This window comes from Hirundo rustica, chromosome 9, assembly GCF_015227805.2.
Source record: "Hirundo rustica isolate bHirRus1 chromosome 9, bHirRus1.pri.v3, whole genome shotgun sequence".
Taxonomy (NCBI): domain Eukaryota; kingdom Metazoa; phylum Chordata; class Aves; order Passeriformes; family Hirundinidae; genus Hirundo; species Hirundo rustica.
This window is the reverse complement of record NC_053458.1, coordinates 27262755-27823188: the sequence shown is the minus strand read 5'-3', so window position 1 is coordinate 27823188 and position 560434 is coordinate 27262755. Positions and strand designations below refer to the sequence as shown.

Genomic DNA, 560434 nt, shown 5'->3' with positions numbered 1-560434 from the left:
AGCGTCTTCAGCACCGGCGAGAAGCCGTAGGTGAAGGCGGTGAACACCAGTGTGCTCTTGAGGTCGGCCCAGCGCGTCCGCCCGCTCGCCCAGCGCCCGGCCCCGCCGTCCACGGCGTCAAACAGGACGTAGCCGAGCAGGGAGGACACCAGGGCCGCTCCGAAAAGCCCCTGCGGGCTCAGCATCCCGGCGTCCATGTACCACCAGGTGAGCACGAAGACGCAGACGCTGCACAGCTGCTGCACCACCGCTCCCGACTGGAAGACGACGGCCCGGTACCGGTACTGCCGGGCGTGCACGTTCTTTCGCAGCTCCTCCAGGAACCGCTGGTCCACGTAGTTATCGGGGAAAGGCTGGCGCTCGTACAGCACCTTCTGCCACCGCCGCCCGGGGACGGGCTCCATGGCCCCGGGACGAGCGGGACGGCTCCGCGGCCCCGGCCGGGCCGCGCCGGAGGTGGCGCAAGGGACGCCGGGGCGCTCGCGGCCGCCACCTCCCGGCCGGAGCCGCGGGACACGGGCCGGAGCCCAGGGCCGGAGCCGCGGGACACGGGCCGGGGTCTGGGGCCGGGGTCCGGGCCCGAGCCCCGCCACGCCTCCAGAGGGGTCACGTCCCCCCCCCCGGGCTGCGCTCCCCGCTCCGTGTGAGCTTCAGCAGCGTCTCGGGGTGGGTTCAGGGCAGAGCGCAGCTCCGTGCTGGGATCTGCTCTTGCCGAGAGTCACGAGTCCTTGTCCCACACGCGGGCTGCTGCCGGTGCGTGCTGGGGCCTGTCCCGCTTCTGTCTGGCCCCGCAAGCCGGGCGGCCCAGCGGGCAGGAGGGATGCTCCTGCCATGGTCCCACACCGTGGCGAAGGGCATTCCCCCTGCAGCCCAAACGCGGCCGCCGAGAAGGGCGCAGCCGGCCGATGGGATTTAGCCAGGGCTCTCTGTGCTTGGATATCCCGGGGCGTGCCCGGCCTTTGTGCTGAGAGCATGACCCCAGCCCGCGCTGCGAGCCCCACTCCTGTCCCGGTCCAGCGAGGCACCTGCTTTTCTGGCCAAACCAGGATCCAGCAGCCAGGTGAGGAATGTGGGTGTGATGCTACAGGGTGCCCTTCCCCTGCAGCTCCTGCCTGCTCACAGCTCAGTCCTGCCCTGCTCGAGAGTGGAGCAGGAGGAGGAAAGCAGGGCTGGAGAGGTGCGGCTTTGCAGGGACACCCATTCTCTTGTGGACTCAGCACGTGCAGCAGAACAGGAGCATATTAAGGGAGGTTTCACAGAGGCCAGAGGTGTTTTACCTAAGTCTGTGTTTGCTTGTGCTCAGGTCAGAGCCTTCCCAGCTCCAGAGAGGTGCTTGCTGCTGAGGAGCTGCTTACTTTGGCCTCACCCAAGAGGCCTCGGCCCAGGGCAGAGCAGCCCGGAACAGTGCCCTGTTTGTGTTGTGGGAAGGGGCATTCACGGCCCTGCTGTCACAGCGGCAACAGGCAAAAGAGCTGCCGGTTGTTTTCACCCCAGAAAACAACCACAGGAGACTTTCCAAACAGATCCCACCTCATCTAGATACGTGCAGGTAATGCCCACACTGCTGGTGTGCCTTTGGGGAGACTCAGGCTGAGCCACACCACAGTGACATCTAAAAAGTGCCACCTCCCAGCCCCATATCACTGCAGGGCAGAAGCAGCCGCTCACCCTGTGCAGATACCCCATGCCAAGGGGCGATGCCGGCAGGCTCCAAGCCAGGATGGAGCTGGACTCAGTTTTAGCTGCCCTCCCTAAAAGCCCCCAGCCCCACACTTTGCATGGAGCCATGCACGTGCCTCCATGTGCACAAGGCAGTGCCCACAGGGACGAGGAGTGCTGCCAGCTCCTGTGATTGCTGGCATTGCCTTGGCGCCCAGGGCCTGAGAACTTGAGATTTTGAACGAAACGTCCTTCTCTCAAAGTCATAGAGTAAAGCTGGGGCATCCAGGAGGAAAGCTGGGAGGGCAGAGTGCCATTCCTGCTGCTCTCACCAGTGCACGACCACTGCAGAAGAGGAATGCCACCTCCCACGGGCATGGACAGGGCAGTGCTGTGCTCTTGCTGTGGATGGTGACAGCCAGGTTTGCTGCAACCTGGCCCTGGGCTCTCGTGTGCATCTGTGATGCTTTGGGGACCAAGAGCAGGCTGACCTGAAGCATGAGGCTGCTTCCAAGTGGTCAGGTCCATGTTGAAACCCCAGTGGAGTAGAGAGAATAGAGGTGAAGGGTACTTCATGTGTCCTTTCAAATCTGTGCTGTGGGCCAGCAAAGTGCCCTCTGGAGGCAGGGAGAGGTGGGAGGCTGGGGCTGGCCAGTGATTCACAGCGCTCCTGAGCCACGCTGGGCAATGCCAGCAAAGCAAAACCTCTCTGGGAGATGCCAGCACAGCAGCTGGAGCCCCTACAGGGTGCCCACCCAGACAAGGAGATCCTCCTGGTGCTGGCTCTGGACCCTTGGCAATGCCAGTCCCTAGAGCCGCAGGGTCTGGCACCCACCTGGTGCTTGGGAGACCCCAGCAGGGTCCGGGACAAAGCAGCTGCCACTGCTGTGCTGTCACCGTGTCCCTGGGAGGGGACAGCATGCGACTGCCACGTGTGATGGCACTGCCCACGGTGCAAAGGGCGGCTCAGCCCTGCCCAGGTGGCCCAGACTTTGCTGTAGGGCAGGGACTCTCCTGCCTGCACAACTGTCCTGGGACCCGCCACGTCACTGTCACCAGCCGGCCCTGCTGCTCAGAGGGGACCTTGTGCCATGGAGTCATCCCTCAGCCCTCCTGGGAGCTCCCCTGGCAGGGATAAGCAATAGCTAAGGTCAAGAATACAAAAGTCCTTTGTGAGCATTGAAATTCCCACTCTGTGTTCCGTGTCACAAGACCTTCCTCACCTCACGGTTAGGTGTCCCCAAGTGCCACTGGCCTCTGGAGAGGCTGTAGGATGGCGAGAGCTTTGAGCCCCTCTGCTGAAGTGGTTGGGTGCCGTGGCACTACAAGCTCTGGGTATGCTGAGGCTTGGCTCTGCCCTTTGCAAAGGGACCCCACTGTGGATTTGTTTAGTGTCTGCTGGCTGTGAATGTTGGAATATACTGCTAAAGTTGTTTGGAAGGAAGGCTGGAAAAGGTGACAGGCTGGGACTGAAATAGCTGGGATTGAGGTGGCCCTCCACTGGAGATATTTAAATATCAAGGTATGGCAGGCACTGCACCCCCACCACTGGCTCGGGGCTGCCTCTAAGTGTGTCTGATTCCCTTCGGGACGAGACCATCACTTGTGCTGCGGAAATGGGCTTCAAAATCACTGAACTGCACACTCTGCTCAGGGTCCGAGCTGGCCTGAGGCTGCATGGATGAGGATGGATCCTGCACCTCTCCCTGTCCCTTCCCCTGCATCCCTGCGCGTCGCCCCACAGGAATGACACGGCACAGCTATGCATCCTTGGGCCTCATTTCTCTGCCAAGCCACCCCCCAGCCTTTCCCTCTGACCCTGGAGCCAAACCCTCCCTCCACAGGAATGTTTTTCAGGGAGGGGGGAGGTTGGCGCAGCTCCAGCTGCTGCATTTTTCCGTGTCCAGAGATCATCTCCTGCCTTAAAAGGCCCCATGACACAGGCTGTGCCTGCTCCCCTGCAGTCACCTATTTAAGCGTTGTGTGGATTCAGTCCCCAGCACGGACTGGGACACACCAGCCCAGTGCCCTGCAGCTGGGCAGAGCCCCGAGCGGGGATACTGGGGCAGACAAGGCTGGTTGCAGGGCCTGGACATGGAGGAGTCTGGTGCTGCTCCAGCTCCTCCAGGCATCTCTGATCTTCCCTGTGTGGTCAGATTTCCTGAGCTGAGATGAGGAGGTTACAAGGCTGCTGGAGAAACCCTGCTCAGAGCTGGGCAGAGCAGTCCAGGAAATCGGGATTGGGTCTGAGAAGCCCACGCTGGACTGGCATCTGCCAGGGCAAGGTTTGGGATTTGCTGAGCCTGTTGCAAGGGAGAGAAAGATGGGAAGGCTGAGGATCTGGGGCAGGAGGGTATGATGTGGAAAGACACATGCCTGCAGGGATGTGACCTCTGGAACACACAGCACGTGGGGGGAGGCTGTGAAACTGAGCTCCCTCACTCCTGGCATTCCCTGGCGGTCAGCATGGATCCCTGCAGCCCTTTGGCAAAACACCCTCCCCACCACCCACTCTGGGCTCTGGAAAATGGGACAAGCCAGCCCGGCCCAGGGCCTGGCCAGCTCCAGGGCAGTGGGTCAGCGGGTCCTGTTTTGTAGGGGAACTCCATCAGGGTCAAGCTGTCACCTAGTAAAGATGGGTTTTGGTTTTTTAAATCTGCTTTAAAAAAAGAAAACCCCTAGGAAACTACAGCCAGAAATGACATCAGCAATGTGCTCTGCCAGCTGCAGGGTGCTCCAGGGTGGGATGAGGCCAAACTTCAGCTGCCCAGGTGAGCTCAGCTCAACCTTCAGCCGTATCTGGCAGAGGGTAAAAGCAATGTCCCCCCCAGGGGGGTGGTGGCTGGAGCCACAGGGCAGCTCCCCAGTGCCAAGTCTGCCCCACCTTGAGCCTCCAACAGCAGCCACTTCCGTCCCCTTGCAGCTCTTGGATACAGAGTGAGAAGTGTGAGGGGACCCAGAGTTTCTAACGAGGTTTTTAGTGTCTGCCATGGAGATATTTTTGTTCTATACATGGGGAGGGAGATATTGGATGAAACTGTGTATGCAAACACTGTTGGTTTTTCTAGGAAGTGTAATGGGAAAAATTTGGTGTGCACAGCTCAAATCACAGAATCACAGAATCACAGGGTTGGAAGAGACCTTCAAGATCATTGAGTCCAACCCATTCCCCAACACCTCAACTAAACCACAGCACTGAGTGCCACATCCAGTCTTTTTTAAACACATCCACCGTCTCCCAGGCAGGCCACTCTAGTATTTTATCACTCTTTCTGTAAAAAACTTTTCCCGAATATCCAGCCTAAATTTTCCTTGGTGCAGCTTAAGACTGTGTCCACTTGTTCTGTCAGCTGCTGCCTGGAGATTGCAACTCCCTGCTTCAGCCTGGTGTGTGGTGAAAGGATGCTCCTCTGTGCTCACCTTCCCATTTGCTTAGTAAAGGAGTAAAGAAGTTTTTATTCAAACACAGCATGGCAATTTCGCAGGAGATATTCACACCAGGGGCCCTCCCGGACCTCTTCCCTTGAGCATCTACCTGGAGCCCCAAGCAGGAGCCCAGTGCTGGGTAAGAGCAGCGATGCCGGGGCTGAGGAGTGTTTTACATGTGCAGTGCTCCCCACAACACCAGCTCGTCCTGCCCCAGGCTGCAGGGAGCGGGTGCTGCGGGACGTGCCTGTTCCCTTGGAGCATGTGAGTCCCTGAGGAGTGACAGTCCTGCTGCCAGCCACCCCCTACCCCTCTCCCTATTTTTAAATATCTGGCAGGGAGGGGATGGAGCCAGGTGGGAATTTAGTTTATTTTTAGGCAGAAAGGGGAAGGGAAGCGGCTGAGCCTGTGGCGTTCCCTATGTGTGCCTGGTCAGCCCTTTGTGTCCCTCATCCCCACCACTGGGATCTAGCGGAGGTGCTGATGCTCCTGTGTGGGCTGTGCCACCCTGCCATGGCCCTGGCACTGCTGCCCCAGGCTCTGACCCCTCCAGAGTCTCAGCTTTGGGTTTGTGCTGAGAAAGCCACAATGCACTGGCCTGCTGGACACAGGGCCTGCTGGACACAGGGCCTGTGACATCCCTCGCTGTGGCCTTGATTTGCCCAGGGCCATACAGGAAACTAGCCCCGGGCTGCACCAGGTGCTTTCCCAGCCCTTCCTCTCACCCCAGGGAGAGCGTGAAGGGGGAAGGGGAAGCTTCAGCCCACACTGTCCTCCCAGAAATAAAGGCTAAAAAAAGCTTTACACTCTCATAGTGAAGTTTTGCCGTTTCTCGGTTTCTGCGGTGAAATTTGATTTTTCTTTTCCCAGGGGGGCGCAGACAGCAGCTGCTGGGAAGCACCAGTGGCACTAAGGCACCCCACTGGAAGCCCCCAGTGCCACAACACATTTCCATCACCAGAACAAGAATTAATTTGGATTCTCTGTGTCTCAGCTGTCAGCAGCCTTTGGACTTTCCCCCATTCCATCAGCCCCATCACATGGCAAGAGAAACTCCCCAGGGGCTGACCATGTTTGTCTTCAGCACCAGGGCTCTGCACCAGTCTCAGGGCGTTGCCAAGGTGCTGCTGAAGTTGTGCCTGGAATACTTGCCAGCCAGGCTAGGATAAGGTGGATCCCTTCCCCAGGAAGCTGTTTTCCATCCATTCCCAAGCATTGGCTGTAGGAAAGAGTGTTTGCTGTCATGCAGAGGCTCTGTGGTTCTGCAAGAGGGCCAGGAGATGCTGCAGCTTCCTGCTGTACCCTGCCTGGGCATCCCCACTGAAGCAATCATTTTATCTCCTATTTCTAGGCAAAGTTAAAATTTAGCCACATGAAATGAGAAACCGAAATACAAATGTTTTCCAAAGAGACATTCCCACATCAATTAATTTTCTTCATCTTACCTAAAGTTTTTACTTTCAGGTTTTGAGGCACTAAAGAGGGGGCTCAGAGCCAGGTGGAAGAGATCTGGACCTGGCTGTGCCCTGCAAAATCTGGTCCTGGCTCCATCGTGCTTTTGGGAGCCGTGGCACTGTGCCACCTGTGCCGGAGCTCGGGGCTCTTTCGGGCAGGGCTGGGGCTGCTGGCTGGAGATCTGAGCAGTGGCTCTCCTGCACCAGGTCGCACAGCCCCAGCCGGGTGTCACCGTGTCCCCGCTCGCCAAGAGCCGCCCGGCGCCGGCCCACGTTAATTAACCCTAACCACGTTAATTACCCTGAGCGCGCTCCGCGCACAGAGGCTCAGGTGAGCCCGCCTGCAGGAATGTGCCATTGATCAGCCGGTCACTGTGAGCACGGGAACCTCTCGGCATCTCCCGGGATTTAAAGGAGCGTGGGAGTGGGAATCAGAGCCCGTGCAGGGGGGTGGCCACATTTGGAACCACAGAGGCACAGCCCATGTGTCACAGGCAGTTCGCTGAGTGATGAAAGAGCAGTGACCTGCTCAGCTGGAGATGGAGTTGCTCCTGTTTGATTTTTCCAAGGAAAATTATCCCAACCTGTATTTTTTTGCACAGCTTTCCTTTCGGTGCGAATCACAGAAGTTGTAAAAGAAATTGAGTTTTTTATTTACAAGTTTTGTGCTGGTTTGCTGGATTCTCTCCTGCAAGTGGTTAACGGTTCATCTGAAGTCAGAGGAAGGTCTCTGAAGCAATCTTGCAATTTACAGCTTTTCCTTTACCAAGTAAGAAACAGTCAGGAAATTAAAGAGGAAATTGTGTCTGGAAGGAACAAAAGTTGCGTTGTCAGAACCTGCTTATGAAAGATTTACTTTATTTTAACCAGTAAGGAGCCAAGATCAATAGTCAGAAGAGGAAGGAGTTTGTGTGAATTAAACCACACGTGGGGGAAAAGAAAAAAAAAAAAAAAAAAGGCAACACTTAGGAAAACAAGAAGCCTTTGTAAAGAGCAGATAGGGACGAATGGGAGAGAAGGCTTTGCCAGTGCAGCAAACAAATGCTGCAAAGTGCTGAAAGGCAAAGGCCCAGGGTGTACCCCAGGATCAGGTGTCTCTCCAGAAGTCAGTCCAAAATGCCCGAATCTCTGGGGAATACTCTACAGCCAGGCCTGTTGGAGTGCAATGGACAAGCATTGCCCCATCGCTGTGCAGGTAAAACAGCACCACCTTCTCCTTCCTGCTGCTTAGAAGCTTTCCCTACCTGTGGTGCCAAGCACCACAAACCAGGTTTTATTCCTGGTCAGCAGAGTGATGTAACCTGCCCAGGGGATGCAGGGTAAGCTCAAATTCAGCCCCAGGGCTTCACGGGAACTGCACGAGTTTGCCTCATCCTGGGGTTTTCCATGAGAAATTTGACCAAGAGCAAGCAAAAAACCAAACAACAACAAAAAAACCCCAAACCCACAAAAAACCAAAACCCTGCTACAAACATGCAGCACTTTTTGAGAATCCCATACAAATAGCTGCTCCCTGGTAACCCCAGGAGCCATTGGGTTTTGGGTTAATTTGAGGCTCTAGTTGGGAGATTGGGTAATCTGACATTTTTTTGACTCTTATATTGCTCATCGGTGGTTGAGAAACAAGCCTAGCAAGCACTGGTATGTGGGTATGGCAGAGGTGGGGACATAAGACCCTGTCTGGCTGATCCAGGCTCTTTTGGGGGATGCTCATACCTGGTGGCGACTGACTCAAAGGGCCTTTTTCTCCAGGATCCCAGCACTTTAAAGCTTTCCCTGAAATGATGAAATGATTTGGCTGTGTTTGGTGTAAGCTGTGCTTACTCCCCAGCTGCTAAGGGGATCACAGAGTGTGGGAGCTGTGCCGGGGGGAGCAGCCCCATGGGCTGAGCCAGTGTGGCTTCAGAGCCTTCTCCAGTCAGGAATTCTTGTCCCGGGAGCACAACAGAGGCTGAAAACGGAGACAGGCCCAGCCATACACGGTGGCAGCGCTGAGGCCAAGAGCTCTGGCTGGCAGTACTCAGCAAGGGGTTAATGAATGTTTACCAGCTCTTCCAGCAGCCACATCAGCAGTTGTTTGAATTTCCAGTGCTTCACGGATGGATGCTCCAGTCTTGGCCATCCCCGACACGACACGTACTTTGTGGCCAAAGCTGTGTTGTTGGGAAGGGCAAATGCCCCGAGGCACCCCCAGCCTGGAGGGGGAGAGGTGCTCCAGGACCTGGTCCAGACAGCAGTGAGACGTGCTCTGCTCCCACCCCGCTGGGGATTTCACAAAGGCACGAAGTTACAGGGTGAAAAATCAGGGAGAGAACAGACGCAAAGACTTTCTAGAGGCTTCCACTGCTGGCTGACTCCAGTCATGCTATCCCTGTAAAGGCCGGGTCATGAGGCTGGAGCCGCTCTGGGAAAAACAGCAGCTGTGCCCTGCTGCTGCTGCTGGGATTGCCGTGATTCACAGCCTCCCTGCGGGCTGAGCTGTCCTTCCTCGTTCAGAGTCCTGACATGAGCACGTTTCCAGCGTGGCACACTCCTGACTCACCCACCTGCACCTTGCAGGGCTCCCCGGGCCAGGCCTTGCTGCTGGCCCTCGCTCCCCCCGGGCTTCCCGTCACCGGGATCCCAGATCCTGAGGGGTGTTTTTGGCAGGAGTGAGCCGCAAGGAGGGTTTTCCTGTCTCAGTGTGAAGACTAACGCTGCAGATGGACAGGTTTGGGCCGGGTTATCCAGAAAACGCCTCGTGTTTTGGTAACAGCTAGTGTGTCCAGCGCCAAGGGAGGCTCCTCTCTTCTGTTCCAGAGCTACCTGGCCTGTATTCCCTGAGCGTCTCCCAGGAGCACTCCCTGCTCGGCCCCCGCTCCCACAATGGATATAAATGTGCGCTGACATATCTCGGGCGCGCCCACGAGCACGGGGTGAAGCCGGGCCCCGCTGCCCCTCACGGACCCCGCAAAATGGCGGCCGGAGACCCGCTCTTCGGCCCCGTCCGGCCTGGAACTACAACTCCCGGCAGCCCCGGCGCGGCTTTCCCTCTGCGGGCCTCAGCGTTCGGCAGCCTACAGAGAAGCCTGATCAAAATAAAAAAAAAATAATTAAGAGCTGTCACTTGGGAGCTCCGGTGCTTGAAAAGCGCCTGGAAACGAAGGCAGCGACGCTCCTCAGGCGCCTCGCGGCCGGTGGTTTGGCCGCCCGCCATCGCTTATCACTATGGCGATTTCCCTTTAACGGCTTGTTTGCCGCAGACGCCTCACGGAGCGGGGTCCTTGGAGGGGCGGGGAGAGGCGAACCCGCTGCCCAATCGGCGGGGCCGGGAGGCGGGGCCGGCCGGCGGAGCGCTCAGACCATTGGCTGGCGGCCCGGAGCGGGTGACGCGCATCCTTCCAGCTCAGCGCGTGAGGCGGTGAAAGGGGCGGGGCGGGGGGCCCGGCCCGGCGGGCAGTAACGGCCGCGCGCGCGCGCGGGGAGGGGCCGTGCGCAACAACGGCCGATCCCCCTGAGCGCCTCCCGCCGCGCGTCCCGGCGCCGCCGCTGCCGCCGCCCGCAGGAGGATGCGCCGCCTCGCCCCGGCCGCTCCAGCCAGACGGGGGAGACGATGAGGGAGCCGCCCCGCCGGCCCCTGGCGCTGGGCTCCTGCCTCCTGCTCTGCGCTTTGCTCTGGTGAGTGCCGGCCTCTCAGCCCCGCCGCCGGGCACCCCGGGCCGCGCCCGCTGCCGCGGTGGGGAGCGCTCCCTGGGCGGGATGCGGAGAGCCGGGGGTCGGGAGCTGGGGATGGGGCCCGGGGCAGTCGCTGAACCAGTGTGGTTGGAGGGGAGCTGTGGGGATGATCCCGTCCAGCTCCCCAGCCCAGGCAGGGTGACCTGGGTCAGGTGGCACAGGAGCGCGTCCAAGTGGGTTTTGAATGCTTCCAGCCAGAGAAACCCCGCGGCCTCCCTGCGCAGCCTAGGAAGGTAAGGCGCTTCCTTTTGGGCAGCCCGGGATGTGTTCTCGGGCGGTGTTCCCCTGGGGAAGGTGTCTGCTTTCGGGAGGGCGATTCCCGCTGCCAGGAGCGGCAGTAGTCACCCGGCGTTTCAGGTGAGGGCTGTAGCCGCACACCGAGGTTCAAAGTTACGTGTGTGTTGTTGTCTCTCTGTGCTTTTACCGGAGGCAACCTTGCATTTCCAGTTTCAGGCTGAGCTCTTGCACTATTCTATGAAAGATCACGGTGCTTTATTCTTGAAATCCTTATTCTGAGTCTGTCAGGAGTAATGTTAAGCTAAACCAAATGAACCCTCTTATTTTTGCATTGATTATGCCTTTGATAGTGTTTTTTGTAGTGATTACCTCAACTGTACTTTGTTCCAGCATCCCCTGTTTACCTTCTTTTCAAACTTCCTTTAAGAGATGACATTTACCAGAACACAAATATTAGTAGAATGTATTTCTGTATGGTAAGTTCCAATCTTCTTAAACTTTGGCCCTCTTTGAACTTGGTGAGTCACTATTTGAGAACTGATAGCCAGCTTGAACAGCAAACTGCAAATATTGCAGATGAAATGGCCACACTCCGGTGTATTACTACAGTACAGTTCCTGTGGATTGTTCAGATAGTCTGCTTAAAAACAGAAATCATCCTGAAGTTCTGGCTTGTCTCATAGTTGGGTGAAGAGTGGGAGCCCAGGCATCTCCGTTTTACACAATCAGTTGCAAATCTGGTGTTGACACTTGTGTTACTGTGTTTGGACAGTCCTGAAGCAGCTTTGGTTTGTGTCGTCACGTTTTTGGGGTTTGGAGACAAAAAGCTAACCTAAAAAGTGCTTGAAAACTCAGTTGCTGTGTTTACATTTAGCAAAATTTCAAACAAAACCCTCCTGGCCATGTGGGTTTGATCAGGTGAGCTGTAAGCCTCATGAGCTGTCTCCAGATAGCTTTGCTTTTACTCCCTGGACACAGAAGTTTGTTCTGGCAGCAGGTTTTGGTTGTATAGCTAGGAGTCCTATTAGGAAAACCGTTTTTGTTTCTTGGTTAGAGTGCCTTGGGGGCTGATAATCTGTTCCTGCCTCCGGGTAATTTGTTAGTGGAAGGGGTTTTTAGCTTAATGATCAATGGGTGGTCAGGTTGAGTTTTTGTTGCTGTGTTCTTAGTCTGCTGTTTCACCAGGACATGATTTTGTGAAAACATTCAGGTTGTTTGGGTGGTTGTTTTTTTTTTTTCAAGATAATTCCATGTTAACAAAGGAATATCATGTCTGCTATCTTGTTGGAATAATGTATTTGTTCTGTAAACCTCTGACAACTTCTGTGTTCTTCTTTGGTGTGGTTTGGAGCAAAACAGAGCTGCTCTTTTTCTTACTCTTCAAAAGGAATTGCTCTTTCAAGCAGTGTCTTAACTGATCTCAGAGGATTGCATTGGCGTACCCCAAACCTTTTAGAATTAAAAAAAGAAAGGTTCACATTGTATGTTCACCCTGCTCACTGGCTGCTTTTGGTGGAACCAGTGGATTCATTTCAGTGTTGAGGGATGTATCTCCAGTCTCCTAGTCTGCTGTCCAAATAGGAATTCAGATTAGAGTTTGAAATCCTGTCTGCAGGATGGCGTTGGGACCTGGTTTAATTTCAGCAGCCACGTCAGAGTTCAGTTGAAGTCTGTTGGTTCACGCATTGGTGGTGGACTATAGAAGTTGATAAGCTGTGATTTATTTAACCTTTTGCAATAAAGAAAATCAGCCCCTTTGTTCACTTCAGTGGTTAAGACACTTCAAATAGCAAATGGAAGGATTTGTGTTATAAATGTTGGCTCTTTAAATTTAGCTGTTTTGAGATGTAATTTTCAAAGGGCTTTGTGCTAGTCGGAGAGAGATTTTTCCCTACCAGTGAAGCTGGTGGTCAACAGATGGTCAAATGGAACCCCAAAAGTCAGGAGAAAACACATGACACAGAACAACTGCTGAAAGAACACTTGGGGCTGGTTGGACTTCTTGCCTTTTTTTTTTTTTTTTTTTTTTTCCCTCACCTGGGCTTTACTTCTTTCTTTGAAACTAAGCTTAAAATAGGAACTTTTAAAATCACTCATCACACATTTTCAAGCTCACCTAAGAAAGTTGGTTCAAAGGGGAAGTACTGATTAGGAAAAATCAAGTGGGGCAAAAATAATTGATTTGACACTTGAACTGGAAACTGTCATCCTGGGCATTAAAAATGTGCCTGTGTTTTAGGAGATGCACAAAAATGCAGAAGCTCAAGTAGGGATTTGTTAGCCAGTGCCTTTTCAATAAAGGGGATGTGATGCCCTTTGGGTCAGTTATCAATACTTGAGGCTTTCTGAAGTTGGACTAGCCGCAGCTCTGACAGATCTGAGCCAAGGAGATTGTTCCAAGTTTCAAAAGAGAGGGATGGCTGCATGGCTGTAGGGAAATACTTCAGATGGAGGTATGGCTCAGGAATGTAGTGCTCCAAAAATAATAGGCTTCTGTGCAGTTTGGAGCTTCCACTGTGCGTGACAAATGACTGCTGTTGTCCTGAATTCAGAGATCTTCTTAATGCTCCAGTTGGTCCCTTTGTGTGGAGGATCATAATATTAAAAATACGTTTAAAACTTGTAGTGCTTTGTAGTTTGCCAAAATCCACAGCTGAGTAAGTGGAGTAGGTTTAGAAGCTTGTAGGATATCAGGGCTATCTGAAGTGAGACCAGCTGTGACAGCTGCTTGAAGAGTAGCCTGTATAAATTATTCTGACATCAGCTTTTGCCTGTCGTAAGCTGCACTTCCAAAGCGTTAATTGGGAGTTTAATAAAGAAATCATGCATCCAGTAATTTGTCTTTCTATCCCAGAAAGTTCATTGCCATATCCTGACCTACTTAGTTTTTATTAACTCTCTACTTGGGTTTACAGCTGTGAGTAAAAGGAGGATGGGGCTCAGTGCATGTGCCCTTCAGGATCCTTCAGTTGTTACTCTAGGAGTATTCCTCATCAGGAAATGCCTTGTGTCAAGGCATTTAGCAGCAAGATGTGCTGGTTTTGATGGCAAACCCCTGGCCCAGAAGCTCTGATTGAAATCCACCATGGGAGTGTACCCTGGAATTGTAAAGGTCGGATTTGGGTCAGTGGCACGGCCAGGAATGAAGCCTGGGTTTCCAAGTACAGTGGGAAGGGATACTGGTTTTTATTAATGTGTAGATTCATGTGGATTTTAATGAGAGAAGATATTTCTAGTTTGGGTTTGCGTTTTCAGTCCTGTCTGGTTTGGAAGGTGTGCTTGTTGAAAGCTGTAACACGAGGAGCTCTGAGAAGCGCGGTGCTGAGCTGGCACTGCGATAACACCACCGGGTTCATTGTGTGCTGGGGCTGCACAGGTGGGAGCTGTGCACGTCACGTTAGGGATCACACCAGTGGAGCTTTTGCTGACTGAACGTTTGTTTGCCTCGTTATTGACTTGTGGCTCAAACGTAGAGCTCTCATCTGTTAATGGCAGAAAGGTTGTGAGCAGTAGAGCTGGGGAGTGAGAGGTTTGTGTTCTGATGTGCCTCTTTTCAGCACAGTGCCCTTATGGTCTGGAGATGGCTATAGGAGTAACTTGGCTGTAGTGGGGTTCAGAATTATATCTGCTGATTCTCCTCTTGTGTACTTAAATCTCTTCAGAAGGTTGATACTAAAACACCGTGCATGTGCATTTTATATCGGAAGAGATGAAATTATTTGAGCACTGATATAATCAGAACTGTTGTTCCAGGCATCTGATTTCAGAACGGAAAGTATGTTCTTGGTATGGAGTATCTTGTTTGGAAGTCTCTTTGCTCTGTGGTTAGGGTTGGGTCAAAAGCTCTGCTGGAACTCTGGGACTCCTAAAAATGAAAATCAAATCTGCCCAGCTTACAGTCTGCTCAAGTTGAAGGTGGTACATGCAAGCAGGGGCTCCGGTGTCTTTATGCAAAACAAGCGCTTGGCTCAAACAATTATTGAATATTTTACCTTCTAAAATTATCTGAAAATCAGTGAACTGCTTTTCATGCAGTATCTTCCAAAAGATTTGCCCTGGAAACTTCAAGTTTGTTTGTTTGTTATGCAAATGGTGTACTGAAGTGGCCTCTACCCCATCACGAGGTTGCTGTCTTGGTGTAGATCTTGCCTGTTGCAGTGAAGTGTCCCTCCCTTGAGCACTTAATTTGAGCTCTTTCTGAAATGTCTTTCTCTAACCTGCTATTAGTTCTTTTTCACTTTGATGTTCTTACTGTGAGTCTTGTGCAGAGTAGTTGTTTTCTTCTCTTCAGTTTTCATTACTAATCCAGCTTTTGGGGAGTTCTGTGCCTCTTTCAAGGGGAGGACATGTCTTAAGGTTCACTTTGGAGGTGCTACAGCCCTCTGCCTGGAGAGGGTGTGCCTGAAAAGTTTTATCCAAGAGCAGGTTAACCTAGAACCATAAATCTAAAAACGTTTTTTGTAATTCTTGGTAGAAATACTGAGCTGGCATAACAGACAGACTCATCCCAAAGCTTGGGTGAGTGAAAATGTTGATGTGAATGACAAACTGGATTGGAATATCAGTAAAAGGTTCCAACAGTTCAAAAATCAGCTCAGGTGCACAAGGGAATGGCAATGACTTGGCTTGGCTGGGTTTTGAAATGGCAATCAGGATAATGCTGAAATCCCTCACAGATAAGAAGCCTATTAAAAATACATTGCACATGTCTGGGAGTCAGTTGATAGTAGCTTTACAATGATCTAGGCTGAAATTCGTTTTGCTAAACTTACAGTGCCATCCCCCTCCTTGGCACTCCGCTGAGCTGTGTTGCACTGAGGGTGGGTTTCCAGCACGAGGAGTTGGTGCAGAGCAGCTGCTCCTTCTGAGATTGCTCGTGCTGTGCCTGTGTGGACAATCTTATGGATTTAAACAATGAGTGAAGTCTTGATGTTACTACAGACTCTAAAAACCCTTGAGTTTGCTCACAGTGCTTGGCTGTTCTGTTTTCCTGTAGTCTTTGTGGTTGGTATCAAGCTTTATGTTGTTGGGTTTTTTTTTTTCTGTGTGCTCTTCCCCAGGCTCTTGCATCAGAGAAAATAGCTAGAGTTTGAGAATGCAGGGAGCTTCTCATAAGCTGCAATCTTCCTTCAGTATTGCGGAAGTCTGTTTCCAAGAAACACCAGGAACTGCCTGTTCCTTGGGGTGCTTCCAGAGGGACACCTTTCGGGGGTTGTGACTTCTGCCCAGCTTTAAGTGCCTGAAATAGGGCACCTGGATACTCCTTTTGAGAAAGAAGTGGTTTGTGTTTATTTCAGTGTTACCTTGGAACCTGCATTTAGGTTGTTGTCTGTTACAGTCACAGAGTCCTGTGAAGCTGCTGCTACCTCAGCAGCCTTTTCCAGGAGATAATGGGGGTAACCTGGGAGCACTGCAAGTAAGGAATGAAGTTGGTTTCTGTTGTTTAACTTGGAACAACAGTGGACAGTCACGAGCAAATGGTGTATTCTCCCTGTGTCTTCTTGGGTTCGATATCTAAGCGTACCTCGGCTCAGAGATGACTTTCTTTCCCCCCTCAGGACTTACTGGAATGTATCCACAATCTCCAGATCAGAGCAGATTCCTGCTGGCCGGAGGGGGGATGCAGTCAGTCAGTTCAATCTGATAAAGTATCTGGTGCTCCTGGAACCTCCTTTTGCAAGCTTTGCATGCTAATGGTATTTCAAAAGCTGAAAGCCCTATTTTAAACCAGCGGTTGGAATCTCATTGTATGCGGCTGTGAAATTCAGTATTGTCAGAAGTATCTTTGTGTTTGGCTCCTCTGAATAAGTGAAGTTACTGTTTGGGGAGCACATTCCTTGCAAAGTGTGGGCAAGCTATTAAAAACTTAATTGCAAAATGCCACAGATTGGTAGAGGATTTGCAAAAAAAGCTCCAATTTCAGACGTTTTGGGTTTGGTTTTTTTTAAGCATGTGAATCAAGTTAGTGGTAGGAAATGAGGTGATACCAGTGCCTTGCTTAGTCTAGATTTGTAGTTTTAGTTTTCAGCTTTTTTCTCCTTTAAAGATTCATCATAACTTTCAAAATTATTGCTACTCTTCTGTGGTAATAAATGGCTTCCAAATGATTGGGTTTTTTTGCTTTGTGGTTTGTTTTTTTGGGGGGTTGGTGGTTTTTTTTTTTTCCTTTTCACTTGTATTGAAGAACATTAATGGTTCTTCTTCTCATATATCCAGATGTATTTCCACTTCAAATGCAGAAATGAGTGTTGTGTCTGAGGAGGTTGTGCTGCTGCAGTTCAGTGTCTTGCAAGTGGCTTTCCTCCTGTGACTGGTTGAAATAATGTCCTGGTCTTCATTTTCTGTGATATTTACTTTGTTCTGCAGACCCTTTTAAATACAAGTCCTCCTGGCTGAGCTGCTGGGAGGGAAAGATTGATCCCACTAAGTTGCTGGGGAGAGGAGGAGGATTCCCTGCCTTTGCTGTTTTTCCTGTGTTGCCAGGTTGGTGCTGGCTGGAGAGTTTGGTTGTGGATCTGCTGAGCTCCTCATTCCTGCAGAGCCTTTTTTCTCTTTGTCAACTAGCTGGTGAAAGCAGTCACAGACCTGTAGGACTTGTTCGCAGCAAAAGGGGTTTTGCTGCCTTCCTTGCCCTTTCACAGCTTTTCTCGTTTTAAGCTCATCAATTTAAAGTCAGTTACTCTGTAATGAAGAGGAGGGTGATCTTCATCAAGCAGATGCCTCTTCCCCACTCACAGGCCTGCTCTGCTGGCTCCACCCCTGCCCAAAACCCTCTTCTTGCACGGGCCTCTCTGAGATGATCTGTGAATGTTTTGAGTAGAGAATTGTCACACGGCAGGGACAGTGACATCTTCATTCTCCCTCTTAGCTGTTGGGCGCTGGCACATCCGCACCTGTTGGTAACACAACCCTCTGGGATGTGCCAGTGGTTGCCCTGGAGGGAGGCCTTGGAAATGGTGCGCTGCTAAATTCCTTCCATTTTCCCTTTGCTTTAAATTCCCCTGTCTTGCAGGTGTCAAATATAAACTGTTCTGAACTGCTTCGCTCCCCAGTGTCCAGAAGTAGGTCTTGTTTTGGGAGAATTTATGAAATTAATCATTTCGAGGACAGATGTTTGAACTGAAGCTTTGTGTCAGTGTTGTATGAAGTCTTTGGAAAGGAAAGCCTAAGCTATTTCTGTCTGATCAAAGTGTGGAAAAACTCCTCTTACCTTCATATTTTGGATTCTTTTTTAGCTGTAAGTTGTATGATTAATCTTTCTTACCAGTTGTTTGTTTATCTACTTGATTTTCATGCCTGTCAGAGCAGTTATTCATAGCTTCACTATCTCTGATAGTTTTCTGCAGCCTTCTTCACAATTACTTGAAGTGTTTCAACCAAATCAGAAGTGGATGATCTTTCACATGAAACCTACACTGCAATTTCAAAACCACCTGCACTTTTGAATTTCAGTGCGTTCCTTTTCAAAAGCAGAACGTTCATCAGCAGACCGTGGCCAATTTGTGTAGCAATGGGTGTAGTGAACCATCCAGATAGGGGTGAGCAGCGTTTCTGCTTCAGTGGGCAACCACACTGTGAGCCTGCCCTGAGAAAGTAAAGATTCCCCCACCCACCCCTGCTGCTTTGTCTGAGCTTGTAGCCTTGGCTTTTGGGTTTGTGTGCATTAAGCTGGAAAGTTCGTGGTGTGTTAGAGAAAATAGCTTTTAAACTGCATTAATGATAGGACAAAGAGTCATGCTTAAGTTCCTTTGTTCTTGATGAGATTTAATAGCAGGTGGTAGTTTGAGTCATGCTTACAAAAATTGAACTATTGAAAACTTCTGTATCCATGCAAGTCACCAGCTGTGGGTTACGTGTTTGGAACGATCCCTTCATTTGAAGGTCTACCTCGTACCTGGGACAGTGTCTCCAGTGACTGATCTCATTTGGGCATTAGGTCTGCTCGGTTGTGAGTCAGCATTAAAATCCCACTCCTGGGTCACAAGAAAGGGAAAGATAGATTAGTATGTGCAGAACTTGCTGTACTTCCCCTGGGATCTACACTGCAAGTCAATTAAACTCAAGGGGAATTTTGCTGTCTGTAAATAACCACTTGGATTCTCATCTTTGTTGTTTTGTTTTTTGTTATTTTTAGTGATTAACAGAGGTGCTGTGCCATTTGGCAATTCATTTTGAATATGGGCTCTATCCTGAAAAAGCCTGTTGAATTAATATGCAAAATGTTAAAAGTCAGAAGAAAAACACCACTGCTGGTGGTCTTGGTAAGGTATTAATTTGACTTCTCCCAGCCTGGCTGGTCTCTCGTGGATTTGTGCTCTGTCAGAGTTTGCTGGCAGTAGCTGAGTGATACATCCTGTGAGCTCCGTGCTCTGCTGCAGCAGGGATCAGGTTTTCCTGTGAGTGCATGCACACGCACAAAATGAGTTCTCAGTCCCCTCCCTAGCTTGGAGGGCTTTTGGGAGACTTGAGGCATCATGTTGGAGTTGGGGAGTAGACCAAGAAGAATTTTGGAAAATAAATAAAACATTGGACACAGATCGTGTCAGAGTAGCTTAAATCTGAGCTGCCAAACTGCATTCTTGTAAAAGCTGTGGTTGTGACCTGATAGAGCCTGATTTCTTGCATGAAATCTCTCCATAGATTAAGGCAAGAAATACATGCCTTCTGTGCTTTTTGTGCTAAAGCAGTTATTCATGCTTTTGTGAGGATAGACCTTGTGTTTTAAAATGCTGATTCACAGCCATTGAAATCTTTCCTTTTTTGCACCCAAGGAGTTCCTGCTGTTCTGTGCAGCTCACCTGAGGTGCCCCCCCCAGAAGGAAACAAATGTGTGTGCCTGTGTAATGAAGGGGTGGGATGATGCTCTATAGTACTTGATGGTTCTGGTGTGTTTTTATGAAGAACTGGGCAGTCCTTATATCTCTAAGGAGAGGCCAGAGGTACTGGAGTCAAGAGCATGAGAATTTCACCATAAAATGATTGAAATCCCTTTTCAGAAATTGAGTGACTCAAAATATTTGCACAACTAGTTTTTCAAAGTGAAAGCTAGGCAGTAAGGCCGTAGAAGCCTGGTAACATTTCATTCATGCACTGAAATGAGCATCCTGTGCATGGGGTAGGACTGAGGTTTGATGGAAAACTCAGTACAAACAGGTAACTGCACGATGGGATGGGAATTGAAGATGTGTGAGAGGCTTATCCCTAATTCTCAACTGAGACGTGAGACTTTGTACCTGCTACAATATGTTATTACTATTTTCATACTTTACATTCAGTTCTTTATTTTCCAGTAACTGCTGCAGCTGCTTCTGCCTGACTTGAAGGCTCTCATTTAATACAGAGGAAAGGTGCTGCCTCAAAGAGAAGAGAAATTACTGGGGTGCTTTGGGGCTGAGACAGAGGTGGAGCATCATATTTGCTCATCTCCATAATAATTTGTCAGGTCCCACAGGTTCCTTGTGCACTGTCTCTTCTCTGGAGAGAGCTAAAGAATATGTGTGTGTGTGTGTGTATATATATATATACACACACACCCCCATTATATTTTTTTATATATATATGCATGAAACTTAAAATTTTAGTACTTGTCTGTGGTTGTTTCATGGGTTCCTTCTTAGTGGTGGAGTGGAGGAGTCTACACTGCATGGACTTCCCAATAAAGCTGATATTCAAGTTTTGAAGAAAGCTGGTAATTCAAATTCCAAGCAGTAGTGATCCCAGTTGTGTAAGTGAATAATGACCTACTAATAATCTTACTGTTATGATTAGTGTTAAGGCTGTTTTATTTCTCAAAACTGTTGTCAGAAGGTTGCTGCATCCAGATTTTTCTGTGCTATAGACCTATCTCTCCTCTGAGGAGAAGGTGGCCCTTTATTTTCAGGGTGCAGGGTGATGTTTGTGTGTGTTCAAAGGAGGTAATTCTGATCACCTGATTGTTATGTAAACTGTATTTCCTGAATGGAAAATGTTTCTGTTTAAAGTGGTGGATAACTGGTGTTCCAGCATTGTTGAAGACTCCATAAAAGCTCAGTTTGCTTCACGTTCTGCTGGACTTGGTTGAAATCAGCATGAAAACCTCTGGGTCTCCAGGGTTGATGGTTCACTGTGCAGATGCTCTCTAGGTTGTGAAGGGACCATGTTCAACAGGAAAGGAAAGATGCTGCTCTAGTACAAGTGTTTGTAGAGGCAATGGCTGCTTTTCTGCAGAAATAAACCCATTTCTACTGACAACTAAAGCTGTTGAAAAAAAAGTACAAAACAAATCTCATGGGAGGTTTTGCATGGGACTTTTTTTAAATGTACTTTAATTTTCTTAAATTTTCTTAAATGTGCTTAGCGATGTCGACCATACAAAATCTTCTCAGGTAGGCTCTGTACAGGGGATTAAGGAGATTATGCTTTTTAGTCTGTGACTTAAGTTTTTGCTTTGTAATAATGATTGCTAAAAGTATCCCGTTGCTTTGTGACAAAGGATGTTGATTCAAATTGTTCCTAACTTGCAGTGACTTAGCTAATTTGTGTCAGCTTTCACGTGGTGATGTGGTGACACTCCAGGATCTGGTTTTGTGATACTTTTTTTCTTTTGGAATTAGTAAATTTGGGGTGTTTTCACTTGCTAACTTCTTCCAGTGAAACCTCAAATGCATTTTATGAATGAGTATGCATGAACCGTACATGTATTTTTTTAGATGCCTCGTGGGAACAGCTGAAGAAGACTGAGGGAGACAATGCTGAGGGGATTCTAAAATTTCATTTTAAATAAAGCTTTTCTATTTTTTTTTTTAATAGGCTTCCTGTTTGGAATGTCTTTTGTAAAGACAGTCTCTCATCGGCAGTGCAATATGCTTCAGGTGATGCTTGTGCCCTGGCCAGTGAGGATGAAAATGTCCAGGAAAAGGTATGCTGGATAAACCATGTTACTCATAAGAAATTACAATAATAAATGGTAAAATAAGATTCTTCATAGGGTCTTCTTGGATAGAATGTTTCACCACGTACTCACTTCTTGTTCTTTGTGTCATGATATCTTCCCAAGTTTTTATTTTCCTTTTTTTTGTTGTTGTTGTTGGGGGTTTTTTGGGTTTTGTTTTGGTTGGTTGGGTTGTTTTGTTTTTGTCTTGCTTTTGTTTGTTGGTTTTTTTTTTTTCATTTGGGGGCCAGATGTTAGACGTGAGCATCAGGAGAAGTGTGTGGTTCCACAATAAGAGGTGATGGGCTGGGTAGGTCTAGGCCACATTATGCCAGTTCCATCTGTGTTGTTTTAAAAACATTGTACAGATGTTTGTTATCTTAAAGAGAAGATTTACGATTAGTTGGTTTAAATCAGTATTTGTCACTTCGTATTCCTTCTGTTCAATAAAAATGGAGAAGGCTAAAATGTGTTTCTGGAAGGCATAATAAATAAGCTGTGGTCCCTTTCAGACTTACTTTACTCAACACTTCAGGTGCCTGACCATAAAAAATCCCTTTAAATACTGTAGATTTCTTAGGCATTTCACCAACTAGGATAGCTCTATATTTTGCCAGCTCATGCAGCCAAATAACACTCAGTCCTATTCTTCTGGCTGCATTAAAAAAAAAAAAGTTCTTCTTGAATTTAATGTCTAATGCAACAATACTGGAAACACTAAGTAAGCCTTGAGACTGGGATGGTGGATAATTTCCTACCCTGCAGCATTCTCCCTTTCATTCTGTTAATGTGGCTGCATTGTTCAGCAGATTTCTGAACTTAAACCCAAAGATGTGAAAACTAATGTTGGACTATTGTTTTCACTCATTAAAGAAAATCTCTAGGGTGGATGAGAAATCTTAAGCAAGTGTCTGTTACTCCTAATTAGACCGCTTGAGCTGTCCTGCTCCAGAGGAGCTGTTCTGCAGCCCTTGATCAGTTTGCTTAGATCAGTTGTCTCTTCCAGCCATTGGTGCTGTTCCATCTTAGGGACTGGGATGTGAGCTAATAATATTAGGGGGAAAACGTTGTCAGTTGTCTCTTAAGGTTTGTCAGCACACATTTGTAGTTCCTGCTCTTCAGTGGATGCCTTAATTCTCTCAATATCATGTGGTGTTGTATAGCAGCCCATTTTGAGTCTGAACACTGGCACTGGCAGTATTTGGCCACTGAGTTTTAGATGCCCTTAGAAAACAAAATGGGTGTAAATTTCTACCACATTTTTTTGCTGTATTTTAAAGTATTGCTCAAAACCAGCTTGTATATTTTGTAGTCACAACTTTAAAAAGTTGGAAGGGTGAGTGTAAATTCTTGCTAGTTTTAGACTGGTAAGTTTAAAACCATTTTCCCCTTAAGTGTTGATACTTTTTATCTTGTGAGTTCACTGCACTCAGTGGTGAGTTTCTACTTCTAGAAGAGAAGGTTGCTTTAAACGGTTCTGGCAGATTTGTGTAATTACTGTGGTTCTGCTGATAAGACTGCTACAACTGAAATGTGCCACGTGGTATTTTCTAATGCAAGTCTGATGCAAGTCAGCTTAGAATTTTCTTTTTCTCTTGGGCAGCAGGGAGATAGGGTAGGGTTTGTCAACATGTGAAGTCATAGCAGAATGAGGAACTTTCCTTAGCAAATGAACTGAAGACAACACTAAAATGTTTTTTTTTCAGGGAAGATTTAACTCCCTTGCAGTAGTCTTTGTGCAGATGAGATCTTAAACACAGCTGGGCAGTGGTTCTGAAGATTTAGGTAGCTTAGTTTGTCAATGTTTTGCTGGTGGAAGAGGTGCTGTTATTTGGTGTGTCCCAGAGGTGGCTGCTCTGGCTGAGCATGGAAGGCCTGTGACTGCAGTCTGACTGATGTTTTACCTTCAATATCCCAGGGGGAAGAGGCTGCTCCCAGCCCGGAGCCTGAGCATGCAGACTCCAGTACACGGAGTTACTCTATGGAGGAGCTGCTCAATGACTTGACAAACTCTGACCAGGCAAGGCTTTTGTTTCATTCACTGTCTTCAGTCTTCAAATGCTCATTGGATTTCAGTCTTTCATTTTGGTTATCTAAAGTTCATAGTAACCGTCTCTCACATTTCACCTGTACACTGGGTTGCTGTCAGACTCATGTTTCCAGTAAAAGAGAAAATGTGTGAGCTAACAGACCTTGTATTTCCCATGTGCATAAATAATGAGTAATTTAGTATTTGTAGGTACTGACTAAAAACTTTCCAAGATAAATTAAAATTGGATGTTGTAGGTATGGATGTCTATTTATAAATAAAAGATAAAAAGCCTTTTCTCTGAGGTCTTTTATGTAGATCAGATTTGGTGATTATAGCAGTCCATTTGAGCTTTGATGGTTCTCTGGTTCATGGCTTCTATCACTTTAATTTCCTTTGTTACAATGGGAAAAGGTTTGTATTTCAGCTCTGTGCCATTGATGCTGTTAAATCAGTGCTTGGTGTTAAATGTTACAAACCCACTTTTAGGATTATTTATTGGATCGCGTATTTTTGTTTTGTAGATTGCAAGACATCATACATAGAACATACTTCAGACTATTTATTTCATGGTTTGGGTATTTAAACCTGTTAAACCTTCCTGACTCCTTCATGTTTAGTGAGGTGACTTGGAATGGTAATGTGGCTATTGACAGGAGACTTTCATACAATAGTATTTCTTTTGGCTGCAGGAGTTAATCTGACCTGTTTCGGTGGTTAGATGCTCTTTCAGATTTACAAAGCCTTATTTTGAGTGTGCTTATGAAAACTGAAGACCTCGAATAAATGAGACTCAAGACTATTAAACACTCAAATGGGAAAAGTGATTTCTCTCTTTGTTCACTTACAGCATGGAATAGGCTTTAAATAATTTTGGACCTCCATTGGAGTGATGAAATGAAAAGCCTTCTCTAAAATGTAGTTCACCATGAAAACAGTAAATTTGATTGTAATGGAGCATGCGAATAGAACTGTTTCTTTGGTTGCTGCAATATTCAAGCTGCTTTTCTCGTGGCAGTCTCTATAGGAATACATCACTGAGGAAGCTGTTGCACAGGCCTGCTCCAACTGATATTTTTACATGATTATTGCAGATTACAGAAGAATATTGCAGCTATCACAGAATGCCACCTAGGTCTGGAAAGAAACAAAATGGATTTCTGACAGAAATCTGAACTGTTAGAAATCCATAGTAGTTGGTACTGTGTAAATGCATTTCTTACTCAGATGTTGAAAATTGTGTATTCACCCGGAATGTTTTTACAGACTACAGAAATAAGTGAAACAAGCCAGCCTGAAGTTGTGAGCTCACCTTCAGTAGATGTAAATGAAGCTTCCTCCAGCATAGTCCCAAGCACTGAAAACACTTCCAGTTCACCTACCTCAGAGATACCTCCGGTCTCACAGCCCAAGTAAGCTCTCGCCGTTTTGTTGTTTTGGTCTTTGAGAGAGTATCACTCACTCTGCTCTTGTTAAAATGTTTAGTAGGGATAAGATGGGATTGCCCTCCACCGTTGTTTTGCTGGTTTATGGTGTCAGTGCTAATGGAGTGTGCCACCATTTCCTCAGTGTGTGGATAAACGATTGTGTACTTGCAGGAGGTGCAATACTATTGCCATGAGCAGTTTCTAAGCTGCTGCTTTGAAAAAAAGCCAACGTGCTTAGATAATCTGTACTATAAAAGCCCTCGGGGTTTTACCATTAGGATTTCTGCCCTTCACAAATGTGCTTTCACATCTGTGTCAACAAGCATTGAGGCTGCTTCAGCAATGGCCTCTGTTTTCAGTTAAGGAAGAATTCTGCAGAACTTTTATCTCGGGACTCAAACACAGTCTCAAGTTCTGGTAATAAGAGACTTCCGACAAAACAGCAAATTCTTGTGTAAATGCGGTGAAGGCACTTTAGTTCTAGTGCTTAGTAGCATAATGAAGAGCTGCCTCTGCTGCAGGCAGCTTTCTGAAGTCCCGTACTTTGTTTTGTTTCCCTTTTCTTGTGGGATGTTGCGCTATTAAATGCGAACTGTATGGATTGGAAATTCATGTGCACATCTTCCGAGGATTTTCACCAAGTCCTGTTGGGCTTTTGATGTGTGCTAATGGAAGTAATCTTGTTCTGACTGCTGGTAAAGATGCTGATAAAGTATTTTATTAGCTAAAAATTGAACACATTGAAAATGAAGTAGACTTGTCTTTGGTTTGGGTTTTTTAAGGGTTCAGTTTTTCTGCTTTACCAAATTTCATTTCTTTACCATAGAAAAGGTATGGGGAGTTTGTTTGCTGGCTGATCTTGCCTAGTCTGCCAGGGCTAACACTTCAACACATTTTGGTACTTCATCAGTGTCTTTAATTGGAAGCCTTCCAAAATTTGCAGGTTTTATAAGACAGAACTGGAATGTAGCTTTAGCCTGTTCTTTTTTTAGCTTTTTTTGACTACTCCACTGATTTGTTTGTGTGATGTGTTGAGGTCAGGTACTAGAAGGAGACAGGATGTTATTTTCTTTGAAACATTCAGCTTGGTGTCTGGTAATTGTTGGAAATTGTCTGGCTGTCATAGCTGGAGAATACTGGAGTGGTGAACTCCAAAAACTTGAATGAAAATAGAAACTTGGTTTGGAGCTCCAGATGGATGAGTTCATGCTGGGGAGTGGTGTTGAGGCACCAGTGCCATTTGCAGGAGGAAAGGGCAGATCTGGTGTGGCAGAGAAGCATATTTATACATTAGTTCAGACTGCACTTCAGCTCTTAGTAGCCATAGGTGGTCTCTTACTGAACAGATTAATATGCAAACCAGCTGTGGTCCAGTTCCATACTGAAACAGGATCTTGAAAAAGTCACAGTTGCTTTTGTTATCTTCAGACATTTTTTACCTTTTTGCTGGTTTAGATGCTGATTCCTGACAGTGTAACAAAATCCAGCTCTCTCATTTCAGCAGAACCTCTTAGTCGAAATATTTTGTAAGGAATTTTATCCCAAACAAGTTTTACTTTGCAATGAGTCCTTTTTTAGAACAGCACTGAGTGTAACTTTTCTACCTTAGTCTAATCTGAGGAAAAATTGCTGAAAAATAATCTGAGCTCTTTCTGTCTGGAAGTAAGGAACCTGCTGTGCAAAGTGAGCTTAATAATGCATTTTAAAAATGAAGGCAAATCAAGGTACCCAAAGGAGAGGGAACACTACAGCTTTTAGACTCACCTTTGGCCAAAATTAGTTACTTGAGGCCAGTCAAGTACACCCTGAGAGCAAGGAATTTTTCAGTTCATTCTTGTCCCATATTTTATTCAGTTGATAATTATTCATAATGTCTCCTACCCAGTGAAATGGAGAATATGTGGAGCTTTTCAGTTTTGTGTAGTGGTCAGCCTTATTTATTCAGTGAAGAGTTGCATGCAGAGCCAAATGCTGTGCATCTCAGATGGAGGCATTTTGGGGCATACAGGGTAAATACTCCCTGTTGACAGCTAATAAAGTCTTGTATTCATGATGTTTGTTAGATTTTGCTGCATAGCAAGAAGTCTTAGAATACCTATGAGTTTTTTTGTTTTATACCACAGGAAATTTATCATATGAAAGGCACTAAATTTGTCTCCCTGGGTTGGTTGCAGCTGCTTCTGTTGATAATTGTAGCAGTCAGAGAACTGAAAAGATCCCCTTTTAAGTTGCTGACATGCTGTTTGTGTTTTGGCAGCTCTGTCATGATATTGGATTAACCTAGTTTGCTGCTTCCATTAAAGCAAGCTTATGTGGAAATTTAGAAGGCAGAGTAAAGCTTTTTCTTAGATCTGGCTTTAGCCTGGATCAGCGTGAAAGCCACCCCTGTGCTGGAGAGGAGAGGACAGTCAGAAGTTATCACTTGAAAGTTATTTTGTCCATCTTCTTCTCCCCACATATTCCATTATTCCCGAAGAGCAGATGGGAGGCTTTCTGTTTGGTTTGTGCCTCAGGATTTGTCTGATGAGGTGTGCTCAGCTTTCCTGGGAAAGAGGAGGTGAAGCGGTGGGCAGATGAGCTGGTTTGGGCTGTTGGTACAGCTTGGATAATGCTCTGCTGTGTTACCTGATTTTTACTGCACCAGCAAAAAAGAAGAAATAAATTAGTAGAAAGGAAGTCTTGCTGGCTCTACTTTTCTCCCCCTGTTCTCCTCTAGTTCTAACCAAGTTCTATTCTGACTGCTGCCTCTTGACGTGGGAAGGTGAGGAGCTTTTAGTGAGGGAACTCAGTCTTGCGTTTCCTTTGTTGAAAGGGAAAAGAAAATTGCTGGCAGCCAGGTAGTGCTGAAGATGTTGTTAGTTTGTAGTGATGCTGGGAAGATTTATCCTTTGTAGTGTTTAGTGAGATGGTAGAGTTCTGAGACATGAGAAACCTGTTTTGAGTTCCTTTCTGGGACAAACAGACTGGAAAAGGAAATTCTGTTCTTTCATGGGTATGGCTGAGAATGCAATTCCTCAGGTACAGCATGCTTCATGCTTCTTAATTGTTTCTGTGAGACTGTTGCTTTATTAAAACTTTCACGTATCTTTGTGGTTGATTGTCAGGGTTCCCTGTGTGATCAGAAGGCTAAAAAAAGCATGTTGTTTGTTTCCCTTCAGTGCAATAGAGAATTCCCGTGCTGATATCCCTGTAGTCAGCTCTAGTGAAGCTGAGCAGTCAGAACCTGACTGTGATATTGGTGGGACACTTGAGGCTGACCCTCACAGTGAGCCTTCCTCTTTTGTCAGTCCACCAGAGAGGTGAGTATCCAAGCAGGTTGTGTGTGACTCTGCGTACTTGAAAGGGAGTTGTTCTTTTCTGTGCTGGCTTTGCAACAAACATTTGCATGTGCTTGCTTATCTACATACTTGTGTGTGTGTGTGTGTGTAATGTTGGATGTGGCTGCCCATGTTACAGATCCTAATAACTCTAAACTTTCAGCCTTGCAGGCCAGCATATAGAGAACATATCATCTTCACATGGCAAGGGAAAGAAGACAAAATCTGAGTTTGAGTCCAAAGTTTCAGCAGCTGAAAAGGGGGCAGATGAGCAAAAATCTGCTCTTAATGCTTCAGAGAACTTAAAAAGGGAGGTAAGCAGTGCTGGCATCCCCTTGGTACACACAGGAGTAACGCCCTCTGTTTGGTTATTCCCACTGGTAAAATATGTGATGTGTTTTCATTCTGTCCCAGAAGTATCACTTGGCCCTTGTTACAGCGGGATATGTAACTAGCCAGGCCTTCTGTGCTTAACTGTATGACTTTTTCCATGCTCTAGTTGTGAGGTACTTCCTAAAGCTTGTGTTTTTCTAATAAGACTCTTTAAAATCAGAATGACCAAGGTCATGGCAATGCCATTTTTTGCTGGTTTAGGATCATGTTTGGACTGTCACTTGGCAACTACCTTTCAAATATTTTTTACAAAGTAGCCTCTACACTTGAAATGTCTACCAAAAAATGTTCACTCATCTGATGGTGTGCTGGAAATGTTTGTACAAAGGAGAAGTGAAGTCTTGGAATAATATACAGTTTAGTTGACAGGGTTTTTGCTTTGTCAGGCAAGTCCAAACCATTATTCCTGAGATACTTAAAAATGGTTCCTTTAATGTTTAATCATTTTGCTGTTTTTGAGATCTTCAGAAATTCCAGGGAACCTGTGGAATTCTGTCATGACAAGCATTGATGTTCAAAGATTTTTGCTACAGGGAAACATTTCTTCGTTAGGAAGAGGGAAAGCAAAAATTGGGAAGAAAATGCAGGTGTTGGAGAAGAAGGCCTACATTTTATTTAAAATGTATTAGCTTAGCCACAAAAATTGGCAGCATTTCAGTGAAATAATCTGTAATTCTGAGAGAAAATCATCACATGTGTTTTCTGGCTTATGGTCTTGCTTACATTGGCTCTAAGTTGTTAACATGGGTGCAAATGATGTGTCTGCCCTTGACTTGATCAGAGCATGCTTTGTTTTTTCAAGTTCATCTTTGTTTTTATTGTTGGTCCTGAAAAATATTCACGATCGGTGGTTCTTTCTTTTGCAGAAAGACTTTAGGAAGACAGGAGAAATTGACCCTACATCAGTAATAACTCCAAAGGACCCTGGAGACATTCCAACATTTGATGAATGGAAGAAGAAAGTCATGGAAGTGGAGAAAGAAAAGAGTAAGTTCAGGATTCATTAGTTTGGTCTAAATACAGACCACTGTCATCTCACACTAGAGCTGAATGGCAGCACTGTCTCAATTTGGAGTGCAGCCTGGAACTTCATTTTTCTGCTAGAACTACGTAATTAATAGCCTTCATTATATAAAAGCAGTGAGCAGAAGTTCCCTGACAGTGCAAATACTGCTTGTTTGTGTGGTTTGTTATAGTAGCAATATTTTCTTGTTCCTAGGTCAGTCAATGCACCCTTCTGCTGTTGGTGGGCAGCATTCCACTAAAAAGGTCCAGAAAAACAGGAATAACTATGCCTCTGTAGAGTGTGGTGCCAAAATTTTGGCAGCAAATCCAGAGGCAAAGGTAAGCATTTATTAATTATTAGTGTGCATTGTTTTCGTGTACTGTTATGCAACAAGTACCCTTTAAAACTGAACACTGGGTTGTGAAGTTGTTATTCTGTGTTTGGATTTATTGGGATTTTTGATTTATAAAAACAGGATATAAACAGTGATCAGTGCCTTTTTTTTTTAAGAGGGATTGCTGTAGAACTTGATATCTTTTTAAGTGAAATCAGAAAATGGGAGCAGAGTCTACTTCCTACAGAAGAACTGAACAGAGGTATATTAAAGAGCTCAGCACAGTAAATAATCCAAGATTGCCCCAAAGTATGGCATGCTGGGTCCTGGATAATTGTCTTGCTGAGAGTGTTGTGAAACTTGGTACTAGTCTACAAACCTGATTCCAAACTTACTGTTGGAAGGAGGGGAAAAATCCTCCATGCTGTTGGTATTTACCATGCAATTTAAAATAGTAATTTTTTTCTTTCTACAGAGCACTTCAGCTATTTTGATGGAAAACATGGACCTTTATATGCTCAATCCTTGCAGTACTAAAATCTGGTAGGTTCCTGAGGTTCATGTTTTGTGGCAGGAGTGATTGCACTTTTCCCTTGATGTGGGATTGACTTGACCTTGGTGTGTTGGCTCCTTGGAATGGGTGTGTGAGGAACTCTGGCAGAATTAGCACAAGATGGTTTATGATGTCTTCCACAGAAATCTAGCTCTGGTATTGAGAAGTAATATTAAGGTGATACTTATCTTAATATGTGTAAGTTTTGCATAATTGCTTATGGCAGATAAAGCACTTGATCTTTATTCAAATAAAGATTTTTGGTTTCTTTCCCCAGCTGTCAAATAATTGTAGGACAGGTGAACAGAATTTACCATACATTAATTGGTACTTCAGGTGTGATTTAAGTTATGTTTCCTATCCTTCGTTTTTAGTTCTGTGGCTTGATGCCTTTGAGTACAAGATGGATGAAGCTCTTATAGCTGTAGGTGCTACCTAGATTATTAAAGTAGATGTTCAGAAACACCACCAGTGATTCTTATGGTACAGCATTTTTGTAGTGTCCTTGTAGCCAGTGAAGGATGTGATAATGAGGTGAAGGGCTGAAGATTGTAACTGCAGAAGGAAAAGTCTTTTCTTAAAAAAAAAAATCTTCTTTTTGCCTTTAAGGTTTGTTGTTGAGCTCTGTGAGCCAGTGCAAGTAAAGCAGTTTGACATTGCAAATCATGAATTATTCTCTTCCACTCCTAAAGACTTTCTGGTGTCGATTAGTGACAGGTATGTTACCTAAATTCATCCTTCTGAATGAAAAAATGAAATAATTATTAGATGCAAGGCTTTATGAAGCATGATCTGTGTGTGCTTGTTATTATGCAAAGTGTAATGTAATGTGAAGTCACATGGGGTTTTTCTTTGTGTGTGTTGTCAGTTGCTAGCGGTTTTTTTCCTTTGCCACCTTAAAAATTAAAAGGAAAAAAAATTGTTGAGGAGCAGAATTTATAGAGTAGGTGGGTAGTAGATGGCAGATTATAAAAGTCCTTAATAAAATGCTACTGAGGTTGTGGGCTCTCCCCTCCCTAGTCATTCAGACCATTTTCTCATGGTTTGAGCTGTCTTCAGTGCTGAACTCTGTCCAAAACACCACAAATTATTCCAAAAGAAAAAGAGTAGTATACCACTGAGAAACTGGAAGGGGGTGAGAGTGCTCCAGGTTGGCCAGATGGCTGCTTGGAGGGTGGCTTTTCGATGATTTAGGCAGTGCTGTGCCCCCACCGCTTTCTGGAGCGAGCAGATAATTCTGGTCTGTGAGTGAGCAGACATTCAAAGGGCACCAGGAAAACTCCTTTTCTTCTTGGATGCCTAAAGCAGGTAGGGTTAGACCTTGAACACTTGTTCTGTTGTGCAGTTCCAGCTCTGCTTTCCTCAGTTTTCTACAGCCTGCTTACAGTAGTACAGTCTGTCAGGTGTTGTGTTCTTCGCTGTTCATCTGGGGGGGGCTTCATTGTGGACTGGCTGAATTTCAGGGGTTGGATAAGTCTAGGGGTTTGTCCTTCAAGGGCTTGCACACTGCTGAGGTTTTGGGTTGGGAGCATTGCTGCTGCCTTGCAGCAGGAAAGAACAAAATGTATTTCTGCTCTGGAAAGGCATTAGGAGAAACTTAGTGAAATACCTGTAAACAGTGAGTTCCTGCATTTCATCACCCGACTCCGTTGTTTCCTTTCTAGGTATCCAACAAACAAATGGATTAAATTAGGTACTTTCCATGCCAGAGATGAGAGGAATGTCCAGAGCTTTCCTCTGGATGAACAGATGTATGCAAAATATGTGAAGGTAACTCAGTACTGCAAAAGCATCCATGTTCCTCAGGGAAGGAGGGGTTTGCTGGGTTTCCTCTAACAGCATCCCAAGAAGTGTGTTATCAAAGCCTGCCTTACCATTAATTGCCCTTGGTTAATTAGTGGCCCCAGCTGGGATTGTCTGGTAATAAATCCTTGTCAGAGTCATGACCTTATTACCTTGCTCATTTTGGTAATTGAGGGGCTCTTGGGAAGCCCCTTGGGCCCAAGTGCATACTGATGCCTGAATTAAGGAAAATCTAGACAAAGTTCTGTTCTATTTGACTTAACCAGCTGTCCTCTGAATGGAAGATCGGAAGAATCTTGACCTATTTTGTTTCTTGCCTGTACCTGCCTTACATATATATATATATATACACACACATCTATCTATCTATTTAGATGTATACGTATATATAAACACATTGCATGCTCAGTCTCTGGAGCACGGATCAGAATATGCCTTGAAATTTTTGTACCATGTTGTGCTGTCCACTTCAGTGAATCTGAAAGTGTAAGTGGTGGCATCTTGGTTCTCATTAATAGACTCCAAGTGCAGTTTTGTAGTTATTCAATCATAACTCTGACTCAGGCGAATTATTTATGCTCACTGCTACTGGAGCATTGGCATAATACTGCCACCTTCAAAATAGTTTGCATTAGGCTATCTTTACTCAGGAGACTCAAAGGGAATAAAAGTCCATAAATAATTAATGTGGTACTTGAAATTTGATAAAAGCTTCTGTGAAAATACTGGGTTGTAGTGAAGGTTTAAATTCAAATAAAATACAGACCTTTTAGATCCTCCTCAGTGATGTATTATCTTCTAGTTATGGTATTGGCAAAAAAAAAAAAAAAAATTACTTTGTGCTCCTTTATTATGCTTTGTGGTTTTATGAACAAGTAGCTGTGAATGATAATTGTCTGACTTCTTTACCCAGAAATTCTGCATGAGTCACAGAATAGAGGTTTATTTTTAATTCTGTTTTCTGGCTGAATAATGCCTTAAGGTAGCTGCCATTGTCACTGAAGTTGCAGAATTCCTGTAGATGCTGCAGCACTTAATCCCTTGGTGGTTACAGTGCTCTGCCTTGAATATTACAGCATAGTAAACTGTCCAAAGGTTTGTTCTCATAATGTTTTCACTTCATAGAGCAAAAAGTAAGCAAGTTCTAAGTATGTCTGGTCTACAGAGTAAGTCCAAAATAGTTTCAAAAGTTAAATTTTTTGAAATGGCTTACTGAACTTGTATCAAAAACAGTGGGAATTTTTGTGAGCTTGTTTTGTGGGATTATTTGTTTAGGTCTCACTTGCAGATTATTCCAGTCCTTCAGTGCTAGTGTCTACAGAGTGGTTTAATAAATGCTTGAAAATTAATTCAGATTAAATAAATACCAGTGTGTAGTCAAGGTTGCGCTAGAAATACACAGATGTCCGAAGCTCCCGAGTCTGTCATCAGCTTACATCATCTATTTCTTGCACTTGTGCTGTAAATTGAAGTATTGTACACTGAGCCGAAGCAGCAGCAGTTCATACAGAGTGCATGCTACGTGGGTTTGTTTTTCCTTTTGAGTCACTTTCTGTAGCCTGTGTTCTTTAAGGGGGAAAAAATACACTTCTTCAGTGTTCTGTCTGCAGTCATGCCCTGAAAAATTGAATAACTTCAATTGCTTAATAAAACACTTATTGCATGTTACCTTCAATCTGCAAGGTACAAGGACTGAATGAAATCTTGCTACCCAAGGCAGATGAAGTTGTATTACAACTTAATCCTTCCCAGCTTGTCATCTTAGGCATTTATAGTACTGAATTAAACCCAGCAGGACTCTGTAGTTGCCTGTGGCATGTGTTCAGCCTTTGTACTGACATCTACTTTTTATTTTTTTTTTTTTCTCTCCTCTCCTCTCTCTCGCTTCAGATGTTCATCAAGTACATAAAGGTTAGCAACCTCTTCTTTTGGAGTGATGGATGCATGGGGCTGGGGGTGTTCTGCTGCGGCTCAGCTCTTTAAATGCATGGCAAGAATAAATCTGGGCTTTCCTGCTGTGGGCAATCTGCAACTCCCTGGAGTAAACAAAACTTACAATTTCAAGATTGAATGTTTATGTTAAGTAAACTTCTGGCTCTGTGGGTCCTTTGGAGTTTTATTTTAAGTACCTTTTATTCTTTAGGTGGAGTTGATATCGCACTTTGGATCAGAACATTTTTGTCCTTTAAGTCTGATAAGGTAATGCTTTGTGTTTTGCTTAGTCTTTCTACCTCCTTGCAGTGAGGATTAGTCTGTTTTTAGAATAGTTGGGCAACATCTCCAGTTTTCAATTGCAGTCACTTGTAAATATTGTGGATTGAAGTAGCTGCCTGACCTGCCTGCTGTGTAGTGTCTTTCACGCCTGTTTAAAGAAGCTTTGAATCTTATTTGCTTCTCCAGTATGTAAGGAATAGTTTATATTTGCAGGGGGAGGGGAGGAGGAAACAGGAGGCTTGAGCAGCTTTAGAGCAGGATGTGAGCATTTCAAGGCTGACCAAGCGAAACAGGGAACAAGTGGTGAGCTAAAAAGAGCAGGTGTGGTGGGTGCTCTTTGGAAGCTGCTGTGTTGTTTGGCACCACAGGTACATGCAGTCAGTTACGCTTGCAATAGCTAACTAGAAACACCTGTGAATTTGTAATTCGGAGAACCATCACCCTGTACTGCACCTAAAAAACCAGGTTTTGAACCTGGGAGGTCTCTAGTGTTAGAAGTCAAACCATGTTTTTAATTCACAAAAAACTGCTTTAAATTGGATTGATTTGATTTTGGCAGAGGAGGTCAAAGAGAATGTGGGATGCAAAGTGAGGTAGTTCTGAATAGATATACCTAAAACAAGTCAAAGGTGAAACTGAAGAGGAGGTGTAAGAGCTCATGGAAGGCCAGAGACGAGGAAGTCTAAGGTGTGAGTTTAAAAGGAAGAAAAGAGTCTTTGGAATTAGAATGAGAAACAGGATCTTGTTTCGGTTCTGTGTAGATACACCTTAGAGAAAATAAACATCCTTGCTGCTTGATCTTGCCTAACTGACTGCAACTACTGTGTCTAATTTACTTGCTACATAAAGGTAATACTGCTTATCAATTATGTCACATAATTCCTAATACTAGGTTTTATTTTATTTTAAACCACTGATTGTAGAGTATTTGGTACTAGCATGGTCGAAGAGTATGAGGAAATAGCTGATTCTCAGTATCAGTCTGAACGACAAGAGCTGTTTGATGAAGATTATGGTAAGCAAATACTTTGTGCACTTTTAGGCATTCAGACAGCTTTTGTGCTGGTCTTGTTGGCTCATCACTTCCTGCCTATGATGAAAGATTTGACTGTTAAATTTACTTGTTGACAGTGTTGCAGCATTTCTGGGCTTTTCCAGCAATTCTTTGTAGTTTTAAATGATGTGTTTAAATGTAGCTATGTAAAGGGTGGCTTTAAAATGATAGTAATAAGTCTCTCTTTCACTTGGCAGAATAGACAATTTCTTCACGTGCTGGCAGTAGGAAAGAATTACTAAAATAAAGTAGTTTTGTTCTTAGTGTCCATTTCAGTTCGTAATATCTAACCTCAGGCTTTCTGTAGTTTTATTTCCACACTGTCAAGTTAACATCACTGAATGACATGTTAAATATTGAGGTTTATATTCTTTGCCCATGACAGATTAAATTTGAATAGTCACAAGTTGTTCTTCTTTATACATAGATTATCTATTGGATTATAACACAGGAGAAGACAAATCTTCAAAAAATCTTCTTGGTTCTGCTACAAGTAAGTATGATTTATTAGAAAAAGTTATTCCTGTGCTTAAAACAAGATGTGCTTATTGAAAGCGGAATGACATTTTGTCGTGGAACATCTACGACTTTCATATTCTGCTGAAGCAATTTGTGATTCTGCTTTAGTTTCATAGGAATAATTAAAAATTTGGGGGATCGTTCTTGGTGTTCTAAAAATGAATTTTCAGTTTGTAAGGATATCTGTTTTGTGGAAACTTGTTTTCTGTACTTAAGGATCCTGAGTACTGAAAATCATGTAAAAGTTGCATAGGGCCATAACTGGCCAGTACTAAAGTGTTGTAGAACCTTAATAATGTGGAAGTTGGAAATCTGTGTTTAATTAAAATGCTTAACTTGCAAGTGGCAATATAAAGATTTACTTTGGACAACTTTAGGGGTAGAGAAGGATGGAGAATACTATTTGTGAGAAGGCTTTTTGTAAATACTATAACTTATGTTCTTCATAAGGGCTGTGTATTTTTTTAAGAGAATTAAATGTTCTTGACTGTCTCCTCACTTTTCCCATTGGAAAACCTCTGTGTGTAAGGTTTGTTTGGCTGAGAATCCTTGAATATTCACTTTTAATTGTATTCTTCACTCCTGAATTGTTCAGGATAGTATCACCTCCACACACCATTTCCTGTGGAGCTCTTGCACTGTACCATTCTTCCTTCTGTCACTGCTAATCAAGATTTGTTATCCTGGTGTAGATTTGCTCTCAGTTAATGCTGTTTGGAGTCAGGCTTTGCTTTCATCCTGTAGTGGATCAGAGCTACTTTTTCCTAGAACACTGTTGTCTCCTGAGAATAAGGTCCTGGCTAGGAATATTCACAGCTTAGAACAGTTTTCAAAAGGGAAATGGTGGAAAAGACAGTTTATTTCTAAATGTGCCTCTCACAGATGAGATAAAGCAGTAAATTCTTCCCTGACATTGCCTATCTCTTACTTGTGACTTCTAAGCTTTCTATCTTCCAGCTATCTTGGTGATGCATATTCACATGATCTGTCTGCAGGGGCAGTATTACAAGTTTATATTCACCGCCTGGAAAATGCAGTGACTTTCAATTAATTTTTTAGACTATTAAAGCTAAAATGAAAATATTTGAAAAACCTGTTGCTGATTGTGCTCAGCTGTCTCTCTAATGCACTCACAGAAACATTGTAGTGACCAGTTCTGGCTTGGTGGGTTTTGTTACTGAGACCTTTCCTCTCTGTCAGGATGCTCAGTGCTCCTCTTTTGGAAGGCATAGAGTTTGTGGGTATTGTTTTTTGGTGGGTTTTTTTAATACTTACGTAGGCAAACGTGATGGATTTCCATTTTCCATCTTAAATGTAGAGTGAGAAAGAGAGTCCTCTGAGGAGATGGAGGCTTCTCAGACATTTAATCTCAGAAGCATTCTGCACTCTTGCATGAGTCTGAACCTTTGGTGATGGCTCACTGTTCTCTCTCTCCTGCCATTCTCCCACATTGTAAAGTGTCCATACCAACTCTGTATTCTCCCCCATTTTCCCATTTTTTGTAAGAAACCCTCCATAGCTGAAGCTTAGCATCTTTTGACTATTGTGACTTTTCGCTTTATGCAAACCCAGATAAATTGACATAAATCAGGAATGCAGCTTCTGACATGCTCTGGAGGAAAGGCAGAACCTAAGTTTTGAGCACTTCTGGAGCCCAAGGAACTTGTCACTGCTACTAAAATGCCTTTCTAACCTGATGGGGCCTTGGCCGTGTGACATACACTGCTGTATGTTAGTGGGTGGGGGAGAAATGGGAAAAATCCAGCCAGCTTCTGTGTGCTAACAATATAGTGCTCTTTACCTGTTCCTCATCTTCTAAATGAGCCTGGCAGTTGTTTGTTGTCAGTATCAAGACCAAAGAGTAGCTGTGTTTAATATCTGTGCTGATGTAGAGCAGGCCCTCTTGGAATTTACTTCTGTGAGCTCAAAGGGGAGAGGAACTGTTCTACTTAACAGGTCCTTAAAATAAATATATATGTAAGCCAGATCTGTGGATGTTATGGGTACAGGTTTTCAAATACAGGTTCCTAGCTTATACACTTACCTTTAAAAGAAACAGCTGCCTCCAGTGTAATGGAATGAACAGATATTATGTCCTTATACTCTGATTCCTTTCAAGCAAGAGTTGCAAAATAGCAAATTTCTCAGTGCTGCTGATCTCTGGGCCCTCTTCGAGTGCCCTTGTTAAGTAGTTGTTGTCTCTTTTAGATGCTATCCTGAGTATGGTGAACATTGCTGCTAATATGCTTGGAGCCAAAACTGAAGACTCATCTGAAACTGAAGGTACTGTTGTTTTTTTAGATGAAAGGCATTCTGGAAAGTTTGCATTTCTTTGTTAAGGTTGTGGGGTTTTTTTTGGTGGTTTTTTTTTTTTTTTGTTTTGTTTTTTTTTTTTTTTTGTGAGGAGTTGGATGGTCTATGATGGTTTAAATGACATTTCCCACCTTTTGTGGCACACCTGATTACTGTCATAGAACCTAGTGACTGTGAAAAGTGGAACAAAGATGCTGAATTTGTTGAGAAGAAAACCCATGCAAAGATGACACACAGGCTTGTTCAGCTTTGTTTGGAGATCTTTACTCTCTGTGTTACCCAGCTGAAGTTGTAAAGTCCTAACTTGCTGCTTCTTTCTGAAAGTATTTTGCGACTGTCCACAACATCATACTCACAAACTGCCAGTAGCATTTCGTTCAGATAACTTTGGATGACATCTGTAGTTAATTTGGTAGCAAAGTTAATCATAAAAATCCCCACCAGTAATAAACCCAGACCTCAGAATTTGTTGAAAACAAAGGTGGTTCTTGAATTTCCACGTTCACACATTCTTCCTTCCTGCAGCTGGGAACAAAAGTGTATCTGAAAATGTCACTGCCACCCCTGCGACTTCAACAGCTGCACCAAGGCTGCCTGAACCAACACCTGTTCCTTCACCAGAGTAAGTGATTGCTCCTGGGATTTTTGTTATGTGCTCCAAGCAGGGACAAGCATGTGCCAGTCTGCAGTCCTCGGTAGTAGAATGCTCAGGTATGGCATGCAGACTTAAGCAAGGGACAAAGCAAGTATTTGGTAAAATCTGTAGTATGGTGATGGCACTAACCAGAGAAATGTAGTGTCTTAGTTACTGTCTATTACAGCTATTTCCATGGTGGTGTGTTTTGTTTTGACACAAAACTGGCTTAATAGTGGTCCAGATTTTGTGGTCTCCTGCAAGGGAGACTAATTAGGAATGTAAAATGTGTTGCTGAAACTTCAGTTAAATTACATTGACAAAATTCTGGTTTAGAAAATTATACTTTAGTAGACTGTCCTTGATGAAAAACTGTATGCAAATGTACAGAGTGAGCTTGAGAAGTGAAGTTTTATATAGATTCTGTTGTTTTTCGGTTGATTACAATTGCTGATAATTAGGCTGCTTAAGGCCAAGACCTTACCTCTTAAATGTTAAGACATGAATTGTGCTGTATTTAGTGGCTTTACAGTTTTCTGTCACTCTTGCTGTGAGATTGAGGCAGGTCACTGGGAATGTTGTGTTTCTTGCATTTGAGGATGGCATCAGCAGAGTATGATGCTTGCTGTGTAAAAAGGAGAATTTGAACTGTTGATTGTTTCAGGGGTGAGAGGAGGGGCAGTATCTAATTGAGAAGGCTTGTTGTTTAAGAGGCAGGGATTGAAATAATTTGATTGTCTGTTGGGACTGAAAATCACCAGAGAAAATACTATCTTGCAGGATTTCTGTTTTGAGACTGGCCTTCGGTCACTGGACTAAGCTTTGCTAGTTTTCTGAAAGACTATTTTCAGTCTTCTAGAGCAGGGATGTTAAACTTTTGAATTAACACCTTGTCATTAACTCTGTTGTAGACTTGTTACCACAGATATTCCACAGATAGAGAAAGAGCAATTAATGGTGGATTTGACTAAAGAAAGCCCAATTGTTCAGCTAGTGCAAGAGTATGAAGAAGATACAAGCCAGTCCACAGTAACTTTGCTGTCCAGCGACGAGCAGGAGGAGGAAGCAGCAGCATGGTATGAGCTGGAGACAGAGAGGTACTGCTGTGACATGGCAGCAGCGTGCTGTATTTCCACCTTCTCGGAATACCTGCTCAAGTGGTGCTCAGTTGCAGCAGCTGTGCATCGGCAGCACAGCAAGACTGGAGGTGAGGAGAGGGCACCTTACCCTGTGGATGTGCAGCAGCCACAGCCAGCTTTGACTGAACCTGCCCAGGCTGCAGCAGAGGAGCCTCTGCCCGAGCAATCGGACAGCAAAGCTGAGAAGCCCCCTGGGTCTGTTGCTGCAGTCGACTTCAGTGCAGTCCATGAGGAGATCAGAAATGAGACCACAGAGTCCATCGAGCTGGAGCCAAGCCATCCTCAAACCGTCTCTCAGTCCCTCCTCCTAGAAGTTACTTCTGAAGTGAAGCCATCCCCCACGACAGATGCGGTGCTGGAGCCTCCAAAAGAGGACTCAGGCCAGGTAGCACCGAGGGAGACTCCCCAGTTGGATGTCCCAGAGCTCAGCACTGAAATGGAAAAGGCTGAGAGCTCAGTTGTAGAAGAAAGCCCCGAGACCAGTGTGGCCACTGAGGTAAAGGAGATGAGCACGAGAGAGGCCGTTGCTACTCCAGTGATTGCAAAGCCTACAGAGACTGTTCTGCAGCCTGAAAGCACGGTGGACATAGCAGCCAGCGAGGCCGTGGAAGGAAAGGAGAGCGCTCCAGAAGCGCAGAAACCTGCTGTGCCTCCCGTCGAGGCTCCCGTGCCTGCCGAGACAAAGGAGGACGAGCAGGCAGCGGAAGAGGCTTTGATGGCGATTCCGGTGTCGGGGGTCCCCCAGAGAACAGCCACAGATTTCTATGCCGAGCTGCAGAACTCCACAGAGCTGGGCTATGCCAATGGGAACCTCGTCCACGGATCCAATCAGAAGGAATCTGTCTTCATGCGCCTCAACAACCGCATCAAGGCCCTGGAAGTCAACATGAGCCTCAGCAGCCGCTACTTGGAAGAGCTCAGTCAGAGGTGAGGCTGAGGAGGGTTGGTGAGAGTCCAGCCTGGGAAGTACAGGGGAAGCTGGGCAGAGGGTAAATCACAGCTTAAAGCTTTACGGAGAACTGAGGAAAGTACCCGAGCCTGGGTGACTGTTGGAGTTACTCTGTGTGAGACAGGGCTTCCCTCTTTGTATTTCTGATAAAATCCTGTTTATTTTGAGGAATGTTGCTGTGGATTTTTGAAAAGGATAAAGTGTTGTCAGGATGTAGGCACTCACCCTGTCCATAATTCTTTCTACAAAAGGGCACATCCTTCTGTTACTGTTGAACTGAATGTCACAGGCCTACAATGCCTTTTTTATTTAACTGTTTCCACTTAAAGTGTACCCAGTTATCTGTAGTAACTCTGGTTGAAAAAGTGACTGTGGAGAGGGAACCAAGAGTCTCCTGTGGAGGATGTCTCAGTGTACAAGTGTGTATCCGTGGTGTTCCTCAGCTGCAGGGGAGTGGGGAGATGTACCTGTTTCAGAATTGGTTCTAAGGAAGGGGCTCACATTTACTGTGCAGAGTGAATTCAGTAAATTGGCACTAAGCTTGAAGGTGTTGGAATAGGATTGACCATAACCATAGGGGGAAAAAAAGCAAACAACAAAACAAAAGGCATATCTGTTTTATTTGTGAAACTTCAAAGCAGGTACCACTTGATGTTGAAATAAAGCTCTTTGGGCAAAGAGAGGGTTTTTGCTGGCATAGTCATGTTTTCTGAAGAGAAGTCCAAGCTGAGGAGTTCTGTGCACTAATACTTGAGCCTTAAACACTTTTTGTTTTAGGTACCGAAAACAAATGGAAGAAATGCAGAAGGCTTTCAATAAAACAATAATAAAACTTCAGAACACCTCAAGAATAGCAGAAGAGCAGGTATGATTTGTTTGGACTGTTGAGCTGTTTTCCTTGTTAGAAAGGCTTACTTTTAATTAAGAGTTGCACAGAGGTGCAGAAATCCTCTTTCCGCTGAGCTGCTCCATTCCATGAGTCCCTATTTTTCTCCATAATAAGATTTTTATACATGTTCTCAGTTGTTTCAGAATAAGGTCATTTTCAGCTCTGTTTTCTGATTTTGTACTTGAAGATAAGATCAGTTGCCAGCTGGTAATGGCTAAAACTCTTCAATGTCTTTTTCAATGAAAAAGTTAATCCAGGTCAGTTCCAAGCCTTGTTTCTTGGTTATAACTGCACTCAGAATAAGCTTTTAAACTTGGTTCATTTTTCATACCTGATTGAAAGTGTCAATAGACAATTTCCCTGCTGCTGAAGAGACTGAGCCTATGGAAAGGCAGAGGACTACAGTAATGGCTTAGGCCAAATCAGCATTTAAAAATGTAGTGCACATAAAGAAACTGTACTTCATTCTTTAAAATGTGGATTTTCCCTGCTCTGCCATCTTGGCTTTCCTGAGCAGCTGTGAAATAGAGCAGTAACTGCTGTGTTACACATTCACTAAAGCAGCTGTGCATGTGGCATAGCAGACTTCAAACTGTCTGAAATTTCTGAAATGCTGTCCCAGGATTCTTCATCCCTGAACAGTGAAGGAAATGGCAAGTTCACGTGTTGCCTTTTCTGGGTGGTGGTGGTTTTTTTGGTTCGTTTTGTTTTTTTTTCTTCTTTGGAAGAGTATCAGTGCTGGTCAGTCTGAGGTTACCCTCCCTGGTGGTCTGCTCACCTTCCTTCATTTCTCATAGGATTGAGTCCTGTTAGGGCTCTTCCAGGGAGCACTTGTTAGCTGGGAAGGACTCCTGTCCCTGACTGGCTGCCTGTGCATCAGCCTTAGCCTGGAGCTGTGCCTGGGCAGCTGTGTGTGTGTTCTGTGGCCTCCTGGCAGTGACTGTGTGGAGCTGCCTGCTCACTCTGCCCGTGGTGAGGACAGCAAGTGTCTCTCTAATGAAATGCACTTTGGCTTAATGTTAGGAAATGATAGTTGACAAATAGGGATGTGAACGCTGTGTTGAAAACAGTGCTGGGTAGGCCGTGTGGCTGCTGGGTGCATTGCTGTGTCAGACACAACACTAATTCTGTAGCCGTGAGTGCGTGTGGCACTGGGAACCTGGCCACTGACAGCCTGCCCGTGACTGTTCACCACAGGATCAGCGTCAGACAGAGGCAATCCAGCTGTTGCAAGCACAGCTCACCAACATGACCCAGCTGGCTTCCAATCTGTCAGCAACCGTGGCGGAACTGAAGCGTGAGGTAATCACAATTCAGAGGAAATGGATGTGTAAACACATCTCTGTCTGAAGAGACCTGAGTCTTCAAATGAAGTTTTAAATTGTCTGTAGTGTTGCTGTCAGCCTACTTTATCCTAAACTTCTAGCTGCAGATTTGAGTAACGTGAGCTGTCTTGTGCCCAGAAAAATTGGTCATAGCTACTGCAGCCCCACTAGCCCCCATGACTGTAGACTGAACCAAAGCACCCTTCTCCTTCCCCCTCTGGCTGTTGTCATCTTTAGAGATGAGGGAAATCTTGGCAACAATATTAGGAACGTTTTCTCTCAAATGTTTATGTTCTGCCTGCCTGGCATTTCAAGCAGTACCATAAACATGATCTTTTCTATTTTGTGCATATTGCCAAATATGTTAGCTCCCTTGAGCTAACACTTGGTGGGATTCCTCCTTTGATGCTGGCTAAGCTCCTGTTTACGAGTGCTGTGGTCAGTGAAACCACACGAATCAAGTGATTATAATGGTGCTTTGTGAAGTACTGCAGTGTCAGCCAGTGCTGCAGTAAAAAGCACAGTTTAGATTTGCCATAGTAGTACATCCATGTCAGCTGTGAACCAGAGAAGTTACTTTGTGAGCATGGCTTCTAATGGGAAGTGTACTGCTTTCAGGGAGGTTTGGATGCTCTTTGCAGGGGGGTGGCAGCTTCTGTAGTTATGCTGATGTTGGAGGCAGGGGAATCTTGTCCTGTTAGCAGCTAGTGGGATTCAGCCTTCACTCCTCGAATGCTGCACAGCCAATAGACTGCATCAAACCTCTGAAAAATTTCTCAAATTTGAACAGGTTTTTCGTGAAATTAAAGAAAAGTTTGTTCAGAGCATAGCAGTTGTCTTTTAGAGCTTAGAACATAAGAATGGCAGTATCATGGAATTGTTCTGTCTTCAACAGTTGTCTCAAATCCCTGCAGGTTTCTGATCGCCAGACATACCTGGTGATTTCTCTGGTTCTCTGCCTCATTCTGGGCTTGGTGCTTTTTGTGCAGCGGTGCAGGAGCCCTTCTCAGTTCTGTGAAGATTACCTCTCAAAAATTCCCAAAAGCAATCACTACCCTAGCCCCAAAAGGTAATGTATTTATATTTGCAACTTAATTGTTCTTGCAGTTTTTATTAATATTTCCTAAGTCTGCTGGTACTGGCACATCTGCTTTAATTCTGAGTTTTCTTTCTGCCCACTCAGAATTGCTAGCAAAGGGCTCTTGGTCATAACACTCTCCTAGGAGCATTTTGGGGCTACTGCACTTGAAAAACATGCCTTGATAACTTGGAGCAAACACAGTACTGTGTCTGTTAGCCAGGCTTTCTTGGGCACCTCAGCAAACAGTTCTGTCTGTCTGCCAAGAGTGACGTTTAATGAGAAATATACATGACAAAGTCCTGAGAAAAAGGTGTTAATAAAGCTTTCTGGAATTTCCTAGGTGTTTTTCTTCCTATGATGATATGAATTTGAAAAGAAGAACATCCCTTCCACTGGTCAGATCCCAGTCTTTTCAGCTAGCTGGTAAAGAAGGTATTTTTCATATCATACATCTGGTCTGTGGTGTTGCTCTTAGTGCTGCACAGTGTGTGTGGTTCATGTATGTGTTCTGTAAGGTGGTTTGTGAACAAGTTACCAGATACTCACAGAACTGTGCTGAATTACGCTAAAAACTTAAATGCAGTTTTTGCTAGATATATTCTGCTCTGTAGATGGTTTTTTGGGGTTAGGAGCAATCACTGCAGGCACTCAGGTCTGCAAAGCTGTGAAGTTTGCAGAAAGTAGGTTTTTTTTTCCTCTTGGAAATGCCAGACGTGGGAAGTCTGAGTGTCCTACTTTTCTGAAGTCCCGATAGCCTATGTTTGAAACTTGGCAGGCGTTTCAGATTCAAATTTAGCAACTTCAGTAAGAAAACCTAGACCATTTATCTTGGCTTGGGTATAAGGAATGATCTGATCCTTGCAGTATTCCTGGTAGATTTGGAACAACTGAATTTTGATTTCTTAGACTGTGAGTGTCATGCAAAAGCAAGTGTTCCAGATCACAGTGACTACTGAGTATGCTGCTGACACAGCTCTTCTGGGTGCAGCAAACTTGCCTCACAGGTTTTTGTTCTGGGAATAAAACTCCATAAAAACTCTTGAGCTGGCAATGTGATGCCATGAGCACTAGCTAAAGCCTAGACTTTTCCCCCCTGCCCCCCAAATGACACTTTTCCCAAATTCTCCCTGCTGGTCTCATGTCAGTGTGAACATCTGCCTCGTTGGTAGGTGCACATCTGTGCTGTCAGGGGCAGGCTGCACATGAAACACTCTTACACTGTGGGCAGTTTGTTTTCCTGGGCTTCAGCAGTCACTGCCTCCTCCTTTCCCCCAGAGGATGTTCTTTGCTCCTCTCCCGTGGCCAGGGGTTTTCAAGTGTGTGACACTGACAGCTGCCATGACAGCACAGGGGAATTTCTCTGTGTGCTGACTTCACTCCCAGTGTTTGTGTTGTGCCCCCCTTAGCTTACAAAGGGAGAGAGGGAGAAACGTGCCTGCTCCGTGGAGTATTTTGTCATGCTGCTGTTTAGTTTGGGCTGTGTTGCTCCAGAGCTGGCAGTGTCAGCACCGTTGAGCGTCTGTTCTCTCTCTTCCAGTGGATCCAGAGGATCTGTACATTGTGGAGCCCCTGAAGTTTTCCCCAGAGAAGAAGGTACCGTCTCAGCCTGTGGGGAGGGAGCTGGTGGGGCCGGGGTTTTTGTGCTGGCAGGTGGTGCACGTCTCAGCTGCTCTCCCTGCTGGTTCCTAGGCTTGGCTTGGATGCTCTGCTTGCCTTCCAGAACCTCACCGTTTCTTTTCTTCACTTGTGGTTTCAGAAAAAACGTTGCAAGTACAAAAGTGAAAAACCAGAGACTATTAAGCCGATGACAGAGCCCCTGCACCCGATAGCCAACGGGGAGATCAAAGGAAGGAAGCCCTTCACGAACCAGAGGGACTTCTCTAACATTGGGGAGGTTTATCACTCTTCCTACAAGGGCCCTCCGTCCGAGGGGAGCTCCGAGACGTCGTCGCAGTCGGACGAGTCCTACTTCTGCGGCATTTCGGCGTGCACGAGTCTGTGCAACGGGCAGAGCCAAAAGACAAAAACTGAGAAGAGGGCTATAAAACGAAGGCGGTCGAAAGTTTCGGACCAAGGGAAGCTCATAAAAACTCTAATACAGACTAAGTCGGGGTCGATGCCAAGTCTGCATGACATAATCAAAGGAAACAAAGATATAACGGTGGGAACGCTCGGTGTCACAACAGTCTCTGGACACATCTAAACCTAGCTGAACTTCTCAAACAGGAGAGTGTTTGTTCGTTTGAGAACAGTCTGTGGTATTCTGTGGGAGGACAGTGGGAGACGAAAGAGCTCAACTCATTGGAAAGTATTCAGAAATTTGGTTTCTGCCTTTTTAAATAGATGGGATTGTGTCAATCTTGGCTATAAGCTGCAGCTTTACAAGGCTGATAATTTCCTATGAGAACAGCTTGGGGGGAGGGAGGGCAGGGTTCATTTTATAAAGGTTTTTTTTCACAGTTCCTGGGGCAGAGATTTTTTGAAACCCAGTTTGTTGGGTGGAATAGGGATAAAAGCCTAATCCTCTTCCTTTAGCTTTGTTCCTATTTCTTGCACCTTCCCATATTTATGTGCCTTTTGTCTATTTATAATGCCACTGGAAGAGGGGAGATACAATTGTTTGTCATTTGATTTATTTTGTAATTTCTCTAGCTTTTTTTGAAGATGCAACACTACAGTGCTGTAAAGGGACACGTGTTGGCCTTCAGCTGGACTCAGTAATGTGGACTGGATACTGTAAAAATACCAAGAGATGGACTTGCCTGACTAGATTCTTGTTTTGCAAACTCTGTTGAGGAGTATCTCTCACCAGGGACGGCGATTGTGTTTACTTGCACCTTCAGTCACAATCGGAGCTTACTCTGATGTGCGAAATCAGTGACGGTGGCTCTTCAGGATTTCCTGTTCGTGCTGGAATCTGAGGCTGAGGAATGCATTTGTCACCTGAATGGCCTGCTGCAGCTCTCTGGAGGTGGATGAGGAATGCTCACTGCTGTTGTGCTGAAGAATGAGGCTGCATTCCCGGAGCCTGCTCTGGGCGTGTGGAGTTTGCCAAGCCTGGGAGTCTCAGCCTTCGGGCTGGTTCACAGCAGGTGTTTCTACAAGATTCGCTTTTGTATTGGCTAACAAATGTGCAGTGTTGGTATGGCTGGTATTTCATACTCAAGTGTTTTTTATTTTGACTGTGACTGTATATTTGGATACTATAGGACGTGTGGTTGCTGAACTGTTGAGTGTGGTTCTGAGTGAGTGGAACAAAAGGTTACTCCTTTTGACAGGTGTTACAGGTTCACGTTGTACAAAATAAGTTAACTTATTGAGCACTTTTAGTGGTACCCTTTTTAACAGATCTAATGCCTTTCCTGGGTGTTGTATGTAATGTGACTTATTTAAAGCCTTTGTTTTTTTGCTGCTTTCTTGTTAGTTTATGAGTACTTTAAAGTGATGTACTTTCAGAGTTGGTCTGCACAATTAGCCAGTCAGAGCACATGAACGTGTTGAACCTGAATTCAGAAGGATGTCAAACCTGGATGAAGAAAATTCATACCACCAGAGTGCAGCATCCAATGTGTTGTGGAGCAAGAGTATGTAACTACAGAGCTGTAGTGCCATTAGAAACTGTGAATTTCCAAATAAATCTGAACACTTTGTCTTTCACTTACTGGCATTTTTTCCTTTGAAAATGACACTTACGGCTTAAGTTCTTTGCGAAGGACTAATCTTAAAATTTCAGTCCAGGACTAGGACTTGGGATCCTTTGGGCTGTAGTAAGGAGTTCATAAACTTGTCAGCCTAGTTGTGTTTTCCTATTTAAATAAAGAAAAGTGTGGGAGGTGGATTCTGAGGGCTGTGGTGCTTTGTCTGAAAGGTCAGGAATTGGGGCCCTGAGAAACTGCTGGAGAGGTCTCCAGCAGGTCAGTTCATACCTTGCCCTGGAGGATCCCTGCATGTGGTGGCTTTTTATGGGAAGAACTGCATGAAATGACCTCTTGCTGCTCAGAGCTAAGGCTTGTGAGGGACACAAAAGGCCCTGAAAGGAAAGTTTAGGGAGTCATTATCTCAAACCAGAGTTTTCTGCTTGAAGTTTGGCCCTTATTGGTCCCTCTCCTTCTGCCTTAATTCTGTCAAGCCCAGCAAGGCTGTGTGCAGCCAGATACCATTTCACAGACTGGCCAGCATCTGCTTGTCAGAGGAGACCTCCCCAGCACCGACCTTTCACTTGAGTGTCTCAGGACCCTGCTTCATCGTAGCACTGTAAGTTAAAAATATAACTGAATGTGCTGTTTGCTGAGGGAGGAGTGTTGGGTGTTTTGGTGGGGCAGAAGTGTGTGTTTCTTTTATTTACTCCTTCTTCTTGATGCATCAGTTGTTAGAAGCATGGGTGCCTTTATTGCCCAGGCAACCACTGGGCTTTTCAGTGAGAATCGCCTGAAGCTGGACGTGACTGAATTCTTAAACTTGACTTGAAACTCTTGACACTGGCAGTGAACTAAAGACTGTGCTGATAAATGAGGCTGCGTGTTGAAATCCCAAGGGTGCGTTCAGATTTCCAACAACTGCAGATGTGAAACCAAATGCATTCGAAACCAATCCCTTAATATCCTGCTCCCTCTGTGCATGTTAAAAACTGGGCCTGACTTAGGTCTAAGGAGTTGATGCATTCTGTGGAAAGATACCAGTGATAAAGCTTGCCCTGTCGTGAAGACATGGGAAATGTGCCATGGGAATAAAGCCTCTGAAGGAACCTACAGGGCCAGTCATGCTTTTGCAGACTTGAGAGGGTGTTCTGGTTAAGAGACTGGAGATTGAACCACAGCTTCCACCTGCTGCTGCCTCTCTGCTCTTAGTTATCTGTAACCACTTTTTTTAAAAAAAAAGTTCTCTTACCATCAGGTTATTATTGCCCAATGTTTTCCTTTCATGTGGGCTCTTGAGTAATTTTTTACTTTCAGTTTTATTAGTGTCACGCAATCTAGTTTTCAAAATTTGGTTCTTTAGAATTGAGTCTCTTAAATTGGTTATAGACTTTATGTAGGGATAATAGTTTCTAATGAAGACAGTTGTTACGTCTCAAATTCCTGTGTGGCAGTCTTATGATACTGCAAGTGAAGGCTGGACAGCTGTTGGTGTAAAACACCCAGGAGCCAATGTGTGTGCTGGAGGGAGGATGGTAGGTCCTGAGCCCAAGGTCAAAAAAATTAAATGCGAAGGTGTCCATGTGAGAGTGGGTAGTGCAAACACATACCTTGTGTAAGTGAACTGCTGTGTTGGCCAAAGTAAGGTGTTTAGGTTATCTACACTAAGTATCAGAGTGGAAACCCAGGCTTTTTAAACATGCAGACTCTACCAGATGTGTGGTGGTGTAAACAGAAGCCCCAGATCTAAGGTGATGTGTGGCTTCTGCTTTTGCCCAGTTACAGTGTGAAGTGGAACAGCTTAGCAGGTTTTGCCTTATTAGCTACAAACATGTTCCACTTCATTTGGAACGGTGCAGTGGAGAGCCCTGACCACAGAGTGCTGTGACACCCCAGGGTGTCTCATCTCCTGGAAACCCTGAGTGTCCAACAGCAGCTGCTGCAGGTCTGCTGGGCTTTGTGACAGCTCAGCAAGAGCCTCTTCCAGAGCTTGTCCAGATAAAAGCTTAGGCTGGGAAGGAGCGCTGAAACACACTCATCTTTCTCACTTAGCCCTTCTCTAATTTAAGCAGAATAGATTTCAAAGAAGCTTCCAAGGAGGATTCTCCTGCCTGCCTGCTGCCTGATAGTGAACAGGGGCTGGGAGCTGCAGCTGGCCCTGGCTGTGCTGATTTCCATTCGGGTCACCAGGAGCTCCCACGCAGCAGGGCAGCTTTTGGGAGGCCATGGGGAGGAACTGAGCTAGAGGACCTAGAGATGAAAAAGAAATGTTTGCCACCTTGGGGCTTGTTTTTCTCCCTTGTTAGATGTGGTTGGAGACCCTGTCCAACTGCAGGGCCCTCTGTGAGCTTGCGGCAAACAATCCCTGTCTGCTATTTCTCTTTCCCCAGAAAAATAGCTGGAAGCAGCTACCGAAGCTTCTGTGAGTTGTGATGACACAGTTACAGTGTATTTGTCTTGAATGGGCTGACACTGGCTGCTCCGAAGAAGAAATAAAGCTGTCAAGTCCCCACCAGGCCCCATGGGCAGCAGAGCCAGCTGGTGTTTGCCAGGGCCGCGCTGGCTTTGTGCCCAGAGGCTGGGGCAGGGCACAGACCCTGCAGGAGGGCTTGGGAATGGGGCTGGGGGGGACAGGATCTCAACACCTGCACGTTCTCTTGGTGTTCCTCACAACCTGGCTGCAGCACCTGGTTGTGTTTTGTGCCGTGACGAAGCTGTACACCGTGAAATGACCCTGCTGCTCTGCTCCTCGCAATAGATCCCATTACCTCAGAACCGCTCCACCTCATTTCCCTGCACTTAACCACAGGCACAAAAGAAACGAAAGCAGCAGAGTAATGTTTTAGTTACTCCTCTTTTTCTCGTCAGCTTTGGCTCCTTGGATTCTCTCTCATCCCAGGACAGAACCCTCTTTTGCTGAATTCAGGGCTGCTGGCTGCTTGTTGGAATCAGGGTGAAGGAGAGGACAGAGCACCTTGCTCCCTGGAAGGGGGATGTGTTAAGCACTGTAATGCCAGGCCAGAGCTGTTAACAGTGGACTTTAAAACCTGTTCTTGAGTGTGAATATCTGAATGTCCTTGCCATGGCTTTACATGTGCAAGAAATGCTCCTAGCAAGGAGAGCAGTTATTGAGGAAATGGAAAGCATCACCTTTATTTGAGAACCCCAAACTGTTAAATAAAGACGTAAAAAAACAACATGAAGATGTCAGTGCTAAGTGCAAAGACTGGGTGACTTTTGGTGCCTTCCACGTGCCTCTGAGCCTTCAGCAGGTGGAGGTTCCTCTCCCTTTGGAGGCGGCTCTCACAGGCATCCGTACCAGTGTTCAGTCAAAAATCCATCTTTTTGTTCAAACTCCTTCACATTTGGTTCACAATTCGTGGCTCCTTGAGAGGCTTTTTATTCTGTGAGAATTCAGAGCTCTCTGCTGCTGGAAATAATCCCTCTCTTCACAGGTTTTCCACACACTGTCCATCCCTCCCTGCCAATCTGCTCTTGAACAGACAGATTTGAACCTACTTTCAGTCCAACAGTTCCTGCAACTTCTTCCAAAGCCTCTCTGGAGTTGAACAAAGACTCGTGAGTTCCAGGAGTGTCTGTAGCTGTCCAGAGCTGTGTGTGAGCTCTCACAGGAGCCTGTGGGCGTTCCCTGCTGGAAGCTCGCGTCAAGCTGAGGAGCCTCTCAGCTTCAGACTTGTTTTCTTTCTAGCACATTGTTTTCTACCCAAAGAGCTTGATCTGCAGTCTTTGTTTCTCACCTTGTTTTCTTCTCATTCAATTCTCTGTCCTCATCATGTTGAATCCTGTGGTTTTGAATGCAAATGATTCTCACCTTTCTCAGTTGCTCTTGGGTGTAACTCCTGTGACCCTGTTGGCTTTCAAGAGTTGCTTTTTAACATTTCCACTAGTCATTAGTGTAATAGGAAATATTTGTTAATTACTTCCAGAGAGACTCTGTCCAAAACACGGTGAGAGCTTCTCCTACACAGAGGTTCACACTTCAGTTTTTGGTTTGAGTTTCAGGGCTCATTTTCTGTCAGGTATTAGATCTGGACCATTGTTCAAGTCCTGCTCTCTTTGGGCTGTTTCAGGCAGGTGTTTCTTCTGTCCCTAAATCCTGATGATACAAACTCTTCGCTGCTGGCTGATTCTCTGCCATCAACTTTAGCATAATTGTGTGTCTTGTTAATAAGAGCTCCCACCCCTCCTCTGTGGGTGAATTGGGGATGGAGAGTGTTCTGAGCAAACCCTCTTTTGCAGTCTATGTAATGTTTTCTGTTGGTTTGGTTAAGGGGCACAGTTCTCTGATGGGGGCTATGGAAGGTGTTTCCATTGGAAAATATTCCTTCCTGTTCAAACAATATTAATAGGGCTGCTGGAGACAGGGTGTACAGACTGATTCAAGAGGGGGAGAGGGTGGTGGAGGCAAATCTGACACCCCTCTTGTCCTCCTTATGCCCTGATTTCCTGCCCAGCTGTCCTTACCCCACATGTTAGGAGGGCTCAGCCTTGTCTAAATTCTGGCTCTAGGCCTTCTAGCAAAACTCATGTGACTGGAGTGCCTACCTACAGCAAATTGTCCTGCCATTATTTCAGTCATCCTGTTAATATCCTGTGCCATTTGAGCAGCAGGAAGCCAGCAGAACACAGAGCCTGCAGGCACCAGAACCTGCTTTTTCTTGGACCAGAGGATCTCCAGAGGTCCCTTCCATCCTCGGCCATCCTGTGGCTCTGTGATCCTGATATGCTGTGCAGGCACAGCCCTGCCTGTCCTCCAGTCAGTGTCTGTCATCTCAGTGGTGTCTGAAGGGGCTGACAGGAAAATGGAGAGTGAAGCAGGACCAGCACAGCAGAGGGAGAGGGCCCTGAAAGCCTGTTGTGCACTAAGCATCTTTTGATGGTAAAATAGCCCCAGTTTTTGGTTGGCCACCACATGGGGTATTGGCAGGCTCTTGATCTGGGCATCCGAAAAAGAAGGTGCAGCTGAAATGGCTTCAGCTGGTTTCCTTGTCTCTCCCTCTCCCTCACCCTTTAAACGAGCATCTTTGTGAAAGTGGGAAGCAGTGGGTGTGGAGTAAGAACACTTGTGACATTTAAGGGAAACTGCTACTCTCTCCTCAATCCCACCTCAATAAGCTGTTGGCATTAAACACAGAGTCAGGAAAATGTGGGATTGGATCCTTTCCAGGCAAAGGCATCGTGTGACCCTCTCTTGTAATGGGAGAGGATGGGGACCTGTCCTTGGGTGGCTGTTCTGGGACAGACAGAGGGGGACTGAGCCAGGGGAGGTGTGACCAAGCTGAACTTGTTAGAGTTGGATTTTTGTTGCTTGTGTGTCTTTTAAACCCAGAAGTGTGAGGAGGAGCCAGGTGGGGTTGTTGAAGGCTGTGCTGTGGATCGCTGCTGTGGCAAAGGGCTGGTGAATATCTTCAAAAAGCTGTGGGGTGTCTGGTGGTGCAGGCAAGGCTTTGTCAGCACCTCTGATTTATTGGTGTGGTTGCAGGCAAAGCTGAGCCCTTGCTTCAGAGAAACAAGTGTGCGAAGGTTGTTCAAATGTGCCCTTCTCAGATCCCATCTCTTGATGTTCAAGATCAAAGCCTGTGTATTGTGATTGCTTCCTTCAGCCACAGGAGACAAATCTCTGGTTTGCTCTTGTATTAAGCATTTCCTTTTTTTTAACACTACCCCATACAAACACGCACTTCAACACGAGTCTGTAAAGTGCAAAAAAACCCCAACATTTATAATCGCCTGTGAACACCTATAAATCTGCGGGGAAATCTCACTGTCCCCACTTAGAAATCTGCAGTAAATGAGGAATGGAAATGGAGAAATGGAATTGTCCCCGCCTCTCCTCATTAGGATATTGCATGGTCTGGATTCTGTGTTTTCCCTTGGAAGGCAGGAGGGTAGCCCTCTGAGCCCCCTGCACTCACTGCTCTTCCTCTTCTCACCGAGCTTTTACCGCAGCAGGGCAGCGTCCGTGTCCCGTGCCTCGGGATCCGTGCCCCGCGGGGCTGCCAAGGAAGGGTGGGACGTCCGGCGGTACGGAACGGAGCGATCCCCCCGCATCCCGCTTGGGATCGGTTCTGCACCCTCCAGCTGGGGCGGACTCCTCGGCTCCGTCTCTCCCTTGCGGTGCAGGGTGCCGGAGAGTTTGTCGTTCCCTTTGTTCCACAGCCTCGCTGGCGGTCGGGCGGCGGGGAGGCGGCGGCAGCCTGTGCTCTTTTGGGGAGCTGCGGCGGGCGGTGGATGGCGGAGCCCCGGAGCGGGGCTGTGGGAGGAGCGCCCGCGTCCCGAGCCCCAGCCGGGCCGGAAGGGGCTTTGCTGCTGATGCTCTGGGGCTCTGGGGGTGGCAGCATCCCCGCAGGGTGGAAGGGGCTTTGCTGCTGATGCTCTGGGGCTCTGGGGGTGGCAGCATCCCCGCAGGGTGGAAGGGGCTGTGCCGCTGATGCTCTGGGGCTCTGGGAGCGGCAGCATCCCGGCCGGGTGTGCCGCCGCAGGGATGCAGCCTTACCAGGGCAGAGCTGCCCGCGGGGCTGCGCCGAGCCCGGCAGGTTTCGGATGCCACAAGGACGATCCCAGCAGGCACGTCCGGCCCGTCCCGCTGCCGCCCGTGCAACAGAACCTGAACTACTACCCGCAGATCTTTTGGGTGGACGGCTGCGCCGATGCAGGGGCTCCCTGCCCCACCGCGCCCCCCGGGGCTCCTTTCCCACCGCCCGTACCCGACCGGAGGAGAAAGCCGCGGAACGACAGCGAAAGGAGGAGCGTCGGCTTCCTCGTGATGTTCCTGCTGATCCTGGTGGCCTTCACGGGAGTCGGGCTGAGCATATTTAAGATTTTTCACCTGGAGAAGGAAGTGGATGAACTCAGAGAGGTGAGGTCTGCCTGGCTGGGCACAGGTCCCTGGGGAAACGGGGAAAGGAACACTTGGAATCGTGCCAGAGATGCTCCCCAAGGGGCAGGACGGTGGCATTTCAGCTCTGCTGTGACAGAGGAAGGGGGGGCGCTTGATGCCGTGAGGGGCTGCTCGGTTGGTGACGGATTTATCTGGAAATCTCTGTGCTCCTGGGTGCTGCCCTGTGTATTTCTCAGCACTTTGCAGCTCCCCACGGGCACCCAGATTTCGTCACTGCCAAAGGCAGCGCTCGGCTGCTGATGCTCTCAGTCTGAGCCCGTGTCCCTCTTCTCTCTTGACAGTCTGCCAGCGCTGAGCACATCCCTCCAGCCTCTCAGAAACTCACGGGTGAGTCTGTGCCTGGAGGAGGAACCCAGTGAAATTGAAACTTTCCACAAGAACCTGCCAATTTGTCTAGATTTCACTTGGGGGGGGGGGGGGGAAGAAAAAAGAAAACAAAAGTTTTAATTTGGGCAGAACAATTTAAAAATTGCATTTTGAACTTTCAAACTGTTGCTTTTCTTTTGCATTCCATGTTAATAAGCGAGGACATCCTTTTCAAAAATGCACAAGTCAGAAATAAATTTTCATTCCTCTTGACAGTTTTTTCTAGATCTGAAAAATTGTGTTCCTCCCCCCGCCTTAAGATTTTTAGTTATTAGAAAAATTATTTTCAAACTTGCTCTGATACTGAATTAAAAAAAAAAAAAAAAAAAAATGAAATTGCAAAATTCTAGGGAAAGGGCAGTCCTGGCTCTCATCCACTCCTCTACCAATAGATTTTCCCCTTTAGGGGAAGGGGAGCTGTCATTTGAACTGGATGCTCAGTGTTCTGATCACAGGCTTCTTTAGCAGAAGCTGATCATCAATAATAAACCTGAATTTCTTGAGGGGGCTGGATAAATAAATAGAAACAGGGAAATAGTGTAAAGGAGAAGTGGGAGCAGAGAGGAAAATTTGACTCGAGAAAAGAAAAGGCTGCTTCTAAAATTAGGGAACATGAAGTAGACGTTGAAGAAAAAGGAAGGGATGGAGTGGGATGGGATCCGAATAGCGAGTCACTGGAACTGGCCCATGTCTCCAAAGGGAACTCAGCCCTCCAGGGAAGGCAGAGTTCTCCCAGCTGTGCTCTCCCTTCCCGAGCACAGCTCCGCTTCCTGCCTGGCCAGTGGGACGGTTTGCAGGGTCTCAGGTGTCACCTTTGTGGCTGCCTCCCCCTGCTCTCTGGGCCGACTTCTCCATGGAGCAGGTGGCCAACGTCTTCCCTATCCCTGTGCAGGGCAGAAGGAGCAGCCGGTGCGAAAGGAGGCGAGGAGGGCGGCACATTTAACAGGTACGGGCTGAGGGAGCAGGGGTGGGCAGCTGTGGCAGCATCAGAGGGTGGCATGGCTGGAGTTTTGAGGAGCCCACCTCACGCGGGCTTTCCTCTTCTCCTCAGGTGACACGTCTGCTCTGGCAGCGGAAATTCGCTCCGCAGATAAAACCCTCCCCCTCATCTGTGCCTCTCAGTGAGGCCTGGTTTTGGCTTGGTTTTTGGGCATGCAGGGCAGGAGCTGTCACTGGGGGCTGGTGTTGGTGGGGAGTGAGGCCGGGGAGGACTTTCCAGACGAGGCTTGGAGAACGGCTGGGCTGCCCTGCGATGTGGGGTGCGACCCGAGGAGAAAACGCACAACTGAATGTACTTACAAGCCCTTTTTTTGTCTCGTTTCGGCTCCCAGGCAACCCAGCCCAGCAAGACCTCCCTCTGGAGTGGGAGCCCATCTCTGGCCATGCCTACACCAGTGGCATCCAGTACCACAACCGGGGGCTGCTCATCAGCGAGCCCGGGCTGTACTTCGTGTACTCCAAGGTCCTGTTCCGCGGCAGTGCCTGTGACAGCCAGCTCCTGTCCCACGTGGTGTACAAGAGGAACCCGGCCTCCCCGGGCAGCCTCGTGCTCATGGAGGACAAAGCCTTCAACTTCTGCACGGGGCAGAGGATGTGGGCCCGCAACAGCTACCTGGGGGCTGTCTTCAAGCTCAGGAAGATGGACAGTTTGCACGTCAACGTCTCCAAAATCGCCCTGGTTAATTTTGAGGAATCCAAGACTTTCTTCGGCTTGTTTAAGCTTTGAAAGGGAGCGTGGCTGGCAGCCCCTTCGCACACACCCAGATGCGTGAGGGCTGAGCGCTGCCTGGGCGCTGTGGCACCACAAAACCCACCCAGAAAACATCTTTGGGCTTCAGCATGAGGGGATTCGAACAACAGCTACAGGCTTGAAAGCAGACACCTGGAAAGCACCAGGGCTGTGCTGCATCAGCCTGAGCAGAATTGCACATATCCTCCTTACAAAACGCCCCCACAAACCCAAAATGTGGCGTGCTGAAGACCCTGCTGGAACTCACTACTTGCTGCCTGAGAAGATGGTGGGACCTGCTGCTCCCCGTGGTGTCACAGCCCTGGTGGGGACAGCTGGGTGATGTTAAGGAGGTGTCTGGGTCATGACACCACACCACAGACAGTGCTGTGGGGATGAGAAATGTGAACAGCTGCTCCCCCTGAGCTGTGGCTGGCCCCACGCCCGGCACTGTGACTGCTGTACCACAGGCACTTCCTGCTGGCTGGGCTGGGATAGGTGCTGCGTTCATTTTGTGTTAACTTATGGACCCTTCCCATCCCAGAAAATGCTCCCCAACCACTTGATTTGTCTCACCCCAACCACCTTGCAAGGAACACGCCAGAAGGAGCAGTGCTGTGAGGGGTGTCCCACAAGTGACAGTGTGACCACACCATGGTGGTGGGGGTGGTGGGGGTGGTGGGGGTGGTGGGGGTGGCCACAGGCTCTGCTGGTGCAATCCAACCAATGCAGCAGTGCAGGGCTGTGGCGCTGAAGGTGAAAGCAGCACCTCAAGCCCCCCTGTTGCCCTTTCAGCAGGTGAGGGTTCTCCATGGGGGCCTGGTCTGGCCACCCCTTTCCTGATGCAGGGGGTGATATGCTGGCACCTGTCAGTGCTGGGGCCCTTCCCATGAAATGTTCTCTCTTGAGCACAACACAGATGGTAAACATATATTTTTCTAGTGAGCGGTGCTGTCCTCTCCTCATTTGGTGCAACAGGCTTCTGCCATGGCCAAAGCACTGCAAGGCCTCTGTGATCAGGGGTCAGCGCCTCATTCTTCCTCCAGCAGAAATCTGGGGGCCTCATCCCTCTTTGCTGCCTGCTTGGCCCTTTCCATGAGGCTTTGGAGCTCCAGCATGGAAACATCAGGATCTGGGGGCTGGGAAGGTGTTTGTGGGCAGCACAGACCAGGCAGCCCAAGCCCACTTTGGCCACCAGGAAGAGGCTGATCTCAAACCACAGTTTAGAGTTTGAGTGGAGCCAGGCACTTTTGGCTCCACTGCTGTCCCCAAAGGCACCATCTGTGTCACCTCTGGCCCCAGAAGCACTTCTCACAGAGCAATCTGAAGGGCAAAGAAATAGTGTAAAAAAACCCCCAAACCCTATTTGTTCATCCTGGTGTCAGGTCCACGGAGTTCTAATCCTGGGTCACTGACATAGCCACCAGGCAGGACAACAAGGGCTGTAGCTGTGGCCCATCATCATCTTTGGCCCTGCTCCTGCCTTCCTGCAGCTCTGCTGGTGGCTCTCAGCAGCCTGAAGCAATTTTTTCCCTTTTCCATGGTGCTGCTCTCAGCTTGGTGGTCTGTGCTTTGTGTTGTCTCCTTCAGAGAAGTTCATTTCTTCAAAGCTTCTCAACGGTCTGGCTGCTGCTGTGGCCGGTGTGAGGGGAAAACTGTTCACATAGCCATTGCTGATGTTTCCACCGCATTTCTCAGGTTGGAAAAAATGTCAAAAGGATGAAGTTTAGGGATTTTCTGGCTTGACTTTTTCTCACCACCCTTACCCCTGCAAGTTTTATCAGAAGGAGCTGCTGAATCCAGGCCTTCCCAGGAGAGGCTGGAATTGCTGGCCTCCTCTGATTGCTGCTTGGGCTGTGTTGCCCTCCTGGTGATGGGACATCCAAGTGGGGAGTGGGAAGCTCTTTGTACAGCTGTCTCTGTAGCCGAACTGGCTGAGCACATCAGGTGCTTCCCTTGTTTCCTGGGGAGCAGCCTGGAGATGGGCAGGGCACTCCAGGACCCCAGGAAACCTGCCCTGAGGTTCCTCTCTCTGCTGGCACCGTGTTGGAAGGGCTGGAAGGACCCCGAAGGCTTCTCCAGGTCACCACACATGCAGGCTGTGGCTGCAGTCAGCTCTGGGGCAGGATGAGCTTTCTCTCTCGGGAGCGGGCGAGATCTGCCCTGCCCTGAAACGCCAAAGGCCCGCAGGTTTCAGCGGCACAGGGGCTGGGCAGCGCTGTTACGAGCGCTGCTGGGCCTCCTGAGGCGGGCAGAGCTGGGGCAGGGGCAGGGGCAGGCCCGAGGTCTGCTCCTGAGCCAGCGGCACAGCCGGCAGTGAGACGTGGTTCTGCTCTGTCATCCCTCCCTCAAAAATCCCCCTGCAGTGCCCAGAGCAAAGCCACCGCTGAGCTCCCGGGCTCTGACTAACATTGGGAGCGAGGTCATGACAGGGTTAAACCATTTCAAGCTGCGTGGAGTCAATTCATGGGCTGCTCCTGCCACACCGACTTCAATAAAGCCATCAGCTTATCTAGCTAATGAGCTGTTCATTTAAAGACATTTTTGCTAATTGTTACCATTAAATACTCAATGAGTATTTAATGCTGATATTAGGCTCTCTGGGGATGAGAGAACTGGGGTTGTTCGGCCTGGAGGAGCTTCCAGGGAGACCTCAGAGCCCCTAGCAGTGCCTGAAGGGCAGAGGGCCGGAAAGGGACTCGTGACAAGGGCATGGAGTGACAGGAAAAAGGGGAAAGGCTTTAAACTGAAAGGGTGTAGGTCTAGATTGGACATTGGGAAGAAATTCTTCCCCGTGAGGGTGATGAGGCCCTGGCACTGCGCAGAGAAGCTGTGGATGCCCCATCCCTGAAGTGTTCAAGGCCTGGTGGGAGGGGCGCCGAGGAACTGGGTCCAACAGAAGAGAGACTAAACAACCCTTTACCTGTCCTAAACAGGGGTTGTTGGAGTGATCTTCGGGCCAAATCGTTCTGTGATTTTTAATAGCTCTTGGGCTCTTGGGCTGTGCTTAAAATTTTATTTTTAAGAAAAATAAATTATTGGAATTTAATTTGAACTTACCAAGTATTTTGTTCTCTCCCCAGCAAGGGAAGGGTCTCTGCAGGAGATGGGATATCCCAGGTGCACCAGCAGGACTGACCACTGGGATGTTTGGGTTTTCTCTGCCCTGCAGGCCACGGTTGCAGTGGAGAGCTGACATCCTCTCTCCTGATGGAGCAGGTGGGTCAGCTGTGGAGGTGCCTCAGTGGTTTCAGCACCATTTAACAGGGCTCCAGAGACACCCCCTCTGCAGAGAACGTGGCTGCCAAGAAGTGAGCCCATATCATCTCCTGATAAGGGTTCTCTGGTCTGCTCCCACTGCCTGGCACACAGAAAACTCCCGTGGGCAGCTGAACCCTTCCCAGAAGATGCCCACGTGTTTGGATGCCCAAATGGGGGCTCTGCACTGCAAATATTTATTCTGTTTTGCTCAGCACACAGAGCTGCTTGGCAGAGATTTGGCCTCTCTTGTGGTGGATGTGCATTAGATGCTGTACCCTATTTACCTGCCCTGCTGGAGGAAAAGGGAGACCAGTGCCTTGCAAACCTTGTGTAGGCTCAGGGTGTGCTGTAACCAAGGGGGCAGAAGGGGCTGCATCACAGACTTCTTATTTATATATATATATATATATATATATATATTTTTTTTTTTTTTTTAACCTGAAGCCAGCCTTGAGCTCTTTGAGTTTCCGTTGCTATGTCCTGTGTGGGGTCACTTCTTCCAGCCTGAGGAGCTGCACAGACTCTGGTAAATCTTTACCAGGTTGGGAAAGAGCATTGTCTAATGGTTAGAGACAGGAGAAAAGGAAGAGGGGTAGATGTGGGTATTGCTGTAATTCTCCTAGTGCTCTGACACATGGGTGTATTGCATCATGGTTACAGAAGTGGAATTTTAGGCATGACTAAGTGACTGAGGTTCAAGGCGGAAGAGAGGATGAGATGAGTAAAGACAGAGTAATTTTGCTGTAGGTTAGGCGAGCTGCATGTGAATTTCTGGTTGATTTTAATGACTTTTAAAAAGAAGGAAAAGAGGAAGAAGAAGAGCTTGATGAGGTGTTGCTGATTCGTCTCGCGGGGTGATGAGGAGAGCCAGGTGTTCTGTTCCTTGCACATGGCCTGTCCCAGGAGCTGTGGGACTGCCCCTGCCAAGCCAAGCAGCAGCTGTGTGAACAGGCACAAAGGCTTTCTGCTCTGGGGACTCACAGGTTTGATTGGAAATAAGCTGCTCATTCCTCTAGGTAGCAGAGAAACTAAACACTCCAGGTGGAATTTCATACCACAACACGCTTTCCCTCAGCTGCCTCCCCATTCCTCAGCACGGTCCATGAGAGAATCAACATCTCTCCCCCCTTACAAACCATCACAGATATTTTACATCTCTCTCTCCTTTTCCCATATTCCACAGCCAGTTTCCTCCAACAGCAATTGAAAAAGTCTCACTGTCCAGATTTCTTTTGTTGTTGGGGATTCACTCTGGTTCCCCTTTGTCAGGTCATTCAGCTCTGGGGTGCTGGGGACATGCATTTCCCCTGATGTTTTCCTCTCCTCACCACTGTGAGGTTTATAGTGGCAAAATATGCCAGAGAAAAAGGCATCAGAGAGGAACATTTGTGCCTCCTAAATAAGATTTCTGCATGAGGGACAGGTATCAGAGACTTTCATTACAGTCCTGAAAGAGGAATCTGAACCAACAGAAGATCAAGAATGCACAAAAGAGAATGCAATTTTCTCAGATTCCCTGCTTGATACCAGCAGTGAAGGAGGAATTCAGCACATTCAGGAGTTAAATCCCATTGCTGCACTTGGTTTGAGTGAGGGTGGGTTGGCTGACTGGTTTTTTTTCCCTGAAGCAGCAGAAAGGAATGATCATTTTCCTTGAAATTCCCCCCTCACATCCTGTGGAGACCCTGTTTGCTGGAGGAGGTGACTCAGATAAGGCTGTCGATGGAAAGAAGGGGATGGTAATTTCCTAAGCCAGTTTGAACCATGCTGAGGTCCTGTCTCCCTGCCCTTGCAGAGTTTATTTTGTCACCACATGCATTTTATTCTGCACAGGGGGTGTTGGTGACAAGACAGGGTGAGATCCATCTGCCAGTCCATGCATCCATGTCTCCAGAGACCTCCAAGTGACAGATTAAACGTGTTCCGGAGCTGGTGGGATTGCAGTGCTCCACAGGAGAAGTGCCAGTGCTGTGCACAGGATCCCTGGAAGGAGCAGAGCACCCCCTGCACAGGTTCCTGCTGCCATCAGACTCTTGGCTCTGGGCTGCTGGTGGCCGTAGGTGGCACTGGAAGCTTCTGCCTCAAAGTGCTGATTCCTCTTTCCTGCAGAAGACTACCTGAAAGCCCTGAGCAGCATTTCAGCCAAAATTGTTCCACTCACTGCCATCCTTTTCCTTCCTGCAGACAAAAGTAAGCAAAACCCCAGCCCTGGTGCTTGAAGGAAGCTGGAGGATGCGCCAAGGGAACAAAGCAAGAGAACACAGGGACATGGTGGCAGACACCAAGGCCACCGTGCTGAGGAGTGCTGCTGGGGATGCTGGGGCTGAAGGCAGAGTTGCCAGCAGCCATACAACGACTGAACTCTTTGAAAAAAAAACCCCAAACCCTAAAACTGGCACTTGGCTGCAGCGCTTTCGTTTCTCCGCGTTTCAGCTCACTGCCTGGAAACCCCGGGTTTGGAGGGCACTGAGGAGAACCTGCCTGACTTCCCGCAGTGACTGCGCTGAGGTCATGCCCAGCACCAGAAATGTGTGTGGAAATGGTGACAGGGGTGAGCTTGTTCCCTCCACCAGCCCGCAGCCAGTGAGAGAGAGAGAATAATGTTTTATGAATGGAGGACGTGGCTTAGAGAAAAGAAATTCATGGTTTCTGTCTTAAACCATTGACTCTCCAGGAACATCACTTAGACAGCAAGTGTTGCTTCTTTGCACGGCCTGCTTTGGAAGACTGACCATTTTTTGTGACCAGACTTCTCCCCTTTGTTTTCTCGCAACAGTTTTCTAGTGGTTTGTGTCCTCTGTAAGTCTGCTACCACTGTTGAACACTTCGCTCTTGCTCTTAGGGTGTGAAAACCTCGTGCAGAACCACTGAATCACCTGCTAGCAGTATCCATCATGTAACTGGTTCAGAAATTCAGTCTTTCTTTAACCACTTTTTATGCATCTCATTCTTTACTTCTAATTTCCTCTGTGACAAAAAGAAAAAAAAAAAAAATACTACCCCTCCCTTGAAGATCTACTTTTAAAACGTGCTGTTTCCTGTGGTCCCCAGGAGCACATTAAACACAGAAATGTGAAACATCTCTGCGCTCTCTCGCAGAGTGTAAAAGGGAGCAGTTGGGCAGCGAGGCTCCGTGGTGACTTCCAGTAAAACCTCAACCTCACATGGAGCTGGGAAGGGTCTGCCGGGAATCCCTCCCTCCCCAGGCCCTGCCAGGCCTGTAAATACATTTCTGCCAGGGATGCAGATGGAAATGCTTTTTCTTCCCCCCTCTCAGCATCCCTGTGTGCTGAATGGGGCAAGCAGGGCAGAGCCTGGCGTGGTGCACTCAGTCTCACCTGGAGTGTGCTACAGGAGAGACACCTGCTAGCTGGACACACCTTTCTGTGCTTGAAATTTCAATATTGGGCACCTGTGGTGGGGTGACCCCCATCAGCTCCCCCACAGCCACCCAGCCACTCCTACTCCTGAACAGCACAGTTGTATCTCATGGCTGGAATAAATGCTGGTAGAACACTTACCAGTTACCCTCACTGCCAAAACAGACTCAGCTGGGGGAACACTAATTTATTGCTAATTCAAAGAAGTTCGGATGGTGAGAAACAAAGACAAAGCAATGCCTTCCACACACCTCCAGCCCATTATTTTCCCCTTCATGCCTTCATCCCCAGCTCCTCTGCCTCTCCCTTGGCAGCTGCAGCCAGCTGATAAAACAACTCCTCGCCATTCCTCCCTCCTCATGCATTCCCCTGCCACAGTGTGGATCCTGGGAAGGCATTAATGAGAAGGAAGGTGTTGGAGTGGGGCACATGGGAGGCTCTGGAAGTGGCTGTGGAGGAGACAAGCAGGGCTGTGCTGGCACAGTGGATGACGTGTGGCTGAGCTGTTAGAAGCTGTGGGAAACGGTCTGGGTGGAAAGTCACACTCATTATTCATTAATAAATGCTATCTCTGTCTATAACAGGCATTTTCCTCCATAATATAACCTGCAGCCAGTCAGGGCAGGTAAAACTCTCAGCACTTTAGGCAGGACCCTTGAACTGTGTTGTGCTTAAATCCGCAGCGAAATTGAATGTAATTGTTTTGCAGTTGATGTAATGCTCCTATTCCCTGTCCTAGTGAGTTCCCCAATATCACACTTAAAGCCTGGAGGACTTATATGGGGCCTTCTGGTTGTTTTGTGGCTTTGGCTGGAGCCACCTGAGCTGCTGGAGCTGCATCAACCCGAGTCCTTATGTGTGTGTTGAGGAGAGGGTGGTGGTCTGAACTCTGTCAAAAGTTAAATTTCTGTCATAGTGGCTGGAAAGGAAAGCCTGGATAAAAACCAGGAAATGCTTCTTTTTAATAAGAAACAATTCAGAGCAAGGAGGGAGAACAAAACAGACACAAAAGGTTTCCCTTCAGTACCTGGTACTTTGGGGACACTGCTCTGAACCAACTCTCAGTGTGCCCTTTGTGAGTTATATTTTCAGCAGAAGGGTGATGGAGCCTTAGGATTTTAGCTTTTATATGTTTATATATTTGTAATCCTGCAATTCTTTAGTGTAAACTCTAAACTCCACGTAGAGTGTCAGCTACTGCTTTCTCATTGTGGTCAGACACGACAATTCCTCTCTAGGCCTGGGAATCAAGGACACCTCACTGCCTCAGGCCCTGAGAAATGTAACCAAAAGTGAATTGGGGGGAAGCAAACTTGAGGTAAATGATTTCCTTAACTGAACATGTAATTGGAAGATTAACCCCCAATATGCAAATGGACCAAACTTATAAAAGTGTAAAAATCTGGGACCCGTTGTCCATTTTTTTGGGTGTAGCTCCTGGGAGGGCTTCGTTTGCCCTAAACGTACCTGCAGGCCCCTCATTAAATACACCCGCTTTTTATTCCCTTAATTTTGTCTGGCCTCTGTTTTTAGGTCGCCCCAAAAGGCATCGAGGGGAGCAGGGCAAAGGTGTGGGCACACACATGAACCCTGCAGGGAGCCAAGGGGCTGGAGGCAGGGGTTTGAGGGGAGGCCCAGGATTTGGGCAGCCACTGGCAGGGGTCTCCGTGCTGGCTGAAGACACGGGTCTGCCAGCAGGTTCTTTGGTGGCACAAGGAAAGCTGAGCAGGTCCCAGCTGCCTGGCACCAACACTCACCTGTCCCAGTGTCCTGCCTGCTGCCAGGAGGAATTGTGACACCCCCCCAGCTGCCTGGGCACTGTGGCACTGTGACACGGGGGCGTTCCAAAACAGCCTGGAGACACCGAGGCCCTGCTGATTCATCAAGATTTGCATTCCACAAACTGCTCTGCACTGGGTGAGTCACAGCTGCTGGTGCTCAGGGGGACAAAGCCCACCCTTCCACGGGGACAAAGCCCACCCTTCCCCAAAGGCTGGACTGGCGGGCTCTCCCCTGCCCCAGGCACTCTGGCTCCATGGCCAGTGCTGAGCTGAGCACCTTTTGGAAGCTCTTTCCTCCACGCTGGTGATCAGAGGTTTCATGGCACCTGGGGGTGGCAGGGGCAGGGTGGGTGGGATGACAAGTGCCAGCACTCTGCTCTACTTCTTAGCCCTGCCTGGCACAGGAGGCTGGACAGGGACTGCCTAGAGAGCCCTTTTCATCCTCTCATGCTACGGCTCAGTGCCAGGTCCCAGCTAGAGCTGTCCCTGTCCCTTCTCTGTGCAGTCTCTGCACTCTGAGGATGCTCTCAGGCATCATCAGTGAAAGCCTCCTTCAGCAGGCAGGGAGGAGGAAGGGATGTGCAGGAGAGGATGAACAACTCCTTCCCACACCAGACACCTGGGGTGACAGACTTCTTCCAGATGTAAGTGCCTGTCACTGTCCCCAGTGACGCCTCTCTGCCACGTGGAAGGGAGAAAATCAGCAGCAATGGTGACAAACGGCTCGGGGCCTAATAGCACAGCAGATACAAACAGAAAATGCTGCTTCTTTATCTGGTGGAAAGGCAGGTACAGGAAACCAAGCCACGCTGGGCAGGAAGCAGGGGTTACTGAGGACAGGGACAGGGCAGCTAGCGGGGGTGGTGTGCTTCTGGCACTGGTGATGCTGATCCACCGCTGCTCCAAAGAGCTGTCACCACCGTAATTCCCTGACAGAGGGGCCTGAGAGGGCTCTCTGAGGGGCAGCAGGGACGAGAGACAGTCTGCTCTGCTGTGCATCCTACACCTCCCAGCCATGCCTGGGCCAGCATCGTCAGGAAACCGCTCTGCAGGGAAGAATCTGAAAGTCCTGGCAGCTTATGAACTGCTGTGATGATAAAAAAACATGGAGGCCTTGAAGGCTGAGGAAAGGAGGCTTGAAGGGCACTGTTTAAATGAACACCCTGCCTTACTCATGCAAACCTGCAGGCTTGCTGAGATGTGACTTCTGGAGGCAGGTACCAAAGTGAGTTTGGGCAAAATCACACCTGGACTGCCCTGAGAATGTTAAGTGGGAAGCTGAATACACAGTAATCTTGGAAGTAAAATCCCCAGGAGACTCAAAAGTAGATTAGGATCCAAGTAAGCATCTACTGAGTTCAAAGGAGTTGGAGGATGCTGTTGCCAGTGCTGTGTTACTGGGGCTGTTCACCAGGTAGGCTCAGGAATGTTACTTCCAGCTGTGCCCCTGAAGAGCTTCAGACAAAAAAGGTGACATTAATCTCCTTAGGGGCTGGAGCTTTCCCAGTTCTTTTGCAGATTTGTCACATTGATCTCTTGGGATCAGTGTGGGTTGAGAGTGATACGATGTGTATAAAATTGAAAGTTTTAGGTTGGCTCATCAGCAAAGTGATGTGAAGGCGAAGAGGCCAAGCGCATAGAAGAGAAATCCTTCAATACCTGGATGGTTTTCAGCCTTCCCTTACTCTTTCTCTGCTGTTGAGAACCCATTTAACTGAGATGTCCTTGCCAAGAGACGGGTCACCGCCCTCTTCATGGCTCAGCATGTAAAAAACTGTCCCCAGAAAAGTCAGGGATTGGTAACAAAACTGTCACAGGCTTGGAAAGGACTATTTTGTTTGGGGAAGCAGCAAAAGCAGGAGGAAGTGAGAGGAGTTTATTGGATTTGCATGGCAAGGTTTTGGTCGCAGAACCTTGGTAGTTAAATTCTAGTTCACAATTAACCATTCTTGGGGAAAAAAATAGAGAAAACTTTTACCCTTACTAGAGAAATGCTTGAGATCCACTGGTGAAGAACAGCCTAATCTGGCGAGAAATTAAACACCTGGTGATTAAGTAGCCTGAGGAACCCTGAGTTGCTCATTCTCCATACCTGTGTGGAGAACAAGGCACAGCAAAGCTTAATTGCCCTGATTGGGCAAATTACTGAAGTGGGGGAAGGTGAGTAGGAGCCAGTTTGCTTCTGCTGTGCTGGCTGGAGGTAAGGCTGTGTGCTTTTTCTGGTTGTTTGTTTATTTTAAACGCTTTAATTTAATTTTCCTGTCTAGGCCTGGGGTAATGTATGGACTTGAGTTTGCCGTGGGTGTTTGAAAGCGGCCTGGCTTTGTGCTAATTCACCTCTGGTTGCTGAGACAATGCTTTAAAAGGAGTTTGAAATCTTAATAGTGCACCAAATTCCTGTTTGTGGGCAGAGGCTTTTGTGTGACCCAGTGGATATCGCATTTCCAGTGTCACTCCTTGGACCGACATCTCCAGAGTTCTTTGGGACAGCTGGTGGGACTGAGGCTGGCCAAACTCCGAAGGCAGCAGAATCCCAGTCAACAAAGGGTGCTTTGTTTCCCTCTCTGTTGTTGACACCTGGAGCACAGAGGGATTGGTGCACTTTGGTTCTAAAATCTGCAGTCCTGTCTTGGGCTGCCCAGCTGCAAAAACAGTGAAAGCTGTGCCTCTGTGACCTTGGCTGCCGTGGAGCTCCACGGTGCCCTGTTTGCAGGCCTTGGGACTGCAAGGTTTTCAGGCCTGTGGCCACAAAAGTTATTTTTCTGCAGTCGCAAACCAAAACACGCACCTTAAGTCTCGCAGGAGAGCGAGCGAGGCGAGGCTCAGCAGCAGTCACACAGGGATCAAACAGTGTTTACAAGAAAGGAAGCCACCTGAGAAATCACCCTCGATGGTTTTACCTGATGAGAGAGCTCTGCTCCAGGACTGTCGCTGCCCCAGGCTGACACACACGGGCCAGAGGGGCTACAGGCTGTGGGTGAGGCTGCACCCCAACACCTCCAGGGGAGCATTCCCAGCTCTCCTGCCGTAAATCCACGGGGAGCTGGCTGAGATACGCTGGACTGGAGTGGAGGCAGCGCAGGAGCTGGCTGGAGACGTTGCTGTGTGAGGTAAGAGCGCAGAGGGGCCCTGGCTGTACGGTGTGGAGGGGCTCCTGCTCCGGGGAGGGGTTGCCTGCTGTCCCCAGAGTGTTTTGGGTCCAGCAGTGGTGCTGGTGGACACTTCTGTGTAGTTTATCTCCAGCTCCTCAGCACTGTTTGATCAGAGGCAGCGTAGAGCAAACCCTGTGAAAGCTGATCTGGGGAGATAAGCTGTGAGGCAGACGTTTCCATTAGACATTAAAGAAAATAATCTCTTTTCCAACCACCACCACGCTTGTTCCATGCCCTGGTGAGGGGAGATGAGAGGAGGCAGGAGGGCTGAGTGGGTAGAGCTGCAGCCCAGTGCTGACCTGGGCTCTAGCAGCAGCCCCAGAGCGCTCTGCAGCCTGCCCGGGAAATGGAACAGGAGCAGGCTTCACAAGGAATGGGTGTCCCCCGGGGCTCCAGCACTGATTGTGAGCAGCCCCCGTGTAAATGGGTCTTGAAACTCACCCTGTGTCTCAGCTGAGTGTGTTTCTATCCCTCCCTTCCCTATAGTATGGCTGGAGAAGGGCCAAGAAGCTCAGTGTGCCCATTGATGAGCTGTGGGGGGATGGAATTCAAAGCCCTCTCCATCGCTTACTTTGAAAGTAGGGTTTTTTCCCAAACTTTTGTGTCCTCCCCTTGGTTTCTTTGAATGTCAGAGGCTGAGCATCTTCTTGACAGGGAGCTCAAAGCTGTGCTCAGAGTGAGGCTGTGCTGCCACAGCAGGTAAATGCGCTTGTCCAGGGATGCTGAGACTGGCTAGTGGGAGCCCTCTTCCCATAAGTGCTCGGGAAGGTTTTTGGAAGGTTTCGAGCGAGGAAGGCACACTCTTTGCAGTGCTGTCTCCTTCCTGTAATGCCTCATTCTCCCACCTGTGCTGAGGTGGTTTCTGCCACTCCTGAGATGCAATGTTTTGTTTCAGAGCTGTTATTTTTATGTATGAAATGAGATTACTTAAAATCAGTGGGAGAAATAACATTTCTCTTTTCAAAGCTATGTTCTTCTGATCTAAAACTCCCTGCTTGGCTAAAAGCAATGCAACTGCCCAGGCTTAATTATTATTATTTGGTCTTTTGCCAGGGGGTGCATATTTGTCACCAAGCGTGGGGGGCAACATTGTGTTTATTTCCAAGATAACAGAAGACTGTTCATTTAAATACGTGTTTGCAAACTGCATTAGTGGCTTACTTTCCCATGTTGACTGGTGAAGGGAGTTGCTTTCTCTTTCATCTGTTGCAAAATCCTCCCAAAAGGTATAAAATCTTTGTTCTAGCTGGAGTTCTGCCATTAGAATGGTAAGATTCTTGTGTTGCTTTTTCCTCTGAGGTTCTGCACTAAGTTTCTGATTTTTTTTTTTTTTTAACTGGGTTTGTTTGCAATTCTGTGAACATTGCTTCTGGTAAAAATGCTGCTGGTGTCATGTGTGGGGGGGGAATGAATGCAGGCAGCTCGTCTGGGTGGCGTTTCTTGCTGTGCCCGAGGTGGCACCTGGCATAAAGAAACCCGCTCGATTCGTGCTGCCCTGGGCTGTGAAAAGGGAGGGTGAATTCTCTGGAGGAACACTTGGAAGTGGCTCTCTGGATGCCAGGCAACTAGGGAGAAAGGGAGATGCTGGTAGCTAGGCATTGGAGCAGAGCAAAGGACCCCAAACTCTGAGAGAAAAGCTTTTGCCAGTCCTGGCACTGGGGTAGGGAGAGGTGCAAGCAGCTCTGTGCGCTGTGCTGATGCCATCAGCCTTGGAGACACGCAGACAAGTAGGAAAAACCCCGTCCTCCCGGTGATTCTGCCTCTCCGTAATCACTTGCCATCTGCGTTGTTGTTACCCTGCCCACGAGTTTTACATCTCGGCTGCTCCGGGGAGCGCGGTGAGAAACCACCCTCGCTCTGCTCAGTGACTCACCCTGTCCCCCCTGCAGGAAACCGAGCGCTGCCAGCAGCTCCTCCTCATCTTCACAGGGGCTCCCGCACCTCCCAAATGCTGCTCGCAGCAGCTGCAGGGGCATCCCCACCTCCTCAAATTCGAAGGTGCTCAGTGGGTGAAGGAGCCGAGCTCCTCCTCCGCACCCCGCGGCGGGTTCACCTTTGCACGGAGCCGGCGGGGATTCCTCCCGGAGGTGGCTTTTCTCTTTCCTGCTTTGAGCTGGACTTTTTGAACCCTCCGAGGGCTGTTCTGCCCCGTGCTCCAATCCTTTCCTCCGCGGGAGCCGTGTCTAACACGCCGTGACACAGAGTCACGGTGCTCCTGTGCACAACAAGGCGAGGATGCCCCGGGGATGGGGATACCCAGAGCAGGGTGGAAAGGCTGACTCTATTTTGGGATTATGATCCCTCTAAATAACTGCAGAAAACCAAGGCAGGCCGTGGGTGCAGGGTCTGGTGTGCACACACGGCTTGCCAAGGCAGTTCTAATACATTTGGGCCCTTGATTTGTTTATTTGTTTTCACCTGAGATTTTCCAGTGGGACAAAGCTGGGAATGTTGATGACTGGGGCACGCCCTGCAGGACAGTTTTCTCAGCCAGCTGTCTCCCTGCAAAATGGGTATTAAGGTGTGTATTGGGGACCTTTCAAGTATCTCGGGCCACAGAGGGAAATACAAAACCTTTTAAGCTGTCAGGGTCTAATTCTTAGAGAAAATCCCTGCAGAACACAGGGAAGAGCAGAGCTGAGCTCCCTGCACTGTATCACCGAGTGATGCCTTCAGTCCTTCTGCTCCGGAGGGCTGTGCTCGCTGAAATCTCCCATTATTTGGTTTCCTGTCACTCCTCGATGATTTCTATTTTGGGCTGGCAAGATTAGCGTTACCAGGGCCCTGCCATCAGTTGTCTTTCCTGTGTGCAGGGATGCACAAATGTTTACTAGCTGTGCCTCATACAGGCTGTGTGCGCCTTTCTGCGGCCATAAGGACCGAGCTCTCAAAAACGTCCAGGGCATTGGGTTGACCTGAAATAATTAGTTTTGTGCCACAGACTCCCTAAAGGTGCCGGGAGAGCAGAGCAGGGTGGGACGGGATTTGCGGAGTTTCCCTATTTAACTGGCAGCTCCTCGGGGCCGCGCAGGTTTGCTCTGAGTGCGTGGAAGCCCAGCGCGGGGGCGCGCCTTGGTGCGGCTGTGACAGCGCAGACAAAGGAGTTTGAGCACAGACCGCTAGATGTCTGTACAGACCAGGCTGTGACAAGCAGCGTCCCCAGCTGTGAGGCTGGGACTTTATTGACCTAGCAGGAGCGGAGATGAAGCCCGGATTCATAAATTTCAGCCCCGGGTGGAAAGCGCAGAGGGTGGCAGTGAAGGATGGGGGCTCAGGGGCAGGTCCTGCAGCACAGAGGGGATGGCTCACAGGAGCCCGGGGCCAGGCTAATGCCAGCATTTCACAGCGTTTCACCTTAATCAGTGATGGAAGTTCCTCTCGCCTCTGTTGGACAGTAGCCAGAGGTACAGGGTGTTATTTTGGCAATGGCAGTAGATGTGCAGAGTGTTTGAGTGGTAGTGGGAGGATGATAGGAAGATGAGAAGGGGATTGCAGCTCTGCTCCAAAATAGCACACGAGGAAACAAAAATTGGCCAGTGAGAGGCGCAAACAGAAGGAATTTGTGCATCCGGAGGTGAGAAATAGAAACTGGTGGTTGAAGTCACCCAGAATAGAGACTCAATCTGAGAAGAGACTTCTTATGAAAACAGGAATACAACTGAAGCTTTTTGAGAGTGGTGAATGTTTTACTTTATAAAGATCCTGAGAGATTTCCCATAAAACTGTCACTTGGAGAAGAGGTGATGTCAGCATTAAAGCCTGGCTTCTGATCCCACCCTGACAGATGAGAAACCAGCCAGGGACCACAAGGAGCATCCTCTTGAACTGAAGGTTCTCTTTAGCTCTTCCAGAAAGGAAGTGGTGTTTTTCTGTGGAATTTTCCTCCTGCCATTGAGTTCATAGGTCCAACAGCTTTGGACCTATTTCCCTGCCAGAGCTTTGCCCTGCCCCACAAGGGAGGGTGCTGCCAGTACCAGAGGGCAGCTGCCCTCCTGCACATAAATCCACCTGAATGGAAGAATTGTTCCTTTTACTGATAGTAAAAGAGGTTGTGACACCCAGACTTCAGATCCTTTGCTATTTTTGTGGCATTATTACTTAAGGTAATATGAAGGAAATAGCTCATTTATGTTTAAAAATTTAAAGGCTATTGATGTTCACAGATTTTCATCTTCACTAGAGCTTTTCCAAATTTTTTCTGCCTTTATAGGAAGAATAAACACACGTGAAGCTTCTCCCCGATTTAACAGTAGGAGTCACTGGTATGGCACATGTATTTTGAGAACAAGGTTCGGCATGCAACATGGAAAACCAGCGAATATACGCCAGGGCTTCTCCTCTCGCACAATTCCTCTGACCCCACTAGAGGGCAGGGAGGCTCTGTGAAAGCGCAGGGTGGGGACAGCACAGCCATCCCGGCGGAGACATCCTGCGCCTTCGGCAGGATCCTGCTTCCTGACGCAGTCCTGGGCAAAGCTGGTTTTGCTGCAGCCTGGGCTGGGGCAGGAGCGACCCCTCGTTGCCCAAATTCCATCTTCTCCTTCTCTGCCCGCCCGATACCCCCCCCATCTACCGAGGTGTCTCCTGCTCTGCTCCATCCCTCCTGCCATCCTCCCATCCCTCGCTGGAGCACTCTGCTCTGGAGAAGAGCGAGGCTGCTCCGAGGAGGGACAAGCAGCCTCCGAGCACGGAATATCTTGGACTATCGGCGTGTTTGATGTTCCTGGCCCTTGGGAAAGCAGCCAGAGGCAGAGCGGGGCTGCAGCTGGAGGGTGAGCCTGAGGGAGCTGGGGAATGGCACGGGGGCACTGCAGCCATAGCCGGGTGAAGATGAGGAAAGGGCTTACTGAGCAAAGCTGGCCCTGTCTCTTGCCTTCACCTTAAAAAAACCACTTTTCTTGAAGGGCTTTCAGGAAGATCCTGCCCACAGATGTCTGTGCCCTATTAGGGTATTGCTCAATGGTGTTTGTCAGGGCCAGTGTTTGTGAAGTATGGTGCAGGCCGCGGGTCTCCTGGGGATCCTCTCTTCTTGTTTTTTCTTTAATTCCAGTTAGCAAGGCATTCTCTCGAAAGTTTGGGCAGATAGCTTTCAAATGAATTGTTTAAATCAGGATGTCGGACAACCTTTGATGTACCCTTTGGGGAAACCAAGTAATCCTCTGCTTGCTCCTGCGTGCCCTTCGCTGCTGCACCTATTTTTGGAGCCAGAAAATACATTTGCCAGCTGGTGTGGGAAAGTGTAAGGGGAATGGACTGTACTTCTTTCCTAGGAAATAAATTTTGAGCACTTGCCTTTCTGACACAGCTGGGAGCAGAGCATGGAGCCCAGTGGAGGCAGGGCTAAGGTTCAGCTGGTCACCCTGCAGCTGGGCTGAGCCAAACTGGAACTTTGCATCCTGTGCCCACGGCATGGGTTTGTGTACCTCAGGCACACTGGTCGCACAGATGTTTTTTTATAACATAGATTTTTTTTTTTTTTTTTTTTTTAAAGCTCTACAGGTTGATGTATTTGGCTGTATTATAGCCAGGCATTTAAATCTCTAAGCCTTGGAGACATATTCCCAAGCAGAGCAGATATAGTAACACTGTTGGTGCTTTCTTGGGGTAATAGACCACCTTCTGTATCTAAAACTAAGCACCAGAAAAAATGGCACCTTTAGCTGGAGTCTCCTAAATGGCAAGAATAGATTGCAGCTGGATGCAGAACTCTATGAGCAGGAGAGGCCTCCTCAGGGCAGGAGAGGTAGAAAAATACTTTGGTTTTGTGGGTGCTCTGGGGCAGGATGCCTCTTCCACCACTGGAATCAGTGATGAGCAAGCTGTGATTTGTTTCTTGCTGAGCAGAGGTGTCACGTAATACCCGAGGAGTTCTGAAGCCTGCAGTCCTTTTGCAAGGTGCCATCTCCTTTTTCTGACTTGCCTCTATCCTTTTGAGCTTTCTCCTTGTAGAAACCTCTCTGCCCAGCACCTTAGCCTCTGTTTTGTTTCCCGTGCCTTATCTGGCTGCACTTCCAGCTTGTGAAGGATCAGAGAGAACCCAGAGAGAGGACATGGGGGCAGCCAAGAGCACAAGGAAGACAAATAAGTGTATTCTGTGGGTGGTCAGAGCTGTATCTTCTGACTCCCAGCTGAAGAGGTTTTTCAGTGAAGAGGTTTTTCAGTAACCCCTGAATGAAAAAGCTTGGTACCATGGGAATTGGACACAGGTTTGACAGCTGCAGGGTCTGGGGTTGCAATCCTTGATCAACATTTGCAGCTGTGGCTTCTGCTTTGTTTCCAAGATTAATTTCCCATCTTTGGATTGGGGATCCCATTTCAACACACCCCATTTTGCTGTATTTTTTCTGTCATTTTGGCTGCTGCCTCCATAGCTCTGCAGCTGCCTCTGGCCTGTTGGTCTCCAACAAATAAATCTTGGCACGGTGGAACTTGTTCTTGTGGTGTGGCCTCATCACTGCTGAGATGGCATTCTCATTGGAGACACTGGGAGAGGACTTGAGGTCACCCAAGATCCCAGTGACTTTCTGTAAGCCCAGCCTTGCTCTGCCATGCGTGGGTGAGGTGACCTTTCTTTGGAGATGTTGATGACAAGGGGAAATCCTTCCCAGAGGTCTAAGATGAAATCAGGAGCTGGAGTTGGGAGATCTGACCTTGTGAGGCCTTCCCAACTGTGTTCACAGCTGTATCACTGTCCCCTAAGCTCGGGGGAGCACCCAGCCCTGTTTTAAACTCCCCAAGACTTGTTTTACAGCACTGTGAAAATGCGGGGTTAGAGCCAGGCACGAGTATGAAAACACAAACCATGCCAGTGAAATGAGTCAAACCCTTCAACACCCAGTGTCTTGCACTGAGTACCTCTGATATTTCTGAAGCGTGATGCTGAGCAAGTCTGGATGGACTTCCACCTGGAGGCAGCTGCTGGCACCTTTCTTTTGGCAAGCTTGGAAACTTATCCTTCATCCTGTTGAAGTCTTGCTCTAAGGGAGAACTGGCTGAAATCCCCCATGAACCAACCATTTTAGCCATTCCTTGGCCAGTCTGGTGGATTCACTCTTGCTCTTCAGAGAGTTCTTTCAGTGTCTAAAAATGCTGTAATTCCGCTGAGCACCCTTCAGGCAAGCTCAGAACTGTAGCTTCTCCCAGCAGATGAGCTGCCTGGCTGCCTCTGATGTGGTTTGTGGTTACGTGTAACATTGTGCATGTGGCCCTCCTGTGCTTTTGATTTTCTGAATCACCAGCACGTGCACTTTCACAGGTAGGTGTGAGCCTTGCTCAGATGATGTGTGTAAATGCCCTTGGGGAGACTCAGAGAGGCTCAGCTTCCTCCAGCGTGGCCTGAGGGGTCCCTGTGCCCACAGCAGGGGTGGGTGTGTGGCCTCCAGGTGCTGCTGCAGCCCCAGGTACAGCCCTTGCACTGAGCTGCTGGAGCCTCCAGCCACCCTCCAGTGTGGGATGCAGCTCCCCAGGGTCAGATGGTAGCCAATCTCATTTCCCACTTGCCCAATTACCACTTCTTCATTGCCAAGTTGCTGCAAAGCTTGAGTTTTGACAGACTCCAAGAGTCCTGGTGTTGACCTGCCACAGGATGGGAGTTTTGAAGGTGTTTGCTCTACTGGTGGCCCCTCTGTGTGCATTAAGTGAGTAAAAGGCAGGCACTGGTGCCCCAACCAGCCATGGCACAGCAGTGACAGAGGCCAGGCACAATGCTGCCATTGGACATGGTCAGAACATCCGTGCCTTTTCTGCTAAAGCATGGCAAAGCAAAAAGTGGGGTGTGAACCTGGCAGGAGCCCTGGTTTCTCTAAGTTTGTAGATCAGGCAGAGCAGGTGCAGGAGCAGTCTGGAGCTATCACCCTGGTGCTGGTCCAAACCCTGAGGTCTCTCACTCAGAAATGCCATGTCCTGTCATCCTGGGCTGTACTGGAGATAGACTCCACAAGGAGCTGGGTTTGGTGCATCTGCAGAGGAGGACCATGAATCACATAGGCCCAGGAAGGGCCCCTCTTGACTTAGCAGGAGGATGTGCCATAGTCACATTGACATGAAAATGTGATCTGAACAAGCTGATGGACCAAGATGCTGATTAGAGAAGAAGGTACCTAAGAACAGGAGCTGGTGCACAACTGGGCCCTCCCAGCACACTTTAACTTGTAGTTTGTCTGTCTCTTGTGCTGTCTTAGCTGCATCTTCACCCCTCTGAGTTTCCAGCAGCAGGTTAGCACAGCCAGCTAAAGCATCAAGAGGAGCCTTCAAGGCCCTGACCCCATTAATCAGTGATGGAAGTTCCTCTCACCTCTGTTGGACAGTAGCCAGAGGTACAGGGTGTTATTTTGGCGATGGCAGTAGATGTGCAGAGTGTTTGAGTGGTAGTGGGAGGATGATAGGAAGAAGGGTGCCCTAGATGAGAAGGGGATTGCAGCTCTGCTCCAAAATAGCACACAAGGAAACAAAAATTGGCCAGTGAGAGGCACAAACAGAAGGAATTTGTGCATCCGGAGGTGAGAAATAGAAACTGGTGGTTGAAGTCACCCAGAATAGAGACTCAATCTGAGAAGAGACTTCTTATGAAAACAGGAATACAACTGAAGCTTTTTTAGAGTGGTGAATGTTTTACTTTATAAAGATCCTGAGAGATTTCCCATAAAACTGTCACTTGGAGAAGAGGTAATGTCAGCATTAAAACCTGGCTTCTGATTCCACCCTGACAGATGAGAAACCAGCCAGGGAACACTGGGACTATCCTCTTGAACTGAAGAGTCTCTTTAGCTCTTCCAGAAAGGAAGTGGTGTTTTTCTGTGGAATTTTCCTCCTGCCATTGAGTTCATCCTCTGCTGCCTCCTTTAAAAAGAAGGGGGAGAAAAAGCCATATGAAGCAAATTAACCAAATCTTTGTAGCATATCTAGGCATATCTCCTTAGTTTGCCAAGGTTTTCCTGCAATGTTTTCTTATATTTTGGTTAAGTCGAACACTTATGAGACCCTTACAAACAGAAATGTCTTTCTTTGTGTTTGCCTTTTTCCCTTGTAGATAGGTGCCCTATGCTCCTATTGGTAAATTTGATTTGGAAGTGCGGAGAGTTTGCATCCCTAAGGACTTGGGGGTTGAGGCCTCTGGCCTGAACAACATTCAGATCCATCTCCCAGGGCCATTTCCTTTCGTTGTGTTGAGCAATAATGCATTTAACTTCCAATATCAGAGGCTGGCAACGCTCTGCAACTCTCTGAGAAAGGTCACCGAAAGTCAGAGGAGTTTCACAAAAAACATAGATGAAAAGTTGACTCAGATTCACTGAAATGAACAAAGCTCTTTCCTCTTTTTCTTTTAGAATTATCTGTTTTTTGTGAAACTCGCTGGTTTTGCTGTGACCTTTATCTCTTACTCAGTTGCGAGAGGCTTTGTTTTGGCAGGCACTGGGAGGGGGGAAGGACTTCACTACAGAGTTTGCACTCTGTGCTCAATGCTGAAGGATGGATTGAGATTTCCTGTGGCAGTCCTGTTACCAATTAACAGCCTCTGCTGTTGCTGGTGCCATGTGGGCTCTGGGAATCCTATCCAGGATCACTCCCCTCAGCCGTGCAGGTGACGAAAAATCTTCTGTGATTTTTTTTGCCATCCCACCTGTTTTTCTTGCCTGCCACTGACAGAATAAAGGTGCTAGAAGCTAAGAGGTGTGGCAGCATTTGAGGCTGTTTACCAGCCTGGCCTGAATTTAAGGATTTTCCTGGCCTCCAGCTGCAATGCCAGGCAGACACACTGTTTGTTTGGCTCCTGCATCCTTTTCTCCTTTCACTTCACCTTTTCTGTGTGCAACCCAGCAGAGATATCTGATGAGGTATCAAGAAGGCACCAGTGCAGAACAGAGAGCACTAAGAGGTTCTGATGCTGTAGATATTTTTGGGGAGGGGTGGTATTTGAGGTAAGAAGTCCCAGTCTCAGGTGACTTTGGGGTGCTATTAATAGCCTGTCAAGCATAACAGCTGTGGCAGCTGATGGCCCCTGTGTGGGCTGGTGGTTCTGCAGACACCACTGAAACCAGAGCCCTCACCTTGCCACTGCCATCTCAAGAGGCTGGGGAGCTCAGTGAGGTCCCAGTGACTCTGCACTGCAGAGAGGAAAACTTTCCCTCCTCGCACCTCTGCTTCCCCTCTCAGAAATCCCACATGGACACGTGTCAGACCTGACTACGACTGTAACAAAGGAAGATGATTTCTTGGGGTGGGAGGGCTGGCCATCAGAGAAAAATATCCCAGTGCTGAAGGATAGGCAATGGCAGGGGGCCCTGGCTGTGCCCAGTGTGGTTTTTAAGGAGAAGTGAATTTAAGTGCTGGCTGCAGGGCAGGCTGTCTGTGGTCAAAACTCGTTTTGGTGTTTTGAGGGCTGGAGATGAGTGAGTCAGGAGTCTGTGCCCAGCCCAGTGGGATTTGGGCTAAGTGCATGTGAGCTCCATCTGTGTTTTGTGCAGCTTTGAAGCCAGATGGGAAGCTGGGAAGAGAAAACCGATCTCGATAAAAATGCAATTTTAGGAGCATCTGGCAACATTTTCCAAAGGCGCTGAAGAAAGCACAGCCTAAATTCTGAAGTTAATTCAAAGAGGTCTCTTTGAAGCTGTACCTTCTGTCTCAGCTACAGGAACAGCAGCTGTATTCCTACATTATTTTGAAGGTTGATGAGGCCTGAGTCCTGGGTATCTGGAATGCGTATTCAGATGTTTCCTTGACTCCATGTCATGTCTTTCACATTTGCCAAGGCAGAGGATTTGTTCTCAGGGCATGTCCTTACTGTGAGAATACAAAGCTGGCCCTCTCAGTGAGTTGACCTGCTGATGGGATGAAGCGTTGTGTCTTCTGTGGGTTGAAACAGGGGATCCATGTGTAGGTAAACAAGGAAGAAAGTTGCCTCCATTTAATTAAAGCTGTGGTTAAAATCTTTATCCATCAAACTGGGGCAGAGCCTGCAGAAGAATCCTCAGGATTTGGGTGTGTGCAGTTGGTTTAGGATGCCTTTAGGTGAAGTGGATTTGCTGAGCAGCAGGAAATGTGTGTTTGGCCATTTTTGGCCACGTAGGAACTGCACCTGGGTGCAGCTGATGCATTGAAGAGGCTGCCTAGAACAGAGGCTAGACAGTGTTAAAGGAATAAATTATGTCTTTATAATAAAGTAGGTATTTATTAAAAGGCCTTCAAAGGATACACCTTGGGCAGTACAAGAGCCTGGCCATGGCTACACCCAAGATGGACACCTGGTCACAAGTTTTCACACTTTGACAAGTTTTGGTCCATATTGGGGTTAATTGTCCAATGACAGCTTCAGGTAATGAAGTTCTACCCTCCCAGTTTGCTCTCCTCAATTCACTGTTGCTTATACTTTTTGGGCCTGAAGCTGCAACGGTGTCCTTGGTTCTGGGGCTGGAAAAGGATTGTTTTGTCCGACTGAACTGTGAGGAGAACTTGCCAACACTTCATATGAAGTTACACCCTAATGCAGTACAGAATCTGGAAAATATGAAAGCTAAAACTGAAGGCATCACAGGCAGGTCATGCCTCTCCCCACTGATGTGTGGACACGCTCATGCCTCTGATGATTTGCAAACCCTCCGAAGTTTTCCTGTCAGGCAGTGACTCCAAATCTGCTGAGAGTTGTTTTCAGCCCATTGTGGGTCAGTTAAAACTGACAGGAAACAGACAATTCCCAGAATGAGAATAAGCACCCATCAGCATCTACTGAAGCCTGTCCAGCTTCAGTAGCTGCAGCTCCCAGCTCAAGCTTCACCAGCACAGCTCACTCTGCCCCTTCACCAGGTGGACAGCTTACATAAGGGGAAAAAAACCCCAACTCCTAGTTAGAAAAGACAGGAATTGCTAAAAGGTTCAGCAGGAGTTGTGCTCTATTGGGAGACAACCAACTATAGCAATATGGGGTCTTGGTATGGCTGGAGGTGAGTGGTGCTCCTTAGGGCTCAATCTTATCTACTATTTCCTTTAATTCCCCTGGTGCTGATTAAAATATGCCTTGGATAGAAGTTAGGGAACAGCTTCAGCATGGAAAAGAGCTAGAACATCATACCAGGAATGCTGAGACCAGAGTAGAAGAGAAGGATGAAACTCATCAGTGACTAATAATGAAAAACTGCTCTTTAGCAGGAGCCTGATCAGTTAGAAAATACTGAGAAGGAGAAAAGATGCCAGTGTAGTGGCTGATCACAGGATGACTACAAACCATCAATATTATGTTCTGGTGAAAAATGCAAATTGAGTGTGAGGATCCAGCAGGTGAGTTGTGACCAGCCACAGTCCCTGCATGGTGCACTTGTGAGGGATGATGCTGTAGATGTCCGAGGTTCTGGGTGTTTATTACACGTTGGAAATGAGCCTAGAGAGAGCATCCACGTGCAGCTGGAGTGGTGTGAAGTCACAGCCACTGTGAACTGATGTTGTTTCAGCCACACTCCAAAGTCTGTGTGCCTGTGTGGTAACTGCTCTTACACAGAGCAGACATCCCCTGCTCTGCCGGTCCAGGCCTGTATCTCCGGTCCTGTGGGGTTAGAGCACTGCTCACTCATCCCTGTGGACATTAATCTTGCAAGCCAAAGAACTTTTTCCAAAGCTGATGTCTAGCAGGCTGGCCCTTAGCAAACTCAGCATTTTTATTTTTGTTTTATCATCATCATCTTTCCATGTGTTTTCTGTTTCGTTTCTTTTTTCTTTTTCTGAGAATGGCTCCAAACTCCCTGGTAGTGTCTCATTCTTATATTGCTGCTTTCTGCTGAGTTTTTCTCCACACGGTGCCTTTTCCAGCCTCGTGTGGCTGCCCTCTGGAAACAGCCCAGAGCTCAGGTCAGAGCTAAGGGGTCCTGCTGAGGCAGGACTGCTGTCCTCACCTTTCTGTTTGCTGATAGTGGTTTGGGCTGGGAGCTTTGGGCAGCTCTTCTTGGCTCATCTCCTTGGTTTGCTTCCTGCCAGGGTAGGCAAGACAAAGGGGAAGCTGCTGGAGCAGTCTGGGAACACCTTATCTGTGCCCTTGATTTTAACAGAAGTGTGAAGCAGTGGCTAACCAGCCCTGGCTTCTCTTTGTGTTGTTTGGAGGGGCTAGAAGGAAGTGAGCTGGGTTTGTGATTTAGCAACCAGAGATGTATTTTGCCTGGAGCTGTACAGGCATGTATCAGTGACTCAGTGCTGGATGGGTCGCTCAGAAATGGCTTTTAAACAGAAATTCTCATTTGGAGAAGTCTCCTTGTGGGCTTCATTCTTTTCCTGCTTGCATCCTCCTTTTTGAGGTGTAACTTTGCTTAATTCGTTGGAGTTTTTCTAAACCCTCTGGATGTGAGTAAAATCAGGACCAGATCTTGTATTTTTAAATGCAGCTCTGTGTGTGTAGCAACTGTCAAATATCAAGCTTGCTCCTAAGGCCGCTGGTTTTAAAAGAACCACTGGAGAGTTTAGGATTTCACTTTGACTAAGGCTTTTTTTCTTTTCATGGGAACACCACAAAGACTCTCTTTTTTTGATACAGTTTTGAGCCAACAGGTGCTGGGATAGCCCCTTTCAGAAGTGGTCTGTTTGTTTAAAATTCTGTGAAATTCAGACTCCAAGGTGAGTCTGAAATGGTTAACAGCACATGTGTTTATTTTTGTTTCAGGACAATGTTTACAAGTCAAAGTTCATGTTGGACCTTGTGTTTTCCTGATCCAGATAGTGAAATGATCCAGGTAGCTGGTTCACCAAGACTGACTTTCTAGTAAGGGTTTGTTGTTAAAGTTTCCTACAGATTGAGTGCAGGAATGTCTTTGGGTCAGAAAAGGTTGATTTTTCTACAGTAAAGTCTAAAACAGGTCAAGCTTTCTTTAGCAACAGAATATGAATTGTTCAGGGTTTCGCTTAGCAAAGCAGAGGCTCTTTTTTCATAGCTTCCAGTCAGACAGTGACAAATTACAGATAAATTGGCAATGCAACATGGTGTGAAACCAAGTCTCTGCTCAAACGGCATCACTAATAAATTCCTTGTGGCTTGATATTAATAATGTGGTGTATCTTATTACAGATAAAGAGATTAAGCTGGGTGTGATTTTAATATTAAACCAAGAAACACTGAAACTTAGAGTTTATCAGCAGAAAATTAAACTGTCAACTTTATTTACCGGAAGCCTTCTATATTTTCTTTTCTGGCAAAAAGAAAGGCTGTCTAGGCTGTCAGCATTTGCTTATGTATGTGGGTAATTACCTGGAAATAACTGCTGGCTTCAGCTGAGGAATTCTGGTTCTGGAGGTATTTTGGGCCTGCAGCACTGAGGATTTGGATAGATGAGACTGACCAACTGCAGGATTTTATAGGGATGCCACCATAACCTCTCCCAGCCATCTTAGCTTTACTTGGCACTGGGAGCAATTTTAACCTAAATCTTGTGCTGAGAGCTGCAGCCGTGACCTCAGGTGCCTCTTTGTGTCTGCTCCTGGGAGAAGAGCAATTCCCTCGTTGTCTCATGGGAGCTGCTTGGGAGCTCAGCAAATCCAACACCAATCTGATACCCTCAGTGTCCTAGGAGACAGGGACAATAATTTTTACCTTCCCACAAACAGCTATGTGAGGGTGAATTTGGAGAAAAACAGTGATTGAGAAATGTCTGTAGGTTCTACCCCTTCCATTCCATGCACATCAATGCAACTGCTTCAATTTGCATGGAATGATCAATTGCTGGAACGATCAACTGCTGCTTTGCAATGGGTTTTGTGTCATTTTTGTGCCTAAATTGGCAACTCTTGTCTCCAGCTTTGACGTGGAGAATCCATGTGCTTATTTTGAATTATTCATTCCGGAGTGTGCACTGGCATTCGTTCCCCTCACACAAGAACCACGGGCAGTTTTGACAGGTTTAATCTGTCTCTCGTGCCCTGGCTGCAAAGGAAGAGCTACGGACAGGGCCAGCTTGCTCAGCTCTTTGTGGTCCCATTTGTGGCTTTGCTGGCACCTCTTCTTCCAGTGTGCTTCAAAGCTCCTGGAGTTTGCCTCTGGGTCCAGTGCTCCTTGGTGGCACTGAGAGCAGATCACTGGGAGAAGGTGTCTGCTGCTGCTGGGAGGAAAGAGCTCAGGAGATGTGCCTGGGTTTGCAGTGGGTGAGACACACAGACTGACATCCAAACTGGCGCTGGAAATGTCAAACCGAAATTCTGGCCATTGCACAATGGGAAGAGGATCCCCGGCCTCTCTCCGAGTGCAAATTTGACTTCCTGCCCAAGTAAGAGATGACTTTTCAGTTAATTCCTGCCATTTATCAGTTTAGGCTGGTGAAGTCATGAAGTGCCTGCCAGTGTAGGGAAAGTTTAAATCTATTTTCCCTGGCTGTGGAATATTTTTTGGGAAAGACTTGCTTCCTGAAAGTTGCTCCTGAGAGATGCATTCCTTTCTCATGCACCCTTTGAGGGATGTGAGACCTGGCAGCTCTGCGTCCAGTTGCGGAGTAGCTCCACCTGCTATTTCAATTTATTTCTATTTTTAACTCTGTGTTTATAAATTAAATTAAATATTCTGCTATAGAGATATATCTTTACTTCCCCATATGTATTTATCTGTAAATGCCAAGGGGCTGCTTGTGCCCTTTGCAGGGCCCCGTCATGCCCCTGGCAGAAGGGCAGATTGGTGCTTGATAAAACCGAAGGCTGTTTTATCCCTCTTCCTCCTCTCAAGCTGAGCTGAGGCCCAACCTGGACACATCCCAGCTGCCTGCCTGGGTGGCTTTGGAGCAGATCTTCCATCCCATACAGCACAGCTGTGGCTGCCTCCTGAAATCTGTTGAGCAGAGAATGATGCTGGAGCTGCTGGGACCCTTCTGGCTCTGCTCACAGGGTTTCCAGTGTTCCTCAGTTTTCCAGTTGCTTAGGTTTTGTGTGTGTGTGTGTGTGTGGGTAACTCTGGGTTTTGCAGATCACTCAGAGGCAACATTCCTGTCCCAAAGCCATGCTCTGTGTAGGCAGCACTTCCCCTCTGTGCCACAGCCACAGAGTGGTGGTGGTGTGGTTCAGGATATTGGCACCTTTGGATCTTGAAGCAGTTGGATTTTGATGTCCTATGCAGCAAGAACAAATATTCCCTGCAGTGATCTGTTCTGTGGCAGCCCAGCAGAAATGCTGGGGCTGCCATTGTGGTTGTGCTTGATTACGCTGCCGTTCCCCAAGGCCATCTGGGGTGGCAAGTCAGGCAGAGCTGAGCCGGGAGCAGCGTCTTGAAATATCTTAGCAAGAACAAGGGAAGCATTGATGGCTTTGCCAAAACCAGCACACATCACCTTTAAATCAAAATCAAAAGCTGACGAGCCAAATTACTTCTAGAGCAGGAAGCTCCCATCAGATTTATTGCCTTTATTCAAATATTTATGATTTAACTTCCTTCTGTGACTCATTACTCTTCTTCTGTACAGTTACAATGTTCTTGATTTCTTGCTGATACCAAAAATAACTGTGATGATTGTGGTACTGTCTCTGTAGGATTTCCTGACTAATTCCCAGATGATTCAGCAGGAAAGGAAATGTTTTTTTTTAACAACTCATATTGCATGTGCACTCCATGTGCAATTCCTTAAGAAGGAATTGTTGTTGCTTTAGTTTGCCAGTACCCTGCAGATAAGCTCTACTGCAATGGTGTTGTGCTGTTTGCCGAGGCTCTGTATTTGCCAGTTGTTCCCCATCCTAAACACACACATGTGAACTTTGCCAAGTTTGCTACCTTGTGCTCACCAATGATGAGGAAATAAATGTTGGGCTCTGACACATCAGAGTCCTCCAGCTTGCTGGTGTTATCTGCTTGGATTTCTCCTCATGGCATCTGAGTGCAGAAACGTTTTCTGTGTGGGTGAGAAAACCCCCTGGGTCTTTCTGATTCCACTTTTCACTTGCAATCCAAACAGTTTGCAGAGACCTTGGGAGGACAGTGCTGGCATTGGCACGTGAAAAAGCTGTCTAATTCTGTCTTGGTTTTGAAAGACAGTTGTCTGCCAGGGAAAGGTAGAGCTTCCCTTGGAATGGAGAATGTAAACCCCCTTCTCTCCAAATTATTATAATTTTACAATTAGGGGTTTTCAGGCATCTTTCAGTCAAAGATATGGGAATAGGAGTAACAGTTCTTTACTAGGAATATTAAAAAAAAAAAAGGAAAATACAAATATAGTAGTACAAAAAATCAAGCAAGGTAGCAAACAAAAATCCTGGGAAAAACCCTGATGGGGTCAGGGATACAACCTGGCACCCTGGTGGTCAGGGTGTTGGAAGCAGTCCAAATAAGTCCTCCTGGAGTGACAGATGTGGTTCTGTGGAGTAGAGATGGTCCTGTAGAAAGTCCAGTGGTGGTGAGACGGGTCCTGTCTTCCTCCGGGAATCCAGTGGAAAACCAGGATCCCTTGCGTCCTTCAGTCCCAGTTTTTATCTAGCTGGGAACAGCTGGCTCCTCCCCCACTGTGTGGAGCGTCTCCCAATGGGATGATGGAATGTGTCATGGCATTGGTGGGCCCCAATGGCCCATTATCAGAAGATGTCCCCCTGGAGGATGGAGGGGTGGTGAAAGAGATAAGAAACACTGCCCCACCTGGTTTGAATGGCTGGGCCATTATCAGAAGGCATCCTCCTCCTTCCGCCCTGGAGTTACAAGAGATAAGGAAAAAATATCTCCCCAGCAGCTTTCAACAGATGAAATAGAATACACAGTTTTTTTTGTTACGTAACCCAAGACAAAAGCAGACCCCAAGAAGACTGTGAGGGTTGTGTGATCCCTGTCTGCTGGTGGTGGTGATGCCTTGGAATGGCCACCTAGAACAGAACCTAGACAAGATTAAGAGAATAAGAGTGGGTATGTATTAAAGGCCTCCAAGAGGGGCTACACACAAGATGGACGATGGTCAGGAGTTTTTCAGACAATTAAAACTTTGGTCCATTTACATACCAGGGGCTAATCTTCCAATTAAGACTCCAGATAATGAAGTCATATTCTCCCAGTTTGCCCCCCTCAAACTCACTTTTTGTTTATACTTTTTGGGGCCTGAGGTAGTGAGGTGTCCTTGAGCTTCAGGCCCAGAGAGGAACTGTTTTGTCTGAATGAAATAAAATGGGAAGACCATAACTAACAGGTTATGGAGCTTTAGAGTTATACACTAAAGAAGTACAGGGTCTGAAAAATATAAAAGCTGAAATCCTAAGGCATCAGTGGTGATGGCTACAGTCAGTATTTATCCATGTGGCTCAGCTGTGAGCAGGAAGCTCCACGAGTGAGCCGGGTGTCATATCTGGTTTTGTAGGAACAGGGATTCCCAGAGGCAAGGAGCTGATAAAAGGTGCTCACAATTGGCACCACAGGACAGGCAGGAGGGTGAGCTCGGTGCCTAAAATGCTGCTCCTTGTCTTCCTTAAGAGCAGAAGCTCATGAACACTGACAGAGGATTGACTGGAGAAATGCAGGATGCTGGAATGCCAGGAGGTTCTGTCTGGGACAAGGTTATGCCTTGTTTCTCCTGGGAGTGTTGCAAAGAGTCTGGGATCCCTGCTATTTCCATGCTTGAGGGTGGGAGACTCCTTCCAGATAGGGCTCAAGAAGCTGTCAGACCTCTGTGAAGGGGAGCTGAGTTCTCTAACCAAGAGCAGTTGGAAGCTGGTGGCCTGTACCTTAGGCCAAATTTTCCTGTCATGCTTTTTTGGGTGCTGGTGGAGTCTTTGGATTCCTGAGCGTGGGTATTAAACTTCACAGTTCTCATGGCTAATTTTTTGACGTGGAGTAACATGCAGAGGGCGATGCTTAAATTCCTGGGAATCTAGCTAGAGGAGCAGAGGTGCCACACCCCAGGGAAGAGTGGAACGTTTCCCCCATGCATGTGCCCTTGCAGTTCAGGGGAAGGTGGAAATCTTTCACAGTTAGCTCTGGGCTGTGGTTTGGATTGTAACTATGTTTATTCATTGGCTATTGATACTGTTTGCTTCTCTTTAGGCTGCCTGAAAAAAGGAATGAAAAGGAATTTGGGAATGGTGAAGTTAGGAAATGAGTTTGGGAGGGTTTAGACCATTTCAAGTATTTACCACCACTGCTATCTATTAACAAATATGTGGGTTTTTCCTAGCACAACACTTTCCTTGGAAATGAGTAACAAAACCAAACCCCTGCAAATATTTGCAAAACAAAGGCAGTTGCATCAGTCTGCCCATTAGCAGAGGGTGCCAGAGGATGTCACAAAATCCATGTGACTGGATGAGAATATGGCAAATGAAGTTTATTACCAATCACTGCAAAGCAACGTGCGTGGGGAATAAGATTGATTTAGGCACATGAAAATCAACACTGGAGTTGGTTCTTTCCTCTCTGGAAGGCAGTTGGAATCCTGTGTCCTGCTGGAAACCTCCCTGCAGCTCTCAGCGGGAGCAGAAAAGGCGAACAGGGAGAATTTGGAGCAAAGTGAAATCTAAATCCATATTTGATGTAAATAAAAAAGTATTTCTTTCAAGTGAAACAGAAACCCAAAGATCTGCAATGCTGGTGGCAGTTCCAGCCTGAGGAGCTAGTGCAGAGGGGTAGGAAATGCAGAGATGGACAGTTAGGGTGGTGAGATTTCATGTGCAAGGTAACCTCATGGAAGCTTCTTTGTTCAGAAAGAAGCAGTTTTGAGGAGAAAGAGGCAGTTTTGAGGAGAGGTGCATTTATCCACAGAGAATTGAAATGCGCCACAAGCAATCGTGGGTGAAACACAAGTGCAGAGGCACACGGTGGAATGGTCCAGCTGCAGGTGAGCCAAAGGAAGTGGGGTTTTCACATCGCTCCATCCAAGTGCAGTGAATTGCCACAGGATATTTTTTGAGGTCAGAAATGTACCTGGTCACGAGGGTTAAGTTACATTTGTGGGAAGCAGGTCTGTGACTGACTTAAATTTTTCAGCTTGGCAAGTCAGCAAATTTTTCTTGCTGGGATGGATAAAGCAGGGTCCTGTACTATGCACACACCTTTTTATACTTTCTGCAAAGCCCCTTTTTGGCGCTGTCACAAAGAGGCTGTTGGGTCAGACCAGCTGTCCTGGCTGAGGGCCATGAGTGTGTTTATGTGTAAACTGAGAGCACTGTGTTGGTCAGTGGCATCATGTGGACAGCTTGGAAGGGATTTCTTGGGAGATGTTTAATCCCAATATCCTGGTACATCCTTTCCTCTGCAGGCACTTTGTACCGTGAGCAGGGAAACATTAAAAAAGGTTACACAAGCGCTACCTATAAACGTTAGGGAAAAATCAAGCCAACAGTCTTGCACATGCTTTGTCAGCCTAAGGACTCCAGGGAAAAAGAGGAGTTGCTCTTCCAACCTGCTGCCCCTTCTCCTTCATGGCATGGAGATGAGCTCCCGAGATCCAGAGGCAGAGGATCTTGTAGGAGAGTGACTGAGGAAAGCTGAGCATGCGTTCAGAACAAATCACAGGGAATTTATCAGCTGCTGATAGGAATTGCCTGCTAATCAGCCGGTAACTTTCTTAATGTCTGATGTTTTGCAGAGCTTTCTTCCCAGAGAGGACCCCTTGTAATGCTCAGTTGTTTTCTGTTCGTTGCTGTCGTGCTTGGATTGCATAGGATGTGTGTGGGCTGAATGAGAGGAAGGGGAAGGAAGGAAAAGCTTCACATAGATTTTTGTGGTTTCACCCACAAAAGAAGCCAGATTTCCCATTTACATGACATCCTCCTCTCTTTGGGATAACAGCTGCCCTTTTTGGGTGTGGTGGATGTTCCTTGGTCCTGTGAGTTTTCCCCTCAGACCCTGCATCCTCTCTCAGAAGGCAGACCCAGTGTTCTGGTGATTTTCCATATATTTATGACTTATGGAGAGTGTGGGCATCTGGTTGAGTGAGGTTCCCAAGAAACGGCTGGAGATCTCTCAGGAATCTGTGACAGATCTGGGGATTTTGTTGCTTCAGTGTGTTGTAGAGTACTAAGAAATGGATCTCGCACGTGGACCCTGATATAATTTCCTTTTAGGAAAAGCATAACAGCAGTTTGCTATTTGAGCTCAGAAGATCCACAGAAGGATGTAAGTACATCCTCCTAAGAGCAATATTCCTTCTAAAGCACCTGCTTTAGAATGAGGTAAATGAAATTTCTCATCCCAACTACCCTTTACTGATCCTGTGCTTGGATTTAAAGACACACAGTGATCATTAGGGAATATCTGCCTGCAAATCCATTTTATCTCCCCTTCCCACCAGGGGACTGATCTGCAGGAAGCTGAGTGCTCTACCTGAGAGACGGCTGAGATAAGAGTGTAGGTCTCCAGTGCAGGGAGAGGCAGATCTGCCGTTCACAGCTGGGATTTTGCAAGCCAAGCTGGGGTGCTTCCATCAGTCCTGCACTCGTGTTCCATGTTTGACTCCACTACCTGGTTTGAAGGTAGTTTCTGGGAGTTCTTCACTCTCAAAGTGGATTCTTGTCATGTGGACTACCGGGATTCCTAGTGAAAATGGGTGTGTTCTTCCCACCAACAAGCTGCTCACAAATTACAGGGTCGCTGGCTCTCACAGAGCTGTATAGAACAGCAAAGGGAGACAAGAAAGCTCCATGCAAGATGCAAAGTTTTTTCCAAGCTGAAATCTCCAAACTGCAAGGGCTGGGGAGTACAGTTGTGAAGGAAAGCTGCTTAGGTTTTAGCCAAAGGATCACAGGGTAGGTGGAGGGTGATGTGGAGCCTCACACGCTCTTCAGAGGATCGTGTGACTTTGCTAGCAGAAGATCTGTTGCTCCTAAATCTGTGCAAGAGCCCTGAATGTGACTGATGGACTTGGCTTGCACAGATCTGCTTCTCACCACACAAATAATTCCTGCAAAGATATTGAAGAGGGCAGGGGGAGGACTTGGCTTGTTCATCTCACCTGACTACTGAAATCTGGGGAGCTGGAGTGTTGTTTCTGTCTTTTCCAGTCTCCCTACACTGGATATTTGCAATAGGAGGAAAAAGGCTTCTATTGTATCAGCTTTGCTCTTCAGTTTGTTGCCTAGCATTCCCACCTAAACAAGCAGCTTTCAAGTTAAAAGTAAGAAAGCTGATGATAATAAAGTCTATCTGGAAGGACATAGCAGAGTGCTGACTCACTCCAGAGGAATAATCTGTAATAATCAGTAATAACAGTAATAATCTGATCTTTTATTAGTGATTTCCTGATGTCTTGGCCGTATACTTGGATATTGGTCTGCCCCCTACACTTGTGTAAAAAGATAGCTGGCTCAGATGCTTGGTGATAACTTCTGTTTCCCATTTCTGCTATAAAAATGCTTCCTTCTGGAGTTTATAGAGGTGAATTAAAGAATTGAGCTGGGAAATCTTTATCCTTTATATGTATGGTTTATTTACGTGGCTTGCATGCTGCCACCAGCTCAGCTTTTTGTGTGATCAGAGATTGTCTCTTGGTCTTGCTCTCATATACAAGATCATTTTCTGTGCAATTGTTCAAGACTGCAGTGTCCCTCATACTGCTAATATGATGATTGTCATTCTTTAGCTCCTACTGTTGGATAAACACATGTTCAAAATAGCTTTTGGCAGGACTAGGTATAAACATTTCTGGCCTAAAGTAGGAAATGAAAGTTCACACAGCTTGTATTGGAGAACAAATGGATGGCATTAGACCAGAGAAGGGGAACAATAAGATATCTTGAGAGAAGCTAATTGAGCCTGGTTGTTCCTTTTTGCTCTGATGTGAGGAACACATCCACTGGAGTCAATGAAACATTGAGAGAAGTATCTCAGGAATGAAAGAGCTGAGATTCAATTGACCTTGAAGCTCTCGTGAGGTAAACACAAGGCTAAGCTCTTATCAATGTGTGATCAGTGCACTTCACCGACCTCAGGATCAATTTCCTGGTGCACAGGGTACAACAGCCACCTCTGAAATCACCTTTCCTAATGTGTTTGTCTTTGAGAGAGGAGCAGTGGGGCTGAGATTAAGTTAATTCATGAGTTATTATTCTGAAGCTGCCGGTCAAAACTTGTGCCATTCTACCCGTTGTCACCGTGTGGCCTGACCCTTCTCCTCCTCTACCTTTACATCTTTGCGGTTTTATTTTCTATTTCAGAAGCATTGCCTCTTACTGCCTGGAGAGAGTCACTAATGATGCCTTAAGTTTTATCTTTCATGTTTTTCAGATTCTGTGCTGCTCAGGGGTGCAGTTCTGAGCCTCATACCCTGACATATTGTCAGTGAGCTCTCTTCACAAAGTAAATAAAACAAATCCTTTTCCTGCTGGAGACCCAAGGACAATTTTCAGGCCCAAAACCACAAACAACGGTGGGCTGAACAGAGAAAACAAGAAGGATGGGACTTCACAACCTGAAGCTGTAATTGGACAATTAAACCCCAAGTGGACCAAAACTTTTAGAAGTGTGAGACATTGTGACAAAATGGTCCATTTTGTGACCATTTTGGGTCCACGTTGGCTGTGGCCCTGGTCAGGTTCCTGTTCTGCCCAAGATGTGTCCTTAAAGGCCTTTCAACAAATATCTACTTTACTCCCTAGCTCTGCTCAGTCTCTGTTTCAGGTCAGCCTTCCCAAGACATCACTAACAGTTATTTCTTGTGAGTTTGTTCTTCTCGCTGCTGTTGCCAGCACAAATATTTATAAGAATCTATTGCTGCACATGCAGATGTTGCTCTTTGAGAGTCACTTCTGCTTGCCATTTCTCCTCTTTTCTACTGATGCTATCCGGCAGTCAGACGTAGATCCTGTGACTGACTTAACCTTGTGGCTTTCCATCCAGACTTCTCTTGGCCTCGAGGTTTGAAGCTTTGGAGTGCTGTGTTGCACCTGGACAAGTGTCCTTTGCATCCAGGTGTGTGATCTGTCTGCAGTGTGACACTGCCCTGTTATCACTGTGCTTGCTTTGGTCCTCCTTTAGAGATCTGCTGTTGTTCACATTCCAGGGAAATCGTGGTTAACTGTAGAACAGCTGTGGCAGCATTGAAAATACCCTGTCACAGAGCAGAAATTCTGTATTCTATTTCTACTCTTATTAAATGTGGGCATTGAGAAGAAATACTTTTCCTTCCTGTTTCATCCTTCCACTGCTGAGGTCTGATGCCTCTTGGTACTTCCCTTTACTACCTGAATTTCTAGTGGAGCATTTCAGAGTGGCCTGTGTAAGCAGAACTTTGGAACTATTTCATTTTCACACTTCTTGAATTTCAAAGAAGTTTTGTCACAGAAGGGCACAGTCCTTTTGCAAAGCAGGTGGAATGGCACAGCTCAAATAAAAGGAGATACTCTGGTCTCCTAGGCATGGATCACTTCTGTTGTTTTCCTCATCTGAGGAAATTTACCTCATTCAAGGTAAATTAATGCCTTCTTTAATAAATATATCTATGAGAACATGCATTGGGTTGATAAACTGTGCTTCCCCCATAGGATGGAGCTGCTGGTGCCTCCAGCTTGTCAGAGCATGCAATGTGTCCCTGAGCAGGGGTAAGAATCACACTGCAGAAGCAGAACCTACTGCAGAGGTTTCATTGGTAAAATAATAAAATCTACATTCTTCCCATGGAAAATGTGAATGTTTAAATACGCCCATTTTTGTCCTGCACTGAGAATCAACAATCTCAGAACCACTTGTGGAAATGGAATATCAACAGTTACTTGAAAATTGCCTTGTCCTCAAGAAAAAAAATGTCATCATGTTGTTATCTCCCAGCTGCAGCCTTTTCTCATCATTTGCTCCAGGGAATGCAATGCAGGGGGGAATCTGCATTTCGGAGAAATTGCTGTAAAGCCTCAGCCAGCGCTACTGGAGAGGAGGCTGTGGTGTGTTGTGGGAGCATTGGTCTGCTCATAAAAATAATGAGCAAATAAAGGTTGGATGACAGCCCTGGTGTTTCATCCAGGACATTCAAGTTGATATATCTGGATGGAAAATTGGACTACAATAAAAGCACTTCAAGAAACGGTTACTTTTCTCTTTTGGGAAGCCTGAACAGAAGTGTCTCTAGGGAAAATGGAGCATTTGATGTTTTTCCTGAAGAAAATATTCCCTCAGAGAATTTTTCCAGGCCTAAACCTGCATTTACCCGGGGGGGAAGTGGAAGAGAGCCTGTGAGGGATATGTTTTTATAAATATTGTCCAGTTCCTTGGATCCTGACAAAGTCTGGGTGGCTGAAAACTTCTCCATGAGCCGTCCCTACATCACCTGGATGGTTCACACTGACTCTGGTCCCACAGCTGGTAGGGAAACACAAAACCTTTGCCTGCCTTTAGTGGAAGGAGAAATGTGCTGGCTGGAAGCTCTGAGGATGAGAACAGAAGGATTGGAGATCTCTGGGTGGGTTGTGAGAACAGCTCACAGCTCAGGATAATGTTGGAATTTTGCTCTGGAATGGTTAGAAACAGACTTTTAGTGTCAGCCCATCTGAGCAGGAAGATGGTGTGTCTACCATCCAGGGACATAGTGGTAAGCTGAAGTAATTCTTCATTTTTTCAGGGACTAAGCACCCTGGCTGAATTCAGTGTGCCAGAATCATTAAAGAATATTTCTGCTGGTGGGAGCCTTGGTTTTCTAGGCCCAGATGGTTTTGTTGCACAGAAACTATTTTGGGGTTGATTTTGATAAAGCTCCATTTGCCTTCACTGGCTTTCAATCATCATAAATGTCATAAACTTTTGTCACAAATGATAAATGTTTTCTGCCTCTGGGATGATAACTGAAGTCCCTGAGCGTTCTTTAGGCTCTGAAGACTACCCTGGGTGATGCTTACCTGGAGTGAAAGCAGAGCTAACTTGCCCCTAAAGGCTATCAGTGGTCAATCCTCAGGGCAGCTGATGCTCTTGGGATCATAAAGTCATTTAGGTTAGAAAAGACCTTTAAGATGGAGTCCAGCTTCTGCCCTAACACTGCCAAGAGGGAATCATAGGGCCCTAAAAGGTGGGAAGTCAGTAGCAGCAGCAGCATCTTTGTTGGTATCCTCTTGTCTGGGCATTGAAGTTACAAACTACTCAGGCAGAGATTAATTAATTAAGAACATCAATTTTCTTAATCAGAGTGAACAGGACTACTTGACCTCATTTTTGTGTATTCTTTGATGTCTGTGTAACAGCAAGGGAAGAGCGCAAGGCTTCATGAGGACTTTGGAACGTCTTTTGGAATTAGCAGCAATGGTGAATGAATAATGTGATCTCTGACACCTCCTGGTTACCATCCTGGGCTGCTTTTGGGAAATAGTGTTTGCTGTAAGATGGAGGATGAGAAGAAATAGCTTTTTCTCCATAGCAACAGATGACTACATTTTTCGAATCCTCAGCTGATTCTGTGTCAAATGTTGAGGCAGAGCTAAACCGTGCGTCGTTGTCAGACTCTGAGGGAAGCTTGAAGGAGGAAAGTATTTCACTGTGCAAGAGAACTGCTTCAAATCTGAGGTGTGTCTGTCCTCACTTGTTTTGAGTCAATTCTTTGTACAAGTAAGAATGACATTGTTTCCCACTGGTTTGACTTCTTGGAAAGAGGTGCAGATGGTTTCTTTTCAATGAAACAGCTGAGGGCTCAGCCTGGAAAACTTCTGTTTTCAGTGTTTTAAAACCTGGATCATCTTAACTGTCTATGCTGAAAATCAAAGCTGTGAGCTGTCCCGAGGCAGAACTTTCCCAGGGAGCCAAGAGCAAATACAAGTTGTGTCCAGGCCTCTCTGGACTTTATGGGCAGCAGGGGCCAAAGCAGACCTGTCCAAAAGCTAAAAGGGAGAGCGAGCTGTGGGACGGAATCACAGCCAGGGGGTTCCTGAGCTCTTGCATTGTCACAGGGTTGGTTTGGACTTGTGTTGCCTTGAGGTCTGTGTGGTGGGGTCCATCTTTTGTGCTGGGCAGGAACTGCCTGCAGCCTAATCCTTGTTCCTGGCAGGACTTTCCCAGAAAATCCTGCTCTGGTTCTTTTTGGATGATCTACCTGTGTCAGTGCTGTGCCACATCTGCTCCATCCATCTCCAGGCTGTCCCTGCTCTTCTTACGCCTGTGCACAGCTCACAGTGCTTACAAAGTTCTCTGCTGTTGTTGTGAATTATAGCAAGCTCTCTGAGAAGAGGAATAATGACTCCTTTTCAGTGGAAGTTTTAAATAGTCTTAAATCAGTGAAAGTTGTCAGTGGTTTTAAATAACATCAGGGTTGTGTATTGAACAATGAGGAGTTGACAAATGACAACTAACACTCGGCAAATGATCTTCTGGCTGTTCTGTGTGTGTTGATGCTTAGGGGAAAAACTCAATTTTTAGGAGTAATTGGAAGTTATACCACAAGGGTGTGAAGGGAAGCCAAACTGAAGGGACAAAGGCAAACTTAATTTGTGTGTTTCCTGAATCTTGTATTGCTGATAATTTCCCATGTGGTTTTATTTTTGTTCACTTTGTAAGTGGAACTAATTGCTTGTGTCTTTCTCACTTTTTTAAAAAAATATAACCTTGTAAGAAGCATGTTCTAGTGGCAAGAATAGTCCCTCCGTTTTGTGTTATTTTATCCAGTTTATGAGTAAAGCCGTAGAGTTTCTAAATAAGGATCATGGTTCTGAAATTAGGCTCTTCCTGATCTGACTGCCAAAGAAAAGAAGGATTTTTGGAGCTGGTTTAGATGGGCCCCATCCAGCTGTCCTTCCTACTTCTGCCTCTGGATTTTCACATCCTCTGTGCTTCCTTCTGCCCAGCAGCACAAGGTTCCCACAGCTGAGAGATGAGGAGTTTGTCTTCTTGGGCCAGTGCTTGGGCCATGCTGCTTCAGTCTTTGCAAAGCACTGCCACTGGAATGAGTAGTTTTGACAAACAGGAGCATCCTTGGTGGAAATTCCCTCTTTCCATTTGAGGGACATTAAACAATCTCCTTTCCCTACTTATGTTTGATAATTCAGAGGTTGCCACTTTCTCTGGCTGTCCCGTGATACCTGCAGATGCAGCACTTTCTCTGCCATTTATTCACATTTTACCCTTCCCCGCCCCACCCCGAGTCCTTTTCCACTCAGTGGGCAGCAACCCCTGTCCAAAGGCTCTGCACTCATGGGAAGTTTCTCTTACTTGCATACCTCCTGTAAAGAATTAAAAATTGCTTTGCAAGTTATCCTGGACAAGAGAAAATGTTTCCTGTTGAGCTTTAGGAGATCACCCCACTTCACCACATTTAGGGGCTGAGAATTTCTGACATCCACAACAGCCATGGAATTTTCTCTGCTCCAGGGCTGATAAGCATTTTTAAAAATTGTTTTGGAAATGATGGTGATGATCACAGCTCATTTGTGATTCATGCTGCTTGTTATATCTTAGACAAAGGATGTTGGCTGTGATGTGTTTGGAAATTGTTGCAGAACTATGTTGCAATATTTTTGATACCAGGGGTTTCATAAGTGTTATCTTCTAACTATGTTGAATTAGAACTATAAATTCAAATATCGGGTAATGGCTTTCTTATGATAAGGTCACAGGGGTGAGAATATTTTAATAAAGCAGGCATGAATTGTTTACTTTGGATTAAAATAAAAAAACATTGCCCACAGAACTGAGCCTCTCCATAAATTGAAAAGTTTTGTGGGTTTTGGCTTCCTGTTGTTTTTTTGTCAACAAACAAATGAAAATTGTTCTTTCATTCCTTCTAGACTGATCAATGGAAAATTTAAAATAATTGGAAACAAACATGCCCAATCATGTGTAAACCATTTTAGCTGCTTTTGATGTAGCTTTTTCTATGATTTTTTTGTGGAAATAGGTTTCTCTCACATTTTTAAAGCCACCAGCACATACTTGGACTTGTAGTTCTAAGGAGGAGAATTATTTTGGGATGAAATCAGTGAACTTCCATATTAACCATGGCGGAGAGAAAAACAGGAAATAAGTGGTGATTTGTGAAAAGTATTTGGAAGCCTCAAATCCTGTTCTCCTTTATGGCTTTATGCTGTTTTGACACCTGGTTTGGACAGAGAATTACAGTTGGTGGGGGAAAAAGGAAAAAAGAAAATATCCAGGTTGCATTTGTTTAGCAAAGCACCAAAGAATGTGGTCTCAGTGGGATGAGCTTTTTCCAATTCTTCCAGGCTTTCCCACATGCAGATTTTTAACTTTTATCATTCTCTTTAAAAGGCATCTTGTAGCTTAAATATCAAATTAGCTAACAACAACAACAACAAAGCTTGAAGAAGAGGTTGGGAGACATTGTTTTATTAGAGAGATTTATTTATTATATATATAAAAAAGATATATTATTATTATAGAAAGAATATTATTTCTATGATAATAAATAAAATTGTTAATTTGTTCTATAAAATACGTTACAAATAATATAAAATTAAATGAAAGTTAAAGTGTATCTTACATTATTATATTATAAATAATATTGAAAATATATTGTTTATAATGTAATATAAATTATGTTATAAATAATATAAAATATTATTCTTTTATAGGGAGACATAGTTTTATTTATCAAGTAATAATGGAGGCAAGTAACCTAGCAATGAGCTTTGTTGTGACTTAAGTTATTTTTCTAGAAGAAAAGCTTTAATCAAGCCATAAAACCAGAGCTTAATGAAACAATTAACCAATCTATGGCTATATAAAGTTAATTGAGGTAATATCATTCAATGTCTTTAAATTCACCTGATGGTAAAATAAAAGAATTCTTCTATTGAGACGCTTAAGCAACCACATTTTCCAGCCTCAGTGGTTTGGGAGCATCACCTGTCTGCACATTCCCCTTGCCTGTGTGTTTTGCCCCCTTGTCTTTTTGTGCTCATTTCAGATGCCACTCACTCAACACGGTACCAGAGCAGCTCTTGCTTGTTTCAATTCCTCACCACCATGATTTTAATGCTGTGAATTGTGCTTGGCAGGGGCCATGCTGGCAGCCTGACCATGATCTCCAGTCATTCTGAAAAACCAGGTCCTTTCTCCTTCCTGAAGCAAGAAGACAATTCTCTGTCCTCTCTTGGGGCTCGGTTATGGGATAAATCTTCTGTCATCTGCCTCGAGTGGAGTCTGTGTCACGTTGTGTCTTCTTGTGAGCTGATTTATGAGTGACTCTCAAGATGAAGCCAGAGCAAGCAGGGCACCCAGAAATGGGCAGGCTCCCTTCTGATTTAGCAGTCAGTATTTAGGAGATAGATTTCAAATTCCTACAAACGTCGTGAGGGGGATTTTCATGGATCACCCACAGTGGTGTGTGGGGAGCCTGCCAAGACACTTGTGGACAGATACATCTGGCTGAGTGTGTGCTGAATACTGAGTGTTTGCATTTCAGAATTCCCTGCTTTTGCCACAGTGTTTGTGGTTCCTTGGACCGGCATGAGGATTTCCAAGAAGCTGCTATTAAAACTGCTGAAACATGAACAGAACTGTTAACAGCAGCTGTTCTACATTTTTCAAGAGTGGCCATAGCACTCAGTTTTCACGTGGCCATAGGAAAGAGATAATTTAAAAGTCCTGTGTCCAATACCACTCCATCAGACTCTTGCCTCTTCTCCATGGTCACTTTTATCCTTGTCCTTCTCTTTATTGCTGTGGGGCATTGCACACACAGCCAAGAAGGAACAAGTTTGGTAAACTGAGGAGCAGCTTTGTGGCAGCTACAATTGACAGGGAGTCTCCATTGCCCTATGTAATAAATAAGACCGACCAAATTCGATAAATCAAAATTTGGAATTTTATTGAGAGACAAAATGACAGTCTCGGACAGCCACAATTAAAAGGACAGCGTCGAGCCCGGGGTCGACGCCGGGTGAACAACGATAACACATTCTGCCAGTCTGTTATCCCCCAAGTTCACATTTCTGGCTTGCAGCAGCCTCTTTTTATACACTGGATCGCTGAGAGAAACTCGGGATTTCGACGGTCCTTCCTCCGAGGCATCTTCATTAAACATTCACGTTCCAATTCTAAGAGTTTGAATAGGGCGGCGGGGGAGGACAATGCCGTTAATGGCTGTGGCCAGGTGTGGTGTGGAGATGTTAATTTCAGGAGGAGACAGTCTAGATATCGATCTGATGTAATCATCTGTGTCTCCGGGCTCTCATCTCCTTTTTCTGTCATCATTGTTCTCTTCTAACGTTTCCCAGCAGAGGCATTTTTGTGTCTCCCTTTCTGGTAATTCCAATCATTTTTATTTCGTGTCCCTCCCATGGCTTTCAGGCAAGGGAAATTCCTGTACATTTTCCGAGCTACTTTTCTCAGAGTTAACTCTTAACATATGGGATTAAAACAAAAACTTATACTTATAGAGATTGCATTACATTTTATATTTTTTTTAACATGAATTAACTTTAGGACATATATCACACCCTACAACACTGAGCAAACTTGGTTGGTTTGGTCCTGGCTTTGATCCGAGCAAGGTGAGAGCTGCTTCTCTTGTCCAAATTGGCCAAACCTAACACACTGAAACAGAAATAGTTAGAATTCTTTTCTGTAGCAGTCTGTTATCTAAACTACAAACTCCTCAACTTAGAACTACTACTCTCTTTTATTTTTGCACATAATTTTGGCATTAGTTTTAGGCATCCTTATACCTTGGACCAGTAATTCCTTCAGTTTTAGTAGCTGCCAAATTTGACACAGAATCTGCCACTGCTATCTACTAATGCAGATAGCATCAAATATGGCTTTTAATCTGCCTTTTGGGCTAGACTTGTGGTAGCTAAGGTGTTACATGGGAGAGCAATGAGAAGTGGGGATGGAGGAAAAAGGGACAGGGATGTAGGAAATGAGTGGAGAAAAATATGTGAGTAGTAATATTTGACCTTTGTCAGGGTAATCTTTCTAACTGAGTTGTTTGCCTACTGAACTTTCTTCTTCAGGGCTGTGTGAAATCCCCATTTATACCCCCGGTTGTAACGCCCCCTCTTCAGCTGCCTCTGTGACAAACAGTGGCGTATCCCGCTCCAGCAGCGGGGATTTCTCCTGCTGTGATGTGGGATTGCTGCATCAGCTCTGCAGCACGACCAGCCTGGGAATGCAAAGTATTCCTTGGTCATGCAGCCTTTTGGGGGAACAGCATCACCTGACAGTGTCAGCAGTGACAAAAAGTTTTCAAGTGCTGGAATCGGGGAGATATTTCACTTCTCCCCCCTTCAGGTTTTGTTGTAGTATAAGGAGGTCACTGTCACCCACCCATTTCTTTGCAGGTAGGCATGCCCATGAGAGATGCACTGTGTGCTGCCTGTTAGACTGAGGATCTTAAGCTGCTGATTTAAAATAAATGAAACTGTGCTTATTCCTTGTTTCCCTGTAGTTTTGCCAGTAGGTGTGGTCCAAGTAATTTTTCCCTCTCTCTTTCGATTTCTGGAGGCTAAAATCTGTTTATTCCACTGGACAGGGCTTGTGAGGCTCATTAAAAACTTGTAATGCATTTGTCGATCATTGGCTGGAAGATGAAAAGGCAGTGGGAAATATTTTGGCAGTAACTTCATAGTGAGAGCAGAGGAAGGAGTTGAAGAAAGCTCTGTGTGTGTATCAAGATTTCTTTCTGGGGTGAATCAAGCACGTGGTTGATCCACCCCAGGTTTTCATTTTCAACACTGGCCACCACAACTGGCCTAAGAGAGAAGGGAAGGAAACCTTAGGGAAGCTGCTGAGTTTTTCTGCAGGGAGGTTGCTTTTTGCTGTTGTTGTCCTGGTGCTAAATTCTTCATTGCTGGTGGCCATTAACAGGTCAGCTGGGAATTTTTGGGGCAGCTTAGTAAGAGGAATATGAGTATTTTACTGCCTGCTTAACATTTACAGTATAGTCCCTGGAGACACTGTGCTCCTTCCCAGAACCAGAGGGCTGGTGGTGGTGAACCTGAGGCAGAAAGAATTCACTGTGGATCTGGGTTGGGGGAACCACAGCAAGGGACTGTGGTTTATTCTGGTATGAATGAGTTTTCCCGACAAGCTCCCTTTGTTTTGGAAGCTGTAATACTTTTTTCTTTGGGGTTGGTTGGAGTTGCCTGATGCTCAGGGCCTGTGTGCACAGCTCTGGAAGGAGCTGCAGTGGTGATTTTCTGGATTTCCATGACTGCCTGCCTGTGCCAAGCAAAGGAATTTCACTTCTTTGTATTTTTTCATCTTGCAGAGGGATGGAAAGAACATTGTATTTTTGCTTCTTTATGCTGGTATCATTATTTGCATTCAAATGAGATGAAACCAGTAGAGAACAGGAAAGAAATTCTGGCTGTATTAAGCAGAACATGAGACTAAGACACGATAATGATAATTTTGGGACACATTTCTTGTTGCATTGGATAACACATAAGTTTCACAAGACAGCTAAGTCTGTGCTTAACTGCAAATGTGCAAAAGTTGCCTCTGGATTTAGGAAGTGTTTGGGGCTGTCCTTCTCATGCTTGGTTTTCCTGGGCCTGTGGTCTTACCTCATTTTTATGGCAGGGGTAGAAGGAAGGGCTTTTTAGCCATATCTGATGATGAGTGCCTGAGTGAGAACACTTGAAATGGAGCTCGCTGAGTGGTGGACCTTTAGAAAATCAGCTTCACTGTGGTGTCACCAGCAGGGACAAGTGGAAATTGAAGTATTCATTTGTGCTAATGTCTTTGGAAAATGCTGGTTTGGAGTTTTTGAGAGCATTTTCTGTAGCCAAAGGTGATTCCAAGGGAAATCCCAGAAAAGTGGGAAACTTCTACAGAGGTTGAGAGGCAGTAGTGCTTGCACCTTGTCTGCTTGCACCAGTTTGCTTTGGAGCTGGGTGTGTGGCTGCTTCACTGTAAATCTGCATGGACACTTAGCTGGTGGCACATAATCCAAATGGGTACACGTTGTTTCACAACCAATCCCTCCCCTCCCTGAACAACATCTGTTTTTATTTTATGACCCTCAGAGCGGTCATTTTTTACATCTCTGATGGACCTCACATGTCTCACATGACTGCAGAGGAGGATATTATTGTGGCTTTAGGTTTCAGGTAAATCTTCATGATTACAGGTGCTACCAGGCTTTTCCATCTGGGATGTTCTTGTTTCTGGTAGGTGCCTGTGATGGCGAGGGAGGAGACAGGAGCAGATAGGGATGCATCAACTCATCCCACCCTTCCTGTATCAGGTGATAAATGACTGATCTTCCTTCCACTTCCTTGAAAGCAAGGGAATGCTTTGAGCAGGTTGACAGCCCCGCCTCTCTGTTGATGAGCTGTTAACTGCATGATGTCACATGTGGTTAGTATGGTTAAGGAGAGGGAGTCCTTCCATCCTTGCCACAGCTCTTTCTCTTCAGATATATTCTCAGAAGAGGAAAAAAAAGAAAATCCCCCTACACTTGGAAACTCCCGTTACTGAACCTCTCTCCTCCCAGCCAGGACCTGTCCCAGTTCTGTGAACTAACAAAACTCTCCACCTGAGAGTCACACTGTGATACTGCCTGAGGTTTGTAGAGCTCTGAATGAGCAAATGCTTATTCTTGAAACCAGCCCCAAGGCCATGAAAAAACTGCCCTCTTTCTGTTGCCCTGTCAAACTTCTTGAAAAGGAAACAATCTCTTAAAGGGAGGAGAAAAATGATTTTTTTTTTTTTTGTCTTCACTTCCCTTATTCCTCCAGCTTCATGGTTTGCAATACCCTCTTTAAAACCTCACTTCTGCTTGACACGAACCACGCCTGTGTAGGAGTTATCTTGGCTTCTGATTTTTTTCATTCCAAGTTATTGCTTCCTCCTACTTATCCCACTCTTGCCTTGGTCAGTGCATGCATTTCCTGTCATTTGTGTGACAGAATCTCTGGGTCAAACACTGGTGTCCTTGTAACTTGCTGTTTTTGTGCTGATACCTCCCTGTATTTTGACCTGCTGCTGTCTCTTGTGACTGACACTGGTGAAATGGAACCTGTGCCTTACTGCTGGTGGCAGCACTTCTCTTTGCTTCTGCCCTTTGCCTAAAAGGAAAGATGAAGAGAGATGTCCTCATCTGTCACCTTCCTCTGCTACAGGGCAGAGAAGAAGAGGAGGGAAAATCCTTGCTCTGGTGTGATGTTCAACAGGCAAAATAGTTGGTTTGCACGTGACCAAATCCTGAATAAAAGCATGTTTATAAGCACATTTTGTTGTAGTTGACAGTCCTCCTTTCTGCCCAGCCATCACAGTGTGATGGAAATGCCAGGGCAGACCAAGGACTCCTCCTTTACAAGCAAAGCTCTTCCTAACAATGTTTTCAGTGTTTGCAGTATCCACCCTCGACTGAGCACCCAATGGAGCTTTTGGCCCCCTTGGCAGCCTCTCCTTCAGCCTTCCTTGCTGTGCTTTCAGGAAAAGCTCTCAGGACCATGACAGTGTTTGTTTTCGAGCATCTGAGTTTCACTGTGACTGGCCGAACCCCACACCCAATCTCCCTGTCACGATATTTCTGCTCTGTTATGTGGGGAAAGCTAAGAGGTGAAGGCAAGATTGATACACAGGGGTGATTCCCAATTGGATTTTAAGATATAAGCAGTATCAAAAAATAGGACAGGCCAGGCTGCTCTACCAGCCCTGAGGAGTTTCCCACTGTGGTATAGGGCAGTTTCAAAATGAGTTTGAGCTGAGCTGGTGCAGGAGTCACTTTGAAACCTGTGTGGTCTAGTTACTTCTAGTGCACCACTCACTTGATTAATTCTCCCGAGCGTCTCTGATGTCCCAGGTACCTTGGCAAATGTTGCCTTTGAGGAAGGGGGGAAATAGACACCAGACACCACTGTTGGGTGCAGAAAGTCACTCTGTGCTCACTGTCTTGCTGTGCCCTGTGCAGACCTGTTGTGAGGGGCAGTGGAGCTGGCAGGAGCTCACCCAGGGCATCTGCAGAAGTGCCAGTAACACCTTATCTCCTCAAGTCAATGAAGTCAGTAGGTTTAGTCTGGTCTATAACTTGGTACGCATTTCAGTTGAGTGCTTCTAAGTCATGTTTTGAGACAAACAGCTGTCACCTGGGCTGAGCAAACCTCTAATAACAATTAATATATCAGATTGGTCTGTCGTCATTGTTGGATAAAGGACACTCTCTTCATTCTGAAATCCTCATATTGCAAAGCACACTGGTCCCGTGTGGATCAGGCAAATACTTCTGCAATTAAATTCTAAGGGTATGTAGACATAGGCACTGAAATATCTTAATCCGAACGTCATTCTAAAATCACAAATGTGGAGACAAAGTCTCTGGGGCAAAGCTCTTCCTTGTTGGTTGTCAGTGTAATTTTGAAGTTGACAGTAAAGAACTAAAGTCTGATCTGAGGGAAAAGTGAGGGCTTGCTTGCACATCTTCCTTTTTGCAAGCTCTATTCATTTGCAGGTTTTTTTGTGGTTAGCCCTAACACTGGAGAGCAGAAGCCACTCTCAGCAGCACACAGTGGGCAGGGAAGTGCTTGCATAGCCTTTGGGGGTCTCCTTTGCTGGCCCTGGAGAACAGCTGGTCACAGCCATTGCAAAAATCTGTGCTCAGATAAGAAAGGGCTGCTGACCACGCAGTGTCACTCTATAAAATGGCCACTTCTACAGCTGCAGCCAAAGGCCTGAGGCAAAACTTCTTGGATCTAAATACTTGAATTGGCTTGGGTAATTTGATCCCATCAGAGACTGAATTAATTTGGAGGAAAATTCCAGGTTGCTCCCAAAGGGCTGTCACAGGATCAAAGGAAGCCACCGGATGTGTGGTACAGAATTATCTTGTCTTAGAGCAGCAAACAGCCTAAAAATGCCTGCTGAAGTGACTCCACTTTGCAAATATTTGTTTATTTGGTGGCCTGCTCAAGTGGGCGAGTGGGAGCTCTGGAGTCGAACACTGAGAACTTGTCCTGGCAAGTGCTGAGCATTTTCAGTTCTAAGATTAATGCTAACAGCCTGTGCCCTGCTATCAGCATGACGGATCTTCTGGCACAGCCTGCAGATGTGTCTTAAAGCAGACAGGAGCAGTTATGCATAAGCTTGTGAGGAAAAAGAAATAAGCCTTGAGTTGAACCAAAGAATTCAATTGCAAGGTTCAGCCAGTGGGAAACCAGTCCTTCTGGAGGTTAATTCCACTCAGTGACCACGTCAGCTCAAGGGAATCATTTGTAAGAGATTTAGCACACTCACAGCTGATCCCAGGCTCTTGGAGGAAGGGAGGAGTGCTGTTCAGGGTGCTACATCCCATGGTTTGTTTATGGGAAAGAGCTGTGGTGGCTTTTTATAACCTAGTGCTGTGGGAACAGACCTTTGTAAGGAGGTGGTCCTGCACACGAGCTGCAAATCTGTGTCTCTGTGGTATCTGAAGGGCCAGAGCCCTCAGATCCTGTGGGGCAGAAATGAGAAGCAGAGTCCAAGCAGGGATCGTTGCTCAGGTGTGGAAGGTCAGCTAAATACTGCCCTGATGTTGTTCTGGTCCAGAGAGAGAAGCCTAAGGGCTGGAGGAGTTCAGGAGAAGCCTAAGGGATGGAGGAATGCAGGGCCCTGAGTTTTGCTCTCACTTTACAGGAAGAAGGAGCTGGGAGGAATGGTGTGGCATTATTGTGGCCACATTTAAATGTGTGGTTTGGCGTTTAACTACAGCTTAAGGGCAGCAGGAATTTCACTGGGCTGACTCATTTTGTCAAAAAATACACTCTCGTTTCTCCATGTATCCCTGCACAAATGAAGAGAAGGTAGTGCAATCTTGGATTATCCCAATGAAACCCAGTTTTAGGCCTTGCACTTATTCCATCCCTCTTACTGCTCTGTTGTTTGGAAGTGGTCTAGTTGAAATGGGCTTTACTGAATATTTTTGGACAGCAGAAGTTGTTGGAGGGATGTCAATGACCTTGTGATGGTCTGAGTGGTGAAAACAAGGATTCCAAGCCTGTGGCAGCTTAAATACTTTATGGCTGTAGGAGAGGCTGGGTGGGATGGTTGGAGAGGGACTAATTGGTTAACCTTTGGTGGGAGCCTCAGAAGGTCACACCAGTGAGGGCACTGGAGCTCACGACCCAGTTTCCAGGAGAGTAAACCATGGCAGATGCTTTGTGCAAGGTTTTGTTAATGAAAAGCCTTCTATAAACTGAGCACACTTCCTCCCTGGGCTAAGCAGGACCACCATTCGTCTCTGGGTGAGGTCTGCATGTCTGAGGCACAAGTGGGATGCGTGTGTTTGGATACATCCGGGGAATGTAGAAATTCCTGGGTGTGTGCCTGCAGGAGCAAAGGAAGGTTGATTTGAGCTTGTGTTATGAGTTCAACCAGACAGACAATGTTTCTGGGTTGAAAGAGACAATTTGTGGCCTTGTAAATACAGCATGTGATCCCCCCAAACTCAAAAATTTCTGCTCTGAAAGTTAAAGATGGGTAAGGCCCATTTGGAAGCAGAGGGCTGACATAACCATTGCACAATCTGGTTGTGAGCCATCATTTCTTTAGCCCCGTTTCCACCTTCTCGTAAAAGTTCTTGCTATTGAGCCATGCAGTTATCTGGACTTAATTTTCTTTCCACACAGGCCTCCTGAAGCCTGGCTGCTGTATAATTCCTCTAGTAGATGAGGTGCTGTTCTGTAAAACAGCGTTGGGCTGGTGTTGGACATGCATCTCCAGCCTTAGGTTATGCCTCACCCCACAGTTCTGTGAAAAGGGAAAACACTGGACATCTTTAAGGCTCTGGACTGTCTGGTGCAGGTGGCAGGGCTCAGCTCTTTGGTACAGCGTGATGGCATCTCTCTGGGTGGGGCTTTGGGGACAGTTTTCCATCTCCAGGGCTCCAGCTGTCACTGCTGGTGTGCACTGAGCCCTGGTGCTGGTCCCACCTGAGTGCAAGGCTTTTAACAGTGCTGAGCTGCCTGCCCGTCCCTGCTCACCCATCTTTTTTTTGCCTTTGTTTTTTTTTCAGTTTGCTCCCACTAAGTTATTTTTCCCCAGCTAATAAGTGGTGCCAGCTGACAGAAAATGTTCTCTGCAGGCCCAATACTTTTTCCCAGAGATGGAAAAAGCCACAGCAGTGTCACCTCTGGTCACAGTGGCGTGCTGGGAGCGCAGCCCCAGGCACAGGGACAAGTGTCACAGACTGGGGCTGCTGTGTCACCCAGCCCCTGAGGCTCAGTGCTGTGCTCTGGACCTCCAAGTTTGCCGGCTGTGGATGCGATTGGGGCTTTCCCACTAGAGGGCAGTTTTATCATGCCTGCGCTCCAGAGGGTGCTGATCCCACTCCACACAGCTTTTTAAGACCGGCAGAAATTCAGATGAAAGACGTGATCAACGTTTAATTAGTTCAGCAGCCACCAAGTGCCTAGTGAATGATAAAGCGATTGATTTGGAAATGCATTACTCAAGTTAAAGCAGCTATCGAGGCACAGTTTTTGTGGGTGGAGTAAGCAGCAGGTGTGTCACAGACACATGGAAATTATTGTGGCTGAGGTGTGTGTTCTGCACCAAGAGCAGGCACACAGCTCCTTGCGGAGATAGAACAGGTTTGCATCATGGAATTCGAATGCAGTAGTCATACATATATATATAGATATATATGTATCCTGGAATGTTACAAAGAAAGCTAAAAGATCCTAACTGTCAATGGAAAAGACATCAGCAGACTTGGAGGTTTTGCTTCTTGTGTGAATAGTGGTGTGCTAATACATTGCAAAGCCAAGTGAGTAAAGAGTCATGATTTCAGGTTTACTTAATAATGCAGCCTGAGGAGATGTCTGCACTGTGGGGTGTGGCTGTGTTGGGAATATCACCCTCAGTCCTGCTGATGACATGTGAGAGGGTGGGAACTAAGTTTCTCAGCTAGTGAGGAGCACAGCACCAGTCATGATCTTGTCCTGTAACCCAAATTTGGTCATATTCTGGTATGACATTTTCCCCAAACACTCAAGCTGGGCTTGTCTGCTTCTGCTGCTCCTCAGCTCTGCATGCACAGCACAGAGGGAATGTGCTCCTCGCTTCCTTCTGTGTGCCTGGAAATATCCAGGGTTTTGCTTTCCTGAGATGTGAGCTGATGATAAATGTGAGGGATCATGCATGGTGATGTTTCTGGGAAGCTCCACAGACAAGACTTCTTGCTTGTTTTTTGTAGCCTAGTTTTACTTGCTCGGGCCATTTGTCCCTAAGCCAGGCACATCTGGACAGAGTGGCTGAAGTCAATGCTTCATGTCCCTTTTTTCCTGGGATCAGGAGTTTCTAGGTCTTTGTATTACAAAGCCTTTCTAGGAAAGCCCGATCCAGACACTGTTGCTGACATATTTTTAAGTCTGTGTTGCCCTTTTCCCCTCTCCATTTTTGAAGTGACTTTCCCAGGGAGCAGTGCCTGCCCTGGCTCCAGTCTCTCACTTGTTTTGAGGAGACAGCAGTGCCTTTTGGGTCACAGATTCCTTCTCAGCCCTGCTGGAAGTTGCCTGACCCCACCAGAAGTCAACAGTGTTGGGTGGTGGCACCAGGGTCCTGCTCTAGGTGCAGGACAAATGTGTGTGAGTCTGTGATGTGCCTGAATCTTGCTTGTATTGGGAACTCTGGCTGTGATGCCCCTTCCTGTGTTGCCTGCCAGAGTTCTCTTGACCTTAACCATCCCTCCAGGACAGCCAGAGCAAGTTTTCAGTTGTCAGGAGCAGAATGATTGCCCTGAGTGGGGCTCAACCCATGCACAGCTGAGCAAAGCTCTTGTGCTCAAGCTTTGCCTCATAAGGCCAGGTTCCAGTTCCAGCTGTTGCCTCCTTGGAGCCATCCCCTCCTGGTCGTGTGTGTGCCTCTCTTGTGGCAGCTCTGGCAGTAACAGGAGGGCAGAGAACACCAGGCCTGTGCTGCAGGCTGTCAGTGTGTCCCTGGTGGCTCTCTCTTTCTCTCCTGTTCAAGGGATGTTTCCAAACAAACTCTTGCCTCCAGGAGGAAACCCAGCTCTGTCCTGATCCCTTCGACCCTTGTAGATTTGATTTGGCACCGTCGATGAGACTTCTGTGATAAGCTTATCACGTTCTTTTAGGATATCACACTGCTTGTTTGTTTTTTGAATTGTTTCCTCCTCTAAATGTTTCCAGACAAACTGTAGGCTGCTTCCTGTGAACTAGACAACCCTCTGTTCTCATCTGCCTCTCCTTTTTCTCGAGTTTCCCATGAGAAGTTGTATTGCTGTTAGGATCCTTGTTCTTCTTTATTGTCTTTTTGTCCAAGAAGTTTTTTCTGTGCAGGTCTCTGTCCAGTCCTTCCTTTCTCTGCAGTGGTAAAGCTGCACTGACCCAGGCCTTAAGAGAATTATATTAGCAGCTTTCTGCCCCCTTCAACAATTAGGAGCAAAATCTGTGGTTTTATTTTTTTGTGAGGTTTGACTAGAAGCGTATGGGTAAAATCATATTCAAATACCATTTTGTGGTTGCTCTGATGAAAAGTGGTTTTTGATGATATACCTTGATGACTTGCTCTCTGGTTCATAACTTTGTCTCTGCTAACCACCAGTCTTAAAGACAGTAGTAGAAACCAGGCTGTTATGCGAATTCTGCTTGTCTCTGGAGGATCTGCTGGAGCTGCCTCTTTTGCCATGCTCTGCTCAGTCAAATCCAGCTCGTGCTCTTGGCCATTTGAAATTACAGCTGCTCGTCTCATCAGGGATAGGGGGCAGTTAGGACTACATCCTTTAGATTCTTTAGGCCTACTGTTGTATGATTATCATGGGCTGCCACCGTTTTGTTTCTAGTTACAGAGAAGTGCGGAATGTTTTTCCCTGCCAGGACCTTAGAGTTGCTTGGGAAGGGGGAGGACAGGAACCTATCAGAAAGCTAGCTAATCTATTGGCAGCTACTTTAACCAGTGAAGATGCCAAGGCGACTTTGGGCAGGACACATTTAAAATTCTCATCCCGGGACAGTCTTTGTTTTTCTTTTAAGATAGGCATGAGGTAACATCGCGGGCGGCAGGGGGGCCGGGTCGGGCCCGCTGCCCTCATGGAGAGAGAGCGGCCCGGGCTGAGCCCTTCTCCTGGATGTCAGCGGGAAGAGGAAAAAAGAACAGCCCAGCAATGCCATATGCTTACAGCTTTGTGGCAGCTCCGAGCCGGGCCACCCTGAGTGTGAGACAGGGGTGGAAGAAAGGACTTCCACCAGTTTCCCTGTTGGCACGGCTTTGCACCTCTGCAGTTAGGAGCAGAGAGCACATGGCCGCTGCAGGCCTGGGCGGATTTAACTCTTTCCTAGCAACATGGAGCTTCTGAAGGACAGCCTTTCCCTGAGAAAGAGAAGAAAGGAAACAGAGGGTACATAGAACAGACACTGCATGAAGTCAGTGGATTAGAAGTGAAAGAACTAATAATATTGGACTAGGATTGAAGGAGTGGATGTTTTTAACCGGACTTCTCTGGGCTAAACTATGGAGAAATGGACTGTTCTTTGCGGCATCTTAGTGTTATTTGGGTAGAATGCTATTCTAATCAAAATTGAGGACTGATGTGATTGAGATTTAATTGAGAACTTTAAAGCCCCCACTCCTGGGTTAAAGGGAGGTCTCAGCCTTTGAGACGAAGATGATTTTAGACTAGAAGAAGTATTTGTAAATAGTACCCCAGATACACTGAGAGGCCTTGCTGATAGAACATCTGCAAAAACTCTGGGCAGTTGCAGATGTGTGACATTAAAAGCCACTGGACTATTTTGTCTTGTAGCAAATGTCTCCATGAAACTCTAGAGAGACTCTTCTCCTAAAGTAATGAATGATTATGTTTAAATAGTGAAGTTGACTGAAAATCACAAGTTGTGTCTTTCTATGTTGTTTTACAAGAAAGTTAATATTTTGTAGGGGGAGGGAAGAGTTTGTTTGTTTGTTTTCCTCCAACTTTATTTCTTTCTTTTCCATTCTTCTAGTGTGTGTTAATAAAACTATTTTGTTCATTTTTAAGCTCGAGCTTGCTTTGCTTTTTCTCCTAATCTCTCTCCCACAGAAAAAAGAAAAACACTAAAACCACTACACTAAATTTGGCAACCAGAATTTAGCGAACGTAAAACCACTACAATGATACAATTTGGGAAGGTTTCCTTGGGCAGGATGATTTCCTTAGGAGTGTCCTAAGTCTGGTTCCGCATGTAGGTTCCAGGCTGCCTCCAAAATAGAGCTGGAGCCCACCAGTGTGGCAAATGTTGGCAAAAAGAGCTCTTTTGGGTTGTACAACCCTGCTCTTCACCTCTGAGGTCTTATTCCAGCGTTTATATTCTATTGCTAGTTGGGGCTTTTCATTCTGTTTCCCCAGAACACTAAAATAATGAACAATGTTCTATTTCGACGCAGAGCAGCACAGTCTGTTACATTTTTTTCTTTTTGAAGAAGTGATTGGGCAGAGGCACAGTGACTCATTCTGACTCAACTGAGGTTTTTCAGAAGAGGTAAGGCAGGATGAGGCCTGAAGCCTGTCTCACCTTCTCATTGGGGTGTGTGTGTGTAAGATCGAGGGACTGTATTGACAAATTCTGAGAAATCTCTGTGAAGCCCAGCATCCCAAAATATCAAGAGTAGCCTCAAACACCCTGTTGCAGCTGGCATTGTCTCCTGCCAGCCTGGTTTTCCAGGGCAAGGAGCTGCAGTGAGCCAGGGCCCCTCATGCTGCAGGAGCTGCCTGTGGTACCCGGTGTGGCTCAGGGCCCATGTCCTGAGCTGCATAACTCTGCCTTTTGTTGGAAGCAATTTTTATAACATCAGAAGGTTTTTGATTCTTCTCTTCCCCTCTTGTTCTCCTGTTGAGTTGTCTTTGCCAAGATGACCCAGAACTTTGCCACCCACAGCCTCCTGGTTCTGGGAGAGTGGCAGTTGGGATGCATCCTCTCACATCACAGCTTATCACTTGTTTCCTGTGTTCAGTCCCACCACCAAGGAAAATGGTATGGGTGGTGGAGGGAAAAAGAGACTTTATCTTCCCGTTCACACAACAAGAAGCTCTGGAAATAGCCTGGAAGTTGCTGTTTTCTGTTTTGCAGTGAACTTCCCTAATGACTCTATGGGCAAGACATTCTTTGATTGAATTGTTGCCCATCTTGTATAAATGCCTTTAACTAGAGTGAAACTATTTAATTCTTCTGACTCAGGGGTTTTCTTTTGTAAGAAGACAGTTTGCAGTGATATTTCCACTTACCTGAAAGAACTGAGGGAGCAAGGAAAATAACTCGTGACTAGTTTCACTTGTTGTCTCTTCTGCTATCACATATTCCTCTCTTATTCCCTGAGCACTGGGAGTGGGGGGTTTACCTGGGATTAGATTGGAGACGCAGACATGAGATTTGTCACTTTGGTGATCTAGCCAGTGATTTAGCCCCCAAGATGTCCTATAGCAGATGGGCATTGTTTCTGTTCTGTTCTCCCTTTAGTCTTTGATTATTGTGCCTTTGCCCAAAGCAAAGCCACTGTCAGTCAGGTGGGTGCTGGCTTTAGAGATTCCATTATTTTCTCTTAAAAATATTAAAAAATGAAAATAGTAACAGTAATAAGTACTGCAGTCTTTAGTTATACAACTCAGCATTCCTGTGGGTTTTAGTCCAAATAAGTCTGCAGGGTTGCGTGGTGATTTGGGAGGAGTTGCCGGTGATTTATCAGAAGAGGAGGGGGAAGCTGCCGGTCAGGTGAATTTGCAGACCAGAAAGCTATTTGCTTCTCAGCCATGGACTGCAGCTTCTCTTAAGCACAGCATTCCTCTCTCCACAAGCAATTCTTGCATTTCCAGCTGTGGCTGGAGTAAATATGTCCCAGAAATGATTCTATCGAGAGAAAAAAAAAAATCAGTTGATTGCCCTGAAATCATGAATATGTTGCCCTTAGGAAAGACTTCTTCTCCTCCCAAGAGAAAGGTCAGAGAGGCCCAGGTGGATTCAAAGAGGGTCATGCCTTGTTTGGGTTATGTCTGTTGCCCATTGCAAAATCACCAAAGAAGCTGATCAAAATTCTGAATTTCCACATCAAGTCAAAAACTGAAGTGTTTGTGTTAGACTGAAACCTGTCAGGAAAAACAAGTTCATTTTAAATTGCTGAGCTATTTCTGACGTTTCTCCAGATAAAAGTAGTTCTGGTTAAAAAAAAACCTGAGTCAAGCTTGTGTACACGAGCTTGTGTGGTTCAGTATTAAGTACAATCTTTCTGTGAGCTTCTTAGCTCGTGAGTTACAGCCTGGGATTATGCTGCTGCTATTCTAACCTTTAGTACTGTTTTGTCTATGGAAATTTTGGCTCCTGCAGCAGTGTACACAGCTTGAGTCAATTAAAAATTGTACAGGAAATACAGTCCTCTAAAGAGCCTAGGAAGAGTAATTTTTCCAGACTGCAAGAAAGATGTAGCCCTGCATTATCTAATATTGCCTGGAAATGAAATAGCTGCAGCACAGGTCAGCAAAGTGAAATATTTAATATAGAAAGGAATGATCTAACCAAAACTTTGCTTTATAATTTTCTTCACAGACATTCAAAACAAAATTTAAGGTTAAAAAATGGGAGGGAGCAACTTGATTTTTGTGGAAACTTCAGTTTTCCTATAAGACTGTATTATCATTATGTTCTACCCAACCTTGAGGGGGAACACGTCAGTTCTCCTTTAAAGAAAGCTAAGCAGAACAAACCACAAATTTAATTGAATTGCTACAGCAATTTAATCTGCCAGTTACCTGCTTTTCTACTGCATTCTTCTGCCCCTGTAATTTTATAGGCTGTAATCCTGACCCTGCCCAGGTCACTGCCAATAATTTCCTTTGAGAGTAGGGACTTCACCTGCTCTTTGTTTTAGTAGTGGTGGGTAAAATGCATCTTAGCCATCACAAAACTACTCTGCAGTGTTTTTCAGTTCCTTCTAACTCTGGTTTCAGTCCTTCCATGTTTTACTAGTTCTGAGAGAGGAAGTCTCTAAGGAATCCTAAGAGTAAATCTGAGACTTGTTCTCTATTCTATACAGTAAATTCTAAGTGCTCCTATTGGAGTCGTGCTTAAGGAACTCCATAACTCATGGGGTTGTGATAAATGCTAATCACTTGTTTTAAAATTTTAAAAGTTTAATAGTAAATAAGATGGTTATAAAAATAGAATTAGAGTAAAAATTGAACCGTTTTAGGGATAGGACAATACGAGACAATAAAAACAAAGTTACAGACGTCTGGGTGCCTCTCCCGAGCCACAAGCTCTGGAGAAGGACCCCTGCTAACAAAGGACTATCTCTTAAAAGCAATAGCCTGTTGAATATTCATATATTTTATACATGATACATAAACTTGATTTAAATAAAGAACTATCTCTGGTTAGTATCACTTTTTCCTTTAATCTCTGTGGCATTCTCAAGGCTGAGAGAGGCAGGAGGAGTTGGTTTCTTCTGATAAGGAAGTAGGAGAATCTTTTTCTCTGAAAGATTTACGTCTTCCTGTGGTTGGCATACAAAACCTACACTTTAACTACAAAACTTCATTTACTATACTATCAAAATATTAATACAACACCAAAAATTAACACAACACATATAGTAAATATCTTGTATAGAGCCATATAATATGCACTTTTCACAGGGGGATGCCCTATTCATAGGGAAATTTTTGTTGTGTTTTTAGCATTGCTGGTAGGTGTTCTGGAGATTTGGTGTCAAGGAATGGCTGTGAGTTTGACAGTTTAAAATCAGACAGATGCCCAGCTGCATGAGCTAAGCTTAACCTGCTGATAGGCCTGGCAGTGGGGATGTGATATCCCCCATAAAGGGAAGGCCTAAGTGAGATTTGCAGTGTTCTACTCACTTATTTTACTAACACACAGTCTTTTGGAATCTTCCTTCCACACAAATTCTGTTTTGTAGTTTGAGACTTTGCTCAAACCCTTGCAGCTGTAAAAGCCAGGTTGCTCGAGGCATCAGCGCACAGCGGGAGCTGGGATTTGGGGAATGGAAAAAAAGGGGCTCCACCTTGCTTTGGAGACTTCCTTCTGCCACTGTGAGAGCCTCACATCAGTCCCTCTCCAAACCGTAAAGAATATCTGCACGTTGTTAAGAGAACACAAGTTACCAAGGCTTGTCAATTGTTTTGGGCTCTTTAGACCTCAAGAGTAACCAAAACACCAAGTCTTGCCTTCAGAGGCTCCCAGAGACTGAAATTTGGGTAGCCTGAGGAACAACCCAGCCTCTGCAGAGTGGGCAGTAAGGCACACTTGCTGTTAGTCCCCCCTCTCAACTGTTGAAGTTTCCTCCAAATTTCTATTACTTGGGCAGCTATTTTGGGGCTGAAATGCTGCTTGAGGTGGAACAATTTTGCAAAACCCATACCCTGAAAAAATATTTCAGCTTTGTTCACAGAAAATTAGCCTTTTATTGCTTCACGTTCTCATGATTGTTAAGCTCCTGGTGTCTCTCTGTATCTGCTCTTCTCTGTCTCCTTGTTTTTCTCTCTCTGAGAGCTGATGGCCTCTGTGAAATACAGGCCATTACAACACCCCACAATCCCTACTCTCCTTCCAGGTGAAAGACGGTGTTAACTCTCCAGTAGGAACCATGGAAATTGGTGTGCAGGTGTCAGCCAGAGCTTTTATAAATTCCAAAGGCATTTTCAAGTGGAAGTAGCTCTTTTCAGGGAAATAGGTTTCTATCAGCACAGGTACAAAAAGAGCCAATTCCTTTCCTGGGAGATAGGTGCTTTATCTTGCCACACGAGAATCACAAGGAAGTGAAAATTCAAGCTGAGTTAGTAATTGTGCTTAATAAAGCAAAGAGAGAATTTATTTACCAAATCTGGAAAAATATGGATATGTCCAGTGCTGAGGAAGAGAGGGCTCTCCTGCAAGCCTCCAACCCACACAGCAATCCCAGCATGAGCATCCCAGCATCCTGCCCTTCTGGATGGGGGCATGTTCTCAGAGGAGAGCAGCATATGCACTCCCTCACTTCCAGCACTCTCTGGTTTACATCTGGTTGCATGATGTTTATGGATTTTAGGAGGCTGCACGACGTTGCCAATTATTTTGCAAACTGCAAAAATAATCCCTGCAGTTTCCCATTGGGAGCTCACACAGTCTGTGTAGTAGTATGCAGTAAAGCAAAACATTTTTTTTGTTTCCTATAAATCTACTCCCTGAAAAAGTCATTGGCTGCCCTTGGATTTTGCGCAATGAGGAATCTTCTTGTTGCTTACAGTTGTATGTCTGTCTGCTGTCTCTTCCTCCTAGAGTAAAGTTTTCCAAACTGGAAAATCCTCCTTTGCCTAATTATTCAGCTTCTAAGCTTTTTTTTTTTTTTTTTTTTTTTTTTGACTTGCCTCTCTCTTTGCCCAACTCCAGTATATCTCCTATAATGGTAATTCCTAGTGTTCTGTTACCTCTCCTGTGTCATGAGTTTCCTTCAGTGTTCTGTATGAGGACACTGGGCTCTCCTTACAAATTAGTTTAGCAACTATGGGCATGTGTGCACATTGGCAGGTTTTTCTCCCCCCAGCTGTATTACACAGCATTTACTGGCACCGAATTTTGTCTGCTGGTTTTCTGTTCACTTACCCTGGCCCACAAGAGCCCTCTGTGACTCTCTAGATTTACCTTCATGTTTCACTATTAGGAATATTTCAGCCAAATTTATCATCTCACCCATCACCCTGAAGTTCATTGATCTGCAATGCAAGGAGCACACTTTTCACCTGTTGAGATTAGAATATTGAGAACTTGAAACTATTTGAAAACCTCTGGGGAAAGAGATATTTTTAATCTTCAGTCCCTGATGTGTCTTATTTTGTTGTCAGTGTCTTTTCAGAGCTATCCGCCATGAAGTCTCAAATGGACTTTTGGCGTGGGAAGGTGTATCTCGAGCATTCACAAATCCCTCCACTTATTTGTCAGTTGTAAAGACTTGTGAGAGTTTTTCTTAGTTTTAGAACTGTGTACACACACATCAAGTTTCCTGTATTAATAGGTGATTAGCAATTACTACACTTTTTTTTCCTGGAATTTCATCTCTTGCTAGGAAGTAATGTGAAATGGGAATACTTTCCAATGAAATGCTGTGTTCAGTTAGTTCTCAGCCTGCCAGACTTACTGATGTGAGCTGCCAGTATCCAGCTCTGCCCAGAAGGGAACAACCTGTTCCCTCTGCAGCTCCTGTGCTGATCAGGGTTTTCCTCCTGCCCCACAAATGCCCATTTGTATTTGGTAGAATAATCCCATGCACGCTTTCATGAGTAAGGCAGAAACGAATCCAAAGTCAACCAGATTGAGAGGATTTGTCTGCATCTCCTCAGCCGTTCTTGTTTGGCAGCCAAGTGTCTGTGTCTGAAGGGAGTCTGTCTCCACGTCTGGACTGTGGTTTTGCTATGTCATTTCTCTTCTGCATCAAGCAGTTTTCCTTTTTATGGGCTCAAGGGGTTGCCTTGGACTCTCAATGCTGCCAGCTTTTCCCCCCTTAAAGAGGGGAAAATCCTATAGAGGCAAGTAGGATAAAATGCACACCAGGGGGGAAGTGTGGGGATGTGGAAGAGCAGTTGTGTGTGTGGATCTGGGAAAGGTGTTGCCAGGGAGGTTATTGAGGAGCAGTGGTCCCACTGTGGGCTATGGAGGGTGTCAGTAGGAGCTGGGCAGGAGCAAGCCAGGAGTCAGGAAGAGCTGGCTGGGAGGTGCAGCAATGAAGTGCTGTGTGACCTTTGGGGTACACAGACTGTGCAGTGGCAGGATTTTCTCACGTGTCTAATCAGAAGATATTCCTTTGCTTACAGGATGTCTCCTGAGCAGCTGTTTGAGTTGAACTTTCCGAAGCAACCCACCTGCATTTTTTTCTGAGTGGTGTTAGCTATTCAGGACCCAGAAATAGCAGCAAGAGGCATAAATAAATTCCTTCTAGTGGCTTATTTTTTTTTCTATTTGTCAACAACACAAAAGTTTCCCTTGTACCTGCCTGACGCAGATCCTGCAGAGAGGAATGAGTTTGGGTTTCCATGTTTAGTCTGTCTTTAACTTCAGATCGAAGATGTTTAATTTTACGGGAAGAACTTCTTAGCTACCAACTTCATTTTAAGATCTGGAGCCTGAGCTCCTATCACAGCTCATGTTATCACTAGAAATAAAGACTGTGCCTTACAAACTCAACATGACAAATCTTGATTCTGATGTGGAACAGGAGCTTGCTTGTTCTTCTGTGGAGGTCTTAGATATGTGCTTTTGTAGCTCAAACTACCTGGGACTATTCCATGCAAGAAAAGAAGGATGAGTAGGGGTAGAACAGTATTCAAACAAGCAAATAACCAAGCGCAAGAAATTATTCTCCAGATCCTTTGTGAATGGGGAAAAAAGGTAATGAGCAGGAGGAAATGTCTTCTAGTAGGAAGGATGGTGAGGCACTGTCATCAGTCATCCACGGCAGCTGCTGAGGCTCCAAAGTCACAGCTTTTCTGGACAAGGCAAGTGCAGCTGTTTGTGCACAGGACAGATGTTCTCATTAGCACATAAAAGTGCAGCTGTGCTCTCATCCTTCTCGTCCTCTGAAAGGCTGAACACCCTTTTTGCACTGATTTCACTCCATTAGGAAGTTCTGTGTTGTTTGGTTTCTCTTGTGCAAGGCTTTCTCCTTTGTCACAAACTCCCCTGTATTCCTCATGTCCTGGTATCTTGGTGCATGCTTATGTGAAACGGTGGTGCTGTTCTTTGTGCTATTTCAACTTTTGTTGCTATTTCAGCTCAGAAGAAAGGCGCTATGTCAATGGAACACTTCCCTTCCAGCTGCTGGGCTAAGCCTGTGCAGGTGTGCACACATGCACTCCCTGTGTTTGAGCTTGGAAATTCCCAAAATAAATTGAGAAGTGACAGCGCAGCGAAGGATCCTGGCATGAGTAAGAGTGTCAGGACAGCTCATGTGTCCTTTACCAGTCTGTCCTGCTTTTCTGGTGCCTTGGTGTTGTTATCAAGTATTTCATCATGTGGGAAACACGGGAGTGTGGAAGGGAGGTAATGAAAATATCCCTGTGCGTGGAAAGTGGAACTGCCACACTTGCTTAGTGCAAGCTGAGCAGTGACCTGGAAATGGGGTGTTCTGAGCCCCCAGCGATAGGTGCTCAGCCTCTTTGGAAGGAAAAGTTCTCTGCAATATGTGTGAGGCTGCATGCTGCTGCTTTCATACACAGGCTGCAGGATGGAATGAGCTGGAGAAGCTCCTGTGTCCGTGAGCTCAGAATTCCTTCAGGGCTTTGGTAGAGCGCTGAAAGAAAGGTCTGAAAAAACAGTAGGAAAGGGCCACTTCCACCTTTGTCTAATCATCCACTGTCTCCTGCAACCAGAACTGCAGCGAGGACCACAAGTGTGGCTGTGAATCACCACAGCTCCAAACAAGTTTCCTGTTCTCAGATTTGCTGCTCTTAACCCTTCTACAATGCCAGGAATTAACTGAGGCTTCCACCCACCAAATGCTTAACATTTTATTGTCACGAGAGTCAGATAATGCTCCAGTTGTTAAACACAGAGTTACTCTGGAGGTTTGTCCATCCTTAATTATCTGACTGCAAGCTGAGCTTGATGGCTGATGACCTTTGAACCGATTATCACACAGAACTGCAGTGCAGGCAATGCATCTCAGCTCTAAGGATAAGGCACCTGGGGATTGCCAGAATTTGAACAGCATAGGTTAGGCTGTATTGGCCACACAACAGTAAGGACTATAATTCTGAAACTGGATCCAGTTTTCCTTTTTTTTTTTTCCCCTGGTTTTATTTATACAATAAATATATTTACAGGAGGTTTTGTATTAGCCAGATAATGTACTGCTCTCAGATATCCTCTGACATCTGTGGAAAGAAAAGAAGAGTTTTTCCGTTTCAAAGCTGTGATTTGGCAATGAAACCAGGGGGAGAGGGTTCCTGTGTTCTGCTGTTTTCATCGACTGCGATGATTTGCAGACGGGCAGCTGAGCAGTGTTTGGGAGTGGCTATGCAGACTCTAAGCTTCTCTAATCTTGCTTGTTTTGGTGGTCTTTTTTGATTTCTGTCTACTTTATTAAGTGTCCTGCTGTTGACTATGCCTGCATATTTGGTATTTATAGTAATGGAATCACTTCCTACTCTATAACACCCAAATCATTATGAATCCTTTTCTTTCTGACATTTTGGGAAGGCTTGGGGATAGTCCCACTGTAAGAGCACTCAGGCAGACAGAACTTCTGCCACAGGGAAGGACAAAGGGGACTTGAGCCAAAGGAGGAGGCTCGCCATGTACAGCACTGAAAGAAGCAAAGGCAGAGTTGTGCAGGTCACCCTCCAGGGAGCCTCTCCCAAGCTAGGCAGAAATGGGAGCAGTGCCACTCTGTAATATTTGATGTGACTTTCTATTTCTTTAACAACCTCCTAATTCATTTTACCCTGCTCTCACTTCAGCATTAATGATTTTAGCTGTGCAAATTATCTCGAGAATTATTCAATCAAATGTTACTGTGTGAAGATGGGCTGCAGAGCAAAAATCTGATTTCCAATATTGCCCAAAATGAATTAATTTTCCTTGGTGTAATTCTTTTGATTTCCGAATTGATTTTAACATGTTCTTGTTAAAACTTGGCATTCCATTTCATGTCCTGCTGCATTGTCCTTTCTGCTGTGTGCTGCATATTTTATCCTGCTAATATTTCCTTACTATTTCCTGTGTTTGAAGGTGCACTCTGTCTGCAGCATGTCCTCTTTGACACCGTCAGAAAGAATCCATTTCTCTTTTTCCTGTGCCAGTAACAATAATTACGTAATAGGTCCTCTTCAGTTTTCCCCATGCTTGGTGTTTCAGTTTCTTTTTTTGTTTACTTTCTGGATTTGATGCATCTCAGAAATTTTTGCAATGACTGCAGAAAAGATAGTGGCAAATATGACATGTCCATGCTGAAATTCACCCTTAAATCATAGGATATTTCTGGTTTTGTTGTTTGCAGTCAGTGTTGGCACAAAGGTACCTTGGTCTTCAGCTTTCAGAATTCTTTGGATCGAAAAAAAAAGGATCTGAATGAATCTCAGGATTTTTAGTATAATTAGCTGTTTACTCTGCAACAGCTTGAGTGGGGATTTTGAAACGCCCTGCATGACAAAATGTTGCCCAGCTTGAGAGGTGGCCAGTGATGAAAACCAGAATATTTTGGTATTAAATGGGATTGTTGGAAACACATAGCTTATGCTTACGTAAATCGAGTATTTGCTGGGTACACAAGTCCTGAATGAAAAAGCACCAAGTGGACTATTCATCACCTTCCCCAGTAAGCTGTTCCAGGAGTCAAAAATTTTCTTCAAAATGCATCATAAAGGTCATGATCACCACCAAAGGGCCCAGTAACTGGTAAGAAACTGATTTTAGATCTTCCTTGTTCTCTGCAGTGACCTCTTGACCAGGCTGGTGGTTTCCAAGCATTTTGGTGTCCATCCCACAAGCTTCCCTGTGCCCACCCAGCTTTTGTCTCATCACGGGAGAAGTGAGGGTAGAAAACCGCTCAAGTCAGCATTAAGGGGATTTTGTGTTGGCGGTGAAACTGTTTCAGTGTGTGGGTGATTCATATTGCATTTCTCCAAATGTCCAGTCTGCCAGAGCAAGCATTCCGGTTGTTGTGTGACAAGGAAGGAGGTCTGGCAGCTGGAAGTGGGAATGCTTCTGTTTTCTACCGTTTCTTTGTATTTGTGCCTTGGTTGTTAAGCTGGGCCTGGCTGCAGCTCTGTGCTGCCACATTCAGAGGTTGGACCACGCTCTGCAGGTACAACCATGAACAGAAATGTGGGCACATTGTGTCCCTGGGGACACCATCCTGTCCCAAGCTCTCATGCAGTCAAGTACCTGCTTGTGCTAAGGAAAGATAAAATTTGTCCTGGGCTTTTCCATCACAAAAGCCTGGCATGGGAAATGAGGAGATGGGGCTGTTCTGCCTAACCCTTCCTTTTGCTTTTCCATCCTTCTCGTCTGGGCTCAAAGAGAGTCTGCAGCCAAAGAGGGCTGGCTGGTGGCTCATCACACCAGCTGGATTCCGATCCAGGAGTGAAGGGGATGGGTATTTAGAACTTTGGTTGCAGACACTGAGCCAAGCTGGTTGTACCAAGCATATCTGATATCATCTTGCCATGATCATCTTGCTGTGGGCTAGCAAAGAATTTAGGTCCTACTCTCCTTGGGCTCGGATGCTTTTTTTTTTTTTTTTTTCCATTGTCTGTCTTTAATTCATAAAGACTTCAAGTCCTTACACTGCAGAAGCTGAGGAAAGTAATATTAAACTTCCTGTCTGAGAACCATGCTCCTTCTGGTTTTGGGAGTGTAGCTGTGCATTGGAAATGCAGGCAGTGGAAGCCAACTTAAAAGAAGGGAGTCAGGAGTCTGGAGAGGTTGTGTTTGTTTCAAAGCATTCTGCCCAGGGATTTCCCTCAGATGTTGTAAGGGCAGTGAGCCTTGGGGTTGCAGCTGATGATGTCGTCCCGAATCATTTTTCTATGCAAAAAAATTCTAGGCTAAATTCTTGCTGACTCAGCCTTCCCTTTTCCCTGAGATGTTTCCTAGGACTGAATAACAGCAGAAACTTGTTAGGTTGATGCAAAGAATTACCAGGGAACAAGGGACCTTTTCCCCCGATCAATGCTTTATGTGCAGCCTGGTGTGACGAAGCATGGCCACACTGACATTAGGGACAAAACCTACTAGAGAATGACCCTTCCTTTCCAAAAGGATTATCTGTGTCTAGCTTCTGTGTGCTGCCTGCATTCACGTGCTCAGTTGTTCGCTCTCCTGGCTTATTTATCTCTGTTTAGGTCAGTGAACCTGGAGGCATCACAGCTGCCCTTTGAAAAGAGGGTGTCAGGAGCACAAGAATGAATTGGTGCTTCCATGGTCTTTGTAATTAGGTGGGGATCAGAATGGATGGACAGGGGATAAGTGAAATGGCAAGTGTGGATATCTCAGAGGTAAGAGAAGCTAGGGAAGCAGCAGCTGTAGTCCAGGGAACAAGTCCTGTGAAAGTCATGGGCAATACAGCAAAAGAGAAAATTATCTAGGCCTGAGCTGCTGGAATCTTGGGTACCCTGGCACTCTATTGACACTTCTCTGAAAGCGCTTGGGACTTGAACTCCATTGCTGGGCCTCACTGTCTGGCCAAGGCTGAAAAAGGGGTAGTGGTAAGGAAGATTTTACCAGCAACGCTCAAGCTACGGTGATGCCAGGATGGCTTGGCTGAGGTTGGGACCCTGTGTGAGATGTGTTACTTTCAGGTGTAAAGTGCACAGAAGTTGTGTACAGCTCTGAGTCCCCATGGGTAGGGGCACAACTGCCATGTGGATGTGCTGAGGGTATCAGCAGAGACAACGTGTGTCTTTAGAAAGGGCTGTGGTGGACCACAGAGCAGTTGTGATGTGTGAAAGGCAGGTGTGCAAAAATCAGCAAGGTGATTGAAGGAATAGAGAAAGATCTTGATCTTCCTTGGGGTGGAAAGATCTCAGGGTCTGTGGTTTCTGCCTGACCCTCTTTGTGAAAGACCCAACTTCACGGGGTCAGTCTAGAAACTTCCCCTTTCCAACCTTCCTGATTGCCAAAACAAGAATGAGAGAATCTCAAAACTATTGCCTTCCCGTGGGTTTATTCCTTCCTCTGAAGCTGCTGCCAAAATTCTTCACTTTGAGTGTTCTTAACTGGAATGCTATGAACATGACATAAATCTTCCCATCCTTCCAAAGCAGGAAGGATGTCACTGTTTTTCACATCTTTTTTTTTTCTTTTTGCTTCAATCTTCAAGACACAGGGAAAGTGCCAATGCTTTCTTTCCCACAACAGAGGTAGTTCTAATGCTCTGCTCTTACGGTTTTGTGTTACCATGGAGCACTGATGTACCTTTCTAATGTCTGAACACTGTAGAGTCCTGTGACTTGTGAAGCCATGTCAGCGGGCACCATCTGGGCTTGGATGCCCATGGAGGAGTGTGTACAATGCTGTACCACACAGCCTGGGCTGATCAGCCCAAGCTTTTTGATCCTCTCTGCTAAGATCTGTGGTGTAAGTGGGGAAGAAAATGCAGCTAAACTTCCTGAAGCTGTACTGAAAAAGTGTTTCATCAGTTTGGCCTTTCAGGTGAGGCAAAGGGAGCTGGGCAACTTGTGCATGACTGCAGCAGAAGCAGGTTGGATCTCTTTGCAAGAGCACCAAGCCCAGAAAGCTCGGAGGAATGTAAAGGAGACCAAAGTGCTTTGTGGTTTATCACCATGTTTGCTAAAAATACCAGGGCTGCAAAATTATCTAGATTTTTGTGTTGTGTTATATCTTACCTTCTCATTAATTGTTTTGGAATAACGTTAGGGAGGAATCACAAATTCAAGAAAAACACAATTCAAAGAAAGTCGAGTCCTGATTAGAGAGATTAATATCAGCAAGGAACTAGGAGGTGTTAAGACTAAACTGTTTTTGTACCCAAATATGCCTTTAGACTCTAGAATATGAACAGCATGGTTTCTTTTGGATGCATTAAAGTGCAGATCAGACCTGCTCCTTCAGAACTGATTGATGCGGTTTTACATTTGTGAGAAAGAGCTGTTTGCCGTAGTGAGAGAAGTGGCTTGCTGCGAATAGCTGTGGTGAGGTTAATACTGCTTTGGTCCATCACAACAAGTTTAATCTAACAAAAAAAGACTGTGGATGCTGGCCCTTACATGGAGATGGCAGGTGGAGGGGAAAACCCTGGCACAAATAGGTGCTGTCACTTCTGAAGGTAGGCTGGGATAGCACACAGAAACATATGTCCGGTTGGTCCCCGTCTAGCTGAACTTAAACTAAAGTGGGAGTATCATACTCTGGACATAGAATTTCAGCCAAAATAACAAAGCTTCAGCTTCTTCTCCATGAAGTAAGAAGTTACTGTGAAGAACAGTGATGGACCTCCCCAGCTGAGCAAACACCCCAAGCAAGGGGAAATCCAGAACCTCCATGAAGTGCGAGGACTGAATGAATGTCTAAGGACCTCACATGATTCCGACTAGTCATGGATAAAAATTGAAATGAAACATGCAAAAAGAAAAATTAGTAGAGGAAGGAAAAGTTTTGGCCTCATATACTAAAGGAGAATAGTTGTGGAGGAAGTGGAGATGATGTACTTGAAGGAAGTTGTGTAGGTCCCAAATCCTGAATTAATGCTCAGTTTTCAGGAAGACTGATATATAAAGTTCGTGTTAGAGTCTGTAGTGAAAATGTAAGTGTGGTAAGGTAAATTTAACCTCTGGAATGGGAACAAAATTTAGGCTAATTGTTATGAAAATATGATGGTCCCTGAGTGAGCTCTTTTCTTGGCTATTGAAAAAAATGGCACTTTCTTCCAACTGCAGCTGGATTTGAAGAGATTTTTTAAAATTAATCTGTAAATTTGGGAACCGAGAAGTAACAGTTACATGGTCTATCTTCAAAAATGGGACAGTCTCCTGCCCTGAAATGCATACATTTCCTAATTTTCTGCTAAATGTATCAACTCTTGACATGGAGGAGGAAGGATGACTGAGGGTGGGGAGGCAGTGGAAGGGGATAAAGAAAAAATGTTCACACAGACACACACAAGGGAAGTAATTTCAGAACTAATTTATTATATTTTGCAAAAAGATTAATAACTTCTTGTAGGGTAATGCTGTGGACGTAACCAAGGGTCAAACCAAATGCTGATCTGTAACCTCCATAAGGATCTTCTCTTCAGTGGCAGAAATAATCATGGAAATTACAAGATAGAGATGGACCAAGTTAGGCACCAGGAGGATTCAAGATAGGAATGATCTTATTTATTATATTTGTTGGTTACATAAAAATTTGGCCATGAAGTATGCAGATGACACAGCTGGGATTAATGTCATTACTGTGGAGGATTGTTTTGTGGAAAACTCAACTATGTTTCTTTGGTCTCAGGACTGAAGGCAACAACGTCAAGTGCCCAGTTGTTTTTTTAGGATAAAAGGGGAAAACTTTTGCAATATCATGGGAAGTTATTCCTGAGAGAGGGTGGAGTAGGAGAGAAATGGATGGATTGCCTCTGTGACTCAGACGTAAGATGACCTTATAAGGCTTTAAATTCTTAGTAGAGACAAATTGCAAATATTAGGAAAATTGTAGAATCTGTTTGAAGATCCTATTTGAAGTACTGTATACAGTTTTGACCCCTGATATTAAAAAGAAATCAAATACCTAAATAACCTTTAATGGTGCAGAAGGATTCCTACGATGACCAGGTCAGCCTTCAGAGGCTCATTTCCAAGAAATAAAAAAAAGTCGGGAGTTTTTGTTGTTTAAGCCTAGCCAGATGATAGATTTACAATGCAGGCCAAGTTTCTCTATAAACATACAAAGAGGGTGCTTCCTTCAGTTCAAGGTCAATTCTGAAATCAAAACTAATAGCTCATTAATAGGTGGAGCTGAAAACTGTCAAAACTTTTGTAACCATCCTGAGCAACTCTCTGGGAGACTTGGAGGTTGCCCCTTCAAAGAGGAGATCATCTGAGGGTAATATTAGAATAAGGGGTGGAAATTTTAATGGCTTGGATGGCTTGGATGCTTGGACTACCAGGCAAGCTTGTTGTGGTAAGAAAGGGATGGGGAGAGTACTTTACAGTAGTTAATATTTGCTAATACTGGTAGTGTGCTCTGGGATTCTGTTAGTCACCCACTGAAGTCAGGAGGTTCCTGTTTTTCTCCCTGGTGCAAGCTGATTTCTGCATCTGGTGCCAGTCTTGGGTGATCACTGGAGCCAGGAAGGCTGTGGTATGCTGGTTCTTTTGCTGGAACAGGGGCTCTGATGCTCAGTGATCTGCCTTACTAACGCATTTCTGGTGTGGCAGATGGTCGTATTGCAGAGAAAAAGGGAATTTTTTTTTCCCTGAGACTGACGCCGACTGCAGTGTGGAGCACAGACACATGCCAGCTGCAAGTAGGGAGTTCCACCTGAAAAAAAATTCCTTCTTTTGCCAAGCAAATCGAGAACATTTTTTTCCTCTTTAAGCATCTCTCAACCTGGTGACTGGAGGCTTCTCTTTTGGCTAATATTAAGAAGGGGAGCTGTCTCTTGGAAACCCATCATCTGGAAATGCTAGAAAAAAGGAGGACTTGAGTCTGTTAAAAATCTACTCAGCTGCATAAGAACCACATTCAGCCTTTGGCTTCTTCACATGCAGTGAAGGTATTTCCATTTGAAAGATCTCTTACTTTTCCTATTTTCTAAGGAAGAGAGAGCATGCTCCATACAGGCCTCCTTGCAGAGAAGGCCAGGAATGGTGCTGGGCTGGAAAGGAGGCAGAAATACAAAAGTCTGCAACCACAATGTCCCTGAGCTACCTCAGTTGCAGGGCAGGATGTTTCCCTGCGTTCCCCGGAAATCTTTCTAAATGAAGCACCTGTATAAGTTATCAAAGCTCTGCTGAGGCTGTTGCAGGAGGACCTGGCCTTGCAGGTTAAAAACTGTGGGTTTTTAAATAGAACTTTTTCCGTCTTGAGGAGTGTTCTTCTCACTGGGAAATGAGGGGGTTTTGCGCTATCTGACTGATGCCCCCATGTCAAATAATCTCTCTGCAGCCAGCAGTACTGGGAAGAAAGCTGAGAGACAGACACAAGACAGAGACTGTTTAAACATCTCCTGGCACAGGTCCTTTACTGAATTCACAGACCAGCTCTAGGCCTGAGGGAAATTCAGTTGTAGGGATGGATAAAACCATTATTGTTTTGCCAGGTTCTGCCATAATTTCCTTGGTAATCCCTTTTTTGCTAGCCAAAACAGGATTCTAGGATAATGCGTTGCCACTATTTCAAATACCCCATGCCTAAAACTAGTTAAAATCTTAGATAAGTACATTTAAAATTTAACAGTAGTAATCTGTATGTGATGGATTTGAGCCATAAAAAGACAAGGTGAAATAGAGCATTTGGTCACATAGTTTGGTATTGTTTCAGAGCCACCCCAGTGAATGCTCTGAAAAGGCTTAAAAGTACAAGGTGATTTCCAATTTTCGTTGTCATTTTTTATTCCACCTCTTTTATGTGCTGTCCTGCAATCCTAGTCTTAGTCATTACATTAGAGTATGTGAAGTATTTGAGATGTTTTCATGTTGAATAAACCCAAGACCTGAGATTTAAACACAGAAAGCTTCTGTGTTTGAACTGCTCGGCGTGTTTTTCTCTTTCAGTGCTGTGTGAGAGTCTCACCACAGCTTGTTGTGCTGTTTGATGCTGTTATCTATTTTGGTCACAAATTTTCGTAAGTCAAAGGAGCCAATCATTTGTGAAGTTTTGGTGGTCCCCAATTCTCACGTGTAGTTTCAGAGAAGCCATCTGATGGTGAAGTGAGGAATGTAACTAATCTCATCTCACCAGGATCTGAAAGGGGAACTGCTCGGGGTATCTTGCTGAAGTTGCTGATTTTTCTGTAAGCAGTAAGCTTACTGCCCTAAGCAGTAAATTTCTTCTCGGAACAAGAACTCTGGCGTAAATGAAACATGGCCAACTAGAAGGACACCTGTGCTAACTTGGATGCAAATACCTCCCCACAGGAATAACTCTTCCTGGCTTTTGCACTGTTTCCACTCTAGGTGAGACCCTGCAGGGATCTAAAACCCATCCCCACTGTCATTAGCAGTTGTCATCCCAAAGTTATCCCTGCTGGCTTGCAGTACCATGTCTGCGGTCTGTGATTCATGTCTGTCCTGTGTTTGGGTAGTACACCCACAATTAATTGCTTCAAACTGATGTTGGCTTTGTTTAGAGGAAAAAGAACATTGAGTCCCAGCTCATCCTAGTGTAAAGAACTAGCAGTGGGTGTTGGTTTTTTTGGGTTTTTTTTGTGTGTGTGTGTGTTTGTGGGTTGTTTGTTTGTTTGTGGTTTGTTTGTTTGTTTTATTCTTTGAAATGATCCCTGTAGAGCCAGATCAGGGAAGAAGGGAAGTGAAACTTTGGCATCTGGCACTGCAAATGGCTTGAGGAGGAAGGATTCTGCTTGATCAGGAACTGGTGGTATCCTCCTGTCCAAAAATACCTATGCCAATAGGACAGACTCTATTCAAACTACAAGTGAAACAGGCAGCTACCACTTCACATCTAGAAAGGTGTCATCAGTGTTTGGGTGTGACATTGCGGTTTGGGGTTTGAGTGGGATGTGGAGATGGCATTAAGTACTTTGACTTAAAATTTAGTCTAATTTTAGGTGCCCGAGGATCAGTTTAGCAGAGGGTAGGTTCTAAGGCTCTATCTTTACTTTGCATGCATGCATTAATGTCTGTATTTAGAGCTGAAGGAACAGAGCTGGTTGTTCTAAATCAGAGACCATTCTTCTCTTGTTTGTACATGCTGAGTAAGCAGGTCTTTGTGCACAAGAAGAATCTTTGTGAGCTGTGTCAAATAATTGCCGTTACTAGGAATGCTGCAAAAGAACTGAAAATTAGAGCTAGCAGTGGCCACTGTCCATACATCAAATTTAAAGCAGAAAGCTCTGTTGAGTACCTCAGACTGCACCTGTGTGTTAAATTTCTGCAAAGGCTAATGGGTTGAGCATTTACAAACTGGGAAACTCAGCCTTAGAGCTGCCCCTGCATCTTGACTTGGTTGCTGCATACTGAAATCAGGGCAAACTTTTGTTCACTGGTTATATATTTGCTCTGTTTGCATGCTCTGGGACCTTACTGCCTTCAGGGCAAGGGTGAGGCTGTTCCTTAATTTTATTTTATTTGTCGGAGTGCAAATGACCTTTTAATCTAACATGCAGCTATGGATCCATGTAGCTGTAAAAATAAGACGCATCTCAGGAGAATAAGGAATGTACCATTGGCAGCCACTTTTAAGAGGTTTTGTTTTTTGCTCAGCAACACATAAATATGCTGTTTGGGGAGGGATAAAACAAAATTATCAAATCATCCTGAAGTCATCTGCTGTCTGTCAGCTTGCAGTCCTCTGCTCCATGCCCCACGTGTGGTCCAGTTTCTGTGGCAAATATAGACAGACTAGATCTCCCTTCCTTACTGGATCAGATCCACCCCTCGTGGATGATATTTGCTGTGCAGCAAATGAGACCTGGTGTCCTGAGAATGTGTGGTTCACCTGCACACAGAGAAACAGAATTATATTTAGCATTTGCAAAGCAGTTCGCATTCTAATGTTTCCTCAACTTTGAGTACTCATGGTGATGACATGAAAATATATTATCTTTTAAAATGTTTGTTTTGTACCCCTGTGTTATGACTGTGTTGAGGTTTCACTCAAATGCCAGGCACCCAAGAGTTCACCCTCCCCTGCCACAGCTGGGCTGAGGAGAGGAAAAGAATGTATGTGGATTCCCATGGACTGCAGGTAGATCTCTGCATCCCTCTGGATACCCATGGGCTGTGCATGGATCTCTGTATCCTCCGTGGATCCCCGGGGGCTGCAGGGTCTCAGCTGCTTCACCATGGTCTCAGCACAGCCTGCAGAGGAATCTCGGCTCTGGTGCCTGGAGCACCTCCTGCCCCTCCTTCTCCTTGGCATCTCCACGTTGTTTCTGTCACATGTTCTCATCTCCTCCTCTTCTCTGACTAGAAGAAAAGAAACTGTATGTGCCCACTTTGTTCTGATTTACTTCTTCAGTCTGTTATCACAGAGGCATTACCATCATCTCTAACTGGCCCAGCCTTGGCCAGCAGCAGGTCCATCCTCAGAGCCATCAGGAATTGGCTCTGCTGGACATGGTGGAAGCTTCCAGAAGCTCCTCACAGCAGCCACCTCTGTGGCCCCTCCTGCTACCAAAAACCAGGGGGTGCAAAACCAACACACCCTGAAAGAGAAGCAAAGCAGGACTGGCAGTGCTGGGGTGGAGGAGGACTTGCCTGCTGCCTCATGGTGTCTCCAGGGGGCTTTACCCAGCAGACATTTTCAGGATCATAGAAAGAGAAAATTTTGGCCAAGTGGAGAGGCAGAAGCTAACTGCCTGTGGGTAAAGAGAGCAGAGGCTCTCTTTGGCTGTCACCTCCACCCTGGAAAGGGCAGCAGGGTGAGCAGGAAAGCCCCAAAGAAGGCACGTCTCCAGTTCAGTGCCTTTTCCCCACCTCTGGGGTCTCTTGCTGATGTGTAACAGCTGCAGGCATTCAGAAGAAATTGTTGTCTACTTTAAGCTACTTTCCCGGGAAACTGTAGGAGGTAGATACACAGAATCCCCTGTTTGTGTGCTTTGCTCGTGCAGCTCAGCCAAGTGGGAACAGACCCATGGAAGTGTATAGGAGGAAAAAATGGGAAACTTTGAGTCCTTCCAGACACACAGCCCCAGGAGATCATGCACAAAGGGAAATAATGGTAGTACATTGAATGAGAGGGAAAGGAGACCCAAGCACTGCCTTGAAGGGAAAAATCATGAGAATATCTTTGCTGCAAGACACTTGGGTCTTCTCAAAGCAGCTTGAAATTCCCAATCTGCCAGTTTTGAGTGCCACAGTCAGGGACAAGAAGGTCAGGCTCTGTGGAAGGTGTGGTCTTTGTTGCTTAGTATTACTCAAAAGACATTAATGGCTAGGCTAGATGCAGCGTGCTGCAGGGATCACATCTTCTGCATATTCCTGTATGCACCTGAATATTAGACATTTGTCTTCTTTTTGTGTCCCCATATTTTTTCTCTGTCTTTGAACAAGTGAAATAAAGCTCTTGGAGGGGAAGGGGGACAGTGGGTAAATAGCCATCACTGAAGTCCTGGCTCAGGAATCAAGGCAGATGTGCTGTAATTCCAGATCTGTTTCAGCCCATCTGATTTAATGCTCATCACTTAACCACTTTTGTTTCCCTATGAGCTGGAATGTGAATTCCCCTTTCTGTACTTAGAACAGAAGGCATTTTGGGCAGGGAGTTTGTGATTATGCAGTCCTACTTACCACAGCCCTTTTACTGAAACTGCATCAATGATGAACTTGTGGCAGAGTAAGTAGGTCCCTTGTATCCACAAGGGAACCCTCCAGGCACATCAGGAACTGTCCCACCAGTGACATAAGCAGACAAGTGACCTGGTGAGACTTGAATTACCTGCTTAATCTGACAAGCAGAGCTCAGATGAGGTATGCAGGTGAATTCCAGCAATTCTGGAATTCAGTTTTGGTTTTGGTGGTTTTTTTTGTTTTTTTTTTTTTTTTTTTTTTTTTTTTTTTTTTTTTTTTCCCCCAGAAACGTCTCCTGCTCTCAGTTCTGATCTTATGTACATAACACTGGTCCAAGTTCATCACAGCAGAGTCAAGACAGCTCCGCTTTGGGCTGCAGTACTCCAATAGGATTCCAGGAGATAGCACTGAAGCAACCAAAAGAACCATATCCTTATTGCATTTCTTTGCACATCTCTAATTAAGAGTAACAACTGAACAATTATTTAATAGCCACTAGTAAAAAATTCATTTTGTCTCTTGTCCCTTAAAGGCATACTTGAATTCCTGCTCCTTTTAAAGTTATCCAGATGAACTGTCGACACAAAACTAAGGATGACCACTGCTGAGGGCAGGGCAGTGTCCTCAGCACCCACATATTGAAAGGCCACATGGTTAAGATGATGTTACTGAGCTGGATTGATGTCCTCTGTCTCCCCCATTTACGTAAGAATTACTATAAACAGTTAGAGATAAACTGTTTATATGGATTTCCCCACCAAGTAATGTTAGTATATAACCCAGCTTGTGTTTCCAGTGTCAAGGCTGTTGTGAAACTGTCTGAATTTCAGTACATAAACGAATATCATATTTTAAAAACATACATATAAACATGTTGGCAGCCAGGAAAGTATTTCCTTATACATCTTCATCAACAGTGAAAACATTGTTTCACTTAGACTGGTGATGAGTGATTTTGTAAGCCAGCCTGCAGTATATGCACTTTTATATGTTTCGATTCCTTGATATCTTCCCTTTCCTTGTCAGTATCTGCACTTGGTCTGCACTTGGCTGGCTTCAGCCCAGCAGGGTTTGGGTGTCCTCCCTGTGGCTGAAGCCTGAAAGTCTTGGAAGCCTGAAGCACCTCATGGCATTTTCATTTTCAGAATGAACAAAATCCACAGTGGTTTGGATCAAAATCTGGTGTAGGCGTGGTCCCTAGGATGGTCTTTTTATCAGTGCTTTCTCAAAATGTCTTTGTTCTCTCTGCTGCTCCCGTGCAGGTACTGGCCTGTCTTGGAGGTAGAGGCTCCATCCCAGAGAGGGGATGAGCAGGACTGAATTCCTTTTGAGGCACATCTAAGGGCTTGTGACTCTGTTGTCTGAGGTAGCAGCTTCATCTGAGCACATTCTTTGTGGAACCCCTCACAGGGGGCTGAGAATCAAAAATTCTTATCTCTGAAAAAAAATCTTATCTTCTTATCTCTTAACACTGATTGTGTCCTTCAGGGAGGATGGGAGCTGTTTGAATCCTAGGGACTTAGAATTTGGGATTTTAGTGTATAGTGGTGCATGTGAGTCAAGATGGAGGATTTGGGGGTTGTCTATGTCATTCTTCTTCACCTCCTTCTTCCTTCTTCATGGGTTTGGGTGGTTTTCTGCAATCGGGTGAAAAAGGTCTGCATTGCAGGCCTTGGATGGTCATTATTGGGTCAAAAGTATAACTAATATAGGTGTCATCTTGTTATTGGGGGATTATTGCTTAAATAACCTTGGGAAGAGTTAGAAGCACTCCATTTTACCTTTGTTTTCTGAGAGCTCACTGTACATGAGCTTGTACATAGATAATATATAATAAACATTCCAAGTCTGAACTCGAGCTTGATGTTTTCCGAGTATTATTCGTCCTGACCTTGGAAGAGAAGAGAAGAGCCAAAACCTTTACAGGGAGCCTTTCATGTGGTGTCCTGGGTACCTGCTACAGCTGATGGCACAGGGTTTTCTCTTCTTTTTCCCAGTCTGACTTCTGGCTTCATGCTTGTCTAGACAACAGTCTGCAGTGAGAGGAAGGGGAAGCTGGCTGTTAGCTGGCTTCTCTGGATCTGGCTGTGGTGCCTTAATCATCAAACTGAGCAGTTCTTCAGTGGCTCTGGCACAAAGGAGGATGGCAATGAGCAGCTCCATTGTTAGGGTAGAAAACACACGCATTAATGAATGAATACAAAGGGAAAGTAAATATAAGAGCATATAAATATGATTGTAAGTGGCAGGGCTGGGGCGGAGTGACTGCAACTCATTCATTTCAAATCTTCCCAGCCACACAGATCTTTTCCAGAGGGGTAAGACAGAAATTCCCTGAAGGGTTTTTGTGGCAGGTACAGAAAAACCAAAGGGATCGTTCTGAAATCAATGTGAACGTTGCTGTTAATGTTCACGACTCTTCAGTCTTTAATGCAGGTTTCACAGAGCAGTGTGTTTAACAATACAGAAAGAAATTCCTGCTCCCACTGTCAGGTGACCAGTATGTGGCTGAACAATAGATTTTGGAGATCCCCAAATATTTGATCTCGTGATGTGTTTCTTCACAGTCGACTAAGCTACTTATAAATTGTCATCTTCTCCACATAAAGGGGAACATCAGATCAAGAGGCACATGTATGCTGAGAATAGAAAGCTTATAAAAGTGTCAGATTTCCAGAAAAGATTTCAACATTAGTTACGTGAAAGAGCTGTATATTCTTTAGGCTTAGAAAGAGCCTGATATTAGGCTGTTTCTCTGCATGTGTCTCTGTACCCTCTGTACTGACCACAATCCACCTCTTTTGCACAGCTGGTATCAGCCCAGTAGGAAAGGGGAATCATTCCCAATTGCTGTAGTTTTGACAGAGCAGGGATGACGAGCACAAAACAGAGCTCAGTTGAAATCCACTGCATGGGACAGTGTAAGCTCCAGGTTCTGGAAGGCCTTCTCTCAGAGCTGTATCTATTTTCAGCCCTAGATCCCAGCTGCAGTTTCTACAGTCCAAAGCTTTTCCCTCATGCCCAAGGGATAAAGGATTAAGTCAACTCTAATTTTTCATTGTGCGCTGTAGGATTTTCCAGCTTTTTCTCAAAAAGAGTTGTGCCAAGCAAGACTTAACTCTGAACCAGATTCACACCTGGTTTCCATCCCCACTAGTTTTTCTGTAGTCCCTTTTCTTAAAAGTATTTAAACACATCCCCAAATGTCAGTACTGCTGCTCAGGCAGGTGTTTAAATGACTAGCTAGATGATGAAGTTCTGTTCAGGTGTTTCCTCTCCCTCATATGAGAAATGATCTGTCCCTGCTCCACTTCCCTTATCATGGCTGTAGACTCGCTGTATGTGAAGGGAATGTTCAGGAGGGAAGAATGGGAAGAATTTGCACCACCCTCTAGGAGAAGGGCTGCATTTACAATTGACTTGATCTGCAAATATATTTTAAAAACTGAATCTGATGAGGGTCAACAAGCCAGTGGTGTTACTCACCCTAGTGTAAAATGCAAGTTCCTGGATCATCTTTAGATTTGGAATTTGAAAGGTCTTCCCATCATTCAGCTCCAGCTACACAGTTATGACACACATTTGAAGGAATTTGGGTTTTTTTCCTGACTGGCATTCTTTAAATTCCTGGGCTGTGAGGTCAGCACAAAACCAGCTAAAATTAGAGCTTGCTGTTGTATTCCTTTCTTCACCACATCTTGCAACACCTTCCCATGCATCTCAAAAATTTGTATAGGTTTTTCAAAGTTAAATCTCATAATGGAGTCCATAGCAGGGAACACTTGAATGTTTACTTAATATTGCTAGTATTTTTTGTATGCTTTACTTGTTCTTCTCTTATTGCTAATCCTAAATATTCAAAAATTTTGATAAAGGCCTCGAATACTGTGAAAGCAAGTATAAAACCTGGAGACTGTCAGAAGCAAAACACTTAGTTTCTGCTGTCTTGGAATCTTCTGATACCTTGCTTTCTTTTTATTTTTTCATTTTCTTCCAAAGCCTCTCAGGAAAAGGGCAAACCCTTTAATTGAAGCCTGCATTGCTGGTAACCGGTGCTGCGAGAATTCAGTTTTAAAATGTTGTGGCACTGGTTGAAGAGAGGTGGCACTGAGCTGTCACCATTCCAGGAGAATCAAGGAGTACTGGGAGCAGAAGTCTTGTTCACAGAGGAGAGGGCATTGACCATCCCTCTCCTGGAAGTGTTTGAAGGACCTGAACAACCCAAAGCCCCCCAGCTGGAAAGGTGAGAGCCAGGGAAACTACAAGGGTGGAGCTGGAGGGAAGGTGTTACCTGTGACAGCAAAAAGTGAGTTAGGGACTGCAGGATGGAAGAGCACGCATCTGACCCCTCTGACAGTGTGGTGTAATGGAATACTTCGTCTGATTTTTATGCTAGGAGTGAGTCATTCCCCTGTGACTTCCCTTCTTTGGCTCTTCTGTGAATTGTTTACTTTGCAAGGACAGGATGTGTTGCCTCCAAATGCTATCTACTTCTTCGGAGGTTTGCCAGAAGGGGAGGCAGCTTGCTGGCCGCATCAGCAGATGTCTTCTGCAGCAGCAGGGCCACACCACAAAGCAGTTTCTCCCAAAACCAGGCTGGAGCCCTGGGAGTGTTCATCAGAAAGTCCAAAAGCAGAGGTGTTTTCTGCATTGTGCAATTAATGCTGAGGCAGCATAACTCAGTGGCTGCTGTGCAGCTGAGGTGCTCTGGGGTCTGGGGAGGGATGGCATGAAATCAGAGTTTCTTCTTTATAGATTGAAGTTGTATGGCAAAGGAAAGAAACGCTTTTGTCTGTTTCCATCTCAAATGAGATGAAACATGGAATTTGTCAAATTTGTGCTGGGAGAGACATTCAGTGTGAAATCCAGCTTCAAAAGACCTGAAACAGAAATGGATTTTGCTCTTGAGCTGGAGAAAGTCCAGGCATCCACAGCAGAGGCAAGTGTCCAGAAGGAGGCCACAGGAAGCAGTGGGTGGGCACTGTGCTGGCCAGCCTGGAAACACCACCCGAGGCTGCACCATATGTTTCTAGCACTGTGGTCCATTCCCAGGATATTCTGAATGGAAAAATTTATTCAAAAGAGGAAAAACAAATTGATAATCAAGTCTATATGTGGCACTCTCTGGGTTATTTCTTCAGTGTTCTTCTCACTGGTTTATGGTCCACGACGAGGATGTTTGAATCACAGAGTTGGTTTGATTGGAGAAGCCCTCTGAGACCAGCGAGTCCAACCCATGACCCAACACCACCTTGTCACCCAGTCCGTGGCACTGAGTGCTGTGCCCAGTCCTCAAACACCTCCGGGGGCAGTGACTCCACCACCTCCCAGGGCAGCCCATTCCGGTCTCCAATCACCCTTTCTGTGTAGAAATTCCTCCGAATGTCCAACCTGAACCTCCCCTGGTGCAGCTTAAGGCTGTGTGCTCTTGTCCTGACACAAATAGCCTGGGAGAACAAGCCAAACCCCACCTGCTTACAATCTGCTTTCAAGCAGTGATAAGGTCTCCCCTAAGCTCCTTTTCTCCAGGCTAAACAGCCCCAGCTCCCTCAACCACTCCTCATCAGATCTATGCTCCAAACTCTTTGTCAGCCTTGTTGCCTTTTTCTGGACATGCTCCAGCATCTCAACATCCATCCTAAATTGAGGGGTCCAGAACTGGATCCAGAACTCAAGGTGTGGCCTGAGCTGAACACCAGGGAAGAATCACTTCTCTGGTCCTGGTGGCCACACTATTTCTGGTAACAAGAGAGGATGCTTTCCTCCAAGTCCCGTGATCGAGTTTCATCTCTGTCTACGCTTCTGGTGACCCTAAGAAAACCACATCAACTTGCTGCGACTTTCTTCCCTATCTCTAAAGTGCTGATGATACTTTCATCCCCTCCAAGGGTATTGTGCCTATTAGACCAAAACCTGTGATGAGACAGGCTCTCTTGTACTACAAGGTAAGGTGCTGTGCCCAGCATGGCGAACCCCCAGAGCGCTGAGAAACCTGGATGTGGCTGGCTCCTCACAAAGCCTCTGCTCCTGTCACCTCTCATGGTGAGGCAGCTTTTGGTGTTCCTGTGAGGTGCAGAGGCTGTGTATGGTGCAAGCCCTTCTCTAATCTAGGAAGAGAGAGCAGAAAACCAAAGAGCCGTGCCTCAGCTGGGGTGTGTGACTTGTCACCAGAAACCTGGTGCCTTTTGGGTTACACCATTAAACCTCCACTCAGCCGTGAAACAATGACCTGCTTCATTTACCTAAAGAGGATTTAGGGGACATAAACATAATTAAACGGGGATGGAAATAACAAAGTTACATCTCTGCTGGCTCCTTTGGCATGCTGTTTCTGCAGTTTTGAACTTTCCACGTGTTTTTCTTTAGAGCTGAAATTACCAGTCCATAATTTGCAGTGTCAGACTGAATTTATTCCCTGGAAAAATCCTACTGGGACAGTACATTTTTACCTTGGAGGCACGGGCTGTGTTCTGCAGAGGAAAGGCTTTTCAGAGCAGCCATCATCCCTCCAGGACCAAAACCAGATTTCTTAGCTGCAACGTCCTTATCTGCATCGTTTTATTGCACTGAGCTGCAGAAGCCTTGAACACTGGAAGTTAAAACCAAAATCAGTGGCAGTTGTGCTTACATGATAGAAACCACTCTGTAAAATGGGGTCTTCAGTGTTTTACTTGAAGCAACCTGAATTAAAGGTTTTCATTTACCCTTCCTCTTTGGTTGGGCTCAAGATTTGTGAGCAGAGGAATAGCACCATTCACCCATTTCACTGATCCAGTGAAGTTTCCCCTGTTTTTGAGACACAGGCAGAGCCCACTGTGTCTTTGGGCAGTTCAGAACTGGGTCTGCTTCACGCTGCCAGGCTTGGTGTGGTGACTTTGAGAGCAGCCTGAGAAGCCCCTGCAGGGGAAGTGTCCCCAACAACGGGGGTCTGCACATCATCATCAGAAATGTCTCTGCCTACTATGCTGATTTCAATGTGCTTTGTGGCACTTTCTGGGTGAACTTTCAGATCATCCTTGGTAGCTGTTTGTTGAACAAAACCCCCCCCCCCGTGCTGATTATATTGTGGTTATTTGTATTCAAGTATTTATTTGTTTAAAAATCTGATTATTTCTTTTCTAGTACTACATTTTGGCTAATTTCCAAAGAGACTGAAATGTCTCCTTCAAGGGCCGTCTGCATCTCTGATCCTGGGGATGCTGTGTAGGGTGTTAAGCCTCTGACAAAACAGAAAAATCCCCTGGTACTGTTGAAAAAACCACCACAATTTTTTTCATGGTTGAAGGCACATGACTATCTATTTATACAGTCAATCTCATGATGTATTCATTTTCTTTTAAATTATACTTCCCACAGATTTGAAACCACATTTAATTAAAATGCGTTGTGACATAAAGAAATAAGCTACTTTTCCACAACCCTGCACCTTAGTGAAAAGGCTTTCCAAGAGGCAAGTCTCAATTTCAAAATGTTGAAAATAGAGGGGTTTTAAAGTAAATTATTGATTTGACAGTTCTGCATAAGATTTTTTTTTCAGAGAGGCAGCGTTTCCATCCTGAGGTGTGTGGGGTAACACGTCTTTTAGATCTGCTGTGCATTCCCAGACGCCAGGGGCGAGGACAGGGGGAACACTTAAACGTTGAGGGAATCCAAACACCAGCATTGGGTTCATGCTGGCATTGATTACTCCTAAAGAAGGATAAGCAATTGGTACTGGCATTCAATTGCTGGTCATCAGCCATAATCTGCCAGTGTCCATTTGGCTTTTTCACTGGCCAGGCTGGAGAATGAGTGTGTGAGTGAGAGATGGCACCTCTGTCCTCCAAACCTGCTGCAGCTCTGCCAGTGCCCAGCTGTGGGACTGCCTGCCAGTGCCTGTCAGGTTGGAAATGCTGGATCTGCAGCTGCTCATGGAGCGCTATCAGCTGTGACTTCAGAGATTGCACTCCAGGCTGCAGCAGGAATTTGGTGCTGTGAGACAATGAGAATTTTTGAGTCAGACAATGCAGCTGCTCCCTGGAGTGAAAGCACTGTAGTCTCTGGATTTCTTTTAAGGTCAGGATCGGTGCTCAAGCCAAAAGACCATGTGCTGCTCTCCAGAAGTGCCAAGCTGGACTGTTTGGAAGGGACAGGGACAAGCAGGAACCTGCCACGTGTGCAGATTCCAGTTTTGCAGCTGGTGCTCTGGCACCGGATGCTGCGGCTGCAGGGGACAAAGAGGCTCTGGATGCTGCAGCATTCCCACATCTGTCCCTTTGCAGCGCTTCATAAATTTACCTTGGGAATATTTGTTTTAACAGAGTGACCCATTTAGCACATTCAAATGTCTCCTGCTGAAAGGAGCTGGAGATGTGGTGCTGTGTCAGCAGCACTGGTGGGTACCTGGTTGTCTGACCAGGAGAGCTCTGCAGGGGATGGACCCCTGAGAAGAGGGCTGAGGACACACAAAGGGAGGGTGCTACCTGCCTTTTGGGAAGAGAGAATAGCAAGAGAATAAAAGCAGGAGACAGAGCCTGGGACAGGGTGACTGGGGAGAGGAGCTCTGGTGGCTTCAGCTCCCGCTGGAAGAGCCCTTGGATAAAGCTTTGTGCTCTGCACCGAGGCAGTTCCTGGAGCATTTAACCTTTAAGATCCCGGCACAGCTGGCCACAGGCTGTGACCCAGACCTGGGCAGGTAGGTGACCCAGCAGCCTGGACTGTCCTGTCCCCACCAGAGTCCTCCAGAGGGACTCTGTGATCACTGTCCCTGCAGAGCCTGGAGCTCCTTCATTTGCCTGTGGGCCCTGGGATGCTCAAGCCTGTTCTCATCCCAGGAAGGACTTAGCTGCAACTCTGCCTAAAAGTACAGTATGCTGCTTCCAGCTCTGCTGCCTGAGTGACTTTAGATTCACTAAGTAAAAGAGAGGAGGGACGGGTGCCCTGTAAAGGTTTTCTTCTCCTTAGACTTAGCTGATCATTGGAGTATTGGAGCCAGATCTTCAGGCCAGCCGTTGCAGGGTCTGGGATTTTGCCGGTCTGATGTGCAGAACAAGAAGTTCTTCATCCCTAGCAGACCCTTTTGGGCTGCTAACTCAGTCAGTTATTTTTTCAGCTTGTATCAAAGAACTGAGATATGCTTGCAGTTTGTAAGGGTGGTGGTGGGTTTTTGTTTTTTGGTTTGGTTTGGGGTTTTTTGGTGGTTTTTTTTTGTTTGTTTGTTTGTTTTGTTTTGTTTTGTTTGTTTGTTTGGTTTTTGTGTGTGTGTGTGTGTTTTTTGTGTTTTTTTTTTTTTTTTTTAAATTTTAAATTAAGGAAATCAACAAAGCAATGTAAGAACCAAAGTATAATTTTAATTGGTAACAGCCTGTATGAAGCCAAACACAGGACATGTCTGCAAAAACTTGACTCTACATTCTCTGAAGTTACAATACATAGAATATAAAATTATAAGAGCAAATAGCACTCCTAACTGCTTCAGTCCATCCCAAGTAATAATTTATTTCCAGCCAACTTCTCAGTTGCTTTGCTTTCCCATGGAAGTCCATCCCCAGGGCTGTGGCCAGCTGTGAGGACTGGTAGGAGTAATCACCCGCAAAGGTCTGGGAAGCAGGAAGCAAAAAACAGAGCCCCTGGGAGAGCCTGCCCAGGCAAGGGAGAGGAGGAACCAGGCTGTGAGGCAGCTGGGCTGTCCTGCAGCCACAGCCACCCACTCCTCCGCGAGCACTCGGCCTTTGCTGAGGTTTTGAAGTGGTTGAATGCTCATCTGGGGAAGCTGCACTGCAGACAGACCCTGAGGTGAGCAGGTGGAGGGTGTCCTGCTCCCCTGCTAGCTCAGGTTTTCCCTGCTGTGGTGCTGGCAGTGCTTTGTGCCGGATATCAGAGCTGTGTCTGTGGGAAGAGGGTGGTCAGGGAGGGATGCTCAGCCCTTCCCCATTTCGTGGCAGGACCGTGTCAGCCATGCCCTGTTTGCAACACCCATTACACGACATAGAAAAATAAAATTCTGGGAACAGCTCTCCAAGCCTCCGTCCTCTTGTCTCCACTCTGTGTTCACTCTCTTCAAATGCATCTTTCTACCGTTAACTCTCCTCCACCACCTCTACTACACTCAGCAACCTCGACTTTGTGCTGCTCAGCCAGGAATGATCCATCCCACCATGACATCTGCATGGGCTGCATCCCAGGCTCCCTGAGGTGGGGTGTCTGGACCGTGGCATGGAGCTGGCATGGATTGACACTGCTTGTATCTCACTGGAAAACTCCTTGTGCTCTGAACTACCCGTGAAAATGGAGCTTCCCTGGTGTGTTTCCCTTGCTAGTGGCAAAGCCGTGGATAGGGCTGAGAAGTTTTTCTTGTGTTGTTTCTGCACCATTTTGTCACTCTGCTGTGGACTTGTTGCTTCACTGGCAGGTTGTGCGGGAAGGATATAAAATATCTTGTCTTTACATAGCACCTCTTGTTAGAAGGGGCCCAAGGGACTGACAGGTACCCAGTTCTGAAATGCAGCCAGCTGCAGAGTAGAGCTCCTCCCCAGCTCAGAACAGACTCAGTATAGGGACTTGTTTTTCCAGGATCTCAGAGTCAGCTCCACAATGCATCGAGATCTTTTTCCCTCCATCTTTCACTTGTACTTTGTGTCCATCAGCAGCCATCCGTCATTACCAAAGTTTGCTGTTCACTGTCACTGCAGGACACAAACTTACTATGGCACCTATTCCAGCAAGCTGAATTTCACCCAAAGAGAAATTGCAGATTCTTCATCCACAACCTAAGGTTTCCTGGAGGAAATAAGGGAGGAGCTGACTCAGAGCAGAGTTCTGCTACATTTTTATCAGGCCCCAATAAGTCTGATTCCTTAGCTCAATGTAGTCCTCCTTATCATTTTTCATACAGTACAGTTTCTCTCCCTTATGCAGGAAAAAGGGTCTCGCAAAATATATCGTGCCATTGTCATGTCCCACGGCATGGTTGAGGAGGGTTTTGGAGTCTTTGTAAATCATCAGCATAAAAGGCGCTTTGTGTGTCCTGTAGCGGTAGAGCTGAGCATAGATGAAGTAGCTGCCACTCTGCTGGATTAAGAGGTGCTGCCCTAGGACCTGCACCATCCCGTTGCAGTGCTGTAATTTCCAGTTCCATCTCATATGTCCTTCGATTTGTGTAGAAGACTCATTTACTGAGGAAAGCAGAGACAAAATGGTGTGGTGATTAATTATGTCCGAGGATAACCTTGTTGTGTACGAGTGTGTTTTATCACCGTTTCCCATTCTCTCACTATCCATTAGCTTCTTGACTTTCTAATAATTATTATTCACTTGTTATTCTAGTTGCAGTTATTATAATTATTATTGATCATTCTTTTTGGGTTCACTGACTTCTCAGAAGTGCTAGAAAGGCTCTCAATCTGGCAGGAGAGGTTGTGAAGGACCTCTGTGGCTACGGGTGGCTTGGAAGTGCTCCTTGCCTGGACAGCTTAGCTGTGGAAAGCACCCTGGAGATGGAGGATCTTCAAGACTGAGGGTTGGGTCTGAGCTGATCGCTAATAAGAAAAACTTCCTAGGTGGAATTTCAGCTGGATGTGGGGATGATGAGGATTACAGTAATCTTGCTGGCTGCTGTAGTTATAGCCCTTCACAAGGGGAACTGTCATTAGCTGAATTTGTTTTTCATTGAATTAATTAAACCTCTCTGAAGTGAGGTCTCGGCTACTCTACGGGGCGTTACTTTAGAACTGGGCTGGGGTTTGCTTAGAGAGCTGGTGGTGAACACACACAGCAACAGTAAATCTGATGAGCCCTGTTGATGCCTTGAGAGGCTGCTTAGAACAGAGGTTTATTCCTTTATTCCTTGAATAGTGTTAAAGGAATAAAGTAGGTATTTATTAAAAGGCCTTCAAAGGATGCACTTTGGGCAGTACAAGAGCCCAGCTGTGGCTACACCCAAGATGGACAATGGGTCGTGAGTTTTCACACTTTTTAAAGTTTTGATCCATTTACATATTGGGGTTAATTGTCCAATTACAGCTTCAGGTTAGGAAGTCCCACCCTCCCAGTTTGCTCTCCTCAATTTGCTGTTGTTTGTACTTTTTCAGCCTGAAGTTGCAATGGAGTCCTTAGCTCTTGGGCTGGAAAAGGATTGTTTTGTCTGACTGGACTGTGAGGAGAACTTGCTAACACTTTACATGAAGTTCAGAGTTACACCCTAATGCAGTACAATATGAAAGCTAAAACTGAAGGCCTCACTGCAGTGCTGGTTTCACAGGCTGTTTTTGGGGAGGTGCACGCAGCTGACTCATGCAGAGCTGCGGCTACTGGCTGCAAGCCCTGGATGCAGAGCTGGGCAGCTCCATCTGTCACGTCCACAGTGCCCTGGGGGCTCTGTCAGTGCTGACCCCTGTCCTAAAACGGGGCACCAGACCTGTGTGTGACACAGTCATCTTGTGTCACAGCACAAGCCAGAAAGCAGGTCTAGAGTCTCCATACTTACAGGATCCGTGTGCCCAGCATGACTCCGGCGCCTGTGGAAAGAGGCAGGGCTCAGTCAGTGTTTTCTCCTGTACTTTTCCATTTCTCAACCAGCTCAGTAAAAGGGCATTATCATTACAAGAACACAAAAGCATTCTCCCAGGAAGAAGAGTTACCCTTCTACCCACCATTACAAACACAAGCACTGTTCTGTTACGAAAAAACAGATGTTTCCAACAACATTCCGAATTCTTAAAGTAGGTCAATTATTTCATATCCATTTTGGTGGTATTTTCATGAAATTAAAAATAATAATAATAATAAAAGACAACCAATCAGCAACGACTTGCAGTAGACCTGGTAAAAGTTCAAAAGTTCTACATTCCTCTTGTGTGACAGGATTTCATTCCATCCCTAGACTCAGCTCTTGTGGATGCTCACGGGATGCTCTGTGGACAAGGACTTGACTGAAAGCCAGTGCATAAACGTGGGAAGCTGCACAGTATTGTGCTAATTCACACTTGTTAAACACATGAACCTTTCATTCTGAGCAGAGTGGTTTGGAATCACTCAGGCAAATAAAATCAGCACTATCACACCAGATAGGCAGCACAGGGAGGACAGCTGCTGACTTTTAATCCTTCTTCTCGCTAACTGCTGCACATGCTTAGCTCAGGGCGACAGGCTTTCTGATGCAGTATTCAGTTCAGCAGTGCCATTCCAGCCCAGGGAAGGAGGTGTCTCCGTGGAAGCCCCAGTGGGAAACTGTCAGTGGCAAGAGATTTCAGCCTATCCCCGTGACTCAGTGCTTGGGCTTTGCTCACGGAGCTCATGCTCTTCCTACACAGCAGCTCTGTTCTCTCCCTGGCAGAGCCCGTAAAAAGCAGATTTGGGATCAGCTTACAGATACAGGGACCTGCATCTGCCTCACATCTTTAACGAATGCAAGCTCTGAAATGCTTAAATTTGCGACTGGAGCACAACCTCATTCCTTCCTCGGGAAGTTGCTGTCCCGAGTGCTGGGGGGGTTGTCGGCTGCCTTGCAGAGAAAGGCTTTCATTGCCCGGTCTTGCTTTCACCAGATAATAGGAATAAACAGGACTGAAGGCACTCCTTTCACTTACTAAAGAAACTTTTTGTTTACTAAAGTAACCTCCTGAAAAAACTGAAGGGAAAGAGTGGGATGTGTGTGAACATTTATGCACTCGTTGCTGTCAGAGGGATGCAGTTCCGACTGCACTCGTTGCTGTCAGAGGGATGCAGTTCCGACTGCAGGTGATAGATGATGGAAACTGTGGGTTTTGGGCTAAAAGTGGATTAAAAGCAAATAATTTTTTTTAATATCTATATTTTCCTGCTATAAGGTGCAAAGAACAGGAATTTAGCAGACTTCATATTTTATTAAAAAAAAAAAAAATCAGTGCCTTGTAGGATCAATCCTCAGAGGGGTTCCTGGCATCGTTATACCCCAAGCAGCTCCCAGACCATGAGAGCAGACTACTTTTCCTTTTAACAGAAGGGGGCTTTTTCCTTGTGTCTTCCCCTGAAGAACTGGCACTGGAGGGAGGTACATTACAGTGGGATATCTCAACCCAGCACCCCAAATTGGTTCTTGGCTCCTCCAGGATGCAGAATCACAGTTTAGAAAGCAGAAAATAAGAAGCTTGCCCTCAGCACATGAATCACTTGGCTCACACTGTATTTCTGTTTAGTACTGTGTGTACAGTCAGAAAAAGCTCATTTGGATTAGCTCATGAAATGCAGAACAGAACTTGGTTTTTGTGCTAGATTGGCAAAACCGAGTGTGAAAAGGCTTTATGCCTTGAAAAGGCTTTATGTCTGGTGAATTATCACGACTTCTCAGCCTCTCTGGTCCCTACAGAGCATCCTCACTCGATATCACATTGGAACAGAGCACATCATTTGGTGCAGGAGAAGAAAAACCAGAGAAATAAAACCTGATTTTTTTTTTTTTAAAGCTTAAGGAAATTAATGGAAAACACTGAAGACATTGAGGAATTGATGAAACAATAAGGGATTGATGAAAACATTATCAGCTGAAATCTTAGAAACTAAAAGCATTAGCACTCTTCAAAGAGCAGACAACTACAAGGTTGGAGTTAGCTGATAGCATCAACGCAGCACTGTTAATAATTAGGAATATTACACTGCAGAGTTAAGAATTTTGCTTTGTCCTTACCTGCTGATGGTAGAGCAAACAGAAAACTATGGGAACCAGGGCTGAAACAATAATCAACACAAAGATGAGAGCCCAAAAAGCCACTCGCAAGTGCACGGATCTCCTGCTCTGTGGAGCATTCCCATCCTCCAGCGTGGCTGGTGCTTCCATGATCCTGGCCATTGATATAGCTGGAGGTGAGGATGAGAATGCAAACAGCACCAGGGCTGAGGAAGGCACTGCTCGAATTCCCGAGGTCCGTGTTGCCACGGCGGGACATGGACAGCGTTTTATGCTGGCGATTTCCCCATGCTAATAAGGCCAAGAGGAGGAGCCACCAAGTTTCATCATCAGCCCGGGCTAAAAGGCAATGAGTTAGCACTTCCTGATGAAACCGAGGCAAGGAAGCTTTCATTTGGCTCCTGGCCCAGGAGGCCCAAAATGAAACCGGCAACAGGCTCCAAAAATCACCTCGCAATATCAGCGCAAGGGGTCAAGGTTAAAAACCCTCCAGGGAACACAAAGTTCACTGGATGAGGGATGAAGAGATGAGGTGCCAAGCACAGCAACCTCACCCTACCTGCTGCCCTCTGGAGATGCCAGCACTTGCTTTTTTCTTAGCTCAGGAGTTGGTAGCAGACGGGATCTGGTTCTCATTTTGACAGCAGATCTGATTGCTGATGGCAAGAGGACATTTTTCCAGTTCCCCAAGGGACGTGATTCATGCAGCAAAAGTGAAACTACACCGGCTGCAAAATGTGACGCCACGCAAGACAACAGTCTTGGCAGCAAATGGAAGCAGCAAATGGAATCCAACTGCCAGCCTCTACTTCCCCCTGACGCCACTCGAGGACAAGGAAGAGTAGAAAGAGAGCCGGGGTTTCGTCAATGGCTTTCAATCTGCAGTTTGCAATGAGACGAGTCTCAAGGTCTTCCTGAAATAATTTTTAGCTTTTCTCTTTCTATATTTTTTCTTACCTGCTTTTTGAGTTCCTTATTGTGGGAACAAAACTGTGATTAAAGTGTTGCGTGGAGAAGGGAAAAAAACCCAACAAAACAAAACAAACAAAACAAAACAAAAAAAAGCACACCAAAAAAACCCCCAAAAATCACAAACCAAAAAAACAAATAAAATAAATATTTTAACTGTCAACCTTGAAAGTAGGTTTTATTTTTACATTCTGTACATTCTTTTGAGCTTTCATATGAAAAAGTTCTCTTCACTGGTGTTTATTTGGAAAAGAAATTCTGATGTCACAAAGATGTCACTGAGAGATCTCTGGCAGCTCTTCTGCACTCCCTTTCTGGGGATGGAATGCATAAAAAATGAACTTTGTAAGCTTTACCCTTGGATCTTCTCTGCCTCTTCCCAACCTGCTGGTGAAACCTCAGCTCTTCTGGCTGCATAAAACCAAAATTAAATATCTGTGTGTTGCTGGAGGTGAGCTGCCTGCTCCTCAGGGCACCCTTAGGGGGCAGCTTTAGGGCAAACCGTGGAAAAGGAAAGCCCCGGGGAGCCTCGGTGTGACTTTCCTGTGTCACCCCCGCAGCCTGTGGAGGTTTCCTGCCTGACTTGGTAGCAATTTCACATGATTGATGTCAAGGAGACAAGGTACTTTCCACAAACTCCTTCCAGAGTAAATCATTTAAGGGCTTGGCCTGTGTGGGGAGACTTTTTGGTCAAACACAGAGCGATTATTGCTACCACAAATAGAGCTCAGGGCAGAAAATGTCAGTCCTGTTATGCAAAGTTTGTCAGTTACTTCAATAAATACAGGGTTTAAATGGGAATGATCACACAAGGGCGGGATCATACAGGACCAAAAAGGATCTGGAGTCAAATGCTTCCAGATACTGAACAGGCTGGACTCTGCCCTGAGTCCAGCTAGCATTATATTTCTTTTATATTAATGGTATCATGTTGCATTAAGCATGGATACAGTTGCCCACGTGAACTGCTGTTGAGGGGCAGCACTGGAGGGCAGGGGCCAGGGGCTGTAAATCTGCCTTTCCATCGAGTTATTGGTAAACATACTGCCAGTGCATGGTGGGGAGAGAGGCCTGGCACTGCAGCCCTGTGCCAGCATGCCAGGGATGCCACAAGCCCTGTGCAGGCCTGCAGGAGCCCTGGCAGGAGGCAGCAAGCAGCATTTCCTTCTGCAGGTCCCGCCAGCCTCAGCCAGGCTTGGGAGCAGTGAAATCACTGTATAAACTAAGGCGCTCTCTCTCTACTTGAAAGGATATTTATGGCTGCATCTCAACTGGATTGTGCCTACAGACCCCAGCAGTTTTTTGTTCAGCCAGTGTTTAACTTTGTTGCTCCCAGTTAAAAAAAAAAAAAAAAAAAAAAAAAGGACTCAGACTAAGTAAGCAGAGCAGAAGATGCAATTACAACCAGATTTGGGCTCATTCTCTTCCTCATTTCTCACACTTCTCAAAAGCAGCCTCAGCTCTCGGAATGGGATTTTGCAACAGTGTGTAAATTGACAGGATGCCCAAAGTATGTTGTTGTTGTCCTTTTTTATTTTTTTTTCCCCTCACATCCTGTTAAGGAGGTATGGAAACAAATCTAGTGTAGAAGCAGTTGTGCTCTGCATGAAGGGACACAGAGACATGGTTTAGTGGTGGACCTGGCAGTGTTAGATTAGTGGTTGGGTTCCATGATATTAGAGCTCTTTTCCAGCCCAAATGAACCTAAGGAGCAGGGTGTGACTCTTATCTGCCTTTTCGCCCTTACTTCCCTTCTCTGGTATCTTTAGAACACAAGTATTTGGCAGGTTTCACACTGGCAATACCACAAAATACGTGAAGTTAATTTCTGGCTTTGAATTTCCATTGTGTTAGAGTGCGTAGGTGCAGGTGTTTGACTCCCTGCCAATTTCTTAATCCAAAATATATGTCCAGATGATTACAGGGAATAAGTATCATGTGCTCCACTGTGGACCTCACTTCCTCTGCCTAAGCCCAGCCCTGGGGACTTGTGGTAATGCCTCAGGCAGACTGGAAGCAGCAAATTTACCACATGCATTTTCAGGCAGGAACCTTCCATGACTCTTCCTGGCACTGTGATGACCTGACCTTCATTAGCACCTTTCTCCCAGCCCCTCTGGTTCAGACGCCACCGCACCAAGCTTTGCAGCCTGTTCTCTGGGCAGCTGCTTTCCAAATCTTCGGCAGCCTCGTAAATACCTGCATTTTTCATCACCAAATAAGGCACCACCTGTATGAGTAGGAAGTTTGCTCTAACCCTGAAGTAGGTTTCTCGAGTCCTGAATAGCTTGTTTTCTGTCAAAACAAAGGTTACCCTATCTTTACTTTGTGGCGCAGCCTGCATTTATGTGTGTTTGTGGGAAGACTGGCATGTTTCCAGCTGCCACAGCTTTCCAGGAATATGAGAGAAGCTCAAGAAATGTAGGAAAGCCCTAGTGGAGCTTCAGGCCTTGTCCACAGGAGCAGAGAAAGAGAAGAATTGATAATTTGAATTTCAGCTCTCTCTGTTGCAGCCTGTGTCTGGGCACTCCTGCTGTCCTTATTTCTCCCAAACTGAGTGTTTCGAGGTCACGACAATATCAATGGGCAAAAACGGATAAAACACCTTGGGGCTCCATGGGGGAAGCCAGCAGGAAGCCACAGCAGGATGCCTTCTTGGGCACTCTGAGTCCCAGTCTCAGGGCCACAGGCTGTACAGCTGTCACAGTGCCACACCGAGGGGACTGCAGGGGTGAGTCCCCTGGTGTGTTAAGAGTAAAGGAAGTGATTGGAGTTCTCTGGCACCTTGTCCTGGCTTGTTTCTCATGCATTGCCTGCCCTTCTTTTCTATCTGTTCTCCATTCAGCCCTTGGCTGCTAGGTTGGTGCAGGGTGCGATCTGAATAGTGACCAAAATTAGGGGTGGGTGAAGCAACGGTCTCCTGTTAAATGGGATCTTAGAAATTCTCCATCTGGGTACAGCCACAAGGGTTGAGTCTCTTCATCAGCCTAATGAAAAAGAGTAAGACCTAGAGAAATTGTAGAGTGATATTGTCTCTGACTCTGTTTTCATCATGTGCTGGGGTTAGTGGCAGGTAAGGGCTGCCCTCTGGGCCAGGGATGCAAGTGCAGGGAGACCTGCTTCAGGCTCTTGGAAGTTCTTGCTTGGGTGAAGGATGTCAGGGCCATCTAAGCTGTCAGCACTGCAGGGATAACACTTTGGGTCTCCTGTTGCAAATGCAGATTTGTTGAAGAGATTGAGAGTCTCATTCCAGTTGCCCAAATCCTGCTTTCAAACCAAAACAGGAGTAGAGGACTTCAGAGAGGGAGCTGGCCCTCTGTCTGACACCTTGTAGGAAAAGAGTGATTTTCCTAGTACAAAACTCTAAAAAGAATTTCCTGATTTCTCTTCCCTTGTCACTGGGGTTGGAGGAAGCAGTGCAACCTCATTCTAAGCTGCCTCTTGCTGCAGAAGTGGGGGAGCTGTGGTGTGAGAATGTGAGCGTAAGTGGAAACAGTGTGGACGGGACAGGAGGAAAAAGTGCTAATTATGGTCTTCTGAAGACACCTAATAGAGAAGTGGTTGTTCATATATTTGCACTCTCCTCACCCAGAGAGTACCAGTGATCACAGCTAATCTGGAAAATCACAGTGGTTCTGCACCAGCTGCAGAAAATCTGTTTGATTTTTGCAGATAGAGGGGTGAGTTCATTTTCCAAATCTCAGTAGAGCTGCTGCAGAAACCTGATGCTTGTTCTCTCCTTCAGCTGCAAGCATCACATCCCCAGGCAGTCCCCTGCCCCCTCACCGCACCCCATTCCATGGCAGGAGCACCAGCTGGTTCTGGCATGGTACCTGAAAGGAACTTGTCCAACTAAAGACCCCAAGAGGCCCTTTGTTCCAGGCCTTCATTCCGCTTAACAATGTGGAGTTTGTCCTCAGTCTCCCATGGGCTTCCAGTATAAGCCTGTGCCCCCTTTTCTGTCTACCACGGTCAGGTTATTCCTTTCTCTCTGCATCAGTCATTTATGGATAAATCTTTTCAGATGACCACGGGACTCTTGGGAGATGTTTCCCACATCTCCAACCATCCCAGTTTTCCTTCTGGTTATGTGTGACTGATTCGTGACCTTGCAGGAAGTGGGACACTTGATTCTAGACTCAGCCCTCCCACACACACCTTCCAGCTTCCACGTACAGAGTGATGTCTGCATTTTCCAGTGGATGTCACCTTCAGCCTGGTCCCAGGACTCTGCAGCCCCCGGATGCTTTTCTCACAAAATATTTGCTCCTTATTGCATTTCTACTGCAGACCATTCCTGCTTGTGCAGAGTAGGAACTTGAACCTTCTTCCTCCTCAGCTTTGTCTCATTTTTTCAGACACTCTCTCCAGACCATTTGAATTTCACCCTGCACTTCTGTGGCACTCCTGCTCTCATGCCCAGGCTTGAGAGCCTACAGTTGTGCTTCTGTAGCCAGCCCTGCACATAGCATGTTAATCCAAAGGGATTGTAGGAAAATGTGGGATGCATGAAAGGAGATGTGACCAACAGGTCAAGGGAGGGGGTTCTGCCCCTTTTCCCTGCTGTGGTGACACCCCATCTGGAGTGCTGCATCCAGCTCTGGGGCCCTCAGCCCCGGAAAGACATGGATTTGTTGAAGTGAGTCCAGAAGAGGGCCACAAAAATGATCAGGTGGATGGAGCACCTCTCCAGTGGGGGAAGACTGAGAGAGTTGGGGTTGTTCAGCCTGAAGAACAGAAGGGTCCAGGAAAACCTCACTGAGCCCTTTCAGTACTTTTTAGGGGCTTATAAGAAAGGTGAGAACTGATGTTTCAGACAGACAGGACAAGGGATAATAGTTTTAAGCTAAAAGAAGGTCAGTTCAGATGAGATACATGGAAGAAGTTTTTACAATGAGGGTGGTGATGTTCTGGCATGGAACAAGTATGTAGCAATGTCTTTTCCAGCGTGGGAGGCTGTGTACAGAAGGATGGGACTCTGTTTTTGTGTGACATTTCTGGGCTCTGGGGTATGCTGAGGACTGCCTGGCATGCCCAGGGCATGTAGTGGCAAGGAGCCCAGAGGGAGGAGTGGAGGAAAAAGAGCAGTTGTTACCTCATTTGGCTCTATCACTTGTCTGACAAATTGCTTTAGGAAAGTGAAGTACTGTTTGTTTAGTCACTCATCCTACTCCTCTGGCAGAGATCCCAGACTGCTGAGATGGGAAAGGAGAAATCCTTCTGAAAGCTGTGAAACCTTGGCATGGTTCTTCCCCAGCTCAGCGCTGGAGGGCTTGCATCACACACCCGGACATGAAGTTTTTCTTCTTCTAATCCTTCCAAAAGACAGAGCTCTGAATCTCACATTGCGTCAGCGTATGGCAGCCTGCCTATCTTTGCTTCTGCCCTCGCTGGTAAAATGAAACTGCCCTTGCTCTTGCTGTCGCTCACCTTGGAGCTATGTGTCCGTTCTGGGCCAGCCTGCCAAGAAACCCAGCTCTGAAAATGTTGGCGGAAAACCTGGAAAAGCTGGTTAGCTCAGCAGTGTCAGGGTGCTGTGCAGTGTGAGGCAGGCACCTCCTGCCTCCTCCGGTGCTCCCCGGTGGGCACAGCCCAGCTGTGGGGTGAGCCCCCAGCCCCTGCCCTGGGCTGCCCCTGCTCCCCACAGCTTTGCTCGAGGGTGGCTGTGCTGATTAAACCCTCTTATCCTTGTGCGCATGTCTTTATAGTTTCCTCCCTCCTGACTTTCTCCCCGTTGCATCATCAGAAGCTGCTTTTATTTCCTCCGCGCACTTGAGGAACCGCTGTCTCATGACGGAGCTGGGACCGTGTCGTGTCGTCAGCACCTCCAGTGCTGCTCTGCACAGCTCCCTGCCCTTCACCGCGTGAGCTCTGCAAGAGCGGATTTCTGGCCCTGGCAGGGCAGCAGATGAGGAGCACTGCCACAGGGACATCCAGTCCTAGCATGGGGCACAGGGCTGCCCACGCTGGGCACACACAGCCTGGCCTGCCAGCACTCAGCTCTGGGGACCCATTTTTTTGGGTACTGCCCTTTCCATTCAAACTTGTACGACAGTGGTTAAGCTGAGTGGGCTCAGGGGCCCATCCAGTGTGGTATCCTGCCTTAGACACCGGGTCTGATGTGCATTCTGCTGCTTTCCTTTCAGTGGTTTCTGAGGGATTCCTTGTGTGTGAATCTGCTGCTTTCTGAGCCTGTCTAACCTTTTAGCTTTCTCTGATAGTAATGACTTCAGCAGGTTATTTTGTATGGCCTATTGCATGAAAAAAACTTCTAGAAATCATTGTTTGCTGTTTAATCCTGCTATCTGTTTGTTTAATGAGATGCTCCCTTCTATCTGAGATCATTTTGGAAGGGGCAGCCAGCACAGATCCCACGTCACCCTCCTGGTGCTTGTGGGTCTGAGGTCCATGCAGGGTCCTGCAGCTGCAGGGTCCTCTTTGGTCTTCCCAGAGTGATGCAGCTCAAGATGCCCCTTTCTCCTTTGTCCATCCATGATCCTGGGGCAGAGGCAGGGGTCTGGTGGAGAAAAATCTCTGGATTAAGGAGTTAGGATAACCCGGTGCGGGTTTTTTTGGAATCTGTGGCATTGCACCATCCAGAAGAGCAAAAAGTGCCTCCTGTGCAGTTTGTGGTGAGCAAGCTGTGTCATAAATTCAGCAGCCATGCTGTTCTGTGGCCCACATCCTCACAAACGTGCTCAAAACAGGACCACAGGCTCGAGCAGGCACGTGTCAGTCGCCTGTCCCTCATCCTGCCTCTGCTCCCTGGGGACAGGATGCACACGCGTGTGGCCGGCGCCCCAGGCACTGTGACCAGCCCTTGGCTGGCCTGGCTGGTGGGCTGGGACCCACAGCAGCCTCTCCTGCTCTGAGCTGGTTTGATTTGGCAGCTCGTGACCGTGCTGTGCTGTTGGACACCCGTGGCTCTGGGTCAGAACTCCTCAGCAGGAGTTTCCTTCCCACGCACACTTGGTGGATGATTTGTGAGCTCTGGCTGGCAAGCAGAGTGGAAATGCCTTGAGGAAAGCAGGCTGGGGATCCTCATCAACCACCCAAGGCAGCCCCTTCTCCCCTCGTGCTTGCCAAGAAGCCGGGGAAGAGACATCAAAGCACTGACCTCGGTGTTGAACCTCACTGAGCTCAGCCAGCTCTGCCACCCAACACCTGCAGCCTCCCCACCCAGCTGGGCTGCTGCCCACCCTCTCTGCACAATTGCTTTTGTCTTTCTTCCCAGAGCTGAGCTCCTGTTACTGCTGTCTCCAGCAAGGTTTAGAAAAACAGGAGTTGTCCTCAGCCCAGACCAGAAGCAAGGAAAAAAATCCATCCCTTCAGACATGACATTTTTGTGCATTATCACTGCTAAGGTCCCCAGATTTGTGCTTCCTTGCACAGACTTCCTGACATCTGGGAGATGTCTTGGACAGATCTCATGGCTTGTATATAATACCTCCCTGGGAGCGTGTGGCTGGCTGGTTTATGAACTGAACATTTGTAAAGATCAATAAGGAAAAACTCCTACTCTTCATTGCAGACAAAAATGTTACAAGCTCAAGCATAAGAATATGACATTTTGTTTTGCTCTTAAGGCTTTTATTTGTTTAGCTTTGGAAACTAGAATGTTATTTTTGAAATTAAGCCCTTTCTGTTTTACATGAATCATGGAAACAATCTTGAAAGGAATTAAGAGAAAATTACTGCCTGTGGGACTGTGTCATCATTTGTATCAAAATTATGTTAATAGGATTTAGTCCAACCCTTCAACTGATTTTATCCAGCTACGGAATTGCATTCCTTGGAGGATTTGGCAGAAATTAAGGGATTTTCACCCAAATCAAGCATGTTTCCTCTGATTAAGGACAGTCGCCAACCTTATTGTAAATTCTAACCTGTCAGTGGACCTTTCAAAGGCTTGAGAGATTGTCAAGAGCTGCCACTTGGGTACTTCGTGCGCTCAAACCCCAGCTCGCTGACCCTCTTCTCGCCACCGGGATCGTCTCTTTATTTGGGAGGTTTCACAGCAACCTGTGCTTGGCTTCTGCATGCCCTTACCACCACGCAGGCACCAGCTTAGGAGTTTGTTTTAGCAGGGAGCAGGGAGACAAGGCAATCCCTCGAGCACAGCTCGGGGCGGAACGCAGCCAAGCAGCTGAACAGCATTTTACCTGCGGTGGTGCCTGGGAGGGCCGAAAGTGAAAGCCGATCCTCTCCGTGTATTCAGCGGCCTTGTCCGCCTCTGTCAGAACAGAAAAGCTGGTGGAGACTCGGGCAGAAGGAAAATTAAGGTTTCGGTCAGTTTTGCAGCCACACTGGGGCTTTGTGCCCAGCCCGGAAACTGATGAGCTGGCATTACCAGGTGGGAGCTGTGGCATTCGTTCAATCACCGGCCTCCTTCGGAAGCCCTTCCCATCAGTGTCCCCAGGCAGAAGGACTGAAATGCCTCTCCCGCTTCCTTTGGTTAAGCGGCGTGTCATTTATGGGCCAGGTTGCTGACAGGTCTCAGCTGCCCACACAGCACCTGGCAGGATGATCTCCTGTGCTGCAGCGAGGTGTGCCTCTCCTGAGGTGAGGGAACAGCTCTCCTGAGGTGAGGGCACAACTCTCCTGAGGCGAGGGCACAGCTCTCCTGAGGTGAGGGCACACCCCTCCTGAGCTGAGGGCACAACATCTCCTGAGGTGAGGGCACAACATCTCCTGAGGTGAGGGCACACCCCTCCTGAGCTGAGGGCACAACATCTCCTGAGGTGAGGGCACAACATCTCCTGAGGTACGGGCACAACATCTCCTGAGGTGAGGGCACAATCTCTCCTGAGGTGAGGGCACAACATCTCCTGAGGTGAGGGCACACCCCTCCTGAGGTGAGGGCACAACATCTCCTGAGGTGAGGGCACAATCTCTCCTGAGCTGAGGGCACAATCTCTCCTGAGGTGAGGGCACACCCCTCCTGAGGTGAGGGCACACCCCTCCTGAGGTGAGGGCACAATCTCTCCTGAGCTGAGGGCACAATCTCTCCTGAGGTGAGGGCACACCCCTCCTGAGCTGAGGGCACACCCCTCCTGAGCTGAGGGCACACCCCTCCTGAGGTGAGGGCACAACATCTCCTGAGGTGAGGGCACAATCTCTCCTGAGCTGAGGGCACAATCTCTCCTGAGGTGAGGGCACACCCCTCCTGAGCTGAGGGCACACCCCTCCTGAGCTGAGGGCACAATCTCTCCTGAGGTGAGGGCACAATCTCTCCTGAGGTGAGGGCACAACATCTCCTGAGGTGAGGGCACAACATCTCCTGAGCTGAGGGCACAATCTCCTGAGGTGAGGGCACAATCTCTCCTGAACTGAGGGCACACCCCTCCTGAGGTGAGGGCACAATCTCTCCTGAGGTGAGGGCACAACATCTCCTGAGGTGAGGGCACAGCTCTCCTGAGGTGAGGGCACAGCTCTCCTGAGGTGAGGGCACAACATCTCCTGAGGTGAGGGCACAGCTCTCCTGAGGTGAGGGCACAACCTCTCGGTGAGTGCACACCCCTCCTGAGTAGAGAGCACGCAGAGGAGGAGCAGGCAGGGGAGGTGCAGCCGGGAAGGAAGAGTATTTTTAAGTCTGCAGGAATTCTGACCTCAGGGCATCCCAGGAAATTCCTTTGAGAGAGGTCTTCTGGTGACAGGGCTGTGGCATTCCCTCTCACCCCGACTGTGAAGCAATCCCTTGGGAGCTCTCACCTCCACATCCTCACAGTGCTTGTTTTGTTTACAAAGATCCAGATGTTTCCCCCACGCATCCCAGCTCCCACTTCCCGCGTGTGCACCACCTGCCAGCGCATCAGGAGACATCCAGGGCTCAGAAATGCAGGGAGATCCCAGGCATCTTTTCCCCTCAAGACTGCCCGGGCTTACTGGCAGTTGTAGTTAGAAGTGTCTCTGTTGAGCCTGGAGCTCCCTGGGCAGCTGATTTTCTCACCCTGACACGGCCCAGTGTGCCCGCTCTCAGCTATGCCGGGCTCTTCTCACCCTGCTCAAGTTCTGTGGCAGTGTGGACAGAGACAGGGAATGACCTAATCCTTCATTCCTCTGGTAAATGTGAAAATTCAGGCAAAGACTGAATTCTGCTAGTGATGTTGGCCTGCTTTTGCATAAGGAAAAAAAATCCCATGTGAAAGACAAGCAACAGATATCCTTCAGCCTCAGGTAAGGCTTGGACCTGTCGCAGTAGAGATGGACAAGACACTTGTTTTTTATGTGGAATAGTTGAATCTTTATTTACATAGCTCATGTTTACAGGAATATTAGAAGGCACCGTGTTTGAATTGAAGTGGCTAGTAATTTATTGAAATTCGGTTGATTGGTTGGTAGTGGTTAGTGTAGATGTTTATCAGACTTCTCTCTTTTCAGATAGTTTACATTTTTTGTGTCCTGGGAAGTGAGTGTTTTATATGGGTAGAATTTTCTTCCCTGCAGGTGCAAGCTGTGTTTCTCACAAGAATAGATTCTTATACAAACTGATTCTCATTCTTACAATTCTTTTCTCACGGGAACTTTTCAGGCTAGTTGTTAACTTGTTAACTAGTTGTTTAATTAGCCTTTAGGTTTTACAAGGCCTTTCTTTTATAAGGTTTTACCTACATGTGACATGCACTCAGGAGGAGGCCTCTGTCACTGCTGTGTGGCAGCCACCTCAACCTTCCTGCTGAGCTTGTGTCACCGTGCAAAGGGATGGGACAGGGAGAACAAGCCAGAGGGACCTCAACTCCAGTTGCAAGGCCACGATGGCTGGTACATCCTTCATGGATTTTGCTTTAGGCTTGTTTTGCCTTAGCACCAAACCCAGGCCCAGGAAGAGAGACCAGAACTCCAGTCCTGACGTGTCCTTTCTCATAGTCCTTGGATTAGGGGGACAGAGGCTGCAGGCAGTGTGTGTGTGTGTGAAGTCGTGGCTGTGCTGGCTGCTCTCTGAGCCCTGTGGTTGATGGGGACTTGCCTGTCTGAGGCTGCCTTCTGCCCCTTGCCTTTTTGTGTCACCTCCTGCTGCGTGCATCCCCTGGCTGTGACCACACCAGCAGCGAGCAAAACTCTCCATCTGTCCCCTGGGCTGTGTCAGAGTGATTCCTGCGTGCCCCCAGTGGCCACTCTGGTATTTCAAGCTGTGGAAAGCCACCAAGAGCAATTCAGGACCATTTCAAAGGAAACCGCGAGTCTGGGCCTGAGGTTCGTTTTCCCACCGCATTGCCGAATTCGTGCCCTGCTATTTGCTGAAGCTGGTCTCACAGGAGCTGTGAGAAAAACGTGGTACACCTGGCATGTCTGCACCAGTGTGCAAGGGTGTGGAGCACTGCAGAACAGGCCCAGGAGCAGCTAAACCGAGATGGGCGATCCTCAGATATTTGTGACACAATCCCCGTAACCGCAGTCCCTGCTCAAGCTGTCTTAATTTGTTGTTGCAGTTTCCTGGGTTTGGAGAAAGTGCAAGTGTAAAAGTGTTGCAAGAATGAGCCCAAATGTACTTTCATTTGAAGTATTATAACATACTCATGCTTTTGATGGTCATGGTCAGGCGGACAAGGAGAAAAACAAACTTTCAGACCTCGAGGTCTGACTCACTTTGGCTCAGAGAGTGCAAAACAGGACAGAGATAAAAGTCAAGTTGCTCTCACTTGTCTTTGGGGCCACAGTGATCAAATAGTGCTGGACTCTCAAGGATAGAACTGATGTAGACAAAGCCACTCATTCAGAGCTATGCTCCAGAATTGTAAGGCCAGAAAATGTTTCCCTCAGGGTGGAGTTATAGTTACAGCCTTAGGGCCAAGGAAGATACACACAAGAAGTGAGGCATCTGATAGGCATCACTGCTGATCAAAACACCTCAATTACTGTGCTATCGCTGATGGCCCTCAACAGAGGAGGTCATTTGTCATTACTTGAGAGAAGTGTGTTCTTCCCTTATGACTTATGACTGTGTTCTCTGACTAAACTAGCTTGCTTTTCCCTCTCAACAATACTTGTTTAGAACAACGTGGCTTTGCATGCATTTGGTATGACCTGTTGTGTTACAGAAACTCCCGATGCTGTATGGATTTAGCACTTTGCCCTGGGGTGTTGTTAAGCCAAGACGCTGTCCCAGCCTGCCTGTCCTTCCCAGAAGCCTCCCAGGGCTGATTCCGGTGCTCGCTGCTCTGCACAGATATGGTCTGTGGGTGAGGTTTTCCCCGGATCCCGAACACACTGTCCCGGTGAGTTTGTGTGCAGGAGTTGCTTCCAGCAGGACAGAGAGGCTCACCTGCAGGACGAGAGCTTGCACCCCACACACATGGAGGGGCCGCTTGTCTCCCAGCAAAGCCCTCTTCATAATCTGCCTGGAAAACCCCTCCAAGCTTTCCCTGCTCGGCACCCTTTGGTGATTTTGTCTCTCTCTGCTTTTTTCATCAGCTGTATTTACAATGTGAAGCATTGCAGGGGTTAATTATGCAGCACCGGTTGTTTCCACTTAAGTTTAGGTTTTGATCATCGATTCAGCCTCTTCTCTGGCCTAACACAGCTTTCTTTCCTCAGCGTTGTTTTACTCGGGGTGTTAATGGTGTGACTGGTGTTCAGCTCAGACCAACACCACCTGCAGCATGGCTCCTGCACACAGCCAGAACTTCTCTGGTCCAAACTGTGTGTAGATCCCTGTGGAAGTCTGCAGGCTCAGTGGAGGGTTTTGTCTCTCCATCTGTTTTATTGCAGGTATTTTTGCACACCCACAAAGGTGTGTGACTGTACCCACGACAGCAAGGAGGAATCCTGGCTTTTACTGGAATGGGGCAGGTGAGGTTTCTGGTTGCATCTGTGACAGCACAGTCAGTGCAAACATCAGGATTTGGCTCATGGGCCATGAAGAACTGGCTTGGGAAGGCAGCACCTAGCCCTGTTTCTAGAAAGGATATTTTTGGAAAAAGGATCAAGCGTAACACAAGGATACGACTAGAAAGGCAGTGAGATTTTTCTCCTGTGAGCTGGAGCAAACCTTTTTCTGTAAAGTGTGGATGGTGCTGGGGACAGTGGACAATCTGAGTCTTTTCACAGTGGGTGAACAGCTAAGGGTTGTTCTAACCAACCAGGGTTAGTTCTTCACATTTTCAAGGGTGAAACACATGGAATCATAGAATTGTTTAGGCTGGAAAAAACTTTCAGGCCATCAAGTCTACCTGTTATCCTAGCACACAGGAGACACTAATGGAGTTTCTTGCTGGGAGGTGTGTCAGTGTCTCTGGGTCTTATGGGAAGTGACAAATGGAGAAGCAGATCAACCAATGATTCAAAATGCTGTACATAACCCCTAAAAAACTCTGAAACCAAGTCCCATCTCTTTGTCTGTTTGTATGCATTCTGCTCAGTTTTTGTGCTGATGACAGTAAGCCAACACTGTCAGTAATAGAAACCTTAAATCAACACAAGACAAAGGAAAGTGAGTCCTTTGAACTCCATGAGATGACATCAGTGATGTCTTGTCTCATCATATTTGGTGATGAAATGATGGGGCTGCTGTATCCTTTATGAATCAGATCCTATGCTGGGTTAAGTGATTGTCTTTGCAGAATGATCAGTACCACCTTTTTGATATAAAGAAATGAAACAGGTCTCTGGATTGCCAGTAAGTGGGCGTGAAATTTGCCTTAAAGTAAACAACGAAAGCAATTATTAAGAAAGTACATTTGTGCCCACATCAAGTTTTGTCTTGCCCCAAACTTTGTCCTGTGCCTTGGCTGGCCACCCAAGAGCAGGATGGACTACCAGGCCCTGTGAAATGCAGAGGCAGGAGAAAGTGCAGGCTCAGGGTTGGGAGTGCTCTTGTGCTTGTGAGCAGGTGGGGCTTGTAACCAAGGTAGGGCTGAAAAGATAATGATGCAGGGGGGAGAAGTGGGTATTTGAGGAGGCAGCGGCTGTGTTTGGGGGTTTGCAGAGTTTTGGTTCACTGAGAGTGAGCTCACAGGAGAAACACTCCTTTAGTCCTCCTTTCTGACTGTCCTGTATTCCTCAAGTCCTAAGGACAGTCAGTCTGTGGACCCCTACCAGCTTCGCATCTCTCCTGAGCTCTCCTTCCCTGTGCTTGCCTGGGCTCTGTGCCCAGCGTCCTTGCTCCCCTGGGACAGCTCAGCCAGCCCCACTGTCCTCTCCTGCCCTGCCCTGCGGGTTTTCAAGTCCTCAGGCTCCTCCTTCCTGGTGCAGTGGGCACAGAGAGCCTCTCTCAGCACAGCATGCAGGGTGTGTTCTGCTCTGGGATGCTGAACAGCTGCCAGAAATTTCCCTCACTGCTTATGGGCATCTCCGTGAGGAGACGTGCCCCCAGTCTCCCCTCTCCTTGCTCATCTGCTTGGAGAACTGAACCTTTAGCAGTCTTCCTCTTCCACTAGGAGAATGAGCAAAAACCTTTGATCCTCCCTGGCCTTAGGGCATATAAGGCTGCAGAGGATAATAAATCCTTCTGCTGCTCTCTCACCGCTGTCCTTTTCTGGCCCGGCACCAACTCCTTCCTGTCCTCAGTGAATGTGTTGTTCAATTTGCTGATTTTGGTGGGTTATCCCATAGCTGGAAGCAAGCATCTCTGGGGCTGGTCTGGATCCCTTGGAAAACAGGATCAGAGAACAGCTCTGAAGTTAGAGATGTTGCTGAGAAGAGTCTAACAAGGCAAACCTTCCCAACTACTGCAGGAGGCTGCTTAATTCTGTGTCATACTTTCCCATTTTGATTGTTAAGGAAACAAAATTCCCGTGCTTTCTGCTGCTCTGCAGTGCTGGCTCGACAGCAGCAGCAGCCAGCTGCACTTTCCCAAGCAAACTTGAGGTTTCTCCTTCTCTCTCGCTAGTGAAGCTGACAGGCAAGGACTGTGACTCACGCTGGCTGAGGAAATGTCAGTGGTGTCTGAAAAACCACAGGCTCATTATCCATTATTACTGATAACCATATGTGGTAGAAAATGAGGTGATTTTCACGGGGGTATGAGTGGGCTTTAAATGCTCCCCATAATTTCTTGTGTAAGGAGAAGTGGCCTCCATCCCATTCTGCTCTGTGTCACCTTCGGTGGCCCCTTCTCAGCTGGGAGCTCCTTCCTCAGGGGTGCCCATGGCTCTCACGTCAGCTTTGTCACCCTTAATGTGAGCGAGGAGAGGTGGGAAAGGGGAGAGGGAAGGGAGGGAGTACACAGTGGCCACCCCTGCAGCATGTGTTAGACAAACCCACGGCAGTGGGAGAGGCTGCCCTGACGCCAAAGGGTCAGGAATGACCCAGCTGATGGCTGTGTCCTGTGAAATGGCCTCATGGAAAGGGAGGACAGACCACAAGGTCCGTTTTCATTGACAGGAAGCACAGGAAAAAGAGTGTGCTGCCCCTCTGTAGTCAGGGATTGTCTCCAGAAACTGCCTGGACCAGCCTTGCACTTCCACACCCCCGGCTTCAAGGGGTGACCAAGCCCTGGGTGCACTGACCTGGCTGAAGAGAGCTGTAAGATGGGACTCTAGCACCATCTGTGAGCTCCTTCAAGGCCTTAACAACCCCAGTAACAAAAATTAATATTTCTTGTGTCAAAGAGACTTTTAACAAAAATTAATGTTTCTCTTATCAAAGAGAGTTTTAACCTTGTGCAATAAATTAGTATCTCTGGATACAAACAAAAGCTGGTGTGGAAACTTACTGATGAGGACAGTTAGTCTATCAAGTGATCAATGTCAGGAGTTGGATCGTTTCAGCCTTTATTTCAAGACAAGTGCATGCGTGTGTATAGATGTAGGTCAGTCTAGTTGAGCCTGGAAGCGCAGTGGGATCAGCGTGTGAAATGGCCTCTCCTGCTCTAAACAAGAAGAAAGGGAGCGGCCTTCTGAAGAACAAATCCACCTCTCCAGGCTTCATCTTTCTTGCTGTGCTGTGCACCCCTGCACACACCACTGACATGGTGCCCTGTGTTAGCACAGGTTGGGAGGCCCTGCATACACCCTCGTGGAGAGCTGAAACAAAAGCAGAACTGTAAAAAAGAGGAGGTATGTGAAAATTTCATACAGTTTTCCTAGCACTGGAAATATCTACTCAAACATTGAATGTATAATTCACCAGTCACTTCCAACCTCCTTCTCCCACAGCCCACACCTCAAAGGGACACAAGCCCAAATGTTGCAAAGGAAAGATTTATTATTTTTTAGGAAGATAAACACGTTTTCACTTCTGTTGGGGAGTGTGACAATCCCCAGCCTCGGGGCAGGGCGCAGCTGCCTTCCGTCCCTGCCATGGTAAGCCAGAGTTAAAAGCCCAAAATATCCCTTAATGATGAGCATCCTGTGGGTGCAAGTCAGCCACAGCTTCTCAGATGAGAGGAGAAAAGCTGCTTCTTGGCATTACATGAGTGAACTGCTTCAGCCAGTTTCCCCTGAGGCTCTGGACTGGCTCAAGCAGGGAAGTTCATTAGCCTAAAGCCCAGGAAAGCTCTCCAAGGCCTGGAGGATGTCCGTAGTTGCCTGTAGCACCTGAGTCAGCAAGAGTGCTCAGCCACAAGCCGGTCAGTCCAGGTCTGGGTGCCTGCAAAGCAGGAACAGTCCAGAGCATCGGGAGCACTTTCAAAGAGGAGTTCAGTGCTGACAACCTGTTCTGAACCCTTCCCTGTGTTTCTAGGAAATCTGATGCAACATTCTTATGCCTATCATTTAAATACATAAATACTTTTAACAAAAGACTTTGGTGTGTACAGGCAGCAGTGACATGCTGAAACATGGATGGAGATCATTGGGAGACACGTAGCCAACTCTACCTTAAAACCTGCCTCACTTCAACCAGAAATCCCCCAGCTGCTGGCTGTGCTGAGGTCAGGCACTGCTCGCAGCATGGGCAGGGCAGGACTTGACTCCAGCAGCCCCAAGCTGCAAGGAGAACAGGGAAGAACAGCCCGGGGTCTGACTTCTGCAGGAGCCAGGCAGGTGTGCTCAGGTGCCGTGTGGAGGAGCGCCTCTGGTGCACAGCTGGGGGACAAAGTCAAGGGCAGTCATGAGAACCAAGTGAGTCCTCCCTGAGGAAAGGATGCACAGACCTGCAGCTTCACTTGGTCTGGTAGAGAGACGTCTCCAAATCTGGAAGTCTTCACGTCTGCCCGGCTTTTTATGTGCCTGGGTCTCTTTCAGGTGAAGCCAGTGCGTGTGTGCTTGAAGGAGATTTCCCCTCTGAGAACTTACATCTCAAGATGTAAATGTCCCACCAGATATTCCTTGGGGTCAGGCTTCTGTGGTCTGCAGACAGCTGAACAGCTCTCAAAGGCTGCTCCCCAAAACTCCACAGTCAGTGCAGGGCCTGTGCTCCTGCTGTCCAGAGCAGTCCCGTCAGCCCATTTCCAAATACCACCTTCTCTCACGGCCTTTACCTCTCAGACAGGCTTTATCTGGCTCACTCCAAAGGCATTCCCTTGCCGCCTCTTCCCTGTTTTCCATCTTGCCGGGCAGATTTGTGCTCCTCCTGCTCCAAGTGGCTTCAAGACACTCGAGGTATCGTCCAGACTTTTATTTGAGAAAAAGTACGACACATTTCTACTATATACAGATACTGTCAAGTAAAGAGAGAAACCCGGGGTTTCTCTGAATATGAGCTAAGCTTGGATGACTTTCTTTGGCTTTCATTTCTGTTCTTCTCAAGAGCTCCACGCATCCCTCTCCCCAGTGTTGGAAAGGTTCATCCTGGGTAGCAAATCAGCTGCACAGAGCTCCGAAGAGGCGAACCCTGCACGCACTGCATAAAGCCTGTCTGCACTGTGCTTTATCTGCCCTCCCACTGAGGCTCTCCACAGCCCCGGGGAGCGATTCTAGAGCAGACTGCCTGTACAAGTACAAAACCTACAGGTCGGTGGGGAAGGCTGTTCTTTCCACGCTCCTCCAGCTAGCACTTGTCATCATTTATTAGCACCAGGCTAAAGGACAGATCCCAGATGCTGGCACTGGAGTTGGTCCACAGAGTGATGCTGTCCTCCTGGAACAAGTAGAGCACAGTGGTGAGGTTCACCGTTCTGCCGCTGCCCTGGACAATCTGCTCCCACAGGGTGCCCTCGTGTGTCCCCTGCAGGGTCAGCTTCAGCCAGTCCTCCTTGTCCAGGTAGATGGAACTCTTCAGGGACACGAGGTAGAGGCCGTCACAGGGGATGACGATGGAACCGTTTCGGATCTGGATGGGGCCCAGCTCGGCAGTGAGATTCACGGCTGCTCCCTCGATGCTTCTGCCTGCAGTGGAAAGAAGCAAAGATGATCCCGTGATGACAAATGGCTTCTAGGAAATGGGTTGTTTTACACCACCTGACTGCAGGGAAGATTGAAAAATATGAAAAAGAGGGGAGAGTAAACTAGAGAACACAGCACCAGCAGAGCTAGAATATCATCTACTCTAGCCAGACATCATCTACAATGAAAATTTACAGACTCCCACTCAGCTGTGCCTTTTGGCACATGGTTTGTATGGATTACTCCTCCAAATTTTTGTTTATGCACTATTTACTTGCACTGTGTCTTAGAATACAGAAAAATACAGTAAGTAAAGCATCACTGTGAGTTTGGAAAGCACAGATTCATAAAAAGAACAGGAAAAATAAGAGGGTAAATAAGATGAGGAAAAAGCGTCCAGAGCTGTAAGACAAAAAGTGCTTTCTGTAGAAATGCTGGCAACATAAACCCTCATCTTAGGATTTGGTTGTTGTTTTTATTGTGTTGTTTTTATTCTGTTTTAGTTTGGGGGTTTTTTTGTTTGTTTTGGTTTTTTTTGTTTTGTTTTTGTGGTTTGTTGTTGTTGTTGTTTTTGCGTTTTGGGTTTTTTGGGGGTTTTTGTTTTGTTTTGTTTTGTTTTGTTTTTCCCCAGAAGGAAAAGTGAAAGAGCAGCAAAGAGACAATAAGAAGAAGGAACTAATTAATAGGGAGCAGAGTAAGGAGAAATTAAACCAGAAGTTAGCATGAAAAGTTTTCTCATGGAATGAAGAGTACCAGTTCCCAGGGCTAGGCTGGCCATGTTTCTCTGCTGTGCCCCTGGGTTTTCAGCACATCACCTGAAACCCCTAGGAGCAGGGCAGCCAGAAGGTCTCCAGGCAGGGAGCACAGCCCCATTGGGCTGGGGCCAAATTTCTCAAGCTTTTCCTCTGAAGGACATGAGTTTCTGTTAAGTTGGATTCACTGCTGCCTCACGCTTTTAACTGAAAGCAAAAGTGTCAATAATATTTTCAGTATTATTTTTTAAAAATTTAGCAACTGGTTTTATCTTTGAGGTGTGACATGGGACAAACATCCATTGTAGCTGGCAAGCAGAGCAGCACATCTGGTACGATGTGTGCTCTCACCCACTCCTCCTGAGGAAATAATTTACATTTTTCACAGATCAGGAAACCATTAACTTGTTTCAGAAAAACCCAAGAGTGTGCCGTGTGCATTTAGTAAATTCTCAAAAATGCCTTTCTTGTTCATTCATAGAGTTAAAGATTGTTTTAGGAGATAGATGAGGGCTGCAGAAATCCAGGCAGATATTCAGTTTGGTTTTTTTGTTGTTGTTCTGCTCTGGGAAAACCCAATTTTTTTTTTTTTTGGCTCCTTGCAGCACCGGGGCAGGCTTGGCCCCTCTCCCCTGGCAGCTCTCCTGGCACCTGTCCTCCACCAGAAGAAATAGCCATCACCGTGGCACCAAGCACATAAGAGCCATTTAGGTATTTTAGGGGCACAGGATGCCACGGAGGCGCCCGGGGAGCCCTGCCGTCGTGCCAGGGGGATGTGGCACAGCGGTGGCTGCTGCGCTGGAGCATCATCAGGGGCATGATGGGGTCAGGGTCCCCCGCCCCAGCACCCACCTGTGTACCGGATGTGGGTCCACGGCACTTTGGCACTCTGGCTCTGGAAAACAAAGCAGATAAATCCTCGTTAAGGCACCGGGCTGGCACCTCGCTGCTGCTGCTGTCACTTTCGTTTCCCGGCCAGGATCGTTCGTTCTCTACAGGGGCAGCCTCCGTGCCGCAGCTGCTGCCAGCCGGCTCTGATCTGGACTTGATTTTATATCATTATCATAGAATACTATTTTAGTGTGGTTCCCAGCCAGTGCGGCTTCCAGCTCAGCGCCGAGCCCTCCAGAGCTCCCCGGGCAGTGTTGGTTTTGTTTAGAAAACCACGCTGAGTGTGTGCAATCGAGTCAGAACTAACAGCAAGGGAGGACTTTGGGGTGTAGAGCCTTTTCTGCCTGACCTCCTCAAGCCTGGCTTACAGCACCTGGCAGAGCAGGCATCGCTGGCAGAGCAGGGAGCCAGGCGTGCTGTCCTGCAGGGCACCAAGAGGTGGGTCTGGCTTTATGGCTCCTTGTACTTTGGGTCAGGCTCTTACTGGATGTGTGCATCTCTCAGAGGCTCTTAAGTGCACTGAGATGGGTTTAAAATTGGCTGGAGCACCTCTCCTATGAAGGCAGACTGAGGGAGTTGGGGTTGTTCAGTCTGGAGAAAGGAAAGCTTTAGGGAGAACTTAAAGCACCTTTGAGTACCTAAAGGGGCTACAAGAGAGTTAGAGAGTGACTTTTGACAGGGGCATGGCGTGATAAGGGAGGGGGGAATGGTTTTAAAACAGCAGAGGGACGGTTTAGATTAGGTTTTAGGAAGAAATTCTTCCCAATTTTGGTGGTGAGACACTGGCACAGGTTGCCCACAGAGAAGCTGTGGCTGCCTCATCCCTGGAAGTGTCCAAGGCCAGGTTGGAAGGGGCTTGGAGCAACCTGGGATAGTGGAAGCTGTCCCTCTCTGCTTGTGGCAGAGGGGTTGGAAAGAGATTATCTTCAAGGTCCCTTCCACCCTAAATCATTCTGTGACTCTGTGATTTGTATTTTATGAGTGTGACAGAGAAAGTGAATGCAAATGTAGAAGTGTGTATCTATCTTGCTGGTCAGACGTGCAAAACACCAGGCTTCTGCATTGGATTTTTAAATCTGAACTTGGCATCTCAAACTTGTCTCTCGTCATAACCACAGGAGACCCAAATCTGCAGTCTCTACACAACCACAAGTCCTCAGCGCTTTGCCCGATCAAAGAGTGAAAACTTGGGCTCAGCGCTCTGCCTTCCTCTCTTTGCTTGTGCCAAAGCCTTCCTGAGGGAGAAGGAGTGCCGGCGGGAGGTGGATGGGGCTGACTTCCATGCATCTGGGTGTCCCAGGGCAGAGCAGCTGTGAGCACAGGGAGTGTGCAGGGTGTGGCACAGACTGCGTGTTCCCGCTCTCTGCAGGTTCGGGGCTGAAGCCAGCGGCAGGGGAGGGCAGCGGGAGCTGAGACCGCTCTGTGCCGGAGCTGAGGTGGATGCTGGTGCTGGAAAAGGTCTGCTCTGGCACCCTCTAGTGCTGCCGCGGCCGATGCTCCGCGCCTGCGAGGCTGGAGACCGCGGGCGAACACGAGCTTTGGTCGCCCGCTGGATCTGGTGGAACTGTCTCCCTCGGCATCACCGTCCCAATCCACTGCCTCGGCTTGAATCTCGTGCTTGGTCTTATTCCTGAGTGCACAAGCATTTCTCTCCTGGCTCACACAGCCGGGATTCCGGGCTAGTTTCTCAACAAGAAAAGAGCGAAGCGCTGAGTGTCTGAGGTCAAACAAGGTCTGCCACAATTTGTGCCATCTGGCCGCTGATGGACGGGGCATGTTCAACACAGACAGCCTGGGTGACAAACCTGTCGCACTTATAAAAATATCAACCCCATCGTCACTGATGCAAATTACCTGTTTTACGCATCTCTTGCGGTTATTGTGCGATCTCAAAGCACTTTGCAGGTACCTGCTGGTAAATCCTGCTGAGGAGACAAGGTATTGGAGGTACTGGAAGGGCTCTGGGAGCTCATAGCAAAGTTACTGGTCTCTTTTTCTCTATTCTGCCTTCGAATGGCATGTGGGAGAGTGTGTCAGAAGGGCTGAGGACACAGAGATGCTTCTTACTGACAGCTTCTGATTTCCCCATGCCATCTACACACAGACCCTTCCTTTCTGCCTGTCCTGGACCCCCGAGCAGGAGACTTCCTCCTGGCTGGGACACTGTGCCCAGGGCCATGCCATGTGGCAGAAGTTTCAGGAATGAGTTTGGACATCACAAAATGCGAACCTCAGGGAGCTGATTGAGGGGATCGCCTGTGTCACATGTGGGGGTGTCCCAGAGGTGGCAGGTGACCATTCTCTGGAAGTGGGTTGTGCCTTCCCCTTACCAGGATCATGATTTTACCTCCCAAGCAAGAGGAAAGGTGTGGCAAGAGAAGGTAATTCCAGCAGAGGTGGGAATTGCAGATGCAAAAGCAGACTACTGCCGACATTCTCTTTGACTTCCACATTTGGAAATCTCAGCTGAGGTCTTTTCTCCAAGTGGTATCATAACAGAAATTATATCCGTGTCCCTTTTTGTTAAGCCCAGTCTGGGCGGCAGATGCTGACTTTACAGAGCATTATTTATGCTCTGTTTTCACAGAACAGTCCAGGAGGTTGTTGTTTTGTTTGGGTTTTTTTAAGAGCCATGCTTCCATGAGGACAATGGAAAGCAATCAAATATGGTCTCTCTGTGAAAAAACACAATTATTCCCTTGCAAATAAAGTTAGCATGGCACTCTGCACTTTGGAGAACAGGACGCTCTTCCCAAGGATAGGGAGAGCCACTCGTTCACTCCCATGGACCAGCACTCCCAAGCCTGCCACTCTCACGCTGCTGTGCCCCTACCTCCATAAAGTATCCCTAAACTGCCCCCAAATCAAGTCAGATTTGTACTGCTGCCCCTTCAGGAGACATTTCTATGGTCAGTTCATGATGACCCCGCTGAGCCCTGTGACTGCACTGCAAGGAAATCTCCCCGTGTACCACTCCTGCACAGAGCAGTGCACTCCAAACAGGACACCAGGGTTATCTGCTAAAATAACAGGAATCATAGTCCTAACCCTGTAGTTAGAAAGTGTTTAAAACTGAAAAGGTTCTTTGGTGATTCTCAGGACCTGGATTTGTCATCTGTTGCCACTGCTGCTCCTCGAGCACCCTGTTTCAGCTGTTTCTGTTGAGGAAGGGAAACTCCAGACATGTAGAGAGTCCCCTCACCTGCTGCTGCTCACTTGGGTTTCAAGGCTCACAGACAGCAATGCCAGGCCCTGCTACATTCCTCTGGAAGAGGAGAATTTTTACAGAAAAGCCAGATGCTGAGAGATGAGGCTTCACAGCCAGACCATGACCTGGGAGAGGTTTCTGCACCTTGAGCACTGTGATTGCTTGCCCTCCTCTGCTGGCATACAGTGCAACTTCTCTCTCCCAAGGCAGTGGAAGGAGAAGAGGACTGACCTGAATGACGAGTGTTATCTTTCAGTGTTATCAGGATTCCTGTTCTGCAGTTTAATTACCACAGTGAGCCTCTAGTCAGTGAAAGCTGTGCAGAGCACAAGGGTTTTCACTAAACAGCAGAGGACCTGGCACATGAGGCCAGGGTTACTTGCCTGGCTCGCTTCTGCAGCGAGCCTAGGTGGGAGGAGAGAATGAACTCGGGTAAAACGAAGCACAACAAGCTTTAAAGTGGTGCAGAGCTCCTGGAGAAGGAGTGGGAGGAGAAATCGCTGCTGCACGAGCAGCACTGAAGCAGCAGTGAAAGGCTGTTGACAATCCAGCAGCCTGCAGGCACGGGAGAGAGGCAAACACATATTTGCTGCAGCTTGTCATTTGGAGCACTGTGAGCTCCAAGCATCTGTTTTTTGTTCTGCTTGCTCTGGTGCTGTGGGCACACAAAGCTCGCTGGACACGCCAGCCTTTCTCACTCAAGCACAGAAGGAGGTGACTGCTCCTAACCCCGCTTTGTGGGCAGGCTGAGAGCACCCAAAGGGGTCAGGGGGTCTTGCTAGAGCTGTCACGGGATAACTCGCTTTCTCATGCATCTGCCTGCCATTTAGTACACTTCAAAAGTTCAGGAGGTGTTTATGAGCAAATCGGGTTGTCATTCATGCACGTAATCTCACTCCATTAAATGGAAATACGCACAAGCCACTGCAGGGAGGGAGTCAGACCTCCCTCCCCCAGGGGTCAGTGAAAAGAGCATTCTTGGAACAGTCACTTTGCTGGAAACTTGGGCCCAAACCCTGCACTGAGGAACTGAATGTTACTTTGAGGATAGGCAATTTAAAAAAATTAATAATAATAAAAAATACTATCATACAGAAGGGATTAAGAACTTGAATAGGGATTGGGATAGGGATAAACTTAAAAGCTTTTTTCTTTTCTTAAGGAAAAAAAAGGAAAAAAAAAAAAGAGTGAGAGAGAGAAAATAAGGCCCATACAAAGCTTTACAGGCCAGCAGACAGTGGGCTGAGCATGAGTTCTTACCGCTGAGGGCCGTAGAAAATCTATACCCAGGTAAACCAGGCAGGCAAGCAGTAAAATCCACTGAGCCACCGCGGACACGAGGTGCAGCGTGTTCCCAGCCTGTCCTCCTGGCCAGTGCTCTGCAGGTTCCCTCCCGCGATGCATCTGCTCTGCAGCCTCTGGCTGTCCTTCCATCCCAGCCCTGCTGCCAGCAGCTGCTGGGGCAGGGCCAGGGGCACGGCAGGAGCCCGCAGGGAGCAGGGGCTGCTGAGCTCCCGTCCCAGGAGCAGAGGTCAAGTGAAGACGGTGCCTTCAGGAGATCGCTATATGCATAGAGAAGCAGGCGGGGGAACTTCTTTGTGACTAATCTAAATTTCCCCTTCCTTCCTTTCTTTTTTTCTTTCTTTGCTTTCTTTCTCTTTTTTTTTTTTTTTTAAATTTTTTTTTCCTGTGTGAATGTGGGGGCTGATTTGTTGCATCCCAGTTCAGTTTTGAGTAAGGGCCTTTCAAAGGAGAGGTGTTTACATCTTTCATAGCTTCAGCTGAGAATAACTTGGTATGTGTTCTTTCCAACAATAGCAAAAAGTTGGGTGGACAGTGCTTGTCTTCACTAAGTCTTTTGTCAGTAAAAGCTCTCACTTCTCTGTTCAGCCTCAGGTGGGGAGTTTACAGGGCTGGCTCTCTCCCTTTCTAGCATCTCATAGCATTCCTGAAATCCCTCTTTTGAAAAGAAACAACGAATAGGAAAGGATGTGGATGCGGATGTGAACAGGTGGATAACATGAGGATTGGAGAGAAAATGTGCGTTTCCCTTTTCACTTTTTCCTTCTGGTTTCAAAGCCGTGGGATATTGTGCAAAGCATGGGAGGGAGAAAAAGGAGAACTGTTTGAGAACATCTTCCTCTTTTGCACTCTTGGAAACCTGTAGTCCAGAAATGCCTCCAGAGGGGCATTTCCTGGCCATCCAGGCTTCTCTCCTGTCAGAGGGAAGCCTGTCCCTTGGGATACCTTTGGCTGGTCTCTTCATGGCTTTTGCTTGTGACACCCAGAGCTGCCAAATATCAGTTGACTGAAGCGGGGACCATCTCCTGTGCTTATTTTGGGTGACAGACTTTGCATCCCTCTTTGGGGGCAGCCCAACTCTGCTCTTTCCACTGCTCTTTGTGTCGGAGTTTTTTTCTGCTGTAAATTACCAAATCGTGACCCAAGTCAGGCACTGCCTTCTCCTGGTGAGGATGGAGCCCACTGGGAATATAATTACCTGCCTGCCTTCTAGGGATGAGCTGGCAGAAAGTTTCCCTTCCCCAAAATGTGTCCTCTTAACCTGTCACGAGGCACATGTCCTGACATGTAACCTGCATGCAGAGGAAGCAGGAGCGATGTTCTTTCATGTGTTCTCCCATCTAGGCAAGAGTATTTCCTGTGAACATAAGCCAAATGAAGAGGGGAGTGCAGCAGCTGTGAGGACACCCCACGCTGAGTTGAGAGTGGATTGGGTCAGGAATTCACGCTGGTGTCTGCTGGAGAACACACCACAGGTCATGGAAGCTTAGTGAAGAAGCTTCCACATCATCCACTTTTGAATGCGTGGAAATTCTTGTTCTTTTCCCACCTTTGGTCTCTCTTGGGTGAGCTTGAGCTCCTGACACTGCGCCCAGCCCAACAAGAGGCCCTGGGAACAGCCGTCATCCTCCTTCTCAACCAGAAACATGACTGCAGCCGCAGCAAGAGGGTTGGTGCTGCCCCAGAGCGGCTCCCTCGGATGCAGAGCTTGAGTTTGGTGTTTTGTGACACTTGGCAGTCACACAGCATCTGGGAGCACCGGCTGGGGTGGGACCCAGGCTTGGCCAGGCCCTGCAGAGGAATGAAGTGATGCCTTGAGGTGCTGCAGAGGCCTCTTGGGGCTGTGTAAGAGACGGTCCTAAGATCCCTCATCTGCCTCATGGCCACCGCCAAGGACAGAGACTGAGACCCCCAAGGAACAGGGGTGGCTTTCTGGGCTTTCTGGCCTGGCTGAGGTGGGATGTTTGCTAAGTGTTGCCTGCAGGTGTGTGCTCACTGGACCAAAAACTGGTATGCATTCCCATGGGAACCCGTGCAGGAGCAATGGACAGGTCACGGAGGACCGGCTCTTCTTGCTGCAGAGGACTGGTCTGTCCTATACTTGTTCTTCTCTCAAAGGATCTCCCCACCCTTTGGCCAACTGCCTGTCGCTTTGGAAAAGACTATAAAGAAGAGTCCTGAAGTTAACCAACTCGTGATCACCCCACGGAAAGACATGTCTATTGGCATTGCCACGAGGACTCTGTTCTTCTTCGCTGGTAGCTATAATCCCCTCTCTCCCGCTCTCTCCCTCTCTTCCTCTCCGTCTGTCGAATACCGTGATTGCACTCAATAAAAGTGCACTGTTGTTGAGTAAACTGCTGTTGTTGTTCTCCCCCGCTGGGTCTTTTGTGCTCTGAGATCACTAAACAAACCATCACGACCCCCGCTTGTATTAGCAGATCGTGACAGGCTGGAGGGACGTGAAGAGGATTGTTGGTTTCTATGGATCTCCAATGTCATGTCTAGGGATTATGAGATCCTCAGAAAAGCTGTTCCAAGTGGTCCCAAGCTGCTCCCTCCAGGAAAAGAAACTTGGGCTTACTGCTCACTGCTTAGTTTCTGCAAAAATGTCAAGATGCTGAGCTAAGGCATCCCAAACCCTTGGAAGTGTGTAATTCTCACATTTCACATACGTGCCTTTGAACCAGATGCAAGCTCTTCCCTGTCTCCTCTCTCCCTGACTCTGGATTTTGTACTGGTTTTCTTTCTAAAACTCTAAGAAAACCCCGTGTGTGAACGTTGTGCTTATGTATTTCTGGAATTGTCCTGTCATTTCCATACTCCCCCAGTGCAAGTGTGTCTCAGCCTGACTTAGCAGCCCTGGTAGCAAGAAAGCTGCACTTCGAGTAACGTCTGTGGCATTGAATCCGAAATGGGAGAGGGGACAATGTGTTCAGGGGCATCACCAACACCCTTGCACAGACTCTTCCGTGGTTTGGTTGCTTTCAGCTTCTTCTCCTGCCTTGCACATGGAAGTGCATGCTACTTGGTGGCTTTCAGAGGCCCTGCTCTCCCTCTGGAACCTTCCAGGCCTTTGGAATCCCAACACTGCAGACCCGCTGCACACACCCTGCATTTGCCAAAATCTGCTGTGTTTATTGGAATTGTTTTGGTCCCTTTTCCACAGGGACCCTAAAGCTGGAGTCTCTTGGGGTTTTGCCTCAACCTTTTGCAATCATCAAGTCATTCTAGCGAGCAGGGAGGCTGGGAAGGCTTTGGGCAGGCTGGTGCTCTGGTCGCCTTGTTGATTTTCCAAAGAAATACCTCTTGGTGACACATGCAGGAACTTTGTTCCAGCAAGGACTAAAGGAAACCAGGGCAAGTTGGTAATTAGGCATGCTGCTTTGTTTGGTTTTGATGACAATCCAATTATCTCCTACATCAGTCTGTCACTTCTGGGCTTTCCCAGACTGGGGAGCTGAGTGATTTAAAACTTTGGCGGAAGCGTGTTGGTTGCAGTCAAGCCTAAATTCTGCAGCGTCATGGTTGTACCAGGACTCAGCTGGAGCCCCAGCCTGGCAGTGCCCAAAATCACTGGGAAGGGGCACGGACCAGACCCCCTGGCCCTTGGGGAGCACTCTGTGTGTGACAGTCTCAGAGCATAAGTCTTTAACCAAGACTGGGCAGCCCTTATTGGCACCCACCTTCATTTAAACCCCATTTCTCAGGGAAAGTGCTCTCATCCCCTCAAAAAGCAGGAATTGGAGAGTTATATGGGAGAATTTAACTTCTCAGAAGAACAGTGGAAGAACCAATTAAACTGTTTGCAAACAGCTACAAGGAAAAAAGAAACAAGCAGCAAGCAGTGTGGGCTTCCAAGAACAAAACCAGACGCTGTCTGTGGGGCAAGGAAAACTCTTGGGCAGAGGAGCAGCTGTGGGCATGCACTGTGCCTTCAGCAACCACTGTTTAAGGTCTCTGTCCACTCCAGAAAAAAAACATTTTATAATTAAAACAGATTAATTTGTCAAAATCAAAGGCTGTTGCCTAAAAGGTTTGTGTAGTCCTGCTCCAGTGTCTCTGAACTGCCTTAGCTATTTGTCTCCCTTGATAATCAGAGCAAAAGACACCAATGTCTTTCAGATCTGACACACTAATAATCTGTTGATTTCTGGCTGATTTTAGTTGCTCAGTTCACCCTAAACTGGAAAAATATTATATATTTTCCCATTACTAAAATAGCTGATGAATCTGAGCTCAAAAGTTATTCTTGGGGGTGGCAGATGGAGAGGCCCCTCTAAAAATAATTCAGGAGATCGAGTAAATTATACTTGTGGATCCCTTCCATCTTATGCTATTCTATTATTCTACGATTAATTTCTCTTCCATGTGGTTTTTCCTTGCGCCTCGTGTACAGCCACTTTTTGTCTTGGGGATTTCTAACAGCAAAGGCACTGAGCCAGTAAGGAGGAATTCATGTAGGTCAGGCTCATTTTGGCAGTGTAAATTAGAGACAGAAATGCTGAAAATGCTGTGAAGTGACAAATAAAAACATTGACATTTAGGCAGAGCCAGGATAAAACATTGACATTTAGGCAGAGCCAGGATTCTGTGGCGATATCCCCAAAGAGGAGCATGATCACCTCTCTGGGGTAAATCCCACTGTGCCTCATCCCACCGTGCTGTGCGGGTATTTTTTTCCTAGGAAGCTGCTTCATGGGAGCAGGGAGATTAGCAATGGATGGATTCCCCAGGGCACACCTGCAGCAGCTGCTGCGTGCAGAGTCATTTTTCCTGGTTGCCACAGTCCCTGGGCCAAGACAAGGGACACGAGAGCACAATGCTGAGCTGCACTGGGCACAGCAAAGCCAGGCAGGATGAGGAGCTGCCCCCCTGGCCGTGCTGGCAGCTGTTCTGGTGCCTGGCTGGGTGGGATCTGTCAGTGGACGCAGCGGCTGGGAAGAGCCTTGTATTTGGTGGCTTTCCACATCAGCTCTGTGGTTTCCAGCACAGCCCCCATGGGCAGCAGCGCAGCCTCCCCAGCGCTGCCTCAGCTGGCAGCCAGCACGATTCACACCACAATGCTGAGGTTCCAAAGGTCACCTGCTGGCCCTTTTTGGATGTGACAGGAGATTTTCCACCGCTGGTGGTGGTCTTTGCCCTGAGCTCTGTCTGTCTCTGAGCTGCTGTGGCCTGTGCTGTTCCGTTCCTCTGAGTGGACTCCCCTTATCAGCCATCAGCTGAGAGAGTCAGGGCTGAGTGGTGCCTTGAGGGGCTGCCTAGAACAGAGGCTAGACAGTGTTAAAGGAATAAAGTAGGTATTTATTTAAAGACCTTCAAAGGATGTACCTTGGGCAGTACGAGAGCCCAGATGTGGCTACACCCAAGATGGACAATGGGTCATGAGCTTTCACACTTTTATAAGTTTTGGTTCTTTTACATATTGGGGTTAATTGTCCAATTACAGCCTCAGGTAATGAAGTTCCATCCTCACAGTTTGCTCTCCTCAATTCGCTGTTGTTTATACTTTTTGGACCTGAAGCTGCAATGGAGTCCTTGGTTCTGGGGCTGGAAAAGGATTGTTTTGTCCGACTGAACTGTGAGGAGAAGTTGTAAACACTTCATATGAAATTCAGAGTTACACCCTAATGCAGTACAGAATCTGGAAAATATGAAAGCTAAAACTGAACGCATCATGAGCATTCACAGTGGCACCTCTGAAAGGTCGAGGTGAACTTGTCACACACATCTTCCTTCCTTTGTCTTACAGCTGCCTCAGGCAGAAATCCCACCATAACACACCATCCTACTGTAAGGTATCGGGAGAAAAAAAACCCAAATTCGTCTTTCTGACATTTTACAGAGAATAAATGTTCTATGACAAGAAAAGAAAGAATTCTACGGCTGACATTCAGAAATGGGGCTCTTGCAGAGGTATCTGGGTAGCCCAGCTCCATTCCCACTCATTCCTGTGGTGCTGGAAACCCCCAAGAGGGGCATGAAGACCCTGATGCCCCAGATACAGCTCTGCTCTGGGTTAAGGAAGTGGTTTCTCTTCCTATCTGGCCCTGCCATCACTGACCTGACTGCTTCCCCTAATCACCCCTGTGGGAGTTTTTTGGCCAGCAAAGATGGTCCCAAAGTCATCCCTTTCTTAAAATGAGGTTTTATTGCAGCTCTCGAGTCTTCCTGTGTGTTTCTAACCTGTTCGCTTCTTTTAAACTTGAGAGGAATTGCAAGAAGATTTTGGGGAAAGATTTGCAGACAGAGCTACTTCCTTTTATTAGCCTTATTAATTCCCTTAAATAGCTGAAGCATGAGCAGCTGGGTGGTGGGCAGGCAGAGACTGCAGTAGGAAGAAAGTGAGTCAAGAGCTGGTAGCCTTTCTAGAACAGAGACAGCTTGGAGACTGCAACAGCTCTGTCTGCAAATCCCAGCCTCTCTTTTGGGATGACTTGTGCTTTTTAATCAGTGGTGATGGCTCTGCATTTACTTCAAACTGTTCCATTACAGAGGTGGATAGATGAAGGGTTAGATGCTACTCCTGCCCCAGCCAAGCCTGGTGACAAAGATACACGTGCAGTGCCATTTCCTGCTTAAGACACTTCACCCCTTTGCCAGCATTTTATTGGGATTTATTTTAGCATCCTTTGCTGATCAGGATGCAGGCAATACCACTTCACCCGCCTCTCACCATCAGCTTCATCAGCAACAGTTAATCCACTCCCTGTGGAACTTCAGAGACCGAATCAGGATCCGGTGTCAACAAAAACACACTGATCAGAGCAATGCTTCACGTTCAGGAACACTGTGAACTCTTTCCTTCTCTGTTTTCTCAACATTGTTTTCTCATTTCTAACAGCTGTCGGGTTAAGCTTCTGGCTAAATTGTTTCCTTTGGCATCTCTCAAATACATGTTAAAGAGTTTTTTAACTTTCCATTCACAGTCATTTAGCTATTGTTCTTTCCACCTGGTCAATTTGGCTCATAATTTCCCCTAACTTATATTAGCTCTCTTGCAATATCTAGTAGCTGTATTATTGGCTGGTGCTGCCCTCCTTTTGCTCATACTGACTACAGTCAAGTCATGGTCACTAATCCTTAAACCCTGACCACTTCTTCAGCAATTAAAAAACTCCAGCACTTAAACCCCACCAAATGGAGCTCTTGCATCCAGTGTAACAGTTCCACTGTATCTTGTTCAGTAGTAGGAAATGCCCATCTGAAACCGTTATAAACTCTCACAGCGCTCTCCTTGGTCTCTCACACAGGTCCTGATGGAGATTTTCCCAGCAGCATCACTGTTCCCTTCTCTGTGGGAAAGGATGCTGGGACCAGGTGCCAATCTCTGTTTTAACACAGCAAACACACACACAGAGCAAACACACACACAGAGCAAACACACGCGCACACACACATACACACACACACAAAAAAGGGGGGGGGGGCTCGGTTTTCCCTTTTAAATCCTTTTATTTGCAAAACACTGAATTATCTGGGTGCAGCTTTAATGAGTGATTGAAAAGTTCTCATCACAACAGGGTTTCTGTAGGCTCAAACTTTTACTTTTGGGCGAGATAAGGAAGGGCCCATATCTCCAAAAATCGGGCAGTCCTTGTCCCCTTACCCTTAAGGCTTTCAATCTTCGAAGTCCTCTGCCTGCACGACACTAACGGGCAGCGCAGTTGCATTTCTCAGCACCAGAGTAGCTCCTATCGATTGGCTGCTGCCGATCCCTCCCCGGAGAAGGGAGCTCTCATCGCTGACAGCCCCCAGCCTGGAGGAGTGCAAACCAGAGGCTGCAAGGGAGCCTTGCAAATTCATTATTCTGTTTTCTGGTGGGTTTTGGTTTTGCCCCTAGCAGGAGACAGGCATTTCCCAGCTGCTGTACCGTCCTCTCGAGCTGTAAAGGAGGCAGACGGAGCCCGTGCGCGCTGCCGGCCGCAGGAGCCGCGGCCGTGGGCGCTGCGGAGCGGGCAGCGGAGCCGCGCCCGTGGCTGCGCGCACCCAGCGCTCCAGGGATGAGTGCGCCCGCTCCCTGCTCGGTGGGGGCACCGAGAGCCCCAGATGAGTAACCCCGGCCGGAGGCTCTCTCTGTTTTACACACCGCAGCACCCATGCTCGGCAGCCCGGGCAGCTCCGGGGCTGCGGCTCCCTGCCCGCGTCACGCTGCGAGCTCCGAGGGACGCGGCCGCGGGAGCGCAAGGGGAGCCAGCGGTGTGAAATCCGGGCAGTCGGCCCCTCTGCGCTGATGTTAGCGCTCGTTCTCTGCTCCATCTGCCACTTCCGCTAGTCCTTCGGTGAAAAATAGCCCGGCCGAGTTTGTCCCCTCGCACGCAGACGCATCCGGGCTTCAGGGGCATGGCTGGGGGCTCCCTGCCTGCATCCCCTGGGGGAGCATGAGAGGGGATGCTTCTCTGCAGGCAGGCACAGGTGGGAGTTCGGCGCGGGCAGAAAATGCACAGCCTCACCCAAGCAACACCAGTGGCTTCACCCTGATCCCCTCCCTGGCTTATCAGGATGAAAGCCTGGAACATATACAAACAAAATACAAATTCCTTCAGCTGCTGATCTTAGTTGTACAGCCTCTGCACTCTATCCTCCTGCCTCCTGAGCCTTTTATCCCGGTTTCCAGCTAGCCTGGCTCGCTGCTATCCATCACATTCACCCACACCCCGCTCTCTCTGAACGCCTTTCCTTTTCCGTCAGATAGGTCCTTCCAACAGACTCCCACACTGACATCAAATGGCTCCTAAATATTTTCATTGCAAAATCGGTGAGTTATAACTCAGGGATTTAACAACACCCCCATCTTGATAATTTATCTCTTCCCCATCTCGTGTTGAGGGAGTCTTTGCTTTTTCAGTGTCTGCAGCTTCACAGAACCTAGAAAAATGAATTCTTTCAGCTGCATCTTCAGTACAGACTTAACAGAGAACCCAGATCTGAGAAAAACTTTCTTCTCCTAAGACAAGTTTTGCTTGCCAATGTTCTCAACCCCCTTCAAGGCTGGGCATGGGAGAAAGAGCCTCAGATCACCTTGTTTTTCACAGCAGCTCCTCTCCTTTGGTGGAGTCTGTCCCAGGCTGGGAGGGAGCCGTGGTGCCAGACCCACCAGCTCCCGTGGGATCGGGTCAGCACCGGGGCACGGCTGCAGGGGTCACCTGCACCCCATCTGTGGCACCTCAGAGGTGAGGTGAAGCCTCTCGCTGTCCTGACTCTGCTTCAGAGAAACCCCCAGGCAGAAAGAGCCCCAGCCCCAGCCCTGCTCCCTTTATAGCTGGAGAGGCCTTCAGCCTGCAAAAAAACCCACATTTGCGCACATAAAAAAAAGACATTTCAGGGGGAAAAAAGAGAAAAAAATAGATAAAAAGGTCTGTCTCAGCCTTTCTTTTGCAATTCTGAGCAACCTTTAGTGCCAAGAACAGCGATAAATCTGTGCTTTTTCCCAGGAAATGCTTTCTGTGCATGGGGGGTGCTGCCAGTGGCAGTAGTGCCTGCCTTCCACTGCCCCAGGTCCAAGCAGCCTCGGGAGGAGGTCAAACATGTGTCCTGCCCCAGGGGGGATGGTGTTCCATGTGGGAATGGGGTGGGTTCCATGGGGTGACAGCGAGCAGATAAAACACCAAGCAATGACTTGACAAGCGGGTACATTTTCTTTGAAACTTTGAAGCAAGAAAAGCCCTTGCAAGCAGTGAATGCATCTCTGAACACAATGAGTGTGTTTGTACCGGGGTTCACCCAGAGCCTGGCTCCCTTCCTCACCGCCCAACTTGTGCCTTCAGCTTGTGCCATCTCCCACACATCAGCTGGGAGGGAGATGATGATCTTCGCTCTGGCCAGAGGAAGACAAATCACAAAAACCTTTTGGGCTGCAGCATGGGGAACAGGATGGCATGACACGGATGCAAGCAGGCCCTGCCTCGGGGTGCCCTCTTGCCCTGCTCCCCTGCCTCGGTGGGGCTTGGAGAAGCCCCTCGCTGTCCCCAGAGCGCCAGTGCCAACCACAGTGCAGGATGTCTCTGGCTGCCACCCCCCGTGACTCAACTAGGTCACCGAGGCAGGCAGTGACAGGGCAGGGAGGCAGCCGTGCTGCCAGCGGGGTTTTCTCTGCTCTGAATGCCACAGGCTCTCATCTGTGACCTTTTCCAGTCCTGGTTTGAAGACGGAAGCGGTGGGAAATCTGTTCTCACTAGGGCTCGCTCTTGCACGGCACTGAAAGCGGTGTGAGCCCCACTGGGAGCGAGCCCACTGGCTCTGGGACACAGGGAAGGCAGGCCACTGCCTCCAGGCTGGTGCCCCACCCTGCTGGCATGGCGGATTGTGGCAGGAGACCCAGCTGTGGCCTACCATCCAATCTCAAACCGTTTGGGCTGTGCTTTACCAGGTTTCATCCCCATCTTTCAGGCAAAGATTCTCCCCGTCAATTTTCTAATCCCTCCACTGATTTTTCTGTGGTTACAGTGATGCTGGCAGGCTACTTTTGCTAATGGACAGAAGTATTTGTGGTCATGACTCATAGGTAGCTGCACATTTGCCATCTACAAAATCCGTGCAGGTCTGGGAAGAGGAGTTGGTTCCTGCTGGAAAATGAGACCTGAGCTTTTCCATGGCACTCACCCTTCTCTCAAGGTTGTGATGTTCTTCACCCTGCCTCCCATGGGGACACTGGAGTGAAGGAGAGACTTTTAAAACCACTGTCTCCCTGGGAAATTATCATGCCACCAGTGTCTAAAGAGCTTCCTTTTGGTCCCTTTGCTTTCTAGCATTAGTGTGATAACAGCGTTTGGGTTAGTTTTAGGCTTAACTGTGAAAAAATCAGTTTAGTTGGAGTTTTTTTCTGGAAAAATTCTTCTGGTACTGGGTGGCTGAACAGATAAATAAATATATAAATAAAAGAAGAAAATAAAAAATCCCAGAGACGTTCAGCTGATAATGTGGCAGAGTCATCTGCACAGTGCTGGGAGCAGTGCAGCCGTGTCTCCCCACCCTGCGATATCATCAGCACTGCTATGACTTGGGCAGGAGATAGGATGGAAAAACTGAAACTGCTCAAGTTAGCTGGAAATTTTTAGGGGGAGTGTGTGTCTGCTGCCTCCCAGGAGCCCACCACAATGGGTAGACCCAGCTGCACAACCATCCCTGCCCGAGGGCCACACCTGAGTGCAAAAACACCGCAGCAGTCAGAGAGAGCCCAACCCCAGCAGAGACACCCTGGGATGGAGAAAGCAGAGGGAGAGGACAAATCCCAGCCTCTGAAATGGAGATGGCTGGTTCTCCTTCAGCTGAAATGAAAGCCAGGGGGCTGTGGGGCTGCCAGAGAGGCAAATGCAGGCCAGGAGCTTTGCCAGTCTCTGGCTAACTCTGGCTGCATGAACACGACTGGGCACTCCCGAGCAGAGCTCCCCATGCCTTTGCACTAAAAGTGTTGACACAGAGCCTGGGAGCCCCTGCATCTGACAACCCTGGGGCAGCACTGCTCCCCTAAGGCTGGGACAATTGAGATTGTTCAGCCTGCAAAAGTGACCTGAACGAGCCTACAGGAAAAATGGAGAGAGACTTTTTGCAAGGATAAGGGGGGAATGGCTTCCAACTGAAAGAAAGTAGACTTGGACTAGATATTAGGAAAAAAAAAAATTTACTGTGAGGGGGGAGAGGCACTAGCAAAGGTTGCTCAGAGGAGATAGGAATGGCTTGGAGGAACGTGGTCCACTGTTGGAGGAAGGGGTCCCTGCCTATAGCAAGAGGGTTGGAGCCGAATGGGCTTTAAGGTCTCAGTCCAAACCATTATAGGATTCTAAGGCAGACGCCCCAGGGACAGTGGGTGCCAACTGGTCCCTGCCATCTCAGCACAGTGTCCCTCAAGCTGAGCAGGGGGGTTTGATGCTGGGAGCTGTGGGTTGGTATCCTTTCTTCTCCCCATGCAGAACCCTTTGTAAGCTTCCAGTAACACAGTATGCATGCAGTCAAATCTGGGGTAAAAATGTGCTACTTAAGGCTGTGATTTTCCCAAAGTCAAAGCAACCCAGCACTAGCATCCTCAAGGCTTTTGAAATCTTTCAAGATAAACAAGCAAAACCCCACGTGTCAGATGCTGACAGTCTTCTGGGGCAGAGGGTTTGTCTCTCAAGGACACCAGGTCTTTGAGAAGAGGAGCAGGGACACAGCCTTGTCCCAGTGGAGCCCTTGAGGTTGGCTTCAAAGCCTGGTAGGATCCCCAGCACTGCTCTGGAGCCTCAGAAAGGAGTCAAGCAGCTGAGGGAGCTGTGTGACTGTGCCAGGCAGAGCTGCCTTGGAGGATCAGAGATCTGAGAGCATCTGAGCTGTCTCAAACCACAAATAGCTTGGGCAGTTTTTATTTTTGAGCCATTCTTGCCCCTGCAGGAAACACCAATCCCCCTGTCTCTGTGCTTGCTGGGTTTCATGAGAGCTGAAGGAAGAGTTACAAGCTGCTTTGCTATACAGGGAGCAGGGAGAAATTTCCCTGGAGCCATGACCCAGTGATGTCCCCAGCAAACCAGAGTGGCAGGGGAACTACTGGAGCTGCATTCCCTCCGTGTCCCCACACACCGACAGTGCCTGTCTCCCCTCTCCTCCCCACCAGTTCATGTTTTTGTGGTTTTCTTTTAGACCTCTTCTCAAGCTGATGCCTCCTGGGCTCCAAAAATCTCTTGGCAATCTGCTGTCTGCCAGCTAATCCAGCAAATAATCATCTTAAACAAATTTAATGACTGCTAAGTGCCGCACAGCATCACCTGTGACTGCAAAACGTGGCAGGGCTGGGTGGCTTTGCTGGGCTGGCTGCCTGTGCCCTCGCCTGGCTCAAAATCAGCACAAGCTGAGCAATCTTGGGACCATTTCATCAGCTTCCCTCACCTCCTGGTGACTGCCTGATGAATGAAGCATGGTTTGCACCAAGAGGTCTTGTGGGAGGAAGGGAGGGAATAAATAGAGTGGATTTCAGGCTACTGACAGCTGGAAAGCCAATGTGTCAGGGTTAGGGCTGCCCATTTGGAGAGCCAGGTCACTGACAGCAGAGCTCTGCAGTGAGTAATGATAACCCCCTGTGGGAGCAGCATTTTGTCTGCTCTCGGGGCCTTACACGTCCCAGCAGTCAGCATCAGGTCACATGGGCCAGTTGGTGCTGACTCCAGGAGAAATAATTCTGCATTTCTCAGACTTCCTGTTCGTTCCTGCAAAATTAACTCATTTGAGTTACTGGATGTGATATTTCTCTGAGGCAGCGCCAAGCTAATGTCTGGACTTTGTGATCTTAAAGGTCTTTTCCAAGCTGAATGATTCTATGGTTTACAGCACACAAGTTTCCCAACAGGAGATAAACTGCAGGAAATGAGCTCACGGAGAGGCAGCGGTGGGAGGGTGACTGCTCTGTCATCCATCCACAATATGAGGCTCGCTGTGGACCCTATTCATGGGTGCAGAGCCCACAGAGGAGCTTTTAGCTGGCTGTAGTTCCCCCTTTTCAGCCTGTTTCCCTGCCAGGCATCCCCACTGTCACTTCCAGCTCTCCACAAGCACATGCAGCAAAGTCCTGGTGGGCTGCACATAACCAGAGGTGAGCTGTGGGAGTGGGCCAGGGAAGATTCCCCATGCAGGAATCTGCATTTTCTGAGGCTTTGGAGGAGCATTTCTCACCATGTGTGACTGCCCAGGAGCTGTGACAGCCCCTGTCAAGGGGTAGCCTCAGCAGGGCCCACGGTGGTGAATCTCCTGTACTTTTGTGGTTCCGTGACCCACCGAGATGAATCTGAGCTCAAGTGCTCAGTGGGATGGGCTGGTTTCATCCTGGGGTCATGAGGGAGCTGGAGGAAGAGCTTGCTAGGCTGCTCTCCCTCATTTATGATCAGTCCTGGATAACTGGGAAGGTCCCAAGTGATTTCAGGTTGTCCACCTCCATTGGTGGGCCTCCACATGAGGCCCACCTGATGCCTTCAGTTTTAGCTTTCATATTTTCCAGATTCTGTACTACATTAGTATATAACTCTGAACTTCATATGAAGTGTTAGTTCAGTCACAGTTCAGTCGGACAAAACAATCCTTTTCTAGCCTGAGAACCAAGGACACCGTTGCAGCTTCAGGCCCAAAAAAAGTACAAACAACAGCGAATTGAGGAGAGCAAACTGGGAGGGTGGGACTTCATTACCTGAAGCTGTAAGTGGACAATTAACCCCAGTATGTAAATGGACCAAAACTTACAAAAGTGTGAAAACTCATGACCCATTGTCCATCTTGGGTGCAGCCACGGCCAGGCTCTTGTACTGTCCAAGGTGCGTCCTTTGAAAGCCTTTTTAATAAATACCTGCTTTATTCCTTTAAAGGAATAAACACTGTCTAGGCAGTGTTCTAGGCAGCCTCTCGAGGCATCACACCCACAAGAAGGATGTGGGGAAGGACAGGCCCATCAGCCTGGCCGTGGTGCTCGGGCAGGGTTCTGGAGCGGGTCAGCTTGTGTGCAGTCACACAGCACGCACGGGAGTGCCAAGGGGCAGACCCAGCCAGCACAGGCTCAGCAAAGGCAGCTCCTGCCTCACCAGCCTCACCTCCTTTTATGACCAGCTGACCCACCTGGTAGACGCAGGGAAGGCTGTGCATGTGTCCACCTGGATTTCGGCAAAGCTTTTGACACTATCTCCCACAGCACACTCCTGGAAAATCTGTCAGCCCACGGCTTGGACAGGAGCACTCTTGGCTGGGTTACGAGCTGGCTGGATGGCTGGCCCCAGAGTGTGGTGGTGAAAGGTGCCACATCCCGTTGGCATCAAGGGTGTCCCCAGGGATCAGTGTTTTTTAGCCTGGAGGAGGCTCAGGTGACCTTATCACTCTCTACAACCACCTCAAAGGAGACTGTAGCCAGGTGGGCTTGGCTTCTTCTCTCAGGCTCTTTGTGTCAGGACAAGAGGACACAGCCTTAAGCTGCACCAGGGGAGGTTCAGGTTGGACATTCGGAGGAATTTCTACACAGAAAGGGTGATTGGAGACCGGAATGGGCTGCCCTGGGAGGTGGTGGAGTCACTGCCCCCGGAGGTGTTTGAGGACTGGGCATAGCACTTAGTGCCATTTTTTGGGTGCCAAGGTGGTGTTAGGGCATGGGTTGGACTCGCTGGTCTCAGAGGGTGCTCCTGACCAAAATGGAGCTGCGATTCTGTCACAAACACGACAGGCGGAGGCAAACACAGATCTGATTTACCTAGATAGCACCAAATCCTCTCTGTTATTCCATGGACATGTAATTGGCTGTGCCCAGCCCAGCAAGGGGAGAAGCAGCATCTTTGTGCCACGTGAGATGCCAGACCCCCTCCCCAGGCAAGCTCTTAACTGGGGGACTGGGACATGTCAAGGACACAGCCTTTGTGCTTGAAGGGTGATGGGCTTCTGCCTGGTGATCCTGTGAAGGAATGAGACTTCATATGATGTGCCTTAGATAGAAAACTCACTCCTGAAGTGAGCAGAAAACCATAGATAAGCGTGATGTAAAGATATTGTTAAACCGCCAAGGAATTTCCCCAACAGAGTGAGATGTGGTGGCAGCCACAGCCCTCCCTGATCTCCCTGATCCCCCACCTCAGCCTTTGCCAGACTCACACAGCCACCACGGTGCCAGGGGATTTCCAGAAGACCCACACACAGACAGGAGCTTCCCGCAGCAGCACACCATGGGCTGGTCCCACGGCGCTGTGGGCACCCTTGGCGATGGCCCCACAGTGCCCACTCAGCGAGCTGCGCACCGTGGAGAGGAGACATTGGCCATGCCCTGGAAGCCACGGGGGCTGGGAGGAGATGGGATGTGGCATCAGCATCCAGACTGCTGCTTCCTGGCAGTCGTGCTCAGGTTTGCAGCCCAGAGCTTCCACAGCTGCTCAGTGATGGTGGTGGGGTGGCTGCTCCCTCCCTCTGTGCCTGGCTCTCCTGTGTGCCCACCACTGCTGTGGCCCCTGGAATGGATTGGGGTCCCTGGAATGGCAGCTCTGGATTGGCAGTGATGCCAAGTGGGGCTGCCACACCTGCCCCTGGGAGTTTTTCAATGCAGCTGCGAGGCACTGCCCAGCCGTGACGAGCCCTGGGACTGCTGCTGCGAGCAAGGACGCGGGTGGCTCAGGGAACACAGCTGCTCCAGAGGGACAGGCTGAGCCCGAGCTCCCACCTGGGCACTGCAGCAAAAGGGGGCTTTTGGAACCCCCTTCTGTGCCACAGGAGAGCAGCTGCAGCCTCCCAGATCCCCAGCTCCGTGGATCTCCCAAAAGGCATGGGCACTGCCCACAGCTTTTTCCTGCATGGCTGCCAGCAGGCACGCTTCTTCCTGCTCACGCAGCCTCTGGACTTCTCCAGACTTTAAACAAGCTGGGGTGGACTGCACCTGCTCCACTAGAGCAGCACAAGGCAGAAGCGGTGTTACCCTGCCCAGGGAGCAAATGTGCCTCAGGTATGGCCCAGACACGGCCCACACACAGCTCACACATGCCCCACACATGCCTTATGCTCTGCTCTTTGAAAGAAATTCCTAGTGTTTCTCTTCCTCCTCGGTCTCAGTTTGAAAAGCAGCTCCAGCTCCTCCCTCTCCCCTGTGATGCCAGGGAGCCACAGAGCCATGCCTGGGGCATTCTCATGCTGGAGGGTGCTGGGATCACAGGTGTGGGACACACCTAGAGCACGGATATCAGCCCAGCAGAGAGGGCAGCATGAGACCAAGGACATGTTTCTGCAGGAAGTGGAAATCTTGTTCTCATAAAAAACTGATGGCCAAAATCATCCCAGCCAGTTCAGCCCAGCCTCTGGCTAAGGACCACATTTTCCCCTGTGGTTACCATTTTCAGAAAGCATTAACAAATGAAAGCCCCAGAAAGAAGAAGCCATGACTAATGGTCTTTGAGTTTTCGCCAAGTTTAACATCAGAACAAAATACAATTACAAGAATAAGACCAGACAGTGAGTGAAGGGTTGCTGGGAGCACCAAGATGCTCTTCCACAGCCTGGACAATCTGGTGTTTAGGCAGTCAGGCCCATCCATTTATTTGTCACGTATTCCCTTTTAGTAGTAGCAAAAGCAAGAGCCATGAAGTGCTCAGGGAAGCAGATGTGTGTCCTCACCACGATGCCAACAAAGATACCCACGGGAGCTGTGCTCTGCCTGCTCCTCTCCCAGCCTCCATCAGCACCTCAGGACATGCAGGTTGTGCTTCCACAATGCTGGCTCCATGCCTGGCCTGACACCTCTGCCCCAGTGGGCTTCGAGCACCTCTGAGGTCAAGCAAGAAGCTTCAGAAGAGGACCCATCAGATTATTCCTACAGCCCATGCAGAGGCACAGCTGTGGTTAGGCACCAGCTCTGAGGTGCAGCTTATTTGCATTGCATGCCTTCCTCAGCCCCTTTGATGCTGCAGTGAGGGTCTGGCTCGGGCTGCAGGAGCACAGGTGAGCTCAGCCCAGCCTCTGGTGAACTGATCACTGCCATCCAGGCAGCCTGGCTGGCTGCAGGCACAGCGCTGTCCCCACTGTGGCCAGCTGAGCCAGCAGCAGCGTGGCACGCCAGGGACACGGCCCCACTTATCCGTCACCGCCTTCCCAGGAGCCAGTGATGGTTTGGGTGGGGGCCACAGCTTGGGAGGGCGCTGAGGAGGCTGCTCCTTCCTCTGCTCACGCTTTCATGTCATTTCTGCAAGATAGGGCAGGGGTTGGTGGTCAGAATTACCTTTCACCAAGTTACCGCTCAGTCCTGCTGAGCTTACTCCTGGTGTCTCTCGTCCAGACAGACCATTCATCTTGGGATTGTCTTTTCCTTAAAACAAAAGATTAGCCAAGCCTAAAAAGTTGACAGTGCAACTGCTTAACCAGAACAGTCTGGCTATAGCCACTGATTAATGACTAAAAAAGAGAAATAGCAAACTTGGTTCAAGTCTCGAGGGACTCGTTATCAGTATTTCAGTGTGATTTCCAAATAGCTCTGGCTGCTCTGTATTAATGATGCTCTTCAGACTTTGCTTTATTCCTTTATTCTTTGGCTGTGGATGCGTAAGTGAAGTTTTAATGAGATCAGCAGTGTGCAGGGTCAGCTCCTCCCTCGAGCACTGAGGTGGAGGAGGCCACTTTACACAGATCCAGAGCATGGATTTGCTCTCTACAATGCCAAAGCTCCAAATTCATCCACCACTTGCACACCAAGCCCTCAGGAGCTGGAAATGGGAGACTGGGATGAGCTGTAACACCCCTGTGCAGCAGGAAACAGCCAGGCTGAGCCTTCAAAACGGAGCACTTTCAGAGTGGCACCTGCTGGCACGAACACAGTGGGTGTCTGTCACCCACAGCTGCTGACCAGCCACGGCCGGGCTGCGCTCAGGTGGTTTTTCACTGTGTCTCTGTGTGGGTTTCTGTCTTTGCGTCTCTTGGTTTTTTCCCACTCATGGGCATCCTGAAGACTCAAATGACACAAACCCCTATCAGTGTCCAAGCACTAGGGATTTTCTGGAGCTGGAGCCCACAAAACCCACAAGGTCAGAGGAGCAGCTGCCCTGCCCAGCTGTCCTGCAGACAGGCACTGATGAATCTCTGGCAAAGACTGCACCCGTGGCTCGAGGGGGTCTCCTCTGAGAGAGAACACTCTAAATCAAGCTTTGCCTGCTGCATTTTGCTGGGAAGCTCCAGGAAATTGCAAGAGAACTGTTTTGGCAATGGCGATAGGCTTCCCAGCCACCCCCACGTCCTTTGCAGGGCAGGTCAGAGGGTCAGACGCTGCACAGCCCCATGCTGCTCCCTGCACCCAGCTGGCTGAGCAAAGGCTGCCCTCAACACTTCCTGAGGTTTGGAGACTGGGTTCTATCTTTCCTTCCTGTCTGCTATTAGCTTTTCCAACATTTCCAAATTTAAAAAAAAAAAAGAAAAAAAAAAAGAAGCCTCACCACACTGGGATGTGCTGCTCAGGGGCAAGGGCACATGGTTTGGCTCTCTGCTAACAGGATTTAGGACTTGCTGTACCAGTGTGTACAAGCTGGTTTGAGGCAGCAGAGTAAACAAACACTTGGTTTTGTTGCTCCAAGGGCTTCTTACCCCCATTTTTAGCACTACCAACACAACAGGTTGTGAGATGCAGCCGCTGCTGTTCCACAGGATGGCTGCCCAGAGCTCTGTGCAATGCCTGTGACAGCTCCAGAAGGGACAGCAAGACAAAGCTCTGCTCTGACACCTCTCTGTCACCTCCCTCCACTGCTGGCGGATGCACTGGCAGAATAAGAGAGCACACACTGTGGCATCCACTGCCACAAGATCCAGCCCTGCTCACAAGTTCCAGGGGAAACCACGGAGTCCAGCTGAGACACTCTGCAGAGCACGAGGAACTCAGAGATGAATCGCCAACACATGAGAAAGGAGAATGACCCTGCAGCATCAATCTTTTAGTGAGCCATCAGAAAAACAGCAAGGCTGCACCTGCATCAGGTACTCCCAGGGCACAGGAGCAGAGTCAGGCTCTTGCTCCCCCTTTTCTGGTCTTTAGGGAATGCAGAGAATGGATAAGATTTATTCTGAAGCTGTTTATTATGGAGTTACTCAATACTCTATTTATTATAGAGCTAAACCCCACATTTGACAACTTGGAACAAACTTCTGGTGAGTATTTTGGAGAGGCTAGAGTCAGAGGCGAAAATAAAGCAGACTGAGCTGCCCTTTGCTTTCTGTGTGGTGGGAAAACAGCATTTCTCAGTGAAAGAACTTTCTCAGTGGAAGAAAGAAATCTTAAATATTTATGTTGCTCTAGGGAAAAATCAAGTGGCTGTTCCCATCGACAATACAACAACAAGCTATGAATACCTGAAAATCAAGCCTACATTTCACAGAAAGACTACACTGCACAGACAAGAACCTGCTGCTCCTCTGCCAAATCCATCTGGAGCATCTGAGCTATAAACAGAAGTACAGGGAAGATTGCTCAGCCAGGGCCAGATCCCCTGCTGAGATGCAGAGCTGGCCAGCTGTGCACACGGAGAGAGGAGCAGTTAAGAACATGCACATCTGCCAGGACTTGGGCAGGAGCCCTGCTGATACATTCCAAAACAGGGTTTAAAAGCCTTCAAAGAGGTTACAGGGTACTCCATGGAAAGGCCAGCAGCCCTTCCTGTGAGATGAAAGTGGCCCCAGCTCCAGCTCGTTGCTCTTACCACAGTGGCATTTCAGAAGTGGCTGTCGTTGCACAGAAGAAGATATCTGATTGTGGGGGCCTTTAATTAACAACAACCCGGCTCACCGCTGGGAAACTGGTTTCAGAAATTCAAATGGAAACAGTGCTTTTTAATTATAACAAACGCAGCCCCAGCAAGGCAAGGCCAAAGTCTGGGGAGCAAGGGTTTGGCTGTTTGGGGGTGTTGAGGAGGGTCACATTCACATCCCTGGCAGCCTCTTGGCACCCAAGTGGAAAGGTTTGGTCAGACTGAAGCCAGGCTTGGCAGCTGAAACTCTCTGAAAAGTAAGAGATTTTTTTCTGACTCCTACACTCCCAGGGATGCAGATCACATTGACCATTTCTGGGATAAGATGAACTGCACCCCAACCCAGCTCATGAAGCAAGCCTGGTGAAGACCTCGAGCACTTTTTCCCCCTGTTCATGAGGTGGCCAGGGGTTTTTCACTACAGATCTAGAAGCGGAAGCAGAAGCAAACAGAAAGCCCAAAAGTGGCAACTTTCAGTACACTGCACAGTTCCTACAGCGTTAAGAGCATAAGAAGCAATTCTCACTCTTGAGGACATGGCAGGTGATGTCTTACCATATTTATCACCCTTCTGTCTTTCCATATTCTGGCATGACTGTAACAAATTCCAGGCCTGCAGCAAGAGGCACAGGTCAGAGGAAAAAGCCATCAGTGGTAAAGGCCACTAAAAGCACACCAGGTTGCCCAAGATAACTTTGAAGTTCCACTGAAGGTTTTCGAGCTAGCATCTGTCAGGAACACTTGTGCTCAAGCTCAGCTTGCCACAGAGCTGGGAGGCTCTAGGTGGATCTTGGGGCAGAAGACAGACCCCGCCAAACTTATTTCTGTGCTGCTTTGAAGTCCAGCAGTGCTACTCATTTTAGAGGGCTGACTACTGCAGTACAGACATGCCATGTCACAGCCTAACACTGGTACCTGTCAGTACTAGCACCCTGCTCTCAGGGCAGGGCTCCAAGGAAAACCTTCACTGTCCACATGGCCACACACAAGAACTGGAAATGGCACCACTTCTCTGGTCTCATCTCTGGAAATAAACAACCTGCTCTAATTTTGAGCTTGGCCCTTCTTTCAGCAGGGGGTGGAAAAGCAGCCTCCAGACAGGATTAGAGCAGAGTGCTCATAATGGGTCTGATACGGGCCATTCCCTTAAGTGTTGGACTCCTGATCCTTGTGGCTCCCTTCCAACTCAGAATACTCTGTGATCCCTTGCAGCTCCATGACCCATCAAACTTGTAAAGCATTGTTTCTCACAGAACCTCACACTTCATGGGAAAGTGCTTCGAGAACGTGTGCCTTTCAGTTTTCAGATCTCTGCAATGCAGCTGACATGAATTGCTTGTTCGAGCCTTTGTTATGCAGCAGGCATACCAAATACCCCACTCTGTCAGTGTGGAATGGAATAGATGACTTGGTTCTTCAGAACACAGCTCAGGCAAACAGGAGGGAGATTCTAGTGCCACACTTAGCATTTTGTTTCAGAACACACCTCTGATGCTATCAGAGGCCGGGTGCTTTCTTCATCTCCGAGATCCTCAGAGCTACCCCCAGAGTTTCTACCAAACAAACTTAATGCTTTCATTTAACACCAGAAGCATCACAACGATCTGGGAAATCTCCCTCCCACACCTCACAGTCTGTATTTTGGGTGGCTTGATGATCTCACCACCATAGAGTCACTAAGGTTAAACACTGCTTTTAAAAACTCTCATGTAAAGCCACCGAGGTCAACTTTTAAGCTCAGGTTCACTCTGACCAGCTTAAACACAGCAAAATGAAGCAGTCAAAAGAAGAGGAACAAAAGAAATCATCCATCTTTTCTCCCCTCTTAACCACACACTGCCAGACCTACCTACAACTGCTCCCAACCTCCCAGGCCCTGCTGAAGTTGTGTGTCCTTGCCCTTCCCAGTTTCTTCACAATCCTAAAATGATCTTCTCATGAAGAGAGCCACCAATACCTGCCCAGACACTGCCTCCTGCTATGCCTGACTCCACAGCACATCCCAAATGGATGCAGGAAAGCCAGGAACACACAGCGGCACAGCCCCTCGTTACAAAGCTGCTGCAACATGAAAAGTCCCAGGGGTCAAGAAAGGAAGTTATAAAAACAGTAACTGGGAAGAAACATTAGGGGTCTTCACCCTCCTCAGTCCTGGGGGTACAGCAGAGAAGAAAACTTCACAAGAAATGTGACAGGCCTCCCATCCAAATACATTCCAAATTGGAAAACGAGAATGAAGTGGAACCATGAGCTTCCCCTTTCACATTCCCCCAGAAGAAGCTGTTTCAATTCCATTAATCTGGAGGCACAGTGAGTCATACTTCAGCAGGTACCTCCATGTTTGTGGTCAAACCCAGGTCATGTAGTAATTAAGACACTTTAATGACATCTTCTTGTTATAATAAGCTAGTTCCCACAGCTGACTCAGGAATGCAGAGTAGAGCACCTGAAACCAGAAGGTTGAACTTCTCCTTTTACACAGTGATCTGCACATCCCCCATGTGGAGAGGTATGGCTGCATAATTTCATAATGGAGTAATACAAGGCTGCATATTTTTACAAGGAAGTGATAGGAGACATTTGTTCATGCTGCAAATCCAAGGAGTCTCCAACACTAAGACAATTCCCTTCTTGCCTTGTTTTGTCAGTTTCTAATTAGAAGTTCCCCTGGTAGAAGAGGAACAGTGTCAGCTTAGAGACTTGCTCATATTCACAAGAGCTCACCCCATATATCCAGTTAATGAAAAGGATCCCAGAAGCTGCAACAGAAACTGGACAAGGCCTCTGGAGTCTGAGCTCAAGAGGGAAACTACCTGAGAGAGGAGGGCAAGGAGGCAGATTCTCCATGCCCACAAAAGAAGACAAAAACACACCTTATTTAAAACCAACTTTTTCCACTCTCACATTTATTTTCCCTAGAAACAGTCCTTGCAAACGTGTCTCGTTTCTCTCTTCCAATTCAGCAGCATTGCTGCAAGTACTCCACAGCACATGACTCTGGGGAAGCAGAGAAGTGTCCCACAACTCAGTCCCATTTCCATAGGAAAAGCTGACTCATAAATCACATCATCCTGGAGATGCTGACACAGGTTTGTAAGGGGCATCCGAATGACAAGTCCCAGGAGCAGGCTGGAGCCGCCTGAGGGCTGGCAGGGCTGCCCAGCTCTAGCAGAGCAGGAGGCCCTCCTTCGTCGCCAGGCGCTGCCGATGGATCTTGTCCTGCTGCAGCTCCTCGTGGTTGGGGTGCCAGAGTTTCATGACAATCCTCTCAATGTTTAGAGCATAGACCGTGTGTGCAGGGATCACTTCTTTGTGCACCTGGAAATGCATGTTGGAAAACAAGCTGCACGCTTCCATACACATTTGTCCATGTTGCCATAACCTCCCTCTACCACAGGATGTTCCAGGCACCAGCCCTACAGAGCTGGAACAAAGGGAGTCTCACAGGGAGAGCTGCCCCCTGCCAGCACTGCCACAGCAGCCAGCTCTTACACCACTTTCTAAGGAAGTGCCATGGTAAGGAAACAATCATTTTGCTCTTGGGGAAACAATCAATAATTGGTCATCAAAACTGCAGAAACAACAATTCTGACTAAACGTGAGATGAACGCTTGATTACAGCTCTGCGTCTGGTCTGTATCCACAGCTGTGAGACAAAATCCCAAGGCCTGTTCACAACAGTAGAGATCAAGGGGATTTCTCACAGCTAATTTTAGACATTCGAAGTAGGCAATGGCCCTACAGCTGCCAGAGAGGGAGGGAACCACACCCATACATCCCCAACAAAAATTCACGGAGCTATCTTAAATGCCTCCCCAGGGCCGGGGTGATCCCGGCTAACCCACCGCAGTGGCCAAGGTGTGACACGACCAGCTTACCTGCAGTGCCTCAAAGAGGTCGTACATGTTGACTGGAGGCAGGGATGCTGGCAGGGTGTCCCCAGAGCAGGCCAGGAGCAGGGCTGCCTGCTGCTCAGCATCGTCAGGAGCGGGCGGTGGGGCCAGGCTCTGACCCGCCGAGGGCACCGTGCTGCTCGGGGGGCTGGGGGCAGAGCAGGCACAAAACATCCCGGTCACAAAACCAGCACCAGCTCTGGCTGTTAACATAGCAGGGGCCTTGCTGCTCTGCACCAGCTGTGGCCCATATGTCCGTAAAATTATTTCAGCTCTAATAAAAAATTCTTTTAAATTCCTGTTTAATAAGGAGCGCAGACTGACCCTCAGTATGCTCCAGCCCCGCTTAAATGGTCTTGGTTGTGCAACTTTTGCTACTTGCAGCCAATAGTTTCTACCCAGCATAAAAATTAAGGCACACACAGCATAAAACTGAAACACTGGCCGTTAGGCAGAGTTGTTTGTAGTGCTACAATCAAACCTTTAAACACCCACGACCTCCTGTCAACTGCTAGAAGCTGCCACAGACAAAACTGCCTTCTCATACACGAACGCTGCCAGATGCACTGCACAAACTCTTTGACACTGAGACTCCAAACAGGAGGACCTCAAAGCCCTGCTAACTGATAAGATGTGCCAAGGAACCATAAACACATTTGGATGCAGGAAATGACAGGATGGCAGCGTCCTGCAGTGTCACTGACATTTCAATCCTGTGGCACAACGGCCATGTCTCCACAAAGACAGAGAACTGCTGAAGTTTCCAAACAGCAGAAATAAACTGCTGGACAAGCAGAGGTAAGGAAGGGAGATGTAACACTGCCCTACTGTCCAGTGCTGGGAAATCCCCATATTCTCACTCCCTGTTTAGCTGTACAATCCTCCATACCAATGCCTTCCTAGAGTGTGAAAGCAAGACACCAACAACACATATAAAAAAAGAAACTAAGCCATGGAGTAATTTCAAGACTAAATCCACGTACATTATCAGTGTGCTGCCAGCTCCTTACCACTCAATTAAGTTGTTATAAGCAACAACACTGTTCTTCAGATATGGCTGAGGGCTGACATTGCTTCCAAAGGCATACTTGAAATGGCCATCCCTCAGACGATAGGCCTTCCTCCTGGATATCACAGAGGTCAGAATGTCCTTAAGGTGGTTCTGCAATGAAAAACAAATCCTGTGGCACATGCCAAATTATTCACTCATGGCTAGAAGGGCCTCAGGCAAGAGAGCAGCAGTCCTGCTATGACCACGAGGATCTAAAGATGGAAGAGAACCAATATCTGGACAAGCAACAGTATGTTTTCATTATCCAACACTTGGATACAGAGAACATGGCACTTCGTGAGTACTGTAATCATCAGCCTGCGAACTATAATGTGTGATGTCCTGCTTCAAATGTCAAAGGGGTGTCTTCAATGCTAGGAAATTCCCAACCTCTGTTTAAGATTTCATAACTGACACCAGATGTTACACTTGAAATGAAATACACACCCTGAAGTCACAGCGAAAAGCCACTCATCTTTTTCATTTGCCTGAAAAGTGCTGGAGAAGAAACAGTCTGAAAAAAACAAGCAAACAGCTTCTAATTTGGCCTCACTCCCAGATGGGGAATTTGGGTAAGCCTCCACATGTTGAGTGCAGAAAACCATCCACACACCAATGCTCCAAGCAGTGGCTGTGTCATTCCTGGGATGTGTAAAGTAATGCACCACCAACGGCCAAAGGCAAACCAGGGCTTCACCTGCAGGTATCACCTGATCCTGTCCCTTCACGGCCAGGCCAAACACTGTGCCTGTAACAGAATGTTTTTTATAGAACTGGTCAAACTGGCATTCCCATTCTGTCCCTGCTTTTAAGTGACAGAAGCAGCATTTTCCACAACAGCTACTTAAGCATGCCTGGGGTACTTTGCGGGTACGTCAAAACTAACTTCTTGCAGGCAGAAATCCAAAACTTTATATATCTAGGGCACGAGATTCTCCACTCTCACATTACTCTGGGGCAATAAGGCAATTGGAGAACAACCAGAGCAGCAGGTTTCCACCCCATGCTGGGTGACAATGCCCCAGACTGCACACTGAGCCTTTTGCTGCTGCTGTCATGAGACCACTGGTGCCCCCAGCCCCGCCTCACCTCCACAGCATAAACAACGGCTGTCACTGCCTCCTCAGTGACATTGTCCAGCCCGTGCTCATAGGCAGTGACAATCATCCTTCCTTCCAGCTGGCCACGTGTTGGGAGCATCATGGTGTGGGAGCACAGCTTCAAATCATCATCCTCCTGAGGATCCTTTGCCACAAACTGCTGGGCTCCAGACAGCGGGTTCTGAGGCTGGAACCGGTGCTGTCACGAACACAACATTGAAGTGTAAGATAATATTCATTCAGACCTTTTGGTTCACCAAGGGGACATCCCTTCTCCAGTCAGAAAGCAGCATCTATAAAAAATCCTAAAAAAATCCTCCCCTGTGACTTGTGACTGAAGAAATTGCTAAGTCAGTGTCGGTATCCTTTCACTGGACTGGTCCAGTAGCACCCCAAACCACCTGAGTTTTGGGTATCCACAAGACACTGCAACAAGAAATTCTATACAACACATGAAGACTCACCTGCTTTGGTCTGCTCTGTACCTCCCCACCTGCTAGATTTGTTTGATTCTCTTGGGAGTCCCAAATGTGGTCAGTGACTGTCCTTTCTTTCTTTCTCCTTTCACAGTACCCAAGCCAGTGACTGGACTTTCACATCTCTCAGACACCTTCTGTGTTGAAGAGTTCTCATTTATTTAGTCATTTCTTGTACAGAAGGGTACATTTTTACTTATTATCTGTACAGTTTCCCTCCAGATTAATACCCATGATCCTAAACTTAACTGATTGATTCTTACATTTCTCTAACACTTTAAACTTAGCCCAATTCCAGCACTAATTTCATACTCCAGTCTCCCTGTGTACTTTCACTACCGTAAGCAGAGCTGCATTACAGAGCAGCCACTGAGATGGACTACGACTATTTTTCAGAACTGACATGGTTATTTAGGGAAAAAACTCATCACACAATAGGAATTCATACCAGAAGGTGGCATCTCCCACACCACTTGTACTCCAACAAATCCTTGGCTGCATTGTGTCTCAGGCTCTGAGTGCCTGTGATGGCTCCCCAGATAAAGAAGGGAGCAAAGCAAATGGAAATTATTGATCCTTGAGCCCAGCCATGTGCTTGGCCCAGCTCTAACCCACAAGGGAACAAGAGTCATCATACTCCCACAACTCCTGGTCCTCTCCTCTCCAGTGGCTCTGGAATGGAGACTGCTGCAAGGCTCTTATGGGGCACCAGAACAAGCACATACTTTAAATATGAACAATGAATATGCAGCAAAGTGGATTTCTGCCATCTTAGTTTCAGGGGAGAAAGAGGGGCTGCTTTAGTCAAAGGACAGTGTGGCATTTAACTCAGAGTGAAAAACCAATCCACCCACTGCTGATGTGAAAGCAGGTTTCCCTCCCCATAATTCTAAAGATTTATGCTTTCATTACAGGAAAGTCACATGCCTGGAAAAAAAGACCTTCAAAACGTAAGCAACTCTCAAGAGGAATGTGGTTTGGGACAGCAGAAGCCAACTGGAATTGGCCTGTGGTCATTCACAGCTGTTATTCTGACCAGGGAGGGAAACATTACAAAACATCAAAGCACTTCCAAGTTCACACTACTCAGGAATTCCATTAGTACCAGACAAGCCCATTAATCATAATGTGCACTTCATAGAGTGCTCACTGCCAAGCATTCCTGAACATGTGTACAAGCACACACCAGAAATCATTCAGAACACCGCAATTCAGGCTGCAGCTGTAAGCACTGCAGTGATTTGACAATTTCTAAATACAAAGAGCCTTCAGCTGGACTTGAATTCCTTTGGAGCACTGGTCTGTGAAGCACACACAGAGTGCCTGATCAGAGTCCCTAGAAGGGCACTGTGCACCTTAGCAAACCCTGCCTGTTGAAGAGAGTGCCTCATGCCAAATCTCTGTCACATCAGGCCCCCTGTTTGGTCTGGCAGCACAAACAACTGCAGAACAGGGGTGTGACAGTAGTGGGTGGATGTACAGAGCCTTGCTGCAAACTGAACTGCACCTTGCACGTTTCTGTGCCACCTACCAGAAGACAGCACCTTTGAAAGACATTTTCAGTTCTGAAACAACTTGACCCTCTGAAAACATTACACCCAAGGAATATCTTGCCTCTAACCCTTTGAGAGTTGGTCAGAGAATTCTGTCTGACTGCCAGACTAAATAGTAAATCACTTGCTTTAAGAATTTGGCGGATGTGCAAAGAGAACCATGGACACTTACATCAAACTTTTGCCGAACCGAAGAAATCTTTTTCTTCCCTTTGGGTTTTCCAGGTTTAGTTGCAGAGCCACCTGGCCATGGCAGAGATCCAGCACCTTCTACAAATGGAAAAGAAAAGGAAAAAAAAAAATAAAACAAACAAACAAAAAAATCAAGACCACTCAGTGTTGCTGATTTAGGGTCAGGATGAAACCCGTAACATTTGGCCACCTGTTAAGCCTCAACTCCAGGGGAAGGTCTTTTGAGGGGAGAACACTTTTGGTAGTGTTCTCTCCCTTGCTCAGCCCCTTGCTACTTTCAGTCACTCATAACACCCATGACTTATGCAGCAATTTCTGTCCACACACCACACAAAACCCATGGTGGAAGGAGATAAGCACAGCCTGTAAAAAAATCCAAAAGTAAGGAACAAGCCATTTGTTCCATCAGGAAGGTAAGAGCTTGCCTGGAGGTGGGTTCTCCTCTCACCCACTCCTGGATCAGATGCTAAACCATCTGAATTGAGCAGTCTGACTCCCCAGTTCTCCTTTTGCTTCAGCAAGCTTTGTCATGGATCCTTATTAAACATCACAGCTGACTGCTCTGTTAGACTGTGGAGAAGAGGAGGGAAGAAGTGCAGAGGCCACTGAGTCTAGGAGCAGGATGTCACAAATGTGACCAGTGAGCAAACAGCTGAAAAAGAGGGTCCTGTTTAGTACCAATAAATAACCACATTTGGTCACAGCATCAGCTCAAAAGTCCACTGAATGCTACAGTGGACCTACAGCTACGGGCCTGACCTACAGCAGGCCAAACCACTTCCTGATAATCACACAGCTCTTGGCAAGGACAGCCTTGCAAATTTCCTGCTGAGAGTTCTACAGCATCTGTGAGCAATTAATTGCTTCAGGAACATTGGCTTAGGACAGCACTGCATTGGATGCGTGTGTGCTTGCTGACAGAACAAATGCAACCCAGAGACTGGACAGCCCTCTCGTGGCTACAGAGCAGCCTCTGCTTTGTGCCTCCAGCACCCTCCTCCCCCAGTTTGGCACTGCAAGTGAGTATCCTCTTCCTTTGGAGCAGAGCATGCCCCACCTCCAGGGAGCTTGGACAACTCAGCTCTGAAGGGACTTCAGCTGCCCCAGAAGCAGAGGCTGAAGCTCTGCTGCCAGGCAATTCTGACAGCACAGCAATGTCTTGGACATGCCCTGGCCACATCTCAGCCAGAATTTGCCATTTCCTCTAGACAGGGACAAGAAGTGACAGCAGCCTTTCCACATCTCACCACCCACAACCTGGCTAGCCTCACTGAGCACTGACCAACACTCAGCTGGGGTTTTCTCCTGCTGCCACAGTTCTCACCAGCTTCACACCAATCTGTGGGTTTATCTCTGGCTGTCCCAACTATGCTTCATTTGCTGTGATCAAGAATTAACTATGTTTAATTTGCTGTAGTCAGGAATTCATGAACACGGTTATACCACAGCCCTGTCTGTAAGGAATGAGGATGGTTAGAAGTCCTTGCCTTGGGGGAGCTTCCAACATTCATGGCTGGAGCACAAGCACCGTGTCTTCCGCAACGGAAAAAAAAGTTCTAACAGGATCAGGCTCAACTAGAGGATGCAGGTGAAGTTTTTTAAATGGCCAGCTGCTAAAAAGGGATTAGAAACAACCTACACACACAGAGAGATGGCACATTCTCCTTATATTAAAAAAAAAAAAAAATAAGTTGACCAAAAAGTTTAGCTACAACCTGTTAGAGAGGTGGAAACCCACAGCCTACAAACCCTGTTGTAAAAATCCACCAGTCAATTTAAGAAATAAAAAGATAATAAATGACCCCCTCCCCCAAAAAAATCACAAGGCTGGTGTCACTACTCATTAATTCATCACAGGAGAGGCCCTAATAATGGGGCATAGGAAACCACATCAAGTCTCACACAGCTCCTTCACAGCCTCATTCGTGACCAGAGAAAGTGCGACGGGGATGGAAACGCCCTTTTCTCTAACAACGTTCTATAGATATAATAGGTTACAGCCAAGTCTGAATTTTTAAAATACCTTTTCTTAATAATACAGTAGTTTTAAATTAAGTAGCAACTAAATTTTCAGGCTTTGACAGTAGATCTGAAAGATGCAGCTTCATTGAATCTCAACAAGCACATTTAACAAGAACTTAGCCAAACTCAGCTTAAAACAAGTAAAAGGTGAGATACAATCTCCTATTTCCCACTCTCATGAGCCCATAGCAGAAATTTTGGTTCCTTTTCCAGGTTTTCGTATTACCAAGCCAAACTTGCACTAGATGAAGAAAGCAAAATTTCCCTCTAGCATTCTGAGAAAACCAGTGCTTGCCTTCCTGGCCACAAATGACAAAGCTGGGCTGGCTTCAGAAATGTCTGCAACTTTTATTTAATCTTGCTAGCAAAAGAATCAGACCTTAACAACCCACAGCAATGGCTGCTGTTCTGCCTTCAAAGATCAGCAACAGATAAAACCATTTTCCCAGCAGCTGCCACACCTCTGCACGGCACCATCATGATGGCACCAGCCAGTCCAGACAGAGCCTGTCAGGTTTGCACGACAGGCTACACGGGGAAAGGACAAAGATACAGAGAAAGTCACCACAGAAAGAAGCAGACAGAGAGAAAACACACATTTCCCACGCCTGTTTACTCGATCTTCAGTTTGGAGGCGGTTGCTTGTTTTAATCTTCTTGCAGAAGCAAGGGTTTTGGTCAGGTATTCTGCTGATATTTGGTTGATATTCTGCTAACTCTCCACTGCCAAAACCTCACGCTCACATTTTTCTTACTTTTCCTCCCTTCTCAGTACTCTGGAGAGAAGCAAACACTGTCTCAGAGCTGAATGCCCTCTAAGCAAAGCATGTGGACAAACCTGAGGAAATAAAATGCTGCTGTTATTCCACATGAGTTCTAATTCACCGAACCATCTTTTAATTGGCTCCAGACTACTATTAAATAAATTAAATCCTTACATCACTAACTCAAGTGTTTGCAATTGTCTCAGTTTTATTGCTAACACTTAGCTAAGAAAGGAGGGAACAGTTCAGGCAAGACACACATTAACTCAAGAAGCCTTGCTACCCTGAGTGCTCTCAACTGTCCAACAAACAAGGTCAGCTTAGTGAGCAAGTCCACGCAAGGTTAAGAGAAGATTAAAACCAGACTTCCTCTTGATGGAATTTTTTGGGGAAGAAAAAATCCCAGTGTGCTGGTTTGGGGTGGAAGAGGGTTGCACAGTAGCTTGCACAGGGCTATGCTTTGGATGTGTGCTAAGAACAGTGCTGGTAACAGAGGGATGTTTCCATTCCTGCAGAGCACAGAGTCAAGGGGTTTCTTTTGCTCCTCACCCCATCCCACCAGCAAGGAGCCTGGCAGTGCACTAGGACTTGGGAGGAGACACAGCCAGGAGAGCTGACCCCAAACGGTCACCCTTCACATCAGAACACATAACACACCTCCCTCCCTCTGTACCACCAAGCCTTAAATATCCCATTTGGGACATTTAAGCCTCCAGAGAGGCTGTGGAACTGGGATTTGAAGTTGTCTGGGTGGTCGAGAGCCTGAACAGAGGAGAGGTGGAAATGCAGAGCGCCCTCAAAAAGGGTGACACCAAGTGCTCCCTTAAATCCCATGTGAAACCACTGCTACAAGAGGCAGCAAAATTGGGATCAGATGGGTTTGTTTGCATGGCTCAACACATACTATAATCACTCCTGAAAAATAACATTTTAAGGATGGTTCTTTTCCCCTTGTCTCTCACAGGAAGGTGGAAAATGCATGCATCAGTAACCCTTGTGATGGCGTGCCAAGTGCCTCAATAACACTTCTTTAAAGTTACTTTTTTCCATAAATCATGAAATAAACACCTACCCAAAAGACAGTGGTTGAGACAAAAGCCTGCAAGCTTTCCATTCTTACATGAAGGGAAAAAAAACCCAAACCACAATAGAAAAACTAGCTGGTGTAAGACTGGCATCTAGGGGAAGAAAAAGAAATCTAGATGTTCACAGTTAGTATTCCACTCATACTGCATTTTCCTGGGCTTGAATGTACAACCCTACACCACACACAGCTGATGGTGAGATCTTGCCTGTAAGAGATCTACCAGTCAGTGGCCCAGAAAGAGGAACCTCAGCACAGATCAGTTCCCAAGTCATTGGGAGATTCTGCACTGATCTGCGCACAGCAAAGCTGAGCCTCTAGAAGGGACTAGCAGAATGCACTGTTAGCTCCAGAGCACCAAACCACATCTTTAAGACCACACACCCATGATTAAACTGACTTATTTCAAGCTGGCTTATGCAACCTGTGGACACAGAGGCAGCCAAAGCTTGCCTGAAGGTGACCAGCACTGGGAAGGGATCCTGGCCAGCTGCCTCACCACCACATGCTGCCACTGACCTGCTGAACCCTAACAACCAGGGCTCTTCGAGGGCTCTGAAGAGAGCAGCTGAATGGGACAAGTAAAAAAGACCTCCAGAAACTTGAAATTAAAGAGGTCAGGCAGGAAATAATGAGCATATGGGAGGAACCTATGGAGCACCCTGCCCTGTGCTGGGGCTCCTACCTTAAACACAGTCCTAAACATCCTTGAAAAAACCTGAGAGAGTTTGTTGATGAATCCTCACCAGACTGCATGCCATGACTAAGTGGCATAAAGAGACAAATGACATCCAGTACAGCTTAGCCTAGAGCAGGAATAACCAACAGAAATAACAAACCCCAACCTCAGCCACACGGCAAGAGGCTCTAGCCTGATCACAGCCTCCCTGAAGACCTCTGAGCTATGAACTCCACTCCAACACCCACAGCAGCTCACGGGTGAGCTCAGAGAACAGGCACTGTCTCCCTCCCCATCCTCATTTGGACTCAGCTGCTCCAGGTGATGATCGAGGGAATCTCTGTTCCTGTGTGTTCTTTCCATAATCCAGCTGTAATTAATTACTCCAAGTTAAAAGCAAGGAGCAGCAGATTCCAACATAAGCCTTCTGATTCACGTGAGTCCAGACCCCTAAAGGGAACAAGTTTAGTACACACAAGGTGTTTTTGAAATTCAATCAAGAGCAAACAAAGCAAGTTTGGAGGCAGGGGCAATTAACATTTAATTAGCACAGCTGGCAGAGTTAAGGACCAGCTCCAACGTAGAAACCTGCAGGCATCCATGAATTTTGCAGGCATTATTTTCTCTAGCTATAACAGGCACCTCATTAACAGGTATCCTCTCAAAAAACTCATCTCTCAGGTCTCAGCCCATGTGAGCTGTAACAATTTTTTCTCCATTCCTACACAGCAATTCCATATCTCCAACTGCAGCTCAATTTTGCCCTTGCCACCACAACCCTGGGTTGAGAGCTCTTTTGAAGACCAAACACAACACACCCTGCAACCCTTCTAAACAGCCATTCTAGATGCTCACAAAGTTAAAATCTTACTCTAGATGCTCAAAAAGTTAAAACGTTAACTATCTGCAGATGATTGGGTTAATTGGACACAGCTCAACCAAGGCTCCCTGTAAGCACTTTTCTATCAGATACATACTTGAAATCAAGATCAGTCAGGAATCCTCAGCTCTCCACAATGACCAGGAACAAAGTCCAGAGGAGAGAGAAAGAGGCAAACAAAGCACATCAAAGAGAAAGCTGTATCTGCCTTTACCCTTCAGCTCGCAGCAGACACCCAATGCAGAAATCAAACCAGATGATCACAGGCAGCAATCCAGCATCAGCCTCTAACCAAGCACAAACAGCTTAGTCACAGAAGCATCTCTGCTGACATCAGCTGGAACACTATCCTGCTACATTTTTACCCGTGTGGCAAAAAAAAAAACCAACCCAAGAGTATTAAGGCTGAGAACATCGGGGTACTGTGCACACACACCCCAAACACACAAGTGGCAGGCACAGTGTTACACCAAAGCGTTTAATGAAGCTTCTCAGGACTCACCCGGGGCAGAAACCAAGATCTGGCATCGGGTGAGGATAGCCAGGAGGAAATCATTGTGAGAGTGGACTGTGGAGAGAGAGAGAGAGAGCTCATTAGCAGCACATCAGCACCCAGAGGCACCCCCTCAAAGCCATCCTAAAGCAGCTCCCTAAGCTTTCCCACTGTTGTGTTCTCCCCACCCGCTCAGTGAATTTTCAGTTTAAGGTCTTTTGAGTTTTCTTCTACTGGGGTGGGAATCTACTACTGTGACAACAACACAAAAGATATTACACAAAGCACAGAAACAACTAGGTCACTTCTCAGTGTTACACAGACACACAGAGCGTGTTACAGCTACTTGACAGGTTTGGTGCATTCAGCAAGTCAAAGGAGCAGCTACCCTCCTGCCATGCAGACACCCCACTGCAGAGCTTTTGGTTTTGCTAGGAAATCCACCAAAATGAGAACCAGCCCAACAAAGATGAAGTTAACTCAAAATTTAAGTTCTAATAAAACAGAATTCATTGCAGAGGTATTACTGGTACATGGAGTAATTGAGCACTAGAGGAAGTGACAAGAACTTCAGAGGCAGGATCAGAGGGTTACAGGATCCCCTTTGGAGTCGGAGCACCAAAAAACTCCCTCTGCTCTTCCCTACAGAGATCACGGCTGTGGAAGCCAGGAGCCCCCACAATGAGCTCAGCAATGCCCATCCATGTTTGCAGACACACAGAGAAGCAAGGATGGAGGAATCTCACTCTTCAGCACTCCCAAAGGCCACAAAGGACCTGCATGCTGTAAATGCACCCAGGCGAACCCAGGGCTCCCTCCCCTACTTCAGCTACAACCAAAGGGAAAGTACAGAAAGGATTGTGTCTGCACAGTGACATTTTAAAAAAGGGGCCTTTTGGTTGCTCGAACAGCACCTTTTACGTTTTTAACACATTCGCACAACGCCAAATTGTCCATCAGTGCCGGGGCTATGCAGGGACTTCCCCATGCAGCCCAGGGCACCTCCCACCGTTTTAACCCCATTGCTGCCGGAGCCCAGGCCGCGGCTATTTCCCTCACAAGCACTTTGCCCGCTCGGGAAGCACTGCGGAGCCTGGAGGAGCTTCCCAGGCCCAGCAAGGCAGGGAAACAAACACCAGGTGTTATTTTACCATTGTCTTGCGTGAGAAGCCTGCGCGCTTCCAGGTCAAACTCTTCCTTACTGATCTTCTGCTTGAACCAGAGCTTCAGGTTGGCCCAGTACCTCAGGAAGAGCAGGGAACCACAGAATGAATTCGGTTGGAAAAGACCCCCGAGATCATCGAGTCCAACCTACAAATGTCACCCAGACCGAGGGCCTCTTTCCTTGAGCACCTCTGCTGACGTGCAGGAGCAGGAGGAAAAGCGCCGCTCCCGCACCCAGCAGCAGCGCACAGGTTTTGCACGGACTCGGCAGAAACGTGAGGGGCCGGGAGGGTCGCGCAGCGCACAGCCCCGACCCAGCCGGGCCCAGCCCCGCACCCCCCGCTCCCTGAGGGCACTCACTGCTTCACGTTCTCGCCCAGCGCCTCGCTGAGGCTTTTCTTGGCCGCCTCCAGCTCGCTCACGTAGGTCGCCATCACGGCCGCCGCCTCAGGGCCGTCACGTGCCCGCCGCTCACGTGCCCGCCCAGGGGGCGGTGGCGGCGGCGCGCAGGCGCAGAGCGGGCGGCGGCGGCTCCGGGAGCAGCGTCGGGAGTTGCTCCGGGAATTGTATCGGGAATTGCACCGGGAGCTGCAGTCATGCCGGGACTTCTGCTGGGGGATGAGGCGCCCAACTTCGAGGCGGAGACCACGCAGGGCCGCATCCGCTTCCACGACTTCCTGGGAGACTCGTGAGCGCTGGGGGATGCGGCGGGAGCGGGGGCAGGGGGATGAGATGTCCACGCCGCCGGGGATCCCGGGGAGCAGGGGCGGAGCGGGGCCGCTCAGCGCCTTCCTTCCTTCCTTCCTTCCTTCCTTCCTTCCTTCCTTCCTTCCTTCCTTCCTTCCTTCCTTCCTTCCTTCCTTCCTTCCTTCCTTCCTTCCTTCCTCCCTCCCTCCCTTCCTCCCTTCCTTCCTTCCTTCCGCACAGCCGAGTCCCTCGGCACCGCGCCGGGCGCCGGCACGCTTCCAGGGCGTGCTCCAAAATGTGGGTTTTTCTCGTGGAACCGGGGAGCTGTGGGGGGCGGACACGGCGGAATTCCCGGGGAGCGTGGTGGGCAGAGTCACAGAATCATGAGGTTGGAAGAGACCTTCAGGATCATCGAGCCCAACCCAGCCCTAACACCTCAACTAAACCGTGGCACCGAGTGCCACATCCAGTCTCTTTTTAAACACATCCAGGGATGGTGACTCCACCACCTCCCTGGGCAGACAATCCCAGTACTTTATTATTCTTTCCGTAAAAAAACCTTTTCCTAACATCCAACATAGATTTCCGTTGGCGCCTTCCCCACCCATCCCCGGAGGGCGAGCCGAGCCCCCGAGGAGAGGGAGGAGGCAGAGCCCGGGCCGGTCCTGGAGACCAGCTCGGGTGTCCCCGCCGTGCCGGGAGCGCGAAGGTGTGCGCTGACGAAGGTCCCTGGTCCCGCTGGAGCCCGAGCTGGAAAGGCGCGTGCCTTGGGGCAGCATTCCCCGCAGAGCCGGCTGCTCCATTCCTGACACGAGCACGGCTCGGGACTCACCCCCGGCAGCGCTTGGCAGGCTTCAGCCAGCCCCTTCTGTCAGCATGGTGAGCTTGAGCGAAAGGGGGGGAAAAAAAGAGCCCTCTGAGCTTGTGGAACTGGCTGTTCCGGCCTGATGACACGCGTGGCACCTTCCTCCGCCGTTGTTTGCTGCTGTTCATTCAAGGAGTGTAGTTATTGTATGAAGAGCCACGTAAATTCCTGGTGACCCGTGGCGGTCACACGGCTCTGGCAGAGCTGCAGGGGGCCTCACTCGATCCCTCCAGCTGCATTCCCAAATCTCTCAGACAGGGCTTTCCCCCACTGCTGTGGTGACGGGGGCCAGGTGACGATCGGTGCATGAAGATCTGCGCAGTTTGAGCTGAGAAATGGTGCAACAAGTCTCTGGCAGGGAGTTTGAAGTGCTGGGGATGGCTTCGCTTTAGCCCCTGGGAAGTCCTGAGAGCCTTTTTTGCTCCAGCCAGTCCTGCTGGGCTGCCTTTCTCTGTGCGCTGCTTACCTTACCTGTGAGGTGTAGGGTTAGTATTTGCCTGCTCTAAAAACTCAAAATCTGTTGCTGCCAAGTTGTGGGCGAAAAGAAAACGAGGTGGCTGTGTCATTGTAACAGGAGCCAGGATGTGATGTCAACTTCTGCCCTCCCCTGCTAGCTGATGACTTCTTACCATTTCATGAGTTGTGTTGAGCAGCTGGGTTAAGGCTGGGTCCTGTCCCACTCTTTTGAGCTGCGTGATGTCCATGTGCGTGTCCCCTCGTGGAGATAGGGGGCACGGGGCAGTGGCCAGGCTCGTGAATCAGTGACCATCTCTGCAATAACCTGGCTGGCACATGCATGCCCTCACACGTGGGGACTCTGGGCTACGGAGTACGCGTGGCTCCCCCAAATTTCCTCACATGCCACGGTGTCCATCTCCATGTCAAGAACCATGGGCTGTTCCAGCATCTCCTGTGGGATCCTGGAGGGAGAGCAGGGAGCGAGGTGCAGGGAGTTTCTCAGAGCAGGGCTTATCTCATGAAGGTTTCTAGTGACAGGGAAGGAAGAGTTGCCAGGGGAGGATTTCCTTATCAGAGAGACGAGCTGTTCCTGCACTCCCTGCCGTGCAATCCACACGGCTTTTTGTCTGCAGCTCAAACCAGAGCAGCCTTCACAGCAGCTCCTTCCCTCCCCTTGCAGGTGGGGCATCCTGTTCTCCCACCCTCGGGACTTCACCCCGGTGTGCACCACGGAGCTGGGCCGGGCGGCCAAGCTGGCGCCCGAGTTCAGCAAGCGCAACGTGAAGATGATCGCGCTCTCCATCGACAGCGTGCAGGACCACCTCTCCTGGTGCAAGGTACGGGCTCTGGGCAGGTTTCAGGGGGCAGCTGGCACTCCAAAGGCCGCAGGAGAAGCCCGTGCAGGCTTGGAGGTACATAGGTCACATCCCAAAGCATGGGAGTGCTGAAATTCAGAGCAGGAATGTGAAAGTCTTCTCCGTCTTTCTGGAGCTCCCCGCAAAGTCCAGGGTGCTCGATGCATTTTGATACAAGAGGAAAATAATATTGCTGCTGTCCCACCAATAGCTGAAAGGGTTAAAAGGTGTGGAGGTGATGCCAGACCCTCAGAGGAAGGCAACCTATCCACAGACCCTCAGGAAGTTCTGTAATAAAACAGGAAAGGAAAAGAGACATCAGAAGTTAGGAACTGCAGTTCATGCTTGGGCAGGGAGGAGAAAACAGTGGACAGAGACATGTTGAATATAAAACCACAAACAGGAGAACGTTAAATGTAAAATGAACGTGAGAGAGTATTAAAAAAAGATGGGAGTGGAGTAACTCACTGAAGGAACTTGAAAGGAGCTAAGGAAAAACTTCAAAAGCAGCCTGTGTGTGCTGCCAGGGAGAATGGTTCCAGGGCTAGAGGTGGTAGGGGTTTAAAACGAGTACTTCAGACAGAAATGGCCAGAGTTTAAAAATCCTTGGGTACATTACCTGCCACTCTCTTAGCTCTTTAGATTGGGAATGTTCTCCCATATTTTCTAGGTGTGAGAGGGGCATTAAAGGTGAGAAATTTCTACATTCAGTTGGATGTTTCTTCATGTCTGACTGGCTTTAGAAATTAGCTAATTGCCTTCTTGCTTAAATCGACCTTTGCACCTGAGCGGTGCACGGCCAGTGTCCCAGCAAGCCTCAGAAATGCCTGGGAAAAGCAATGTACAAATCCCAGTAAATGAGATTTCTGTGCTGCTCAAACTGGCTGAAGCCAGCAGTCAAATTAGCAACTAACGTGTCATCAGACATAACAGAAAGTTTTCTTTGTGCTTTTGTAAGGGAGGTTCATCTGTTGGTTGGCTAAAGCTAAAGTGTTAGCGTGGTGCTGACTTCTACAAAAGCTTTGAATTTGCAAGAAGCTTTTCAGTGAAGTCAGCTCTGTGAAGGGCAGGCTCTTTCTTGCAGGAAAGCAGTAACTCATGGCAAGGGAGGGAAGTGCTGAGCTCCCTCAGGGCCTGCAGGAACGTGTGGGGTTCAGCAGACTCGGGTGATCTGGAAAAGAGATGAACAGCGAGCTGACTCTGCTGATCCTGTAGAATTATTCAGCACAACCTCAGGTGAAACCAGGAGAAGTTGCAGAACAGTCTCTCGATGCTGGCTGAGGGGAGGCAGAGCAGGAAAACCTTCCAGAAAAATCACCAAGAGGGCAGTGATTCAAGCTGTGGTGAGCTTTCTGTGAGGCTGGGAGAAGCCTTGGAGACACAGGTTTGGAAGTGTCAGCTCAGCACCTGTCAGAAACAGGTGAAAGTCCTCCAGAGCAAAAGGTCTATGCGGTGAGGACAAGCCCATGGAAGTCTGGAGTGTTCCATGCAGCCTGTGTTTCACTGGATTAAACTTAGAATTCCTAGGAGTGAGCAAAACTTTGGGCAGACCCCTCTGTGCAGCATTCCCAAACACATCTCTGCTTTCTGTCTGGTTGAAGCTGCTTTTACCTGGAGCACAGCCAGCAAGGGGGGCAAGAGGGGTGGCTGAAATCCTGCATGAAACAATGAAGAAGCTTCTGCTTGCTTTGCTGGCAAATTTCAGTGGGCAGATGGGGCCTGGAAAGGTGGGGTCAGAGTGCAGCCAATAATCCTCGTGTCACTTTGTGCAGCTGTGCTTTCCAGCCAGAGATGTCACAGCTATTCTTAGCCATCCCTGGCCAAAAAACAGAGTCTTGCTCCAGGCCTGGGAGCTGTAGCTCAGCCAGGGATTGATCCCACCCTTCGACCTGCCCTGTCAGGAGGTTGTTGCTCCTCCAAGGGCTGGATGAATGCCTGAGCTCCTTGAGCTGGCCTGGCTGGCACATGTCAGAGGTTTCAGCGCTTTCTTTGGCCACTGATACCTGCACCTTGGTGAGTCGGTGGTGAATAAACCTCTCCAGTGATGTCTGGTTTCAGCTCGGACTCTGGAAGGAAAATTAGTGACTAGGGAAGCGAGTCCTGGGTGTTTTATTGCAACAGAGTGTGGTTTGTGAGGGTGTTTTCTAGGGCTCCCCAGGTGATGAAGTTACGTGCATTTTGGAACGAGTTACACTCCATAGGATTCAGATATGACTTCTCAGGAACTCTCTTCATCCTCCAGCCCCTGCTCTAAAGAGAGGGGTGGGTGGGTCTCATTTGCTGATGTCCATCTGCAGCCTCCTGTGACTCTGTGGAGCATTCAGCGGCGTTTCTCCTCAGCTGAGCCCTCCAGCTCTGCTCTCCTCCCCTGCTCTGCTCTGACAAGGCAGGTTTGCAGGACAACAGAAGCGACTCCTTGCTTCCTTTCAAGGCAGGCTGACCACAGCCCAGCCAAGATCAATGGCCCCTTTTTGCAGAGCTGTGGTGACACAGAAAGGCCCGGGGAGGAAACAAGCAAAGAGAAAAACTGGAAAGGAAACATTTGGCCTCGTGTGCACCAGCTGACCTGCTTACAGCATCCTGAGCAGCTGGGGCAGGGCTACAGCCCCTTTTGTCAGCACCAGCAGCCGTGGGGGGCCAAGGAGGGGTGCAGGGCCCAGGCTGCTCCCCCACATTCGAAGCCTGGGGAAGGCAGAGGGATTTGTACCTTGAGGTTATCAGCTGAGCTGATAATGCGGCACAGCAGGGCGAGGGAGGCTCACAGCAGCGTTGCAGCCAGTTTCATCTCCTTGTAGCATGAAAAGGGTGGAAGGAACAGGCTGCCCTGTTCTGGGGCAGGAGCCTTGAATTCTACTCGCTCTGATGCTGGCAGCTGCTCTTTGATGCTTGAGCAGGCTCCTCCCAGCACTGCTGGGGTGACCTCTGAGGGTGCTACTGCAGACTCCAGGGACAGCTTAAATGCTCTGGTCGAGTCCAGACCAGGTTTGGAGATGCTCAAAATACATTTTTGTGTGTGTATTTGTGAAGCAGGTCCAGTTTGGACTAGTACAGGGAGGAACTTCATAAACTGTGGTCACAAGGGCGAGCCTGCAGGGCTGTGGAGGGGGGATGGTTTTCTCTCCCAGGTGTGGTTCAGAAAAGAGTGAGCAGTGTCCCAGCACCTGCACTCAGGTTTTTAGAGAGTTTTTTAGTTAAGTGAGCTGCAGGTGACTCATTGAATGGAACTGGTCCCTTGCACAAGACCTGTGGAGCGTTGGACCTTTCTTTGTCGGCTGTAGGGTTGCTGGTTTGCTCTGCCACTAGAGAAACAATTCCTTAGGAGCACAGTCCAGTTCAGCTGTGACACCAACACTTCTGTCAGCTGTGCTAGATCTGTACTGGGAGAGAGCTGGAAGAGGGAGACAGTTCCCAGTGAGAGGTGGTTACACCTCTCTGTGTCACTAACACGGCAGGAATTCCCTTCTGCTCCATACCCACTGCCTGGGCAAAGCAGCTGCTCCACGGGGTGTGAGCACAGACAGCCTAAGAACAAGGCACAGCCCAGCCTGGCACAAAGGTTTCTGGTTTGTCACCTGGTTTCTGGAAACTTCATGGAAGGCCATGAGCCCCTGGCTGTGCTGTCCCAGCCCAAGACCTTGGGGCCAAGCGAGTCAGGAGCTCCTGCAGTTGCAGCTCCTGCTTCTGCCTGGCCTCTGTCTCTGCGGTGGTGCTGCAGGAACGTCCCATGGCTTTGTCTCTGCAGGACATCAACGCCTACAATGGGGAGCAACCCACAGAGAAGCTGCCCTTCCCCATCATTGCTGACAAGAACCGGGAGCTGGCCGTCAAGCTGGGCATGCTGGACCCAGACGAGCTGGACAAGGATGGGATGCCCCTGACCGCTCGTGTGGTGAGTGCCTGTCCCCACAGCACCTTCCACAGAGCTTGGGGAGTTACCACAAGGCGTGCTGTCCCCTCCACTGGTGGCCCAGCCAGTAGCCAGCCTGCTCAGTGGCTGCCTCTTCTCCATCTCCATGCCTGCACGTTTCTGTAAACGCTGTTTGCACGTGTTTCTTTTGCCCAGCAGTACAGAACCATGGCCTGCCATCCTGCCCTGTGGCTGTGGGGCAGCTTACCTGCATGAGTATGGCCATCCTCAGGAGCTGGGAGGACTTCCTTGGGCTGGAACAGTGGGTTGTGTCATGGCCACCCACCGATCCTGGTTGTGGCTGTCCCAAACTAGTTTTTGTCAGCGCTTGATTTGCTGGACTTTCCCTCTCCCCTCATGTGCTTGCATTAGAAGGGCACAGGTGGCAAAACAAGCTGGCGTTGGACACTGAAGCTCCCAGAGCAAAAACACATTCCCTGGGCATTGCTTGTTCTCTAGATCCCCTCCATGGCATCTCCCCTGTCCCAACACCTGTGATCAAGAAGCTCCCAGGAAAGCAAGGAGCATCAGGGTTCAGCAGATCCAGCAGAGCAATCAGACAAACGTGCCCAGCTCCTGACGTTGTCTTCCTGTGCTCAGGTGTTCATTTTTGGCCCGGATAAGAAGCTGAAACTCTCTATCCTGTACCCAGCCACCACCGGGAGAAACTTTGACGAGATCCTGAGAGTGGTGGACTCCCTGCAGCTCACAGCATACAAGAAGGTCGCTACCCCTGTGGACTGGAAGGTGAGGAGCAGGCCAAAGCTCACAGCCAGGCATGGAAATGGCAGCCAGCCTCCCTTGGAGGGGGACCCACAGGGTGAGGGAAGCAGCAGCTGGAGGCAGCCTTGCCTCTGAAGGCTCCTGTTTCCTGCAGCGCAAGCTCCCAGTGGGTTGGGTCAGCTCACTCATCTCCCAGGAAAGCAGACCTTGCCCCAGGGCTTGGAATCGAGGGGGAGCCAGCACCACCTGTCCAGGGGTGCCTAAACAATAAGAAGGGATGAGCAGACATGGGCAAGCTGTGCTCCGTCCAGTCCAGCGTGGCAGAGAGGCCCAAGCTCCCCATTCCCTACTCCCATGGGAGTGCCATGGCTGTGGGATGCCATTGGTAGGGCTGGCAGCTGGTACAGCTCTCTCTTTGGACATCTCCCGTGTCTGCTGGTGTAGCTCCCACTCTGCCCTCACTGCTGGCTCCTGGACGTGCCTGGGGCACAAGGGCCGGGCGTTCACAGGGAGGCAGTGCCACTCGTGTCCAGCCCTGCCAGCTCCTCACCGTCCCCATTTGTCCCTGTTTGTTCCCCAGCCCGGTGACAGCGTCATGGTCGTGCCCACCTTACCTGATGAGGAAGCCAAGCAGCTCTTCCCCAAAGGAGTCTTCACCAAGGAGCTCCCGTCGGGCAAGAAGTACCTGCGCTACACCCCGCAGCCGGAGTGAGGGCTCTGTCTGTCCCTGCGTGCCGCTGGGATGCCAGAGCCTCCCCGAGCCCAGCTCCCATCCACAGCCTCGAACCGTCACTGCTGGGGCAGCACTAAACCCGCCCAGCCCTCCTGTCCCTTTCACGTCCCCTCAGAACTAAACCCCGGGTGTTTTCCTGCCTCGGGCCAGCCCTGCAAAGACGAGATGAGCAGACCAGTGGGGCCTCTGTGGCTCCTGCTGTGGTGTCTCTCCCGTTTGGTCCCAGCCATGCTTTCCCCAGAGGCGTGGTAAGAAGGGGTGTCCTGCTGGGACAGGGAGCTTTGGGGGCTCCAAGCTGCTGCGTGCCTTTCAGAGCAGCCATCTAACCTTTGGTCCCGTGAGTAGCGGAGGAGCTGCAGAGCTAAATCCCTCACTTCTTAACTGCTTTCTCATCTCTTGCTGGAAGGTGATTTGTTTCCAGGTCTTGTGGAAGAGGGAATCAAGCGAATAAACTGACCTTCAGTACTACCTGCTGCGTGCCTTGTCTGTCTCTGCTGCCCCCCAGGGCACCCCGCAGCGTTTCCAGTGTTCCCTGTGCCCACGCAGCTGGGATTCGTGCCCAAGCTCTGGAGGGGGCTGGCAGCAGCACAGACTGCCCTTGTTCTTGCTCTGCAAGGAAGGCATTTCGGAAAGACAGGTTGTCCCAGGGCACACGGTCTCAGACAAGGCTGTTGTGCTTCCCCTGCTGAGGAGGAAGAATGTGCCTCAGCCTGGCCTGCCCTTGGCTGCTGGGCAGAGGGTCCTTCCCTGCTCCCAGGCACGACAGGAGCCCTGCAAACTCCTGCCTGCTCTCCCACACCTCCATCGCAGGGATTTGTCAAGAGATGAGCAATGCTTTAATACAAAGCAGGAAAGAATGCTGCTCACTGAACAGCTCATGGGGTGGCTGCCAGCATCCCTCAATGCCCTGCACAGCCAGCAAGGCTCAAAAGGAGCAGCTGTTAAAGAAATCAGCTGTCTTGGGGCACAAATGTACCCCCACCCCAGCAAGTGAGGACTGGCAGGTTTGATGTTCAAGGTGAGCAATGCACCAGATGCAATGAGATCCCCCTCCAGACTAAACCTCAGGCAGCAACCACAATCCTCTTTCATTACCTCTTCCACCCCCCAAAAAAGGGGTTTATTAATTTTTAATTGCCTTCAGGAACTGTGCAGTGAATATTGGCGTATTTCCCCAAATGGCTTTTAAATGAACCTTTGTTATGAAACTCCATATTATTCTCATGTATTATTTTGACTGGAAGATAGGAACAGTTGGTCTCTGGGCTGACTTTTGTTCTCACTCTTCCACTCTGTAAGAAAGGGGAGGGGGAAATCTACAATTTCTTTTTTCTGTGTAGCTTTTCAGCTTTATCGAGCTGGGCAGCTTTCCTAGATCCCATGGCTGGGCTGCACAAACTCCTGGGTTTCTTGCTGTTCCTACGCTTTGATCTGGTTTCCTAAGGGAAAAAGGAACGTCTGCCCCCTCCAAGGTTTCCAACCAACTTTCTTCTGGAAGCTTGAGGACAGCCCCAAGGCAACCTTTGTGCAAACAGCCTGCTCAGAGCATCCCCTGGGGAAGGGCACTGCAGGGCCAGCACAACCTCTCCGGGATACCACAGAAGCCACCTGCAAGTCAGGACAAAGTGGAACAAATCCTGTCACCAGACCCCGGGGCTTAAAGCCAGCAGGGACACAGCCACTGGTGCCACTGCTGAGGCAGGCAGGGGCTGATTGACATTCCATGAGTTCCCACCTGCTCCACGGTGCTGCCACAGCCCCAGAGAGACTCAAGCAAACACAAGGTTTGGCTCCAGTACAGCTCGAGTAGTTTTCTTTTAATCCCAGAGAAGTGAAATGCAACATTTTTCGAGTTGGTAATAACATCCAGAGACAGAAGTCCAAGCCCCCTACTCGGTAAAGTCATTTGTGTTTAAGGCACTCTGCAAAACCAGCTTTCCTCTTTCTGATTTTCCCCACACGGCAGCAGAATACCTGGTTTGATCTGTTCTCCGTAGTGACATTCATCCATCCTGGCTCCTCCCGCCCTCTCCGGGAGCTGGGATCAGCAAACCCAGCAGGAGAAACACCAGGAGGCCGGGTCAGTAAACAGGGATGGGCACGGGAGGGAGCACTGGGCTCCAAGCTTCTGCAGGGAGGGGGCGAGCACCAGGTGCCCTCCCTGCAGGCACTGGTGTGCTTCCCCTTTGTCTCCCTCACAAAAAGAGGATGGGAGGGGGGGGGACCCACAAGCACCCCTCGCCAGAGGTGCTCCCAGCAGCACCCCAAAATGCAGGGGGCTGGGTGCGGGGGAGACCCAGCTGCCCCCACTGTGCAGCAGAAATGACCCCCCTCCCCCACACCGACTTCCAGTTGTCAATAAATACCAATAAATAACTTAAATAAATAGATAAATAAATAAATGAATAAATAAATAAATAAATAAATAAATAAATACGTGACCCGACGAGGGGAAGGGGCACCCCGAGGCTCAGGGCACGGGGAGCGTGAGGGTGGGCATTCCCGTGAGCTGCCCCTCCCTGAGATAACGGGGTGCTGGTGGGGAAGGGGGGGCACAGGGAAAGCATCCCATGGGATGAAGCCCAGGGGTCTGAGTGCTCATCCAGCCACAGGGAATGAGCCAAACTCAGACTCATACATGGGAGCTCTCCCCCACCACCTTCCCTCCCCTTCCTCTGAGCACCACCAGCCCCAGAGCTCCACCTCCACCCAGGTGTGAACACGCACATTTTGCCAACATGCAAAATGCCTGCACGTTTCTGTAAACACTGTTTGCGCGTGTTTCTCTGCAAACAGTTTTTGCAAACTTCTTTTTTTTTCCCCCCTTCTTTTTCAACGGGGAAATGCCTACAAAGACAAGCCACGCACCAAACCGAGTCAAGTGCATCAAATCCAGGCGTCAGAGGAGCGGGAATGGAAGCCTGGCAGAAGCCTGGAGGGATGAACACAGGCATGGCCCCGGGGCTCAGCCAACACCTGCCTGCAGGCTGGGGCAGCCCTGGGGGATCAGGCACACAGCTACAGCCAGGCATGGAGCCTGACCCTGGCACCAGGGTGTTGCAGACATTCATGGGCAGAAATTCAGCTACCGCTGTCTCAAAGTCATGGCACGAGCCATGTGCCAAGGCTCAGACTGGCCAGTGAATCCCAAAAGGTGACAATGAATTCAACAGCACCCCTGCAGCAGTGTCCCCACTCTCCCAGATAACTGGAGCCATGGCGGTGCCACAGCAGCTCCCTGGGCTGACAGCAGCATGCAGCCATTTCCCATGCGTCTTGGGGAGCTGGCTCACACAGCCTCTGGACACAGCACCCTCTCCCTGCAGGAAGCCCACCCTGGAGCTACCTGTTTGTTGGAGAACCCCTTCCTCTGGCATTTTAGCTCCGATGCTGCCAGAGAGGTTCCTGTCCCCCTGGGTCAAAAGTATACACCTGCCTTACTTCAAAACAAAAGGTACTCACCCCTCCTCCCCCACTCCTTAAGGAAAATTGTATTTCAAGTTTCTAACCCCTCTCCACACACACTTTTTGAGAAATGAAACATCAGCAATGGCAAAAGCTGCCATCAGTCCCACACCAGGACAAAACCACAGTCTCACAAGAGCAGGACGTCTTCCCACACCAGCAAGCTCCCTGTGGGAGCTCTGCTGCAGAAAACACAACAAACCCAAGCTCAAAGCCCTCTCTCCCTCCAAGCCTGCCCCACGGCAAGGCTGTAGCCCCTGCAGAACCCCGACATAGGCACGGAAAGCAGCAGGTTCCCAGCCCAGGGCGAGGCCGGGCGGGAGGAGCGCCGGCCCCGGCACAGGGAAAGGCGCCAAGGCGTCAAAAGGAAACGCTCCCATAGGAGAAACAAGTAACTGGATGAGCAGCAAACTGCCGAGGGCAATAAATAGCACAGAGGTTTCACAGGGATTTTTGGTCTAAGATGCCTCGGGAGCCCCTGTGCTGGTGGGGCCTGGGGTGCACAGAAATGCCACCCAGTGCTCCTCCCCAGGCTCTCCTGCCAGGGAATAGCACATGGGACCATCCCAGCAGGAATGACCTGCATCCCCAGGGCAGCACAATCCCCCTGCAATGTGAAGAGTGCAGGGCTGTGAGCTGGAGGAGCTGCAGGGCTCATGCTGGGGAGGATAAAGCAGAGAAAGCAGCAGAAGCTCTAACCACCTGCCCAGGAATGATGGAGCACCCAGAGCAGCAGCAGCAGCACAGCCATGGTTTATGCCTCTGCTGCAACTCCAGGCTGACATCCTGGGAACTGCCAGCTGCATCCCACAGCACCGTGCCGCCCCATGGACCAGCCGATGCCAGCCATCCAGGCAGCAAGGAGTGAGGAGAAAGGCAAATAAATCCCCCTGTAACCCCTTCCGAGCACGGCAGCAGCAGAAGGCAGACCCCAGGCAGCACATTCACCTTCTCCTTCCCAGGCAAACCCTGCCCTGAACAGCCTCCACTCACATCCCTGCTTTCCACAGAGCTTGGGGAGTTACCACAAGGTGTGCCATCCCCTCCACTGGTGGCCCAGCCAGTTCACCCTGGGGAAGAGGTCTCCACGTGAGCCAGCATTTGCGTGGAAAGTGAGCAAGCACTCAACTTCTAGCTAGGGAGCGCGGTCTGCTGTGAAGCCAAGTGAGTCCACGTGTACCTCTGAGCTGGTTTGGGTACCAGACACACACACAGAGCACCTGGGCTGGGAGATCTCCCCCGATTTCTCACTTGTCTGAGAATCGGTGCTGCTTCCGTAAGAGAAGGGTCAGCGGGACTTGGGAGGGGAGGCTGAGGAGCTGCAAAGACTTAGTGCACCTTAAAACAAAAGGACATCTAACCTGCCCTTAGACCTCACTCCAAGACGGAAAAGAGCTACAGCATCTCCTACACTCACAACTACTCCAAACACACCCAGATGCATGCAAAACGTGTCCCTCTCCCCCCGGGCTGCGGAAAACCCCTCCGGGGCAGTGGCACCGGCTGGCAGCGGCTCTGCCCAGCCCCCCACCCCGGCACCGGCCCTCCCGCCCGGTGCCAGTGCGCAGACCAGGGGTGGATTATGGACCTGAAATGCATAGGCATGGACATGGCAGGGACATGGCGGGACAGGGCACCCCACTGTGCCCTGCAGCCCCCATGAGCAGCAGGCACAGCCTCTGCTTCTCCCTCCGGCCGGGCAGGAAGCAGCATTTGCCACGGGCACGGTTCGACCACACTGATGCTCCTTGTGCCGCCCCGCAGGGAAAGACAAGTCCTTTACGTCAGACAGCCTCTGTGCCAGCTGCAAGTACTCGATTCCACTTCCTGGGAAATCCTCCGGCTCAGCAAACCCTCTTCTGCGCCCTTGTGCCAGCCAGGCTCTATTTCTGACCGAGGAAGAGCCACGTTTCCAACCACAACAACAAAGGCAGGAGAACCCGAGATGTCTGCTTTGGCTCGGAAACCCTGTTCATCTGCAGCGGGCTGGGGGCACCCAGGTCCTCACCTGCACACTCTACTTGGGGGGAATCACCACTATGGGCTGCCCTCGCTTGGGTCTCCACATGAGGACCTGGGCGTCATTGGCGTTGGGCTTCACTAGTGCGTTTGGTGGGATGGGCTCCATCCTGCTGAGGATCCGCGGCTGCTCCTGCTGAGTCCTGCCCACCAGCCGTGCCCGCTGCCCCAGCAGCTGCATGGGGTCCACCTCAATGTCCACTCGCATCCTCCACTTTATGGTCTGCAAGATGATCTTCTCCTTGGTGGTCGTGTTCATGGCCACGAGCCACGTGGTAAAGCTCTGGTCCCTTTTAATCCTGGTCAGCAGCGGCACGTTACTGTTGCTCACGGGGACAGCCCACGTCACGCTGGGGTAGAAATTGTCATTCATGCTCACCGAGAACCTGGAGATCTTGTTAGTGGGCCCGACCAGGGTCACGGTTTCTGTGGTGTTTCCATACCAGGGGTAGCTCACTCCGTCCGAATCGCTGATGGCTTTTACTCGTCCTTCTCGCAGGTCGGGCAGCTCCCAGCTTGACCTAGTGAAGAGGAAGAGAAAGATAAGCAGGGAAATGGCAGCAGCAGTGCCTGGCAAGGGATGGGGAAGCCAGCAGCACAGGGACCCTCTGCCTGCCTGCAGCAAACTCTCAGGGACAACCTTGAATCACAAGTTCAGCTTCGGTTCCGTAAAGGGAGCTGCACGTCCAGCTAAAGCCTTTGCTCTGCCAACACGATGCCATTTTAATTAACCTGCAATTAAACTGACTGGATCAAAACCCACTGCTGAGTCTCTCTGGGGTCACTCTCTCCTTAATCAGCTCCTGTGCTGGTGAACAGCCTTCCCTGTCCACCAGCTGCAGCACCATGACCAGGGCACTGGCCCAACCCATCAGCAGCCCCCATCCTTGCAGGAGGTCTGCGATTTTCATGCCTTAAATACAGAGCCACGTACAACAAAGAAATCCCACAATGATGCCTGCCACTGGCATGATGAAATCCCTGCAATATGGCGGGGGGCGGGGGGGGGGGTGGGAATTCAACCCAAATCTTTGCTGCTGGCCATGCTACCAACATCATGTGGCTACAGTGAGGCCTGCGTGGCAATAACAAGAGAGCAGCTTTGCAGCACAGGGCTGGAGCCACACTTCTGCCATGCCTCCAATTGATGACCTCCACTCACTCCAACATCCCCAAGTGCTCCAGTGCCCCACAGACACCAATGTGTCATGATACAGGGATGCAGGCAGGCAGCACAAGGACCTGCTGCTCCCTCAGCACCCACAGACTTGTGGCACCAGCAGCAGGAGCCCACCAGCGAGCTGCAGAGCAGATCCCTCTGGACATCCCCCTTGCATCACCCCTTTGCAAAGGCAGAAGACACAGATACAGAGCCAACAGCTTTGCCCCTCGGCATCCCCACAAATCCCCTGCACGCCAAGCCTCAGGAAAGGCTGTTTTCCAGCTGCCACTTCTGTCCAGCACCGCAACCTTTCCCTCTTCTAACACAAGCCAAGGGCGCAACGCCCCCAGCACTGCCCGTGCTCGCGTCCCAGTCCCAAAGAAGAAACGACGCTTGGTGGGAGGCGGCGGCCGCAAAGCCCTCGGAAGGGCGAGGTCCAGAGCAGCGGGGTGGTGCGGGAGCCCCTGTGGGGAGCGAGGAGCTGGGATTGTGGGGTCGGGGAACAGGGCCTGGGTAAAGGTGTTGCCCTTGCGTGGCTGCGGCTGCAGAGGTGGGGTAGAGGGGCAGCACAGGGTGCCGGGTTGCAGCATCCAATGCCGGGAACGCAGCGCACGGTGCCGGGGGTGCAGCACCCGGTGCCTGCGGGCGGAGCAGGGCAGGTGCCCGCATCGGGCAGCCCACGCCGTACGCAGCCCGGGCCCGCCCGTGCCCCCACGGCCGTCCCCCCGTGCCCGCCCGCGGTGCTCACACGCCGAGGTCGCTGTAGGTGTTGTAGAACTCCATGTGGTTGCAGGCCTGGATCCAGCCCACCACCCAGGTGTGCCGCCGGGCGATGGGCGGCATGAGGACGCGGGCGGAGGCGCGGAAGTAGGGCGTGCGGTACCGCAGCACCACCGGCGAGCTCTCCTCGATGGCCGTGGCCGCCGGCTCGATGGTGGCCGACACGTCGGACACCACGATCTGCTCGCGGCGCACCCGCGCCTTGCAGGCCACGCTCTGCAGGCACCCCATGGCCGCGGCCGGGCCGCCGTCACCGCGGGCCCGGGGGGGCGGCCGGTCCCGCCGCCGCCCGCCCGCCGCGCATCGCCGCCCGCCGCACGGCGCCCGCACCGGCGCCGGCAGGGCGAAGGCGCCGCCGCGTCTCTTCCGGCCCTCGCCGGCCGCCGTACGCCGGCCGGGGCGGGCACGTGCGCGCCGGTGGGCGGGGCGCGCCGGGAGCGCCGCCTGCGTCACGGGCGGAACCGGAAGCGGCTCCGGGGCCGTCCGGTAGCGGGGGAAGCGCGGGCGCGCCGCACCCGCCGCGTCCTTGGAGATGCGCCGGGGACACGCCGAGAGCGGGGAGACCACGCCCCGGCGGTGCGGTAGCGCGGAGCGGGGATAACGGGCGGGGCGCGGGGAGGGGGAGAGGGAAGCGGCCCCGGGCAGGGTGACATGCCGGGTCCCGAGCGGGCCTGGCAGCGGGTGACCGGCGCCCGCCTCCCGTCGCCATGCCGAGCCCCCGGAGCAGCCGCGAGCGACGCGGCGGCAGCGGCGGCCGCCTGGAGTTCCTGTCCCTGAGCCAGCGCGGGCCCGCCGCCCCCGACAGCCCCTCCCGCCGCAAGGAGCCCGCCGGCGCCGCGGCCGCCCCGCTGCCCGAGGAGGACTGCATGAAGCTGAACCCGTCCTTCGTGGGCATCGCCCTCAGCTCCCTGCTCGCCATCGACCTCTGGGCCTCCAAGCGCCTGGGGGTGTGCGCTGGAGAGGGCTCGGCCTGGGGCAGCGCCCGGCCCCTCATGAAGGTCATCGAGGTGTCGGGGCATGGCATCCCCTGGCTGCTCGGCACCTTCTACGGGCTCTGCCAGAGTGACAGCTCGGCGGCCAGGGAGGTGCTGCTCAACCTGCTCTTCGGTGAGGCGGGGGGCTCGCCCCGGGGCTGTGCAGGCAGCAGCTGGGGAGGGGGGACCCCAGGGATGGGGCAGAGCTGGCTAAGCCGGAGCCCCAAGAGCACCGGCTGATTTTGAGCAACCTGTGCCGGCTCACCTGAGATGCCTGGTAGCAGAGGGAGTGACCCCGCAGCTTAAGGGCGTGGTGGCACCAGCACGACTTGTCTGTCACCTTTACAACCACTCACTGGGAAACTACAGACAGCTAAACTGCTCCTGTGGTTACAAAACGCTGTCGGGCCTGAAGCCTCTCTTGGCTCCTCAAGCTTGTCACAACAGCGCATTCCTGGTGCAGCTGCCTGGTGTTGAGACACCAACCCTTTCCCTGAAAAGCTGCTCTGGCTGCTTGGCTTGCTGCAGGCAGGGCTTTTGTGGATTGTTCTCTACCAGCCAGTGAGGAAACCTGGTTTAAAGCACGAATTTTAATCCTGCATGGTGTAGTGTTTCACACACACACACAGAGTAGCCTAGGTATGTTTAAAGGGATTCATTTTTGCTTATTTAGAAACTGTAATAGCTCCAGAGCACCAGACCTTCTCAGATTCCCTGTTGTTACTCTTGTATTAAGTTGCAAATAATTAGGATCTCACACTTAGAATTTGAATCCAAATTTGCTTGGTGGGAAACATAGGTTTGTGCATCTTTCTCATCTAGCAGCACACGGTTAAATTAGAGCCCTGCAGCAGAGCTGTGGGAAGGGACCTGGATGCCTCCAACCTAACCTTTGCTCCAAAGGAGATCTGTCCCAGCACCAGGGCTTTGTCCAGCCTTCAGTGCTCTGGGCAAGAGCCACCCATCTCCCTGGGATCTACCCCAGGGCCGCAACACCCACATGGGGAAGGAGGATTCCCTCGTGTGCAACTCGAATCTCCCAGATCCTGTGTAGAAAGAGAAAAAGCAATTGATCTAGTTTTACATGTGGAAAAAGAAAGAAAATTTTCTCTTAAATGATTAACCGAAGGAAATGAGCTGAAGTGACCAAAAGATTTGGTGTCCAGAAGCAAGTCTTAGGACAAACAGACGTTGGTCTCTTACACAATATCCGTGGGAGAAGTAGCCTTGGCAGTGAGTGCTGTGCTAAGGTGAGCTTAACAGGGATGGAGAAAGCACCCTCTGCCCTACATGAGAAGGTGCTCTTGCCAAATACTGGCTGAACCCTTATCACAGGTACTTTGCCTCTTCTATCACAACAGCCTTTAGCTCTCAGGGGGGCATGCCACCGTAAATTATCCTTTACTCATCTCTTGAAAACCAAACCCCAGCAGCAGGGAGAAGCTAGACCCCAGGAGCCCTGGCACCACACCAACTCCGAGCGCTTCGCACTGACCTGTTCCACAGTGGAGTGGGTTGATCATTCACCCAATTGATTTGACCCCGGCCACCAAGGCAGACAGCAATGCAGAGTCAGCACTGCCAGGAAGGGAGCTGCGGGGACTTAATGCCTCTGCTGCCTTCAGATTAAGGAGCAGATTGAGCCCTGGGTCACGGCAAGATCAGATTTTGCAAAGAGAGAAAAGCCCTGGGGTGTAGGCTGGGCAGAGCCCTCTCGGCTGTGGCGGGCCAAGGGTCTGGTGGTGCAGGAGGCGTGTGTGCAGAGGAATAGAGGTTGAGGATGTGCTCATTCTGCTGCAGAAGGCCAAGAGCATGATGTGCTCTCCCTGCCTGGGTTTTACAGCCATGGGGGAAAACATCACCTTCAGCCTGAGCTCTGTTAGCTGATGGTTCTGCTTTCAGTAACCGCCCGTTCCTGTCTCTCCCAGCATTGCTGCTGGACCTGGTGATGGTGGCGGTGGTGAAGGGGCTCGTCAAGCGGCCGCGGCCCACGCACAACAAGATGGACATGTTCGTCACCATCTCGGTGGACAAGTACTCCTTCCCCTCAGGCCACGCCACCAGGGCCGCTCTCGTCTGCCGCTTCGTCCTGCGCCACCTGGTCCTGGCCGCCCCGCTGCGGGTGCTCGTGGTGCTCTGGGCTCTCATCGTCAGCATCTCCCGGGTGATGCTGGGCAGGCACAACATGACGGACGTGCTCTTTGGGCTGCTGCTGGGCTATGCACTGTACGGCGTGGTGGAGCACTGCTGGCTGTCCCCGGCCACCGTGCCCGCCCTCTTCGCGCTCTGGAGCCACTGACCGACCGCTGGCTTCGGCACAAAGCAGGGGCCGCGTGCTGGTGTTCTGAGCACGTGCAGGGACGGGATTCTGGCACTTGAACTGGTATCCTAAACCCCATCAGTCTGGCCAAAGCTTCTACATGAGTGGTGCTGCAGGCTCCAGGGCCTGCACTCAGATGTCTGGTGCTGTCCTGCCCTCCTGGTCGGCTGTCGGGCAGGGTCTGCGCTCACTTTCCCTGGTGACCAAAAGCAGTCTCTGCAGAGCCTGCAGGGGGCTCAGCACACCCATCTGGCAGCTCACTGCTCATACTGTGAATCTGCATGCTCTCGCTGGGCACCTGCAATAGGCCATGGTGTATGTGGTAGCTGTGACTTTGCAGAGGTTTCCCTACAATCACCCCTGTATTTGTTATCCCATAAATACACTTATCATGCTGCTGTCTTAAGCATACCCTGCACAGCCTTCTCTACAACACCTGCCTGGAGAGAACCCACTGGGGTCTCTCCTCAGGGATAGAAAGAGCTTTGTCTCCCTAAGCAAATCTCTTCCCTGTTGCTCTCAATTTTAAGCGCTGCACTAAGGCTAGATGGTGAGCACATGGCTCCCAGAGCCATAGGGAAAGGATGATGGCACTGAAGGGTTGATCATCCAGTGGGAAACAGGGTGAGCAGCTCCCAGCAGCAGCCTGCTCCTGAAGCTCTTGTCCAGAGCTTCCCAGTTCATTTTTCCCTCCACAGGCTTTTCAGTTTCTCGGGGTACAATGCATTCACAGCAATTCCTGATTGACAGCATATTCCAGGCTGCAGAGAGAGTCCTGCAGAGCCAGCCCCTTCCCACAGTTCAGAAATACACCCAGCCCTAGGTCTGAACCTTGCTTGCACCTCCTGCAGCAAGAGGCCCTGGCTCTGCCAACTACTGCCACAGCTCCCTGTGCTTCAGGCAAGCTGGCACTGCTCCCCTGGCACCACTGGCAGCCTGTTTTTCACAGAGGGCTGCTGGTTCTTGGCAGGAGGGGACCACAAGGAGCCTCTATAATGAGCTTGGGCCAAGACTTGAGCCAGAAAATCATAGTACGCATTTCATCAGCCAGGCAGGGAGTGGGGGCTCTAGATTGAGCTCAAATAATCCTCTTAAACAGTGCCCCTGGCATGTGGGTAGAGGGATTGGGACCAGGTGAGGCTCTTTGTGGTCACTGAGGTTTACTAGTACACCCAGGCCCTGGAAAACACCAATTAAGTTGTATTAAGACCGGGCAGTGTTGTAAGTGTGCTGTTCTCCTGGGTGGGGTGTGCAGGAGCAGCCTGATGGCTGCTGGTGTGAGTACCTTGTCACTGCCAGTTGTAAAGGGGCTGAAATGGAAGTGCTTGACATGACAAGCTTCCCCTGGGGCTGAGCCCTGACCCTTTGACAGGGTTCCGGGTCTGAGTTGATGCTGCAGTGACCAAAAAATAATCCCTTGTGTTGCACTGCATGCCTAGCAGCCAGCCGGGCCAGTCTGGCATTTGCACAGCAGCACCAGGACATTTGGGCCAGCCGTGCTGCCCCAAGGTGGGGAGACCAGCCCTGTGGTGGCTGAGGGAGCACAGGCAGGTGGCACACTGGGTAGGCAGGGCTTGTTGTGCTGTGCCAAAGCATCTTGGCTCTACCTTTTCCAAAACACAGTGGTTTTTGTCTGCACTTAATAGTCTTAGAACCCAACAGTTCTTAGAGCTGTTGGGGTCTTCCTCTCTACATCATGGAAGGTACAGTAGTAACCTGTGGATCTGTGGCTCCCACATGTGTGTGGGCCGAAAAGTTGCTCTTGACTCACTTTCATGACACTCCATGAGGTCCTGGTGGTACCCACCATCAGCACTGCATAGCCCTGCTGGGTCACAGGCTGCCTGGCCACCTTCTCACCTCTTCTGTGCTTCTCTCCAGCTCCACCAGAGACCTTTGTTCTCCTTCTGTGCTTGTCACTGCTCCTCCAAGAATAGGTGTAACCCACTGATAGGACAGAGAAGCGTTCTGCTCCATTTGTCCCATGGCATTTCTGTCCACTGTGGAAGCCCAGAGCAAACACTGTAAAGCAGACACTGCTGTGCACACTCCACATCCTGGGTGCTTGCCAGATGTGGGGAACCGTGAATATCCACAGATACCAACCAAATACCAGCCTAGACCAAAATATCATGCATGGCATGACCCTGGTGCCCGACAGGACAGTTTGTCTGTAGTATGAATCCAGCTACAGGGGGGTAAAGTCCAGGGCTATGCAGCCTGTAGGGAGAAGGACAAATTCAGAGGCAACCTGCACAGAGATTTCATAGCACAGCAGCACGGTGGAACGCTCAGAGAGGTCCCTGTACCTGTTGCCCTTGGGCAGTCTGTGCAGAGCTTGCAAAAGAGCCAGAAGCCAGCTGAGAGCAGAGCAGGAAGAGTAGCACTGCCAGTGTTGCCATCTCTCCGTTCCTGTGCTGATCCCTTGCTTGGTAAGATGGGGGGGTTTTTTATGCTTTTTGACAGGCAGGCACAGAGTGTGGGTTAGCAGCTCAGCACCTCTGCCCCAGGCAGAGATCAGCCCTTGCCAACAGCAAGGGACAGAAAGAACTTATTAAGCTTACTGCAAACATGAGTTTTAGAAAGGTAAAACTGTTTCACGGGCAGAACTTGGCCCCTCTGCCTTGCTCAGCTCTACAGCAAAGTTCTCTGGATACTGAAGAGCAAATTTCCCCTGCAGGTCTCAGGCTGTCTGGCTGCGAGTGTGCCAGGGGGCAGCAGCAAGTTTGGATCCGCCTGGTCTGTGCCTCCTGCTGTGAGGGACAGCCTTTTCCTTTGTGGTCTCACCACTCTCACACCAGGGACACCCCAACAGCGTGGTGCTCCTTGCACCGGGGTTCCACTTGCCACAAGGACTCTGCTAGCCCAGGAGTGAGCCGTGGCTATAGGGATACTGTGCCGACATGCCCAGCCCAGGGACACAGGGGATGTGGGCAATATAGTGCCGGCTACCGCTGGAGCAACCAGAGCCGTGTGTCATCCCGGCTACCAGGATAACCGGGCGTGGGCTGATCCTGATAATCCTAGGGGAAAAGTCCGGGGCGGCGTTTGTTTACCAAGCACGCAAGCACAAGGATCGGCTGCGTGTCCGTGTCCCCGCCTTAGGCTGCCGGCCGAGGCTGCGGCGACATCGCTGCGGAGCAGCCCTGCAGGCGGCCGGGAACCAGCCGGTTCTGGCTTCCTTTCCCCGTGGGAGGAGTGACGGAGGGGGAGGCTCCGCTCCCGGACGCTGCGCACTATAAAACCAGGCCGCGATCCGGCGTCACGGGTCGGGGCACCCCGGTAGAGACCCTCGTACGGCTCCGTGCCTGCTGCCAGCCTTCCCTGGGCTGCTCATCCCACGGCCGCAGGTCGGTGAAGGGTGTCCCCCGAGCTGCCAGCAGGCAGTGGGCACCGGGACAGCACAACAGGAATCTCCCCACGGGCAGGGAGAGGGCAAAGGGCAGGCCGAGGGGCTGTCACCGACCCGGGAGGGGGCTGTCACCCACCCGGGAGGGAGCCGTTGGGCTCAGGGCACCGCATTCCAGGGCCCCTCCATCGCCGGAACTTGGCATGGACAGGGAGATTTTGAGGCTCCCTGACACTCGGTAGGATTTCTCCTCAAGGCAACACCCAGTAGTGCAAAACCCTGCACTGGTCAGGTCCAAACCTGGTGCGGGACAGCAGTGGCTTTGCAAGGCCGGACAAACTTTTGAGGGGCTGCCGCTCTTGCTTGGGATCTCTTTGGTGCACCAGGGTCAAAGTCTTGCACAGCTGCAACCCCGGCTGCTCAGTCCCGCTCTCCGACGCTGTCCCCAGGCAGAGACCCGGTGGTGAAGCGCAGTATGGCAAAGAAGGTGGCCATCATCGGCGGGGGCAGCAGCGGGCTGTGCGCCATCAAAGCCTGCCTGCAGGAGGGGCTGGAGCCCGTCTGCTTCGAGAGGACCGGCGACATCGGAGGCCTCTGGAGGTTTGAGGTAAACCCTGCTGGCCACGTGGCCTGCTTGCGGCCAGCACGGTGACCTTCAGGGGTCATTTGTGGTTGGTGGGGTGGCAGCCAGCCACAGTGGGATCCTCTGGGTGAGACTGAGGGCAGGGGCTCCATGAAAAGGAGCACCTCAGCAGCCCCAGCCATCCTTCTCCATCATTGCCCTGGCCAGCGCTGAGCTGTGCCCCGCTCCCACAGGAGCGCCCCGAGGATGGCCGTGCCAGCATCTACCGCTCCGTCATCATCAACACCTCCAAGGAGATGATGTGCTTCAGCGACTTCCCCATCCCTGAGGACTTCCCCAACTACATGCACAACTCCAAGATCATGGAGTACTTCCGCATGTACGCCCAGCACTTCGACCTGCTCCGCCACATCCGCTTCAGGGTGAGAGCTGGGGGCCGAGGGGGAGGCGGCAGCAGGAACGGGGGGCACAGGGTGCCTGACACCACTCCCCTTGTGCCCAGACCAGCGTGTGCCGCGTGTCCAAGCGCCCCGACTTCGCCAGCAGCGGGCAGTGGGAGGTGGTGACGGAGAGCCAGGGGAAGCAGGAGGCGGCCGTCTTCGACGCCGTGCTGGTGTGCAGTGGGCACCACACCGACGCACACCTCCCGCTCAGTTCCTTCCCAGGTACTGCCCTGTATGCTGGCATGACAAGACATTCTTGAAAGCGAGTCCATGCCAGTCCCTATTCTCCCTGTTGATTTCTTCCTGGCCCCAGCATTTCCCTGCCTTGCTTTGAGTCCAGGAGTGCTCCTGTGCTCCCCAGAAGTGGTTTGGTGGGGCAAGGGAGCATCTCCAGTCTTTTAGGGGGTTGATCCTCCAACCTGGCACCAGGAAGCCAAGCATCCCTCCTCCCTGCTCACAGGAATTGAGAAGTTCAAGGGCTGCTACCTCCACAGCCGAGACTACAAGGATGCTCAGGCTTTCACAAACAAAAGGGTTGTTGTCATCGGGATCGGGAATTCAGGGTCAGACCTGGCTGTAGAGATCAGCCAAACAGCCCAGCAGGTAAGCAGGAGGAGGGTCCCAGCGGGCAGGATTGCCCCTGTGGGACACTGTCAGCTCCACAGGGACAACCAGGACCAAGGCACAGGCGCTGCTCTGTGCCTGCGCTTGCTGCGTTTGGCAATGCTGGCTCCTGCCAATCCCAGCTGCCAGCCAATTGGGACTTAGTCCCACTCCCCTGCGAGTTGCCAGTCACCAGCTCCCTCTGCCCTCTGGGTCTTTACCCAGTGCTTGGGCATCAATAAAGAGAGTGATCCCAGGCAAGGGCATGTACCCCACAGGGCAGCCCTCCCAGGACCATCACTGCCTCCAGGAAGTGATCCTTCTTCCTTGTCTAGGTCTTCCTCAGCACCCGCCGGGGTGCATGGATCCTCAACCGCGTTGGAGATCAGGGCTACCCCATTGACACCATCTTAACCACCCGTATGAAGACATTCCTGCAGGGGCTGCTCAGCTCATCCATGGCATGTGACTACATGGAGAAAAAGCTGAATGCCAGGTTTGACCACTCACGTTATGGCCTGAAGCCAAAGCACAGGTATCAGCAAACACTCCCCCTGCCCAGAAGGGATCGTCTGCTTCCCTCTGTGTCCTGCCCAGCTTCGCCATTCCATGCTCCCTGTGCTTGAACTGGGTAATTCACTTTGTTGTGCCCAGGCAATGCTTCAGGGAGCCACCACTGCCCCTTCCGAGGACTCTCGGAGACAGCAGTGCAGGGGCAGCTGCCGAGCATCGCTGGGGATGAGCATTCCCAGAGCAGGGAGCAGCAGCTGTAGCAGGACATGGAGTGGAAACACTCCCTTCCCAGTGCCCTAACGGCTCCTTGCACCTTCCAGGGTCCTTCACCAGCACCCGACCGTCAACGATGACCTGCCCAACCGCATCATTTCAGGCAGGGTGCGGGTGAAACCGAACATCCGTGAGTTCACGGAGACATCTGCCATCTTTGAGGATGGCACCAGGGAAGACGTCGATGCTGTCGTTTTTGCCACGGGATACAGCTTCTCATTCCCATTCCTTGAGGGCTGTGTGAAGGTGGTGGAGAACCAGGTTCCCCTTTACAAATTCATGTTCCCCCCCTGACCTGGAGAAGCCAACGCTGGCTTTCATTGGCCTCATCCAGCCCCTGGGTGCCATCATGCCCATCTCAGAGCTCCAGTGTCGCTGGGCTACCCGTGTCTTCAAAGGTAAGTCAGGCAAACCTGCCCTATGGATGCAGCCCCGGAGTGAGGGCACATGGTGCCCAGCCATGTTGAAAAGGCAGCAGCTGATTGTGCCATCCTGGCCATGCTGATGGCATGGCTACCTCAAGGCTGTCATGATGAGATGGCCACTTCTCTGAGAGGCACAGGGACATCCATACCCTGAGCTCCACGGGCTGTTCCTTCCCATCCTGAGGCACTTGGACATGCCTCAGGTGCCAGAGCATACACCACGGTGGTGCTGGCAGAGGCACAGCACCCAGGCAAGGGCAGTACCACAGTGGCCGCTCTGTCTCATCCTCCCCAGGGCTGAATGAGCTGCCCCCACGGCACGACATGGAGGCTGACATTGAGCAGAAGAAAGAAGTGATGGCAAAGCGGTAAGAACCCTGCAGGAGCACCAAGGGGCTGCCTTTGGCACAGCTGCTTATGGGCATCCATCCTGTCCCATGGATGTGTCCTGGCACATTTGTGTGTGCCAACAGAGGGCAGGGATGTGGTTAGCCACACTACCTACAGTCCTGTCTGTCCAATACTGCCTTCCTGGTGTGCAGGGCATGTGCCAGCTCTGCTTCCAGCACCTACCTGCCCTCCCTCTGTGCCCACAGGTACGTGAAGAGCCAGCGGCACACCATCCAGGTGGATTACATCCCCTACATGGACGAGCTCGCCTGCCAGCTGGGGGTCAAGCCCAGCCTGCTCACCCTGTTCCTCACAGACCCCAAGCTGGCAATGGAGGTGGCCTTGGGTCCCTGCACGCCGTACCAGTACCGGCTGCGGGGTCCAGGCGCGTGGGCGGGCGCCAGGGAGGCCATCCTCACGCAGCAGCAGCGCATTCTCAAGCCCCTGCAGACACGACATGTGGAAGAGAGCACCTCAGCCCCTGCAGTGCCCCTCATCTTCAAGCTGGTCGGGGCCGTGGCCATCCTGGCAGCTGTTTTTGCTTACTTTTAGATGCCCTGCAAGCGCAGGAAGGGAGGCTTTGCAATGATGTGCTGTGGGACTGGCTGGCCACTCCTGCCCCTTGGCAGCCTGTGCACCCCCAGTGGTGGCAGAAACCTGCCTCCTGCCTGGCATGGCACAGCTGTGACCACACATGAGCTAGGGATGCACAGAACCTCCCCAGCTGCCAAAATAATGCTTGGGCTCCTGCTCTGCACTTCCCCTTGGGGAGTGCTGTCATGGACAGAGGAGGAAACCAGTTCACTGCAGGCTAAATTCCAGTCTCTCTCAGCCAGCGCTCCGGGCTTTTCTGTCCCCTGTAACCCAGCCGTGCCAATTTCACCACACCACCACAGAGCTGAGCAGCAAAGGCACAGCAAACTTTCTGTGTGGATAAATGCATTAAACAGCCAAGTGTCCGTCCTGTTACTGACACCATCACAACCCTCTGTGTGCTGTGGGAATGCTCACGGGTTTGAGACTGGCCTCGCAGCACTGGCCCACTGCATGGGCAGACATACACACACGTTCCACAGCAAGACAGCCTTTCTCAAGGTGTGTGCCACCGCAGCAGGTCCTGGTGGTCACAGTGGCATGGCTCAGTGCCACCCTGGTCACCTGCACACAGGCCCTCCGGAAGGTGGCTGGGTGGGCTGGGGACCCAGAGAGGGTAAAGGATGGGGGTCCTGTCCATCATATGCCTGGGCTGGTCATGCCAGTGCCCCTCCATCCCCTAGGTTTGTTTCCCATGCCACAGCCTGCTGAAATCTGAAGCATAGCCACATCACTGCCCTGCCCAGGAAGTCCTGGGGCAACGTCGGCATCATTAAGCGCTTACAGAACTTAATGTGCCTCTTGCAGAGGTCAGGCGCAGGCAGGAGGTGTGGCAGGGTGGTGGGGGAAACCTGTAGATCATGTCTGGAAGAAACACATCTTGTGACGCCTCGGCCGCCCACAGGAAGCAGAGGGGCAGTCACCCTCAAAAAGAGCAGAACCGGGCAGCCTCCCTTGAGGGACACACCTGGCTCTGCAACTCCCGACCACAGCTTCTCCAGCATCCCTGCCACCACCACACCGTGGGACATGGCTGCCCGGAGAGTAGCCATCATCGGTGCCGGTGCCTCTGGCCTGTGCGCCCTGAAATGCTGCCTGGATGAGGGGCTGGAGCCCACCTGCTTTGAGAGGAGCAAGGACATCGGGGGGCTCTGGCGTTTCGAGGTAAGCCCCGCACAGCCAGCCTGCTCTGCGGCAGCAGCACGGATGGGTGTGGGATCAGCCCTTGGCAGAGAACAACGCACCACTCCCCTGCTTTGCGTGCACGCAGCAGACAGGTTTCCAAGGAAAACAACACTGATTTGGCAGCGTGGTGCCAGCTGGTGTGCCAGGCACATAGGACTCAACTCCGACTCACCAGAAGCAGGATAAAAGCCTCCCCAGGGACTTCATTGCATGGCTTGCTCCCTCAGCCCAGACTTCCCCTTTCCCATCCCTGCATTCCCAGTTTCATCCACACCTTCCTCTGCTGTTTTGCTCTTGGTCACTCCCAGCCCTTTCCTACCTATCTTGTCCTATCTGACCCCACTGTCTGTCCCTGTGCCTGTCCTGCCCAGCCCTTTCCTGGAATCATGGTTGCTCTTGTTCTGCTTCTCTGCCACTTGCCCACACAGAGACACCACATGCTGTCTTCTCTGTGCCTTGGCACAACCCTGGAGCTCATCTCTGCCCCCACCTAATGAGGCTGCTGACTTTTATCCCATGGACCCACCAACAAGATGACCAGTGTTCCCACCATGTCCTGACATGCATGTGGGAGAGCCCTGGGGGGAACATAGGTGGCACCATGCCAGAGTGGGGTCTGGGGTGGATCTGTCACAGTCTGCTAGTTCTACCTGTGATGGGTCAAGGACAGGGTTGGTGGGGCAGAACCAGAGCAGCAGCATCCAGTTGCTGAGGCACAGACATGGTAAGCAGAAGCAACCACGCAGCAGGAAGCCCTGGAGCTGGCTCCACAACCGGCAAGACCTAATGTGGCAGCCAGGGCACCGGCACCACAGGAGCTTTGGGAATGTACTACCTCATAGGTGTAAGGAGTGGAAGTGGGGAAACTGACGCACAAGACCACCATGACCCACTGTCATCACTGCCTGGCTCCCACCAGTCCAGAGCTACATCCCTGTGTTTGGGGTGGCGGGGGTCTCAACCACAGGAGAGTGCTGGGTGCAGGGATGGGTGCTACAACAACCTGTGGCTAAATCCTGCACCCACAGAGGAGGTGCCAGGCAGGGCAGGCAGGCAGCCCATCACTCATCCAGCCAGCGCTGAGCTGTGCCCCGCTCCCACAGGAGCACCCCGAGGATGGCCGTGCCAGCATCTACCCCTCTGTCATCATCAACACCTCCAAGGAGATGATGTGCTTCAGCGACTTCCCCATCCCTGAGGACTTCCCCAACTACATGCACAACTCCAAGATCATGGAGTACTTCCGCATGTACGCCCAGCACTTCGACCTGCTCCGCCACATCCGCTTCAGGGTGAGAGCTGGGGGCCGAGGGGGAGGCGGCAGCAGGAACGGGGGGCACAGGGTGCCTGACACCACTCCCCTTGTGCCCAGACCAGCGTGTGCCGCGTGTCCAAGCGCCCCGACTTCGCCAGCAGCGGGCAGTGGGAGGTGGTGACGGAGAGCCAGGGGAAGCAGGAGGCGGCCGTCTTTGACGCCGTGCTGGTGTGCAGTGGGCACCACACCGACGCACACCTCCCGCTCAGTTCCTTCCCAGGTATGGCCTGTGGGCTGCTCGCCTGCTCCCTGACATCCCTAAATGCCTTTGCAGTTTAACACATCGGGTGGGATTGCATGAGTGTCCGAAGCATCCCACTGGCAGATGTCACTGCTGCCAGCGTGCCTCTCCTACCTGAGACAGGTTCCCTCTCCGTGCTGCTGGCCAAGCACCTGCTTGGGTCTCCACCTCCTCACCAAGGCTGGAGGGCTCAGCACTGGTTGTGGTCTTGCCTCTGGGTGCCAGGGTAAAGTGTCTGGAGAGCTTTCAGCTGTGGAGACCCTCTTTGGCTGGGGAACTGGCTGGAGCACAGTCACCAGGGTCTGGTGAGATGGCACAGACCTTGGTTGTTCCTCTACTGGAAATGCATGGCACCAGACAGGACCTGCAGCAGAATTTTGGGATGTCAGCATGGAATTCTCCAGTCCAAGCTCTGCTCCAAGCCAGACTAGTCCCAAAGCCAGAGCAGGATGCTCAGGGCTATGCTAAGAATCTTCCATGCTGGTGATGCCAGCACCTCTCAGGGCTGCATAACTCCTGTTGGTGACACTGGTCCTAGCTTGTTCCTAAAACACACCACCAGTCTGAACAGGGTGTGGCCACCCTCCTGCTCCACATCCCAGCCCAGCATGGCTTCCCTTTCTCTTCCAGGGCTGGAGAAGTTTGAGGGCTGGTACCTGCACAGCCGGGACTACAAGAGCCCTCAGCCCTTTTCGGGAAAACGGGTGGTCGTGGTTGGCATTGGGAATTCAGGCATCGATATCGCAGTGGAACTGAGCCACGCAGCCAAGCAGGTGTGCTGGGAGAGCTCACAGGGATGGGACCCCAGAGGGCACCGATCCTTCCCCACCATCCCCTGTGGGTTCCCCTCCCTCCAGCACCACGCCACAAGCACTCTGTCCCCTCTCTATGGGGGTGGCTGTTGTGCTCCCAGCAACTGTGCTGGCTTCCCTGTCCCTGGAGCACAGCAGAGGCCCAGCCCAGTCTGAGGATGCTGACGTACCACCGCCTCTCATCACCTTCCTTCCAGGTTTTCCTCAGCACCAGGCGTGGGTCCTGGGTGCTGCACCGGGTGGCAGACAGTGGGTACCCCTTTGATTTCAGCTACATCAGTCGCTTCACGCAGTTCCTCCAGAACCTGCTGCCTCTAAATATCATCAATTTCTTCCTGGAGCGGCAGCTGAATGCCCGCTTTGACCACACGCTCTATGGCGTAAAGCCCAAGCACCGGTGAGCGCCCCAGCAGTGCCCCAGGTAGCTGCTCCAGCAATGCCCATCCCCCTGCCAGGGCCTACATGAGGTCTGTCTGTGCCTTCCAGGGTCCTTGACCAGCACCCGACCGTCAACGATGACCTGCCCAACCGCATCATTTCGGGCAGGGTACGGGTGAAGCCGAACATCTGCGAGTTCACAGAGACATCTGCCATCTTTGAGGATGGCACCAGGGAAGATGTCGATGCCGTAGTTTTTGCCACAGGATACAGCTTCTCATTCCCATTCCTTGAGGGCTTCAAGGTGGTGGAGAATCAGATTCCACTCTACAAATTCATGTTTCCCCCTGACCTGGAGAAGCCAACGCTGGCTTTTATCGGCCTCATCCAGCCCCTGGGTGCCATCATGCCCATCTCAGAGCTCCAGTGTCGCTGGGCCACCTACATCTTCAAAGGTAAGTCAGGGCAGTTTGGGGGATGCAGCTGGGCTCCCCCAGCCACGCCAAAACAGAGTTGTTGCTGGTGGCATCTCCTCATATGCTGCCTCTCTGCAAGCAGCTTTTTCTCCTCCTTTTGCTTCTTCATGAAGAAATAACCCCACTCTGCATTTTTCCATGACTCTTACACTGTTCTTCTCTTGTGGGGACCACTAACTGGTCCCGTTGCCTGCAACCACATTCTCCCTTCCCTTTCCTGCTGTCACTTTCTTTGCCCATGTCTCCCACTTGGCTCCTGACGTGGCGGCACGCCCCAAAAGCCCCACGTGCAGAGGCCAGGTTGGGCTGCAGAGCCATCCAGACTATGGCAGGAGCACAGCCCCCCCTGCAGCTCCAGCATCCTTTTGCCCAGGGCTGCAGGGCCTGCCGCCCCCCGCCGACATGCTGGCTGAAATCACACAAACCAAGCAGAGAATGGCTGAGAGGTAAGGCCCCTGCGCAGCACCGCCCTGCCACCCTTAACCCCGCTGCCCCCGTGTCAAACCCTCCTGCCCTCCCTCCGTGCCCACAGGTACGTGAAGAGCCAGCGGCACACCATCCAGGTGGATTACATCCCCTACATGGACGAGCTCGCCTCTCAGCTGGGGGTCAAGCCCAGCCTGCTCACCCTGTTCCTCACGGACCCGAAGCTGGCAGTGGAGGTGGCCTTGGGTCCCTGCACGCCGTACCAGTACCGGCTGCGGGGTCCGGGCGCGTGGGCGGGCGCCAGGGAGGCCATCCTCACGCAGCGGCAGCGCATGGTCAGGGCCCTGCAGCCGCGGGCCGCCGCCCGCCCCGCCCGCTCCAGCAGCGCCGTGCCCCACGTCCTCACGGTGCTCTTCAGCATCGGCATGATCGTGGCCACCCTCGTCTACGTCTCGCTCTCTCCTTAGCCCCAAGCGAAGGAGACTGCGGGTCCTGCCGGCAATCTCCTTTTCCCTTGGGCTTGGGTCTCTTGTCTCTCTCTAGCTGTGCCGGAGCAGGGAAGGAGTCTTTCCTTGAAGGTGCAGCCCGGTCTCTTGCATCTTCCCGCTGTGGTACCACCCAGTCTAGTCACGGGCTGCTCTGAGAAGAGCTCCCTAAATCCTGGCCCGGCAGCCTCACGAGCTTTGTCTATGGGTTAGGTCACAGAAGTGGTGGGAAAACCGGGAACGTGCCCAAGCGGGGCCCCCCGGCAAAGGGCAATAAAACTTGTCCCCGTGCGCGGGGACCGGAGACCACAGCGCCTGGCTGCCTCAGTCCGTGAGGTCCATCCTGGGGGTCCCGCTGGCCCCGCGCCCGGCCTCAGCCCTGCCCGCAACAGACATGGCGGCCGGCGGCTGAGGCGGTGCGCGCCCGCCCCGCGCCAGTGCCCGCAGCAAAGATGGCGGGTGCCCGGCGGCGGGGCCGCGGGCCGGGGGCGGGGCGCGGCCGCGGAGCGCGGCGGGGGCGGGTCAGAGCGCCCCGCAGCGGCCGGCGGGGGGTGGCGCCATCTTGGACGGAGGCGGAGAGCGGGGCGGCGGCGGCGGCGGCGGCGGCAGGTGGGGTCGGGCCGGGCGCGGGGACGGGGATGGCGGGGCGGGTGTCACGGGTGGGTGTGAGGGTGGCGGCTCCCCGGGCGCCGCTGCGGGAGGCGGTGGGTGAGGCGTGGCTGCGCGTCCTCGCGGTGTAGCGGTGTCCCGGACCCCGCAGCGCTGCAGACCCCTCGGGAGGACCCGGGCCCTGCCTCCGTGTCCCGCTCCTCCCCCGGGCCACGGCAGACCCGCGGGTGCCCGTGGGCCGAGCCCGCCGTGACAGCCCCGCCACCGCCCCCGCCGAGCAGAGCCCGAGCCCCTGCCCTGCCTGCTCGGAGGGAGATTTTTCGCCCCCGGAAAATCTTTCCCAGCTCATCCCTTTAATCTTACGGCAATCTCAGAGCTCAGCTCTGGTTCCTGTCTCCGAAAGAGGGAGAGCTCGGGCGGATCGGGCTTCCCCGGGCGGTGTCAGCCCGGCGAGATGCTGGACCCCATCCCTCCCAGATGCAAACCCCCGGGAATGCGTGCCGGTGCTCCCAGTGCTGCTGGACAGAGACCCCGTCCCTCCTGCGTAAACCCCTCGGGCTGTCTGCCGCTGCTTCCCAGCGCGGTCACTGGCCGGGTGGGAGGCAGCGAGCGTAGCACGTCCCGGGGAGGGGAACGGGTATAATTCACTCGTCATTTTCCAAATGAGAAGGTGGGGCTGGCTGGAACCCGAGGGTCCTGGTGATGAGGCAGGCAGGCACCCACCTTGCTGTGGGCTGCGGCTGGCACGGGCTTGCTGCCAGACTGGGAGTGGATGTGCTGAGATGCCGTGGAGGTTTCCTGGGGCTCTGGTGAGAGAAGCATTTCCATCCATGACTTGGTGTCACACTATCTCCCAATGCTACAAGGGCTGGTCTGGATGCAGGAGGGTTTGAGCTGTAAAAGTTACTTCAGCAAAGCCAGGCACTGCAGGCTGTGCACAAAGACCTGTCCCGGCACAGGCCGGGGTGCCTGTGTATGTGATGCGGGGGATTCTGATGGCACATGCCAGACAGGAGCCACCGCTTGGGATAAACCTCAGAGAGTGTTTGGAGAGTGTGACCTGTAAGGGACAGAGGAACTGAAATCCTTTTAGAGAAGAGAAAGGGAAGCTTCACACCTGTTAACTCCTGCATATATCTCCCAGGTCTGTTCTGCTACAAGGGAAGTTCAGTTTTCCCACCTTCTTCCCTGTAGATGAGAAGTAAGGAAGCCTTAGTGGAGATACTGGAGAGGAAACTCCTCAGCACCAGGTCTGGTGGTACAGGGGCAGTTTTTGTGAGGAGCTGCCTGAGCCTCCTCAGAGCAGAGGGGGAAGATGACAGAGCAAGAGATGTAGCTCATCTGACCTGGATCTTCAGGTATACTTGATCTGCACCGAGAGAGGTGGGGGTGTGGGTTAGCTGCCCACTTGAGATGCCTTTTAGCCCTCTGGATTTAAGAAATACCGTAGTAATTGCTCCATAATGTTCTAAAGCCTGGCTTTGGCTGGCAGCCTCGCTTGGCACCCTTCTTATAACTTGATCTTTTAAACAAACCTCCAAATGTCACAAGTGAGCACATGAAGCAAGGCTGGTTGTCCCCTTGCTTGCTCTGCAGAACCCACGGTAAGCTGAAAGCTGCAAAATAAGCCTGCAAGTGGGCAAGAGCCCCAATCCATCTCAGCCCCTGGAAAGAGGGTAAGGCCTGAAGAGTCCTGTGTAGCTTGCGGTGGCTTTGTTGTTTATTCTAAAAGATGTGTAGTTGTTCACAGCTTGCTCAGTTCTCTTGTTTTGCTTTCTCTGAGCTGGGTCAGACTGGGGGTGGTGGCCCATCTCCAGCTGCAGAGGGGCACTGAGGTGGCCAGGGCTGCCCTTCCCTCACCGTGTCCCTCCAGACAGCCGGGCAGGTGCTGGCTAGGTCACAACAAATGGTCCTCCTCGCTGTGCTGGGCTGTAACTGACACGGTGACTTGCCTGGTGAATCATAAGTGAATGCTGCTGAGAGCTGAGCTTTTTGCAGACACCACAGCATTAGCCCCACTCCTTGGACGAGCTCCAGCTTGGGCGATTCCATTCGGACACTTTAAATGCTCCCTGTCGCCTTTGCAGGCACAAGGCTCTGCTCTTCTGCCTGCAACCTCTTTGGACTTGTTAGGGACTGTAAAACAGCTGCTACTTTCACTCCCTGGCTGTTTTCTTGCTGGATGCCGGGGGTTGTCTATAGAGCCTGACTGCAGGACTGTGAAAGAGGCTCTGTTAACGACAGTCAGTTGATTTGCCAATAAAGGTTGGCTTTATTTTTCCCATCAGCTCTGCTCTGTTGGTTGCCAAGGGCTGATGTGGGACACAGGTGAAGTCATATTGGTTTTGGAGTCTTAACAATTACCAGCTTAACTAGAATGATGGTTCTTAAGGACGTGGCTATAATTAGGTCAAGCTGTCTTGTTTGTTGAATTCCCATTCAGCTCCCAAACTTGGTAGTGCAGATTAATGTGGGGCCTTTTTTAGGATTGCTCTTCGTCTCCACTGGCAAAGAACATTTGGGAGACGGCTCTTTTGCTCCTCTTGGTGCTGCCAGAGCCCGTGGGCAAAGGCAGAGTGTTGCTGTGTCTCACTCGCAGGGGCTGCTGAGCTGCCATGGGGAACACCACCAGCGAGCGGGTGTCTGGGGAGCGCCATGGCTCCAAGTCCCACCGCTCAGATGGCTCCGGCGCCTCCCACCCCGCCAAGGAGCACCCGCACAAGATCATGGTGGGCAGCACCGACGACCCCAGCGTTTTCAGCTCCCATGACTCCAAGGTAGGGGCTGGCTGCTCCCTTCACTGCCTGCCCTCTGGAGCTTCGGCATGCTGCCTGTGTGGGGCTGTGTTCCCAGCCATGGCGGGGGGGGTCTCTGGGGAGGTTGGAGGAGCTCTGTGGTTCTCCTGTGTGGGATGTGCGGAGGGGCTGGTACAGACCAGGTATAGAGGCCAGCTGTGTCAACGTGTTCACAGTTGTCTCTGTGTCTCAGTCACATCTCTGTGGTTTTCTTTGCCCAGATTCCCGGGGACAAAGAGTTTGTGTCGTGGCAGCCGGATCTGGAGGAGTCAGTGAAGCCATCCCAACAGGCTCGTCCAACTGTCATACGCTGGGCCGATGGAGGCAAGGAGGTTTTCATCTCTGGATCCTTCAACAACTGGAGCACCAAGATACCACTCATCAAGAGGTAGCCAGTCCCTCAAGTCATTCACTCTGTGTTCATGTCTGCTCTGGTGCAGAGAACGTTTTCCTTTGCTCTCTTGGCTTTTCTCTGTTCACTCAAGCTGTGGGTCTGAGAGAAGTATGCAGTCAACTCCTTCCCTGAGTGGTGCTGCGGGGACAGTGGGAAGTTGGGAAACAGGGACAGGACAGGATGGGCCACTTAGCTTGCCCAGCTGGATGTCACGCAGCAGCCAGTGCTGGCAGCAGAGCCCTGCCCAGGTATGCAGCAGTCCTCTGTAAGCTGTCAGCTCTTCCTTTGGCTGCAGCATTACCCCATGCCTAGTTGTACTGCTGCCAGTGGGCTTTAGTTGTTTGTCCCTCACGTATCTTCCTGCCCTAGTGATGTTCTCGCTGTCCTGCAACACATCTGTGACTTACATAGAAGCTCGTGTAAGACTTTAGCAATTAATCTGGAATGAGTTTATCTCAATTTCAGACTTGACAAACAGACTTGTCCCACTTTCTCCTGTCCTGCTGTGCCAGCGCAGGGCAGGAGCTTTGCCCACGTGTTCTTCTTAGTCTGTCTTGCACAGGGTGTCTGTCACATCCACTTTCCTGGGGGCACGGAGGGCTGGACTGCCACTTGCAGCTGGGCTGCCAGGGGTTTGAGCCATGCTGGTGCTTGGAATGCTCATGCCTGTGGTGGCCATGCCTTGGTCACTGATGATGAGCAAGCCTAACCCTGCATGAAGGGGTTGGCGTAGAGGGGCTGGGCGGTGCTGGTTCCTGGGGCCCCATGGAAGAGCAGCATTCAGAGCATCAGCAGGGTGATGCTGTTGCACGTCTGTTCTCTCTGCACAGCCACAACGACTTTGTTGCTATCCTGGACCTTCCAGAAGGAGAGCACCAGTACAAATTTTTTGTGGATGGCCAGTGGGTCCATGATCCATCTGAGGTAATGCTCCAAGTTTTATCCCTGCAAATCTTGTCTTCTTCAGGGAACTAGACAGGATGTAACTGCAGCAGAGGAGAAACAGGAACGTGGACACTACCTCCTGAAACAAAAGGCACACCTCCATCCCCTGAGTCATTTCAGAGGCTGGTTCCTCTGGACATAGTAATGCTTTATGGGGAAGCATTGGGAAAAGGCTGGGAAATGCCAAAAGGCACTCAAGTCCCACTGGAAATTGGTAGTGGGAAGATGGGCCATCAGGTCAGCACTCAATTACAGGTTCTTCTCCAAACTGAATCATGCAGGAGAAGCATGGAAAGGACAACGCACCTACCCCTGGGCATGTAGCAGGATAGAGGATGGAAATAGGAGGTGTTGTAGGAGCCTGTGATAAAGGAAAATGCTCCCAGGGTAAACAGCAGAGATCTACAAGTGTAGGGCAGTGAGGGACGCCAGCCACCTGTGCTTGAAGCTAGTGTTGCAGCAAAGGCAGCTAGGGCTGGAAGGATCTAGGAGGCATTGAATGTGCCTCAGCTGAAGGTGATCACAGGAAGATTCTCATCCTGGTTCTTTCCAGCCTGTGGTTACCAGCCAGATGGGGACAATAAACAATCTCATCCACGTCAAGAAGTCTGACTTTGAGGTGTTTGATGCGTTGAAGGTGGATTCCCTGGAAAGCTCAGAAACCTCAGGTCGGGGTGAGTTTTGTGGCATTGCAGCTTTGCATGTGCTATTTTCTACCTCCTCTGCTCTGAGACTCGCTGCTCTGGGTGCACAGAGCCCCTGGGCAGAGGTGTGGGCCTGCGCTGGGGATGGGCAGTGCTGGGGCCTCATCCCTCTGGAGGGGCTGTGTTGGTGTAACTCATTCTGTGTTAGCACCATCCCAGAGCAGAGCTGCTGCAGTGTGTGGCTGAGGGAGCCGTTTTGGACAGGGAAGTGCCAGGAACATCAGCTCTTTCTGTCTGGTCAACTGTAAGTCATCTGATCCGGGGTACAAGCTAGGTGATAGCAGGATCCAGTTTATTTTCAGCAGCTACTCTTGTTTTTCATGCCAAGGTAATTTGTACCAGTGCTAGCACATTGCAAACCTCCCTGTCTGCTTGTGTTACAGCAGCAGGTTAGGTTACCACACAGGCACCAGTGGTGCTGCTGGCTCAGTGTGAGGTGCTGGCAGGAAGCTCGGTCGTGTGTCTGTCCCTGGTACAGCCCCATCTCAGATACAGCTCAGCTCCATGTCCTTTCCCAGCGCGGGCAAGAGACACTCTGCTGGAGAGAAGCCAGCAAGCAGCAGCACCCCAAGGACATGGAGCCTTTCTGGGGGCTGGCTGTTCCCAAATGTTCAGATCACATGTAGCTGGAAGATGTGGCCAGTCCAGCTTTCAGTGACCACAAGCTCCCAAGGTCCCTCCTATGTTTGCAGCAGCTGCTCAGTGTACAGTTCCTGTTGACCTTCCCTGGACCTCCTCATCAGGCAGCACCTAGAGCAACCTGCTCCCTGTGCCCCCGCTGCAGAGGGCACAGCTCTGGAGCAAGCCAGCTGCTTCCTGCAGGGAGGGAAGAGGAAGAGTGGAGACTGTCTCCTGAAATAGAAGGCACACCTCCATCCCCTGAGTCATTTCAGGGCCTGGTTCTCCTGGACTTAGTCATGATTTATGAGGAAGCACTGGGAAAGGGCAGGGAATGTGCCTGGCAGCACTACCTCCCTGGCTGTGCTTGAGGGGTCTTGTGATGGGTAACATGGGGTGCTTGTTGTGTTGTGTCAGTGCATGTACCGGCTTACAGCTCTGCTTGGAATTGCCGTGGGCTCACCCAGCTGCTTTTCCTGCTGTGAAAAGGCTGAGCTGTTGCTATAGAATAGATCCCTGCCCATGGCTTGTGGAGGATGTTTGTGCTTGAAAGACCTTGTTGAGTCCTTCTCAGCTTCTTAGGAGCTGCTCTGTGCTCGCCCATCCTGCCTCTGTCATTTCATGTCTCTGCCTTCTCTCTAGATTTATCCAGCTCCCCACCGGGACCTTATGGCCAAGAGATGTACGTATACCGGCCTGAGGAGCGCTTCAAATCCCCACCCATCCTTCCGCCTCACCTCCTCCAGGTCATCCTCAACAAGGACACCAATATCTCGGTGTGTACCAGCATACTGCCCACAGAGAGCCACACTGGGGTCAGAAAGGGAGTCCTGTCTGCAGGGAGCCTGGGCTCCCCTTGACTGGGGTCTAGCCCTTGGCATTTCCCAGGAAAAGTGTCACTTTTCCCATTTACTACACTGATTTGGCCTCCTGGTGCTTAACTGAGCTCTGTTCCTGTTCAGAACAGCCAGAGGCAGCTCAAGCTGCCTGAGACAGCAGCTCCCTGTGCTGGCAGGGGCTGGGGGATCAGGGCTGTGCTGTTCCCCTGTGACACTCCTCTCCTCCTAGTGTGACCCAGCACTGCTGCCCGAGCCCAACCACGTCATGCTCAATCACCTCTACGCGCTCTCCATCAAGGTAAGCGCAGGTGCAGAGCTGCTGCGGCTCCCAGGAGCCTGCGACACCTGCAGGGAGCAGGGCCTGCTCCGCCGGGGGGGTGGAGATGGGACCTGGCTGCTTGGTGAGGTGTGGCACGCCCAGGGGCAGAGGGTGTGACTTCCTGACCATTCCCTGCGGTGTGGGGGAGCTAAGCATGTGTCAGGCTCTGCCCTTGCTCTGCCCCTCTGCGCTGTTGTGTGTTGCACTGGCTGTGGGACTGGGGACAGCAGGGGCAGGCTGGGACAGCTCCCTGAGCCCCAGGGGTGCCCTGGCCCCACATGCTGACGCCATGCCTCCCGCAGGATGGCGTGATGGTGCTCAGTGCCACGCACCGCTACAAGAAGAAGTATGTCACCACGCTGCTGTACAAGCCCATCTGAGCCGGGGCCTCACGCGCTCCCCACGCAGGACACGAAACGCCGCTTGTCTGCACACATTGGGCCACAGGACTGTGTGACAACTGGCCACTGGCTCCAGCCTCCAACCTGGCAGGAACGCGGGCCCTGGCAACAAGCTCAGGGTCGCTGGGGCCTGTGACGCTGTCCCATCCTACTGGCGTGGTTTAGCCCTTGGTTTCCGCCCACCTGCAGCTTCCCTCGGCTTCTTTGAGTCTCTGGGACCACTTTGCTGCTCACCAGAACAGCCCCTCCTCACGCCCAACACGAAAAGGGCTTTCACCCTGCCTGTCTTCTCCAGCCTGTGAGGGCCTCAAGGTGGTCCTGGCACTGCACCCAGTCCAGGCTCCAGGAACACATCCTGTCCTTCTGAAGGTTGTGCTGCTGCCCTGGTGATGAGTCTCCAAGGCCACCTTGTGTGCTAGGGGCTCTGGCACTCCAGCCTGACACATGCTCCCTGTCCCACAGCCCTGGCTGTGGGGCTGCCCCCCAGCTTTGAGGAGGGCTCTCAGCCCCAGCCCTCCACGAGGTTCAGCGTCGAGCCAGCATGATGGACGGTACAGCTGGACACAGCCACTCCTGCCTGCTGCTGTGAGAGCATCGTTAAGGACTGCAACGCCCTGTCCCAGCATCAGCTGCTTCTGTGGGACAGGGCTGACTTTGTCACAGCCAGAGGGGCACTGGCACATGCCTACACTGGAGGGGCCTGGGAAGAGCAGAGCCGGGCAGGCACTCCAGGACCCTGGCTGCACCGCCTGCTGCCGCAGCAGTGCCGTAGGACAGGGGGTTCTCTATTTATTACAGTATTTATTGTTCTCCGTGCTGCTTGCCTCGTGTTGGAGAGGGGGTCTAGAGCAGCGAGAGGAGGAAAGGGGGCGCCCAGAGTGGCACAGAGCTGCTCTTGGGTTGTTAAGGTAGGGCACAGAGCCACCACCCTGGGGACAGCCAGGGCGTTTGGCACCCTGTGCTGCAGGTAATTTGGGGAGGGGGTGTACCGCTGCAGAGACAGGCATACCAGAAATACCACGACCCAAAGGAAACCTTTATTGGGGACCCTTCAGCCACTGAACAGAATATGGCATTTCTTACATCTTCCTCCTGCGCTGGGGCTCCGACGTGTCCGGAGTCCCCAAAATGCATTTCCTCTGTCTATATACATATACATATATCCACAAGCAGGGATGGGGACTCATCAGGGTTACAGAGGGGACCAGGTCCCAGGGCAAGGGGTGCTCAGCACAGGGGGCTGTGCCACCCCACTCTGAGCACTGAGGGTGGAAGGGAAGGCTGAAGCAGGGGCCAGACAAAGCCCAAGGCAGCAGCTGCTTCTGCCATGCCAAGCAAAGGCTGGTGGAGGGCATGCAACCACCAGAGCAGCCCGAACCCACTGTGTAGCACTGGACACCCCAGACCCCTTTCCATCCCAGCCCTCAGAGCAGCAGGGACAGGGTCCTCTCCAGCTCTCTGGCATGGCATGGCTCAGCAGCCAGTGGGCTCTTCCATGCTGGCCATTGCTCCTTGCCCTGCAGGGGCTCACGCAACAGGCAGGGCTTGCTGGGCCTTCACCTGGCAAGAGATGACACGTGGCATTAAGGAGGAGAGTACTGTGCCCTGGGGACATGGACGTGCTGGCTGAGGACAGACAAGGAAAATGTGTCTGTGTCCCCCACACGGTTCACCCAGCTAGCATGGTTCACTCAGCACTCCATGACAGCCCCCACAGGGTATGTGCCATCTGTGTCCATCCCCAGGGCATCAGGACCGAGACACCCACCCCTATCCCACACTGGCCATCAGGGCGAACTCACCTCCAGGTTTGTCCTGGCCTTGCGCAGCACATTATGGGTCCTGGTCACTGCAGGAGAGAGAGATGGGGTCAGTGGGGTCCCTTTTCTGTGGAACCACCTCGGGCACGTGGGGACCGGGCCAGCTTGGCTGTGCCACCAGGCCACGTACGCTGGCTGACGATGAACTGCTCCATGCTGTCCTTGAGCTGGGCTGTGCTGCGCAGCCGCCTGGCCGTGCTCTGCAGCGCATCCTCCCTCTCGGAGAGCCGGGCCCGCAGCGCAGCGATCTCGCCCTGGAGCACCTGCTCCTGGGACGGAGGAGCGTGATGAGCAGTGAGCACCCGGACCCCGTGCCCTGCCGGCCCCCAGCCCCTGCTCACCTTGCCCTGGTGCTGGGCAGGGCTCACGGGCAGCACAGTGCTCCAGAAGGCAGCGAGGAGAGACACGCACTCCTCCAGGATGCCGTGCAGGGTGCTGGCACTGCCCCACAGATGTCCCTGCCCTGTGCCAGTCCATCCTAGTGCCTGCAGGAGAAGGGTGCGGGAGCAGGTGCTGCTGGGGCACCCCCATCCCTCTGCAGCCGGGGAGTGGCCGTGCTCAGCCCAGCGCTGCAGGGCGGTGCTGGCAGCATTCCCTGGGCTGGAGGCTCCCTGCCTCCAGCTGCCCCTGCAGGCCTCGGGGCTGGGAGCCACATAACGCCTGGTGCACTGAGGGTCTGGCCCTTGGCTGCTGACTGCCCCATCCTACCCACACTTTACCTCCTTTCCCGGGAGTGGGCATTTGGGCAGCCCGAGTGCTGGGCGTGTCAGACACATCAGCTCCCGGGCCAGGGCTTTTCCCTCGACGATGTGCTGCTCCAGGGCTCGGTACGTGTCCAGGCGGCCGATGACGTGAGCCACCGTCAGTCCCTCGCTCTTCCTCACCAGCACGTCTGTCCCACATGGCTCTGTGGAAGAAGCTGGGTTAGGTGAGGACACTGCCTGCACCCCTCGTCACCCACCCTGTCCCATCCTGGGCACTTGACTGCCCTGAGCTCTCCAGACTTGCTCAGCAAGGGTGCTGCCAGAAGTTCATGAGATCTCAGCAGCCCCTGTGGCCTGCATGCGGGCAGGCTCTGGTACCCACCGTCCATCCGTCGGAGCACCGACGTGCCGGAGGGCAGTGGGGAGAGGAGGGGAGCTGCTGAGTTAGTGCCAACATCGCGCACTGGAGGAGATGGGAAGCAGCCTGGAACAAGAAACACCTGAGCATCCCAGAGATCATCAAGAAACATCCCAGAGGGTGCGGGTGTCGGCGGCCCCGGGGAGCTCAGGGGAGCCCTGTAGATAGATGTGGCACCGTGCCTAGGGCTGCTGGGGTCCTGCCCTCCCTCCCTGCCTGCCAGCAGGGCCATTCTGTGTGATCTGCTGCCACAGAAGTGTCTGGGACTACCCAAGCATTGCAGGGGGGCCATGCACCCCAGGAGCTGGGCAGGGATGCTGTGCATGGGTCCCATACCTGCTCGTGTCTCAGCAGAGGGGCCAGGGAGGCTCTCATAGACGTGCAGCTCCGCACGCAGGGTCTGCAGGAGCAGGCGCTGCTCTTCACTCTGCTGCTGCAGGAGCGTCACTGAGTGCTGCAGCCTACAGAGGTGACACTTGGGTCTGGTGCCAACCATCCCTCCCAGTCCCGTGGCCCCGAGGCCACAATGCCCCGAACCATACCTGTTGTTGTCCTCCTGCAGAGAGCGCCGCTCATTCCGGAGCTGCCGGATGCTCTCTTGGCACTCGGAGAGCTCCTCTGCCAGCCTCTGCTGCTTCCCACGCCTCTGGCCCAGCTCTGCTTCAGCCTCCCGTGCCCGGGAGCAGGCAGCCAGGAGCGTCTCCTGCGCCCGTGCCAGCTCTGGGGACAGAGAGCATGGAGGTGTCACCGCCACCCCACTCAGCCAGCGCCCTCTGGGACTTAGGCCCAGCCCTACCTTGGGAGAGATGGTCACGCTGGAGCCGCAGGGTCCGGTTTTCCTCGTGCAGAGCCTGGTTCTCCTTGCTCAGCTGCAGCCCCAGCTCCGGTGTCTGGGCATAGACATCACTGGGCAATCCTGTGGAGGGGAGCAGTGTTGAGTCTCTCCCCAGCACCCCGTTGTGCACGGGGTGAGCAGAGGGGTGTGCAGAGGCCTGTCCGCGGCAGCCCTAGCCACGGGCAGCACCGTACCGCTGGCCTTGCCGGTGGAGGCCAGGCGGCGCTCCAGCTGCTCCCGGAGCCGGTCGTTGGTGCAGATGGATTCCTCCAGGCGCTGGCGCAGGTTGCGGATCTCCACCAGGTGTTCCTCCAGCAGGTCTGCCCCTGTCACAGCCAGGGACACAGCTCAGGGCAGGAAAGGCTGTGCCGCCTGCCCCTCGCCATCCCCACAGCAGAGCCCTGTCCCACAGCCGTTGTGGTGCTGGATCTCATCCCAGTTCCCCCACAGGCGGGTGAGTGCCCCTGTGCTCTCCAACACGGACGGTACCTGTCAGCTTCTGGCTGGAGGGGTAGCCCAGAGGCAGGGCCCCACAGAGCAGCTGGCCGGGCAGGGGCACATCCCAGAGGGTGCGGGTGTCGGCGGCCCCGGGGAGCTCAGCCAGGCCCTGCAGTGCTCCGTGCTGGCAGAACGATGCTGGGGCTTTGCTGCCCTCTCCAAAGGGGCCCAGTGGGACTGTGGGCTTTGCTGGTGCCATGGGCAGTGTCACGCCTGCACGCACAGGACAAAGTGGGGAGGAGGAGAAGGATAATGAGCAGGTAGGAAGAATGGGGCTACACACTCCCTCCATCTGCTTTTTCCCCCATTCTTGCTCTGTGCAACAGTGTAATCCAGTGTCTCCCATAGCTAACCTCCTGTTCCAATCAAACCTATTACCCCTGAGGAGCAGGGGCTCTCCCAGAACTTGATGATTATGTGACACAAGGTGGAGGATCTCAGTCCCACTCCTACACAACAACTTACCAAATCAGCCTTTTCCTAGAGGACCTGGGATATGGCAGTGTCTACACCTAGGGCTAATGCTGTCTCTAGATGGGTCCCTCCCACCCACCAGGTCCTCTCTACATGAGAGCCACATATTGCCATTGTCCCCCGGCCAGAGCAGTGGGATCCAACCTCAAAGCCACAGCCCCGGGAAGAAGGAGAAGATCAAGGGCAGGACATGCAGGTCAGAGAGAGTGGGGATGATGTGTCACAGCACAGCATGCAGGGCAGGCAGGACCAAACCCAAGCCAAGGGGCAGCGTGCTCACTTTCTCCCAGTTGCCTCCGGAGCACCTGCAGTTCCTGCTGTGCCTCAGCCAGGGAGCAGACAGAATTCCCGCAGCAGCCCAGGAGTGGCGGGGCTGCAGGAGGAGGGGGCCCGGCAGGGAGGAACGGGGACAGCCCGGGGGCCAGGGCAGGCAGGGGGGCACTAACGGGTTTGGACAAGGAGTCAAAGTGAAGGCCTAGAGACAGGAGAGAGATGGAGAGAGGCGTTGTGGTGGCTCTGGCTCAGCCTGTGAGAAAGCCCTCCTCCCTGGGGCTCTGAGGACCCTGACACACCCCAAGAAGCCAAGTGCCTTTGTCCAGAGGCACTACAGAGGTGGCTCCTGGTCACCAGGTGGTACCTGGGTGTTGGGCGGGCTCCTCGTGGCACTGGCTGTACTCGCTGGCTGCATCCCCATCAGAGCAGGGCTCCAGCCCGTCGGAGGTGAAGGACGAGCTGCTGGCAGAGTGGGATGACTCCGAGGGTGGGCAGCTGCTACCTGGGGACTCACAGCGCTCCTGCAGCTTCACCTCCAGGCTCTCAATCACTTTCTCTTTCTCCTGGAGCTCCCGGCTGAGCCTGCAGAGGTGGCCCATTAGCAGGTCTGACCTCCATCCCACAGCCCTTTCCTACATGATGCCCCACATGCCATGTCCCACTAGTTCCCACAAGGCTCCTCAGAGGTACAGAATGCCCATGGGGCTCTCCAGAGCAGAGACAGTCCCAGGACATCCGTCTGAGGCAGAGACCCCAAGGGCACCCTGGGCCTCCACCCCAAGAGCAGTGATAGACCTCAGGGTGCCCATGCCAAACAAGTACCACAAACCCTTCTCTGGGAACAGGTACCTCTGTGCCAAGAGTTCATGACTGGTTTTATCCTCCCCATCTTGTCGATCTCCTGAAAAAGCAAGCCAGAGAAGAGCCAGTGTCTCCATGCTCCAGGATACCCGGTCCAATACAAAGCCATAGCAGGACAGCACAACTCAAAGCATGTATCCCACACAGCACATAATGTGACAGACAGTGTCTACTGCTCTTCACCCATCAAAGTGATTCCTGACCCATCACACACTCATGACATCCAGCCCCACTGCCCACCTAGAGGTACTTACTGATGCCCAGCTTGTCGCTGAGCCTCTCAGCCAGCTGCCTGCCCTGGGCCAGCTGCTCCCGAAAGCCCTGGCCCAGGTAATAGTCGATGTCAGTGCCACGAAGGAGGTCCTCGAAGGACCGCAGGGCATCCCGCAGGTGCTGGGCCAGGCTGCGGCTCACCCCACGGCCCTCCCGCAGCGTCTGCCGCAAGTGGGAGAGCTCCCGAGCCTGTGCCTGGATCAAAGAGTTGTATTTCCTAGGAGAGATGGGCAAGCAGGGTGTTCACAGGGCAGCCAGACCTCCTGAGAACACAGCAGGGATGAAGTGCATCATCCACTGCTGGGACTCTGCCCCACCACACAAACACCCCAGGAGGGATGGGAAACCATGCAACAAGGAGCCACCAGCCTCAGGTAACTCCTGGAAATCCCCATATCTCCCCATCTGGTCCCATACCCTGGCCAAGTGGCAGATTGCAGCTCCTTGGGCAGAGAGGCTCCGTGCTTGGCTGCAGGCAGCTGTGCCTCGAGCAGGGCGACGCGGTGCACCAGGCTTTGCAGGTCGCGGTGTGCCCGCAAGGCGGGTGGGCACAGTGTGCCGTGGCCATCTGACTGCCAGCCCTCGTCCTCATCCGTGAGGCTGTGGGCTGGGGACGTCAAGGCCTTGGGAGCTGGCAGAGGTCGCTCAGCACTTGAGGTGTAGCCACTGGTGACAGAGATGGAGCGGGCACGGCGCTGCAGGCTCTGGATCACCTTGTTGGCATTGAGCAGCTGGGCCTTGAGGTCCTGGATGTGCTGGTGCAGGGCCTCCACGTCCTCCAGGGCCACGGTTTTCTGGGCAGTTTTGCCTGCTCTAGACATCCCTGGCTGGCACGGAGATCCCAGCTCCTCACCCAGGCTGGTCTCACTGAATACATCTGGCTCCTCACACTCTGCAAAAAGTACAGTGTGTCACTTCTCTACAGCAGGTGGGCAAAGCACAGGGATCCCTGGCACCCTGGCTCTCCTTACCAGGGCTCGTGGTCTCGTCACGGTCAGCCTCGGTCTCACTTCGCCCACAGGTCTCATAGCCCAGGTCCTGGAAGTCCACCTGCACTTGCTTGCTGAGCTGCTGTGTCTGAGGTTCGCCTGCTGGGCAGCGCCATCAGCTCAGGGCCCCCCGGGCAGGATTCACCGCCCCTGCCCCATGCACAGCACAGTGCTCACGGTTCAGAACACACCCCCGCCCCAGCCCGGCTTTTAACTCACGGAGCAGGACGTGGTATTTCTCCAGTTGCTCAGCTTGTGCCCGCACTGTGGCCTCCGAGGCAGCGAGTTTGTCCTGCAGCTCCTGGCACTGCCTTTGGCCCTGTGCCACCTGGGAGTGCAGCTCTGCGCCCAGCCCTGGCCAGCCCCCGCCGGGAACCCAGCCCTCCATCTGCCGGAGGGAGGATGGGCTGTCAGCTCCCCATTTCCACCCTCATCCCCATCTCTACTTTCATTCCCATCCTGGTTCCCCGTGCACTTACATGGCTCCCGTCCCCTCCAGCCGGGCTGCCAGGGCAGGGTCTCTTGGGCATGTCCTCCTGGGATCGAGCCTCCAGCGCCGGGCGTTTGGTGGGCACAGCTCCCCTCTCTGCCGGGAGCCCCTGGCCATCCCCGCTGCCTCCGGCCGGGCGGTCCCCAAGGGAGCTGCGGCTCTTCCGCTGCAGCCTGCGGGGCTCGGGGGCCAGAGGGCTGCCCAGCCCAGGCTCCTCCTGCTCCCCGCTCTCCAGCAGCGACGTGGCTTCACCCATCCGCTCTTTCAGCTCCGCGTTTTCCAGGCACAGGCTCAGCATCGCTTTCCTGGGGGCACAAGACACAGTGAAGGACAGGCAGAGGCCGGGATGCAGGGTGCCCCCTCCGGCACCCCAGAGCGCTTGCCTGACGTGGGAGACAGAGGAGAAGCCGGCTTCCTCCAGCTGCGCCTTCAACTCCCGCAGCTCCTCCTCAGCCCGCAGCTCCCGTTCGAGCACGGTGGGTGCCGTGCTCCTTTCAGTGCCCCCATTTTCCTTGCGGGCCCGGGGGTTGCTCTAGAGGCACGAAGACAGAGAGTGACAGGGACGTTTCCGAAGAGGCTGGGACGCGGTTTGGCAGTGGAGCAATGCCCAGCTCCGCCACCCCTGTTCGCGGCGCGGCGCTGCCCCGACTCACCTGCTGGATTGCCAAGCCACGGGCTGCCTCTTCTTTCATGCTGTCGGTGAAGTTTGTGCTGGCATCGGTGTGCGTACCTGCGGCCTGACCTAGGGGACAGCAGAGCACGGCAGGGCGCTCAGAGCGGCGGCACTGGCAGCGCTGCCTCTGTCCCTCCTTCCTGCTGATACCCGTGGTCACTGCGTGCAGCCCCAGGGCCGGTGTCTGCTCTCACACACTCCTGGTGCTGGGATACTCCGGGCTGGAGCGAGGTTTTCCTGCTGTCCCTGAGTGCTGCCACCTTCTCCTCGCACACTGGACCCTGTGCTGGCCCATCTCTGAGGGAGGGGACAGCCCGGGGATGGAAGCACAGCAATGGCTCCTGCCCCAGGCACACCTCGTGCACACAGACACATGCAGCACCCGCCCTGCAGCCCCTTCACAAGCGACAGCAGCAGCAGCATGGCCAGGGAGCCTCGCTGGACTGCCCTAACCCCGTGGGAGGATTGGGGTGTGCACCCCACCATCACCTGCCCAGGCAGGGGCAGCTCGGGAGCAGCCCCCCTGCCCACAGTGCCCAAGCCGTGCTGTCAGGCGTGGCTTGGGGCTCCTTGCAAGCCCTGTGCTGGTTTTGCAGAGCTAAAGGGACACTTGTGTCCCATGCCACAGTGCATGGGGGCTTGGACGGAGCTGGGGTCATGCATTTCTGCTTGCACACAGCTCTGCTCCTGTCCCCTTGGTGCCTGGGTGAGGACTCAAACCCCTTGTCTGGGAATCTGGAATATGGGTGTATCTCTAGTCCCTCTTCTCCCAGGGGGAAAGACCTTCAGACAGGGCCTAAGACTATCCCCTAGGGCTGTGAAGGGCCAGGTTCCACAGCTGCCTGTGCACACGAAGGAGGGGTAACTGCTTTGCCTGCGGCCAAATCCATCACCATCAACTCTGGAGCTGCCAGGTAAGGCAGAACACAGCAGGGGAACACAGAGTTGCTGTCAGGAGAGATGCCAAGTGGCACTGGTGAAGGGGAAGCCAGCAGGGATGCATCTGGCTCTCAGAAAGGAATAGCCAAGGACCAGCCAGGAACATGCCTTGCAGCAGGGCAGGCGCTTGCACAGGGCACTGTGCTCATAGATGGGGACAGGAGACCCACGTGTGCTATGAGGCTGCAAAAATGTGGGGGAAAACCTCACTGCTGAAGCTGGGTAGACATCACCCAGCCTGGGACGCAGCCGTGTCCCAGGGAGCACAGCCAGCCATCACTGCCCCAGGGAGCAAGGACAGCCATCACGGAGAAATGCTGTTCTGGGAGCAAAACGCTCAGCGACAGCTCTAAGTGACAGCAGCACCGCAGGGAAGAAGCAGCTCCTGTAGGTGGCACTCGGCATAGCCAAAGCACAGCCCTGGGAGCCCCCAGGGACAGAAGCTGCTACTTGCTGAAGCAGCCAGGGCGACAGCAGTGCCTGTGGGGCCCTGGAGGGTGAGGGGATGCAGACAGTCGGCTGCAGATTTTGCTGGGGGGCTGAAGGCCACAAGGCTCTCAAGGTGGGTCACTGTGGCTAAGGGACCACAGCAGGGTGACACACAGTTGCTCTGGGACCAAGGGAGAACTAGCTCCTGTGGCAGGGCACAGCATCCCACTTCTCACCACTGTCCACAGCTCTGCTCAGCTCCCATCGGCCCAGGGTTGAGGAGTAAAAGGGAGTGCAATTCTCAAGGAAAAAGGACCCACAAACCCACTAAAAACAAGGGGCAGAGCGGGAAGCTGGTGCTGAGGAGCAGAGATGTGTGCACACAGGGCAGCTGTACCCAGGCTGGTCACCACGTGCATGAACCCCCATCACAGCAGGAGCACAACAGGCTGCTCCGCTCTGTGTGTACCACCAGCACAGGAGACAAGAGATGTAACCACAGCTCGACTTTTCCTCAGACGACTCCACCTTTCAGCCCAGCCTGAAGGCACAGATAATTAGTTACATGCTTGCAAATTGTGCAGGGCCCACAAGCATGGGACACTCGGGCTGCACAGAAACCTTCACGCTGCTGGGAACAAGGGACAGGAAGCAAGGTCCTTGGGGCTGTTCAGAGAGGAAAGAATGACTTCCACAAAGAGCTACGAGACAGCACAACGACCTTCACAGTTTGACAAAGGGTGATCTCAGGCAGGGAATGCTCAGCCAGGACTAGCAGGGATAAGAGGAGGCCTCAAAGAACAGGCCAGAAATGCTGGAGCACCTGAGTCTAGGATAACACTGCCCCTAAGGAGCACTTCACAGCAGTGATGCTAACAGAGGCAGGGACAGATCTACAGCAAAACACAGACACAGGTGGAGAAAGGAGATGCCTGAGCACCAGCCAAGACTCCTCTCAGGCCATGCCAATGAGTCTGGGCTGGGTCCCGGCCTCCATGGTAGCCAAGGGACCAGGGGGGCAGCTGGGCATCAGTGCCAGGATGGCAGAGGGAAAACAGAAAGGTAACAACGGGGACAAAAAAGCTTCCACAAAGCAAGAAGCTAAAGGATGAAGAGAAAATGGTGCTACGCAGAGAAGTGAGAGGAAGGGAATGAGATGAAACACAAGAATGGAAAAGCTACCAAAATCCAGAGCTGCCCATCAGCTCCCAGCTGTGTCCCTTTAAGCCACAGGGAACTGCTTCATGCAAAGGCAGAGCTCTACTGCCACTGCAGCTGAGTGCTGACCTGCTTTGTGCAAAGGCAGAGCTCTGCTGCCACTGCAGCTGAGTGCTGACCTGCTTTGTGCAAAGGCAGAGCTCTGCTGCCAGTGCAGCTGAGTGCTGACCTGCTTTGTGCAAAGGCAGAGCTCTGCTGCCAGTGCAGCTGAGTGCTGACCTGCTTTGTGCAAAGGCAGAGCTCTGCTGCCACTGCAGCTGAGTGCTGACCTGCTTTGTGCAAAGGCAGAGCTCTGCTGCCAGTGCAGCTGAGTGCTGACCTGCTTTGTGCAAAGGCAGAGCTCTGCTGCCAGTGCAGCTGAGTGCTGACCTGCTTTGTGCAAAGGCAGAGCTCTGCTGCCTCCCATCCCCACGGGGCACAGGGAGGAGAAGCCCTCAGGGCAGCAGAAGGCACAGGACAGGTGGTGCCAGCTGAAGCAGTTGCAAGGAGCCATGCCACAGAGCAGTCACAGGTCCAGGTGTGCAGCCCCAAACCACAGAGTTCTTCTGCTCTGCCTGCCCCTAGTTCAGTCTCCCCAGCAAGCACAAACAGATGCTCAGAGGTACAAAATTTGCCCCTGCCATTTTGAGAAGTGATCGAGTACAAGACGGCAGATACACAGCCCACTGTGCATGGGAAGCCCTGGTCAGTGGAAGGTTGTTGCTACTAGTTTTCAGCTATCACAGGAGCTCCCACATTCCAAGAGGAGGGCCTGGAAAGGATATGCAGTGGTGCCAAGGGGGACAAGACCACAGCACCTCAGAAACAGGGTCCTGTCCATGGCCCAAGGGGCACGTGGAGCATGTAAGGGATATGTGCACGTAGGAGTGAGGGGGCAGACCCAGCCCAGATCCAGGGAGCAGGGACAGGTCTCAGTCCCCCCAAACCATCTGTCAAAAAGAAGAAGCTCTCCCATGAAAGCACTTGCAAGTTAGGTTGAAACAACTTACAATTAGGAAAAAAAAAAGCCAGCCAGTAAAATCATCAACACTGGAGTAGGACTTGGTTTAAGCATAAACTGAATTTCTGGTCCTACACTTAAGTCTTGCATGAAAGGCCCAAGCAAGTGTCCCCAGGTCTTGAATTCTCCGTCTCTGGAACACACTTTTCCATATACACTGTCTCCCTTTGGGCCAGCCACCATCAACCCAAGGGGTGCATGTTACTGGGTAAGAAAAATGGTGAGGGAATACAAAAACTCACACTCATGCACTTGGGAGATGATAGAAAACATTTGGTGTTTCCTTCAGAGATAGGGAATCTTTATTTGGCCCATGGTGGTGGGAAGAGAAGGGAGATAGAGGGGAATAACTAAAATGGAATGATTTGAATGTGCAAATACATCAGTGGCCACCAGGGTGGGTCAGACAGGAACATACACGAGACACAGGTGGATTGCACTGATCGCCGTTTCCAAAGCAGCTCAAAAATAAAACAAAAACAAACAAACAAAAAAAAGCCCTGCACCAGTTCTATCGTACCATCACTAAGTACCAAAGCTCAGAGTCAGTGAGACAGGTTAGTGAACCGTTTCCGTGGCAGGCGGGCGAGCGCCAGTGCTCAGAAGGCATGCTGGGGTAGGACTCTCACACGCTCCTGTTCCCCACCTCCTATGGCGCCCTGTGTCTCCAGCCTGCTCAAACACTCCAGGCTTCTTCCAAGAGCTTCTTCCAGCTGTCCCCGGAGCTCGTGGACCCCTTCCAGCTCCACCTGCAGGGTGTGGTCTCTCGCGGCACTGAGCGGAGGCACCGCATGGAGGGAAGAGCGTTAGACAGGCTGCAGCCAGCACACCCCGCGGCGGCCCCGCCCGCAGGGACACCGAGCCAGGCACGGCCCGCGGCCTCCCCAGGCAGCTCAGCCACCCCCTGCCTCACCTCGAACCTCCCCAGGGCACAGCCACCCTCAAAAAAGGCCCCAGCCCTCGGTAGTCACAGCTGTTCTGCAGTACTTTCCCAAGCACTCCACTTATGTGCCCCCTTGCTATCAGGTAGCTCAAATATCTCCGAGGCTGCAGCCCTGTGAAGGGCAGGGATTAAATCAGGGGACAAGCAACTGCCTGGATAAGCACCTAGAGAGATCCTTATCAACCCAACAGTTGGTTTGACAGCGGTCTCTGAAAGGTGGCCAAGTGTGGGTGGGAAACTGAGTTGGGAAAAGATAAACCAAGGAACAGAGATTGAAATCCCGTGGCAGTGGAGAGGGAGTTTAGGGAGCCATTAAAGCTGGCCAGTGCAGCCTCTTTGAGGAAAAAAGGCAGCCTAAAACTTGGACTCTCAAAGAAGCACTTGGCTGATGCTCTGCCTGGACTCCCTCTTCCCCCACTGAAAACTCTCAGACTTGCAGAATGATCCCAGCTTCAGGGATTGTCCCATTGGCAGCAGAGCAGGGCAGCACAGAGCCAAGACAGCCTCACTTACCTGTCTGGGTGTGTGTGAAACTTCACCAAGCTGCCATAGAGCTGCCTCTCTGCCTGGAGAGCCTCATTTAACCGATTCCTCTCAGCCACCAGCCCTTCCAGCATCAGTAACAACTGCTTGGAGAGAAGAGACAAGGTGCAGCTCTTAAACAGAGACAGAACTCAAAGGAGGTATCTAGTTGTCCCTGACACACTGGGGGTTCCCTTTCCTCTCTTGCTTGCATCCAAGTTGGTCCATGTCATCCCTGGACTCCCAAAAGACGCTGCCCTTTGGACAAGTGCTAAAGAGAACTGATCTTCTCCTCTGTATTCCCACAACCACACACAGACAGCTTCCAAGAACAAGCACGTCCTGGCATATCCAAAGGCTGAAAACAAAGCCTCATAACTGAGTACCAGCAAAAATACAAACACATCCAAGCCTGCCTCCTTGGCACACTACCTGCTGCCTTCTGTTTCCAGTAGCCTCCTGTCCTTGGGACTCTGCTACGGCCACTTTCTCCCGAAGCATCAGCACTTCTTGTGTCAGCCTTTCCATGGCTGGAATTTCTTCAGGATCCACCAGCTGCATCTGCAGATCCTGAAACCCAACAAACAGCAGGAGAGCCCAGTGAGGAAGGGATCAGTAACAAAGACGGCTGGACCTTCACAGACCTCCCCGGAAAGCGACTGCCAGAAGTTTCCAGTGTTTGGAAAGATCCAGGTCTTCTAAGAAAAAAATGTCAAAGCACTGAGAGTGGATTAGGCACAGCCCATAGTGCTCAGTAAGAACCAAGCAAGGACACAAGAAGGGTGCATTCTGATTAAAGGACTTGAAGGAGGGTGTTTGCTACAGAAAGAGCAAAACAGCAAATAAGAACAGTCTGGGGGGTTGGGGCTTTTGACTCCTGGCCAAAGGAGCCCAGAGAGCTGCAGGCCAACCAGCAGCAATAGCATCCACAGCCAGCCAGCCACACTGCTCTGAGGATGTGGGGGATGAAGAGACTCCTCTGCAGCTTTCCCAGATGGAACTCACCCAGTCTGGCAGAGCATCTCACCTTGATGAGGTCCTCTTTCATCTGGATGGTTCTGGACAGGGACTCGATATCTGAGGCCTGCACCTGCAGTTCCTCCTCCTGTGCGGCCACGACAGACTGGAGAGCAGTGAGCTCCCGCTGTTGAGGGAAGAGAAGCCCATCAGCAACTTCTGAAAGCCAACACTCCCCTGCAGGACTCCCACTGCCCCATTTCCCTCACTGGGATACCCTCACAAGAGAAGGGTCCAAAACCTCCAGTGAGAGGCAGCCCTAAGATCTCCTGGAAGCAAAGGAGATCAGCACAGGCTCCATCACAGGCTCACCCTGCTTTCCCTTTCCTTCTTTGCCATTAGCTCCAGCTCCTCTTTGGCATTGTCAAGATCCTTCTCCAGTTCTGCTGCTGACATTGTAACTGCAAAGACAACATGGTTACTGCAGGAACACCATGTGCCAGTTCAGACCCCAGGATCACACACAATCCCCCTCCGGCAAGACAGAGCCCTGATGCCTGTGCTCCCTATCACACTGTTTCTTAGCAAACGCTCTTCTTCCCTACTTGATCTTCCAACAGCTGCCAAAAGCAATGGCAATATCCCAGGCCTGCTGTCCTACCCCTGGCAAAGTTCAAGTGCCCCGGTCCCAAGGCAAAACCCTAAACAGTTACACTTGTCTCGGCTCGGCCTGAAACAAAGTTAAAAACTCTCCAGTGGACAGCATTAGATCTTCAGCACAAACACCTCAGCTCAAACCCAACAGCAGCCTTTCTATTCCCCTTACTCCCATCCTCAGACATCACCCAGAAGAGAGGCAGAGCTTTATTTCAAAACTGTCTTGTTCAAAGTTCTCTACTCTTCCACAGTTTTATGAAATCATGTTTTTCCTCCACATCAGAAAGCCCCAGTCATATTTGGGGTCCTCAAAAGAAGCTGTCCCACACTCACCTCCCTCTGTCCTGAAACTGCTGTCCTCCTGTGGGGATCCAGCAATGACTGTAGCTCCACAAGCTCTTTGCAGTATCTCCTGAAAACATAAAATTCTGCAGGTTTGCATTTTCATGGGGAACACACAGCTTCCCCACAATTCCAGGACTGCAGCAAAGCTGCTGGCTGTTCTGTTGACACTTCTAAAATGTGGAAAAACAATGAAGGGGATACAGACAGGCAGCAGGAACGAGTGAATTGCACTCAGAAATTGTATGTGTGGGGAAGAGGGCACTGGCCTTATTCTGTTTGGCCCTGGAAAGCTGCTGGCAGCAAGTGTCTTCACAGTAAAGATTAAACAGGTTTCACTCAATTGCAGAAAGACCATCTCTCTACTGAGACTCATCTTTATCTCAGATGTGGCCCAAAGAGACCATGCAGGAAGGAAAACACATCCCTGGAAGTCTCTAGAGCTGGGAATAGAAACCTGTTTACAGCTGCTTAAAAACATTCAACAGCTCACCAATAAACCATTAACAGCTGCTCAAGTAGGAGCCACAGCATATGCAGCTTCGGAGCTGTGCTCAGCCTCAAAGGGGGTTTTAGCAAAGCTGCTTTAAAAATACCAACTCCAATTGTGGAAGAGACAGCAAACAGCCAGCAGGCTCTGCCAAGAATTAGTGGAACCTAAATTTAGCTCTCTTGTCCCCTCCAGAATGTGACAATGTCAGGGAGGGGATTACAATACAGCGAGGCAGCCCAGCCCAAGGAAGGAGCGGGTCAATGCTGGAAGGTCAAAGGGTGGATGTCTTTCATACTCTCACGTGCCCCAGGGTTCAATTACTGCTCCATCAAAACAAAAAGAGACACTGAGTGACAAAGGCTAGTGAAATCAAGATCGGAACATTCAGGCAGCATTCCTGCTCCTCAGTTTCTTCTCCTCCTCTAGGAAGTCTTTTTGGTAATCCCACTTTCATTTCTATCATTCTCTGTGGTGTTCTTCTCTCTCTTATTTCCTTCTGTGGCAATCAGCTCTTTCTGAAGGCCCAAGGCCACAGAGAAACAGAGTGCATGATTCTTACTTGTATGGGTTGTTTTTCCTGCGCCAATGGCCTGGCACCAGCTGACTGGGTCCCAACAGGGTCCTTCCCCAACACGTGCTGGCGCAGCAGTTGTAGCTCACAGCTCCTTTCAGCCAAAGCCTGCGCCATCTTCTCTGCAGCCACCTGATTGAGGGGGAAAATTAGGGATAGGGCCCTGACCAGGGGCAGGATCCTGGTCCCTCTTCTTCCTTAAGAGACTCCATCCATCTCAGTATTTATCTGTCGCTGGAGACTCTGCAAACCAGCCTGGCAGTTACTGTTCCTGGCCACTCACGCCCACTCCAGTGCAGCCCTCCCATCTCTGCTTACCAGCCTCTCCTGTACAGAGGAACAAATTCCTTCATTTCGCTGAGCCCACTCAGGGGCTTCTCTTTACTTAATAAAAGTCAGGGCCACCCACCTCAGCCTCCCACTGTGGCACTGCACAAAACTCACTCTGCTCCGCTGCTCCTTGGTGCTCAGAGCCTGCAGCAGCTCCCGAATTTCAGCATCATGCTCCACGGTTTGACGGTTCCGGTCACTGAGGAGATCCTGCAGCATCTTCTCCTTGTGCTGGAGACGCAGGCACAGCTCCTCTGCTACCTCACTCTGCCCGGGGCCCAGCTTGCACAGCAGAGTTGCTGTAAGTTCCTGAGCAAGGGGGAGGAAAGGAGAGAGACTGGAAGTTGTTCAGGGAGTCTCCAGCCTGGGTGTAGCTGAGAGAGCAGTGCCAGCTGGCACCACAGTTCGAGTGCCAAAAGCAGTCAGCCTCCAAACACTGAGCACAGCTTCAGGTGAGGCAGGCAGCAGCCTCTGGTTTGGGACCGCTCTCTTATGGACAAGCTGGCTGAAGGCTCGGGAGGCCAAACTAAGGCCTTACCTCCACTTCCTTGTTCCTGTCATGCAAGCAGGTCTGCAGCTGTTGGATGATCCCCTCCTGCTCCTTCTGCCTGCTGCCAGATTTGGCCTCAATCTCCTCTTTGAGCCAGCGGAGGTTTTGGCAGGTTGCTGAGACCTGCTCCAGTTCCAGGGTTTTGGCTTTCAGGAGGCTCTCCAGGCTCTGAGTACCACAACAGAAGCAGCTCAAGCAGTGACAGAAACTTAAGCAAAACTGGAAATACCAGTCTCTACTGCTAGCAGAGTCACACAGAGTCACCCATCTGCTCCAGATGTCCCCTATGCCTGGCCCAGAAACAGGAGTGACCCAGGAACTTGCCCCACGCACAAGGCCAGAGGAGGCCCAACACCTGCAGACACTCTCCCCAGAGCACGCACAGGAAGGTCTGTCTAACACCAGTGTTAGACAGGCACAGGCCTCAGCACTCACGTGGATGGTGGCCTCGTTGCTGGACAGGACACTGCGCAGCCTCTCCAGGTCACTGCTGCGCTCCCGCACGGACTGACGGAGCCGCTGCAGCTCTTGCTCCTTCTTCTCCAGGGCACAGAACTTCTCATCTACTGCTCGCTGGGTGACAGAGGGGATCATTCACAATGGGGTGATGGGGCTCTGCAGCCAACACTCCCTCTTATGCGGCATTGCAGCCCCACCTGCCAGGGGGACTCCCCTCAAAGGATGAGCCGTGAACAGCATGCAGAAGATACGCTCACCCCTGGGCTCAGCCTGGGCCTGATGGTAACCCAAAGGCTGTGCCTCAGGGACAACTGAAACATTGCCTACAGTATGCGCTCACCTCCAGAGCAGCATCCCTGTCACTGACACGCTGCTGCAGTTTCTCCAACATGGCGTTCATGGCTGCAGGGCTCTTCTCCAAGCTTTGCTGGCATTGCAGAAGTTCCCTGGACTCCTAGAGATCATACACACACCCCCTTAGAACAACTGACAGTACAGAAATCTCCCCCACCCTCAAGAGCAGCACAGGAAAATCAGGATAACTACCTCCACCCGATGTTTGCTCTAGCCTTCACATTACAGGGTGGCAGTCCCAGCACCTGGGGCTGGCTGACTAGCACCTGCCAGGGCTCACCTGCCAGGGCTCACCAGGCATTGCTGTGGGCTGAGGTACGTAGTTATCTGTGCCTTACTCCTCACCTTGGGGGCCCAGAAGCCTCTCCTTCCCTCAAAGGGCATGCATGAAAGCTACAGATTTTTGCATGGCCAAATACCAAAGGTGGATCAGGGACTCCATTTAATTATGCTCAACTCAGATCTTTCTGCATCTCACCTGCAGAAGCTGCTCCTTGCGAGCCAGCTGCTGAGTCAAACGCTGAGCTCTCTGCTCCTGGGCCTGTAGCTCACAGCTTTTCTCCCACTCCAAAGTCTGGAGCTGCTGAGCCTTGTCCTGCAGTTCTGCCTGCAGCTGCTGTACCATAGCACGGAGCTCCTGCACGGAAAAAGCACATCCCTTGGGAGTTCAGTCCTCATTACAACCATTAACAGTAGGCCAATCTGAGAAAAGGCTGTGGGAACAGCTAAAAATTCTCTGCAATGCTACAACTTTCACATCTCAAAGCACACTGCCATGTTGTTTGAATTTATTTCATTGCCCAGGGTATCCATCCATCCAAACCCCTTGTCCTGGCCACAGGCAGAGCTTCAGTCAATCACAGCTAAGCTGGGCAGCAGGGGACACAAACATCACAAAAAGAGATGGACATTTGCACCAGCCAATGATGTACAAGTGACAACACAGCCACTATCAAGGGTCTTTGCTGATTCTTAATCCTCAGCTATGACACTAAGGAGGCTGGAGAACTTTCCCTGCCACGTGTGACAAGGGGTTAGACAAGTGTGCCCAGTCTGCTGTCAGCAGAAATGATGAACGAGAGCAGAGTGTTGCCTACATCAGTGCTTCTTAGTCATGTAAACCCAGAAAGTTCCAGGCTAAGTGCCTGTCATACCTGATTGTGTTTCCAGGTCGCCTCTTTTTGCTGCTCTTCCTCGTGGACCGTGGTCTCCAGGAGCTGGGTTGCTCTGCTGGCTTCAGCCAGCTGATGCTCTTTCTGGCGCTGAGCTCTCTTCAGTTTCTGCACCTCCAGTTTGGTGCAGAAAAGTGTGTTCTGAAGATCAAGCAGTGACATTTGCTGCTCCTGGGGTGACAGTAGGCTCTCTGACACCTGCCAAAAAGCAAGGTTCAGGGAAACTCAGAGAGATTCTCTCCGTGTGAGGGATTTAAAAACCAGGATCCCTTCAGAATGAAACCTGATTTATCTGAGGCTTTCCAGGACATACCTGCAGCTGTCCCAGATGGTTTCTGTGTAACATATCCCGCAGCTTGGCCATGGTCTCATTCTGCCCTTCGATGATGTGGTACAGCTCCTCTGTCTGAGTCCAAGCACAGGAAGCCCAGTCAGTGGCAAACCAAGCACAAACTCTCCTGTTCCCAAGCCTCCAGCCCGGATTACGACACCTCAGCACCACATGAAAGAGGCTTTGCAAGAAATAATTTAATGAGGTGCAGGATGCCAAGCAGTGGCTCAAGCATTCCTTCTCAGCCACTGCCCTCAAGGCTAGAGCACAGTTCCCTGTTTTGGTGAGCACCACCCTAAACTATTACCTTACTCTCTTTGCTCTTCAGGGCCTCGTTCAGACTCTGGATTGTACGATCTTGCCTTTGTGATGTTTCTTGAACAGATTTTAATTCGAAATTCAATTCATTCAGCTTTTCCTGTAACAACTGGAGACAGAAATAGGTTGGGTTTATTTAATCCTGCTTAATGCTCTATGTAAACACCCTTAAGACTCCCTCCACTGCTTACTCCATACAGCCCTGGTGTTGACCGCACCGAGATCAGCGTGGCTCCCTCTAGAGTCTGTAAACACCGTTGGAGCTGGGTGGAGCCCGGTGAGTAAACACAAAGGCCGCTCACAGGACTTATTGCAGTGCTTCTGCTCCCTCAGTGCAGGGCAGAGGTCTCAGGCTTGGGCTCACAGATCATACTGTCTCCCACATACTCCAAGAGAGTCTCACTCAGGCTGCCCAGTAGCCCTCCCTCCCAGCCTCTATCATTTGTTTCTGTTTCCTCAAAAGGAAAGGGGCTGCTTCAGCCCAAAATCCTCCCAAAAATCTGAAAGAAAAATACCAGCATGAAGAAGCTACACATTCACTGATCAAATCAGTGGTTTATTCAGCATTAAGTTCTGGCTTCAGCACGAAAGAGCCTGGCCACTGCCAGCATGCTGACAACATGGCTGCAAAGCAAAGGGGAACATCTCACCAGTCTCCATGGCTGGTTTACAACCTGAGAAACCTTTGCCTTTGACACTTTCACCCTTAAGAGGACACCGCCCACTCAAACAGTTTCAGGACACTTGTTGCTTTCACCATAAAGCCCACACACAGCACATGTTGTGCAGTTAAACAAGTGCTTATTAGCATTTTCAAACATGCTGCCTGTTTGCATTCTTGAAGGTGGATGATACACCTCTTCCTATCAACTTACTCAGGACTCAGCTTCTGAAGGAGCTGGTGCTGCCACATTATTTCCTCCTGTTGTTCATTAGTTTACACACCTGTCCTGTTATCTCTTCTCTGAGACACTCCCCCTAACCTGTTTAAACATTTCTAACTGCATTTACTGGGCCTTGGGTCTCTCTTTCCATCAAGCTTTGCAGTCCAGGCAGCTGCAGCACCTTATGGCTGTCCCCAGATTTAAATAAATATTCCATCTCAATTTTTTTTCCACATTTAACCTGGTTTGCCAGAGGATATAAATTTACCTTAGAGTTCAAGACCACAGTTAAGAACATACATCTTTCTCAACATGTGTTAATATTTATCTGCCTCAAGACAACTCAGATACATGTTTCTTTCTCAAGTATTTAAAAAGAAATTAAACCAGAACCCCCTCTATTTTCATCTCCCTTACTGCTTAGAAAAAAACCCAGAAATGAAAGCAGGACTCCCTCTCTCCTACACCAGGCTCAGCTCACACAAATCCAAGAGACAGGGAAACAGCCCTGTATATCTTTCCTTCACCAGCTCCTGGAAGGCTCACCAGGCAAGAGGAAAGTTCTTTCAAAATGATTTGCAAAATTAAATATGAAAAATTTACACAGCCCAGCTGCAGGAAAACAAAACAAAACAAAAGCAAATGCTTTTCATTTAAGCTGGCAGACAACAGCAGTGAGAATCACACACCAGCACACACCCTTGCTGGGAGAGTGGTGCAGGTACTTGCCTCCAGCCAGGCCAGGAGGCACCCCCTGACACTAACCACATCAGACTCGCTAGCACTGGATGTGCTCTTCATGAAGAAATACCTTGTTGGCAGCTTCCAAGTGCTGGATTTTGCCCTGCAGCTCTGCTGCACGCACATCAGACACGTGCTCCCCTGCTGCAGGTACTGGAGCTGGCTGCTGACGTTCATCCTGCAAATTCTGAAAGGAGAAAGACAGTAAAAAAAGAGAGAATGGCTCAACTCCTGCACTGGTTTCTTCTCTTCAGCTGTCAGCCATCACTGACCCTGTAGCACGGGTTTAAACATGCCCCATGTGCTTTTCTAAGTGGCTCTGATATCCATCATTCTGCCCCTGTCTCCCCTCACCTGGGTGGCAGGCTGGCACCTGGCAGCCCTTTGCCTCATCTGCCACAAGTGCCCTGGTGCCCCAAGGCTCTGGCTGCATTCCCTGTCTCTTCTCACTGCTGCACCACAAGGCCAGCAGCTTGTTTAGCTCCAACCACTGCCTGTGGGCTCATGATTGATCTCTCCACACCCAAGCCATAGCCCTGAAACCTGCTCTCCTTCCCATGTGCACTGCTGACATTTTAAAAAAGCTTCAAAACCCGCACTGAAATGGTTCCCATGTTCTGCTGAGCTTCTGTGCCTTTATCAAGCCTACAACCTTCAATCTTTCCCACTAGCTCCCCTCCTGCCACGACCTAGCAGTCACCCCCTGCTCTGAACCCCTCTGAACTTGTGATTTTCTGGGCTCTCCTTCATGACTTCCCAAGCTCCAGCACCCACACCATGTACAATTCCTTGCAGCTCCTCGAACAGGAGCAAATTCAGTGCCACAGCTGAGATTTTTTTTTCATGACACATACCCATTTATTGGGAATGTAAACAGCCTACTTTGTGACACGTGGCCTGCCAGAGCCGGCTGGCTGAGCACAACACTAATCCCTTGTCATCCCTCCTTACAATTTTGCTGTCTCCCGCCCAGTGAGTTAACTCCTTAGGGCACCACTCCATCCCAGCCACCCTCTTTAGCCCTCACAGGGCTCCTTCAGTATTCCTGCATATCATCAGCGACACAAGACTGACCGCACGGGTGCCTACTCTAGGTGGGAGCCCTGGAAAGGGCTGCAGGGATGCAGCACAGAGGTCATGGAAATGTGGCAAGGCTTTTAGGAGCATACACATGAACACCAGCTCCAGGCAGTGCAGCACAGCCAGAACAGTCAGTTCAAATTAGCTCTGTAAGGCTGAATCCTCATCCTCAGGAGCCACAGAAACGCTGTCTGTAGGGAAGTCATGCAGCACAGGGAAGCTCCCTTAGATCTGTGCACTGCCTCTCAGAGACAGAAGTAACACTTCCTTTTACCCTGATGTTTTGTCAGGATTTCAGCTGCTGGAATCCGTCACAGCAGCTATTTTGATATAAGGTTGATTAAAACAGAGGGGGGATAAAATGAAAACACATTTCCTCAATTTTCACATTAAAAAAAGAAGATGAAAAAAGGCAGAAAACTTGGAAAGAACTAAGAGCAGGGAGAGGAAAGAGCCAGCTCGAGAGTCCAAAGTTCCAAAGCCCAAGCCGCCTCCCTCGAGCCTCCCTGCAGCCATGGCAACTTCTCCAACATCAGCATTTTACTGCCAATCTCTCCTCAGCACAGTCACAGCAGTGTCAGCACACACTGACCCCAAAAGAACACCCCTTTAAAAAATAATCACAGCACTCCCTGAGCCTGCCAAGCCCAGAACAGTGGGGAAGAGCCCGGATGACCGGAGGGCACAGCTTCTCACAAAGGCTCTGCTTGGTGCCACTTCCCTGGGGCTGTGCTGGGGAAGGGGAGGAACTGTTGGTTCAAGAAAACCCCCAGGAAGACTGTACCTACAAGGTCACACGCCCTGACACCAGAATAAATTTAAAGAACTGCAAAAGCAGTAAGAGAACTGTGGTCCCATATATGCTAGATACTTCTTTCACATTTATGCACAGGAATCGCTGGACAGCAGCAGCACCTGACTTATAGGAAGGGTGTTGCTTTTACAAACTGGAAGAAAAATCATTTGTGCAAGAACTACTCAGGCTACTAGCTGCATCTGCCCTCCCATTTTTGCTCTTAAAGCCATCCGAAAGATTAAGCCCTTCCCCCTTCAGCCAGACCCTGTGCTGAAGGGCTGCTGCTGTCACGGCAAGGAACCGGCAGTAAGAAATCCCGCAGGATAAATTCCTAGCTGGGCCCGTCGGATGGCAGAGGCTGGAGAAGCTCCTCAAAACACACTTCCTAGATAGGGATGGCCATGTGTGACACAAAGCCAACCTGTAAACACGCCACGCTCTTCAGAGCAAACACGTTTTTATCCTGCAAACACATGCCTAGCAGTGAAAATCATCAGCAAATGACTCGATGCCCTGATTCACACCCTCAGCTGCCGGCTGCCAGCACAATGCCTTCATGCTCCAGATGAAAACTAGTTTTCCTACGTTCCTCCCTAGCATCGTTTCTCGAGCAGGCTTTTGTGGAAAAAAGCACACAGCGCCGGGAAACGCCCGAGCAGATGGGGCAGCAAGCAGCCGGCTAAGGAGGAAGAGCAATTCAGCACTGTCACAGTTGCCATAGTAATAAACGAGCATTTTCCTAATCCCCCAGGCTACCTACACCATTAGGGAGCACTAAGGCTGCTAATGGGAATGCAATTAGGCTGACATGGATATTCCTGAATTGAAGCTGACTGAGGCCTTCTATTCATTACGAAAAGTGGTAAAGAAGTTACAAGTTCAGCTTTTTGACTGCATGCTAAAGAACATTTCACTAGAGCCAGCGAAACAGAGGCAATCCGGAGCTAGGACTGCTATCAAGACAGATAACAGCATCCTGAAAGCAGGAGCTTTCATCCCCTCTCAGCAACACCTGCCACTAATTGATAGATCTTTACAAAGGATCAGAAAATAAACCAATTATCTTGAATACCAACCCTAAAGTCATCCTCTGGCACAAATCCACCTGCAAGGAAAACACCTTTTCCTCAGGGCACACGCCACAGATGCCTGGGTGGCTCTGCACGTTGGGCAGGTCGGAGGCCTGACCTGCAGAGGCAGGCGTTCCTCACACTCCAACCATTACTCAGGCACAAAGAAAACACGTCTGCTGGAAAACACATGCCCAGGAGCTAAAATACTCCCTCTCGTTGTGGATAAAAGCCACACCGACTTTAAGCATAAAGATGAAGCGAATCTGGTGTTTTCTCAGCAGGGAAATGACAAAGAGCTTAGACCCACCTAGCAGGCTGCAGTGTCAGGGAGGGCTGATGGGGGGGGGGAAGGCTCATTTCCCAGAACACCAGGAGGAAACAGGAGACAAGAGAATGACTGAGGAGAGAGACAGCACACCTAAAAAGGACTGAGTTGCCTATTCTTAGCCCCCCGCTTGGCCACACGTGGCTTTCTGCATTATCTCAGCATAGAAGAATCCCCAGTGGGCTCAGCACTGGGCCACGAGGACAATGCTCAATGGAAGGGCGGCACTGTGACCTCTACCTGTACCCTCAGCGGCATATAATCCTCACAGAGGTCATCCCACAGCTCCTGCAGTTCAGAAATTTCCAGGGGAAGGCCCAAAGAAGCTCTGGAAAATGGTTTTCTGTCTGTATTCAGGAAGGCAGAACTAGCACATGCTAAGCCAGCAGAAGCACTGCTATCTGCCAAGTCACGGCTGATCTTGGGAGGGGGCAAGCTGGACTTCACAGGAATAGGCAGTCGGCTGCCTCGGGGGCTCTGAAGGGGTTTGTAGTCCAAAGTCTTGATCAAATTGAGGGCCAGCTCCAGCCTGTTCCCGCTCAGTGAAGAGCTTGGGGTCATGCGATCATCTGAGAAATCATCACATTTCCCATTCCCTTTCACCCCTTTATCTGCATCTTCATCCTTCTGCTGCGGAGGGCTGGCCTCCACGGTGGTGTCCAGAGACTCAACAGAGGATGCCGGCGTGCCTTCCTCCATGCTGTCCCCATCCACAGCCACCCTGGAGCTGGTGGACTCGGCCACATCACACACAGACGACTCCTCGTTGCCCATGCTGGCCGACCAGCGGCTGGACAGCCCACAGGAGATGCTCCTGGCCACCTTCCGGGGCACCTTGCAGATGGCTTCATAGTCGGCGTCGGCCACACGCAGGGCAGCACAGCCCCGGCAGCGCCGCGGGCGGCTCCCTGCTCCCTCGGAGCCGTGGCAGCTGTGCAGCTCCGGGCCATGCTCTTCTTGATCCATCCAATATTCAAACCCAGAGTAAGTAAAGTCCTCCTGGAGGAGGGCAGCGTATCGTGCATCAGGCAGGTTGGAAAGGTCCACGGTCCCTTCCCCAGCCCTGTCCTCTGCGCTGGAGTTATCATTGTTCCTGCGATACATGCTCGCGATACAGAACTTGAGACGGTCCTTCTCCAGCAGCAGCTTCTGCAGGCGCTCGATGGAGAGGGCTTCGATGCGGGCGATGACGGTGTCGAACCTGTAGATGCGGTCCAGCATGAAGGCACACTTGCTGCAAGCGAACTCGGACCTGCCGTCCCGGCACAGCTCCCTGCCCAGGACGTGGGAGAGCAGCACCTGGAGATTCAGCTTGGCCGCCGTGTGAAAGATCCATCGCCGCTGGTTGCCGCACAGCTCCCGCCCGCAAATCCGGCAGTTTTCCTTCATCTTCCCTCCCTCCCTGTGCCCAAACCTATCCCTGCAGGCTCTCAGAAGACCTTCCCGAGGTCAGCACATCTCCCTCAGTCCCTGACCCCGCCGGCACGTCTCACCGCACCAATCTCCTCTTTTTAGGTTGGTGACACGCCGGGACTCTCGATGCAACAGAAACATCCCACCCTTCGACCACCTCCTTCACATCTTCACAGCCGCACCTGGGCTGCCCCCCCCCCGCCCCTCCGGTGCTGCTCCCTCACCTCACAGCTCGACCCCCCGATGCTCCCCCTCTCTCCTCACAGCCCCCGTCCCCGGGGCTGCCCCTCACCGCGGGCTGCCCCTGCCCGTCCCGCCCCGGCCCCACCGCCCCGAGCCGATGATGCTCCTGCCACGGCAGCGCCCGGCTTCTGGCTCAGATTTCAAGATGGCGGCAGAGACCAGCCCCCAGCGCGTGCGCAGTTCCCGCAACGCCTACCGGGATATGTAGTTGCCACGCCAGCGTTACGCATGCGCAATGGCGGCCCGCGCCACGCCCTGGCACAGGGGCGGTGCTGGGGGTCGCGACAGAGACAACGACAGCGATAGATCGCCACGCGAAAGCGCAGGGGTCCAGTCTCAGTGCCAGACACACACACACACACACATTAGTGCTTGGCTCTAATGCAAGTGTCTGTCCCAGTGCCACGTCCCTGCCCCAGTGCTTGTGCCACGTCCCCGTCCCAATGCCGGTGCCCGTCCCAGTGCCAGGTCCCCACCCCAGTGCCTGTGCCACGTCCATGTCCCAATGCCAGCATGTGTCCCAGTGCCGGATCCTTGTCCCAGTGCCGGATCCTCACCCGAGTGCCATATCCCAATGCCAGTGCCTGGCCCCCACACCAGTGCCACGTCCCAGTGCCAGCCTGCCCCAGTGGCCAGCCCCAGCAGGCAGTGTGGGTGGGCACATCCCCTCAGCACAGTGCCACCAGCACCTACACAGCAGCCCATGTCACCCGGTGGGCAAACAGCAGGGTCCCTGCAGGAGCACCACACAGGCAGCTCACGCACTGATGGCCCGTGGCTGCTGGGGACAGCACCGTGCCACCAACATGCAGCATGGCCAGATATGTGCAGCTGCCAGGAACATGCCGCTCTGATCTCTCACAACCCTGAAATCCTGCCTGGCACCATGCCAGGCTGCCGGGAGTATTTTAAGACTTGGGATTTAAATGGCAGATGGGAGCAAGTGGCACCACCACCCGCAGAAGGACTGCACAGGCTGGTGGCCTGTCCCCGGACAGCTCACACCGTGTCCTCTGAGGCCCCCTGCTCGTCCCAGCTCCTGGCAATCACCTGACCCTGCCAGGCTGAAAATGGCACAGCCCCGGCCACAGCCCCAGAAGGGGACAGGGATGACAACAATCAGCCAAGCCCTGAGTAGATGTCCTCCTCCCTGGGGTTTCCCCACCCTTGCCCACTTACCTGCCCCTCCATGACTGGAGACCCCTCCAGGCACTGCTGCAGGTCACGCTTCTCTGCTGACAGCATTTCCACGAGCTGGTTGCTGGAAGCCAGCTCCTGGGTCAGCTCTTCGATCCTCCTGAAAGTGACAAAAGGCCCTGGGATGACACTGAGGACACCTGACAGAGGTCGGTCTCTGTCTCTGGCAAAGCAGAGCAGCCTCAGGACTGCTCCCCCTTCCCCACAGCCCAGCTCTCCCCCACTGGGGTGACCCCTGCACCCCACCAGATATGCACAGCCCCTCAGTCATGCACATCACAAGAAGCCCCATGGTAGTCCTCAAGAACTGGCAGAGCACACAGGCTAGCAGCATAGAGGAGACATGTCCTGAACACCTACCTCTGGGCCATAGAGTCACAGCCATCGTCACTCCTGTTCTCCTGCTTTGTCTTCGCCGCTTCCTTCAGCTTCCCTGTCAGCTCCCGGCATCTCTCCGCCTCAGCTCTGGCCAGTGCCGTGGCCTGCTCAGCCTCACTCCGTGCCAGCCTGGCCTCCTGCATGGCAGCAGGGTGAGCCCCCAGGCAGCAGCTCCTGGCTCCTCCTTGGCCCCCACCATCCCTAGACTCACCTCCTGCAGGAGCTGAATCTTGTTCTCCAGGAGCTCATAGACGTGCTCCGACTCTCGCTGCTGCTCCTCATACTGCTGCCGGAGCGCGGCCTGGCTGCGGCTCGTCTGGTTCTCTGCAGCCACCCTGCCAGGCACAGCACAGTGTGCCACAGCCTGTCACGGTACGGCATCTCCCATGGCCTGGCCTGGCACAGCACGGTGTGCCACAGCCTGTCACGGTATGGCATCTCCCACGGCCTGGCCTGGCACAGCACGGTGTGCCACAGCCTGTCACGGCATGGCATCTCCCATGGCCTGGCCTGGCACAGCACAGTGTGCCACAGCCTGTCACGGTATGGCATCTCCCATGGCCTGGCCTGGCACAGCACAGCATCTCCCACGGCCTGGCCTGGCACAGCACGGTGTGCCACAGCCTGTCACGGTATGGCATCTCCCATGGCCTGGCCTGGCACAGCACGGTGTGCCACAGCCTGTCACGGCATGGCATCTCCCATGGCCTGGCCTGGCACAGCACAGTGTGGCTTGGCAGTGTGCAGCATGGCATGGCATGGCATAGCACAGCCTTTGTGACAGCCTCCACTGCAAACCAGCTGGCTTGGGTGATCTGTACCACTCTAGGTGCCCTCAGCCTGGCTCCCCCCATGTCCTGCCCTGGGGATAAAGCTCCTCTGGCAGCACCAGGCCATGTTTAGGCTCTGACACACCAGAGCACTCCCCACACACTCCTAAAACCAGGGGCTCACAAGCTGCTGTGCCACTGCCATCAGTGCCCCACAGCGAAACACCCATGCCATGGCCCCTGGGCACGGCACTGCCCTCCCCCACCAAACAGGTGCTGTCCTTTATTTTTGGCTGGCGCCAGGGCTGTAAGAGGAGCCCTGTGGGTGCCCAGCCCCATTGCAACCCCCTCTAGCCCCATTGCAGGCTCCTCTACTGCCTGCTATGGGAAGGGTGCAGGCAGACGCCCCCCGTCCCCATGCCCACAAAGCCACCACAGGCTGGGTATGGGCATAATGTTTGCCCCGGGGTGAGGGGCTTGGCCAGCCCCACTCACCATCTGCTGTCCAGAGCTTGTTGCTTCTCCTGCAGCTCCCGCTTCAGGCTCTCCACCTCCACCTTCAGCTCAATGTTCTATGGAGCAGGAAGAGTGGGTAGGATGCCCTCACACTTGCCTAGACACCCCAGCCCCACTGCCCATGGGAATGAAGCAGAAGTGGGACGAGGGACCCCCACACCACGGCAGGGCTTTGGGTGCTCCTGTCAGCGAGCGGCACAGGTGGTATTTTAGCCTATCGGTGCTGGGATGGGGTGTACCCACTCCATTTGTCTGCCCCTAAAACTCGCACTGTCACCCACCCCGGGCACCCCACCGGGCTGGGGATGCCCTCCCCAACCCTCTCCCCCCTCCTGTCAAAGGAAACGAGGGGCAAACTCCCATACAGCAGTTCGCCCAGCCCCAGTGCCCGAAGCACTCCCTGGCATCCCCCCTGGTTACACTCCCCTCACCCCATTCTCTCCCAGAAAAGAGAGGAAACCCCCTCACCCCGTCCCCTACAGGCACTCACCCGCCGGTAGACATCGTCCCGGCTGTCCTCGCCCTTCTGCTGGACGCGTTCCTCCAGAAAGTAGATGCGGAGCTTGAGGCTGAAATTCTCCTTTTTGAGGTCATTGAGGTGCTGGGAGAGCGTGCGGTACCCGTTAGCCATGGCCTGCGCTCCATGGGGCGGGCATCCCGGCACCCCTCACATGGCGCCGCCGGAGCACAGCCTTAGGCTCCCTGCCCGCCCGCAGCTCCCGTCGCTGGCCCCGCTGCTCTCCCTTTCCTCTTTTTTTTTCCGCCTCCCAGAGCTATTTGAGGAATCGCTGGAGCGGGGACAGCGGGTTGGTGAAACCCGAGCCCCGGAGGCCCCACGCGCCGCAGCCGTGAGGGCGGTGAGGGGAGCGTGGCGCTCGGCCCCTCTCCCTCCGGCCCCACCACCTGCCCCGCCGCCCCTCCTGCTCTCCACGCCCCGCCGGTGTGTCCGGGGGACCCGGCATGAATCCTGCAAGCAGCCGGCAGTGCCGGGAGGGCCCTGGCGGCGCCGTGCGGGGTCCCAGCGTCCCGCGGTCTCACCTGCTCGAAGTCCCGCAGGGTCTGCGTCTGGGCGAGCGGACCCATCTGTAGATCCCGGAGGAGACACGTCTGCACCAAGGGGTCAGGCTGGGGCTGGGCACCCGGGGCGCCACCGGGCCCCCTCGGCTGGGCTGGCACAGGGTCCTCATCACCTTCACCCCACAGCCCTTCTTGGGAAGCTGGCAGGGAGCAAGGGCGAGCAGCAGTGAGAGGAGCAAAGCCGCTGCTCCGCACCTCGTGTGCCTCCGAGGAGAGGAGAGACAAGGGGATGCTCCGGGCCCAGAAAGCCGCTGGCCATCCCTGGGGCGATGGGAGCACGGAACGGGGCATGCAGGGCACCGAGGGCTCTCGGGGTGCCTTACCCGCCATGTGTCCGGCTCCGGGGACCTCGGCTGGCACAGTGCCGCTGCTGCAGGGGTCCCTGCAGAGAACAGCACACGGCCGTGTCATGCACAGCACCGGGGGCGCAGGCCGGGCCCGCCGTGCCACGCCGCGCTGTGCGGGAGGGACCGGGAAGGGTGACGGAGGGTGCTACTGGTGTCTGCACACACGTGGGGACACACGTGTGTGTCCCCACAGCCGCTGGGCAGCGGCTCTGAGTGCAAAGGCAGAAGGCCCTGGGGGCTGTGCAGATGGCAGTGTCCTCGCAGCAGCACTTTAGCTCCATTAGCAGCCCTGTCAGGGCCACCTGAGCCCCTACAGCAGACCCCCACGGCCCCCAGGAAAGGATCTGGGGGCACGAAGCAGGGCTGGCCCTGGCTGTTCTCCGAGCCACCCTGGTCCTCTGTGCTGTCACGGCTCACCAGTTCGTAATCGCAATTGCATTTCTTTTCAGCTCAGAAGAGTGAGTCGTTTCATGATTTAAAAGAAAAAGAAAAACCCCAACAAATAATAAAAAAAACCCACCTGGATTGTTTATGGGTGTTTTTTCTGGTTGGTTTTTTTTTGTTGGTTTTGTTTTGTTTTGTTTTGTGTTTTTGGTTTGGTTTTGTTTTTTTGTTTTTGTTTTTGGTTGGTTGGTTGTTTTGTTTTTTTTTTTCCCCTTTCCTTTTAAAGAAATCAGAATGTTCCTTTTCTAATCTCAGCCTGACAGGTTTTTGGTGGGGTCCCATAAGCAAGGAGGTGGGTTGCAGGCACAGTGCCCTGCCCACATGCACGAGGCTGAGCCCCGACAGCCAAGGAGGGCCAGCATGTTCCTGTGGCACAAGCCATGGTAGGGGCCCCGGGACCATGTCCCCAGAGCCTTGCACACCACACCAGCACCTTGCAGCAGGGCACAGCACTGCCAGCCTGGCAGGGAGCAGGAGAAGCAGACACAGAGTGCCACAGACCCTGCAGCAACAACCTGTCATGGAGGGAAACTGAGGCACGATGACTTTAAACACACCAGCACTGGTCAGGCAACACTGTGTGCCCTGCCAGACACCATAACCAGCGTGATACCCAAAGGCAAAGCACCCAGAGGCGTTGTACCTGCAGGCACAGCACCCAGAGCTGCAGTGCCCAGGGGCATCTTACCCAGAGGCACCCAAGTTTCAGTAACCAGAAGTGTGATGCCTGAGATCAAGAGGCACAATATCCAGGGAGGTGTGACCTCTGGAGGCATGACACCCCCGGAGGACCAGCGCCCAGGGTGTGACACCCAGAGGCAAAACATCCAAGGCTCAAGATGCACAAGGATGCACAACACTTAAGGAAGCACAGTACCCAGGGGCATGATATCCTAAGGCATGATACCCCTGGAGGCAAAATATCCAAAAAGGCACATTAGCCAGTGACATAATATGCAAGGCTTGACACCCAGAAGGGTAATACCCAGAGGCACAACAAGCAAGGAGGGATCACAGCCAAACACTTGATGCTCAAGGAGATGCAATGCCTGGAGGCAGAATACCCATAGAGGCAGTACAGTACCCCAGATCCTGAGGATGCTGTGGGGTGATGACCGAGGAGCCAGGCAAGGGCTAAGGCTTACCATCTACAGCCTACACTGTGTATCCTCCAGGTTAACTTTGCAGATGGAGATGTGCATGGTTGACAGAAAGAAAGGATGAGCTGGGGAAAGGAGGAGGTCCTGTGAGATAGGATTGTCCTGCCTTGGCTCTGAAAAGCTGCACAGTGTGGAACAAAGTCCTGTGACTGGAACTTTGAAGGACACCATGGCCAAAAAAAGTAACTTTTTCCTGATTAAGGATTATTTAAATAATGAAACACATTCCACTGCCCAGGCAAGTAAGCTTAATGAAATACATGCTGCTACATATATGACTCTGTTACTCAAGTCTCCACCTAGATCATGCCATATGTAACATAGGAGGAGGGGGATAAGATTTGGTTGTACATAAGGAGGATACATATTTTGTCTGGTTAGGAGGATACTAAAAATACCTTGGAGACAGTCAATGGGCTACTCTTCTCTCCTTTGTCCCGAGCCAGGGACACCTTGCTAAGTTTCTGCATAATATTGTTATTATTACTTGGGCTAAAACAAGTGTGCACCATCCTGAGAGGGAACAGAATGGGCCCAAAAATGTTGGAAAACAAAAAAAACCCAAAACCAGTAAAACAATTGTTAGTGCTGTATTGAGGGCTCACTGATCTTGCATGCAAAAGAAAATCAGAGCACCCTGCCTCCTAAAAAATGGCAGATGTAGAATATACTGCTTTGAAATCAGAAAAGGAGCAACTTAAAATGTATTTGACCACAGCCAGATAGGGAAAAGCAACTGCAGAAACATCTAGAGGAAGAGGAGAAAAACAAAAATTGGAAGAATTGGTAGAGGTGATGCTTGTGTGAGCTCCTGATCCCCTTGACATCATACAGATTAGAACACTAATCATATTCCCCGAGGAACAGGATGGAGACATATGGGATGACCCAAATGACAGAAAACTGGGGGAAGATGATTCTTTGTCTCCTTCAAATCCCCCTGAGTATGAAGCCAGATGCATTATAGAAACAGAAGACACAACTGAACCTTGGTGAAGAGTGGGAAATCATAGCTGAAAAACAATCCCGTTCGATCTGATTCAGTTTGAAAAGTGCTTTGGCCATAAGCCAGGCTGGACTGAAATTCAGCAGGTGGAATCCTATCAGTGCATGCATAATAATAGCCCGCACAGATTCTGATTCCGGGTGGGCCTCCTCAACTATTAATGACATATCTAACAGGTAAAGGAACACAAATTCTGGTATTAACACAGCAGGACACTGAAAAAGTGGACAGAACTGACATCACTGAGTTGGAGTGAATTGAAAAACTGGACAGAGTTGGAGTGAACAGAGCAAGTGCTACGTGCCAAACCACTAAGGCTAATTTACGGCTCCCAGGCGATAAGCACATGTCCTCCCCTCACTTTGCAGCAAAAGATCACAGTGAAAACATTTTGGGTTTCAATGTTCTGAGCAGCCAAACCTGGCAGCTGATGCAGAGCAATGTTTGGTCCTCCCGTTCAACCCTGACCCTAAAAGAAATCCAGATACCACGGTGCATTCACCCCACACTGCGCTTACCCTCCCATTAGCAGCTTCAAAAGCTGCTAATGTGCAGTGATACCATTCTCTGCTGCAGCATGAAACTGAGCTCCTGAAGTTACAGCTGATTTGGAAAAAGGACAAATCACCTGCAGGGCCCACTCCTCATAAAATTCACCGATTGATAATTCGCCAAAATTTCACCCCACGTAATTCACCAGGCTAAAAACTGGAACAGAGATGGAAATTAACTGCTGTTTGCTGGCACATAGACAGGGTGGGATCAGATTTGGATTAAAAAAAGATGCCAGTACCGATCCTTTCAACACTGCTGTGCCAAACATCAAGGAACTGCTCACTCAACTTCAGGGAGCGCCCCGCTCATGGATGGCAACCCTGGATGTTAAATACATGGGTTTTGTGATCCCACTCCAGGAGTACAACAGGGCTTGATTCACCTTCACCTGGAAGGGAGTGCAGGGTATTTTTAAAAGGCTGCTCCAGGGATATAAACACTCTCCCACTATCGCTCATAAAGCCTTGGCAAAGTCTTAGCCACAATCGTGCCCAACCAAAGGTTACAATGTATCAGTAGATCAATGATATCGTCATCACCATCGAATCATCCCGGAGTGGCCTGGTTTGGACAGAATCTTAAACATCATCTTGTTCCAACCTCCTGCCATGGGATACCTTCCACTAGCCAAGGTTGCTCGGGGCCCCATTGAGCCTGAAGTTGAACACTTCTGGCGATAGAACATCCACAGCTTCTATGGGCAACCTGGAGCAGGTCTCATCACCCTCACAGTGAAGAATTTTTTTCTACTATCCAATCCAAACCTACTCCCTGTCAGTTTTAAGCCATGCCCCCTTGTCCCGTCACTAAACACCCTTGTAAAAAGTCTCCCTCCATCTTTCTTGTGGGCTCCCTTCAGGTAGTGGAATTACTACAGTTAGGTGCTCCTGAAGCCTTCTCTTTTCCAGGCTGAACAAGCCAAATTGTCACATGGAGAGAATTCTCTCAAATTCTCTCACAGAGGTGCTCCACCCCTCTAATTTGGTTGGAGAATACCCTGTGGTGGTTTTGCCCACAAGGAAAGACTTGAGCCTTGAGCAGTCCAACATGCCAGCATCAGGGGCCCAAGCAGCAGGTTGAGTTCCTGTGAATCTACTGGATTAAAGAAGCCTCTTCTGTTCTCCTGCAAACCCCAGAATAAAACAGAACATGGACAGAATCTACCTAACATAAAGGAGTGACAGCAAGTTCTGAGAACTTTAGAATTGTTATTGAGAGAACTGAGGTTGTTCCATCAGCTTGACCCCATATACCTATGGTACTATATCCCATAAATATATGCTATATGTATTTGCAGAAAATGGGGATCCAGTGAACAGGGTTCCCATTTTAATCTGTGTCTAAAGGGGCTGGAAGAGCCAGAGAGAACACTAGACATTAGCTGCCGCTCTTTCAATGACACTGGAACAAGGTATTCCTATCTGGAGAAGGGCTTGCTGTCCCTGGTGGGGCGGTGACACAAGCAGAAGAGATAAGGAAAGAACAAACCAAAGGACAGAGTGAGAATATTCGGGGAAATACCCAACTGGCTGATACCAGGCCATCCTGTGCTGGTTACAGTGCTTCAGGCTGGGACCGTGGCAATGGTATTAACAACCCAAAAATAACCTTATGTCTGGGAACAAAATATTACTGCTCTGAGCCACCCTGAGGTGGGGCCAGGCCAGGGCGGTGCCTGCCTGTGGGCTCTGGGGTCAATGAGCCAAGCACCCACTTTCCCAAGGTCCAGCTGCCCAGCCAGCACCCCCACACAGCCAGAGTGGTAGCTCCAGGCCTGGCCACAGGAATGCTGGGCCAGCAGGAGCCCAGGGCTCTGCCATGGCCGTGGCTGGTTGGGCTGAGTGGGAGCTCCCCCCTCCCTGCCCCTGTGCCCAACACTGGGAATTTGTTTGCTGAGAAGGGGAGGCCACTGCGGCGCTGCTGGGGCTGCAGGAGGACAAGAGCCCTTTCACACCAGCCTGGAGCACGGAGCAGAGCTGCTGGCACGGCACAGAACGAGGGGGGGGCTCAGCCCTGGAGCCCCTCAGTCACCGGGCAGCCCTGTCCACCCACCTCCATGTACCTCCAAGCCCTGGCACGAGGGGCACCATGCGGCCCTGACTCAGAGCACTGACTCACAGCATCTCCAGGCATCACACCAGGGCCACGGCAGCCACTCGCCAGCACTGGCACCCCAGGGTGCCGTCGGGGAGAGGGGACAACGAAGGGCTGGCAGGCAGGGCCAGGGTCCACGGGCTGTGTGAGGGTGGCTGCTGCCCACGGGGAAAGCATCCTGGGGTAAAGCATCCCCGAAGCACCGGGCACTAGAACCCAGCAACGGCAACTCACCTCCTTCTGCTGCTGGATCACCGCCTGCGGGGATGGACAGAGCGATGGACAGAGCGATGGACGGCAGGCCCCAGCCCCGTGCTCAGCGGCAGCCGCTGTGTGCCGGCGGCTCCAGGCTGGCAGAGGGGTTGTGGCAAGGGCCAGGCAAGGCCAGAGACAGCGCGGCAGCTCAGATGCCGAGCGTGGCTCATCCCAGCTCCCCGCTGACTCGTCGGCAGGAATGTCTCAGCAGGGGCGGAGTGCCGCCACGGAGGAGGTGGAGCGGGGACAGCCGTCCCCGCACACGGCGGCTGCCCGAGTGTGCGAGCGCAGCGCGGAGCGCACGGCACGGCCACCTGCGCACGGGGCACGGCAACAAGGTCTCCATTGAGCACGGCGGGCCGGGGGGAGCTGGGGGCTGGCGCTGCCCGCGCTCCCGGCTGGGCGGCTCCCGTGGCAGCCGGCACGGCTCCCGAGGTGAGCCCAGCAGCCCTGGAGAGGTGCCGGGACGAGCGGTCAGGCCAGCGGCTCAGCGTGGAATCGGGGATGGGCACGACCAGGGACGATGAAAACGGGGCTGGGGAGATGGGCGAGCCGAGCTCCCCGCGCCAACACCGGCAGCCTGAACCCCTTCCTTCAGGGCCCAGCACCTCCCCGCAAACCTCGCGTGCCCAGCGCACCGAGGAGAGCTTAGTGATGGTGCAGGCACCAGCCCAGGATCCTACAGCACCCGACAGCTCCCGCCCTCTCATCTGGCACACACGCATTGCCCCGACACCCGCAGGTCCCCATGGCACAGAGCAGCGACCACCGGCGTGCCCCGGTGCTGGACAAGGGATTCCCGGTCCTTTTCGTGCACACCGGTGGCTCCCAAGTTCTCTTGGGCTTGCCTGGCGCAGGGCCCAGAGAGCCACCAACCGGGCGGCCCAAAGCCCCGCCACCAGCCCCGACACACGGGACCCCAGCAGCAGGAAGGGGCATCCGCGGCCCAGGGGAATGGGGCTTGGGACAGGGACCGTCCGACCCTGCGCAGCCCCGAGGGAGCACGCTCCGATCCCGCCCGCATCCCAGCCGCATCCCGGCGGCCCCGATGCCGGGGGGTACCCGGGCCTCAGCCTGCCGCGGCATCCCCACATCCCAGCTGGGCACACGCAGCGCTCCTCGTGCCCGGGACACACGGACATCCCGACCCGCGTCACCCCGGCCACGCGCACCCGCGGATGTCACACGCGCTCACGGACGCGCTCCTCACCTCCGCCTCGGGGCTCGCATCCTGCCCCGCCGGGCTCCGCCGCAGCGGGCCGGGTGGCACCGGGCCACGCACCGGCGGCACCGGGCCCGCCAGCACCGGGCCGGCCACCGGGGGCACCGGGCCGGGCCGCCGGGTCCCCGCAGGCGCTGCCGAGCCGGCCCAGCGTGCGCCGGGGAGGCGGCTCTGCGGCACCGGCCGGCTCCGCCCGCTTCTGCTTCCCCTCCTCCTCCTCCTTCTCCCTGCCTCCATCCTTCATCTTTCCCTGCCTCCCAGCATCCCTGCCTCCCTCCTTCTGACCCCGTATCCTTCCTTCCTTCCCTCTCTCCATCCCTCTCTCTGACCCCTTATCTTTTCTTCCCCTCTCCCTCTGCCCTCTCCCTGATCCCTCTGTTCATCCATCCTTAATCTCTCCAGCCGCCGTCCTGCATCCTGTCCCGGCTGGCACAGCCACCCCCCACCCCAATTCCCCACTCCACCCAGTCCCTCTGGACTGAGCCCCAACTCTTCCTCACACTTCAGTCCCCCAGAAACAATCCATGATCCCTTCCTCTCCCCTCTCAATCCTTCCCGCTTCACGGTCTCCCCAAAAGACATCCAATTAGCCAGGATGCCCCATGGCACCCTCATCAATCATCCTAATCACCCTCAAACGTCCATCCTAACACCCCAAATACCACCCCAGTCGTCGTTGCATGCCTCCAATCCCAACGTGACACCCTCGATCTCGCCCACCCCTTTCCTTTTCTCCCACTCCCCATCCCAGCTCCAGTAACCCTAAGTCCCCTTGGACATGCCCTAACTTCTTTACCTGCTTGACACCCCAAAACCATGGCTGCCCCTGACTCCTCCCCCAGCCCCATTCTCTCTGCAGGGACCCTCCCCCTAATTCCCTGTTGCTTGGCCCCATTCTCCTCTGTCCTACACCCCCACAGCCCTTCAACCAGCTGTCCCCCATGCCACCAAGCAGTCTGTCCAGGACCCTAGTGTGGAATGGTGACCAGGGAGCCAGGCAAGGGTTAAGGGTTACTATCCACCCCCTCTGTGTTACCTTCATGCATGGAGAACCACAGAGCTGGTGGCAAGAAAGAAGGAGGAGGTCCTGTGGTGATTCTGCTTTGGCTCTGACAAATGGAACAGAAATCTGGCAGACACAGTGGCCAAACCCAGTAACTTTTGTCTGATTAAAGGCCATTTAGATATTAACACACACACCCTTGCATGGGCTAATAAGCTTGATGGTACATGGCACCGTGTCTATAGCTCCATACACTCCATTTATGTTGTGCTCTACATAACACAGGAGCAGGGGGAGAAGTTTGGGCTGGATATAGGGAGGGTGGAAAATTTACCTGGTTAGAAGGAAGACCCAAAAATACCTCGGAGACAGAATTGGGTACTCTCTTCTGCCTCCTTCCAAGTGGGGACACCTTCGTGGTCAGTTTCTGCATGCAATTGCTGTTATCATCACACAACATTATCGTTACTCTAGTTAGAGCTCGATTGCAACTGGTGCGATTATCAACAGCAACTCTACATCTGTATTTCTGCTGCTTCCCTATACTGCACCGTTTGTGGATCTGTGATTATGAAGGCTTTTATGGAATGTGAACAAACCTATGGCATTGAATTAATAAGCTGCACCACTTGTGAAGCTGCACTCGTGGAATTTCCTTCTGAACACCGCCAGACCTGTAGTGCCAAATTGGTTATGCTCAGAAATTCAGCTCAGCTGTCCCCAGCCCTCTGACCTGTGACGAGCAGCTGGAACACAGGTGGGTTTATTTTCTACCAAATTTCTTACTCTTAACGTGACTCCTGGTACGAATGGGGTCAGCAGAGGGGTGCCGTGCCCCCATACCCCCCACCCCAGTTCATCCCTGTTGTGATCCATCAGCCACGACAGCCCCGGTTCCCCGGCACCCATCCCGCTGGCGCTGCCTTTGGGTCCCCTTCCTCTGGCTCCCTTGGGGGCCAAGGAGTGTGGGGAGGGAGATGCCTGCTGGCGCAGCCACCCCGCCGGCGCTCCCAGCGTCCCAGAGGCCCCGCGAGGCCGGGGTGCCGTGGGGCTGTGCCTCTGGCCGCGATCCCCAGGAGAGGGCACCAGCTGGCCGGGAAAAGCCGGCAAATGCGCTGCCACAGGCAGCGATGGCTCGGCCACGCGTGTCCTCCGCGCAAACAGGCCACGGGCGTGGGAAAGGAGCCACCCGGGCCCCGGGCAGGCCCGGGCGGTGCCGGCATGGGGAGCAGGGCTCCGGGAGGGCAGGTCCTGATGTGTCCTCCGGGCACCTGGAGCAAGGTCCTGGTGGCTAAAGCAGAGGCCGGGGCCGGCTCGGCTGTGCCAAGGGCTGCGGGGCCGCGGCCGTGTCCCAGGCACGGCAGGTCTCGCAGTGCGGGTGTCCCCAGCCCACGCCACGCGGGAGGCCGTGGCGAGGGAGCCCTGTCGCCGTCCCCCGATCCCAGTTCCCTGCCGAGGGGCCGTTTGGAGACCGCTGCAGATTTCACCAGCCGCTGCCCTTGACCGCATCTCTCACCCCGTGCCGGCCGCCCTGGACTTTCCCCGCTCTGGCGTCACGGTTGTTCCCCGGCTGCGGCTGCAGGCGGTGCCAGGCTGACCGTAGCTCCGGGCTGTACACACTGCTGGGCTCTCCCGCCTGTGGCGGGGACAGCCATCCGATTCTGGCCGCCTCCCGTCTGCTAGCGCAGGTCCAGCACTCGGGCTCTGCTTGGTTTAACAGCCTCCAGGGCCACCCGGTCTCGCACAGGGCGCTTTGGCCCAGATCTGCTGCCTGGAGCACGCAGGCCCTGGGGAGGGGCCCAATCCCATTAGCACCTGGCTTGGCAGCACTGGCTAGGTTCTGCCCACTCCCCACGCGTGGAAAGCGGTGGAAGGAAGGGCCAGCCCCTGCTCCCCATGGGCAGGATCTGGGGCATGCCTGGTCCAGGTGCCCTGTGAAGGTCTGGCCGCATCCCTCGCCATCCACCTGCCCGGTCTCACGGACCCCTCTCCATCCTGTCTCCGGGCCAGCTCTTCTCACTGCGAGGTCGCTGGACGCAGCCACCTGGCTCTTGGCCCATGGAGGGCGTTTGCTGGGAGGCTCCCATGCACCCCGCGTCATTGGGAGCCAGCGGCCAGGGCTGGCCCCGTGTCCCCAGCCCCTTATCGAGGGCATTGCTCAACAGCAGGCTCGAAGTCGGGGGTGGGCAGGGGCCAGGGCACTGCCTCACTTCTGAGCTGTGAGGGGGTCTGGGGAACCCCCATTCCTGGGCGAGCTGGGAAGGGCACGTCTGGGGTCGCCATGTGCCGGGCTGTTCCCTCTCCCAGCTTTGTGGGGAGCCACCCGCATCATCGTGGCTGCCGCTGCCGTCCCCCTCCTGCCTTACTGAGCTGTGATGTGCGGGACGGCGAAAATGAGGCACGGGACACACTGCCCCCGGCTTTCGTGGCTCCCCGACCCACGGGGTCCTGGCAGGGCACCCCCTTCTCTGGGGCTGCTGGGGGGGCCCGGCCCAGCCCTTACCCCGCACCCCCGCCTCCTCCCTCCGCTCGGGGGCGGGGGGGATGAGGGGCGAACCGGGCGGGCCGGGGCGGGGAGGGGAAGGGAAGGAGGTGGGATCATGGAGACGGGACCCAATGAGCCCGAAAAACGTGCACCGCTCGCAGCTCTTTTAGCGCGGCGGAGGGGCAGCAGCAGCCTCTCGGCGGCGTGCGGAGAGAGCCGGCACCCCCGTCCCGTCCAGTCCATCCCTGTCCCGCGGGGCCCGCTCCGGCCATGGCGCTGGGCAAGCTGCAGAAAGTGCTGATCAGCGAAAGCCTGGACCCCTGCTGCCGGGAGATCCTGCAGGCCGGCGGGCTCCGGGTGCAGGAGAAGCCCGGCCTGAGCAAGGAGGAGCTGCTGCGGGAGATCCGGGTGAGGCAGGGCGGCACCCACGCGTGGCTGGGTGGGTGAGTGCATGGGTGGGTGGGCACAGCTGCAGGCCGGCGGTCCCGGGTGCCAGCGGACCCCCTCGACCGGTCCCCGCCTCCCGTCTGATGCAAGAGCCCGGCCGGTTTCGCACGGCAGATCCCGGACCCCAGCAGCTGTCCGGCTGTCCCGTCCCGTGACCCACTCGCCGTGTCTGTCACCCCTTAGGACTGCGACGGGCTCATCGTCCGCTCGGCCACCAAAGTCACGGCCGAGGTGCTGGAGGCGGCAGAGAGGCTGCAGGTGGTGGGCAGAGCTGGCACCGGCGTGGACAATGTGGACGTGGAGGCAGCCACCAGGAAGGGCGTCCTGGTCATGAAGTAAGAGCACGAGTGTGGGGACATCTGTGCCTGTGATCCTGGGGAGGCCGGGGAGACTTCAGTAGGGTGCCCTTCCCTGCCCTGGCACCACCCTTTGTGTCTCCATCCCCACGGGGCACAAACCCCTGTTGGCCCGTGGGACACACACCAGTGACACCGCTCTCCATCCCCAGCACACCCACTGGGAACAGCCTCAGCGCCGCCGAACTCACCTGTGGGATGATCCTGTGCCTGGCCAGGTGAGCACAAGGCAGGATGAGGACAGCGGTGTTCCGTACAGCCCCCTACCTCGCCCTGACCACAGCCTCCTTTTTAGGCAGATCCCGCAGGCAGCTGCCTCCATGAAGGAGGGCAAATGGGACCGTAAGAAGGTAGGAGGCAGGTGAAGCACCCCTGGGTGGGGGTGTCCATGTGGGGTGCGCTCGCTCACTGATCCTGTGCTCCCCAGTACATGGGTATGGAGCTGAACGGGAAGACGCTGGCCGTGCTGGGGCTGGGACGCATCGGCAGGGAGGTGGCCACCCGCATGCAGGCTTTTGGCATGAAGGTGAGGAGAGAGGGCGGGGAGGAACGATGGGGGGCGTAGACCTTCCACAGAGCCACCGTGCCAGGCTGTCAGAGTGAGCGCCCGCTCTGCCTCAGACCATAGGCTACGATCCCATCATCACCCCCGACGTCTCAGCCACCTTTGGTGTGGAGCAGCTGCCGCTGGAGCAGATCTGGCCCCGCTGCGACTTCATCACGGTGCACACGCCGCTGCTGCCCTCCACCACGGGTACGGAGTGGGCACGATCATGGGGAGCTTCGGGGGGAGCTGGGGCAGCCCCCTTCCGCTCACAACCCCCCTTCTGCAGGGCTCCTGAACGACAGCACCTTTGCCAAGTGCCGTCATGGCGTGCAGGTGGTGAACTGTGCCCGCGGCGGCATCGTGGACGAGGGCGCGCTGCTGCGGGCGCTGCAGTCGGGGCAGTGTGGTGGGGCCGCCCTCGATGTCTTCACACAGGTGAGTGGGGCCGTGGAGACCCCCTGAGCTTGGCTTTGTCTCAGCACCACCTAAGTTTTGCCCAAATTAAGGCAAATTAAGGCTGGGCAGCCTGGTAAACTCTGTGGGACTGGGACCAGGAACAGCCCTGCTCAGCTTCCCTCCTTACCAAGGAGGTGGGGTAAATTCCCCCTGCTCCCAGGTAGATGGCTGGGAGCTGATGGCAGGATGGAACTGTGTCTGCAGGAGCCCCCAAAGGACCGTGACCTGGTGAACCACCCCAACGTGATCTCCTGCCCACACCTGGGCGCCAGCACGCGGGAGGCACAGAGCCGCTGCGGCAAGGAGATCGCCATGCAGATCGTGGACATGGCCACAGGGAAGGGGCTGACCGGCGTAGTGAGTCCCGCTGCAAGCACCTTTTACCTCTGTGCCTCAGTTACCCCAGCTGTAACCCACGGGTGCATTGGGAGCAATGCTCCATGTGGGATCCCTGGCAGGCTCCCACCACCCTCTCTCTCCTGCAGGTTAATGGGCAGGCTCTCAGCAAGGCTTTTGCCCCCCAGACCAAGCCCTGGATCTCCCTGGCCAGGGCCCTGGGCACGGTGCTGTGCATGGCGGGCAAGAAAATGCAGGGCAGTGTGCAGGTCTGCACCCTAGGTGAGCCTGGGTATGGGAACCCCAATGGGCAGGCAGGAGAACGGATAGGCACAAAACTGGTTAACAGTGGGATTGGAGCCCTAGGGTGTGCAGGGATGGATGGGTGGATGGATTGGGTGGGCGGAAGCACCAGCCTCAGGCTGGCCATGTGGGCCTGACCTCTCTGCTGCTGCCTCATGCACACCTCCTCCCTGCACCATAGGGACACCCCTGAAGGAGGCTGGGAGCTACCTGACGCCTGCTGTGGCCGCGGGCATGCTGGCTGGAGGGACACAGAAGGAGGTGACCCTGGTGAACGCCACGCTGCTGGCCCAGGAGGCTGGGCTGAAGGTGTGTGAGCACCCAGGCTCTGCATCCCAGCCTGGTGTGCCTTTCCCACCAAGCCTGGGGATGCCCTACCGGGCTGCTAAGGCAGCATCGAGGCTGGGCGTTCCCTGGGGTGCTTCCAAGGACATCCCTTCCCCGCCCCGGCCATGCGCAGGACCTGGGCACTGAGTGGCCCTGTCTTTCTGGCAGGTCACCACCACCCACAATGATGTGGCCCCCGAGCCCGACAGCAGCACCGGTCTGGTGCAGGTGTCCCTGCAGGGCACCCCGCACCAGGTGACGGGGACGGTGCAGGGCAGCACCCCGGTCCTGCGGCAGATCAACGGGGCCACCTTCAAGCAGCCAGCCCCGCTGTCCGGCCCTGTCCTCATCTACAGAGCCAAAGCCCCCAAGAGCAGCGCTCTGGCCACGCTGACTGGTGAGTCCCTGAGCTGCAGGGACTGCATGGGTACACCCCGCATCTGACCGAGAGCTGAGCCCCTGCTGCTGCAGATGTTATCCGGAGGGATGGATGGATGGATGGATGGATGGATGGATGGATGGATGGAGGGTTTGGGCAGGGGGTTGTGTGATGTTGAGCAAAGGACTTGGGGTGGAGGAAGAAATGGCATTGTGGACCTCTGAGTGGGGTGTTGGGGTGAGCAGAGGCTCAGCTCCCTGCTGGGTGCTGGGGCAGTGGGGCAGCCTGTGGTCCCCAATTCCTGTCCTCCTCTCCAGGGCTGCTGAGCAAGGCAGGGAGCCAGCTCCTGTCCTACCACAGCTCCAGCACGGTGGCAGGGGAGCAGTGGAACGTCGCGGGGCTCTCTGCCCCCCTGTCCAACCTCGGCGAGCTAAAGCCATGTGTCACAGAGCTCTTCCAGCTCCACCTGCCGTAGATGCCGACTGCCGACAAGGACTCTCTCCACGGCCACAGCATCTGGACCCTCCCCCAGCCGGGAAAGCATTGCACATGTCCGTCCCTGACCCCCACACTGGGTTTGGGGTAGCCCCACGTTCAATAAAGGGTCTAGAAGGAGAGAGCGTGTGGTGCCTTGTCTGTTCAGTCCTTTGTCCTCAACCCCGCACCCCCTCCCTCCTGCCCCTGCTGCTGTTTGCTGAAGGGTGCAAAGGTCTCTGTGGCTGCCGAGGTCCCATCTGGCCACAGTCCCATGCTGGAACATGGCCCAGAGAGCAGTGCTGCAAGGGGCACGAGCCCTCCTGTGAGCCACTGTGTCACCTGGGCACTTCTGCCCACGGGTTTTTGCCATTCAGTGACATCATGGGGAAAAATGCCATCTTGGCCCCCTAAACTGGCAACTGGGAGGATGGGCCTTACTTGATTCCCCAAAAATGTCAGGGCATACCCTCATGTCTAACAGGGCAGGTGTTCATGGAATAAATGCCCATAAGCAGCTGTGATCCAGACTGGTGGTTGTTAATTGGGAGAGACCTGGGGCAGGAGGAGACCACTCAAGACCAGGAGCCAGAGTCAGGCTGCTGCCCCTCCCATCCACACCTTTATTCCCCTGCACTGCCCAGCTGTTTGCAGAAGATGCTGCCATCTCCAACACCTCTGGGGCCCGAGTCACTGCTGGCCATTCCCGACTCATACAAAGTGAACTTTCCCACAGAGGCCAGCCCCAGATGTGGGGAATGGACAGGGATGACAGTGGGAAAGAGCATCCCCCTGCCCAGGGCTCAGCACTCTGGTGATCCCACTCTAGATGGGCTTCCTGGCGTATTCGCGGCGGTACTTGGAGTCCACCCGTGTCAGGTACCAGGTTCCGGGGAAGAGATCCGCCTGGGAGCCGTGGGGAGCGTGGTCGGCTGCAGGGAGAGGGCGGTGATGCTCAGTGGTGTCGTGAGGTCCCAACAGGGCAGGGTCACTTCCCCCAGCCCCACTCACCCAAGTGATGGGTTTCCTCCCGTCGCTTCATGATCTCGGCAAAGTCCTTTGGGGCCACGCGCTTGCGGGCGTCCAGGCGAGCGGGCAGGTCAGCCAGGCTGGAGACCAGCTTGTCCAGGGGTGAGCCTGGCGACGGGCACCCCCCTGTGAGATGGCACCCCTGACGGGCCCACGCCACCCTCCCTTCCCAGTCCCTCTCTCCCCTGGGGCTCACCTGGGGCCGCGTCCTGCGAGACGCGGAAGGAGAACATGCTGGCGGCCAGTCCCGAGCCGTAGGAGAAAGCACCGATCCGGGAGCCGGCCAGGTCCCGTGCTGAGCACCTGAAGCGAGAGGTGTGGGGGTTACAGGACATTTGGGCTGAGGGGGAGATGGGGACGCAGGGCTGTGTGGGCAGTTTAGGGGGCTGTCTCCTTTGTAGGCAGGCAGATCCTTGGGGCCACATTTCTGAGGGAGCGTAGCCCTGGAGTGCAGTGGTGTCAGGGAGCCCCAGGACAAGGCTTTTGTTCCTCTCAGAGCCTGTCTGTTCCCATGACTCCTTTCCCAGGGGGTCACTCATTCTGTTGGGCATAGCAGCAGGGGTTTTCATCCTCCTGGTGATGACAGAAGGGCTTTATGCACTGGCCCAGCTCCAGCAAGCTGGGATGAAAAGTCTGGCAGGGAGATGGCCTGGAGCAGGATGCATCCACACTGGGATTGTGTGCAGTGAAAGGTTCAGGACGGTGTTGAGGCAGGGGAAGATGAAGACTGGGAGATGAGCCAGGGAGTGCCTCCCCAAAATTACCTCCTCCCTCTCCCCAAGCCAGCGTTTTGGGGGACTCACTGGGACAGGAGGGAGGCCAGGCAGCCGTACATGGATGGTGTGTACATGTTGCCGTTGCGGGAAGAGAGGAGCAAGGAGGGCTTGGTCTTCTGGTTGAAGATGTCCAGGCTGGCTGCCTGGAATGCCTTCTCCACCTCCTTGCTGGTGTAGGTGTCCTCCAGCTTCACACCGCTGCCCAGAGAGAGACCAGCTGGAACCCCAGACCAGCACATCCCTGGCAGGGCTGAGGGGTGGGGGACACGGCACAGGGACCCACCGGAAGGACTGCAGCCCCTTGTAGAGGCCGGAGGCTGTGTCGGGGTTGGGAGAGGCCAAGAAGTCGTTCAGCAGCAGCCTCCCCACTGACTTCTGCACCAGCTTGCAGAAGGGCGAGTGGAAGATGATGTACTTGAAGTCATCGAGGGTGAAGGGCCTCTGGGTGCCGGCTGGGAGGCAACACGGGGCCATCAGTACCCAGGGGGCTGCCACGGGCACCTCAGGGATGCTGCTACTCACCCTGCTGCCACTGGGCCTCCGCCTTCCGTCGGTACACGGCGTAGCAGCGGTCCAGCGCCCGCAGGTAGCACTGGATGGAGAGCTGCCCGTCCACCACCGGGTACTCAGAGGACAGATTCGGCTTATAGAAGTCGTAGGCGTGCTCCATGTGGGTTCCACGCAGGCCTGGGGGCACAGGGAGAGCCAGCTGTCAGAAAGCACCGGGAGGCCCCAGCCCAGTGGCAAACACCCAGGGGTGCTGCCTGCCGTGCCGCCCCTGGAATGCGGCAACCTGGTGCCCACAGGTATGTGGCTAGCCAGCATCCTGGAGTACCCAGCAGGGTCTGGCTGAGCAGCTCTGCCCAGGGCTGGGACACAGATGGGTGGCCCCCAGGGACAGCTCGCCAGCCCCAGGGCTTCATGGCACCGACCTCTCTCCAGCACCAGCGGGGCATTGGGTCCCACCAGCATGGCGATGGCTCCGGCGCCTCCCGTGGGCCGCGCGTTCCCCGTGGCGTAGACAGCGATGTCCCCGCACACCACCACGGCGTAGCGACCTGAGCGGGGACAGAGGGACTGGCAGGGCCACCAGCGGGTGGGAGCTTCCACCCCATGGCCCTTGTGTGTTCCCATCTCCACGCTGCCAGGTGTCACGCCAAGATGGGCAGGAAACATGGGGGAGGCAGAGCCTGGAGGTGCGGTGGCTTCCTTTGAAGCTGGAGCATCTTCTGGTTTCAGGCCACCTCCTGCCTCCTTCCCCAGTCCCACGGTACCCACCCAGCATCCAGCCCCACAGCCCGGGCCCTGCCTGCACTCACCATCCCAGGCGCTGGACTCCACCCAAGCAGCCGCGTTGAAGAGCGAGGCCGTGCCCCCGTAGCAGGCGTTGGTGGTGTCGATGCCCTCCACGTCAGTGTTGCCAGAGTCGTGGAAAAGTTGCATGAGGACGGTCTTGACGGCCTTGGATTTGTCGATGACGGTCTCGGTGCCCACCTCCAGGCGGCCGATGGCGTCCCAGGAGAGGCGCCCGCGCTCCACCAGGCGCTGCACCACGGTCAGGCACAGGGAGTTGATGTCCTCGTGGGCGGCGCAGAAGCCCATCTGCTTCTGGCCCAGGCCCCGCGTGTACTTGCCGGCCTCCACGCCATCAAACCGCTCCAGCTCCTCCTGATCCACGTACTGGGCGGGGAAGTACACCTCCAGGGCCAGGATGCCCACGTCCTTGGGCCAGGCACCTGTCCCAGCAGCAGTGGAGAGGCTGTGGGACAGAGGGAGTGGCAGCCTTGGGGACAGAGGGTGGCCCTGGGGAGACGCCACCAGCGAGTAGCCCAGGCTGGGAGCGCTCCAAATTCCCGCTAGCTCCTGGCAGTGTTGCAGGAAGAGGAGGAGGGAGAGGGTCCCCTTCCCCACGAAGATTTACGATCTCAGCCAGCTCCCCACCCCTGCCCCGGTTATGTCTCCAGCCCCCCGGTCCACGTGGATGCTCACCGTGCCCTGTGCCAAGGCGCAGGATGCTGGGCACCCCGCGGTGCCCGCTCGGGCCCCGGCGCTGCCCACTTCGCCCCCCAGCAGCGCGCGGCGCGCCCGACCAAGCGCAGCATCTTCGCCCCGGACGAAGGGACGGCCGGCCGGACAGACGGACGGCGGGCTGGGCCTTGCGGAGTGCTTTTATAAACCGCGTGGGCAGCCCGGCACGGCCCTCCCGGCCTTTATCAGCCCGCCGGACCCTGGCGCTCAAAGGTCACCGAGCGCCAGCCAACACGGCAGGGGCAGCGCAGCCGCGGAGGGGGGAGCTTGCGAGGTGTCTTCGTATTGTGCCCCAAAGCCTGGGGGACACCGAGCCGGGGCTGAGCAGCGGGACGGGCTGTGGGAGCCGTGCCCCGGGGCAGAGGCAGCTCCGGTGCCAGGCTCGCCTGCGCAGCTGTGGTCACCGTGTGGCCTCCCCGGCTGTCCCCGCGGTCCCGGGCAGGGAGCAGAGGGCGGCCGGGCTCTGGTGCCGGCGGCATCCGCGCTGCCCGGGATGCATTCCACGTCTGACACGTGCCGCAGCTCTGGGGGGTAAAAACCCCATGGGTTGGGTGGGGGCAGAGCCGTCTTCAAAGCAGCAGAGCAAACAGCCACGTGATGCCTGTGGCAACACCACTGTGACACAAAAGGGACCTTTGGTCCCGGTGCTGCCGTCAACATGGCCATGGGGCAGCGTCCTCATGGACCACCTGTCCTCACGCCCGCACACCCACGACGGCACTGCACGACCCACATCTGTGTCCCAGGTCTCCGTGCCTGCACTCCGGGGACACCCCTGTCCCCCCAGCTGTGGTATTTGGCACCCGAGTGCTCAGCCAGGAGGGCGACTGTCCCCGCAGCTCCTGGGGACTCACGCCCCGACAGCCCTGCCCGCGCCGGCAGCGCAGAAGCCTCGGGAAGCCGGGAAGCTCGGGCAGCCGCGGCGGAGCCCGTCCCTCTCTCCCAGACCAGCTCAGGGCTTTGCACCAGCACCAAGCTCACACAGCACTCTCATGCTTCTTTTTTTATAAGATTTATGGGAGTTGCGGGGAGAGGGGCAGAGGCGGTTCGGGAGGAACGCGGCCGGCGCGGGGTCCCGGGGCTGCGCTCAGTGCAAGGGGTAGAACTTGCAGATGTAGTGATGTTTCCGGGAGCACTCCGCGCTGTCCCACACCGTGAAACCTGCGGGACGGACAGGCAGGGGGCTGGCGGCGGCCACGGCGAGCACGGGCCCCGGCTGCGCCCACCGCAGCCCTCCCAGGGGATGGGAGCCGGAGGAGGGAGGCGGGGGAACGCGGGCCCAGCCCAGGCGCAGGCGGCGGCTGCGGGCAGCGGGCACTCACCGCTGCGATGGGTAAGCGCGGCGCAGCTCCCCCCTCGGGCACCGTTCCCGGGCACTTCACCGCTGGCACTGTAGTTCTTCCCACTCGTCCACTGCCAGACCTGGCTCTGTGCGGGGAGAGGGGGGGTTCAGGGGCACGGCCCAGCAGTGCCCCAGCCCCCCATCAGCCCTGCCGCCCGCGCCTCACCTCTTGACTCTTCTGGAGGCCGATCCAGACGGGCTGCACACGCTGGTAGTAGGAGATGGCTCTCCGCAGGGTGGCGGCCTCACGGGCATCCTCCACCCAGGCCAGGTGGGCGCCCTCCCTGACGTCCCGGCACCGGCTCTGCAGGGAGAGCTGTCAGTGCCCGGGCATCTCAGGGAGACAGGGGGGTGTCCCTGTTCCCCTGTGGTCTTACCTCAGCCTCGTCCCAGGTCTGGGGGTCGGGGAAGTACTTGAAGCAGCTGAGCTTGTAGTAATACCAGCCGTCGGGGCAGTAGTTTATGTGCCTGCCATCTGTTTGGGGAGAGCGGCGGGCAGGCATGAGGGACAGCTGGCATCACTGCCTGGAGAAGAGCGTGGCTCCCTCCTGGCCCAGCTACAGAAGCAGGTGCCCCCCGAGCCGTGGCACTCACCGACCGGCCGCAGGAGCCCCACGCAGGCCAGCAGCAGGAGGGCGAGTCTGGCCGCGGCCGCCATCCTCCTTGCTCCCTGTAAAGGCTCGGGAGGGTCACACAAGGCCCCTTGGGGACACACGATGCTACCTGTGCCCAGAGAGTGCAAACCTGCCCCGCCGTGGGCTGAGCCTGGCCCCTTGGAGCCGCCTGGAGGAGATGGCAGGCTGTGCCTCCCTCTCTGCTCCCCGGAACAGGTCACTGCTCCACGCCTGCACCCTGCGCACCAGGCACGGCTCGGAGTCCCCAGCTCCACACTGGCAGCAGATTGTCCCGGCCCCACCAGTCCCAGACTCGGCAGGAGGCATTTGGGAGAGCCAAGCTGCTCTGTGAGGACAAGGGGAGGGTGCTGCCACAGACCCCACGGAGGCAATGGCACAGGTGGGGCTGCAGGGACTACGTGCACCACGGCGTTTTCACGCCCTGAGCTCGTAGTGCTGCCCGGGCTGGGGAGGCAAATCGGCCTCATCAGCACAGTTCCCCTTTATCTGGGCTAATCCCTGGGCACTGGGGCCGATTTGCAGATTCAGCTCATCTTCCCCTCAAAGAAGCAGCAACAAAAGTCAACGCAGGGCTGAAAAACGCAGCATCACAGCCTACCCCATCCAGCGAGGGCAGGGCTCAGCTCCCACGGCAGCTGCCAGGGAGAGGGACCAGCTCCTGTTTGCCTGTTTGCCAGCTCTGAGCATCCCGAGGCCCCAGCTGCCTCGTGAGGGTCCTCTTCCTCACCTGTTGTCTGGAGACGGTGAGGAATAGCGGCTTGTCGCGGGTCACCGGGACAGGAGAGGAGAGGAGCTGCCCTTTATAGCCTGGCGCACACCAGCATCTGTTTGCCCAACTCAGGTGATTCTCACCATAAAAATCTTACTGCTGACCCCCCTCCGTCCCCCCCCACTTTGCTGGAAAATTGCCCAGATCTCCGCTCTGTTTGCATTTAACATATCTCCAGAAACAGACAGGAAGAACCTGTCCTAGTCGGTCAATAAACCCCCTGCAATTATCATTAATTGCTCCCGCGATACAGATATAATCTCCCAGCCCAGAGGAGCCTGGCACTTGGCAGGGATGCCCGCCGGGCCAGTCCAGGATCGCCCGGGGGCTGGCGGGGATGAGCCAGGGGACCATCGCCCGATCCCGGCCAGAGCGTCCCTGCGAGAGGCGGCCGGGCCGCGGGTCCGATCCCCCGGCACTGCCCCTGTCCCCAGCCAAGGGGGGCACCGGGCCGGGCCCCGCTCCCTGCCCGGCTCTGCCATGCGTCACCCACGCACCGCCCTTGTTTGAACTGCCGGGGGATGTTTGCCAGCAGGATGCGGGACGCCGGGATGTGGGAACAGCCTGCAGCCGGGGGCTGGAGGTGCCATCAGATAGCGGCGAGGGTGCCCAGCCCTGGGCCCGGCCGTGACGCCAGCCTTCGTCATTGCGGGAGAAAGGGACAGCTCCCGCAGCAGCAGCCCCTCGCTGCCCCTGCGCCCCCGGCCCGCGAGGCCGCTGCCGGCATGGAGCCACAGGGATGAGCTCCTGGCCCCGGCGGCAGGAGCCCTTAGGCAGGGTCTGGCACACGGTGGTCCTTGCTCCTCGCCCCGGGCTGTCCCCTGCACCCGTGGGAGACAGCTGGAGTTCACGCTCCTGCTGCCACCACGCTGCTCTGCAGCGTCGCTTTGCTGGCTCCTGGTGGACCAAAGCGGCTTTGAAAGATCATCCTGCTGCCTGTCCTGTGGCTCCTGCTGCCTGCCCTGGCCAGCCCATGGCTGTGCTTCCCCAAAACCCTCGGTGGAGGCCAGCGGGGAGGAGAGGAGCTGCCCTTGAGGGCCTGGTGCTCACCAGCGTTAGTGTGACCCAGCAGGCAGCTACCTGCAGCAGATCCAGACCCAGGGCTGAGCCCTGCTTCCCCCCACATGGAGAGCTTGCTGTCAGACTCAAGCCATGTACAGCCAAGGGATCTCCTCTGCAGCAGCATTTGCTGAAACATGCAGCCGGTGAATGCTGCTACACCCACAGGGAGCAGCTCCCTGCCGGCGTGCAGAGGCAGGTCTGGCTTCTGCCTCGGGGAGGGAGGAGGATCAGACCCCTCTCCTTCACCCACACAGCAGGATAGAGCTGCTTCTGCTTGCCAGGCATCCTCCAGGATCCAAGGGGTGAAACCTCGTGTCCAAACACAGCTGCTGCCTGCTATCAGTTCTGAAAGAAACAACCTGCCAGACACCAGCCGCCCCGATCAATGCTGAAACCCTGCAAACACAGCGACTCCCCAGAAAACAGGACTCCACCCTCAATTTATAAAAAAACCTTGAAAAATCTCCCCCAAAGCGCCTGAGGCTCTTCCAATACTCCTCAGTTAGGCAGGTGATTTGGCAGCTCCCTGCCTGGATGGTTCAGTTTGCAGCAGAGCAAGTTTGCACAAGCCCCTGGCCATCCCAGGCTGAGGAAGAGGCAGGAGCAGTCCCGAGGAGACACAGATTCAAGCCTCAGCCTGAGCACCATTCAGCTCAATGCAGCTGTGCCAGGGGCTCAGTTCAGCAGCAGAGCTCGCTAAACTTTGGCACAGATGTGCAAGCTGTGGGAGAACATGGATGAATGACTCCCGGAGGTTTGGACTCGCCCAGCTGGCTCTACCAGGAGATAAAGGAGCGGCACTGTTTGAATATTAAACACTTAAAAAGCCCCCAGCAGCTTCACCCCAGCTCAGCATCATAATTCTGCTACTGGCTCCACCTGAGTCCACAGCAAGAGCTGGTGAGCAGCCAGCTGAGCACCAGTGGAGCCCAAGGCTTTGGTGGCACCTCCGTGCTCCAAACACAGCATGGCAGCTACTGACAGCTTGTTTTCTGATTGCTCAAGTGAAACTCTTTAAGCCTGAGAACAGCACAGAGGAGTGGTGGTTCCCTGTTGCAGAGGCTGCAGAATCACACATCTTCATGCTCTTAAGTCTGCAGAAATGGAGGCTCAGGGAGGACCTTATCACTCTCTACAACAACCTGAAAAGAGGCTGTAGACAGGTGGGGGTTGATCTCTTCTCCCAGGATGAGAGGAAATGGCTTAAAGTTGCACCAGGGGAGGTTGAGATAGGATACAAGGGAAAATTTTGTCAATGAAGGGCAGTCAGGCATTGGATCAGGCTGCCCACAAAGTGGTGGGGTCACCACCCCTGGAATGTTCCAAAAAGATCTGTATGTGACATTTGGGGACATGGTTAAAGGGCGAACACAACAGTGCCAGGTTAAAGGTCGGACTCAGGAGACCCAAAATCCATCTGCTACGCTCACACCAGGCTGCTTCCAGCTCCCTTGGGTGGAGCTAAGCGGTGGGGTTTGTGTGGTGCTGACACAGAGCACCCCTGATCCATTTATAAGCCGGTGGCTGTGGCACAGTAGCCAGGAAAGCAAAACGAAAACAGCAGCACACACACGCTGGGCACATACTTTTTTATTCTGGGGATAAAAATTGCTTAATACATTTGGCAGCAACTATTTTCATAAAAGACTTTTATAAAAAATGTAAAAATAAGCAAATATTTTCCATTATTAATATAGGAAAATGCTGCTGTGTGAATGGTTACTCTACAACTTATGAGATAAAATACCACCTTAAGGAGATATTAACTTTACAAGTAGTTTAAAAAAAAAAAAAAAATAGATAAGAAAGGCAGAGGGCCATCATATTAAGAGGCCAGGCACGGAACTGGCTTCATTCCACAGAAAGCTCTCGTCTTGTAAAAGGAAGCCACATATATAAAAAGGCACTTGGTTATTTGGAGCTAAGGAGCAAAAGCCCTTTGTTTCTTCAGCATCGATGTAGCAACACTTCATCTTTTGCAGTGAAACGTGTACCTGGACAGACCCCCCTGGAGGTCTGAGTCAGCTGCAGCTGAGCTTCAGAGGCCAGGCTGCAGCGAGCGTGCCAAGGAACGCTGTGTGCGCCGTGAAAAGCGGTAACTTCACACAGAATGAACAACTTCAGCCCAAAACGACGGCCCCGGGAACCAGCTCCTCCTGAGGCCCTGCCTTCATGTACCATTGAGTGGAATTGGGAGGGGAAAAAAAAAAAAAAAAAAAAGAAAAAAAAAAAAAGAAAAAAAAAGAAAAAAGAAAAGCAACTTTGACTCTTGATTAGAATGGAAAGAAACACCGGAGACAATACTGTACACGGTAGGGTGTTGGATGGCCTGCCCGGAGGGGAGCGGCCTTCAGTCCTTTGGCAGCAGCCGGCAGCCCCGAGCTCTTTGGAAGACGTGTCTGCAGCATTCCCCTGAAGAGGCAGGAGCAAACCATCCCCACAAACGTTCACTTGGGCTGCTGGCTGGTCTGGAGCCCTTCAGAGAAACGCTGCTCTTGTGGAGAAAGCAGAAAGAGCAGCTGTTTGCCTAAGGTCAGTGATAGCTGGCTTCCACAACTTCAAAACTATTGGGGCAGCTGCACTACGGGCAGCCCTGCTGTCCCACAGAGCTCCGTGGGCCACCTCCGCTGGGAAATCTCCACTCAAGTTGAAGCTGAGAGCGGAGGACAGTCCCAAACCTGTGCAGCAAACTGCAGGATGTGATGGTTTCTGAGCTGTTCGGTCTGCTGCCACAGCCCAGCTCCTGGCATGCTGCTCGTGCTGCTCGGCAGTCAGTGCTGCAGCCTCCGTGCGCTGGGAGGGGAAGACAAGGCAGCTGTGAGCCAGGGTTGCAGCGAAAGGGACACTTTTCAAAGGGCTGGATGTCATTCCTGACGCAGAAGGACACACACCGCAAACATGTCACCACATGTTTGACACTTCTTGATAATACCATAAAGAGGCAGCATATGGTATCTGGAGGACAGGACACACAGCCACCCTCGGATAGAGGGGCGGGGACTACTGTGCAAGAACACTGGGAGCTCGTGTTACCAGTTTCTGAGACACTCGTGCTCATCCCAAAAGGCCTGTATCAGTTGCAGTGCATCTCTTCTTGCACGGGAGCCCATGAAGGCGGTCATGGACACTCCTGGCAGGATGGGGGGTACAGGGAGGGTAGTGTGTCAAAATGGTCAGGGGTGTCTCGGGGAAGAGATCGGCCCCGCGGCCACCGTGGCAGGAAAACCAGGTCAGACCAGCGTTTTCGGGAGGGAAAATAACAAAAAAACCAACCTAAAAAGACTATATGTATATATAATCTCATAATACCTGGGGAGCAGGCAGTGAGAACGCTAAAGGGTGTTAGTGGGTCTCTATAAGACAAAGACTCCTGAAGAGGACGGGGTGAAGCTGAGTGACAGGAGGCGTCACTTGACCTGCAGGTGTTTTGGGAGGTCCGGCTCGCTTGCTGAGCAAGAGTGGACGGGGGAAGGAGGGGGCCTAGGAATGTGGGTGCAGCTCTGAGCTGTGTCAAGACAAGGCAACTTGAACTCGAGGAGAACTAGTAGAAGGTGCTTCAGAGAGAGGTTATGTAGGTAACAGGAGGAGTAACAAAATAAGGATACAAAGCTGGTTTTGGTTAAATTTCTGGAGAAACGACCACAAGATGTATTAAGCCGAAGAGCTGTCTCCCCAAAAGCAACGGTGGAACACGTTTAAAAGCAGACTGGAGAATCCAGTGCAGACATCAGTCACGTCCAAGGTGCGTGGGAGTTGGTTAGAAGTGACCCAGCTGGTCTTCTCCGTCACCAGCTTCTACAGTTCTCCATAAAAGCACACAAAAGTCTACAGCGACCACAGTCCCTCCAACGAAAGAACATCATGGGCTCATTAAGACTCTGGGATACTAAAATGGTTCTTCATTTCCATCCTGGAAGACCTTCATGAGTTCTGGAGTCCGCTTTAGTCGGGCTGCAGCGCGGGCAGCCTTCAGGCGTACACCTGCATGTTGTTCCGCTGCTGCTCCGTCATGTGGGCGGCCGCCGGCCCGCGCTGGTTGTTACCGGGACTGGTCGCCACGTCGGACCAGTCAGAGGCAGAGTGCGGGGAAGAGCTCGACCACTGGTCTGGAGATTCGGGCGACGGAGTCAGGTACGGGTGCTCCCCTTGTAAGTGCCGGTTGTGGCTAGGAGTCCGTTCTGTGGCCGAGGAGTAGCAGCTGTGCTGGGAGGGAGGCGTGGGGTACTTCCCCATTGAGCTCTGGAACTGGTGGTAGGCTGGCAGCACCGTCTGAGCCACCTGCCCGTCCTGCTGAGGGATGGCAGCCATGGAGAACGAGGCGCTGGGCAGCTGCGCTAGATCCGGGATCTGGTACATGGAGCTGAGAGGGCCAGCCACGTTCTGAGCGCAGTTTGACTGGGCCTGCTGCGGCAGTGCTTGCTGGTTTATGCTGCCCTTGGGAACCAGCTGGAAAGTCATGATGGGGGGCAAAGACTCCCTGGACACCCCCAGGTGCTTCGCGTCTGCTTGAACCAAGCCGCCCTGCTGAGAAACGCCGGGGTGGGAATGCATCACCTGGGGCACCATGCCGAACATCTCGTTGTACTGGGACTCGTTCACCTCCATGCGGTTCATCCACTCGGTGGAGACGCTGCCTGGCCGCAGCCTGCCCAGCCCGCTGTTGGGAGGGGTGGTTCTGTGCTGCGAGAGCAGCTGGCTGACGGACGGGAGCACCGTGCTGGACCCACGTCCCAGGGGCTGCATCTCGTGGAGGTTGGAGAAGGACATGGTGTGCGCAGCCTGCACCGACGGAGCGGTCAGCAGCGAGCTGGGCGACGAGTGCAGCACGCCCGGCGACGGCATCACAGGAGAAGAGGTTGGTTCAGATGCAAAAGCATGGGGAGACTCCAGGGAATCCACCGGTGACAGGGTCACTGAGCTCTCAGAAAACTGCCCTTTGCCCTCGCTGAGGGACTTCTTCCTTCTCCGCTTTGCATCTTTGGTGAGGCTGGCGGGCATGCCTTTGGCATTCGGTTTTCGTGACTTCTTGCTTAGCGAAGCGTGTTTCAGGTTGAGGAAGGACCTGTTGGGGCCGCAGATGACTGGGGAGAGGGCAGAGTTCAGCATGGCCCCGGGGTGCCCGGCAGGGCTGTGGGCCACGTTGTACTCGTTGAGGAGCTGCACGATGTCATGGTGCATCCGGTCCTGGGCCACGTCCCGGGGCAGCCGGTCCATGTGGTCCGTGATGTCTCGGTTGGCAAAATGGTCCAGCAGGATTTTGGCGGCTTCGAAACTGCCCTCCCGAGCAGCGAGGAAGAGTGGAGTCTCCTCCTGGAAACACGGAGAGTAAATATTTTAGCAGCCCCAGTGTGGGGGGGACTGACTCTTACAACTCATAATCCCTTATGGCGTGGCAGCCTGGCAAACACTGTATAATGCAGTGTCACACTAGCTGTCTCCAAGTGTCACCCACCCTGAGAGCTGCCCACTGAAAAAGGCAGATTACAGATCATTTCATACACAGCAGTGGAGCACAGGCTGAACTTTCCCATCAGGAAGGGCACTATTGTGCCCCGGGATCCTTGGAGGAACCATGAAAGCACCTTGTGCCTTCCTCTTATTGTCCGCTATGAGGTAAAGGTACAAAAGGCTAAAACGGCCCAGTAAGGAACTAGAGCTTGTTGGTAGCTCTAAAATCCACTGAGCAATATATAATAATCAAAAAAAGATACTTTAGGCAGAAGAGAGGAATCAAGCACTAAGACACAGCAAACGCTAACAGTGAAGCTACTGAACATCTGCACAGTGCAGACAGGCTGTCAAACAGAGGGGCTTGTCCCTCATCTCCACCCTGCACTGAGATCCCTGGAAATGTCACAGGATGCAACTGCTGCGGTGCCACCAGATAGTTTTCTGTCTGCTAACTGGAATTCAGCTGTCTAACACCAGCAGCAATTCACCTGCTGCTCTCACTCTTCACTGACTCTTGTCTCACATTCCTTCCCTGCAAGGAAAGCAGGACAGCCTTGATGCCCAGCACTTGGCCAAACAAGGAAGAGAACTGCTCTCCCATATCAGAAACCCTGTAAGAAACGCAGCACCTGGGGAGAGCTCCACTCACAGTGTGGGTTTGGAAGACCTGCACTGAGCACCCAGTTAAGAACATCTGAACTTAGTTCGCTACCAGGAGTGAAGAGATGCTTTGAGCTAGGAAGCAGACGCTTGCTGAGCACTCCCACACTGTACCTTGTTATCCTGCATGTCTCTGTTGGCTCCATTTTTCAGCAGTACTAGTGTTGCTTCCACATTGTTGACAGCAGCAGCCCAGTGAAGAGCAGATTTACCTGCAGGGAAACACAACAATGTCAGTAACAAACTAAGGAGCTATTTTGCTTCTCCTCCAGGATTGTTTAACCAAGCCACTGTGCAACAGCCTGTAGTTTATTGCCACTGGAAGACTTTGCAGGAGAGCTCAGTGTGTGATTCAGCTACAGAATTCATGAAGAGCCCCCACTCTGGGAGAGCAGAACCCACCCCTCCCTGCCCACACCATGGCAAATGCTTGCCCAGGCTGGCACTTGGCGTTCACATTACCGTGGTCATCCACGGCGTTCACATCAGCCTGGCAATTAATGAGCTCGGCCACCATCCCTTCCACAGCCAGACGTGCGGCCAGAATTAATGGGGTCGTCCCGTCATTCATCCGAGCATCCAAGTCTGTCACTCTGTTACGGATCAGGATCTGGACAACAGGGGAAGATGGATTTTTCTCAACACCACTACAGACCATAACTGAGGATTTGGCAGAATCTCAAGAGAAATTTTACAATGACAAAGCAGCCCGAGCACTGAAATGCAAGGACCCAGAAAACAGGCAACGGGGGCAAACAGACCAAATAAATACACGCCAGATGATTTATGCACGCTGAGTTCTTCAAGCTGTGAATAACCAAGGAAACTGGATGTAAAATAGCTCTGCCTGGCCACCACACCGTGGAAGGCACGAGAGCAGGGTTGTGAGTGAACAGAGCGCAGCTTGCACAGGCTCATACAGAGCCCCGAGCTCTCCAATGGCCATACCTGGAAGACCCCCTGGGCGTCAGCAGCCACGGCCGCGTGCAGAGGGGTCCGTCCCATGTTGTCCCGAGCATTGGCATCCGCCCCGGCATCCAGGAGCCGCTTGGCAGCGTCGGCCCTGGAGTAGCGGGCCGCCAGGTGCAGAGCCATCTCCCCGGTGCGGTCTGTCTGCGCCTGCAGGTTGGCGCCCTGGTAGATCAGATCCGTGATGATGTTTGCCGAGGAGTCTTCCCCGTCCTCGTCGTCCTCGCTGATGTCGGAGCCGCCCGCACGCAGAGATGCCAACATCAGCGGAGTGCATCCATCTGCAGTGGGGGAGATGGGGATACAGCAGCCTGGAAAACCTTCCTACCATCCTTCTCCCTTGAGCTCCCAATCCCTCCAGTTGCTTTAACCCAGACCTCTTCTTAAAGCCCAACAGTTAGCGAGTTGTCTTCCTTCCAAGCACGAGTACCTACTGCAAACCCATCAGAACTTGAGATATTTCTCTAAAGACTAAGGCCATCATAAACCAAAAGGACTTTACTGCTAAACTGTAAAATTTCCACAAAAAGTAAAGTCTAGCTGGAAGAAGCAAGGGCTATAAAAAAAATCAAAGTAACCTGACAACTGAGTGTAACCTGTTTGTAGAGATGTTCTAATCACATCCCTGGGGAGAAGAAAACAGTTGAACGAAAAATTATTCAACAACTAGCCACTGATTATTGGTGACATTCACTACAGATATTAACATGATGTGAAATGCAGACAAAAGCCTTCATATCTACAGCAAGGTTATCATGAGAAGGATGCTGAAGTTGTGACAGTCAAGCACTCAAAGCTGACAAATGCCGCAGGATATATACTCTCACACAGTCTGGGTACTTTGGGAAATACTGGTCTTACTCTCCTCAAGCCTCCAGTGCTGGGATGCCCACAAAGGCTATAGTCACACTTATCCAACCAGGATCCCTGCATTGGCAGTGGAAGGAGAAAGGCTCCTCCAAACCTCTAATTTAACTCAGCTCCCTCTGATGAATTTCTCTCTCTGCTAATGAGAGAGGACAGTGCAAGAAGACCACCTCATGCTGCTGATTTTTCACCCTTGTTAATACCCTCCTTGATGCAGGATAATTAAGATTTAAAGCATCTCCACACATTTTCAGTAACCCTTAAAAATGCCGAGTGCTTCATTTCCAGCAGTCTCTGAATGTTACGTGATATTCCCTAAAACCCCAAAAGTGTAGCTGCAGACACTGATGCCTCCTTGCTAATTTTAGTGCTTTCCTGCACGTCTTTCAGAGGCACCTGGAAAGCAAGAGGGACTGAGATGGGAGCAGAAGGGAACCTCACTCTGCTCATTGCCCCACTGGAGCCCACCAGAAGAAATACAAGACAATTTTTTCATCAAGTACCTGATTTATCTCATGGGCAAGCAGGGGACAAACAATGGCTTCTCTGCCTGCACAGCTCTCAGTCACAGAGCACTGCACAGAGCCACTCTGGGGTTCTGTGCACATAAACAAGGTGATATCTCCTACTGGAAGTAACACACACAGCTCTAAAGCCCTGCTCCCATTTCCCAGCTTCCGATCACTGAGTCTTTCTGTCTCTCTGCTTTAGGACAGTTCCAAAACCTTCTAGAAATCTACGGTTCCAGCCAGGGCAGCGGAGGAGCAGGCTCTGCCCGGGCTCCAGCAGCCTGCACACTCCTCCTAGTGGCTCCCCACCACAGGACACACAGCCTTCCTTCCACCCGGCTCCTTTCCCAGGATTTGTTGGACGGCAGCAAAGTGTTGATGTACGGGCACGGGTTCAGCTCCAAGATCCAGTCCTGTCTGCAGACCCTCTCTGCTGCTCTCCCAAAGCTATACCCTCCTTTTGTGCTTCTCCCTCCCACCGCTGGCTCTGCTCCCTTGTCCCAAATGAATGCTCCTCAGTATTCCAGTCAGGCTGTGCTCTCCTCCGCATCGCCACAACACAAAGAGCAGAGAGACAGAGCACAGAAAGGAGCTTTCCTTTCCTCCAGCACCACAGCTCTGGGAAAAACCACTCGCAGGATAGGTCTGGCTTGCTCCGTCACCGCAGTTGTCCTGGACATTCGTGCCTAGCTTCTCCACAGGGACAGCACAGCATTAAATCCCTGGAAGAATTAGCTGCCACCCTCCACAGAGTTTCTCAGGTACGTGCAGCTATTTTCAGAGCCTTGCAAGTTGGCCACACACGGTTGGTTTTATGAGGCCAGCAAAAGCACATCCAGTTAGACAGTCACAATTAAGTGTTTGATGGACTACTAGAGAAAAAAAAGCTGTGGACACAATGTCTTTTTTTTCCTCCTTCCAGCTCGTTCTCTCAAAGAGCTGGAAAAGAACCCAAAAGCATCCAGCTGGAGGCAGACACCCAGCATGGAAAATTCCAGTCTAAACCACTGAAGTTTTAGTGACTGAAAATAAGAGGGGTGTATAATAGGGAGAGTTCATCAATTTTAATTATAGATGGTGTTACCAGTTATGCCTATAATTGCATTACCCTGGTTACACACTCACAATAACTCCAGTGAAAAGAATGTACTCACTGCTCTGGGGGACACAGCAAAAGAATAGCGTGGGGAGACAAAGGTGGTGGCAGCATTTTATAAAACCTCTTCTGTTTGCCTTCTTTCAGTAGGACAGCCCCTGACCACATGTAAAATGCAGAATGAGATAAACATGTTCACCAGACAGGTACTCCAGAAGGTCAGGCACAAGGTACTGAAAGATGAGATGTAAGGAACCCACAGGAAAAACCTCTAGGCAATGGTTCTGGAGGACACTGGGGCTCTTGGATCCCCCTAAACTTGAGAGACTGCAGAAGGTGGTGGATTAAGAGAGGGAACATACCCTTTCTTAAGGGTACAATGAGGTGTTTCTCCCCTCTCTAGAAGAGAGGATCTAACTCGCCCAGTTCCAGGTGGCTCCAGCCCAGACACCTGCACTCAAGTCAGTCAGCCTGAACACCTTTTACTCCTTTTTAATTAATTAGGGGCAGCAAAGCATTACTGGGGTGTGAACCATCCCATTTTCAGACTTCTTGGGACAGAGGAGAACTACCTCTCAGAAGGGCCCACTTATGTCCATCTGCCTGCTAAAGTGCCCAGGGCAGAGAAACAGCCACATTAACTGTGAAGAATCCTACTCCTCCTTACTAACCCATTATTTCAACATCACTCACACTTTTAAAATTATTTCTGCCCCTGACAGAAATTTAAAAACTATTTCTGCCCCTGCTTGCTTCTGATGTCACAGAGAGAAATAACTTAAGGCAGCTTGCTGCAAGCTTCACAATTGTATCTGGATGGCAGGAAGACAACTCACAGGTCAGTATTATTTCATCGCTGTTGTTGGACAAAGCTTGGGGTGAACATGAAAATAAGCAGTCTGGAGTCTTAAGAATATTATTGCCTGCACTTGGAAAGCTTTTACCCTGCCACACAACTACAAGTTTCAATAGGGGAAATAAAGAAAAGCTTAAATTTGGCAGAAACTGATGGTTTATGTTCTCACACTCGTTACACAAAAATCCCTCCTTCCCACTGCATTTTGGAGAGCTAACGGGTCAATGAGCAGAAAAGACAATAGAAAGGAACTGAGAGAATGGGTCCAGTCATCCTTGAATTGCATGGAAATATTCCCACAAAACGCAGTAAAAAAAGGAATTGCAGCAATATCATCAGCGTCGCCTCCCTGCATATGAACAGGAGCCATATTTGCAGCTCTTCCAACTACAATAAAGCTCTTGGTCAACTGCCTCTTCTCAGAACCCAGAGATCAGATATTACCAGACCAGTTATGACCCACCCAGTCCCTCACCAGCTTGTACAGCTTTAGTACTACACTCGTAAAAAGCAGGAGAGGGTTCCCAGGGCAGCTAGTCAGTTGGGACTGAGAGAGAGAGCAAACCTGCCTGCATGTTAAAGAAACCTTCAAAGTCCACAGTTCTGCTATGAATTCAGTGACTTGATCATCACAAGCTGAAGACATGAATCAGGGAATAAAAAAAAAATCCATGAACAATCTTGCTGCATTGCTGCTCTGTTCAGGACAGATACCTCACACATTGCTAATGAGGGCAGACTGTCTGCCAAATAGTCATTCAGGAAAAGGCCATCCTTGCTTCCTCAACTGGTAACAGACACCTCAAGAACAAAATCTGCTAAGCTGGGCCTTAGAAGAGTCTGGCATAGATCTCTGCAGTGATCCAACTGGAGAAACTGGGGGTTATTTCCAGCACAATTAGGCATTCAGAATTTCTGACAATATCACTTGGGCACACGCTGTTATGAATGAGATTCTACGGATGCTTGCTAAGTGAACTCTTTTCCTCCTGGCTCCATGAGACTCCATGTGCTACAGACCATGGTTTAACCTTTCCAGCATTTTTTTTTTTTTTCTCCCAGGAGTGCACACTGTGCTTTCTTCAAGCACCATGAAATTCCTGCTGGTGTTCCTGCATACTCCATTTAATTTGTAACATCAGCAGCCCCAGCCATCGCAGACAGGGGAGGTTGGTGGCTGGCTGGCAGGACACACAGAGACACTCCGAGTACTGACCTGGCCCTCTGACGTTGACATCCAGAACATCCACTTCTTGATCTGCCTGAGGGGGAGTGAGGGCCAGGGAGGTGCTCCCACAGACGTCTGCTGCCTCCAGGTGCTGCTGTGTCCACTGGCGCTGGTCAATCTGCTCATCCCCTTCTGGCAGCAGGGCCTGGTCCTCAGCCTGAGAACAGCAACGAGCAGCTGCTTCAAAACACTCATCAAGTGGCCAAAGACACTCAAAGTTCTTGGGGTGTTCTTAATTTTGGTGGGGATTTTTGTTGCATTCTGGTTTTTTGTTTGCTTTCTCATTGTTTTAGGGGGAGGTTGTTTTCTTCTAAGCCAATGGTGGTCTCCATTTACTTCGGCTTGGCATTATCAGCTTTCGTACTCTCACCATACGTTATCAGGCCTGAACTGCAAGATATTACATTAAACTTCTTGTCCCTTTTGCTGCTTTAGGGAGGGGACACTGAAACTGAAGGTACTGACTTCCATCAGCCTGTGCTGGCAGTGTTAACCTGAGGATTTGCTCTTCAGATACCATTAATAATACATTACCAATCCCTAGGCCAAGGGAGGTGTTGAGCAAGGCAAGGTAACGCAGGTGGTTGTCTCACCAGCAGTTTCAGGTGGTATTTAAGTCTTGGAGCTCCTTACCTTTGCTCTCTTTGGCTGAGGTCCACCATCACCTGCCCAGTGCTCAGTAGTCCCAGGGTCGGCCAGGTTTCCCTCTGGTATCTGGACTGACAGATTTCTGACAAACAAGGAGAATATATCACTTTGCAGCATGGTGCTTGTAAGTTTGGTAGCGTGCAAACAGAGGAACCAAGAAGTTTCAAACTTCAGCCAGCCAACAGTGGCATTAAATGCACTTGGAACTGGAAAGTTGTTTAATTCAGTGGAAAGCCAAAACTGCATAAAACTCTTGAAGCTTTCCATTACTTCTGAGTCACATTTTTGATGCATTGGGCTAGAGTTATTAGAAGTTTGTTGTCATCTATCAACCTAAAAATGTCTCACCTACTCCAGGAGAAAATTAGGCAAACAGTGCCCGGCTGATGATCTATACTGCTCAGTGCCAGAAAACCAAACAAAACCAGGAGATCAGATTCCTTGCTGGCATTTTATACATTACAGTTAATTAAAATTCCTCTGTCCAAACCAGATGTTTTTAAATTTAGAGGAGTAGCCTAAGAAGTTCTAGCTTAAAAGAAAGCTTTCTCTAAGGAGTTAAGTGCCTTTGATGAAACATATTTCAGCCACATTCTCAAAATCCTCAAGCCACTAATAAACAGAATGTCAGTGGCCTAGATGCAAACTTACTTGAGTCCAACAGCATCCTCCCCAACGGGCTCTCTGCGTTTATGGTTACTGGGATCCCTGCGCAGGATGAATCCCTCTGGCAGCCACAGAGAGCCGTGTTTGCGCTTGCGCTTTGCCATCATCACACCCAAAAGAAGGATCAGCAGAATGATCAAAGCTGCCACAGCAAGCAGGTAAAGCAGCTGGGTCTTTGGTGGTAACAAGGGCTCGCCTGAAAATTCCGGTTAAAACACAGTCTGATTAACACAGCGGAGACAACAATTTTCAACCTACAGACTCTCTTTTCTCAGCACAGTCCTTCCCACAGGGAGCATATTGTCTCTGCACAGAGTTTAGGCTCCACTGAAACTGCTGTTAAGTATGTATCACTTCTCTTTGACTTCCCTTGGTCTGGTTTCTCGAAGTATTTTTTTAGAGGGTATGGCTGCTGAACCAAAGACCTTGCTCCTTCCTCCAGCCATCCTCACTTGGCATAGAGAGAGCTGATCTACATGAAGATACAAGCATGACCCAACTAGGAAAAGCAATAATGCCAATCTAGAACAGGTTTGCAGCTGAGCCTCAGATTGAGGGAGATGGAGCAGAAATCAAAGAGATTACATATTGCCAGAGGAGAAAACATCTGGTAGACTGGACTGAGGAGTGCTTCCCAGCCTTTCTCTCTAAATGTCACCTTTTCCATTGAATTCATAGCTTAAAGCACAGGAATGGCTTTCGTGCAGAGATCACTGCGGTGCTGCAACACAAGAGATTACTGATTCGACAAGTATTAAAGCTAAATGTCCTGCCTTACTAACCAGACGTCCCCTCTGTGCACTTTGCACAAGCATACTCCCATAACTGAGAACAAAGAGGTCACCTTCCAAAACCATACTAAACAGCGAGACACAAGAAGACGACGATCAATAATCCAAGCATTTTGCAAGCCCAAGTTTGGTGACTGCCTCCCTCAATAAGCAATTTCCCTCTGCAATTACTCACTTTGGACAGACACAAAAGGATAGGGCAGCATGCCCTTGATGGCCTGAGCAGCTAAGAGAGCTGCAGCAGCTTCTGTGTTGTGAAAGCATTGCTCTGAGTCCTCTGCACACTGGCGGTTGTCAATCTCCAGGAACACCTTGGTGCTGCAGAGACACAGTAAGAGAGCACAGAAGTCAGTGACAGAAACTTACGCCAAAGCAGTAGAGTTAACTGCAGCAGCATGTTATATTAATCTTTCTATCCCAAAGCTGAACTGGGCAATAGCATTATGTTTTTCCATTTGCAAAACAGCTTACAGAACTGGAAAAGTCTAGAATGCCACACACAACTACAAGCAAGAGGAGACAGAGATTCACCCACCCAATGACCTCTTGCTCCAGTTCCCTGTGCTTGCGAACGACCACGAGCGACCGCCGGCTCCGCGCCGCCGATTTCTCCCCGTAGTATGGGAACACCATGGGGTTTCCCTGGGAGTCCAGCTTAATCCTCAGATTGGTGTGCAGGAGCGTTCCCAGGGTGCGCAGGAAGCTGCGGACGTCCCCCAGCAGCTCGTCAGGGGGCATCAGGACCACGATGATCAGGGTGCCCTCTGCCAGCTTCTCCGCCTTGTCGCCAGCGCAGTCCAGGCCGTCCCAGCCGCACTCCTCGCTGTTGCAGCCCTGGTCACAGCGCCCGTCCGCGTAGTGATCTGCACAGTACTTGTCATACCTGCAGCAGAGAGAGGTGAACAGGCAGCACGCGGCACTGGCACGCTCTGCACGGCGCACCTGCGCTCTAGGGGCCTGGGTCTTACACTCTTCAGCATCACTTGAGGTAAAACAACACTCATAATTGAGAAATACAACCCCAGGATAAGCACGCAGACTGAGAGGGTGAAAACAGGAAGCACAGAACACCCCAAGAACCCATTATTTAATTCTGGTAACAGCGTAAGAGAACTGCTTATTCTGGTTAGTAAGGTATCTAACACCTCCTGCCACACCAAGGGAGAACCATCACTGCAAAGCTGTAGCATTTGTCACAGATAAACAAAGAGAAAGACTGCCACTACAAACAAGCTAGAAAACACGTTCAGAGGCGGTAAGCACAGCTGGGATTAAAATACAGGTACTGCTGGTATGAAGCAAAATTCAGGATAGCAGGCAGTACAATTAAAATCTAGCACAAGGTGAAATGCCTCCTATTCACATTTCCAGGGAAAGCAAGGCACATCCATCAAGCCGGTTAACACATCACCATTGTTCGGGTTATCGACTTGGTGCACAGCGCACGAATTCCAAAAATAGACGAGAAGTACACAGAGCAGCAGAAACTCCCGGGTGCCAAGCTTTCAGCAAGGACAGCAAGAGAAACAATGGGAGAGAAGGGAGCGACAGGCAGGAGCTATGTTAGTGACACAGAGAAAACGTTCTCAGCATCGAGCCTTACTTGCACGTCCTGCTATTCTGCTGACACTCAAAGTTGTCAAATAGGCACTCGGGTGTGTTGCAGAACTCATCACACTGTCCATTGAAAAGCATCCAGCAGCGCAGGGAGGAGGAGCAGTTGGCCCAAGGATCCTCCATTCTCAGGGAGCAGTCGCCTCCATCCCACTGGCACGCATGGGTGTTACAGTCCTCATCACAATAGCCATCCCTGGCTTTTTCTGCGCACTGGGAATCCAGACACCCTCGGGGCTCCGGGCTCAAAGTCACGGGCTGCTCACAGTGGCTGCCCTGGGTGTGAACAGGGCACTGGCAGTAATAGTAAGGAGGCTGAGAATGAGGGTGGCAGCTGCCCCCATTCTGGCAGGGGGCACTGGCACAGCCTGGGTTTGTCTGGCATTCCTCTCCCACAGACAGCTTGGGGCAATAGCACCGTGGGCCAGAAGACGTCTGGATGCACTGCTCCCCCTTCTTGCATTTCACTTGTCCACAGGTACTGTGGCTGCTGAACTCACATTTTGCTCCAGAATAACCCTAGGAGGTGGAAAAAAAAAGGCAAAGCAATCAGCGTCACAAACCCATTCCTCAACACTCTGAGAGCTGGAGGCAAGGTGTCATGTGCAAATCCTTCTCCCCTGTAACTCCTCTACCCTCACTGCAGGACTCTCTGGACTCAACCTCACGGACAAACTAGGAAATTACAAGGCTATGTTATATTTCAAAAACAGGTTGGAAGAGCCATAAACAAGGGGAATCTTGCACCAAGCACAGAAATCACAGGACTGCAAAAAAAAAAAATAATTGTAATTTAATGGTAGGTTTAAGACAAAAAACCAGCTGTGATACTTAAAGACCATACTTGTTTGGGGTAGCAACAGGCAGCATCACTCTCCTGGGGCATCTGGAAGCCCTGGGTTCCCCTGCTAAGCAGGTGAACCAAGGGATGTGGGTAAAGAATGTTCAATCTTCACGTGCAGTGAAGCAGTGAGAGTCTAGGCAGAGGACTCTGGAGCTGAGGGCAGCGTGAGGACACAGTGCTTACCGGGGGACACTGGCAGATGAAGCCATCGGGCATGTTGCTGGCCACGGCACAGGTCCCGCCGTTCTGGCACGGCTTCCGGGGACACACGTCGATGACACTCTCACAGTGACGGCCTGGGATGGAGCACAGGGAGAGGAGAGCAGAGAAATGTGTGTGGGGTCACTCCAAAAAGCCAACACAAAGCAAAACACTGCTGTGAATAACCAGCGAGCGGAGCACTCCAGTGAGACTTTTTTGGAGGGAGCATCTCTTTGGGTAACACGTGATCTCTACGTAGCTGCCTAAGCTGTGGAAGAGGAAGGCACAACCCCAGAATCCACAAGGCATTTTTGGAGACAGCTGACTGTGTCTGCCTCCTCAAGACCACCCACAACACAGCACAAAGACAGAATGTGCTGCTGTCATCTCCAAGTCAGCCCAGCACAGAGGCTGAAAGCAATGTACCACAACAGTTTGGGGGTTCCTAAGACTTCTTTACTTTTTTGGGAGATGCTCAATGAGTCCAAGGGCAAATCACACTGTAACATGAATGAACAATCCTCAGGACCAGATGTACCATGAGTGAACAGGAGAACCAAGCAGAGTCTCCTCAGACTGATCAGCCAGACAGGGATCTTACTGCACTGACCAGCTTCGCAGCAGCTCCCAGAGTCAAGCTGACACCAAACTTCTAAAAGCTGGGGATGATCTAAGCATGACTGGGACCCCCTAGGAAAACATTAACAGCAGTCTCCAGATGTGCAGCCAAGTCTTTGCAGACAAGAGCAGACAGGGCAGGATGGCCCACAGAGTCCTGGCATCCCACCAGTCACGGACCACAGCAAAGCCACCCCATCCCCTCCCAGGCAGAGGGGTCAGTGTGGAATGTGCAGAAGACAGACAGCTAGAGGAGGAAGCATGTTCCCCCTCTGTGCCTAACATTTCCAGACAGACTTCATGTCTGAGACACAGCAGCTCTCCCTGCTCCTCCTGGGGTGCAGTAGGCCTGCACTCCCCACATCCCCACAGCATGAGATCCAGCAACCCCTTCCATGAGGGCCAGAAGCCACATGAGGCATAATTCATGAAAGCAACCTTAACAGACAGGTTTAAAATAAACCCATCTGACGGCCTGCACCAGTGTCCCACCAGCTCTACTTCCCTCATACATCACTCTTTCAGGAAACTTCTTTTGACAGGCTAAGTAATGCATTCAAAAACAATCCTTCAAATGTATTTCTTTGCTTCTGAAACGCACAAATTTAGTGGAAAATCACAGCATCTTTAAATTTTAAGAAAAAACGGGAGTAAAAACTGCTGGTAAAGCATGCAGGAAAGGTCACTGGTAAGGAGGGAAAGTGAAAGGTTTTAATAGAGGAAAACTGAATGCATAAGAAGTTAAACTGACATGGAAAATGGAAAGCTGAAAGTTAAGGCACATCTGGAGACTATTAGACCAAACTTAAGCCCAGTGGGAGGCAGAAAGCAGAATAGCAGCAATACTAACAGAAAGGAGATCTAGAGAGAGTGAGACATAAGCCTGCACAGTGTGAAATTCTCTCAAAGTTGTGATTCAAAGTTGGATTGTGGAAGGATCACCAAGCAGGAATGTACAGCCCATCTGTGCACAGAATACTCCATCCTGACCACATCACCAGTGTAAGGAGGAAAGGCAGCGAGGAGTAGAAAGGGAGGACAAAAGCTAATTATGATACCATGACTGATTTATAGAGAAAATGCATATGGCTGCTTTGCAAAAGGAAAAGAGACAGATAAGCTGACACATGAACTGTTACACTTCCAATATTAGAAATGTGAAATTATGAGGGCAGGAAAAGTACCACAAGGAAAGAAAAGCCCTGGAAGCCAAGTGTCTCCTTTGTCTGAAACAGCTCTGGGAGCCAAATTTCTTAGAAGGTTTAAAAGAAAGACCGATTTAAAAATGGAAACGTGTTGCAGGGAAACAATCAGACATTGTGACGGGAAGTGGCCAGATAGCAGCACTGCCAGGAAGGGCCAGAACTACCATTTCTCAAGGTACTGCCATCAAACTGGAAGCGTGTTTATGACTACTCACCAGTGAAAGCACTGCGGCAGATGCACCTATAATCATTTGTCAGCTGGACACAGTCCAGGCTCCCTCGAGGGTTGCAAGGGTTGGAGAGGCACTCGTTGATGTCCCCCTCGCAGCGCTCCCCTGCAAAGCCCTGGGGACAGAGGCAGCTGTAGCCCCCGATCTGGTCAATGCACTGCCCTCCGTTGAAGCAGCGCGGAACTCCGGAGGCTGAGATGCAGTCATCCACGTTCTCCTCACAGAAGCGCCCTGTCAAAGCAGCAAGGAGGGACAGCTTGAGGATGCAGTGCTGTGGCTGCCTTTCCTACACTGCTCATCCAGTTTTAAGGCCACGTCACACACACAGTCCCTGAAATAAGCAGGTAAAGATCCCAGCTTCATACATTCCGTACCCTCTGCAGACAGCCAGCTTCAGAGCAGACTTGGGGTACATGTGTTTTACATCCAGGCCGTCCTCAACGCTAGGCCATCCTGGTATTTGGCAGCTCTCATAGTTGACTTAATTTAAGGTCATAATTAAAAACACAAAACCAAACCAAGCCCAAAAAAGATGCACTTGATATAGCCCTGAGACTGAGCAGAGCCCGGGAGCCCCGTGCTGTCCCCGAAAGGCTGCGAGCTGTCACCACGCTACCCTGGGACTGGACAAAGAGCGTTTGTAGCAACAGCAGTAAAACAAGCAACAGCAAACCAACAAAAAAAGCAGCTGTGATAAAACACTGATTTCTCCAGTCTGGCTTCTGGGGACCTAAAGCAAACCCCCACCAACAGCCAGGGAGCGCAATTTCCTCTCCTCCCTGTGGGATTGCCTTTCAAGGGACGTGGTCTGGCGCTGGTTCTGCTTCCACTGCACAAGGGGACAGAGAGGGGAAGCTTAGCAGGTTTATTGCTGTTGTTCCAACCACAGCAAGTAAAGTCTTTCACCTAAATATGGAGGATGCTTACACTGGCATCAGTAAAAACTGGGCCACGGACAAAAGCTAAGTTTTACTATCCTAAATAATTTTATCAAATCTGCTCCAGTTCCTTTCATTTACAAAAAGAAAAAAAAAAAAATCTGTCACATCCAGAAAGTAATTAATCTCAACAAAGGAAGACTGAAGGATTAAAAGCAGCACACTCAGAACCTCTCAAAGGACAGTGGGGGATTTAGTGGAATACAGAAATTCTGGCAATGGTATTTTGGCAATATTCAACAATAATTCTGGCAAGTTGCTGGTACATAAATACACTCTTGGGTCTAGAGACCTAAAAAGCAGGTTTGTTTCTGCTTTTGTTCTATTGCACTTTTTTTGCTTTTTTTTTTTTTTAGGTGAAGAATAATATTAAGAACAATACATGAAGGATTGGTAGTGCAATGATTTACAATGAAATAAACATATGAAATAAACATTTATTCAGAGTGGGGAGATGTGCTGAGAGCCACACTAAAGTGAATGATTTGGTGATATGCATGGGCAGGAGGCAAATATATTATTTTTTAATTGTACTTATATTTACTTCAATATCAACCAAGGGGGATATTCAACCAAGAATTTAGTTCTATCTGACATCTGAAGATTTCACCTACATTGAGATGACACGCTTCAGAAAGAAAAAGCTCAGAGCAGCTTAAAGTTTTTAACTGACTCGAGAAATAAGCTTAAAAAAGAACATAAAGTGAGAAAGCATTTGCTGATGGGTTAAAATGTTAAATTCTGTGTATTTTCTAAGGTAGAAGCCAGGTTCATAGGTCAGATATAAAAGGGAAGGCTAGGTTTCAAGAAGCCTGACAATAAACAGGCTGTGGAATCATGCTTACTGAAAACTACTGATATAAACTGTGGACTACTCATTTTTTTTTTTTTCCCCTAAGGAGCTTTTAATAAAAGAGCTCAAATACACTGAAATAGTTTAAGGTAGCCTAGAGTCACTTCTCTTCCACAAAAGTCTCTAGCATAGAGGGCAATGAAGGGCAAAAATTTAAGCAAGTCAAGGACATTGGAAGTTATGCAAGAACTAAGAAAGTTTCCTACTTATTTCATAGCACCTTAGCCAAAAAGAAACCTTGGATTTACTGTATCAAAACAGATAGGTTGTGGAGAGACCTTAACACCAATCTCATGCATCCACATTGCCAAAGAGATCATACATTCCCAAGGGACACTGCCACGACCTATTCCCTTTAAAAGAAAAAAAATTAAAAGGGAGGGGAAAAAAAGCACAGCATTTATTTTTAAAGAGAAAATATGTGTCTCAAGGGATCCAGTGTACTTTGGGAACATTCTTCAAAGAACATAATGCATTCCCTTTAAACTGTGTCTGTGAAACCAGCAGCCAAAGAGGAAAATTCCCGCTTGTAACGTTCACTTAATTGCTGAGCTTCCTACCCCGAGTTCCTGGTGGGCAGGAGCACTTGAAGTGATTGACGAGGTCGATGCACGTCCCTCCGTTCTGGCAGGGCTGGAACTGGCACTCATTCACCTCATATTCGCAGTTGACACCCTGGTATCCAGCCACACACTGCCGGCAGAGAAATAAGTGTGAACGCTCTTCTAACAGACACATCAGCAGACACCTGAGAAAGGCTAACACAGACAGAGGAGCCCTCCACGGGGCACATTAGGGCTGCCTTTGTAGCTGAACAACTGCAAGTGACTTCAAGGGCTGCACAGCCAGCAGCTTAAGCACACAGCTCGACCACGTGGCACGTAACAGGGCGCTGCAAATTTGGATTCAAGTGATTTGCTTGCTGCAAAGCAGAGCAGATCAAATCCTGATACCCTCTAGCGCTGAAACTGGCTTAGGAGTTTTGGCTTAAGGTTCACGTAAAACTCATCCTTTCCCTCTGGGCATGGGCTTCCAAGGTGTTCCACCATCCTGAAAAGCTTAGGGAGGTTGATATACAATAACCTCATGGCCTACACTGCTCTCTGCATCAGCGTTAGGAAACAGAAAGCAGTGGAAACTATTTCCCACCCTGAGAGGCAAGGGATACATTGCCCATCCAACAGGGAAAATACAATATTCCTTGAACACATTTTACAAATATTGTAAGATAAACCACACCTCAGGCAAAAAGCCTTTCCAGATAAAAACCCCCTCTCCAATGACACAAAGAGTTGAAAAGCTCATCCAACCACAGCTCCCTCCAATCCCACCTCTTAATTCAGCCTTAAAAACCTCTCAGGAGCGCTGTATTTGCTACAGCCAAATCAAAAATTCCTTCCAGGTGCAGGCTGCTTTTACCCCCTGTTTGAAGGCACTCTGCCACTTGCACGTGTTTTCTCCTGATTCCTCTGCACCACTGTGCCCCAAGCATTTATCCCTCTTCCCGGGGTTACCTCGCACTGGTATCCGCCCAGGTGATCCCGGCAGGTGGCTCCGTTCTGGCAGGGGCTGGAGTCACACTCGTCCAGCTGCACCTCGCAGTAGCTGCCAGTGTAACCCACCTGGCACTGGCAGTGGTGGGTGTTCCCCACGTTGAGGCAGTGACCAGAGTGCTGGCACAGCTGGTCCACGGGGACTCCTGAAACCAAAGTTAAATCCGGTGAGCAAACACGGAAATCGCGCTTGCTGCCAGTGCTGGTGACTCAAACAGGAATGGATATGGGTATGCTCAACAATCTGAAATGCTGCAGCTTTAAAATTGAAGAGTTACTCCTTAAATTACCAAAACTGGCTTACAAATGAAGTCACTGCTCTGTCCTCTTTCGATCACTGAATTTAACACTGGCATGAACTATTTGTACTGCTGTATTACTTTAGCAGTGGCTGGTGAATACGTATCTGAAGTACTACTGCTGCTCTGTAAAGGTTCAATGCTTGTACACCTAGAATGTCCCCAAAAAGCATGGGAGCTTGACACTGAATCTGCTTGTCTGGATTTCCTGGACAAAAATGGCATGACAGTGTCCATCTGCCTAGGCTACAAGTCACCTTGCCAGACAAAATTCACTTAAAAACCAAATCTTTTACATATACATCATCAGAAGTAGAAAATGACTACTTCGAGGGGCCACGGTACAACCTATAGGGCTAAATAATGCACTTAGTAATCAGTATTCTCTGCAAAAATACTTACCATGAGTTCCAAGATGTCTTTCTTGTACAAGGACAACATGTCTTAAACCTGGCCTGCCTGGGGTTATCAGAAACCTGCGGTTTAGCCTGCCTGGGGTTTAGCATGAAGGGCTGATGCATTTTCCAAAAAGGCAGTTTGTGTAAAACAGTGCTACAGAAACTCTGAGCCCTCATAAAGTATTTAATTCCTCCTTTCTGATATTTTTGTGATGGGGAGAACCAAGAAAGTCTTGACACCTTCGCGGAGAGTATTTTTACTTGAGAAGCGACCATCATCAACCACCTAGAGGCAAAGCTCTCTGGGATGTGCACAGGTGCAGGGGGGAAGGGGAGGCAAGGGGAAATGTTTCCATCTGAAGCACAGAGGATGCTGATTTACCTCTCTGTGAAGCTGCCACTTGGCACGAGACGTTGGGCACATCGCAGTAGGCGCCGGTCCAGCTGGGCGGACACACACACCGGGTCTGGGCCAGGGTCTGCACACACGTGCCCTTGTTCTTACAGGGAGACTTGCTGCACAGATCCACGAGTGACTGCAGAAGGGAAAACCCACGAGAAATGTGGCAAATGCAGGAGAAACAGCACTCAGAGAACAAGTTCAAGGTGCAAAGAAAGGGAGCCCTGCAATACAAATTCCCTGTGGCAATGGAAAGAGCAGGACAAAACCTCCCAAGCAGAAGCCAGGTACTTTACAGTCTCATATGCCTAGGAAAGTAAAAGTGTATAGAGGAATAAACCCCAGATGGCAGCAGTATTTCAAAATTCTCACACCTCACCATGAAGGTGGATCTTTGGCTGGCTTAGTTTGAGAAATTGGGGCTTATCTCAGACTAGCTTTCTCGTTCCACATTAGCAGGAGGCTTCCAGCTATTCTCCCTAACTGCCCCCATCTTCACTGCTTTTTGAGGAGGATTGATGTGTTCCACATTTTGATCCATACTTTTCCTTTCTATCATTAGCTCACCATATCTGCTTTTGGCCCCATTTGCTGCAGTATGGTCTCTCTTTTTCTGTCTTCCAAGATTCAACTGAAACCCCACAATTGTTTTATGAACTGAAGATGGGCCAAAGTATACTGCTTTTCTTGACTTCTCATATAAAAACAAAGAGTCTAAAACTCAGTAAATCACCATATGAAAGTGAAGACCCAAAATAACTGTCTGATGTAATATAAACCAGGCACTAACCATCATTTCCTTTTTAAGCAATTCGTCTTCAAATTGATACAGCTATTTGATTGATTTCAAGCTGACTTGAGGAAGGGTGAGGTTTTTAAAGTGAGTAGCACTGAATTTTGGCTGTAAAATGCAATTTCAATTGCAGAAAGTTCCTCTTTTCAGATGCAAACTGTCTCCTTACAAAGATTAAAGTAAAAAAAAAAAAAAATCTGTGCTTTCACAGGCAACCAAAAGGAAACTTGGAATTAAGTTTTATCACATGTAGTTGAGCGTGAAGAAGAAAAAACACCGAGCCTCTTGCTTCTGCATTTGTAATGAGTAGCTGACTGTTTTACATGCAAATTCTAAAACTTATGAATCATTGTCTGATTTTGTGCTGCTTATTTAGCTTTGCTAATTAGGTCAAGCCAGTTTACCACTAAGACAAGAACTACAGTGTAGCTGTAATCTATAAATCTCCCCAATACAGCTTTGAGTAGTACTTATAAATTTAGAAAGTTCTGGTTCCTTGTATAAAATGGGTACTACATTACAATCAAGCTTCTCTGAACATAAAGCAGACTTTCTGAGAATGCACAGCATTTAATCTGGGGAAAGGAACATTAATCCTTTTCTCCAGTAAAAACAAAGCAAACATAACAGAAGAGGAACTACTGAACTTCACAGTACTTCACCATCACTCTCAATGCTAATTCTCCCAATGAGATTTAAGTGGTGTGCCCAGAATGCATAATTAGGGTAGCAGAGGGGTTGCTTTTTTCTATCACTTCATTACTTTGCATTCACTTCCTCCATTAGCAATACCTAGAAGCAGACCTGACAATTTAATGTCCAGCAACATACTTCTGAAAAAGCACCTCCCCCACTGCCACTAAAATGCTTTTTTCCAGCACTTGCTGCTTTACAAAGACAAGCTGGCACAAAAAAGAGCTGCAAAATTCTTACAAAATTGTAGTGTTTTCCAGCCATTTAAGAAATTCACCTTTTTTTTTTTTTTTTCTTAAATGGCAGCACTCATTTCACTGCTGGTGAAGGAAGCCAATACAGAGTTTATCATTCCAAAAGCAGAAATAGTCTCAAACCTTTCTTGCTGTTTTGATAAGAACAGAATCAAAAGAAAGAACTCTGATTTGAAAAACATCCTTCTGTTTCCACTGTGCCACGCCAAGTTAGAGTTTTTAATAGGCACTAGTCAGTCATTTACAGTGCACAGGGTTTGGAGCTCCTGTGGAAAACTGCAAACTGCCTGAACTCGAGTGTGCCAGTAAGGCTAGAGATTTTTATTGAGGTTGTGACTAGGACAAGCATGTCATTTACTGCCCCAAAATATCTTCTGGCTTCTCATGAAAAAAATTTACAATCAACCCTGATTAAAATTTACCTCCCTGTAAAAAAATGAACCAGTTAAATCTAAATCCTGCTAATCAGATTGATATTCTGGTTTTTGTTTTGTGCTTGTTTGCTGGTTTGTTTTGTTTTTTAAAATACAGACTCTGTCTTTAATCAGGACAATTTTATGCTTTGAATGAAATGCAGCCATTTTCCAGGGTAACAGGTGGTCTTCATTTAAGAAAACTAATCTAGAACGTTCCAGTGACACCTGTTCTCATAAATAACCCCTTTTCTCCTCCTTGCAAATAGACAGGGGATGGAACTAGATGATCTTAAAGGTCTCTTCCAGTCCATTCAATGATTTCCAATTCTGAACAGAGGCACCTAATGGGCCAACCGCCCCTCACCAGGTCTGAAGGAACAAGAGCTCAGGCACGTTTGGCACCTCACACCTGTCCCAGCCACCTCTGCTGCTGGACAGCTCAAACAGCAATGCCACAAGAAGTCACCCACCTTGCAGTTCTTGCCAGTGTAGCCCAAGGGACATATACACCTGTATGTGCCCAGGCTGTCCACACAGGTGCCCCTGTTGAGGCAAGGATGGGAGTCACACTCATTGATTTCTGTGAGGCAGAAGGGTCCTGTAAACCCCAGCGGGCACTGGCAGGTGAAGGAGTTGATTCCATCCACACAAGTGCCTCCATTGAAACAGGAGCTGCAAGAGAGGAGGACGAAAGGTGAGCTCAGACAAAATGCAATTAGCTCACAGACACAAGAGAACACAGACATGACTGAAATAAGAGAGAAAAGCAGATAGCAGGATCTTTTGATCACTGCTAACTTCTGGCTGAAGAAGCATAAATCAGAAAACAGCAAACCTAGGGGATTCCAGTTCACTTTTACCTCAGCAGACCAAGAAAGTAACACAGGTTTTAATGAGTCATTAGTGATGGATGTAACTTATTTAATGAAATCTTCCCAGCTTCAATGTGACCGCAAACAGTACCTCGTGTGACTTGCTCAAACTGATAAATTTTATTACAAATTACAATTGTATTACAAATTATGGGAAACAAAACAACTTGCCTTTTTTCAACATCTTCAAAGGAGTCAGGGGTATGGTTTCTCAAGGAAAAAATTCATACAACATGCAAAACACAAGCATGTTCTTCACTGGAATTATGTGAAAGTATTGGTATTGCTAAATCCCTTCCTTCTCTTCTCATGAGAATCTTAAGTCCTGATTTGTAAAACTACTTATACATGCCCTGGCAGAATTCAGATCAAAGGAACTATTCCCCTCCCCCACCTCAATCTTCTGATCATAAGAAATTCTGCCAGATTAGGTGACCTAGGGAGAAGTGACTGGGAAAGCCTGGAGAATTGATGCCTCATGCAAAACTGACTCAGTTTTCCTCGTAAAGGAACTCCTGCTCCTCTGAGAAAAACCCTAGATCAGACTTAAGATAATCAGTTTGATAAAGCACACAAACCAAATTCATGCCTGCTATCTGCTTTGTGCCCCGTCAAAGGGTATTTCCATGAGAGAAGCCACTGACTCACCTCCCTGAACTCACAGTGCAGGGAAGCAAGTTCTAAATATCGGAATTCTGGCTGTGATTACAGTAGTGATGTCAACATTAACCTACTTATCAAACGTTACAACTGCTTATCAGAGAAGTTTCTCTGTCTTGGGGGCTGAATTCTGTTTTAGAGAGAGAACAAACTGCCATTTACACTCATGGCAAAGCAGTGAAGACAGAGGAACCCAAATCACCTGGTGTGCTTCACTGAAAGCAGGTGCCAAAAGGAGAGGGTACTCTCTCATAGGCAGCGTCTCACACAACACACAGAAGAATCATTTGACCCAAATTCAAATTAGCCAACAACCACGGTGCTCTTAAGCACAGCCCGGTAATTTTGGTTGAGAAGGTGTGACTGGTCTAGCTTGCCAGAGAGTTGAAAATTGCTACATCCTTAATTCATACCTGCAAGACTGGTTCCTGTCCTGACTGATAACAAAAACAAAAACAGGATGAACCTCAAGGAAGAGCCAGGAGTTCTGCTAAAACACCCAGCATACTCCACTCCATTCAACAACTGTGGTGCAAATTAAACACACCCTCATCAGTGACACAATCCTGCTCTTAAGAAAAAGGTATTAAAATCCCTCCTCCTCAAATGCAATTTTATAAAAGGTAGGAAAGATCTTTTCTATTTGTGCAGAAAATACTTAAGAAAACCAAGAGTTTTGCATAATTTGTCTCTGGTAACTAGACTAGAAGGGAGTTCTTCTTAATTATTTTTTAACCATTGCAAGTTTTAAAGAAATTGTTAGAATTGCTTCCCATTTGAGAATCTGAAGTTACGCCTATCAGTCCTAACAAAGATTAAAATAAATATGCAGGCAGATGATGGAATCACATGTTTTACTCTCAAAGAGCTCTTAAATCTACCACATGAACAATTTATATAAGGACCAGCTGTTAAGCATTTTAAATGAGTTCCACACCTCCCCCTTTAGAAAGAATGTCAGGTTTTATCTCGACACCGCTAAACCACATCCAATTTGTGAGCATTAAAAGATCTCGGATGATTGATCTTTCCAGTACAGAATTCAGTGGATTTAGTATTTCTCCTGGTTTCTTCATATTATTTGTTGCCAATGACCCAGGACCAATTTATTTTTGCTGCCATTCTAACAGTTGGCCACTGCTTCCATTTTTTGCAGCTTTTGTATTTCTCAATAGAGCAGTCATTCATAAACAATTATTTCCCCTCCCCTACGTGATAATGACCTTATAAAAATATGAATTATTTATATATATCTCAGCAAGCTAGCATCTCTGTTTTAACCTTTGTTAAACACCGTCACATCCGTCCTGTGATGGAACTGTGTAGAAGAACGTTAGAAGAAACTGAGCACCAGGCAACTGTGTTTCAGCTGAGCCAGCTTCCCTTGCAAGAATCACAAGTATGTCTGCGAAAAACGGCAGGAAAGGAGAAGTCCCCTAGCTAAAAGCTGCTTCTGAGCAGGCCTGGCTGGAGGGCAGGAGCAGGCGGAGTGTGACGGTGCCCCACTCACCTCTCAGTGCACTCATCGATGTTGTTCTCGCAGTTGGTTCCCTCGAAGCCCGGCGGGCACTTGCAGGTGTAGCTGTTGACATAGTGGGTGCACGTGCCCCCGTTCCTGCACGGCTCGCTCAGACACTCGTTGGTGTCTGTCTGACATTTATCCCCGTGAAACCCAGGCAGGCAGATGCACGAGAAGGAGTTTATGCCATCCACGCACGAGGCTCCGTTCTGGCAGGGATCTAGGAGCATCACAGTGAGTGTTAAAATGGGTGATAGTGAAGGGCCTAGAGCAGTTGTTTCGAGGGGAAAAAAAAAAGTGTCAGCACAGCCTGGAGTGTGACAGAGTACTAACAAGATTTTCTGAGCACCTTTATGGAACAGGTAACTGCAAAGCAGTATTAATAACAAATTTACCAGAAGGTGTGGCTCAAGGCCAACCTTCAGGGCCTAAAGGTTTCTCTGTTGGAATTTGTTCAAGCAAAACCCAAAGCCTTTCGGTTTAAAATTCAAATGCTGCTTTTGTGACAGATGCCTACCGATACAATTAAAACAGAGCAGCAACTGTTTCTTCTTCCTAACCGAGTTTTATTCATCAGAGAACTCAGCCCATTCTCTTTTTTCCAGACTACTTAACACAAGAGAGAACTTGTGCGCTTAATTTTCAGCGGGAAAGCAGTCCAGTGAAATCAAACTGTATGTGTATATTAGCACATATATGAGCACTTATGAATTACTGAGCACTTGACATTTTTCCCAGCATCACCGAGCGATCGGGGAAAGGCTGGCAGAAAAACTCACCAACTCCTACACACCTTGGATTCTCCTCAATCACTGCATTCCTTGATATTTTCTTTATCCTTGCCATGTTCTTGCTACTTTTATACCACTGTTTTTTGGTTTAAGCCACCTCCTCCTACTACTGTGTTTCTTTTTCCACAAGTACCAATCTGCCTGAAAGATTTCTGCCCTTCAGTAATTTCTTCCTGCTTTTCTCCTTCCACTTTTGGATTTAAGACCCACATTCCTGAAGCCAGATTCCTTTTCTACTCTACATTCCATAGAGCAAAAGCCTAATATGTGAAGGCAGAGAGGGAAACTGGGAGGGGGGAGGAAAGGGAGAAAAAAGCAAGGGGGTTGAAAAATAGGTTACTGAGCCTTTTTTTTCCTTTTTTTATTTAGGACTTTTTTTAAGTACTACTAAAATATGAACTTGAAAATCCAAACAGACTCCACCAAAAATTTGAAGTTTGTCGTAAGTATCATAAGCTAAACTTGTTTACTGGGAAACGAAGAAAAGAAATGTGAAAGGTAATTAAAGCTCATTTATTGACGGAGAAATATGCTCACATGTCAAAAATTTGTATTATGAGACACACCTGGCGTCCATTTAAAGGCCGTTTGACTACTGCAGAGAAAAAGCACACTCAAAGCAAGACCCCTGGCAGCTACAAAATGTTGTGCCTGTGGCAGTCGGCCATGTATGAGTGAAGCCAAAAGCTGTGCATTAATTCTCTGCGCCACACATTTACTGACAGAAGGAGGAGACTCCGGTATCAACTTTTCAATAAGTTCCTGCAGTTGGAGGGTTTGTTTGCTTCATAGATTAAAGACATTTGGCTCAAGGCATGGAAGGTTTTTGTTATGCTAAATGAAATCAGCTGTGGCAGTAATGTGAAATGCTTCTTCAGCCTCATGGGTGTGCTGCCTAAGACAACACAGGGTGAATCTCACAGCTCTCAGAACTCTTAGGAGGAGGGATAGAGATGTCCCAGCTGTTGGGGAGTGAAAGATGAACACTGGGAGAACGTTTTAATCTTCAGACACCCACACAAAAACTAACAGGACAGGCAATGATTTTGTTGGCTTCAGTAAGCAAAGCTCTGGGTCGCTGCACCGTGACACTTTTTGTGCTGTACCTGTTTGCTCAGAAAGAAGGAATCAAAAGCTCAGGCTGAGCCAGACACCTCAGAAGTTCTTTGAGCAGTGCTGCTCTGGGGGCTCCCACGGTAACTTTTGCTAACAGACTTGTTTGGATCCTTCTCTACAGCAGTCATGAATTTACATTTTTTTTTCCAATGCAAAACACAATTTGCTAAGTTCATGCCTAAAGTCTTCAAAACTCCATTTTGGTTTTAAGCTGACAGTAAAAAATAGGGAGTTAGTTGGTTTTTGGTTTTTTGGGTTTGTGGGGTTTTTTTGGTTTTTTTTTTTGGGTTTTGTTTTGGGGTTTTTTGGGGTCTTTTTTTTGGTTTTGGGGAGATTGTTTTGAGTTTTTCTGTTCTTTTGGTTGAGTTTTTTTTAAGACCCAGCCAATCTAAGAATTACAGCTTTGTGAACTCCTCCAAGGTTTGATAAAGCACTTTTCAAATAGTAACAGATAAACTTTTAAACACGTGACATTTCTCAAGAGACTCTGATTTTATCTGATGATGATATAGAATATGCCCAGTAAGAAAAAGAAGTTACTATGTACATGGTTTCCCTTATAAACAGGAGATGAAATTAATACTTGTTTTCTTGCAATTTGAGCTGTTTCAGTACTCATCACTGTATGGGCTGCCCTCCTGCAACTGACACTTCCAGAACAGAGGGCCTCCCTGCTGCTTAATTTGTTTTCAAATATGGATTGACTGGAACTGCAACAGGACCCACTCTTCCCAGAATATTAATGTCAGACAGACATTTCAGGAAGGACTGCTGTACCCCAGATTCCCACCACACCTCAATCAAACTTACACTGAAATACAGGTAAGCCCTGCAGTGGCACTTGGTGGATTAAAATTTCAGGCAAATATAATTTTGCATTTACCAGTGCTTCTTATTAAGGTATGTAAACTCCATGGACCTTTTCAAGTTAAGGATCTGGGAGCAACAACTTCAATCAGTTAGGACACCTTGGTCCATTTCTAGCAGCCGAACGTGACAGATTCTGACTGCCTCAAACATCACAAAGCTGAAGTTTGGGGTTTTTTTCCCGTTTTGGCAAGAGATCATAAAAGACCGTACAGAATCTATCAAACAGCAGCCAGGAAATTCATTTTTAGGAAAAACTGGAAAACGCTGAGCAATGTGGTGGTACCCACTTGACAGGCAGTCGTCGATGTTACTGTCACAGTCCCCTCCGGTGAAGCCAGGCCGACACTCACACAGGTAACTGCCCTGGATGTTGTGGCACAGAGCGTGGTTTTTGCAGGGCTTGGAGAGGCACTCATCAATATCCACCGTGCATCTTTCCCCTGAAATGTGGAGAGCCCAAGGGTGAGACCCCTCACAAAGCAATGGCCAAGAGGCTCGGTGCCCGCACTGCTCAGTGCTGAAAGCACAATATGTTCCCCATCCCAATTACCTTCCCAGCCAGGGGCACATTGGCAGGCGTAGCCTTCAGAGTCAGGAGATTCTTGGCAGATTCCCGAGTTCTCACAAGGATTAGGGGAACAAGGAGAAACCACCACCTGGCAGTTCACACCTGGAGAACAGAATGGGAAAAAGCAGAAGAATGTGCAGGTAAGAGCTTGGTGCTTCTTGGAAGAATGAACAAAGAGGTTGTAATTCACATGATTATCCCACACTGCTGTGGACAGCACTGACACACTTTGAAAAATGTCAGCAGAAGGAAAAGGAGAGCAGAGCACTCCTCGTGGGCTCAGTGCAGAAGTAGCCACAGTCATTTTGAGTTTACTGCCCCTCTAATTTCCAGGGCATTTATGTACATTTTATTATTTACAAAGAAAATTAAGCTAAGAATCCAAAAGGACATTTCTTAATGAGCCCAAGCAAGGCTTAGACAAGCCCTTGTTAAGTGTTCTACTACCGTATCATGACTACAGGCATTGACTGTAATTTAACTTTATACAGCCATGGCATTTCCCATCTTGATTACTATTTCCACAAAGTTTAATGAAAAGAAACAACACTAAAGGTGTAATGAAGTAAAAAGGGAAAAGATAATAAATTTTCTCTGAATTTTCACCTTTGAATCCTTTCCTACAGGTGCATTTGTATCCATTCAACAGATCCTCACAAGTTCCTCCATTCTGGCATGGGTTTGATTTACATTCATTCCCTTCTGTTGAACAGTAATCTCCTGTCCAGCCTGGGTCGCAGACACACTTGTACCTTGAAAGGCAAAACAGCAGTAATTTTAGAGCCTCTTGAAGTAACTCCCCTACCAACTTCTTCTGCACATTAGTTTTGTAGAGAAAACCAGAAGAATTCTCTTTAGAAGAGCCCTCAGTTACTTTAGATTGCTTACCCCAGCTGTATAGTTTTGAAAATAAACCCTTTCTTAAAACCACACTTCTCTCGTAACAGTTTTCACAAAGTGTTCAGTCAACCAGCAGTATGTTTCTGCTTTGATAAGACCATCTCAACACATTCAAACAAAGATAGAAAAAAAAAAATTAAAAAAAAAAAAAAAAAAAAAAAAAAAAAAAAAAAGTGGAGGGAAAAACAATAGGTTCCCAAGATAACTAGACTGATTTAATACCAAATAGTGGTTTGAAATGAAAACAGCCGGCTGGGAGCAGCAGCAATCTTCTCCATCACGTTTCAAAATCTGAAGTAGAGCACACTCCACCCACATGACAGAGAAGCAAGGACTTAGTGAATCACCCTGGACTCAGGCCACACAACACACACTGGCCTCTCTCCCTGCACTGCAAACACAGCTTCTTTCACCTGCCATAGAGTGAGGTGTATGTGGGTATAAACACAAATGCAGGTGACAGATGACAGACAAGATGCACAAAAATCTGTTTTCCAAGCTTACAAGGAGGCTGAAGGAGCAATAAAGGCAGCCTTCCTGCCAGCTCCAGGGAAAGTGCTGCATCCTGCCCTTCAGAGCTATCTGCAGCAACAAATCACTTCCTTGCCCAAGTGCTGACAACACTTCCCAGGATGCAGCACATATTTGGAAGGCTATTCCATGTACAGTCGAGAACTTTCACAAACAAAACATCCCCACACTTACCATTACCAAAAAAGAAGCCTGATTTAAGGCTGTCAAAATGAGCGTTTGGTCTTCCTCGATGGGAAGATTCAGAAGCAACTACTGCCATCAAAACAGCCAGAGAGAATCTTCCTTTCTTTTCTCAGATATGCAACAATATGAGTAAAGCTGACAAAATCTCAGCAGTGGACAAAGTGTCCTGGGTGAGATATCCATCCCTAGAGCAAAAGTTGCCAGTCTATCCCTTGATACAGTGTTTGGTTAGGAAGAACAGCACTAGCCAATAAAGACAGTCCTCATGCTCAGTGCTTTAGGTTTTGATGGAATAGAACAGCACTAGCCAATAAAGACAGTCCTCATGCTCAGTGCTTTAGGTTTTGATGGGGAATTAAATCCCCAAAGATTTAATTTGGAACCATTTCTTTATTTTAATTTCGTTCACTCAACTCACTAGAATCCCTACACCCTCCCTCTAGAGGGTAGGTAGGTGGTGTACTAGGTGGCAGTACACCCTGCACTACATGCTCATGCAAAACCAGCACACAGCACAAGGCAGGACAGAAAAGCCTATGTTGAAACACCAGCTGATGAATGAAGCTCTACGCCTCACTGTGATTATGCCACAGGCATCGGATGAATTGGGATCCTAACCTGAGAAATTAGAGAAAAATCGGACGCTGGAAGTCTGGATAAAGCAAATAACAATAACGCAGAGGGCAGCAGGCAGGCTTAACGAGTCCTTACCCAGTGGGGATGTGCGTGCAGTTGCCGTGCACACAGGGGTTGCTGAGGCAGCCATCTGCCTGGGCCTGGCAGTGGGGATGGTGGAAGCCCTCAGGGCACACGCACCGAAAGCCGTTCACCTCGTTTATGCACGTGCCGCCGTTGTGGCAGGGGCTGGACGTGCACTCGTCGATGTCCGCGTTACAGCGGGGGCCTAGAAGGAAAGAAACAACTCTTACTGAGCAGCGTTTCTTGGAAGAGTGTTGGCTTTGCACGCCTCCAAGAACACACACCAAGACACAGCTCAGGGAAGCCAAAGCAGCAGCATGGAGCTCACATGCCTCCGTGCTTTAACTCAAGCCAAGAGAAGCATTTCTGAGAGATTCAGCACTTTCCTTGCCTGGAAAACAGCACTTACACTCAGCAGGTATTTACAAACCATTCCATAATCTCCACTAAAAAAAATCACCCGTTAATACTGATTAGGAAAGCAAAAAAATCACTCAGCTGTATCATGCTTGCAACAAACCTCTTGAGAGCCACTTGTCGTAGCCCTGCTCCTGTGCTTTGAAGTACCTACCCTTTGAACAACCAATACTGCCCAAATGTCTGCAGTAAATACAGTTCTTGTGGTTTATTGCGCAAAAGGGGCTCTAAAAAGCACCGTTTCCTGTTTTGCCTGCCTCTGATTGCGACTGCAAGATCCTTGAAGCAGTGACCAAAAGGTCCTGTGAGGCTGGAAAGCTAAACAGAGTGAATGATGCAGTAAGTTGAAAGCATTTTTAAAAGAAGGAAATGACAAAGTAACAAGACCCCACTGCAAGCCAGCTCCTTAAAGACTGGAATATGCCAGTTCATCATATTACTGAATTCTTTTAACAGCGTCACAGTAAGAGATCCAGCAGGATAACAAATATGGAGTGCCAGCAACACAGGAGAGTGGCAGGCGAGAGTGATAAGCATCATCCCTCATCTTATTATGGGGACTAGAGAGTACCACCATGCCAGAGCCATAGGAAGGAAGGGAGGAGCATCAGGAGTTTAGAAAGACCCCAAGAGAAAAGCGCAAGACACATGAAACCTTTTAGTGCTCTTTCTAATGCATTTCAGATCTATTCTAATTGGAATCATTCAGTAATAAACAGTAACAACTGTGATGAGAAAGCTGTAATAAACCGTACCAACTGCCTCACAATAATTATTTTGTATTACCCTACACGGCTCAAAACACAAATGCTCTTATAAACAGTGCTGAAATGTGCTTTAGCCATCAGAAATAACCCTGATGTTGACTCACAGTTCTAAACATGGATCCAGAGGTGTCTAAACACTTCTTTTGTCAGCCCCACTTTTACTGTACCAAAGAAATTTTGAATTTTTAAAAGAAAACAGAACAGACCATGCTATGACAAAAAAGTACTGAAAAAATCAGGTTATTCATCTGAAGATTTCAGAGCGGGAAGCAACACCAAGCCAATGATCTGATTTCACAGAAACAGAAATACTGTTCATGGTCAAAGCCCAAGGCAGAGTCTAATCAAACACCTCTTCATATTGCCCACAATCTCTCTGTCCCTGGAAAGAGGCTGTAAATAACAAACTGAAGTCACGTGGGTTTATTTGTTATAAAACCCAAGAACCATGGATTGGACTTAATTACCTAACAAGAATGGCATTTCACAGCACAGATTAGGCCATTTTTTTCTGCTTGATAGAATTGGCTGTAATGTAAGATGCTAAGATCCAAAGATTAGGATTTACTGAGATACAGCCTGGATCCCTCGCAGTCAGTATGCAAAGCACAGCTTCCCTGGCTACTCAGATAACTATCTTCAAAACAATTCAGAGCTCCTGGGTAGCTGACTTTACCTGTAAATCCAGGTTTGCAGGCGCAGTTGTAGCGATTAATGCCATCAATACAGTCCCCATGAATGCAAGGGTTACTGGCACAGTCATCAAAGTTATTTTCACAGTTTACTCCTAGAAAAGAAAAAGAAGGAGTTAGAGGAATAAGGAGGGTAAATTCTACAGAGAAGACAACAAAACTGTTTTCCCAAAATAGCCAAATTAAGAATCCCACCTGCTTCAAAATCATGCTGGGGGCAGCTTAAACAGGTGATGTTGCAGAAGCACTGCAACACCAAGGAATGCCATCTGAGCCACTGGGTGCTGACTGAACGTGACCCTGGACTTGTACTAAACATTTAAACAAAGGAACAAACATTTTGAACACTATGCCTAATTTTCCTGCAGGCCTGATTGCTTTTGGAGCAAAGAGGAAGCAAATTCTCCCAAGATCAGTTGCAGCACCAGCGAGGGTTAGGCAATCCACACAAACACACCAAAGTTCAGTAAGGAAAAGCAACGTGAAAATGACACTCTCATACACTATTACCTGTCTCAAATTTAGCACACGCCAGAGCACGCATAAGAAATAATCACATGCTTGAATTCTGCTTGAATCCAAGCCTTCCACTTGTGTTTTACAATACCTGAGGTGCCCAGCAAGCAGTTGCACTGGTAGCCATTGACCAGGTCGATGCAGCGCCCTTGGTGGAGGCAAGGATTGCTGTGGCACTCGTCTATCTGCTCGCTGCAGATGGCACCCATGTAGCCAGGATTGCAGACACACGTGTAGGAATCAATGCCATCCTGGCATTCCCCATAGTGGCAAGGGTCGGGATCACAGTTGTTGATATTCTCCTCACACAGAAGGCCAGTAAAACCTGAGGAAAAACCACGAGCAGGAGTAAGCGAGGAGTTCACCGGAAGGATGCTGCAGTGAATATAACACAGGTATAGAAAGAATTGTATCAAGAATCAGCAAAGTGGTAGAGAGCACAAAGGGTAACTGGGCACCTCAACTGCATTTCCAGCCCTGGAACACAATACTGTTCACAGCATTACAGAACAACATCATGCATGGAGAACCCTGGCACTGGAAGAGGTCACCTTCAGTTTATTTGGAACAGTAGCCATGAGAGGAAACGTGGAAGTCTCCATCAGAAATATTTACTTGCATTGGTATAAACGATCTGAAGGCACACTCCTGCCATTATTTCCTCTACACAGTAACAAAGGGACAGAGCGGGGTTGACCTCGTTAGAATGAGAAATTACCGCAAAGAAGCTGCTGAAACCTTCCCAAGGGAACTCCCCTGGCTCACATCAAAGCTTCTGCAGCTCTGCTTGTTAGAAAGTTTCTTGCCTCTTTCACTGGGAAACTTTTCAGTAACTGCAATCAGGCGCCAACTGCAAACTTAATGAAGGCTGCATGCAACCTCTTGGTTAGGAGCAATGAAACAAGCAGCAATTTGACCTGTTTCATTCTGCTTCAGCTGGGAAACATCCTGAGCAACAGAGAAGGGCAGAACCTACGCACAAAAAGGGCTAAAGGGTTCAGGAGGCTAAGAGCAGCAAACAGCTCCCTCAAGAGCTCTGCTCTCTGTGATGGAGCAGCACTATATAAGACAGGGACAATTTCAAACAAATGGTTCTCAGAGCTGAGGTTTTGGAGGAACAGCTCATGCTGCCTTCCAGCAGCCAAAGATCAGGAAGGCAGAACTTGAAATTCCAAGATACCAACTGGAGACTGATACAAACCAAGCTGCAGGGAATTTCAACAGCTGAAGAGTAGTTCTCACCTGAGTATTTTAAGTGGATAAGAGGCTCCCCATTTTTCATACAGGTTTGTGGTTATTTCTGTGGTCAAACATACCAGGTGACGGCTAACATTTCCAAGTTCTGCGAACGTGTGCTTGGATGAATGGGTGTGAAAGTGGGTGGGGAGAGGGAAGGGAAGCTAGTTAGCGAGATGGATATAAAAAGATGTTAGGGAAGGAGGAAAACCAAACAGATAAGGGGAGAAATGGTGGCAGAGGGGAAAAAAAAAAAAAAAAAAAAAAAGAAAGAGGGCAGGGACAAATAAAGCAGGAAAGACCTGAAACAACCCAGGAAAAGAAAAGCCATGATCTACCACTGGGAAGGAGAAGTGGAATAATGCCAGAAGGGAAAGAAAAGACAAAAAGCAAGCAGTAAATAGAGCTATCTGTACAGTATTTGGCCAAACATTTTGCAGTTTTCAATCACGTCGACAGCTGGTGATTACCATTCAGGGAACACATCACTCACGTTATGAGATTAGCAGAGCAAGAACATACTCAAACATTACTGCCCAGCAACTGACCTGTCCCCATGAAGAATTCCACATTTCAGTCTTACAGAAGGCTGTCAATGTTAAATATAATACTTAGGACACATTCATTCAAAAGTCATTACCTTGCCTGCTGTTGTAGCTCAAGTTAGCCACTTAAGAGATCAGGAATATTTCTGGATCTCTTAACTAAACATACCTCACCAAAACATGATTTCTCTCTTTGCAGACAAAAGGTAGACTAGGAAAAAAACATTTGAATACAGAATAAGAGAATCCTTCAGACAGAATGAAAAACAGCCCTAATACAGAGTCCCTCTTCCATTTTCAGTCAAAGGTTTAACCAAGGATTTTACTAAGAACTGTTGCTTCAGTAACATGCATTTGGTTGCTTTCAGCCTTCATGGAAGCAATTGTCTTCCCTCCTCAGGTGGAATACCTAGAATTTCTGTACTGAGGTGGTTTAATGCAGTTTTACTGCCAAATTCAGAACTTGCTTTTCAAGGCACAGCTCTCCACATTGTTCTCCTCTACACAACCCAAAACCGTCCCAGGCCTGACAAGCTCTGCACTCTCAGTGAATAAAAGCAACCACAATACACACCAGCTTGAGAAAGACTAAAACAGCTTTCAAGTTTGGAGAAGATTCGAGCTTTTCCTTCTTTTTGCAAGTGTCTGCTTAGTTTGTCACATGAAGTAGTCAAAAAGAAAATTCTGACCACAGTAATTATTCCTCTCCTGGTCAGAACTACTGCATTATCTTTCTTCCAACAAATGCCTCTTCAGGAACTTTGGGAACGGTGGAGACCATGTGTGAGAAAAAACAGGCTATATTTAGGCTAATCTCGGCTACATTCTTTGCAGTGAAGTCAAAATTGCCTTACTAATTTCATTATTGGAATGATTCAAAATGAGAAAAGTTGCACATAAATCTAACCGACCTCACTGCACATTACTGGGACTAAGATAGCTCCGGGAACTGTTCAGCTTCTTCTCTAATGGAAGAGCTAAAGCCAAGGCATTCCATACCTGAATCTGTAACACGAGCAGTGTATCAGGCACCATTAACTGAAAGCAACCAAGAGTAGCTCCCCACTGAGAATTAGAATGTAACAGCTCTGAACCCTCTTATTTGACCAGATGTAAAAATGAAGATAAAAATACATCTACATCACCCTTGGAGGCATGAAGATAAGAAAACCCTATAATTAAACCTGACGCTTCTGAATATGTAATTCACCAGGCACTAAAAAAACCACCTGAGTTCTGGCCACGGCTCTATCCAAATTTCTGTGTGATACCTGACAAATAATTTCAGCTACTCCCTGGCAGGCAGCTACTGAGTGGAATTTCTTCCACAACTGTTACTGCATTTCAGTCTTAGCTTTTTGACATAAAATAGCCTGTTGCAACAGAAATCAGAATGCACAGTAGCACTGCTCTGTCCATCTCTTGTTTTTCAGCTGCACACAAGATAATCTGACCTGGGAGAAAGGGAGGTAAACCACAGATACGAGCCTTCACGCTGATGTTCGTCCATATGTGCATTCCATAGCTAATACAGAAAAAGTTGTCACCTTCTGGGAAGCAAAAGGTGCTGAAAGAGGGAGGCCAGAACCCCCATCAACTGTGAACCTACAACTGAAAGGCTTTCTCCACTTAAATACTATTCCCTGCACAAAGGAGTAGTCAGAGCTCTGCAGCAAACAAGCAGCATTTCAGAGGAAGAAAGAAAAAACCCTGACTTCTTTGTGAGCAGCCTTTCACGTATTTAGGTGACACGTCATCTCCATCCAGGGGCTCTGAACACAAGACTGACCTGTGGCACACTGGCACTCGTAGCCATTGGGGTGGTCAATGCATTTGGCTCCATTGAGGCAGGGCGTGCTGGAACAGTCATCTATGTCAATCTGACACACGGCACCGCTGAATCCTGAGAAGCACAGAAACAGGTGGAAGTCACTGGAAGGAGCTCATCTAGACAGCTGCACTGTCAGGAATCACCTATTAGCAAATTCTCAAACCCACCCAAACATAAGCTCAGCAAATTTACATTCAATGGCATCATTAAGAACACACACCACGCCCTGGGTGGATTGGCTCCTCATCCAACCCACCCTCCAAAGGTTCTGTCTTCCAGGTCAAAGGAGCCGCAGCTTGAAAACTGAGATGGCCAAGTCAAATAGAAATAAAGCAGATGAGGCTCAAGCGGTGTCCACCACTGGACAGTTATGCCTGCCTGTAGAACTGAGAGCCTGCCAATAAAAATCTTTGAGGCAATCAAAGCAAGTAGCTAAAAATAATATACCAGTGCACACATCACCAGAGCCTTCAGACTAGAATTACACCAGCAGTATGGAATGTGGTACAATATAGCACTGGAACTTCCAATACAGTTCTTGAAATAGTTAACAAAATATTGACAGGTGATGCAGATCCTTGGGCAGTTGGATAAAAAAAAAATAAAAATACATCAGGAATTCTTCTTGGAAGAAGGAACCAAAGCAAGAGCCTGGATGTCATTAGTCAACAAGAAGCGATGCAGAGCAGGCTTTTGTTATGTATATTCTGAACTCAAATTTTTTTGTAAGCCATGAAGAAAACAAGTGATGTTTGTTCTACAGTTAACATTGGTGTCTCAGCTCAGCTCTTTTCCTTTTCTAGTGAAGCCCAATTCATCTCACTCCTCACGCAAGCAGCATAAACTCTACTGATACAAAACCATTTTCTGCCTAAAAACCTCAGAAAAAGACAAAAAGAGTGCAGAGGGCCTGATCTCTAATATATGCAGAATATCCCACCACAATTTCCACAACAACAGAAGCTCATGTTGCCTGCTGCCCTTTCAGATGAGGTGCCCAACTGTGTGTTTGTCAGTGCTTACCCAGTCACAGGCACAATATTAATGCAACCAGTATGAAACTATTCTGATTTAATAGCGATTGCAACTCACCAAAACAGGTAAGTACAACAGAAACTCACAAGAAACATATCACCCACAACATCTGTGCAGTTCTTGGTAGGGTGAAGCAGGAAAAGCCTCCAGAAATAAGAACTCACCAGGAGGACAGACACAGAGGAAGCGGTTGACTTTATCAAGACACACTCCATTGTTCACACAGGGATTACTTAGACATTCATCAATATCTTCTTCACAATGAACTCCTTTAAAACCTGTTCAAAAAATAAAAATAAATAAGAAGAGGTGACTGAAGGCTTTAGAAAGTGCCCTTGAGAGTGTAACTGCCTCTTATACCAGTGCTGAAATTCTAGGCAGAGTTTCATTGCAGGTTTGCAGTCTGGACAGAAACTATGAGGTAAGAATATACTCCAGAGGTTAAAAAGTGATTTGATTGTGTAGGTTTCACTGTTGCTGAAGGTGCTCACCTAACTAGCAATAGCAGAAGTCTATGCTGAATTCACATCTAACCTTTCCTTCCACTTGAGAAGGGGTTATGTTAATTACTTAGTAAAAGGTATATAAACAAACACAGCAGATAGCTTTAGCTCAAGGACTTTTAGCTAATGGCAGAGTACAAGAAAAACTGGAACTAGCATTCCACCTTTCAAGACATATTATACATTAATAAATACTATATTAATAAAAACTCATTGTAATTGTCATGGTATCAGCTGATCACCTGCAGAGATCACAATTCTTTATTTATATTTATGGTTTTCATACTTTATAAGTCTGTGCAACTGGCAACTTGCATCCTTTTCTTTTTTCACCACTTTCTCTCAGAGTGCAAAATAGGAGACTAACATTAGTCATTGGTTACATTGGCCATGCAAATTTTACACGCACGATTTCCATCAAGTAGCTTTTTTTTTTACAGTGACTTCCTCAGTTCAATGGGTGCTTGCATCATTTGGGGTATTTTAAGCAAAGAAAATCCCCAAACGCCATTATCCAAAATCATCATATGAATACCTCAAAACACAGTCACTTTTTTAAAGGTTGCATCTGTGTTGCTTTCACAAAGAGAAGATTCTGCACATGCACTTTACCAGGTATAGTAACAAATAGGTCCACACATACCCAGCTCAAAAGGCTGGCTTCCTTAGCTGATGTAGGGGTTGGTTTCCTTCTCAGCCCTCTAATTGCTTTCTCTCTCCCACACAAAGGTCCTCCTGGCTGGTGCCTCACAGCAGGCTCGCTCTCACCATTTAGCCTCACCCCTTCGCAGCTTTGTGTGTCAGCTCCGCAGAGCTGGCAGCTCTCCCTGAGCTCTGCCTTCTGGTTTCTTCCTGTGCTGGAAGCCCCATCTTTGTCAAAAACTCCCCTCACCTGGCATACAGAGACACGTGAATCCTCCTATTTTATCCAGGCAGGTGGCATCATTTTGGCACGGGTTTGAGTGGCACTCATTGATGTCCATCTCACAGCGAGGTCCTGTGTAGCCCTTCAAACACTCACAGTGGAAAGAGCCCTCTGTGTTCACACATTTCCCGGCATGTTCACATGGATTGCTGTTTGCTGCAAGAAAAGCATAGACATATGTGTGTGTCAAAACCTCTCCTCAGAGCAGGAAAGCCACAACATTCTTTATTAGTCATGGTCTTTACCAGTGGGCATTCCTTTCCGGCAAGTAATATTGGGGAAAGGCTGTTCATCCTTCTGGGGAAAGGGTACTGAAGAAAACAGTGGCAATTACTTGTTTGTCAAGGGCAAAAAGAAGGATTGCTGTCACCATCAGGGACCAGAGGTGCAATTAATGTCATACTACTAATGACAGCTCTTAGGAGAAAAGCATCAGCTAGCATGGATTAGAGAGCTAACGATGTTTTCAAGGCCCTATTTCCAGATCACATTTTACATTTACTTCATTCCCGAGGCTGACAAGATGCCGCCACAGCCACAAAACAACCAAACTTGTCCCTTTTGTGTTTTCAAAACAGCACTCTTGTGCAAGGCACACTGAGGAACGAAATTCAAATAAGTGCTTCTTTCCAACCCTTCCATGAGTGCTGGTTAGGCATTACCTTCACGCATCTCACTCTAGAAGCATGAACGAGCACTTACAAAACTCTAAGTAAGTCTGTAAGAGTCCAGTTAATCCCCAAAACAACACAACAGCATGCTATCAGAGAACTACAGCTTTAAAAAGCCCACGTGGTCACCAATCTTGGAAGGCACTCAAAAGATCCAGCCATATTCTGGCTGTCAAACAGCCTTGATATATTTCTACCGAGGCCATAGCTGCAACAGCTCCCACATGAACTGCGGTGCTCTCACTGTACCCTGCAGTTCTAAGGGACAGCTTAATTATCACAACTGTTTGCACGCACTCCCCACACCGTGCTAAGGCCCTCTTGCACAAGGAAGAATGGTTAAGCATCTCGCTGCTTTTCACGTTCATGTTAAAACATGCTCAGCCCCTTGCCCCAGGTCTCACACAAGGTTGAAAACGCATCTAAAGACACTGAAATGGGAGGGGGAGAGCACGAAAGGAGTCCCACGTATGTGGAGAAGCTATGACAAAATGTGTACTCTTGCAGTCACCACAGAGAGCAAAGAGAAACTCACCCATTGCACATTCATCCACATCCTCAGTGCAGTCTGCTCCCTTATGGCCTTGGGGACAGGTGCAGATGTAGTTTCCATTCACAGGGTTGGTGTCACACAGAGCACCTTTTTGGCACGGATTGCTAACACAGGCATCATCCAAGTGGCACAGGAGACCTAAAGAAGCATCCAAGAGTTTATTAAAATGGAGAGATGCAACAGTCATACTCTATTTTACACAAATTCCGCGTCCTGATATTTCAAACAGAGACTCCCACAGCTAGAAACTTGAGCAATAGCTTACAGGCTTGAGCCTATGAACTACTGTAGGGGATTCATCACACACTTATAGAACATTATATTCAAATACAAATTCTGTTACTTTAGAGGTGTCTCCAGTACTTCTGAAGCAGAAAAATGGCTGACCATCATCAAAATCTCATCCTTGGAGCAGTTAACTAACTCTTCTCTCAAACCAGCGTGATAATTTTTCTGACAGCTGAAAAGCTGCACATGAAGCTCACTTTAATTCACATACACAGATCACTTTTATTTCCACGTAGTTAGGAGACAAAATTTCACCTAACCTTAACCAGAAAATTTTCCACTATACCAGCGAGGATGCCCACATGCTAACACAATCAAATAAAAATATCCAAATCCGCCTTCTGGGTTCATACAATTATTATAAGGGGGATAGAGCAAGTCACACTCACGTGCAACTTCTCAAGCAAATACAGATTCTGCTAAGGACTAGAAAAACATCTTTACTTGCAACCTAAATTGTAATAACTTTTCCTTCTAGCCTGGTACAAATACTTCTTTGTCCCAGGCTAGAGGGGTTTAACAGCTCTTTGCTCACGGACAGTGCTTTTCCCTCTGGTGGCGAAGTGCATGAAACAAACACACCGTTTTAAACAGGTGCATAAACCCCGGGAAGCACCTTCCGTGAAAGTGCCGGACTCACACAAGTTTCGTGCCCTCACCTGCCTTTCCCTCTGGACAAATGCAGGAGAAGGAAGCCACCCTGTCGATGCAGGTGGAGCCGTTGGCACAGGAGGCGGTGAAGCAGTCGTCGATGTTCTTGCTGCAGTCGTCCCCGCTCCAGCCGTTGACACAGACACAGGCATAGCCCCCGTTGTGGTTGGTGCAGGTGCCCCCATTCTGGCAGGCATTGGGCTGGAGCTGGCATTCATCCACATCCTCTGTGCAAAACTGGCCTGGTGCACAGAAACAAGGAGGTTTATTGGCCCTTCGGATGCTCAGACTCGAGGAGGTCCTTGCACAGACAACGTGACCAAAGTGAACGCTGCGGTCCCCTGATTGCTGCCCCTTAATTCCAGCACGCTCGAATGCCACAACTTCCACAGCACAGTCATCAAACCAGGCAAAGACAACCAGCATCCCTAAATGACCCCAAAGCAGGAGGTGGGCTGCAAATGACTTTAAGAAGAGTGACCTTAAAAAGAATGACTTTAAAACAGAGCAGTGTAAGAGCCAGCCGGCAGCCTGTGGCATATTGGAGATACATCAGAGAGGAGGTGAGAAGCAAAAGAATGAAGCCAGAGGGACTAAGAGAAAAGATGGTGTGAACAAGAAAATCTTGGCCGAAGGAGTATCAACAGGCCATCAGCAAGGCAACACTTGTCAGGAGAGTGTAATTCTTTCTTATATAATTATTCAAAGATGATTTCTCCGTGAGGAAGACCAGAATTCTTAAAACCCTTCCACCTGAAATACTTATTTTCCTTGCCCCAGGTATTGTACAGACAACCACAAATATTTGGGGGTTTCTTGGTTGTTGAGAGGTTTCCTTTTTTTTTTTTTTTTTTTTTGGTAACGGAACAAATAATCTAAAAGTGTTCTTATGACTGGAGATACTAGAGAGAAGAGAACAAATGTACACTCTCAGAGAGATTTAAGGAAAAGGATCAAAGGACCAGTAAGTATGAAATAAGTTTCAAAGGATACTGAACTTTACAGTCATATCTATGGAAAGCTCTGCAATTCACATGTAGTGAAGTATTTTTTTTTTTTTTTTTGCTGAAATCCATCTTGCTTTGACATCAAAATCTGGAGAACCTACCAGCTGCAATAATATTTTGCTTCAACAGATATTCATCTTCCCCATTAAAGTTGCAGAGTTTACTCTTAAGCCAAAATTGTTTAGCTGAAGTTTCAAGTCATTTTGAGTTTTCTGAACAGATAAAACCTCACGAGCACCAGCTCATTTCTTCCCAGGCTGGCATATGGGTGCACATATGCAACCACAGAGTACTGGTCACAGTCCATAATCATCTTCTTGACATTTTTTTTCCCTCTCATTTCAGTTACATTAAAAGCTCTCTAAGCACTGAAAGCTTGCCTTTTTTTTTTTTTTTTTAACCACTTCTTGGTAACTTGCTTTTGCCACCCTTCCTAAAACACTGTGCACACAGCATCAGAAGATGTCTCTTTATCAGAGAATAAAATTCGGTTTGTTTGATGTGACCTTCCCATTTTCCCCAGCTGACATCATCTCCTCTGTCACTGGCTTCCAGCAGCTTTCTGTTTTTTGGGTCAAGGCTCTTTAATAAATGTGCTTTTACCACAAGATTTCTCTTCTCCAGCTACTCTATCTGCTGCACATTTACACTTGCACGGAATTCCCCTTGTATTCCAAGAATAAGAAATTCAAGAGTAGGCCATAGGTCTTCTCTGCCAATGCACCTGGGCTCCAGTTTATTCAGGCTTGCCAAATTAAAAATACTTATTAGATGCTGCTAAGTCACATTGTTTATTAATGGCATAGAAATAATGATGCAAGAGCACAGACACACCCTCCTCCAATACACCAAACTGAAATATTTATCATGAGCAGGAATCTAAAAATGTCCAAACTTAACCATCTCCATCTACTATACTCATGACTCCCCTTTTGTTTTCAAAGTACTTAGATAAATCCTAGCTTTTGATCCCACGAGACTTGGATTTTTTCCCCTTTGGGGCAAATAAATAAAATTATTATTAAAAAAATAAGTTGCACAACTGTCCTGTGCATATGTTCCATTCTTGGGTAGGACTACTTCGAAACAATAATTTTATCACTTGAAAAACCACAGCAAAATTTTGACAGTAATGGTAATTACAGTAGAGTTTTCAGAATTAATCGTCAGTTCCTGGTTTGCTTAGTGAAACAGTTGGGGAGAACTCGAACCCTTGCTATTGTTATCTGTAAAACACCTCTGTGCATTATGAACAAACCAACCATGCATTTGTCACACTAGAAGGGGTTTGTTCAGGAGCTTTCAGTGTTGGCTTATCAGTGGCCACCCTGAAAAGAGTCAGTGAGCTGGGGCTGCTTCTGAGCAGTCATGCGTATCTTGCAGCTCAACACAATCGACTTCCTTCAAGAAAAAATAATCAAGACGTTATTTGCTTATTACAAAAGTGATTTTCCTTCTGTTCTTGGAGGGGGCCCAGCCCAGATCAAAGGACGCCCTCTCTGAGGAGCTCTTGCAGCGCTCACATCCTTTTGGCTCAGCCAGTCCGAGCTGCTGCCACCAAAGTGTGAAGAGGTTTTCAGCCACACCACAATGCGGTGCCTCTCAAAAAAATCATTTGCCTTTTGACTGGCTGAACAGAACTCAACATATGAAACACAACATAATTCATTATATGAAATACAACATTCTCTGGGCTTTTGGCAAGGGCGATTGAGCCTGGGAGTACATGCTTTTAATTTGCATCTTTTTTTGCTGCTGGGGGACTTTTTTCTGTTGTTGTTTGTGATTTTTTTAAGCAATGATGGGCTAACTAATCTCCCATATAAACTACCAGAACTTGGTTCTGACTTCCCATTTCAAGTGTCACTAGTAATAGCAACACTTAGGACTTTTTTTAGGTTTTTTTTTTCACTGTTACTCACCCTCCACTTCTAGAAGGGGCAGTACCAAGTGACATCATTAATGTCCTTGCAATACCCCTATGTCCTCAGCTATTCCAATTTTATGCAGCCCTAAACTAAAACAAACTTTCAAAAGGTCTATCAATGCCTCCACAAGAGAAGAAAAATACAGAACTTAAACTTCTTCAAGCAATTTAACTGTATTTTAAAGACATACCACATTTGAGCTTCTTGAATCTGGTCCTCACTTGGCTTCTCCGATTTCTAATGCCCCTTTTGCAATACCATTGTATTTGTGTTTAATTATGAATATGAATCAGAGCTCCAGCTTAATGCGGTTTGTTATAAAAACAAAGAAAATTCAATTCAATATATTAGGAGGCATAAATGAACAACTGACTACTGCATTTTACTATTGTGTATTTCAATGAAAAGACCTTGTTCTTAATTGAAGACTTCTCTCTGCCAGGATAGTTAGATTTAAAATCAAATGAGACGAGTTCTCTCAAACAATTTACTTATGGGATGCTGCTTTGACTTAACTGTAACAAAATAAATATATTTATTTGTAGCCATGTAGTTGCCAAGCTTGTTTTCTGCTTGCTAAGGGTTTTAGGAAGAATCAAGTCTTTCATTCACAGAGCAGAAATTCAGCTTCCAAGGGCAAAGTCCATTATGGACTGTACAAACTGCAGAGCGTAATACACATGTCCATAACCCAAGTAACTTCTGAATGCTACAACTACTGAATGTTAATTCATCTAGCTGCAAGTTTGTGTAGGTATTTCTTTTCTTGTGCTCTCTCTAGTTTCAATTACCAACAGACACAAAGTAAACACAGGCTGAACTAGTGAAGTGTGAATACACCAACAGCACAATATTTTGATGGAAATGTAGAAACATACACCTAAAATACAGCAAGAAAGGAAACACAATTTACTCCAAGAAGGTAATGAAAACATAGCCTGACCTTGATATTTGCAGAGCCTGGGAAATCAGTAAAATGCCGACTCAGGTTCTAAGTGACCTTGCACAAAGTAAACAGCTAGTCTGCGTGGTATTTCAAAATTGAAAACTAGAAGTAGAAAAAGGGAACAGCCTTCAACTCTTAGCACTTTTTGCCCACTATGAAACTAAGTTACTTCCTGCATATTTCCCCTCAGAAGAGCCATTTGGAGTAAGTCAGACATGTTTGCTACTTTGATTGCTTCCATTTTCAGAACCTCAGAAACTCCAAGGAACTCCAGGAGCTTCTCTTTTGGCAGACACAGGGCTCAAGGCCTCCCTCGAGTAGTTGTACCAGATCTCATTGATGAGAAACAGCCAGCCCTTCTCCTTCTTTATGTTAGAAAGAAAATAAAAGCTGATTTATACAGGTAAAACAGCACACAAAATTAGAACAAACCCACACCGAAAGTGAGGAGCATTACCTTGAACAAACCAGTCAGTGAAACAGTCACCCTGGAAAGCAGCACCAGACATCTCCAAAAAGCTGATCCTACCCATGGAGGGCTTGCATTAACCTCAATTCTAACTGCATTGATCCTGCGGCTGAATGCAGGACATTCAGACAGTTCAATCAGAGAATTTCATCTTTGGCAGAACAGACTTTCCATAAAGGAGAACATTTTCTTGGCCTCTTAACAGCGGGAAAGTCTGCTGATGCACAGCTGGAGTATCAGAGGCTAAAGCTCCTGACAGCAGATCTAATACAGTTTAATCACTAAAAACACTTTGCAGGGCAAAGGGTGCAAATACTTTTCTGTGCCTTGAAAAAAAATTCAGTTCCTTGAAAACTGAGCTGGGAGGAGACAGCAATATCCCATTTCTCTCAAAGACACAACCATCCCAGTACTGGGCTCAGACTGAACTGGAAGTCAGAATATCTTATAAATTTAGTGATACTGAAAAGGTGACTTGGTGAGAGAGAATCACAGACTAGCCCTCAGAGACTTAAAAGACTCAGTGGAAGGGGAGCATCAAGTTTCAAGATTTTATGCTGTCATCCACTCAGTAGCTTGAGAAGTTTGTCACCTATCTCAGACACAGCACACAGGCAAGAGGTCACTTGCTCTCCTAAAAGGGCTACCTGGGAACTGTAAACCAGATCTAGACAAAAACTCCTTGAAAGAGTAGTTCAATTCACAAAGTATTCCAAAGATTGCTGTACGGGTTTTGAATACAACCAGTGTAGCTCAAAAAAGCATGGCTCATTAGAACTGTTTGCATTTTTAATCCAAGTTTCAAAGGACTACTACACAAGAAGGTGAACAGCATCTTATCAAGACTCAAGAAGGGGCTACAAGATAAGGAACAGCATTTGTATGAATGACCAAATCTAATAGTGGCAGAAGGTCATCAGTGCCACACTCCAAAGGACGATGCAGTTTCTTCTCCTCTCTAACCACACACGTGCATATTCCGCATGCCAGCTGGCAGGCCACAGCTGGCTGGGGAAGGACATTTCTCTGTCCAGTTCTGTCTTGTAACACAAGAAAAGTGTCTGCATTGACAGCGTAACCCAACATGCATCCATCAGCTCAAAGCTCATTTTCCTCATGCCCCTGTGTGAGCCTCTCCAGCGAATAGAAAGGGAAAAACTGCATGGAACCATTGAGAGCCTTCTAGGAAAATGTTATCTATGAAAAATACTTCAGCTCCCATGTTTTTGAATTGTGTTTTTGTAAAAGCATTCAGTTCAATCTTTATCCCAGAGAACTATCCACACTCCTTGAAAGAGTTCAGCAACAGTTAATGCATACAGGCACTGGCGTGTCTAATTAACGACCTAGAAGGTGATGAAACAGTAGGCAGTGGTGGCTTTAACAAAATAACATTTATATTTTCCAAGAGGAAGCCAGGGATTTCAGACAGATTCAACCAAGTGAGGCTGCTGGGCAGTGCAACAGCAGGAGAGGCGCGAGGCACAAACGCCAAGCAAAATACAAAGGCAAACAGACTTGCTGCAGAAGGTTTGGGTTAGGCACTCCTTGGGGAAACACCGGCTACCCTAGAAGAGCTCAGTGGGGACCTCTGCTCAATCACAGCTTTAATCAACAGAACAAACACTGCTGAGCAGACATTTGACTGCAAGGAACAATAACTAATGCAAACACTCGTTGTGCAACGGCGATGGCACAGCCTCAGTCAGGAATACGTTTTGCAGTACTGAAGACACCACCTCTGAATAAAAAAGAGGTAGAGTTCATAAGTCTGACAGACCGATGATGAGAAAAACTTCCTAGGAGACTTATAAAGGAATTGCTACCCACAAAGGGAGAAAGAGAGCTAATAAAGAATATAATAAATCAGTTATTGCAGGGAAGATACAGCACATGGCAAAGTCTACCAAATAAAATAACGGATAGTTTACATAGTTGCTTTATTGACACTCGGTATCTCAAAGCAGAGAACTGCAAACTTCTTTGAAAGAGGCAACACCTTAATCCAGACCAAAATGTCCCGAGCAATGAACAGGCAATACCAAAAGGGATCTCAATTGTGATGCCCAGATCACATCCAAATTCTAGACCCTTCAACAAAGCCATCTCCACAGCTCCCTGCAGGCAATCCAACAAGTAAGACCGATACTTTCAGCTCCAAGGATGGCTTCAGGGGCATACAGAATTTCATGGACTGTGCTGTTTGCACCTGCCAGAGTTGCGTGTGTGTTTAGTAAAGGTCTTCATTGCTTAAGTTTTACAGTAGTTCCCCCAGAAAAAAAGGACTGAAGTCAACTATTTTTCCCCTTGCAGGAGTCTTCTAAAGAACAAGCAGCATAGCTCTCAAAAATGTGTTCCTTCCCCAGGATCTCACAGCATCTTTCTTCCAGAGCAGCAAAGCAGTAGCAGCTATTCCCAAACCTCAGGTGCTGGGGTTTTGGTTTTGCTTTTATCAGATCTCAAATAGATGTCAAATACCACCAAAGAAATCATAAAATTTAATAGCTTAATATAGAATTTGAACAACTGAAGATGAATCTACAATTGTAATGAGCAGAGCAGGCATCTGTGTTTATTTTAGACTAATACGGTAGAGAAAAGACTTTAATTTCATAACCACACTGGGAAGCACACAATGGAACTAATGGGCTTTTACAAGGGATTTTACAACCCCCAAATACAAAACTCTGGGCTTTAAGAGACTTATGCATGGCCTGATCCATTAAATACTGCCCTAAATCACTCCCCACAGACTACTGGGTAGAGAGGGCAGTCCTGACTGAGCTCTTCAGAGGCAGTAATGCAAACGGTCAGAACAGGATTCATTAAAAATTCATTAAAACTGATGCACTAATGACAGGCTGGTTTAATATGGTGGTGGTAGGTGAAATGACTGGGGACAGCAGCAGGACAGAGAAGTAACCCACAGGAAATACACGTCACCCAGCTACTCTCTGCTCTGTCCTTCTCTTTACCTCCTCTGGAAAATCCAGTGAATTAGGGAAATACCAAACAAGTGAAAAGATCTGCAAGGCAAAAAAAAATTAACAGCTGGAGCCAAAACTTACAATGAAAGCTATCTCAGCAACCCATCTTCAGTAATTACCCAAAGACAAATCACCTCATTTCAAGTACAAGGGAAGGGACAGAAACTGCCAGAAACAAGTCAGCTGGAGATGTAACAACTGTTACCTATTAGTCTGGTCTCACAGCACGCATCCACCAACCCAGCCTCACCAGAGGGGTCTGGCCTATCTTGTTTTAATGCCAAGCACATAAAAGATGTACTGAAAACCCAAGGACATCTCCACAAGAGATCATTTGGCACATTCGACTCCTAAGAGTACTTCCCAAGCTGGAAAGTCACCAAAGGCGTAAGGGAAGAGGGGGCAGCGTGGTCTGAGGTGGATGCTGTCATCGGATCAGCTCAGCTGTTATCACCTCAGGTGCTTTATTACTGCTGCCTCCCACCCAAGGCTTGCCATGGGGAAATGAAAGCCAGCACCAAGCAAACAGGAGGCTGTGGTAGGTGTTCCAGAATCCACACCGGATAAAGGACTAAGGGTGTAACTTTTAATGCCTCTGAAATCCATCCCCTCTGCACGACACTGAGATCAAGGGCCACAAGAGAAACAAACAACATACAGGATAAAGTCTGTTTGTGTCCAGCACTTCAAATCATTTGTACACTCAAACTCGGAGCTGCCAGCTCTGGAGGCTGCCACGTGCTCCCTGCTCCCTTTGTATCTGCCAGTTCAAACATAAGGGAAGAAAACGAATCATAATCCCTCTTGGCCTCTTTCAGAGCTGTCTCTTGGAGATACTACTCCATCAACACCAGCCAGCTTGTCAAGCTTGGCATAGACTGATCCCAGACAGTACTAAAGAGGCCACTCTGCTTTTTAATAAAGCCTGGAAAAGCACCAGAAAGCTGATCACTGCTGCACTGCTGGGCAAGATGACCATACTTCTCACGGAAGCGTGACCCAGCCTCCCTGAGCTAACACAAAGGTCTTGGGACGTCATCTAGGATCACCAGGAGGGAAAAGAAAACAGCCCTGACAGGGCTCTCTGTCACAATCATCAACACTCTCCATAATAATTTAGGAGACTGGCATCACGTTCAATATTTATCATCCATGTCACCTATTGTCAGAGTTAGTTCCTCTACATTTCGACCCTCTAAGTACTCCAAGAAAGAAGCATTTTTTTGAACACTAAACTAACATGACTTGTCACTGTGTACTTTGGTGACATGGAAGCTGAGGAAAGTGGTATTTGGCAAAGAAAGTTTTGAGAAACAAAATACTGGAGCATATGATCTTACATTAAAATGTTACATACTAGCCTTTTGATGTTTATCCCCCTTCCTAGCAAAGAAAAGTAATGGCTACCCAGAGTTTAAGACTTGGATTTTCAAAGAAAAAATTTCTAAGGTAGGGAGCAACTATTACTCTAATTAAATAGGAATCGAATCCTTAACGCTCCACTTCGAAAATTCCGGCCTAAAGCTCTGCAGAAACAGTAACCTTTGTGCTAGTGTTTAAGAGCATATGACCAAGCTAACAGCTATTTTAATTAAAAAGCACAACCCTGCTGCCTGAAGAGCTTTTCCGCTCAAGACAAACATATGCTGCTTAAGCTAGCTCCCAGTGCTGGAGTTCTTTGGTGGAGTCAGCTGTTAGCACACTGTGCTTCCCTTAGAGACAAAGGTCGCCTAGATTTTAAAATATACAGTTCACTGGAGCCCTCTTTTCAGGGGGAAACAAAGCCTAAATAAATACAACTACCATGGGAGTCTCGCCTTCCCATCCACAGGGGTAGAAATAATGAAACGGAGAGAGCAGGCCAAGCCTGAGTACTAGAATGTAGGTCTTCCAAAACCCACTTGAGAGTGGGCACAGTGTCCCCCAAACCCAGAGACTCATCCCACAGCTTCTGATGCAGCAAACTGCACAAAAGACCTAACTCCATGGAGGGCACAAATCTTTATCTCTGCTGTGCACTGCTCCTGAAACATGATTTAGGCCAAAGACAGATTCATGGTGAGTCCCTGAAACACTGCAGACTTTCCAGGGGAGCAGGAGTCCTTCTTGGACATACAAGAAAAACAAAAGCATTTACAGCATTTAATATTGGTAATCACTTAGGCACCCAAATTCTCAAGACATCTTTCTTGACCCAAAGATGCATAGGTTAGATCAACAGAATCAACAGGTGCTTTTAAACCAAGCTTTGCTTCTTTAGACAAATTGTAGCTAGAATGACTGAGTAGCATTTAAATTCTCAGATGGTTTCCCCATGTGTGTGGAAGGACACCCTAATCCTCCATATGACTTTCAGCCCTGGACTGCCATCACTTCCCTCTGCTCTGAGAATTTTAACTCCTGATCCCAGAAAAAAACCAAAGAAAAAAGGCAAGCAAGGGAAAGAAAAAAATAAAAAAGGCAGCTGGACAGGATTTTTTTACAAGATTAGTGAGTTAAAGTGGCACACTCCAACAAATCCCAGAGCCTGCCCAAGGGAAAGGGAAGAGTGTCTGTGAGCAGGGAGAGAAGGTAATGACTTTTCTCCTCAGACCACAATGAGGCTGAAGAACAGCAGCACAAAACAGTCTCCACACGGCACTTTATCCTGACATTAACCAGGATTTTTAGCTAACTTTGACTCAAACCACGCTTACACCAAATTCTCTGGCCTGTCGTGCACAGAGGAAGAGACTTCATACTTTCACAAAAGCACCCAGGGCTGTTTCCAAGGAAAGGTGGAGCTTCATTACACATCTGCACCACCGTGCTTTGAAAGGACCCAACAAACACTGGCTCTAACAAAGGCCGTATCCTGGGACAAGATAAAGTCATCTTTAAACAAACCAGCAATCAGTTAACATTCAGCAACGGGAAATATCTGGGGCAGTTTCACCCAAACACACCCAAGACTGCCCTGCCACTTACAAATTTATGAGACTGATAATGACTAACCATACGAAATACGAGAACTTTGAAGGTGACAAAAACACTGGTGACAGCAGGAATTTCACATCATTGTTTTTTGAAAGGCAAGATTTTATCTTTCCGGAAAAAACAGCAAAATGAGAATGAGAAGGCAGGCACTTGAACAGAAAAGGAGCAGTGAGCTCTGTTTGAGGAGCAGGAAATAAGACTGAAGGCAAACAGCATCACAAAAGGTAGGAGCAAGCAGAAAAAAGGAGTATTTTTTTTTTAATGCATAGTTATGTAGCCCAGTGTACCACCTGTCAGGGAATTACAAAAGGCAGATGGTTACCAAAAGGAACTGGGATAGATTCTGTTTCAGTAAAGGTTGTTCCAATATTACTTTACACAATGCTTGTCTTAATCAGATGCAGTACACCTTTGTGATTTTTCTAGCAAGGAATGGGACTACTTTCTCTGTGCCATGAAACCCAAACCATATTAAGAAACACAAGAGAGCATCACCCACAGCACAAAGATTAAGTGAAGACTAAAACTACAGACAAACTCAATTTTCCCCAAGAATAGTTGACAAGTATATTTGAAACCAGAGACTGCTACGAAGACAGCACATTTACACTGTCAGGTATTTTTAGAAAAATTAACATCCTTTCATTTTCAGCTGATGTCTCCTTACAGATATGGATATTTGGCCCTTTTTTTTATTTTTTTAAGCAGTACACAATGTCCTCTAACCTTGTGATCTCACTGGAAGCTTTTGTTTTCCTGAAGTGCTCATTCTCGCAGTTTAGCCCTGTTGAGCTATAATATTTATCAGGACAGACTCCAAAAGAGTGGCCTACTCAGCTCTCCCCTCTTCACTTACTTTAGAGATGATTTTAAATAAACCTTTATGTGAAGGATGGATCTGTACTTATGCATTCCCTTATTGCTGAATAATTGATGTTTTATTGTTTACTCCAGTCAGCACCAAGTACAGTTTAACCTTGTAAAAAACACCATCTTTCCCTCCAGAGCATTGCAGAATCCTCTATCCATCCTCCCTGTTTTGCGCCCTGCCTCAGTGTCACCTCTCATGTCTTGAAGCTGGACATGTATTGTTTTCCTGACCTCCTTGATCTCTAACTGAAGATGCAGGAAAGGGATTGAAGTCCATTCAGGGAAAAAAAAAATTAAGCGCTGCTTTCACAAAAATGCTACTGAGATGACACAGAGGAGTCATAGGAACCTGCACTGTGCACTTCAGACAGGACAGTCGAGTTCCATAAAGCTTCTATCCTCCATTGTTCAAACAGCCAAGCTGCTGCTTCCTAAACTGTGAGACCACTTTTATTTCCACACTGACATAAGCCTAGAAAGACGACAGCCTTGAGAAGCCATCACCTAAAACCACTGCTGCACTGATAACCTCAGCTGCACCGTAAACAAGGAAATTCTCAGAAAGCCCGTTCCATTAAATTGTGTTAAGAGAGCCATGGGAACCTAATGCTTGGGAAGCTCCTCTCTCTTTCCAGGGTTTCCCTGGAAGAAAGCATCCTTCACACACACACAAGGTTTTCTGGAAACACCATCCACACAGGAGAAAGACAGCACAAGAAAGGCCACAACACTGTCTCGCAGCCCTTCCCAATGCTACCCAGCGCCCATAAGAGGTTCAGAGAGGGAACCACCACAGCTGCACTGCAAAGAGTTGACTGGGGAGACAATCTACCACAAAACCAAACAGAATCACAGCCTGTGGTAGAGAGACCAAGGTCTCTTCCAGGTGAGTAACAGAAGTCATCCCTAGCTGACAGCAGACATCCATCTAAATCCTGTAAGCCAAGTTAAATTTATGATGCCAGAATAAGCCCTTGGAAATTGTATGCTCCTGATCATTATATCCTCTGTGCTTGGGAGTAAGACAGATTAATTTGCTACTGACAGATGCCAGAAATCATAACAAGGGTTATAATTTCTGTATAATGGAGCAAGACTATAGGGGTCACTAAGGGTTGGTTGTCTCCACACCCAAGCTCTCATGTTTTCCTTTACAGGTTTCACTTTCTGTAGGCTTTCAGGACATGAAGAAGTAGTACAGAAGCAAGGACACTTGCTCATTGAGGGGAGGACTCATGTTCTCCTACTTACACATAATTTCAAAGAGCTATGCAAGCTGTGGCGCACTTTACTTTTATGTGGTTTTAACTTCATTTAAGAATATATAATTCTTTTATGTTAATGAGGGTTCTTAACTGGCAGCCTCCTTTGCAGTTAATGACAAACCAGAATGAATGTTCTCTGAGGAAAAAAGAATTTTAAAAACTGATTTTAGGTGGGGTTTTTTTTTTCCCTATGGTTTTCAGATAAGGGCAAAACCATACTCTGCTGAAAAAGTGCACCAGCTAAGAAAGACTAGTATGACTCAAAAAAACTCACCCCATAACCGGAGGTGTTTGTTTATTTTTGAGGTATGGAGACATTTTGCAACTAAATATGACACTGAGTTTCCTGTAAGCTGCTTCCTTATATTGTGCATAACACTTTCTTGAAATTCACGCTTTTTTCCCCTTCAGACTCAAGAGCAAAAAGAGACTCATTTATGAAGCAAAAGTAGGTTTGCTAGTCAGAGAACTCTAGATAAAAATAAGTCAAGCAGAAAAATAACAGTAGCAAAACCATAATCTTCCCATACATATGCTTCGCTCCCCTCCTTTTTCCCCTGCCTTTCAGATTTGCCCTGTTTCTCAGCAGCATTACTATAATCAACATGATCATTATCCCATCTTAGAAATACCCCTAAATGTACCAGCAAATGTCCACAGCTGTAACAGCAAAGCCATGTTTTGTGCTTTTGGAAAACATTTATCCATTTACAAAGTATATCCACACGAGAAGTGCAACTCATGGGGGAATTGTCCCCTGTTGTGGTGGTTTTGATGCCGACAACTCTTCTTTTAAGGGTTGCACTGGCATCTGCCCCTGCCTGCAGCCACAGGCACGGGGCCGGGGCCAGGGCCACCAACCCTGTTTTGGTGGCCCACAGGACATACCTGTCCACTGGGGCGGGCAGCGGCAGTTGTAGGTGTTCACCCCATCCACACAAACGCCGCCGTTCAGGCACTTGTGGTTCGGGCAGTCATCCACGTTGTGTCCACAGACGCTCCCTTCGAAACCTGGACAAAGCAGAAACAACAGCAGGCTGAAACGGGCTTCCAGTCTCTTTTGAAGAGAATTCACCCCTCACGCAGCTTCCGCTCCTTCTCTTTTTCCTTAAACATTTGCCCTGTTCACCTAATCTTGATGAATCCCCACCTAGCATGACTTTGTTGAATGCCTCTAATAGCGTGCGGGTCAGGTGACACAGTTAAAACACTTCCACACCATGGGTAGATGGCCAACTATGTTTTCACAGCCCAAAAGACATGAGGAGTTTCTCTTTAAGTGACTAAGGAGCACTGTTATTCAAAACAAACAAAGTGAAGACCAAGACATTTGGTTTACCATGAGATAAACTTGTCACTGCCCACCAAGCATCAGCCAGGACAAGTTTTTCCCATGGCAAAAAAAGTGCTGGTGTTCACTTCATGGATACCTCATCTACCTTGGATATGTCAGAGAAAAGCTTCCATGCTTTGAAAAGGAGCTTCTGAAGTCCTGATCTCTTCAGTGTTAGACAAGTCAGTCAATCAACAAATCAGCCACCACCCAAGTGGTGCTTACATACTGAGCCCTGCCTGAAGAGCAGAAGAAATCAGATACCCTTCCCCAAAGAAAATCCAGGCTCCTAAATGAACACACTGACAAAATATTCTTGCTAGAGCTCCCTCTCCTTTTCAAAGAAGGAGAAGTAGAGACATTAGGGAAGGGAGCTGTCAGTGATGTGTCTTCCCCTTGATTTCCCCTGCTGATTTATTTCATGCTTCATTAAATAAACCTGCCATTTCTGCTGGATGAGAGAGCTATTTATCAAAGCACAAGTGGAATGCATGCTAATGTGGATGAAGTAAATGATTCCAGAACACACATGTTAATTTAAAACACCAGCTCTGCCTCTTCACTGCTTTGGAATGTAATATTAACATGACACAGTCCTCCCATCCAAAATCATGCTTAACCCCTCTACTTTTGATGCCCTGTTCCAGACGCTTCCATAGCATCTGTGTCAAGCCACACAGACCCTCTAAGTAACATCTGGTCCAACACAAACGCGCTGTGTGGCAGATGAGACAGACTATAAAGCTCTGAGCCAGCTTCTCCAGACTACTGCTGCTCTCAAGAGACTTGAGGTGATTCATGTGCATTCCCATCTCTTGAACTTCTCCAGCCCTACAGGAGAGCTGGGAAGTGCCAAGCTGTATCAGGTGCATCAGCAAGGAACAACAGACTCAACATTACAAAAAAAACAAAGAAACAAAGAAACCACCTTCAGTATTAGTCTCTCCCTTCAAAGCCCTTCCAAACTCCACTCAAGATCCTAGAAATTTGATGGCAGTAGGGAAGCTTAAAACAAAGACGAAATACAACATGCTTAGCCAGAGTCCTAATCACTACAGCAGCACCTTCCTGCCTTCCTGGCAAAAGCTGCTGAGGAACACCTACCAGAGAAAACAATCAGCTTTAGATCCCTATGTTTAAAACTGTATAAAAGTACCAAGCTTGAGCAAAGGCTCAGCTGTAAAATGCAGGGGTGGGTGTCCTATCAGCTTATGTTTCAATTTGGGAGGGAACATCCCACTGGCCACATACTGAACTCATGTCATCACGCGATCAGCGTGGAAATACACCCACAACCACAAAGACAAAAGGTTTAAGCTCTTATCGCCTCGGTTTGGATAATATGAAGAGCAGCCCTACTTTCTAGTAAACAAATTTCTGACAGCAGGCATTTAAATTCTCTCACTGTACTTCACACAAATTTAAAGCGGCCCAATTATTTCCAGAATAAAGCACGGAAATCACCCCACTACTAAAATCCCACCAAGCCATTCTATATTTTCACATTTTAACCAGTTATACTACCAAAGAGCTGCTCTGAGATATGCAAGCTTTTCTCTAGCTGGGTCCCAGGATCTAATTTTGCCATTATATAACCTGACCCTCTTCCAGAAAGCCACAGAGTTCACTGTTTTGATGTATTTGGACACCTGACACTGTTTCCTGCTCCCCCCTGTGCTGGGACTCACATGTTGTCCTGTGTTTTCTCCCTGCATGAGAGCAGTTTGCAATCCATATCCTGACTTTTGCTCCATATCTCAAAGCACAAGCTAAGGAATGAGAACCTCAAGGGTAAAAGTGTTCCCACTGCTAACAGCATGTTGTTCTTCCCCTAGTACACAAACTGACACAAGCAGATAACTTTATTCCTATGTCATCTGAAATCTCCACCCTGTTGCAGAGCACCCGATCCAATTCCCTCCAAATCTTAGTCCTTTAGCCTTATTTCAACCTACAAATTACACCTCAGACTTTCTAGGTCGGTTTCAGGGCCAGTAGTACTGGGGATAGGAAATCATGCCTGAAAAAAGTCATGTTACTTCCATGCTTAGGGCCTGCTGACAGGAAATCAGGGATGCAGAGAGGTGAAACTGAGCCGGGCTACCCAAGGCAGCACCTGGACTGCTCATCTGGGCAGAGGGGCACCTGCCTCACCTGGAACCCCAAGGCTGCAGCCACGGAGACGCTCAGAGCTCAGGGGAAAGTGCTCATCCCACACCCCAGCATGGGGAGCTCCATGCGTGCTGTCCCCACCGGTGGCACGGCGTGACGCTCCGCCAGGAACCCGCGTGAGGTTACTTCCTCTTCCCAGGAAGTGCTCCAGCTCTCATAAACAGCTCGCTCCAGCCTGACAGATCGTTTCCTGAACAAGCCCTTGGAATCCCCTAGGGTCCTTATCTTAGTTAATGGGTAATTATTTTGATGGATAACAATGAATAATCACTTTCCCAGCTAAGAACTTCCTCTATTGACTTGTTTAACATTCCATTAAAGGTTAGTTGCCAAATGAAGTCCTTTTTTGTCAAATATTTATAACTACAAGCTCATTCTTATATTCAAAGGAGTTGTTAATGCTCCAGGTTACGTCTCCCTCAAGGAAATTTTTTTTTTCACTACTACGCTGTTATGATTGACCTAACATGCTCACTTATCTACAATCCTGTTCCTACCTAAATCAACAAAGCCCAGAGGAAAAATGATTAAGCTAGATGGATAAAAAATGAGGTTACCTTCCAAAGAGATGCAATACCAATCGTGTATATGTATAACTTCACTTGATGCTTGCCACCAAGTGCTGACTTAACACACATGACTTCATGGATTACCTAATGCAGGATTTGTTTGTGTACATCCACAAGTGACACGGGAACCTGGGAATTTTAAATAGCAGCTGGACTACACTGTACATAAACAGTACTCGTGTGACAGAAAAAGCTGCTGTGACACACAGCTCCAAGTTCTAGGTTTTTCCTACTTTTTCAAGCTCTCATTCTCACCCATCTGTATTTACAAATAGATTAAATTCACTGAAAAGCTAAGAAGGAAACATCTACAGGAAACAAGAATGCATTTCAAGGCCAGTGCAGTAGCAGCCTAATTATGCCTAAACTGCTGCTTGGGCACAGTTTCTTCACAGTACTTTTACAGGTCACAAGACACAAAATCCTATCAAAAACCACTGCAGCAGTTTGAGATGTAACTTACTCGTGCCTCTGTGGCCCTAGCACTCAGCGATGGCAGCAGTTTAAGGCAGTCCAGAAGGGCCAGAGCAATTCCATTTATAGTCACAGTATCATCGGCATTGCTCCAATTTGTAGAGAGAGTCTAAAGTGGAATTTCTCGTCCATTATCTTGGCACTGTCTTCCAGAGGAGCAGGCCTTGTTCACATCCTCCCTAGGCGTGACAGGCCACCATTTCTCTTCTCTTTCTGTTGACCTTTCCTTCCCAGACAGAACCTCTTCCAACACTCCAGAAATTTTGCTCTGCATGCTCTGTACTAAGGGGGGAAAGAAATGGCTGGGTGCCCTGCCTTTATCAGAGAGTTTAATGTAAGCATTTGGGCCTCTCCAACAGCTCCCTTTCTTGCTGTTTTTCAAATGACTAGTTTTAGAAATCAAGCTAGCAAAACAGCACAGCCAACTTAAACAAATACAGGAAACAGAAAAGTAAAGGCTCTCAGAGCCGCATTAACTCACCCCCACTATACACACTGAGTAACAAGTCAAAAAAGACAGCTAATAATCCAAAACGTGTGAGGAGTGTAGGTGTGTAACTGTTACTATAGTAATCTCATTTCCATTTCCTGACCATATTTCAGCCAGCCCACACACTTGTCTAAGGGAAAATCTGCTCCTACTCAGTCTCGTGCCCCTGTAAGAGAATCACTAAAGCAAACTGTCTCATCAGCTTGACAGGATCAAGTCCTTGCAATTTCGTCTTTCTGTCTTCTTCCCCCCACCACGCTGCTCCTGCATGAGGCCTTAAAGTCCTTGAACTGGCTAAACAGATCTGACTTTTAAGGAAATTCTGGATTACTGGACAAGACTGTTAATCCAAAGATACTTGGATTGTATACTTATAACTCCATTTTTAAAAGATGCAAAGCAGAAAAGCAATAAATTCCTCCATGGCAATGGTTAGTTAAGATACTGCATTTTCAAAGACTCTTTCAAAGCACTCTCCCTTCAAGCACAGTTAGAATCATTTTCAAAAATAAAGATGATCCATCCTTCTACTTTGACTTTGTTAAATTCTTTGTTAAATGCATGCTCAGACAACCCAGAAAGACACTAAGGTTGGCAACGTTCATTTAAGGTCATTTGAGCCAACACCTCAAGACTAAGGCCTCCAAAAAGAGAACAGTTTTCACAAGTTCTAAATGCCCTTTCCACACAGACCTGTGACTCCAGATGATCCTCATGAGAACACAGCCACTCTATGTTCATCCCGAACAGTATAGGGCAGCTAGATATTTCACATAAATAACAACAGAGACATGCTTAAGGGAAGAGAGTTTACTTTTCTAGATTACCACACACCGAGTCTGCGTGTGCCAAACTGCAATACACTCAAGTAGGAAGTCTAGTCAAATGCATTTCCAAACAGTCAGTTTCCCATGGAGTTGAATTACTCAGTTTGGAAAAAAAAAAAAAAAAAAAAAAATCAGCCTAAAAATACCCAGAATATGCAAAGGCAACTAGTACCAGGCCCTGTGGTCAAGGCTGACAAGTGGATAGGGAGGAGGACAGGATGAGAGCAGCATCCCAACCAGGTGACCCATGGTCACTTTTAGAGGTGACACAAAACCAGTGCAGCCCCTGATCCTGAGCTAGCATGTCACTCCTGCTGTGCATGAACTCAGGGCAGCTAACTGCATCAGAAAACAAGCAACGAAAATTGATCTGGAGACAAAAAGGGTGTGGTGAGTTGGAACTGGTATCTTGTTAGAGTTGGAGGAACTGGGGAAGGAAAAAAAATAAGAGAATAGAACTTAGTGTGTCTTAGGGTTACAGTTGGAGAAGGAAAAAGATACACGTTCATTCTTCAAACACTGATGTTAACTGAGGCGTTTACTGTCACAAAACCATGTATTTGTAGATGCTTATGTTCGTAGAATTTCCAAATGGGCATTATGAGATACCACCCCAATTCCCTTGAATCTACCCCACAGTTTTTACCTGTTTGACCCTCTGATTCTAACTGGCTTCCAAAGAAATTTTTAATTTCTAACTGTCTTCCCTTTCCTTCCTTTCTGTACCACGAAATGCCGGCACCCAGAAATGAACATCCCACGGAGCTCTGCACCTCGCTGGGATTTCTCCCTTCCACCTGACATCGCGCACACATCCCACAGAAACTCCAAAAGCAGCTCTTTGGAAGAATGCAGACAGGAGTGCAGCAAGGAGGCCGCAACCCCGAGCTCTCAGCAGCGTTACCTGGCAGGCAGTTGCACTCGAAGGTGAAGTCGCTGGTTTGGTGGCAGGTGCCCCCGTTCATGCAGGGTGACGGGGAGCAGGGCACGTACACGCTCTCACAGCGGTGCCCCGTGTAGCCCGGCTTGCACTGGCACCGGTAGGAGCCGGGCAGGTTGACACAGGTGCCACCGTGCTGGCACAGGCCTGGCGTGGCACATTCGTTCACGTCTATCTCACACTTCTGGCCGGTGTAGCCAGCCAGGCAGGTGCAGGAGAACTTATTTCCAGACACAGTGCATGTACTTCCGTTGGCACAAGGTTGAGACGTGCAGGCATCGATCCACTGGCATTCCTTTCCTTTAGGAAATCAAGACAGATTAACAAAAAGTTTTTTCTGTGGAAAACAGTGTTTCTTTCATGCCTCAAAATATTTACTCAACTAAATCTTTACATCTTTACTGCAGGAAAACCGATGTCTGCATTTTACCATATTATATCTGAAATGGAAATAAATTTGTGGTTACAGTACCAAGTAATTTACTGGGTTGCAGCAAGATCTAGAATGCTGTGATTTATAAAAATGACCTGAAGTCATACTACACACACTGACAGTCACTCTTCTTCTTCCTCCGCTTCAAGAGTGAACGGAATAAATTTCCATGCTACCCCACAGGCATCAAAATATTGTTTTCCCATAGAAAGATTTTGCTAGTCAAATCTGCCATTTTTTTTTTCTTTTTTTCTTTTTTTTTTTTTTTTTCCCTTTCAAGAAACTAGACTCTGAATTCAAAGTGTAACAGCCACTCCAGAGTAGTTTCTGCATTCAGTTTTCCCATGTGGACAACCCCACAAGATCCAAATATTTTTCTGCTTACGTGTAAAGGGTAGGGAGTCTGATTCCCTATTCCCCTTTGCTTTTTTTGGTCATGAAGTCATTTAGACTTCCTCTCATTTCCTGTGCTGGAGCTAGAAAATTTGAGAGCATATTACAACTGCCCCAGAACATTCCAGGGTGAAGCTGTTCCCAAAGGAGGGGGTCTGGAGGCACAAATGCAGAAGCCCACCTGTGAAACCTGGAAGACAGACACACTCATACGTGTCCTGGCCGTGGGGGTGACAAGTGCCTCCGTTCAGGCAGGGCTGGGACACGTAGCAGAGGTGAGATTCTGAGTACTGGCATTCCTCTCCCGTGAATCCTGGAGCACACTTGCAGGTTGGTTTTCCTATCAGGGATGCAGCTTCACAGGTTCCCCCGTTCTTACAGGTGTTGCTTTCACAGGGGTTTCTGTACTGACAGTAGTCTCCAAGAAAGCCTTCTCGACACCTGCAGGAGAGAAGAAATGAATTGCAGCGCTCCCATCTGAAACCCTGCTGTTCTGGGAAGATTCCAGGAATGAAGTCCCATGACCATCAAAATTCTTTAAGTTTGCCATAATGGACGGTGACACTAACAAACCTAAAAGGCTGACGTCACACATGTAACAGGGACTTCCTGTGGGATCGTCTCAAATGAGACCACTGAAAACTTAAGTGCAAATGGTGAAATCGCTCATTGCAAAATAAATACCACATTCAATCAGGGCTGTATCAAACGCAGAACCTCATTTTTGCACTTCCCTTCAAAACTCCAGTAAAAGCCTAAGAGTTAAAGAACTGCTCAGCAACAATTCCTTGCACCTACTCCCATTCTAACAAGCATCCTTTTTCAGAGGAAAATCATGCAGTTTAATAAGGCATTAACACCAGGTATTATCCATCTTCCAAGAATATTTATAAACATTGTAGAAATGCAGCGTCTGGGGACCTGGAGGTCTGCAGCAGATCTTTCTCCACAAGGCTCCCGTGAGACAGGAATACACTGTCATCCTCATGCTGATAAGTGCATCTGGGACTGGGACTCGCTGCAGCCTGCACTCAAATAGCAACACAAGCACTGCAGTCAGGTCTCCCACGCCCCTGGCGAGCACCCTAACGACAAGGTCATTGTTCCTCTGTCTCCCACAGAAAAACGAGTACACACTCACTATCTACAACCAGGGCAGTATTTTATACAAAGATCTCCAACTGCAGAATAATTCTGCAGTTACTTCTCTCTAACCTAAACTTATGTCAATACAGTCTGACTACGCTTGGCAGCTGTAATACATCTTTTAACTGGCCTTTGTACTACAGATTTACCATTTAACTTCCAGAGACAGAGGATCCAGGCAAGCAAAGCCCACCTTTGTGCCCCCCACCCCCCAGCTCCATTTGCATCTATCACTTGGCAGAAAGCTGCAAGGGGACATTCTGGATAAAAAAAACACCTAACACACAGGACTGTCCCCTTGCATCTCTTTCTGTAGTGCACAGCTGCCTGTAACTGGTGAGTAACCGAAGATATGGGGCAAGAGAAGATGTATTTAACTGTAAAAAAAAAAAAAAAACACCAAAAACAAAACCAAAACACACCTCAGAGATGATTAGCATTAGATATGCTTTGCTCCAGATCAGGAAAGGGGCAATTATTAAATCAGTGAGTCACTCATATCTGAAAGGAGGAGATTCCAACTGCAAGAAATACACAAAGTCTCTAGTCCTCAAGCAGGAATGTAACAGTAAAGAGACTGCTTTTTTCCTTATGCACTTAAAAGTGTATGGTAGATTGGAGGGGAGAAAAAGCAAAACCACACAAACAATAACAACCACCACCATCAAAAAAAAAACAACCAACAACCCATCACATCAAAACCCCACAACTAATCAGACAGGCTAAAAATCAGTTGAACAATCAAAGAATCAAAGAGAAGACAAGTTCTTGACAAAGAGTAGCAACATGCTTCTTTAACAAGGCAGTCAGCACTCAAAATTCACTTTAGCACTGCAAAGTCGTACATCTAGAAACAAAACACATAGGGTATCCCCCCAAAACAGGAAACTGAGCTACGAACAGCATACTTGCTCTCATACTTACTTCCTAACAGCCAGACAAACGTGAATTCCTAGCAGTTTGGCCAGGAATACTTTACATGTGGAAGTGGCAAATATCAAGTAGGAATAAATGAGATTATGCTAGACCTGATAAATGCTTGGTGCAGCCACTACATCCGTTCTGGTGTTTGTTCTTTAAGAGGGAAGAGCTGAAATGAATTCAAAGGCGCCAACAGTAATGATTAATAGAAAACTGGCCACAATGAAAAGCTCAGGTGGCTCTGTCTATTTAGCAAAGAGAAAAGGGAACAAGACAGTTAATCAAAAGCTCCAAGTGTCCACTATGAAACATGGATTTAACAATAATTCCCAGCCTAGAAGATCTGGGATAACAGAACTGAGCGTTTAAAACTTTAAGCTAGATTAATTCAAATTAGAAATAGGGAAGTATCTTTATTTTCAGACACAGACTTACACAGTTTCCCAGCAGCGGAGAGAAACAACTGGAACAACGCATTTAAGGTTGTAGTGGAATTTCTCCATCACTCATGCTTGTTTAAAAGAACACCAGGATTGGCTGTTTCATGGAGAGTATGCACGCTAGTTCAAACAAAGCTATTCAGAGAGGTTATTATCCAAGTTATGCAAGGGGTCATTACTGGATGACCACAACTGTTTTTTCTCATGTTAAAATTTATTAACTAGCTTTAGCCATATGTCTAAAGCAGGAAAGTCATATGTGCATATTTGTAATTTACCATTGCCCACACCCAAATTAGGCTCCTTTCACCATACCTTAATACTTTCAACTTCATACCCAAGAACAGACATGAAAGGAGAGATTTTGGAGGGCAAGGCAAGATTAATAAAGTTACAGAAAGAAAATCCTGGGACAAGAGCAAGGCAGAATATCCTCTGCCTCCTGTGCCATCCTTGCTGTAACAGCCAAAGGCTGTGGGCCAGAATGAGCTGTTGCCACATCACGTGAGGGGCAGTCTTGGGCTATTCTGGGTCTAAACCACACGGGCTATAGGCTTCCTTTAACATCCAAAGTCTCTCCTTTTCCTTCAGGTTGGAAACCAGTCCAAACGCCAGCGGGCTACAGCACGGCTTTGTAGGAGCTGGATCGCAGCGAGATCTGGCACCCAGCAGAGACAGCAGTGCCAGGAGCTGGAGCACTGCTCGACTCCCACGGCGTTCAAGCCTGCACACAGAGCGCTGCCTCTGCTTGGAGACCGTCTGGGCAGCCACAGCTAAATCATGTCTCTGAGCGTCAATGGGTGTGTGAAGACAAGCTGAACTTCAGCCCCAGAAGTCTTGCAAGACTTGGTTATAGGGAATTCTCCTGGCCTCATCACCATCAGGCAGCAGCGCACCAAGCTGCTTGGACGGCGCAGCACATGTACTTGTAGCTCTCTTTGCCATGAAAGAAAGAGCAACAAAACCAGAACCCCATCTCATCAGTGCCCCCAACACCACCCCCTCCACCAACAGCTATGGAATAAAGCAAAGCACACCTAGAATCTAAGTGATAAAGTGCTCTTTCACTGAAAGGCCGTAAAGCAAATCAGAACGTCTAGAGGAACGTTTCATGTTTTGTCCACAAGTAAATAAACCCCCAAAATATGTCTTCTCTCCAACCCCCAACACTCAGGGATGCTGGAAGGTGCATTTAACTGTTGCCCCTAGATGAGAGGGGGAAGGGAGCCTAAACACTGATTAAGAGTATTGCTGGTATGAATTAAAAGGAAAACTGAGATATGTGCTCTGAGACAACCATCACCCACAAACAGCCCAGCATTTTGTACACAAATATTCTGGTACAAAGTTGAAGAGCACTCCAAGACCAGGCTTGTTCTGGTATCTTCTGAGGCTAATCAGAAAAACATGAGGGAGCGCTCCCAACAGGGAACAGCAAAACCTCTTTCAGCTTTAGCTCTTTTTACTTGGAAGAAAGAACATGCCTGCCTGTGGAAAGATGGTAGGTCAGGTAACCATGGCCCTTGTACACACCATTTTGTTCTCCTCCTGGAGAAGTGCTCAGACACAGAATTATGCTATTTTGCCCCCCAGCAATTTAGTGCAATCCTTTTTGAATGTTAAAGAACAAAAAACCTACTGTCCAGATTTTCAGCCATGTCTCCTGTCATCAACATTTCTAGGCACAAACACTAGTAATTTAGTTCTAAATGCTGGTATAGACAAAACTGCAAATATTTGCTCCTGATTCATGTTGGGCACCACCACATCATTTCACTAAAAACAGAGGCACATGCTGAAAATACGCAGTCTAAGTCCAGACTTTTTTAAAGGATATGATTAAACTCAACAGCAGCTCCAGCTTCCCACCACCCCTGCTCTGCTCTCATCCCAACCGACTCTTTCAAGTTCTCTTTAGGAGAGGAAAAAAAACCTCACTTGTCTACAGAGCAGCTTAAAATTGTAGCAGCTTGTGTCAGCTCCAAATGACATGCTCAGAACAGGAAACCAAATCTTTTCCAAATAAAAGCCACTGTTTCTCCTCAGTTTTCCATCTAACACTCAGAAAAAGAAACAGGAAGATGAAGTTTGTTCTGGCACTTTCTAGAAGCACATGAGGTCTCTTAACCTACCTCAACAGGAATTTAATCTTTTAAGAACAAAATTTCACATACAGCTTGATTCAAATCATGATTTCTGAAAGCTAGAGAGTTTGAAATGGGAAAATGTCCTGTGGGCTGCATCAGCTATGCAGCTGCTTCTAATTAAAGCTTCTCCTTTACTCTCTCTGGGCTACTTTCCAGCACAAATACTTTAGAGCTCAGGCTTTTTTTTTTTTTTTTTTTTTTTTTTTTTCCCCTCCTCCTTTTCAGCTCCAGCCTGCATTTGCCTTAGCTCAGGCTCTCATGGAGCTAAACAAGAGACGTAGTAACAAAACGAAGGTATTTATCCAAATTTGAAGTATCCACAAATCCAGAGGGCTGCGTTCACTCTAGCAATCTAATGCTGCAAATCAAAGTAAAAGACCTCGCAAAAGCTGTGCTTTTGGCTCTTCTGCCACAAAACTACATCCAAGTTACCTTCCAAAACTTAGTTCTCTCCTGCTTTCCACAGACTTCTGAAAAATATATCTAGTCTGTTGGAAAAACTTCCTCATCTGCTGTACTAAATTTGTCTGGGCACATTCGTAAGACAGTCTCTTCAAATGCACCTTATAGACAATTTTAACCAGACTTCCAGATGTTTGATTTTTCATGGGACTTTTCTACTCAGGCCCATGATATCATCTGGAGATGCACAGAAGAAAGCAGATGGTTTTAATCTAAAAAGCGAAGGGAAGAATTTCCTCGTAGTCCTGCTTCTCCCCCCTCCAACCCAACACTCCCTCTGCTTTGATTGGAAGATGCTCCATCAGAGAGGGGAAAAAATTCTGCCTGATGACTAACGTGAGAAGGGTCCCAGCTATTTTGTTACAGATTTTAACCAGACTTCCCTCTGGCTCCCGGGTTCTGACTCCCACACCTACACCTCCTCTCAGGAGGGAGAACAGGATTCTCTGGTTAGCTTTACAAACGCTCCTTCCCCGTGTCTCAAGGCGCCCATTTATGCGTCATACTTTGAATGCAAACGATGGGATGGGACAGCCTCCCTGCCCTGCCTTTAAAGCAGCACACAGCTATTGTTCCCAGCCCACAGAAAGTGCCTCTGCAAAGAGCCACTCCGCAGCGCTCCACACACCAACAGCAGCCACAGCCTGAACAGACAAGGTTTAATTCAGCTTTTTTCACCCATCAGAGTTCTGAGGAGCTTTTGGTGCGTACAGGTAACTCACAACAAAAAAAATATGACTGAAAATCACTCCTCTGTTCCCAGAATCTAAGCTAGCAGTACATGCACTCTCCCCTTTCTCCTCTGCCCTGGTCTCAAGGGTCTCCTTTAACTTCTGAAAGGAGACAGAAGGAAACAGAAAAGGGCAGACCATTCTCAGAAAGGGACAACTCGACTTCTGCATTTAGCCTCTTCTGGAAAACTCTCAGACCTCATCCTGCTACAAGGTCTCCTATGGGTATTCCCCATTCACTAGCCCAGGAGTGATTAGTCTCTCGAGACAGATCCTAAGCAGATATCAGCTGCAGTCTCAGAAGCAGTTCTATGGTCTTGGATCTTGCCTTCAGCCCCAGAAGTCCCCTTAAATCCAAGTTAAAATTCATTTACAAAGATCCATCTTGAAGGAAAGGTATGTCAAAAACCTTGCATGGGAGCTCAAGTTACCGGCAGCCAGAATTAGGACAGAAGCCCCTTACTGCCATGTTTTTGCTGCTTTGAGTTTAGCGCTTTTCGGAGGTCCTCCTGTTACCAGTCTACTCCTAAGACACAGAAACTGTATCATGCTGTGCAAACAAACTTCAGCGCAGGATGAGAGAAACGCTACTCACTGAGGAGGCAGAGGCACACAAATCTGTACAAACCCTGGCAGCTTGGGACAAGAAAGGATGTGCTGAAGGAGACTGTCCTTTTGGCATTCCATTGTCCTCATTTGACTAAGCACGGTCTGAGGTTTTTTACACCATCAGGAGTAACAGAAGACTTTAGTGTTAAAGCAGTACTTGGTTTCACAGAGCTGTCCCTTCTGGATACACAAATTGCAAGTCCTAAGGTCAAAATTTTAGTCATCAAAGCCTGCCAAGCACAAGAAGTAGCAATGTCCAGTTTCCTCCCTAAACCTTGCAGCACCCCTATGTCAACTCCCTTCTCACTTCTGCTTCTCTCCCTGGCACAGCCTTGCTTCTGCTCCCTGCCACTGGGGTAGGAAGTTGGGAGAGGCCACAGCTGTGGAACACAGGGAAATCACTTAAGAGACTCTGCTCTAGGGCCCTGCCCCATTCCAAGCGGAGGCACTGCCCAATCCTGCATCCACCTGCAGCAGAGCAGATCCGTGTGCTCAGAAAACAGCAGGCAGCGATGCCAAAATCTCGTCTGCTTGTCCGTGAAACAGTTCCCTGTGCCCACACCTTCCTTCCCAGCCTTCTGCAACTGCAGGAATGCTGCCAGTTCTCAGCACTGTCCCATGGACTCTTCCTACCACTGCTTCCCAGTCATCCAGCAGCAGGGAGACAAGAAATTGCTTTGCTGTGATGGTCACAACCGGCATTAAGCAACGAGGAACTGCCACCCTGCTTCTCTTTTGACACGAGAAGGTTCCTTTCATGTTTGACACTTCACTGTGTAAAAGGCTGCCTGGAGATGCTTTGAGGGAAAAAAAAACACAAAAAACCCACCCATCACAACAACAAAACACCCATCACAGTGCAAAGCAAAGTCAAACTGCAAACTGAACCTGTCTTTTGTCAAAGCAGGACCCAGAAAGCTTGGAAGGACAGGTCCCTTTCACTGCTGCTGCAGATACAGACATATTCTGTGGAATAAGGCCCACATCCTCACCATAAGAGTCACTGAATGAGTGTAGAAAAGAGCTCTCACACACACACAAAAAAATCTGCCTTTGGAAGATGCAAACACAGGAATGTGTAATTTTCTAAATATAAAATCAAGGTCAGAGGAGGTCAGTAACTTTATCGAGCAGTGGCACAGAATGACAGCCATGGGCCAGCAGCGTCACCAGGGGAACAGAGCTACTTAAAGGGCGCTCGCAAGAGCGATCTGATAAAGCTCCAACCCCGGCCTCCTTACAAGAGTCACAATCACTGTTCCCATAACAGATGCCAGATACGCCATCAGAAAGGTTTCTTAACAGAAAAAAACCCCAGCTTGCTCTTTCAACGGAGTAGATGTTACAGGATTTTCAGGCAAAGGAAGCTGCTTCAGCAATATGCTGCCATCCACTGCTGGGCCAAATATCTAGACTAGGTGCTTTGTTATCAGTGCTTACTCATATCTTATCACATTTGGTTACTGCTGATGCAGGTTCTCCCTCAGCAGTTCATCTAGGAGACAGCAAGACTGATGGGATGGCCCCACCACACACTACAACAAACAACTCAGCCAAGAGCAGATACAGAAAGAGGAAGACAGCCTGTTATAATAACTTATTGCCCTGCAGAGGAAGTACTGCAGATAACTTTAAGAAAGTGGAAGGGGTGGAGATGCTGCTAATCGTTGAGAGATCCTGCAGACTTAGAAGCCAAGCCACTTGCTTTAGTAATAAATTAAGTTTCCTGAGCAAAACATTTCCAGTCTCACAACCATCAAAAATTTAGAAAGTCATTTAGGTTACTAAACCAGAGAGAAAGTTCCCCTATTCAGAGTTCCTCATAGTGCAGGAAAGGAAAAAAAAAAAAAAGTTTAAACCAAAACAGGATGCTACAAATCAGCTTGCTAAAGGTAGAGACTCCACAACTGAGGTGGGTTTTGCTACTTTTTTCCTTCCTTTTTGTAAAAAATGTGTTCTCGAGCCAGAACTAAGACACTTACTAATCTCTGTATACAGCTCTGTGTTAACTTTTCCAACTAATGTGACACCTGCGAAGGAACTGAGCTGTTTCTTGAAGGAGGGGTTGGTGTAAAACTTGCAAGAACACTTTGCACAACAAGGAGGAAGGCAACATTATTATTATAAATGTGTGCTAAAAAAATGTAAGTGGTCAAAGATGCCATTGTAACGAGGGAAATGCGTCAAGATCTGGACTGCACTACAAACAGTGCAGAAGTTAATCAGATGAACCAACCTAGGCTGTAAAAAAACAATTGTGAAGACATGGTTAAGAGGTAAATACAAGTTGGAAATAATGTCCTGGGGAAGGTAAAAAGCAGCACCAGCATCAATACCAGTCTTGTTTATTACCTTTATTGTGACCTACATACTTTGGCTCCAGACTAACATGCTTAAACACACATCAGAAAGACCTACAAAAAGACACCTATTTCTTGTTTCAGTCTTAAAATACGAGTGAAAAGCAGGAAAAGTTCCTGCTCTCTTTTCAGAAGGGCAGCTCCTTTAAGCTCACATCAATATAAAAGCATGAAAAGGAAAAGAATAGAAAGCAGCAAGAGTTAGAAATTTTAAAAGAGACTTACAGGGAATCACAAGTTACGTATTTGCTTTTCTGTGGCCTTTCTGTACATTAGGTATTGATTTGAACCCAATGAGAACCTCAAATTAGATTATGATTTCCCCTTTGTGTGCCACGGGTCCAATTTAAGTACATCGAGCTCTGTGTACCACATTAATAGAGAACTAGAGGCTGTGGTCAGGGAAGATGGAAATGTAAAGAAGTGTGAGGAGCAGAGCTCTGTGTTAGCCAAGCTAAATCAACAGGAGAAAATTCACTAATATTTGAAGAATGCTGGCACTAAGATAATGCCTTAGCATGCTAGAAAATGACACAACTTGAACTGATGAAATAAACAACCTTTAGAAAACAATCTAGTTACTGCAGAGGTAGTAAATTAACCCAGCCAAACAAAGAGGATTCATCTTTTGACAAAATATCACTTCATTAAAAAAAAAAAAAAAAAAAAATTGAAGTACTGCAGTTTGAAAGGTGGACTGCATTTAAAATAGATGTGATATTCTCCAGGTAACACACACCCTGCCAGAGCTCCTGCTGATGAGCTTCCCATGCAGCAACAAAGTAAAGATGGGTGCCAACATTTACCAAAATCAATTTACATGATGCAAACAAATGTGGATGCTTGGTTGGGGGGGTTGTTAGTGTGTTTTAGCAACTCACAGGTATTACTTGCTCTTGAGCAGTAGAAGAGAATTGGCACATATTAGAGTGCAGAATAGTTCTGAAAAACCTCAAAAATATTTAAATTGGGGTTGGAGCTCTATAAAGCTCTAGGTGAGCTATAAAATGGAGAGCAAGTTTCAACTTAGCTTGTGGGTCTGGGAACCAGGTACAGAGTTTACCTCTGTATGGGTTTGGCTTCAGTTCCCAACCTAGTGCAAAGAAATCCAACTGACAAGATCCAAACCCAAATACTGAACACAAATCTCAGATTTCTTTTATTACAAAAAGCTACCACACAAGAACTAATGCATTACAAAGAAACACCAACAGTGCTAAAACTGTTATGCTGAAAGAACTTGGTAAGGAAATCTTAAAAATTCACGCTTCCTTTCTGGTTAAGGTCCGGAAGGAAAGAAAATGGGTAATTAAATTGATTAGAAATGAAACCAACTTACTTGCAATATCCTGTGCCATTTTGATACGGAATGCACTTTCCCTCATTAACACATGGCTTGGAGTCATCCATACACTGCAGAGCTGAAAGAAAAGAAAACAACCATCAAACCCGTAGCCACAATACATGTCAGGTCAAAGCTTCATTAGCGTATTTGGGGGAATGGAAATGTTATAGGGCTGGAACAAAAACAAAGACCCTATCACATAGTTTAATTTCACTTCTGGCAGCATCAAAAGACCCAGACTGACAGAGGAATCAAATACAGATTTGTTCATCAGGCAACCAAATCTTTCCAGAATTTCTTTAAGGCAGGTTTTCAAAGCAAAGCGTGCAGTAGTTTCAGCAACCTCCAAAGACAATCGTGTCAGCACCTGCATACTTTGGGTTAAGGGTCCTCAGTTACTACTTTCTGATCAAAATTCTGGACTGAAATTCTCTGAAATACAAAGCAGCTACTCCTAAGCCTTCTTGAGAAAGTGTTCTGGAGAATACTTGGTCTCAAATCCTTTCCTTCTTTTTTACTATCTCTAGGAGTACCCAGCACTGAAACTGGGGTATCTGTCCCTCATGAGCTTACCTGCTGAATGTCACCAGCAATCCAGAATTTGCTACAACATGAACTGTCGTGGCCCTCTGATTTCAGACAGGAAGGATCGTGTTCACAAGTAAGTGGAAAACACCAGAGCTGCTAACAACTTTCAGCGAAGAATTTGGTATTTCTAAGGAGATGCTCTGTAACTCAAACTTGACGTTTTTGCTACTGTGTTTTTAAAAAGGCATTGAAGTACAACACAGCTCAGGGCCAGTCAGTTTTTATCAGAGTCTACTGGAAGCTCTAGAGAGGTCTGTCCTGATGGAACCTCCAAGTGCTTTTCCCTTCACGGGGATCTGAAGCAGCACTCAGCCCATAGCGGTTTCCAAAGTGACCATAAGGGTGAGAACTATGGAAACTCTGCAGGAGCAGAGGGCACTTAGGAACCACAAAACCTGAGCCATTCCACCTGGATGACAGCCTGCCATCTGAATAGCACCAAACTACCAGACAAAGCTCTCAGAACCAGATCGGCTGGGTCCTGTCCTGAACTTATCCACAGACCAAGAAGTCACAAGCTCTTCCCAGCCTCCAGTTCTGTCTCCTGGCCCCAAACTCACACTCTTCCATACCTTTATGGACCTTCTTTCCACAACCTTGTTGCATTTGGGAAAGCGTTTAAGCAACTTTAACTAAAGGCACCTAAAGGCATCAGTAATATCCAACCACCTAAACTGCCCACCTGTCACCCAGCTGTTGTAGGATTCACTGTCCCCTGCCTTTTCTTTTTTTTTTTTTCCCCCTCAGGTGGTACTGAATTTTCAATACCAACCCAGGAAGGGGCACCAGAGAGAACTGGTCCAAACTACCACCGAGGTCGACATGCTGGTGACTAAGGAACGGGACTCAGAAGAGTTAACACAGCAGTCCCACTAAGCTCTCCCTGCAACTTGACCAAATTCAGTCCAGCAACTGGCCAGCTTGGAACAGACTCCAATTCTGCTGTCCAGGGCTTGAAGTGTTATTTCTCAATAACCCTGGAGCACAAACAGGTCACACGCACTACGAGGCACTATAGGAACGTTTTATGCTTGCAATCCTTATAGAGAATACAGTTAAATGAAACCCAGTTTCCTGGGAAAATTATCAGTCTTTCCCACAATACAAGTATGCTTGTTGCTGTTAACTTGATTTCTGAAAAAGGGGCACTTGGATGGTGCTGCTTCTGCAGAGCTCTCAGGAAATGAACAAAATTCCACTCTGAGCCCCTTTCAGATAACCCCTGAGGTCAGGGTTACTAAGCGACAGAAATATTAACAGGGATTTTGCATGGCATTCCCCCCCCACAGCGGGCAGAAACACTTAGGCTGACTTGCACCTGTCTGACAATTTCTATCCCATTTAACCGCAACGTCCACACGGCTTTGACTCCAAACTTCATCTGCTGCTGTCTAACACTGCAGCAGCTTGTTTTCACAGCAAAGATTAGCTCTAGTTAGCAGGGCTCGGTTACACCGTGTCCAAGAGAAACTGCTCTGTGTCCAAGGGAAAGTGCCGGGATTCCGACGACTCCCACCACCCAGGCTACTCCAGGGAGATGGAGGAGGGTTAAATCGAGCTGTGCCACGTTTCAGAGAGCCAGGCAGGGAACCGGCCTTGGTATTCTCATCTCACCACCTTGAATTTCAATTCTTCTCACACCAATCGAGCCAGTGAAGCAAATACTCAGAGGATTATTTCTTTTGTGCTCGTGCTTTCAAACACAATTTTGTAATCTCGTCGAGTACCCGCCGCGTCCCCAGTGAGAACTGAGCAGCCAGTTGATTTTGTAACCCACATAGTAAAAGCTTAACCAGCACTTGGCCAAAAACACCTTCCAGCACAGCCGCACGGAGGGGAACAAGAGGCTGATGGCTCTCAGGGTCACAGTAAGGATCCCAATCAAGGATTCCAATTTGGTTTGCTAGGCCAAACACAGACACGGCAGAGAGGCTTTAGCAAAGTAATGATTAATTTTCCTCAGGTTTTTGATAAAATATTCCCACCTTGAACTGCTGTTTAGCAGGCCATTAAACTACTACCAGCCATTAGAGTACTTTCACAGAGACAATAGGACAATAAACTTCTAAATGTGTACTTTGTCTGTAGTAATCCAGAAGTGAAAGAAGCTAAGAAAACAAATACAAAAATACTTCGTACTTTTTCAGCTTTCGACTGAATAGAAATACTTTGAAATGCAACTAAAGCTGAAGTGAATGTAAATGTAGCCATATTCCACATTAAAATAAGTATTAAAGAGTCATCTGACTTCTCTTGGGAAAAAAAAAAAAAGAAATCACAAGGGAAATAGAAGACTACAGTTCTCACAGTAAAATTAGCATTTCTGTGCACAAAGCACTGTCTTCCTGTATTTCACTATATCTTTCATAAAAATTTCACAACACATGCAAAACCAAGGCATTTCAACATGAATCACTTCAAAAGCTACTTCTCTGCTACTCTACCATGCTGCGATCAAGAGTCAAAAGTGCCAGAAACTACCTCCTACCTCAGCCAGCATAAAAAGTTTGTTTTGCTACATGCATTGTGTGAACTGGAAATACTCTGGTGTGTACAGCATGAGAGAAGGCAGCCTTGCCTTGAAAAGATAAAGCCACTTTTCCAGAAGCCATATATAGAGAGCATCAGCACACTGTCAAGGCTCTGACAGCTGCAGTTTTCTTCTGTGTTTAACACAGACAGAAATGGTGAATTGTTGGGCATATTACAGAGATATCGGGAAGACACCCCCTGGTTTTCGAAAGACTGGCTTCTCATGGAGAGGGCTGGCCATTCCAGAAAGGAGTACCCAATTTCTAGCAGTCGCTGCAGCCAAGGCTGAAGGACTTCTCAGAAAAGGGCTCTGGAGTGCAAGCAAGATGAACACTTTAAGTGATACTACCCAGCCTGGAGTCCATACCAGCCCTTGCACATGCCCGCATTGAGAAGCAAACTCTAACCTGACATTTAACATCCTACCAAGTATTTTCCAGGGCCAGAGGGAAAACAAGATATTCACTGCCGTAAAATGAGCACAAGATACACTGTAAGGAACGCCGCAATTCTCGACATCCAAATCCAAATCTCGCAACTGGGGCACAATTTTGCCTAGATTTTTCTTTTTGGCTAAAGAGACAGTTAAAATCTAGGGGGAAAAAAGAAAAGTTTTGTTTCTGCCACAGTGTTCTTTACAATGCCAAGATGATCTGGATGTTGTGATTGGGTTTCCACACTTCATCTGCGGAATGTAAATTCAAGTATTTTCTGGGCTATAAAATTAAAAGAAATGGTGCAGGATTAAGATCAGAAACTGCGTTGGAGTCCAGCTTTTAGGAGAACTTTGCTATAGGGAAATTGAGCCATAACCAGAGCAAGGCTGAAAGGGCTTTGTTGTAACTACCTGAAGGAAAGTAATGCCAATAAACTCCTTGCCCACAAGTGCAGAAAAAGGCAAGCAGAAACAGATATGAAAAATACCAAAACAATTAATGCTGTGAGAAAGAGACATTATAAAGCTGATTTCCTGTAGCTTTGTGGTCAATTATCCTACATCTCAGAAGGTGCAGGCTCTGACCAGAGGTTTTATTTTAAATAAGGGGAGAGCAATGTCCTGGCAGAGAACACAGCTGAGCTGCTGGTACGGCTTTCTCCTTGGGAGGACACCACATGTGCTTCTCTCCTCTTTCTCTCCACAAGTGTTTCATTATGTTCATAGAAACTCAGTATCAGAACTGAGACCTTTGTCCTACACGGTTAAAGCTTGCCCATAGGTTTAAAAGCTTTCTTGTGGGAGTGGGTGGAAAACAACCTACTTGAAGGTAGGAAAAAAAGTCAAGCTAAAAAACACATTTAAGGCTAGACAAAAAATAAAGCATGAAATAGGTTTCTATAATCTTTATGCAGTCAGTGAATTTTCTGTCTCGATTGAGATTCATGAGAAACAGCCTGTCAGTTCAACTTTGCTACCCATTATGTATGAAGGGAGAGGAGGAAAAAGGATTTGAAGCCCTCAAACAACAGCAGCACAAGACGCATGGAAAATCCCATGCTCAGGGATGCTTGTCAGAGGTGGATCAGCTCTGAAGAGGACGACCATCAGCGTGGCCAGAAACACCAATTACACAACAAATCAAGGGGGTCTCAGATTCCAAGGGAGAGAAGGACAGCTGCTGATTCCCTTCAGGAAAAACAGAGCGTGAAAAAAAACCAGCTAATGCTGACACATGAGGTACATTCTGCTGGAAGGTCCTCGATGTGCAGCAAAGGACAAAATGCTTCCACAGCAGCACAACACACTCCACCAGCTGAAAGAGCTGGTAAGGAGTAAGCAGCGCTGTATATATGGAGAGAATACCCAAAGATAACCAAATTTTGGAGGAAAACCGCAAAGAACTAATTACGCTGTTCACTAACCTCAAGAGATTACAGCTCCAGTGAGATTATATAGCAGGCAAGAAACCACTAGTAAATACCAGCTAGCTGAAAATAGGAAAACAGCCTTTTTTTTTTTTTTTTTTTTTTCCCCTGAAGAACAGATCATCCTATGCAGGCACAATGAGGGGGAAGGAAGCAAACTGGTAAAAATCTTTTCTGTGTAAAGCCTTATACTGAGCTCAGATTTAGAAACCATTAAACATTTGGGGAATTTAAACAAGCTGACCAGCTTGCACTTCACACACTGAGGGTAGTAGTTAAAGGCAAAGCTTGTCTACAGGGCATGGAAACAGTCTGTAAAGTGAATTGCTTTAATCAGATTAAGACATCTCTACTGTTTTTACACACAAAAGCCTGAAATCAGTTGGATAATGCAAGACTCATCAACTGAGAAGCTAAGCAGAGCTCAGAGAAGTGTGAAGGCACTCAACCAACACCCTGTCCCTTTTGGGAGAGAAAACTTTAATATCTAAACTGGTTTCTTTCACTAATGCTCCAGACAAGCACAAAAATTTTTGAAAAGAAAATATTTAAGTGGATTTCAGACGAACAAGCCTGTAAACATAAAGAAATTCTGCTTTGGAAATTCGTCAGGTTTTTATTCTTTAATTTGAGGATGCTAACAGCAAATCTGACTACCTGAAGTTCTCAGACATGCAGAAGCCCATGCCCTGCCATCATCTCGTTCAAATCTCTCTTCCAAACACCTAGGACCAGCAAAAACTACTCATTAACCCTCCTAAGAACAGAGCTGGGAACCATCCTGTAAGATTCACAGGTAGAGTTGAAGTCTTTCATCTTTGGGGTCTTAGACGCAGGAAACTGCAGGAACACTGATATTTGTATCAGATGGAGCTACAGTTCATGTGACTGCTATTGCTGAAGAACTATCTATAAAAACTCACATTGTAATAGATACTGAATTTAGGATAAACTTGTAACACAGTTTGAAATGCTGCAAATCACCATATTCTCCATCTCCCCCACACAGCTACTGTTTTCTGTCTTCCCTCGTTCGCACTTTTCCAAACAACGCCAAAATGCCTAAAATCCAGAACTGCAACATAAAGCACTTAGTTAGTAGGGAGAAAAAAAAAAAAAAAAAGTTTTCAACAAAAAAATGTAGGGAAGGCAATTAAAGAGCTGAAGAGGTATTGGTGTTTCCATGGCAATCTGGCAGGCGGGAGCCATGCTCGCCTCTTCTCCCAAGTCTTCCGTCATTCTGCAGCACTAAATCTTTATTAATTTGAACGTTCAGCATGTCTGCCCGTGCAGAAATGTTATCCCACCACTTGTGCCGAGCAGCGCTTCCGCAGCCATCCAGGGTGATGTCAGAGAGACGAGAGGAAGGCTTGCTGCATGGAACAAACAGCAGACGCCCGTGCCATTTTGAGATACAAAGCTCTTTTTTCATCCCCATGGCAGTCTAAAAAAAGGACATGTGCCCTAGGAACAGACTATTTTCTAAACAGAACGAAGGATTATTTCTGCAGATCTCAGATGACCCTGCTTAGAATGATATAAGCATTATATCTGCTAGACAAGCCCTCGACTTCTGTTGGCAAGCCCATTTCAAAGTGACTTCAGAGAAACTGAGGACATAAAAAGTCCACAAAAGGACTTTTTAACAAGTGCTTAGAAAAGGTCTTCTTGCACCGCCACAGTCTTTTCCCCACAAGGTGGATGATGTTTCCCTAAGGCGTCCCAAAGTGGGGGGTAACAATAATCACTGCAGCAATGCTCCACTGAAGAGTCATTGGCCAAGAGTACAAACTCAAAGGAAACGATGGAGCTACTATTGCAACTGCTTGGTTTTGATGCTAAGTAAGATAGATTCCCAGGAGAAACCGGCTGCCAGAGTCCTGCTACCACTTTTCCACCTACTCCTCGTCCTGGGACCAGAGTCCAGACACCCATACCCACTCATGGCACAAACACCAGTTTTGGAAACGGGAGAACCCAAACAGGATCTATTGAAGGGAATCACCCACTTATTGCAACTGCAGGGGGGAAAAAGAAAGAAAAAAAAAAAAAGAAAGAAAAAAAAAAGGGGGTGGGGGTGTGAGGGAAGTCGCTGTGGAAGCTAACAAAAACTCAACCCATCCACTGAAAGAGATTCAAATGCCAATGCCACCAGAGGCGTGAGTCCCCCTTTCCCAAGGATTCAAGTCCTGAGAACATGAGCAGGAGGATCTTCACGTATTTATAATCTGCCTAAGTGATGCCCTGCAGGAAGCGATGTGAGTTAGCCAGATTCTCGTAACGCTCCCTTTTGAAAGTCTAAACCGGCATCTTTGATAAGAACAAATTTGATAGATGGCAACACCTTCAAAAAATCAAGTCAAACTTGCTCCCCCTAAGCAATTCCATATCAAGCAGACCGGCACTGTCAGCGTTATCTGAAGTCCTCCAGATTTCACCGGGTGAATACTAAAGACCTCAAACTGCAGTCCACGCCAGCACAGCACTGCTTAAAAATGGACTGTAAACCTGTTAGAAACCCAGGCAGCAGCCTGGTAAGACGGAGCACCAGAGTTAACGACAGTGGGTAATTACGGTGGGCTTGACGGCCGGGATCCCTCTGCCTCACCAGAAGAGAAGGGAATGGTTCACAGCAATTATCAGGTAAGTATCCTCACCAAAAGCGCAGGTGTTGCTGCCCCACCCCAGCTTACTGCACCTTCAACTGCAGTCCTTTGCAAAACTAAACTGGAAAAGCGAGTTGCTGCACCATGGGGCTTGCATGATGAGACAAGGCTGAGTAGTCCAAATCATAGTGCTCCGTGAATCCAGGAGCCTCCTATTTATTGACCAAGAGGGCTGACATCAGGTACCTGCCCTCTCTTGCACAAGAGCATCAAGCCAGTTGAACATGCACCCGAAAATACCCTTTCGGTGACTTCATCTTTCCCTTTCCCAATTAACTCAAGCCACAGCTCCCACTCCCAGGGAGTGATACTGACCAGATGCAGGTCAGTATCTCACAACAGGAGTCACTTTCAGCCTGGATTTGTCATCTCTGCCCAGCAGCCTTTGTTCAGCGCCAGGAAGAGATTTCACTCACAAAGGCAAAAAATTTCGGCAGCATGGGAGGACCTCAACCACCTCAGGTGTGCGTACCCAGGCAAGTGACAACAGGTGATGCCACAGCTACTTCTCTCAGCCCCTCAGGGGAAAAAAGGGCCAGCAATAAGCTGCTAAATTGTTCGTATGAAAGTACAGTTTCGCTAAGTGGACGCGACATTTAGTCTTTGCAAAATTAGTATTTTGCCATCTTACTGGACTGCGTAAGCCATTTCCAGAAATGACGGTGCTACTATGCACCACAAGTCCATGCTACCACGAAAGCATATTTCTAAGACACCTACCCCAAAAGACCCTTTACTTTTCCTTTTGAACAAACCTAGCCAAAACACATTTGTGAAACAGGGTTTGTTTTGTTTTGTTTTTAACTCCAACCACCTTATTGCAACATATTAGCAAAACGAAATCGGCTTCCAGAGGGGATTACTGGGAAAAAACCCAACAGCATTTCTCCCAGGAGACCAATACTGACCCTTTTTAATTTGACCATTTCAAAGTCAAAACAGATCGATTGACTGACCCAACTACTCTGCATCCAAACCAGCAAGAAGTGGTTAAAACTCCTCATTCAACAATTTCCACTCCAAAACCATACTGAACAACAAATGGACTGAAAACACCAGTGTCTTGTTACTCATCCCTAAGCAACTTCCACTAACAGTTTCTCCCATCGCTGCACTCTTCACAAGTCATCTGAAGAGGAATCCAAGCTCTCAAGAGTAAAAAGAAGGAATGAGAAGGCACGCAATTAATCAATGACTGCTGGTCCGCGGGAGCTTCAACGCGGTGCAGGACTGCACAAGCGTTACTTCGGGAGCAGGAGCTGCGGGAAATGCCATGAGATTTCCATCTGAACCCACCGGTTATGGCTATGAACCAGCGCTCCAGACAAGATTCAAACAAAAAAATGCAAGCGCCAGCGTGCAAGAGACAACAGTGACAAAAAGCGGCACTTCCCTCAGATGTACACACATGGCTTTATCGCGCCTGGACTGATTAGGAGGAGGAGGACACGCAGAGATTCTCCGTGTGTGTGCAGGAATGTCCCCAACAAAGGTTCGGTGCGCAGGTATGCGAAGCGACGGGCATCGCACACCCTCTCCTCCCTATCCGGACCCCCCTTCCCTGCAGCTCCCCGAGACGAGCGCATCCCTCGCTGCCGCGCACGGGCAGCCCGGGGCGGCTTCCGCGGCTCCCCCGGGGCAGCGGCTCACGGGGAGCGCCGTCCCCAGGGGGCTCGGCCCGCCGCCGCCCCCGCCCGCCTCGCACAAAGCGCCGGCGGCCCCGGGCCCCCCGCGCGATGTCACCCGGCCGCGGGTGCCCTTCCCGCGGGGGAGGCGACGCGGCCGCCGGCGGAGAGCGGCCGGTCCCCCCCGCGCCGCCGCTCGCTCGGCGCCCCGCCGCGGCCTCCCCTCCCCCGCGCCCCCCAGCACTCACCGGCGGCGGGCTCGGCGCGGCGGAGCACGGCCAGCACCAGGGCGAGGAGCGCGGCGAGCGCGGGCCCCGCTCCGCGGGCCATGGCCACGGCCGCTCCCGCCGCCACGGGCTCGGCGGAGGGATCTGGGCGCCCGCCCCGCGCGGAGGGACACGGCCGCGCGCGCCGCCCCCGCTTCCTCCGCCGCGCCGCGCCCCGCCCCGCCCGCGCCGCCACCAGGGGGCGCCCGCCCCGCGGGACTGAGGGGCGGGAACGGGGCGGGAGCGGGATCGGACCGTGGGGACGGGGCAATGGGGACTGAGGGGACTGAAGGGGACTGAGGGGACTGAAGGGGACTGAGGGGACTGAGGGGACTGTGACCGTGGGGATGGGGCGATGGGGACTGAGGGGACTGAAGGGGACTGTGACCGTGGGGATGGGGCGATGGGGACTGAGGGGACTGAGGGGACTGAGGGGACTGACCGTGGGGATGGGGCAATGGAGACTGAGGGGACTGACCGTGGGGATGGGGCGATGGGGACTGGGGGGACTGAGGGGACTGAGGGGACTGAGGGGACTGACCGTGGGGATGGGGCAATGGAGACTGAGGGGACTGACCGTGGGGATGGGGCAATGGGGACTGAGGGGACTGAGGGGACTGACCGTGGGGATGGGGCAATGGGGACTGAGGGGACTGAGGGAACTGAGGGGACTGAGGGGACTGACCGTGGGGATGGGGCAATGGAGACTGAGGGGACTGACCGTGGGGATGGGGCAATGGAGACTGAGGGGACTGACCGTGGGGATGGGGCAATGGAGACTGAGGGGACTGACCGTGGGGATGGGGCGATGGGGACTGAGGGGACTGACCGTGGGGATGGGGCGATGGGGACTGACCGTGGGGATGGGGGCGATGGGGACTGAGGAGACTGACTGTGGGGATGGGGACCATGGGGACTGAGGAGACTGACCGTGGGGATGGGGCAATGGAGACTGAGGGGACTGACCGTGGGGATGGGGCAATGGAGACTGAGGGGACTGACCGTGGGGATGGGGCGATGGGGACTGAGGGGACTGACCGTGGGGATGGGGCGATGGGGACTGACCGTGGGGATGGGGGCGATGGGGACTGAGGAGACTGACTGTGGGGATGGGGACCATGGGGACTGAGGGGACCGAGGGGCCAGATCGTGGGGATGGGGGCGATGGAGGCAATGGGGATGGGGAGTGGAGAGGATGGGGATGGCGGCCCAGGTGGCTGGACCTTGGGGTGGGGGAAGATGGGAGGCAATGGGGATGGAAGCAGACGGCAGCAAGGGTGGGGGAATGGGGGCAGCAGGACACGTTGTGCTCCAGCAGGTTGATGGCAGTGGTGGCAGGTACCCACAGGAGAGGGCAGTGGGGCTCTCCACCTGACACACTGTGCTGCCCTTTGCTCAGATGTGGGGTGCAGGCAGCTGCTGGGCAGGGATCTGGAGTGTTCCCATCGGGATGGGAAAGCCAAAACCAGCCTCGGCCACCGAGGCTCACCCCAGTGAGCAGGGGAGCTTCTGGAGCAGATGGACAAGCTCACTGCCCCATGGCTCACCCCCACAGCTGCTCCTGCTGCAAAAGCCCAGGAGGAGACCTGTGTTCCCACAGAAGAGGTCTCAGGAGGACAGCAGCTGGATTCAGCCTCAAGATCCCTCCCAGTCCTCAGCTATCATTTAAAGCGTTAAAAATCCTTCTGCCCTGGCTCAGGCTCCTGAGGACTGAGAGCCCTTTGTGTGCAGTGCTGACACGGCAGCCTGGCCCGTGAAGGCAGAATTGTACCGGGTCTGGGGGAGAGAGGGGGCAATGAATAAACCCCACTGTTTTCCCCCGTAAGTCTCCAGATCCCAGAGTTCCTCCCAAGCCTGAGGCTGGACAGTCCGTGCCCTAACCCCACTATGATTTTTCCAGGTATTCCAGTGCAGCCCTTTGACAAGTCCCCCTCCGTCCTGCACAGCTGCCAGAGCCTCCCGTTGCCACTCCAACAGCTGCTCATGGGCAGACAGTTGTGCCTCACAGCCAAGATGACCATTCCATGGGATTGCTCCTGGCCCACTGCCCTCCCTGCAGCTCCTCACCTGCTGAGATGGAGGCCAAACCCCAGGATGCCCCAAAACTTCCCACGTATCAAATCATGCATGGCACTGACCAGCACATAAGTTAAAATTATTACAAAGGCAAGCCGGGAGTTTGAGAAGGGTCAGATAGGGAATGTGACTGCAATAAAAAGGGTTTGGGAATGCTCTCCTGAATGCAAATTCAGGAGGAATTCTGCTGTTTCACCAAGAGCTGCCATTTCCAGCTCCCCTCAGCGCTGAGCATTACTTATCACCCTTGACCCTGAAGTGGCTCATCCTCCACTTTGTTTCACTTGGCCTAAGCACAAACCTCCAAGCCCCAGCGCAGGGACAGGATCCACGGCCTCACTGGCACAGCTCTTGGGAGCAAGTAGCTCCAACTGGCTGCTGAGGCTCAATGGGAAAATCCAGCCTGGAGGAGGGAAGGTGTCGCTTCCCTCCTGCAGCTCTGGGGAACCTGCTGATTGCTCTTCTCTCTCTGCCCTGACCCTGCGCTCATGGGTGCACATGGACTCAGCCATTCACGGGAGACACCATCCCATGGCAGCTCTGTTGGAGAAATAAAAGGGGTGAGAGCAGCTCTCAGTGGGTCCTCTACATGATAGAGGGGGGAGTGACTGAATCTGGATAGACAGAGTGGATTTTGCTGCTAGGAAGGTGAGGGCAAAGCTTCTCTCAGCTGCCCTGGCAAGCTGAGTTGCCTGTGCCAGAAGAGAATGCACAGAGCAGAGCAGAAAATGGACAGGGACAGGTGCCTCACTGTGTCCCCATGCCAAAGTTCCTCAATTAGCTCCCCATCATCCTCATGATCCTGTCGTTAAGCAATAAATCCTTTACAGAGGAGTTAAAAAATGTGTTTCAGCATTTCTTGGTCTTCATGAAGCCCTACCACGCACCACCTCAGCCCATTTCCCACTCAGAGAAGATCAGCAGCCAGCTCTGGAACTGGAGAGCTCTGGCATGTTTTCCTGCAGTTTCTGTCTGGTTTCTGCCTTGTCCCTCTTTGCCCTCAGAATGTCTCACCCAGGTGTGGGAACCAAGCCCCACCTGCCCAGGATGGTGAGGGGAGGCGCGCAGGGTGCCTGGCACAGGGCTGGGTGCTTCCGGCACTGGAAGCGATGCCAGCTGAGGGATTAAGAGAGCTGAACAAGCTCCATATCCACGGCAGTTTGCTAAATGGCCCCAGCAATTAGGGAAATCCTGGCACTTTGTCTGACAAAGACCGAGAGATCAGACCCTCCCTAGTACTCCACTCAGAGTCTCACCCTGCCATGACTTTGGTTCCACAGTGGATCCACGCACTTTTCTCAGAGAGAAAGCTCCCAGGGGGAGCATTTTGCCACATCCCAAATGCCTCACCTCTCTCCAGCTGAGGAGTTCTGCCAGGCTGACATGCTGCAGCTCTGCACTGCAGTGCTCTACTCTGCTCCCTCACAGAAGGCAAAATGCATTTGAACATTCTGAGGTGCTTTTTGTGTGTCTGTACCTGGTCAGTGTGGACCACTGTCCCTCACCTTGGAGGAACTGCTGATTTCAACAGCTTTGTATTGGCTTGCTCAATAAATTTGTCTTTTCTTGCAGTTATTTTCAGTGGCATTGATGGTGGCTCAGGCATTCAGACCTCAGCTCAGCCCACACCCCTGATTTTACACGTTATCCCAGAAAAAATGTCTTTATCCCTGCCCCTGATCTGAGGGTCCTTAAGACAAACATGCTTGAGTCATGTGTCCCAACTTTCTCATTTGTGATCAGAAAAGCTGGAACCCCACTAAAACAGGGCCTGAGGGTATTTCATAGTTAGAAGATGTCAGCAGCCAAGAGGTTTAAGAAAAGCAGGAGGGGGAGAGGCTTCCAACAAAATCCTCAGGGCTGGCAGCCTTGTGCCTGTGCCGCAAATAGCTTGTCCTGTGGCTCATCTGCAAACTCTTAACATCCACATGACTTGGCTTATGCCACGATTACCTTACCTGCCAGCCAGCCCCGTCTTAAAAAGAAACAGAGACGTGCAAAGGCATTCCTGCATCAAGCCCTGCAGGAATGTGCTGGGCTCCCTGTTCCTCCTCTGCCGCTGCTTAATCGCCAGGGGAATTCGTACCCTCTGCCTTACCCGCAGCTGCCTGCTCTCAGCAGCCCCTGGAGTATTTAAATTGCAGATGGAGTTGGGCAGCTTTTACCGAAGTTGGTCTGACCTACAGAGTGGCCATTAAGCTCCCGAAATGCCCCTGGCTGTGGGCACGCAATGGAACAGGAATCCACTGATTTGTGGTCACCCTCCGGGTCACAGCCAGCGCAGCAATGACGGCTGGCACAGTGGTGCGGCCGCGGCTCAAGGAAGGAGCAGCTGCACCAGTCACTGGGGTCTGTATCCAGGACCGGCTGAATAAACGGCAATCTGTAACCCTTCCCCTTGATCAGCAGCCTCTAGGTAGCTACAGCACTGATCTGCAGCAGGCAAATCCCGCTCCTCTCCCAGAGCCCGCACAGCCCATGCAAGCGGCCCCTCTGGTGTCGTGCTGCGGCACAGCCCCCAGCAGCTGTGGTCCCCACACCTCTAGGGCAACAGAAAAGCAGCATAGGGGTTTCCTCCTATTCCTGTGGGACCCAGAGCCCGGCCTCAGCCCCCCCGACACGCTGTTCTGTCCCTCCTGTCACCAGGCAGGAGCCCTGTGCTGCCCTGCAGCCAAGCTGTGCCAGAGGCAACCCGGTCCCTCCCCTCGAGAGTTCCGTCCTCTCCCGGGGTGGGTGCCTGGGGCAAGATGCCATGGCAGCTGCGAGGGGCTCATGGCTATGAAGGGGGGAACATGAAACTCCAAGAAAGGTCCCGAGGTGCCACACACACCTCAGGATCTCCGGGCTCGAGCACCACGGGGACCCACACAGGTGGCAGTGCACAGGATCTGGGGTCACTGTACCTCCAGCAAGCACATTTTATTCTGCTCTTCTATGCAAATCCTGCCCCTGCTGCCAATTTGGGGGGGGGCCCCCTTTGTGGCGAACAGGGAGGGTGCGCTTTTGTTCCGGGTGCTGTGCCGCAGTGGGGCTGGGGAATCCAGCAATCATGGGCAGCGTGCCAGCCAAGCAGAGCGTGCTGGGGTGGCCAGAGAGCACCCGCAGGGCTGCGGGGGTGAAGAGGGGAGGAAAAGACAAAAGAGAAAAAAAAGCAGTGACAGAGGAAACAGGTTTATCATCTCTCTGCAGAGTGCTGGGGCTCAGCCACAGGGGGTTTTCTGTGCCATGATTCAAGACCGCATTGGGCTGCTGCATGCAGCCGTGAATGAGCTCTGAGAAAGTCTCGTGGCAGGGTCCAACAGCCCTGCTGGGGTGGGCACGGGGAGCAGGGACTCCCCAACTTCTGCTTTATCCCCTGCGGTGGGTTTGTGAGCTCAGCCATGACTGCAGCCAGCTGGGAGCAGCCGTGTGACGCTCTGCAAGGCCCAGAGCTGTGGGCAGAGCCCGGGGCAGCCCTGCAGGGCACCCAAATGGTGGGAGAAGGGGGACAGGCTGGGGAGGGGAGGTGGCATGCGAAAGCAGAGCCAGGAATACATGTGGGCAGAAGGGTCAGAGACTGTGCAGGAAGTGCAGGAGGGTATCTGCGGTGAAGTCAAACCCCACCTCTGCCCAATGCAGGATCCTCAGTGACCCTCAAAGAGCTCAGGTCTGGGGTGACCAACAGGAACAGAGTGGGGAGGGGGTCAGAGGTTAGGGAGGTGACCCAAGTCCTGCCCTGGGATTTGCCGTGGGCTCAGGACCAGCACAGCTGCATCACCGGGCACAGAGGAGAGGGCACAGCTCAGGGGTGCTCTGGGGCAGGATGTGGCGCTGACTCAGGCCAGTGGAGGAGGGTTGGTCCCACAGTCAGCTGTCCCTGGCCAGATGCCAAGCCAGCACCCCGCCCTCAGAACAGCCTTCATTTTCGGGTGGCAGAAAATTGACATCCTCCTTTCCAAAAGGTCACATTGAGGCAACACAGCAAAGCACGAGGGGCAGAGGGGACCTCCCGAGCCCCTCAGCCTGGCTCTGTGAGACATCTCTCCCTGGCCCTGGTGGGATTCAGAGCCCTCCAGAGCTGCAGCAGCCCCACGTTGGCCACACAGGGAAGGAGGAAAGGACTACGGTGTTCAAAGGCTGAACTTCAAGCCCTGCCACCCTGGCCATTGCTGTCCAAGCACTTTGCAGGTGTTGGGTGCTCTGGGCAGGTGCTGTAGGCACAACCCTCCACACCACTGGAACATTCACCCGTGGCAAAACAGCTTCCAGGAGCCATTTGTGGCCAGACTGCCCTGGGGTCCCAGAGGAAAAGGTGCTGGAACTGGACCTTCCTCAAAACCTACTCAAAAGAGAGGTTTGCAAGTGTGAGGAGCTGCTTCAAAACAGAGGAAGCAGCTGGTGCCCAAGTCAACACAGAACCCAAAACCCTCCTGCTCCCAGAGTGGTGCCAGTGCAGAGAGTGTCCACAGCCTGTGCCAGTTGAGACCTGGTTTATACTTGACACGGTGGCTGGAGCACTGAGCCAGCTTTTGCCATCCTGCTGCACTCTTCCTCTCCACAGTGCTGTGCCCCACCCATGGCAGGTTTGGCAGCATCTGGGAACCAGCTCTGCCTGTCTGCTCTTGCTGCTTCACTCTGGGAGGAAACCCCCTTCACCCAAACCCGGCGTGCCCGGCGGTGTAAACCCCGCAGTGGGCAGTGGGATACACGGCCCTGTTCCCTGCAGCAGGCATTGTCCCCAACAACACTCCTGGCTCTGTGGCACAGAGACACCCAGGGGTGCCCAGACCTGAGCTGAGGGGCGTCAGCAGCTAAAACTGACAGCTTTTCACCTCTGTGCTCGCACGATGAGCAGAGCAGTTCCCAGGACACCTCGCATCATCCCCTTTTCTTTTTCAGACCTGCACTCCGTCTGTACCCCGTGCCCAAATTTTCCCAGTGGCGATGGGCACACTGTGGGAGAAGGGAGAGCTCAGCTCAGCTCAGCTCTCTAAACCCACCCAAGCAGGGGCTTAGGTGCTACAGAGCTGCCAGGGGTTTGCACTGCTCCGGATCCCTCTGCTCCACGTGTGCCCGACACGGGGAAAAACCTCTCGCCTCTGCCAGGCTGAGGGGGCCAGGTGCAGGAGCTGGGAGAACCCCCAGGGGACAAAGGCTGTTCCAGAGCCTCCGGAAGCAGAGGGGGACCTCAGAAGCAGAAATAAAAATGGAAAAGGCGCTGGGTAGGAGGTGACAGGCAAACGCCCCGCGGGAATTGTCTCCATCCGTCCCACGGGTCTGATGAGCCCAGGCAGCACAGCGTGGTCCGGGAGCCCTCGCAGGCACATTCCCGGCTTAACGGGGAGGCTGCGGCTCTTCGGAGAGGCCAGGGCACCGCGAGGAGCTGGAAGTGCCCTGCGGAGGAGCCCCTTGGCGCCCGCAGCCCCGCGCAGGCACTGCCCTCTGCAGGCAGAGCGCCGGGGCCGGCTCCGGCCGCTGCCGGCGCCGCCGCCCCCGAGCCAGCGGGGACCGGCCGCCGCACAGCCGGGCAGGGAGCCCCTGCTGCCACGGGACCCTCCCAGCCCTGAGCAGCCGTCACCAAACACACGGCGAGAAGGGCGACGGCTTCTCCTCCCCTCTGCCCGAGCAGCCGGACGGGAGCTGAGCTCACACCCGGCTGCGCGGGGGGCGCAGAGAGACCCCAGCAAAGCACAACCCTGCCCACACCTCCCTCGCACGGAGCAACAGCAGCACCCCTCGCCTCTTCGAGGGCCAAAAGGAGGCTCTGTGTTTTGAACCCAGCGAGGAAATTGCTCGTAAGGCGCTCCCTGGAGCCCCACGCTGGTCCGCGGGGAACAGGACTCCTCGTCTTCCCTCTAGGCAAGCGGGATTTGCAGCTCCGTGCCCTGCTCACACTGGCACAGCCCACGGGGGATACACACACCACTCACTCCCCGTTTGTGCTGCTTCTCCCTACTCCTATGAACAGCATAAAACTGCTCCCGTTAAATCCTGCCCGTGCCGAGGAGGATGCCTGCGAACAGGCAGAGATGCACCTGCAGGGAGAGACCCCGGCTATGACCAAAGTACAGCTTCCCTGGCAGAAAATGGTCAAGATCACGTCTTTCAACTAGTTCTGTCTCCAAAAGGGAGCCCTTATCCCACACGGCTCCATCTGCGGGCTCTTCACTCTCTTTGTCCCTGGAAGGAAGGAAAGCATCCACAAAGGTCCCAGGAACGCAGAGACACAGGACACTCCACGCGGCAGAGGGGATTTTTCAGAAGCATTTATTTCACTGCTGACAGTGGGGCTGCAGGAGGCAGCTGCTCCCCGAGCTGCCCCGTGCTGCAGACACTTCACCCCCCTCAATCACAAAGATCCACGGACGGTCGGTGTCTGAACGGCGAGACCCTCCAGCACCTACATTACACAGACCTACATCACTGGGACATTCACCTGCTAGGGACAACGCTTAAAAGGACTTCAAATAATGGTCAGAATTATAATAAAGCAACCTACAAAGTAACACTTAGAGGCATCATGCAGAAACTGGATTACTCTGGACTATATGGCAACTCAGATTTGCTGGGTTCATCGGTGGACAAGTGCTGACTGCATTCTGCCAGTCCAACAAGGTGCCAAGTTGGGGTGCATTCCCAGACAGGACAACAGCTGTGTTTCCCACCTAGTGGCAGGAAACACTTCCAGGTCACAGTTTATACATCCAGAAATACACAAGGTTATGTGCTCGTAAAAGGTGCTAGGAAGTCACTTCCTTCTGTGACACCACCTGCTTCCTCTACCAAGTGGCAGAACTTGAGTGCAGCAGAGTGCTTGAGCTGTGGGGTTTCTTTTTTCTCTCTCTCTTTTTTTTTTTTTTTCTTTTAAATAAAACCAAAATCTGACTGTTAAAATGTTATTCTTTGCACAGATGGACAAAAAAAAATAATAAAAAAAAAAATCACATGACACTGGTGATATAGAGATTGGCCCATAAGAAAGAAGCTCTATACTATTGTCCCATAATGAGTTTTCCCTCACCTACAGTTTCAACTTCCCAAGTGAGGTAGGGAGAAGGTGACCACAGGTAAAAGAGGTGGTGTTTCTAAAGGATTCCACTGTTCTAAAGTTATCCTAATCCTTCATGTAAAGTTAAAGTGTTGTTTAAAGAAACGCTGCCTTTTCTTCACAACAACATTCAGAGTTTTGGTTTTTTGGTTGTTTTGGGTGAGGGAAAGAGGGAGAAAGAAAACAAGGATCCCAGAGATGAAATGCTGGCAGTTTTGACACAGTTTGGAAGGAAAGCACAGTTACAAAAAGGAAGGAAATAATGTAGTGAATCTGCAGCTAGAAGGGAATAATAGAGTGCTGACATAGTTTGCAATGTGCCCGTTCCAACAGCAATGAATTACACACCCTGTTCACGTGGAAACATACTGTCACACACAGCTGTCAGGAGAAGGAGAGTGGACGCTTAGAAACCTGGAGTTTAATTTTGCAGGAACCAGTTAATACAGAAGCCCTCCACTGCCCCTCCTAGTACTGGACAGAATGTATCTTAAGGCATAGTATAACATCCATTTCTTCCTAAAGCAATTTAAAGTGTAACAAGCCAGGATGTCAGACACAGAACACTCAACAGGTATTCCGACAGAGGTGAAAGCTGGTTTATGTACAGTGAAATATTCGCCTTCCAACAGGGGGGTCTTGAAAAAGAAAAAAAGAAAAATAACTGCAGACCCAGATTCTAAAAAAGCAAACATTACCAACACAAGGAATGTTCATTAGAGTCCAGTTCCCACTAGAGCTACTCAACAGGAGGATGTACAATATGATTATGCTAAACAGCACTGATTGACTGTTACCAGAGTGCCCCCGGAGGGGGAAGAACCTTGGGAGGCCAAACTCTGCAGTATCCTAGTGCAAACTGCCTCAGAGGAAAAGCCTGCAGTCAACAAGCCTTTACACCTATCGTTAGGCTCCACTAAGAGATGCAGTGGCCAGGTGTCACCTAACAACTCCAGGACACTCCTGCGAAGGTGATGGTCCTGTGTGGATTCTAATGCACATCCCCTATGAGCAGTGTCCTGCACACATCCACCTGCCAGGCTACTGGCTTTCCCTCTTCCATGGCTGGGCCAGCTCACAGCCACCAGAACCTCACATACACAATCAGCATGATGAAGAACACAGCTACGGCCGCCAGCTTGGCGTACGTGGAGCGCATGTTCAGGTACTTGGCGTCCTGGCGGTACTTCTTGGACAAACTGGACAAGTTGTTGGCCTTGGAATCAAGAGCTGTCAAAGGCAAAGGGGAGAGGAGTTAGGATTAACAGAACATTCCCCAAATGTTACATTAGGTGTACGAGTTTCTCTGGAGCAGCTGGAAGCGCAGCGGCTTTGTGGCCTGTGGCTCCCTGCAGTGCTCCTGGGCTTGTCCTGCTGGGGGTGAGAGCCACCCGACCTGGGCAGGGGCTGGTCTCTCCCCACAGAAGCACCAGCACCTGCCAGCTGCTCCACAACGCAGCTGACCCACCTGAAACACCCACTGGGTTCACTGCTTTTGTCAGGAGGGTCGAGCCTTTCCCGCCAGGACGCCCTGCTCACCCAGCTTCCCGAGGAGACAGAGCTGCGTGCCAAACACTGGCCATTCCCAGTACCTGACAGGGCCTCTCCTCGCTGTAAGACCTCCTCGATGTTGGCCACCATAATCCTCTGCACATCTTGCAGCTCTGTGTTGATGGAGCCCAGGTTCCTCCTTGCCCGGCTGTCAATGTAGAGCTTCTTGGTTTTCTGGATGTAGGTATCTGGAAGGAGACAGGGCTATCAGGGTGAGTCTCACCCGGCACTGAGCAGCCTGGCTGCAGAAGGAGTGGGAGCATTGCTGAGACAGCCAGAAGGCTACATGCAAATATTCACTGGAGTGAGGCCAAGAGAATAAAAGCAGGAAATCTGAATCTAAGGACATGTACCACTTCCCTACCACTTCTCTGTTCTCCTGCTCAGAGCACCCGTGTCTCTAGTGCCAAGAAGTACTTGAGGTGTCAGTTCCATAGGACAAGCTGCAGAGAATCCCGTGGCTGCTGTTCCCTCCCAGCAAGAAGTTTCCTGACTAGCCACAGGGAGAGGGACCTCACCAAATTCAATGAAGGAATAGGGCCTGGAGACTGTTGGAACCTTCTTGCCATGCTGCTCATCAAACTCTGAGTGCAAGTCTTCCAGGTATGCAAAGGCCAGTTTCTTGGGGAATCCAGCTTCACACAGGACCAGGTAACACACTCCTTTCTCGATGATGTAGCTAAAAGAATGGCAAACATAGCATTAATCAGTTTTGAACCTATCCTGTCAAGCACCACGCTGCATACCTTTATTCCTATGAGGCAATGAGAACTGGGTACAAGAACTTTTGGTTTTCTACCTCTGGATCAAGTCTAAACCTTTCTGCAAAGCAATGGCTCATCTTTTCTTTAGTCAAAATGTGTTTTCTTGTAGCCTCAGACCCTACGCTCATGCCAACAATCTTGACTTCAGTTGAACAAAAGCTGGCCTGTGAATACCATTTGCTTAACAAAATACCAGTAACAAACGAGTCGTAATTTTGGAGTACAAAAGAGAGAACACCCTGCAGTCAGGAGGAGGGGAGCACAAGAAAGTTTGCCAGCAGACTCGAGGGGAAGGTGACCAACACATCTCTAACTGGCAGCACAGCCCTGAGGCCCACAAATGGGAAGCTGAGGCACTGAGATGAGGAGACACACACAGGAATTCAGTCTAAGCCTGCTGGGAAGCCACCCAGTGACTGCCAGCTGTCCCTCTCCATTCTGGAGGGCTGGGTATCCCCTTCCTCCAGCACCACCACCCTGCGGGAGGGGTGCTGCTATGCACATGCATCACCACAGGGCCAGCTGGGGAGGGGGATTGGTGCTGGATGGATTCTGGTGACCTTACAGGCTTACCATGGGTAGGTGTGACCGTGCCACCCGTTCTCTGGCTGCAAGGTGAGGAGCTGCAAAGCTCACAGTGACACACCTGCTGCTGTGTAAAGCTGTGTGCCCTGCCCCCCAGCTGAGGGCACACGGCTCCTCTTCTCACCCCACCACCAACCTTGAGATTATTTAGGCTTCACTACGTCCCTCTGCTGCTTCACACTCCCAACTGAATTTTCCTCCTCACTTAGCCGATATAAAAATAAAGGCTACAATACTCCCACCAAAACCAAGGGGGTGGAGACAGTAAACAGCCCTGTAAACACTTTTGAATGCTTATCTATATTCTTCAGGGTAGAGTGTGAATGCTGCTTTTAGGTTACCTTCCTTTGACTTTCTGCATAATGCCATTAAGCATTAGTCTGGTTAGCATAAAGATTAGCAGTGTATTAAAGAAATGATCCAGTCCTGAGGGCACTGTAGTAAAATAAGCAGCTTAAAATTTTGTTAATAGACACATCAGGCTTACAAAACAACTTCCCCCACTCCCCACTGTTTTTCCAGATATCCCAGCAGGGCCATGTCCTTTAAAGCAGCCATCCTCACCTTGTTCCTGGGCTCAGGAGTATCCATTTCTTCTGCCTCTATATGGCCTGTGTGTGAACCCTGGCAGCCTTCAATCAACAACTGATTTACCCCAACCAGAAGCAAGAAACTCCAGCTGCCATAATCCATTCCACAGCACGTCCCACGTGCCTGCGGCCCTTGGTCCTTTTATGTTCCTCAGCTTGAACTGCACCAGCGCCCAGACCAATCTCACACTATATCATCAAGCTTCTGTTCTTCCCTCACCCCTGGAGACCTGCCTGACACATTGAGGCTGCTAGCTTGACTGAGCCACTGCCATGATGAGCAAGACTTGAGCAAATCTTTTGAAATGAGGAGAAGCAGTGTCAGAAGAATTCTGACAGCACTGCTGGACCAGCACTCTCCAGGTGAGAGCACTCTGAGGAACATGTCCCATCAGCACAGGTCTGTTTATCTCTGCCTGGGCCAGCTGGTCCTGCCTGGAGCTCTTCAGCTGCACTTCCCACTTGCTTCTCCCTGGTATTCAGTGTGTTGCATTTAAAGTTGGTCTGTCAGCATCACAGAGAGCGAGATTGCCTCACTCTGCCCCAGATTCAGACAATTTTGTCAACTTCAGACCAGAGTTCCTGTACAGCTGGGCTTCTCAGTTTTATACTTTGTGTGCACCTCCAAGCATCAGCACAGCACCTGCCTGCATATCCTCACACAAGGGGCACATGTGGCCATTTGCCACTGGTAACTTTGCACAGAGTGCAGCCAGTAGGTTTCTTGTAACCGTGTTGGACACTTTAAGAAAGAAAAGCTTTATCCTGGTAACAGTTGCAAAGGCCAAGGGTTGCTTTTAAACGACAGGTAAGAGTCACTTCAGCCACTCATCAGCCAAAGGTCACCCGCTCACTGACAGCACAGCAGATGCTGTTGGCGTTCCTGCACCTGCACAGCCCCCAGCGCTGCTGCTGGGTGGGTGACACAGCTTTTTGCAGCTGAAACTTGGGCACAGCATTTGCCAGAAATCACCTAAGTGCTCACAATTTAATTTAATTTCAAGTTTCAGTAAAGCTCAGCTCTTTGAACTGCTTTGAACTGATGAAGCTAAAGATGTTCAACACCACCTCAGCAAGTTCAGCAATACCCTTGGCCATGCTGCTAACTCCCCCCACAAAACGCTCTGTCCTGCTTTGTGCTGCCCTCAGCAGTCAGAGCTCTGATGTGGCAGAAAAAGATTGGTGTGCTGCGTTAACGAGCAGCATGGTCATCGGTCAGCGTTATTTTAGACCAAATCTCAAATTCCCCCGTCACCCCCACTGCCTGCAGAGGAAAGGTCCTGCTGTAATGTCCCACCTCCAAGGAGGCAGAAGCAAGGGCTCTGCAGCAGCAGCTGTCAGTGGCCAGCAAAACCTATCCAGGGACTAACTCAGCCCAGAAGGTGGAACATTCCTGTCCCTGCCTGTCTGCCAGCCAGGTAACCTGGCTACTCCTTTGTGACAGCTGACAAAACAGGCCTGCCCAAGTCTTCCCTCCCCATCAGAACTCGTGTCATTACAGCCACCACTAAGAGGATTTGATTTCCCGGGCAAATGTTGCCACCTTTCCAGACATTGCTCTGCTTGCATCATGGAAGTAACTCAAGAAGGGATTTACTGGGATCTACACAGGCTCTTTCCCAAGACTTCACTGCCAGGCAGAGCTACACCCATGCTGTGCCAAGGAGACACTCAGAAACGAGGGAGTTTTTAAATTCTGTCAAGATTTATCTTGTAGAAAATACGAGAAGAGCAGCACTTAACTCGGCAACAACATCCAAATCCAAGAGGAGGTAAGAATGGCCAGGCCAATCAGGGCCATCCTTTAACAACTGCAACTCCCTATCAAAGGCAACCAGGAGCCCAGAGAAAAGATTTTTTAAAAAGTCTTGTTGCAGTTAGCCTGCATAACACAACCACAAGGAAAGCATCCCTCAAAACCACCTGGCTTTTACCAAAGATTGCCCACCCAAAAAACTCCTGTCGCCATCTCTTCGTGTCACTGAACTTCTGAAGAAAGGGATGGGGTGGGAGATTTGCTAGAGGGCTCCTGTTGTTGGAGCAGAGGCCTAAAGCCAACCTTGCCCTGCATTCAAAGGCCACCTCCCCTCACCCAGCCATAAACACACGCCCAGTGACCCAGGGTCACCTGGAGAGTGACAGGGATCCTGCTGCGGGCGGCACGGCAGCAGCAGGGCCAAGTGTGGGAATCCTGGCACATTCCTGCCACGGCTGCACAACTCTGCTTGGAGACCTCACCTGGCACCTGAGCTTTAGGACTTCTAGCAGGTATTCCTGTCATGGCACAGCTCTGATTCCTGGCAGGATCTTGACTAAGTTCTCAAGCATTATTGTGCCAGGGAATGACATGCCACAGAAAGAAGCATTTCCTTCCCCACGCACAAGCTTTCCTGCCTTTCAGGGACTGCCAATTCCCCCTCTGTTCACCTGCCCCTCCACCCCCCTGCTATTAAGAAACAAAAATGTTTGACCTGTGTAAGATTTCCTTATTTCATATCCATGCTCCCCTGCAGGAGTACTACTGGAATATGCCAAAAGTGCTTTTGAGTCAAGAGTTCCAAGCAGTTTAGGAAATTAATTAAACACGTTCAACAAATCTAGCAACAATAAGTCTGAATTTACTGGATGAGAGAAGGAAGTCTGTCAGATATTAAGACAACGATAACAGAAACATTCAGAGATGCTCGGTGTGCTTGTAACGCATGAAAAGCTGAGCTCTCACAGGGCACAGAGAGGACAATCCTGTGCATGAGGAGCTCACAGTGGCACTGCCAGACTGGCTTTACAGGGACAGATCCCTTTAAAGACAAGATACAGGAGGCCCAGAAGATGCAGTGAAGGCACAGTAGAGAGTGCAAGCAAACAAAAAACCCAAAAGGGAACAGAACCCGTATTGTCAGCAGCAAAGGCAGAACTATGAACCTGGATGAAAACCAAGTGCCAGACACCTGTGCCAAGCAGTGACAACTCACACACTCTCCCATTCCGGCAGGGCTGCCAGGCCACCTCTTCCAGGCAGCCCCATTTCTAACAAACCCTCAGCACGACCCAGAAGAGCCCTCGCCCATTTCCACGGCAGAGGAACCGGTGTCCCCTGCGTCCCTCCCGGTACTCACTGGAAAGCCATGGCTCCTGCCTCCAGGGTGCATCTCGTCGGGGACTGCTCGTTCAGCTTGCGGAAGAGCTGCTTCGCCTGGCTCTGGTACTGCTGCAGGTCGCGGCCTGACTGAGGAGGCAGGGAGGGAGGAGAACGGGCTGCTGGAGCGGTACCGGAGACACACCGGGGGGGCTCCGGGACCGGCCCGACAGCACCGACTGGCTCTTCCCCTCCCACCCGCCATCACCGGGAGGCAAACGCTTGTGCCAGAGCCGCCCTGCCGTGAGAACGGACGGAGCGGGTCCCGGTGGGTCTCCCCCCGCCCGCTCCTCACCGACACACCGGCCCCTCCCCGCCCGCGCCCCGCCGGCCCCACCTGCTCGTCCTCTTGCATCGAGGCGGCGAGGGGGAGCCCGTCCGCCACGCGGGCGATCATCGTGAGCAGCACCATGGTCGCGCCCGCCGCCCGGCCTGCCACGGAGCCGCCCGGAAACTGCCACCGCCGCTTCCGGTGCGCGGTCGCCGCACCGGCGGCACTTCCGCCCGGCCGTGGGAACCGCGGCGGCAGCGAGTGCGCCTGCGCCAACACGAGGCCGCGCCCCCACAGCCACGCCGCGCCCCCTTCGAGCGGACGCGGCCCCTCCGCACGGCCCCGCCCCCGCCGCTCTGCCCACGCCCACTAACCGCGACCACGCCCTCTCACGGGAGACGCGCCCCCTGACGAGCCGCGCCCCCGTTGATGACCACGCCCCGTTTGGCCCCGCCCCATGACGCGCCCCCGCGGGCGGGGCGGGGCGGTGGCGGCCCGGCGCGGTGGGCGCGCGCCAGGGCGGCGGGCACAGCCATGGCGGCGGCGGCCGAGCGGAGCCGCCTCAGCTTCCCCGGCGGCACCGGGGCCCTGGGGCGGCCCGTGCCTATGAACCTCTTCGCCACGTGGGAGATCGACGGCTCCAGCCCCAGCTGCGTCCCCAGGTAACGGGCGGGCGAGGGCGCGGACCCCACCCCCTTTCCGCCCCAGCTTCGCGGCTGCTTCCTCGCCCCTCGTTCCCATCACCTGTGCGGTCCTCCCCGCGATCGCAGAGCTCCTTCCCACTCCTCGCCGCTACCGCAGTGACGGGCACGGCTCCTCCCGCGCCTTCGACGGGTTTGGGGATGGATGCGGCTGCATCCCGACCCCACAAAGGGTGGGGGGCTGCTGCCGCCCGTGTCAGGTGTGTGCGGGGGTCACCTTCACAGTGGGTGTCCCCCTCCAAGCCCCCGGCGTGGGCCGTGTGCTCGTGGCAGGGTTTGGCGTTCCCCCGGGAGTGCCGTGTTGCCGGCGCCTTTCCCCGGGGAATGCCCCGCAGGGATGGGCTCGGGGTGCGCATCCCTTTCTCCAGTGATGGTTTTTCGCTCTCTCCCCGCCTCTGCTGTGTGTAAACACGCCGCCCTGGTCCCTGCCTGCGCTGGTTTTAGCCCGCACGGCAGACATTCCTCTTAGTTCTTATAAATTTTGCGCTCTTCAAGCCTAGCTCGGAACAGAATGCCTATGGGGATTTAAACGTGCCGGAGACAAATCTCTGAAGCGCTTCTTTTTCTCTCTCTTTTTTGTTTTGTTTTAAACGAGGACATAGCGAGCGAGCAGAAAGGGAACAGAGTCATCAGGCTGACCTGGCAGGAACGTAAAGCTCTTCAAGCTTTACAAACCCCCCTAAATCCCTCTGTCTTCTGCGCCATCCAGATAGCATGCTGGACTTGGTGGCCATGCCCCTGTATTGCAGGGACGAGTAACTATCCCGGCATAAACACTGCCCACAGTCGTAGTGATCTGACATCGCGGGCAGGAGGATGCAGGGGCACGAGCAAACCTGAGTCCTGCAGTTGCAGGTGATCTTGGTTTATAGCGGCTTATCTGTGCTAGCAGTGCCTCGGGCAGCAACTTTTTCAGCTCGTGTCTCTTTCAGCCTTTTTTTTCTGCAACGGGAGATCTTGGAAAGGGTCTGACACCCGGGGGAATGTGCCCTTCTTCAAGGAGTCTCTTTGCTGTGGAAGCTGTCACCTGGAGGGGAATAGCTGGAGGAGCAGTTGGTGCTTTTTCATTTTTGCACTAGGCAAGAAAGTGTCCCTGCTCCTGGCAGGGGGTTGGGCTTAAACGATCTTTAAGGTTCCTTCCAACCCAAAACATTCTGTGGTTCCAGTACGATTGGGATTGTCCCTGCTGCGCAGAGGGCACGGAGGCGTCTCGTAGCACTGCTCTGAAAACAATTCTCTCCATTGCACCTTTTGTTACAGGAAGTCAGTTGGGTTTCCATCCCATCCAACCTTGTAACAGTGGCTGTTAAACAAATGAATGCCCAAATGCCCGACACTGTCAAGGACTTTTCGTTCTGCATTATCATTTATGCTGATACTTGCAGATCTGCAAACGAGCTCACAACATAGCCTGCTTGTTTGCAAATCTGTAGATGACCAGAAAATGCAGTGTAAGGACACTGACCCTGCCTTGATGAGGTAGGGGGTGGGGAGCACAAGGGTGGGTCCTGGGCACTGGGATTGTGGGGGGCAGCAGATTGGAGGCAGCTGCTTGAGGTGCCTGGAGGAATGTGGGGAATGCAAAGCACTTGTGGATGTCTGGGCAGGTGGGGCAGAACTGGGGTTTGAGGGGGAAAGTCTGAAATTGCTGAAGCAATCTGTGAAGTGGGAGGTGATGAAAGTGTTCAGATTGCCTGCCCTGAGGCACTGATGGAAGAACTGGGGTGTTTGGGACCTTGTGGAAACAAAGCTTTTGGTCGAGGGAGTTTTGGTGTGTAGCGGTGGGTCCCTCTGCTCTCAGCCCTGCGGTTGCCATTGCCTTTGCTTGCTCTTCCTGGGTGCACTTTTTCCTTTGAGCCCGGGGGAGAAGCTGCCATCCAGCTGCTGCACCTGCTGCTGCCAACTCTGTGAGGCTGTCTCCCCACAGATGTGGAGTTTTCTGCTGGACATGGGCTGGGCACAGTGTGTGGCAGGGATGCCGTTGTAGCTGCAGGTGCTGGGTGAATCTTGTCAGCCCAAAGTGAGGTCAGGAGCAGCTGAGGTTGCAGGTTCTGTGGGGATATTGGTCCTGTGGCATGGTGAGGTGTGTGCTGGGCAAACACCAAGTTCTGCAGCAGTCAGTGCTGCTGTTTCTAATCATTGATCATCATGGTTTGCATTTCATTACAGGCTTTGCAAAAAACCTATCTGTCAGAGGAAGCTGGAGTTTGAAAACCTTTAAGTTACACCACTGCCTTTTAAGTTTATATTCTAATGACTTTTACTGTGGCACAATGACATTTAGGATTCTTTTATCTTAAAGCGAGAGATACTAGAATGAAATGTTCTGCGTGGGAAACCATATCCCAAGTGAGCTTGTAGTCCCAGCAAACTGTCCGTTGGGACGTGAGGGGCAGATGTGGAGGAGAGTGGGCCTTAATGTGTGGTCAGACACTGTGGAACTGCCTTGGTCTCTTTTGAGATTTTCACCAGTTCCCTTCTGGGTTTCTGTTGGCAGGATAGGCTTTCCAAGCGGAGAAGAGATTTGAAGTTGGCCCAAAGTCAGAAGATTCATGAAGAGGAGTGCATGTTCGGGGAGGGAATGTTGCTTCCTTCCCTTTTCTTTTTGGTTCAATAAATCCTAGCCTGTTCCTAAGGTGTTTCTCCGACCACCACCTGGAGCAGGAGGGGCTGGGTGGAAGCAGTGCCTCGAGTGGTCTGTGCCTGCACTGCTCTAAGTTGTGTGGGTGGGTGTTGATGTGCGTGTGCTTCCCCAAGAGCTGCACTGTGGGAGGGAGATCTCCAGAGCACTGCTCTTCAACACGCTCTGGTGGGTGATTTACTGAAAGTCCATTCAGCTTGGGTGGGGTGTCAGCAAAATCTGGAAGGCTGCCTTGGTGCATCCATGGAGCTTCCTTGTGTGAAAAGGCTGTGTCTAAACTTAAGGAAGAATAGTAGTGAAGAGCCATGGTGTTATTCTGCAGTTGTGTGCTTAGTGTGTGAAACGTGAGGTGAGGTGATGTTTTGCGTTTGTTCTGGCTTCTCTTACTCCTCTGCCATCTGCAGAAATGATTTTACGATTTGTTCTTCAGCACACGTAGCTCGCGGGAGGTTTGACCATAGCGCTTCTGAAATGCAGCTACTTTCTTTTAGTCATCCCAGAAATGTGACTCAAAATGTCTCACTATCTGGGCGTATCCACTGCATACCAGAAGGGAGAGATGCCTACCTTTTCCTGCTGTTTCTTCTGTGCTCTGAAAGACTTTCCTGGGAGGAAGGTTACATTACATAAAATTCTCCCTACCACCTGTAAACTCTGAGATTGATCTTCGTGCTACATGACAGCGAGAGAATCAACACCTTTTCCTCTCATTTTCCTCACACTGAGAGAGTGGAAGTAAGAATTGTTCTGGTGCTGGTTTTTTTTTACCTTCCAATCTTTTGATGAATCTGTGGGTGTGAATGGCAGGATGCAGTATTGTCACGCATTGAAGCAGCCTCATGAGGAGAAGGAGCGTGTGGAGGTTGTCCAGAGGAAGAGTGGTCTTGGGGAAAAGTTTTGTTGAAAGGGTCTGCTGAAGCCAGAGAAGGCAGTAATAGCCACTATCCCCATTCAGAGTAGGTTTGTGACAATTAAGACAGGCTACTGTCTTACTTGTCACAAACTTGTAGAAGTTGCTGCTGAGCTTTGAACTGCAAAGTGGATTGAGACCAAACTGGATGATGTGGAGCAGGTGTGACCCAGTGTCCCTGTGGGATATAAAGGAAGAAGTCTGTGGAACAGACCAGTGGAAAGGCAGTGCTGGAGAGCTGGGCTTGTCGACTGGGCACTGCCTGAGCATTTCATGTGTTGGGTTGCTTCTGTAGCTTCCCTGCTGGGTGAGGAAGTGTGAAGGGGCTCCACACACATCCCCTGAACTCCCTGGAGGCTGGGGGTGCAGGGATGTGACTGCTCAGTGCCGTGCAGCGCTCGGACATTCGCACCAGCCCTGGTATGGACATCCCCAGGGGCAATGGAAACTGACAGGGGGGTGAGATTTTGGATTCACTGCAGCTGAGTGGATCCTAGCAGTGTCTTGGTGCCCCAGGCTGTGTGCTCCTCTCTCTCTGCCAGCTCCCATCTTCTTCCACTACCTATCTGGCCGTCTGCTTCCTGTGGGCTAATGAGTTGCAGAGGGCTCTGTGAGCGTGTAAAGGTGACAGCACCACAGATGTGTGACAGAAGGGACACAGTGAGGACTGCTGGGCCATGGAGCCACTGCAGCAATCTGCAGGTTGGCACCAATATGTGGTAATTCCCTCTGCTAGCAGAGTGTTGAGGGGCTTGTGACCTGTGTGAAGTTCACAGCTGACTCTTCCTTGTGAGAATTTGCCACAAATTCTCTCAGAAGTGGAACACTTTGCCCTTTGGTGTGAAGGATGCGTGCCTGCACTGGGAAAGGGAACTTCTCTTGGCCAGTGGGAGCATGTTCTGACCTGGCTTGAGCAATGCCAACTGTGCATCAGAGAAAGGTGAACAACTTGCTGGAGTAATAATTATGATCAGGTGATGCTATATAATTAAAAGCACCGATTAGTTCAGGTAGGGAGAGATGTTAATTTAAATGTATCACAACCTTCTATTCTGTCAGTATGCTAACATTTAGGAGAGAACTCCTCCCAGTTAGGATAAGTGCTGGCGCGTTCATTGGGAGCTGACAATAGATTTTCAGTACATTTAGAACTAGGAAAATGTCTAATTACTCAGACTAGGTACATTTCAGAAGTGCTTATTTGGAGGCTTTGTTTTGACTTTGTTTGAATAGCATGAAATGTCTAACATTTTACCTCAGAAGGAAATTGAATACAAATGAGGGCACAGGACAGGCTTTAAAAATATCACTGAGGTAATGCTGAATGTGTGAGATGGCGTGAGGAAAAACATCCACAACTGAGCAATGGAGATAAACTGCTTGGAGTAAAGTGCAATGGCCAGAACCAACCCTTCCTTCTTGGAGGTAGAACATCCTATTTCTCCTCCTTAGTCTTTGGGGAAGAGATCAAACCCCAGTGATCCCTAAGTGTTCCCCGTGTAAATCCTATCACTTTGTATGATCCTGCTGAATATGGATGCTTATGTTATTCAGTGGAAGTGGTTTGAGTGGTTTGTTGGAGTCAGAGTTGCAGTGAGTCCTGTTTTGAGTCATGCTTTAAGGTGAAGGTTGTGCATGTCAAGAACAGCTCTGAGAAAGATCTTAAAATCTCAAAGCTGCTAGCCAAAGTCTCTGGATGGGATTTTACATGGTTTTCACCTGGATGCTTTGTGTGCATACCCAGTGCAGGAGGATGGTGGGAGTGGAAGGAATGGGCTGCTCTTTTGAAAGGCCTCTTTCCTTGCCTTCCTCCAAGTGAGGGTGCCCAAAGGATCTATCCCTCGTGTCCCCTGGCAGGTCTGGCCTGTGCTTCTGCAGCTCTGCTGGGCAGGAGGTGACCCTGCAGCTGCTTGTCCCGGAAATAAAAGCTCTTGTCAGATGGAGCCGTTGATGCTCCACCTTTCATCAGCTCTGAGCAGGCGGACAATTTCTGTGGCAAGCTTGTGGCTGTATCAAATTAGCTATGAAATGATTTGCATAACAGATTAATCAACCAGCAACAAAACATCCCTCTTTTCTGCCAAGAAAAGAAAAGCAACAACTCAGCTGTTACAAGAGGCCATTATGTTCCTTGCAACCCTTAATCTTTCTTTTTTCCAAGAGCGCTCCATGTTTTGGCCTCACGCAGGAAGCTGGCCTGCTCGCTGGCTTCATTTGCGTCACATCTTGGCAGCTTTTTCCAATTCTTTTGGGCCAAATTTTGCCACCATTACGGTGACCTTCTAGGGAGGGTATTTCCTATGGAATCGGTGGCTAGCTGCCAGACGACTCTGTGTTGCCAGGTCCTCCATTAGCCTTTGCCTTTCCATTGAAATTCCTCTGGGCCCCTTGAGCTCCTTCAGAACTGACCCATTTCCTTGGGAAGTTGGGGAGCAGGAGAATAAGGGGGGGACAAGCCACCTCAGCACATAGCTGTGAGTGGGCGGGAACTGGTCACTGTGCTTTATTTTTCCTGTGTTTCTACGTCCATAAAAGCCAGCAGTATGGATTTCCTAAGCTGTATGGTCCTCCTGCTGCTCCGGATGTGACATCTGTGCGTCCTTGCCTGGCTGTAGGGTGCCCAATCAGTGCTGGGGGAGTTTTCAGTCCAAATGGATCCTAACGTGCAGATGATAAGAGGCTTAACTGGCTAATTGAATGTGATAGCGTGAAGCTTCCCTCATGGTGAGGTTTAATTGGATTATGATACTGTACAGTGATGTGAAGGCTTGCAGGGCATGCAGCCAGCTTCACCAGGAGACAGTGGATCCTTGCTAATCACTCCTTTGTTTAAAATAATGAATTGCCTAGAGAGCTCTGATGGGCCGAGCTCTGCTTGCTGCAGCCGGTATCCTCGGAGAAGGGATCCCTGAAAAACCAGGGGCTACTACACATGCAGATCCTGTACTTGGGTTGATGCAGCTGTAGTGGAGGGTCTCCAGGTGAGGAAGAGACGAGCTCCCTTCGTTTGGAAAAAGATGCGTGGGCTCTGCTGTTGTGTGCTGGAGTCTGGAGCACGTTTCCTCCCCTAGAACCACTTCAGCCTTTCCCTCAGAGCATTCCGTGGCTGTGTCACTTGTCTCAAGCTGTGCCTTTCTTTTTGAGGTGGCCTGCTTGTTCCTTCTTGCCTAGCAGCTGCCAGGCTGCAGGCCAGGCTGCCTTCCAGCGCAGTTACTTGCAGGGCAATTACTATTTTTGATCAGGAGCTCAAATGCTTCCCTGCTCCAGTGGGAAAGCCGTCTTAATTTTTAAAGTACGCAGCAAAAGCAAAACTGAGAGCAGCGTTTGTAGGCTGTGAAGTTTGCTTGGTGGAGGTTCTCACGTTTGTAAACCAAAGCCTGCAGGTCTGCAGGCCAGACGGTGCTCACCTGGCTCGGGGTATGTGTGGCAGCACCTCTGTTTTGGGTGCAGTGCCTGGGGGTTGTGTGCTTTATGGAAGTCACTGACTGAGCTGCTGTTCCGGGGAGCTTTTGCACTGAAAGTAACAATGTTTGATTTACTGGTGTTCCAGAAGGGTTTGGAACGTGCCTGAGTGCTCAGATCTGATTTCAGAAGAGTTGTCAAGGAAAATGGCATTTATCCTCCTGTAAGCAGATGGATTAGCATAAAATGTCAGCTTTGATGTCGTGTGAAGTGTGCTCCTCATCCACAGCCTTTGTACTGGTTTGGAGTGTTACAGTTTGTCTCATCAGTGCTTGAATGGGCTGGGAAATGCCCCAAGGATGGTGTGTGTCATTTGGGCCGGGAACAGCACCTGGGCACTGCAAGCCTTCGATTAACTTGTCCTGTTTCTTGCTGTGGCTCATCCAAACAATCAAATAAATGTGATCACTTGGCTGTTGCTGGGAAATGGCAGTTTAGGCACTCTTCCCCCACTGCTCTAACATGTGGGACTCCTTCCCCAAGCTCTACTTTGGTCTAATGATAAACCCACTCCCCTCTCCTGGCTGTTTGCTTTTTCGGCAGTCAGGGGCTCTGGAGCCTGTAGGAGGAAAATGAAAGGGAATAGCCAAGGGGGAATGCTGGTGTTTAATCAAAAACTACAGAGCTTGCAGGTCCTTCTGGACCTCAGGGAGGTAGTTGGTTTTGTTCTAAAAAGAAAGGAAAAAAAGGGAACAAACCTGGTGATCCAGGATAATGTTTTTGTGTGTGTGTGTGTGTGTTGCTGGGGAGAAGTGGAGGTTTGAAGGTGAGAGGCTGTGAAGTAGCATGAAGGGTATGCCCGTGTGTGCAGGGTGAAGGGAAACATGTTCATTGCTCAACAAAGCACTTGGTTTTGCTGTTTAAAATCTGAAAAAGACACGGGCTGCTTTCATCAGATCCCTTTGCTCTGTTGAGCTCAATTGATCAAAATCTTTTCCTGCTCTTTTTATTTTTCTACAAGGCCATTGCTGTGCAAGGGTTTGGAGGTGCTCCTCACTGCTCGTAAGTAAATATCATGTGCAGGAAGGGGATTTCTAGAGGGACCTTTACCTCTTCAGAAAGACGCATGGAAGGCTGTAAATGGAGAAAACCATGGAGCTCATAATGTGGTTCTGGCCTTTGTTTCAGGGGTTTCTGGTGCAGGGCTCTCATTTATGGCCGAAACGAGCTGCAGCTTGCACATGCGCCTGTCCGGTACGTGTTTCCCAACAGGCACCAGGCCAGATCTAGATATAGAGCAGAGAATAACCCCCATCGGGAGATTCTTAGGAAGCCTTATCTATATATAGTCCATATAAGTCTGTATCCCCTTTCTGCTGAGAGGACAGTCTACCCGGGGAGCGTGGTTTATGTGGATACGCCCCAGCTTCCGAGAAGCAGGCGGAGATCCGCGAGTATCGCGTCTGGCGCATCCTGCGAGCGCTGCCGCGCGTGTCCTGGCTCCCGCCGCGCTGGGTGGCACCGGGGAATTCTCTGCCGAGAGCCCCAGCTGTGCCGTCCGTGCTGTTGCGGCAGGCTGGTGGCACGCTCCTGCGGCCAGCTAGGCTCGTCCTCGGCGGGAGCACGAAGCAGCCGTCGGGCGGAGGGAACAGCTGCGGGGCTGGGGCACGTCGTCGGTGCCTTCGGAGCGCGCTGCTCTGCTGGGTGCTCTCATTAAAGCGATGAGATCGTAGCTTGGCGGTGACTTGTCGTGAAAGGGCTTATGCAGGGTTTTCACGCCGGTGCAGTTCCCTTTCTTGCAGCTGCTTAGCAGGGTGTTCTGTCAGAGGGATCTGCGTGGATGTTCTGCTACCTTGGGAATGAGAAGCGAATTGCAGCGCTCAGCCCACCTGCAAAAAAACTCAAACCAACCGTGAGCAGGTGTCTTAGATCAGAAGTGGGAACACGCAGTGAGGTGGACGAGGTGCCCTTTCACACAGCAGTGTGGTCTCCTATTAATTTATGTGTGGGTGCAGTTTCACCATTAGGATGTCTGAGGCCATTCACAGCCTTCCTTTCCATTTAGTACATGACTTTTTCCAGCTGCTGCACCACCATATTTCATAGGTGTCCTGGAGCTGCCGAGTGCCAGCCACGGAGGAGCACAGCCTTCTTTCTACTTTGCTGCCCGCTTAGCAGTTCTGCGGTACATCCTGAAATGACAGAAGTGAGAGTCTGGGGAGCTTTGTACCAGCTTGAAATGTCAGTGAACAGCTCTCAAGGTTCTGTTGGACCAGCTGGAGGCATCTCTTTCTCTTTGGATGCATTTGGCTTTGCGATTGTGGGCCTAAGTCTTCAGAAAGCAACCCTATTTTCTGTGCTGGAGACACAGATTCCTTTCTCTTTTAGGGAGCTGCTCTGGTGGTGTTGTGTCTATGAAAGTCATAGGGTTGTTGGAGGACGTCTCCTCACACACGATTTTACAAATATAGCAGGATCGTTTGAGGTCACTCAGTCTTGAGTTTCTTCAGGGGTTGCACACTTAAGCTGGAGGCTATGCTGGAGGTCAGTTTCATTGCCTCTGGAGGGGCTGTGCTGAAAATGGGTTTCTGTATTATGAGGTCTAATCTCAGTACAGTCCTGCAAACTTCCCAGATCTGATGTGTGCAGTCTTCACTTCAGCTTGCTGTGCGTGTCCTGATTTCAGCGCGTGTGATTGTGGCGGTGTGTAACAGAGAAGGGACCTTGCTGTTCTCAGCAGAGCAATTGTAGTGCCTGTCTCCCAGCTGTGGGCAGTCAGCATCAGGGCTGTCCTCCTACGATTCCATCTGTGCAGTGTATGTTTGGGGGGTAAGACATGAGCATTTACCTCTTCTGCCAGTTACAGCAAGGCTCCAGCAGCTTGCTCACTGAGGAGCTCGCTCTCTCTCGGATGTGTGCAGAGCTGTTGTACTGTCCTGACACCATACAGGTAAAGGTTAGAGGTGGCTTTTACTTGCTCCTCCAAAGCTGGTGTGTCTGGTGACTTTTTGTAAACTACCCACTTCAGCTGCTGCTTGCCAGCACCTTCTGCCTTGTGCCAGTGCAAGCATTTGAGAGTTCTCATGGTGAAGTGGATCATCAGGGTGGAGGTTTATTGGGGGGCAGAGGTGAGGAGGTGGGTTGTGTTCAGCTGGAGCAGTTCTCTGCTGTGCTGAGCACTATGGTCCAAATCATTGTGCAGGTAGAGTCTGCAGGTGAGGATGGAGCAAGTAACTCACTTAACCCAGCACTGCACCACATTTCTAATTCAGTGGAGTTTCTTTTTGGGCCAAGGAAATGACTTTGAATGACTGTGGGAGGAGAAGTGCAGCCCCTTGTTTAGAAGCTGGTGTTTTAGCTCTGTACTATAAACTCTGGGTGGTCCACAGGCTTGTGTGTGTTCTCCAGCTCGGGGCTGTTGTCAGAGCTGCAGAGTGGGTGAGGGTGAAGAGATGGCTGGAGTGGAGGTGGTCTTTTCCTTTTTTTGGCTCTGGTGGGCAGGAGGCTTTGGGAGCTGGGCTCTTTGCAGTGAGATTGACAGTGGAACCAAAGCTACTGGAGATTGCTGGGGATGTAACTGAATCTTTCACACCGATTCTTATGCAAATTTAAACGTGTGCTCCTGACTTCTAATGGGACACCTACAAATACAACCGTCTCCGTTCAGAAATCGGCATCCGTGCCCCGGATCTTTACCTGCTCGTGGCTTTATAGTCAGACTGGCAGGACTGCGTCTGGAGCGGTTTCTCAGTGCTGTCCTGACCTGTACACGTGAAGCTCCCCCGTAGATTTTGCCTAAGTCACCTGTGGAGGTTCTGGTGGTTGGGTGTGTTTGTCGTTGACGCTGCGCATTGCCCCACTGCTCTGGCTCAGGAGCAAATGAGCCTGAACGTTTCAGTGCTCTTTTCCTCGCTGATGTGTTGGGGCTCATTAGAGGTAAATTAAGTGACCTTGAGGTCCGCAGAAAATAATTTGGTGTGTTTAACACTGAGTGCAAATCATCTCAAGTTTCTGTCCAGTGAATCTATAACTGTGAGTTGATGAGCCCGTTAAAAAAGTATTATTTCTGGGCTCTGGGGGAAGATGGGTGTCTGCAACCTCCTGGCGTAGTTTCAAATTCAGGCTTGTTTTTTTCATGTATGTGCCACGTGGTAATGGAGCAGTTGGTCGAAACCATGTGGACTTAATTTCTTGAAAGTACAAACAGCCTAGAAATGTTTGTTTATGTACAAAATAATCTGCCAGTGACTGTGAGCATTTCCATGTTTCTGCAAGAAATGAAGGTAATTATATAATCAGCAAAGATTCATATGGCTTAACTTGTCTTCCATCTGGCATTAGTTAAATTGATGTTTTCATCTGCATGACCTTTCAGGGTGGGGAGAAATTATGAAAATGGAAAACATGGCTGAAAAAGCCCTTCCTGGGATGTCTAGCTCACATAAAGGCTGGAGCAGGTCCCCTGACAGCTGCTGAGGGGAGCAACTCTCTCTTTCCCCTCTGCCATGGTCCATGTTACTGGGTAGGTATTTTATGAGCTTTAAAGTGGGTGGTTTTACTTGACTGAGGATTTGCCTGTCCTGTATGCAGTGCATAAATGTATGGGCAGGCTAACTAGATTAACTGCAGCAGGAAGAGCTTCCTTCTTAAAAGAATGCTATTGTTAGAGCATCCCTTATCATAAATCTATAGCGCTTCTAATCCTGCCCTCCTCCCATTTCCGCTCTTCCATCCGCCTGCTGATTTACAGTTTGCAGGATCTGCTCTGGGTTTCTTGGGGCTGTCCTGCAGCCTTTCCTCTGCGATCTCTTCCTCTCAGATGGGCAGTTTTCAGCATCAAAAGGATCCTTCCAAAATGACCTCTTTATATCTGCATGCTTTCTAGATGGTAGAAAGATGATATGCTGCTTTCCTGATCAAGTTGCACCCACTGCCTCAAAATGAAGGATTTGCAAGGAAAGCTGAGAACTGCAAGGACTGGATCATATATATTTCATGTTGCTAGTGGCTTGTTGGGGGCTGAACTCCCTTTTATTTGCTCTTCTACCTCTTCCCTATGCTGTGCCTGAGAGTGTGCCAGAATTTAAGGTGCTCCAATTTCTTTCAGGCTGGAAGGGATTGATATCTTCTTTCCGTCACAATTCTGCTTTATTTTGCTTAGTGGAGCTGAAGACCACTAGGGTAGGCTTTGTCCTTGCTTCACAGATAAATTTTGAGTGTCTCCAGGTACTTGGATAAGCTTTGCCTGTTCATGTTCTGTCCCAGTGAGGATCTGAGACAGCCACTGGTGTAGATACCAAAGCAGATCAGAGGATTTTTTTCCTCCTACCTTGTAGCATTCAGCAGCTCAAGTGTAAAGCTGCTCTCTGAGACAAAACTTTGGTGGCTCCTTACCCTTGCCCCAGGGGGATGTCTCTGAAGATCAGAAGCCTGGACAATTGTTTCCTTGTTCCAGGATCATAACCTAAATGTCCCAGTGGCTGTTTGTGTTCCTGCTGCACCTGCATTCAAGGCCAGCTTTCTGCTGCTGGCCCCTTGCTGTGCCTGTGTGGAGTGCGAAGTGCTCAGCTCTCCTCCCACGTGCTGATGCATTTGGACCACACATCTGCCTTGTCTGGGTTTGCATGCTTATGTTTGCTTGGCACCACTGCTCTCCTGCAGGTTCCAGTAGCCTGGTTACTGGTGTTTCCACCTTTGCACAGCGCTTGGGACCCAGAGGATCCAGAGCATCGCTGGGTTAAAAAAAAAAAAATGGTTGCACCCAGGTGCTGGAGTACAGGATCTGTTCTGGAGCTGGGCTGTGGGTAGGTTTAGCCCCACCCCACCAAGGTCCCAACCACGTGCTGCCTCCCGTGTTCTGTGGCATTTCTTTCTGCCCAGGCCTCTCTCAGCGTTGCCACTGGCCCCTGCTATGGCTTTCAGTCCCAAAAGCAATGCAGAATGGACAGTAAAACTGCCTGCTGAACATCAGTAAAGTTGTGCTGTTCTTCACAAGCCTTCTGGGGAGACCTGGAAAGGTGCTTGGTATCTTGGGTACTTTTATCTGATGTAAACAGCTCTTGTCAAGAGAGCAAACAGGACTCTTGCTTTGCCAAGCAGCGTGCTGGGCATTGAGTGGGTGCTGGTGTGGGGCTGCCACCACGGTGAGCTCTCAAAGGTGGCTCTTGGGCTTACACAACTCAAAGATTATTTCACTGTGCTTTGCTTTGCATCCACTAGATTGTCGTATTTCTCTCTGGTGGCGGTTAGATTTGCTGATGGTTCGTGTTTTAGCTGGGAAGAATGCCCCTTGTTGGGATTCTGGTATGTCTGTATACGGAAAAAAATGTTGAGTGGGCTGGGAATAGCTTGCAGCAAAGTTGTATCAGTTTCTTGGAGCTCTTTTGTTTGGTATAAATTCCTTTCTTTTCTCTCCCCCCTCACATCCCCCTGACAGCCCACCTCTTTTCTTCAAGGGCTTGCTGAGGTATAATTCACAATTGAGTGATTGAAGTGAAATATGCACAGCTGCAAATGTGCTTTTAAAATGATGCTTCGTCGTTAAAGCATCTCTCTGAACAGGTTGGCAGCTTCAGTAGCCATCACAGTGCAGGAGCAAAAAAGATTCTCTTGAAAACAGTTGACTTTGATTTTTATTGAGCTCTGAGAATGTGTTGACCACTTGCTATGTTTGAGCGCAGCTAGGAAGTATCTGGAGCAGGGGAGGTATACACTGGGCAAATATGTTAGATGTGTCCGTGAGAAAAAGGGGTGTAGCTGAGTTTTCCTTTGCTCTCCTCACATTGTATTGTGGAAATCATATGACAGCTGGAGTGTGATAAAAGATAAAAGTTAGAACAAATTTTTCTTCACACTTGAAGCATCACATCCAGTCTTGCATTCTGCAGCTTTCCTCTGCCTTCCCGCTGAATGGTGCATTTTTGCAGCTCTCTTTCCCTCTTTAGATCCATTGGATGCTTTTGTGATTCCTTGCTTTTCCTGGTGTGTGACAAAGCACCGGGAGTGGAAGCTGCAGTATCCTGTTACAGTCACAATGGCCCAGTGCTGCCAGGATTTGGTGTGGGGCTGCCTGAATCTCAAACATACCAAGATCCAACATCTGTTTATCAGTAAGGTGAAATGATTTATCAATATCTAGGACAGCTCGGAAGGCTTGAATCAGTTTAGTGGCAGAATTCTGTGTAATTTAATGTAAACAGCTCTCTAATCTCTGGAAATTCAGCGTTTTGTTTTGTCTCCCACAGCTCCTGACTCTTGAACAGTCAATTGAGGCTCTTCTAGCTTTTGTTTCTCTGTCCCCTGCCAGCAGACTGCTGCTGCTGCTGAGTCTCTTGGGTCTATCTTGGTTCCAAAATTATCACCACATTTTCCAAGCTATTGCATGAGTATCTTTGGGCTTTTCTCCTGTGAGTGAATTCACTCTCCATCAGGTCTCCAAGAGGACCTGTTCTGAGCGGAAGCTAATCTGTGTTTGAGGTGGTACATCTGCGAACAGAGCACCCCACTGGGGGTCAGCCATGGGGAGTCATCTGTGTCTGCAGTGGTCTTGCTGATCCAGGTGTGAAAACAGAGAATGGCTTGGTAATTTGTAACTAGATGAACATTTATGTATGATTACTTAACAAATGATGTACATAACGCACAATGACTTAGTGAAACAGTCGTACCACTGCCACTGCTTCAGCTCCAGTGGTTCCCTTCAGCCAGTTTCAAGCTGCTTTCTGTGAGCAGACCTTTGCTTCACAGTGATGGAAATGAAGGGAAATATAAAACAGAATAAACACCCTGGAAGTGGTAGAAGACCTACACTGGTGCTCTAGAGAGGCTGGGCTCACCAGGGTTGTGCTGGAAACATATAATGTGCATAAATACATTTCTTTTGTATGAGTAGGCATAGATCCTGATGCAAAGGTTGATGTGCTTGGTATTAGCTGCAGCCATGTGGTGAAAGTCAGAGGTTAGGTGTGGTCCTCTGAGTGAGGACAACATAAAACCAAGGATAAATCCCGTCCTGATGTTGTGGTACTTGGCCTTGTCTCATCCCCACTGATCTGGGCATTTCTGTGATGGAAATGCTCTTTGACAGCCTGAGTAAATGTACCTAGTTCCAGACGTGCCATGCCTCATCCACGAGCAGGAGCGCTGACCACAAAATGATGTTGATATCTATTCCTTGCTCTTAGCATCACTATCATGTTAGCATTAGCTGATTGCATCAGCAAAGGCATTAGAGGAGAATGTTTTCAGGGGGCTGAGACCGGTCTGACTGTGGAGTTTGGTCTCCACTAATGATCTGATGGTGTGATCTTGTTCACAAATGGAGTAGTTATCTTTTTCCTGGGTAGGCTTCTTTGGTAATCCCTCCCTGCAGTGAACCTTAATATCCTGCTGAGAAGAGCAGCCTCTCATTCAAACTCAGTTTGTTCATGCCTCATTTACCTCGGTCTGCTTCTTTTGTAGAGCATCTACGGTTTATCTTGATAAATCCAGTTTCAGTGGGAACTCACAGGCCTGATGAAAGGTTCTGGGGACTGAATGGATTATGATTGTTATAAATTGCTTTTTGTTTTATTGCTTGTATTCAGCACAAAAAAAAAAAATCCTACAGGAGTCTGGATCATCTTGGAGCACCCTGTGTCTTTCAAAGCTCGCTGTTTTGCTGGCTTACACAGGTCACGCTGATGTTTTAATATATATCCTTGGCAGATTGAACTAGCAAGTTCAGGCAGTTAGTTTGCTTTGCTGCTTCCCTTATTGCTTTCAGGAATGAAATATCACCAGCAATGATGCTGAAGAACTGTAATCTCTAAATAATATTGAATCTCTGCTTGCCAGCTCAACTTCCCACGGCTGCTGAAGAGGTTTAGAGTATTAAGGAAATGCAAATGTTTTTCTGGAGCAAACCACTGTATTCTGCCTGCCACTGCAAGTGCTTGGCACTGGGATTCTTCTGGACTTCTTTACTAAAATTGTGGTTGCTTTTTTCCCTGATAAAGGTGATGTTAGCTTTCAGAAAAGAGTGTAAACAAAATCCGAGTTGCCAGGTTTTTCCCCTTTTTCATGAGAAACTCAGAGAAATTTCAGTTATAAGGAGTTTTCACAGAGAAGAAAATAATCAGAAAACCTTGCGCTGAGTTATTTCCAAACAAGTGCTTTCTTTTCCAGCAGTGATTCTTTAAACTAGAGCATACAGGGTATATTTAGATGTAAAGAACTGTACTGTGGGGGGAGGCATTTTTCAGGTTCTGTTGAGAGACATTTTGAGATCACCTGGAGACTGGGATTTTCCCTAAATGAAGCAGCTCTTACTGACAGGGGATCAGAAGTGGCCTGAATATCCGAGCTATTTGCAAACCAGGTGGAAGTGCATGTCCTGGCTGTCCCCCAGCCCTCAGGTTGGCTGGGTGATGCAGGTGCCTCCCCACTCAGCTATCTCCTCAGGGCACGAGAAAGGTGTTTCCTGCAGTCCTTGGCAGTGCAAAATCTGCTGCTGCTTCAGTGTAAGGTCACCCCCCACGGGTCAGCTTTAAAGCCTGCAAGAGATCCCAGTTTCTGTTCGTTCATGCACTTTTGGTGGGTTCTGCAGTTTTCAGGGCTGTAGTTGGAGAGCTGGTGTTGTGCTTGGCAGCAGGCTGGGCACTGCGCTCTCTGTGAGCCTTCTCAGTGCAGTTCAGCTGGTTTTGGAAGTTAAAATACTGCTTCTGGTTATTGCTGAAGTTCCATCTCTGGCAGTAGCACTGGTAGTTTCACTTCAGCCATCTCATTCTTGCATCAGCTGGGGTGATGAGTTCAGCTGTTTGACTTTAGAATCTCGCTAGATCCCTTATTTCTGTTCTCTGGTGATTTCCTTCCCAGCTTATCTGTGCTCTTTTGAGCAGACAGTGTGCAAATGAGCAAGTGCTGCCCAGAATATTTGATGGAAAAAATGCAGGGGATATGTGCTGGAGCACAGTGTAGCTTCCATCAGAGGCATTTCCTTGCAAGGACTGCTGAATGCTTTGGCATTTTCAGACCTTTTTTGACCGCTGACCAATATTGGAAAGCTCCTCTCAGTTTGCCCCTTCCTTTCTGGGGGGACAAATCTGCAAGAGACAGTACCTTTCAGCTGCTTTGCCCTCAGCGTTTTGTTCCAGTTTGAGGGCTGTTCATCAACGTTTCCAGCAAGTTTAATGCTGAATGCCCCAGCTTTAGTGGCAGGATTTAGAGTTCTTTGTGAATTACGTTTAGTGCTGATGGAGGCTGCTTTGTTGGCTGTGTGTCGTTGCCTTGTAAAAACCAGCACTGTTTAAATAAACGCTTCTGGGAAAGAACCACCTTTTCTTTTATAACCGTTTTAATGTGTTTGATTTGGGAACATCCTTTGAGCTGTGGCCAGAGAACAACTGGGTTGCCAGTGTTGCAGTCCCACGGTGAAAGCACCTGAGCGCAGGTGAGGCAGAGCTGTGGGGCTCAGAGGTCAGAGTGCACAGCTGAGGTGCTGTGAGCTTTACACAGGCTGTTTGGTACAGCTGTAGAAACTGCTCTTTGTGGAGCTGGTGTTTCTCCTAACCTTCCTTCTTGACCTCCTGCTGAATACATTTGGGGTTTAGAGTTTCAGTTTTCCTGCCTTCCCTGTAGTTCAAGTTGTTGGCTCCTGTATTTTTGCATGCTGGAGAGAAATCGTATTTTGGGGTGCTATATAGTTCTCCTGTACTTTAGGCACAACGGGAATCGTGCAAAACAGTTGTTTCAAACTTCAGCAACCGATTTTGACACTTTTGATTGTCAGACCATTCACCTCTGGAGTCAGGGGAGAAGGGAGCCAGCATTAAACATGGAACAATTGAAGGAATAGTGCAGACCATTGGCTCTGAGAGGTGTTGGGGTGGCTGGCTGCACATGCCTGTCTGGAAGAAGGCCAGAATGGCAGGCTTGGACAGGTTTGCTGCAATGGGAATGGTATTGGGATCTGTGAACTGTTTCTCCTAGCCCGAAAGCAAGCCTGCCATCAACATGCTTTGCATATTTGATTGCTGTGCTGGCTAATACCAAACGTGCCATCAAAGTTCACAATGTTTTTCGCTGCTGCTAGCTGCTCTGCCTTTACTCTTAACACGACACTGAGTTCTCAGTGAAGAAGCAAACAGCATTTTGGGGTCTAAGTTATGCCTGTGTGGTTCTCCCAGCTTGTGTCTGTTGGGCCACATGGCAAACTTTGCAAAGAAGAGCCTTTTTGCTGGTACTTGATGTAGCTGGTTTAAATCAAGGTCACAGAAAGCGGTTAGGAACGGTCCACCTGCCCTGGCTTTGCTGCCTTGGGTCCGAATGGGTCAGCAAGGGAAAAAAACTAATTCAAAACCAACCATAAAACCCAATCCCAAAAGTCATTTTAGAAAACTCCTGCAGCAGTTTTCAGACAGTCTGTTTATTTGAAACTGTAACGTGGTTGTCTTCCAAAAGAAGCGCCAAGTCTTAAGAATTAGGTGGATCTCGGCGTTGGGTGGGAGGGCCATGTGCCTGACTTGCTAGCGAGGTTGGAATTGTTCTTGGATGGCTGAGTGAGAAGTAATTTGATGTGACCCATGGTGTGAGCCAGTCTGGTCTCTGGGGTGACAGGCTGCTCAGCTCGCCTCTGTGTCAGGTGATGTTGTGGAAGCTCTTGGAAGTGGAGAGAAATCAGGCAGGGAGATGGCACACTGTTCGTGCCCTGAGAGCAAGTTCAGCTTTGGGTACACCGAGAAGCCATCTGTTTTTCCTTGACTGCTTTCCTAGCTGCAGGCTTCCTAGTCCTACTTTCTTCTGCTGAAGAGATCACAGTGACGGATAACCCGGGCAGAGCTGAGCCTTCTTTACAGGCTCTTCCGACGTGAGCCTGAAGTCCAGGCTCCTCTTGGCATCGTTTTTTCCTCTTGATGGCCAATTTACAGACAAAGGGGAAGATCAGACTGTTTGAGGCAGAGTCCTTTTTCTCTGAAGATTTGCAGGCCTTGGGGACAGTGTGCTGTGGCCGGGACTGTGCTGTCTGTCTCCCCAGGGTACTAGGTAGGGAACAAGAGTGTGCAGAGCACAGTGGGCTCTTGCAGTGGGAAGTTCAGCAATGGGAACAAAAAGCAGAATGACACCGGGCATTTTGAAAGTAGTTGAGCGCCAGAGTACTTGGAGTCCCGTGTTTCCTTGCTGTCAAAAGGGAAATACAAAATACTAAAGCAGGCTGATGCAGGGCTTCCCTCTGGACCTGCACTCCAGCTCCTGGCTGGCCTGGGGAGGGGAGCTGCTGGGGCAGTGGCTGTTTGGAGAGCAGCGCTCTTGCCGCAGCAGTGAGGGAGGATTTGCCATCAGGCTGCTCCGGAGGGAGCGAGCAGCAGCAAGGAGCCCGTCGGGAGAGCCGGTCTCGTTTGTGGCATGGGTGTGGAGAAGTTGGTATGGCAGCCCCAGTTGCTGTGGAGACGTTACAGCTCCCAGCCCACTGCTGCTGCTGTGTTTGGGGATGCTGTGATCAGGATGTGATGGAAGAGTGAGAGTTATGAGTGAGGGTTATCAGGGCAAGGCAGGTGCTGGAGAAAACCTGTGCCTTGAGGCATTTTCTTTAACCCTTTCATCTCGCTGACGGTGCCTGTGACAGAGCTGGCTGCCACAGGGAGGATTCCCTTGGGTGTATGCAGGAAGGCTGGCTGCTCCATGCCTGAATTGCACATAGCAGGAAGCCTTTAGCTCTGATGCTCCTTCTCAGCTGCTGGCGACTTCATGCGGCTCCTGCTAGTCCTGGGGGGCTCAGGGGCAGCTGGGAAGGGCTGGGGGCAGGCAGGGAGTGTTCTGTAGCATGCCTGGAATGGCCAGTCCCGGTGTCAGCCTGCTGTGTGACAGGCACTGCTGTCTGGGGCAGGGGGCCAGCCAGAAGGCAGGTTGCATAAGGGAGGCACGCAAGGGTGAGCCAGGGAGTGGAGGGCTGCTGGGTTTGTTCCAGCAACGAAGGTCTCTCCTCTTCATCCCCCACCCCCTGATTTGTTTTCTTGCATTCCTCCTCTCAGACTCTCCTTTTGGTCTAGGGTGTGATTCATTTGCTGGTTTGTGCGACTGTTTCTTTGCCAATGTGTGCGGCGTGTGGTGGGAGCTGCCCTCCAACCTGGCTGGCTCACGTAAACTTTGTGGGTTGTGCCTTTGCTTTGTTGCCGACTGGCTGAGAATGGGAGCCCTAGCTACAGAAGTGGCCTGTCCAGTCCAAATCCTAAAGGCTTCCCCTCCCTGACAGTGGTGTTTTGGCTGAGCTCATTAGGTGCTCAAATGGGAGATTGGCATTTCTGGGCTCAACTGCAGTCCACGGGTGTCTCCTGCAAGCTTGTGAGACCCACAGCTGCCACAAGCCTTTGGTCTGATGGATGTGGCTCTGCCTGGTCTGTCTCCATCTCCTTCCCTGGTGGTGCTTCTGGCTGCTCCAGCTACTGCTGAATTAATACAACAAATATCAAATGTGTTTGTGTCACCTGTAATACAGAAAATGTAGTCCTGATGTCTGTCAAAAGAGCCTTAACCATGAATCAGCTTTTTGTTACTTGCTGACTTTATTCTTTAAAGTTATTAAAGCATCTTCCTACTGCCTCAAAACTTGAAAACATGGATCAAACCTAATTCACCAGTACCACAGGCACTTTCACTGATGCTGACTTTGGCATCAGGATGCTGTGCAGTGCTGTTGTTCTGGAAGCTGGGATTGGACAAGCAGACCAGGAGAGATGTATTTTACATTTGTGCCTGTGCCTGGCTTTGCAGGCAGCTTGGTGTGAACACGTAGGTGAGGTTGCCCAACTCCTTTATACTCCGTAGCCTGAGAAACAGACTTAATCCCTGCTTTGTCAGTGGTTGGGTTTTTTTTCTCCTTTAAGTCACCCTATAAAGGGCTCTGAAATCATCAAATTGAAGAGTAGAGAAACCAATATATAACAGAGTGTGCAGGAGCTGAGATCTGACTGAGGCCAGCAGATGTGTGAAGAGCTACCCCTGCTATGTGTGAAGGGCTACCCCTGCTCTTGCAGAGATGATTTCCTAAAGGGAGAGAAGGCTGCTGTTTCTCAGTAGCACAGTTCAGAGCACGTAGCTGGAGGTGAGCAGTTGGTCTCAGGCTGATTTCCTTGGAACACGTCACGCCTTGGCCGGGTAGTCAGAACAGTTGTGTGTGACACAGCTGCCAGCAGCTGCCACAAGAAATTCTGCCTGGCTACCTGCAGAGTGTGTGAAGCTGTGGAGGTTTGGCTTTAACACCTGTGCATCTCACAGCCTCGATGTGTCTCAGCAGTGCCCTTTCCTTCCCACGTTACTGGAAGCACTCAGAAATGAGAAGTGCCAGTGGAATATGTAAATTCTTCTTTGTGAGTCAGGGTTGTTTGGCTTGCAGGGCCCCTGATCCCGTTGTGCCCATGGTGAGTCCCCTAGAGCCAGCCAGCAGTATCTTGACCTACAGAAGGAGGATATCTCTCAGCATTTTCCAGTTGATATGTTGGATTAGAATATCTAAGCTCAGATGTGCTTTACTACTTGGTCATATTAACTGCAAGTAGCAAATGTGGCCATGTGGCGTTCTAGGATCTTGTAAAAATTATGCAGATCTGCAAAATTATAACATGCCCACCCCCTTTTGCTTGCTCTGTTTGGAGTAGGCATATCTGTAATTTATTTGAAGTGAGCAGGACAGTATTTGATCTGTAGAAGGATAGTGTCTGGCTGTACATGTGTGTCCTTGTGAGGTCCTGGGTAGAACCTGTTGTGTAAAATAAGCTGCCATCCTACCTGGCTGAACAAGACCTGCTTGCTCCAGCATTTCTATAGATCTTAGTCTCCAGAATCTTAAGAGCTTAATTCTCTGTATGAACACTGGAAAGAGGCTTTCAAGATCCTTGAGGACAAGAACAATGAAAATAACTGGTTCTGCAATTGTTTTCTGGCTGCTTAAACATTACTCAAATGGATCTATAGCCAGAACAGCTGATTAAAGGTCAGCTTAGTGGGAAACATGAATGAAGGACTATTAGGTTTCTTTGCAGGTTACTCAGGTTATGTTTCTGTCATGACAGAAACTGGGATGCCTGACCTCTGCCTCCTCTTTTGATTTCACCTTGCCTGGGAGCTCCCCTGATAATGTGACCAAGATTAGATCACATTGAGGGAGTTGTCTCATTAAGCTTTGGAAAGTGAGGAAGTGTTGGAACCCTGGATGCTGAAAATAATCAGGTTTTCTGTCCTGACAGGTAGGGACCCTCAAGACGGTACTGCCTTTGACTTGAGGCTGTGGGAGCAGCCTCCAGAACTGAATGATGACACTGGGGGTGTGGGTGTGTAGCTTGTGTAGAAGTGAATGTTATGTCACAGGGTGAAATACTCAAAGTTTGGGGTTTTGGGGTATAGAATGTAGTAATATATATAAGGGACAATATGGAGGGATTTGGGTGTTGTCTGAGTCCTTCTTCTTCACTTTCTTCTTCCTCCTTGTTCTCGGGGTTGGGTGATCTTTTCTAATTGGTTAGTGAGAGCCTGCATTGTGGACATTGAGTGATCTTTGCTTGGGGTATAAGTAAAAATAACTTAGGTGTTGAGTTTTAATTGGTTTTGCTTATTGTTTAAAAGTCCTTGAAAGGAGTTAGAAGGGGCCATTTTCTTGCCTTCTTAGAGCTCACACCTCATGAGACTGTAACTTAGATAAGGAGGCGTCTTCCTGAAGCTCCTACTGCTGCTCTTGACCAGAGCCCAAATCTGCTGTATCAGTGACATCAGAGGACAGTTCTTCTGCCCTGCTTTCTCCCCTAGCTAGATCGTGGGCCAGTACAGAACCCTGCCTTTGGCATGTAAGTGCAGCAACAAGTTTGTCCACGTGCTGTTCTTTTCTTCCTGAGCAGCTGCCGGTGCAGCTTGGTGTGCTGCAGATTTCCACACCTTCCTGAAGCAGCTGTCCCCCCAAATTGCTGCTGCTGGCTCTCCTGCACAGACACCCCGTAGCTATGTGCAGAACGGCTCTGTTTGTCTGGGCAAGCGTGTGTAGGTGGGTGTCTCCCTCCAGTTCTCCTTCGAGTGGCTTGCAGTTTATTTTGGGACTGATGTGGGTGTAAAGTGTCAGCTCGGAGCAAAACACTCAACATGGGCATTGAAAGCACTGGACTAGGAGGCTGCTTGCTGTCCTGAAATGCTGAAATAACTTGGATGAGGTGACACTGTCCAGTGGCCAAACGGAAGCCAATTCTTTCCTATAGCCATGGGCTGATTGAGATTTTCAGACCTCAGAGGAGAGTGCTCCTGGCATGGAACACTTTCTTTAGGTGCAGTTCTTCACAGCTCTTAACCTGGACAAAGGGTATCTGTGTACTACAGTATTCCTACCCCGGCTCCCATCTTCTACTTTGAGTCCCCTATAACTGTGGATGCATCCTGTTATTATTCTCTACTTCTATGGGGTTTAATTAAAATGCAGGTCTTTAATTTTTAATTTTTCCTTCCTGTTGATTTGACTTTCTCTGCATGAACGAGGTCTCGGTGCAATTACTGTGCTCCCTGTGGAGAAACAGACATTTAATTCAGCAAGGCAGACTTTTTCTTGGAGGGGGTTTATTTTCCTGATCTTCCTACTCAGAGGGATGCAAAAGCAAAACATCCAGTGAGTAAAGAATGCGACACTTTATTGGGTTGTTCTGGACGTGTTTGCTGCATCTCAGTTACCAAAATGTTATGTTCTTTGCGGAGAGCTGCCTCCTTAAGCAAAGGGCTTGTGATGAAGCTACTCAGCACAACTTGCGTTAGCAAAGCGAGTTGAGACCGTTGGATCAGGTCCAGGTTTCTCTTTAAAACTCTGTTCTTGCAGCAGTGATGTAAAAGGATGGGGTTTTATTGCAGCATTGAGCTGTCTCACGGTTTGTTAACCTGAAACCAGGGCCAGGCAAGTACCTTGTACCTGCTTGCTGTGGGGGCACTTGAGTGACCGGAGAGGACAGAGCCTCCTGCTGCTGTTTGGGACCCAGCTGAGCTCCTGGCAGGGACCTTCAAAAAAGGGTGGAAACATTGGCTTTCAGATTTCCGTTATCCTTATTTAAGTCCGCTTCAGCTAACTTAGTGCTTTTGCTAACTGAGCTCCCCTTGTGCAGCTGCAGGTCACTGCTGAAACTTGCAGACAGGATTTCTCTGCGCCTCCTGAATTGCAGTCCCAGGCTTTCAAAATACTTCAGGTTCTTTCAGCTCCAGACCCGAGGCTTCCTCAGTTCCCCTTCTGCATGCTAGGTTATTTTCTGTGTCCACAGAGATCATACCTGTGTGTATTAGATGCTTCCAAATGTAGCCTTGTTCTTTTTCCATGTCTTTCCAGCTCCACCCGTGTCTGTTCTGTTTTACTTGCCCGTGTTTAACCTAACAGCCTTGTTGACAGAGGTGGCTTGTGAGACTGATCCCTGTTTTGACCCCTGAGACTTGATGGAAGTACAGTAAAACCCTGGCAAAGAGTAAGTGCATGGCACTAATCTGCTGTTATCAGAGGCAGTTATGGCACACAAATCCTTGCTGTAGCTGTGTGTGTGAGTAGTTCAGGATTCCCGTGCTGGTGGCAGGGACGCACTTGGCATGAGCCTTTTTGTCAAGGTTTGAGTGAGGTATGGTCCCTTTCTGCTGCGTGTTCTGAAGATTGCTTTGATTTGTAAGCTGCCAACTTAGACTGAAATAGTGTGCTGAGGGTAAAGGATTTAATTTGATGGGATTTAAACTGATTTTTATCCATCCCCGCCCCCCCCTCGCCGATGGAGAGGATAAACATTCCATTGTTTTTTGTGTGAAGTGCCTTTTAGTACCAGCAGCCTAGCAATGGGGGATAAAGAAAGCAGATGTGTCCCATGTCTTTTTAAACTGCTTTTGTTTTTCTGATCACTGTAAAGGAGGCTTTTAATTTTTTTTAATTTTTTTTTTTTTTCCCCAAGCAGCAAGTGCTCATGGGGTTTGATCAAAACTCATAAACGATGAATTGAAGGAAAGCCCGGCAGAGAACAGAACACCCTCCTTGTGCTCTGCTCTGTGTGCTGAGAACACTATTGTTTCTTCCCGTACCTTTTCCATCCTCGAGCTCGGGGCTGGAGAGAAAAGGCCTTTGTTCCTTGCCTGTCAGCTGAGACAATGCCAGTGTGTTGTCCTACCTCTGCTCTCAGCACCTGACTGGCCAGAGCTCTGTGGGTTTTGGCAAGCTGAGCACAATTGTCCTCCAGCTACAGCTTTACAAAGAAAACGAATGGCTTCACAGCCTCCTTCCTTCAGATCCTGGCTCTGCTGCTTTACCTGTGTCTGTTTTGTTTGGGAGGCAGAGGAAAAGCCAAGACCCTCTCCTGTGCTCCAGGTTGAGAGGTGCAGCTTCACCTGACTCCCAGTGCACACAGCTGCTGGCAGGGGGACAGCAGGGGACAGAGGCCCAGGCAGGCCTGGTTTTTCTACCTTTTTCATTTCTGCAGCATCTCCCCTTGTTGCTGTCTCATGATGCAAAGCTGTGCAAAGGAGAGAGCTTGTCATTCTCTCTTTCTCTTGGTTTTTGGGGGTTTTAGCAGGAGCAAGAGCTTTGCAAATGAGGAGGGAGAGTAGATGGCCTGGGCTGGGGTGAAGGACATGTTTGGAGAGGTGCTGGAGTGCAGACCATAGGACTGGCTCTTCCCTGTTGCTGGCCCTGTGTGAGACCAGAGTTCAGGCAGAGCCAAGGGTGTTTCAGGGTGATTACTTGCTTCAATATCTGCCCCCACTCCTGTTGGATAGAGCCTTTAGCTGCATCTCTCTTGCTGTTTTACACCCAGGCTGATCCTGTCTGCCTTCAGGCATTGCAGCAAAGCGGTGGAAAAGGTGGTGGAGGTGCAAGTCGCCCTTGCAGTGCTGCACTGTCGGGCACCTGGCACCAGTGTGGAGTATCAAGTGCAGGCTTCAGTCAGTGGCACTTGTGCCAAAATCCAGCATCAGCTCCTCTTTCGTTCCCATCCACTGCTGGACTTCACCCCTCCATGAGCAGCCCAGAGGCTACACTTGATCTGGGAGAAAGAGCTCAGCAGTGGGTTTGAGAAGAGCAATGCTGATGTCTGCTAACATTCCATGCCAGAGGCCAGAGATGCCCATGCCATGGAGTAAGGACCTGACACAAAGGCAGTGCTGGCTGCTGGCCAGTATGACAGATGATGTCTAGGCACTACAGCCTGCCCAGCAACTTTCTCTGGCCTCAGCTATCCTCAAACTGAGCTGTCTCGGCTTCAGGTTTATCTTTGCCTGAAGTTTTTTTATGGGTATGCCTTCTGAATTCCCCCAGCTGGTGGTAACTTGTATGAAACTGTGACAGCGCCGATGCCGTGGTCCTGTTACCCAGGGCCTGAACTCTGCTGCAGAGCCCGAATTTCATCTGCTCCCAAGCTCCCTGTGCTGGAAGGCAGAAGTGCAAACAGCTTCAACCAGAACAATGTAGCATTGCCCGGGTGAAGAATGTGATTTACTTGCATATGTGTGGCATGTGAGTGCCGGGGCCAGAGGGCACCACTTGAGTCCTCTCCTTTATCTTTCCTTTTTTCGCCCCCCCTGCCCTTTCTATTAGAGATGCCTGAGCCACTTGCTCGAACTTTTGTTTGGGGGTGAGGAGAAGAATGTGTGGGTTGACAAGAGGAGGTGGGAGCGAGATCTTCGGGAGCCGGGAGTCTGAAACTGAAAAAGACAACAATGTAGGAAAGCCTTGTAGACAAGTTTAAAATTAGATTGACCCTATGCTTTCATATTGCTGGAATTTAATTCCTCTGGCCCTGAAGCTTTTGGTCTGACTCGAAGCAAGGGTTCCCAGGCTGTGGTCGGTGGAGGCTGTTTGGGGCTCTCATGTGGCCATGGGTCTGTATCAGGGACAAATGTGCCTCCTGTCCACCTCCTTGTATTTATGAAAGGCTGGAGAAATTCAGTCTTGAGAAGCCAGGGAGACCTCATACATTTCTGCTGTCTTTTTCTATATCAGTGTGTGGCTCGTGTCTGGAGCCTGTTCCCCCTCAAACTGGGATACTGCTGTGTGTAAAAGCTGACTGGAGGTTTTCCTTTTTCAGGCATGACTGTAACTGTTTCTCTTCTGTTCCTGTTTGCAGGTTGTGCAGCTTGACATTAAAGAAACTGGTAGTCTTAAAGGAGTTGGATAAGGAGCTTATTTCTGGGGTCATTGCTGTCAAAATGCAGGTAATTGCTGCTCAGTTCTAAGAATTGTGTTGTTTGACTAAAAATACTGGCCAGTGCCCAAACTGAGTTTTGCCTCCACGTAAGGTTCCGTTGCATCCACAGACTTCTTCCAAGTCCATCAGCGTGTTCTGGATCTGTGTAGATTCTTTTCTGACCCTTCTCCCACGTTCCTACCCCATTTCACTGTTGTGAGCGAAGAATATTGTTCACTGATGGCTCATCATGAGCTTATCCGCACGTATAAATGCTCTTCACGGATCACGTGTCACCTTTTCTTCCTGAGCTGGCACTAAATCCAAGCCTGCTTCTCTATTTAACAGTCTGGGCCTGAACATCTTGGTGACTGTGTCCTGCTTTGGGGGAGTCTGGGCCTTCCTCTGCTGGTGGGCAGCTCTGCTATCGACTCTGTGGCCAAGCTTGTCAGTGGATTTGTAGGGTGCCTGTACAGGCTTAATTGCTTTTCCTAAAATACAGTTGTCATCCTAGGTAAATAACCCACTTTACAGCAGATGTTTGTGCCATTTAATTAGGTGCCTCCATGTAGGTCACACTGCCTGGAGGCAGGCTGGGAAGGAAGGGGACTCGGTTCCGTGCGTCACAGCATCGGTTCGGCTCACGTGCTCCCATCACTGCAAACGCTGAAGGGCTTAACGAGGAAAAGCGTAGCAGAAGCAGAACATTAACTGTGCTGAAAAGCTGCTGCTTTTCAGATGAAGAGCTAGGCAAACCCCTGCAGAGAGCTGGTTGTGTCAAAGCACACAAAGTCTGGTTTGGAAGGCGTAATCAGGAAGGGAAAACACGTAGCTGAGGATTTAATTGGTATCTCTCATCTCTGAGTCCTCCAGCTGGGGTAAAAATGTGTCCCTGTAAGTTGGAAGGGGTTCCCTGCCTTTCTGCACCCACAGCAGAGAGCAGAAAGGCAGGGAATTGCTTCACACACCTGGATTTGTGGGAAGCTCAGAAGAAGCACTGCTGTGGGTTTCCAGGCTGTCAGATACTGCTTGTCAAGGCCGAAAGCTTTCCATGTGTTTGTACTCCTTGATGATGAATGCATCACTGTAAGCACCTGAGGCTTGTCAGCCAATGATCTATGCCCAGAGAGTGCCAGACTTGGGCTGAAGGATTCAGAAGCTTTTATTAGAGCAAAACCTTCTTTTCCTGTCCAGATTACTGCTGCTTACGCTTTCTATAGGTGAAAGCTTGCCCCAGACCCACAAATCCAAAGGGAATTTTAACACGTGGGAGTTTCACATCCCGTTTGGTGTGTGAGTTGTGATCTGCCTTGCTGCAGTGTTCAGACACTGGAACCTGAGCAGTCCTCTCCACACCAGGCCCTGCTATTAAAAATCCCTTTAGAGCTTGCAGGTTATGAGGATGCTGATGCTGACAAGCTTTTTCAGGGATGCCTTATTTCCCAGCAGTCAGGTTTCTGACACTGTTGTTTGAGGCTGGTGGTACTGGATCATCAAATACGTGATCTCTGTTAAATGACTGCCTTTGTGTGGGGAATTGCACGTGAGTTGTCAGATGCCGGAGCACTTCCAGAGGAAATGACTGAATTCAGACCTAATGAGAGCATCTTACCTGCATTACCCATGTCTCCTTGCAGCCTCCAGAGCAGAGATGTTCAAAGAGCTGTCAGCTGTATTCCCCGAGCCGTTGCTCTGTTTATCTGCTGCGGTCTTTTAAAAGCAACTATATTTGGTCTTTCATTAGATTTTGGTTGCGTAACCAGCAAAGCAAGATTGCTGCTATTGGGGGCTTTGCACAAATGGAGCAGCTGCTGCCGTTGCCAGCGGCCAGGCTGGCTTGTGCTTCACTTGCACGTGTGCTGCTTGTCCTGGGGGCAGCCCTTGGGTGCCTGGCTGGGCTCTGTTGTCAGATCTGCTGGAGCTCAGGTACCTCAGCGTTTCCAGAGAGGAGCTGGTGCTGTGCAGAGCTGAGGCACCGCTCCAGATGCACGGCCTTTGCTCTGGCTGCCTGAGCCATGCATTTGGGGAGGAGGGGATGTAAACGAGGCTCTGCTGCTGTCTCATCTCCTGATGGTCTTAGAGGCTGATAGGGGTGGACTGCGTTTCTCCTTGATGTAGCTTCTAGGTGTTTACCCCCACTCAGTCTGTCTCTGATTTCCCAGATGCTGCTTTTTCTAGAGCTACAGTTCTGTGCTTCTGGGAGATCAGCCCATCTGGACAAAGCCAGATCTGCAGTCTCAGCAGAACATTGAGCCAGAGACCTCCTGAAACTTGCCACTGTGTTTGAACAATGCAGAAGGGTTTGCTAGGCAGCAGTCTGTCATGTTTTCCTGCTAGTTTTCCTTCAAAGGTTCCCTGAAATGAAGTGCTCACAGAGTAAATAGCCTGGTAACTCTGTTAGCATAAGGCAGCCCACACACAGGGTTGGTTTGGAGTTGCCCTGTGATACATTAAATCTCCAGACTCCGCTGAGATGCTTAGTGATTCTTTTTTTTCTTTAATATCCCCAGCTACTGGCAATTGTTTAAACAGGTTAAAGTCCCCATTTTCCCCAGAGAGGGGTGTGTGCACAAAAAAGAAAAGCCCAGTCTGTCACGGCTAACGCCGGAGATTTAAGCATCATGCTGCAGCCTCCGGACCCAGGAGACGAGGAGCCTCGTACCTATTGGCTGAAGTGAAAATAGGAGACTTCAGCTCCAGGGGTGGGGGTTGACTCACGGCTTTTCAATGCTGGGGCTTGGCAGAACAAAAGCTGCATTGTTGCAGTTAGGGACAGTAAATATGCCCAAATCTTTATTAGTCAAATATCTCCCTTTCATCTCATTAATATTTCACAGAAGTACAAGGTCAGACCCATCCATTGGCTTCTCAGCGGTAGTCCCTGAGGACGTTTCCTGGTGTGCAGTGAATGGGGCTGGGATGGGACGCCAGCGGTGGGAATTCACCCGGTGCTGGACTTTGTTTCCGTGCAGGGCTCCAAGCGCATCCTGCGGTCTCACGAGATCGTGTTGCCCCCGAGTGGACACGTGGAGACGGAGCTTGCGCTGACCTTCTCTCTGCAGGTAGGCTGGGACCTGGCTGCTTGCTGGGCTTCCTTCGCACAGCTTCTCCCTCGTGGTCCTTTGCGGTGCCGCGTGGTGGCTCTGAGTGAAGATCCTGGTGAGCAGCAGCAGCGCGGCTTGTGTGGATCGCCTCTCAGCGCTCGGGGTCTGCGGCAGCCTGCCGGCTCACAGCGCTCCTGCCGCGGTGCACCGCGGAACGTGAAGGCTTTGCAGGCTGTCCTCCTCCAGTCAGAGCTGTGGCAGGAGCTGAAGCAGAGCGAGTTGGCTCCTTTTTTGCCTTTTGTTGCCTTCTTGATGAACAGGCAGTGGAGGATGGCAGCCTTGGGGGGTTGTGGAGTGTCAGGCTGACAGAAGGCAGTAGTTGGAATGAATCAGGTCAGCCTCTGATTTGGAGTTGCTGGGGGAGGCACCATTTGGGGAAGCAGGAGCAGTGTGCTTATAGTTACTCCTGGCTCTAGAGTCACAGGAATAGCTGTGAGTTGGAACAACTGCATTTTTTGGTTCTTCTTTCCTTTAAAGCCTGCTGCCCTGGTGCTATCTCCTCAGCAGGGAAATAAGGCAAATAAGGGCTGGCTTGCTGAAAGTGAGAGAGGGGATCCTGCACACACAGAGCAGAGCCAGGCAGACCTCAGGAACATTTATATCTGGACTATCTTTGTTTTGTGACTGTTGGTTAGATCTTGACGTCAGGGCTTTGATCTGGTGAGGAGAAAGGCTCAGGTGTGAGGGTGGTTGTTACTCAGACCTGTGCAGAGCTAAAGCAGGTAAGGTTTCATTGCAGACAGATGACAACCCTGCAGCTGCCCAAGCAGATGGCTGGGTTAACTGCAGCATTGCATCCCCTCTTTTGTGAACAGGGAGAACCAAGCTGCATGCCAGGAATACGGCTAGATACACCTGGATCCTGTGGCTGCAGCTTTCCCGTGGTTGGGAGCAAAGCTGTAAGACAAGCCAGGTCTCCCTCTGCCAGTCCTGTGTCAGCAAGGAGCAAGTCTGCAGATCTTTTTGGAATTAATTTGGATTATGGTGTTTTATGGGGTTTTTTTGGGGGCTCAGAGCAATGCTGCAGCAGGATACAGAGCACTGCCTTTAACTCTGCTTCCCCTGACGGGACTGGGAACTGAGCCAAAACAGGGGAGAGCAGTGCCTGTGACACTGAGCCTTCAGCAGAGGTGAGTGAGCTTAAAGCAGAGATGTGCTGCTGGTCTCTGACTGCAGGAAGAGTTGGTGGTCCTGGGTGCAGTAAGACCTGGGAAGCGTTCTTCAAACAGCACAGCTGGATTTTTATGGCAACTTTTACTGCTGCTTAATTGGACAATGGCTGAAAGCTACTTCTAGCTAGCAATTGTAGCTTAATTCAGCTACAATGTGAATTAGTGCCTGGCATGTATTTGAGAGTGGTGATGAGCCACAAAGTAAAAGCATGTGGGTGTCACAAGCAAGGTTTTGTTGTCTCGCAGCAGTCAGTATCTCCATGTTGCACGGTCAGCTCCTGGCATTGTGCTACCTGCCTGGATTTGCAGCCCCTTGTACCTTCAGTCACTGCCTGCTCAGGTCCTTCTCCTGGGTGACATTCTCGTCCTTAGCAGGGAGTGTTCCCGGGTCAGGGCTGAGCCAGGGGTGTTCTGCTGGCTGGCACAACGGGGAGCAGCCCCTCGTGTCTGGTCTCTGCTCAGACTGAAGGGAGGAGTTTCCTGCTGCTCTGTTACACAGCTGAGTGAGACTGGAGTTAATGGTGTGTCCAGTCCTGCTTCCCTTCCTAGCTAGGGCTAAACCAGCAGCAACCCTTCTGGCAGGTGAGCTGCCGTGACCCTTCCGCTGGAATGTCTGCTCCTCCTGACTGGCACTTCTGTGGGTTTCACAGAATCAAGGGGAATTCCCCAGATATTCCAAGCACAACATCACAGCTCTCTGGCATTAATTAAGAGCTCTGTGCTTAAGTTCTGTCTTTAATCTAATAAACCTTTCCAGATGGGAGAGATTACATCACTGGGGCTTCAGGAAAAGTCTTGCCCTGACTTTCACTGTTCTGGTGTGTGTGTTTTCTCACCCCTCAGAGGTGCCTTGTGGTGTTTGGTGCTCCCTCTAAAAGCTTTCAAATGTTTTGAGCCTAACTTTTCTTCTCCAGTCTCTGTCATGGACTGACAGTCACTGAAAAGTTTATGTTGAAGCAGTTCTGTAGGGTTGATAAGTCTCAACTCTGGGTGGTGTTAAAAAAGCTGGACTGTGCTATGCAAATAGCTTGTCTTTTCTTCTGAAGGGCCTTGCTTTTAGTGGAGGAGCTGAGTGGCCTGAGTCTCTCTGTTCCTTTCTTTTACCACCTGAATTCTTTTACCATGAATGCTCATCAGAGGTGGCCAGGCAGTACACCTGAGAAAAACAGAAACTTGTACATGCATGGACTTGATTTGTTCAGTTTAATCCCAGGAAAATGGACACATTCAAATTGAGCTGGCCTGGGACCAAGGGTGACTTGGGACTTTGGTTCTAAGTTTGTTTTTAAGCACCCTTGGTGTGGCTCAAATGCTTCCCTGCTGCCCTTCCAACATGTAGAAGGGCCCCAGAAGCAAGGAAATTGTAAATTTGAATGTGAAAGGTGCCTCTGGCTTTTTGAGCCCCTCCTGCCTGTTCCATCCATCTTTAGGGATGTTGCATATCTGTAGAGTGTCACAGGCTCTGTGTGTTTTGAGGCTGTCTTTTAGTTGCACACACTGTTGTTCCTCCCTTCTGCAATGCCTCCACCTCAGGCAATGAGCAGTAGATCTCACCCTTGCAGAGCAATCAGCTAATTAGTATTCTTCTTGTTTGGGTGGCCACTGCTCCCAGCTCCCTGCAGAGCAGTCAGGCTTGCTCTGGACTGCAAATTAATATCTCAGGGTTTCTGGTGTTGTTTGCCATTTGATTTTATCAAGTGTTTTGATGGGCAGGAAGTTAGTTTTCATAATTTCCCAAGGAAAAAAAAGAAAGTAGTCCTACCCTGCAAGAGAATCATCCTTCACTTGGGAATGTCTTTTTTGAGATTCCCAGCAATTAGGCTCTCCTGTCTGCTGGTTCTTTAGTACTATTTATGTTGTCTATTTGGAGCATGAGTCCCAGTCTCCTGTCTTCTTGGGATGAGAAGTGGTCATTCTTTAATGACCACCAAAGTGGCTGCTTTATCTTTCCTTGAAGACTTTTCTTCCTTTGCACAGCTTCTCCTCATGGTTATGGTTAGCCTTGCTCATTCTCTAATAGTCTCTGCTTAGCTTCACAGCTTTCTCTTCCTGAGGACTTTCTGGAGGAGGTGTATAAACAAATGTATTTTCTTGTATGGAGTATGTCTTGGGAGGATTTATGTCTTTGCAACATAACCTGGCAGTAGGACAGGTTTTTTTTTTCCTTGACTTAATTACTTCAAATACGAGCAGTTGAGAAGTGTCCTTGTGCTGGGGGGAAGGCAGTGTCCTGCCAAGAGTGTGGGGCTCTGTGGCTGTCCCTGCCACTGCCCACTGTGCAGGGCAGCCCAAGCCCTCGGGCTCCAGTTCTGGGCATCCTCTGTTTAGCTGTTGGGGAATATCTCCTGGAGGCTGCTCATCTCCCTGGGACCGGCCCTTCCCAAACTGAGCAGCCGCTCTGTGTGCCTGGATTGTGTTTTTGGGGCGCCTGCCTGAGCTGTTTGGGCAGAGCTGAGCTCTTCTGTGGGATAATGAAGAACTGCTCAGAGTGTGAGTGGGTTGTGGGCACTTAGGAAAGCCCTGGGGTTGTTCCTTAGGGATGGAGCTTTTCCATGAAGCTTGTGAGAAACTGCCAAGGAAAAAAAATGAACTTTTCCCCTGTGTTTTCCCACCTCAGTACCCTCACTTCTTGAAGAGAGAAGGCAACAAGCTTCAGATCATGCTGCAGCGGCGAAAGCGGTACAAGAACCGAACCATTTTAGGTTACAAGACCCTGGCTGTGGGATGCATCAACATGGCTGAGGTGAGCTGCTCTTCACATGGTCTGTCCTTCTCTCCAGACCCACTGTTGTCACTTTCCTCATTGAGAAGTAGCTGGTAGGATTTCAAATAGCTGTCTTAATAGCTGTAATCAATATTCAGAGGGCAATATTTTAACCAGATTTTATTACTGTGTAATAATATTGAGTGTTTTCTGCCTCATATCTTAATAGTTAAAGCTTTCACAAGGATAGCTTATGACCTTTTGAGGGTTTTGTTATTGTTTTAGTGGCTTTATTAGAGTCAGGGGGGCCAGATCAAAAGTGCAGAACGAGACAGAGTCATTTGGGCAAGCCTTCCAACCCTAAGAAGTGGTAAAATTAAAGCAAGATTTGCTGTGCTTCTCAGTGCCACAGTATGAGAGTCCAAGATTAAGTAATTTCTCTCATTTTGCTTGAAAAACCCTTGGCCATTGTTATTTCATGGCTGTTGGTAATTTAGGTGGAGCTCTATTCATGAGAAGTAAATGGTAAAATTAATGCTGGAGTCAAGTATGGATAAATTATTCACAAAAGCTTTCTGAATGGCATAGCTCCATGCTTTGTTATTTCCTGCCCTGTTTAATCTCTGCTGTTTCAGTGTCTGAGTGTTTAGAAATGGGCTTAGCAGTAGCAAGTTCAGTTCAACACCGATATTTTTTCATCAGACTGTATTCTGTCAACAAATGACTTCTATCCAAAATAAGCTAGTGTTGTGCTGCGGTGAGTTATTGCCATATGAAAGAATTCACTCTAAAGGCTGCTTCTCTTGTGTGAGTGCAGCTTCCCTCAGTCCTGCAGTGAGTGGTGAGCTCCTTATTTGAGCTGGCCAAATGTGTGGTGTTGCAGCTAACGTTTTTCCCGTACTGTTTGATTTGTTGGACAGCTAGAAAATAAATAATGCTGTGAGGCAGAAAGCATGTGGGCCCATTAATTAGAGTCATCGGTGAACTTCTAAGTGTTGGGCATTTGCTGCTGCTACATGTGGTTTTTCTTATGTCTGTAATGTTTGTAATGTCAGCTGACTGGGGTTAGAAGGTCAAAAATGTTCAAAGGTTCACCATGTTAGGAAATAGTTGCTCTCCAGCTCATCTGGAATATTTATGAAATTGAAGTCTTCAGGAAAACTGATTTTACAAGCCACCCCCCTCCCCTTTGGAGTTTATAGGATGATGACCCCTAAACTCCACTGACTCATTTCTTAAAAAACATGTAAAAACTTCTCTTAGCTGTTGAAACAAAGCAGTGAATTGGAGTTGAGAGTGAGCAGTTTCAGGGCAGGGGGACATATGTTCCTCATCAGCTGGGGTCTGCGAAGGTCCCTGTGAGGAGCTGACAGAGCAGCCTGGTGTGTGTTGGAGAGCTGATGTGCAGGTGAGGGGATGTGCTCGCTCACTCTGGTGGGGCAAGAGGAGAACACGAGATTCTGGGGAGAAACCTCTGAGCTATGAGTGGCAAAGGAAGGAGAAACATGCACCGAGATGCCCCTCTGCCTGCGCCACTGGCTTGTTTTTCATGACATTCTGCTTCATTGTCCCAGGGTGGTGGCCAGTTCCTCTGAGATTCATCTGTCAGCTCTCTAGAGCAAGGATATTTTGCTTTAGGAAGCACTCTACATCTGTATCTCGCCAAGAATTTTTGCTTTTACCGGCTCTTTTGTTGGGTTCTAAGACAAAATTAAGTTCCTTAATTAGATGTTCAGAAGGTGGGTAACTTGATAATTCAAATCGGTACTGTGCTGGGGAAGCAAATACACAGTGATGAGGTAGACAAGTACTCTGCTTCAAGGATGAGCTAATCAGCTGTTAAGCTCAGAATGTTTTTTGTTTCCTTCCGTCACTTTCATTAGCAGTCAGATAAAATCTCAACCAGCCTTGTGTATTGGCTGAAGTGGCTCCCGTGGTTAGAAGGTCTTGGAAGTGTAGAGTAACTCCATTAGCATAAATAACTCTTGTAGTATGCAAATGATACAAGTTTAAATGCATTTAAATGCAGATTTGTACTGCTCGATTTCTGTCTCAGGTGATGCAGCACCCTACAGAAGGTGGTCAGGTTCTGAGCCTTTTCAGCAACATCAAAGAGGCTCCATTGAAGGTGGCAGAAATCTGGATCTTCTCCTTGTCAAGTCAGCCAATCGACCATGAAGACAGCACTATGCAGGCCAGCCAGAAAATCAAGTCTACAGGTGAGAGTCCAACCACATTCTCTGAGTACCAGTGTCCTCCTGAACCTAGCTGGAGTTAAACCCCACCTAGGTTTGGATGCTTCCTGGGACAAATGAGGACTGGCTTGCACAAGTTGCTGTGTCTGAAAGTGATCAGTGCAAAGAAAACCCACTTTTGCAAAGTGTTGCTGGATAAGCAGCAGGGAGTGTGACAGGAGTGGGGGATTGAATTGTCAGAGCTTCTCCTGCATGCCACACCACACCTGGGCCATCCAAGGGTTGGCTGTGTCCTCACCAGTGCTCCCCCAGCATTACTGGTGGGTGTTTTGGGTGCCTGTAGCTTCTCACCTGGCTATCAGTGTCGTGTTCAGGAGATTCACATTTAAGCTACTCTTCCATCTTCTTTTTCCTTCGAGTATTTTACATTTAATTTCATTAACTTTAGATGAGACCTGCAGACTTGCAGTGTGTTTCGCTGGGGGTGGTTGCCTGGCTTAATGAGTGTAAATCCATGATGCTGTATGGGGAAGTCACTGGATTCAGACTTGTGGTGATGTTTTTATGTGGTAGCAGCCCTTTGCTGCAAGAGTGACCTGCTGAAGGTAGTGCATGTAGGTGTCTGGGGCTGGGCAGCTCACCTGAAGGGTCAGTTCCGTGAAGGTTTTAGACTCTGTTGTGTTTTACTTGCCCCTTTAAGTCAGTTCTGCCCACGTTAGGGGGAAAAGTAATTTCCCTTGTGGAGGAACCTCTTTGCTTGCTGCTGTCTACCAGGTGGTTGGTTCTTTCCAGGGTAAAAGGAGGAGGAGCCTTATCTGTGTCCTGGTCCTTCCTTCTTACTGGGTGTGTTTCTCCTCATTCCTTTCCTCCAGACAGTTCCCATCTCACTGGTTCTGGCACAGATAGATGCCTGCTAGTTTATCTTCTACTTGTGTGCCTCTTTTCTTGATTTGTGACTTAGCTGGCCTTTTCTGCTCCTGAGATGAGACCATGCCCTCACCTTGAAGCAGTTTCACAGGATCTCTCCCCTCTTTCCTTCCCTTTCAGACAACTATTCCGAGGAAGAGTACGAGAGCTTCTCTTCTGAGCAGGAGGCCAGTGATGATGCCGTGCAGGGCCAGGTACTGTTCAGGGCATGGCTTCTCCCAGTGAGGGCTCAGTGGAGCATGTGCACTCCCAGCTCCTGCTTGAAACTAAAAGCCTATTTCTGTATCTGAACCACGCCAGTGCGAGACTGTTACCAACTGTTCAGCTGCAGTGGAGAAGGCCTGCACAGTAACCCGCTTCTTCTGTCATGCTGTGATTTATCTGTTCACGTGTTTGGACTTGAGCTCCGTGAAAAAACATTGGCATCCTTGTGCTTCTCTGCTTCATGCTCAGGGCATCATTTGATTGCTTCTCTAGTGCTCCTTGGATTCAAAGAGCCCGGCTGGATCCCCAGCTGTAATTAAAGAGCCATGGGGGTCCGAGGCAGCCTTTAGCCTTAAATACCTTTTGCACAATAGAGAGAGAATCCCCTGACTAGATGTGAGATGCTTTTGAGTTTGGGTCTTACTTGCCTTCGGACTCTGGCATCACCTGTCTTTCACCTGTCAGAGGGTACTGAGGGAGGGACCCACCAAAATGTGGGGCTGTGACTGTGCTTGTTCCTCGAACGTAGAACTAGGGCTGTCTTGCCTCTCCAAGCCGTTGTTCCTGTCCCTGCAGACCTGTCTCACTTCCTTTTCCCTCTGCCATCCTAACTGCAATGAAGGCAAATGCTGGATGCCTGGAAGACAGAGCAGCAGGTTCATCTTCATAGGAGAAACGTTTTTAGCACTTAAAACGCTCATTGTGTCGCAGAATCACAAAGGTAACTCGGGAATCCTCTTTCCGTTCAGGATTTGGATGATGATGAGTACGAGATGGGGAAGCCCAAGAAGCAGCGGAGATCGATAGTAAGAACGACGTCCATAACCAGGGTCGGTGGAAATCAGTTTTACTAACACTGACGGGGTTTGGCCAGGATGGGCAGTGCATGTGGCTTGTGGGAGATGAGACACGCTGGCCCAGCACGGAGCTTGGGGGCACGGTCACAGCATGTGAAGAGCTAGATCAAGCAGCCACTTCAGGCAGTGGGACCGTCCCAGGTGTGTGCATGTCTCTGTTGTCCTTTGGCTGCAAGGTTAAGGAGCTCCAAAAGTCATGCAAGTGTATGAAATTCCACCCCCATGAAGAAGCCAGTGCAGGATTCATGCTCATGTAAGTCCTAAAAGTAGCTCTAAGTGAGGGAAAGCTCTCCTATTTGTGCTCTGCGTGGGAGAGGCCAGCGGGAAGTTCTCAAAATTGAGTGGCTTAGTCAGGGGTTGGAGCTTGGTGGATGAACTTCAGGTGGTGCACGTGGTACAGAGGCAAAAGAAGTAGCTGAATATTATATATATATAAGCTTTAGAAAGATGCATGCTTTAGAAAGATGTGGCTGTCCACCCTCCCACACAAGCATGAGTGTGCCTGCAAAGCTGCACTTGTGTGGAGCAGGGACTTGTGCTTCACCACACCATGGTCTACAGCTGTGTCTGAAAGCCATGTTTTGATAGGGTCTGAAATAAACCCTGTTTTGACCTGAATATGTCACTGTAAAGATCCCTCCTATGAGACCAGAAGTGTGCTGGTTCAAATCCCTGGTGTCTGTATGGTTTTGGAGCATCAGTGACCAGTCAGGACAAAATTCACCATTTGCCTATTAGGCAAGGAACTCACAGAAGGGGTGCCTTTCTGTCCCTGAGCTCTGAACTGGTGCTGAATCTCCAGCTGGTGCAAAACTGGGTTTGGTGATGCCAGTTAAGTTAGCATCAGCCCAGCTCCAAAGGAGATTTCCTCTCTGTGAAACCATCTAGGCCAGCAAGCAGCTCTTGCTGTGTCACCTTAGCTGCTGCATGCTGAGTGTCCCCCCTCCATGGGCTGCTGAGCTGGTCCCAGGTGTTGTCGTGGGTGGTTTGGTGTGACACCCTGAGCCAGAGGAGAGCTTTCTTTCTTGTGAGAGCATCTCAGTCCCAGGGATGCACTGGGGACAGAAACAGGGCTGTCTTGGGAGAGTGTGGTGGTTTTATTTCACCTAAGCTTCAGCTGTCTAGGAGGTAGCTGCAGGGCAGGAGTTCAGAGATAAAGGGTGCAGTTTGGGGTCTGCGTGAAGTGTCTGAGGCCAGAGTTGGGAGGAGGCAGTTGGACTTGCAAGAGCTCAGGAGGGTCAGCAAAATGAGCGACTTTCTTCACCTCAGAGTGGCCTGGTGCTAGCCATTTCCTTCTCCCTTTCCTCCTGATGCAAGGATGCCACCTCAAATGCTCTGTACCAGCACTTAGACCCGTGCCCTTCTTGTCTTCTTGAGAATGTGCACCTGAGGTTTGTCAGTGACAGGCAGAGAAGGGCTGGGCAGCTCCTGGCAAGCCTTCAGTTCTGGCCTTGGTTCCTGCTGTGTCCAGGATGTGGGAGTATGGCTGCAGAAATATTTGTGTGATGGGGCAAGTGCTGAGGATAAGTGCCACAGCTTTTCACCAGTGCTGCTAGTGAAATAAATGAACCCGCCATGCAAATTCTCACAAAAGAACCCCCATTCTTTGGTGGTAAAAATCACATTTGATCATGAGGTCAGTGGGTAGTTGTCTATGTTGGCTCACCCTTGTTAAGAATCAGAAAAGTTGACTGTCAGGTGTTTTCCAGGAATATATCAAAACGGCGCAGGGAGGTGATCTGGCAGATAGAAATTGTAACCCATGGTGTGTCAAACCAAAAGTGGAGTGCCATCTTTCAGATTTGTAGTGCTCATTGCAGTGGGACCTACCAGTTGGTGGTAATGAAATTATCATAGGTGTGGAAAAGCTGATTTTAGTGCAACAACAGCAGAGAGGTGGTCTGTGGTGCCAGGTGTTGTTTGACTTTGAACAGCAGAGTAGCACCAGTGTCATATGTGCCTGGCTTCCTGCAGGCTGGGAGAAAACACTTAATGCTTTACTTACCTAACAGTGTCTTTAACTTGCAGCAGCAAAACTTCAAACAGAAGGTTGTGGCATTGCTGAAGAGGTTTAAAGTGTCTGATGAGGTGAGTAATTCCTTCTGTAAACCTTCCTGCCTTGTGTGCTCCCTCTGCTTGGTGCATCTTGCTTTAGTCTTCAGGAACACTCCCCCGTTTCCTCTTGTTCCCTTCTTCTTGTTTTCAAGTCCACAGTGGATGTGACCTTTCCTTACACCCTGGCCTTGCAGGGAGGCTTGAGGGCCAACTTCTAAATGTCAGCAAACATTTTCTAGATGGAGTTTTATCAAAAGCGGATTTTGGCAGCCGTGTGCGTACCCATTAGTTTTGCAGAGCGCTTTGAAATTATCTTTGACCCGTTCAAAGGCAAATAGTCCAAATGGTGTGTATTGCTTGTGAAGTTAAAGCCCAGCCTGTTTGATCATCTTGCTAGAACAGCCAGGCAAGGCACGAAAAACTTGGATGGGGAGCTCAATCCACAAGAGTCAGCTGCTTGGTCAGAGCTGAAAAGGATGAAACAGACCCAAAGCCCAGGAAACCTGTGTAACATTAAGTATCTAATACAAAACCAGTGAGCATCCCCTTTGGCTGTGTGGCTGCGTGCTGATTCTGTGGCTTGTGGGAAAGAGTGAGTAACTCCTCGTGCTCCCTTACTCTCCCAAGCAGTCCTGTTCCCTTTGCTGCTCTTCCCAAGGTGCTCAGCAGAGTCAGCACCCGCAGCCCAGAGCTCGGGCAGCCGAGCTGCTGCTTTTCTGGAGCTGCCACTCAAAAAGCAAGCTCTGGACTGGGCACAGCCCCTGCTTGCCCCGGGGTTTATGAAAAGCAAGTTCAGTGTGAGGTACTTGTTCTCCATGCCTCGTCCAGGTTTCAGGCGCCTCCTGTGGACATTTTTGGGTATCAAATCAGGAGGTGTCAGGGCAGCTTTTTCAGTAAAACCCAAGACAGGCTACACTGTTGGGAATACTGGAATTTTGTACTGGCTCTAGGAAATCTGAGATTCCTTTGGAGCTGTTTTGAAGCTTTGTTTATAGAATAGGGTTGAATAATGGACATAACCAATGGTTAAATGGCACGCTTTTGTGTATGTAACTCCTGCTTAACCAGGCATTGACAAGCTTGATCCAAGACAAGCATTTCTCGTATATGTAATCATCCTTGGATATAGTACCCTAGCACCAGGAATAGAACCTTTCTCCCAGCACTGGTTTTACTGCAGTTCTGGGGGGAGCACAGGTGATGTGGGATCGGTCTGGCTCCTGGCAGAGCTGCTGATACTTGTTTTTGTCCTGTGTAGGTTCTGGATTCAGAGCAGGACCCAGCTGAGCACGTTCCAGAGGTGGAGGAGGATTTGGACCTTCTGTATGACACGCTGGATATAGAGAATCCCAGTGACAGCGGGCCGGAAATGGAGGATGATGACAGTGTCTTGAGCACTCCAAAGCCAAAGTTAAAGTAAGTGTGGGGCAGCTTGTGCTGGGCCAGGGAGAGACCATATACAGTGTCAAATGCTGGTTTTATTCCCACCCTTCCATGCTCTTTTTTTACCTTTTTGACATGCTGGTGTTAGAATGGGAACGACAGCGTGTGATCTAGAGATAGTGTGTGTGGGGTCTAACTTCCCTTCAGGCTTAGTTCTTCCTTGTTCCCTTTGCAGATGTTCTGCTGCCCTGCACCTGAGCACAGGGAAGGAGTTGCTGGCAGGCAGGCAGAGAATTGAACTGTACACAGTGTTTTTGAAGAGGTGGTAGAAACAGGAAGGAAATGTGTGCTAAGGCAGAAGTAGAGGCAGGGATGAACAAGGCACACCATCTTTCTGGAAAGACCTTTCTTGCATAATAACACCCTGTGTGGAAAGAGAGTCTTTGGAGGGATTAAGGAAGCAGAGCTGCAGGAAACAAATGAATTCCTCAGGGCCCAAAGGCATTGACTACAGCACACATGGATATGCTCAAGTCTGGTCTTAAAGAACTCTCGTGGGTCAGTTCCAGCACTGCAGAGCTGACCTGGGGGTTGCTGGCTCAGAGCAGATGCAGAGCCCTGAGCTAACAGAGCTGTGTCACCTCTCTGCTCAATGAAGACTGAAAACATGAGGCTGAGCTGCACTCGTGCTTCTGGACTGGTGTGTGGTTGCGTGCTCAGGCCCTCAGTGAGTGATGGCCCTGAAACAAAGAGCTGTGGCACTGACCACTGCAGCTGGTCAGTACAGCATCTGCTAAATCTGCTAATTACCAGGAGTCATTGTATCCTCATTAATGTTGAATAACCTCATTGGGCTAAGAATAGATTCTGATCCCTATGTGTTCCCTATCAGTGGGCCAGAAGATGTCAAGGATAGACTGGGGCAGCACTGGAAATAATGGGGCTGCTGACATGTAAAGGTGTTTGGTGCTCAACCCAAGATACCAACCAGTTGGTAGGCCCTACCTTGAAGGGATTTGAAAATAGATGAGTTGTGGTAAGCAGCTGCTTTGAAACAAGCCAAATGTTTCACTTTGCACGCTGAGAGTTCATATCCTGTTCCCTGAGGATGCAAACTGTTCTGGGATATGTGACTGCTGGAGTAACTCTGGAATGGGAACTTAATGTGTGTGGTCCTGGGGAGACACTCTGTAGTTTCCACGTCCAGTTCTTGTGTTCATATCTTGAAGAGGATGTGATAAATGTTGATGGCTTTGAGGCAGGTTTTTCCCATAACAACAAAAAATCAGTTTCTTACATTGTAATTGAGTCTTGTAGCCTGATGTGATGAGCTGCCTTTTGAGTGGAAGCACAATCTGATTGTGTGTGGTACCTTATCTTACTGAGCAAGTGTGTAATTGGAGCCTAGGGCTGGCAGCCAAATCCAGATGCAAGCTGGAAATAAAATGCATATTAGCCCAAGAATCACTTACTCAGGAGTAGAGGGTTGGGGTGTGGGGGAAAGCAGTTGTTCTACTTGCTGTATTGCAGTCAAAAGCTAGATTCAGGGATGCCTGGACTTTCTGGCTTCCCTTACTGTCCTGGACACCTTCCTCTCCTTTCAAAAGCAGCCTGTTTACTGGAACTATTGGGGAGCAGTAAGATCTTCTGGGAACTGTCATGTTGCTTCACTGTGAATGTGGTGGGCTTGCCCTGTCAGTGTTTTTGGTACTAAGAAATGGGTTTTGCTCTCCTTACTCAGACCTTACTTTGAAGGACTATCACACTCCAGCTCTCAGACAGAAATTGGTAGCATCCACAGCATCAGGAGCCAGAGAGAGCCACCAAGTCCTGTAAGTCACATTTCAAGTGTTACAAATTTACAGAAATTTTCTGCTAAGAAAACCCATTTGGATTTTTTGGGGGTTGGGGATTTTTTTTTTTTTGGCCAGTTTGGGGTTTTTGTTTTGTTTTCTTTTCTAATGCAAATATTGTATTAACTCAAGGGTGCATCTTCGGGTTATGCATTGAATACTTGCTGATGGTGTGAATAGCTTCAGATTCCCATGTGCCTGAAATGACTGCCAGGATGAGAGATGTTGCCTGGGAGTTTTAGGGACTTCCGAGCACACTGTGGAGGAAGCTTTTCTTTGCTGTTGTTGGGATACTTTTCCTGGTGGCTGACAGTGAGTGGTCAGGGGCAGCTCAGCTGCTTTTCCATTCCCTCCTGGATGGGTATAAAGTGTCAGTCCCATCCCAGGGTGCTTCATTGCCCTCTTCTGTGTGTTGTGCATCAGCTTTGCCACATCCCACACTGATGTGTGCAGTCCTGGTGTGAGCAGGGAGCACTGCTGGCTGTGCTGCTGAGCCGTGTGATGTTTAAATGGAGAAGCATCTCTTCTGAACAGCTTGACCCAGGGAGTGTGGCTGGAAATTGTGCTGGTGCTAAACCTCCTGAGGATTTTTCTTCTCTCAAGCAGGTAGAAGTGCCTGAAAAGACAAAGAGTCTTGGAATCAAACATGCAGGCGACAGTGTTTCTGACACTGTTCCTTATGTAAGTAGAAAATGCACTTGTTGACCTTCCTGCTGTGAGTCTGGGTGTCAGCTGTGGGATGCATTCTGTCTGTCTGTGTAGCTGCACAGGCAACACAACTTCCACAGGTAACATCAGCTGCAGTGAGGACAGCGCCGAGTTCTCCTCCTGACATTAGTTTGGAGGTTCTTGTCTTTCTGCCTTTTGCAGGTGAAATGCTCTATTTGACCTTTTGTTCAAAGAGCCTGAGGAAGGCTGGCCCAAAGTTTTCTGCTGAGCACGTAAAGGATGCTCCAGGTCATTCTGTTTTATCAGCCAGAAGTATTACTTTGAGCTGAATTGACAGAAATCAAGCTGGTCCTAGGGTAAAAATCCCAGAGCTCGAGTTGCTCTGCTGGGAATGTGGGGTGTGTAACATTTCTCTCATGTCTTTCTCTCTTAGCTAGTTCATTTGGGTAAGATGAATGATTCTGCATTGCATAAGGAGGCATGTCCCTGGCTTTGAGCTGTGAGAGTGCCTGTTCCAAACAGCATTATCTGAACACCTTCCCTACCTCCAGCTCCCCTGTGAGGCAGAGCTGGGAATGGGTAGCCCCAGATAGCCACTCCTGCTCTCTCCCTTTTGGCAGTGAGGGGGATGTCTGGAAGAGGCAAGCTCAGTGTGCCCCAGCCAGAGCTAAGCTCCCAAGGTGAGACAGAGGGGAGGGTTTGTAACTCTCTTCCCTGTGCTTTTGCAGGAGCCTAACCAGCAAGCTGAGGTCCAGGAGGCTGAACTCCCCACTCCAGATGTGTTTGTGGAGAAGCTCCCACCCAGCGGGAAGATCACGAAGACAGAGTCCCTCATCATCCCATCCACCAGGTACAGGGGGACAGTGCTGTGCCTGCTGCAGGGCTGCTCAGGAAGCCATGGACAACGTGCTAGGATTTGGTCAGGGTGGCCTTAAGGCACTGAACTGCAAGGAAACCCTCCTTGTGTATGGGCACTTAAATGGTGGGTCTGGAGCACTTGATAAATGAATGCCCAGAGGTATTCTGTGCTGCTTTGGGGTGTGTGACTGCAGTTTGGCTGGATCTTATTCTGCTGGTGTAGCAATAGCAGAGAGGTGGTGTGGGTGTTAGCATCGGCTGTGGAAGTCATCCTGGGACTCCTGGGAATGTGCTGAACTGTGCGCTGTGCGCTGTCAGAAGCAGAATCACCAGGTCTCGAGCTAGCTCAGATCTACGTGCAGAATTCCCCAGTGCTTCTGCTGCCATTACTGAGATGGCCAGACTGGGTGATGGGGATTTGAGGGCTGTGTCTCACTCAGAGATGTGCCAGCCCTGGGAATGTAAGCACGTCTCTGTCTCCAGCAGGTCTGAAGGCAAGCAGGCGGGGCGCCGCGGGAGGAGCACATCCCTGAAGGAGAGGCAGCCGGTGAGGCCGCAGAACGAGAGAGCCAACAGCCTGGACAACGAGCGCTCCCCGGACACCCGGCACCACTTACAGGTGTGCCTCTCACAGCTTGCCTCTCCTCCACTGTCTGCTTTTCCTTCTGGTTCAAGCTCTCTCCCTGTTGGGAAGGAACTGGGCCCCACAGCTTCAGGAAGGAGGGAATTTATGTCTTGGCTAAAATTTTATCTTCCATCCGGTCTGCTGGGGTTTGCCAGCTTGTAGCTTTGTCAGCCAGCCATGAACTTGAAACACTGGAGCAGGTTGTTAGAATGAGAAATGAATAGGGATGTGTTGAGGAATTACTCCTTTGAAATAAGGCAGATTGCTAGGGACTGTCTTGTGCACAGCATATGTGCCACACTTTTGCTAGCTGTGGGACACGCTTATTTCCCTCCTTGAAGGAGATTGTTCATGGCTTCTATGAATCTTAAGTTCTTGGACTGCTGTTAGTTGGTATAAAGTGATGTAAGTAAAAGTGCACAGCAGAAAGAGTAGCGGCCAACAAATCCACGGTGGCTAATATTGTAGAAGCTGCGGAGTGACAGTCCCAGCAGCCCAGTGTGCCTTTGCTGATGGGGTGACTGCTAGCACACACAGCCGCCTCATCAACTGCAAGAGCTGGAGGCTTGATGGGTAGAGCTGATACCTCTTACTATTCTCTCCTCTGTGTCTTTATTTCCAGATCCCCAGGAAAACAGTGTACGATCAGCTAAATCACATCCTGGTTTCCGACGACCAGCTGCCGGAAAACATTATCCTCGTCAATACATCTGACTGGCAGGGCCAGGTAAAGGCAGGAGACATTACCTGGAGCACAGTTCTCTGGTGCTGTTCCTTCTCAGGAGTGGGCAGGCCTTGAGCTCTGCACTAACAAAGTGGGTTCTGCTGCCTGCAGAGTGTTCAGTGCCCACAGGCTGGATTTCATCTGAGGAGATGCTGGGATCTTACAAAGCTTTGCCACCTGAGCCTTTACGCAGAGGTGTTTTCTCCTCCGAGCACTGCCATTCCTTCTGGTCAGCAGCACACTATACCCTTGCACTCAAAAGCTTCCTAAATTGTGGTCGACTGGGACAAAGGAAGCAAGGAGGTCTGACCTTGCGGTGGTTTAGGCTGAGATTTCTGAGCAAAGGTGGTGAACAGGAGAAAATATTTCGGGTCAGCTCTCCAGCCATGTATAAGTGCTTGTTGTTGCTGACTGCAGGAATCACCCCATGCTTGCTGGGTGATTGTTGTTTTAAGAAGAACCCCGAGCAATAATTTCTTTTGCTGACAACATGGAACGGTTTGTTATGGGTTTGGAACAAATTTTGCTCCTTTTGGAACCTTATTCTGAGAGAGCAATAAAATATGTATGGAAGAGGACCAATGAACATGTGCTGGGTGGCTGTTGCCTGGGGAGCTTGTGCCAGGCTTGTGGAGATAACATTGTCTGGTTGGGCTTTCTGCTTCTGAAAGAACTAGAGTCTCAATGTGTGAGAGAGCAAAAACACCACCTGAGCTACTGGTTCCACTTTCTCTATACTTGGAAGACAGAGAAATGCCTTCTAGAGATGGACAGAAGATGTTGTAGATCATCTTCCAGGGGTTCTGGCAGCTTGTGCTAGCAGTGTCAGAGGACATGGGGGCTGTGTATAGATTAATCATGCAGAAATTGAAAGTGTGAGATAATTACTGAGTGCCATAATTACGTCCATGTGTACCTGAGGTGTGTGGTGTCCCCATCAGCTGCATGGAGGGGAAACAGTCCCTCATGAGGAACGTGTGTGTGGTAGCACCCTTCCCTTTCTTCAGTGTTCAGGGGTGGGCAGAACATTGCATTTCTTTAAAAAGGAAAGCAGAGAGATGCAACTGCACTTCCAGAAGGAGGCAGGTAGACAGTGTCTGCTCTTTCCCAGTGCTGTCTGCTGCTGCTGCCCTGCCCTCTGTGGCTGTAAAAACTGTGCTGCTCTAGAGTTGTCTTTGCCATGTTTGGGATATGGTGTTGTGCCTGTCAAGAAGATGCTGCCATTTTTCTAGAAGGAGAGCTTTGGCTGCTGTGCAGGGAGGAGGCATTTGTGAAATAGCCGTATCACCTTCAAATCAGACGCAGGGAGAATGCCCAGGAGTGTGTGTGAGAATACCCAGGAGGTTGAGGGAGGCACGTTTTCTTCTTGTGACAAACTGTACCAAAGAAAAGGACTCTAAAATCTGTTCTGTTCTCTCCTCAGTACCTTTCAGATGTCTTGCAAAAGCACACCTTGCCAGTGGTCTGCACATGTTCCTCTGCTGATATTCAGGCAGCTTTCAGCACAATTGTCTCCAGGATACAGAGATAGTAAGTTCTCACCTTGCTTGTGTTGTGTCAGCCCTAAAAGCCTCTCATCTCCTGTACCCCAGGACTCAGGGATTTAATTTCTGAACTACTGCATGAAACCTTTCCAGACTGCTCTCCTGAAGTCAGAATTGTGTGGCTCTTCAACACTCACCACCCCTGCAGGGTACTGCTGTTCTGCCTCTTCTAGGGCCATGCAAGTCACCAACAGCAGTGATTATCAGAGGTTGTGTTTTGGAGTGACCCTCATGGGTCAGATGCATGCTCCAATAAAGCATGCAAAACAAATAAGGGCAGTTTGAATAGTTCTTGCTCTCCCTTCCAAGCAATTCCCAGATTAATTCCTCAGTTCCTGAAGGCACCTCCTACTTACCTGCTGAGGGCTTGTGGGTACCTGAGCGTGTTCTCTGACCCAGCAGTTAGTAGGTACATCCTAACCTACATGGTAGAGCCAGCCCTTTAGAACATCAAAATGTGCAAAAGAAGGAGCAGGGAGACCAATTAAGAAATTACTGAAGAGTGTTGTATTTTATTAATAATGTTTTAAGCTGCTGAGAATTGTTGCAATATTGCCTTGTGTATTGAACAAAGTTTCTTCTGCTATAATTGTTATTAACCTGTTATAGGGTTTTTTTTGCTGCTTGTTCTGAAATACATGGTTGAAGGCACAATTACAAATATGTTTCCTCTTTTTCTGTCTAGCTGTAACTGCAATTCACAGCCTCCAAACCCAATTAAAATTGCAGTGGCAGGAGCCCAGAATTACCTCAGTGCTGTGTTGAGGCTCTTTGTAGAGCAGCTGTCTCACAAAACACCCGACTGGCTTGGCTACATGAAATTTCTGATCATCCCTCTAGGTAAATAAGGAATGATGTTTCTTCACAGGAAGGGGAATGGGTGAAATCTGCTGTGTTCCCTCAGGGGAAGCCTTTCTGGAGCTTTGGCTATAGGTTAAGTGAGGCAAATCGTTACATGACTGTGTAGTGCTGGTGGTGTTGCTGCTCTCGTGTGAGTGAATTTCACCTGTAAGTTCATGATGCCAAAGGCTGGCTGCTTGTAAGCCTTTTGTTTGAAGCAAGGGGTTAAGTACTACCTTCCCATACAGGGAGACTCTCGTGCACAGAATATTGTTCTAGAAGCCCTTTTCCCTGGCTGAAATGTTAAATTCAGTGGGCACCACGTTTCCCAAAGCAGTAACTGTTCTGGCCTCCCTGGACTTGACTCAGAAAATGTTAATAGAGGAGGGTTGAAAATTTTTTGAAGGCTCTGAAACTGCTGAGAATTTGAATTATTCAAATTACATGCATCTTTTGACTTTTACTTTACGTGCTGGTCTACTTAAGTTTTTCCCTCAGTTTTCCAACACTTTCTCTCTGTGCCCCTTCAGCAGCTCAGCAAGCCTGCCCAGCTGGCAAGTTCCCCAGCCTGGATTGCTTGTGGTGAGGGAAGCAGAGGGGACTGATAATAGCACCAGGGGTCTTCTTGTAGTCAGAAACAGGAGGAATGTTGTGGTGGCAAGTCCTGGGAAGCAGGCCAGTCGCTGGTGCTGTGGGCAGGAACATCTGGGCAGTGCTGGTGCTGTCCAGGGCTTGACTTGTGTGGACAGAGCACTTAAATGATGGAGACAGCAGAACACTTGAAAAGCGCTTTTTGCTGGTGTTTTCCAGTTTTCTGGGTTTGGGAGCAGCTGATGGCAGTTCCTGTAGGAATCAGAAGCTGCTGCCCAGCACCATGAACACTGGGGTTAGGCTATCCATTCAGTGGTGGCATTTGCAAAAGTTAAATAAAAAAGGCAGAGGAAAAGAGCTGGATCCTTCTGTAAAAAAAGGCACTTAGTTTCCAAAGTGGTTGGCAGGAAGAGAAGAGAGAGCCCTTTAGGGAGTAAAAACAAAAAGAAATTAATTTCTGCAGGGTTAAATGTGCTTTGAATGAGAATCCGTGTCTGAGACTTCGCTACTCACTTGCTGACTGTCTCCTGGCCTCAGAAGAGTTTTCTGTCCTGCAGTTTTTAATGATCTGAAAATACTTTCTCTTTGAAAATGAAACGCAAGATTTAGTTAGTGTGGGTTTGGACTGGTTTTTTAATCTTAAAACTTTCTTTTGTAATCAAAAAAGAAAAAAAATTAACCAGGCACTTTGGTAATGAAATGCTTTAGAACTGTGAATTCTTTTTAAAATCTACTTTAAATATAGAAACTTCTCTAACAGGACCTTTTCCATAGAAGTCTGCAGTATTTCCTGATCGGATCAAGTGCTTATTTCTGGCCAGCTCTCTGGCAGTTCATTAAAGTGATTGAGGAGCCACCTCTCATTTCTGACAATTAGAAAAGCACCCAGGACAGAATGGAGACGATGCCATAAATGTCTTAAAGGAAAAGACTCTCTGCTGCTTGCAATACCTTTGAACTAGGGTTGGTGGACTTTTTTCATGGATGGTTTTACCTTCTGAGTCCACCACTACACACTCCAGTGACAGAAGGGTCAACCTGCAGTGGTTTATTAGCAATCAGAAATGCTTCTGTGAACTGGGAGACTCAGTCCTGCTCCATGCTACTGATTCTATGGCTGTAAGACACTTTTGCTGTCTAAAACACTACATAAACAACTGAAAAGGGGGAAATAGAATAAAATGTTGGGGGTGATTTGGGCTGTTTGGGGTGTTCTAACATTTTATATAGCTCCCACGGGTAGAGCTTGGGAGACTTCCTGTTGGTTGCTTGTTTCCATGTGCAGTGTGTTTTTTCCCAGCATGTGGGAAAGCTTCTCCAGTACATGGTGCAGAGCTGTGCTGTGTGCACTGCTTAAAACTCCACTGCAGGAGAAACGATGGTTCCCAGTCTCTAATGACACTGAGGGCAGCCCAGAGGGACCTCCTGCTTTCACCTCTCTTTGAAGTCTGGAAATCGGCTTGGAGGTTCGGAGCACTGAGACACTGGGTTTATTGTTTGGGGGTTTTTTTTCCACCAGAGCTTTCCTGGACCGTGGTGAGTACAGTTAAACAGCTGGGGTCATCTTGAAGAATCTGTCAGGTTTCCAGTAACCAGCTGGTGACTGAGCTGTTGCAGCCTCTGGAAGCGTGGCTTGATGTGCAAATTTGGTGTGCAGGAAGGATGAAAATAATGTGATTAGAGGAACTCTGAGGCTGCTTCATGGCTGACTGTGAATGTACTGGACTAGTGCTGAGCATGACTGCCAGGTGGTGACAGGGAGGGGTGATCCTGGCACACCTTTTCTCCTGTGTTCAAGGACTGTAGAGGTAGTTGCTAGGGGGTGTTGTCTGTTTTGGGGACAGAGACGGCCTAAAATGAAGATGGCCAAAAATTTGCCACCTCCCAGGGCAGAGTTTGTCACTTGAACACCTTCTCTGTCCTGCTCAGTGTAAGTATGAAGTCAGATCTCCATGCAGGGCTGGAAGCTACACACAAGGAGGTCTTCCCATGCTCTTGGAGGAGCGGAGCTACCAGGCTCAGCTAGAGTGAGCAGGGACCTGCTGCATGGGCCAGTGTTCACTGGGTACTGTAATCCTGGGGCTCTGTTTTCTGTCTCAAATTGCAGCGTATTTATTGAGCTTATAGCCCTTGAACAAGCCTCCCTGGGTTGTTTTTCCTGGCTGGAGGAAATTGCCTCTTCTCAGTGTTGTAAAACAGCTGTGGGGTGCAAATGGTGCTTGGAGGAAGGGGTCTGGCCCCTCTTGGCAGAGGTGGCCTGGTTGTGGTGCAGCCTGTGGGCAGGAAGGGAAAGCTGCTTGCAAAACTGAGGGGCTGACATGGAGAGCTGTAGAGCCTTTGTGTCTTCCAAATCATTTATTTCCTCAGCAGTTTCCCAGCCCTGTTTTCTTTGGCCTTTTAAAATTTAATTTGTTAGGGGGAAAGTGTCTAGTGAAAGATACCAGTGTGTTGAAGCAGTTCTGCGCCGGGAAGTCTTATTTTCATGCTCTTGCAGAGATAAGCTGGACTAAATGACTTGGTTATAATTGTAGAAGTTTATTCCTGAGGTGCCTAGTGTGGTTTTGATTTTGGAGTTTAATTCCTTACAGATCAAACCCACACTTGTGTTTGGTGCTGGAGAGCATAGCTGTCATGTTTTCCTTTCTTTCTTAGGCTCTCATCCAGTGGCCAAGTATCTGGGGTCTGTAGATTATAGATACAACAACTTCTTCCAAGATCTAGCGTGGAGAGATCTGTTCAACAAACTTGAAGCACAGACCACTGGTAAGGCTCTGTGTCTGTCTGGCCTGTGTGGGATGAAAAGCTTGAATGAGTAATTTTAGCAAAGGTCAAGTAAATGCAAGAGGAAGCAGAGAAGTGTTTTTGTTCCTCTTTTCTCCTCACTCCACCACATTCCCATTTCAGATGCTGACCTTTTTAAGTCTTGCACATGGTGGTTTGCAAACAGTTACTGGCTCCCAGAGGCACTAACTAGCTGCCTCTGAGTCATGCTGTTCTTACCTAGCTCTCATCTTTGTTCTTGATGTGGAGGTCTCGCCACTAAGTTCAGTACATTGCTTTCCTTCAGGAACTGTGCAGCCTAAAACGTTTGGAAGCTCTGGAAAGATTAACTTCTGTTAGTTGTGTGTGAGAAAGATCCTGCCAGCAGACTTGAAAACGTTCTCATTGAAGAAGAATTTTGTTCTTCACCAGTGTGGTAACAAGTGGGAGCTGCCCTAGGTCAGACCAACAAGTTCCTGTTCTGATCTGAGTTTGTTCTAGGCCAGATTAAAGCCTTACTTTGTGTTAAAGTACTAATTTGTTTAATATATGAATGCTTACGGTTTCTTCCTCAATTTCTTCAAGAACGGAAAGGAACAGGAGAAAGGAGGATTTGCAACGTTCAAGGCTGCATGGAGGCTTGAGATTTGACGCTGTTCTGGGCAGCATTGCCCATACAGAAATTTCATTAGAAGGAAAAGAGCTTTGGAGTTGGTGTAGCACCACGAGCGTGGGGAGGTTGCAATGGGGTACTCCCTGCTGGAATTGCAGAGTTGCTGAGACTCCCAGGATGCTCCTGGAGGTCCTCTAGCCTTGAGAGAAGGAGAGGGACGGGTAATTGTTCAGAGCTGTTTCCAGCAGATCGAAGCCTGGGGCAGCCTGATCTGAAGGTGAAGTCAGCCCTGTTTGGAGCAGGAGGCTGGATTAGAAATCTCCTGGTGTACTATCCAGCCTACACTTTCCCTTAGTCCTGAATTCAGGGAAGAACTGGTGTGTGGAACTGGCTTCCTTTATTTGCTTGCTGCACTTGAAAATGCGGGAAAATGTCAATACAGGCATGATTTTTGTGTCTGAATTAGGAATACGTCATTACCTATAGAAATCCATCAAGAGCCATATCTGTTCCTTAGTTGGTTATATGCTATGAGGAAAATTCCACCTCATTTTTGTATAGTGCAAACTTTGTTCATTCTGCATTTTTGTCTGTGTGGTGGCGACCGCACAGAAACTCCGTGGTGGCACAAGAAGATCATAACTCTTTCCAGTTCGCTGTTCAAATACAAAGAATCTGGGTTAAAATGCCCATTTTAAAGTATGGAAGTGCCTGTGGAAGGTCACTTGTGTTCCTGTGATCTCACAGTGGAGGCTCTTTGGTTGAAACCAAAGAAATATGGAAGGCATTTAGGAAATGTCTTTGTGCTGACTTGAATGAGCCACAATCTCACAAACACATGTGATCTTTGTGCTCTTCCTACCTTTGTGTGTCCCTCAATCTTTTTGGTTAACTCAGCAAGGCCATGAGTTCATTAGAAACTCAGGTAACTCCCCTGGGAGAGATGGCTGGGCACTTTCTTCAGCAGATACCTGCAGTCAAGGTGTGAAAAAGTCTAAAGCTGACTCTGGGCAGGTACAGAGAAAAGCTTTTAACAAATCTAAAAGGCCCCAGATTCAGTCAGAAATGCTGAGTAGAGATTCAGCTTTACTGTGCTCTGGGGTAGGCAGAGCTTCTTGAGCAAGGTGTAGTTCAAATGCAGCTAACTGGGCCCCATCAGCAGATGGAGGGCAGTGCTGGCAGTGCTCTGAGGAGTCACTTGAATGCTTTTCCCTCTGTTCTCCTGCAGTTTCAGAAGCACCCGACGTCGTGTCCCGGATAACGCAGTACATAGCAGGGGCAAACTGTGCTCACCAGCTGCCCATTGCTGAAGCCATGCTGACCTACAAACAGAAGAGGTATGAGCCCCTCGTCCTGCTGGCTCCCAGGATGAGCAGCTGCTTGAAAGCAAAGTGCTTTTTTCTCGTGCCGTGCCAGCGGTCTGAAAACCAAAAGGCAAAGCCCTCGGGAGCCTCACGGCAGCCTGCACCCAGTGGTGTGTCCCACTCAGTGGATCTACAGCAGCGGGGTTACTTTCAGTGCAGTGATCCTTTCTTTTATTTTATTTTGAAGGTTTGAGAGATTTGGGGAAGTGCAGCCTAAGCAGGATGGGGGATGGGCAGATATTATGTGCTTAGGTTCCCTAGATCTCTCACCACAGTGACCTTAGGTGTGCAAGACTGGACCTTAGCATTCTCCCACAAAGTATCTGGGGTGACACCCATGAGACCTGACCTTTTTTACATTGGTGTTTAGGAAACTAAGCCCCTTTCTTTTTGGAGAGTAAATAGCAGAGCTTTTAGCATGGGAGACAAAATCCTTGTTGATTGGCAGTTGCAAGCTACCAGGACTCCTCCCGAGGAGGGCTGACAATCACCAGAATTCATTTCAACTTTTCTTTAGGGATAAGTAGGCTGTGGGAGGGAGGATTGGGGCTGAAAACAAGATTCAGGAGTATGTAGGGCCTCCTGTGGCCATGGTCCAGGAAGAAGAGTAACTGTCACTGAAGGGTAGAGAAGCACTGTTACCAAGAGACAGAGTAGAATAATAGATTTGAACTCAGCTGATGTGAGTTTTCTCAGTTAGGGACTAGCAATTCCCTGTGAGACATGGATGTTGTTAATTTTTAATTACTCCTATTTGATTTTTCATTTTTGGTCCATTAACATCCCTTTTTGGTATCTCCTTTGCCTAAGAACTGGGAGAAATTAGAAGTGTGGGTAACGTCACTTTTCCCCTTTCTTTTTGGAAATTCTCGTTGTATTTTGCTTTTCTGTTCCTGTGTCTGCGCTCACATTACTGTGCAGAAATGATTCAGTGAAATTTCATCCATTCTACGTGTTTTTCCTGTATTTCCAGACTGACTAGTCAAGTAAAAGAGACTAGTCTAATCTCTTCATGTATTTGTGGACTTCTGTAAAGCTAACATGAAAATAAGGATGAAATTTAGAGAGCTACAGAGCACTTGAAGCTCTTGCCTTCGGTTTGGTTTTGGTGTGAAGGCTTACCTTCATTACCAGTAGGGAGCTCAGACACCCCAGTGCAGTGTGAACCCCTTCTGAGGCTGCCTGGTTCTTGCTCTGCACCCTTCAGGTGCTGGGTTCTGCGCTGCTTTCCACTGCCTCCTCCGTTCTGTTACATCTTCACTTTTGTCATTAACGCACGTTCAAAGGTTTTGAGTTCCCAGTGTGTCCAGAAGGTCTGTTCAGCACTTAGTTGGAAGACAGCTGAAATGTATTTGAGCAACCCCTGCCCTTATCCCTCCCAGCAGTGTGCAGGACCCCTTTACCAAGCTGGTCCGATCCATTTGGGTTTGACACCCTTTGGACTCTGATGCCATGCTTGAAGCTGTTCATAGTTTTAATTTAGGAGGCTACTGGGAAGAGAGATTGCTGAAACTCATGGTCAGACTCTGCCATAGCCTGCAATCTCTCAGTATTTCTGTGTGTCTGCCTTAAAACAACTTCTGCTTTAGGTCAGTACCCCATGAGCAAAGGAGAGTTGAGTCAGAGGAACGGGCTCTCCAGTGGAGCATGGGCAGCTGTCTCCCTGTGCCTTCCTTTAGGAATGGGGGGGTCTCTGTCACTGGCAGCAGCTTAAGGAGGGTATTGTTAAAAACAGCACAGAAATGGTGTCTCTATTAGCGCTATCTAAATGAATGTATCACTTTGTTGTAAGTATAATAACACATTTATCTTTTTCTTTGGTTGCTTCCTGAAAAGGAAAAAGAGCTTTCATTTTGATTTTACCATAAGGTATCAGTTCCTTTTAGGTTCCCTCTCCCAGCTCCTATCTCTTTTCCCGGTGAACTGGTGATTTGTGCCTTGTTTAACAGCTCCTGCGGGTCTGGGATGCACAGTTTGTGCTTTAGGTTGAATTCTGCTCACTGCTTTGGAACTGTGGCATCTGCTGGCAGAATGCATAGCTGAAAGTGACTGCTGTGCCTTTGGACCACACATTTGGATCCCCAGCATGGAGAATGAGTGGGAATGAAGGGGTTGTTGAGAGAGAGCTTAGAGCAGTACAGCATGGAGAAGATGGGGCTTTTCCTTGCATTTTCCCTCAGCCATCAGAACGATACAGCGTAGGGGATTGAGAGAAGGCTTTTCAGTTTCCATCTGTTGGAACTGGAGTGCTCTGGTGGCACTCAGTGGCTCAGAGTGGGGATCAGCTGTGCAGTGTCCGACTGAAGACCAGCAAACCTCCTCCCTGTAATCAAAAATTTGGGGACTAGTCTCTTACTAGCAGAGCATCCTAAACGTATGGGACTTCTCTGAGCTTAAGAAAGAGAAGACAGATGTGTGCTAGCATTGGAGCTGTGCTCTCTGAGCTGCCTCCAAAACCCCCATGCTCTGCAGGTTCCCCTGCTTTGATTCATATGATTATTGGGCATTTTTTATTTTGTACTCAGCACACAAAGTTACTTCGACTACCTCCCCCTTGAGGCCAGAGGTGAATGGCTTCTCCAAGGCCAGCTTTCAAGGCAGTGATCCAGGCAGAAACAAGCAGCACTACCTACAAATTCATTGCAAGAGAAATCTCCCAGAATCCTGGCATTTGCTGTGTTAAACAAGCCCTAGTGGTCCAAGGAAAGCCAAGCCAGTCTCTAGGATGTAGCTGTATGTGATAAGCTGCTTTATAGCTCTTGCCAGCTGTCCCTATTCTGACTGACCCCGCTCTCTCCCCGTGCCCTTGTTCTGTTTGTCATGGCAAAGGTTGGCGCATGTACTGCCTGTGGTGGACTGCAATGGTGCCAAAGCTTTGTCCCGGTCTTCCGGAGCATCTGCTGACCTTACCTGAAAGCAGGGGGGCTGGCTATGAGGAAAGAGGTTCACGAAGGAAATGAAGTGCCATTGCAGCTCCTCTGAGTTACACTGGGTGACTGACTCTATCTGTGAGCCCTGGGAGAAGTCCTGGTTACTGAATTCTGAAGGAACAGTGCAATCCAGGCAACACCTGGGGAGCTGAGACCATGGGGATGGGCTGAGCCTCTCACTAGGAGGGGCCTGTCACTGATGTCTCTCTGCATTGTTTTCTTGAAAGAACCCCTGTGGCGTTTGAGGTCTGAGATTCAGAGCTCACTCATTCCCAGTGCAGCTGGATTGCTGGTCAGTTCTGGGCTGGTGTCACCCACTGTAATTCAGTGCCCAGCACAGCTCATGCCATGTGGCTTCTGGATAGCCCTCGCATGAATCTGGGGAGCGGCCTGGCTGTTGGAAATGGAAGCGTTGTTCACTTGTCAGGGTGAGGGCTGGATCACTGCCTGCCTGCTTATGTGCTTTTGAGAGCACTTCCCAGCTCTTGCTCCCAGTTCCCTTGGATTGGAGGACTCCTGGGCAGTAGGAAGCACGGATTACTTTGGACCTGCCTGCTGTGTGTCTCAGAGGCCCTGCAGGGCAGTGGCTGAGCAGAGTCCAGGTCATTGCTCCTAGTGCTTCTCCTCAAACACACCCTGCAGCAGTTGCTGGACGTGAATAAAGCTGGCAAAGAGGGGCCTGGTCCCTCCTCTGGCTCAGCAGAGCCCGTGTTACGTGGCTGGTTACTGCGGGAAACTCCTTGGGCAGCTGCTGGAAATGCAACAGGAGTGCAGCAGAGGAGAGTCAAGGTTCAAGAAATTATGGATGTCCTGGTGACTGTGTTCAGCCCCCCAGCAGAATGTGAAGAGTGCTGCGAAGGAAGTTTCTGAGAAGGCTGAGAGGAGATTCATCTGATGTGTCATGAGGACCTGGTGGTGTTGCTTTGTCCCTTGTTAGGTTTGACCCTGGTGGAAGCAGGAGAGTGTTGGCCAGCAGACGGCTGGAGTTGCCCAGTGGGCAGGACAGATTTTATATCATAGATGAGTGAAGACTTGGTGGTGCCGGTGCCTGGCCTGAAATGGCCCAGAGTCCTGCTAGTCCTTCAGTGATCAAAGTCCTTTCTTTTCTGTTGCCTCCTTCAGGACTTGACTGGAATAAAGGTGATACCTGAGACCCTCCTGGTTAGAGAGATGACACATCAATAACTGCTAAAAATCACAAATTTGGGCCAGGTTTAAATTACAAGCCAAGCTTTAAATTACAGCTGAGGTACCAGGGCCTTCAGAAGGCCCGTGGGTTAAAAAAAAAAGCCTTGGACATGTGGGGTTAACCCTCTGCAGCCTGGGAATCTGTGCAGCTGGGGTAATGAGGGGAAGACGCCTTTCCAGAGATGGGAGATATTTTACTTGCAGGGCTGTTGTAGGAGGAGGAATCAGAGCGACTGTTACCAAGGTGAAAGATTCTGAATTAATGTTTTGGGATCTTGAGATACTGAAGAACAAAAATTAGGAAGAGCATGAAGGAGGAAATGCAGAACAAGCATGGTCATCTCATCTTTTCCTTCATCCTCATGGAGAGCAGCTGTTTTGATGAGCTGCATTTCCAGGGACACATGTGCAAGACCAGAGTTCCCAAGAGGACATGTGACAGGACTAGGCTAGCTGAGCTTGGAATCCAGCTGGATTGCTTCAGGAACAGCCTGTGCATCATTGTGAGCCGTGATAAATGGGGACTGAAACAAATGATGGATTTCAGAATTGCCGCTGAGCTCTCTGCACTGGGAATCAGAGCTCCCAGGGGGAAGGAGAATGAGCTTTCTGCTGGAACTGGACATGGTTTGTTTATTCAGAGCTCGGAGCAAAGCCATCCAGCAGCTGAGGGATGACTGGGTGGCTGCTGTGCTTCCCTCGCGTGGTGAGTGGGACTCGCTCTCTGCTGGTCTCCAAGCCCATGGAGCTAAAGGAAAGAGAAGAGAGCTGAGCCTCTGTTCTGTGCCTCTCCCAACAGCTCCGTGGTTTTCTCGTTTCCCTTTGCAAACCTGGAGCTGGAAGTGTCGTGTTTGCAGGAGATGTGTTTGCTGGGCCCTGCAGTTGTGTTTGCAAAGATGGGACCTTTCTGCCTTCCAACACGGGAGCGGGGACTTGGTCACTTTGTCCTGTGCTTTAGGAGAACAAAGAGGGTGCAGTGCCTGAGGATGTGAGGTAGGAAGGGAGCAAAGGCCCTGGCTTTGCCTCAAGGATGGGCAAGCAGAGCTGAGCCAAACGGAGCGACTGTTTGCAAAATCATGTTCTGCTTTGGACCGTGAGGGAGCTCTGGCTGAGTCATGTTCACTGCAGTTTTACATCATTCTTTCCTTGGGGCTTAGAGCAAAGTGTCCAACCTGTGCTGATCACACAGGTTAACAACCTTTGTGCATTCGGTGCTTTTCTGATCCATGCTGGAAACAGCACAGAAAGACCTGCAGTATTTATGCTATTCCCAGCTAAATTCTGGATGAAAGCGAGGCTGGATGGGTTTTTTATGAGCACTGGGGGATGCACAGGAAGAGAAACATGAGAAGTCTCAGTGTTTTGTCTGCTTCCTACCTGTTTCCTGTGCCCAGTCACTGAGAAGTGTGTCTTGCCTGTGCAGTCGCTTCCCTCTGCTGGACTGTAGTTCCTCCAAACGTGTGGATGTGCTCCTGTGGTCTCCTCCTCACCCTGTGGGTCCATCTCTGATCTCTGTTGGCACCGAAGGGAGCAATGGCGCTGCAGACCCTTCTGGCCTGCCTTCCTCCTCACTCGCCTCTTCCTCCTCTTGTCTTTGCCGAGCCTCCCCCCAGTTCCTGCTGTGGCCTTCATTGCTGGCCTTTCTCCACCCTCTGTTTTCTGGCGGGGCCCGGAGCAGGAGGGGCTTCCCAGACGCGTGTGGCCGTTCCCGGGCCGCGTTCCTGGGGTGTTTTCTCAGCCTGGCCCGGCTGTGGGTGCGTGCCCCGGTGCCCAGGCCCCGGGCTGTGCCCTGCCAGCAGCAGGGAGGGCGCGTGCGAGCGTGGGCGTGAGGGCGCGTCCTTGCCCGTGCTTCACCAATAACCGCGTGTCACGGCTTGTAACCCGCGGCAGGGCCACTGCTTTGGGGATGTGCAAGCTGTGGCACACGGCTCCAAGGGGGAACGCCTGGAGGCCGCGCGTGCAGAGCGCCTCGCGTTCTAGTAAGTAACACCCAGTGCTCTGTGTTGTCGTGGCACAGATCCATCTCCTCGCAGGGGGAGGCCGCGTGTCTGTGGTGACTGCCATGCCATCCAAGCATGTTTCTCTGTGGAGCGTGAGGGAGGGAGGAAGAGCCTTTCCCCCCCTCAGAGACGTGCCGTAGGCTGCGTGCTCCTCCCCGCCCGTGCGGGCTCCCGCTGCTGGCAGGGGGCCTCGAGAGGAGCGTTGAACTGGCGCTTGCATCCTGTCCGTCCCTGCTGCATGCTGGAATGCAACCTATGGAGTGAGTATGGCGCCTGCGGTGGAGGCAAGCTGCTAACGACTCTTTTCTCTTTGCCTTTAGCCCCGACGAAGAGTCCTCGCAGAAGTTCATTCCCTTTGTCGGGGTGAGTGTTGCGGTTACGCTGTCTCAAGCGAGCTGGAATACGTTCTCAGGTGTTAACCTAAACCTAACAGGCTTCTGGAGCAGGGCAGAAGCCATTGGGTGCTCTGAGGCAGGTTATCAGCATGACAGCGTGACGGTTGGATGCAGCTGACTGATATGTAAGCAAACCTCTAAGATTTCAAAACACTACAGGGTTTTTTATTTTTCAGACAGGAATGCGATGTGTCCCTGGAAACCTGATTGTAAGGATGCTGTGCCTAGCATCGCCCTGGTTGATTGTTTTGGCCCAATTTGCTATTCCGGTGTCGGTTCTCTGCATGCTTGTCACTGATCCTCTTAGTATCCCAACTATTCCTTGAGAAGTAGAGGGTACATCCCAGCAGGGAGATGATTTATACCACAGTTATGTATTTGGAATAGTCCCTCTTTTTTCCTCCTGTCCTCAAGTGTTCCCATCCGAGGTGCCAAGTGCAGAGCGTCTGGACAGAGCCACATGTGTTCTTCTGTCGGCGTATTTTGTGCACGGTGTGCTCTTTGTCTTTTCTACCTTCCCAGCCCTTATTTGATCGTGCTCTTCAATTCATTAAGTTTTAGGTGTAAAGTCATTGACCTGCAGCCAGAAGAAATCCCTTGGCTGCTCTTCAGCTCTTGGATGTCTTCTTCCCAGTTTCTGCTGCTGTCTTGCATGCTGGCCTTGCTGTGCCTGCTCTGTGTGACGCTGACACGTGCACGTCCCCTCTGTGTCCCGGCGGTGCATCGGAGCTCGTCTAAAATCCCAAGGCATTTAAAGAGCTTAGTCTCTCTCGCCCTCAGGCTGACCCTGCTTTCACTCTGGTGTCTCCTCATAGTGAGAGTCTCTCACTGCAGTGTTCCTGAGATGACAGTCTGCTTTTGTTTGTTGAAAGAGAGATGCCTTCTGCAACAGTGGAGAGACACATCTACCCAATTTGTTCCCTGCTGATGAGCTTTGCTGGAAACTTGTATCTCCCATGAGCTGTGATTTCTAGTGGTGGACCGTTCTTACAAAACAGCTCTTTCACCTTTTCCAGTAATATGAAAAGCCTAGAGAACATCCCAGACTGTTGCTGGGTTCTGCAAGCTTTTCTTCAGGACTGATTTAGTCCTGTATTTTGTGCAAGCAAATGAGGCTCAGAGTGTTTATCCAGTTGCTCTAAAATGATTGTTGTCCTGACATTAGCCCTGCTTTTCCAGTCTGGATTTGCTTATCTGAAAGGGGTGTCTTTGGTTTGTTGAGTACATAACATTGCCAACCCCCCAAAAAACTTGCCTTGAAAGCACAGACTGATTTCCTCTGTCACTGGTGATGAGTGTCAAATCAGTGTTGCTTGCTCCTGATTCTGAAGCATTGCTGACACAGTAATGCCCTATGAAACACATCTGAAGAGTCTGAAAGGCCAAATGCAGGTGTCTCACAAAGTTTGAGGCTGGACATGAGCATTGAGGCTCTTTCCCTCAGCTGCAGCCTGCTGAGAGCCATTGGACAAGGAAGAGAGGGACCCAGTGACTTCTGGGTTTGCAGCTCCCGACGTTGGCTGCACTCTTTGCTTTCGGGGTGCAAAACCTGGTGTCCTGCAGCTGGACTGTGCAGTCTCTGACCCAGAAATGGGCAGGGCAGTGCCATGCTGCTCAGCTGGGCTCAAAGTGCTGGAGTGGAGCCTTACAAGGGGCCAGATGGACACAAGCCAGGCTCAGGCTGCCTTGGGCTGACAGCCAGTTGCCAGGAGAGTTAACAGGATGTGCCTCTTCCTGGAGGGAAAGGGGCCTGGCTGCTGCAGCTTTCCTGGATGGAGGCCTGTTGGAACTGCAGTGTTCTCATGCACCTCCCCGAGTGGAGGGAAGGGAAAGTGTTTAACCTTGTGTTCCTCCCCTGTGTCTGAACTTGAGCATCTTCAGTCAGCCAACCAGGAGGAAAAGGCCAGAAGGGATTTCCTGCCTGGCTTGCAGATCAAGGTGGCTGCAGGCAGATTTCTGTGTTGCTTGTCCCTCCCCTAACTCTGCTCCTCTTGTTCACAGCCAGTGACAGTCTGTGAAACATCCTCTTGGCGTTTAGCACATAGAGCACAAATGGCTGCTGCACTCCAGAACCTCATTTGTTGCCCTTTGGGTGGAGACTGGCCAAACGGAGCTGCAGCCTCTTTCTCCCAAGCCAGTGAGCCCTCAGGGAGCTTGTGTACACTCCACTGAATTCATGATGGCTTTTTCAAGACTGGATCTAAATGAGAATCTGACAGCTCTCCAAGATCTGCTGTTGAGCATATCCCTCCCTGCCCTCCAAACTCTGCAAAAGTGTTTTGTTTCTAATAAATTTTTTTTTTGGTCCCATGTTACAGAAATGTGCTCCCCAGAGATGTGGTCCAGACATGGTCGTGTCTGAACTTAATGACCTTCTATTTTCAAACCACAAGGTCTGCGTGGCATAATTTCTCATTCTAAAGCAGGTTTTATTGACCTGAGCTCCTTCTGCAGCTCTTTCCCATTTGTCAGCATTTGTGTAGGGTTGACATTAGCCCCAGATACCAGTTTCTTAAGGACCTTAAAAAGCTTCTTCTCTGCAGTATTGAGAATGATGATCCTTGTGTACCACAGCGGATTATCAACTGCAGAAGGTCTCTGCTTTCATATCACCAAGGGCCAGTTTATCTTTCTAGGCATAGCGTATTCTTGGGAGTTTGTTTGCAGCATGTTCTGTTCCACAAGTTATTGCCAGTGACATTTATCATTAATCTTACTGTACCAGCTGGTGACCGGCCACACACATTTGTGCCCTTATTACAGCATGATCTGGATTGTTCTGACCTGTCCCTGTGGTGGTTTGTCCCTGTCTGCCTCCAGAGGCTTTGGAAGGGGCTTTATCTTCTTTGTTGGACACTTCCCTTGTTCAGAGAATAGATAACTCTGATCAGAAACTCTACTTTGTTGCTTCTGTGGCTTCCTAACAAACCCCAACTGTGCTGCACCCTGGAAGCGGCTGCTCCTGAGCAGTGGGAGCAGCATGTCTGTAATTTAGCAGGTGCATCAAAGCAGTGCTGAAGGGATATTTCTGAGCCTTTCTCCTCCCTGGAGTTGCCATAGCTTGGAGCTGGTGGGCTGTGCAGGGCCTGGCAGGTCTGTAACAGCTCTGCAGGATCTGTGCTGTATTTGTGTGGGCCAGGTAAGGGATGGGAGCTGACACTGCTTTGCTGGACATTGCCAGGACCTGCCTGGCTCTTAGAGGACTCCTTAACTTCTCTGACTGCAGGGACAGTGCCATGGAGAGTGAAGAGATGAGCTCAATGCTGGGGTTTGGGTTCCTGAAGTTCAGGGGGCTCTTGTCTGATAGAGCTCTTCTGCTTTGCCCCCTTTAGGTGGTGAAGGTTGGAATAGTGGAACAGTCTTCTGCAACGTCGGGTAAGGAACATCCTGTGTGTGCTTTCTGTGTCCTGCAGCAGGTGGGAGTCTGATTTCACAGGCTGAGCAGACTCGTCCATTGCTGATGCCTTGAAGCGCTGTGAGGTGCAGTTGGATTTTATTAGCCCCCAGTGCTTTGTCTGCAGAAAAAGAGCCCTCTCTCTCTTGGGAGAGGCCCTTTTTTCTTATTACTTTACATGGAGCTTCAGGGCAGGTGAAATTCCCACACCTACATCCAGGGAAGCTCTACTCTCACGTTTGTGCAAACACCATTTTTCTAATGCTGTCAGTGGGGTGGATTCACTGTTACAGTTGTTTGAGGTTCAGCCTGAGGAGGCAGTTCATGAGAAGTTCATGCCTGTCTCCCTACAGTGGGCTCAATTGGTGAATGAAATTCATCTCAGTGCCTGGGAACTTCAGGGTGGGCAAAATTTTAGAGCCATTTATTTTTTATTTGGGGCGTGCAGAGCTGATATACAGGATACTGTCTGCTTACATACACAGGCATGGGGTGATGCTGTTTTGTCAGTGAGAACTTATTTTTTTCCTCCTTCACATGCACAGGAATATTGTTTTCTTTGTGTTGGGATTGTTCCTTGTATTGCTTCACTGTTTGTGCAGGGAGGCAGCCCTTCTGTGGGCCACTCCTTGCTGCCACAGTGCTCCCACCATCCTAAAGGGCCAACATGAAGGGGATGAAACCTTGGTTGTGGAGGATGGAGGCAGGTGGAATGGGGAGATCCCAGGGCTACTGGATTCCAAAAGTGGGGCTGCCCTGCAGGGGGAGATTCCCTGCAGGAGATCAGTGAGCTGGGCTGTGGCTGTGCAGGAGGCTCAGACCCTAGGAGAGCAGATGCCAAATGAGGAATGCCAGGAGTGTCAGTGTCTGTGCCTGCCGTGTACCCAGGTGTACAAAGCTCTTTGGAAGTGTGGAGCCAGTCAGAACTGATGGGCCAGCTGACCTCTGGATTGAATCTGAACAAACCTGTGCAGCAGGAGCATGGACAAAGGGATTGAGCTTTATCCCAGTGTTCTGAGCTGCGAGACAAACCCAGACAAACAGCTTGACTTCCTTTTTTTTAAGGTGACTCTGATGACGCAGCTCCCTCAAGCTCCGTTGTCCTTTCTTCCACCCCGCCATCCGTGTCTCCTGCTGTGAAAGAAGCCTCCCCCACGCCCCCTTCCTCACCATCTGTTACAGGCAGCTTCTCCTCTCCAAGGTAAACCATGTTTTGTCTCCTTACAGCTCCATTGGCTGCCTTAGCTGGCACACACATGGCAGAGAACTCCTCCACAGGAAAATCTGTAGTTTTTCCTTCATCCCTAGCCAGCATTTGGAGTTGTCACTTTTCCCCTTCACCTCTTTTGCCTCTGGAGTGATTGTGTCCTTGCTGAGGAGGGCAGGGGGGATTTTGTACTCAGTAAAAAAAGGCTGCATGTCTCAAGGGCAAGATTCTCTGGGGAAGATATGTACTCAAAAAAATTACTGACTCTTGGTACACGTGGGTGCCAGGCTAATCCCTCATGATTCTTATGTTTGTTATGGCCAGGTGAGTGGAAGGTCAGAGTGACTTCTGAAGGAGCTGATGACTTTCTCTGTGAGGGTAGTGCTGGCCGTTGGAAAGGTGGGATTACCTATAGGTAATACTAAGCCCTGGTTTAGCTGAAATTTTTAGGGGTGAAGGGAGGAAACCCTTAGAAAATTGCCAGTAAGACTTGCCCTGGCCAGGACTCTTCATTTTGTTGGTGTAGCTGTCTAACACTTTGTGTGCAGTTCTAGTACTCAGAGGCACTTGGTGAAGTTCCCCTTGATTTTGTTAACTCCTCTGAACCTCTAAGGGAACATAGCAGCAGTCTTGTGAGAAGGGGAAACTGGAAACATTTGGACTCTTCAGTTTAGGAGAGGAGAGGAAAGCAATAAGCCACTCAAGTTGTGCAAAATCAGGGGCGTTTGGGTTTGTAGAGGGTGGCTGAGCACTGGAACAGGTGCCCAGGGAGGTTGTGGATTCTTCCTCTCTGGAGACATCCCAAACCCACCTGGATGCATCCCTGTGTCACCTGTTCCAGGTGGCCCTGCCTTGGCAGGGGGGTTGGACTGGATCATCTCTAGAGGTCTCTTCCAACCCCAACAATTCTGGGGTTCTCTGAAGCCTGTGGCACAAAGAGCTGGGGGCACACAGTGACACTGCAGGAGCTTAGTTAAAAGGGAGGAGGGAAGGGACCATGTCTGGATCAATGAGGGGTCAGACAAATTCGTGGACAGCAGATCCATCAATGGCTACTAAAGGATGTTTCAGGGATGTCCCCTCTGGCATCCTTAATGCTGTGATTGTCAGGCTGGGGAAGGGCCAGGGTGTGCTCTGAGGCTGGGCTTGTGTGCTCTCCCTAAGCAGCATCCCCTGCTGTCCCTGTTGGAGACCAAATGGGGACCTTTCATCCAATCCCAGAGTGCCCTGCAGGGACCTTTCACCTCTGACTTCTTAAACTGTCTGAGGAGTTCCCTTTAAACAGGAGGAAATGGAGGTGTGAAAGTGCCAGTTGAGGTGCCCAGCACTGGAAGGTGTTAGTGCCCGTTCACTCGTGCCAGGCGCCCAGTTCCCCAGGCTCCTCCTGGTGTGTCCCTGTGGTTTGGTGGCAGGAGAGCCCTGTGTGCCCCAACAGCAGCTAGCTGGCGGTGCAGAGCTGGGGGCTGTGCAGGCTCTGAGGAGCAGAGCTGAATCTGTGTGTGTGAGCTTAGGGTGTTAAAGTTGCCAGCCTTGGATGCGATAAATCTGAAGCTGACACCCCAGCTCTAGGAATCTGATGCTTTTTGGTTTCATACTGTGTGGTAAAATCATCAAGAAATGAGGAGGTGTAGGTTCAACATTGTTCCATCTCCTGTGATCCATAAGTGACAGCACGGGGGGTGGAGGGTGACCCAAACTGAATGATTAAGCCATGTGGTTAACTGGGAATGGAACATAAAATCTTGCCTGGGCCTAGTGAATATTAGCATGCTTTGTCTTTATGAGTTGAGAAATGTGTTGCAAAGGAGCCTTAAAACTTGCATCTCCAAAGCATCATCCTTAAAGAATCTCACTTCTGAATATTGCCCTGAGATCCGAAAACCTGGTTTTAGTCATCAAAGATGAACTCTGCTATGCAGTCTGAGTTTAACCTGAATAAATGGCAAAGAAAAGGAAATGATTTGCTGAGAGGACTGTAATGATAGGACGTCCTTGTTTTTACCTTGAGTTTCTTATTAGATGGGTGGTGCAGAGGGATGCATATTTCATTCAAGATCACAGATTAATCTTCTTAACAACTGCCATTTCTCAAACTGGGGACACAGACTGGTAGATAAATTTAGGTTTTTGTCAAGTTCTTGTGTATTATTCAACACTGATTGTCACTGTGCAGGAAGAAGTATAGGCTGTCACTTGTAGGTCTGCTGAATGATGAAGCCCTGCTCCCCTCAGGGTTAGCAGTGAGAGGCAAGGGCAGGAAGGGGCTGGAACTTCCCAGGCTGCTCATCCTACCTTTGCTGGCTCGGGAAAGGGCTGGCAGCATGTTTTGGTGATGCATGGTTGCTACCACATGAAGCACAGGAGTTTTAACAACAGAGCATATCCTGAAATCTGCTGTTGTTTAACAAACATCACAGGGCTGGCAGAACATTTTTTTTTTTCCAACAGTGGAATTCCCCAGCAAGTGGCAAGGCTTGGGGGTAGGCAGTTGCAAAAAGCAAGTCAGGGAGACTGGGAACTGAGTGCCTGCCAAGGCTTTGTTCACCCCAGCTGGGAGCTGGTTTTGGCAGTGCTGTGCCTGGACAAAGTCACCCATCAGCGCTTAGGAGGCAGCAGCTTACACCTTTTTTCCCCACTCAGAGGTGAGGTAATCTGGTGTTGTGTCATTGAACTCAGCCTCATCAAAGGGAAGTGCTTGTGTGCTCTCTTCCCCACTGCTCACCCTCATGACTGCAGCAGGTCAGGTCAGCAGGACTGCAGCTTGTCTCGGCTCGCTGAGGTTTTGTGCAATGGGACCCAGGCTGCATCTCTCAGGGGTGACTTCTTGGGCTGCTGCAGTTGCTGAGTCTCACTATGAAATGTCACTGCCCGATTTCCCAAAGAGTCAGCTGTTTGTCCTCTGGCTGGGAATGGCAGCCCTGCCGAGGGGTGCGCAGAAATTACCACCTCCTCTTGTTTTCCAGCCAGGGCCTCGGTGCTGAGTTGATGGGCCTGCAGGTGGATTACTGGATTGCAGCTCCGCCCGTGGACAGGAAGAGAGACCCAGAGAAGAAGGACCCCTCCACTACCAAAAACACACTGAAATGCACTTTCCGGTCCCTCCAGGTCAGCAGGTTACCTGCCAGCGGTGAGATCGCCACCACGCCAACCATGTCCATGACCGTTGTGACAAAAGAAAAAAACAAAAAAGGTAAGGTGTCCTTCTGTCCCTGTCCTGCTGCCCCAGAGCTGCCTGACTTGTCAGTGCTGAGTTACAGCGACTCAGTCCTGTTTTCGTTCCCCACATCCTAATCAGTTGATGAGAAGTGACTGTATAAAGTGCTAGGGTTTGGAAGGGTGGTTCCTCTGTGCCAGGTAAAAAGGGGATGTGTTCACCCTGAACAGATAAGATGGTGTAGCCCAAAAGGACAAAGGTGGGCACAGAGCAAGGATGTGCAGAAGGCCATGCCTGGACAGTTTCTCTGTGTTCCTTGGGAGCCTGCTGGTGCTGTTTTGGGATATTGGATTAGATAAGAGGCAGCTTATGCCCCAACCACCAGTGAGGGTAAATGAGCCCCTCCTTTCTGGCAGTGTGCTGGAAACTTGGGATAGCTGTATTTTCTGGGATGATATCCCCATCCGATGAGCCTTTAGCTCAAAAGAGCCACAGAGGATAAAAAAGGCATGTAAGGGAAAACAGAAGCCCAGCAAGTATCACTGATCCCTGTGAGGTGACAAAACAGGAGTACCCCCTGAACTGGAGTCTAGGGCCTCCCACTCTCCTCGTGCACCCACCCGCACACAAGCGCCAGTGGGGTGATTCAGAACCTGGAGCAAAGTCCTGGGAGGAGCAGCTGAGGGAACTGGGGGTGTTCAGCCCAGAGAAAAGGAGGCTCGGAGTGACCTTAACATTCTCTGCCACTACCTGAAAGGAGATTGGAGCGAGGTGGCAGTCTCTTCTCACAGGTAATGAGGAAGTAGCTTCAAGGTTTGCCAGGGGAGATTAGATTAGCTATTAGGAAAAATTTCTCCACCAAAAGTGCTGTGAAGCCCTAAAATGGGCTGCCCAGGGCAGTAGTGAAGGCACCAGCCCTACATGCTTGGAGGTATTTGAAAGATATATAGGTGTGGCACTTGGGGATGTGGTTTAGTGATGCAGTTGGCAGTGTTAGATTAGCAGTTCGATTTAGTGACCCTGGAGATCTTTTCCAACCTCAGCAATTCCACGATTTTATAAATCTGCTTTTGTACAGAATGTTTTGTGGGTCAAAAGGAAGTAGAAGATAAATACTCTCCTGCTCTTAAACTGGGTTTATTTTCTCAGAGCAAACTAACAAAGTGGCATTTTGAATGTTGTTAGTGACTTTGTATTTCCTCCTGGCCTTGGTAATGTGAAACATTTTAGAAATTGAAAACAGCTCTGCAACAAATTATTTTCAGGGAAGCAGCAAGGGCAGTTCTGCATTTATATTTTGGCTGCCAGTAGTCGTCCTTTGCAACATCCTCTGCCTGTGGGCCTGGGAGTCACTCCTGGTGGACTCTGAGAGAAGGCTGGCAGAGCCTCCTGGGCTGCAGGACATGGGTGCATAACCCTGCAGCCAGGTCGCTGCCAGGCCAGCAGAGCTGTGGCCCTGCTGGTACTGGAGCTGCCACCCCTGGTGACACCCTTTGTAAGTGTCGTGCTTTTGGGAGAGGCAGTGCTGAGGCACTCCAAATGTTCTTCCCTGGGGATGGCCCAGCTGCAGTGGAGGTGTTCAACATCACCAGCTTTTGTGAAACCAGTTTGTACGTCTTTGCTCATGCATTTGGACAGTTCTTGGGGAACTGGACCCTTCTTTAGTTCTCATTATGCCTTCCCTACCCACCAGCTCCCCCATGTTGGAACCCCTCCTGCTCTGCAGGTGTCCGTGCAGCCCAGGCTGTGTTGGGCCACAGTCAGTGCAGCAGGCCTGACACTGCAGATGCAGATGTTTTCCCTGCATGGTGTCCCAATAGAGCAGGAGTTAGCTGAAGGTGCCCTTTGGGGTCAGGATTGTGAGCTGGGAATAGAGACATTTAGGGATAAGATGCTTATGGGCATCAGTGATGGTGCTCAGCACTGACAAACTCCTGCCAAAAAGGGAGGATCTTAGGAGGAAGAATTTTCAGACATGGATGTTTAAATGCGAAAACTCAAACAAGAATCAGTGCAGCTCCTGTGAGTGGCATAGATTCACCTTGTGCTGCTTTGCTTTTCTTCCAGTGATGTTTTTGCCCAAGAAAACAAAGGACAAGGAGGTTGAGTCAAAGAGCCAGTGTATTGAAGGAATCAGCAGGTTGATTTGCACAGCGAAACATCAGCAGAACATGCTGCGTGGTGAGTGCAGTGCTTGCATCCCTTTGGGTGCTGGGCAAGGCTCTCATGCTGTGATTGTCCTCCAGGCAAAGGGCTGAGCTGGTGTCCTGCCCTCTGCCCTGGAGCCAGTGTGATGGGGATATTCCTGGTGACATGTCCAGCATGGGGGAATGCTTTAATAGGTCTGGGCTGTGGGGAAGACCCTGCTCTGGGTTAGGACAAGGCTCCGTTCCTCTCTCTGTCATTCCCCGTTTCTCTTGCACATCTGGTGCAAGCGTTGGTTGGTGGCAAGCAGTGACATTGTGGCCACTCCTCTGGGCAGGACACTGGCACGTGCTCATGCCACAGCAGGACCCATGTATGCATCTTGTAGACAGACCTGGAGTCTGTTTTGGAGCAGCAAAAATACCCTTGTAGCCTGTTCAGTTAGTGCTCTCCAACAGAGGGACCTGCTTGGGTCACCTCCTTGATCCTGGCCCCGTCCCTGTGAGACTGGCAGGCACGAGGGGTGCTCACAGGACGTGTGTCACCTCTTTGGAAGACAGGGATGTCCTGGTGTGAGTGCCAGGGAGGAGAGGCTGATGTCCATCTCTCTAAGAGCGCATTTGCCCAAAAAAGAAAATGAAGTATGCTTAGGAAAGCTGAGAGGCCAGATCAGGTGACACTGAAATCAGCAGTGTGGGGAGCTCTGGTGTCAGTGAGCGATGCTGGGACAACAATCCGAGCTGTTCTCCCTAAACCTGGTGTGCTTCTGAGTCTTTCTCCCTGCGTTTGCAGCTGGGTGGGGCAGAGCAGCTGAGTGTGGCCCGGCCTCCCCCTGCCGACTGCAAGGGGACCTCTGGCAAAGCTGCCTCGGGCTGGCCACTTCCCCTCAGTATTTTCTAACTCTGCTCTCCTTTTACCCTCCCTTGCAGTCCTGATCGATGGGGTGGAGTGGAACGACGTCAAGTTCTTTCAGCTGGCAGCACAGTGGTCCTCTCATGTCAAGCACTTTCCCATCTGCATATTTGGACACTCCAAATCTAACTTCTAGCTGTGCTCGGCGCAGGGACCTTCTGCCCATCCCGAGGACTGCACACCAGGAGCCAGGAACTGCGTGCCAACTCTGACTCGTGTCGCTCTGCCCTCTCCTGCAGAATTAATTACAGATGTGCTTGGATTACTTTTGAATTACTTTTTTCTATTAACTCTTTAAGTTTACTACAAAGGAAGGAAACCCCTTTAAACAAAGGCAAAAAAAAAAAAAACCAAACAAAACCAAACCCAACAAACCAGTCTTAAATATAGATATGCTGACAACGTGAAGTCACGGGGGAGTTGTCAGGAGCAGGCAACCTGCCCAAGAACACCTACTACTTACGAGCAGATAGCTGAGTAACTGCACTGCTTATTAACCTGAGACCTCATTGGTGTGAGTGGGCTGGGGGAGCTGTGGATCAGCTCGAGCAGATTTTGCAGAAGATCACGTGCGTTATGGTGCGTTTGGCCCCCGCTCTGTATTTCTAGGAGGAAAGGATGGCCAGTCTTTCTTCCTGCTGCCAAAGGATGAGAGATCAGCGAGTCTGGAGGAAGTTCAACTGTGCGCTGTGGAAAACAAGCCGCTTGCAGAGTTAGGGAGGTCTGGAGAGGAGATCCCCTTTGGAGCATGGAGCCTGCTCCGGGGACAGGCAGGTGTTCGTGCTGAAGCAATGCCTGAGGAGGGTTGGGCAGGAGCAGGAATTAGGGAAACACAAAGTGTAAGGAACCTCCCGTGTCCCAGGTCTTTGACAATGACCAAACCGAGCCAGTCTCTGTGTTCCCCAGCTGGCTGTGCTGCTGAGGGGCACCACGTCAGTGGGGTCGCTGCTATTTACATACTCACACCAGTTATTTACCTGTCAATAAAACCTTGTCCAGCCTTGAAAGGGAAAGGATTTTTTTAACAGCTGCAGATTTTTTTTACTGCTTTCTAAAAAAAAAAAAATAAATAAATAAAATAAAAACAAAAATTAATAGGGAAAATATTAATTTGCCAAAAAAACCCCCACAAACCCAGGAAGATGAGCTGTTGTCTGTGGAGTGATGCATCACTGCAGTGGCTGGACTGGGAGTCAGGCCCTCTGTGTGCCCAGCTGCCTTCCTGCCTGTGTGTCACACTGCACACCTGAGGTGCCATGGGCTGCTCCATCAGGTGCTGGATGGGCTGTGGGGAGCAGGGTGTTGCTGCCATGTGGAAAAATAGACATCTCTGGCATTTCAGGGTGAGGGACTGAAATTTCTGATGGGCCCTTTTGGGTCCCCCTCCTTGCAGCCAGGCCAGGCTCTGTGAGTGTTTCCAGAAGGCACTCTCTGAGGGCAGTGATGCTTTTGAACTTTTTTTCTTCTTTTTTTTTTCCCTACCTGATCCCTTACCCTTGGGTTGTTAAAGGCTTGGGGTTTGCACTGCAGGGCAGGTCCTGCTCTGCGTGGGGACCACTCAGGTTCCATTGGGCAGGTACTGGTGGTGTGCTCTGCTGGCAGGGAGGTTCTGAGGAGAGAGCTGGATCTTGTGCCTGTGGCAGCTTGGGCTGCTCCACGAGCTGATGTCAAACCCTTTCCCAGCACAAGGGCAAGGGGCTGGGTATTCCCTTCAAACCACGTGGGGGGAGGAGGAGGACACTGTCCCTGGCCCGGTGGCACGCTGCTGGGCAGGACACACTGTCTAGCTGCAATACTTTGTTCTTCCTGCCTTGCCGAGTGCTGGCTCCTGGCTGTGACAGAAGCTGGGCTGTGGTTGTGGTGGGGATGTTGTCGTGTCCCTCAGCTGACGTTTTTTGGGTGACCTGAGCCGATGCTCTGGGGCTGGGTAGCGTTGCCTAGCAGCGGCAGCGTGGGAGAGGGTGTATAAGCACATCACATCTTTTTCGAGGCTGTTGCATCAAAAAAAAGGCTTTGTAAAGGAGATCAGTCAGTGTGTGATTTCTCCCTCGCATCGCACGCTGGTGTGACAAGGGTGATTGGGCTGGGTCCCAGCTGTGTGCAGCCTGGGCAGCGCTGGTGGTGCTGCTGCAGCGGTGGGGGGGACTGACCAACTGCAATAACTTTGTTTACTGGGGCGTGAGGGGAGAACCATCACTGTGCTCCTCTTTGTATTTCAACCTACTGTAAAGAAAAAACCTTGTAGGTAGGACAGGGTTTCCAGAGTCCTGCCTATCAAATGTGTGTTGCCCTGCTGTAGTCTGTGTGTGTGTGTGTGTGTATACGTGTGAGAGAAACACTTCTGCTTGTTGCATTTCATGTTGGTTTGTGTTTTGTTCTAACTTTATACAAGCAAAATCGTTTGGAGACACTCCGTACACCTGAGGGCTTGATTTCTCCCCTGTGGAAAGCTGTTGTTGCTCTGAAATGCGTCTTCTGTGCAAGAAAACATCCTGACTTCTCAGCCTTGTTATCCCAGAGGGAGTCCAGCAGTGGCAGGCTGGGCCTGCCTGTGGGCAGCTGTGCGCTGTGCCCAGGGTGGCTGTGGTGTTTCCTGGCCCTGAAGGCAAGGGCTGGCATGCAAATTTGGTGGCACAGCTCTGATCAGGTTGTTGTGCCTCTGTTGTTTGTCCTGTAGAGCCGCTTTGTGCAGCTGTTTCTTTCCCTGTCTGGAGAGGGGAAGTCTCTCCCCTCAGAGACAGGTTTCTGTCCCTAAGAAAAAAAAATGAGTGTCAAAGCACATGGCTCAGGCTGTTTTGGGAAGGCACTTTAGACCTGGTGCCACGAATGAGTGACTGATCTCAGGTCTCCCAACTTCCCCAGCAGTTTCTGGGGGGACCATGCCGGGAGTGAGCTCCACTGGCTTGAGGGATCCTCACTGTGGGACCAGGAAGAGTTCCTGGGCAGCACTTAGGTCCGTGCCTGCAGGGCTGTGCCAGCCTGTGGGGTTGGGTGGCCAGTGAGTGCAGAAGGACAGCTTAGAGCAGAGACAGCACCACTCTGTGTTCAGCTCTGGAGAGTTTGGGCAGGGAAGGTACATCTCGCATGAAGAAACTCAGGGGGGCTACCTCCCACCTCGGGCTTGTTTTGGAGCTGTGTGGTGTGACAGCAAAGGCGGGGCCTGGGGTGGGCAGCACCTGCGTGGATCTCCGGCCAGGAGGTGCCTTGAAGGTGGTGTCCCCTGGCGTGTCCCTTCCTCTGTGTCCCAGAGCTCACCCCAGCCCTCCACAGGGCCAGTCTCTCATGCCCCTCGGGCTGCGGCTTCTCTGAGCACCGGTTTCTTTCCCAGCTGCTGTGGGCAAGGCTCCTGCCTGGCCCGGGGGTGAGCTCTGAGGGGCTGGCTCTGGGCTGGCTCCGCGCTGAGCTGTGCCACGCTGACCCAGTTTAGCAGCTCCCGAGAGCAGACGAAAGATGGAGGAGTTTTGTGGCATCGTGTTGCGCCTTGAGTGCTTCCCGGTCCTCCGGCTTGAGTTTCCTGGAGACAAAGGCTGGGCTTCAGCCCTGCCAGTGCCGGCTGTGCTGTGGTGCAGGTGACGTCGGGGACATCTCGTGTGGCTGTTTCAGCCCTGTGCTGCAGCTCCCGTCCCGCTCCGTTGTCGCCGCTTACATCGCAGCGGTAACTGCAGAGTCCCGCTGAATTACGCATGAGTTTGGGGAGAACCGTGGTCTCTTTGGCTATGTTCTGCTGTTTTAATTAGAACACGAGATAAAGCTTGTGGCTTTATCCTGCAGAGGGGGCAGGGCTAGGTGGCTGGGAGGTTTCTGGGGCTGAGGAGATGTGCCTGTTTGCTTTCCATCATCACCCTCAGCCAGGAACCACACTGCCCTGTGCTTAACCTGTGATTGCAACAAAGGCCCTGTTGTGTTTCTCACCGGCAACGTGTGCTGGCGGGAGCACTGGAGAGCCAGGGCAGATGACATTGCACCTGGAATCTCTAAGGTTAAGAGGGAAATCATGTCAAGAGGCAGCAGAACCAGTAGTCTTTTCCTGCTGCTTGGTGTGTTAAGGGATTGGGAAACTGGGACTGGGACAGTCCTGCCATGCAGCTGTAAAGGGCTTGGGGCCCGGGAGCTTGAAGTTAGATTGGATACAGTGTCTGTCCCCTTCATCTGGGGGGGTCTTGATCTCAGCAGATATTCGAGTAGCAGCATTTTAATGTGACACTCCTTCTGGGCTTAACCTGGCAGGAAAAGGCCAGAAATGAGCAGCAGCATCTCCTGGAAGTTTCCTGGAGCCTCTTCAATGCTGTTCTCATGGGAGATGTTCCTGGCAGGGCCGGCTCCTGCAGGAGGGCTCACTCTGGTGCTTTGAGACAGACTGGGGCAGAAGGGGACGTGCCAACTTGTAAAGCAGCAGGTTTCCTTAAGGGTGACCACTGTTCTAGGGCCACATCCAGTCGGCTGCTGGGTGGAGCCTTGGCTGGACAGTGGCCAGAGCGTTGCCTGCCCCGCTGTGGATGTGGCCCAGCCGTGGGGAAGCACCTGAATTCTGGGGCTGCCACCAGGCTTTTCCAGACCACGGCCTGTGAGGGGACGTTACCACTTTGTAGATTCCTGAGCTGTCCATCTGTTTCATTGTTGTATTGTTTGGGTTCTAGGGTTGTTTTTTATGAAGACAGATTAAATGTAAATAGCCTTTTTTTTTTTGGAACAAACCGCAACGTGCTCGACCTCGTCAACTATTTTATGGTACTAATGCAACACTAATAAAACTGGACATGAAAGCACACACCCGTCCCCTGAGTCGTCTCTCAGCAGGGGCTCCTCTGGCATGCCGGGGGCAGTTGTTTGCAGGAGGAAACAGCAGTGTGGCTTTCTGTGAGGGTTCTCTTGTGGTATTTATCCAGCTTTATGCCACTTCCAGGGGAGAGCTGGTGGATTGGCACATCCTTCCCAGCACCGAACCCTCCTGTAGTTTTTGCAGCCCTGCTATTCTCCTGGCTGCTTCCTTTCCTAGAAGGATCTGCTCACCTCCCGCAGCTCTCCTGGATACGACAGCCCTCTCCAGCACTCAGTGCTCACCTCTGCACAGCCAGAAAGGACCAGGCTGGTGCCTCTTTCTGATCTGGGGGCTGCGTTGGATGGACATTGTGGTGTTGGGGTACCAAGGGGGGCATCTCAGGGGGGAAGACTGAGGCTGTGGCTGCCTGAAGCTGTGTGTGCTTCTGGGAGGACTGTGGGACAGGGATGTGTGGCATTCCAAGCACCTGGGCTTGGCATTGGGGAGTCAGAGGGTGGAGAGATGAAGGAAAGAGGAGAGCTAAGCTGCTGTTTTGAGGAAGGAAGTGAAGAAGAAATTTTGAGAAGTGGGGCCATGGCCATGGTCCTGAGGTTGCTGGAGGCAGAAATGGAAATGCTGTGTTGACCTGAGGGTGAGGGATGGAGGGGTGACAGATGGTGGAGCAAAGAGCTGGGGTGAAGGGAGCCCCCTCAGAGCAGGCCAGGCTGCTCTCAAAGGACACAGCTCTTGGTGGATATCTCAGATGCTCTGCATGGCCTGGCCCAAGCCCTTTGCTGGAAGAGGAGACACAGAACCCACACATGGTGGCACAGAGCAGGCATTGCATCATTCCAGGCAGGAGGAATGGGGGTAGCTCAGGAGAGGGCAAACTCAGTACTCTGGAGTGCAGAAACAGCCATGGAGAGGATCTGGCTGGTGGTGAAATGGGTGGGGGGGAACCATGGGAGAGCTGGGGTAGACAAACATGTGAAGGCTCTGTTCTGGCTGTGCATTTTCTGCACAGGTTCAGCTGTAAACTTGCACTGATGGCCTGGCTGTATGAAAGAAGCACATCCTGAGCATCACCTTTTAGAGCCCATGGAAGAATTTGTCTCAGCACATGAATTAGGGTGTGAGTGGAGGGGACTGGGGTGGTGGAAAGCCTTGTGTGGTGCTGGGGAAGCAGAGCGCCAGCCCCACATCAGCAGGGAGGGCACCAAGCCAAGCACCCTTGGCACACTCTCCTGTTGCCTGGGGGAGAGGAGAAGGAAATGAGGGCCGGGTGGAGCAAGAATGACTTTGGGCTGGAGTGTACCAGGTTGCATGCAATGGGCCTAGAGAGCCTCCCTCATCCACAGGCACTGGGACAGGCGAATTTCTGCCACTCAGCCTAGGGCTGGGCTCTCAAAGCACTGGCATCTTTCTTTTGCAGTTCCGGGCCTTTCTCAGACCATGTGCACCCTCACTGCCATGGAAGAGGCGTCAAACTCAAGTGGTGCCCTGCCAGGATGCACCAAAATCCTTCTGGGAGGTCTGGATTTGCACGGTGGGAGTTGGTGGCACCCACAGGAGTGGGGTTTGGTGGCAGGAGGTGGGGAATTGCAAGAGCTCGCTCCTTCCAAGGCTGAGTCCGGCAGCTCCAGCTCGCCTCTCTCCAACTGCACAACGCCCTGGCCCTGACCACAGCTAACGGCTGCTTAACCTGGAAGAGGAACAGCAGGGAAGATCCAACACGTTTTTGTTGCTATCCTTTAAAACACGATTTAGCATCTGGAAAAAGCAGTCAACGCCACGTGACTGTCCGCTTGTCCGTGTGCAACTACCAAGTGCTCTGGGATGTGATTTGTAAATATTTGTTCTGGGTAATTTTTCTGTGTCCTACCGGATTATTTTGAGCTCGGCAGAGCAGTTGCAGCAGCAGCCTGGGGAGGGCCAGCCCTCGTGTCCTGCGGTGTGCCCAGCGCCTGTGCCGGCACGTGCTTTCCCGGATGGCTCGGGAAGGAGGAAATATCACGGCGGTGCTCCCCGGCGCACTGGCCTTTTTTGGCTGACCGATTTTCACCCCTAGAAGTGTTTGCCTCACTCTGCCGTGCTTCTCGCGCGTATTGGGAACATAAAAGCAGAGCCCTGTGTCCTCCTGGGATCTGAGGACTGTCAGAGATTTGGTGTTATAGGGCTGTTTTCCTAACACACAAAGTGAATTTTAACAAGACCCCTGCTCTTTCTGAAAAGCAGATGTATTTTGGCAGATGTCAATGTTTTGGGTGGTCTTACGTAGGTGTTTCAGTGCTTTGTGAGAAGCAGAGTTGAGGGTGCAGGCAGCAGCTCCGCCTAGTAAAGGGTATAACTGTTTGCACGGTTAACCACTTAGTCCAGCAGAGTTTCATGACATATTTTTTGGCCATCCTGACCCGTGTGACTGTGTGGAGAGGTCCTGGGGTGTCCCCTGGTTTGGGCAACACCAGGTGACTCTTCAGCTCTGTGCTGGAGTCAAGTGTAATCATCCTGCCTTGCCTGAGAGGCCAGCAGTGCTCCAGGTCTGTTTCTGCTGACCATCAGGCGTGTACCTTTTAATAGTGCTTCACCACCCAGCCTTGGCCACACGCATGGAGAAGTCCTCGAGGGGATGGCCTGTCACCTTCACTGCTGCACTTTGTCAGCCCTCGTTGGGGGGCCTGCTGTAAAGGTGTTATGTACCACAGAATGGTGGTTTCTTGGGGTGTTTTTGGCATCAGCCAGTTCCTGTAGGAGAGGAAGTGGCAGTGGCAAGGTGCAAGTTTTGCAGAGTGATCTGGAGCTGACAGCTTTTCAACAACTGCGTAACCACTGCAGGGCTGCTGAGGAGACATCTGGACAGGAGCTGTGCAGGGCTGAAGAAGGGAGGTACCTGCATGGTGCAGCCCTGGTGTGCCCAGGGCCAGGGACACCCACAGGTCAGTGGGCAAGGGAAAGCTAAAGCCATCATTTCATCTCTCAGGCTGACACCTGAGGAGTGGGGAAAGCCCCAGTGTGGCAGTGGGGTACACAAGCACAGAGGAGACCCAAGTGAGACAGCGCAGGAGTGGGGAGTGTGAGCAGGAGGTGTGTGTAGGGCTGGAGGGATGTGCATGGGAAGCATATGGATGTAGGTGCAAGTGTGAGCAGGCTGTGGGTGTGCACAAGCAGGGCTGTGTCTGTGCAGGGACCTGCTGTTCCTGCCCTGGGTGTGGATGGCCTGTGGCAGCTGGGGGTGTGTGTGGGTGTGTGTGTGTCAGTCTGTACCTGAGGACACACTGATGTTTGTGTGTAGGGCTGCCCATGCACGGTCAGGGCTGGTGCATGAGGACAGCAGAGCCTGTTGTGGGGCCCAGGGAGTTGAGTGAGGAGGGTTGTGTGAGGAGAGGGTTGTAGTGAGTGTGCACAGGCTGTCGGTGTGTGTGTGTGTGCCACTGGTGTGTGCACAGGCTGTCAGTGTGTGTGTGTGTGCACAGGCTGTCTGTGTGTGTGTGTGCCAATGGTGTGTACACGGGGTCAGTGTGTGTGCCACTGGTGTGTGCACAGGTGGTGTGTGTGTGCCACTGATGTGCACAGGGTGTCAGTGTGTGTGCCACTGGTGTGTGCACAGGTGGTCAGTGTGTGTGTGTGCACAGGCTGTCTGTGTGTGTGTGTGCACAGGCTGTCAGTGTGTGTGTGTGTGTGCCACTGGTGTGTGCATAGGTGGTCAGTGTGTGTGTGTGCACAGGCTGTCAGTGTGTGTGTGTGCACAGGCTGTCAGTGTGTGTGTGTGCCACTGGTGTGCACAGGCTGTCAGTGTGTGTGTGTGCACAGGCTGTCAGTGTGTGTGTGTGCCACTGGTGTGCACAGGCTGTCAGTGTGTGTGTGTGCACAGGCTGTCAGTGTGTGTGTGTGCACAGGCTGTCAGTGTGTGTGTGTGCCACTGGTGTGCACAGGCTGTCAGTGTGTGTGTGTGCACAGGCGGTCAGTGTGTGTGTGTGCCACTGGTGTGCACAGGCTGTCAGTGTGTGTGTGTGCACACGCGGTCAGTGTGTGTGTGTGCACAGGCGGTCAGTGTGTGTGTGTGTGCACAGGCTGTCAGTGTGTGTGTGTGCCACTGGTGTGCACAGGCTGTCAGTGTGTGTGTGTGTGCACAGGCGGTCAGTGTGTGTGTGTGCACAGGCGGTCAGTGTGTGTGCCACTGGTGTGCACAGGCAGTCAGTGTGTGTGTGTGTGCACAGGCGGTCAGTGTGTGTGTGTGCCACTGGTGTGCACAGGCGGTCAGTGTGTGTGTGTGCACAGGCGGTCAGTGTGTGTGCCACTGGTGTGCACAGGCGGTCAGCGTGCGGCTGTGTGTGAGGACAGGCTGCGTGCGTTTGCGAGGAGGGGCCGTGTGTAGGCGTTCTGTGTGTGTGAGCAGAGGTGCTCTCGGGGTGTTTGTGTGTACAGTCCGTGTGTCCCTGTGTACGTACAGTACTCTCTCCCTGTGTGTGTGAGGAGGCCGTGCCGCCCCCGGCCCCGCTCGCTCCCGTCCCGTCCCTCCCCTCGCAGGCCGGAGCACCGCCCCCACACGCCGCGGGCGGGCGGCTCTGGCTCCTTCCCCTCCTTCCTTCTTTCCCTCCCGCCGCCGCCGCCGCCGCTGCCGCCGGGCCCCCTCCGCCGGGCCGCCGCCCCGCCCTCCGCCTCGCTCCCTCCCCGTCCGCCGGCGCGGCCCCTTTAATTCCCCCGCTCCCCTCCCCCGCCGCCTGCTCCAGCCTCCATTTTCCAGCGGATCCGGCACCTGGAGGCGGCGGCGGCGGGAGCGGCCCGCGCCCCGCACCCGGCCCGCTCGCGGGCATGGCCGCCAACATGTACCGGGTCGGAGGTAAGAGCGGCCGCGGCCCCGCGCCGCCTCCCGCGTGCGGCCGGCGCTCGGGGCCCGGCGGGGCAGGCCCGGGGCGGGGCGGGCGGGGGCCGGGGCAGCCCGGGAGGGGGCCGCGGGCGCGGGGCAGGGGCCCGGGGGGCTGCCCGGGGGAGGGAGGCCTGGCGTGGGGTTCCGCGAGGTGAAGGGCTGCGGGGCCCGGCGCGGGCCGGGCTGGGGCGCTGTGCCCGGGGCTGGGTGAGCTGGGGCGGTGGGCGCAGCGGGATGGCCGAGGTGAGGGGGAGCGGCCGCGTGGGGCCCTACGGAGCACGAGGGTGTGGGGAGACGAGGCGTGTGAGGTTCGAGCTGTGGGGGCTCGGGACGATCCGGGACTGGTGCGGGGTGGGATGGGGGAGCGGGACTGGAGCGGATCAGTCCCGGGGCCAGGCCCCGGAATGGTGCCCGACGTGAAGAGGCTGCTCGGTTGGGGGGTCATGCGAGGTTGTCGGGGTGGGGACCCAGGAGGAGCTGCTGAGATAAGGAGCACAAAGATGGGCAGAGGCCGCTGGTAGACCAGGGGGCTGGTGTGAGGCACGTCCTGCAGATCTTGGCCTCCCCTTCCACTCTTACTGTTTTGTTGTGCGCTTTCCCATTAGTCTTCTGTTCAGGGTTGTGCTCCTGTCTGACTGTCCTTTGTTTTGGCTCACGTGAAGAGAAAAGACAGGCAAAGGGGTTTGGGACTGTGTTTTATGGAACATAAACTGAGGGTGGTCTGGCATGAATTTGTGCTCGGCCATTTTCCTTCATAAAAGCTCTTCTGTGGAGCTTCTTTCTCGCCAGGACTATAGGCTGTACGGGAAGATGTTTTTGTGGAGTTCCCCCCTTTTCAAAATGCCCTGTTTCTTGTGGAGTTCTGCAAACCCGAAGTAAAGTAAACAAGAGAAAAAATATAGCGAAGGTGGCCAAGCCATCCTGTCTGGCTGCTCTCCATCAACAACTACTTTCTGTTATTTCTGCTCTTCTGGCCTAGCCTTTCTTTTTACCCTGAAAAATGCCACTGCTTTTGTCATGTTCGTACTTTTTAATTTTTTTTTTTTTTCTGGTTGCACCTGGTTTCGCAGAGGTGTAAGAGCTAACTCTTGGCTGTCCCAGCTTTGTGTCTTGGGTTGCCCCAAGCTGATAGTGCCTATAGCATTATGTTGGTTTGGAGATGCTGAGAGTAGGATGATAGGCAAGATGAATTGTGGAAATTCACCTTGGTGTGACTTGTAAAGGGAATAGTTTCCTGGAAATTTTTGTTCATCATTGTATGGCCAAGTCTTGTGGGGAGTGTCATCTCTTGGCATTTTGTATGGCTAAATCTGTACTGTGCATCCTACAGAAGGTGGGAAAGCAGCTCTGGAGGTCTCTAGCTTGTCCTCCTGCTAGAAAATGCCCTGGTAGATCTGAGTGCTCAGGGCTGTGTCCATCCCAGGCTCTAAGAATGGTGATGCCACTCTTACTTTGGGCCCCATCCAGTGTTTGACCATGCTTATAGAAAATATTTGGTTCTATGTGCCTAGATGGATTATCTCTTGTTCCAGCTGGGCTCCCCTTTCCGCTTTCCCTCATCCTATCCTTGCTTCTAAGCAGGGCTGGCTGATCTTTGAGGGATGCCATTAGTAATGAGCCCAGTGAAGGTTGTAACTGCTGATTGTGATCCTTTAAACCTGATGTTACAGCTTTCCCCCTACCTTTATTGTCCAGTTTTTCAAGTATTTTTATTGGAAGGATGCTGTGGGAGGCTTAGCGGGGCCTTTGACATGAAGTCAAGGTGTCCAACACCCCCTGCTCTCCCCTGAGCCACAGAGACAGTCTCTTTTTCGCAGATGGGAGAGTCATGTTGGTCAGGTGTGATTTGCCTTTGGAATGTCCATTTTGGCTGGTCTCAGTTACCTTTTTGTCCTTCCTGCACCTGGAAATGGTGCCCAGGATTTGCTCCATAGCCTTTCTGGGCAGAGGACAAGGCAGCTGGCTGATAGCCAAGGTTATGGTGCTCTGTTATGGTCCATATGGATGAAGTCTTGATTTGATGTATTACCAAGATCAACATATGGATGGATGCAGCTGTTTCTGTGTGAGAGCTCCGTTCAGCCTGAGCCCAGGAGTGTGCGTAATCGAATTGTTTCTGACCTCTGGTGCTGCTATCTCCTGCTAATGGTTTTGTGCACTGAAGTTGTGTGTGAACTCCGTGGCAGGATTAAACCCGGAATGGGATTTGTGCACAGTCATTTCATACACTTCCCACTGGAAGACAAACACTCAGCAGATAATCTCTTATTACACTTGTGACTACCGGATGCGCTGCCTGAACTCCAGACCTAACAGCTGCCGAAAGCAGCTTGCTCACTACAGATCAATACTGCTCCTGGAAGTACTTGTTCACTCAGAAGGGATGGTCACCACTTTAGGCCTGGTCATGAAGCACCACGAATTTTTGTTTTCAGAAGCCAGTGGTGGGTTGACAACAAGTGGACATGAGGTGTGTTCTCTCCGCGTGGTCCTGGGTAGAGGAGCTGAGGAGCCCATGCTGTGGGGGCTGAAGTCCTTACCTTTGTGTTGAGAAGCAGAGTGACCAGTCTGGGGGGCTTAGGAGCTGCCCCTTGAATGGCTGTCAGGCTAAGGGTGAGTTGACTGGTGGCATCCAGTCGTTTGCAGAGAGCAACTGGTTCTGCTGGATCCTGCCAAGTTTCTCCTGGTAGGATTCAGGTGGGAAGGGAATTGGTTTCCAGTACAGATGGGGTTGTCACAAGCTAGCACAATTCAGGGGGGATGTATAACTTTGGAAATGTGTGGGGAAGAATGCGAGGGTATCAAATTCCAAAATGTAATGGGGGATCTTGGTTGTTGGCCAGTAGGAAATCCTGGAATCACCTGCCTCTAGTGTAGCAGAAGTGAAGATTTTCTTAACAGCTGCTGTACAGCCATGAAACAAATGGCAGCACAAAGAAAGTGGACTGCTTTCAATTGGAAGGAGTTATGGTGGGCTGGTTTGCCTCTTCATGGAGCGGACTGGCAGCCTGCACGATCACAGACCGTATGGGAATGTTGGATAAACACCAGATCAGAGAAGGTTGGGACCTCTGAGCTGGAATTTGGGGCCTCTGATGAAAAAATGCACGTGGGAGAGTGATGTTCATTGTTCTAGCTAGTGCCAGGCTCTGCTTTCAGGAGAGTGCTGTGTCAGCTGCCTGGAAGAGAACAGGTCATCTTGGTATCAAGAGACTTTCCAGCAGGTATTCTGTCTCCGCCTTCTCCAGGAGAGCTTAACACTGGTGTGACAAGTCTTCCTTTAGTGGTTGCAATTGACTGAGCCCTGCTCCAGGTTTATGCCCCTATGGCATTCCCAAGATGCAGTGAAACAATGATTTCTTGCATTTTCATCTTCACTGGTTTGAGGAACTTAATTTTTTCCACCTCCCTCCTCCTCACTTTTTGTTTTTTCCTGGATTATTTTTAATCTTGCATCAGCTACCCAATCTGGTTCACTGTGGGACTGTGTGAACAGCTGAATGGGCTCAGTGGGAGGGCAGGGAACAAGGGGATGGGAGAGGAAAGGATAGAAAGGATGGAGGAAAAACTACTGAAGACAGCACTTTTGCTGAGACATATGTCAGTTTGTGCTTTCAGATGAAGTGGTTTATGTGTTTTGAACTTTTACAGGTTACCCTCTTGTTTGGGAGCATGCTTAGCTATGAAATTATCGCTGGTTTTGAGTCTGTGGTACATTTAAGGTATGTTTAAATGGCATTAGGAGATCTGATCACAAGTCAGTTAAGCATAGGAGTACTTGCTTTGTCTAACACCTTTAAAGTGAGGGAAGTGATGACCCACAGTGCCTGACGTGGGCACCTAAGGTTCACAGCAGCTTTATTCTGGTGTGCTGGAGGCTGAAGCTCCAGAACTTACTGGATGTTGTTCATTACTTTATAGCTGGTGGTGGTGTGTCTGTCTGCCTGTGCTGCAGTCACACATCTTATTTCAGTGTAATCCCCACAGTTTTTAAGAATGGCAATATGACATAATCTCTGCTGCCCCAGGGCGCTATGAATGCATGGGTGGGGACTGTGATGGCCCCCATCCCATTCCATACTCCCACTTGGCACCCAGGCTCTTGTGGCAGCCTACAGCTCTTGGCTTCCATAGTGCTGCCGGAGAGCTGTGAGCCCAGGGATGGTGCATCAGTCCACTTGACATCACAGTAATGTCAATAATAATTGTTCAAGCTTTCCTGGTAGAGAACTGAGAGCTGTTAGGGAGGCTTACTAGAACATATTGCTGAGTCCGAATCTGGAGCAAATTCAGATTGTTTAACTGCAGGACACTTGTAAACCTTCTCCTAACACCTTGTTTTGTTGTGAGTATGTATGTGTTTTGGGTGACAGGAGGGGTTACTCTGCAATATCCTTGTTTTGGTTGTGCTCGCTGGGATTTTGTTTTCTAACTTTGCAGGTAACCTGAGCTAAGAATGGGTTTAGTGGAGAGTGGTATTAAATAACCTGTAAAGATAAAAATGAGAGTTTATTCTTGAAAATTACTAATAGACTTCTGTAGTCATTTGCCCTAATAAATTTAGGACAGCTTCTGGCTTATCACCTTTCAGCAACAGCTAGGCAGTGGGTTTCTTCATCTTTTCCTTTCACTGTTTCCAGTTACACAAGTTTATCTTGCATGTTTTGCAGTCTCCTTTCCCTTCTCCCCCATATCAGACTGCTTCAGCATTTGTTAGCCTTTTATTAGGAAAGGCTGCATGGGGGAGAGTGTTATCAGCCAGCTTAGGTGTGTTTGGGGGCTGGAGCTGTGAGAGTCCTGGACCTGTAACAGCTGCACACCATTTGCTGCTGGCACAGTGGAGTGAAAGGACTAAAGTTGTTTCTGCTCTGTTGGTGAGTTGAGGCAGTTCCTGGGTTGGTGGATGGGAGCCTGTGCCAGGGCAGCGCTCTGGGAGGGCTGGGTGGCACTGCTGGAGGTCTGGGGAGTGGCTGAGGTACTCCTTGGCAGTGCCCGCTTTGCTCCTTGGTGTTTTGTCTTTCAGTGATGGGGAATAAAAGACACTTGATAAGAAACTGTGGAAAAAAGACTCTTAAAACTTGTTTTAAAATCTTGTTAACCAACAAGATTTTGGTGAATGTCAAAGATCTTCCTTTCACTTGCATCTAGTTGTTTTTCAAGCAAGTTTTGATGTTTAAGCATCCTGACTTTAAATAAATAGAGAGCATGGTTTCTCCCCAGGAGGATGAGAAGGGAATGAGGTGGTTGCTGTTACTGTTTTTACTTTGATTTATAAACCACTCGTGAGCAGTTTGGGGTCACTTGAAAGCAAAGGTATGAACTGTGGAAGCTGGCTTCTGGTGGTAGTTCTGGGCATCTGCTGGCAAAAAGTAGCCGGTGAAATCAGTGTTACTTCTGCACCAAGTAAGGTGTGTTTTACACTGTGTCTCACATTATTGTTTTTTAAATCCTCAAGCAGGTGAGTGACTAAGCCCTGCACCTGCTTTGCCTCGGTTTCTCATGAGGTTTGGGTAGCTGGAACTTTTGGGAGAGGTGCTCTTGTAAGGTAATTACAATTCGAGTTCTTTGGAGCTCACCATCATAAATCCAGTATACAAAGAGGCCCTGCTTCAGAGTTATCTTTGAAGTTCTAGAATGGTTCCTTGTCCCCTCTTTACTTGTAAAATCAAGTCTGTGAGGATCTGCATAGTACTGCTCAAGCTTTTGGGCTGTAGCCCAGTCCCGAAGAAACCATGTACATGTTCTTCTCTTCCAGCTCTTTGGCTTGTTCACCTTTAGGAAGGAGAAGTGTTTGTGAGATAATTTTTACTTGGCATTGATCAGTGAAGCAAAGCAGTTAGTTGGTGGCTTTAAAGTGAGTTTGCCAGTGGCAAAAAGATTTGGGCTTCTCCAGTCCTTTACAGCGGTTACTTGCCAGCTGTTGAGTCTCCATGGTGCCTGGGCTTCCCTGGCTTTGGTTCTGTGCATTGCCATATCGTGATCCATGTCAGATGTGGCCCATGGTAATGTTCTGTTAAATTTCACACAATGTGCTCTGGTTAATTTGGGGACTTTATGGTTTTGTGCAAGATGTAGGAGGACAGATGACACTTGACCAAGTATAAAGTTAGTGTGGTGTGAACAGAGAATTCTTGATTTAGCACAGGGCTTCTCCTTACATAGTTAAGGTATAAACATCTGAGCAAATTTGAACTGGGCAAGTGAGACAGTTTCTGTGGATGTTTCTTTTGATTATGTTGATTTAAGATGTTTCTTTTGATAGGGTGTCCATTGAAGCAGTTGTAGCTGTCCTCTCCGTCCTTTGCTGGGCTTACACAGTTTGGCCTGGCTGTGCTGCAGAGCAGTGCTTGGTTTGGTTGGAGACAGTTTTCTGACCCGTATGAGTGCCTAACTGGGTTTAACAAGGAGAGGCTGTCACAACCTGAGGGGGTGGTATGAGAGGGCGGGGGATGAATCAGCTTCACTGGCACTCTTGTTTGAAGAAACATCTGCAGAAACGCTGGCAGGAGTTTACACTTTGTCCGTGTTTTGCATTGTGAAGCCGTGATGTTTTTGATCTGGCACTGAAACCCCTACCTTTGGACTTAATATATTGTCATACTGTGGCCTGAGCAGTTCATTCACGTTGGCAAAGTGGAGTTCAACGTTGCTTTTAAACAAACAAGCAAACCCAAACAAGAATCACAACTTTTTTTCGTTTGTTTGCTTCTGGAGGGTGATGCCAAACTTGGTGTCTTGAGTACTACAGAGGTTCTTGTTTTGCAGCTCTTGAGATTCTTGCGGGGAACACGATGCTAGTTTCTTGTCATCTTTGCTGCCTAAATATCTTTTGGAAAATAATGCTTTTCTTATCTGTCCTTAGCAATGAGAATTACAACAGAACAGGCTGTTTTCTTGGCTGCTACAGATGGTGATTGTTGTTAGGGTACAGTTTGAGGATACTCCTCTTCCATTCCCCCTACCCCCTCCAAATACTCCCCCACGTTTTAAGGAACTCTCTTACTATTTCGTGTCTGGCTCAAGTGTTTCTCTGCTCAAGTGACTCTTCTGTAAATTAGACCATCCTGGTCTTCCCTTGCAACATGCCTTTGGGGAAAGGTTTTTCTTTTTTTAAGCCTGAACTATTTCCATGTTATTGACGCACAAAGAATGGCACTGGATGGGGCTGAAATTACATAGGCTCACAACTTTGCTGCTGCAGAAAATGTTTTTATGGCTACATTCTTGGGAGCTGAAGTGACAGGAGAGTCAATGCAGAGGGGGCTTTGTGTCCACAGGCCTTCAAATCATATTTCAGTATCTCCTGTAGAGCACAGAATGAAAAAGTGGTTCTTCAGGATCATTTAGCATAGGCTTGTCCTGCAGGAAGCTGGAGGGAGTTGACTCAGTGAACCTGAAGTGTCAGTGCCACATGCAAATGTGCCTTAGTTATAGCTGGAATATTGGGAGTGGATTAATTGAAATTGGTTTTCCTGAATTGCCATGTAATTGATTTCTAACAGCAAAATTGCTTCTTTTTCCTTGGGTAGTGCTTTGGAAGCCTAATTTTATTTCCAGGATTCTTGAACAGTTTCTTTTCAAGTCTTGATTGTACAGACTTTTTGTCTCCTTTGGGGTGCCATCCCTAGCGGCAGTTACTCCGGTATGGCATAGTTCTTATCTAAGAGAGACCCATGAAGTACAGCTGACACCCATAACATTTGTCAAAAATACTAGCACACTCCTGTCCTTTGGTTTTTTCCTACAGATGTCTGCAAGTGAAAACAGCCAACAGTGCTGTGAGGAACAGAAATAAGAACATTGACAATTTAAAAGTTGTGGGTTTTCTTCCATGAGGTGGTTCTTCCCTTTCTTCTGTTCTCCTTGCTTCGGAATTTTACACTTTAACTGGAAAAGGTAGCATCTGTAGGAGCTTTGTGGCTCATGCAGAGCTGAGCTCTTCAGTCCCATGGCTACTGCTGTGAGGCAGAATACCTGCCTTCTTCCCTGGCAGAGGGGAAACACTTGGGAGCATACCTGGCCATTGTGAATTAGAGTAGAAGTTAATTGAGCCTAGCCCAGGACCTGCCTTGAGGAGCACTTGCCAATAGTGGAGTTGAGAGGTGCATCAGAAAGCAAGGACTTTTGATAATTCCTTCAAACACTCTGGAATCTCCAGTGATTTACTTTGAAACCTAGTCTATTAATTGTTTCTGAAACAGGAACCATTTCATATCTCTGTCTTACCTTTCTCACTTTCTCCTGTAGTTTGTGTATCTATGTCTTTAAGATAGAGAATGATGATCAGAACTTAATTATCTTTGAGACTTCTGTCCGTTTCTGAAATGTCTGAACAAAGGGTTCAGGAGTTAATAGGGAAGAATTAATGCATGGATAATGGAGTTGCATAAACATTGTTTCATTAAGAATCAGGCAAAAAATGGTATGAGATGGCTGGACAGGAATTTTTCTTGCCCCCTCTCTTGACATGGTAGAAAACAAAGAACAAAACACCTCTGGGAAGTTCCAAATATCATTATGTTTCAGAGTGTAAACTGGAGCAAGCAGTCAACAGTGTGTCCAAGCAAGCTGCATGTCATTAACTTGGATTTATTTTTCTTTTTACTCAAAAAGATAGATTATGTCTTACCTTGAGTAGATTCCTGTATGGAAGGCATTTAATTTTTGTTTGTATCTATTATCGGTCCTTCAGAGTTCGGTGTTTTGGTGTTTTTTTCGTTGTTGTTGTTGCAATAATTCTTGCTATAAGAGCTGACATGGATAAAGGTGGATAAACTTTTTTGTAGGTCTGTGCATAATCTCTAGTTCTGTTACATGGATCTTGCTATGAATTGCTTCTCCTTTGAGTTATGGTTTGGGTAATACTGAATCTGAATTTTTGGAGGCCTGTCAGAAAAAGTGATCCATGGGTTACATCTCAAAACAGCCAGGTAACATTGGCCGTCCCTTTGTCATTCTTGCACATTTGGAAGAAAATATAACATGAACATTTTGTGTACCATGTGTATGTGTATATAATTGTTGCTCAAGAAACAGAGCAAAGCTGGCTTGATTTAACTGGGGTACTTCAACTTATCGCTGCTAAACCCCTGTGTGCTTGGCAATTCCACATTTTTTTTAAGGAGTTGGGTGGTAGTGGTGGTATTTGCCTCAGCACGTGCTGCCTCTTCCTCAGCTTTATGTATCCACTGTAGCCACAAATACTGCTCTCCTGTAAATACTAATTGAGCCTGTGCTGACAGTATATCTTTTAATACCTTTGTTGATCTGTGAAAGACATTAATTTGGAAATACATGGTTTGTGTATATGGCTGGATGTATTAGACCCCACAATTCCTTCAGCAATAGAAAGAACCGTTTTTGTTTTGCCTTTCTGGCAATGAAAATACTGTGCTGCTGATGCTTTCTGTGTTGAAACTCTGTCTGCTCTGTAACTGAACATTTTATCAGGTGACTGCTGCTGTGAGTGATGCTGCTTTTTGAAGTCAGAAGGCAGTAGAACTTGTTCTCTGCCAGGTGAGATTGCAGGACTTGTAGAGTTGCCTCTCCAGCCTCCTCTTTCACACCAAGAGGGATTGTATTATCCAGAATGTAAAATGATTGGCAGGTTAGGGACAAAGCTGGTGAATAATTTGAAAACTGGAACTTACTAATGGAAACTGTCCCAAAGTTGAATTGGAGAGCCCAGAGTATGCAGAGGCACGTATTTCCTGTAAAATATATTATAAAATAAGCAGGTCATCAGAAGTTAATGCACTCTCTTGATGCTTGTCTTTAATTCAGAGCAGCAGCTTTATGGGTTAGGAAGGCGAAATATTTACAACTGTGAAGTTACTTCTTTATCTCATGTCTGGAATTGCACATTGTACCCTGCAGTGGTAGTGAGTGTGGGAAGAGGAAGGCTGCAGTTTCCCTCATATCCCGAGTACATCTGTAGGCTGGTGCAGTACTCCCTGTGTAAGACTTTTGGGGGGTAGAGTCGGGAATACTCAGCCAGGTCAGTCCTCAGAAAGCACTGGTAGCTTGAAAGGCAAGTGTGCGTTGGGATGGATAAAAATACTTTGGGGCATTTTTGCAACTTGATCACCTAAAAGCCCATAAGGTTATTAGGTAGCTCAGACATGTCTAATCTTATAAATATATGACCTCTAGACAGTGTATGTTATTTTGCTGTACCCCCTCCTGATTTTCATTTCCATGTAGACATAAGCAGCAGCTGACATGAAGGAGGCAGGGGGGAAGCTCTCTTGCAGTCTTAAAAACACATGAGAGCAAAAAGAAATTCTGTTATGTTAACTGCGAATTGAGAACTGTTATTTTACTGCCTTTATGGAAGATTTTCATCTCCTGTGGTCTGTAGGCTGTCATTCTGGTTTTAGCTGCTGTACTTGTGTCTGTGCGTTCTCGCAGTTCAGTCGTTACCTGTGTAATACAACGTTGCTTTCTGGCAAATTGTGTTGTGCATATTCAGAAAAAGTGTTATGGGCTATAAAGGCTTTTTTTGGGGTAGATTTATGTATGTGGCTACTTCTGCTCTGTAACAGCACAAGCTAGGGGAAGAACTACATTTTGAGTTTGTCAGAAGGCGATGATCTGTGTGATGGTCCTTACTGCGTTTTGGTATTTCCACACTCCTCAGTCATTGTTGTAGCCTGATCACAGATAACTGTGTCATGCATGAGTGATGCCATTAATCATGATCGTGGTATGGATGCACGGCTGATTAATTCAGGGGATGGTGAGCTGAAGCTAACAGCTGTTGTGAAGGTATGGGGTTGAAGCTCTCTTCAGGGAGCTGGATGGTGAGGGATTGTCTTCATGTGCTTTTTATTGGTTAGGGGGCATGTCATGCCTGTGTGATGCCGAGCAGTTCTAGGCTGGTCCTTTTCTTCGTTTTTGTGAGTAGGAAAGCAAATTAATCAGCAAGGATAGATAGTTGTGTTGAATGGTCTGACTTGTTTTGTTTGCTATCAGGTTCTACTTTTCTGTCCCTAGACCTTATTTTCCGTTTTAGTGAATTCTTCCTTCCTGTTCTTAGTAGGAGTTGAGATGTGTATCTCCCTGTAGATGTCCCTTAAGATTTGCTAATTTTGTCTCCTTGCCCATCCCCTCTTTCAGTCCAGGGTACAGGACCCCAGCAGTTGTGCTCGTATGGGATGTCTCCCATTAACATCTGCATTGCTGGGAGTCTGTGGAAGGTTTCTGTTATTTTGCGTGTGTGTGTGTGCATGCACGGGCATCTGCAGTTGTAGGCACCGCCCTGAAAGCAAACAGGGAGTAATATTAGTTGGGTAGGCAGTATGAGATAGCGTGCGCTTCCATGAATTGGGGGGAAGCTGGAGGTGAAGTGGAAGAGCTACTCAAGGAGAAAGACAGTGTTTTGGAGTATAGGGCCCGGTGATGTGCCTCCTTGGAACCTCCTGTGCAGAAAACCAGTCTTCTTGGGCTTGGCTGCTTGTGGAGCAGTTTCAGAGGAGTGTTCTCACCAGCCCAGGCATCAGTTTGGAGAGTGGTTTGTTGAACTTAAAATTTCCATGTTGTACATGTGGAACAGGAATTCAAATGATTCTCTGCAGCATAGCATTTTGATTTTACTTCTGGTATTTAAAATCTCAATGAAAAATGCAAGTACTTCCTCTGATATGCATTATTTTGTGTTACGTGATTTGCAGTGTGCTCTGCATTACTTGCAGAGAGGAAGAAGCCCTTTTCCAGGTAATTTGAGCAATGGGAAATAGGTCTCCATTAGTCCCATAGCTAAAGGTGAAATGCTTAGCATAGCTGTGGCATTAATCTAGAACATGGATGAGATGTACTGGGCTGTGGATTTGACATGGTGAAGCCATCTGGCACTGGCCTAAGAATGCACCTCTGCACTGTCATGTGTCAGCTCTTGGAGCATCCTGAGGGACAGGTTTGGTTCTGCCTTTCTGCCAGCAGTGTGCAGACCACAGTGGCTCCTGTGAGCTTGGTTTGCAGTTGTTGGTCACACAGTGTGGGTCTGGGGATGCTCCTGCTGCTGACCAAGACAGTGTTGGGGGGGATTTATTATTCAGTACTGTTGGATACCACTGTGAGGTGTTTGTTAAACTATTCATCTATGATAAGCTTTCTTTTAATCCATGCCAGATTTTACAATCAATAAACTGTAGTTACTTGAAAAATCAAGTTAATGTTCACTTGAGGTATAAAATGTGTCTCTGGGAATATGTGTGTGTACATGCACACGAAAAGCTGATTAAAAATGGTGTGAACTTATGAGCATTTGTAGCAGCCACCTGACACTCAGGGGATTAAAGACAAGGTTATATTTTCAAGATATAGATTGACATTTCCTTTAGTTTTAATTTCTAAATTTTCAGGCACAGTGTATACAAAAGTAATATTTTTTGCATCTACCTCAGTCAAAGTACTTGAAGTGAGGAGTAGCTGGTTGTCGTAGGAATTACTGGAGGGAAAGAACTCATCCTTTCTTCACTTGTTGGAGCCTTCCAGTCAGAAGTGGTTAGTGAGCTTGGAGAGGCACCTCGAAGCTTCAACATCTCTACTGCAGTGCCCTTGTTGGTCATGGGTGGTTCTGCCGTGGGAGAAGTAATTTCTCTTTACTCTGCTGATCAGTAAATTGCTTAATGCCCACCATTGTTATTTCAGTCAGCTGTTGCTGAAGCTGCCAATTATCTGTTTGGTTTTGTGACTTCTGGTAGAGTTGGTCATAGTAACGTTGAGCCTGTTGTTTCCTGTTTGATGTGCTGCTCAGAGCCAGTGTTTGGGAATGGAAATTTAGGATCTAGTTACTTGGGTTTTTTAACCATTTCTGGTATCAACCCACAAAGTTTTCTACAAACCAGATGTCCAAACTCTATTTCTCACTTGAGACTTTCCACCAGTTTAAAGGCTGCAAGGATGTGCTATTTAAGAGGAACTAACTCTTGCAGTTGGGAAAGAAAGTTTTGGAGTCACTTAGACACTTGTTAGCATGTGTGAAGATGGCTGAAGATCAGTCTGAGAGGCCTGGAGCTCAGGATGCATAAAAATATCAAAAACTGGGTGTGCTATTTCAGTGATTCTTAGCTCTGGTTACACTCTATGGTTGGGTAACCCGAGACTCGTGCTGAGCATAAGCATTGAAACTCTTGGCTTGTCACTACAACCCAGACCAGGTTGGGACTTCATTAGCGAGGTGTCTTGACAACACCACACTTTTTTGACAAGAGTTTGGAAAATAGAATTGTTAAGAACTGTTGCTCTTGGGATTGTAACCCCTGGGATTCCTGCTTAGTGAATCTCTCCTAAGGCCGCCAGCCCCATTGAACGTGCAAGAGGGCACTTGGGTTGGTTGCAGGTAGCGCAGGAGCAGCTTCCTTGGGGTCATTTGCCCGGCGGTCACTGCTGTGCTCGTGTCCCACGCAACAAGTCTGTAAATCCTGGGAGACCTATGGATGACGGGCTGTAAGCAGCAGTTTGAAAAAAGGTGTGTCCGCAGCTCGAGGGTTGTTACACAGAGCAGGTGGAAGGGCTGTGATGGATAAATGCCCTGGTGTCTGTCTGGTCAGCCCACAGATAAATGGGGTTCCCTTCACTCTCCCGGTGCAGTTTTTCCAGGAGCAGAGACCTTTGGGGGACATCTTCCTTCCTCTGGGCTGGGGAGAACAGTATCTGTGCTTTCCACAGCCCTTTTAGCAAGGATTTCAGGGGGTTTGAGGGTAACCCTCAGTAGCTGTCCCTATTTACAGAGGGCGGACACCGGCTGAGCATCATGGTAATGTAAGCGTTGCAAAAAAATCACCTGAGGCGTGCCTGGAGGCTACGGGTGTTTTGTTCCAAACACAAATGAGCTGGGAAATCTGGAGGGAAATCGTCTTCGATAGTCCTGGAAGGAATTGTCAGATCTGTGTGCAAGGTCAGCACCTTGTCAGCGGGGAGGTGGATTCAGCCCCCTCTTTGTTCAGGCTTAGGGTTTGGCTCCTGGAGTATTGGGACAGAAAGGCCAAGCTGTTGAGAACTCCTGGGCATCTGTTTTTTTAAGGGGTGCTTAAGCTTGGAGTTCCTTAATTCCAAATAATTTATATGGCATTCCTGCATGATGCATGTTTTTGTGATTTTTTTTTTTTTTCTTATTTTTTTTGTCTGAAGGCACTACCTTTGGTAAAGAACTTGGGTTTTTTCCTTTAACTTTAGGTGTTTATCCTGCTTGAAAATACAAGTGTTTATCCTGCTTGAAAATACAAGTGTTTATCCTGCTTGAAAATACAATACCAGTCTGGACAGCGATATGGAGTTTTGTTGAGGGCATTCTAGGATCACATAAGTGTAAAAGATCAGGAAGTAGAAAAAAAGATGAGAGAGAGAAACTGTTTGTACTTTAAGTAAATGAGCCGTACTTGTAAACTGGAGGGGAAGAGAGATATCACATACTGCTGGTGGGAAGTGGCTGAATTTTGATAAGAAGAGGAAGCAAGTAAAGACAACGGTGTGTGGTCTAAGTGGAAATAATCTGATCAGAGAGAGAAGGAAGATCATGTGCTTTGCTCTCCAGGCTGATAAAGGTTTTGATTTGATTTTTAGCAGTTCATATTTTAAAGAGTCTTTTTTCTTTTTGTCAGATTATGTCTACTTCGAAAATTCTTCAAGTAACCCCTATTTGATACGAAGAATAGAAGAGCTCAATAAGGTAAACATTTTTTTCCATCAAGTCTTTGAAGTTAATTGAATTTATGATCTGCTTGATTTGATTAAAATCAAAACAATTCTTTAGTAGTTCTCTGGTAATTAGAAGCTTAAAAATACATCTGTTCTCTGGTAATTTTCTGGAATGCTTTAAGACCTTTTGTTCTCCTTTGGTATGAAAGGAGTTAGTGTCAATGGTATGTCGTTCTCAAATTCCCACCTTTGGGGCTAGAGGTTTCTGCAGTTCTTCACTTCCATGCCAGGATCACTGGATATGAAGAAAATACAAGTTTGCTTAGAGGATGGAGAGCTTTAATTTGATTTTTCTGGTGGGAGACTCTTGCTCAGGAGAAAGGTTTGCAGCTGTGATCTGCTTGCTCAGACTTTGTCTTTGCCGATTGTCCTCTTGGGCCAGTGAACTCTTTCATCTGCCAAATTCCCTTTCAATGGATCGAACAGGGAAACATGATGGCTTCTGTGTGGGAAGCCAGCTGAAGTTCTCAGCGATGAAATTTGACCTGATTGAGAGGGGAAGCCATTAGCTGTATCCTAAACATACCTCGTGTACAGGTTTAATATTGACATTATGGCAGCCCATACAGAAGGAATTTAACATTGCTGCTTTGGATGTGGGTGTACATTAACTGTCTGATATCAGGTATTTTTCTTCAGCCGCCAGTCACGGAAGAGCCTGTAGTTCTCAGACAGTTACTTGGAGAGAAAATATACCAATTTTCCTGAGCAATAAAGAATCTGAATGTTAGGACTTCCTTGGTAACCCCATGGAGGTCTTTCACAGAAATACCTTTAGGTCTCTTTTGCCTTAAAGAAACATGAGTGAATTCTTAAAATGTTCCCAGTGGATCCCTATCTGTGAGATATTACTGTCTGTATTCTACCCGTTAATAGGGTGCAGGTTTGTTGATCACTTTCCAGGAAAGTGTTGTTTCCCCCTCTTATTGTTCCTTTTCATTCTTCCCCTCACCTTTAAAAAAATATGAATTTTCAACTTGGATCCCCTATCTTGGTGCAACTCTTCCTTGAGCTGTGATTTCTCTGACCTACGCTTTAAAATGGGTCTTTCAGGTGGAAATGAATCCTAGCTCTTCTATTTCCTTTTTAACTGAGTGTAAATGAAATTTTGACAATTAAATAAATCAGATAAATTTACATGGAAGCTGTCTGTGTTTGAATGAGATGCTTCCTGCCTTTGTACTTTTGTTTCTCAGAATTTAAAAGTTCTGAATTATTTACCAGAAAAGGGCAGAAATTCTGAGACACTACCAAAAACTTTTGGGAAGCAAGGGAAATATCGGTGCGTGTATGTGGTGTCTGGTTTTGGGTTTTTTTTTTTAGATTTGTGTTAGGAAAACTGGTATTATAAAAGTTGAAACTTTTCCTTCATTCACATCTCAGCAATGAGCATGCACATCAATTTAGATTGTTTCCTTGTTGACGTATTACTGGTTGTCTAACCTTTTTTTCAGACTTCATAGCAGGCAGTTTGTATCTTTTACTTTCTGGATCTGTGCCTTCATTATGGTTTTCAAAGAGTCTTCAGTAGTAGGATACAACTCTCAAGTTACTTTTGTATTATTTGATTTATTTTAGAGATAGTAAACTGGCTCGGGCTGTTACAAATCGGTAGGTTTATTTCCCCTAGAGTTTGTAAAAAGCCACTTGCACTGTTTGACAGGTGCCATCTACCATTAGATGTCCTATCTCATTTTAAGAGTTTTAAGTAAATAATCTTTCAAAAATTCTGACATTTTTCATATATTGTCACAGGAATAGTTTATTGTCTGGTGCAGCTTCTTTGGTTCTCTTTCTATAATGATTTTTTTGTGTGTTGGTCATTGTTTAGCTTACCAGTGCTGTCAGAGAATCTCATGTCGTTTTTTTTGCAAAAGTAGTAATGGCTGGGTTCTTTCTTGCCTTCCTACTGCCCTGCAGAGTTTGAAGAACAGCCTAGATCTGAATTCTGTAATTTTTCACAGGCTTTTTATTAGGTTTTTAAAGATTTATTTGAATATTACTTAATATAGGCATCACCTCAAAAATAGCAAAGTGGCTGGTAATATGCTGCAATGGCAGGTAAGTTTGTTTGTCTCCCCTTAAAACATCTGCAACTTAAAAGTGGTGATTGCACAGGAACCATTAGGAGGGCAGGGCCAAACTGCCTGGAATTTCCCTCCCCTGGAATGGATCATGCTGGAGTTTGTGTGTCAGATAATATGTGCAGCTGGAGGTGCTGAAAGCAGACGCTGTGTAGCTCTTGTGCAAAATTCCCGATCATTTATGAAGTCCCTGGTTCAGAGTGAGCAGTTCTGCTCTTGGTTAGTGGTCAGTTTTTCCTTCTGTTCCCTGTTTCAGACTGCCAATGGAAACGTGGAAGCGAAGGTGGTGTGTTTCTACAGGAGGAGAGACATCTCAAGCACGCTCATTGTACTGGCAGACAAACATGCAAGTAAGCTGCTTTGTGTTCAAATGACATTGCTTCTGCACAAAGCTGTCAAACCTGGGGACAACTTTGATATTTCAGCTATCAGTATCTTAAATGTGGTTTTTTTTCTGTAGTCATCTTTAGCAATTTGCGTTACTTGTTTGGCTGACAATTTTTTTTGTTTTCCCCCTATCTTAAACCTTTTAATTGGTTTGTGCATGGTTTGATTTTGGTGGGGGCAAGACAGAAGTTTTTAGTTAGGGCTGAGTAAAGACATCGTATTTGCTCCACAGAAATAATTTTTTTTTAAATTTTTTGGGTGAGAGAAAGTATTCTCCCTGTTAATATCAACTTTCATGAATTATTTGGTTTGGTTTTGTATATTAAAAAAACCCCTCAAACATTATTTGAGTGAATCAAGTGGAATGATTATGGGAAAGCAACTTGAAACATGGCCAGCTTGAAACCTGACTAACAGGATTTCTCTTTAAATTTCAATATTAATAATATTTCATGTAGTGACACAGCTTTTGTCTGAACATGCTCAGCAAATACACTTTGAAAAAAACAATTTGAGAATTCAAAATCACTATTTTGAATACTTAAAGCCCTTTTTTGTTGGGGAGCAAGTGGAGTAACTAAACTGTTGTTCTCTTGTGAACAGCAGTGTGTGTGTGAGGTGTAGCTGTTCAGATTGCTTGAAATTTAGCAAAAAGCATGGACAGTCTTACGAATCTTTGTAATTCAGGGCACATCACATATAAATGAGAGAGAAGCAATCAGATATGGGCATGTCAGAACTGTGATTTAGCTGGCAAGCATCACTGTTCTTTATTGTGCTTCTTGGTGTGTGTATCAATAGAGTGATCCGGGGGTTGATTCAATCAGATACTCAGTTTTAGCAACGAATATAATGGCTTGTTGTGTTCTCACTGCTTTAATGCTGTTGGGGAAAAGATGCAGCAAAATGAGTCCCTTATTGATAAATTTGAGTATTTGCTGTTGTAGTCTGTCCAAATGATCCCTCCATTGCAGCCATACCTTGAAAAGAGATCATGGTGTTGAGAGGACAGTTTGCTGTGCCACAGAACTGTGATGGCAGGCAAAGCTTTTTTGAGATCCCTTCAGTGCAGCAGTATTTATTTTATTTGAGGATCCTGAAGCTCAGTAGGAGCTCCACCATAAACAACATAGCTATTGATTCCTTCATCTGTGTCTCACTTCACTGGGTTCAGTAAAGGAAGCAGGTGGGAAGGATTCACAGAAACACATATCTGAGAATGAAAATCAAAAATATTTGAACCCACATAAATGCTCTTTGAACCTGCAAGTGCTGATTTCTCTTCATGATAAGAAATCTAAGTGTGGTTTTGTTTGGTTGTTTTTTTTTTTTTAATACGAACAAATGATTCATTGTTCATACGTGTTGTTTGAAAGGTGGGAAAATTCTTCTATAGCAAAATCCTATTAATAGAGTGACCAGAGACAAGTGAGTCTGCCTCTTAGAGTAAATTTCATTAGTAACTAGCATTTTCTCCAGTATCTTTCTTTCTGGTGCAGAATAAAATTGGTACTGAATGACTTTCATTTATTTAGATAGATGTTCTGCTCTGTGGTTTCTGTTCTTCATAAGAAAGGAGAAGAGAGAAAAATTAAGCTTTTTGGACAGCCATTAGTTCTTTACTCTGAAAAAAGAATCAGTATCCTGCATGATATAACAGAATTAAATTTTGTAGATGTTAAGGTTCTAGTACAGATATTCCACACTGTCAGTGACTTTGGGTTCATTTCCATAAAGTCTCCTGTTGCCTCATTTTGATGCATTTGCAGTAGATGTACGTGTCTGCATCGCTGATCTTTTAACTGCCTTTGTTCAGCTGATTAATGGAGCTTTCTGACTGCAGACATTTCTGGATTCACAGAGTCTTCTGTTTAAGATGCCTTTATTTTAGACCTACTGTTGAGATCAGTGCAGTGAGTGAGCTAAGCAATGGGGAGATACAGCCAGGGCCTAAATGGAAAAATTGTATGGATATTTTGATATTTTTTGACTCTTCCAATAAAGGAAGGAAAAAGATGTAATTGTAAAATTAATGTTTTGAAGTTAAAAAAAATTAAAAAAGCCACTTTAGGTTGGATGATCCATCAGATATCTGAAACAGGCGAGTCTGAAATGTCTTTTCTCATAAGTCTGTATACGGAGAAATGTGTTGGAAGCACCTTATTCTGTAGTTGGTGACTATAAATTAGCACCTGATGTATGTAACCTGATTCTTGGATTTGATCTGTGATCTTGCTATTTTTATCATATGATGTAAAGCTTGTCTGGGCTGTCCTATAAATCTTTCAGCCTTATGATGTCTTCCTTACATTGTTAGTGCTTTTTATTCATAAGCCTCTTTAATCACCTCACAAATTATTCTAGGGAATTTCTCCAACTGTTTCTGAAATGAACTTGCTTCACCAGTAAGACACAGTTTTAAGTTCTTGCTGAGAGACTTTAAAACAAGATTTCTCTTTAAATTTCCATATTAATAATGTTTCTTGTAGTGACACAGCTTTTGTCTGAACATGCTCAACAAATACACTTCGCAAACAGAATTTGAGAATTCAAAATCACTATTTTGAATACTTACAGCCTTTTTGTTGGGAAGCAAGTGGAGTAACTAAACTGTTTTTCTCTGGTAAACAACGGAGTGTGTGAAGAGAGATGGAAAAGATACTTCACTCCTCGACCTGTTGTTGGATGCTGTCACTATGTGTTTTCTTTATATAATGTCTTACACAGTTTTTTATAATTATTTAAATATTTGCAGCGATGACTGACCAGTTGGTAGTGGTTGGGGAATTGACTTAGTGCTGTCTGGATTGGCAGATTTATGGTTGGTTTTCAGCAGGTGCTCTCTGGCACACGTGGCAGCTTGGTGTTGGAAGTGCCAAAGCTTCTGAAAATAAATTTTTTGCATGATACCGGTGTGCCTAAAGAGGTAGGGAATTTAATTGAGAATTTTTTTTACATTTTAAATAACACCAGTCTAAATGAAGTTTGACAATAGCTTCCTGAATTAGCTCTTTTTGTTTCTTTCATTTTATTCTCCTCTATTTTCTCCTACCACACATGCAGACTTAAGAGGAGTCCAGTTCATATATCCACCAATGGCACAGTGGCTCAGTTGTTGCTGAGAGGAGGGAACTGTGGTTTTTCTCTTTGGGAGTGGTGTGATGAGGGAAGAATAAAGTGTCCAAAGGAGTGTCTGTTTGCTCCCTGAAATAGTGGCTGTGGCCTCAAGAGGTGATCACCAGAACTTTGTGGCAGGGGATCCACATTGATAATGTCCAAACTCCTTCTGAAGTGTCAGGGTGTAAGGATTTCTGCCTGGTAGAACTTCCTCTATGTTTTCTACAGCTACAAGTCACTATCTGAATTTTTGGTAGAGAAAAAAGGAATAAGACTACAGCTTCATACAAACCATTTGAAACTGAACCTGGGAGAAGGAACCTGGTGTTGTATTTTAATTTATTCAAATGCAGCATTTCTAGAATGTTCCTCCAAGGTCTTTAGTTAAGCTGTTAAAGCAGGCAGTGTTGGCAGCTTCCTTTGCTGCTGAAGGAGCTATTGTGCAGGTCACTTACATGGGTTTTACTTTTTGTTTACATTTGTTTCCCAATGATTTGGCCCCACTCTTTATTCTTTACCTTAGTTTGTTAGTTATAACCATGCTAACTAATTCTTCTGTTACTGCAGACTGTTTCCCAAGCTGGTAAACCTTGGGGGCTCTCTAAACCTGATTTCTGTGTCTTGTTTACCTTTGTGCCTTTCTGAATACTGTCATTGGCTACTTGTATGACACCCCTAATGCAGAGAAGGAGCTGCTGCTTTCTGCTTTTGATGCTCTGGAGTGCCCAATCTGATCTATAGCAAATTGCTATTCTTTCTCGTGCCTAGCAAATATTGATGTTTAATTTCACATCTCACACACCCAGTCATTTTAAATTACAATGACTGCCTCCTGGGTTTCTCCTGCCAACTCAAAGTTTACTCTTTCTAATTATTTTCCCTGTATATGTTAGCTTTCACACAAGTCTTGCTGTTTGTGCCTAATCTGCCTATCTCTTGTTCCCAATAGAAGTCATCTTCAAGCTTTGTTAATGTGCTATTAATGATTCTGCCATTAAATATCAAATAATACTTAATCTAATACACTTCTTGCAGCATTCCACTGGCTACCGCTGCATAGCTGATATATTACTGTTTGTATTAAGATTAAATGTTTAGTTTCAAATCTGCACAGGCACATCTATCAAGCAGAAAGATTAATTTTGAAATAAGGCTTTATGAGAGCACTGAAGTCCCAATGTACTGCACCTCGTGTATTCCCATACCACTTATTCCACACTACTGTAAAAAATGCAGGCAAATCTTTCTGAAAAGATTTCTTGGATGTCTTATAAATATATTTCTATTTTTAAAAACTTTTTTTTTTTTTTTTCCCTCTGAGGTCACTGTTCTTGATGGTGGCGTTTGGTGCAGTTAGTGTGAGTGGGTGAGCTGTGGGAAGGTGAAATGCAGTCATGTCAGACTTGTCCTGGGGCTGGGACAGCCCCTGTTGTGGTTCATAGTCTGACTTAGCCTGTGCTGTCTGGGTGAGGTGTCAGTGGGCTCTGAGGTGTCACTGGGTGCTTTTTGTCCAAGCAGCTTTTGCTTGACCCCAGTGAGGGAGAGGTTCCTGTTCCAGATCCAGACCTTCTCTCCTCCATCCCTTGGTTCCCAGTGCATTGGTCAGGTCTGTTTTTTTTTTTAATGCTAAATCATGGCTGTGAAAGAGGAGGGACAGTGTTCATATAGGTTTGTTTGTTATTTCTTGGAATGTTTCTACCTCTGTCTGGGAGTGCTGTGACAGTTTTACTGCTGTGTGTGAGGGAGTTGTTTGTCACCTCTAGAAATGTCTGTCTGTTTTTAAGAAATGTATTGTGCTTTTTGGTTTTGAGAGGCTGTTCATAGCAGAGTTGCCATAAGAACATGTATGTTCTCCACCTTCTGTATTTTATTACAAAAGCAAGGCACTAAAATTAAATACTACTTGGTAGTCAAGCCTACCTGAAGGGATGCAGTCCCTGGGATTAATTTGATTGTGCTGAGTGCTTTCATTTTGTCTGTAGATTTCATTGGCACGAAGGGGTTGACATACTTTTTAGAAAAATCTAATTTCTAAAAGCTGTAGGCCATCAAATATACTGAAGATACTAAGTATTTTAGGTTGCTCCTTGTATTTTCCCTACATTACACAGTGCTCTACTGTCATTTCCAAAAGCTGCTGTAACTACAAGCATGAATTCCCTTTTCCTTTGTGCATCCTTCAATTTTCAGGCAAACGAGCTTGGAACTTGCTGGATTGTTCGTGAATTGCTACTGGTATATTTAGTGTAGGATAGCAATCACAATATTAATTTTCAACTGAAACAGAATCCACTTCAGTAAATAAATTGCAGACCCATGAAAGTGTGCAACAAATGTAAATTTGGTGCTCAAGTTCCCAGGAAAATATTAAAACTTAAGTACATGCTGCTGTATGGTTAACAGCTCATGTGGTGTAGCAGCTATTGCATCTTGAAGTCTGGTTTAATTATGATGCTCTTCTTTTCTTTCCTTGCTGGAGCAGCCTACCTGACAGGCAAATGAACTGCAGGTCTTTTTTTCAGGGCAGTAAAACGGTGATAAATTGTGGGCAACCTGAAGGGTACATAATTTTTTGTCACCACCTTTGAAATAATGGTGGTCTATTTAAAACGAAATGCAATTTTTGTGTTTTATAAAATGGAGATGTTTGCTTTATTTTTGGGATAACTGTGGGGATTTTAGTTAACGAATCTTAAGAGTATATAAATCATAACTGTTCCTGTATGTGTTTCTCACTAGAAATGTTTTTTGGCAACAACTGTTGAATTAAGCTGCAGGCATAAGGCTGCTCTTTGAGAGTAATGCTGCTGTAAAATTAGATTTTTACGATTCATGCATGAGGCTTTACAGCTCATTCTACTACAGTCTGGGAAACTTTGCCTGTGGTTTTGTAAAATGCGAGTAACTGCATTAATTTCTTAGAGAAGGGAAAAGTGTGATCTCTTCTTTCTCAGTCATTCATCATGGAGGATCGTTGGAGTTTTTTTCTTGGAGTATTTTGCCCTTTACAGTTTTAACTGGTAAAACTGGCAGGATACTTCTTAACAAACACAAAACATACGATTTATTTCTTAAAAGAAAGGTGCTTGAAGATGTTTGGGATCAGTTGCGTGTCAGCGTGGGTGGGATTTCATGCATTTACTTCGGTGCGTGTTTGAGAGCTGGTTGCATGGAGATTGGCTAGCTCCAAGGCAGGGATGGTGGATCCAGGCTGCTGCAATGCAGGAGCGTTGCAGTTGGATGTGTGTGGTGTGTTAGGCTAAGGAGGATGGCAGGAGTGGCCTCAGGCACTTGGTTACATTCCAGTTAATCTTGTGGCTGTGGTTGGGGTGAGGAGAGTACAAAATAACAGGAATTAAATAAACTGCCCTTTCCAGTGGGTGTTTCCTGTAGAAGCTGTAAAAGCTGGGAAGGGACAGTATGATGTCCTGAAAGAGGAGTAGGGTTTACAATAACTGGTGCCTGGCAAAGAGAAAAGACTTCACTTTGCCTCGCTCATTGTGTGTCTGCTTTTGCCTGATGAATCTGGTGCACTGAAAGCTCCTCTGTCTCCACAGAACTTCTGTGTTGGTAGCAAATATGTGTGACTTTCAGCTTGGTGGGAGCTGTGTCTGCCTGGGATGATTTGATGGTGGTGGTGAATAAATACAGTTCACAGGCATTGTTTCAAGGATCTGTACTAATTATGTAATTGTTCAATTGGCCAAAATGTTACATTTAGTCTGATTAAAGTTTGTTATTAAGCAAAGGTTTTGGAGCAGGTCATTCTGACTTGCTCAAAGTCGATGCTTGTCTTGTTCTTGATCAATTTTGTCTCCTTATGACTAGGAGAAATGGAAGAAGAAATGGAAAATCCAGAAATGGTTGATTTACCAGAGAAACAGAAGCATCAGCTACGACATCGTGAGTTGTTTCTCTCACGACAGCTGGAATCTCTTCCAGCCACACACATTAGGTAATGACTGATTTCTTCCATTTTATTGAAAAATCACACAGCATTGTTATTTTTCAAGTACTCTTCAGTGTAAGATCAAGTTCTGTGTACAACTTCAGTAATACCATCTTGTGAATCACATGAGCATTTAAGATGTTTTTTTTTCATGAGACATGTTTCTCTTTTTTTAGAGGCAAATGCAGCGTTACTCTGTTAAATGAGACAGAATCCCTTAAATCGTATCTGGAACGGGAGGTAGGAACCATTTTGTGCTTATAAAGCTTGAACAATTTATTCTGGCACAGTTTAGGTTTGGTGCCTATTTGCAAGTTTTCTAAAAAGAATTCTTTCATTTCTGCATGTACTGGGCATTGACAGTGGGAAGCTTTAGGCTCTGTACAGTCTTCATTTTGCATAAAACTTTGTGGTTCTGGGGGCCAGACCTTGTGATTACATCCCTGTGTGACAGTGACCTGCCTTTCCTTCTGTAAAGAGAGCCCAGTTTGCTCATTGTGGCAGGGCTGGGAGTTCCAACCTGGAGGCTGATGCTCTGGGAGATGCAGTAACTGTAGAGGAAAAGAGGAAGCCAGCTAGCTGTGCTTCTCTATATTAGCTTTGTCCTGAAATCACACAGATTTATGTTAATGTGCTTTAAGCTTGATCTTGCCTCAGATTTTTGAGGAGCTTAGTTTCCTGGTTTTTGAGTTCACTGTTCAAAATACTTATTTGGAGTCCTTCATATGCCACCACTGACACTTAAATCCTTGAATAATTGCTTGTGAGGTGACATCTGACAGAAATTTACCCAGTCTGTCTCTTTAAAGGTATCTCAGACCACACACTTGAAACTGAATTGCCTTGTACAGTTAAACACCATTCAGAATGTAAATACTGGTCTTTACTTTTTCAGGCATTTTGTGATTTTAAAAAATTACTGTTGTGGTTTTTTAAAAAGTTTTATTTCTAGACCTTTAATTGTGGCTAAACCTCTGGCTGCCAGCTGGGTTAGAGAGTCTTGGAATCTGACAATCTGTGAGAAATTTACTGTGGAGATTAGCAAAGAACTTCAGGATATTATTATTTGAACACATCTGCAAGCAAATAATTTGCATTTGAAAACACTGAGATGTTGTACAAAAGAGGAAATCCTGTAATTAAAAACAGTAGGGTGATGGCCATTACTAGCCCTTAAGAAAGGAGAAAATGGGCCATTTTTTGCAAGGAGCATACTACAGTCTCTCTCATAGCTGGGCTTTCTTTTTAAACACTTTTGTAGCTTTCTTCAGTATTTATTTAAGCATAAGATTGGTTTTAATCTGATACTTTAGTTTAAGAGAATTTTAAACAAAACACAGGGATTAAATAGTTGAGTTTCTCTTTGGAATGTGAAACCAAAAAATGTCGGCTCTGCTGAAGGCTGCCAAATGGCAGAGCATCAAACAAGGGACGTGGTATTTCAGCAGTGCTTGTAACCAGCTAGCAGCCCAAGATATGCCAGTTTGAAAGCAAAAGTTAATCAAACTGAAATTATTTCGGGATTTCTAGTACCCAGCTCTTAAGTAGTGTTTGTTCGCAGTTGCTCCCAACATGTTTTTATTACCACTGGTGTTACAGGTAGGTGTGCTGAGACTGAAGGGAGATGCTTTCCTCTAATCATGCAATGCTCAGTTGCAGATGTAGGCACATAAAAAGATTTTTTTTTTCCCCATCCTTTTGAACTTCCAAAATGCAAGATGAGTGATGTGGGTTATTTTTGGAACTGTGCAGGCACTTAAAGATTTCACAAAATGAGAAAGTTCCCTGAATGTGTCCTGTCACTTAGCATGGCATTTTGCTATGGTGTGAACTAACTTGGACAGATGGTAAAGAAATTAAAAGCTCAGGAACACAAATGTGCTTGGGTGGAGGGTAAAGAAATTAAGAAAAGGAGATAGTTGTTGTTGCCCAATGGGTTCCTAACACTGGATGGTTTTTTTTTTTGAACTGTTTCTTCTTTCCCCATGCCTTCTGTTCTTAATCCATCCTTTGCTTTCAAAATGTTTCAGTGTGGTTCCTCTTTTTCTAACATGGCTTCTGTCAGTAAAGCCTAAGCAGTTCTAGGGAATCTGGTATTTGATTTCCTAAATGTTATGACCAGTAAAAGTAGGCTTTCAGCCCAAGACTGTCTGCCTTGAAGCAGGTTAAACATCCAGACAGAAATTTTTAGGGAGATAGTAAGCATAGCAAAATTACATTTTTGTTATCTCAGTTCTCCTCCTCCACCCTCTCTCTGTCGTCTTCCTCAGGAAGATTGCCGTGTTACATTTGGAAAGCAGGCTGAAGGGGACCAGCACCAACTCTTTTACTGTGCCTAGTAAAATTGGGTTTATAGCAGGGGTGAGGAATAGCAGGAGAGAGGGGAAGAAAAACCAAATAGAAAACCTGAATTTTCTATAGACACTTAATTCCCATGGAGATCAAGAGAAGGGCATAGCCAATTATGGTAAAAGTACTAGATTTCCCTATTCTGCAGGAAACTATTTTGAATGTACCATCTATTTTACTGCTCTGCCTGGCTATATCCAGAGGCTTGTGTGAATTTGCCTGCTGAGCAGATGTCTGGCATATCTGTTCCTTTTGGTAGCCCCCTAAAAATAAAATGTTTTCTAGTTAAAATATATCAAATACATGAAAGTAAGTTTGCAAGGTTCAGTGAAGTAACCATTATTTATGTGGTGCACCTTCACTCTGAGCCTGCTTTCTTTCTCCAGTTTCTTGGTGACTTTGGTTCTTGGCTATTAGCTATGAGTGCTTAGGGGCTTGGGTAGGAGAGCTCTGAGCAGATTTATCTGTCTACCAATTGAGAGAGGCAGAAAGTCATGATTCAATTTTAACTCTTGGCAGGTCATGTTATTTTTTTCTGAATGTGTTGGGTGTTTTCAGGGATTTGAAATGAAAAGCCCCTCTCTTTCCTGACTGCTGCAAACCCAGCATACAGTTTGAACAGCACAAATGAGCATGGAGGATTTTGAAGAGCAGTGTTATTTTGTTGTGAACATCACTCTTGTGAAACCCTTGTGAAAAATGGTTCTCATCACGTAGTGGTGTGGTCAGGAGTTCACACATGCTTTAGAGTACACAAGGATCTGGTTTGTTTCTTAGTTTGCATTGGCACTAAGCTGACATGTATTAATGTTTTCAGCAGTCCCACTCAGTCTGCAAGAATGAATCTCATGTCTGTGAGGGAAGATGGCAGTAAGTCAATACCTCTAGGGGTTGCAGTCTCTGTTGGGTTCACACTTGGACCCCCAGACTTCCATCTCTCCTCTGTTGAGGAGGTTCTGGATGAGGAGAAGAGACCAGAGGATTTTCTTTCTTTTGTTCAACCTGATTGATTTGAGACAAAACTGGACAAGACATAAATGGATGACCTAAGACTAATAGAGGTTTTGTAGAGAAAATTCATAGTGATAACCAATAAAAGCAATAGGGCATCTTAACAGTCAAATATCATGGAAGAAGCCCCCTCCACAATGTATGACTTTCCCTTTAGAAAGACTAAAGAAATTGCCTGTGGAATTGATATTCTTTGGGGCCCACTGTGTTGTTACACTGCAGTGTGCTGCATATTTGATGGGCAACCTGCCTGCAAAGCATTAATGTTGTGCTGCATATACTTCATCCTGCAGTCAGGTATTTTGGAGCTGGAACAAATTAAACACTGTATTTATAACCTGGAAGCCTGTGAGACAAAAGCTTCTCCTATGTTGTATTTCCTCAGTGATACATTCTCAAAATATTGCAATATCTTGAGCTTTGAGCGTGTCAGGGAGCAGGAGACCCAGATTTCTTTACATAGATGTAATATAAATGAGTATTCATGTGCTCTGAAGCTGCCTTCTGCCTGCAGGTTGATGTAACTTGACCCTGGTGCCTGGGGGAGTAGGAGTTTCTTCAGAAGTTTCATTTGCTTAGGATGCAATCAAATCTTCTGACCCCAAACCCAACTACAGACAACCCTTCCAGTTGAAGTTCAGATCTCTTCCAGAATTTTTGCCATGTTATTGTGGAAACTCACAGCAGTTCTTCTTTTTCTGTGGCTTTGCATGACAGACTGGGAGACTCTCTTTTCCTTTCCCACCTCTTTGTACAGCTGAACAGGGCTTGAAACTCATGCTGATTTTGTCCTAATTTTGGTTGCATGCTGTTGACACATACAAATATAGGGAAAGGGAAAAATGAGGTGAACATGAAATGAGATGTATTTAAACAGGGTGCCTGCTAGTGCCACAGAAATAAGGGGACAGGGAAAATAAGCCAGAAACCTGAGATGGAAAATGGCACACTGCACATCCTGTTTCTGTTCAGACAGTTCTCCTTCCTGGTGACCATGTTGCTGTGGACAGAGGTTACAAAAGGTCTGTTGTTCCATGTCCTACCAGAGCTCTAATCCTGCCCAGAACTGCATACTATACTTCCATGGGGCATACCTGGTCAATAGCTATAGCTGAGTACTTATCCATGCATAAAAGTTTAATTACTTAAACTGTACAGTTTTAAGTAGTCAAGAATTTTGGCTGTTTTCCTTTCTCTGCCCTGGCAGAACATTCTCATTCTGGAATGCCTTCTTGCTTTAATTTTACACACCCAGGTAGCGGAAGCCAAGCAGCTATTTTAGCCTTTTCCTCATCTACTTGAACAAAAGCAACAAATTAATGGATTGCCACCTGCAGCTAATTACTGCTGCTGCCAAATCTGCTGCCCCTCTCCTAACAAGCAGAAGGGAACGTGGTGGTTTAAGCCAAGATGGTAGCAGGCAAGAAAATGGTCAGTAGTGCATCCCTGTAACAGGGAAAGCTGATCACATCCTGTCTGTATTAGCAGGAATGTAGCCAGCAGATGGAGGGAAGGGTTCATCCCCTCACTTCATCCCTTGTGAGACCACTTGTGTAGGTTTTTATCCAGCTTTGAGCCTTGCAGCATGAGAGGCATTGACAGATTGGAGCACGCCCAGAAGAGGCCACAGGGCTTGTCCAGGGCTTCACGCCTCTGTGGGGTTGCATTGCTCTGGCTGTAACTCTCTGAAGTTATGCTTCAATTTTGTGCTGGTATTTCTGTGTGGGTAGGTCACTGGTGCCTAATCCTTCTGGTTTGGGAGGTGGGAGTTGCATGGGATATGGCAATTTTGTGTTCTGAAGCAGCTGATATGACTAAAAATTGTCTCCTGGCCCTTCGGAGCCTTGCCTGTGCAAGAGAAGCTTTGTTCACTTTGAGAGGCTGTATATTAAGAGAGAGGCTGCTGTTGAGAGCTAACACTTGCAATGTAGAAGAAAGTGGCAGCACTTAAATGGGGCTTTAAAATTGGTGATTCATTTACTTTTTGTTCACCCAATTTAAAAATCTATATATAGGTAATGAAACCTCACTTAAACTGTAAAGACTTGGTAGTATGGTTGCAAAGCTGAAAGTAAAAGCTAATAACACTGTTTACCTTTTTGCTCTTGTTTTATTTTTAGGATTTCTTCTTTTATTCACTAGTGTATGATCCTCAACAAAAGACCCTGCTTGCTGATAAAGGAGAGATTCGAGTTGGAAACAGATACCAGGCAGATATAACAGACTTACTAAAAGAGGGTAATTGCTGTAATTTATTTAAATTGTCAAGAGTTCACGTTGGATGTGGCCACTTCTCTGTGTGAGGCCTGCCTAGGTGTGGGAGATGGTTTCCACTGCCAGGCCATGTGTGCAGTAATGGCTGGATTTGTTGAGGCTGTTGCCCACTGAAGGCAATTAGTTCTCTTGCAAACGGGTCTTTAAATGGGCGTTCGTCCAAATCATAAAAGTTGGTGAAATAAATTGAATTAATGGGCTCTCTCGGAGCTTGCACTCTTTTTATTAAGAGATTGCAGAATTTCCACGGGAAACACAAATTTCCATCACATCTGTAAAGCCTTTTGTGTTTTTAATCGGGCCTCACTTCCCTATAAGAGCCCCTCCCAAATTACTGCCAATTAAATGCTGTCTGCCCTCATCAATTTGCCCATTACTGCCAGGTGCCTTTTCCCTGGAGCCCTCTCCCTATCCCAGTGTTGGCTGCCAGCCTGGACTTCTCACCTACAGAACAGGCAGGAGGAAGAATTTGCTGGCTGGAGCATGTGTTGGGACTTCAGCCTTCCCCCAGTGTTTCATGGAGCAGCGGGGCCATGAGGACACTGGGCTAAGGATGAGGGAGAAGTAGCAGGAACATTTATCAGATAGTAACTAACTTTAGATTTGTCTCTGCACTACCCTACAGATCCAAAAGTGTGTGGAAAAACTGAGAGGGATAGGGAGGGTTGGTATCTAATTGTTCTTTCCTGAGCCCTGGGTAATGCAGAGGGAAAGGTCTATCCATATAAGCTTCTCCTGAGGGAGGGTTGTGACCTGTGTTGGAAAAACCACATCCAATCTGGATGGGCAAAGATGTGGAAGTAATGAGATGCTTCTGTCTTTCCTTAGAAGCTCTGCTGACACTGTTAATCTCATGTTAAAACAGGCAAAATAATGGGTCAGGATTCTTGTTTAATTTGTCTATGGAACCGGTATTTATTCAACAGCTGGGCAAGTCTCCTAAGTGAGGATGAACTAATCTGAAAGGCATCCTATTCCCTCAGTGGGCCAACATGGGACTTCAGAGAAGGATAATCACCAGATGTTTTAATGGAAGCAGGAAGACGAAGGTCTCAGTAGCTCCTGTATTTTACCAGGGTATTCTGGTTTGTCTAGACTTGGGAAAATGAAGAGTGTCTGATGCCATGGTTTCCCCCCTAGAAAGCAGCTGAGATGGGTTGAACCCGCTACTCTTTGCCTGCTCAGAGCAGCTGGGAGTGTGTCTGTTTTCCTGGAACTGCTGCAAGATAAAGGAGGAAGACAGATGAGCTGGGGAAAGAAACTGAAAAGAAACTGTCTAGTTTGGAGAAGGATGCACTCTGTTTCCCATGACATATCCTCTGACACCAGGTTGTGAAAATCTGATTGCCCAATTCAGATGAGCTGTGTTCCTGTGTCTGTCAAGCTAAAATTGTCACATACAAATAAGTGAGTGAAATTTTCACAGTGACCTGTCAGGCAGAGTAACTGAGATAAGCTAACAGTGACATTATTGTGAGATTAAACAAAAATAACCTAGACAGTACTTCTGTTTTAAAAGAGTCATACTAAATACTTCTGATTTCTTTTTCAACCAGGTGAGGATGATGGAAGAGATCAGTCAAAACTTGAAACAAAAGTTTGGGAAGCCTTTAACCCACTAGTAGACAAGCAGATAGACCAGTTCCTGGTGGTAGCACGGTAAGAGCATTTCACCTCTCCTTTGAAGAAGTAAATGTTTGTAACTCTTCCAAGCATTTCTCATGTTCTTTTTTGTTTTATTAGTATGAGTGCTGGTTCTGCTTGCTTGATTCACTTGCTTCATTTTAAGATGAGGTACATTCTACATGCCTTCATGGGAATAGCACAACTTTAGGAACAGCTCCTCAGATTTACACCTTGGTTTCATAAAAGCAAAACAAGTTGCATGTGAAAGCGATCCTGTAATTGGTGGAGTTTTTCCAATGCTTTGGTCAGCATGCAGAAGACTTAGTGAATTAAATTCTTGGCAGTTCTTTGTTCTGTCCATTTACTGCCTTTTTCAAGACCAGTGACACTTTAACATCCATTAATGGTTTGCTAAGAATTCTGGTAGATGCTTTTGATGGGCTGAGGTTACTTTCTAATGCCTAGATTCCAAGAGGTAGGCACAATTCAAATCTGTACTGATGTTTTTATTTAAGCCCAAAGCAACCTTTGTTGATCCACTCTTGTTTTTTGAAAGGTTCTTGAACTAATTCCTTGGTATCCATTTCTATCAACAGAAGCCTGTATTAAATTTTAAGCTCTCATAGCAGTTGGTGACTGAATAATTTAGGGTAAAAAATATGCAGGTAACACTGTCTAAATTCTCTGTGTTTTAGGTGGTACCTTTCTAGATGAACCGTGGTTCTATCTGCCCTTTTTTTTTTTTCTCCCTCTTGGGTTTTCATGTGGATTGGTTTGTAGTGGCTGTGGAGCTGCTTTGTGATGGGCATTTCCACCTTGTGTAGGCTTCTGGTGGCAGAGCTGGTTTTAGTGCTTCTTTCTGGCAGTTCAGTGCTGCCCACTGGGTTTGCTGCTGCAAGGTGCGGGCTGTAATGAGAATCGCTGCAAAGAGGAGTACAGGAATTGCTTCTGTTCAGAATCAGCAAAGCATTCCAGTTTATAATTAGTTCACACACACAAACAAAAGTATCAGTTCAGCTAGAGCTGGGCACGGGGGAGTTGTGGGGCAGGGATGGGGAGAGTGACTGGGAGGCTGGGAAGAGGACAAAGTGTGAATCGCCACAGACACTTGGCTGGGGGAGGCTCGTTTGGACTTTGGCCAAAATTTGATGTTTGGTGACAACTACTGCTCATTTACCTTTCCTACTCCTGCACTGTTTGGCTGTAGTATGTTCCTCAGTGCTTTCAGCTGCTTTGGGGAAGTGACCTGGGTGGAGGGGGAAGAACACAACTTGCTTTTTTTGTTGTTGTACTTGCTCAGAGGAGTTCAGCTCCAGTTCACTGTGCAGGAGCATGAGTGTTTCACCCATGTGATGTAGCAAGCAGGCAGGGGAGTAGGAGTTTTGAGAACCAATGCTTGTTACAGGTTTCTCCAGCTAATTTCTTTAGGAATAAGATGGAGAACATGGGACTTGTGGTCTCAGATGCAGAAATGATGATTTGTGTAATATTTGAGAATTGCTGTGTTATGCAGGCTTTATGATATGTATTATACAATGTTGTAAAATAATATTGTTTCTAAACTTCTAGGAAAACGCTTGCATTGCTGTGTTTTTTGTCTGATCTTGGCATCTTTCTGTACCTTTGGACAGTGCGGCACTGCTCTCACCATTGTGGAAGAGACTATTGTCATTCATAAAGCTTGCTTGTGCTGTGTTCCTGTTGTAGCTCTAGTCTGTTGGGAGATAAAGGATAAGAAAGTAGCTCAGAACTCCCCATTGGTGACCCTTGAGTCTTTCTCCATTTTTCTCTCCCATGCCTAAGCCTCTTCAGTCGTATGAACTAAGTAAAGTGTTCAGAATAACAAACTACATTTGGAGGGAATGGTCTCTGGCTCAGAATGAATGCCAAACCATGTAATCTTGTAGCTGGGAAATGGAATCTGCTCATCTCAGAAAGTATTGGCTGCGTGTTTATATTTATGCTGGGTTTGCATGCGAAGTTAACGCTGTGTTGAATTTCTTTCAGGTCTGTTGGTACGTTTGCCCGAGCCCTGGATTGCAGTAGTTCTGTCAGACAGCCAAGTTTGCACATGAGTGCTGCAGCAGCCTCCAGGGACATCACACTGGTAAGGTTTTTTTTTTTTAGAGGACCTTAAGTTTGTGAGAGATGCAAAATATTCACCTCAGCATTAACAGTTGGCAAAGAGAGAGATGGCAGATGGATTGTAATTGTGGCTTGCTGTGAAGCAGACCCTGCCTTTGTAAAGGAATCCTTTAGTTACAGACGAAGTAACTTTTTCTGGCCTTGTGCCTCTTAAAATCCATCATGGATAATACTATGAAACAATTTTTATTTTTTTTTTTTTTGCTTAGTTTTATTAAAATATACTGATGACATGCTTGACAGCCCATCCCTTGCATGGGCTCAGAAGCCCTTGAGAAGAATGCAAATTATTGTCTGCCTGTCTGTAATGTTACAATGCCAGAATGCCATTCTTCATCACTTCCTTAACACCAGGTTCTCACCGGCATCCTTGGGGGGTGAGATTGACCCAGGATGTCTGGGGGAAAAGGTTGTGGTCAGATAAGAAATGTCAGTTGATGTTGTTCTCTTCAATGAGCTCCAGTTTAGAGTACCTGAGGAGTGGTGATATTGTTAACATTTCATAATCAGAAATGTTGCTGAGTAGATCGAGGAAAGGGGAACAGAAAGGGTACAGAAAGTCTAATGAAAATTTGAATAAAATTTATGAAGTCTCCAGAGGACTGTTATCAAAGCCTCACCTCGTAACTGGAGTAATGTAAACTTATATGTAGAACAAATTCTAGTCTAGAACAGTGTAGGTTAATTATGCACGTGCACAAAGCTGGTATGATGAAAGGCAAATAACAACCTGATTAAAACTGCAGAAATGGGGAAATAAAGCCAAGCTTTCATTTACTAATAACAATTCCTCCCTCACAGCATGTTCTCAGCCCTTGTAAATCACAAGTTGCAGACAGCCGTGGCTCGGCTTTCTGAGGAGTAATTGCCCCTGAGAGTCATTCTTTTTTCCTACTCAGCTGTGATGTGTGACTTAACTTGAATCTTTGTTGAGGTTTCTGCCCTTTGGGAGGGGATGTATATGTGTGTTGCTGCTCTTGTTTTTCATACATGAAATTCTTGTGGATTATTTGACAAAGAAAGTGCATGGCTGTGTCTGTGAGGAAACGCCCTTGGACCTCTATCTCCATGTCTCATCTGTGGTTGGTAACTCAGTCCAGGGGAGAATGGATCTATCCTGTGCATTTTCTTAGCAGCAGTGCTGCAGTGCTGGTGCTGGTGAGGAGCTGATAGGAATAATTGATATACAAGGGCTTGTGTTTCACAAACCTGGCTGTCAGGGAATGTTAGGTTTGTACACTGACAACTGCAGTCAGTGTGAGGTTGGAACCGGCTTTTACTGACTTTTTGTTAGGTACAGAATACTGCACCTTCAACTCTAAGTGCAGAATTTGTCATTGCTGTTTCACTGTTGAACGTTTTTCCCCCCCAGATACTTGTCCTTACGTTTCTCCTTCTCTTTTCCAACCCCCTAGTTCCATGCTATGGACACTTTGCACAAAAATGTCTATGACATTTCCAAGGCAATCTCCGCACTTGTGCCACAAGGTGGGCCAGTCCTGTGCAGAGATGAGATGGAGGAGTGGTCTGCTTCAGAGGCAAACCTCTTCGAGGAAGCACTAGAAAAATATGGAAAAGATTTCACTGACATTCAGCAAGATTTTGTAAGTATATAAAAGGGGGCCCCCATGGTGGCTGGCTCTGATTGGTGACAGAACTGGCTTGCAGCTTGTCTGAACTGTGTTTTTCATTGTGTTCAACAAGGGGGCTTTGAACTGGAGCATGTGTCTCGCTGTAAAGTGGGGAAAGGCAGACCTCATAGTGGTGACAGCCTGGTGTACATTCAGGATTTCAAATCACAGATGATCGCTTTTCCTTTAGGAACGTTAATTTAGGATCATCTGTTCCACTGCAGCTGAGGGAGGATGTAGGAAAATGTTGTGACAGCCAAGCTGCTCTAGATTAATTTGTGTTTGAAGGAGAAATAAGTATTGGGCCTTCTGAAACATGAAAATGTAGTCATCTTTACAGTGTGGTTTCAGGAAGGGCCTTTGGAATGTTTTCAAAAGGAATCCTGGGCATCCAAGGGAAGTGTCCTGTAGTTTGGCTGAAGCACCACCCTAGGTGCTCAGCCTGCAGATTGAATGGAGCACTGTGAGCAGAGCCAAGTTTCACTGTGCCATTGTTCAAGTCCTCTGGAACAAAGCAAGTAGTTTCAGTGTTGTTTGTCCTGTACTCTAATCTCTTAAAAGGGGCTTGGAAACAGCAACACTCTCTGTGGTGCTGCTGAAACCCTCATGCTTCTCACACAGAGAACAGAGCTGGCAGGGCGCAATTCTGTTAGCAATTTGTTTTGATGGTGTGGGGGTTTTTTTGGTTTTGGGTTTTTTGTTGTTTTTTTTAAATGGGCCAGCTCCATTGAAGCCAAGCATATCAGAACTGTGATACTGTAGTTGTAACTCTTGCTTCACTCTGCTGCTGCAGCAGAGAGTCTGAGCCTGTGGGTTCCCTTCCACATTGTGCCTCTCTGGAATGGTTTGCTGTGAGCCAGTGCAGCATAAAGATTTACCTGCAGCCTGTTCCACTTTTACACTGAAAGCTCAGAGTATTTTGAAAGGGCATTTAATTTGATATGGGTCCCATGTGCATCTAATCCCCTTTGTAGATTCAGACAGGTTTGTTTTTTTTTTTGAGGAAGGTTAGTAGTTGCAAGACTCTGCTGCAACCATCAGTCAGAAGAATCCTGTGAATTTCAGTGATATACTGTGTGCCAGCTCCCTTCCATAAATGCTGCTTTTCCTTTGTGCCCCCAGCTCCCATGGAAATCCTTAACAAGCATTATAGAATATTACTATATGTGGAAAACTACGGACAGATATGTTCAGCAGGTAAGAGAGTCAGAATCACCTTTTTCATTCTAACAGAAGTTGTTTTTCTTGCCTGTGAAACCAAACTTTGTTTCTCTATTCTCCCTCTTGGGGTTCAGCCTTTCCAATAGGTGAATTCTGTTACTATCAGAACAATCTCTTCTCCCTAAACTCATCAGCCCTTCTGTGGAGACAAACAGCATTGGCAGGAGTGCATTCTTTTCATGTTTGCTGCTACTCTGTTTGCTCAGAGCTTTCTAATGTCTGCTTTGCAATTCAGAAAAGGAAGGAGGGAAGGGCAGTTGCTTTTTGACTGTGGAGTTCAAGGTCAGCATTACCTTCAGTGACTTGTGGGGGCAGTTGCTGTCCAAGAAGCTCCCACGCTGATTCCCCAGCACTGCCTGCCCATGGCTTGGATGGCAGATGCACGAGGCTGCCCCACGTAAGCTCTGTGTGTACTCGTGAAGTGCCTCAAATTCCCAGACTCGTTATACTTGAGAATCAACTTGGAGTAGTGTTTACAATCATTTTTATCTCTGCTTGTTTAAATACGAAGGCTGGCTAGTCCCTGAAATAAAGCAAGCACAATGCAAACAGCATGCAAAGTCTTGGAGAGTATCAGTTGCTGAAAAGTACTTAACGATATTTAACAGGGAAACTGAGTAAAAGAAGGGGGAAATTTAGAATGGAGTTTTCATTGTAATTATCAGTCTTAAGCTGAGGCATCTATTTGAAGTATTAGGAAAAAGTGGAGTTGTGACAATGTCCTGCCTTAACTTGTTTCCTTGGAAATTCAACCTGGGGTAAAGGCTAGATGCTTGAGGCATTGACCAATGTTTGCCATGTTCTGTAATGTGATTTTTACCATTTCCTTTCTGGTTGGGGCACTGTTGAAATTACAGAGGCACCCTCTTGACAAGTGAGAACTCTTTTTTGCATCGATTATATTTTGCTTTTAATAAAAATATTAGTGGCATCCTCATTCCACTATTTCCCCAAGTTCATTCTTTGACTGGAACTTTGCCTTCCACGTAGGAAATGGGTGGTAAGAACGTGTGAGAGTGGTGGAAGCTGGCATGGTGGGGAAGAATGATGCTCATGGGTTTTCCTTCCCCGTTGCTTTCTCCATTTTTCCTAAAGTTTTTTACATAGGCAAAATTGCAGAGGAGATAATTATGTGAAGACTTTTAATTATTTGTTCTTGCAGCAGTTAAAAAGCACAACAAACCTATGGTTTCTTATGCTGGTTTGTTCTATTCCTGTGCACTGGGTTTTCTCTCATGGTTATGCTGTACCTTGCATGTGCTGCCCAGAAGTTTGTCAGGGAGTGGGATTTGGGCAGAACTTCCAGTTAGAGACTGTGCTTAGGGGACAGTTTAAGCTGAACAGGTAGAAGCTGTAGTGCAGGGATACCACATCAGTTAAGTCTGAACTGAGCTAAAGACCTCATCTCAAATTCTCAGCTTGCACAAGCAAATAATACCGGGAAACATTTATAAAAAGCTCGAGAGAGTTATCTATATGTAGCTACAGAGAGAAAGCATAGGAAGTTGTAGTTCAAATAATGGTGTATTACATTTATATTTTACTTGATGAGTGCAGTGTCTTTGACAAAGTACATTTGTTGCCATTTTTTCCATCTGTTTCTTCATATGTTTTCTATGCACACTCCTCCTTTGCTCTAATATGCTCAGAAAATGGTTCTAAGGCTGACAGTGTTTTTGTACGAGATATTGAAAATATACCAAGTAAGGATATGCAAAGTGTGTACCTCGAGTTTTTGCACTTCCCTCTTTCCAAGAACATGATTAAATTATATTCCAAGTCTGTATGCTACAGGGTTTAATAAAAGTATTAATAACTTGCTTATTCTTGCAAAATCTTTGGCTGAACAAAAACATTAAAAGCGCATTTAAATTGTCTGTTTCTGTGAGTTACAAAACATAGGAATGAAAATTTGTGTCACCAACCAATTGCCTGCTTGGATGAAGAGGCAGCAGTTAGTAGGGAGCTGTTTACATCCTTCTGGATTTCTGTATTTCCCTTGATGTTTTCTTGGCACGAGAAAATGCTGCCATAGTACTGAATCACAATCTTTCTGTTTCTTGTCATTGAGGAAGGGACATTTTGAGTTGCCTTTGACAGAAGTCCTGTTCTGAGAACTGGACAATAACTTGTACTCATGCTTGGGGTACCTGAGATCAGAAGACCCAATGCAGCACTTCCTTGTGAGTAGGACACAGAGGTGGAGACGTGTGCAGATTGACTTCTTTTGGAGCATGCATTTGCATCTTTTATCCAGTAATTTTTATTTGGCTTTAGCTATACTATGCTTTTGAAGATTAGCAGCAGAAGTAGGAGTTCAGTCATCTCAAGGACTGACCCTCCAAAAACAGAACATAATTCTACTATGATGTCAACACAGAATTGGTGGTTTAGTGCAGGCTCCTGACTGCCTGTTCACAGTGATCCCAAGAGCTGTCCTGTCAATAACAGCTTTTCAGAGCTGTCATGAACAAAAATGAGGGTGATGCATTCCAAATTCAGTATCCTGGGTCTCCTTCAAACATGTTCTTTTCCTGGGACAGATTTTCTGTGTCAATATACAAGAGTGTCTTTGATTAAGGAAGGTTTGAAGTGCCTTTGACCGACTGACAGCTGTTTGTTGGCTTCTCCCAGTGATTTGAGAGTTCTGAGGGTTGATGTGGTGTTTGGCTGTGCCTGCATTTTCATTCAGTTTGAGTTTGAGTTCTTACATAGTTGTGAATTCCAGGGTGATTTTTTTTTTTTTTAAAGACTAAATATTTCTGCTGTTGTTCTTATCATTAGGGGTGAAGTCCTGAAAACTTTAAAACATTAAACTTTCCAAAAGTTGAGACAAGCTTGAGACATGGCAATGGCAGATGAATGTTTGAATAAGTCACATTCTTTCTGAGAGTTAAAGGCTGTAATTTACTTTTTCCATTTTTATTTGTGTCTGAGGAACAGGTGAGATCAAGGGGAAGATCAAATGCTGTCGATTTCTCCTGTTTTGTTTCTTATGTGGAAGTGGCATTAGAGAAATACAGGAGGAATAGGCAGAGAAGGTTGGTTTTAAAGTCTGCGTCATGAGAACATGCTGGGGAAAGTGGAAATGCCCTTACATTTGACTCCATGAGGTTGGGGTCCCTGGGTCACTCTTGATGCAGCTAGAAAACATCTTTCTAGAGGGACTCAAGCTGCTTTGTACCCAACTCAGAGCTGTGAGTGATGTCTTAATGCACCAGCCTTCCTAAAATCCTGTGTGCTGAAGTGTAGAAATAACATCAGTGAAAGGTTTTTCTGTATTTGTGGGATGTTTTATTCCCAAACACCTCCTGCTAAACCTGTGCTAATATGGAACTCAGTGGCTTTCTTGCCAAAACTGCCAGAGACCACAGGTACAACTCTTCCATTCTGAGATGTGTTGCTGGAGCACAAGCAGCTGGGAGCATTTCTCCCAGATACATCACACACTAATTCACTGTTCTGTCCCACCTCCCTGACCTCTGTTGCATGTTCAACGCTTGTATACTCAGGGATTTGAAAAAAGAATAAACAGTGTGAAAGTTCCCCTCTGAACCCAAAAGGTGTAATTTATCCTTCCTATCATAAACTAATAAAGGCTTAATAATTCATGATGGCTGAGGCATCCCTGTGCTATCCACCAACCCAACTCTTGTGTTGTGGGTGTTGAAATATCCACAGTGTTCCTGGATTGCTTCTGTTATTTCCTCTTTATAAATGTTCACTCTTCAGAAAATGACCACAAGCATTTGCTCTGATATGTCAACTATTACAAAACTCCTTCAAGCTCATTGGATAGGATGTCACATCTGGGAGAGGATATGTAAAGGACAGATGTTGCACCAACTTCAATGTACAGTGCTTAGTACTTTAATCCCTTGGTCCCTGTGGGATAGACAAGTTGGTAATATCTTCCTTTTATAGATGGGGAAAATATGATGAGGTAAATAAGAGGATATACTTAAGATCTGTGTATATAAATAACTCAGAAAAAGATTTTTTTAGGCCAAACTACTTGAAAAAAATGTTCTGGGTTTTTCTTGGGGGCGAGGACATTCGTAACTACATCAGACAGCATTAAGAATTTATAGCATAAATATGCTTCAGGCACAGATCAATTAATAACTGGCAAAGGACCTAGCAAAGCACTCTCTTAGGGAAGGGATTATTCTGCAGTTGTGCACTACTACATTTCAGGCACCTTTCTTTTATACTTTGTGGGATCAGTCGCTGTGAGGAAATAGGAAACTCATCATATCTAGTCTGTTGGTTGCCCACAGCCACAGGTACTTAGTGCCAAGCCTCTTCTTGCCCATGACATTGTGGTACCTTCTGGAAACCCTCAATTTTCCTGGTACGCTGTTTGTAATAGGGGTGTGTGCCCCTTGCTGTGTGCTGTGCTGCTCCCCAGGCAGCTGTAGGAGAGGAGAGAGGTGGGTGTTGTGAGGTCCAGGATACTTACAGCAGTTCTTAGCTCAGGACTTGCTCCATGGACATCAGTCACAGAGGAAATCTGGGGGGTGAGGTTAACATTCATCACCTGTTTACTAAAATACTGCTTAATACCTTGAATTAGCCACGTCCCCGAGGCAAATGGCTTTATGTTGTGTGCAGGAGAGTGTTGCAGTTGCTGATAATGCTTTGTGCTTGGCTGAAGCTCTTGCATTCATACATTTCCAAAACTGTCATAACATAATGATGCCAGATAGTCTCCGTGGGAGATGTTGTCAAGAAAACTCCAGCTTTTCCCTCTCACAATCTAGAAATTTAAAAAGCACTACAGTTCTCTAGCAGTGTAAGTTTCCCGAATTTCCTTTCTCAAGGAAATTGGATTCTGGTACTGGTATTTTAAGCTGTTTGTCAGTGTGTGGTGTTGGATTTCCATGGATTTCCTGGGGGGCCTGTGAGCTCTGGAGCAGTTCATCTGCTGATGTAAGTGCCTGTGGCAGTCTGTGCCTGGAGCATGAAGTCCTCTTTTTTCAGCTGAGGCTGTGTGTGGAACAAGCTCCAGTTCCTGAGCTGAAGGGCCCCTGAGCATGCATTTTGTTAAGAGGTGATTTTTTGTGTGTGTTTGCGTGTGTAGTGTCTCTCTGGAAGGTAGAGGAAGATTTCTGTTGCTGTTTGGAGAACCATTGTGGCAGCACTTCTTGGGGCTCATCTTGAGGTGCTTTTGTTTCTTACATAAAGATGCTCAGTTAGGGTGGCTTGAAAATGTTCAGTTTGAACATGCAGTTCATTTTCTGGAGGATCTCTTCAGTTCCATCACTGATTGGCAGCAAGATGTGTGTTATTGATTCCTGCACATCTCTAGGACTGATAAGGGTTGTCTCCACCAGGTCTTGGTTTGGGTTCTCTTGAGGCCAGTTTTCAGGCAGCAGTTCTTGTCCTGGGTGAAATTGAACAGAAGCAATCTGGGAAACTGGCCCACACCAGCAGAAAGGAGTCAGCCAGGAGTGTAGCTCTCTGTAGGTGTAGCCATTGTCTCAGGATAACTTTCAGAGGTATTGTTTTCTCATTCTTTGTTCTCTTGTCTGACAACTTCATTCTTTGATTTCTAAGATAGTTTGACTGTTACTTGCAGGAAAAGGGAAGAGGGGGATTTTTTAGGAGTCTAGAGAGCTTTGTTGAGGAACTGTCAGAGCGTCCTATGGAAAATTATTGTTTAAAACTGTCCTGATAAAAGCTTTATGCTTACAAGAAAAATTTACTTTGTTGTTTCTGTGTGTGTCTCTGGTGTCTCTGTAAAAAACAATTTTTATGTTTGTCCAGCTCTTCAGTGACACGCTCTTCAATTTTATTATGTTTTCTGGTGCTTCTTGCTTTTATGAAGATACTGACTTCAGCTTTACAATTATTTTCCTAGACTGTGCCTTGAAGCTGCTGCATAGAAAATGTTAAGCTAACCTGTTTTTCTGGAATATCTCCTTGCTGCTGGTTTGTCTGGAAAACATTGTCACAGCTTTATGCAGACAGCTGGTACCAGCTTTGAGCAGAGGTTGAACTAGGGACCCCCAGAGGTTCACCCTAAATTTATTTTGCAAATGTAATAAAGAGGAAACTTGAATCTCTAAGTTTCTCTCTTACTGTTTAGATGGTGAAGGTCTGAGTTTTAAAAGGAGTTATTGACCTTCTTAATGTCTAAATAAAAATATCCCATGTTACTGAGCCTTCAGGAGTTTAGGGATATAAACACAAAAGTCTTACTTGAAACTTTGAATTGGTGCAGCTGTTGGGAACTGTGATGGAGAGGTTGCATTGTTGTCTCTTGTCCAATTGGTGAATGTTATCATAGAGAATTGACAGTGGCATGTCAGATTTTCTTCTGCAGGGGAAATAAAAACTTAAAAAAGGGAATTTGAAGTGAATGGGAATGAAAAATTTGTCCTCATTTATAGTAGCTTGGCATCTCTTAAACTTTTTTGAAAAGCTACATAATCACATGAGGCCCACATTTGTCTTCAGTGAATATTTTCTTGTTGGAAGATTTAGCAGTAGGTGCTCAATAAGTAACTGCTGATGTCCTTATGGGTTTACTACTTGACTCAGGTAAGATGGCTTTTATTTCCTTTTTATTGTAACTGTTTTCTTTTTTTTCTATTCAAAGAAACGATTGAAAGCAGCAGAAGCAGAAAGCAAGCTAAAACAAGTGTATATACCCAACTAGTAAGTATCTCTTGTTTTGTTTTCTATCTCATTGTAGAGGGACTGATGTAGCAGTTTCCATGTCCTACCAATTATTATTTCCTGGTTAGGATGTTGTGCTGTCGTGTTGCTAATTTCCTGCATCCTCTATAACGTTCCCATCCTGAAGTGACTGTTATTTATCTTCTGATTTTTATTTTTGTATGGGCTGGGAGTTGGGGACTTGCTGGCAGGTCAGCATGGTAGTGAACAAAAGGGTGGCTAATTAACTGCTCAATAATCTATCTGTTTTTCTTAATTTTTCTCAGCAGTGGATCACCAGTGCATGTTTGTTTCCTGTATATCATTATATATTAAAAATAATGTATAATTATTTATAGGTGTACATACATTTTAAAACAAAATTATTCGTAAAATGTGTCTTCTATTGCATTTCCTCTGCATAGCCTAGTCAGTAGTTGTTATAATGCAGAACTTCTTCTCTACCCTTTCCTTTCACTTTTCAACTTTCATTCCCAGATATGTTCCCCTGTGTATTATCCCCGATAACTCCTTTGCTCTTTATGGTGTCTCCTTTTAAATATTTATGAACTTCTACCATCTGTTCTGTTACTTTAGATAAAACTAATTTTTATATATTTAGCTTGCAAGACAGCCCCTTATTTCTTCTGGAAGTAGAGGATTGATGATTATGTGTCAATACCTCTCAGGTTAATTTACTAAAAATGAGGTGTAATATTCAGAGTGAAGCCAAATAGATTTCTTGTCACGCAATTTTTCAACAATATTGCTTTTTGTGGATGGTGTTACTCTGCAGGGGGACACTGGACATCAAATTAAACATGAATTCACAATGTGATAAGCTCGTAAAGAAAAAGGCAGTATCATTTAGACTGCAGATGCAAAAGGACATTGCAGATGAGAGAGCCTGGCAGTCCTGTTGTTCTCTTGGATTATAATGTGTGGAGGGAGGGCTTTGTGTTTGGAAGGTTGTGGTGCTCATTTGGTAATGGCTGCCTGGAGTGGCGTCTTATCCCTCAGCAAGGTAATTCTTCTTCCTGCCTAGAGAATAGTCAAATCAGCAACTTACTTCCCTGCTTCAGGAAAAGACCTGGCTCTGCCCGCATGGCTGCTCCTCTTGTCTCTGGCTTTGATTTCCAGTCCCAGTTCCTTTTATCAGTGTTACACCTTAGCTTACATATTATTTCATTGATAAAATGGGGGATGCATTTTCCTCCTCCTTCAATATCCTTTCATGTGTATCAGGAAAAGTAGCAATTACATGACTTACTTAATCCCACATGAGTGCTTCTGCTGTTTTCTTGCTATTAATACCTCTAATACATGGCAGCAATTTAATATTTCCAAGCTTTTTGGATTACTTCTACACAAGCTGGAGTACAAGATCCGGCATATAGGGACTGTATGGCATCTACATTATCCTGTGACCTAGAAGAAGATTATATTCTTCTATATTATATTGGCTTGTAATAGCAATGCACGGTGTAGGGATCTAAATATCAGTGTTATTGATTTGTCCTTATCATGTTACTGAGCCCATTCCTGTTTCTAGGCTTGAGCCGTAATGATCCACTTGTCACCTCAAAAATAAATTACTTGATGTAGGCTGTCACAAGACCTATGCAGCAGCATATCAGCTGATTGACTGAAACCCATTTTAACAGCAACTGGTGTAAAATTGTTGGCAGTGAGAGACCCTGGAGGATATCAGGCTCAAACAATTTTATCTTTTTTTTTGTTCTGGCTGTCTTCTGTTAATAGGGCTCTTGTTTGTTTCTCCAATGGTAAATAGGAAAATCTAGCAGAGAGGAGGAAGATAAGAAAAATAATAGAAGCTGTCTTCAAAGGTTGCATACGTGTTAGACAGTGAAAAATAACAGCTTTATGGAAAGCTTTAGAGTTGGCATTTTTTAACTTGAGACTGTGCCCCAAATTTATTAACACAGGTAACTGAAGCATGGAGGGTCATTGAGGTAATTGATGTGATGTGAGGTTATCAAGTCCTACACCAACATCTTAGAAAAACATTTCTGACCCAGAGTGAACAAACATTTCTGTACCTCTTCCAAGAATAACCCTGGTTTTAGGACAGACATTTGTAGTTGACTTGACAGAACCTAATGTCTATAAATATGGCTTTGCAATGAAACCCTTTGGCTGAAAAGCAGTAATGTGTTTCCTGGTGAAAGGAAAAAGTGTAAAATCAGTTAAACTCAGGAAATACTGAAAAGCAAATGTTTCAGTTGTTTTCTGTAGCACTGTCTCTGTCAGTGGGAGTGGTGTTGAAGCAGCAACAGAAGTCTGAGTGCACAAAGAGATTCTCACATGCCCTGTCCTGCCATCTTCCAGAGTGCAGTGCTTGGAAGACCTTCATGCAGGTGTAGTCTCAAACTCTTTCTCCTTTTAGTGTGTACCCAAACATTCTCCTCAGGTTGTTGTGGAAGTTGTGCTCTGATTTTACTGATCTTAGAGGCATCGTATGTACCGTCTTCTTTTTGATGAAGATCTGGTTGTGTAGCTTGTGCTTTTTGGGGTTAGAACATCTGCAGTTGTGAAGGCTGAGACATCCTTTTTTGTGTGGCTTTCCTCTCATTTGCTTTGATCTAAGCGATACCAGAAGGGGTAGGAATAGAAAGGGAAGAATTAAGTGCTCCGCACAATTTCCGGTCTCCAAAATGTACTGGTGAAAAATGTAACTTTTAACTCTACATCTGTCTGTGTTAATGAATACATTTTATTTACAGTATTTTATCTGAGAATCTCAAAGCACTTTGACAGCTGCAAACGCAGCCTCTCAAAGGCTGTGAAGCAGGGAAATACTGTTCTCCCTACTGTGCCCCTTTTGTGAATCCAATAGGGAAACTGGAGGAATAGGTCAAAGCTTTGGATCACTACAAGGGCAGGTGCTTAACAAGCTGAAGATAATTCCTTTGTCTGTTTCTTGGTTGTCCTCTGCTTGAGGAGCAAGACCAGTTTTCTTCCTCATTTCATTGTGCAGAGGTCCACGACAACATGGAAAACTTAAAAGGTGTAGTACTGCTCTTCCTTCCCTTGGTAGCTGTGCTAGTTAAAATGGCAGTCTCCAACATTTTGTTGGAGAAAGCTGCTTCTATTCAGAAAGCATTGTTTAATGGTGATTAGAGCTGTTCTTAGAAGTGAATATTTACAGGAGGTTGGAGAGCTGTGAGGAAAGCTCACATCTCTTGCCTGGATCCAGTCACTTCCGTTAGATGCCTAGAGGTAAATGGCACAAATGTGTCTTACAAAGGATTTAAAATTCTGAGGCTTTATTTCTTAATTGTTCTGTTGCATCCAGCATGCATGGGTTCTTCAATAACAAGGAACATTTGCCATATGGTATTAAGTTTATAATTATTTCTAACAACAAAAATTCTATCATCGTGCTGTGGGTCAAATGCTGTTTACTCATGTACTGAAGGGCCAGTCTTCTGTGGGGATCAGGATTATCTTCAGGTTGGGGTTTTTTTGTGCAGGAGCCTCAGTCCATGTTGACAGGCTTCTCCCTGCTTTATTGCCTCCATCTCTTCCCTTGAGAATGATCTGAAGAACACAGCCCAGAAATCTGCACTTCATGGTCCCTGTTCTAGCATAACTGACTGCTCCTTCGCAGCTGAAACCCCTTTAAGAGACTTCCATTCCTGATACAAGAACTGGAAATGACAGTTTGCCACACCATCAGTGTTCTCACTACCTTATTTACATCTTTAGCTTCAGCTTCATTAATTGCTTAATGATTCATCCAGTTACTCCTCTGATTCTCTTGTTAATAGCTGTGGCAGGCTTTGGTGATAGCAGACAAATTTAATTAACATGTCATCAACAATTAAGAGCTTTTTGCTTCTCATATGATGAAAACTTTATCTGCCTGAATTTTATTGTTACTGCCACTGAGAAACTTGACCATATCTTTGGACCAGACACTTTCCAGTGCTTGCTGCAGCTTCATTAATTGTAGTGCTGCAGAATCCTGGAGTTTACCACTCCTGATCAGCACGGTTTGGTGATCAGCTTTCACCAGTGCGTGATTTCCACTTGTGTTTAAATATAAGCTTGATAATGGTTTTAGAGAGGATAGTAGAATGGGGCCATCATCCTCCTTTCTGGTCCCAGTTCTTTGGATGTGCTTTGTTGGGCTTTAACGGTGGATTTCAGACTATTTTGCTATATTTTTGGAGCATAAATCCAAGTTATAGGAGGAGAAGCAACAGGCCTGATCTTGAAGCAGAAGGCCTTAGTTTTCTTTACTTCAGTCTCTTTCTCTGTGGAGCAACGCCGCTTGCAGCAGTGAGAGCTGTTTGTTCTGCAGCATCGGGGCAATGTTTGCACATGGAGTTTGCTCGTGAATCATTGGCAGGAGTTCTTTTGCAGCAGGTTACTATAGTGACGTCCCGGAGCAGAGGAGCGTGAATGTTCCCTCTTTCAACTGCCCCTTTGTTAAAAGTGCCTGTGGATCTCCTGCCATCTGCGGGGTCACAACTTGGTGGCTTTCTGATCAGCACCCCAAAGCGCTTTAATCTTTTTAGGAGCTGGGCAAATTAATAAGCAGGACATATTAAAAAAACACAAACATGTAGATTAATTCACAAGTCGGAATATGTTTTCATCTCCTCTGCTGCTTTTGAGCTCTGTAGATGCTGCTCTGTGCACTATAGGAACAAACTACTTTACAGTGTCCCTGTGCTACTTGGCCTCCTGAACTTTCTCTGCTACATAAAGGCTCTGAATTTTACAGTGAGAATGCGCTCAGAAGTTTTTCCTGGCCTGGACAAACACACTCTTGCCTCCTTATGCAATCTGTGTGTGGTTCCTGTAGTTCATTCACAGCAGAACCTATTTTGTCTCTGTTAAAATGGAGCTTTACTGAGGTCTGTATCTCAGGATCTGATTGGACATTTTCAGATAAGAAAGATGTTTTCTGGCTTCCAGGGCAGCATCAGCTTTCCAGTTGTCTTCAGAATTATGTCACTTGGAACTTCTTTGCTTTCAGGGATCACTGCCGAGAACCTGATACCTGATGCTGGTGCCCCATTAGAAAGAAGTTAATTTGGCTCTATTCCCACAATATTGTTTTTGTAGCAATAGCCCAGGTGAAACACAGCAAGTATTCTGGGTTACTGAAATCACAGTGATTCCTATGTCAGTGTGCAACTGATGTGTCAGAAAAGAGAATTGCAGAAAGCCATTTTAAGATACTTCTCTTTCCAAACCATGGGTTTGTTAGTGGGAATTGAAAGGAATATGCCCTCTCCCTTCAGTCTTCAGCTAAGAGAATAATATAGGAATGTAACCAGCATTGCAATTTGGGCTTATGTTCAGCAGTTGGCTCCAAAGCCTGCCTGCCTTTTGTTGCTTCTATGGTGTGATGTGAACTCCTAACAGAACCCCGGGGTCCTTGCGTGTTCGATAAGCTCCTCATGTGCTCTTTTGTGAAACTTTGCATATGGCTTCTTCCACCTTCCTCCAATTCCCAGAAGTCCTGTCCCTGCAATAGCAATACTCTCCCCTCCTTCTTCCCTCCCATGCCAAAGATATTTTGACCGCCTCATTTTCCCCCTCAGACACTTCTTCCTCTGCAGAGATTTTGTGCTGTTCCATACTGCTCTCCATGCTAATGTTGGCCTTCCATTCTCAGCTCCCACCAGTAGCTTTTGTTTTAGCTTTTTAGCTCTTGGCTTTCCCTGAATCACCATTTTAAAGAGGGTACAGGGATGAGCTGAGGTGAGCCAGCTGTTGTTGCATGTTGGGTGTAGTTGTGGGAATTGTGGCCACATGATGCAAACCCTTGCAGTGAGACAACATGGAAATATTTGTGACTGCAGTCTAGGGTTGTATTTCCCTGAATTAAGCAGACATTGTCCTTTCTCTGCCTGCTGCTCCTGCTCCTGTCCCCAGCCTTCTTTTTGGAGGTTTAAGTAAAATATCTCTCATGTTGAGGACTTGTGAGTGAGATCTGTTTTTACCTAGATTCACATGTCTGCGACAGTGAATAAGATATCCACCTGGTCTGGTTTATTGTTTTTTAAAAGGTTTTGAGGTCTTGTAAATGGCATCCAACTGTCATTACAGTTATTTTCATTGTCAGTGTTTTTAAAATATTATTTGAGACAGATTGCTGGTAATTACAACTGGTTCTGGAAAACCACATGCTGAATGAAATTTGAGTCTTCAAGCGTTTGGGGCCATACCTTCAAAAGTCAAATAAAAAATTGCATGCCTCAGTTAACACTTGTCATTCTTTTTTGCTTTGTGTCTTAAGTAACAAGCCAAACCCCAACCAGATCAATGTAAATAATGTCAAACCAGGAGTGGTAAATGGTACTGGAGTCCAGGCACAGAACGCAGGAGCAGGACGGGCCTGTGAGAGCTGTTACAGTAAGTGCCAGAATGGCAGCTGAGATGGAAATGTGAAAGCTGTCTTGTGCTGGGGTAGGGGGGGCAGAACTGGATATAACAGCCTTTAAGCAAATTTTTTTGAGGTTATTTTTGTTTAGTGTTTGTTTTGCTTTGTTTTTTAACTACTGGTGTTGTATTTGTAAATAGAATTATGAAGTACTAAAGGGGGAGATAGTAAATATTCTACATAATTGTAGGTAACTATTGAGTGAATGTTTAAATCACCGTGGTGTGAATTTAACCAAATTTTTTCATCATTTTCAGTAGATTTCAAAATATGTGGCACCACTGTATTTGATCTGTTGCCTGATATTAATATACTGAGTTCTAATGATGGTGCCCCTTTATGGGGAGCCTTTAGAGATGCTGGAATGTAGGACTATCTGAGACGTCAAGTCACAGACTGTACATTTTTCAGTTGTAAAATTAACGTGTGGGAAGCTCCTGAAGACAATCTTTGCTGTTTCCCATGTTCTGCAAAAATTCTCTTGCTAAAAGAGAACCTTCGGTTCCTTTGGCAGGAAATCGTCCCATCCTAATAGTTTCTTTTTGTTCACATTTTAAAAGGGATGTAAATTAATTAATGTAATCAATTCTGCTGAAATCACAAGTATGTTTAACAAGTGGTGATGACAGTGAAGCCATCATCAGTTTTTAAGGTCTGTTTGAGCTTTGCTCTGTGTGGGGGGGTGTGTATGTGTTTTCTTTTGTGCTGCTTCTAAAGAGAATAAGATCTGAAAAGTGATCCTGTGTAAGGATATATATAATTTCCACCTTTGTTATCTCTAGCCACCCAGTCTTACCAGTGGTATTCTTGGGGTCCCCCTAACATGCAGTGTCGCCTCTGTGCATCCTGTTGGACCTACTGGAAGAAATACGGTGGCTTGAAAATGCCAACACGGTTAGATGGGGAGAGGCCCGGACCAAACCGCAATAATTTGGTGGGTATCCACCAGGCAGACTGCTGCCTCTGCCTGGCAAGCTGTGTGTCATGCTACCTGACTGCCTGCTCACTGTTCTTAAATATTTAACCGCCAAAAGAATGCCTTCAGCCTCCATTGTTGTCCTTGGGTTTGGTATTTCATGTCAAGCAGAAGTTGGTGCGTTAACCTCGGCTAGAAGTAATTTGTTGCCAAGTACTGCCCCGAGGATAAAAAACCCCATCGTTTGTTTAGCAAAGCAGCCTTCAAATGCATAAAACGGTGTTGTGGAGATGGAAGAAACTGAAATGCCAGCCAGAGTCTCTGGTATTTGGTTTCCATGATTTTTGCTGTGGGGGAAACAGCGCTGTTTTTTTCTCTCCAAAAGAATTAATTATTTCCTGAAGCCTATTTATTCTCCCAAGGCATATTCAATAGCTAGTAGCTTTTTAGAGATCCTTTATCTTGTTTTTCTACCTAATCCTATCTTTTTTTAATAATCCTGCTTTTCATGGTTAGGTTTGAGTAAGCATTGTATGAGCTGTTTCTGTTTCATTTTTCCTCTCTTATTCCAAACCCAAAATTCTTGGATTATTTTTTCTGAATTTTGTGAAAGTTTAGTCTGGAAGCATTAGACATTAAGCAGATTGAAAAAGTAACACATGGATAGAAGGATGGCACACGCTGAACTTTTCTCTCAGGATAGTTCGTTTCTCCTCTCCTGTTCTTTGCTATCATTCCCTTTCCATTTCTTTTGTTTGACCTTTATCCTTTCCAGGCTTCTCTTTGCCCTCTGACGCCTCCTAATTGCTGAGATAATAATGCCTTATACCTCTTGTTTGTTAATTAAAAATATGTAAATAGTCAGAAAAGGGAAAGCCTTGTTCTCCCCAAACTGAAAATCCTTCCTGTTTTCCAGCTGTGGGTGGGTCTGAGATAACAAGATACTACTTGCATTACTTCATTGGTTGGCTTAGTTGCTTTTCATAAAGAAGATAAGATACTGCTCTGGTTCTCAGCAGCTGATAAATGTCTTCCAGTAGTATTCTTTATTATATGCAATGAATATTTGACATCTGTGAGTACATTTGCTGAGTTGAGAGTAAGAATTAAAACAAATGCTTGCAGCTTTGTGCCAAAGCCATTCCTGTGTGCCATACATTTGCTTTGGAAAGTGAGTTTGTAGTGTATATTTTTGTCATGCAGCTCTTCCTGATTTTCCTCTCCTTCTGACAAATGCTTTGTTATAAGGAGTTTGCATTGTACCTCAAGAGCAGCCCTAAGCACCCAAAACTGGAGTATCTTTCTGTTGAGTCTATAAGCTCTAAATCATGTGTTAGCACCAGGTAACTTCTTCATGTCTGGCTTTGGGATCCCTACCTTAAAACTTGAGACAGCGTAGAAATACAGGCTTCCCTGTGAGGTGAAAAGGTTTACCTTCATTTTATCCTTTGAGATATTTGGGGTAAGACTTGGGAAATGGGGAATAGCTATGCTAAAAGTATTTTCGTCTGTAGTACCATTTCTGTTCTTGTGTCTGAGAATCAGTAGTTGAAAGTGATTTTATGCAATGCTTTCTCTTCTTTAGAACCATACTTCCTAATAATTACTTTTTCAGAAACGGTTTTTATTTTCCTTTCCCTTCAGAGTCCTCATGGTGTGCCAGTACGAAACAGTGGGAGTCCCAAGTTTGCTATGAAGACACGACAAGCTTTCTATCTCCACACAACAAAACTGACCAGAATTGCCAGACGTTTATGTCGAGATATCTTGCGCCCTTGGCACGCTGCAAGACACCCCTATCTGCCTATCAACAGTGCAGCAATCAAAGCAGAATGTGAGTGTGCTGCAGCTGGGACCTCCTTGCCAGGGAGTCTTTGAGACTCCTGTCCTATAAAATTTGGAGTTGAACCTTGCTGAGATGTTCTCTTGCACGTAGCTAGTGCTTTCACAAAATCTAGCTGTGCTTGCTGAGTCTTCTAACTGATGGTAGGCTGGGCATAGTAACTTTGAAAGTTCATGAGTTGTTTGTTTTAAAACATTTGCGTTTGCTATTACGTGGAGCTTTCTCTGTGTTTGTGTCCTGTTGCCAGGATCTGCTTGCCACCTGTAAAATTCCTTTTAATGGTAAAGCTCTTTCAGGACACTGGAGTTAATTCACTTGGTTTTGCTATAATGTCTTCACCCTCTGATTTTTTTTCTGTGTTTTACAGGCACAGCACGTTTACCTGAGGCATCAGAAAACCCATTGCTATTAAAGCAAGTGGTTCGAAAGCCTTTAGAAGCAGTACTCCGGTATTTAGGTATTAAACAAACCATCACATGCAAAACCCCTCAAACACAGGAAACACCCTCCTAGCTACTCAGCTGACCATTTGGGTTTTCCACTTGGATCTAGATTTAGATACTCATTCTGGATTAGAACAAACAAACAAAACACAAGGCATAAACCCCTCCCACCTCACAAACCAAAGAAAACATGAAACCCATCTCATTCACTTGTCCCTTTTACTTTTCCTACTTAATCTGACAGACCCAGTGTCTCTGCAGTCCACTCTGGGGTTATAAAGCTGTGTCAGAAACTTTTTCAAGTGAAGGGAAGGATATGTTTCCTGTGGCTTCTGTTGTATATGGGGACAAGTAACCACCTACTGGTGGAGGCACTAACATGTTTTGGGAACATTTGATTATTCACTTCTGGTTTTGGGCTGTCTGGAGGTAGTTTGTACAGTTGGGTCCTTCCTCCAAGAAGCCTCTTGGGTTTAGGACAGCACTGTGGCCCACAGCTTGTGAGTTAGTTAATGGCTTTTCTGTGCTGAATCTAAACAAAAGGATCATACTTCTATTTTTCACTTTTCTCTTGGGTTTTGGTGGGGGTTTTTTATTGTTTTGTTGGGTTGTTTTTTTTTTTTTTTTTCCCAATTACAGTTTTCTTGAGGACTTTCGCCTCATGAGCCGATCTGTGGGGCAGAAACTGAGTAGCTCCATCTAGAACTTTGGTGTAAATTCGAGGTGCTGGAAGCATCCAGAGTGATGCTGTGTGTCATGCCAGTGCTGACTCCAGACAAAGGCCAAATCCTTTTCCCCAGTGCTCCCAAGCCGCCCTGCACACATCCCTCAGGTTGTTCTGGAAGCCAAACACGCGTCTCTCAGGGAAGTCTCAGGGGCACTTTGAAGACTTCCAGCCTAGCAAGGAAGCTAATCGCCTTTTTGTTTAGATAAGCAGCACTGGAGTTGATTGTAGGTTTCTTGGAACGTTTTTGTTGATGAAATATTGTAAGGCTGAGGGTGTATTAAATATTTACTGCTTCTCTGTTGGATATTGTACTTCTGCTGTGTACTAATGGGATACACAGATTGAGAAACCTTTGGAAACATACAGTTTAACAAAAGAGAGCAAATGAAGGGAGAAGTTTGCTGTTGGATACAATCCTTATTTTAATAATTGTGCAGAAAGTAGCAGTAGATTTTGAGTTTTCCTTGCACTGTGTCAGTGTCTTCACTGGATTACTGAGCTGGAGGAGAGGGCTGATGGAAATGGAGGGAAGGCTGATGGACTGGCAAGAAAGGGTTTTTTGGTGGTGTTAATGGGATTAAATTTATATGGTAGTCTGCTGTTGGGCCTGCGAGAGAAAAACTCAGTTGAAGTTCCCATTTACTGTTTCTTGTAATTTTCTCAGTGTTTTCAGTTGAAAAGTGTGGACTTGATCTCTGCCTCGACCCAAAGCTTGAATTCAGATGTTGTGTTCTTTATAGTGGGTCTTTGAATCTTCACTTTTTTTTTGCCATTGGAGAAGTAGTATTTTTTATAAACATTTCTGGCAAAGTTGTAATTTCCCCAGAGTTTAGGGGTGTTGTATGACCAACATGGCCAAAGTTGGGTTTTACTTTACAGCTCCCCAAAAATCACCTCAAATTATTGGAGAACAGTGTTACAGAAATAGATACAAAGTGGTTTTTTGCTATCAAATCTTATTTTAGGATAATACCATAATAATGATTTAAACATCTTAAGTAGTGGTGAATTCCTAAATATATGGAAATGCTTTATATCAGTAGCAATCTCCTGTCAAAACTATGGACTGAGATAGTTTGTACATAACAGGAGGTGTACTTGGTCACCTTGGAAGTTTGCAGGTTGTTTTTAGATTTATAATTCCAGTATCTTTGCTAATAAAAAAAAATTCTACTTTGCTGTTTTCCACCAGAGTCTCATCCATGTCCTCCGAAACCGGATCCTGCAAAGAGCTTGTCCAGTTCTCTCAACAATCTGACTCCTGCTAAGTTTACACCTGTCATTAATAATGGGTCCCCAACTATCCTGGGAAAAAGAAGTTACGAACAACACAATGGAATGGATGGTAAATATTTTTCCACAAAAACTTATGTTGTGTCTATAGGCTTTTTCTTCTGTCCTTTCGCTATACAAGGAGATTATGTAACTTCATAGTACTTTATATAAATTCCAAGTTTCTTATTCTTGAGGAAGGTTTTTTTTAACTGTTGTAAGAGCCACTTGTCCATTTCTCCTTTTGGGTGAGGCACATGATGTGTACTGCCTGGGAAGTGCAGGCTCCTGAAGTCACTGTGCTAGTGGAACACTGCCTGGCTTGGCCAACCTCGCAAATGGGACAGCGAAGGAGAAACTTCCCTTCAGTTTTTAAATTAGTAGTGTGAAGAATATCCTAATAGACTTACTGAGTGATGTTTCCCTTGTTGGCCCTGTTACTGACCACCTCTGTGCCTGGGCTTCACCTCCTCAAGAAGAGGAGGTAAGGGAAAGGTGTTTGAAGTGGGAGAAAGAAGCAGGGTATTCCTGGCATGGATTCCAGGTCTCTGTTCTGAGGAATTGCTCTTGCTTGAGAGTGTCAGGGAAGAGAAAGTGCAGTCTCTATTTCAGATGAGGAGAAAAGGGTCTGTTGAAATGGTGTAACAGGAGTGAAAACACAGAGGGCAGCTCTCAACAGGGGAAAGGAACAGTTGGTGTAATGATGACTCTTAGCAGGGAGGGAGATCCAAAGAATTTTTCTCATTTTCTACCTTTAATTTTAACTTTATATATAGCTTATCTGAAATATAATTACCATCATTTGATATCTGATTGTGTTTTAACATAAGAACTTTTAAAACTGCTGCTGTTCAGGTTGCTGATGTGATGTTTTTCTCTTTTCTGTTCACTTGTGCTCTATCAGGCAACATGAAGAAGCGCCTGTTGATGCCTAGCAGGGGTAAGACCTTGAAGCTGCGCTCAGCTTATGCTAGGAGAGTGATTTTTAGTTTCATCTGCTGGCTTGTCTGTGCTTTGTGGCTAATGAGTCTGTGTGCATCTTCTCTGTTGATGTCTAAGTGTTCCTTGGGTAATCATTTCCACACACGGTTTTGCTGCTCACCTTTCAGGCTTTTCACGCGCAGGCAACAAGTTGTACAACCGTACTGAAGACATGAAGTCCTGCATTCAGAATTGATTCCTAATTCCTCAGGTTGACAGAACAGTCTTCCAGCAGTTCTTTGAAACTGCAGGAAGCTGTGATGGTTGGTTTGAAAATAGGTGTTGTTTCATTGTTCGACTTTTAAGAAAACAAAGTTTCACGTGTCTGGAGCTGCTTTGAATTCACTTGGACCAAAAGAAATAGAAGACAGTATTTACATCAAGTACCAAGTTCAACCCTCTGTATCTTCCAGTGAGAGTGGACAGTCTCACTGGTGAAAGACTGTCTGCACATCCTCTGCTGGCAGTAGAAAACGATTTTCAAATTTCCATTGGTTAAAAATTAATCTGTTCTGAGTACTGAAGAGATGTCAGAATCTTCCGTTTGTGATAATGCAGGAAACGCATATATGATGTCACTTCACCAAATTCAGTAGAACAGACCAGTTTTGAATATTTAGGAGACGAACAACCACAAAATGTCACAAAACTTAAGCTTACATGTTGCCATGAACTGGCCAGCACTGCATGCCCTGATGATAATCTTTGTGTTTCGTGGCTGAGGCAGTGGATGGCTGTTACCTGTATTTACATGCATGCAAATATGAGTGCATGTGGAGAATACAGCAATGAGAACAGTGGTTGTTCTACTGTCTTGATCTCTTTGGGAATTTATTCCTTGATACCCTGTTGCTGAGTTTTTATGTGCTTTGTAACTTGTCTTTTGGGAAGAATAACAAAACCCTGCTGCATTGGTCAGTTTGGCTTCCTCAAAAGCTTCGTCCAGTAATGAGGGATGTAGATGCAGAGTAGCTCACTGAATTTCTACAGTTCCTCGTGGCTACCTGCTTATGGGCACACCTGCTGCTCCCTGCAAAATGTCCTCCTCAGCAGATGACACACTTGAGAAGCTCAGAGATGTTGTGGCCTGAAGGAGGGAAGTAGAAGAATGGATCCTTCCCTCCGGAAGGCTCTCTCTGCGTAGAGCATGGACCTGAAAACCTGACATGATTTTCTGGAAATGGAGGTTCCCTGTTTTAGTGTTCCTTTCAGTTATAACTGTTGCTGGAGCTATCTGCAAGATGATTTTGGAAAAATGCCTGTTCCTCAGAGTTTGTGTTTCTCTGAAGCAGGTGTGTGTAGCTGTGCAGGGTCTGGATCTTCCTGAGCACCTGCTGCTCTACCTGTTCGGTCTGTTCTCAGCCAGCCACTGAAATACTTGCTGGAGTACCTGTTCCTGTAACTGCTAGGTAGCAGAGTCCAGTTCACTCCCAGAATCTGTTTACCTGCTGGGGTAGTGTGAATATTCTTGTGAGCAGTTCAGCTTCAACCTGTTGGTTGAGATTTATTTGTGAATGGAAAATGTTTGCCATGCTGCAATTTTGCATTGTTAATATTTCCTGAGCCTGGGTTGCTGGAAGCTTTGCCAGGACCAGGAGGGAAGGGAACCACCTGCAAGGAAACAAAATTTAAAGAACTTGGATCAAGATCTGTGCCCAGGGAAGGAGATCATGGAAGCTTGGTGGATCTCTTTCTGTCCTGGTGCCAGTTTGTGTGTTGGTACCTCTTAGCACAGGTTCCCAGTTGCCTTGCATGTGAACTGGTAAACCTTGCTGCCTATGGGCATGGATACAACTGATTTCCTGTGCCATGAAAGGGCTGGGATTGTGGCACCGAGGCTTCTCCTTGGTTTTGGATGGAGTCATCCAGGCTTAGTACTCTGGGGGGCTCCTGGCAGGAAGGACACAAATTGGAGCTGCTGTGAGGAAGAGGTGAATGGCAGTGAAAGTGATGAAGCCTTGTGGCCAGAATTTAGGATTCAGGGGGTGAGTATAAAAGGATTGAAGTAAACCCATCTGTCCAGAATAACTGATTTTTGGATTACAGCTGACCTAAAATAGTGGGAAAAGCTTAATGAGAGTAAGCCTGAATTGTTATAACTAGTTGGATTCTGCATTTGCACAGATATTATGGGAAATTGGGGGTGTTCCTTTGTTATTTTCATGTTTCTCATCTCCTCTTGATATACTGACTGGTTTAAGTGACTGTGGGAGAGTGTATTGCAAAAAAAGATGGTGTTAAGATGTCTGCACGGAGAGGCTGACAATATTCTTTCTGCATGAATTTAGGTGCACTTTGTCCACCTGTATTTAAATAGTTTCCAAAGAGATGTTAACATAGTGCAGAATTGTTATCCAGGAGTTTTTCTGCTTCCTGCTGATGTGCTGCGTTGGTGGTGGCACCTGGATGACGTCTTGGGGTTTGGACAGGTCGTTGTGCCCAAGTCTGTGACAGGGGACAGTGAGCACTGTTATGGTGGGCTTTAGCTGAAGTCTCTTCGCTGGTGATAAGAGCCTTGTGGTCCTGGGCTATCACCGCCAAACACAGGGAAGAAGTCTGAACACTGGAAATTATGGCTGAGCTGGTGGCAGGTGATGGTTTTGTAAGGCTTTCCTCAGGGCCAGGTTGTAAAGCAGAACATAATCAAGAGGTTTATTTAAAGGAAAGGGCCAGGTGGCAGCTTGTGTCTTTGTACAGTGTGAAGCATTAAGGTACATGTTTATACGTGACAGTTGCTGAACTTCATGGAGCAGTTCACATTTTTCCTTTGGAAATCTATTTATTTGTTTATATGCTTTTTCTCTTGCTACCATAGCTCCAGCTAAGAACTTTTCTTTTTCTGACTCATCTCTGCTTAACCCTTGAGACCTGAACTTTTTCAAGCTCTGAGTGTGATTTATCTGGCCAGGCATTTTGAGTTTTCACCAAGTGCCTGAATTCCAAGAACAGGAAGATAGTCTTAATCTCATGTTCTCACTGCCTCCACTTTATTTTACAAGAAGATTGTAGTTCTTTCATCTATTTTGTTTTCCTCCTCTTTAAATCATGTCGAAGGCATCATTAGACATACAGTACACTTCCCAGCTCTCCTAAAACATTAACTTAGCATGGAGAAATTGCTGCAGCATCCTATTTTTGGAACATGAAAAGTACATGGAGTCTCATAAGCTGTCAAATAGAGTGAGATTTTTAAAAATGAGTAGTTTATTGCTTTTTTGTTGGTGTTCTGGAGCTTGGCTGACAATCTTTGCCATGAAACTTCCTTTAGAGAGAGAGGATGTTTTGTGTGCAGGAACCTGTTTACTTGATTCCTTTCAGCCGTGCAGTGTGGTATCTCTGTGATACTTGGCTATGCAAATTCCTGCTGGGGGAAGGGAGGGAGCATTGTTTAGATTTTTATTTTTCTCCCCGCTCTTTTACGCCATGCTGGCTTTCATCTAATCAGATTTGTTTTTTCAGGGTCATCACGTGCGCTTCTAAAATTGGCAGAAAGTGGGAGAACATGAATGAGTAGCTGCAATAAAGGGAAGGCTTTTCCCAGCAACAAACTTGCATTGATAACGTGGTAGCTGATCGAATGCTGAAAATTGGAGAGGGTTTATACAAGAGCCATGAAAACAGTGAAGGCACTGGAAAACACACTGTATAACAGAAAATGCTTTTATCAAAGTGGAAGTTGTAGATGTTTGTCTCTGCTAACAGGAACAGCAGAAGTATAATAATAGAGGGCTTTTAGTCTAGCTGGGAGTGGAATAATGAGCTGCAGTAGCCAGAAGGTGCAGTAGGGAACTTTGACTGGAAACAAGCTGCAGATTTTTGAGTGAGGTTAATTAACTGTTGGAATACCTTGCTTCTGCTGCTGGGGATTTCTAAACCCAAGTGGAATGTCAGTCTAATTTAACATGTTCTGGTTCATTGTTTCTCACATCCTTTTTGGGAAACGTGAATGAATCAGCAGTGGAAGCATTCATCAACCTGCCATGGCCTTAGTTCAGTTATTGAGAGATGAGCATGGCAGTGGAAGTACTGTTCCAGATAGGGAAGTTTTCTAACATCAGCTATGTAGGAGACCAAAGTTATCTCAGTATTTTATATATACATGCACACGCATATTTATATATATGGTTTTTTTCTGGCTGACTTTGACCTGCAGAAAATGTGGACTTACCTGTATGCATAAGTTGCATTAAAGTTCTGCCTTTATCACCAGAGACCCCACCTGTCTTACTAAACTGAGATAACCAGCCACTGGAAATCTGGCCATCCAGGAATTACTGTTAATGGCAGGGAGCATTGATCCTTTAATAAAGGGTGGGGTGCTGGGGAAAAGGCCTGGCTTTAGCTGTTGGAATCCTGACCCCAGTAATGCTGACTAGTGACAAGAGAGCAAACGTTCAACTGCCAGCTGTAGCATAGCTGGGAAGAATGTCAAGTTGCTTGAACTGCTTTTTAGAGACCCCAAGAACCATGTGCCTGTGCAGCTTCCTAGCTTTAAGATTATTTGCTGAAAGTACTGATTATTTTTGAGAATTTCACGTGGGATTTTGTATTCAGATGCTAAGTGAAACAATTTTCACTTGCCTTCAGTTTAGCCTTGATACTGTGATTAGGTTCTTTTGGTGTTATGAAGAAAGAACTGAAAATAAAATCAGCAGATGGGCATCATGCTCTGTGGATCAGCTAGTGAGAATTATTTCATTTAGGAGTGATGGCATGGAGTAGGATGCAAATGTTGATTGAGAGTACATATCCCAAGGCAATGGTAGAGAGCAGGTGTAATTAATGTGAGAGGAAATTAATGTAGAACAGAGCAAGGGCAGAATTGCAAGTGCCCTGGATGGTACAAAGCCTGAATTTGTAACTGAGTGGAATGTGTGACACATATCATTCACACACACACACATATATATATATTGTTTATATATGTATAAATACACACACAGACACACACATATATATATGAGATATATAATACCCCTGATCCTAAAAACAGTGAGTAATTCAGTGCTTTCTAGTTCCAGTAGCTTGGGTCAGCAAATCCTAAAGCAGTGAGGTGCATCGTTTGGTCTCCTTTTGTTTTAACCACTTGGTGTGTTACAGCCAGACAGAATCCACCATGGTGCTCTTTTTGAAATATGAGTGGACAGTATTGATTGACTCAACGCTGAGACAGAACGCAGCTCTCCCTTCTCAATGTGCTTGTCCAAGGAGAGCTGCTGGCTCTCTGCAGTGGGATGTCACTTGAGAAGGTATTAGCAGGGCTCTTGAGGTGCTTGTAGCAGGAGGTACAGCCTTGCATGAACAGACATGGGAGAGGCTGTGCTTACAGTGAGTGTGACCTGCTGGACCAAGCATTTTAGGAAGTGCTGTCCAAATCCAGTGAGGTTAATGTGCAGGGTTTGGTGGAAGGAGCTGGGTACAGACCAGAACTTACTCATCCAAAATTAAAGCTGCTCTTTGCAAAGTCTCTCATTTGGAGTTACTGTGTGTTTAATGTTGTCTTGGTTTTATCTGTCCAACGGAGAACTGTGATCACTTCTGTGTTTCATTACAGCCAAACCAGTCTGTGTATCTCTGTTGCATGGGGCTGAGCTACTGTATTCTGAACAGTGTGAATCTTTCTCTTTTTTAACCTTAAATCTTTTCTTTCCTTTTCCTTTGCCAATCTTGGTAGGAACTTACTTAGGTAAGTAAATTGCAATTTTAACATTGTTTTTATGTACAACAGAATTTTAAGAAAATGTTAGTCTAGGTGGTGTTAGGCACAATTTATGCTCTGTTCTACTTGTTGCACTCACATTTGTGAAAGTTTGTAGCCTCTGATTGTTAGAAGATGTACACTCACAACGGTAAAACACTCTTGGTAGTTATAAGAGAGGCAGGGGTGCTAAAGTGTTCTTGCAGCTGGCAAAAAGTTTGTGTGTATATATCAACACTGAGACTGCCTCGAGCCAACCAGTAACTTGGAAGTGAAATCCTTTTTCATCAAGCCTCGTTCATGCATGAATTTTTATATTTTTTTCTAGCTTGCTCACAAATGTCGTACTGTTGATGTTTTTGTTACTGCTGGGAAGGATGGAGTCCCTGGAGGAGGATTACTTTTGGAACAGGAAAATGCATATGAAGAGTATATGGATTTTAGAAAGCAATAGTGAAGTCACTGGTTGTGAAGGAGTGTGAAATTTTCTGCATTAATTGTGATTGAAAATGTGCTTCTTAGTGCATATTACATGTTCTACGTGATACCCCTTGTGGGTAAACAAAGTAAAAACCAAATGCCATCTGTGACTAATTGCTTGATGAAGGACCCATTTTTTTGTGTGTGAGTCGTGGATATGTGGAAGATTTGAGTTAGTAACTTTGAGTAAACACAAGTTTACCCACTCTGAGTTGTGTCCAGGCTGGGAGCTGGACTCTTCCTCCTTGGTACGAGGGGGTCAGTTCTGTACAGACTTGTGTCAGACTCTGAAATGGGCTGTAAATACACAGCAGCAGTGTGTGTGTGTGTTCAGGAGTGGAAAAGCACTGGGTGGTTTCTGACCAAGCTGAAAGTTCTCCATGCTTCAGCAGCTTCTTGAAGCTCACTGTAGTAACTTCATGGGAATGTTCCTGTGCTCTAGCCTGCACTGGGCTCACTGCTGAGGGTTTGGGCTCTTCTGCTTCTCCGCACGGCTGTTGTGTGTTGTGTGGTGTTGGCAAAACAGCAGGCAGAATGTGAGCAGTGGGAGTAGTTTTGGAATTCTGCCATTGAGATGCTGAGTTGCAGGGGATGGGACTGGAGCAGTAAAGAGCATGTCTAGAGTCAGGCATCCAGTGGGACCAGATGTGCTGGTTTGCTTTCCACTGGGAAATTAGATTTTTCCCTTTCTCTCTGTATTTTTGGGTGCCAGCTATCCCCTAGTGCCCACAGCATGCTCTTGGGGCAGTGCTGTAGTTGCTGCTGGAAATTTAGGCAGTCTCTTTTTTTTTTTTTTTTTTTTTTTTTTTAAACAAATCCAAAAGACATGAGATTGTTAGAAAAGGAACAGGTTGTTTGGCTGAGAGGTGGTTTCCCCATCCTCAAAAGATAAACACAAAGCTGTGAAGTAGCAGCAGTGACAGCCTTGTGTTGCTGTTTGTGGTAGTCCTTCCCCACCTGTATTTGTTTGGGAGCAAGTATGTTCACCTGCAGCTTTGGTACTTCAGGAATGAATGGATCATTAGGGCCTAGTAACCTGCTGGGCTGGTTTTCAGCCAAAATCTGTGATTGTGCTTAGCTTGAGGAACAGTTCTGAGGTCCTTGGCACTGGGCTGTGGGGAGCAGACATGCCCTGAGGGTGCCAGTTAATCTCTGTGCAGTGATCAGCTGTTTCACTGCCATTTCACTAAGGTGTAGAATCGTCTGTGGCAAAGGACATTTAGGATTCTCTGCAGCTATACCTTCAATTGACTTTGTCTTCATTTTATCCTCTGGGGCGTCCTCTTTATTTCAGTGTATAGAGGAGACCGGCAGGAGGAATTGCATGGCAAGAGATTTTCTACAGCTTTGGGCTCTTTTCAGTGCTATGGAAAAAAAACCCTAACTTTTAATCTGGAGTTGTCAGCGTATACTTCAATTTCTTTGGCTGCAAAAGAGTGGAAGACCTGCTTAGATTTGTCACTGTATACCTTTACACTTTGTGGTTTTAAAGGTTTGGTCAATCCTGATAACATGTCCTATTGTTTTTTGTGTATTTTTTGTGTTGGAGGAGGTCAGTGTTGATGCTGATGTGGAGCTGTGTAAATTCAAGCAGTTGGACTTCAGATGCCATCAAAAGGACTAATCACATTTTCTACTCTGTGTCTTCTCTAGACATTCCTCCATAAAATATAGTCAGACTTTGGGGTTTTTTTTGTTTTTCCTGGAGAGGAGCTGCCAGTTTCCTGGAGAGGAGCTGCCAGAACTGTTGTATTTTGCTCCTGATTGAAATTCTTATGCTAGCTTGTTTTTAACCTGCTTGTGGATGCGTGGGGAAGCATTTCTCAAACCTTCATCTGTGGAAGTGGGGCAGGTGTGAGTCTGGCATGGCGAGTTCTCTTGCTGTGCCACCACTCACCCCCAGACACAGGATTGGTTTAGTTTTCAGAGGTGCCTGTCTCACAGGCTTCCTCTCTCACACAGAAGCCACCAAAAACTTTTGGGTGAGAATCCCTTGTTGTTTCCAGCCCAGATGCGTCCTGGTGACTTGCCAGCTGTTCCACGATGGGTCACAGATGTGTTGTGTTTCTGCCTCTTTTGGTGACGATTTTGCATAGAAGTTGCTCATTTAATAGCAGTGCTTTGGCTGCATGTGCTCTTACTGTGATTTCTTTTTTTTAATTGCAAACTGAATCAGGTCATTTTAGTGGCTGTTTGCATTCTTTCAGACTTCAGTTATTGAAGTGTGACTAAAGTGAAAATTCATGGATTAATTCCCCAATATTATGATGCTAATTGATACCTTATTGCTGTGAAAGCAAGGATATAAATTGCATTGAAGCTGTAGCTTTGTTTTGTGTCCTGTTTTACTGGAGCAAAAAGTTGTCATGGGCAGCTTTATCCCAGAAATGGCAATTTGGGAGGGAGGTGTATCCCTGTTGTTAGCACTGCTTCTGTGCTGCTTGAGTGCTCTGAAGCTTGCAGCAGTTCTGCTCAGCCTTCGTTCAGTTTGCATCCCTCAACTTCGCACCATGGAATATTCTGGTTTAATTCTGGTGCTTGGAAATAGCACTGTATACTGTCTGCTGTACATCCAGCAATAGTCATTGCTGCAGCAGCCACATATCAGGACAGTCTTTTCTGGCATCAGGGGTGTTCTTACTGCAAGAAAAGAACTGATCTGGAGTGTGGTTAAAAGAAAATATGTGGCTTCAATCCAGGGACTAGAGTCAGTTGATTTACATCTCTCAGAGTTTCTGTGAATGGAGAAAACATAATCTTTGAGTTATGGAAGTGGGAAGAAAGTAACAAGTGCTGGAGCTTAGCTCTGAAGCTGACAGATTCTGTTTGCATCCTGCTGGCTGTGCTGTTTCCCAGCATCCGTGGAGCCCTTTGTCCATCCATCCCAAACAGCTGCTCACAGCTGTGTTTTGGATGCAGTGGCTGCTCCCATGTAAAAACATGATTATCTGGCGCCTGCACGGCCTTTGCCAACATCCAAAGGTTGTTACTGGCCTCCTTTCTCGGTGCCTGATACATCTGTCCTACAGACTTGATGGAAATCTTTTTGGCAGCTATTTCTTAATCTCTGTGGATACTTAGGCACGAAAATGCGGCAAGAACTGAAACCATGTGTCTTCCCATTTGAAGTAGCTAACAGCATATCCTCTACACAGGATGGAAAATGCACTTGATATAAACTGATGATTCTAATGTGGTATATAGTGATAACTCAGTGCTCAGAAAACGTCCCCTGTTCCGCCTTCCTCACTCCTGACGCTTTACTGTGCCCTGTGTTTCCTGTCATACTCGATGGCAAGAACAACGTGTTTGGTTTTACCATAAGAACCTTCAGGAACCTGCTGGAATACAGACCATGAGCTGTGAAAGTTCATTCTGGCTGGATTCTTTAAAGATTTTTTCTTTCATCCGAGCTAACTCACTAGCGATGAGAAGGTTCAAAGATCCTGTGAATGTGAAAGCAGGATTCATACTGAGACTTATTGCAGACAGTAACAGCATTTGCTGATGCCTGTCCTGTACTACCTGTTGGATTTGATGCACTGACATTTTGGTTCTTAGCCAGAAGGGGCTGAGGGAGGTGGTTTGGTGCATGGATGCTAATGAAGTGTTTTCTGGGAATATGCACCTTGGAAAACCAAACTAACAAACAGCTTTATTGGGTCTCCCGGTCCATTCTGTGCCAGGCTGTTGTGCTGCCTTCCCTTCAAATCCCAGGAGCTTTGTGAGTCCTGCAGGGTCCTGTGTGTGCACAGTACAGCTGAGGGCAGTGTGAGGGGGTACGTGGCAGCACAGCAGAGCACCTGGTGACAGCGAGCCGTGGTGCCTGGTGCTGTGTGCGTGGCTGGGAAAGGGCTCTGTGCCTCAGGAGGTGTTTGCTTGTGGCAGGTTCAGCAGATAGGCTCTGTTTGCTGATAGCTTGCAGCTGACATCTGAGCTGAGGGGTTCCCAGGGGACCCAAGGAGGATAGGAAAGATTCTGTTTGTTGCTGTCTTGGCAGTGAATAATGCCTTCCACTTTCTGCTTCTTGACGTCAGTAAATTCCTCAGACTGAAAGAACGTCAGATTTTTTTCCCCAGACGTGCAGCAAGCCTGGGATCTGAAAGAGGAGGTGTGCTTCTAGTGCTAGTGTGAAGCAAGGTCTGAGAAAATGGGGAAGAGACTGGGCGAATGGAACGTGTTTGTGACTTGGGGCCTCTGCTCTTCAAACCACGTTGTCAAGGAAGCTTTTCTCAGTCACCTTTCCAGGAGGGCAGAAGTCAGTTCAGTAGGCAACTCTAGGCTTAGCAAAACAACACAGTTGTAATCATAGCTGCGTGTGTTTTGATTTTGTACTTTTTTCTGTCTTGGAAAAGCAATGGTCTTACCAGCTCTATTCTCTTTCCTGTTTGTTAGGTCTGCCTAACCACGGACAAACCAGACAAATGGTAAGAGAAAGTTCATTTAACCAAAACAGGGAAAAGAAGAATTATTAACCCATGCTAGATAGAACACCTCATTAAACCGTAGTGCTTCACTTCCACCTTTGCTGTTTGCAGCTGGTCATACTTCCCAATTCACTGAAAAGGAAAAAAAAAATATTTTGGGGCATCTGAATCATCTTAGTGGCTAAATACAATTTAAACCTCAAATCTATCTATCTTTACATCTATAAACGAGATCCTGTTTTGAACGGAGCATTTTGTTTCTGCTCATGCAGAAACTTGAGTGGCTGCTTACAGCAAAGTCCTGGGATGTGTTTCTAGGTGGAATGTGTTTCCCTGAAGGAGAAAGGTTTAAATGGTGGAAGGGTTTGTTTGGAAAACAGTTTCTTTCTTATTATTTTTTTAGCAAGTCGGTGTGAAGTTACCTGCTGAGAATGCTTGTATTTTACTTTTTTTTTAAGTAAAAATTATTTGTAGCCTTTCATCTATTGTGCTGAGTTTAATCAAAGGACAGAAGCAAATAGCCAGTCTGATTGATGTGTCTCTGGCAGAAAGTTTTCTCAGTAAATCGTGAAGGAGCCAGTGCAAAGGCTGTGCATCCCTTTTCCCCCTTGCATATAGCTCATGGGAAACAACTTCAAACATACATTCTTTCCCCCCCCCCCCCAGAAATGATCTGATGTAGATCAAGTGGAGCTTGCCTGGTTAGCTGAAGTGCCACAATGCATTAGTGTGAGCAGGGTCCCTGTGACCCAGGTCAGCCAGCAGCAGGTGTGACTGATGGTCACTGCACAGTGCTCATTGAACCTGGCAGTGGTTGGGGAGGCGTGCAGTGGCCCGAGGGGAGGCCAGAACTTGGGCGTGCCAGGCTGCTTCAAATAACAGAGCATTCCTTTGGTTTGTTCCTCAGTCCAAAGCGGTAAATTGTATTCCTCCATGAATTCAGCTTCATTCCGTGTCACTCAGAAGACTGGCTACTTGTTTGTGTCTGCTGAATAAACCAACTCAGAGCAGTGGGAGGAATCTGTGATGACTTAATACTTTTTAGGTGTTCTAGGGTGAAACTCCCAGAACTGCCTTGATTTCTGGTTGCCTGATCAAGCGTGAATGAAAAATTAAAGGTCCTCATTTCAGGATGTATCATTTGAAATAGATTTCACCATGTAGGTAGAGAAAAGGCAACCTGGAAGCACAGGGGTGTCCTTTCTAGGTATTTTCCAAGAACTTTTTCTGGAGTTCTTCTCCTGTGTATCTTGCATATGTAGAGAAAATATGCTTTGCAAGCTTAATGAAGGGAATTTCTTGGAGAAACCTGGAGGGGGCAAAAAAAAAAAAAAAAGCCATCAGAAAAGCTTTTATTTGAAACCTTTTGCTTCACAAATGTCAAATCTAAAAGCAATTGTTGAAGTATTTCAGTGGTCTGCTGTGGTGCTGAAGCTATCTTGTACAACATGGAGCTGGGCAACTAAGAAATTAAATTGCTATTGCACCTGTATGCAACAGTTTTAAAGAGCTTAGGGTTTTAAAAGGTGAGGTTTTGTTTGTTTAGCTCTAAAGCCCTGAAGTTCTACAGGAAGCAGATTTTGCTAGAGCAGTTGATTAAGGCTGGTCAAAAAATAAGTCATTAACATTTTTTGTTTTCTGCTCAGATACAAAATGAGACAGACGCAGGGTTTTGTTGGGTTTTTTCCCCTTAGTTTTTAGACTGAATTCTTCCCTTTCTAAGTCAAGGTGTTAAAACTCAGTTGAGCTATAGCAATGACCTGACACTTAAGGATCTGAAGACTGTGTGTCCCCACCGTTCCTTTGGGGTGGATCTCCCAGGGCAGACATCTCTCACACAAATGCTCAGTTTCCCATTCCGTGGGCAGAAGGGGGAAGCCTTGGTGCATCTGGGGAGATGGTCTGTGAGGTACCAGCACTGAATTTATAGCAGGGTGTTTTCTGACCAGCTTTAATTTATGCATATCAAAATTTCTGGGCCTTCATTTTGTATCTTTCCCAGCTGTTCAGTGTTACTGATTTCAGTGGGATTTCTCAATGTGTTGATCAGCAGGAAGGAGGGGCGGCAGAACTGGACCTCAGTGATCAAGGACAGCTGCATTTGAGAAGCTTAACACTTTGCTCCCTTTCATCTGCACCTCTCTTAATAACAGCTCATGTTTTTCCAGCTGAGTGTAAGGGGGTTACTGTGAGTCTGGAAAATGATGCCTGTGTTGATTCACAAAGCAAATGTATTGTTATGGAAAATCTGTGGTGTTCAGTACTAAAAGGGTTTTATCATGAAAGCTGCTAATCTTTGTAGTACTGGATTTGTTTTCAACAACATATTGAATTCTATACTATCCTCATTAAATATTAACCTCCCTAGAACAAAAAGGATACAGGTAAGTTTGGTACTCCAGAATAACTGTAAATTCTGACTTTTGTATTTTATTTGCTCTGTAGCTAGTTTTCCTTCCGTGAAATCAAGAGTTGCTCTAGATCTATGGTAGTAGCTGAAATATGAGTCTAATTCTCAATCTTTCGAACTTGGTGTCATCTTTCAGACACAAGCCACAAATTATTGGTAATGCCTTCCATTTATTATTTGTCCTGTCGCTGAAGTATTGCTGTCCTATTGCATATTGAAGGCGCCTAACTTGTACTGCTTGTGAACAGTTGCTTATGTGTGAATTCTGTGTTCAGTCCTGGGCCAGAGGGGGAGGTATTTACCTTAAACTCTCAGCAAGCCATACAAAAACTTTAATTCTCTTTTCCTTTGAGTGCTTAGCACATGTTGCTGCAAGTGTGTTGCAGTCCATAACTGTGCTGTTTTATGTATCACGTTAGGGACCAAGCCGAAACTTGCTGCTCAATGGGAAATCATACCCAACAAAAGTCCGATTAATTCGTGGTGGATCCATGCCTCCGGTGAAAAGGAGGAGGATGAACTGGATTGATGCACCAGATGATGTTTTTTACATGGCCACTGAAGAAACCAGGTAGGAAATGTGGTCTCTCAGAGGATTTGAGGGGATGTCCTTTGGTTTGTGGGTGCTGCATCTGGCGTTGTGGTTAAGAGAGGGATCTCGTCAGCAGGTCTGATGCTACAAACTGAATGCACAGACCACAGCCAGTGCTGAGGTGGGTAAAAGGTGGGAAGTAATCATGCACTTGCATTCCAGAGAAAGCAGATTCTTACTCTTCTTACAGAGCAGTTGCTGTAGGAGATGGGCACAAAGGGAAGGAAGATTGAGGTGGGAATTCAACTGGTTCAGACCCATCACTGCCCTTGGAGGTCCCATCACAGAGGGACAGGATAGGGCCCTCCTGGCTCATGGGTGACACTGAGGAGCAGAGCCTCCTGTACACAGAGCCCTGCATGTCCTCTTGCATTACCCCTCAGGACATCTCCACCTGTATCTGGGTCCTGAAACCTGCGAGTTACAGAGGGTTTCCATGGACTGAGTTGATTCATTTTTCAGTGCTTTATATTTGCCACAAGTAGCAGTGAGATTTAGCCCCGCAGTGTCCATCTTCCTCCTTTGGTAGTACTGCTTCTGCTAGTCCTAGTCCTTCTTGTTGGTCTGCCCACAGGATAAAAATAGTAGAAGAAACTTTCCTTGTGTGAGTTTCACTTCAAACTGTTTACAAAGTGCTGACAGAGTGGTAGAAGCTATGTGACCTGATCCCTAAGGCAGAGTTCCCAGTACTGGTATTCCTAGGATGGGATTGTTGCTCCTGGGTGTGGTGAGAAGGTAAAGAAATTGGCTTGTGTGGTATCCTCCCAAGAACTTGCTGCCTCCCTCCTGGGTAACCTTGAGGAAGGTCAGAGCAAAGCTGCAGCCCTGCTCTCCAGCCCTCTCTGACAGCAGAGATGCTGTCTGGCTTCTGTCTTGGTCTGAAGCCTGGACTTATCAACACTTGCACTATCAGTGCCCCAGCAGCAGAGAATCACTTGCCTCTCCCTCCACTTGCAGAGATGGACCTGGGAATTACTGGCTGTCTGAACCCTTCAAGTGACTGAGGAGGTTGCAAGTTTTAGTGCTCTGTCTCTTCTGGTGCTACTGAATTTGGCACTGCTCTGAGTCTTCATTTGTTCAGCACAAATGTCACAGTCAAGAGTCCTGGCATCTCCAAACTTCTCCTTAACCTACAAAGCATTTCAAGTGTCAGGGAACTATTCTGTGGGACTAGTATCAAAGATGGGCTTTGTAGAATAGGTGATACTAGTAACATTCAAATCACTAACCACTGATCTGTTAGATAATGAGTTTTTAGTGCAGGAAACACCTTATTGGAACTCAGAAGAAGCATGAGATGAATTTCCCAGTCAGACTTGTTCCTATGGACACCTTTAATGCAACTGTGCATTTCACACCATCTTTGCCATGTCTTTCTCTTCTCCTTTCTGTGCATGCAAGATGCTGTGAAAAGAAAGCAGTTGAATTCTATACATAATTGAAAATAAAGTGAGAGAAGAATTTAATTTTCAGGGGAAACAGTTTTCTTGTTACTGCTCTGATAAAGAAGTACTGGGATCCTGTTGCAGCTCTCAGATTCATGTGCCACTGTGGACTCAGAGTATACAGTCTCTAATGCACTCCTTAGATGCTCAAGGCTTGTTTCATAATTCTTGACATTTTCACCATCCAAGGCACATGAAATGCAGCAGATGCATGGTGGCAACATGTCAGTACAAGGTTCTGCCCTTTGACCTGGACAGAACTGTAACAATATTCATCCAGTGTGGTGTTGGTTTGACAGCAATTTATTGTGGACACAGAATCTTCTGCTCATGCAGAACCACCAACTGAGGCAGGAAGGATCAGTCCCACAGCAACCAGCACAACTCTAATGAAAATCATGGTTCAGTGGTAGACATCATCTCAGTAAGATCTTATCACTTCAATTTAAAAATAGAGAGAAAGAAAAGAAAAAAAAACCCACCCAGGCTTCTTTGTCTGACAGCCATGCTGCTTAGCTGACTGATGAGTGGTGAAAGGAGATTTTTGGCAGGCTGTGAAGAGCAGGGAAGCCTGAGCGATGGAGTACTGTCAGCGGCACGGGTTTTCTGTCGGGCATTTCACCTCTAACTTTTCCCTGAACCATCTGCTGCATTCCAGTGTCAGGAATGTAAGACTTGTTTGTGAGCTCTGAAACAATCTGAGCTTTGTGTTGGCTCCGTAGCAGTCAATCTAGCTGCGATATCTGCATATCATCCTTCAGCTGAGGGTCAAGGCTGTGTTTTCAGTAACAGCAAGCAGGTTTCCCTGAAGCTTTACATGCTCCTCCTCTTCCCTTTTTGTGTTGAGAACGGTGCTGGAAAACTGTACAGCTCTGAAGGAGCAGTTTGAAAAGTTGGTCAAATGAAAGGAATAGGTTTTTTGAATTGAAGGCTCCCAGTAAGGAACTTGGCATTTATAACTCATGCAAGCGGAGGCAGCGGGTGACCTGACCAGAATCCAGAATGCTGGAGGATGTGTTTCTGGTGGAGCACACACTGCAAGGGGAGCTCTGCTGGCTAAGAGTGGATCAACTGCGGTCAAAAAAGTCATTATATCAGGATTTTATTTTCTTCTCTCCCCCACCACCACTTTGCCACCTTGTTTTCACCTCTCCTCACCCTGTGGCCTTTTAGTTTTAGAAGGTGCTGAAGAAATGGGGACACGGTGCAAACCAAAAATGTGTCTAAGTGCAGCAGCTTGTTCTGCTCAGTGAGTAAAAAAAAAAAGTGAAGAGATGTCCAAATCTGACAAGAAGTGATTCAAAATCTTCAGCTGAAGTTGATGGTTTGTTAGTTCTGGTGGTGCTAAGGGTAAGTTTTGAGGAGAGGGGACGTATTTTGATCACTTTCTTCAGCAACTATCACATCTTAAAGGCAGAAATCAGCCCAGTGATAGGCATCAGCTCAGTGAGGTCTTTCTTCCATTGACAAATAAACCAAACCAACCAGCCAAAAAAACCCCAGCAACCAACTCAAGGGGGTTTTGGCCCCAGCTGTGTTCTCTAAACGAAACTGGGGGATAGGTGGCTGAAATGTGGGCTGTAGAGGCCTTCCTCTCTTGGTCACCCAAAACCTCATTCTGTCAGGAGCCTGTGAGAGAAGCAGTGCTGCTTTATCAGGTCCTGCTTGTTGCCCCGGTTCCTGAGCTGAAGACACATAGTGGGTACTGGTGGACTACTCTTGTAAATATTTATTACTTTACTTTCCAATTTCTGTGTACCTTTGACTACCACAACATCCTCTGTGAAAGAATTCATCATTTTAATTACACAGTACCTTTTTCATCGTTGCTGAATTTTTGGGTTTGAATGTTTTTTTTTTTTTTAATGATATTTCCTTTTATCTCCGAGCCTGGTATTAACAAAAAGAAACAAGCAATCAATTCAGTATTTGTCTATGTGTGACTTATTTTAGTAATTTTAAAACTTTGGTGTGTCTTTCCCTGCCTTTTGCTTTCTCTCCATATAGAAAACAGCTTCCTGCATCTGATGGCACTTGTTGCCAGTGTTGTACATACAGGGAAATCCTTAACCAAATACAAGATGTGAATATTGCCTGTCTCTGGGTTGGGCACCACACAGTGTGGGAGAAGCAAAAAGAAGAAACACCCTGTTGGTGTTGACTTGGCTTTGTAAACTTCCCCAGAGCTACCTGCAGCACATCCAGCTGATCAAAATAAATTCAGAATAGATCAGTGGTGTGGAAACTGGCTGTCCCGACTATTTCACGTGTTCTATTCAGAGCAAGAGACCCTGGTCCTACAAGGCTGGACCAGAATGCCTTCTGCTCTGCACGGGGAGGATTCTGGAGCAGAGAATGCAATTTCCTCTTCATTGGGGGGTTTTATAAATCAGAAAATCTGAGTTTCCCGGGGCAGACATTGCAGAGGGAACCGTTGTCAGCCCACCCCAGCGGGCGTGTGCGGGCCCAGTTTCCCCTGGAGAAGCAGAGAAGCCCACGATGCCTGTGTAATCCGTGCCTTTCTTCCTTGCTGTCTGCAGGAAAATCCGCAAGCTGCTTTCCTCCTCGGAAGCCAAGCGAGCCGCCAGACGCCCTTACAAGCCGATTATCCTGCGGCCCATGCAGGCAGTGCAGCTCCGCCAGCCCATGAATGATGAGCCCATAATCATCGAGGATTAAGCACGGCCACGGATCTGCCGGCAAGCTCTCCTCCAGTATCTACTTGAGTTTCCATGGCTACAGCATTGAGCTAACTGTTGAAGAGAGGGAACTTTTGAGGAACTGTTTTGCATCTTTTAAACCCTTAAAAGGAACTCGGCCCTGCTCTGAGCCTCTGACCACAGACTGCTCGCTCTCTCTTTCTCTCTCTCTCTCTCTCTCTCGCTCTCTCTCTCTTGCACTCTTTCGCACTCTCTCCTTCTATCTTTTTTTTTCTTTTTTTTTTTTTTTTTTTTTTTTTTTAATTTTAGTAGTATCTTTTCCCTTTTGCTTCTACCCCTTTTGTAGAAGGGGGAGGGAAAGTAAGTTTAACTTATTAAGAGAATGTGGACTAGTACTTTTTAGCTTTGTTTCCTCTTCTGATGTACGAGGAGCTAGAACCCTTCATTTTGTGACTGAGCTCTCGTTGCAAAGCCATTTTTCTGAGGCTGTGTTGTAAGATTTTTCTTTTCTCTCTCTTTTTTTTTTAATTTTGTGGACGGTGCCATTTTTTAATTTCATTTATATTATTTCTTTTGTAGATAAATTTCCAATCTTTAACTGATATTTGAAAATAGGAGCTGAAAACCAGCCCCAGGTTCAGCCAGTTTTCTTTGGTCCTGTCCCTTCTGTTTTTTGGATCATTTTGCACAGCCAGTTGTGCTCATGCACAAGACAGACCAACTCAGGCTGAGAAAGGAGTGAGCTAAGAACTGAAGAACCTTGCAGAACATTACACTAACATTGTGTGCAGTGGAGCCAGGCTGCCAGAATTAGGTGTCCTTACTCTAGTTGCTCTCTGGGAGACGTGGCCCGTGGCATTTCTCCCAGTAACCAGCAGTTTGCGTGCTGCATTCTCAGTGACATCTGGGATCCTACGTGCTGTTAGGCCACCAAGAGCCAGCAGTAGGCCCAGCAAGTGTAATGAATTGCTTTGCTCTGGCTCCAAGAGTCAAGTACACCAATGCCCAGGGACATTTTGCTTAGAACTCTGAACCTGTTTGTGCATCAGTGCTTTTGGACACATTTTTCGCAGGACGAGACCTGGTTTCTCTTTAATTGCGTTACTGTATGTTTCCCATTTCGAAGGGACTTTAAATTGCAGCTGGGTTTTCGTTTGAACACATTGTGTCTGAATTTAAGTGTTTTTTTCCCCCCTTGACATTTCTTGTGTTTGAGGTTTCTTGCATCTCTTGAACTTCCTACGTATTTGCAAGTCTGTATCATTTCTTTTTCATGTGTCTTCTCATGGCAGTGCATTTGCTGGATGCCCTGCTTGGTTTTGAAAGGATGTAAACTATCATTTGCAACTTGTGCTGATCTGTACATGTACCTGCCTCAAGCAGACACAGCATGTAATAACCCCCAAGTCATTCCATATGTGTCAGCGGTGAGATGAGCCAAAGTTGTATTTGGGTTATCACAGTCCAACAGTGATTCTGTGCAACTCTGCTAACCCGCGGGGTTAGACGGAAAGGAATCCCCACAAAATGAAAACAATTCAGTTAACTTTACTTAATAAACCTGGAAAGTGAGCTTTTGTGAAACATCTGCTTTTTGTCTCTTCTGAAACAGCCGCCCTCGCTCGGGTTCCACGTGCCCGGGGCGCACAGCCCTGCGCCTCCCGTCCCATCCCAGCGCTGTGTCCTGCTCTCCGGGCTCCCTGTGCCGGCACTGCCGTGGTACGGGGCAGGAGTCCGAGTCACTCGTGGTTTGATTCCTGTCCTGTGCAGTTTAAACATTTCCAGTGCTTCAGAGGCATCTCCCTCCCTCCTCCTCCTCAAACCGGCAGCAGATGCAAGGCTGGGCCTCTGAATGAGCCCTTTGTCCACAGCAGCTCCTGGTGCTGCTGCTCCAGGCCTGCCTCTGGCGTGTGGCAGAGGGGCATCCCTGGGGGTCGGCAGCCTGACCTGTGGCTGGTCCCGAGCTCTGCATTGCTCTGTCCTCTGGGATCAGCAGCACTGTGTTTGCTCTCGTTTGCTGCTCAGGAGTGGTGAGATTTACTCTGGGGCTGTGAGGAGCTGTGCACCCTGACAGGTCCAACTGTGTCCTGTGCTGGTCAGGGTTTCCTTAACCTTAAGTGGGACGGGACAGCCATTCCTGAAGGATGTGCTACTCAGGAAGGGCACGAGAGCCGTCAGGCTGCGAGCAGCACCAGTGGCCACTGGCAGTTTTATTTTGTCACCATCAATCCTTGGGATTAACCCTCTGTACGTGAGAGACGCCGGCTGCAGGAGGGTTTTGTAGCACTTCTGTCTCCGTGAGGGCAGGTGCTCGTGGATTCCTCCCTGTAGCAAAAGGCAATCAGAACACTTCACTTTGGAAAACTCCGTGTCTGAGGTGGTCCCTGCTCGGGGGAAGCTCGGCCAGCCCGGGGAGCCAGAGCTGCTGCTGTGCCGAGGGTCCGGGGGATGGGATGGGGCTGAGCTCTCGGTGAGCCCGGCGAGAGGCGGCTCCGGCTGCACCGAGAGCGCAGGAACCACTTGGGGGTGCCAGTCCTGCGGTTTCCAACACTTAAAAGCTTTCTTGGAGCGGCTCCAGAGATTGCTCTGGGAACGAGTCCAGGCAAGGAGAGAGCACGTCCTGTGCTGCCCTAACTTTGAAGGACCCTTGCGTGTCCTTCAGTAGAGATGCTGTTTTTTCGTGTGCAGTAGCAGACTCCGCTGCCGTGTATTTCACTGGCTTGTGTTTGTACCAGCTTGGGAGGAGGGGCTGGAGGATCCCTGCAGCAACCAAAGGAAAATGCTGGCTCTTGGGAAGAACAGGGAGCGGTAGGTCCAGGCACTGACCTATCCAAGCCCGAGGGGTCACTCTCTTAAGCTGCTGCTGTCACTAAGCCTCTCCTGTGCCGACCTCTCCTCTGTATTCACGTTCCTGTGCTGTTGCTGCAGGAATTGCCCTTGGTTATTCACTCTCCTGCTCTAGAGCCTTGTCAAAACAGAACAACGCTCATACAGCTGGGGCCATGTCCCATTTTCCAGGTCCCTTCCTTCCCTTGCTTCCCACCTCCTAAAGAGCCCCTGAGATTGCAGCGGGGAGGAGAGCGTGGAGCTGGCAAGTGCTTGCCCACCCGAAGCAGGCCAGGTCTGTTGGGATGTCATAAGTTTTGCCACATGCATCTGGATGTTTTCCCTTTGCTGTGTGTCCCTGGCATCCCAGTCCTTCATTTGCCTCTGCCGTGCAGACGTGGGAGCAGATATGTCACAGCCTCATTCCTGGGAGAGGGCTGTGCTCCAGGCTCACGTGGATGGAGTATGCTGACCTCCAGATTCGGTGCCATGCTTGCAGTATTACAGGCTTAAAAAGAAGCAGGAAGTTGCTCAGGAAAGCACTTAAAAAACAAAACAGAAATCCAAACATTCCTATAATACTTTATGCCAAAATGCTTTTGTTACAGATTTATTTTTTTTTAAAGTTAACTTTGGTGTTTTGTCGGTTTTTTTTTTACTTTGCATTTTGCATTTTAGCAGCTTGTCGGTAGCATCTGTGATCTCTGCTTTTGCTGCTGTAATATGAAGCCAGCGCCCTGACTGTAACAGCACTGATGAAACAATGTGAAAAAAAAGCAAAGTATGACCAAAACTAACAATTCCGAACCTGGCATTCCTGCTGTGGGAGGAGGGCTGTAACCAGGACACTATTGGAGATTTGTAGAGCAAAATACACGCTGAAACTTTCTTTTGAAATGGAAATTTGGAGCCGGTGCCAGCTCTGCTGCGGGCTCTGGCTCTGTGTGCAAGAGTTACACAAGCCAGACCTTGGGAAGCCGGAGAGGCTCTTCGGGATGGGTGGATTGCATCATGGTGGAGCTGCTTCCCACTGCCACGGGAGGAGGGGGCACTCACCTGTTCACAGGGGCTGTGGGATGAGTAGTGGCACAGGAGGTGTGCCAGCCTGGGGGATTTCTGGGAGGAGCACAAATAAGATCTGGCAGATTTTTACTGTGAGGAGAAGGAAGGAATTTGACTCATTTACAGAAACTGGACCTTGAATCTTTTCTATTTTCCTTAATCCATCAAGAGGGCACAGACTTAAAAACACCATTAACCCAAGTAAGCTTTGGCAGCAGCATCAGAGGGAGAAACATCGCTGTAGAAGGGCAAGTCGAGGCATGACAGCCCTCTCTAGCTGGTGAGAGAGGGTTTGTTTGGGGTTTTTCCTGTAAATGTAGTCAGTGCCTTTCAAGGTGAGCCTGCAAGAACCAACAGTGATGGGATCTGCCGTGATCTGAGAATATGAACTTGTTTTGAGTGTGGGTGGTGTTTATGGCACTTCCCAAGGGAGGAGGCTGGGGTGACCCACGTCCCCCTGTCCCTCCTGCCCTCGCTTCCCTTCCTGGGGACTGACAGAAGGGTTTCGCGCTGCTTGAGCAGCTTTAAAAACTGGTGGAAGAGTCAGTCTCTGACGATCACGTTTCACGCGTGCAGGAGGAGGAAAGCTGCCTCAAGAAAAGACACACAGTAAATTCAGATGGGTTGTGGGGCTGAGGCTTGTCTCCACCTCTTCTTTAGCCTGGAAGAAAGTCAGGGCAGGTCAGGGTTGAAGCACACTTGATTCCTGCCCTGGGCTTTGCAAGTTCATTAACCACATTCCTGGAATGAGAATGAATAACATAAATTCAGCATCTTTCTGCAGACAGCTTCCTCCCTTCCCTCCTGCAAGGGGACTCTCCACCTGGATCCAGCGCTCCGTGGGATGCTGGCAGCGTCACGAGGAGCAGATTTACAGGTTCTGGCCGGAGGGTTTCAGCCAAGCTGTGCTCGTTCAGAGATTTTCCATCTGAGCAGGAGCAAGTTTGTTCCCCCTGCCTGTGCTTTGGGTGCCCCCAGGCAGGACAGGAGGGAGGTGAACGTGTGGAGCGTGTGGATGAGGAGCCAAGCTGCGTTTCCCTGCATCCCAGGAAGATGCCCACAATGTCTGGTGGGAAGCAAGGCCAAATGCATCCTGGTGGGTGATGCTGAAGGAGAAGATGGGGCCGTGGTGCCATTGCAGCACTCGTGAGGTGCTGAATTATGTGCGTCCAGTCCCTTCCTGCCCCAGGGGCTCACCGAGTGTCCTGGAGGTGGTGTGCATGTGGGGGGCACAGACACATGAAAGCTGAGCAGCCACTGTGCTCACTTCTGCTGCTGCTGTGCCAGCCTTCAGAGCCACATTGCGCCACAGCCAGCCTGACCTCTGGCCACAGCATATCTGGAGAGGCCGTGGGATTGGGAGGGCTTAATGACCAACTGTCCTGAGCTGAACTTTGCCACTGAAGCCTGGCTCTGAGCACAGCCTGTTCCTTGGGATACCCTTCCTTTCCCTGGAAAACCTAGGGAAGCGCCACCGGTACCATCTACCCCCACCCCTGGCCACCCTCTGCAGTCCCACCGTGGGTTTGAGTGCTGTGCCCCCTTTTTTTTTTTTTTTTTTTTTTTGGTTTGAGCACTGTTTTTTGGGCTCTGCAGTCCCACTGCACTCATGCCTGCCCCATGGGGGTTCACACCCTCAGCGCCTACGTGTGCAGCCTGCTGGGACCCTCGCCGGGCTGGCAGCCGCAGCCCCAGGGGAAGTGGTCACAGGGACAATGGGGACATCCATTCCAGGTGGCAAGGACAAGGGGACTATCTGTGACCTCCTTATCGCGGGCGTGACAGCGCTATCGGCCCTGCCCGATAACGGCGGGGGCTCGGATACCTTTTAAAGGAGAAGAGCGACAAGTGGATGCTTGGAGCTGCAGGGGCCGGGGCCGGGCGCTGACGTGCCGAGCCCTGGTCGGTGGCATGTGCCGCCTGACAAGCCCCAGCCCCTGCCAGCCCTCGGCACGCCTGTCCTCTGCTCCTCCATCTTCCCGTCTCCTGCTAATCCTTCCTAAGCCTCCGTGCTCCCTTCCCGAGCTGCGCGCTGATTCTGCGGCAGCGAGGCTGCGTGCCCG

The 560434-nt window shown here is 48.7% G+C and overlaps 19 protein-coding genes and 1 long non-coding RNA gene across 50 annotated transcripts in view; 11 read left to right on the top strand and 9 right to left on the bottom strand.

Annotated features, from left to right (window-relative positions):
• The window catches only part of PIGC (phosphatidylinositol glycan anchor biosynthesis class C), a 1029-nt gene extending 579 nt beyond the window's left edge, over positions 1-450 (bottom strand). Inside the window, exon 1 of the mRNA XM_040073640.1 lies at positions 1-450. This exon is cut by the window's left edge and continues 579 nt beyond it. Within this exon, the coding sequence (XP_039929574.1) occupies positions 1-404 (404 nt within the window). The 5' untranslated portion in view covers positions 405-450.
• A 9613-nt stretch (positions 451-10063) lies between these two features.
• On the top strand, positions 10064-48035 carry SUCO (SUN domain containing ossification factor). 4 transcript variants are annotated; one of them, XM_040073076.1, is made up of 24 exons: positions 10064-10196; positions 21279-21387; positions 23318-23419; positions 24695-24840; positions 28014-28154; positions 28336-28486; positions 29432-29552; positions 29785-29909; positions 30381-30448; positions 31068-31175; positions 32123-32228; positions 34152-34172; positions 34405-34460; positions 35399-35490; positions 35957-36022; positions 38257-38331; positions 38887-38983; positions 39907-41061; positions 41861-41948; positions 43170-43274; positions 44212-44366; positions 44719-44801; positions 45916-45971; positions 46135-48035. In XM_040073076.1, the coding sequence occupies exons 1-24, from the start codon at positions 10132-10134 to the stop codon at positions 46579-46581; spliced, it is 3738 nt and encodes a 1245-aa protein (XP_039929010.1). In that variant the 5' UTR covers positions 10064-10131; the 3' UTR covers positions 46582-48035. The 4 variants fall into 4 exon arrangements, with proteins under 4 accessions (XP_039929010.1, XP_039929009.1, XP_039929012.1 ...); XM_040073075.1 differs by having other exon boundaries at positions 44719-44810; XM_040073078.1 differs by lacking the exon at positions 28014-28154 and having other exon boundaries at positions 44719-44810.
• A 6483-nt stretch (positions 48036-54518) lies between these two features.
• Positions 54519-57188, top strand: FASLG (Fas ligand). The gene is made up of 4 exons (XM_040073276.2): positions 54519-54893; positions 55217-55262; positions 56194-56247; positions 56633-57188. The coding sequence occupies exons 1-4, from the start codon at positions 54519-54521 to the stop codon at positions 57025-57027; spliced, it is 870 nt and encodes a 289-aa protein (XP_039929210.1). The 3' UTR covers positions 57028-57188.
• A 10448-nt stretch (positions 57189-67636) lies between these two features.
• Positions 67637-75032, top strand: LOC120756835 (uncharacterized). The gene is made up of 2 exons (XR_005702250.2): positions 67637-68562; positions 72815-75032. It is a non-coding gene; the product is annotated as an uncharacterized LOC120756835 (long non-coding RNA).
• An 89041-nt stretch (positions 75033-164073) lies between these two features.
• TNFSF4 (TNF superfamily member 4) lies at positions 164074-172325 on the bottom strand. The gene is made up of 3 exons (XM_040073145.2): positions 172182-172325; positions 167675-167717; positions 164074-166073 (listed from the first exon to the last, which is right to left on the bottom strand). The coding sequence occupies exons 1-3, from the start codon at positions 172323-172325 to the stop codon at positions 165736-165738; spliced, it is 525 nt and encodes a 174-aa protein (XP_039929079.2). The 3' UTR covers positions 164074-165735.
• Positions 172326-194515: 22190 nt separating this feature from the next.
• Positions 194516-208261, bottom strand: TADA1 (transcriptional adaptor 1). 2 transcript variants are annotated; one of them, XM_040073485.2, is made up of 8 exons: positions 208129-208261; positions 207756-207847; positions 206614-206679; positions 200664-200761; positions 198452-198661; positions 197322-197473; positions 196297-196459; positions 194984-195736 (listed from the first exon to the last, which is right to left on the bottom strand). In XM_040073485.2, exons 1-8 carry the CDS (start codon positions 208200-208202, stop codon positions 195584-195586), a joined length of 1008 nt encoding a protein of 335 aa, XP_039929419.1. In that variant the 5' UTR covers positions 208203-208261; the 3' UTR covers positions 194984-195583. The 2 variants fall into 2 exon arrangements, with proteins under 2 accessions (XP_058277765.1, XP_039929419.1); XM_058421782.1 differs by lacking the exon at positions 206614-206679 and having other exon boundaries at positions 194516-195736; positions 208129-208237.
• A 3-nt stretch (positions 208262-208264) lies between these two features.
• On the top strand, positions 208265-216464 carry PRDX6 (peroxiredoxin 6). The gene is made up of 5 exons (XM_040073486.2): positions 208265-208456; positions 210459-210615; positions 214376-214522; positions 215141-215287; positions 215844-216464. Exons 1-5 carry the CDS (start codon positions 208365-208367, stop codon positions 215973-215975), a joined length of 675 nt encoding a protein of 224 aa, XP_039929420.1. The 5' UTR covers positions 208265-208364; the 3' UTR covers positions 215976-216464.
• Positions 216465-218368: 1904 nt separating this feature from the next.
• Positions 218369-223653, bottom strand: FAM78B (family with sequence similarity 78 member B). Its single transcript, XM_040073484.2, has 2 exons — positions 223391-223653; positions 218369-222001 (listed from the first exon to the last, which is right to left on the bottom strand). The coding sequence occupies exons 1-2, from the start codon at positions 223651-223653 to the stop codon at positions 221479-221481; spliced, it is 786 nt and encodes a 261-aa protein (XP_039929418.1). The 3' UTR covers positions 218369-221478.
• A 476-nt stretch (positions 223654-224129) lies between these two features.
• On the top strand, positions 224130-227154 carry PLPP6 (phospholipid phosphatase 6). The gene is made up of 2 exons (XM_040073638.2): positions 224130-224529; positions 226325-227154. The coding sequence occupies exons 1-2, from the start codon at positions 224130-224132 to the stop codon at positions 226693-226695; spliced, it is 771 nt and encodes a 256-aa protein (XP_039929572.1). The 3' UTR covers positions 226696-227154.
• Positions 227155-230432: 3278 nt separating this feature from the next.
• Positions 230433-234669, top strand: LOC120756874 (flavin-containing monooxygenase 5-like). The gene is given in 9 exon segments (XM_040073633.2): positions 230433-230672; positions 230882-231070; positions 231151-231313; positions 231552-231694; positions 232030-232229; positions 232528-232765; positions 232767-232878; positions 233201-233273; positions 233502-234669. Coding segments are annotated over 9 exon segments (1596 nt in total). The 5' UTR covers positions 230433-230540; the 3' UTR covers positions 233848-234669.
• Positions 234670-234918: 249 nt separating this feature from the next.
• LOC120756877 (flavin-containing monooxygenase 5-like) lies at positions 234919-239492 on the top strand. The gene is made up of 8 exons (XM_040073639.2): positions 234919-235053; positions 236178-236366; positions 236447-236609; positions 237261-237403; positions 237640-237839; positions 237929-238275; positions 238670-238742; positions 238829-239492. The coding sequence occupies exons 1-8, from the start codon at positions 234919-234921 to the stop codon at positions 239187-239189; spliced, it is 1611 nt and encodes a 536-aa protein (XP_039929573.1). The 3' UTR covers positions 239190-239492.
• Positions 239493-239749: 257 nt separating this feature from the next.
• Positions 239750-247643, top strand: PRKAB2 (protein kinase AMP-activated non-catalytic subunit beta 2). Of its 4 annotated transcripts, none has more exons than XM_040073634.2 (8): positions 239750-239816; positions 242416-242593; positions 242833-242999; positions 243836-243929; positions 244504-244624; positions 245915-246048; positions 246341-246409; positions 246733-247643. In XM_040073634.2, exons 2-8 carry the CDS (start codon positions 242432-242434, stop codon positions 246808-246810), a joined length of 825 nt encoding a protein of 274 aa, XP_039929568.1. In that variant the 5' UTR covers positions 239750-239816; positions 242416-242431; the 3' UTR covers positions 246811-247643. The 4 variants fall into 4 exon arrangements, with proteins under 4 accessions (XP_039929568.1, XP_039929569.1, XP_039929570.1 ...); XM_040073635.2 differs by lacking the exon at positions 239750-239816 and adding an exon at positions 241155-241492; XM_040073636.2 differs by lacking the exon at positions 239750-239816 and adding an exon at positions 241990-242144.
• A 203-nt stretch (positions 247644-247846) lies between these two features.
• NBPF8 (NBPF member 8) lies at positions 247847-284323 on the bottom strand. 5 transcript variants are annotated; one of them, XM_040073630.1, is made up of 45 exons: positions 284289-284323; positions 277541-277599; positions 277179-277357; positions 276631-276741; positions 276120-276196; positions 275066-275189; positions 274837-274991; positions 274459-274576; positions 268420-268536; positions 266714-266833; positions 266389-266481; positions 266058-266273; positions 265382-265540; positions 264890-265003; positions 264526-264663; positions 264079-264258; positions 263655-263849; positions 263199-263342; positions 262138-262216; positions 261520-261608; positions 261218-261334; positions 260623-260760; positions 260182-260297; positions 259372-259499; positions 255120-255208; positions 254850-254998; positions 254456-254771; positions 254196-254364; positions 253959-254075; positions 253405-253879; positions 252969-253204; positions 252703-252754; positions 252218-252435; positions 251861-252055; positions 251098-251319; positions 250803-250934; positions 250570-250689; positions 250316-250493; positions 250110-250234; positions 249738-249839; positions 249371-249558; positions 248993-249136; positions 248782-248920; positions 248634-248680; positions 247847-248391 (listed from the first exon to the last, which is right to left on the bottom strand). In XM_040073630.1, the coding sequence occupies exons 1-45, from the start codon at positions 284306-284308 to the stop codon at positions 248359-248361; spliced, it is 6432 nt and encodes a 2143-aa protein (XP_039929564.1). In that variant the 5' UTR covers positions 284309-284323; the 3' UTR covers positions 247847-248358. The 5 variants fall into 5 exon arrangements, with proteins under 5 accessions (XP_039929564.1, XP_039929560.1, XP_039929562.1 ...); XM_040073626.2 differs by lacking the exons at positions 274459-274576; positions 274837-274991; positions 275066-275189; ... (3 more) ...; positions 277541-277599; positions 284289-284323 and adding an exon at positions 271864-273223; XM_040073628.2 differs by lacking the exons at positions 274459-274576; positions 274837-274991; positions 275066-275189; ... (3 more) ...; positions 277541-277599; positions 284289-284323 and adding an exon at positions 271864-273223 and having other exon boundaries at positions 248782-248914.
• Positions 284324-287998: 3675 nt separating this feature from the next.
• PHGDH (phosphoglycerate dehydrogenase) lies at positions 287999-291559 on the top strand. The gene is made up of 12 exons (XM_040072764.2): positions 287999-288196; positions 288419-288570; positions 288744-288809; positions 288887-288941; positions 289019-289117; positions 289213-289345; positions 289425-289573; positions 289799-289951; positions 290080-290212; positions 290415-290542; positions 290729-290957; positions 291257-291559. The coding sequence occupies exons 1-12, from the start codon at positions 288059-288061 to the stop codon at positions 291412-291414; spliced, it is 1593 nt and encodes a 530-aa protein (XP_039928698.1). The 5' UTR covers positions 287999-288058; the 3' UTR covers positions 291415-291559.
• Positions 291560-292001: 442 nt separating this feature from the next.
• Positions 292002-295342, bottom strand: HMGCS2 (3-hydroxy-3-methylglutaryl-CoA synthase 2). Its single transcript, XM_040072765.1, has 9 exons — positions 295208-295342; positions 294538-294977; positions 294151-294276; positions 293741-293905; positions 293502-293670; positions 293246-293416; positions 292639-292745; positions 292425-292550; positions 292002-292345 (listed from the first exon to the last, which is right to left on the bottom strand). Exons 1-9 carry the CDS (start codon positions 295318-295320, stop codon positions 292239-292241), a joined length of 1524 nt encoding a protein of 507 aa, XP_039928699.1. The 5' UTR covers positions 295321-295342; the 3' UTR covers positions 292002-292238.
• Positions 295343-296267: 925 nt separating this feature from the next.
• REG4 (regenerating family member 4) lies at positions 296268-298028 on the bottom strand. Its single transcript, XM_040073334.2, has 6 exons — positions 297951-298028; positions 297183-297258; positions 296966-297063; positions 296755-296892; positions 296569-296674; positions 296268-296407 (listed from the first exon to the last, which is right to left on the bottom strand). Exons 2-6 carry the CDS (start codon positions 297244-297246, stop codon positions 296334-296336), a joined length of 480 nt encoding a protein of 159 aa, XP_039929268.1. The 5' UTR covers positions 297247-297258; positions 297951-298028; the 3' UTR covers positions 296268-296333.
• A 2627-nt stretch (positions 298029-300655) lies between these two features.
• On the bottom strand, positions 300656-383290 carry NOTCH2 (notch receptor 2). Of its 2 annotated transcripts, XM_040072597.2 has the most exons (33): positions 383209-383290; positions 373681-373762; positions 363707-363966; positions 362664-362999; positions 356783-356905; positions 343455-343688; positions 342490-342645; positions 341251-341439; positions 340020-340133; positions 338779-338892; positions 335300-335533; positions 334677-334787; positions 332829-333021; positions 331107-331252; positions 330483-330602; positions 330220-330372; positions 327147-327375; positions 324575-324776; positions 321931-322084; positions 320813-320997; positions 319859-319991; positions 317493-317738; positions 315437-315549; positions 314399-314928; positions 313331-313678; positions 312971-313113; positions 311990-312200; positions 311324-311420; positions 310679-310847; positions 306114-306415; positions 305628-305775; positions 305280-305377; positions 300656-304364 (listed from the first exon to the last, which is right to left on the bottom strand). In XM_040072597.2, exons 1-33 carry the CDS (start codon positions 383288-383290, stop codon positions 303024-303026), a joined length of 7296 nt encoding a protein of 2431 aa, XP_039928531.1. In that variant the 3' UTR covers positions 300656-303023. The 2 variants fall into 2 exon arrangements, with proteins under 2 accessions (XP_039928531.1, XP_039928532.1); XM_040072598.2 differs by lacking the exons at positions 300656-304364; positions 305280-305377; positions 305628-305775; ... (16 more) ...; positions 331107-331252; positions 332829-333021 and adding an exon at positions 333398-333551 and having other exon boundaries at positions 383209-383234.
• Positions 383291-391531: 8241 nt separating this feature from the next.
• SEC22B (SEC22 homolog B, vesicle trafficking protein) lies at positions 391532-399423 on the bottom strand. Its single transcript, XM_040073465.1, has 5 exons — positions 399293-399423; positions 398936-399045; positions 394399-394559; positions 393922-394068; positions 391532-393559 (listed from the first exon to the last, which is right to left on the bottom strand). The coding sequence occupies exons 1-5, from the start codon at positions 399365-399367 to the stop codon at positions 393405-393407; spliced, it is 648 nt and encodes a 215-aa protein (XP_039929399.1). The 5' UTR covers positions 399368-399423; the 3' UTR covers positions 391532-393404.
• A 332-nt stretch (positions 399424-399755) lies between these two features.
• On the top strand, positions 399756-472395 carry PACS2 (phosphofurin acidic cluster sorting protein 2). Of its 15 annotated transcripts, none has more exons than XM_040072359.2 (25): positions 399760-399888; positions 426962-427049; positions 429994-430083; positions 433915-434040; positions 436058-436220; positions 437244-437317; positions 438077-438133; positions 440213-440272; positions 441498-441655; positions 443364-443454; positions 444082-444156; positions 444873-444994; positions 445486-445621; positions 446250-446354; positions 447775-447881; positions 448581-448735; positions 451979-452089; positions 453928-454036; positions 455900-455932; positions 460502-460544; positions 463909-463951; positions 465036-465171; positions 468141-468367; positions 470399-470512; positions 471406-472395. In XM_040072359.2, exons 1-25 carry the CDS (start codon positions 399761-399763, stop codon positions 471522-471524), a joined length of 2670 nt encoding a protein of 889 aa, XP_039928293.1. In that variant the 5' UTR covers position 399760; the 3' UTR covers positions 471525-472395. The 15 variants fall into 15 exon arrangements, with proteins under 15 accessions (XP_039928297.1, XP_039928293.1, XP_039928292.1 ...); XM_040072358.2 differs by having other exon boundaries at positions 444079-444156; XM_040072356.2 differs by having other exon boundaries at positions 438077-438157; positions 440216-440272; positions 444079-444156.
• Positions 472396-480892: 8497 nt separating this feature from the next.
• On the top strand, positions 480893-556055 carry MTA1 (metastasis associated 1). 5 transcript variants are annotated; one of them, XM_040072630.1, is made up of 21 exons: positions 480893-480984; positions 495615-495682; positions 498052-498145; positions 505128-505254; positions 505425-505488; positions 510729-510846; positions 512439-512541; positions 514516-514615; positions 516069-516257; positions 517407-517481; positions 524110-524168; positions 530446-530561; positions 531372-531523; positions 533150-533339; positions 533716-533805; positions 535711-535863; positions 536695-536730; positions 542446-542457; positions 547345-547376; positions 550206-550357; positions 554364-556055. In XM_040072630.1, exons 1-21 carry the CDS (start codon positions 480957-480959, stop codon positions 554500-554502), a joined length of 2097 nt encoding a protein of 698 aa, XP_039928564.1. In that variant the 5' UTR covers positions 480893-480956; the 3' UTR covers positions 554503-556055. The 5 variants fall into 5 exon arrangements, with proteins under 5 accessions (XP_039928564.1, XP_039928565.1, XP_039928566.1 ...); XM_040072631.1 differs by lacking the exon at positions 542446-542457; XM_040072632.1 differs by lacking the exons at positions 536695-536730; positions 542446-542457.
• The last annotated feature ends 4379 nt before the right edge of the window (positions 556056-560434 follow it).

Coding starts and splice junctions, on each gene's coding strand:
- SUCO (XM_040073075.1), top strand. CDS start 10,132: ATGAGGGAGCCGCCCCGCCGGCCCCTGGCGCTGGGCTCCTGCCTCCTG. Junction 34,173..34,404: donor TGTTCATCAAGTACATAAAG/GTTAGCAACCTC, acceptor TTTATTCTTTAG/GTGGAGTTGATATCGCACTT. Junction 44,367..44,718: donor CACTACCCTAGCCCCAAAAG/GTAATGTATTTA, acceptor GGAATTTCCTAG/GTGTTTTTCTTCCTATGATG.
- FASLG (XM_040073276.2), top strand. CDS start 54,519: ATGCAGCCTTACCAGGGCAGAGCTGCCCGCGGGGCTGCGCCGAGCCCG. Junction 55,263..56,193: donor AGCCTCTCAGAAACTCACGG/GTGAGTCTGTGC, acceptor ATCCCTGTGCAG/GGCAGAAGGAGCAGCCGGTG. Junction 56,248..56,632: donor GAGGGCGGCACATTTAACAG/GTACGGGCTGAG, acceptor TTCGGCTCCCAG/GCAACCCAGCCCAGCAAGAC.
- TNFSF4 (XM_040073145.2), bottom strand. CDS start 172,325: ATGCATCGCGGGAGGGAACCTGCAGAGCACTGGCCAGGAGGACAGGCT. Junction 167,718..172,181: donor ATTTTCTACGGCCCTCAGCG/GTAAGAACTCAT, acceptor TTTGTTTTCCAG/AGCCAGAGTGCCAAAGTGCC. Junction 166,074..167,674: donor GACCCACATCCGGTACACAG/GTGGGTGCTGGG, acceptor TTTCCACTGCAG/GCAGAAGCATCGAGGGAGCA.
- TADA1 (XM_040073485.2), bottom strand. CDS start 208,202: ATGGCGACCTACGTGAGCGAGCTGGAGGCGGCCAAGAAAAGCCTCAGC. Junction 207,848..208,128: donor CTGGGCGAGAACGTGAAGCA/GTGAGTGCCCTC, acceptor GCTCTTCCTGAG/GTACTGGGCCAACCTGAAGC. Junction 198,662..200,663: donor CGGTTCGGCAAAAGTTTGAT/GTAAGTGTCCAT, acceptor TGTTCGTGACAG/CACCGGTTCCAGCCTCAGAA.
- PRDX6 (XM_040073486.2), top strand. CDS start 208,365: ATGCCGGGACTTCTGCTGGGGGATGAGGCGCCCAACTTCGAGGCGGAG. Junction 208,457..210,458: donor CACGACTTCCTGGGAGACTC/GTGAGCGCTGGG, acceptor CTCCCCTTGCAG/GTGGGGCATCCTGTTCTCCC. Junction 215,288..215,843: donor CTACCCCTGTGGACTGGAAG/GTGAGGAGCAGG, acceptor TTTGTTCCCCAG/CCCGGTGACAGCGTCATGGT.
- FAM78B (XM_040073484.2), bottom strand. CDS start 223,653: ATGGGGTGCCTGCAGAGCGTGGCCTGCAAGGCGCGGGTGCGCCGCGAG. Junction 222,002..223,390: donor ACCTACAGCGACCTCGGCGT/GTGAGCACCGCG, acceptor CCTCTTCACTAG/GTCAAGCTGGGAGCTGCCCG.
- PLPP6 (XM_040073638.2), top strand. CDS start 224,130: ATGCCGAGCCCCCGGAGCAGCCGCGAGCGACGCGGCGGCAGCGGCGGC. Junction 224,530..226,324: donor GCTGCTCAACCTGCTCTTCG/GTGAGGCGGGGG, acceptor TGTCTCTCCCAG/CATTGCTGCTGGACCTGGTG.
- LOC120756877 (XM_040073639.2), top strand. CDS start 234,919: ATGGCTGCCCGGAGAGTAGCCATCATCGGTGCCGGTGCCTCTGGCCTG. Junction 238,276..238,669: donor GGCCACCTACATCTTCAAAG/GTAAGTCAGGGC, acceptor CCTTTTGCCCAG/GGCTGCAGGGCCTGCCGCCC. Junction 238,743..238,828: donor AAGCAGAGAATGGCTGAGAG/GTAAGGCCCCTG, acceptor CCGTGCCCACAG/GTACGTGAAGAGCCAGCGGC.
- PRKAB2 (XM_040073634.2), top strand. CDS start 242,432: ATGGGGAACACCACCAGCGAGCGGGTGTCTGGGGAGCGCCATGGCTCC. Junction 246,049..246,340: donor ACAAGGACACCAATATCTCG/GTGTGTACCAGC, acceptor CTCTCCTCCTAG/TGTGACCCAGCACTGCTGCC. Junction 246,410..246,732: donor TCTACGCGCTCTCCATCAAG/GTAAGCGCAGGT, acceptor TGCCTCCCGCAG/GATGGCGTGATGGTGCTCAG.
- NBPF8 (XM_040073626.2), bottom strand. CDS start 273,012: ATGAAGGAAAACTGCCGGATTTGCGGGCGGGAGCTGTGCGGCAACCAG. Junction 252,436..252,702: donor CATGAACTCTTGGCACAGAG/GTACCTGTTCCC, acceptor CCACCTCTGCAG/GCTCAGCCGGGAGCTCCAGG. Junction 250,235..250,315: donor CTGCAGGAGGACAACAACAG/GTATGGTTCGGG, acceptor TCACCTCTGTAG/GCTGCAGCACTCAGTGACGC.
- PHGDH (XM_040072764.2), top strand. CDS start 288,059: ATGGCGCTGGGCAAGCTGCAGAAAGTGCTGATCAGCGAAAGCCTGGAC. Junction 289,574..289,798: donor CCCTCGATGTCTTCACACAG/GTGAGTGGGGCC, acceptor CTGTGTCTGCAG/GAGCCCCCAAAGGACCGTGA. Junction 289,952..290,079: donor GGAAGGGGCTGACCGGCGTA/GTGAGTCCCGCT, acceptor TCTCTCCTGCAG/GTTAATGGGCAGGCTCTCAG.
- HMGCS2 (XM_040072765.1), bottom strand. CDS start 295,320: ATGCTGCGCTTGGTCGGGCGCGCCGCGCGCTGCTGGGGGGCGAAGTGG. Junction 293,906..294,150: donor CCCGCTGGTGCTGGAGAGAG/GTCGGTGCCATG, acceptor CTGTGCCCCCAG/GCCTGCGTGGAACCCACATG. Junction 293,417..293,501: donor AAGGGGCTGCAGTCCTTCCG/GTGGGTCCCTGT, acceptor CTCTCTGGGCAG/CGGTGTGAAGCTGGAGGACA.
- REG4 (XM_040073334.2), bottom strand. CDS start 297,246: ATGGCGGCCGCGGCCAGACTCGCCCTCCTGCTGCTGGCCTGCGTGGGG. Junction 296,893..296,965: donor AGACCTGGGACGAGGCTGAG/GTAAGACCACAG, acceptor CTCTCCCTGCAG/AGCCGGTGCCGGGACGTCAG. Junction 296,408..296,568: donor CGCGCTTACCCATCGCAGCG/GTGAGTGCCCGC, acceptor TCCGTCCCGCAG/GTTTCACGGTGTGGGACAGC.
- NOTCH2 (XM_040072597.2), bottom strand. CDS start 383,290: ATGGCCCGCGGAGCGGGGCCCGCGCTCGCCGCGCTCCTCGCCCTGGTG. Junction 340,134..341,250: donor CACGTGTCTCTGTATGCCAG/GTGAGGGGAGTT, acceptor TTTTTTGAACAG/GTTTTAAAGGAGTTCATTGT. Junction 304,365..305,279: donor GAGACATGCAGGATAACAAG/GTACAGTGTGGG, acceptor CCGTGTTTCCAG/GAGGAGACTCCACTCTTCCT.
- SEC22B (XM_040073465.1), bottom strand. CDS start 399,367: ATGGTGCTGCTCACGATGATCGCCCGCGTGGCGGACGGGCTCCCCCTC. Junction 399,046..399,292: donor CGATGCAAGAGGACGAGCAG/GTGGGGCCGGCG, acceptor CTGCCTCCTCAG/TCAGGCCGCGACCTGCAGCA. Junction 394,560..398,935: donor GCAGGAGCCATGGCTTTCCA/GTGAGTACCGGG, acceptor CCATTCTTTTAG/CTACATCATCGAGAAAGGAG.
- PACS2 (XM_040072352.2), top strand. CDS start 399,761: ATGGCGGCGGCGGCCGAGCGGAGCCGCCTCAGCTTCCCCGGCGGCACC. Junction 436,221..437,243: donor CCAGAAAATCAAGTCTACAG/GTGAGAGTCCAA, acceptor CTTCCCTTTCAG/ACAACTATTCCGAGGAAGAG. Junction 465,172..468,140: donor GGCAGCTTCTCCTCTCCAAG/GTAAACCATGTT, acceptor CTTGTTTTCCAG/CCAGGGCCTCGGTGCTGAGT.
- MTA1 (XM_040072630.1), top strand. CDS start 480,957: ATGGCCGCCAACATGTACCGGGTCGGAG. Junction 531,524..533,149: donor GACCAAACCGCAATAATTTG/GTGGGTATCCAC, acceptor CTTTCCCTTCAG/AGTCCTCATGGTGTGCCAGT. Junction 535,864..536,694: donor ACAACACAATGGAATGGATG/GTAAATATTTTT, acceptor GTGCTCTATCAG/GCAACATGAAGAAGCGCCTG.